The sequence below is a fragment of the Myodes glareolus genome, chromosome 11 (assembly GCF_982192425.1).
Source record: "Myodes glareolus chromosome 11, mMyoGla1.1, whole genome shotgun sequence".
NCBI classification, from domain to species: domain Eukaryota; kingdom Metazoa; phylum Chordata; class Mammalia; order Rodentia; family Cricetidae; genus Myodes; species Myodes glareolus.
The window spans coordinates 54,675,235-55,151,692 of NC_142036.1; the positions used below are offsets into that span (position 1 = coordinate 54,675,235).

General features: G+C 42.8%; 8 protein-coding genes, 1 non-coding gene and 1 pseudogene across 17 annotated transcripts; 4 read left to right on the top strand and 6 right to left on the bottom strand.

The window, feature by feature from the left end:
* Positions 1-100,814: 100,814 nt before the first annotated feature.
* Positions 100,815-110,994, bottom strand: Dact1 (dishevelled binding antagonist of beta catenin 1). Of its 2 annotated transcripts, none has more exons than XM_085697549.2 (4): positions 110,536-110,994; positions 108,080-108,212; positions 107,182-107,337; positions 100,815-103,825 (listed from the first exon to the last, which is right to left on the bottom strand). In XM_085697549.2, the coding sequence occupies exons 1-4, from the start codon at positions 110,857-110,859 to the stop codon at positions 102,003-102,005; spliced, it is 2,436 nt and encodes an 811-aa protein (XP_085553675.2). In that variant the 5' UTR covers positions 110,860-110,994; the 3' UTR covers positions 100,815-102,002. The 2 variants fall into 2 exon arrangements, with proteins under 2 accessions (XP_085553675.2, XP_048271760.3); XM_048415803.3 differs by having other exon boundaries at positions 100,815-103,714; positions 110,536-110,988.
* A 77,139-nt stretch (positions 110,995-188,133) lies between these two features.
* Positions 188,134-283,167, bottom strand: Kiaa0586 (KIAA0586 ortholog). 4 transcript variants are annotated; one of them, XM_085697551.2, is made up of 31 exons: positions 282,800-283,167; positions 282,336-282,398; positions 280,832-280,905; positions 279,310-279,379; positions 276,452-276,521; positions 270,458-270,632; positions 268,996-269,217; positions 266,767-266,914; positions 264,595-264,762; positions 263,358-263,481; positions 260,840-260,972; positions 259,388-259,605; positions 258,709-258,781; positions 256,301-256,522; positions 254,942-255,116; positions 252,516-252,710; positions 248,611-248,798; positions 246,310-246,420; positions 244,982-245,062; positions 242,748-242,941; positions 241,660-241,778; positions 238,805-239,004; positions 235,382-235,538; positions 234,288-234,507; positions 233,409-233,665; positions 232,083-232,159; positions 229,106-229,228; positions 227,704-227,875; positions 214,022-214,173; positions 211,838-211,946; positions 188,134-188,469 (listed from the first exon to the last, which is right to left on the bottom strand). In XM_085697551.2, exons 2-31 carry the CDS (start codon positions 282,364-282,366, stop codon positions 188,318-188,320), a joined length of 4,410 nt encoding a protein of 1,469 aa, XP_085553677.2. In that variant the 5' UTR covers positions 282,367-282,398; positions 282,800-283,167; the 3' UTR covers positions 188,134-188,317. The 4 variants fall into 4 exon arrangements, with proteins under 4 accessions (XP_085553677.2, XP_048271427.3, XP_048271426.3 ...); XM_048415470.3 differs by lacking the exon at positions 282,336-282,398; XM_048415469.3 differs by having other exon boundaries at positions 282,336-283,167.
* Positions 220,673-221,252, top strand: LOC148120509 (large ribosomal subunit protein uL5 pseudogene; annotated as a pseudogene).
* A 143-nt stretch (positions 283,168-283,310) lies between the features above and the next one.
* On the top strand, positions 283,311-294,949 carry Timm9 (translocase of inner mitochondrial membrane 9). 5 transcript variants are annotated; one of them, XM_048415501.3, is made up of 5 exons: positions 283,311-283,804; positions 287,786-287,875; positions 291,921-291,985; positions 292,633-292,728; positions 294,513-294,949. In XM_048415501.3, the coding sequence occupies exons 3-5, from the start codon at positions 291,947-291,949 to the stop codon at positions 294,561-294,563; spliced, it is 186 nt and encodes a 61-aa protein (XP_048271458.1). In that variant the 5' UTR covers positions 283,311-283,804; positions 287,786-287,875; positions 291,921-291,946; the 3' UTR covers positions 294,564-294,949. The 5 variants fall into 5 exon arrangements, with proteins under 5 accessions (XP_048271458.1, XP_048271459.1, XP_048271457.1 ...); XM_048415502.3 differs by having other exon boundaries at positions 283,315-283,804; positions 294,516-294,949; XM_048415500.3 differs by having other exon boundaries at positions 283,316-283,804; positions 294,498-294,949.
* Tomm20l (translocase of outer mitochondrial membrane 20 like) lies at positions 294,898-306,867 on the bottom strand. The gene is made up of 5 exons (XM_048415496.3): positions 306,550-306,867; positions 306,386-306,429; positions 300,909-300,987; positions 295,950-296,092; positions 294,898-295,064 (listed from the first exon to the last, which is right to left on the bottom strand). Exons 1-5 carry the CDS (start codon positions 306,683-306,685, stop codon positions 295,011-295,013), a joined length of 456 nt encoding a protein of 151 aa, XP_048271453.3. The 5' UTR covers positions 306,686-306,867; the 3' UTR covers positions 294,898-295,010.
* Positions 306,868-316,534: 9,667 nt separating this feature from the next.
* Arid4a (AT-rich interaction domain 4A) lies at positions 316,535-385,784 on the bottom strand. Its single transcript, XM_048415495.3, has 24 exons — positions 385,651-385,784; positions 384,643-384,700; positions 382,570-382,680; positions 379,928-379,993; positions 378,585-378,675; positions 366,730-366,809; positions 366,552-366,646; positions 363,283-363,415; positions 360,761-360,840; positions 359,885-359,961; positions 358,527-358,696; positions 347,134-347,206; positions 346,202-346,296; positions 345,963-346,060; positions 344,871-345,102; positions 341,009-341,259; positions 338,541-338,738; positions 334,964-335,048; positions 334,212-334,320; positions 329,656-330,786; positions 329,370-329,474; positions 323,604-323,810; positions 322,419-322,565; positions 316,535-318,344 (listed from the first exon to the last, which is right to left on the bottom strand). Exons 2-24 carry the CDS (start codon positions 384,646-384,648, stop codon positions 318,241-318,243), a joined length of 3,744 nt encoding a protein of 1,247 aa, XP_048271452.1. The 5' UTR covers positions 384,649-384,700; positions 385,651-385,784; the 3' UTR covers positions 316,535-318,240.
* On the top strand, positions 384,776-392,540 carry LOC125387757 (uncharacterized). Its single transcript, XM_087911453.1, has 4 exons — positions 384,776-385,067; positions 385,115-386,393; positions 387,283-387,332; positions 390,449-392,540. The coding sequence occupies exons 1-2, from the start codon at positions 384,776-384,778 to the stop codon at positions 385,813-385,815; spliced, it is 993 nt and encodes a 330-aa protein (XP_087767579.1). The 3' UTR covers positions 385,816-386,393; positions 387,283-387,332; positions 390,449-392,540.
* Positions 392,541-403,512: 10,972 nt separating this feature from the next.
* Psma3 (proteasome 20S subunit alpha 3) lies at positions 403,513-420,622 on the bottom strand. The gene is made up of 11 exons (XM_048415494.2): positions 420,464-420,622; positions 417,020-417,102; positions 414,406-414,529; positions 413,471-413,572; positions 413,316-413,389; positions 412,506-412,578; positions 411,383-411,448; positions 408,279-408,325; positions 404,626-404,693; positions 404,307-404,371; positions 403,513-403,670 (listed from the first exon to the last, which is right to left on the bottom strand). The coding sequence occupies exons 1-11, from the start codon at positions 420,482-420,484 to the stop codon at positions 403,626-403,628; spliced, it is 768 nt and encodes a 255-aa protein (XP_048271451.1). The 5' UTR covers positions 420,485-420,622; the 3' UTR covers positions 403,513-403,625.
* Positions 420,623-424,658: 4,036 nt separating this feature from the next.
* On the top strand, positions 424,659-424,731 carry Trnak-cuu (transfer RNA lysine (anticodon CUU)). Its single transcript has one exon. It is a non-coding gene; the product is annotated as a tRNA-Lys (tRNA).
* A 4,238-nt stretch (positions 424,732-428,969) lies between these two features.
* On the bottom strand, positions 428,970-459,147 carry Actr10 (actin related protein 10). Its single transcript, XM_048415445.3, has 13 exons — positions 458,992-459,147; positions 456,202-456,274; positions 455,156-455,238; positions 454,433-454,541; positions 447,753-447,860; positions 446,077-446,144; positions 443,723-443,802; positions 439,204-439,239; positions 437,159-437,238; positions 437,006-437,079; positions 433,263-433,344; positions 431,047-431,248; positions 428,970-429,383 (listed from the first exon to the last, which is right to left on the bottom strand). The coding sequence occupies exons 1-13, from the start codon at positions 459,066-459,068 to the stop codon at positions 429,202-429,204; spliced, it is 1,254 nt and encodes a 417-aa protein (XP_048271402.1). The 5' UTR covers positions 459,069-459,147; the 3' UTR covers positions 428,970-429,201.
* Between the last annotated feature and the right edge of the window lie 17,311 nt (positions 459,148-476,458).

Here is a 476,458-nt window from a genome sequence, read left to right on the forward strand (position 1 = left end):
AAATTGGAGATTAGTCTGGGACACAGGAGCCCCTGCCTTAAGAAAACAAAATGAAATAAAATTGAAAATAAGATAAATAAAATTATCGCACATATATAATAATGATAATACATTAAGTGACTGAATGAGCAATTGCTACACAAAAGTTCGCCAGGCCTTTGTGTTGGGTGGAAACCTAACAGGAACGCATTTGTAGCAGAGAATGGGGAGACTCACACTTCTCAGGTGGCTCTCCCACTGTTCTCTCCCCAGCGTGCTCTGAAGTCCCTCTTCACAATAAAATCAAGCTACCATTCAAGATAGCATCTCACACAGAGAAGAAAGAAAAGCCCCAAGAACTCATGACCTCTTCTTTAGTGTCATTCTATCGACGACCGTTTTGTTGGGCTTCAACACAGCAGAGTGACAAATCAGTCATTCTTTGTTCTTTATTTGTTTTGCCGGTCTTGGGTAATATTTAAGCATCATTGCACAATAAACCTGCCTTCTTGCTTGTTGTAACAAATCAACTTAGCTTCCGCCCCCTTTTGGAGCTCCTGTGGCCACACCAGCTTCCTGGAGGTCTGCCTACAGTTGGCCTGGCTGGCATCACCTAGCAACAGAGGGATAGGATGAAGTACGCCAGAAGTCGGGCAGAGGTGTAGCCTTCCTCTTCTGAGCTTATCCAGGGTGGCTTCCAGGCCCTCCCCTCCGTCCACGCCTATCGCTTAGCTTAGCAAATTCATCAACACTCCCGTAAGTGAACAGACGGGATTGGTTATGACAACATAGTCCTGTTTCATTAGCATTTTCAAATCACTCAGGCAAAAGTAAAGCTCTCAACACTGAAACAATATCTTGATTTAGGACTGTTTAGTCTGTGTGTTAAAAAAAAAATGTGACCAACTGAGCTAACTATGTGTGCTAAAAGTAGACTCTTCTGTACCATTCCCCCTCTGTGCTGAATATAATGCGTCTCTGCCCTCGAGAAGCTGAATTTCCATTCAGAAACCTCAGATCTCCTCTTTGTTGGTCTCATGTGAAGAGCACAAATATTTTTGGGGGGGAGGGGTCCATGTGGTCAGTGTCAAGATTTGGGACCTTGGAGCAAAGGGGTCACCAAGAATGTTCCAGAAGTCTGTGGTTGATAAGAAATGGGCCCAGGTTAGGGATTCCTAGACCTACCTGTGTCTTCCCCACATCTGCAAAACAAGGTATACCATATGTGCTTTCTTTGAGCAAAATAATATTCTTGAGTGAATTTTCTGGGTATAAAAACCAAAATGCCCTGCAGACCGGCTGTAGCACTTCATTTGCAAACTCAGACGGCACAGTGATCTTGGTGCGAGCCAGCCTGAGTCTGTCATGTTTTAATACATAGAACACATTTCTCCAAAGAGCTTCACTGAGAGTCAAATGCAGCAAAGCAAACTATGTTCTCTCCTACCCGGCCCTGTGACGTGCTGAGGTCATGCCAACCTTCCTGAGTTCTCTTCTAAGAGATCCTTTTCACGGGCACAGGAGACTCAAAGTTCAAATCCTACTTAGGATCCACATCTTGCAATTACGCAACCATACCCCAAACAACTCTGGTTATTTGCCACGATCTCTCTTCCAGAAGATACCAATGCATCTCAGCACTCAACTACAAAAAGAAAAATGACAGACCTCCAACAAGAACATGGCTCATAAACAAAGGACCTCACCAGAACAGAAGCAGACTCAGAAACTGGCTGGCTTCCACACTTCCTGAACTTTACACAAACCGAGTTTCTAAACTCGCATAAACTCAGCTGTAACACTATGATAAAACAAGAACCCTGGACATGAAAGGCAAGTCAACAGTGCAATTGTGCTAGGATGAGAGGGTCTTCACTTGGGCTTGGGTGCTTCTGGACAAGCTAGGACATTACATATGATCCCTGAGGTCCCTTTCCCATCTCCGGAGAGTGTTGAGGAAGCCCTGTAAGTCTGTTCTCTCCATCTCAGTATTCCGTCCTGCATCTGTGTTTCCCTATATCCTCCCAAGAGCCCCATCCCCCAAAAGACTCAGATCACCCACCATATAAGAACTTCACTGTAGGAGGAGGACCCCCTTGTTCTTCCCGGCCACCTGGCTAGCTTAGCCCCAAAATAATCACACAGAAACTGTATTAATTAAATCATTGCTTGGCCCATTAGCTCTAACCTCTTATTGGAAAACTCTCTCTCTCTCTCTCTCTCTCTCTCTCTCTCTCTCTCTCTCATATATATATATATGTGTGTATATATACACACACACACACACACACACACATATATATATATATAGTTTACAATATTCTGTCTGTGTGTCTGCAGGCCAGAAGAGGACACCAGACCCCATTACAAATGGTTGTGAGCCACCATGTGGTTGCTGGGAATTGAACTCAGGACCTTTGGAAGAGCAGGCAATGCTCAATGCTCTTAACTTCTGAGCCATCTCTCCAGCCCTTGGCCAACTTGTGCCTCTTAATTTAACCTGTTTCTATTCATCTTTTCATCACCACAAGGTCGTGGCCTACCAGCAAAGTTTCAGTACATCTACCTCTTACTCCATGGTGTCTCCCCGACTCCGCCTTCTTACTCCCAGCATACAGCCTAGCTTTCCCCACCTAGTTCTGTTCTTCCCTGCCATAGGCTCAAAGCAGTTCTTTATTCATTAACCAATAAAAACAACATATAGACAAAAGGACCTCCCATGCCACTTCACCTTTGCTTAGTCAAACCAGCCTGGCTTGAGGGAAAAGGGGGCAGGGAGATGTCTTGGTTGACTATGCAGAAGGACAAGCAATTTTGTATTGGTGGCCATATTTACTTTTGTTTGTTCTGTCCCATTATTTCTTGCCATGACAAGAATCTCTCTCTCTCTCTCTCTCTCTCTCTCTCTCTCTCTCTCTCTCTCTCTCTCAGAAATGAGCGATTCTTAAGCTACACACCTGTAACCCTACATCTTGGTGGCGTGTCTCAAAGTGAAGATTCTCACAAGCTCCACTCAGGTTGTCTGTATCAAGCTGCCCCCATCCATCCTCACACAGCTGGCTCTGCGAGGTGCTTAGATCAATTCAGAATGGTCCCCATCAGAGCCATCCTTCATCTCCCCCAAGCTCCAGCAACTGAAGAAGAAGGAGAGAAAAAAAAATTATGTGGAGGTATGTATCTTCGGCCTTCTAGAAATAAAGAGATTGATGGTTTGGGGTCCCGCCTGTCCCAGCCACCCACTGCGCTTCCCAAATGCCCTCCTGAGCAAGCAGCTATGGAATGCTGTGGGAAAGCACGAATGAATCCAGGTTGGCAGGAACCTGCTCGAGCAATAGATCAGCGAACCCTCCTGAAATGCACCAGGCTGGTACAATCCCTCTGACAGCTGAGACAGAAAACCCCCGCAGCACCGAGGACATTTTCTAAGACACCACGTCTGGGAGCTAATATTGTTTAATCCTTGCTGTTTTGCCTAGCATTGACCACAGGTTTTGCGACTCTGCTAAACATAAATCAGTTCCACTGCGTGCTAGGCACAACGCAGCCGGTGGTCTCCATTTCACACGGGTGCCGACTGCCTGGTGCTAAGCAAAGGCTGAGATCTACTCCCTCTGCCCTGCTTTCAAGGCGCAGAAAATAATTATCTCCTTCTCTGGTTTGTCTTCTGTGGGTAATTCAGTGTGCTCCCTTAAGCCTTAAATGACACCTAGGTTGTTAGATAGAATATCTGAACATCTCAATTCCACTCAAACTGAGCTTCGATGATGGTTAAAATAACCCTGAATTGGGTCTGTTGGTGTTCAGATTAACACATGAGAGCTCTCTGGATACATTGACCTTCTGGAGTTAGAGACGCAGGCACTTAGTCTGAGCGAGTTGAACCGCAGCCTAGGTTTTGAAGGCCTTGATAGAAGATCACAAAGACAGCACGCAGTATCTCCTCCATGCAAGTCGAGACAACAAGAAACGCAAGCATCTTCGCTTCACAAAGATACGGTCCAAGTCTGGCACAACACAGACAACGGGAAATGTGATTTGTTTATTTCTATGGGGTATAAACCCTCCGTTTCCTTCCTAAGAGCGTCCCAGCGGCCCGCCGGCTGCGGCGCAGCGTCTGATGCGTGCGCTCGATGCCACAAGTGCTTGTTGGCAGGGTTAAGAAACGAGGCGTCCCTCGATGCATCCCACCGGAAGGCAGGCCACAGCTGCTGATATTAGATTACATTCTAATTGTTTACTTCACATCCTCTTCACACCGGCATTCCAAGACCAGCTCGGGGTTTCCCCTGCATGCTAATGCTACTACTGTTCATCAGTATTCTGGAGCTCATTTGTGAGGCTCCATGGCCAGAGAGACCAACCACGGGAAGCAGAAAAAAAGCGGAAACCCAGACTGTTCAATATCGCATTAGCATGTTCCTTCCCACTGCGGTCACAAAAAGCCATTTCCCAGTTGTCTCACATGAATAGCTTCTTTACCATTTATCAATATGAATGAAGCCCGAGCCCCTCACCTTACGCAAAATTGAAAAGGGAATAAGCCTTTCTTTGAAAAATAAAAGTAGGCAATTAAATCACCTTTGCTCCCTTTTCTTTGTGAAGAAGCAGCTGCTCCTGTCGAGGTACCTTATCACTTAAAATTTACTGCCAGCCAACCCGCATCAGCGCCACATGGGGGACTTCCTTGGGAAACATGACGCTAAACTCTAAAACACATGGAGAATGAATGATGCATGAATGCAAAAACCGATGCCTCCTCCCTGCGAGAGGGCTGCAGCTCACAGCACGTGGGTGGCCCTCCTGACAGGAGAACAGCTCCTGAGATGCTATAAGAGCCAGCCAGGGGGTCAGCGACCACCAAGAGCCAGTCAGGGGGCCAGTGGCCACCAAGATGATTTAGGGAAAGAAAGGTAAGATACGGTATCGTGAGAAATATTCATACTGGTATTTAAAATTTTACCTTACAGTCAGAGGTTCACCCCCATTTTCTGGAGGGGCCAAAAATGATAAACTATTTTTAGGAATCATTGTTATGATTTTAACGTACAGAAAATCGAGCCGTGTCTATCTAATTCGGTGGCACTAAACTGTGGCACATTCTTTATTCTCTGTCTTTTTCAGAGGCGGCTTAAGCCACAGATTTGAAACTAGGAATGAGTCCGATGGTGTGGAAACTTTACAACCATCCCTGTAGTTGCTCCTGAGAGCTTCCCCTATCTTGACCCCAACTCCCGTGTCTTCCAGCCCAGCCTGTAAGATGACACAATGTTACCTGTCTTCCTGTAAACCAGAAGACCCAGTCTGGACTCCCATGATGTGGCCATGGTACAGGATCTCTGTCTTTAAGACAAGTGACGAGCACAGTTCAATAGAACGTATGCCCTGTGTGGTTGAAAGCCGAGATGGCTCATTCTGCGCCAAGATGGTGACAGCGTGAACTCCCAGTCAAAGGAAAGATGGTGGCTGAGCGGGGTGCTCACCTTCCCGGCAGCCTGGCTGCCTCTCTTTCTGTGTCTTGTTTGGCACTTGTTGGCCAACAGAAACAGTTGGTTAGCTCTCTGGTAGCTGTAGGCCGGGGTGAACTGGTTAATCCCAGGAGGCCCTTCCAGCTGTGCATAGAGGAAGTCCTTTGCCTTTGCAATGGAATACGATGGGACCCTGTGATAAAATGGGTCAGGTCCTTTGCCGTTAGCCGTCCTGTGCACAGCTGGGATTCCCTGGCCTTTTCTCAAGTGGGGCGGGGTGGTCTTGTCTTCTTCGCTAGAATGGGAGTCAGGGCTATTTTTGCCTGGCAGTTTCATTCTTTTAACCTCTTGAGAAAGAGAGGTTAGGCTACTAAGTTGCCAGGTTTCTGATCTTTCAAGTCAGAGAAGACAGGTGACAGGTTTGTATGTGTATATATGTATGCATGTGTATATATGTATACATATGTACGCATGTGTGTATATGTATACATATGTATGCATGTGTGTATATGTATGCATGTGTATATATGTATACATTGTATGCATGTGCATGTATGTATGCATGTGTATATATGTATGCATGTGGAGGCCAGAAGACCCCAGTGTCATCCTCGGGAAGGCCATGAACCTCTTTAGAGACAGCGTCTCCCACTGCCCTGAAGCTCACCAGATAAGCTAGGCTGGCTGGCCACCGAGCCACAGAGATCCTCCTGTCCCCATTTCTCCAGAACGTGCCACAGGGTTACAAGTGCATGACACCCTGGCTGGCATCTTGATGTGGGTTGTGGGTATCCAGCTCGGGTCCTCACACTTGCAAGGCAAATGTTTTACTCACTGAGTCATCCCCAGAGCCTGAGACATGTATATGTAACAGTGAGCTCCCTGTTCCAGCAATCCACCACCACGCTCTGTCCAGTCAGGTGCTCAGTGAAAGCCGGCTTCTGGTGATAGATAAACTGTTTCCTGAGCTGTGATTAAACGACTCTCTTCTCCCAAGTGATTTTAAACATTATCTCTCATGATTATCAAACAATCATCTAAAATAGGTAGAACTTCTTATAAAGAAAAGCAGCTTGAGACAACTGAGAAGCATTGCCCAACAGCACAGCATGAGTAAGAGCCAGGCAGGCTTGAGCCAGGCTGTGGGACCCCAAAGCTCTTTGCACTCTTTTGAGGACACTAGCACACTTCATAACAGCAAACTTTGCTGAGTTCACTGGGGTTACGAGGCCAATCAAAATGAGACAAAACAAAATTTAAAATGTAAGTGAAATGCAGATCGCTCTAGGACAGGGGAAAGTCAGGTTCAGAGTCACCAACTGTTTGCCATTAGGTGGAAGTACCCTGGCCTGGACACCGAGAGTCAGCAAAGGAGGTGATCGAGGAAACAATAGGTAAAAGCACTGACTACAAAGCCTGCCTACCAACCAGAGTTTGAGTGCCCAGGGCCCTCATAGTGGACGAAAAGAATGTACTCTCCCAAGTTGCATGCACCCGCCCACATCCATACACAGTAAGTTGTAAAAGCATAATTTAAAAAAAGCACCTGACATGCAAGTTAAGGTCAAAGACAGGCACATAATCACCTGCAGGTTCTAAGCCTTGGGAATTAGGAAACCTGAGTTTTGCTCATGGAAGAGTTAAAAATTGTGTCCTTCAGAAGTATCTTGACTAGCTACCCTCTGTTCTTTGCCTGGGAAGAGAAAAGGATTTGCTTTTATATAGTTTCTACATTTCCACCTTTAGACTCAGGTGGGTTTTTTTGTTTGTTTGTTTGTCTGTTTATTTGTTTTGGTTTTGGTTTTCAGAGCTGATGCTAACCCAACCCATGACTTCTGAGAGAGACAGGACTCATTTTGTGAAGAAAAGTGGAGAATCCAAAAATATATATATAGATGTCCGTCTTACTGTGTAAGAGAGTCTCTGTCGCATCCCCTCCCCCACCTCCTTTTCTTCTTTTCTTGGGATACTTATTAACATTGGCTGAGGCAGGACAGAGAGAAGCTAGAATGCCTGCTTCTGCCTCTCCCCTCTGCCTCTCCCCGAGGCTGAGTGCCAAGCCTCACTATCTGTTCAACAGGCTTCCTAGCAAAGCCACATGTTCCCAGCTAATCCCAGGGCTGGCAGCCACCCACCTGAATGATGCGGGACAGGAGGGCACGATTTGGTTCATTCAGTTTGTGCGGTCAAGATTAACAGTACACTTAACCCAGTCATGTGGACCCTAAAAGGGCCTGTCGTTGGAGGCAAGACCTTCTCCTGCCTGCTTACGGACACACCTCCATACAACTCCAGTCCCTGCTTTGGCCACCTGCCTACCACTCATTCCAGTCAGCTGGGCACAAAGCCAAGCCATGCTGCTCTTCTGTACAAAGATGTCCTTGAGTGGAAACTCAAAACACAAGCTCACCATGTTCTGTAAGGACAGGAAACCTTTTAAGGCAGCCTTGTGCGAACCCCCCTGGGTTTGGATGCCTCCCGCCATGAAGCACACACTCAGATCTCCCTGCCAATCTGGAGAAACCCAGCTTTCCCCTCATCCAAATTATTCAGTGTTGTACATTCTAAGAGCACTTTGCCTGTGGTTCATTTCTTCCTCCACCACCTCGAGGTATTTCATCCCTCGGCACCTTGTTTTTCCATCCTGCATTTTCAGGCGTATTCATTCCTTCTCATCCCTTCATTCTTTTCCTTTCCTCTGGCAAAGAAAGAAAGAAGAAAGGAAGGAAGGAAGGAAGGAAGGAAGGAAGGAAGGAAGGAGAAAGAAAGGAAAGAAGAAGGAAGGAAGGAAGGAAGAAAGGAAGGAAGGAAGGAAGGAAGGAAGGAAGGAAGGAAGGAAGGAGAAAGAAAGGCACACACCAGCAAGAATAAAGTCCTCCTTTGTATGCTGAGCAGAGAGAGCACCGACTTGCTTCTTCTTTCTCTTTATCTGCACCGTGCATCATGGGCCCTGGAGAAAGGACCTCTCCTTCCTGTTTGGGATTCACTGAGCATTTACTGGATACCCATGTACACATCTGCATGTACCCACTGCTCTGGGGATTTTCTTACTACATCCTCACAACCATCTTATGAAATGGTTGTTCCCCTCAAATCCTTCCTTTTAGATTTTCATGCACATGAAGTCACTTCAGGATCTTGTCAGCATACATATTCTAAAGGTCTTGAGTGAGACCTTAAGATCTGCATCTCTCATAGCTGTCAAAGATAAATGACCTGTATGTGTCCACATTTGCAAATATGACCTATGTTTGTAACAGTGACCATACCTTTATGATCAAGAGGCTGATGAGAAAATGCCCCCTACTAAGAGCATTGTTGAACAGTATCCTCTGGTTATAATCCTGTTCTAAAATCAAAGTGTTTCTTGGAAGGCCAAAATGTTCACTGTGAACATCTTTGCACACAAGTGATAACAGTTGCAGAGCATGCAGCTTGGATCCTCAAGTGCACCTTGGATCCTCAAGTGCACAGAAGACGAGAGGTATTCAATGGGGAAGTACAGTAGCAATAGATGCTAGGGGCAAAAGCGATGAAGTTAGAGACTAACATGATAGTGCATCTTTAGGAAAGACATCCCTAAGACAGGCATAAGCCCCATCCCCAGGAGGCAAACTCCCAATGAGATGTAGTCTCTGCTGTCTTGGAAATCACCAGATCGTCTCACAAGTTTCTGGAGTTCCCATTGGTGTGAGAGGCTCCGTGTAGTTGTTTCTTCTCATTTGTGCTCAGGACCACCTTGTGAAGTAGCCACTGTCCTCAGTTCACAGAGAAACAGAGCTAAAGCCTACGCAAATTGGTTCTCTGTTCCCAAAATAATTACCAACCCAGAGAGATTCAGTTCAATTCATTCTTCCTACCACAAGCTCATGTTTCTTTATAATAGCAATGGGGGGGGAGAGTAAAAAATCATGGGAATGGGACAGCTCACTACAGCTCCAAAGGTGGAGACTAACATCTTCCTTTAACAAAAAAAAAAATTGCTTTAAAGCACACACAACTCAGAAAACAACAACACTTCTTAAAATGGAACTCATGGCTTTGGATGTGAATGTAGAAAGCACATGATGTTTAGGAATCTTGGAGGGATGGATGGGAGGGTCCCCCTCTGTGCCATCATTACTTAACAGACTTCTGATCCTCTTTACTAGCTTGAAATCCTTGAGAGCAGAGAGTGACTGTCCCTGAGGTCAACCAGTTTCAGGAGGAGAAATCTAAAGCTTTGGGTTTGATGAGGGGACCCACAGATGGGAGCCGTTCCACCTTGACTGGAGGTCAGAGAGTTTGAGTTATTTTTGCTCCCTCAAAGTTGTTGACCACAGGTGTGGCTACAAACAAGAGATTCTGACCTAGGGTGTGGTTAATTAGTATTTTGGGTATAGAGGTGAATCCACTCCACCTGAACCAAAGGTCAGAGAATTCAAATCTATTTCTTAAATCGTGTTAATGAAGTCTGTTGCCTCCCCCATCCTTTTGGACTGAAGTATATACGTTTGTGAAAAATAAATTTGGGTAATTCAGTATTCACTAAATCCCACCCCCACCCCTGTGCTGTTCTGTGTTTCTGTCTCTTATTTCTCTCATATCTCTGTTCCTTTTGCCTATCAATTCTAACCCTCATGCTTCTACCCTGGAGTATATGAATTTCATCAAGGCTAGACTCCCACAGTTTGACTAGCATCCTCTCCTACATCCTCCTGACCACTCAATATCTAGTCTCCATAAATTACCCAAATTATGATTCTACCCTTTTTCCCTTCACTGTTACGCCCATCTTCTCTGACATCTTGAAAATCTGTCACCTTAGTAACATCTCATCTCATTAAAGATACAAAACGAAGACTGAAGAAATGGTTCAGTTAGTAGAGTACTAGACCTGAGTTCAGTTCCCCCGGCACCCACATGAAAACTGGGTGCAGTGGCATCTGCCTTTAATCCCAGTGCTGGAGAATCAGACAGGAGAATCTTTGGGGCTTGCTGACCAGTTAGCCTAGACTAAAGGATGAGCTCCAGGTTCAGTGAGAGGCACAGTCTCAATACGTAGTGGAAAGAGCCAGCAGGATGACCCAGCAGGTAAAGATGCATGCTGCCCAGGCTACCAGCCCGAGTTCAATTCCCAGGACTGTCCTGGTGGAAGAAGAAAATACACTTGTAGTGGTATTTCATTCGTATTTTATTAAGTCAAGCTTGCCTGAAGATCAGAGTAAAACAGCCCCTCTGGTCAGCCTTACAGAGCAGACAGTGGTGACACACACCTTTAATCCCAGTAGCCACACTAATTGCCATAAAAACTGGGCGGCACATGCCTTTAGTCCCAGTCCTAGAGAGGATTATAAAACGGAAGGAGAGACAGCTCTCAGACAGTCTCATTCTGAGTTCCTGGAAGCAGGGTTGCCATTTCCGACTGAGGTTGAGGTAAGAGCCAATGTTGGCTGTTTTGCTTTTTGGATCTTCAGATTGAGCCCCAATTTCTCTCTCTGAGTTTTTGTTACTCATGCATCACAGGACCGTCCTGGTGGAAGAAGAATATGGACTCCCACTAATTGCCTTCTGATTTCCACATGAATGCCATGACATATGTGCACATACACACACTAAATAAAATGATAATTATAACTTTAAAAATGGGTATGGCGGCTCATACCTTTAATCCTAGCACTCAGGAGGCAGAGTCAAGAGCATTAATGTGAGTTTGAAACCAGCCTAGTCTACATAGCAAGCTCCAGACTAGCCAGGGCTATAGTGAGACCCTGTCTCAAAACAACAATGACAAAAAAGGAAACAATAACAATGAAATAAATCTTTCTTAAAAATTTTTTAATAAGGTGAAGAACGATTGTGGAAGACACCAGATGTTGACTCCTGGCCTTCGTCTGCGTGCACACGTATGTACACATGTAAACACACATACACACACAATCACACAAGTTTTTTTAAGAAGCAATTCTGTAGTTCTCGTTTCCCTGTTCGTCCCATTTTCTCCTTTGCTCTTTCTGTCTTCCCACCAGTCCAGAGTCTTCATTCTCTGCCTTACAACTGAAGTACTTTATTCATTGAGTAAGTGACTCACTGGATACATTGTTGCTCGAAGGCCTTGGATACATTGTTGCTCGAAGGCCTTGTCCTCCAGCCACAGTTCTCATTGTCCCCACACTGCGTTCCTCCACCATCACAGGGAACCATTTGGTTGTCTTTCCCTCCAACAGTCTTTTCTTGCACTTGCTCCTTCTCAATTTTACTATTTCACACTGTTGCTTACCCGCCTCATCTTGGAAGGTTCCATATGACGTCTGAATCATCGCAGGGCCTTCCTTTGCCACCCTCCTGTGTTTTGGTTTCTTTGGAGACCCAGCTTTCATCCTTGTCCTGAGTAGCCCTTGCACTCTCTCCTTCTTGTCTTCTGGGGCCTCAGTCATCACTCTTAGGGTAGAAAATGTCACAGTCCTGGACTCACCCTCTCCAGCTGGCATCTAAATATTTCCACCCACGATTTTCTAAAACCAACCAAGTTTTGGCTGACTTTGTAATCTCTCAGGACATCATTGTGTCTGTGATGCTCCATGGACCACAATCTGAGGAGCAATGACTTCCAATCCATGCTTGAAAAGCACTCCCAATTTTCCACGTGGGCTGAACTCAATTCAGCTCCTGAGTTTCCTACGCTTTCTCCTCTTTAAACTTAGGTATTCTGAAGACAGGTGTCTGATTATATTGCACTATACCCTGAGATACATTTCAATAGAGGGTTGCAGAATTCTAAAGTAAGATGCTGTTGCTAAAATTCCTTCTTGGGATGAGATATAAAGAATGTCTATCCTTCCTCCTAAGGTCTCAAGGGCAAACCAAGATATGATGCCACCAAAGTTCTCTCCAGGGAACCAATGAGTTTATTGAGCACATATGAGGAGCTACATATAGGAGCATAGGTGCCCCCTCAAAGGCCACACTACAAAGTGTGTTTAATCCCCAGTGAATATGATCGCTTTCCCAAAGCTGCATAAATGGAGCCCCTACCCCAGTGCTGCATAAATGGAGCCCCTACCCCAGTCCTTCCCATCTATAACCTCTAGTCCCTCCCCCTAAGCCCCGAGTCCATATGAAATTAGGACGACATTGCATACAACCTGTTAGGAGAGGCTGGATGTGTGGGTCTTGTGACCTTTCCCACGCCCTCACATGAAGGACTATAGACAGTCAACGGGCACAGCCAGACCCTGGAGACACTGGTAGTCTGGCTCAGAGGATAATCTTGTACAACAAATTCACTTTTCTCCCTGCAAAATTTGGAGCATGTTCTGCAAATAAGGCATTATCCTGCATAAACATGCATGCAGTTCTTCAAGTCTTGTGGTCAAGGGAGTTCAGAATAGCTCAGCAATGGAATAGGAGAGTATTCAGCTGCCTGTGGAGTTATGTAGGCTGACCCAACCCTCCTCCTGCTCTCAGGGACACCACGGTAGGGTCCAATGAGTACGAAAGCCTATGCTCTCTTGACCTTATCTACAACTCTGAGGTTTTCACTCTACAGTTTCAAGATGAATGTGATCAGCAATAAGAAAGCAGTCTTGTGAGTCTCTGGGATCCACTAAATCTGATCTCTTCAAGTCCCTTAACCCCAAGAAAGCCCTTATGATCAGAAAGCAGCTCGATAAATCCTATCTTTCCAACAAGTTTCCATGACCTAGCCGTCTGCCTGCAGAGAAGTAAACCATGCTCCACACTTCGAATCAACCGATTTCTTCTTAACATCTCTCATAACCAGGCCAGCCTTACGGGCACAAACAAGAACATCCACCACCCTGATCACTTCTTCCATGGCATTAAACAAAGAACCTACATAGCTCCCTGCAGGGGAACAGAACAGATGATGCAGTAGAAAGGGCCCCCCCACACTCCCTTCTCATTTAGCTTAGGCAAAGTGTCAAGGCCCCCCAAACCCCCACATTGCAGGTGTCCCCTGTATGACCACTGGAGTCAGCCTTTTTCACTTAGACCACTGCAACTTCTTACTGATGATAGATCTGGCTGTTCTGATTTATGTTGTCTAATTTCATAAAGGCGTTTTTACTAAATGTTTCTCCTGTGGTTTAAATGTATCCCCCAGAAATCCATACATTAGAAATTTAATCCCTACATAACAGCCCTGGGAGGCGGGACCCAGTGGGAGGTGTTTAGGCCTCGGCGCTCATCTCTCCAGAAAAGATTAATGTCCTCTTACCAGTCCTGCCGGAGGAAACATTAGTCTTGCTCTCTTTCTCTTGCCCTTCCACCTTTGGGCTGCTCTTTATAAATTACCCAGACTCGGGTTTTCTGTTATAGTAATCAATTTCAAGGAGACCGGGACCATTTCTAACCCACTGTATTCTGCTGTTGGGAGACCAGTTTTTAAGGTCCTCCCACCCGTGGATTTTATAAGGGTACCACCTACCTGTGCTTGCTCCATAGGACAGAAATTCCTTTGCAAGAAATACTCTTCTACTCTTCTGGGACATCTAAGAGCTCCACCACTGGTGGGGGAGGGGGAAGAAAACATCATCTGTCTCCATTAGCCAGCAGTCACATGACAGAGAGAGCCGCTCTCTTTATCCCATCGCCTCCTTTCAGAGAACTGCCGCTTTCAGTATTTTGGATCTTACGGTTCTCATCGACTCGTGACACAAACTGAGCCAGGCCAATGAAAGTAATAACGCAAACGGTGAGAAGGTAAGAAGTTAGGACTCGGAGCCCACTTGGCTACTAGGCTGAGAAGATGTGACCTGAGACAGATAATGGCCGTCATGTCTCTCGTGTGGAAGAGCCACCGGAGGATCAACACACAGGAAAGTGAGAACTAAACCGCCCCAATGAGCCAGGTACTAATATCAATATCTTCCCTTTCTGTTTGTTGATCTGAAGTGACTTTCTCTTAGTTACAGCCAAACACATCATAGCTGACAGATGATTCATGAGATGATAGCAACAATAAGAGGTCACCTTCACACAGTACTTGCTATATGCCAGGTACACACTGCTATGTCTTCTAATTATAATTGTTTAATATTTCTCACAGTACTTTGCTCTAAGCATTCATGATCACTATCTCCATTTAATAGCTGAGAAAATTGAAGCAAAGGACTTCCTTAAGACATCCACCTAACAAGTGATAAGAACAGGATTCAGACTGGAGCAATGTAGATCTAGATTGAGTTCTCTAAACCATGACTGCTCAAAGAATGGTCCATGGCCTGGAGCCAGTCTATAAACTATTAACTGCTTTCCCATAGTTTGGGGAACATTATTCAATTTTCAGAATACTCAGAGTGCTTTGGACATAAATCACAACCTTTCTTCAAATGCTCTTAAGTTTCTATGAATAATGTCGGTGTCACTTGGCAATCCCCAAATATATTGCTTCTTGACTCAATTCCAATGTTTCTTTAAAAAAAGAAAAAAGTCATTTGAACTATCTTTAGTCCCTGTGACTCTGGGTTAGAATGGGATCCTAAGTTCTCAATGGAGTGATTGAGACGCCGAAGTGTTATGAGTTAAAGACGCAGAACTGTAGGAATGGTTAATGGCTTCTTCCCTGAGTGTGTCTTACCCTAAGCAGCCCTAACAAAGACAGATAGATGTCTTCAAAATCCCAGTCAACCGAGAAGCCCAGAAAGCAAGTGTTAGATTCAAACCAGAAAGTTGTAGGAGCGGCCCTCATGCATCTTAGCCTACTTCTGAGCCTGTCCTGGTGGTGCAAGCCCAAATCTCAGCTACTCAGGAGATTGAAGCAGGATTGCAAGCTCAAGGCCTGCCTGGGTTTCAACATGAGTTAGTTCAAGTGCAGCCTGGGCAAATAAGCAAGAGCCTGATTCAATTAAAAATAGAAATAAGGCTGTGAGTGTTGCTCAGTGAGAGAGCACTGACCTGGTGCACGCTAGGCAACAAGTTCTGTCTCTATTGAGAGAGAGAGAGAGAGAGAGAGAGAGAGAGAGAGAGATCTAACCTGTATCTTGACATGACAAAACAGTGTGACTAAGACACAAAATTAATTCTGCCCAACCTGAAAAAAAATAAACAAACAAAACCTGTCATCTGAACAATGTCATAAAAGAAAGTTAAACAGATAAAAAATATAAGAGAAAATCTATTCATTTATTTCTTTTTGTGACAGAGTCTCACAAGCCCCAGGCTGACTTTGGACTTGCTCTGTAGGCAGGGTAACTTTAAACTTCCTACCCTTCTGCCTCAACCTCCCGCATGCTGGAAACCTACTACCGCGCCTGGCTTGTGCAGTCATAGGAATCAGCTGAGAGCCTCAAGAAACTCAGGGGCTTCCCTCACGCTAGGCAAGCACAGCACAATGAGCCACAATCCCGGTCCCCAGGAAAAATGTCTGTCCTTATTAGTCATCAAAGAAATGCAAAAGAGGACCACAAGATACCTCTCCACGCCCACTAAAGCGGCTAAAATTAAAGAGACAGCTGTAACTCTCATATTTGGTTGGCAGAAATAGAAAAAAGGCAGTTTCTTATAAAATTAAAATAAACCCGCCCTTTGACCCAGCCTTTCTGGGCCTACATATTTCCCCAAGAAATTCTGAAAACATAATGCTCACACAAAGACTTACCTGAGGATGTCCACAGCCTTGTGCTGGGAATAACCCAAACACTACTTAAGAGCTGATTAAGTAAACAAACTTTCCATGTGTCCCTATTGGAGAAATAGACAAATGAAATAAAGCAGACAAACCATCAATACATGCAGCCCCTGGGCTGAAATTTTCAGGCACAATGCTGAGAGAAGCAGCACAGAGCGCATCGTATATGAAACTGCTGACATAAAATTCTCACATAAGTTAGTAAATCTCAGGTTTAAAAAAAAATCAGAATGGAGGTTGCCTCTTGGATACAAAACAGAAGACTACATACAAAGTAAAAGTTGGTCTCTCTTTTCCTTTTGTGTGTGTGTGTGTGTGTGTGTGTGTGTGTGTGTGTGTTTGGTTTTTTTAAGACAGGGTTTCTCTATAGCTCAGAGCCTGTTCTGGAATTAGCTCTTGTAGACCAGGCTGGCTTCAAATTTACAGAGATCTGCCTGCCTCTGCCTCCAGAGTGCTGGGTTTAAAGGCACGTGCCACCACCGCCCGACAGTGGTGTTTATTATAAACATCAAATCATAATAGTGTACAATTTTATATTACATTTATTTATTCATTTCATGAGGGGACTCATGCCGTAGGTATGTGTGGAGCAGGGCCACTCTCGCCATCCACCATGTGAGACCCGGGAATTCATCTCAGTGTAATATTAAATTGGGGGCGTCACCTGGCAGTCATCCAAGGAGCACCAACGGAACAAAAAGCTCCATCTCAGACCCCTCCCCCTGGGAGTTGCCTTGGCCCAGACTCCAACTCCCAGCCTGCCAAGCGCTGACCGCTCCCCCAGGTCTAATCTGGTCTAATCTTGGTCTAATCTGGTCTAATTGAAGTTATTTGTGTCGGCGGAGCAGCTTTTCTTAAGATTAAACCAAACACTCAGGTCCTCATGTTTGGGGTCCAGTGCCTCCATCAGTCCCACCTCTCGAGCAGTAACGTTTAAACCAAGATATTTATGTAAGTAAATAAATAGGCAAAGCAGGAACATTAGAACAACTTTCATGTCCAACAAGGAAGGGGCAAATGGGAATGTATCATGTATGGGTGGTTTTAACCCCAGGACAGTGACTGCATCTTAATCTACTGCTATCTCAGCCAGCAACTGCAACTCTAGCAGCAGCCTGGCCCCTCAGTGCACAGCCTGGCAAGAATTCTGCTGCAGGCACTTGCCCTGTTGCTTCCACTAAAGGTAGTGTTAACCAAATCTCTATCATTCTAATTATGAATAAGTCTTCAAGATTCAGAGGCTGGCGTGAAAACCTGCCAGCTCAGGAGGCTGAGTAGCTAAATACCTTGCACTTTCTCCTTGCTGGCCAATCAAGGCTACATAGCAAGACCGTGTCTGAAAAATCAAACAAATGAAAAGAATTAGTATTGTGTGAAACCTTTCCTGGAGAGACACTGCACACATCTACCTAGATAGAGAGCCCATAATACTGATACCGTCAAAGTCCAGGTTGGTGAGCCAGTGAGTTTTATTGGGGTTACTTAGAAGAATATGAGTGGGGTTACTTACGGGAGTAGACAAGACTCAAAGACAGCTGCATCACCAAAGCCCACCCCAGCATGGGTGACAGCTCGCAAAAACTAGAAACCTGAAGCACAGGACTCCCCCTTCAGGCGGCTCAACATGTTGGAGTCTTTTCTTTCCGAATGGTTCCGTTGGTCTAAACATCTTCTGGGTTTCGACCAGCTGGTCTGGTCTCAGAGGCTCCTTTGCAGCTTGGCTTAACAGAAAGTGACCCTCAGCAGTCTTTACTGTTTAGACCCGTCGTGGGGTGGGAGGGAGCTAGTGAACCTGATCAGCGTCAGGGACTTCCTGAAGCTATTTTGAGTTGTTTGCCTTCTGTCCTGAGGAGCTTCCCTGGGAGTTGGAATATTTCAGTCTTGGAATAAACTGCCACAGAGCAGCTGGGCTCAGAATAAGTTAATAAGCTTCTCTTTGGCGTAATGGGAATAATTTGTGTGCGTCCACTGGAGCTGTCTAAACATGATACGTTGTGATGCAACATTTCCATCCCTCCCTTATTTCTTGGACTTCAAAGTTTCTTTTCATTGAAGCACTCACTACTGTTTTTTATTTACCTAACTATTATTAGAACACCCACGACCCCTATCTCACCAATACTTACTTCCTCTGCACGTTAGCCGCTTCTACACCTGCTTCATACACCTAAGGAACTCACACTCTAGCTGGGAAATAAAATGTTTCTGAATTTCCCAGATTTCTATAAAATTACTTATATAATAGGAATTTTTTAAATTACCTGTAAGTGAGGTACATTTCTTACTATAATTCTTTAATGAGATAAGCTAGCCTCAAACTGGATATCCTCCAGTTTCAATCTCCTGACCAAATAAAATGTTACTCCGCAGCAGTAAGAAAAATCAAGTTGTCACTTTGTCTCAAGAGCTTTCCAAGGGTGCCTATTAAGCTAGAACTGCAAACTGCTCTCCTGGTAAGGGTCTTTTTCTTGGGTTACTTTTCAAATGAATTTTTAAATGCCCACTCTGCTTATTTAAGTGTTGAGAAAAAGTGAGGCTAACAAGCCAAAAGTCATTTTTCATTCCACAGCCCCAAACATTTGGGGCACTCAAGCGACTCCAAACTGTGCGTCTCTCAGCCAAGGCAAGGGACATCCAGGCCTGGTCCCCAAACCAAGTCCTCTGGGCTGACTCTCTCAGGACAGACCAGAAAAGGGAATAGATGTGATTATGTTCTCCCGCCGTCTGCCCCGGAGTAAGAGATGAGTCCCTACCTCGTGTGCCAGGCCCTAATGTGATAATGAGCGCACTCCTAGGTTGTTCTCCTTACCCTGAAACGGGCCAAGGGAAGTTGAGCCTGAGAGCATTTAGTCATAAATCCTGACCAAGTCTTCTCTGAGAGCTGCCTGTCTCTCCCGCCTCAGAGCCTCATTGTCATAAATTCAGATTTGGTGAAAAGGTAACACCCCTTTTCTATTAAATTTTTATTTATTTTGTTAGTTGGGGGTTTTGGCTTGGTTTTGTTTTGTTTCCAGCAGAAGTGGTACAGTCACTATATGTGTGTGTATACATACACACACACACACACACACACACACATATATATATATAATTTGTATTTTTTATGTACATTGGTGTTTTGTCTGCCTGTTTGTCTGTGTGAGAGTTTCAGATCCCCTGGAACTGGAGTTACAGACAGTTGTGAGCCATCATGTGGGTGTTGGGAATTGAACCCAAGTCCTCTGGAAGAGTAACCAGTGCTCTTAACCACTGAGCCAGCTCTCCAGCCCCTGTTAGAGTCACTTTTGTGGTTACTATATTTCAGTAATGTGGTTTAAAATATATAAAGCATTTTATTTTGTTGATGTGTAAGACCAATTGGCCCCAAGTCCATGCCGTAGAGTGGCACTCTCTGTAAGGAGATCAAACCAGGGAAGCAGAAGCTAAAAGAGGAATCAGATGGTAATATCATTAAGTACCCTAAAGAAGTCACATATCCTATTTATCCAAAGTCAGGTATTCTGGTGAGACACATTTGGGAAGAGAAGAGAAAAATTCTTAGCCAAAGGTCACAGACAGCAAACTTGATGTTTGCAGGATGAAGAGGCTAAATGGGATGCCTAGAGAATAGAACCCAGTGGATGGGGAAAACCCAGGGTTAGGCCACTAAGCCTCCCCTCTAGCCAAAGGGCCAGTCATATCAGATAATGGTGATCGCTCTACCCCCTCATCTTCCCCACACACGAGAGCTGCCCTGTGAGGAGGGCAGTAATTATTGGTGATACTGCAGACACTCACTAGGCTCCTGGATCTTAGGAGGCAGAAGACAATAATCAAAGGAAGCCACAAGCATTTGAAAAGCAAAATAAAGTGCTATTAGTTTCTAAATATTAAAGTTGAAAGATATATATATATATTACATATATATATATAATATATATATATATATATATATATATATATATATATATATATATATACAGAGAGAGAGAGAGAGAGAGAAGGAGGGAGGGAGGGAGAGAGACTTGCTAACTCTTTGCAGTTCCGCAGGTGTTCTGACAGCTCTGGATTATCCCTGGCCTTTCTTCCCTGTTAGAACTCTGCTTGCAGCTGAGGTCTCTCCTTCTGCGTCTGAATCTCTTCACTATTGTCTACAGACATCACTGAGCTGTCAGATTTATCTCCCATGGTTCCTTGCATTTTGGCTGGTACAGAAGAATATACATTATGCACAGAGACCGCTTGCCTTCGCTTCTGAGCTGCATATCTGCCACCACCTCTCTAGGATCAGACTGTGATGAACCGAACAGGTCGTCACAATCACTGGGCACATTATTTGATTCCACGCCATGGTTTTGTTTGTTTGTTTGTTTTTAAACTCGAAATCAAAAAAGAAAAAAAAGTACTGTGGACACCTGATGTGTACTGTAGACACCTGATATGTCGTGCTTGCTGAACAGTCACAACATTTGTTCTTAAGGAAGATTCTGACACAATTCAGGTTCTAATACAGAATTTATTTTAGGCTAAGGGAGTGCTGGGGAGGTGATACAGAAACTGTGAATTCAACTGTGAAGTCACTTTTCTGGCTCTTCCAGGGCCCTCAGAAGGCCCCTTTCCTTCAAGAGAAACATTTATAGAGAACCATGAGAGACAGAATGGTGGAGCCCTTCCTAGTTAAGACACACTGGGGTTTAATTTTGGACAAAGGGAACAGTTTTCCAAAATAGACCCTACTGGAAAGTCACCAATTGGCACAGATAAGCATCTGGGAACTGATGCTTCTCACCCAGTTGGAGGAGTTTTCTTTCCTTTCCTTTTAGATTTCCCAAATGCTTCTCCCGAGATCAGGTCTTGGTTCTGCTCCTCATTCTTCAGAGGTGTGCTGACTTCAATAAGAAGAGTGTGTGTGTGTGTGTGTGTGTGTGTGTGTGTGTGTGTGTGTGTGTGTGCTTGTAGAAGGTAAAAAAGAGCATCGGATCCCCTGGAGCTGGAGTTACAGGTTGTTGTGAGCTGCCCAGTTTGAGTGCTAGGAACTGAATTTGGGTCCTCTGCAAGAACAGCAAGCGATCCTAACTGCTGAGTCATGTCTCCAGCCCTGTGGTGTGAATTTTAAGAGAGACAAAGACAGAAACAGAGAGGAAAAGTTCAAGCTATTTAAATCCCATCCATATATAGTAGATCCTTTTAAAACATAATTCCAAAGAACAGCAGTGAATGAAAAAAATACCAAACAAGAGAAAATTCATAAAGAGTAAAATTGCAGTGAAGACATAAAAAACTTTGAATATATCATATAAAAATCCTTTTAACAGGGGCATCTTAAAAGGGCTTTGTTTTCAATTTGAGCTCAGAGCCCACTAGATCACTGTGTATATTACTGATCTTGTGCCTTTGTTCTTTTTGCCCTATCTCAACAATAGTTGGGGGGGGGAACCACTTTATTTGTCAAAGCTTTAAAAAAGTAGATTTATCTTTTAAAATGAAAGGCCACCCAGAAAAGTACAAAGTTCTGTGAATTATCAGTTGTTGTTTTTTTTTTAAACTCAGTGGCATTTTATGGCCGTGGTCCTGATTTTTTAATAACTCACAACCATTCGGCATCTTCAGATCCACATGCATTGCAGAAATTCCACGAAACCTCATCATAAAGGCCATTCCTTCATGGCTCCCTCTATAAAAGGGAGTCGTGCTTTGTAGGATTACAACCCTGTTCAGACAAGGACTGAAAACTCTCTTTTATGATTCTTTTGTTCTCTCCAGATACCCAGAGAGGAAGGCCACTGGTGAATTTGTTTTATTGGAACTCTGATCCAGGAAAACATAAACCCCGCAGAGGGGGGTGAAGCTGGGGCTCCCTGAGTGGAGGGCTATCTTCTTGGAAGGAGTCAGACTCTTCTTGGAGCAGGGCCTGGTTGTGCAGCACTGTAAACCTGCTGCTCAGGAGACTGAGACAGGAGGATCACAAGGACTGCCAGGGCTACAGGGTGAGCCCACGGTGAGCCTCAGCTAGTTAGTGGGTACCTATCCAAAAACAAAAAGCTTTTGATAGAGCTGGGGAAGCAGCTCAGGGACAGAAGACTTACCTAGCTTGTGTGGGGCCACCAGACTTTTAAAAGCAATATTACAAAAAATAGTAATGAAAAAACTTTTTTTTTTTTGTTTTCTTTGAGGCAGGATTTCTCTTTGTAACAGTCCTGGCTGTACTGGAACTCTCTCTGTAGACCAGGCTAGCCTCAAACTCACAGAGATCCACCTGTCTGCCTCCCAAGTGCTGGGATTAAAGATTGGCTGTACCAAAACCCTAAGTGATGAATGACTTAAAATGTAAAGTTCCAGCTTCACCTTGACCTTATGAGTGAACTGTTTCTTATCACATTACCATCCTCTCTAATGTTAATATGTCATCTGACCAATCTAGAGTCACCTAGGAAATAAGTCTCCAAACCTGCCTGTGGTGAGTATCTGTATTGGGGGAGTATCTGCATTGGGGGAGTATCTGTATTGGGGGAGTATCTGTATTGGGAGAGTATCTGTATTAGATTGATAGAAGTGGGAAGACCCACTTCAGCTATGGAATCACCATGTTCCAGGCTGGAGAGTCTAGGGCTGAGTGAAAAGGAGAGAGTGAACTGAGCATGCGCATTCATCTCCCACTGCTTCCTGACTACAGATGCAGTGTGTCCAGCTGCCTCAGGCTCCTAGGGCCATGACTCCCCTACTATGATAGACTATGGGCCAAAATAAATCCTTGCTTTCGTTAAGTTGTTTTCGTCATCAGAGCAACAGGAAAGGCAGCTAATAATATTCCATTCTGTCTCCAGCTAAAGATGCTCACCCTCCACCTATTCAGCCCAACTCCAGCATCCCATAGTCGCTGAACTCTGGATGCTTCTTACAGGGGATGCCATAGTCCGGCTTAGAGGAGATGAAGCAGCCCAAAGTGCCTGGGTCACCAAATCTCCCAAATGAGAGCAGGGATACAATATCCCTCCAACCAAAAACTAGGTAAGGTTCCTCCTTAATAGGTGCAGCATTTTTTGGAAATGAAAGAAAAATGCTGAGAGGAGAATGACGTGAGTAAACCAGAGGTAGAGAGGCAGGGCTGGGGGAGAGAAGAAGAAAGAAACCTCTGCTAAGATACCCACATGCCTTTAGCAAACCGTTCAGCACAAGGTCTGTTTTGGTCGTCATTAGAGTCAGCTCCACTGTGATCTACAGTGATCTGTGAGTGTCTACAAACTAAGCCTTTTCCACTTTAATTTCTCTTCTTTTGAGTTTGTCAAGCATTTATTCCATAACTTGCCACACAAGCTAATTCTATAGCCCATCGAGAAGGCACTAAGAAGAAACATTGCTTTCCTTTTAAAAGGAAGCAAATAACGTGTGTCTAAAAGCAGAGGATTCTCAACCTGTGGGTCACAATCCCTTTGGGGTCACATATCAGAGATCCTACATACAAGATATTTGTGTTACAATTAATAACAGTAGAAAACCTACTGTTATGAGGTAGCAATAAAGTAATTTTATGGTTGGGGGTCACCGCAACATGAAAAACTGCATTAAAGGGTCACCATGCTAGGAAAGTTGAGACTCACTTGTCTAAAGGAAAATAAATAAAATATACATCTTACACCAGTTTTATTTTTTATTTGCAATCAGTAGGCATCTCTGAGAGTGAACTAGTGTGTGCACGAGTTAAATACACATTTATTTCTCCCTGTGGACATTGCTGGTGATAATATTAACAAAGTACACACACCAAGAAACAAAGTCTGTAAGTTGCATTTGTTTTCCAGAAAGCAAGTCTGTGTATCTCCATTCTCACTGACCTCTCCTTTCTCCACCCTCTGTAAAACAGGTCAGGGCACGGTGCTCAGCTCAGCCTCAGTCAGGATGCTTAAAATGTGACGTTGAAAAGTAGAGGACGGTCTAAAGGCCAGGATTCGCTGGGCACTGGCTCCGGGGGCAAGTGGTCACATCCCTGTGGTATCCACTTCCTCCTCTGGTCACTGAAAAAGCCCTTCTTTAATTAGAAGTAAAGAGGAATTAAACTTGATAAGATGAAGGCAGAGAGGTCCAAGGGACAGACAGAAGAAAGCAAGAACAACAGCAGTAGAGGCAGACCACAAGTGTGCTCCCTGGGAAAGGCTAGTGTCCACAGGCCACATTCTGAGGAATATTGACAACAATGATTATCTTTCAACTTATTCAACCTCTTTATTTATCACTGTTTCCTTAAAAATAAAGTGTTGTCGGTACAGATGTCTCACCCATAATAAAAACAAGAAAACCTCCCCTATGTGCCTGAAAACTTCAAAATACAAAACAAAACATTTTGACGCTCTGTGCCCCATGGTTATTTCACCCTTTGTAGTCAGTGGACGTGAGCATGGACAATATGCCAGGCGTGTCCTAGGTGATGGGGACAGAAGGGACAAAGCAAAGGCAAGGTTACAGCTTAATGGAAAGAGGTCAAGTAAATAGGTAATGGAAACGCAATGGTGTAAAGATAATGCGTTTCAGTATTCAGCTTCCTTCCTGTTTAACAAAGTCAGAGACAGCTGAGCGTGGGCTGCCATTTTGAGATGGTAGGAGGGCACAAAGGTACTGCTATCCCAGCTTTGAAGTAGAAGTCAGGAAACACCATCCCCTGGAGCCTTGATGTCTCTGATTAGAAATTTCAATCCAAAAGTCATACAGGAAAATTAATGTCTGGTCAATTAAAAGCTCGAAGGAATAGCAAGGTGTCTGTCTCCATCCTATGCCCAAAGGACATAGAACTCCTTTGTATAACAGGTCTTTCTCTTTGTATTAGTCAGGGTTTCCTAAAGGAACAGAACTGACATAATGAATACACATACAGACACACACACATACACACACATACACAAACACGCCAACAGCAGACTGGATTACAGGGTGTGGTTCAAGCAGTCCAACAATGGCTACCTCATGACAAAAAGGCCAACCAAGAATCTAACGGTTGTTCAGTCCACAAGTCTGGCTTTCTCTGCTGTACCAATCTGGTGTTCAAGTCCTGGAGGGTTCCTGGAGATCCGCAGATCTTCCTTCTGTCTACATTGAAATCCTGAAGAAATTGCATTTACTACTGGTCAAAGCAACAGGATAGTTGAACTTGACAGTGGACATGAAGGCAACCAGGCAAAACCAGAGTCTCTTTCTACCATGTCCTTTCCTGCAGGCTGCCACCAGAAGGTGTGGCTGAGATGAGAGGGGGATCATCCTGCTTCAAGTACTCTATTAAGACCATCCCTCACTGGAGTACCCAACAGCTTGGGTTTTAGCTGATTCTTGCTGTTGCCATCATACCCCCACTCTCTCTTAGAGTCTAACACCTATCAAGGGTAAAGTATTACCCAAGGCAGAATGGAAGACAAATGCTGAATATAGAAACCCGGGAGGAGCAAGCAGAGAGCCAACCTTTCACTTACAGCAGAGCATATGTATAGTGTACCTTGTTCTTCGGTGCCCATTTCTTTGTATGGTAAACAAAAAAGCTGAAGAAGAAAACTAGTTGTTTCAATCCAACTGCCAGAATTTCTACCCTGTATGACTACCTTTTAAAAACAAAACATTTTCCGTCCTTTGTCTAAATGTAGGACCTGAAGATCCCCACGTTACTTTCGGTCCAACCTCCAGCCAAGCAGAGACTGACAGACAACACTCCCCTGATGATAGGTACAAACTCGGGAAGACGGAGAAAAGAAAAGCAGGCAGAGCACCATGGAGCTGTCAAAGAGAGAAGCAGACTAGAAAGCAAAGGGTCAAAGGAAAAGACCTATTTGAGATTCACACTATAATATTCCCGAAGAATTTGAAGTGAAAGCCTCAGAGGCATGAGCAGAACTCAGAAACAAGCTGCCTTTTCCAGTTTCCACCACTCTGAGGACTCGATGGTGGGAGAATATGGCCCTTGGGAGAAGCATTTGCAATAGCTGGTGTCTCAGTTACTTCTCTATTGTTACACCATGACCCAGGCAACTTATAAAAGGAAATGTTTAACCTTGCAACTCACTGTTCTGGAGGGTGAGTCCATGATCTTCAGAGAAGGAGTGCAGCAAAATGTAGGCAGGCAAGGTGCTAGAGCCGTAGCTAAGAGCTAACATCGGATTCACAAACACCAGACAGGGGGAGAGAAAGCTAACTGGGAACAACATGGGCTCATGAAACCTCAGAAATAAAAGCTCACTCCCAGTGACATATCTCCCCCAACAAGGCCACCTCCTTATCCTTCCCAAATAGTTCCATCAAACATCAGGGCTATGGGTGCCATTCTCCCTTAAACCATCCCAAGAGGTTAACAATCTTCCGGCTTTCCTGTGAGCACTTGACTAGTTACTATCACGCATTTAGTATTGACTAGAGCAGCTCTCTTACGGGATAAGTTAATTGGTTATTTTAGCAGTGGGTTATAACAGACTTTGGTGTGTGTGTGTTTATGTGCGGGTATGTGGATGTGCATAAGTGTGTACATGTGAGCAGGCATGTGAAAACTGGGGACTAACATCAAATATTTTTCTCCAGGAACCCTCAACCTGGATTTTCTTTTCTTTTCTTTTTTTTCTTTTTCTTTTCTTTTTTTTTTTTTTTTGTATTTTTGTTTTAGTTTGTTTGAGACAAGGTGTCTTCTCACTGGGACCTGGGTCCCCATGAAGGCTAGACTAGCTGGTCATCAGGCCCAGGAACATGCCTGTCCCTACCCCACAGCATGAGATTTCAGTGTACACACCCACCATGCCCAGCTCTGTTTGGTTTTAGTTGTTGTTGTTGTTGTTTTTCTTTTTAAGCCTGAGCTCTGGGGTCTCAGGTCTTCATACTTACACCGTTTACGTACTTTGCGAACTGAGCCATCCTCCCCAGCCACAGTCTGTTCTTCAACTCAAGGGAATTTTGAGATGACATACTTCCTCTGTGCCTGATATCCCGACGTCCATATGATCTGCCAAAGACACACCAAGACTCACGGTTTCCAAGTAAGTAAGCAGTGGACTGAGTCTAAAGGGTTATTAAGACTTTATTGAGCGGAGCTTCTGGGGAGACCTGAAATAAGCCAAGTTTTGGAAAAGAGCCACCAGGGCCTATTTGAGCACCACCATGATTCCTAAAGTGACCTCAAATGGACCTACAAAATCAGTTCTTCATATCCAGTGTGTGTGTGTGTGTGTGTGTGTGAGAGAGAGAGAGAGAGAGAGAGAGAGAGAGAGAGAGAGAGAGAATAAAAGAAACTCCCCTGGATACTGAGTGTGCAAACAAGCAGGTCTCTCTGGATCTACGTCTGTTCTTTGTGCCTTTCTTTGGATTCTTGTTCTCATGTGTTGTGTCCTATTCCGATCGATGTGTTAGGGTTTTTGTTCTGTTTTGTTTTATCTTGTTATATTTTATTATTATCCCTTAGAAACTTGTTTTATTTTTCATGAGAGCCAGAAAGTGGGTGGATCCAGATGGGAGGGGAGGAAATTGTAATCAGGATAGATTTTGTGAGAAAAAAAAAATCAAATTTCAATAAACAGGAGGAACAAGAAAGAAACTATACTGCCTTGGTGCCACTCTCAAATCCTAAAGCCAAGAATTCTTCCTGTGAAAGCTATGAAGAATGCTTAGATCTGTGATGAATTTCCATGGAAACCATGACTGAAAAAGGTCAAGTCTGGGTTTGTCTGACTCTCACCTCTATATTTCTTTCAAACATATGCTGGAGGCCAACATTTTCCCTGGGCCTCACTACTGTGTGATGCATAGGCAGTAACTTCTATACTCCTTCCCTTCCCATCTTGCTCCTTTTGTTCCTTTGTATATCAATAAAGATAAATACATAAATATAGATATATATATACATTTGTTGGTTGATTCATTTCTTGATTTGGGTTTTGGAGGGTTTTTTTGTTTTTTGTTTCTTGTTTTCTGTTTTTGTTTTTGTTTTTGTTTTGAGACTGGGTTTCTCTTTGTAGCCCTGGCTGTACTGAAACTCTTTCTGTAGACCAGGTTAGCCTCAAACTCAAAGGTCTGCCTGCCTCTGCCTCCTGAGAGCTGGGATTAAAGGCATGTGTCACCACACCTGGCAATACTTATATTTAAGAAAAGAAAAAGACATGCATGTGATGCATGCCTTTAATATAAGCATTCAGGAGGCTGAAACAGCCTGATCTCTATAAGTTTAAATCCATCCTGGTCTCCATAGCAAGTTCCAGAACAGTCCGTACTACATAGAGAGACCTTGTCAAAACCAACCAACCAAACAACAACAATTTAAAAAGAACTGCATTTCCACCCTCTCCTGTCTCTCTCCTTGCTCTCCTTCCTTCCAGGTTTGACTTCTCTATTTTCACCCCTTCTTCCTCCAGACATACAAGCACATTCAACAGTTGACACTGAGGAAAATCCCTCGGTGGCATTTGGTTCCCACACCTCCTGTGGTGGTGTGCTGACTAGATTTTTATAGCAACTTGACACAGCTAGAGTCGTCTGAGAGGAAGGACCCTCAGTTGAGAAAATGGCTCCATAATATCCATCTGTAGGCAAGTCTGTAGGGCATTTCCTTAATCAGTTGTTAGTCTGGAGGGTGGTACCACTTCTGGGCTATAAAAAAGCAAGCTGAGCAAGTCATTAAACACAAGCCAATAAGCAGCACCCTCCATGGCCTCTACACCAGCCTCTTCCTCCAGGTTCCTGCCCTGCTTGAGTTCCTGCCTTGCTTCCCTCAGTGGACTGTGATTGAAGATATGGAAACCAAATAAACACTTTCCTCCTTCAGTTGCTTTTGATCACGGTGTTTTACCACAGCAGTAGAAGAGGAAGTAAGATGGGTATTTTGAATGAGAATAATGCCACTCCCCCAGCCCCATTCTCATATGTTTGAATACTTGGTCTCTGGATGGTAGAACTATTGGGGAAGGATTAAGAGGTATTAGCTTTTGTAAAAGGAACAGCGGGCCACTTCCTGCCGCCCAGCTAGCTTTACCCAAAATAATTACAGGGAAACTCTGTTCCTTTAAACACTGCCCGGCCCATTAGCTCTAGCCTCTTACTGGCTAACTCTCACATCTTGGTTAACCCATATCTAATAATCTGTATGCCACCATGAGGTCGTGGTTTACCGGGAAAGATTCAGCATGTTTGACCGGGCAGCTTCATGGCAGCGACTCTCTGCCTCCTTCTCCCAGCATTCTGTTCTGTCTACACCACCCACCTATGTTCTGACCTATCAGGCCAAGCAGTTTCTTTCTTAACTAACCAATGAAAGCAACAGATTGATAGAAGACCCAGCTACATCAGCTTTGTTGGAGGAGATATATCACTGCAAGGAGGGGCAGGCTTTGAGGTCTCAAAAAGGCTCATGCCTTTCTTAGTGTACTCTCTCTGCTTCCTGTTTGTGAATTAAGACATGAGCTCTCAGCTCCTCCTGCCACCAAACCTTTGCTCCACCATTTTGGACTCTAACTGTCTGAAACCCTAAGCCTATTTTAAATGCTTTCTTTTACAAACAAATAACGTACCTCCCTTAGGTCTCATACTACAGACTGTCAAGACCAACAGATGTGCTTCAGAGAGGAGAAGAAGAGATCTTGGGACCAAGTTGTGAAGGATGAGGAGGAGTTTGACAGGCCAAAGATGCTGTGATAAGAGCAAACAGACCATCCAAAGCAGGGCAGAATCCCACTGGCAGAGGAAAAGCCATGTTTATCTCCCCAAAGGAAAAGCAAGTGCACCTGTGAGCTAGTTACTCATCAGTTGTCAACAGACTAGATTTAGAATTGCCATGGAAACACACCTTTTGGGTATGTTTATGAGGATGTTTCTGGAAAGGCTTAATTAATGAGGGAAGACCTACCCTAAAGGTAGGTTGCATCATCCCATAGACTAGGGTCCTAAACTGAGTCAAAAGTGAGAGTTAGGTGGGTACCAGTATCTGTTGCCCTCTGCTTCCTAATTGCAGGCGTTACATGCCCAACTACCTCACATGCCACCTGCAGTGAGTCCCCTCCTTTGAGGGACTTCAACCCTGGGCCCCAGAAAGTATATAGGATTAAAACAAGCCAGTTTGTGCTATCCATTGTCTTGGTTACAGTCATTGTTCATGCCCAATGGCCTCATACACCACCTGTAATGAGTCCTTGTATGAGGGACTGTACCCTCAAACTGTGAGCCAAAGTGAAACTGTTCAATCTCAGGTCACAGTAGTAAGGAAAACAGCCCAAACGGTCTGTGTGAGTATGCCTTGGGAAATCTTAATCACTGAGGCTATAAAAAACTGGTTGCTCTGGGATTGGAGCGATGGCTCGGTGGTTAAAAGCATTGCCTGCTCTTCCTAAGGTCCTGAGTTCAATTCCCATCACCCACATGGTGACTCATAACTATCTGTAATTCCAATTCTAGGAGATCTGAGGCCCACTTCTGGCCTCCATGGGCACCATACACATACACACACACACACACACACACGTATGCAAAACACCCATACACATAAAATAAAAATAAATAAATCTTTTGGGGGGAAAAAAACCTGGTTTATCACAGCAATGGGGAGATATTTCCCATACAAGATTAAGGACATGCTGGCATAGTGCTGTAATCTCAATGCTGGAGAAAGGAAGGGAAGGAGACAGAGGCAAGTGTCCCCCAAGGGGCTCACTGACTAGCCAGCCTAACTAAATTGACAAGTTCCGGTTTCCGTGAGATACCTAATCTCAAAAATTCAGATAGAAAGTAGCAGAGGAAGGCGCCTGTCCTAGCGAGTTTCATGTCAACTTGACACAAGCTAAAGTCATCTGAGAGAAGGGAGCCTCAGTTAAGAAATGTCTCCATAAGATTCAGCTGTAGGCAAGCCTGTAGGGCATTTTCTTAATTAGTGCTTGATGAGGGAGGGCCCAGCCCATTGGGAGTGGTGCCATCCTTGGCTGGTGGTCCTGGGATCTGTAAAAAGCAGGTTGAGCAGGCCATGAGATGCAAACCAGTAAGCAGCACCCTCCATGGCCTCTGGGTCAGCTCCTGCCTCCTCCAGCTTCCCGCCATGACTGAGCTCCTGTCCTGACTTCCTTTGATGATGACCTGTGATGTGGAAGCAGAAGCTGAATGAACCCTTTCCTCCCCAAGATGCTTTGGTCATGGTGTTTCTTCATAGCACTAGTAACCCTCAGATAAAACCTAACATTGACCCTTGACCTCCACCTGCATATGGGCAAATGCACCCTCGCACATATGCATGCACGTGTATACATCACACACACACACACTCAGTTAATCACTGGACTTTATATGCTAAGCAGAGGAATGTGGAAATTTGTCCTTCATGGAAGATTACACTACATGAAACAACTATGCTAAGTCAGCATTGATCTCTTGAACTGCAGGGAAGGTCTATCAGCTGAGGGAAAGAGAGTGGAATCTCATTGAAAAGAGCTGATAAAATATGAATTATAGGCATTGATCATGGGGATTAAAAAGACGGAACCGGGCTCGGGGAAGGTAGAATTAGTGGACCTGATTCAGGATGTAAGGAGTAGAAATGTTTCTCCCATGGGTTTCTAACTTAGAAGGCTGTAACATCACAGTTTGGACTGGAAATTCACGAAAATACTGACAATAAAAGGCATAACTAATGAAGAATTGTAAAGAAAGGATACATGGAGACAGGACGTTAGAAGTCTTAGATCTAACTTTCCAACCTAAGTTCTTAAAAAGAATATGCTAGCAATTTTAGTTATCTTTCCGTATTTACGGTGAATCTGCTGTGATGAAAGGATTCCATTTACACGCTCCTTGGCTCATCCGGCAGCCTCCCAGTGACCCCACCCCCACCCCCAGGCTACATCTGCTCCACGTGGGTTATTTATGATGCAACTGGCTGAGCAGTTGGGAACCGCGTGGTGCTCCATCACAACGCAAAACAAACAATTCCTCCCCGCCACCTTGGCTCCTCTTTAGAAGGAGCAGGCCATGTCATCCCTTCCAGTCTGTAAATGACACAGCCAAGGTCAGTGTTTAAGTGCTGACGCGCTCACCGGGATGCCGCATCTCTAAAAAGTGAATTTTGCGCCGGTGGCGTCCTTCCAAAGCCACCCTGGTATTTATTTATGTGTTTCCGTGTTTGTGAATGATCGCCCTACAGGATATCCTCTCTAAGCTTTGCAGCTGTGGATAATGGGTGTCTGCCCAAGTGTGGGTTTCTTTTCCAAACACATTTATCATCTATCAACCATATTGGCTGGCCAAGACTGTGTGTTCTGTGACTTGCAGCGTTCTTTCTCCTAATGGTTCCAAAACCACCGAACACGCTCCACATTGTCCCCGCGCCCTCTCCTCAGGAAAGCTGAAAGACTGACTTTGTCTGAGAGGTGACGGGAAGAAACTGCTGAATCCACAGTGTGCAAGGAGCCTGGAGCTGTTTTCTAGATGAATCAGCTGATTCTTTGTGCTTTAGCAGCTAGTCAGTGAAAATGGGAGAAAATGGCTCATCCAATCAATACTCTGTGGCGAAGAAAACAAAGGAGAAAATGAGACTTTAAGTCGGTTACATCACCTTCAAGGGATAAGGATTCGGATCCCTTACTCCAGAGCTTAAATGGGGAGCTGTGCTTCCACGAGAGGGGCAGATGGAGGCTGGAATTCTGAATCAAGAACCATCCTACAGTGGTATTCGGATCTCTAAGTCCTCCATGAGAGGCCAGAGGAGGGCATGTGGGAGCATCTGTCCAAGCAAAACGGTCCAGTGAAACTAGATCCAGTCTGAGAGGCTCAGAGCACCACCCCCAAAGCCCAGTCAGAGCGCTAACCTGGGTTGTAAGTGGGTGGGAGATGTTACGGGCAGCAGGTACCATCTCTAAAACCTCTATCTAGCTGGGAAGAGGATTGTAGAATCATTTTTGACGTTGAGCTCCTCTGTTTTCTGGAAGCACAAACTCCCTGCTGCCTGGAAATTAAGAAGGTGCCAGCTCCCTGTGTCCTTGTGTTGGTTCCCTTTCGTGTCACTAGTGTTTTCTTACCACCCCATCCCTGCTTTACTCCAGTCCCCCCCCCTCTTTCTCTCTCTCTCTCTCTCTGTGTGTGTGTGTTTTATAATTTCTCTTTTCTTGATTTACTCATTCCAGTTCTTTTTTCATTTGAAGTATTAATACTTTAACCCCCAGAAAGTTACCTCAATCTGAACACTAACAAAAGTTTGGTAGAGGGCTGGAGAGATGGCTCAGAGGTTAAGAGCATTGCCTGCTCTTCCAAAGGTCCTGAGTTCAATTCTCAGCAACCATATGGTGGCTCACAACCATCTGTAATGAGGTCTGGTGCCCTCTTCTGGCCTGTGGGCATACACACAGACAGAATATTGTATACATAATAAATAAATACTTTTAAAAAAAAAGTTTGGTAGAGAAAATACCCCTCAACTATAAAAGCATTTTATCATCAGAAGATAACATTTCTTAAAGTCCAACCCAAACATGGTCAAGACAGTGTGTTGGAAAGTTAAGTATGATAGTGTGATCTCAGCCTCTGGAGTGGCTGAGCCAGGGAAGTCATGAATTTGAGGCTACCATGAACAATCTAGCAAGTTCTCATTCCCAGAACCACTCCTTTGAGCTCTTACTGCTTCAACACTTCAATCAGCAAAATTCTGAAAGTTCTGTTCTCCTAAAACAGAAGACTGCAGTGTACAGTAGGACCCCATTTATCTATGTAATTTGGGGCATATCGCCCACCTCTAATAGATCAACCACACCTAAAACCCGCCCACCCTAGAGCTACTGATGGGAGGAAAAAAGAAGCAGGGTCCTCTAGTGTCCTGAAAAGCATGAGTAACTAGCTATTTAATCAAATTAGACTGTCGATGTTTGGGGGTCACCAGAAAGATGAGGGGGAAAGAGTTATCATTCATGCGCTGAAGGGAGGACCTTGAGGGCAGCGGAACACTAGACAGGTCTCATCAGTTCTGTTCCTTGGGCTGCAGGAAACAGAAATGCAATTTAGACCTGCATAACTGAAGGAGAGACAAATTAGTTAAATGGAAAAAAAAAATCTAATGACCAAACTGAAAGGCAGGAGCCTGAAATAGGCATCCATTGTTCAGCCACCGAAGAGTGTCTCCCCACGGAACACGGTCTCTCACTGCTAGTCAGGTCCTCCAACTTGGCTACAAATGAACTTCAAAAGTTCTCCTGATTTTGTAGCCACTGGCACTTCCAGGGGACGACTGATTCTTCTCTTCCAAGATGCGAAATTTCAAAGAAAGGGTTCTGATCGGTCCAAACTTGGTCAATAACACCTTTGAGCTAATCAACTCTGGCCAGGGAGGTTTCAACCATCTCTGCAACAAAGTCAGGCTGCCATTGGACTCACATTCGGGGAAGGGGAGAAAAGTTCTTACTCCATGTAGAAGGAAACAGAGAGTTCTAGACAAACTTCACAGTGAGAGCCCTCTCTTGAAATACCTTCGGCACTAGGAATAGGAACACACAGTGAGTGACCGGGCGACCTGAGCACCCAGCCAGGGAAGACCCTGAGTGACTGACAGCAAAGGTCAGAGGTGAGGGAGCAAGCTGAGAGCAAGCTGGAACTTTATCGCACTTCTGCGTTGACTCTAGTCCTGTCCTGTCAGACTTCATTAAGCCTCAATCAGTAGTCAAACCGACTACAAACTACAAGTTTAAATGTTTTGATAAAAACGTCTCTTAAGTGTCTTGGCTCCCCTCAGTTAAATGAGATTACAAACTATTATACCAGGTAGACTCAAAGCCATGCAATGACCCATTAAGACACATCCCCTCCATCTCCAAGATGACACTCCGAACCAGAACTAGGGATAAACGGCAGCTACACAGAAGGGTTAACCACAGACACGGTAGAAACTCTCCAAACTGCTCACTGGCTTCCACCTTGCTTCTGAGCTGTCAAAACATGAAGTCATTTTCATAATTCTACCAATATTTTTGTAACATTATCTCATAAAAGATTAGGCACTATAGAAAAAAGTTGTTAATGTCAGGATGAAGTCAAGATTGTATATTTAAAAATGTAGGCACATATGAGACTTTTCTATTCTTACTGTTCTATTAAGCACATGGGCCCTCTCTCCTATAGGACTGTCCCTTAGAGGTCTGTCTATCTGTCATGCAGGAGTTAATACTGCAGTTGACATTAAGTGCCCCTTGATGGCAGGAGAGACAAGCTGCATGTCAGCCTTATTTCCATGAGGAATTATGCTGAAGGTTATCACACTGTCAAATAAACTTTTTTTCCTTATGGAATATGGAGAAAGGGGTCCAGAGGACTGGAGGGGCCCTGTTTCTCATTGAACAAAGTGATTTTGTTCTGAGGTTAAGTCCGTATGACCCAAAGTGGAGGCTGGTATGCAAGGAGCCACGCATTGATTTAAACAATAATAAATTGTGGTGCAGTGGTGGAGGGGAAATCTGCTCCCTCAAGGACACTTGAAGACCATGCACTTTCTCTGCTGTGATTTCAAAATAAACCGCGTGCTTGTCAACTTGGAGGACAGAAGCTCTCCTAGGAACTTTCAAAAATCAATACTTAATCCAAGCCAGTAAGTTACGATGCTCCTAGAACAACCCTTAAAATTCCAGATGGTTAAGTAAATAAATGGGATGTAAATCACCATAAATAGCCAATAAAATACAGAAGCGAACAGTCAAATAAAAAGGTTTCAGAAGCCTCAACTCTGCCCCACACAGTATGGTGAACTCAGGCTGTATTATCCAGGACCCAGGGCCTTTTAACAAGACAATTTGGAAGAAGGCTGGCTCATCATTGCAGGGCCCATGAGATCCACGGAGGCAGGTGTGGTTTGTAAACAAGGCAAACACACATTACTATTCAGCAATTACTTTTTTCGCTAATTAATTGCTTCAGCGGTTGCTAAGTGGCTGACTACAAACAGGAGTATGTATGCACTAACGTCTAGTTGAAAAGCGTGCAAGGTTCCATTCATTCGTCCGTGGCCGTTTTCAGATACACGGGTAGCAACTTCAGTCCTCCGAACAGCCCTTGCTTTCTGGGCGCCTCCCCGATTGATGCGGTGCACCCTCAGTCCCCGGCTCCTGACTATGATTCCCTGCCGCAGCAGCACCAGTGACTTGACGTTAACACCCGTCTGACCACCCAAATAAGTTCCCCTCCCTGGGTCCCACTGAGCCCCGCGTGCCCCAAGATACCTCCTTAGGGCTTTTATGGTAGCTATAGTCACATCCATGTCTTTGCCCTCCCGTCATGACCCGGATATCCAGCAGATGACACTCACAAAGGTTATCTGCGTTCTCAACCCCTCTTCATCCTGGAAGATCCCTTTAAGCCTCCCGACTAAATGAGAACTGGCTACAGTCCACTTGTGATGAACATGTAATTCGTGACATTTCTCCGAAGCCTTACATCTGAGCATCGTTCAAACAGTGCATTGGGGGAGCCGCTAAACGCCAAACCACTTGCTGGCCTCTGGATCCCATGTAATAAGCTCCTGCACCATAGCAACAACCTGGCCTGCACTTTTTGTCTAAAGTTGCTCATCAGCCACAAGCTGGTGGTTCAGTGTTCCTGAGGACATGCCTTGAGGCTTCTGGGCCTTTCTTCCTTGAAAGCCTCACACACCCTGACTCAATTCCTCCCTGTCTCTGAGACTCCTGTGCCTCTCATGGGCTTGATCATGACCCATCAAACACATGTTGTCGTATTTAAAATTAGTTGGGCTTTCTATTTCCCTGGTTAAATCAGAGGCTCGAAGTTTTGGCTTAGTCTCCTTGTATCAACTCCACACAAGCGACACTCAGGTGTTTGCTCTAGGGAGGACATTCCGAAAGCCAAATATCTTCCAATTGGATTTGAGTGTAGAGATACAGCCCTGTGTGGACTGTAAAGGGAATCTTTGAAAACGTTAACAAGGAGAAAGCAGGAGGGGGAGGCAGGGATGGAGCAGATGCTGTTAGCCCCGGGGCATCAGATGTTGGAACTGGTAGAGAATCAACTGATCTGTTTTCTGTCTCCAGTTCCACCCCTCACCTCTGAGTGCTTCCAATTCCAAAACCTTCTGGGTTCTGCAGCACGCCTCAAAATGCTTGGTGTTGGCCTGCCCTCTGCTCACGTTGGAACCACTCGTGGTTCGGCACCCCCTGAAGCCAGCTGCTGCTGTGCTCTTCCTCACAGGGAAGATAGACTTTGTTCTTTGGCATGGGTAGGTATGTGTGTAGGGTCTAGGGGGTTGTTTCCCTGCTTGCTTGTTCCCATGTAGCTCATGCTGGCCTAGAACTCACTATGTAGCCTTTGTAGGCGTCCAACCTGCTGCATCCTTCTGTGTCTACCTACCAAGTGTTCAAACTGCAGGGATTAGAGATGTACATTGACACACCAGGCCCAGGGTTACTCTTTCCCAAATCCTGCTAATCAGTGCATTGACCTTTCTAGAGAAATAGAACATAAATACATGTGAGTTCCACCCATGTTTAGCCAGAATTCTTTTAATGAATTTTTGTAGTGTTACGTACTACTTGTAACAGTACTACATAAAATTTAAGTTGGCATTAATAAGACAAACATGAGCACAACAGGCGTAGAGAAAATAAGTCTACAGCCATACCACCCTGAACGCGCCCAATCTCATCTGATCGCAAAAGCTAAGCAGGGTCAGGTCTGGTTAGTACTTGGATGGGAGAAGACAAGCTAACAAAAACTTTTATAACTTCTAGAAACTTACTCTAGGTGCCAGCAAGTTATTAGAAAGAAATAAAATAAAACTCTTTCAAATTAATAGAAAAACAGTCTTATTCTACAACTTGATCTTAAACTCACCTCCATTCCATCTTAATAAACGCTGTGTGAAAACCCATTTCTGAATTTCACTGAATATATTGTGTAATACAAGGCAGTGTGAACTTAGTATGTTACTTTGTTACAACTTTATTGGCAGGAAAAGGAAGACCAGCCTTTGTGACCTCCCCTATTTAACTAAGAAATGTGGCTGTTCCACTGCCCTTCCTTCTCCCTTTCTGTCCCTTTCAGGGTGTTCAAGATATCGAAGGGAGGTTTTCTACTGCGAAAACTTCCAGATTTCCTTGACTGTTCCAGCAAGAGCTGGGTTCAACCATGCGGATACCACTAGAGCCAAAAATCTGATCGTCCTCTCCACAAGGGGTCACGGGGCATCCTGAGGACACATTCTTACTGCCGCTGGGCACGGTGCAGTGAAGAAAGGCAAACAGGAATTAAGGAAGAGAAGAAATACATCCAGGGTGGGTGAGATGCTCCTATAGCCTCATGCTGCTTTTGCAGAGGACCCGAGGTGTTGCCAGCCCCCCATGACCACCTGTAACTCAGTTCCAGACACATCTGATAGTTGTGGCCTCATGTGCATATACCCCCCCCCTGCACACATATACACGTGCAGATAAATCAAAAAATAAAGCACTGTAAAAAAAAAAAAGAAAAGAAAAGAAAAGAAATGGAAAGGAAAAGAATCTTTCTGATCTCAATGCCAGGCAAAGCTGCCACTGGCACACATTTCTTGGAAAGGGACCACAGCTTCTCAAGCTCCCCTTCTTGTCCATGTGTGTTGGCACGAGCGTTTGACAGGAGTCAATCTGGTGGCAGGTGTTCTTTTCTTTTTTTTTTCCTTCCTTTGAAAATTCAAGTTGTGTTAGTTGCCAAGAGTTCTTCGTGACGAAAATGAGGAAGTTGTGTCTACAGCCCAAGACTCACTGACCTTTCGGGCTGCATTTTGCTGAATCCCATTTGGCCCCATCTTAACAAATGGGGGTAGCCAGATAGCAAATAGGGAGGTTGGGGAAGTAGCCAGACCAATGTGTATTTGGTGAGGAATAATTCACAGACTTGAGAGAGAGATCAGTCAAGATATGTAACGGAGTTCTTATTATAAAACTCCAAAAGAAAAAGGATCTAATTTTATTGACCGTCTATGGCATGTCAGGTACTATATCAGTCACCCTGTCAAACCATCTCCTAGTCTCGTGAGAATCGAAGAAGACAAGAGGTAATACAAGCCTTATTTCCTGCGTTTAAAAGAACTCGGGTCAAATTCCTTTAGCAGAGGAACTAGAACATTACCCAGTCCTTGAACTGGATTTCATTCGTGGCGTGAAGATCTTCAGCTCCGCTTCTTTGAAGGGTAATACGTGGAAGGAAAAGAAATTATAGAATCTAACCGACCCAGGCCTTGATGAAGGGTTGAAGGTCACACAGCAATTTCTCTCCAGTTAAAGATAAGGAAACAGACTCACAGAGGTTAAATGATTTGCCCAAATTACACGGCTCTAGCTGTGCAAATTGTGAAAATCCTGCCTGATTGAAGTATTGGGGATTGAGATGAGCTTAATTGGAGATGAGATATCCTAAATAGCAAAAGCTGTTTCATTTCTTTCAAACAATTGAGGCTGTAAAATGCCTAGGTGAGAATTTCTAAGATAACCCAGGGATTCAAAGCGCTGTGGGCTTTAAGAGAGCTTTCCTTCAACAACCACGCCTTTTCACCACTTGTGTCTGAGTCAAAGCAGAGCCCTTGGGCAGCAGGAGGCAGCAACAGAGCCTGCTGTACCAGAGCTGGGAGTTCCCTAAGGAGTCAACAAATTAGCGGGAACCCTGAACAAGACAGGAAGGAGGAAGAGGGGAAGAGAAAGAAAAGATGCATCTACTTAAAGCTAGCAAGCCAGCAAAATCCCAGATACATCTCGATTTGGTTCAGGAATGATTTTCCAGATGGGCTCTCACTTGTTTCGCTGTTCTTGACTGAGAAGCAGAAATCCTAACAGGCCAAAGTCTACCCAGAGAGAACTCAGTACTCACTGTCAGGCAAACAACCAGTCCTGCCTCTATCTCACAGGCAAAAGGAAACATCTAATAGACTTTTCCAATGCAAATATTCTAGTGCAGCCAAGGCTCTTACAAGTTGAAAAAGCGCAAAGACATGCTTGTATTTGGCTTTTGTGAATTCAAGTGCTAAGGTCCAGATAGTTATGTAAGGAACAATACTCAGGAGGAGGGTGATGTTTTTATCTATTTAGTTTCAGCTCAAACAAAGTTTGGAATACTGCCCGAAAGAATAAACATGATTCATAAGGGCTTTCTCATGTAGGTAATCCCTCCAGGCAGGATGGACTGGATTCTCCACAGATGTTTGCAGAAACGTAAGCTCTCAGAGCACCCAAGTAGGTAGGTGCATGAACATCTGACGGTGGCGTCTGCCTTCCAACTCTGGAGGTTTATGGACCAAAGCTAAAGCAGAAACATGAGAAACTGACAGTTTAATTCATATTCGTATTACACAGCCAAAATGCTATCATGACCTCAGAGGAGAAAGAAAGGACGATTCTCAGTACAGGGTAGAATCTTTGTCTGAACAGAAGATGCCATGGTTTGGTTATAAAATGTCTTCCACAGGCTCATATATCTAAACACTTGGTCCCTAACTGGAGGCACTTTTGGGGGGAGATTGTGGGCCCTTTGCGGGGGGCGGGGGAGGGCTCTAGCAAGAAGTGAGTTGTATCAAGGTCGGATCTGATAGTGATAGGCCTTTTCCACTTCAGGTCAATGTCTGTGGTTCATGATGCATTGAGGCAAGCCGCCTTACTGCCCTGCCGCCGCTGCTGCAATCTGCCATGAGCTCTGCCATTTCTTCCCCACCGGGATGCATTGCACCCTCTCAAACCGCAAGAGAAAATAATTTCTTCCTTAAGGTGACACTTCCAAGCATTTTATCATAGCAGTAGAAAGATAAGTTAATCCTGGGGGGCCCCTGCACTCCACGAGCACACAATAAACGGGATGCCGGCTTGATTCATACATGTAGCAATACAACTTTTATTGTCTGTCAACTGAAGTGTAAGCAATGAGGTCATCCGTGCTTGTTTGCAATGCTTCAAATATTAATGTTTTCTCCCTTGGGTTCAGTTTATCTACTTAACAGATCCTCAGTTGGACATGAACTAAAAAAGTCCAGTAATGGAAAGAAAAACAAAATATGGACTGATACCAGTATTGCTCACATGTTCCCAAACCTATTTGTGCATATTAAACCATAATAGCATTACCTCAGGACTACTTAGCGTGTGCGGAGGTCTTCATGATTATTAGTCACTGCGTGAGTTCAAACGCCTATATTTGTATGACTAGGAAACCAAACTGACTCTTGAGGTGCAGGAGATGGTCTAGGACTTCTCAGAGAACCTTGGCAGGTTGGTCTCAGTCATCTGCTTATCAAGAAGTCAGGAGGACTATGTAGGAATTCATGGAAACGTCAACATGTTCTCCAGTTAAAAAATGTATACAGGACAAGCAGCAGAGGATCCAGTGCCCTCCTCTGACTCCTGTGGGCACCAGGCATGCGCACAATGCAAGATTAACTACTTGTTTGTTTGTTTGTTTTAACATCAGCCACTGCTGTTGTTTCAAGTTCTAGTTCCTTGCCATCAAAAGCAAAATTTCCAGGAATCAGCATCTTTAAGTGACTTCCCCTAAAGCCCCTCTCTCACTAGCCGTCCAGGAAGCTGAGCAGCCCTTTACGGTGCTCTCGTGGTGTCTCAGTTAGGGTTTCTATTGCTGTGGAGAGACACCGTGACCACTCTTAAAGAGAAAACATTTACCTGGGGTGACTCGCTTAGCTTCACAGGTTCAGTCCATTATCGTCATGACAGGGAGCATGGCAGCATGCAGGCGGACGTGGTGCTGGAGTAGCAGCTGAGAGTCCTACGTCCTGCAGGCCACAGGAAGCCAACTGAAACACTGGGTGGTATCCTGAGCATGGGAAACTTAAAACCCGCCCCCACAGTGACACACTTCCTCCAACAAGGCCACACCCACTCCAACAAAGCCACACCTCCTAATAGTGCCACTCCCTGTGAGATTAGGGGGACCAATTGCATTCCAACTACCACACATGGTTTCCCTGGATGTTATCTATGATTTCAGTCTTCACCGCTTAGAGGGGGACCACTGACTTCATGCTCGTTCAATGTTCAATTTAACCCTGCCTGATTCCACTGATTAAGCAAAATCAATGAATGATTCCTTGAGGGTTGTTGGGAGCCTGAGGTCAGAGGATCTGGAATTCAAAGCCAGCTTGGGCTACACAGCAAGACCTTTACTCAAACTAAAAAAGAAAGAGAGAAATAAAGAGAGAGAGAGAGAGAGAGAGAGAGAGAGAGAGAGAGAGACTGTGTTTAGTCCTTTGGTTTGCTTGTTTCAAGATTTACTTATTGTTTATGAATATTTTGCCTGCATGTGAGTCTGTATACCACACGTGTCCCTGGTGCCCACACAGGCTGGAAGAGGGCATTGGAACCTCTGGAACTGGAGTTAAGGGCATGTGGGTGCTGCTCCACTTTTCCATTCCATGGAGTCTAAGAGTACACTCTTTCTCGGCTTCTTAACTACAAATTACACAACCAAAACATGTCCTAATGGGAGAAAAGAGGAGAGGGCTCTCAGTACACCACAGGATCACAGCATCGAGGCACCAGAAACGGAGTAGTCACTGACCCCAGCCTCCCCCAGGTTCATCCGCTGTCTGTTCTGTGAGGGAATAGATTGCATGGTCTTTTGTCCTTCCTTTCCCCCTGGGGATCACATTGGATCACTAGGGATCTGGTGATGATTTCAAAGTCTTTCTCCGGCCCATCCAATCGCTAGCCTTAAGTCCTTTCTTAAAACCCTGCAATTTTGTCGTTTACTAGCGCCCTCCCTCACCACCCCCACCCCCGCCACTTGCAGAGAAGAAAGGAGAAGCAATTACCTAAGGAGTCGCAAGTTGAGCTAGGTTTTGACCTCTCCAGGCATCAGCTAGTGCAAGAGTCAGCGGTGAGCCCAGAACCCCCAGCTTCCCATTCAAAGCTGAGGCTTTAGGGACTGAGAAACCTAAGCCACGCTTGTAGCCTGTGCACAAAACTGACCGCGCGGAGAAAAGACATCCTGCCACCCAGACGCTGAGCAGAAGCCCATTAAAGTTCAGAGCAGAGGACTGTTTTATTTCCTGGAAACTGAGACACCAGCACTATACCCACCTCAAATCCCTTCCAAATCCCCTAAACCCAGTGAGAAGCCAGCCCCGGGTGGAGGAGGGCAGGGTGGGTCTTTACTTGGAAAGTGCTCCAAGACACATTAACAGCTTCCCTACCGAGCCCTTCAACCTCCGGGGCCAAAACCCGTGCATCAGTCAAGGCCCAGGAATGAATATTTGGACATTTGTTTCCCAGTATGTGCTGGGATCGTTTCTCAGCCAGGCCTCCCACTCTTCAGGGGACCTGCAAGCTTGCGGCAGAGAACCCTCCGTGCCCACTGCTGTTTTGAGTGTTGGAGTAAGTTAAGAGGGCCAGTGAGGCCATGCGGGAGGCTCCTTGGCCGGTTGTCTGGTTTCTGTTTCTAGGCACCAGGGTTGTTAACCCTCTTTGGTCTCCCCGTGATGCCTGAGCCTGCTTAGGAAAAGCTGCTAGAGAAGCAAAATTGTTCCTTTCTCAGTTGTGTTGGGGTCTGCGCCGAGGCCGTTCTTCAGCTCTGAAATCGGACCGATTTATCTGTCACAACCCTATTTAGAGAAGTCAACAAATAGCACCAGAGTCTAGGTCCTTCCTCGTTTTCTGAGCCCTGGCCTCTTCTCACATTTTATGTCTTTTATAATGCCTTCAGTCTAGGCTGCCGGCTTTTGTATCTTGGTATGTCTTATCTTGTCTCGTATAAACTTCTGGGGAGAATGTGACATAATCTTAACTACAGTAAATGAACAATAATTTTTAATCCGAACTGATGAAATCTTAAAGCAACATATGTTTTCAGTTTAATGCTATCAGTCATGACTGCACGGGAAATGCATGGCTCATTTTTACACTTCAGCCCAGAGAAGACTTGACCAGAAACATCCTGATTGTCATTCGGTCAGAGGCACAGTGGCTGGTCCGGCCCCCAGACCATCCCATATGCAGAAATAGCTTTAAAGTCTACATCTTTAGAACAATCACTGTAACCAAGACTAAACCCTGTAATAAGAACCACATAAGATTCTGCAATGACTTCTAAGTGACTTTATAGCAACAGCAATGACAAGAGAATTGGCATTGCCAACAGCTGTCTCCTGCTCAGAGATAGAGAATATGGATAAATAGGAAAATATTGGTTAGATAAGGAGGGATAATAGAGTCCAAGGATGAAATGCACAGCTATCAGCAAGATATATTCACACCCATAAGGGAATTTCTTCAGGGTCATTTGCTTGTCTGAGATTAGAACACAGCTATACCAAAGTCTTGTTTTTCATGGCTCGTTCCCTTGGTCCTTCCCACCAGCCTAGGAAATTGAAGGTCAAATGACTTTTTCAGGAAACATTTGTCTCCAGTGTCTAGGTTGTTCACTGAAAAGGAATGTATTGAACGTTGATTATGGACTCAACAAAATCAATGCCGGACGCCTACAGGAGCTCCAAAGGTGTTCCTCCGCCCATGGGCTTTATACTCTCTGATGGTGAATCAATTATCAACTTGATGGGGTTTAGAATCACCACGGAAACAAGGCTCTGGGCTTGTCTGGGAGGGATTAGATGTGTATATTAAATGGAGTAGGGAAAACTCACCCTAAATGTAGGTACTATCATCCCACCAGTGAGTCTAAGACTGAATAAAAAAGAGAAAGTCAGTGCCCACAAGCATTCCTCTTCTCTGCTCCATGACTGCAGAAGCAATGTGACCAGCTGCTTCAAACTATGGCCACCATACCTTCCCTACCACGAGGACCTGGAGCCTTGAACTGAGAACTGAAATAAATCCTTCCCTCCTTAGGATGTTTCTTCAGATAGTGTGTCATAGTGTCAAGTCATGGAGCTAAGACTCACCCCAGGGCATCCCTCTCCTCATCTGTAATCCAGGCTCTCACTTTTAACAGCTGGTGGCTCTCTTTTTCCCCCACAGAGTGTGGTTGAAATGATGCTACTTCATTTGTAAGCCTTCTTCATCAAGAGGTAACAGCTTCCACTTCGATCTCCTCGGAATGATTGCCCTGGGAGAAGCTAGCAGCTGGTAAGTTCAAATATACTGAGGTGGTCATACTCTGAGAAAGCGCAGTTAACCATGGGATGAAGCAGACAGATCCCAGCAACCATCAGCTGACCTGGGAATATCATGTGAGGAGCCATCTTGGATACCCAGGCAAACTGGCTTTTGAATGACTATGGAGTATGACTACATGAGAAGCCTCAAACAACTTCTCCTCCCCAGCCCCCTCCTTGGCTTTCCCACTCTTTCTTTCAGAGAGAGGTCAATTGTGGCCAATCTCAAAGTTTGGGCATTGTCTTAGTCAGGGTTTCTATTGCTGTGAAGAGACACAGTGACCATGGCGACTCTTACAATGGAAAACATTTAGTTCAGTTCGCTATCATCATGGTAGGACATGGCAGAATGCAGGCAGACATGGTGCTGGATAGGTAACTGAGAATTCTATATCTTGTACAGGCAACAGGAAGTGGTCTGAGTCACTGGGTGTGGCTTGAACGTATTTGAGACCTCGAAGCCCACCTCCATAGTGACACACTTCTCCCTGCAAGGCCACACCCACTCCAACAAGGCCACACCCACTCCAACAAGGCCACACCTCCTAATAGTGTCACTCCCTTTGGGGGTCATTTTCTCTCAAACCATCACAGGGGTGGTTTGTCCACACCAGTAAGCCAACGCTAAAGAATTGTTTTGTTTCCATTAAAAACCAAAAAGACTTTGTCTTTAGAAAACCCGTGTTAGCAGCACACCCACAGGGAGGAATATAAATGTGCCCCCCCATCACAACTCAGCCACAAATATAAAAACTGCTTCAGGAAGTTCGTCAGAAAGTGGTCAAAGTAACCTCGGCAATCAGTAAGAAAACAGCTGTCAGTATTCAGAGAGCAAAGGCAGAGCCCAGAAACACTGATGAAATAGCTGTCAGTATTCGCAAAGTCAAGGCAGAGCCCAGAAACACTGATGAGATGCAGGGCAGAAAACAGAGCACAGAGAAACAGCAAAGTACATTCTAAAATAACTGTCGCATGTTCACATTAAAATGATAACCCTAGGGGGGTATAAAAACTGATAACCCTAAAATATCAAACTCGAGATTCCATTTGTCAGATTTCAAGTCATATTTTAACGACAGCACTCAAGTTTATGGTGTCACCATTTGCCCTACTTGCAGACATAAAATGTGCAAATCCAGTCTTTCCACAAGGCAGGTACACCACAGTCTTCACGGTCATTATGTGTTTTCCTTGTTCGTGCTTTTCTAGAAACATAACCAAAGGAATTATCTATCTTTGCTTTAAAAAGAAATTCCAGGGCAAAATTGTTTTTTTTTCTTTTCTTTCTTCTTTTTATTTTATTTTATTTTAATTTTGGATTTTTGTAGATTTACATGTACTAGTATAAACTGAATATAACTTAAATGTCCAATAGGGACCATTTAAATTCTACGATGCTGTCGCCACAGGTGATATTCAAAATAGCTAACAACTGGCATAGCACAGGCACAGCAAACTTACAATCACACCCAGCATGCCAATCAATCAAAACTACAGTACCAACTGTGATAGTTTGGATGTGATTGACCCCCATAAGTTCATAGGAAGTGGCACTATTAGGAGGTGTGGCCTTGTTGGAGGGAATCTGCCACTATGGGGGTGGGCTTTGAGGTCTCATATATGCCCAAGTCACACCCAGTGCCTCAGTTGACTTCCTGTTGCCTGCAAGATGGAGCACCATGTCTGCCTGCACTCTGCCATGCTCCCCATCGTGATGACAGGGACTGAACTTCTGAACTGTAAGCTGCCACCTGAGCAAAGTGTTTTCCATTATAAGAGTAGCTGTAGTCATGTGTCTCTTCACAGCAATAGAAGCCCTAAGACACCAACCAATCATGAAAGAGAAAACACCCACTCAATGTGAAGATACAGTCAATTTTTATTCGGCTACAATGCTACATAACTAAAGGCCAACCTAGAATCCTTCTGTCTAACTGAAAATCGCGCAAATGATAAAAACCAATGTTTGGGGGACTGAAGAGATGACTCAGTATTTGTTGCTCTTGCAGAGGACTTGGGATTGGTTCCCAGCATCCGTGCCACAGGCTGTATCCATCTCTCACACTAATGCTATGGAATCCGATGCCCGCTTCTGATCTTTACAGGCATGTACAAGTTACACATACATATATGCAGGCAAAACCCTCATCGACATAAAATAAATCTTCTAAAAAACCTTGTTTTAAAAATAAAATTTAATAATATAATAAAAACTTAAATTTAGGGACAGAGGGCTTAGCTCAGTCGTGAAGGGTTTGCTCACAATACACAAGTCCCTAGGTTCAGTACACACCAGCACACACATACACAACTTTTTTTTTTTTGTAAAAGGAACAGCGGGCCGCTTCCCGCCACCCACCCGGCTAGCTTTATCCGAAATAATTACATGGAAACTGTATTTTTTTAAACACTGCCTGGCCCATTACCTCCAGCCTCTTATTGGCTATCTCTCACATATTGATTCAACCCATTTCTAATAATCTGTATCTCACCACGAGGTCATGGCTTACTGGAAAAGATTCAGCATGTCTGACCTGGCAGCTTCATGGCAGACAGCTCTCTGACTCTGCTTCTTTCTCCCACAATTCAGTTCTGTCTTCCCTGCCTACCTATGTTCTGACCTATCAGGCCAGGCAGTTTTCTTTATTAATTAACCAATGAAAGCAACAGATAGATAGAAGACTCTCCTACATCATTTTTTAAAGTTATGTTCTTAAATAATATATAATCTGCAGCACATACCTTATATTATCCATAACCTACACAAGCATACAAAAAACGTGTGCTCAGAAAAAAATATGAAAGGAAATATACCAAAGTGCAGGAGAGTTGTCCCAGTGGAGGCCTGGTTTACCAATCCAGCTACCACCCAAGCCCAAATCCAGGGCTTTGAGTTGGCCAACTCCAACCTCTCCCCTGTCTGTGACCTGCTGGAACTCATGAAGGACCCGTTCTGTGGGATCACAACTGCAGGATCTCCATGATTTGGAACCACAGCAGGCTACCCACGAGGCATCTCAGTGAGGGCCCAGTATTGATGGTTTAGGGGAAGCCAGAGACCTTGAATCTGACCAATGACTCCTCGCAATGAACATTTACAAGTAAAGCTGTTTGGTGCCAACCTGCTGCTCCCAGTGCCTCTACAAAGAACAAGGACGTGGTGGAGAGGCAGAAAGACAGAGGAGCAATGTGATTTATTTTACTTTTTATTATTTTATTTTGGAGGGGAGGCTACAAGGGTAGACATGGGAGGACTGGGAAATGAGTGGGATTGGGGTACATGATGTGAAATTTCCAAAGAATCAATAAAAAAATTTATGGAAAAAAAAGAAAAACTAACAGTGGTTGTCCTAATGGGATTTTCAGTGTCTTTCTGTTTTCCAAATCACTATGATAAATGTGTACTATTTTTTCTTAAGTTTTCAGAAAAAGTCTTACCATGTAAAAGAAAAATAAAATTAGAGAGCTTTGGTTGATCGAAGTGTACAAAGTTGAAGCTGAACTGGTTAACAGAAGGGGGAAATGTTCTGTCTGGGCATAATGGAGGGAAAACAGTTGGAACTCCAGAGAACAGGAATAAATGAGGCAAAAACAGAGTAAAGTGTTTGAGAAAGGGAACATTTGAGAACACCGGCGTCAGATAAAGTCCATTTAACCTGCCGGGACAGAGTCTGGTTGGAAAACATCCGAAAGGGACAGTCACCAGAGGCTTCTCCAGGTAGTCCTGGCAGCCGGTCACTGTGCACTTGATGTCTGTATGTATCGGTCCCTTTTGCATTGTGGGGGTCTAATTATCTGACCCAGACAACTTAAGACAAGAAAAGTCCTGTTGATTCAGTTTCAGAGAGTTCCGTCCATCACGGCAGGAATCACACGAGGACAAGTTCATGTCGCCATGGACCAGGAAGTAAGTGAACAGCAAATCCTGGCACACAGCTACCATTGCCGTCTCCCATTTATACCATGTGGGGCCCCAACCCATGAGATGGCGCCACCCAAGTCCAGGATCGTTTGTCCCCATCAGTTCATCTTTTCTGGAAACAGGTCTCACAGACACACCAGGAATCGACCTTAGCAATCTCTCCTGGGTGAATTCTCTCTGTAACTGGCTGGAGAAATAGGAAAAATGGGGAGTAACATGTGTGTCCAGTGAGACCAAAACAGCCAAACCAGGATCTTCGTGTGTAGATGTGTGAGGTGTATAGGTGTGTAGGGGTGTGTGTGTGTGTGTGTGTGTGTGTGTGTGTGTATGCACGCGTGATCACACCTACACTCAAGTGCATTCATAAAGAAACCTAACGTCGACAATCTTCTTTGCTCTTCCACCATATACCCTGAGGCAGGCTCTACCAATCAAAGCCAGAGTTTCTTCAATACAGGACTGGGCAACGCAGTACCAACTCTTCTGTGATGTTCGAGTCACTCCATTGTCATACATGTTTTCCTCAGTCCCCTCCTACACCCGTCTTCTCAAAGACCATGACCCTTTGACAGGCAGCCCAAGAGAAAAGCCCATTCCTCTTATAAAAAAAAAAAAAAAAAAAAAAAAAAAAAAAAAAAAAAAAAAAAAAAAAAAAAAAAAAAAACAGAGACTGTTGTTGATAGGCATGACCCAAAGAACGGCTCCAGATGAGAACTTTGGGTGACAAGAGCTGCCATCTGAGTCAGTAGACTGTTTTTAATCTACAGAAATGCTGTAGTCAAGTCACAGAGGTGGAGAAAGCTCACTACTGACTGAAATCGCAGAGCCGTGGCACACTGAAAGACTACACCTGCCCCCACGCCGCGGTTTATTTGCATGTAATCCCAGCCAAATCAGTATCTCCATCTTAATCAAGCGGGAATTACAGGCCTCAGCGGAGAGGCTTCATTGTAGGTGATTGCATCAGAGTCCTTTTCAAACGGTGCACACGGAGCTGAAATGTTTAAATGGATACGGGAAGATGGGGGGAGCTGCTAGAAAAGAGCTTACAGATCGTGTGTGCTGAGAGTAGCCAGGGATTCGGCTGTCACGTGCGCGTGCTTAAACCTTAGAAGAAAACTGGTGACAAGTCCCAGTTCCAAGGTCAGCGGAGGAAAAAACGGCGGCACAGCAGAAGTGGGAGACTTTTACAATTCTACAGTGAAAATATCTAACTTTTTCTTTCTGCCAAAATACCATCATTTCCCTACCTCTCTTCTCCTCCCCACCCCCCAGTCTCCCTCCCCACCCTACACCCATCTTTTCCTCCCCCCCCCCCACCTCACCTCCAGGCAAGGTCTTCTGGACCCCAATCTGACCTTGAGCACACACAGTAGCCAAGAATGAATTTAACTTTTAATCTGGCCTCCAGCCTACACCTCCTGAGTGCTGGGATTTCAGGTTTACACCACCAAGCCTGGTTTACCCAGGGCTGGGAACTAGACCTAGGGGCATTCTAGCCTGCTTCTAGTCCTCCTGGCTAGGGACTTAGCTGTTCTTGGAGTTACCTAGGGCTCCCTATCCCCAGGAAATAGAACTAAGGGGAGGGGGAGAGTAAGTACAGTATTTTCAGCACCCAAAGCTTTGCCCAATTTTGTCACCCAGTTATTGTCTATTCCGTAATACGTATTCCAATATTTGAGGGGGAAAAAAACCTACTTAAATTGAGAGAGCCTGAGCTGGTTCTGTGATAAGGAAATTCCCATTTTCTTCATTTCAATCAAAGGATAAATGTGGCTGAAGGAACAAGGCTCCTGCTAAGGGGAAAGGTTTTTTTTATTTCTTAATTTATTATTATTATTTTATGTTCATTGCTGTGAGAGCAAATGCCCTGGAACTGGAGTTACAGACAGTTGTGAGCTGCCATGTGGGTACTGGGAATTGAACTCAGGACCTCTGGAAGAGCCAGTGCTCTTAACTGCTGAGCCATCACTCCAGCCCAGGCAAAGGTCTTATAAATAGCTAAGATGCAGAGAAAGCTGGGCCTGAATCAGACCAACCTCAAGCCCAGAAGGGCTTTGTTTATATGCAGACCCTGCCTTCCCTCCTTGAAGGGGCAAACACCCTCTGGAAATCTAGTCTAGTCTGGCCAGCTTCTTTTCTTCTCTTTGTTACTTTCCAGTATTTGTGAAGTAGATGTGAAAAAGTCTCTTGTGGGGAATGATCACACATTCCAAACTAATCCATTTTCCCTGGTCAAATGTCTGTCTCACACATGTGGCTTCCCCATCAGCCTTGCCTTGAGAGAGACCTTGGTTCCCAGGGAGCCCTGAGAACAGTGTCAGTCAGGACACCTGGTGGGTGGGGACATCAAACGTTCTCAGAGCAGACTTGGTGACCACAGAAATAATGGTGGGAGCCCTCTACCTCTGATGTTAAACATGTCTAACGGGGTCGAAGCTGGGCCCCACGGGACCCTGTTTTTCCCACGGTGAATAGGAGCCATGTGCCCAGGGACCTTGAGACAGGAAAACAGGCAGAGAGTGGGGACAAGAAGGCCTTTCACGAAGTCCTAGGAACGTCGCACACTAAAATAACAGCGATTGGAAAGAGGAAGGCTGGAGGGATCAGCCACCAACGCTGCCTCAGAGGCGCTCCAGCGTAGTTCAACGGACCCATGACACATTATGGCACTAAAATCCTAGTGAGGATTTAAGGTCCTAAAGAGACATGTAATGTATGAAGCTGTCCCTAAGAGAACACATGACCTGTCCACCATCCCTGAGAAAGTATATACTTTGTAAACGACGGAGTCAAAAGATAGGACAGAAAATCGGCTGCTGCTGCTTGTTTTCGTTATGAGATAAACCTAGAGTTTCTCAGGGTAAGAACGGGGGCTAAGCCCCTCCCTCCCGAGCTGACAGCTAGCACCTGATTGTTCTAAGACTCTGGAGTTAGACCAGGCTTCGTGTTTGAGGCCATGTGATGGGGGTCCAGGAGGTGCCCAAGTTCCGGCCTGAAGAAGACAGAACTTTCACCAAATCAGCACACCAGCCATTTCTGCATTTTTTTTTCCCCTGTGTCTGCCTCTTTCTGGGAAAGTGTATGCAGATGGCTCGGCAGTCAAGAGCCCTGCTGCTCTTCCAGAGAACCTGGGTGTGAGTCCCAGGATCCACAGGGCTGCTTACAGCCTGTCACTCCAGGGCCCACTTCTGGCCTCCACAAACATTGCATGTGTGTGGCGCAGACACATGCATGCCGGCAAAACACCCTTACACACAAAATAAAAATAAATAAAGCTTTTTTTAAAAGTGTTTCATTCTCAAAGGGCTCTTGAGTTATGTCTTCCAGCACCTGTGTGGTATGAAAACCCCAACTCTTCATACAGTGAACCGGATCATGTGAGCTGCCCCCCACTTCCGCCCTTGGACATTGTACCTTTGGTGACAACCTGTCTCTGTTTCTGCTGCAACTGTGTGTCTCTGCTCAGTTGCTTATTCACGGACACAAGAGCAAGGAGCCTTCCAAATGCTCTGTCATCCTTGGCAAGGAGCTGTCAAACACCCTTCCCCTGTCAATCACTTCACCCAAACACAGCCTCAGCCGACGGTATCCAGAAAGGGTAGACTGTAGTGAAGGGCCCTCTCACACCCGTAGCTGTTGTCTGTTACTCTGTTTTTTGGTTCCTGACTATAAAGGATGCCGTTGGAGGGCTGTCAATGAATTCTCCTCATCAACAGGATCTCATGTCTCTCCAGCTTGTGTTCATTGGCCTTTCCCTCTATGGAATCACACTCCTCCACACTCTCACCAGACCCCCCACACACACACCCCACATCCTCACCTTTGCTATCAGAGTACGATCCCCAGACACTGGCAATTGTACCCCTTATCTTTCTGGGCTTATCTGTTTCTCCCAGAGTTTCTGATCATTGTCAGCCCATTTGGCTAACTACTGAAGAGACTACTGAGCAGGACTCCCTGCTGGCTGCTAGCTTCTACACAACATCACTACTTCGGCAATGGATACAGGAGAGGGTGGATGGGCAGGACATGGCCCCTAGGATCCAGATCCCTCCGTTTATTAGTCGCTTGTGTTGCTATAATTAAATGCCACAGGCTGAGAAACTTCAGCATCAGAAGGTAATTTCTGTTTCTTTAATTTATTCTATTTCTGGAGGTTGGAAATCCACCACCAAGATGTTGAAGGTTTGCTTTCTCTGAGACTGGTAGCCTTAAGGCACAAACATCCTTCTAGCTGTGCCCTTCAGTGGAGACCCTGCCACTAGGTGCATCTGCCTGGAGTTTCTCTCCACGTCCTACTTAGTCTTCTTTTAAAAGCGATGATCACTCTAGACTAGATATTAATTAAATGGCCCCATCATCAAGTACACTCATGCTCTGAGGTAAGGAGGGTCAAGGGTCAGATGGATTCTGAGGGCAAACGGTTCAGCCCACAATACTGCTTGACCAATAAAAGTATAGGCTTCCGGGTTCAACTTTTAAAAAAATAAAAAATAAATAAATAAAACGTAATCTCTGATTCCTGTCCCCATGATGCTTGTCCTTAGAACCCGGCCAGTAGTGTTGTGTGAGTTCAGCCCACTGCATGAAGAAGCCACACGCCACACGACACGCAGTCTCAGCTGACTGTCCCTGGCACTGTCCGTCAGGGGCTCTCACCGTACCTCCAATCCCAGCCACCCCCTGAAGACAGTCATGTGACAGGCCCTGAGTGAGGGTGTTTGGGAAGAACAAAGACAATTCCCAGGACTCCGAGAAGTAATAAAAGAAGGGTTAAATCTTAAGCCACGGGTTTTAGGCATTGTTTCTTACGGGAGTTAATAAATGGAAGAGGCATTTCTGTAGGAAATCCATCTGTAGCATCGAAAAACAACACTAATGCAACTACGAATCCCGACTCTTACAGCAGAAGAGTGTGCTCCTTCTGCAGACAGCTAGGTTTTGTTTGCTCTACCAATTTCCAAACGCCTGGAGGACCCTGGCCACACCTGGCTCTTTCCTGATTTTGGCAAATACACCCTTCAGTCCAAGCATCCCATCACCTAGTTTGAAAAGGAAGAAGAAAAAGCTGTTGAATTTTTTTGAATAAACAAACATCAAGGATTAATCGTACCAAGAATCACTTCCTGTTTTTCTTTATTCCCTTGAATTTCTATCACAAATACCTTTAACTAAGGCAAGCTAGTGTGCAACACCATGGCCTTGTCACTCTGTTTGGTGCTCTTGGTTCAGGTTAGGGTACATCCTGAGGAAGCTATTATAAAAATGCCGTAAACTGGGAGCCGGTGAGATGGTTCCATAGGTAAAGGCATTTGCTGCCAAGTCCAACCACTGGAGTGCAATTTACACGATCCAAATTGTGAAAAAATGGAACAGAATATAGCAAATTGCCTTCTGACTTCTGTGTACAAGCTATAGTTTGAAGGCACCTATGCATGTGCACATGTAAGCAAACACACACACACACACACATACACACACACACATAGGGGTGGGGGGGAAATAAATGTTTTAAAAATAATTTTTATTTTAGAATGAACCAAAAATGTCATCATCAATACACCTTACCTACCCAGCATCACAGTTTAGAGGCACGGTGCCTTTAACACATTGCCAAGGGGAAGCTGTGACTTGCCACGGCTGGATTGTATCATACGTTACTAGTCCAGAAAAAAGGCAAAATCCGAGGTTAATTTTCCTCTGTGTAATTACACTAACATGGTAGAATGGCAAAAAAGAAAGTCAAGGCTCCCACTATAGCTCGGTGGTGAAGCGCATCCTGCCAGAGACAAAGTTCTGGGTTCAATGCCCAGCCCTGAAGAAAAGTCCATCAGACATCCCAGGGGAAGACCATTCTCACCCTCAGCTTCCTTAAGGGAGGGGCTTTTAGTGTCTCTCTCCTTCCTGCTTCCCTAGAAGGCTTCCTTTTTCTCACCCTTCCTCTTCTTCCTGGCAGTTCTGTCACATTCCCCCTCAGTGGTTCTCAGCACTTCCTGGAAGAAGGCTCATCCTCAGGACTTCACAGACTCTGCGCCTATCCCTGCTCTATGGGTGCAGAGATGCACACAGCACAGGTCCCTGAGCCACCTGGGTCCTCAAGCTTGATAGTCAAGGAGCATTCCTCCTTCCCTCTCCCCGAAACTACCTGCAGTGCTTCTGTGGATATTCAGATCCTCTGCAGACCAGACCCACCATTCTCCATTTCCCCAAGGAATAAAACAGAAAAGAGTTTCTTTCCACAGTGGTAGATAACTAGCTGTCTGGCTTTATCTTCATCTCAGCAAGAGACATTCAATTTGTTTCTTCATATACATACATACACACATATACATACATAGTAGTTGACATGCTACTACATATACACTATATATAGTAGTTGGGCATAGTATATATACTATATATATATATGTATATATATATATATATATATATATAAAATTTTCCCTGTTTAGTCTCACAGTTGCTCTAGTTTTCCGACAAAACAGTACCATGGCCGATGAGATGTCTCCATGTAAAGGCATTTGTCACCAAGTCTGGCAATCTGAGTTGAATACCAAGAATCGTCAAGGTAGAAGAGAACCAACTCCAGAAAGTGGTCCTTGTGTCTCCATATGCCCACAGTGGCAAGCATGAACCACACTCCCACATAACCCCCCAAACATACACACACGCATACACATATTAAATAAAAAATAAAAATTTTAAATTGGTTGTAGAAAAGAAACATTAAGAGACTAATCTTTTTGCACTCCATATAAGAGTTATGTTTGTAAACTTCATCTTCACCAGAAATTCCCAATACTGGGAGGTGGGCGATAAGGAAGTCCAAGTCGTCCCCTGGGCTAAGAGATGGCTCTGTGAGTGACAGTCCCAACACAAGCATGAGGACCTGAGTTCAAATCTCTCTTATGCGTGTTAAAAGCTAGACATGGCTGCACATGCCTAGACCTCCCGTACTGGAAGGGGCAGAACTGAAAACAGATGGGCCCCGGGAACTGGCTGGATAGACAGTCTAACTAGAATGGAGGGCTCCAAGTTCAGTAAGACACTTGACGCCCTTCTCTGACCTCCACACGTGTCCACAGAGGCTATCTTAGTTACTTTTCAACTGCTGGGAAGAGACACTACAATGGAGGCAACTAAGAAAAGAAAACATTTAATTGGAGGCTTGCTTACAGTTTCAGAGGATAGTCCATGACCATCATGGCAAGGAGCATGGCAGCAGGCAGGCAGGCGTGATGCTGGAACAGAATCTGGGATCTTACATATCTGCAAGTTGGAGGCAAAACAAGGGGGCTGTTCCCGGCTTGTTTTAAAATCTCAAACAAAGGGGGCTTGTTTGGGCTTTTGAAATCTCAAAGCCCCCACCCTGTGGCACACCTCCCTCAACAAAGCCGTACCTCCTATCCCTTCCCACAGTAGAGAGTTCCACCAACTAGCCTATGGGAACCATTTCCATTCAAACCACCACACAGGCATGCACTTAGATACGTGTGTGTGTGTGTGTGTGTGTGTGTGTGTGTGTGTGTGTGTGAGAGAGAGAGAGAGAGAGAGAGAGAGAGAGAGAGAGAGAGAAACATAGAGACAGAGAGACAGAGAGAGTCATCCTTACTTATATAAAATTAAAGTGAAATTTATGCCCTGGTAATGCATCCTGTATATGATGGTTCTGTTGAACTTGTCCATATTGGGTTTCATAGTCTAAGTTGATGACGATGACTGATCAGTTCTCTTGCTCAAAAGGGCACCAGACCTCATTACAGAAGGTTGTGAGCCACCATATGGTTGCTGGGAATTGAACTCAGGACCTTTGGAAGAGTGCTCTTAACCACTGAGCCATCCCTCCAGCAATTATAGCAAGTATTAAAGCCTGGGCTACAGGAGACCCTGTCTCAAAAACAAAACACCGAACTGTAACCATCCTGTCTGGCAGGAATGAATATTTCTAAAGAGATATTTATGCTCTCCTCATTGGCTGTCAGAGTGTTGGAAGAATGAACCCAAAGAAACGAGTATTTCCCCAGGAATCTCCTGCAGGGAGAGGAAATAGCTAAAACTCTGGACATCAGGAGAAGAACTTGTCAGAGGGAGCGTTTCACTGGGACAGACAACCCTGGAGGAGAGACTTGGGGTTGAGACAGTGATTGACAGGTCATCACACTTTGGTGGCTGTTTAGTCCTGTGTATTTCTTGATTTCTATTGAAATCCCGCTCTCCCATCAGGACCCAGAACACAGATTGGGGGGAAGGGAGTGAGGGGGTCCTGGATCGCTTGTCCCTCTTCCCAACGTGGCTGCACTGAATAAATCTCCTTTTTCTGCTCTTCACTATTAATTTGGCTCCTGCAGTTGACTTATTGAGGGCAGGTGGCTGAACCTGGCATGTTGGGGCACAGGCCACTAAATCTGAAAACTAAACACCAAACAAAAAATAGTACCCAATGCTATGGACTGGAATTGAAATGCCTCCGAACTCAGCTCCCACCCCACGTACACCCATTTCCCCAGCCTTGTCGTACCCCAACTGCAGCCTTGGTTCCTAGCAAGCATATCCCCTTACTGTCCAGAATATCCAAGCTCCTCTCCTTCCTCTGAGGCTTTTACCCACTCCTGTTCATCACAACTTGTATCCCCTGGGCCCCACGTGTGCACTCAAGAAGTCAAGCATTCCCTTTCACCCCACCTCCAGCTTGAGCCCACAGTCCTAAGAATAGACTCCTGCCTGTGGCCAAGTGAGACAGAGTTCTGCAAATCCTGATGCTGTCTCTCATGTCACCGTTTCTCCGCACTCAAGGGTCACATCTCCAGAAAGGTAAAAATCACATTTTGTGACACTCTCTATCCCCAGAGGCTGGTGTGATGTTCATTGATAAGTGCTCAATGAATGTCTGCCAATCATACCTGATTGTGTGTAAACTATTTGCTTTGGTTATTGACTAGATGAGACCCAAAGGACAGTTACACGCTTCACTCTGGTGACCTTGTCTATCCTCTGTCCTAGGACGACATGTAAGACTTAGCATGTCCACTCAGTGGACACCACTTAGTGCTGTCCACTCAGTAGTTAAATAGTGGGCCAGTGCTTATAGCCTACAAAGGCCACCCGAAGAGCTTAGAAGTCCTACTTATTAAACAAATCGTGTTTGCCTCCAAATGATGATACTTGATATCCCTGGGAATGGACCGAAACAGTTTCTAAGGAATGAGCAAAAGCCCTTGGAAAAAGGAAAACATGTTATTTTGTTTTCTTTATCCCCTGGAGTCCCAGATAAGTCAGAGTCCAGGATGAAAGGACAAGACATCAGCTGAGCGACATGTGTGACCCTAGATGTAAAAAAACACTAAACCAAAGCAGCTAATTAGCAAATGACGAAGCATGGAGTGGATTCACTTCTCAGGCGTGGACTGGCAGCAAGAGAATTCTGGAGACCCTACTGCACGGAAGGGAGGGGAGAGGTGAGCAGCCTGCAAGCAAGCAAAGCCACATTGACAAATCTATTTTGTATTTGTTAATATAAGTATAAAGTGGTAAGGGCCCTAGATTCGGGGTAGATTTTTCTTAATAATATTGCTAACATGGGGGAAAGCTGACCCAAAACTGGCAAGCTGAAGCAATGCTTTTTTGTATCATTTCTCTAACAGCTGAGTCTTTTAACATAGTTGGCAACGCTACATACACAGACCACACATTATGGCTTTTACTTGCGTGATATTGGCCTGGATGATTTCCATTGAAGACTCATTTTGTAGATGACTGAGGCAGAAGAATATTAGGTGACTGGCTCTCCAGCACATGGATCCTATATAAATAATTATCTCATTAATTAATCAGGCATGGTGGCATCCACCTTTGGTCCCAGCACACAGGAGTCTAAAGACCTCTGTGAGTTTAAGGATAGCCTGATTAAATATTGAGTTCCAGGACAGTCAGAGATATTTAGAGAGACCTGTCTATAAATATAAATATGTGTGTATGTATGTGTATATATATATATATAACAAATAAATAAAAATTAATTAGGGAGAAGGAAAATAATTGGATCAGGGATTCAGTAGCTTGAGATAGATAGAAGGAGGACAAGAGCGATCTGTGCATTCACACGCCGTCCACAAGTGGCTCCGAGAGTATTCGAACTGTCAGTGGCCCACTTCACCTACCCTCCTGTTATCTGCTCCACACCATTACTGGGTACTGAACCTAACAAACACAGCTTTTGTGCATTTTTTATTGTGCATCTATTAAGTGACAGGTATTTTCACGGCTCTGAGGACACAAAAGCAAAGTGTGTAATGATTGAACTTGTCGAGAAAAGCAGATTTACCTGGAGAGGAGACCACCACCAAAAAAAAAAAAAAAAATCCAGGCATCGGTGGTGTATGTCTGTGATCCCACCATTTTAGAGCCCGGCCAGAGGATTATAAGTGTGGGGATAGCCTAGGCTACACAGAAAAGACTATCTCAAAAAAGCTAACACACACACACACATACACACCACAGTTAGAACTAATGAACAAGTTCAGCAAAGCTTCAAAATATAGTATGAACATGCAAACATCATTTGTGTTTCCAAACTCACAAACACTGATGAGCAATCTGTAAGTGAAATCCACAAAATATTCCACTTACAATACCACCTGAAAGAATAAACTTTAGAATGAAGCATTAGGTTGTCCATCCAGCAGTGTGTCCCCAATAGAGATAAGATAGCTGAACGCCTCCACTGAGGTATGGGCAAAGCCACAGCAAAGCCTTCAGGTTCATCTCCCACCCCACCACCCGTGACCCTAGAACCCCCACATATCATGATCTCCAGCTGAAGCCCGGCTTCTGAGACCCCTTTGTTGCCTCACGTCTGGACCTGACCCATCTTCAGACCTGCCTCACCTCTTGTCTCTCCACTTCCCCGCTCTCCTCTACAGAGGTTAAGAACCTTTCATCACGGAGTTGGGGGAAGAGTTAAGAATATGCTCAAATATATTGGCTCTAATTCCCAAAGAGAAAATACAAGCCTTTTTAAAGTCGAACATTTCACCTCATGGTGCACTGACTCTGAGTCTGGGCATTCTCCTTCTCTGACCTGCTCCCTACGTAGCGTCCAGACCCTAGCTGCAGATGCAAATCAGGTTTGTCCCAATGGTACTAAAGTTGAATCATTCACTGTAAGGCAGTAGTCAAAACTAACACTCATCAAGTCTCCTGAGGGTTTACTGCCCCAAGATGTCACATGTGCCATTCTTCCTGACCTAAATGCTTCCTCCTATTCCTTTACCTAATCAATTCCTATTCATCCTTCTGGGTCTAGCCCAAGCATCCCTTCTTCTGGCAAGTCCTTCCTTATCTGTTCCTATAATCTGTATTTTGCGTTCACTCACTAAACTCATATGCAATGACCTAAGTATGTAGTTATGTGTACAGCCTCTGTCTCTCCTTCATTTGAGGCAAGTTCCTGGGCCAAGGTGTGCTGGCTGCACTGTTTCCCATGTGAACATAATTGGCCACCCAAGGGCGACACGCCTGTGTTTGCAGAAGTTACAAAAGGAGAAGTGAAACAAGGGAGGAATGCATGGCAAGTATTCAGAACTCGTTAGTAAGGCAAACATAGCTCTGGACACTACTCCACATGGGGAAACTGAGGGAAGCAAGGATCGCTGAAGGGGTTGGTTGGCTTCCACTTAGGAGCAAGGCAGCGCCTCTCTACGGGTGAAATCTTCAGGCATTCACAGCGATGTGTAGTTGGTTACCAGAGAGCCCCGGCGTTATGTTATTTGCTCATGCATAATTTTCTACTCCCAGCTTGTCTCTAGTTCAAGACTCTTGGACACAAGGGTAACTAACCTCTGACAAAACTGTTGAAGAGGACAGTGTGGTGCCGGCCTTTGGAACTTAATTCAAGCCTGAGAGTGTCGAAGTACAGCACCTATGACGGCTGCTCTTCGAAACACCTCTAAGGCCTGAGTGAATGTCTGCAAACACTGGTACAGACAGCATCAGTACGTTCCAGTCCAGTAGATTCTGCCAGGCACATTGAAGGCCACTAAATGTCACTGCCTTGAAACCTGGTATAGATCAGAGACTCCACCAACAGCGGATAAGGGGCAGCTCATCCCATCAGCCCCCATGACACCTCATCTCTCTACGAAGAGTCCCCATGAGGTCTCTGCTTTATGAAAGTCCAAAGATGATCTCTCAGCATCAGGAGAGAACTAAGCTCCTCCTCCCCCACAGTGTCCAATTTGAAAACGCAAAAGAAAGAGCGGGGGGGGGGGGGGGGGGGGGTCAAGTTCATCCCCGCCCAAGTGATGGAGCACATCTGCACTCTGTCGGTGTGGAAGGCATAGCTAGTGATGTTTGCTCCCTGTAACAGGATAGAGCTACCCAATTCAGCATTTGTTCCTTGCGACTATGACGCCACCTTTCTCCATGAACCAAAACCCTCACAAAGCAGAGCATTTGGCGCCAAAAGCTCCGAAGCTTTCCTGAGCAGCCCGGTCAGACTGTTTCATCCACCCAGCCCAAATCTTAAAGTAGAGCCTTCCAACTCCGGGCTTTTCCCCACACTTGCTGACCTGGTACGCTTCTGCCCCTTGCTCAGAGGGAAATGTGTTCCTTATGGAGTCTGTGACATCACCCTGATCTCCATAAACATCGCCTGAGGATCATCAAGGACGGCAGGAGCCTCTCCAAGGGAAGTTTGGCAGTTTTTAAATCAGATTTCAAATAATAATCTACACAGACAGTGGTGTCATAAAAAAAAAAAAAAAAACATGACTTCGTTTGCTGGATGGTGGTGGCACTACTTGTAATCTCAGCTCTCAGGAGGCAGAGGCAGGTGGACCTCTATGAGCTTGAGGCCAGCCTGGTAGAGAAAGCAAGTTCTAGAACAGCCAGAGCTGCACAGAGAAAATCTGTCTCTAAAACCAACCAACCAAACAAACCCAAAATGCCTTCTTTCAACTCTGTCCTAAAGAGTTTTAGTTTAAAAGTCCTCAGCAGTAACTCACCAGTGTGTTCTGCCTAGGCGTTCAAATCATTTAACATAAGATTAAATGTCTACCTATTCTTTATGTGTCTCACAAACATTACAAATAGACCCTCTTATGTGAGTCGGGGTCACATGTGCCACAAATAAGGAAGCAACTATATAATTTGGGGCATACATAACAAACATCTCTCACTCCGTGCCTTGGATCCCTCAGGCCCTTCTGGCATCTGAACACAAGTTCAACCCAGCAGTCTCTCATCACAGGACACAGGTCAAGTTAAAGGTGTTAGGAATTTTTCCTAACGCGAGCTCTCTGCCGATGCAAAATCCCAATCAAGCCAAATCAAAACAAGCCAAATTAAGAAATATCCAGGTTTAATGGGATTCCTGTGCTCTGGGGTGGCCGGAGGGGGAACCGGGAGGCCGCGAATGGAACCACGGGGTGGAAAGAGACTACGTGCTCCTCTTTTGGGAGTTCACTTAAATACCCTGTGGGAGTATGCTGGGATTTGGAGTCCAGACCAATAAAACTCTCAGGCCTAGGGGCTAGAATAGAAGCAAGGGGCTGGAGTCTAGGCTCCCAACTTAACAAAAGGGTGTTGACAGGACATTCTATTTATATATAGAATATATAATATATATGTTTACTTATTTATTTTTGTTTTCAAGACAGGATTTCTCTGTGTAACAGTCCTCACTGTCCTGGAACTCGCTTTAGAGACCAGGCTGGCCTCGAACTCACAGAGATCCTTCTGCCTCTGCCTTTTGAGTTCTGGGATTAAAGTTGAGGGCCACCACTGCCCAGCTCTTTTTTGTTTTTTAAAGTAGCATTATAACTGTACATATTTGGGGGATGTTAAATAACACAAGTATATACCATGCAAATAATCAAATCAGAAATTAGCATATTCACCATCTGAAACATTTACTGTTTCTTATGTAAGGAGCCTACAAAGCCTTCTCTTTTGTTTATTCCCAAACAAATACTGTAATGAATTATTGTAATGAATTAGTTTTAACTATAATCACCCTGCTGTGGTATACAGAACACTAAAATTTAATCCTTCTATCTGGCCATAGTTTTGTAAGGGTTAGCCTACTGTCTTGCTCCACCTCACCCGGCAGCCTCTGGGAGGAATTTGGCCCCATGCTCTGAGTGAATCATTGCACAGGTGCGGAGAGGCTGAGTGATGCCTCTAGTTCCCATAGGAACTACCCGGGTTGAGCTAGGAGCCACTCCTCAGGGCTGGGATGTCCACTCCCTGGACTTTTAAGGTCGGTAAAGAGGCTTCTGCCAAATCAGTTAGTGCACTAGGAATTCAAGATTTTCATTCTCTAACTTAGCTACACCCACCGGAATCCAGCCCTGCTGGGCCAGTGAGACGAACGGCCTTTCCAAGACAGTTCCCAGAGTAAAGATATTGCTATTCGGCTGAGATGACACAGGCTAGAGAGACATGCTGACTGCACCTGGGAAACTATCCCAAAATTTAGGTGCGAAACTAGGTGCTTAGTCCTGTCTGTCTCAGTTGGTAGCCATTCAAGGCATGGTTTACCCTTCTTCTCCACAAAAGACTGAAGCCCTAGGCGGTCCCCTCCTGGTGACTTTTTCTTTTGTTCACAGGGTCAGTCACTTCCAGTGGGCTGAGCCCAGAAAGGCTGCTTGAAGGCCAGCCCCAGCATGGTTCTCAGACCTTGACAATGATTCGCTCTCCCAGCTACGAAAGAACTCTTAAAAGACAAGAAAAACAGGCTTTAAAGTCGCTCTCTCTTTGCCTGAATGTGAGGCAGCTGACAGCTCCCTCTCTATAAAGGAAATAGGCAAAGTGGGATATAAAAATACAACGCCGTGCCTGAAACCCCTCTGAACGAGCAGCCCTGTGGATCTATGCCAGTCTATGACCGCATCGAGTCTCAGCGGCACCATCATGGCTTACGATATTTTGCTATTTGAGCAACCTGGCAATCCTTAAGAGGGCCGTGCGGTCCAAGCCTCTGAAACTGCCATTGCCCTGTGCTCTTCAACCGTTTAATGCAGCTCACAGCTCAGAAATGACCGTGGAGCCACACACCCTGCCGGCTGTGCTTCACAGTTCTAAGGTTCTAATCTGCAGGAAGGATCTTCCGGTTCAACACCGTCCATTCTGTTCTCATTCCGTGAGGCATTTTATTCAAAGAACACTACCTGCCCTTTCGGGCTCAGGGATGTGATCCCTCTGGAGCTCTCTGGGAAACACTGTTGGTCGTCGGCACCGCTGGAAGAAGCTGAGATGGTCTGCCTGCCTCTCACACGTCACTCTGGGGTTTCCAGAACTTCAAAATAAGTGGCCTCCTTTGATAGAAAATTCTTCTTCCCACTGACAATGTTGCCAGTGCCAAAGGCTAAAAGAGAAAGTGAAGGCCCATGGCTCTAAGACGGTGCTCTGCTGTCCTCCTAATTGTCCCCTTGTCCCTCAGTCTACACATTCCCCACGGGCTGCGTCCTTGATGAAGCCTCTGATAGGAAACCTGCCTTTAGGCTGCTTTCCGGGGACAGACTCACTCCCATTCCTCCTTTACTTTAACTATGGAACCAAAAATACCTCCTGCCATTTTCCTCCGCTCGAACAATTGCACAGTGCCCCAGGATTTTCCCATTTTGTCAAAGAGAAACTAAGTGGAAAATGAGAATAACATTGAAACATTTTGTACCAGCCAGTGGTGGCTGATTCTTGAAATAACTGGTTATTGCTTGTGAAATTCAATTATGGCTTCAGACGAATTTATGTAAACTCCTCCCAGACAGCAATCTAAAAGGAGGTAATCCAATCTTCAGTAACTTTCAACTGCAAAATAGCTATAACCCAAATCCTTGGGAATAATCAACAAAACAATGTAACAATGAGAAAGGATGAATAATTGCAGGGGGGGCAGAATCAGCAAAATATCGTTCTGCCAATGTGAAGATGCATACACAATCAATAACAGAGAGGAACATGAGTCCAAAGGCTTCTAGTCCCTCCTAGAGCAAGGGAGGTGCACACAAGGAAGTGAATGACGAAATCAGCATGCTTCTTCCGGTTCTTCTGCATCAGGACCCACACAAGTCACAGCTCTCCTCTGAATTACCTAGCATGTTCCCATCATGCTAGTCACCATGCCTTCCATGCCCGCTACATACAGCACAGTGTTTAGGGAAATGAACTTTGGAGTGAGACTGGCTCCCTGGGTTCGAATCCTAGCTCTACTACACAGGATCTGGTATGGGCCAGGACACTGTTCTCTGCCCTCCTGCTAGACTGTATTCACGTCACCAACACACTTTGGGACACTTAAAGTTCTGCCAAATTTAGCCACTAAAGCGTTCCATCCAAAGTGTAAAAGGAAGTACTGGAGAGACACTCCGGAAATAAGAGCACTTACTAGGGAATGGGGGGGGGGGGCAGCTGGAGGGATGGCTCAGTGGTTAAGATCACTGGCTGCTCTTCCAGAGGTCCTGAGTTCAATTCCCAGCAACTGTATGATGGCTCACAACCATCTGTAGTGGAATCTGATGTCCTCTTCTGAAATAAAGACATACGCTCAGATAGAACACTCATATACATAAGCAAAATAAATAAAATATAAAAGTATAAAAGCCCATGTTGCTCATCTCAGAGGACCTGGTTTCCAGCATGTCCAACTCCAGGGAGACACGGCTCGGGCACCAGTACTCACATGCACATATCCACACATGCACCCACATAGCCAAAAGTAACAAAATAATGTTCAACATGCAGAAGGAGGGCAGACAGGGTGTGCGAGTGCTTGTCTCCCTCTTCTTTCCCTGAAAGACTACCATGTACTGACAGAGTCCCTGCCCAAGGATGACTCCATGCCGGGGGCAGGGGCTCCCAGAGAATTCTTGAATTCTGACTGCTCCTCTCGCATCCATGAAAGCCAATGGGTGATATGAACTGACCTGGTCCTGGGTCCCCCGATGCCTCCTTGAGACTCACATTTTGTAAATAATCTCCCAAATGACCCATTTTTATGCATCATCGATGTTCTGCTTGACCTACAACTGGCAGACAGTTTGAGTCTGGATGAATAACTTGACCTCTGTCTGCCTCCGCATGTCAAACGGAGGTAATCATAGTCATTTTCTTCCCAGACCTGGGAGGATTAAGCGAGTTACCCTTATGTGTGAAACACTTAGAATGCTGCCCAGCGTGTAATAAGCATAATTCTTTTATTTTTATTTCTGTCGCTGTCGCCACCATCATTATCATCAGCAGCCCAGTAAACAGTCGGCACTGTCCTCCGGCAGCTAACCCTCTGCCTTCGGCATGCTGAGCCGGTGATTGCAGAAGGCTGCTCTGTAAAGGGAGGGCTGGGAGAAATCAGACAATTACTACATAAAGAAGCCTAAGGCAAAACCGGGGTGATTTAACAGCTCGGGGCAGGGAGATAGCTGGTCATTCAGAGCAGACCCAAAAGATTGTTTTGTATTCAGCTACCTGCTCTGCTTTTTCTCAAAGCACATTTGGTGTATCTTATCCTCAATTCACAGACAATTTAGGGCTAGGAAGGATTCTAACTAGACATATAACCTCTCATTTAGCACTTTATTTGGAAAGGAAAACTGATTTTATCAAAACAAACTTTTGAGTCACTTAAATGTAGACCTTGTACAAGAAAACTCAGAGAGGAAAGAACACACTGAGGTCATTTGGACTTGCTCAAAGGACGCTCACCTAACTACCGCTGGGAGTGCACTGTTTCCCCCTAAAGACCCCAAAGTCTAAGAGGGAAGGAATAGTACTGTGTTTTCTCCTAGACGAGAGAAATGGGCTGGAGTGGGCGACAGACAGACAGATAGACAGGCACACACACACACACACACACACACACACACACACACACACAGAGAGAGAGAGAGAGAGAGACAGAGAAAAGTGGAAGCTCCCTATGCATCCTGCAGACTGATTGATAATGCCTACCAGGTTCAAGGGAATACTAGTTGCTATGTGTCCAAAGCATTGAACCAGCATTCATATAAAATCGCAAAAGTGTTGGCTAGGAGGGAAGGATGTCTCAGAAGAGAGGAAATTCTAAAAGATTATGTGTGTCTGCACCGGGTCAGGAAAGTCCCATTTCCATGTAAGAAAGAATGGTGAAGTCCGTCCCTTTAAAAACAGGAATCTTTCGAGACACTGAAACTCAGTCTCAACGGTAAATGTTTTATTTCATCTTTCTGAGCTTCTATTTCCTGTAAAACGAGAAGGCTGAGCCAGATGGTCCCTGCGGCTCCTTCCAGTTCTTTCTACCCAGGATCCAGTGAATTTTAAATTGGATATTACAGATATCAAAGCGTCTCCTCCTAGTCTCTGATTCTCAGATTCTATTTCAAAGAAACAGTCGAAGGTTACACCTCACTTGTGAAAGGATCAAAGTCCCTTTCTGGTGTCTCTCTTGCTTTTTGTTCTCTCTCTCTCTCTCTCTCTCTCTCTCTCTCTCTCTCTCTCTCATTTCTCAGTGGATCTCTGGTGTCTAAGTCTAAAACTTCATTTTAAAAGCATCCACTTGCTTCAAAATCCTGATGAAGAAGTTTAGTTTAAAGCAGCCGACGTATGGGGTGGCACACTGAAGGCTCAGGCACTGGCCAATCAGCACCCGCTCGGAAAGCCAGCTTGAAACAAAAAGGGTAGAAAGACACTTCAAGGAAGGTTAGAAGAAGCCAAACTGCTCATCGAGAGGCAACACTAACATCAGAGACGCCAAATGATGCACCAACAGCTGGAATTTATAAAGCAGCTGTAAAGCCATAAGGAAATGGCAAGCTAAGAGACGGGAGAAAGTGTGAGCAGTGTACGGGGGAGAGATGGGCTGAGGGCTGCAAGCCGGTCAGTCTCACCGAGAGTCAAAACATGCAGATAAAAACCAGCAACCAGCATTTACTTCATTTCTACCACTTAGGCAAAAATCCTGAAATGACTGGCAGTACCCAGAGTTCGTGGTGATGTGTGAACACAGGGATGCTCATGTATCACTGACAGGACGAACACTTTTCGGAGACAAGATTGAACGAAGCAGAAGATGGACAGATACGTAATTACACTTGTAGGAACCATAGCCCAGTGAAACCCTAACTGAATGGTTCTGTCAGTGAGCTTACAAGGCTGTGTTTATACTAGCACAACCTGGGCATGGTCAAAATGCCTTGAAGGAGAAAAGAATAAATGTTTGTGTAATCCTACAATGGCACTCAAAATGAATACACTTGAGTTACATGTTCTAATGTGAGTCTGTAAACACCTAATTATATGTATTTATGGTATTACTTCATTTGCTTAGTATTGGAAAACATCAACCAAAACCCATTTATTTATACACATGTAGTTGATGCATGAAGTCATGGATGGAAATGTATAGAGAGCCAGCATATCCCATATTAGGACATGACAGTCTGAACTACTAAAGCCTTCCCAGAGCCAGGCATTCTGGTACCCACCTGCAATGCCAGCACTTGGGTGATTGAGGCAGGAAGATCATGAGTTTGTGGCCTGCTTGGACTATGAGGCACCATCTCAAAAGTGAAATTAAATAAATAAGGAGCTTTGTTCACCTGATCTGGAGAGTTGGTTTAGTGATTAAGAGTACTTTTTTTTTTCAAAGTTTATTAAATTATAAAAGTTTCCATTTCCGCCCCTCCTCCCAACACCCTCCCACTCCCCCCCACTACCTCTCCTCCTCCCTCTCCATCCCTAAGAGCAGTCAGGGTTTCCTGCCCTGTGGGAAGTTCAAGTTCCTCCCCCCTCCCTCCAGGTCCAGGAAGGTGAGTATCCAAACAGACTGGATCCCAAAAATTCAGTATATGCAGAGGAAACAAGTCCCAGTGTCATTGTCAATGGCTTTTCAGAAAGACTCCGGGCCAGCCACATTCAGAGAATCTGGTTGGATCATGTGCTCGTTCAGTCCCAGTCCAGCTGGCCTTGGTGAACTCTCCTTAGATCAGTCCCCTTGTATCAGTGGGTGATCACACCCATCACGGTCCTGATTTCCTTTTTCATGTTCTTTCTCCTTCTGCTCCTCATTTGGACCTTGGGGGGCTCAGTCCGGTGCTCTTAAGAGTACTTTTTGCTCTTGCAGAAGACCTGGGTTCAATCCCCAGTGCCCACATAGGTCTTGAAACCATCTGAAACTCTAGTCCCAGGGAACCCGCAAGCCTCTTCTGATCTTTGAGGGCACTAGGCACAAATGTGGTACACACACACACATGCAGGCAAAACACTCATACACACAAAATAATAAAATAATATTTTTTTAAAAAAATACATTTTTAGTGTCTGAAGAGACTGGTCGTGCAGAACCACGGCCACAGGCTCTCCATGACTTGGGACAACAGCAGGATGTCTGAGAGGAGTTTTGGTGAAGATCCAGTGTTGATGGTGTGGCCTTGAACCAGACCAACAACTCATTGCAATGAACATTGGCAAGTAAAGTTGAGTGGACAGAAGGGTAGACTGTGTGACACACTGCAGCTCCCAAGGCCACTAAGATGAACGAGCAGCAGGTGTTGGAGAGGTGGGAAAGATGGAGGTCAAAGTGGTTTGTTTTGTTTTGTTTTGTTTTTAATTAATGTTTTTAAGTTTTCTTGGGGGGATGTTATGGGGACAAGGATCAGATATGGAGGGAAATGAGTGGGATTGGGGTGCGTGATGTGAAATTCCCAAAGAATCATAAAAAATTATGTTTAAAAAGAGAGAAAGAGAGACTCATTAACATGGCCCAAGAGAGTTCTGTGGTGCTGTGGTAGGTAACTAAAAAGGTTTAAAGATACAGGAGGAACAATTCAAGACACGCTGGAGCTGACTTGGTAGGAAGAGGTAAAGCGTGCTAAAAACCAACAAACATAAGGGATATAGAAAGAACACAGTGCCACCAATGACTACACCTGAATGATGATAGTAATAGCTTATAGATTATGAAGCAAGTTTCACAAGTCTTTATTGTTATAAAGAAATAGGGGGCACAATGGAAACAGGAAAATCACTCCTTAGCAAACACCAAAGACATTACTTTTTTTGTTTGTTTGTTTTGGTATTTTGAGACAGGGTCTCTCTATAAGAGTCCTGGCTCTCGTAGAACTCACTCTCTAGACCAGGCTGACCTCAAACTCACAGAAATCTGCCTGCCTCTGCCTCTGCCTCCCAAGTACTGGAATTAAAGGTCTGTGCCACCATACCCAGCTAGGAGACTGTTTATAGGCAAAATCTCTTGTACCCTAGGCTGACGTCAAATTCACTATGCATCCCAGAATGACTTTGGATTTCCAATTGATGGAGCAATTACTATTGTGGCAGGCACGAACCAGCAAGGATGGTAATGGTAGAGATGTAGTTATTCAGTTTATCAATAGGATATCTGCATCCTCAAAATCTTTCTACATGAGAACTTCTTAACAGCTACTCGTTACAAACAGTAGATTAGTAACTTCCTAGTAGGAAAACCTGCAAATCGCCTCTTTAGCCAAGGACTCAGAGTGATCCAGAACAGACCACACCCTGTCCAGTAAAGCTCTAGACCCACACTGAGTACCTCCTGAGACGGATGCCCTGACAGGAGCACAAAGCACTTCTGTGCTATTCCTAAAAATGCAAGATTTGAATTTAAACAAAGAAAAACACCAGCCAGATGCAACCTGAGAGACAGACATTCTGTGAAATTAATGCCCAGTGCTTTTCACACGAATATGATGAAAGTCAAGGAAGGCGAAGGAACTGCCCCAGAGGCAATGCAGGGAGCTGGACCAGGGGGGAGAAAGGTGTCTGTAGACAGCTCGTGGCATTTGCATAAGGTCTGTAGGTAAGTTGCGAGTATTGCTGGATGTGGTGCTAATGCGGGTACGATCTAGCACTTGGAATCATGAGTCAGGAAAGGAATTTCAAACCAGTTTCAGATATATAGTGAGACCCTGTCTCAAAAACTAAAATGTCTGATATCTGCTAGTATCCTGACTTTGATAATAGCACTGCGAAGCTGTAAGATGCTCAACTGGGTGAAGGGTAAAAGCAGACACATTATCTTGTGACTTTTGGGGTCTAAAGCCATTTTAGGATGAAATGTTCTACAAATGACTAAAATAAATATGACAAAAACCCGTAATAAAGGGTCCATCATCTTGTCTATGTCTCCCCACGTCTAAATTAAATTCAACCCTTGCATTCATAGTAAGAGAAAGAAATGAAGACTATGCAAATTTCAAAGCGGAACAAAGAACTTGATAGTCAGTTAAGCAGCCTTAGAACAATGAGTCACCACGGTGGTGGCCAGGAATTGGTGGAAGAAAAGAAAGATCAACTGCAGCTTATCCGCTAGTCCCCGCCTCCTGCCACCGAGCTAAGCGCAATGCCTGATGGGCTTCCTGCTCGGGAGCCTGGCTTTCCCTGGCAGTCCACGGAAATTTCTCTCTGACTGATGCTCTAATGTTTCTACCTGCTTTGTTTTCTGTTTAATTCCTCACCAGCCTGAGCATCTGTGCTCCAGACAAGTGCTCAGCTCTGGGAGTTAATTGTCAATTTCTAGGAAAATTTGGAGAGAAATAAAAAAAAAAAATCAGGTCTATCAGTTAGCTGTGGGAAGACGAGATTTTAGTCCCAGGAAACACTGACTCTGAAGGGCACCGTGCTGAGCTCCGTGGGGAGATATGTGCAGGATTTGGGAACACAGTGGCAGCATGCTCTGGGTCTATGGTGATCATCCCTAGGAGGCGTGAGACTCTAAGAGAGCGACAAGGTTTGGGGACAGAACTCTTATTATTTATTTATTTTTTTCTTGCTTCTTAAATTTAAATGTTCTTCAATAGGTAAATATCCCAAATCAATTTTAGATAGTGAAACTCCTACTGTACAGTCTTTGGAGGTACAAAAAAATTAAGATTGAGGCAGGATAAAGAAAAGGAAAAGTTAAGGGGCTGTGGGAAGGAAAACACCCCTTACTCCGGAACATGGTTGAAATCTCTCACTTCCCAGAGGCAAGAATTCCAACAGAAAGCTGGGGGGGGGGGGGGGGGAGCTAGTCAGTCGGTCAAGGGCCTCCCAGCAGCCTGCAGGAGTCCCTGGATCTGATCCCTGTCACGCCTCTCATCCCAGCACTTGTGAGGTAGAGGCAGGAGGATGAAAGGTCCAAGGTCATATTTAGCTACCTAACGAGTTCAGGCTAGCCTAAGCTAGATGAGACGCTGTCTCGAAAATAAAACAAACTGAAAGGAGGCCAGCACAATTACCACAGTAGCTGCCAAGACTGCCCACATAGAGACAAGATTCCTTTTATATTGAAATATTTTTGATAAAAAAAAAGTCACAATAGCAACAAACTATGCTTAAGATCTGAGAAAATATGGCCCTCAAATGTGGCATTATTCTCTTCTCGAATGTGAACTATAATTTCCTGGGAATATCACAAGCAGGGCTTTAAACCTTGTTTACAGTAAAAACATGTCTCAGCCCCCTCCCGTCATCCTGGTAGAGCCTACTTTACCTTATCAACTGTAATCCTAGCCAAGGCAATTTAGGAGCTACCCTGTGTCCTTAAAACCCTTAGGAATCTTTTCGAAGTTCTTAATTAATTAATTTAATTTAATGTGCCTGAGTGTTTTGACTGCACGTCTGTCTGTGTAGCACATGTGTGTTTGTGACTGTAGAGGTCGGGAGAGCGTGGCAGATCCCGTGCGACTGGAACCACAGATGTGGGTGAGCCACCTTGTAGGTGCTGGAATCAAACTCAGGTCCTCTATTAGGGCAACAAGCACTCTCAACCCTTAAGGCATTGCTTCTCAGACACCAACCTCAACCCAACCGCAGCAACCCTGTGAGACGTAACTTCAAAAGCTACTAAAACTGTATACATGGCATGGTAAAGATATTTAAGTACAACCACTCTCGCACATGGGTGTGTAATACCCCATCCTAAGTACCTTTCTGCTTCCTTTGTGCTTAAATCTAGTTATGAAATCTATTAATAAACTCCCACTCTGCTCTAAAAGAGAAAATTCTCCAAGAATTCATCAAAATGTTATTTAAAGAAAGAAATCAGTCTTTTAGGGGACAGTGAAAAGAAAACAGGATTGTGCTTTATTAATAATAGTGGTAAATGTGATAAAGAATCCAAGAAAGATGAGAGCAGAGTAAACACAAGTAGATTCGATTATTAAAATGTGGCTTCCAGGCGGTAGATTGATTCATCAGAGTCCTGTTGGGGGATGGGACGGCAAGACGATAAGTAGGAGGAGATGGATTTGAGAGTGGGAAGGAGGGAGAGGAAGCCAGCTGGGAGCCTTGCAAAAATAGCTGCACTTGGGAGAGTGTTAGGGACAAACTTGAGCCCCCTGACAGGGAGAGGAGCTGACCTAGAAGGAGAGGGAACAAAGTCAGGGAGGAGAAGACAAAGATAGCAGGGCGGAAGCAAGGGTGCCCCGGATGAAGTGAGGAACCCATTGTCTTCAGGGCAGCAATGATGGAAGATTACAGTATGAAAATGGAAGGAAAAACAAAGAGGCAGAGGAAACCCCAGCATCTAGAGTCCCCCAAAAGCCAGGTGCAAGTCAAATGCTGAATGAGGAATGTTAAAACTGAAGAAAAGTTGAGCAGTTGGGGCATAAATCGCATAAGTGTGGTCCTTCTGCTGTCCTTTTCCCGCATTATTGTTTACTAACACACTCTCACATGCATTTTGTAGCTTCTCCCAATAACCCCATGATGTAACCGGGACAGATCTTACCAGCTCAGTTGCAGAGAGAAGAGAACCAAATCTCAGCTGTTTGATGCTTACCAAAATCACACCCCCCCCAAAGTCAAAACCAAAACCTCTATTCTTTTCAACGTATCACGTTAGGCCCTACCAGGAAATAAAAAGCTACCAATGTGTGCTCTGTCAACAGAGTCATGCCTAATAATCTTATTGGATGAACAAGAGTCTTCTTTACATTTGTTATATTGTTAGGACGGGGTTGGTAGCAGATGGTAGATAGCGAGAATGGCCCTCTCCAGCTAAAAGCTGTTGGCAAGGGCATTTTGAAAATACAGTGATGGATGACATAGTATTCAACTTGGGGGAGACTGTTGAGTCTAATTGGATGACCCAAGGGTCAAGCCCAGGCTTTGTGCTATTTAACATCTCTTATGATTCTTACCACCAGGCATAGAAAATGCCAAAGAGATCCAAAGTTAATTGTTACTGATGGGTGAGAAAAAAAACCAGTGAGACAGAGGAAACAAAGTAAAAGGAACTCAATGAGGTTTAGAGTAAAGAGAAGGAGGGTGGGGAACCACATAAGGTTCAAAGTGGAGGAAGGCTTCTTCCATTCAGAGGAAATACAAATATGCTGTAGCGGGGAGAACTCTTACCTCCTTGGAAGAGGACCAAAGATAACCAGGAGAGACATTACAAGTGACGACGCAGACAGGACATAAAACCGTCCGCCAAATGATGCGGCCAAGTCCCAGAGATAAAGATGCACCGACACAGTATCATCTCCTTAACAGAAAAGGAAGGGGGATGCATACATGTGTATGGAATCCATGCATTCATGCATGCATGCAAGCATATGCACTGACTATCTCAGAAAAATACAGAAGAAAATCATAACCTTGGTTACCTCCAGTGAAATTTATCTCTAGCCCATGAGGTTACTCCAGTAGACATTATTCTATGTGGTCACACATCACTGCAGTTCCGAGTTATCTTTGGCTAAGTATAAGCTCTCCAGTTTAGCTTAATCCTTGTCGTCCTCCAATTTGCCTTCTGCCCAGCTGACTTCACACATGTATGTTATCTGCCTGGCCCTTGGGGACTTGGTGAGATCACATAGTCCACATGAGGAAGCCGGAAATGAAGATAAAAAGGAAAGCTATAGAGGAGACTTGGGATATGGTTTTAAAGGTTACAATGAAAATCTTGGATACATAGGCTACGGGTTACTTCTGTTAATCAGCATTTCTAAACGTTCTGTTGTAAATACATACTACATTTGTAAGACAAATACATGAAGGTTTATCTTAAAAGCCAAGCTGAACTGAGTAATGATTGTCATTCTCTACCAGGTCCAACTGTCGAGATCTGATAAGACGGTTTCCCTGATGAGTTTCACTTCCCGTCAATCTTGTTAACTAACAGTGGCCAATGTTCAACATCATCACTAGCTGAGGTTAGGGAATGGATGCAATACATTAATCACACATGTTACCTAAAACAGCAAACTAGCCAGCATCATGCACCCTTTTCAAGAAATTATTAGGCCCGTGTAGTGGTGCGTGATTATAATCCTAGCATTTGGGAGGCTGAGGCAGGAGGATTTGAGTTCCTTACCAGGCTGGGCTACACAACAGAGTGTATTTAATATTCGTAGGTAATATTTGAATGAGTAGTTTTAAAAATATTATGAATAGCCTACTACAGTCATCCTCAGAGGGAGTCAGACGTCCTTTATGCATTATTTCAGAGGCAGCCCTTAGATTAAATTATCAATATGAAATCTTTGAGAAACTTTGCCCAGAGTTTGTCTATGGTTTTTGTCTGTGTATTACAAAAATAAATTCCAAATACACATACATTTTTCTTTTTTAAAAACGTAAGCGGACATCCACTTTTGATTTGTTGCAGAACGCCATGGTGCTTGCTATGACAAGGTGGTGGCTCTAGATGATGCCCCGCCGTCATCTCTTTGTTGTGCGGCCACTGAAGGAAATGATGAGCCAAGTAGCCCCAACCAGACATTTCGGGCCAGCAAATCACCTGCCTCCGTGATGCTAATGGCTTTCTTCTAATCTGATCATTATTATCCAGTCCTTTCCTGTTGCTGGCAAAAGATCTCTGGAGACTAGATGCTTCAAAAATGAAAAGGGTTTGACTAGGAAAATATGCAACCTTGTGTCTTAGTGACAATTTGTCTTAGTCAAAGCTAAGCGAATTCCAATCCCATCCATCATATTCTTACCTCCACATCTGAAATCCTGAAAAGACTCCGTTTTGTCTGTTTCTCCGGAGTCATTTATTATTTTAAGGGGGAGGGGACGGTTTCCTGCCTAATTAAAATTCAAGAGTACCCTTCTGTAAAAGCCTTGACTCTGGCAAATGTGGGTATCTGCCAGGTGACTAGAAGACCCAGGCATGAGTGCGGACAGAGGCCCAGATGACATCACATTCTTGAGGGATTAGCAGAGAAGACCTTTCACCTTCCCATCAGGATGTCCCCACAAGGCGGCTGACCTCTGTAACCTGGTCCTGACCCAGCAAGGAGCCTTGTTTAGGAAGCAGGGGTGCAGCTCTCCTCTCTCTTCCTTCTCACTCCTGTAACCTAAGTGGTGAGACTGGGGTGCTGAAAGGTGAACCTGTCACACACATCTCTCCAGCAGCCTGCCAAATGCAGAGATGTGACAGAAAAGGTCACGACTCAAAACCAGAAGGCCCCCTCGTGCTTTCCAGCTATCGGTATTTCGAGGAGCAAAGCTCCCTCCCAAGCTCCTCCTGGCAAGCTCCTTTCTCCCCTGCTCCTTATCAGGAGCCCCTACAGTGAGTCACTGGAGTCCTGAGGCGCTACTTACTCAGAGCCCACGCTGCAAGGTCAGGAGGAGGGTAGTCCCCCAAGAGCGTTCTTCATTCTTCTGCTTTACACCTGGGCTGACTGGCTCCTTCCTCAGCTACCCACGAGAGGCCTGAAGACACCCTCCCTGCCTTTAGGAAGAAATCCTTGACATTCCCAGAGCCATCTGACCTCATACGCCAACACCTCTATCTTTAGCAAATCCAAAAACAGACCTCAAGAAGAGGCGACAGAAATGCGTCATCTGCTTCAGGATTTCGCCAGTCACCTTCACGCACTCACGCCAATAATCCTCGTTCCGCTTGGTGTCTTCTGGCCTCGGGTCCCCAGAGCTGATAAGGAGGGAACATGAACCAAACAGATGTGGCTCGGTCGGAGGACTTGAGCAATGTGTCCAGACAATTGGACGAGGCATTCTATCAGTTCCATGACTGGTAAGAGCTGTTCTATTTTCATTGTTAAAAGAAAGACAAAATACATATTTCTGTTTTTCAAAAGTTACAAAGTCAATTAACCATCTCTAAGTGAGCTCTACTTTAATCAATGAGTGCTATCTACAGTGTCCCGAGGCAAGTCAGCTTTGGCTAAGCGAACCTGAGTACCTTCCAGGTTCTGGACATGGAGAGCCATGACTCTGACGGGACATGGAGTCACATAGGACCATGGTGTGTTACAGAAACTTGGGCTCTTAGGCTCAGGCACAGCAAGCCCGGTAAGGAGGGGCAAGACCATCTAAGCAACATTCAGGCTACAGGTGACAGAAGTGGATAAACACTGTGCCTAACAGCTTCTGCCTCGAGCTGTTAGTTAAAACAACATCGTGCCGGGTCGTAGAAGCCTATCATTAAAAAAAAAAAGAGTTGAAACTAATGGTTTCCCAGCTAAGAGAGAGAAGATTGCCCAGAAATAACCTAATAGTATTCCCAATGATAGGAAACACTGAGGATAGTCTAAACCCATGTTTGAAATTGTCTAATGAGTACCTCAACATTTCTACAAAGACTTTCAGGAGACTTGAGCTGAAGATGTGGAGGGTGGATATTGCTCCTGCCACACCAGGTCTCCAACAGCCAGCCACACACCTAGAGAGGAACGTGAAGGATTAATGCACCGGGAAGAGGCCGGCACAAAGGCCAGGTGTGGCCTCACTCCCTTGGATATTTTCTCTGGCTTCTCATTGTTTGTGAGCCTTCAGAGAGAAGTCACTGCTGCCTCTCCCACTCCCCAGTCCCCACCACCAGGCTCCTAGACTAATGGCTAGCCTTCCCAGCAGCCCACAGTCGGCTTCACCCATTCACTGGCGTCAGGTGGCGGCACACCCTCTCCAAAGATAGTCCTCAGCTGAGGGATAGGTGTTTTGGTAGGCTAATAAACCTCAGAGGCCAAAGTCTTTTTACCCAAACCAAAAGTAGAAAAATAAAACGAAATAAGAATAAGTGCAGTTAAGAATCTTATAATGCCTGATGTGAGACTTTTATCATGAAAGAATGTAGTCAGAAAGTCGGTCACATGTAAGAGAAGGCAGTTATAGGCTAACATAAATTGACCTCCATCTGGAAGCAAACAGCCTAGTAGTGTCAGAATGAACACAAATTTTGCATGCAATTATTCAATACAGGCACTGTTTATTTTTATTCAGAGGACTTATTTTTTTGTGACAGCTTCGTTTTATCATAAAAGAGTTCCATTTGCCATTAAAAATACTTCCAGCTGCTCAGGGACACCACCAACATGGAAAGGGACCGCCAAGTGAGAGATCCATACACCTAGGAGGCTCGCAACAAAGAGCGGTGAGTTTTCCTCTCGTGGCTCGCTGGGCACCAAACCCCCATCACGATACTCCTGCTCTTTGCTTTCATTTTTGGTGGGAGGTATGGTATATTTTCCAAGTAAACATTTGAAGTCATGTTTTTTGATTGAAAACTAGGTGTGTGTGGTGTGTGTGGGGGGGGGGGGTCTCAAGTGGCTTTTTTCTGGCATCAAAAGCTTTTTTTGTTTAACACGTTTAAGGCAGATCACATTGCCAGGCAGTGGTGGTGTACATCTTTAATCCCAGCACTCAGGAGGCAGAGGCAGGTGGATCTCTGTGAGTTCAAGACCAGCCTGGTTTACAAAAAGAGTTCCAGGACAGCCGGGATTACACAGAGAAACCCTGTCTTGGGGAAAAAGAAAAAGAAAAAGAAAAAGAGACAGACCACATTTAGAAATAGCTTAAAGGAAGCTGTGGCATGAATGTAATCCCAGCACTTGGTGGACACAGAAACATCAGGAGTTCAAGGCCGGTTTCAGATTCTTTGCAAGTCTGAGGTGAGCCTGAGCTACGTGAAACCCAGTCTCATACAGACACACAGAGCTGGCTTTAGGAAATCTATTGCGAGGTCTCCTCCTCGCCGCCCTCACTCTGTGAGCTGAACTGCTCTCAGCACTCAAATCACACGCAGCAAGCGAGGTAAATGTTGTGCTTCATGCAATTAGGAAAGATGTGTTTTCTTTTTCTCTTTTACCATCAGGGGATGTACACTAATTACTTTGTATTTGAACAATTGCATGATTGAAAACCAAACAAGGAGGCCTCTTAGTCTCACATCTGTTGAGTGGTGTCAAGTGGCCACCGAATGCCTGGAAGGCACAGACAGCACCTTATTCAATCATCTACGTAACTAGCCACACACCCATCCAGACCCACAAATCCGTCACTTCACCACCGAACCTGAGCTGGCGAACAGAACGGAGGGGTCCTTAAGTCAGAAGCCTGAGAACAGTCCCAAGAGTTTAAGAAGAAGCCCTACAGATTAGATTTGCTGGGGGATCCAAGCAGGGGGGGTGGGGGGGGGGGTGGGGGAGAGCATCTGTGATCCAACTATGTCCTATTGAAACTCCATTTTAGGAGGGAGTGAGGAGGGTCGCTGGACCTTCATGTGAGATTTTGGCTGCTCCCTCCACAGCTCCTGGCCAATGATTTGGACATCATTCTGCCCTTACTGTGTGCTATTGCTCATCGTTTGACAGCTGCTATAATATGCAACTGGGCACTTCACAGAAGGCGGACCCCATCTATGCAGGTACGGAGAGGTATAGTCCATGCTGGAGTGTGACTTTCTTGTGGTGTGTCCGTTTGGGGGCGACCCAAGCTCTGTAAGTGAGCTGACTCAGCTCGTTGGTGGAATCGCACTATGACTTGTCACTGAGCTTTATAAGGAATACAGAGTTTGTTTACCTCTTCTCGGGGTAGAAATTCTCACAGTATCTAGTGAACATCTCCACTATCCTGACTATCCTTATTTTAGCCGAATTCCCATTTCAGCATCCCCCAAGAACCTGACTTCATTTTTATTTAGTTAAATCATCCACCAACACTTTTCTAGAATACTTACCTTTTATGTTCCTGTTTGGTCATATTGGGGGGGAATTGACTTATTGACTTAACATTCTGTTGCCCATATCTTATATTTTACAGTATTTCAACCCGCCTCTCTGCAGCCTGCTCATATTTGCTGGGACATCCCACCTAATCCAGTATCCGGAAAAAAACGGAAACGTAACACGAAGTGGTTCCCTGTTGCTCTGTTTCTTTCATAATGTCATAAAAATTTAGAACACTTAAAAGCTAGTGATCCCCGGGGCCATTTATCCTCAAGAAAGAACAAGTCCGCTCTTGTGGAGCAGAATCTATATTGATGTATTTCTCACCTTGTAAGGCATGCGCCCTTAATGCATACCATCAGGACAACCTGCAAGCACCCAGCATCCATCCTGGGCCCGAATGGCAGAAAGTCCATTAGAAGGAGGCGGGTGGGCTCTTACCGTTCAGAGGTGGAGGGCCAGGATTTTAGAAACTCATTTCAGCCGAGAAGCCAGATGTGGTTTCACAGCGAGATAATGATCCCCTTCAAACAATGGGAAACAACGGAGAAAAGTCATTATGTCACTGTGAAAAAATGCCTTGATTATCCTGCCCTCGCTGTTACCTAATCTCTCTGCTTCTGAAGGCTCCTGAGTGGGGAGGCTTAAGCACCCGCACATAGCCAGCTCGTGAAGTAATTGCTTTCCATACACGTCGGATATTGGTAGCAGAATGTGAGCAATGCCAGGGAGTGAAAGGGTGAGGTGACCAGAATGAGGTAGCAGCTAAGGAAGTTTAAAACCACACCCAATTTGATGGAGCTGAGCTCCTGCACAGATCGGAGAAAAGGCAAGCGTCCAGCTGATGGGGCTCTTTCCAGAGCACCAGCTGGCCTGAAGGGACGGCTCCAGAGCCATCTGCCTCCAAAGAGGCCCTCACCTGGGCTTCCCAGGGAGCCTCGGGCTCTCGGTGACAGCAATCTCCTCTAATATCAGCTAAGGGGGGGGGGGGGGCAGCCAGTTGTCCAGGTATTAGATTCGGCCCCCCAGCATCCCCTGGAGGGTGGCTGCACAGCTAACTCTTCCCCATAACCCCCTTTTAAGCCTTCTGCTCGCTTTGAGCTCAGTGAGGTAGAAAGAACCCCCCACATTCGATTTCTTACCACCAAGAAAATTGAGCCTTTCCAGTCTCCCAACAGCATTCTTCAAATGACTATCAGTTATATTTCTTGATCCAAACAAAGTTCACAAGATTACATTTAAAATGCAGACCATAAAATGCTAATTACATGATGACTCCTTCCTTCCTTCCTTCCTTCCTTCCTTCCTTTCTTTCTTTCTTTCTTTCTTTCTTTCTTAAGCAAACATCATTTCCCTATATTTCCCAAATGGCGTGAGCAGCCTGAAAAGACTAACAAAAGAAGTTTTTGTTTGCCTTTATTTTCCAGTCCTTTGAATATATGCTGTATGTGTGATTTTCAAAGAAGCAAGTTAAAAGAGGAAAAAAATCATTTTCTAAATATGTGGGCCAATTCTTGCCTCCTTTCTCCTTGGTGAACAGGACTCTACAGTTCCCTGGCTCTGGGAGAAAACCTCCAGTGACCACAGGAGTTCCTTGAGTGCTCTGTGCCCTGCAAAAGAACAGAAGGGTCTTATGAAAGACATGGAGGCCCCAGAGAACCACTAATTAAACACAGAGAACCGCAGAGGGTGAACTGGGACGTCCAAGCAGTGTGGCTTCAGAAATTTGTTCAAAGGAAGAAAAGGCACCCTTTAGAGAAAGCAGATCAATTTTGAAAGTATTACCATGACCTTTCTCGATGATCAAAAGCTTATAGAATTTTATTTATAATATCATGCTATACGCTTAAATGGTTTACCTCTGCCTAATATAAGCCATCTGCTGTTTCTGGGCAAGCCTCGCATTTTCCTCACCAGCCTCCATCAACTCTCTCTACCCATTCACACATGACACACTGTGGCCTCCCAGTTAACCAACACTTGATATCGAGTCTCATGTCACCTGTCTGACTTCAACAATATCCAGCATTAGGGACATCCAGATGACTCAGGAGATAAAGGTACATATTCCTAAACTTAACTACCTGAGCTCAATCCACAGGACCACATTCGAAAAAGAAAATTAACTCCTCCGGTTTGTCCTCTGACCTCTAGGTGAGCTCTGTGGCACACCCACACCAAATAAACAATCAAACAAACAAGCAAAGTGTGTTACATGGTTGGCTGGTTTTGTTGCTTTGATCTTGCATCTTATTCTATTTCAACTTGCCGTCCTATAGTCTATTCACATTTGTGGTCTGGAACATTCTGCCTAGTCCATTATCCAGAAAATGGAAATATAATACTAAGCGGTGTATCATCATTTTGACTAGAAAGAAAGAAAGAAAGAAAGAAAGAAGGAAGGAAGGAAGGAAGGAAGGAAGGAAGGAAGGAAGGAAGGGGAAGGGAAGGGAAGGGAAGGGAAGGGAAGGGAAGGGAAGGGAAGGGAAGGGAAGGGAAGGGAAGGGAAGGGAAGGGAAGGGAAGGGAAGGGAAAGGAAGGAAGGAAGGAAGGAAGGAAGGAAGGAAGGAAGGAAGGAAGGAAGGAAGGAAGAAAGAGGGAGTCGCTGGGTGGTGGTGGCACACACCTTTAATCCCAGCACTCGGGAGGCAGTTTTGTTTTTGGGTTTTTTGGGGGGTTTTTTGGTTTTTGTTTTTTTTTTAAGAAGGAAAGCGAGGCGGCATGTCTGTTGCTTTTACAATTTCACAGAACTATTGACGTGATAGCCTGGTGCTCAGGCAGTGAGATGGGTCTAGAGATGAAAGTCCTACGCCAAGGAAAAAGATTTCTTTTAAGGTAAGAAAGAAGCTTCCATTCTGTTTAAACTGCTGCTGTTTGGGAGGTTTCTGTGGTTCCCAGCTAAAACTGATTCTCACTTGAGAAAACAATGCTCACGCTGTCGTCCATTCTCTGGGTGTTTCCTGCTCTGTATTCACAGGAGTGAACCGCACCAGGGCACTTCCTCCTCCCCTCCCAAAGCCTGATCTTCCTTCAGAATCCACACCTTTCCAGCACACTGCAGTGCAGTGCAGAGGTGTTTAATAAACATCCAACAATGGGTGCTTGGCTGGAGACCTAGAACTGTGCTGGTAAGTGTGAGGAGCATTGTACAGCTATTGCTTTAAAAATATTCCAAAAGAAAATTATTTTAATCAACCTTTCCTGTTACTATATTGTCCCCCTGCCCCCCTCAAATAGCTAGTAAGCATGTTAGCAAAGCTATTGGTACCTCTTAAATTACACTGACCAGTGCTGGCAGTTGCAATGTATTGTACTGCTGTACATATCCCCATGCCTTCACTCCCTTATTTATTATGCAAGAATGTACACAGCCTGTTGAGAATTAAATGAGAAAATGTCTCAGATGGTTAATAAATATCGGCTTGGAAAATAATCATACTCTTTAACTCAATAATTCCAATTCTTGAATCTAGCCTAAGAAAATAATTCTAAATAGAGGTAGGTAGGTAGAGAAAGAGAGAGAGAGAGAGAGAGAGAGAGAGAGAGAGAGAGAGAGAGAGAGGAAAAGAGAGAGGGAGAGACAGAGAGAGAGCACTTTGTCTCAGTGTTGTTTATAGTAGAAAGTAGAAATTTAGTGACCTTCCTATGTCATCCTAGTGGTAAACTAAATTCCAGAACTCAGGCACAAGCTGTGGTCTACACATCCAGTACCACCAGGAAGGATGCAAATCTATACGTCCAGCACCACCAGGGAGGATGCAGATCTATACGTCCAGCTCCACCAGGGAGGATGCAGATCTATACGTCCAGCTCCACCAGGGAGGATGCAGATCTATACGTCCAGCTCCACCAGGGAGGATGCAGATCTATACGTCCAGCTCCACCAGGGAGGATGCAGATCTATACATCCAGCTCCACCAGGGAGGATGCAGATAAGGTTGGGGAGAGTCAGAGTAAAGAACTGAACTGAAGTCCAAATTCTTGGCAAAGCAGATGTACAGAAGGGAGGAGTTCAGGATGTGGAGAACATTGGGGTAGGGCAGAACAAGACAGCCAAATGAAGCCTGACCTCTGAGATCACACCCCTGGGAATATCAGAAAGGGAATCCTGAAGCAATGCTTGAGAACGGGTGGGGAAGGAAAAGAAATTTGACTGACAAGCATTTCAGAAGTGTGCTATTGGGGAAATGTAAAGACTCAGAACTACACAGTAAGATCCTGTCTCAACAGAAAAAGATAAAAAAGAAATGAATTCATATTAAGTCAACCTCATGATTATCAATATCAAGCCTTAAATTAACTGACAAATGCCTCTCATGGAGTCACTGAATAGCATCCTTAGGACAGTCTCAGGTACAATGTTCAAACCAAGCTCCTAGAGGCCACAACAGAGGACCTCAGAAACAGGCAATGCTGACTCTCAAATAAAAGCAAAACTAATTTCCATTGGTATAAATAAATTATTGAATATCACAATGAAATATTATACAACCTCTACAAAATGTCAATTAGAAAGACTGAGAAAAATCCGTGTTATGCTAAGCATCTATATTTATGTGGCATGCTTTATACATAAATCAATATATGTGTGTAAGTATGCATGTATACATTTACATATACATGATAACAAAACTATGGCATCAGTGGTTAAGGAAAAACACTTAAAAGAATCCCACCAAAATGCTAATAATTGTTTGTTTAGAAGGGTAGGACATTTTTTTCTATTGGTTAAATTTTATTTAATGTCTAGGTTTTGGGTTACTGTTATATTTTGAAACATGGGCACAGGAATAAATCAAGAGCTATGCACTTTTATCCATGTGCCACAGTACTGTTACTGTAGAGATTTGTGTCTCAAGAATGAAATTTTTGTCTCTGGCAGCAAGCCCTATTTTTAGCCTCCTAAACCCTTTCCCCTAAATATCTACCGATGGGATTCCAGAGAAAGAATGTTACTCCCATGGATCAGTTCTGGCTCTGTAAAAATAATTTTAACTCTTGCCTAATGTGAGGTCAGAGCTCACTTGTAGGGTTACACATTCATAGTCAACAGTTATCCTGGCTGTTTCCAGGACATAAAGAAGAGAAAAGGAAAAGAAAGAAAAGTCAAAGATAGAAGAATTACTACCTTCCTCAAATTCTAGAATTTTTATACCTATGGGAAATGTATGCCACCCAGTCCCAGCACAGCAGAATGTAATGCAATGGCAGAATGTTTATAGACAAGATCAAAGACTAATTCCCCACCAGACATGATGGCACTCACCTTGAATCCAGCACTGGGGGGACAGAAGCAGATGAATCTCTGTGAGTTCATGGTCAGCCTGGTCAGTAGTACATTCCAGACCAGCCTGAGCTACACAGCGAGACCCTGTGTCACAAAAACAGATAAGAAATTGATCCACATGACAGACAACCTCATGATTTTCAAGTTGTAGGCACCGTATTTAGAATCAAAGGACAAAGGTCTCTCATGGAGTCACTGAGTAGCATCCCAGGACTGTCTCAGGTACAAAGCACAGATCAAGCCCTGGGTTATTAGTCCACAGGTGGTTTTTAAAAAGCCAATGCTTTGCGGTTTGTCTACTCTTCCTGCAGGGAGTTTTTCTATAATGAACTTTGAATGGTTAGGAAAATCACTTCATTATCAAACGTTGATGCTTAATGTTTTATTTAAGTTTAAGGAGGCTTGCTTCTTCAAAGTTCCTTGAGTTATCTGGAAAGTATGATCCTGCAGTAACAGATAACATGAAGATGTGCAATACAAAGGCAGAGGTTATAGACTTTGACTTAAGACTCTGCAGCAAAGGGGCCTGTGAGACACGATCACAGAAGAAAAGTGTGCATCGAGAAGGTGACCATGCAGGGGGAAGAGATGACAAAGCACTGGCAGAATTCACCTCTCAGTGATATGGGTTCCTAGAGTGTTGTTTTATTGCCTGTAGGTTTTTATTTTCTATACTATTTATATGTATGTTTGTAGTAATAATAATAATAATAATAATAAAGCCTCTGCCTCACCTTAATATGTTATACCCTTGCATTTCCTGGACGTTACAAAGTGCCATGTTCAGAACCAAATGGCAGAACCCACTATAACAGTGGTTTTCAATCTGTGGGTCACAACCCCCTTGGGAAATTAAACAGCCCTTTCAGGAGTCACCTAAGACCATCGGAAAACACTGACTGTGACGCGCTTCCTGACCAGCAGGAATGGACGGTCACAAAATCAAGAATCCTTCTCAATCACAATTTATTAGAGCTCCTTGCTTGAAAGGGGGAATGGGGAACAGGGATGACGAGAGAGAGAGAGAAAGAAATCCAAAGACAGCCGCTTTTCTAGGGTGAGAGGCTCGAATGCTGATTGGTTGATGCCATTCTACTAGGACCCAAGGCCACGGGACAGGTCAGGAGACCGAGTCTCTTGAGATGCAAAACAAGGCTCGAGCACACCCGCCCAAGGCGGCAACATCAAAGGATATGTATACCTCCAGGCTGAAGGACTGCTGGCACTATCTGGCCAAGGCGACACCCAGGCGGCTCCCTACAGCTCCTCCTTTTATTGTCTTTAAGAGCAATAAGGCAAAACTATTTTCCAATCTGGTCCCCACCTCATGATGTGTGGACTGATTAAAGAAAAGAAAAGCAAGACACACCCTTCCCGTGCAATGGGACAACTACTTCCCTGGGAGTGCTAGGGCTGTGTCTGCACACCCTCCGCCTATGCATACCTTCCTCTGTGCCGTGGGACTATCTGGTCCCTAGAGGGTGCAAAGGCTATGCATGGCTAATTGCCTGTGAGCTCTTTTGAGGCTGAGAGCCAAACCTGGGGTGAGGATACACATTCCAAGACTGCCAAGGCTTGTGCCACAAAGACCTTGTCCCTCCTCACTTGGGCTAGCAGGTAGCACACCAATCAAAGACATACAGCACTTCCACCTAGACACAGCATGCCAAGGATATCTCTGCTCCCACCCATCCCCAAGGAGGGAGAAAGGCAGAATAGAGTCAGTCAGAAAATTGTTAAGAGATAAGAGGTTGCACAGGGTGCTGCTCAAGGTGATAACGTGAAACAGTTGCTCTTGACACCGCCCAGAGGGTCATCTCTGCTGTCTCCGCACGAATCTTCCACAGCAGGACACTCAGCATCCACTGGATCATCTTTCTTCTTTATTTCTCTTGTCAGTCTCGTTGGCACCCAGATTGGATCTTCACGATTCTGAGGGAAAATGCAAATTGCTCCCCTGGATCTGGTAATTACCTGATCCGGTCCACACCATTTATTAATCAATACATCCTTCCACATGACCAAATCTCGCTCTGTAGAGCTTTCAAACAGGGCATGTCTGTCTGCTGCTGTTTTTCCAGCAATATTTTGAATTAAAAAATTAAGTGTAAAGAGTGCAAGAGAAATCCTTTCTCTGGGGGAAGCTGCTACAGCTATTCCCCCTTTTTGCTTTCGCAAAATTTTTTTTAAATTTTTATGTGTTCTTTTTACGATACCCTGGCTTTGAGGATTGTATGGTAGGCCAGTGGTATGTTCAACTTGTAATTGCTTGCAAAAGGCTTTAAAGCCCTGTGAGGCATATGTTGGGCCATTGTCGGTTTTTAAACGACTTGGCTTTCCCCAAGCTGCCCAGGCCTCTAAGCAATGCATTTTTACATGAGTTACCTTTTCCCCTGCCAGTGGGGTGGCATGAATTATTCCAGAGCATGTGTCCACCGACACATGAACATACTTTTGTCTGCCAAACTCCGAGATGTGAGTCACATCCATTTGCCAGAGTGAGTTTGGCTTTAACCCCCTGGGATTTACCCCAATATGTGGGGGATGTAACATGGTCACGCAGGAGGGACAGGCTTTTACTATTTTCCTGGCATTTTCCCTAGAGATCTTAAACTTTAAGCGAAGTGTATTCACTGGAACATGATAAAGCTGATGGAAATCTCTAGCTAGCTGGAGTGAATCTGTAGCCACAAAGGCGAGTGCTCGAGTAGCACCATCAGCTTGAGCATTGGCCTCTGCCATAGGTCCTGGCAAGAGAGAGTGGGCTCGAATATGAGCAACATAAAAGGGATTTTCTCTTTTTAAAATATGTTTTTGTATTTGTAAAAGAACATTAGACACTGTACTTGAGCTGCGAATTGAGGCTGCAACCTCAAGAGAGGCCACAGCATTGACCACATATTGTGAATCTGAAATTAAATTAAATGGCTCAAGAAATCTCTGAAACACCTCCAAAACCACCAAGCACTCAGTGACTTGGGGGGAATCAGGTCGAAATTGAAAGACCACAGGTTTAGCATTTCCTGCCACCAGAGCCCCTTTTCCGGTCTTTGAGCCATCTGTATAGATAGTTAAGGCTCCTTCTAATGGGTGGGGTGAGGTAATCCTGGGAAAATACACCAAATTTTTCTCCACAAAATTTATTAAGGGGTGCCTTGGCACATGATTGTCAATAACATTAGGGAATGCACAAAGCAGGATGGCCCAGCCATCTACTGTGGCTGTCAAAACTTCTACCTGTTCCCTCGTATAGGGAATTATCAACTTGTCAGGCATTCTCGCAAAGTGGGCTAAGCAAAGCTTTATTCCCATTAATGCTTGGCCAGCCACCAATTCTGGATAATATTGAACAGATCTTGCTCCTATGGAATTTCCATGCATCCACCAGAGGGGTCCATCTTGCCATAACACTCCAGTGGGATAATTTTTTGTTTTGAGAATGCATAGCAAAATTGGTAAGGATGGATTCACTCGCTGTAATTGAGCTGTAGTAATAGCAGATTCTACCCTCTTAAGGGTCTGCATTGCAGCCGGGGTCATGGCTCTAGGTGAACAGATATCAGGATTGCCTTCTAAGATGGAAAACAAAGGCAAGAGCTCAGATCGAGGTATATTTAGATATCCTCTAATCCAATTTATATCTCCCAGCAACTGCTGGAAATCATTAAGAGTTTTAAGGTGATGGGTGCGAATAAGCACTTTCTGAGGCCTGATGCTTTTAGGGGTGATTATAGTCCCCAAAAATTTCACCATGGAAGATGTTTGTACTTTATTTGAGGCTATGTGGAGTCCTTGCTCCTCCAAAAGGGATGTAACCTTTTGGAAAACTTCCTTTAGGGTCTCCTGATGTGGGGCAGATAATAATAAATCATCCATGTAGTGAACAATTTTTACCGTAGGAAATTGTCTCCTAACAGGACTCAATGCTGCATCTACATATAACTGACATATGAGGGCGCTATTGGCCATTCCCTGAGGCAAAGTTTTCCATTGAAACCGAGCATTGGGTTGCTCATTGTTAACAGATGGAAGAGTAAATGCAAACCTTTCCCGGTCCTGAGGGCACACGGGAATTGAAAAGAAACAGTCCTTGATGTCCAAGGAAATTACAGGCCAATTCTTTGGTATTGCTGAAAGCAATGGAAGGCCCTGCTGGGCTGGGCCCATGACCTGCATCTGAGCATTGACTGCCCTAAGGTCATGCAGTAACCTCCAACCTCCAGAAGCCTTTTTAATCACAAAAATAGGCGTATTCCAACGCGATACAGAATGTTCTAAATGTCCTAGTTCTAACTGTTCTTGTACTAATTGTCTTGCAGCTTCCAGCTTTTCCAAGGAAAGGGGCCACTGAGGGACCCATACCGGCTTATCTACTAGCCAAGGGATGGGCATTGTCTTTTGTGTGGAAGCTACAGCTTCAGTGGCCCCTATGAAAAACCCAAGCCTCTTCTATCTAACTTGGAGACAGTCTCAATAGGATTCTGTCTACCTTGGAGACATTTACCAAGTCCCTTATTGGGAACATAGCCCTGACGTGCCATCATTTGCTTACTGGTATCAGAATAATCATTTGTAAGTCTCAATCTCATTTGAGACTGCACATCCCTGCCCCATAGGTTGATGGGCAAATCAACCACAAAAGGCTGAAAAGTCCCTCTCTGATCTTTTGTTTTCCAGACTAACTCCTTAGCACTTATATGCGGTGTTTGTGCATACCCCAGCCCTTGAAGGGACTGGGAGGCCTGTTGTAAGGGCCAGCGTTTTGGCCATGCTTGGGATCTGATGATACTTTTATCTGCTCCAGTATCCACCAGGCCTGAAAAAATCTTTCCTTCTATTTCTAAATTTAAGATTGGTCGCTGATCAAGCTCCAAGGATAAACAAGCCAAATCTACTCCCATGGGAGCAAGGCTTTTGCCCTTTAAGACAAGCCCCTCTGCTGGAAGCTTATTACGCCCTGAAGGCAGAACTAAGAGTTGAGCTATTCTGTCTCCTGGGGCGATGGAAACTACCCCGTATGGAGAATGGCAAAGAATTTTAATGCAGCCTTCATAGGCAGGGTCTATGACTCCAGGATGGACTATCAGGCCTTTCATAATTGAGGATGAATGTCCCAAGACTATGCCAACAGTATCTTTTTCTAATGGCCCAAACACGTCAGTTTCTATGACCTGAACTCCCATATCCTGAGTTAATAGCAGTTTGGAGGTGGCACAGAGGTCCAGCCCTCCGGAGCCTTTGGCTGCCCTTCTTGTTGGGACGATGGAGTCATCTCGGGGACTGCCATCGTGTTCTGAATTGCCCCAAATATTTTTGGGCCCTGGGTGCATGGGCCCCTCAATCCGTTTTTTGACAATGACTGAATAGGCATAGGAATAAGTTGTCCATTTATATCCCTAACTGATCTGCACTCATTAGCCCAATGTTTCCCTTTCTTGCATCTGGGACAAATGTCTGGCTGCCTCTGCGATGTTGCAGCTGAGAGCCCTGAAGAATCTGAGGCATTATGACTATTGGGACATTGTTTTTTGAAATGCCCCAACTGTCCACATTTAAAGCATGCCTTTCCCTTATCTCCTCTGACACCTCTGGCAGCAGCAAGCACAGCAGCCGCCAGCCCTGCATTGGTTAGAGGCCCCCCAACTTCACGGCAGGCTTTGATCCAGGCTTCTAATCCCTTTCCCTTTACTGGACCTATTGCTCTTTGACATTCCTTGGTGCTCTGCTCAAATATTATTTGCTGGACAAAAGGCAATGAAATATCTAAATTCCCAAACATTCTTTCAGCTGCCTCTGTCATCCTAGCCACATAATCAGAGAATGGCTCTGCAGCACCTTGAATAATCTTGGTTAAGTTACCAGCTGTTTCACCTTTATTAGGGAGTGATTTCCATGCTCTATAATGAATCTCACTAACCTGCCTATAAACCTCCCAAGGATAATGATTCTGATTTCCAGCAAATGCCCCCTGTCCAAGAAGCATATCAGCCGTCCACTCTGGGTGGCCACTTTGTATGTTAATGCGCTCTTGGGTCTGAGCCTTGTCCTGGACTATAGATTTAAAATCCAGGAACTGCCCTGCTGGAAGAGCTGCTCTTGCAATCTCCTGCCAGTCTGTAGGAGTCAGCGCTGTTGTAACAATCCTTCTCAATAATGTGATTGTATAACTGGCATTTGCTCCATAATTTCTCGCAGCTTCAACCAAATCCTTCAGCTGTCTGTATGGGATTGGTTCATACCACCTATTGTAATTCTGTGGCTCCTCAAAAACAGGAAAGGCAGCAGCCAGTTGCGACCAAGTTTGCCTTCCTATGAAGCTGTGACCTTCTGTAGCTACCTGCTGGTACATGGGTGGAGGGGCGGATGGGGGGAGGGCAGCAGGAACTGGCGCCTCGTCTCTTCTGCCCTTTGTAGTAAACACATCAACATCGCCCCGCCTCCGGCTACCTTGCTGCTCTTTCTCGGATTTAGCAGCCATTCCCTCTAGTTGTTCTTCCTCCTCTGATAAATCTAAATCTACAAATTCTTTCACTACTAAAGCTATGGGGCTTCTCTTCCCCTTTTCTCCTTTTTTTATTTCCGGATCCTTATCTTTTAATTTTTCCTTTTTCTTTCTAGGCCTACACTCTTGTTCCTCCTTCTGATCTGATTCTAAAAAGCTGTCCTGATGTTTCTGTAATGCCTTGCGACCCTGTTTTAATATCTCTATATTACGTTCTTCCTTCAAGCAGTCCCGCACCATCCTCCAAAAAGGAAGTGTGCCTCTCCCAATATTTCCTTCTGCTTGTTCCAAATCCCTGCCTAGCTTATTCCAAGATGGTAAAGTTAGGTCACCTGAAGCTGCAAACCAAGGTGAGACATCAACAATGTCTTTTACAATGTTAGCGACAGTGCTAGAAGAGATCTTTAAATCACGCTGTCGCAAAAGTGCCTGGATTGAGCGATAAATCTCCCTGGGGTTCGAGCTGGCTCCATAAGAATTGCCCATGGTGCGCACTTACCCCCTGGGCTAAAGAAAAAAACCTCCTTTTTACTTACAAGGAAGTCCTTTTAGAAAAATGCCGCTTGATCTACTGCGGACTTATTTTTTACTTTTGACTAGAGCTGCAGTCACAGCAGCATCAAAGGCACTCACCACCTGGTTAATCACAGCGCAACCCAAAGCAACATAGAAGAAGGAATGCAAACATTACCACTCTGGACCAGCCTTAGCAATCAGCATACATCTGGAGGATTTCCTGACGTCAGTCACAGCTCTTTGCGTTGAGTTCTGAATTCTGCTCCCTCCTTGGCTTGTTCAAATCCGGCGTCCCGGGTTTCGGCACCAAAATGTGACGCGCTTCCTGACCAGCAGGAATGGACGGTCACAAAATCAAGAATCCTTCTCAATCACAATTTATTAGAGCTCCTTGCTTGAAAGGGGGAATGGGGAACAGGGATGACGAGAGAGAGAGAGAAAGAAATCCAAAGACAGCCGCTTTTCTAGGGTGAGAGGCTCGAATGCTGATTGGTTGATGCCATTCTACTAGGACCCAAGGCCACGGGACAGGTCAGGAGACCGAGTCTCTTGAGATGCAAAACAAGGCTCGAGCACACCCGCCCAAGGCGGCAACATCAAAGGATATGTATACCTCCAGGCTGAAGGACTGCTGGCACTATCTGGCCAAGGCGACACCCAGGCGGCTCCCTACAACTGACATTTATATTATGATTTATAATAGTAGCAAAATTACAGTTATGAAATACCAACAAAAATAATTTTATAGTTGAGGGTCACCACAACATGAGGTGATCAACAACAACATATTAAAGGGTCGCAACATTGGGAAGGTCAAGAACCACTGCCCTAGAAATAAGAGATATGGGGTAACCTCTCCCTACGAAGGAATATAGGTGGTGCAGGAGAATTGTCTGTATTCTGTCAATCTTGTATTTTAATAAAACACTGATTGGCCAGGCAGGAAGCATAGGCGAGTCAACCAGACAGGAAGTAGAGGTGGGGCGATGAGAACAGGGGAAGGCTATGAAGGAGGAAGCCCATTCCTCCATTCCTGCCCAGACCACAGAGAAGCAAGATATAACCTGCCCCGCTGGAAAAGGTACTGAGCCACATGGCTAACACAGACAAGAATTATGGGTTACCGTAAGATGTAAGAATTAGTTAATAAGAAGACTGAGCTAATGGGCCAATCAGTTTTATAACTTATGGAGATCTCTGTGTGATTTTCTTTGGGACTTGCCAGCTATGGCGTACCGGGCGGGACAGAAACCCCAACTAACTGGCCCTCCATGCTACATATAGGTTTTTAAATGTTCATGAAAAAAAAAAAGTTGATATTGCAGCATTTCTGCTCAAAATAAAAACCTTAAAACATTTTGCATAAAGTTTCGACAAATAAATAAATTTTAGAAAGAAATGCTGAAGTTGAGACCACACTGGCTGTTTTTATGGTGTTCGTCATTGCTTGACTCCTTAAGAAACCACAGCTGCTGGTGAGACACATGCTTGGCTCTTTGTAGTGTTCCCTTTAAATGCCAGTAGGTAAGCGTGGCAGCCCCGGACTACACAGCTTACTATAAGTCATCCACTTAATGCTTCATCTGTAATGATTCCAAAACAGCTGTTATTTACCTGGGCAACACTACTCAAATCAAAATAATCCTCTAAGTCAACTTTGGACTGCGTTCCCTTAGTCCGTACATTTAACTGACAAGTCGTGACAGTTCCAAGAGCCACTGTGGACCAAGAAGTGAAAAACCTTTGAAAAGCATAATAATACGCCGTATGTATGTTATAATCAGAGACATGGCCATCACAGCAATTATTAAAGTGTCAGATTTAAGACCAAACAAAATAACTTTCAATGAAACAAAAGATACACTTCGCAATGCTGAGAACTGAAACTGAAGCACCAGGTGTGTGGCAAGCGCTCTACCAAGTGAAGCCAATGGACAGGCCCAGTGTCTGAATCCAGAGAAGAAAAAGATTAAGGGAAGATTGCTTGACTGATAAAAATTACTCCTCCTAAATGACTAGTCTAGGACAGTAAGACCTTATTTCAAAACTAAAGAAAAAAAAATACGGCCAAGCCTCCATACTAAAAACTACAAACCACTGCTAAGGAAAATTAAGGATAGTAAAGTTCAAAGATAGAACATATTTATGAATCAAAAGACTCACTATTAAGACAAGCATGGTGGTGCTTGACTATACTCCTGACACTCAAGACAGAATTGTCACAAGTTTGAGGCCAGCCTGGGCTACATAGTAAACCTGAGGCTAGGCTGAGATATATGGAAATATCATGTCTCAAATAAATAAGAGAAAGAGGGTTGGGAAAATTGAATAAAGCTTCTAGAATATTAAATAGCTAGTTAGAAATTAGTGTCTTAAAGACAATTGGGAATGGTCCACTCCTCGCTGCTGACTTTGGACCCCACCTGCTGTTTCCTATAAAGGAAAACATCAGAGTATAAAATACTAAATATAGAGTATAAAATACTAAATGTATTGCATAAAATACTATATGAGAAGGTGGAAGCTTTGTTGAGACCCAGTGAAGGAAGCACACTTCCTCCTGGATAGAAGAATGGAACCTGGATTCCAGTTCTGACCCTTGGTGGAGACAGGACATTCGGCTTTGCTCTGAGCGCTGGAACATGGATAGCATGCTACTGTGGGATTCTCCTCTGTATGCTGTGGATATGTTTTATCGCCATTGGTTAATAAATAAACTGGTCTATGGCAGGACAGAATAAAAACAGGCAGGAAATCCAAACAGAGATATAGGGAGAAAGTAGATGGAGCCAAGGAGATGCCACGTAGCTGCCGAAGGAGAAAGACACCAGAACCTTACCGGTAGACCACAGTCTTGTGGCGATACACAGATTAATAGAAATGGGTTAATTTAAGATGTAAAAGCTAACTAGGAATAGGCCTAAGCTACTGGCCAAACAGTGTTGTCATTAATATAGTTTCTATGTGATTATTCAGGCCTGGGTGGCCGGGAAACCAGTGCATAGTCTCTGTCTACAATCTGTCAGTCACCCAGACAGAAGAGCGCTTCTCAAGAAAGCTGAAGACATGGAAAATGGAAGATTATTCCCTTAATGAGATGATATACACATCTCTCCCTTACGTTCCTCCCACAATGCAGTTCCTTAGCCTGTCTACAGTGCAGCTGCGTTTGGCCTGCTTACTTTACATATTCAAAAATCCTAACTTTCTTCCCTTCCTATCTCTTCTTTGGATGCTGTCCAAAAAGCTAAGCAAGCTTGCTTTGACACTCTGGGATTTCTCACTGCTTCTCTGAAGATATCCCTACTCCTCACCCCACCCCTCATCCCATCCCTCACCCCACCCCACCTTCTTCACAGCTGCTTACAACAGCTCCCATGAACAGACCTGCCTGTTTTCTTCGGTCCTAACTCAGAAAGGCAATGCTTTTTTTTTTTTTTTTTGTCTCCATCTCCAGCCTCACAACAGCCACTGCGATTGTCAGTGAGCCTGTTCTACAGCCTTTGTCTCAAACGCTGATAAAACGACTGAGCATGCCCAGTTCTGACCAGGATGCAAAGCAACTCAAAGGCTCATGCGCAGCTGGCAGGGCTGGAAGGTGCGCAACCAGCTTGGAAGACAGTTTGGCAGTTTCGAAAATCTTCAGCGTACAGCTGAGACAGAGTCACCTGAGCACAGCAGGACTTGTGCGTGCTGAGCCTGGTGGTACCAGTTTACAGTCCTCAATACTTCTGAGGCTGAGGCAGGAGGAACACAATTCAAGGTCTCCCTGGATTACATAATGAGAGCCTGTCTCAAAAAAAAAAAATCCAAAGACCCAACTCCTTGATAAAAGCAATGGGGACCCTATGATTTCTACTTCCAGTAGACAAAACAAAAACAATTATGCAATTATGCGTACAAAGCATTCAGAAAAGATGGACAAGCCATTAACATCTTCTTAAACATACAGTTTGGTGTACACCTGAGAAAAACGGGGGGGGGGGGGCTTATTAGTTACATAAGCATGGGTTATTAGTTACATAAGCACCGGGAAATGTTATATATTTGTGTGTGTGCGTGCATTGGTGTGTGTGTGTGTGTGTGTGTGTGTGTGTGTGCATGTGAGTGTGTATGTGTGCACTTGCATATGGGAACTAGAAGATTTCTTTTTTGTGACATGGTCTCTCATTGACCTAGAACTCACCAAGTAGGTTAGGCAAGCTAGCTAATGGGCCCTAGGGATCCAGCTGACTCCACACCCTCGCTCTGGGGTTACAAATGCACACCACAGTATCCAGCTTTTTTTATGTGCGTTGTAAGGATCAAACCCGGATTCCTATGGCAACTACGCCATTTCCCTAGCCAAGTGTTTTGGTTTTGACCGTCATTCAGAATCTAGAACTGATGTGTTCCCATATTCCTGAGATCACTAAAGGGCTGTGCTCTTAATGAAAGGACCAAAATGAAAATAGAAAGAATGAATCACACTTGGCTGATCCCAGAGGAAAACAGAAAGGTTACCTTGGGAAAAGATCATTCTGAGACCACACAATCCCGGCCTAGCCACCTATAGACACAGGATTTGAATTTACTCCTGTTGCCAGAGAACTCCAAAGTAGATAAACTAATTTAGGATGCTCCAGCCTGAAAATATTCCCAAGACACTTGACCTGGAGGAAAAGAAAAAAAAAAAAACAAAAAACGGTGCTACAAAAGCCTTACTCAAGCCTCATAGCAAGACTTTGGTCACTAAAAGTGATTTCCCAGTGCAAAAATAACACACTCCAGCAGAGAACCAGGAAAGCATTACGTGAAAATGAAAAACACTTGAGTAGCACTTTGTGACTGTGTACTAAATTTTTTCTAAGCTGGGCAACCCCAAGAAATTCATAAAATCTGATGCCTTTTTATTCACTGGGGAAAAAAAATGGAGTCAGGCAGCAGTGGCACAGGCCTTTAATGCCAGCAATCGGGAGGCAGAGGCAGGCAGTTCTCCAAGTTCAAGGCCAGCCTAGTCTACAGAGTGAGTTCCAGGACAGCCAGGGCTACACAAAGAAACCCTGTCTTGAAAAAGAAAAAGAAAAAAGAGAAAAGAAAACAATTTTAGAAATCCATTTGTCTTGGTTACTTTCCTACAGCTGTGACAAAACATTGTCACCAAGGCCACTTAAAGAAGGAAGGGTTTGGGGCCTAGGGTTCCAGAGGGCTAGATCTGCCACCATCACAGTGGAGAAACATGGCAGCATTCAGGCAGGCGTGGGGGTTGGAAGAGCTGAAAGTTCACATCTCAGAGCACAAGCAAAAAACAGAGAGAGTAAACTGGGAATGGTGCCTGGCCTTTGAAACCTCAAAGCCAGTGGCATATTTCTCCTGTAAGACCACACCTTCTAAACCCACTCCAATCAACTGGAGACCGAGTATTCAAATGCCTGAGTCTTTGGGGGAACATCTCATTCAAGCCACACCATTAGAAAGAAGGAAGGGGACATCTGTCATAGTGAGCCACAAAATGACAAATGCAAGTGATAAAATAACATCTGGCTGGAAACTTCATACAAAGAACCAAGGCTATGTATTTGTATGTGTATGTTGTATGTAACCGCTTTTATGGAGATGAACATCCCAACTTATCCAACTGTAGGACTGAGGGAAAATTGAAGAAGATGGTTTTTATTATTGTTTGGCTACTTTTAGCTTTGCAGTGAGCATTTGTAACTTTTAAAAAATAAGGAAGTAGTCTAAAGAAGTCTTCTGTTTATAACAGAGATTCTGTTTATAGCAGAGATCTTGCCACTGAAAATAATGGACAAAAGCCCATTTTGTAAGCATAGAACAGCTGCTGGCTACATGGAAGCTGAGCCCTGGGCCAGGAGGACAAATCCAGAGTTCTTTGATGATCTTGGGGCCATCATCTCAAACGCAGTTACTAAGTTGATTCTAAGGAAGTGTCCCCTCTGAGAATAAGGTTCACTGTGAAGACCTTGGACATGACTGAAGAATTGATTGCAGGTCACAGATACCTTACAATGTCACTTTGTAGTCATGGGCCAAGAGATTCCATCACAGCATTAGAAACAATAGCTCATCCCCTGCCTGGTGCTTGGTTCAGGGTTAGTCAGGTAATCAAAGAAATGCTAGTCAAAGAAGATTGACAAGCTGCATATAAGAACATATTAATAGAAAAAAAGCTAACAACTCCAAGACATTTTGAAGAATTATCTAAAATGTCCTTAAAAAAAGAGAGAGATGTCTTGCTTACTAATGTATGAAGATGCCGTGATGAAGCCTAGTACTTTGTATGTTAACCTAAAAGATTGTTACGAATTTGTTTTTAAAACGGTCTTGTGGAGAAAAGACCCTTGTTAAGATGTGAATTTTATAGTCCACAGAGAAAAAAAAATGCTTTATTGTAAAGGTGAAGACTTTGCTGAGAGATTTAATGAAGGATAAAAGAACACTTTTAAGACATTATTTTTAAATCGATCATTCAGGGATTTTTGTTGCATTAAAATTAGCATCTGAAATCTAGCAATTGCAAAATGAATTTTGGGGCCACTAATTGGCTCAGTGGGCAAATCAGCTTGCAGCCAAACCTGATGACCTAAAGTTTTATCCCTGTGATCCCCTTGGTGAAGGGAGAGAATCAGCTTCTCCAAGTTGTCCTCTAACCTTCAAACATGAACCCTGGTATATGTACATGCCCCGCCCCCCCCCCACAAAACTAATCACTGTGATGCTGAAAGAGAAAGGCAGAAGTGTGAGAAAAGCTCTCTCTTAAATGTCAGTAAAGAACAGAGGAGAAATAATTCTCAGAAAAACACCATTTCATTTTGTGTCAAGGCAAAGGAACACTAAAGCCCCAAAGTGGCATTTGAGGGACAATAAATCCACATTGTCCTAAGGTATTCCTCCCACAAATGCTAACCATTTGCAAAGTAAACATAATTTTATAACAGAGACATCCATGGGCACCAACTTAACCTAAGGATCACTGCTCTGTTCAGTAATAAAGATGAGAACTGATGTCTCTTTGATGTGAGCTGATAAAAGCACACAACACCCCTAGTGAAATCTTGCCAATAGTACTTAACCTCAATGCAAGCCTTGGTTTGCTTATAGGAACCACAGGGGTTAGGTGTCACAATATAGTAGAAGAAAACAACCAAATCTAGAGAGTGGACTCTTTCTAAAAAGCTAATGCCATTTTTTAAAATATAGGTATATTATTCTAAATTAAGAAGACTAGAAACCTATAACCAATTGCAACATGCAGCATCAGTCAACTTGTGGTTGCAAATGAAAGAGGATAGGAATCTCCCATTCAGAAGTTCTTCAGACAGGCCAGGTGTCATGGTGCACATCTGTAATCCCAGAAGTGATGAGGCAGAAACAGTCCTGAGTTCAAAGCCATTCTGGGTTATATTGGTTGAAGCCAGCCTAGAGATTAGCACATCTTCTCTCAAAAAAAAAAAAAAAGAAAAGAAAATGTAAGTTTAAAAACAGCACATCAATATAAATATTTGATGAGTTCCTGTTATTTCAAGTATGATCGTATCATTGTATCAGAATTTCTTCTTACTCTTAGGAAATGCATCCTTGAGTTTTTAGAGACAAAAGACCACTCCTAACACACACTTTAAAACAACATAGCAGGCTGGAAATGGTGGTGTGTGCCTTTGATCCCAGAACTCTGGAGGCAGAGGCAGGTGGATTTCTGTGAGTTAAAAGGCCAGTCTACTCTGCATAGAGAGCTTCAGACCAGCCAGAGCTACACAGTGAGGCCCTGTCTAGTAAAGAAAGCAGCAGTGTTGTGGATCGGAGATGGCAGGATTGCCATATGGCTTTGGCCTACAAAAGCAGCAATCTGGCTTCACACAGAGTTAAAAAGCAAACATGGTAAAAATGCTCTAACTTTTGAAGTTGGGTGCTGACTTCACATTTGTTTACTGTATTGTCCTTTCAACTTTCTATGTTTAAAAACTTGCGAGTGGATTCTTTCCGAAACTTCCTCTAAGTCATCTGTGCACATCTGTAATTCCAGCATTCACTCAAGTGACTTAGGAAGCAGAACTGCGAGAACTCAGGCCCAAGGGGGCTACTGTGAGACCCTGTCTCAGGAAAAAATAGAGACAAGAACGGGGGAGGAGAAAAGACAGATAACAAGATCTACCTTAACTTTTAAACTACCTAAACTTTATCTATTGTTTATTGGTGGGAGGGTGGTTGGAGAGATGCTCACTGCTTACAAGCACTTGTTGCTCTTGCAAAGGGCCCAGGTTCAATTCCCAGCACTTACAGAATAGTTTACAACCATCTATAACTCCAGTCCATGGGATCTAGCGCCCTCTTCTGACCCCCACAGACACCAGCCACACACATGCTCCACATCCATACATGCAGGCAAAATACTCACATAAAATAAAATAACATAAACCTAATAAAAATATTTTTAAAGTGGTTTGCTTTTCAAAATCCGCCCATTCGCTAGCCTAAGCACAGTAAAAACCTATCTCAATTATAGCAAATAATGCTGTACTGCTGGAACAAGGCTAATATAAATCTCAACAATAACAGCAACAGCCAGCACAAGATTTATAGGTGTAAACATCTGGTTTTTATAACAAATAACAAAGTTAACAGCAATAAAACAAATCATTTAGTACAGCATATAGTGTTATATTAAATTTACACAATGATATATATAAAAACACATACTGTTTATATCATACAGTAACTCAACAACAAGAATATCAAAACAGGAATCCAAACAACTACTATTCATGCACAAAACATGCATATATTGGTACTTTAAAAAGGCTATTTTACACAATACTGTTTACCAAAAGCTTTCAAAAAAATTTAAAGCCCTTCCAAATAAGTCAGTGGTCCAATGGGGCCTGGAATGCACTAATATTTAGGCCAGAGTTTAGGTGGCACCGTGCTCGGCGAGCAATTATGGGCTTAGAGTCATGCCCATTAAGGGTAAATGTCTTTGCACCAAAGGACCAACATTTTATCACCAAGGCAAGCCCTCTAAGGGACAAACGGTTGTACTGGCTACAAGCCAGGAGCGGAGAGAAAGGCATCAAAAACTTCTGGATACATGGCCCAAGAGAGGGTTACTGTAACAAAGGCTGGGGCACTACATACGGCAAAGGTTTTTTGTGAATCTTCTTAAGGTACTGTTGGTCTCCCTACCCTGATTGCCACCTCCAGGTTCACAGTCTGGTCTACAAGTTCTAAATCCAATAAAAAGCACACTTCTGAGAAGAAAATGGGATGCGGAGTCCTCTGAGAAGAGTTGACTATATCAAAAAATTTACCGAAAGCAATGACCATTTTTTGCTACGTACTCTATACAATTCAATGCAATGCCCATCAACTGGAAAGCCCTTTCAGGGACACAGCCCTAAAGAATCAAGAAGCAAGTCCATGTCTTAAAAAATTCCATCCACGGCCCTTGGAAACAAAAGGTTTCATCCAAATAAAACCTGAACATCAAAAGCCTGTATTTTGCAGGCGCCCGGACAATATAAACCAAAACATAAAAAAATAAAAAAGTTGATAATCAAAATTCATTCACTATCACCACCATTAAGACCTTATTATTTACTTCCAACTAGCGATACATCCTTCACCTTCCATCAAAGGCACTAGCGTCCATACATAATTTATCGTGGGCTTATCCTAACTAAAGGTAAGTATCCCATTTAAGTATGACACAAATATTAAGACATCACTTTCTTTTCCAGAGACGTAGGGGTCAGGAGAAGGAGCACTCAAACGGTCGTCATCAGTTTCAAAGAGCCCGAGCGGAAGCGGAGGATCTTCTTCTTGAGGTTGTGCGATGCCTTGATCTTGACAAAGGTTTTTGTGGGACAGGTGTGGAGGTCCGGGGCGGTGACCGTCTGAAGTGGGAGAGTCTGGACAAACTGGGACCAGATTAAACCCCCGCTCTCCTCGGAGTCGCTGGTGGTGGTGCTCTCGCCCACGAACTCGCCCTCGCTCACGCTGGACTCGCTGTCGCCGAAGCAGTTGGTGGTGTAGTTGCTCTGCTCGTCCTCGCTGGTGTCCACCACGGTCGAGTGGAAGAGCGACTCGCACTCGGCCGAGTACTCTGAGTCGCTGGCCACGTAGGCGTAGGGGCTGGGGTAGGGCAGCGCCACGGCCACCGGGTAGGCGCCCGCGTGCTCCCTGCGGGCCCGCCGCGCCCGCCGCAGGGCCTCCTCGTAGGAGACCTCGGCCGACGACTTCCACCGGCGGTAGTCGGTTCGCTTGTGCTTCGGTTTGGCCACCACCGGCTCCCGTCCGTGCGCGTGCGCCCTGCCGCCCGCCCGATGGCCGCCAGCGCCCAGGGCCCTGCCTGGAAGGCCCGCGTCGGGTGGCCCACCGCGCCGGCCCTTGGAGGAGGCCTTCCTGAGTTTCCTGTTTGTATCCGAGTCGTCGGGGAAGCGGCACTTCTTGCCCGCCGCCCGCGTTTTCTCCCGAACGGTGGGCAGGCCGTGCTCCGGGGCCGCGGGGCCGCGAGCCTTCAAGGTGGCGCTCCTCGCGACGCCCGGGTTCCTGTGTGCACGGTGAGGCCTGGCGCCCGCCTGCTGCCCTGGGATGAACTGAGCTTTCACCAGATGCCCTTCTTCGAGGCTCTGAGACGAGCCCTCGCTTTTGAAGTCCAAGGGCGGCCGGTCCACCGCGGGCAGAACCTGGAGGCCGCCCTTTTGCGGCATCTTCTTCTGGGGCTGCGGAGCTTTGTTCTCTACCAGGGCGACGGGGCCTCTGCCGGGACTGGCTTTAGGAGAAACAGCTGAGACCTGGCCGCTTTCCTTCGGGGACTCACCCAGCCCCGCCGGACACCTTGCGAGCTCTTGAGAGGCTGCCTTGGCGGTTTTGGGCAGATGCTTGCTTGGAGGTTCGATGGCCGCCTCCGGCAGAGCCAACCTCTTGCTTTCCAACGGCTCCGCCTTTGAGTCTTTTGACCTCTGCTTAGGTGGGGAGAATGGCCCTGTTTCCAAAGAGGCTATTCCCCCAGAGGGCAAACACATCTGTTTCGTATTCTTAAGGTTCACACCACTGCCTTGTGGAACGACAACACCAGGGACCCTGACACACACACTTCCGTTCCTCAAAAGCCCCTTGGTTGGGTCAGCGTTCACACTCGTTCTAGGTTTATTGGTCCTTACAGGGTGTGTTTTTTTCTGGACCAGGCTCAGAATGTAGCCATCCATTTTCTTACTGGATGAAGAAGAATGGGAAGTCGACCACAAACTGCTTGGAGATGGCAAGGAGCTATCAGCTTTGGGGGCGTTCAGTTCAGATCCGAGGCAAATGTCACTGGCGTGGTTCCCAAGCCCCTCCTCTTCCCTCAGAGAGCTGCCCGTCAGACAAAGGAGAAACATTGGGCTCTGCACAGCCACGGCATGAAGTGGACTGGGATATCGATATACATCATTCCCGTTTTTAGACACCAGATCACACTGGTATTTAGGATTCACATCTGCAATGACATCAAGGGAATTAAATTGTGGTGTGGAGGGGGAACTGCAAATTGCCCCGGAGGCCTGGTCTTCACAGTGGCCGCCTTTACATTCCAACCATCCTATGAGATCTGAAAAACATGTAAAGGTACACTGAAGAAATGAACCGCTAGCACCAGCCTGACTCTGGCCGAATGTCACTAGAGAAACTTACAGGTGGAGAGAGAGTATCAAAGGATTGGGAAATACTCCACACTAGCTCTTCTACAAGTTTACATGAAGGTCATTGGTTACTGAATGAAGGCAAAAAATATCCAAGAACTTTGACAAAAATATGTATCATGCCTTTAACAAAAAATATAAGCCACGGATAATGCCTTGAAACTACTGAATAATGAAAGGAAATACTTCATGAACCTTAGCAACAGTAATGACATAAACCAGTGTAGTTTTTAAGATATGTAAAGAATCTCTGAAGTGAGGCACACCAAAATCCTAACAGTACCCTTCCATTGCGGTGAGGAAAAGTGGTGGTCGCGCTCTTCTGTTTCCAGTAACTGTACTATAGATGTGAGCTGTCATGTGGATGCTGGGAATTGAACCAGCTCCTCTGGGAGATCAGTTAGTGCTCTTAACCACTGAGCCATCTCTCCAGCCCCCTCAAATATTTTAAGGGACTATTTTTATTTTTAAGTGTGTGTTGTGTGTGTGTGTGTGTGTGTGCATGCTCATGTGTGTTAGTGTATATGTGTGCAGGTGCCCACAGAGATGACAGGACGCCATCAGACTCTGAAGCTGGAGTTACAAGCAGTTGTGAACACCTGAAGTGCAAGAGCTCTATGCACTGAACCGTAGCCTGCTCTCCAGTGCCCAATCTTATCACAGTAACAGCTAATAAAATTTAACATCCACTGTGTCTTCAGGAGTGACACTAAAAACAATACTTTTAATAAGATAAGGAATGTTTGGTAAGATTTTTAAAGACTGAGCAGTTTTACAAATTCCTTGGGGCTAGAGACAAGATTCAGCAGTTAAGAGCATTTGCTGCTCTTTCAGAGAATCTGGATTCAGTTTTCAGCATCTACGTGACTCTCTAGAGGATCTGATGCCCTCCCTCTTCTGGCCTCTGACCTATACATGTGTTGCACATACATACATGGAAGCATATTCATATACATAAAATTCTTTTTTTTAAGGAGAAATTCCATCAATCTCAAAAATGTACATGTCAGAATACAATGAAACAAAGCCCTTAGTTAAATATTGGTTTCTAGCTTGGAAAATATAATAACAAATTTTTTTATGACCTTCAGTTAGGGAAATTAGAAGTTTTTCTCTGTTATATCTATTCGTTTAAATAATGAGAACTTGCTATGTATAAGATTCTGTGTTAACTGTTTAGGGGAAAGTTTTATGACCTCAATTTTAGCAGTCTTGGGGGAAAAAACAAAAAAAATAGACTCAAGGATGATATAATTTGTAAGGATGACATAATTTGTAACAAAAATTTATAATTTTTGTTGTTATTGTTGTTTATGAAAATGCCATGTCTCAACCGCTAATAAAAGCCTGTTAACAGTAGGGAAGCTCAGCATGGTGATGTGCACCTATAATCCCAGCAGGAAGAGGGACAGGGCAGGGGAGTCCGGAGTTAAGAAAGAAGGAAGGACAAAGACCTCTGAAAAGAAAGGACAGGAAAAAACTAAAATGAGACCTCCCTAGCTGACATTGTTTCCCATCATCTCTCCCCTGACGCCTTAAATCCACTTTTTTTTTTTGTCTTAAAGTCACATTCGCCTATGAGTCTCCATTTGCCTTTCTCTAGACTTAGAGTAGAATAACATGGTCCCCAAGGCCCAGCCCAACTGTCTCAATTATGCAATGATGTGCCGGTTGGAAGAGCTAGGAGTCTGTCTTCAAGGAAAACCTGCCCAAAGTGCCTTTTAACGGGTTTATAAAGTTTCCCTCTGAAACCAGATCTGCAGAGTGATGGGGAGCAATTAGTAATGAACTTGAGGCCCAGATACTAGATAACAGGGCTCTGTACTCATCCCAAGTGGTTGATTGCTGCTGATAACACACACTGTACAAATGCAAAGGCTTGACCAATTAGCAACCTCAGCTGCTCAGTGTGATGTTTGTTTTGCCTGGACTCGAAAATTCAGCCTTGTACTGAGATGAAAACCATAGAGGGCAGCGGCAATCCCCGCTCCTCCAGCAGCTCTAAGCCTCAGATTTTCTCTGCTCTCCTATACCAGAATATAGCAGGAACGAGGGGGAGTTCCAGCTCAGGGACAACCCATTCAGCAAGCAGGAGCTTCTGGCAAGAACTGGCTGATAAGCCACATTTTTATTTTATTTTTTTAATCAGATGAGATGGTTGAATGTAACCATTTCTGAATTCTCTTGAAGTGGTGGGACAGCGTAAATTAGACCTGAGTTTGAATCCTGCCGTGCCCAACTATATATAGCCTCAAATCATTTAAAAGACTTCACTTGGCCTCATTTTCTTTTTTAATATTTAGTTTTCTGTGTATCTGCCTGAGTGTATGTACCACATGTGTAGAGGAGCCTGCAAAGGTCAGAAGAGGATCAGATCCCTTAGAACAAGGGTTACAGATGGTCGTGCTGGAACCTGAACCCAGGTCCTCTGCAAAAGCAGTAAGTGCTCTTAACTGCTGAACCATCTCTCCAGCCCCTCATTTTCTTAATACATAACTACACCCAAAGGTTAACAACTACACCCTGAAAAGTGTTAGGAGGATTCAAAACAGATAAATGTATGTAGAGCATCACAAATTCTTCCATCACTAATAATACCATGATTATCTCTAAAGCCTGGGGTGAATTATAATATACAGATTATGGGGAATTTTGTCATGTGGGGTATTCTGAGAAACATGGAGGGGCCACTGTTCCCAGTATCAACAGTCCTTGGCTAGACTGATGGGCATATGTAACTTAATGTGTAGTTTAAAGAATAAAAGAGTTCCAGAACAGTCTTCAAAAGAAAATAAAGGACCAGAAATGTAGCCCAGGGTAGTGTGCCAAGGGGTACCCCAGAAACACAAAAAGAAATGTAAAATGGGTCTGTTAGATTGTATAGTATGTGTTTAGTATATGCAAGAACCTGGATGCAATCACCAGCATGAGGGGAATGAGAGAAGGACAGAAGGAGGGAGGGACGGACAGACGGAAGGGTTAAACAGCAAAGAAACAGAGTATATATCTCTAATATAGGGACAATTCCTCTGAAGGCAAAGTGTCTTTCTAATTCCATAATATAAAGCCAAATGGCACCCAAAGAGTTGGTTAGTCTAGATACTCACCTAGATCAGATACAGGCTCTGTGTGGAGCTGTGGCACTGAGTGCATGCAGCACACTGACCAAACTGTCTTCCTATCATGGAAGCCGCTGAAGCCACATAATTTTAAAGACCCCTGACCTCTCCCAATTAAAATTTCTGTCAGTGCTAAAAATCCTTACCTGCAGATTTGGGGCAACCATCTGAGATAGTCAAAGCTGCCTCCAAGGGGCTGCAGAAGCAGGTACTGGAATGGCAACTGGACAAACACTCACTGAACACGGAGTTAGAGGAATTAGAAAGGGATCCTGAAGCCCCATCACTCAGCTCATAAAACCCTACAAGTAAAAAGACGGTTGAAATTAAGATCATATTAAGCAATAATACATATTTATGTCTAAAAAGACAAAAGGGTAAAGCATCGAGGAAAAGAAAAGCTGGTTTCTGATTGAGATTGTTGGGGAGTTTCACATACATTGTAGATTTTAGGGTCCTGGTTATATGGTTTTATTTCAAATATTCCTTAGAAAAGGCAAAAATTATATAACTCTGGGTATAGTTCAAAGTTCCCTTCATCTTCCACTTTTAAAGGTGTGTAAATCTGGCAGAACCTCACCTTCATCAGGAGTGTTTCAAAAGGAATAACTAAGTTCTCTGGGTGTGGTGGCTCAGAAGGCTGAGGAAGACAAGAGTGGTCAGTCTGGGCTACCAAAAACCTGAAGGAAATACATAAGTAACTTTAGGAGAAAAAGAGACTTAGGAACCAAATGGCTTAAAAGAAGAAGATGAAATTGCGGTGATCTCAGGAAGCTGAAGTGTGACTCATCTTCTAGCCCAGATCTGACTCTCTCAGGTTCCAAAGCAGATCTGTTTGCTCCTCCAGAAATCTGAATAGAACTTCGTGGGTTTTGGACTCAGGGGACATTGGGCAGCTCAATGTCGTTATTAAAAATGTTGTAGACTGAATTTATTTCCCTCTCAAGCAACTGTATGGCAGGCTGCTTTTCAAATGTTCTCACACTGGAAACAAGCTCCATCGCTACTTGCTAGGACGGTTCCCTGAGGCGCCTGCTGGCTCACCTGAGCTAGGCCGGCTGTCCGAGTCCGGTTGCTCTTCGGACGTCTTTCCAACATCCAGTCTCAGGTCACTTATCTGTTTGTCGAGTTCCTGCAGCTGACTCAGCAGACCGGCATCTCTTCTTCTCAAGCAATTCTGATTGGGGAGAAGCAGGGGAAAGAGAACGGGCACGGTGGGTGACAAAGCCAGAATGCCTACAGAGGCCACTCATCCAGACAGTCACTGAGCCCTCCGAGAGCAAACGCTACTGGATAATCTGAAATCAAAACTTCAAGAATGCCAAGCATGCCCTATCTTTAAACCTTCCTCATAATTTTTGGTGATGAAAAGTTTGTTCATTAAAATAAGGCCAGCAGCACTTGACTCAGTGGGTTAAAAAAAAATGCTTGCTGCTTAAGCCTGGTGATCTGAACTCAGTCCCCTGAACCAGACTGGAAGGAGAGAACCAACTCCTGAAAAACAGGAATGATGCAGCACACAGCTGCACTCGTTGGCACACACCAAACACAAATAATAAAATTTAAAAACTCTATACGGCTGAGTTGTAGCTCAGTGGTAGAGAGTTTGACTGGTGTGCACTAGCCTCTGTGCTCAATGCCCAGTACTGTAGGAAAGGACAAGACTTGTTCTTGGCTTTTACTAATTTATACAAACTGTGGATTTTTAATAGGGAAGGGCAAGGAATTTGTACAGACTTTGAATCATCTGGAGTACAGCCAGTTTAAAGAAAAGGCTCTTGAAGTCAGAGTAAGAGATTTCCTACAGTACACTATAATCTTTCTTAGGTAAGGTTTTCTGGCCAAATGTCATGGCCTACAGAATTTTGTTTTCTATTAGTTGCTTAGTGGGTTTTAATCAGTTTTAGGGCCTTTGAAAGAGAGAAATTAATACTAATAGCCAGCGCCAAGTATAATGTGAGCTCGCAGAATCCAAAACCCTCGAGGGAAAGCCCATCAAGATTTGAACTCAGCTTGGGTTTCCAAAGGTGACAGATTGGTTGTGCTAACTCACACTGCCATCTAGTGCTTCCTATTACAAGAGAAGCAGAAGAACGCAAAAGGCATCTGGTTCAAATCAAGAATGCCAAGTCTACAAATGAAAACAGCACCGTAAACCCTGACTGCAGTGGAATTCTTCTGACACACTGCCTTGCTCCCCTGAAGCGGACAATAGGAATGCGCCACGCACAATCTTGAGATCCGCGAAGACAAAAAAAGACACTATTGTACAAGACAACGCTAAAAAGTAAACGACCAGCCACAACCAGAAAGAGCTGGCTCAAATTCACGTACATACAATTCTGTTCTATCACCAAAGAAATAGTAAAAATGCCAAAACAGAGCTATTGCACAAACCACAGCACACATCCTTGCAAAATAGATACACAGAAATAGCCAGTCCTTCCTCGTGTTCTATGACTTTAAAAGCTGGGAGACATAAGCCATATGCTTGCGTGCTAACATTTGAATTTCATCAGCTAAAAGATGAGTTAAGTAAAAACGCTTTGATGTTCAATAAATACACAATCTAAAAACCGGCAATACAAGAAAACACGTGACAACCCCCAGCATCACTTTCAGAGGATCATTTTCTAGCATAAGTAGTCTAATATAACAGGGTGGGTTAATCTTCTTGCTGTTTCCAAAACTACGTTTTGAGGTCACTGAAACAAAGCTGCCGCCATTATTTTGAGGCGGCGTCAAAAGCTGTTCTCAACACACGAAGGTCCAAAGTTCTTTTCCTTCCTTGTTAATGAAGACTGCACAGAATGACTGAGACAGTGACAGAAATCCAATAAGATAAATGCTCCCAGCGAGCAGGTTCCCGCTTCTCCCACCTCCACCACCAAGCACAGCTGGCGGGCCGGATAAAATGCGAGAGGAGGGGGCAAGCTCATTGCCAGTATTTGCATCTAGTTTTAGCTGCCTTATACAAAGGACTTCTATTTAAAACTAAGCACCAGGAGAAAGAGACTTGCAGGGGAGAGAGTACCGGAAGGGGCACGGCTCCCAGCAGGAGCTTCGCTGTAACCGTAAAACTCAATGTTGGACAGTTAGCCGAGCCACAAACTCCCTCCTCGTTTTTGTCCACCCGCCAGGGGAGGGGGAGTAACTAGGGAGACCACAAGGTGAAATGGCAGTTTAAGTGGGGCTCGCAAACCTCTGAGGAAGGGGGCATGCAGTAGCCTAACTTTCAGGCTGGAACCAAGGGACTCCAAGAATTCCAAACGCTGGAGGGAAGGAAGAGCTGCCACCCCTCCCCGCCATCCGCGCGAGGTCGTCAGCTCCTCAGGTGACACAAAGCAGGCAACCTCCATGAACGCGTGGAAGTCACACGCCCCGGGCATCCACGACACCAGAGTCAGGGAAAATCGAGGCGGAGGTCGCGCCACGGCCAGGGATTCCGCGACCAGAGGCTACCAGCCCACCCTTCGATCTCGCCACCGGCCACCACCTACCAACTGCCTCCGCAGCAGCAAGATGTTCTCCTCCAGGAACTTCTCCTCCAGACGGCTGCGCTGCGCCGCGTCCCCCCGCAGCTCCCCGGCGCGCGGCGCCACAGTCGCCGAGGTCCCGGAGCAGCGCAGCGCGCCGCGCACCAACAGCTCCTGGCGTTGCCGCAGGTAGCCCAGCTCCGCCAGCCCCGCCAGCGTGGCCTCCTGGCGCTCGCGGGTGCGCTGTCGCTCCGTGTCCGCCTCGCCCCTCTCGCGCCAGCGCCCCTCGGGCTCGGCGCCCCGGCCGGGGGTCAGAGGCTCCGGCTCGCGTGCTGCGTCGGGCATCATGACCCCGGCGAAGGCCGGCCAGCCCGGGCGCAGCAGCTCGTGCTAGGACCGCAGGCGAGCGCTCATGCCGCCAGCACTCGCGTCCCGCGCAGCTCCAGTCTGCCGCCCCGCAGCTGATAACGCCCCGGCCACGCTACGTCACGCCCGGCCCCGCCACCCGCCACCCCTCCAGCCGCCGGCTTGCGGCGCTCAGCTCCTGACAGGCGCCGCGGTCGCCTGCGCCCCGCCCCGGCTCCGCCCCGGCTCCGCGCCCCCTTTTCGGTCCGACGGCACCGCGGTCCCCTAGGCGCCGATTGGCTCGGCTCCATCTCCGGAGACCGTGGCGGGCGCGGGACGGGCATCTTGTTACAGCCAACCTCGAGGGCCGGTCCGCGGGCGCCGTGGCTTCGGGCTCCCGGGACAACTTTCTGCAACTTAACCCCTTCTTCACGTGCCCACTCCGAATCCGTTCCCTTGGATGTGGGTTTTGCCATCCCAAGCTAATGTCGGCTGGGTACTCGAACACCATTTCTGTGGATTTGGGTTTGGAGGGTGTCTTTGTTTTAAACTCTATTTGTAATTGGAAAAAAAAAATAAGGCAAGGACATTGTTCTTAAACTCTTTTTTGGTTTGTTTTAGTTTTTCAATGGAAGCTTTGCTGTAGAAGGCATTGAAAATCAGGCAAATTTTCAATGATGCTGCTGTAAGGGCAGCAGCCCCCATCAGGTCTTATGAAAGCCTGGACTTTAAGAGGCGTGGCATGTGAGCGCCTAGGGTTTGGCCTTTTATTGTTCCTTAGACTCTGTTTACTAGAGTCCTGCCTCGTAAATCAAACTGTCTGCATCTGAATCCTGTTTCATCCACCAATAGGAAGATAAGTGGCCTCTCTTTGTGCCTCCATTTACCCAATAGTAAAATGGAGCTAACAGACGTGGTAGACCAGAATGTAAATCTTAAGAGTTATTGCTCTCATCTGGGCCGTGGTGGCGCACACCCTTGATCCCAGTACTTGGGAGGCAGAAGCAGGCAGATCTACTGAGCGAGTTCCAGGACAGGCAAGGCTACACAGAGAAACCCTCTCTTGAAAAACAAAGAAAAAAGAAAGAAAAAAAAAAGTAAGAAAGAGAGGGAGAGAGTTATCACTCTCAGTTGTTTTTTTTCCCCCTCCAGGGAGACTTACAAAAATTTTCCCTGAAGTAGCATTTGGGATTTGACCTGTGTGTGTCCTTGGGACGCCACTCACTGGGTATCTGGAAATGCCACTAGCTGACTTATTGGGCTATATACCACGTGTCCCTTTAAAAAACAATGCATCCAAGCACCTCCAAAATTGTATTTAGCAAGTCACAATTTGATGAAGTTAAGACAAAGTGTTATATGAAAGAACACATTTCAAGTCATGATTTTAGAATTTTACACCTTTGTCCAGCTGGAGTAAGCTCCAGCAAAGAATTCAACCCTCCACCCCCAGTGTGGTCTAATCTTCCAAGATCAGTTGATTCATGTCCCAGCTCTGAACTGGTTAACAGCATGAGTGTTTGGTCCTTCTGACATGCTCTTATCTGGTTCTGGTTCTGGGCACACACAGTCTGTGTATTTAGGTGTTCACTGTGTGTCTTCTCTCCAGCTACATCGTAAAAGCCCCCTGAAGGCAGGGACTGCTTTAATACCTTCATGGCATCAGCATTCTCACTTAGTACGAGGCCCAGGAGCACGCAACTGATTCGTGCTGGAGGAGAGGCTCCGAAGGATGCAGGCTACCTGTAAATTGTTTTTCTATTAGCATACTTTTAAACTTAATAGGACCCACTTAATCTCTCTAACAAACAGAATTAAGTTGACCTTTACCAACAAAGACACAAACAGAAGCAAGCACTCCCTTGCCACCCACGTACACTCCTTGTCCCCGACCATACCTCCCACGGACATGAAAGGGACCACAGCCTTGGTTCCTAATTAGCATGATATTAAAAAAAATGGAACCATATTCAGATGTTCCCACACATACAAAGTCTACAGGTCACACATGGTTTATGCCCACTGTGTGCCAAGCACAGCGCGGTAAGACAAGAGCTAGGTCTGCTCCCTGGTTTCAGGAAGACACTTCAAGAGTAGTGTTTTGGCTTTACTTGCCAAATGCCACTCTGGCAAGTCCATTGTTTCACTCATTTATAAACAGACCTCTTGCTTTCTAGTTCTGAATTAGGCTCCTTCTGGCCGGGTGGACCCTCGTATCGTGGCCTGTGTTATGTCACACACTGACAACTATATTTATATAGTCCAAGGTGGGGGGGGGGGAGGCTGAAACGTGTTTTTACACACTGCTAATAAATCTTGTTACAACTGACAGACAAGTCACCCTGTCTCCAAACTTCTTCACCTTCCTACCTCCCCCCAGCACACACACACACCCCTGCTCCCCACCAAATGCCTCCTTGGGCCGGCTTTTTAGTCCAAAGCGAGCCATTTGTCATAGCAGCTTGTCCATCTCCGTGAAAAGGTGTTCCCAATGAGCTGAAATATTAAAACTAATGTATGCAGAGGATTCCGCCAATAAAGTGGTCGTGGATAGGAAAACTCGGGGCTGTGCTTTCCAAAGTATCCGTTACACATTAATAAACAATGCTGTTCATTCAGATGCCAATTAAAACAAACTCGGGCTGTCAAATGAAGTTCGAAGCAAGGAGCTCAATGTGGTAATTGTTTTTCCAGGAAAATTCCCAATGACATCAGATTAAGTGTGACTGGCCTGGTTGCCCCTGTTCTCTTCTGAACCTAACAGCCAAATATTTTCCTCTCTAGTTTAGTTTGCTGGGTTTTCTTTATTCTTGGATTCTGTGTTTTGTTTGTGCGGGGGGCAGGAAGGGGGAGAGGCAGTAATCACCCACAACCCCCTTCCATGACGAACAAGGTCTCCCATTCCACTGTGGTTTTGACTTTTCCTGCCTCTCTTTTAAGCAGTCCCTGGTACTTCTTCCTCCACCAGCACTGCTTGTGTCTCTCTTTCACGTGGTGTTCAGCCCTACTCGATCTTTTCCTCTCCGCGAGGCTTATTCTTCTCAGAAACACTGCTATAGCCCCCCGAGAGTGTGACATTAAAGACAGAATGAACTTCTCTCTTAAGGATCTAGAGAGTGAGCTAAAGGGACAGCAGGAAAGCCAGAAAACCTGTTGGTGGGACACGCTGCAACTGTGTAGTTTATGCTTGGAGATATTTTCTAAGCAAGGGCTGGAAAATGTTCTTACATCACAGTCTGAAGCTACAGCGTTGGACAGAACAGTTCCTAAGAGCACCCCATCAAAGTCTGAGCATCACTCCGCAACTTCTTCATCCCGCAGTGAATATTCTACTGCAGACAGTGTAGGAGCATTAGCTGCATGGTTTGCTATAGAGCAAAGCAACAAATGATGCCTTGCAGCTTTTACGGCCAAACAGAGACAAATGATGTAATTGAGGAGAGCTGCCTCCAGATGGGAGGGGGGAAGTAAAGTGCAATCCTTTGAGATTGGGTGATGACCACCATTTGAGGGTCTGGGATCAAAGCTCCAGCCAGACATCAAAGCCTATTTGAGTCTAGTGCCGAAAGAGTCACAGTGAATTAAACTTCATATACAGACTAATTAGAGCTGGACCCCACCATCAGAGACGTCAGTGAGCACATAGAGGAAAGAAAGCCGACATTGAAATAAAAGATCGTCCAGAAGGAAAGTTGGTAGCAAAACTGAGCAACATCGTGGCCCTGAACACATTAAAAAAGTCTCTTGAAGGCAGAGAGGAATAAGGAAGGATGGGGCAGACACCAACCTCCTGACAATGCTCGTGTTGTCTGAAAGACTGTGAAACAGCCTCTTCCATCCTCTGGACTACATGACCAAATACAGCTCACCCCTAGAAGAAAAGGTTAGCTTTTAGCTGCCTGCTAGTACTAAAGAGGTTCATACTGCCAGACTTCTGTTGAAGAGGCTCAAGCTGACTCTTTTGGAGACTCAAGCTTCCCTGTACCAGAGCACTGTGACCTCTGAAGAAACTCGTATGTCCAAGACTCACCTGCCCCACGATGCTAAGCCCTGATGTGCCATTCACCCTGGATCGCAGGATCCCAGTTATCATTTCTACCAGTCACCCTTGCAGACAGCAGATGCAGCGGACCAAGCGTGTGAATACTCCAGAACTTGGCTCTACCACTGTGAAGCAAGAAAGCGTCTCGTGCTTAGGCAAATCTGGATAGCTTCCTTAAATGGTTGCATTTGTTTGTTTCTGTCCTCACTTCGTTCTGCCGAAAATGTTCTCCAATTATTTAAAATGATCAATCTCACAAAACTGGTAAGTTTTGGGGTGTCTAATATTAAGATCCACAGACTATTCCTTTGTAAGGAACCACAGGGGGTTCTTTAAGAGGCAAACTCTAGTGGCTGAGTTCCAGGGAACCCGATACCCTCACAGATATACATGTAGGCAAAACATCAAAATTTTATAAACAAGCTCCCTCTAGGATAAAAACAAACATGGACCATCATCATTAGATGGTTTTTGTGGTTTTTATGTGTGTGTATGATTTAGCTGATTCCATTGTGTGTGTGGTGGCTTTGCCCGCTTGTATGTCTGTGACCATATGCATGCAGTGTCTTCAGAGGCCAAAAGAGGGCATGGGATCCCCTGGGACTGGAGTTAAAGTTGATTGTAAGCTGCCATGTGGGTGCTGGGGCTTGAACCTGGGTCTACTGCAAGATCAACTGTGTCTTTGATGGTTGAGCCATCTCTCTAGCCCTAGATTACACCTCTTTAAATAAGCATTTGCTTACCCAGTGGATGTCATGGAGTACATAGTACACACCAAGCATCAAGGATACAATGGTAAGCAAGCAAGACACAGCTCCAGCTTCATGAGCTTTGAGTCTGCAAAGTGAAGTGACATTGATTAAATGGTGAGTAAATAATTGTGCAATTACTACTTAAGAGGAAATCTGAAACACTGTTGATGAGAATATTAAATTAGTAGAGTAACTGTGGAAAACAGCCTGGAAATTCCTCAAAACACAAGCTATAAATAGAAGTCATCCTACTCCTGCACATAAACCCCAAGGAAAAGAAATAAGGGTGTCGTGTCAAGGAGATACTTTCTGTCTCGTCTTTATTGCAGAACTGTTGACAAGAGACAAGATACAGCAACAACTCTGGCTTTGAACAGATGACTGGGGAGAGCAAGTGTGGTATTTGCACACAATGGGGCATAAGCTGGAGACAAAAGTGGAAAAGAATGAAATCTTTATCATTTGTAGAAGCAGGAAGGTTTATTAACTGAGTCAGGACAGGAAGACAAATGTGAAATGTTCACACTTACACGTAGAAGTTTAAAAACCGCGAATCACGAAGAAGTAGAACTTAGAAGAGCTGTGGAAGGGATGTTCAGCTGTTCACAGCACAGGAGAGATAGCTCAGCAGGTAAGGGAGAAGGCTGCTCTTCCAGAGGACCCGAGTTCGAATCCTAGCACCACACCAGGCAGCTCACACCCACCTAGAACTCTAATCTAGGAGATATGACGCTCTTTTCTGACCTCTGTAGGCACAAGCACTCGCATGCACACACATGTAGTATTTAAAAATAAAATAAATCTTTAAAAAATACCGTGTTCCCAGCACAGCCAAGTGATAAACGTTGGAGGCGATGTATATGACAGTTACCATGATCTGATCATGACATACTTTACATACATTATGTGCTGAATTATCATACTGTATCCTATAAGCAGTCATTGTATATCAACTAATTTTTTAATTATTAAAGCAGATATAGTCTCAAATTATATATTTAAGACATCATATCCAAATGAAATCACAAACATATATCACTGTTTCTTTCCTTTCCCCCTCCAGTGCTGGGGATCAAACCCAAGGCCTTGCATATACTGGGCAAGTATTTTCACCACTGAGCCACTTCCTCTGCCCACAAGAAATTATTCCTGGCTTTTATAACGCTCAATTTTTTTTTTCTAAGAAAGGGGAATTTTGTTTTTCAGTACTGGGATTGGGCCCAATGCCACGAGTTTGTCAGGGAAGGACTCTGACATTAATACTCCCGCCTCGGAAGATTATATTTGTTTTTTATTTTTTTCATTTTAAAAATCTTTCCCTTTGTATAATGCATGCACATGTATGTTCGGGTACCCATGCACAGATGTGGAGGCCAGAAGATTTACAAGAGGCTTCCTTTATTGCTCACCGCCTTGCCATCTTGAGGCTGGGTCTTTTGCTGAGTGGGTAGATCATTAGCTATAATATTGGCTGGCTCGAGGGATCTGCCTGCCTCTGCCCTATCAAGGCTGGGATTACAAACAGTCATGGTCTTGGGTGTGGGTGTTGGGGACTCGAACTCAGGTCCTCATGATTGCAGAGCAGGTGTTTACTCAGTGGGTCATCTGTCCTGGGCCCCAAATATTCCCTCTTTAAACCCATATTTGAAATTTATAAAGGAGGACACTTGCTCTATAAGGAAACAGTTTCAATATTCTCATCTAAATACCACCGATTGTGTAAATAAACCAAAAATTAATTACCTTACTTGTTTATGCATTGCCTTTTCCTTGGAACCATCCCAGGAAAAAACAAAACAAAACACATCACTCGTGATGCAATGGGCTAGCTCCACTCATTTCTATTCTAGCCTGGAGAAGGTGGTCACAGAGATGCTGTGCGCTGGGGGGCTCTAGTCTTTAACCACCAAAGCAGAAACTCTTAAATGAAGATACAATTGGATGCCAAGCAGAAAGGAACCAGAACTCAAAAGAAGCTCCCACGTAGAGTTCTGGGACTGTGTTTGCCTCCAAGGCTGACACATCTACTTTAATTAAGACCCTTTGGGGGCCTGGGGAATCCCAGTAGAAAAGCCCAGAATGCCATTATCACCTGAGGGAGGCTAAAAACTCACACTGCTGGCTGAGGCTTAGGCGGGCTCTGCCCCATGGAGAGCGACTTCCTAAACCCTAGCACCTCTGAGCAGCAAGTGTGAAGAGGAAAATGTCCACTTCAAACAGGACCTGGGCCTTGAGCGTGTTGGGACTGACAGGAAGGATGGGGGTTGTGAAAGGCCTTAGATTCAAAGTGAAGTCAGCTGGCAGGACAGTCACCAGCAGCACCAGGGCCCATAGGATGCCTAAACTTCGGCCTCCATCTCCCCACCCACCCCCATCCCTGGGGCAGGCCTTCCTTGGCTAGGATTCTTTGAAGTCCATGAGGCTGGTCTTGACAACAGATGGGACAATTCACCGCTGTTCAGTTTGGTCCAGGCAGACGCAAGTCAGGGAAAGAGTATTGATTGCCTAGAGATAAAGAGACACCGCCATTTTTTTTTTAAGTGCCAAACTCTTCTCCTTCCAGACCTCATGGAGAGGAAGTTGGTTGAGTCACTCTTGGCTTTAAGTAGAAGCTGATCTTGTAAGAGAAAGACCCAGATTCTGCTGGCGGCCCTCATGGGGTGGTGAAATGGTTTTGGAATTCGGGTGGATGGACTTGAATTCCAGCCACATCCCACTCTACCATCCCGTGATGCTCACTAATCATTTGGCTCTGACTGTTCTCAGGATCCTTTCCTCACCTGTAACCTTATGGGTAACCTAGCAGGGAAGTTGTGAAACAAAAGAAGGTTACCCCATAGATTTCTATCTTTACATGTAAAGAAAGAATGTACAGTTAAGAAGGAAAGCTATCAGGCTGGAGAGATGGCTTAGAGGTTAAGAACATTGCCTGCTCTTCCAAAGGTCCTGAGTTCAATTCCCAGCAACCACATGGTGGCTCACAACCTTCTGTAGCAAGATCTGGTGCCCTCTTCTGGTGGGCAGGCATACATGCAGACAGAATACTGTATACATAGTGAATAAACAAATCTTTTAAAAAAAGAAGGAAAGTTATCATTAGACGCTTTCTTCCTAAGGTATACATGTTGTTTTCAAATCTATCTACCCACCTATCAGTCTGTCTGTCTGTCTGTCTGTCTATCTATCTATCTATCTATCTATCTATCTATCTATCTATCTATCTATCTGATTATTTGAGACAGAATCTCACTATGTAGCCCTGGCTGACTTGGAACTCAGTATATATACTAGGATGGCCTCAAAGTCAAAAGCACTCGCCTGCCTCCACCTTCTGAGTGCTGGGATTAAGGGCGTGGGCCACCATCTCTGGAGCCGTCAGATATTTTGTTTGATTTTGAGCTACAAGTAGATTCACTTACTCAAGGATACAAAGTTGGCAGAGATGCCAGGGCCAAGCTCCACAGTTCTGCCCTTAGAAACCTGGTGGACCAATGGAGCTAGGTTTGGAGAGAGCGCAAATTCTAGAGCAAAGTACAGGTCCCACTGAGGGGCCTGCATTTGATTCACAGAGAGTCCGTGGTGGAAGATGGTAACTCCTTCATTTTTAATAGCTTCCTGAGGTATCATTTAGGTTAGTGATGTTTATTCAGGCAATCTCCTTTTTTCTATAGCCTCTCATGGAATTTTAGAAATGTAAAAGTAGAGAAAATGGTTCGTGTTGTCTCCATAAGCCCAGGAGCCGAGTTAACAGTTGCCAATGGGATTAAAACAGATTCCATTTAGAAATGAATATTTGGGCAAAGTTGGGACCAGCAGACATAAAATACATGAAGAAAAGAGCTATCTCAATCACTAAGTTTAGTGCCAGACATACAATAAACATTTAATAGATGCTCCATTATCATCATCATTGTTATAATTTTCCCCTAGATTTTATCAAAAACCTCTATGTCTACAGTTTATTTTTTATCCCACACACCTTTCAGTATACTATAGTGTGTGCTGGGGTGGGGAAGGGTAGACAAAGATACCCTGGGGCAGTTTCACAGTGACCCCAAAGAAGAGCTGGACAACTGTCCCTCTAGCTCTCCTTGTTCTTGCTACCAGTGACTTTCTGTCCTCTAGTTCAATCCATGCCCCTGCCAAGCTCTCTAGTTTCCTCCTCTGTGGAGCTGGACCCCACCCCAGTCTCCCAAAAAGAGGTGGCCGGATGGGGTGAGGGCTTAATGTTCTGAGTCATAGGGTCAAAGATGAAGGACTGTGAGGACCAGAGCCAAGTACACCAAACTAGCTTGAAAATTAGTTCTAGATTGAATTTCCTTTATTTGAGATTCAGAGATGTTTTTCCACAAAAAAAATATCCTCTTTTATATAGTTAGAACTAAAGAACATATAGAGAAAACACTGAAGCCAAAATATGAACTCAGAAGTGAATTCTTGGCTTATTCAGAGTTGCCTCCCTTGTTCCATTAGATTTTCAACTCCTCAAGGGCAGGAACAAAGCCTGTCTCACCTCCAATTCCCTCAGGACACAGCCAGGAAGGCAGGAGCTCGGCAGATGCTGGCTCCATCAGTTGCTGCTCCCCTTCCCAGACAGATTGAGATAGACAAACTTCCATCTGTGCGGTCCCAGAAGAAATGACCAGAAAAATCTATAAATAGATATTTAGAAACAAACCAAAATGGGGCACTTTCCTGTCCACTCCACTTTGAGAACCATCTCATCAGTTTAGAAAAATATGAGGAAACAGGAAAAAAAGAGAAACAGTTCCATTTCTGAAAAGATAAGGATGAAGTCTGATAAAGACAAAAGGCATTTGGGGGTCAGTAGAGTTAAAACAAACTCAGATTACTCAGCCTGTTTGACGATGACAAGAAACAGAAAATGGCCCGGGGCCCAAGGGGAGCATCAGGCCGTTTAATCAGCATTGCATCAATGGGGGTGCCCAGTGGGACAAGGTCAGGCCACCAGGCTCAATGGAAAAAGTCCTGGCTAGTGTTACCTACTGAGCATTTCTAGGTGTGTGTGTGTGTGTGTGTGTGTGTGTGTGTGTGTGTGTGTGTGTGTCTGGGTGTCTCTGGGTGTCTGCCTTTGTGCATATGCCTATGCGTATGTACCTCTATATGTGCCCTGTGTGTGTGCGTCTCTGTGCATGCCTCTATGTATATGCCTCTATATGTGCCCTGTGTGTGTGCTTGTATAAATGTGCCCCTAAACATGCCTCTATGTGTACCTTTGTGTATGTGCCTTTATGTATGACTTGTGTGTGCCTCTATGTGTCTGTGTGTGTGCCTCCATGTGCATGTGTCTGTGTGTATGCTTCTGTGTGTGCCTGTGTTTGTGTGTCTGTGTGTATACGTGTGTGTGTGTGTGTGAAAGAGAGAGAGGGGGAGAGAGAGAGGGGGGAATGACAGGGAGGACCACCGATTTGATGTACATATTTTCTCCTTACTTTAATGGGATTAATCCCTACGAAGATTCTTGAGCAAGGGCTTGTTTTGTGTAGTCTTTAGCTCACATCTACTCCCTCTCTGGAGCTCTAGCTCCCATTGCCTACTAGGAATCTAATCACTGTTGAATTGGGCAGGGCAAGAAGAAAACTCAAGTGTCATAAGGAACACACTTCGTTTCTAGGAGGGATTTTGCCGCGATGAGAGCCTTTTAATTGGAAACAGTTCCTTTACAAAGACCAGGGCTCACAACACCTTCCTCTCCACACAGAAATATTTACATAAAACACGTCTAGCCCGAAGCCAGGGTTGGAGTTCTCAGCAGCCCGCCTCTCTTCCCTGGCCTTTCCAGGAAGCCAAGATTTGACCTTGCCAGCAGCCAGCTGCGGCTGCTTCAGTGAGCACAGAAAACTGGAACTGTGTCCACCTCTGCATCCCGCTGTGCTAGCACCTGGGGATTCACTGACTTGGAAACGGCAGTGCAAGGAAAGTGCCCAGAGCTCATGTGCACACCTTTCCCTCCCTCTTTGGTTCACGTCCACATCAAGACAATAGTTTTGTTTGTTTCCAGCAGAGCCGAGGTCACCTTAGGAGTGCATCACACACCCATATCATGTCTACATTATAGTACTTGTAGGTTTTCTGATATGGCCCTAATCCTGACACTCTACTCAATTCTCCCTTCCTATCTGAAGATCCCCCATCTCCTGGGGACCCTAAAAAGGCACTTGTGAATGGAACGCCTTGGAAACTGGACAGGGCGTACCAGATCCTGCCGTAGAAACACAGAAATATACCATGTTGCCCAGACAAGGTTTGCATGAATCGTCCAAACCTTGTTCTTTGCCCAAACTCCCCTTTTCCCAACATACCTTCCAAGAAATAATCAAAATTGCTCTCTTAGCTTTCTTTATGTCACCACAGACCCAGTTTGCGCTGTCTGCCTCTCTGTGCCTCCCTGGATGTCCTGGAACTCGCTACATAGACCAGGCTGGCCTTGAACCCACAGAGATCCACCTGTCTCTGCCTCTGGAGTGCTGGGATTATAGGGATGAGCCACTATGATCTGACTACATCCATCCCTGCCCTGAGATCTGACAGCCAACCTAACAGAAAGTGGGGATAATGAGACCACGGCTTCCTACTGACCCAGGTGTTTGCCAACAAGGCTCTCCCTGCCTGGAAAGGCAACAACACCAAAATTGTTGAAAATTATCGGTCCCCACTCATCAGAATTTCCCCTCTGCTCTACTCATTCAGGAAATTTTGGAGGAGGTTCCCCCCACCTCCCACCCCCACTTTCTTTTTGGCAAATTGCTTCCAGATGTGGCATGCAGAAAGCTCTTTATTAAAATATCACACAGTAGTCACTGCCCCATAATTTCTTCTTCTGTCACCTTGATCAGAAGATTAAATAACAGACCACCAATCTTGGATAACTGAAAGTGCTGTGTGTTGTCTGTGGTCAGCTTGAAAACCCACCGCGGCCTCAGCCTTCTTGCCCTGCCTCCAGCCACCTTCCCGCCTTCTCCCGATGCCCTTTACCGCACTACGTAATTTCCTTATTTATCAAGCTCACTGCTTATTGCCCGTCTCCTTTACTGCAATACAAGCACCACAAAAGCAGGAGTCTTTGCTTTATTCATGGAAGCACCGAAGGCTCTAGACCCAGATCTAGCACACTGGGCCTGCTCAATGGAAGAACAGATGGATGGATGGATGGATGGATGGATGGATGGATGGATGGACGGGTGGATGGATGGATGGATGGATGGTCAGAGTGTCAGCTTCCATCTAGTCCTGACCTCAGAGTTTCCACTAAGGCCATGCAGGCTTTGTTTCTCACAGGCCACTAAGTGCCCAATGAGAATCCCACATTTTCTTGGTACCTTTCACCTTCTCTAACCCCTTTTATCTGCTTCTATGCCCAAAGCGACCATTTTCATCTCTGCTAACAAGGTCTGCCTGGCGTTTATGCTGCGACTTTTGTTTTATTATTTTTACCTCGGGTCATTAATTTATCAAATTCCTTATGATATTTCAGGTATGTCTCCACGTCGTCCCTTCCCTTCCATTTTCCTGGCTCTAGTCTATACAATTAGCACCTCATATGGGCTTCTAATTGGCCTCCCCGCCAGGGGCTCTTTTGCTTGTCTTCATCCTGGTTTTGATCTCAGCAGCTCTCTTCCAAATTGCTCTGTGATCTCTCTCAGCCCACCCTCCTAAGCAGTCAAAAACCTTGGGAGTCAGGTCCTGAAAAAATAGAAAGTGTTGCCTCGACAAAGGAGTACGCAGACGGGGAGGAAGGGCTGGGAGCCCATCAGAATTAGCAGGCCAGGAAGGTAGAAATTCCTGCCTGGAAGAGGTGAGGATAGGCAATCCCCAGAGGTGTAGGCTGGGGGAGTAAGCAATGAGAACAGCATTCCAGGAAATAGTTTGGTGACTGGGTAAGGTTGCTGTGTGAGGGAAGACAGAAAAAGGGATAGAATATATGAAAAGAATTACAAGCTGTTTGACAATTAACAATTGCCTAGTGAGCGCCCGCTATATTTCAGGAAGTGCCAAAGGTATTGAGGAGACAGCAGAACATTCCTTGGAGTTCTGGGGAAGCCCCAAAGACGAGGAGAAGACAAGCCCGGCCTCTGTCTTCCCCTTGTCGGGCTGCTTCTCCTGGCCCCACATAATCTCTCAGATTAAAAATATAAATCAATATCATGGGTTTTTAAAAATGTATTCTTTGGGGCTTTCATCCATATTTCAAACTTTTAATTGCATTCATTATTTAGTGTGTGCGCAGGTGGAAAAAGTCAGCTTATCCCCCCTCCCACATGGGTGCTGGGAACCAAACTCAGATCCATCATGGGGCTCCTGGGCAAGGGCCTCTTCCCACTGAGCCATCTGCCCACCTCAGTCTCTAAGATTTAAAATTAGTACTGTTAGTCAGATCAGTCATTACTACATCAGCCCCCTAAGTTCAGAAAAATCAAGGAAATGATTCCTCTAAGCCAGAGGTCAACAAAAACAGCAAATGTCCAGAGAGTAATGATTTTTATCCATGGATTCTCTACTGCCGTCACTACTCAACTCTGCCATCAAAACACAAAAGCAAATATTCCCCCAACACACACACACACACACACACACACACACACACACACACACACATACACACACACACACACACACACACGTAAACAATGGCTGTGTTCTAATAAAACTTTATTTAAAAACAAAAAACAGGTAACAAGTATACTTAGATGACAGCCCATAGTTCACTGACCTTTGCTGTAAGATACCCTTCCTTAGCCAATGTTCAGTTTTAATTAGGAGAGACGGTGCCAAAAACTATAAAGAAAACAGTCCTTCCCCCCTTATCCCTGCCACTTGTGGTGGGTGACGGAGCTGACCCTCCCCCTTACCATGGGTACTCAGAAAAGTGCACCCTAGACCCTGCCTGGGCAGCCCAGTAGAACTGACCCTATCGACGGGGAGCAGGTGATCTGCCCCGAAGATGAACACGGGAGACCCGGTCCCACCCCTCATCTGGCATGTGGTGGGCGGCATGGGCAGGAGAGAGGCACCCACCCAATCAACACTGAGGTGGGTGGTAGAGATCATCCTGAGGTCATAAGAGTGGGAGAGGTACCCTTGACCCCCACCAGCTATAGCACTCTGGAGAGCAGGCCCTACACTGCTCCTGGGCCCCACAACAGAGTCAACCCCATTGGCAGAGGTGTGGGTGAACCAGCCCCAAAGTTGTGAGCATGGGAGAGCTGTTCCCATTATTCATCTGTCTTGTGGCTACAAGGGCCGGAGGGAGACGCCCTTCCCCACCCACCTGAGGCATCAATGCCTGCGGCAGGTGGGAGAGTTGGCCCTGAGATCAGAAAAGCAAGAGAGAGAGAGAGAGAGAGAGAGAGAGAGAGAGAGAGAGAGAGAGAGAGAGAGAGCTGTCCCTGCCCTTCTGCTGTTGCCACGGCACTCTCAGGGCGTGGTCCCTACACCACTCTCAGGCGACACAGGAGAACTTGCCCTGAAGGTGTGGGTGTGGGAGAACTGACCCTGAGGACCTGAAAACAGGAGAACTGGCCCTGCCCCTTGCCCTCACCACTGCGAGGGATGAACTAGCCAGGATAACGCAAGCGAGCGCACCCTGGTGGTGAGGACAGGGAAGAGCCGGTGGGCTGACCAGCCCTGCAACCACCCGGCCCATAACCAGGGCTGTGAGTTGACCCACCCCAACGTCCACCCCATCTGTAATCTGTTGAAACACGTGAAGGGACCGGTACAGCAGACCCAAAACTGTGGGATCTCCATGAGGGCCCAGCATTGATAGTGTAGCCGAAACCAGATAGTGGCCTCAAACCAAACTGACTCTTTGCAATGAACACTTGCAAGTAAAGATATACGGATAAAAGGGTTTACTGTGACTCACTGTGTCACATTGCAGCTTCCATGATGAGATTGGCTTTTCTTTCTTTCTTTTTACTTCTTTTTTATTCTCTCTCTCTCTCTCTCTCTCTCTCTCTCTCTCTCTCTTTCTCTCTCTTTGATGGGGGAGGTTGCGAGGGCAGAGGATGGATATGAAGGGATGGGGAAATGAATGAGATGGAGATGCATGATGGAAAAGACACAAAGAATAAATAAAAAAGAAAATAGAGTGTCTCTCTCGTCTCTTTTAAGAGATTCATTACAAAGCCTCAAAAACTGGGATAGAAAGCCAACTTGAAGGATGTAGCTCACTGGTACCTCCCTGCCTAGAATGCATACCAGTTTTGGTTCCAGTTTTGGTTCCCACTCCTTCAAACCCCACCAAAAGAGAGTTCCAACTTCACAGCAAGCTGCAGTGCCTTAGAAAACTAAGCCACAGTTCCTTGATGCCTAAGATGAGAGTCAGCTCCCTGGGTTCAGATTCCAGCTCTGAGGCCGGGGTTTTAGTTCTCCAGTAGAGCATTTACCTACCAAGCGCAAGGGTGAATCCTCCAAACCAAAAAATAAAAAATAAATAAAATAAAAATTTCACCAAGGCAACCAGTCACTTTCTACCTCTGTGAAGCTGGGCGAGATTCCTCTCTCTGTGAGGAAACTCCACACTGTTTTTCATGAAGATGAAAATTAGCTTCCTCGCTGACTCGATGAGATTTTGCCCATCAAGGATCCCGCACTAATTAAGCACTCTACAACCGTCGGTGATCGCGGTTGTTGTTGCTGTATTACTGTGAAGTTTCCCAACACGTGGCTATTGAGACAATCCGTGAAACCATGCCTTCCCGTATTTCACAGATTAAAAACAGAAGTGGTGTTCAGTTGAACGCGGTGCCGGGTAAACGTGTCCCCCCCCCCCCCCCCCCCCCCGCGCACCGCGGCAGGAAGCTGCTGTCGCCCTGTAAGTCAGCCTCTGCGCTTCCAGATGATTGCCTTTTGAGTGGTTTCCACGTTCTGAAGATTATCATGCATAATGCATTCTGCTTAAGTCAGGTTGAAAATTTCCCATTGATTGGCCTCTCGCCTCTGTCAAGGGCTTTGTGGGACGGAGAGTACTTTGCCTCCAGAGGAAGCCGCTCTTGCTTTCTCCGGCTCGTGAGCACAAAGGGTCTTTCAGGGATGGGTGTTTTCAAATCAGCCAGTGTGATTTTTTGTCTCCAGTTACAGCCAAGTTACAATTCTGCTATACTCCTTAGACTTCCTGAGGTAGATGTGCGAGTGCCCCTGTTTGTTCAACACCTGCTCGGGATCTGAGGGTTGGGTCATGAGCAGCTCCTCCCACTTTGAGGGAGCTGGCACCCAGACTGAGGAAAACAGGACACGGGGACATTTGGGGGAACGCTGTGACGGGTTACTGTGACCACAGTTTAATCTGAATATTCAAGCAACCTCTCAAAGAGCAATACATGATTCCATTGATCACGCTGTCTTGTGCGAACCAAGAACACTATGGCTGACCTTCCCGTCTCCCTAAGTTACTCCAGGCCTATCTGTGTGTTAAAATGCATGGCAGAAACGTTTATGGCTGTTCACGAAACGACCTCTTGAACCGGGGTGGAGCTGTGTCTGCAGGTCGTGTCATTGCTAGTCGGCATGGCAGCCTTGCTTGCCAGTTCAAAGCATGACTGGTAGCATCTCAGGTCGGCTCCTGTCTATCAGACAATCCAGGCTGCTGTGTGTCATGATCTTTGTTAGGAGCAATCAGCCAGAGGGGCAAAGGCGGTAAACAGTAATTAATATGCAAATTTGCAAGTAAGTTGTCTCTATGTTTTAGAGGCTTCTTTGTTTGTTTGCTAGTTGTGGACAAACTGGGATTTGCCGTCACCATAATTAGCAGGATAAATATAAAATTACGACATTAATAGTTCGCTGGCTTTTTAAAGACAGTAGTGGGCCCCTGCTGCGTCTGAGATGTTGCAACTCGGTGGGGGAGGGTCTTAAAAAATGATTTTTAAAATGCTGAGATGCCCATCTTAATTAAAAGGCAAACACTGAAATGAGTTTTTAATTTCAAAAATCATAGTTACTGGGCGACAAATCATTGATGCACATATTAAAAATTAGAGATTTTACATTGGTTGACCTTATTTTAATGAGAAAAAGGATCATTCTTCTCCAGTTGCGATAATGAAAAGTAATATTTATTAAGTACTCAGCCCTAGTTATCACACTGAGAGCTATTCCCCTGCCCCATCTACACACTCTTCTGAGACAGTCCAGGCTCAAGTCCAGGCTGGCCCTGAACTCTTGATCCTCTTGCCTCCAACTCTGAGTGCAGGGATTATGGGCCCACCTGGCTGAACTATGCCAACAGTCAGACGAGGCGAGGCTACTGCTACCCTGACATCTTGAGATAAAGTATTCTGGTAGTTTTCCTCTTGGCTTTTATTTGAAGACCCCATTTCTTCTCTATTCTGGTTCTCCCTTCTCTGACAAGTCCAGCACCATCTAGACCACGCCTCCAGCTCTGCCCTGTCCTCTCAATCAACGTCCACAGATCTCTCCTTTCGGCTGCCCAGCTTCACCCCAAGGTCTTGGCTCAATGAAGGTTCTCGGATCAGGACTCTCTGCTTTCAAACTTCATTTCTCTCTTTTCCTCCTCATTCGCCTCCTGCGACCGAGGCCACTCAGGGACCATTACATTTGGTCCTTGGGTAAAATAGGATAAGAAAGAGAAAAGCAAGGACTTGTTTGTTTTTTCTTTTCTTTTCTTTTGTTTTAATTCCCAGGCCGAAGCAAGCGGATTCCTTGAGCTCAGGACCTCCAAACCAGCTTGGGCAACACAACGATGCCCCGCCTCCCCTACTCCTAAAAAAGGCACAGTTGGAACATAGTGATGAACAGTCCACTGGTACGATGCTCACCTAGCACAAAGGTTGTGACTTTTAACTCCGAGAGTCGTTGTCCCCTACCCTGAGCCTCATCTCTGACATAGTCTAGTACTCCCGAAGCTCTTGGTAAGGTTTCTTCTGTTCTGTCCTATGTCTTTGTAGAAGTCCTTTCCTTGTGGAGCCTGGAAGCTTCCCTGACCCTCCCCAGCAGATCCAGCCAGCCTGGGTCTCCCACTTCCCTGCGACATTTGCTTCATGCTATCAGACGGCGCTGTGGTGATGGTTTGTTGAGGACCTTTCTTTAGACTCAGCACCCTGAGGGTAGGAAAAGCCTTTCCCTTTGTGCCACTCTGTGAAGCACGCCTACTTGGCACTCAGAGCCCCTTGTGAGGGGCCAGTGTCAGTCCTGCTGCCAAAGTGAGAAGGAGTGTTTGGAGACCAAGTCAATGATTCAGATGGAAGGCCAGTGAAAAAGAACTCGGAAGAGCTGAAGGAAAGTTAGCCCAGGCTGGCCTTGGGCAAGAAACATCTACTGCTTCACAGAGGGACTGCTACAGGCTGGGAATGAATAGCAGTCCCAGAACTCCATTCCAGAACTTTCGACCACAAAACGCATGCTCCAAGGGCAAGCTCTTTTGTGGAGCTGGGGGTAAACCTAGGGTTCAAGCCAGACTCTGGTGCGGGAGAATTGTTTGTATTCTGTCAATCGTGTATTTTAATAAAATGCTGATTAGCCAGGCAGGAAGTATAGGCGGAAAAACCAGACAGGAAGTAGAGGCAGGGCAATGAGAATAGGAGAAGGCTAGGGAGAAGGAAGCTCCCTCCGCCATTCCTGCCCAGACCACAGAGAAACAACATGTGAGCTGACAGCTGAAAAAGGTACCAAGCCATATGGCTAATGTAGATAAGGATAATGGGGTAATATGTGTTATAAGAACTAATAAGTAGCCAGAGCTAAGGGCCAATCAGTTTATAACCTAATGTAGACTCTGTGTAATTTTCTTTGGGACTTGCCGGCTGTGGGGTACTGGGCGGGACAGAAACCCCAACAAGCCAGCCCCTCATGCTACAAGACTCTCCATGGCACACTTAGCTACACCCTCAGCCTTTGGGCAGGTATTTTTAGGAGGAGAAAGTTAGTATCTGTTTTATTCTTTTAAGAAACAATGTACTTATGGTGGCATGAGGTGTGCACCACCTTGCCCAGATTTATCAGGGGCTAAGGGTAGACTCTAGGGCGCTATGTGTGCTAGCGGGGCAAGCTCTCCGTCAACTGAGCAACCCCAGCTCAACTTAGGTTTTCCAGCTTTCTTTGCCTCCCACTAACTTTCTCTGGAGCCCAGCAGGGGTGGGAATGAGTGGGGAGAGGGCTTTGGTAACAGACATTTGCCTTAAATTGCAGCTGAGTTCTCCACCATTCTTCTGCCGCATCCTTGGCCTTGGCCTGGAGCACAGAGCCAGTTTCATCCAGAAGAGTGAGGTGGGGTGAACGGAGGAGAATTGTAAGTTCAAGGCCAGTCCAGGCTATATATAGAGAGAGAGACTCTACTTAATTCAACCAACCAGCCAACAAACAAACCCAACTAAAGACTACAGCAAACTTAGACAGCCTATTTGGGAATAAATAAATACATATGTAAGTAAGTAAATAATCTCATAGAATCGTGATCCTGAGAAATAACTGCACATCCAGGAAGGTGCCCCCAATGTACTATCAAAATTATTATAAATCTGTAATTCTGCTTCCAATTAGTTTGTCTCCTCTCTCTTACAGCTGAATAAATGTGTTGTTATAGTTGTCACTTAACGTTCCAGGAAGGGAAGGAAAACCAACCTGAGGACCAAGTGCTGTTTCAAAGAAAGCTTCCACTGCCTCTTTAAGTAGCCCCAGGTCCTCAGACTCCATCTGGCCCCAGGACAGAGGCGCTCGTGAACAGACTCATGCGCTCCGCATCCATTGCTGTCAGCTCTGGAGCCCAACTTTGCAGCAGAAGAGAAGGCAGCCGGCATATGCCAGTGGGGCTGACACCTGTAAAGAAAGGAGAAGTGTGCGGCACACTGGGTCCACATGCATCATGCCCACAACCATCATGCCCATGAAGACTCTGAGGAGGAGCAGGCATGACCATCAGTTGATAGGGCAGGCTATGGTGAGCGCAGAGATAAATAAAATACTTGCTGGATGTTCTCAAGTCAGTGAAGCCCAGCAAAGAATCCAGTCTCCATGTTTCCCCATCACACCTTGCCTTCAGGAGTGAGGCAGTGACTGACCTCAAGAGGCCCTCAACTCACTTTTGAAAACTTCCCAGCTCTGCTCTGAAAGATAAGGGATTGTCTTATTTTAGATTTCTGCTATTCGCTAAGGGCTGGATGGTCCTAGTGGTACCTCAGTATCCTATATACCCTAGCCAACTCTTTACAATACAAAGTCTACGTCCCTAAATAGACTTAGCTTCCTAACTTCAGAGAAGTAGGTGTGATCATGCCTGTGATTTATCCTCAGGACCCCACAAGATGTTGTTTGTCATTTAACCCTACATAGCTTCTTTCACATTTGAGGGACATTAGTTCTTACATAGACAGATTCCAGTGATGCTTGGCTTGAAAGGAAGACATCTCTACTGGAGAGATAGCTCAGTGGTTAAGAGCGCTTTCTGTTCTTCCTGAGCACCAGGGTTCAGTTCCCAGCATCTCTAGTAGACAGTCTCATGACTGCCTATAACTCTAGCTCCAGAGAATTTGAGGCCCTCTTCCAGCCTCCTTGGGTACCTACATATACACATGGCAAACATACACAGATACATACACATACATATAAATAAAAATAAAATCTTGCGTTCTCTCCCCGCCCCCCAGGTCTACCTACCTTTTCTCTTTTTTTATGTAGTCAGATTCTATATAGCATCTTCTGAGCATTAGTTCTTCCTCTCCATCAACCTTGACATAAATAGTTCAACTGTTATTTCTTCATCAATGTCTTCTCTACTATGTTAACAATACATGTTCATTGCAGAACAAAGAAAAAATACAGATAGGAAAAACTCACCTGTACATTGGGTACGTGTACAAATGTATGTGGCTTTCTACAGTTCCATCACAGGTCGGTTCATACACCACACTATCAAAATCAACATGGAGTTGCTTCACTCTCAAGAAACTCCGTCATGGTACTTTGCAGTTGCCCTCGTCCCCGTCTCTAGCCCTGAGAGTCTTCAATTGTCCTACCTATCTCTAATTTTGCTCATCTAAGAATGTCAGAAATGGATTAAAGTAGGATGTGATCTTTTGAAACAGGCTTTTGGAGCTCAGCCTAGGAGTGGGGACATAGCTCATTGGTAGGGCACTTGTCTAGCATGTACAAGGCCCTCGTTCAGTCACCAGCACTGCAGACAAACCAACAAAACTTTAACATAATGCCTGGGGACCCACCAAGGTTGTTGTATGTGTTAACAGGCTATTATTTTCCTGTACAGAATAGCATTCTGTGGTAGAACCTGCCACCGTTTGTTTAAAGTATTAATGCATTGAAATATCCTAGGGCTTGATTTGGGGCTATGGCATGTAAAGCAGGGGGAGCTAGAGAAATGGCTCAATGGTTATGAGAGTGAGATACTGTTGGAGAGGGCCTGAGCGTGTTTTCCAATACCCACATCAGCTCACAACTGCCAGTCACTCCAGCTCAGAGGTCTGGTGGCTTGGGCCTGTGAGGTCACTTGCATTCATGTGCACGCTCACACATTAAAAATTAAACAAACACCTGTTATGTGATTCTGTTCACATATAGGTTGTCACTTCTTTTAGATAAATGTACATCCATGACACGGATTTTTCTTTGTTTATGTTTTGAGGCAAGGTCTTGTCCATGTTGGCCTCAAATTCAAGATCTTCCTGTGTTAGCCTGTAAAGCAATGAGATTATAGGTGTGCACACCATGCCCACCTCAAAAGTTGAATTATAGGATAAATAACTTTTAGTTTAGTTTGAATCAGAAACCCAAAAATAGTTTCCAAAGTAGTTGTACCAGGAATCGTTTCTCTGTGTCCTCATTAACATTTGGTACGGTCACCATCTTTATTTTAGGTTTCAGGATGATCCCGGTTGATTTCTTTGGTCTTGTCTCCCACTTGTCTTTGCATTTGTTCTGGATTTTTGGACTATTAGTAAAATACAATTAAGCACCTGTTGCATTACGATAAGCTAGGATATGTTTGAAAGACCCCAGAAGTCTCTCTCGAATCACATCTTATAGTATAAACCACATGTGAACTAAATGAGATTCTGTCTTTAACCCACAGTGACATTGTTTCTTCCCCAGACTCTTCCCGTGGGACATACGACTATGCTCTTGTTAGGGCTGCATGAAGAGAACAGAGCCCTGGGAAAGACACAGCCATGGGCCACTGACTGTTTCCGCTTTCAGGGACCATGAGAGCAGCAGATGCTGGTGTGCCAGCTGTTATGCCATGGCCAACGACAATGAAAGATGCCTGGATCAGAGAGAAATACAGGATGCAGGGACACCTTAATGGGACGTGGGAGAGAGAGTCTAGGGATTAAGCTCTCACGTGGTGGTTTTGCTATTGTACTGTGTAAATCTACAATGATTCATCTGCGGATAATGTATTTGTACTACAAAAAGAAAAATCCCTTTGAGAGCAACGGGATCAATAGAAATGAATAATTAATGGAGTTTAAGTACTAAAACTCAGCTTAAGAAACAAATGAAACACACTTCTTAGAAAAAACATTTGCTGACATTCACCATTCTCCCTGGGGTCCTTAGCATCCCTGATGGCTGAAGAACTGACAGCCAACAGCTAACACTTTAAGAATATGCTGGCAGAACTATCTACTAAAGCGTCAAGAGATACATATCACTCAAAAGCCCAGACTTTTGATTCAATCCAAATGACTGTTCTCTTAAACATACTTCAATGTATTTTCTAGATTTTCTTCCACACGAGGAAAGTCAAGCATTCTGTGCTATCTGTTGTGGCCCTTGGCAGGATTGTTGACTGCCACCAGTTCCGTGTAAGTAACTGTCATTGTTTGCTCCAAATACAAATTCTTCTGATTGGAACGGAGGTTCAATGTTTTTTTTATCCAATCCAAGTGAAGCTTCCAGCTGCTAGTCTTTTCACACCTGATGCTACCATGAATGTAACTGAAAATTCTACTTAAAAGTTGGACGCTGAACCTGTGTGATGGCGCACGCCTTTTATCCCAGCACATGGGAGGTAGAGGCAGGTGGATTTCTAAGGTCGAGGGCAGCCTGGTCTACAGAATGAGTTCTCGGACTGCCATAGTTACACAGAGAAGCCCTGTCTCAAGAAGAAGGAGGAGGAGAAGAAAGAAGGAGGTGGAGGAGGAAGAGGAAGATGAAGGAGGAAGAAGAGGAAGAAGAAGAAAGAAGGAGGAGGAGGAAGAGGAAGAAGAAGAAGAGAAAGAAGAGGAAGAAGAGGAAGTAGTAGTAGTTGTAGTAATAGTAGTTGGAGGGGCTGGAGAGATGGCTCAGAGGTTAAGAGCATTGCCTGCTCTTTCAAAGGTCCTGAGTTCAATTCCCAGCAACCACATGGTGGCTCACAACCATCTGTAATGGGGTTTGGTGCCCTCTTCTGGCCTACAGGCATACACACAGACAGAATATTGTATACATAATAAATCAATCAATAAAAAAAATAGCAGTTGGAGATTGAAAATAAATGATTGTTGTGGTGGCGGTGACACCCATGTTGAAGAAGCTGAACAGCAGGATAAAGACAATGGTCTCGGGGGTTTAAGTTCAAGTCCAGCCTGTGCCGCATAGCAAACCTGTCTCAAAAACCAAAGCCACTGTCCTAGTTTGCTTTCCATTGCTGTGATAAAGACCGCCGTGACTGAGGGCAGCTTGGGGGGAAAGAAAGGGGTTACTTCAGCTTACAGTTGCAGTACCCCAAGAAGGGAAGTAAAAACACAAACTGAACCAAAATCATGGGGGAAACTCTGCCTCCCGGGCTTGCTCAGCCTGCTTCCTTATACAATCCAAGACCCCCTGCCCGGGAGTGGCACATCTCACAGTGGGCTAGATCCTCCCATACCATTCATTAATTAAGAAAAGATCCCACAGATTCCCTCCAGGCCAATCTGATGGAGCATTTTCTCAATTAAGGTTTCCCCTTCCCAGATTAACCTAGTTTACGTCAAACTGACACACACACCACCAAGCAAACAAATAGACAAATATCCAGTGTTCTCCAACTGTGGAGCAAAAAGAGCCTAAAAGCTGCTTAGGTGCCAGGTCTGGTGGCTCATCCTGAAAACCCAGCACTAGAGAGGTACATGGAAGAGGATCAGAAAGACGTACAGGGTCAGTTTCATCTACTGAGAGGTACATGAAGAAGCATCAGAAGCACATGGCCAGTCATCTATTTACAAGTTTGAAGCTTAGCTTGTGCTATGGGAGACTCTGTTTAAAAAAAAATTAAATAAAGAACTGATGTGGTGGTCAAATAATTTATTGCATCAGAACAAGCTATAACAAAGGCACTATAATTTAGACAAAAATACGGAGAAATGTGATTTGATAGCCAATGTGTTACTGAATCACCAAATACCAGCAGTGTGCACTCTCCCCTCCCTGCGTAGTAGTTACAGGATTGTAGAAACTGAGCATCTGAAGAGAAGCTACTGTTTGTATTTTGGTCTTGCTACATAGTTCACAGTGACTTTGAACTCAAACTTGATATTCTTCTGCCTCAGCTTCCCATGTCCTAGATCTACAGATGTACCCAGCATACCCAGGTCAGAACTCATGTGTTAATGTTTTCAAGATGGATCTTCTAAATTCAGATTGCATTTTACTCCAGAATAGTTAGAAACACTGAAAACATTTATTGATGTAATGCCAGATACTTCTGTTTTTGAAACTTTAACGAAACTGCAGTTATTGCTAACAAAGCTGATAAAAAGGGAAAGGCTCTAAGGAAGCAGAAGGGATGATGTGGGCCACAGGTATGATTGGAAAGAATAAAACTGCCTTAGAACATTCCAGCTTCTGGACATATCTCTTGGTGACATTCCCATTTTAAATAAATAAATATATAATCTGTGCCTGAACAAAAAGAAATCAGAGGTTAGGAACATCTATACTTGGTAACCACATTTAAAAGCTCTAAGGTTGTTGTGGGATAGTGATCTTGTACTGTTTTAATAAAACACTGATTGGCCAGTACCCAGAAGGAAGTAGAGGCAGGGTGATGAGAACAGGAGAATTCTGGGAAGAGGAAAGACTCAGTCTGCAGTCATCACAGAGACACAGAGGAAGTAAAATGAGAATACCTCGCTGATAAAAGGGACCAAGCCTGTGGCTGACACAGACAAGAATTATGGGTTAAGGTAGGATGCAAGAGTTAATAAGAAGTCTGAGCTAATAGACCAACCAGTTTATGACTAATGTAGACCTCTGTGTGTTTCTTTGGGACTGAACAACTGCGGGACTGGGCAGGACAGAAATCACTGCCAACAATGAGGTGTCAAGCATGGCAGAGCATGCCATTAATCCCAACACTCTGGATGTGGAAGAGGAGCAGGGGCACAGGCCAGAGGATGTCTGCATTTGAAGCCAGCTTGATCTGCATAGTGAGATCCTGCCTCAAGGCGGATGTATGTGTAGACATTTGTGGAGACAACTTTATTCAATGAGCTTTTGAATAAAAAAAATCATTTGTTGAAATTCTCTAAATAGAGACAAAAATACAATCCTGCTGAAAATAAACTGGTCTAAAACATTCTACTTTCACTTAATATTGAATTATTTATGGCAATTCAAATAAGGATAAAATTGTTAAATTTTTTATTTAGTATAATAATTTTCTTGCACAAAATATTAAAATTTTAAGTGAATCTAAGTCTGATAGCACATACCTATAATCCCAGCACTTGGGAGGTAAAGGTGGGGCGGTAAGTTCAAATTCAGTCTCAACTATACAGCAAGTTTGAGGTTAACCTGGGCTACATGAGAACTTTTCTCAAAAAACTTTTTAACTAAATAAAACTATATTGAAAACATACTTATAAGAAAAATACCAGTGTGGGGCTGGAGAGATAGCTCAGAGGTTAAGAGCACTGACTGCTCTTCCAGAGGTCCTGAGTTCAATTCCCAGCAACCACATGGTGGCTCACAGCCATCTGTAATGAGATCTGGTGCCCTCTTCTGGCCAGCAAGCATACATACAGACAGAACATTGTATACACAATAAATAAATAAATCTTTAAAAAAAAATACCAGTGACATATTACACTGAATATTATAAAACCAAGTAAACCACATTATTATATCAAGAATAATTTAAAAGAAAAAAGGAAAAAAAGTCAGGCATAGTGGCACAGGCCTTTAATCCCAGGACTCAGGAGGCAGAGGCAGGAGGATCTCTGAGTTTGAGGCTAGCCTGGTCTACAGAGTGAGTTCTATGACAGCCAAGGCTACACAGAGAAACCCTGTCTTGAAACTACCCTCACCAAAAAAGAATGATTGTGATTATATTGTTTTCTATTTAAACATATATTACATTACATTTCTCATGTTTTTTTTTTTTTTTTTGAGGCAGAGTGCAACACTATTCTGGTCATATATTACATTTTTATGTACTTATTTATTTATTTATTTATTGAGACAGATTCTTGCTATGTTGCCTAGGTTGACTTTGAACTCCTTTGAGTTCAAGCAATCACCCTGCCTTAGCCTCTGAGTGCTAACATCACCTCATCCTGCAGGAGGGATTTAATCTAGGGCTTTGTCCATAAGTAAATGTCCTAACATTGCGCTCTACTGCTAGCCTTATAACACAGGATACATAAATATGTTACTGTGTATATATATATATTAAGTGTGGCTCTTCAAAGTGTCCACACTTGAGTGAAGAGCTACAGGGCCTTTCTATTCCTAAGGAACCACTTTCAGGGTGATCGTTATTCCAAATACTAGATTGTGGCATGTCTATGCAAATTCATTACACAGAAGAGCTGAGGAGTCTGCTGGTTTTGAATTGGCTTATAAACAGATAGCTAGCATCCCCACACTGGAGAAGCTGCCTCCATGGTTATCTACCAAATATTACAGAGCAGGGCTGGAGAGATGGTTAAGAGCACATGGTAATCTTGCAGAGGACTGGGTTCAATTCCCAGCACCCACACAATGGTTTACAACCATCCCTAACCCCAGTTCCTGGAGATCTGACGCCCTTTTGACCTCCTAGGGCACCAACCACATACATGGTGCACACAGATACATGCAGGGAACACATAACAAAAAATGAATAGCTTTTAAAATAAAAATTTAAACAATATTATAGGTCTCCCCCTCCCTTATGGAGAAGGGGGTAGAGTGAGGAGAAAACGGCTGTCAATCCTGAGAAGACGGATGCTTCCTACTGCTTGTAGAGCATAAAGATACTCATAGAACTTTCCAGTTCTATAAAGATTGAATAAAGGGCCCAGCAGGATGAACACATTCACAGTTTCCGTCCACGATGTCCCTTTAGTCTTCACATGAGACTCTGACATCGACAGTCCAAACTGCGAAGAGTTGATGGACTCACTGAAAGCAGGATCCCAGCCGGTGTGCCATAGAAATAGCACATTCTGTGGCTAATTCCTTGGGTTTGGGGTTTGGTTTGGGGCACACAAATCCATGGCAAGTGCTCTACCTCTGCTACTCCCCTAAAAATAGCCTCTGTGACTCGTTTGAGCCGCACATAAACCTGCCCAGACTTAGAGAGCGTGGCCAGCACCGAAAGCAAACGCCGAAACTGGACACCATCTCAGCTCCATGCCCTTGCCCTTGAGCGCAGGACCCCTTCTCTGCTAAGTGAGAATGATAACAGGGCCTTGTACAGAGGAGAACTGGCAGCAGGCAGGATCATTTATTCTAAAAATACAATGAACAATGCCTGTTCCCTTCTATAAGGAAGGAAACAATTTCTCACACGAATTACTTTTCCCCCAGTGAAATGTTTTGATTAGCACCTTATACCCAAGCATGAGCTTGGGTCATGGTTTGGAAAGAAATCGGGAGGGAAAACTTGGAATCAGAGCTAAATTTCAGACACAGGAAGAGAAACGCGAAGGGCTATTTCGTATGACACTCTCCATGACAGGCAACCAGTAAGGCCAGAGTCCCTCCTCTGCTGCAGCCATCCCAGGACCTCTAACAAAAGTACCGCCAGGCCACCTGATCACCTCCTAGGAGTAGCATTTTGGAAAAGACCCAGATGGAGCCATCAGCACGGGCTTGAAACTTATGCAGCCACACAGGTCCCCAACTTCAAAAAAAAAAAAAAAAGCTGTATTTGATTTAATAATTTGCCTTGGCCATCTCAAATTTTTGCCATTGAGCTTCTTATTTTCATCCGTGCCCAACCAGTCCTGCTTCAGGACCAGGATCTGTATTCTCAATGGCTGTCTATGGGTAAATGGGACAGACAAGGGGAAAGACCCAGAGGGTCAAGTGTAAGAATGTAGAAGAAACACATAGCAAGAGCTTGCAGGACCCACAGAGGGCCAACCTCAATCTCTGCGTGTTGTGGGAGTATCTTCCGCTGCCTCAGCCAATAGTCGCTGAAGCACGAGCCCACAGTGCAGCGGGGAGCGACTTCCGCTCCGTCAGCCAATAGCCGCTGAAATACCAGCCCACTGGGGTGTGGTATATTTCTCTTTTAAAAAGAGACACAGATCCGGATCAGGCCCTCTTGGTTCCGGCGCTTGGTCCCGGCTCCTGCTCCAGCGACTAGGCTCCCTTCCTGACGGTTTATGGTGTATGTAAGTTTTACCCCCCAAAATAAATAACCCCTTAAAACATAACTGGTGTGGGATTGATTCGCCGATATCTGTGACTACATAGGACTTCCACATAAACCAACTGTATGCAGTTGTCAAAGTCAACCTGATAATGCTTATGTTAAACCAAAGTATGATAATGGATGATAGACAGATCAACAGATGACGGCTAATTATTAGCAATTATACGCATGTAGCCTGCTCTTACACAGTTGTGCTCAGTAAATGGCAGGTCCTTTTACTTCGGGATCATGCTTAGAGGAGCAGTGGGGTGATGCACACGGAATACGCACACACCGAAGGAAGACACACACACGTGTTTTGGTCCTTCTCCCATTCTTTCTTCTCCAAAGCGCGTCTCAGGCTGTACGCATCCTGATCCTAAGATCAACACGCTCCTGTTTAGAGATGTGTTGCTGTGTTGTACTTTTCCCTATCGTAGCTTTGCCACCATCGCCAGAGCCAGCAAACAACGAAAAGAAAGTGCTAATTGAAAAGTGGGAAGGGGCCCCTGTAATGAAAGCAATCCCACTCTGAAGTGTTTATGGAGAAATAATTGGAACACAAATAGTAGTTCGGGCCCTGTCTCACTGTGAGCACCAGCCGCTGTCAGGATTGTTTTGCCCTTGAGACTAGCAAGAAACAGGAAGAATTTCTTTCATTCCAACCATAAGGCAGGCTGTTGGACCTGAGGCCTATATTAATTTGCTTATTGTGAAACCCATTTGCTTTCTCCCACCTGAGGTTGCACAAGAGTACTCCTCATAGATCACACTTTTCATGGCTCCCTGATACCTCTGGTGCAGTGATTTGATGCCCAAAGGGGTCGCCACCCACAGGTTGAGAACCATTGCTCTAACCCCTCATCCTTGTATGTCTCCAGGGAGTGGCTGGGACAGCAAGGTCATGAGGAAAACGGACACACAGAGAAGTTGGAATCATAAAGACTGTGCTCTCTGGTGGAGGAACCGAAGCACCCCAGAAGCTCGGTCAGCTCAGTCTCCTATACACAACTGACCAGAGAGACAGGGTTAGTTCACACTGCTGAACAAGAGGTGGGTTTAACTAGGGGCGTCTCCGTGTAGGGAAGCAGTCTTCAGGTTGTAAATACTTGTGGGGAGAAAGCTGTGATGGGTTTTTTTTTTTCTACACACTTTCTCTGGGAAGGCTTTGCCATTTTTCCTTTGGGTCTGAGGTTATGGTTCTAGACTTGGCCAATACACATCCACTCAGGGCTTTCTCTTCTCCCCATACTCTAGAAAGGAATAATGAAACATCCACACACTTTTCCTCCTTTTAAAAATACTTGTTTGTGGGCTGGAGAGATGGCTCAGCGGTTAAGAGCATTGCCTGCTCTTCCAAAGGTCCTGAGTTCAATTCCTGACAACCACATGGTGGCTCACAGCCGTCTGTAATGAGGTCTGGTGTCCTCTTCTGGCCTGCAGGCATACACGCAGACAGAACACTGTATACATAATAAGTAAATAAATAAATATTAAAAAATACTTGTTTGTTTTGTGTGTGTGCATATGTGCATATGTGGGAAGCCAGTTTTCTCCTCCCATGGGTTCTGGGCTCTGGGGAGCGAAGGTCGTCAGGCTTGGTGTCTTTACTCACTGAGTCACCTTCCTGGCTCACATGTGCTTTTTCATCTCACACCTAAAGTCACATTGATGTCATTATTTTCCAAGATAGGAAATAGACATGTGACTTTGGGACTTGATTTGTGATGTAAATACATAAAGCAGGGCATTTGTTGGATATTAACCACATGTTACTGTCTTGAATACATGAGAGAGACTCGACAGCCTTGCTTTTTAGTTCTTATCCAGAGAGGAGATGTGGAAGGCAGAATTCTTTGTTTGTTTGCTTTCGGCTTTTAATGTTCTTGTTTTGTTGCAGACTCTCGGGCTGTAGCCCAAACTGGCATTGAAGTCTCTAGCCAAGGGTGATCCTGAGCTCCTGCCCTACCTGGCCCTACCTCCCAAATGCCAGGATTACAGATGTTTGCCACCATGCTCAGTCCATGAATCCTAAAATGACTCAGGGAACACCTGGAAACTGCTTCTAACCAGCATAATATGGTAAAGATGATGGGACATCTCCCTTATGGTTTTATGACATTACACGGGACTTTTCAGACATACAGAAGGTCCTGATTCAGTTCATTTGAATGAGAATGGCCTCCACAAGCTCATCTGTTTGAATGCTTGGTCCCTGATTGGTGGAACCGTTTGGGGGGCAAGATTAGGAGGCATGGTCTTGTTAGAGGAGGTGTGTCACTGCCAAAAGGCTTTGAGATTTCAAAAGCCCAAGTCAAAAGGCTGGATGTGGTGGAGCACACCTTTTATCCCAGAATTTGGGAAGCAGAGGCAGGAGGATCTCTGTGAGTTTGAGGCCAGCCTGCTTCACACAGAGAGCTTCAGACCAGCCTGGTGGTACACAGAGAGACCCCTGTTAAAAAAGAAAGGAAGGGGGCTGGAGAGATGGCTCAGAGGTTAAGAGCACTGACTTCCAGAGGTCCTGAGTTCAATTCCCAGCAACCATATGGTGGCTCACAGCCATCTGTAATGAGATCTGGTGCCCTCTTCTGGTCAGCAAGCATACAGACAGAACATTGTATACATAATAAATAAATAAATCTTAAAAATAATCAAAAGAAAGAAAGGAAGGAAGGAAGGAAGAAAGGAAGGGAAAAGAATTAAAAAAAAATCACACCAGGCCCACTTTTGCTCTCCGCCTCCGATTTGTGAGTCAGGATGCAAGCGCTCAGCCTCTGCTCCAGGGACGCATCTCTCTGCCTGCTCGCGTGCTCCCCGCCATAATGGTCTTGAACTCACCCTCTGAAGCTGTAAGCAGTTCCTCCACTTAAACGCTTTCTGTAATAAGTTGTCTTGGTCATAGTGTCTCTTCACAGCAACAGAACAGTAACTAAGACAGCTGACTTTAAAGTAATCTAAGAGAGATTATATGCATAGTCTTGACCCAATCAGACCCCTGCAAAGGGAGTACTGAGGGTCAGAAATGATGGTTTTGAAGCAGCAGACTCCCCTAAATCCTACAGCTACAAGACAATGAGTTTGGCCAACAACTGTCTGACTATGAAGGAAGGACTCTGGGCCTCCAAAAAGACCCAGGCTGTCAACACCTTGATTTCAACCTGAGTAGAGCCGCTCCCTTCTGGAATGATTTTCAGGTCATTTGTTGTACAGTAACAGAACACTTAATAGAGCCAAGTCAGGTAAGATGGCACTTGCCTGCAATTCCGCAACTCGGGAGGCTAAAGGAGAATGGCAGTTTTGAAATCAGTGTAAGCAACTGGAAAAGACCCTGGCTCAAGAATCAAATGAAAAACATTTTTCTTAAATCAAAAAAGGAAGAAAGGACCAAAATTAGAGGTAAGAGCCAAATAGAAAAACCTATCAATCTATCAGTGCAGCTATAGGCTGAATGGCATTTTAATTACAGCTAACTGGAAATGCACACAGCTGAGCTTGTCTCCCAACAGGAGAGCAGCAAGAAAGGAAATAAACAATGGCTTTTCACGTGGGAAATAAAGCCTACCTCGCCTGTGATTATCATCTGACGCACACGCAGAGTCCTGGCTGCTTTACTACGTAAGTCAGACTTCTCATTGCAGAACAAAGAGGAAAACAAACACAATTGCGAAGGTATCAGTTTCCGACACATCTGTGTACAGAAATCAGCCTTTCTGGCTCGTAGCATCTCTGAAGGCTAATCCTACTTAGACTCTACTGCGCCGCCCTGCCCAGCGCACCTGTCCTGCCCAACGCGCCAGGCAGTCAACACACACGACGATCTTTCAGATAATTAAAGACGGAATCGTGTGAGTCCCGAGCTGTCTGCAGAGCGCTGTAGTTTATACGCCACTTATGGAAAAGAATCAAGCTCCACTGGGCTGTGGAAGCTTTAGAGACTCCTCGGTAATTTCTAGTATCGGCTCTCCTGTGTTACAAGAGATAGACGCACGGAACGGAAAGAACTGACTTAAAGCAAGCTGTGGTTAATGCTTTGGTCCTAGAAAGGCTGAGTCAACTTGGCCATCAGCTGAACCTCGTTCTCAGTGCATCGGGAGTTTAGCATTTGAAGGAACTCTGCAGCAAAACAAGCTAGTTCTGGGTGGGATACATAGTTAGGCAACTCCGGGCTTCTGTTTCGCCGATAGGGATTTTTGTACAGCAGGAGTTCCTGAAGGGGAGAACTGGACAAGCTACGCTCAGGCTCAGTTCGTTTTCCTGGAGCGAGCTCAGAAACCTTGGCTGGTGCGAGGCGGGGGTCCCAGATGGGGCATACTGGAAGGCAGCAATATGAACACAGATGGACACTGAAGAAGAGAAGACCACGGCGTGGGAGGGGGGGGCACAGGGAAGGTGTATCCACCAGGAAGGCTTCTGGGTAGGATATGGATAGAACTTTAAACCAGTGTATTAATGAAAGAAAGCTCAAATATTAGGAAACAGTATCTTCCCTGTGATGGGGACTGTTGCTGGGAATGAAACCCAGGACCCCACACGTGCTACATACACACTCTCTCACAGAGCTATATCCCCAAGCCATGTGTCCTACCAGACGCCAGCTGATCAAGCCTTTGGCACATGAGCTGTGTTGCTCTGTGCCTATCTCTTACCTATCAACTGAGAAAAATCAATGTTGATTCCGTCCTTTCCTGGGAAGAGTAATCACAGAAATGCAGTACAACGCCCAGCACTCAGTCCTCATCCGCTGCTGCTACTCGGCACATAAGAGGCTCCAGCTATTAAAAACTGAGCTTTACCTGGGAGAAAAAAAGCTATGCCTGAAGAAGCCTCCAGAAAGACGTGTTTCCCCAGCAACAGATGTTTCTGTCATTTCCAGCCCAGTGGCTTCATACCATTTTAAATCTGTATGTCATTTAGAATTTAGATAGTCCCCAACTTGCAACAGGTTGACTTTATCATGGTGCAAAAGCCATAGACATCCAACAGAAGCCACACTGCACATTTTGAGGTTTGAATTCTGCCCCAGGCCACCCCAAGCTACCATGATTCAGTATGATCCTTGCACAGACAGCTACACAACCATGCTAGAAGATGACAGCATAATCTGTGATCATCTATGATGTCCTGCAGGTTGTGGGTGTTACCATGTTTCACTTCAAGATCAGTGTATCAGACTACAGCCCCACCACAAACCAGGGCACATCTGGGGAGGGGAGAGTGTTGAGAATTAACCCCTCTCTACAACCCGGGGAGCCCATCTCTACAGGTGGAGAGGTTGGACACCAGCTCCCTATGAAGCAAATACGCAAAGCTTGTGTAAGTCCTGGGCACCCAGCATATTCTTCCCAGAAACAAGGTATCAGACAGACTGCTTCCCTGACGGCTTCAGCAAACTCCCCACCCGGCACATAAGGCTACCCTGCATTCATCTCTCATTGATAACACATCAACCTGCCACAGAACGGTGCCAGCCCCTGGAAACACCCAGTCCTTTGAACAGCCTGGAGACTACAATAGCAAGGAGGGTGCGTCCCTTTAGAGGCTGATGTGGTAAATCCTCTCTCGGTGGAGCTGCCAGCCTAAAAGCTGGCTCCCTCCTTTGTTAGGAATTCTGGTCACAAAAACCTCCAATAAAATGCTGCAGGCGCATCAATAAAGGATATAATGAATCAAAAGAGCCTTGCCCCCTACATTTACATGCAAAGTATATCAAAGGCGCATCCAACGCATTCCTGAGACCACACAATGGATTCTTTTGTGGGAGGGGAAGGAAGATATAGGAAGCCGAATTAGGAAGCAATTCCAATTAAAAGGGTTCTGTTTAAGGCTCCAAAGACAATGCAGCCTTTGCTAGACGGTTAGCTATTAGTAGCGTCTGGCTGCTGAGGTGGTTTTACGGCAACTGACCTGGAGCTGGCTGGAAAGGAACACAGCAATCCTGTCCCTTGGTCCCCGTCTCTGGGTCACTCCCAACTTCCTCCGCACAATCTCGGGGATGATAACCCTGCCTGAGAGGGTTGTTATGACAAAGACAAGAAATGCAGCACATGGGCAACCCTGGGCAGAGCCAGGCCCTCGCTAAGCGGTCTACTCAGGTACAGTTGTGACCCCTCCTACTACACCATCTCGCCCCGAGTGCTGGCACCGTGCCTGTGTGCATGGACCAGAATCACCCAGATGACATATGAGTGGGCTCTGGAGTATGTCTGCGTATGGATGGCACCTAGAATGCGGGGAAGGGAAAGTTGCCCTTTGTCACAAAGGCCTTTCAAAGTCAAGCCCAGGTGGGCGAGGTGGTTTAGTGAGTAAAGGCACTTGCTGCCAAGCCACGCCCCCTCCACTAAATAAATAAACAAGTAAATAATTTTAAAAAATCAGAAGTGCAACTTTCTATTCTAGAGAAACGGAGCTCCTTTTTCCAAATATTAGGAACCTGGATGTGTCATTTAAATTAGCTCCCACATCTCCTGTGCCCCTTTCCTATTTTGTGGCTTTAGGATGAGAATTAGTAGATTCCACCTCAAAGATAAGTCATTTCTTGCAGTATATCATCTGCAGTTTTCTTCCAGATTTTCCACTTAGTTTATGGCTTTTCTTTTCTTTTTTTGGGGGGGGGGGTCTCTCACTGTGTAGCCTTGGCTGGCCTTGAACTCACAGAGATCCTCCTGCTTCTGCTTCCCAAGTGCTGGGATTAAAGGTGAGTACCACCGTGCCCAACCGTCTCCACTTGTCTTAGATAGGCTCTGCCAAGGCTGTTCCACAGCTTCACACAGCTGGCATGGGGGCTGCTCGGCATCAGAACAGATCGACAGTTGGGTCACTACAGTGCTTCTGTATATGTGAGGATTTATGCATCTTAAGACACTGGAAGACACAAATTTTCCCTTTCCCCCATCACCTGGATCACCAAAGTGTGGCAGGAAGGTAGGTGTGTGAGGGAGTGGGAGACATCAAGGTTAACATAGAAAGAACACCCTACAGAGAGACTGGAAACTTCTGTCAACAAGGCTCCCAATAAAGGACCGAGCATGCGCAAAAACAGGGGGCACCAGATATATATGAGGTGAGATTTATGAAAATGACTGCTCTCTGTGGTCCAGAAAATTATCTATAAGAGTGATAATTTTGGTTTGGAATGAAGAAGTTTATTAAGTACATTGTACACAAAGGTAAAACAGTGAGTGGCAAGTAGCAGATAGAAACAGTGATAGACAGCAAAACAGCATCAAATCAAGAGCTCCCAGCAGCCAGCAGAGAAAACTGGGGTAGCCTGACTGAGAGAGCGAACGAAGGTAAGATCAAATCCTGCACTCACAATATCAAGCCGAACTCAGTGGGGGAAACAAACAATGGTGCTGTGCGGAGTACCTTCCGCTGCTTCAGCCAATAGTCGCTGAAATACCAGCCCACTGGGGCGTGGTATATTTCTCTTTAAAAGAAGAGCGGCAAGCCTCGGCTTGGCCTCTTGGTTCCGGCTCCTGCTCCCGGCTCCTGCTCCAGCGACTAGGCTCCCTTCCTGACGATTTTCCCGCCTACACCTCCTGCCTGGCCAATCAGCGTTTATTTAAAACATGACTGACAGAATACAGACAATTCTCCCGCACCAGTGCTGGAATCAGTCTCAGGCAGGACAGAGCAATCTCTCCATGGGACTAACACTGGTGTGGTGGTTAAAGTAGGAATATCCCCCATAGACTCATATGTTTGAATGCTTGACCCATAAGGAGTGGCATTATTAGGAGATGTGCCTTCTTTGGAGTAGGTAACGGCCTTGGTGGAGAAAGCGTTTGACTGTGGAGGCTGACTCTGAGGTCTCATCTATGCTCAAGTCATGCCCAGTGTAGCATGGTCCTTCTGCTGCCTGCAGATCAAGATGTCTCACTTTTGGCTCCTTCTCCAGCACCATGTCTGCCAGCACACTGCCATGCTTGCCATCATGATGATTGTTACGGGATATTTGTAATTTGCTGTGATTGGTGTAATAAAAAGTTGAATGGCCACTAGCTAGGCAGAAGGTATGGGGGGATTTCCAGGGACAGAAAAGCAGGAGGAGAATCTAGGCACACAGGAGATGCCAGGAGACACAAAGAGGAAACAGGAGGTGCAGGATGGAAGCGAGGTAACACTACATGATAGAACATAGATTTGAATATAAATGGGTTAATTTAAGTTATAAGTGCTAGTATAAGAACAAGCCTAATCTATAAGCCGAGCTTTCATAATTAATAAGAAGTCTCCATGTCATTATTTGGAAGCTAGCTGGTGGGACAGATGATGATGGACTGAACCTCTGAAACGCTAAGCCAGCCACAATGAAATGTTTTCCTTTTGTAAGAGTTGCCATGGTCATGGTATCTCTTCACAGCAATAGAAACCCTAACTAAGACAACTAGTAAGGTCCGTAGGAGATGGTTTACCAGACTTGATAATTTTATTTTTGGCTCTCTCCTTGTCTCAGGGCTATAGGGACAGTCTGTCCCAGGATTTGGATGACACTTGAAATAAACATGCTTGGGTCTGAAGTTGGGGCCAGAGAACTGTTGGCAGAGACTGCTGGTTCATTCCCGGCAGCCCAGACCCAAAATAATCATGCAGAAATTGTATTAACTAAAACACTGCTTGGCTAATTACTTAGGCATATTGCTAGCTAGCTCTTGTGTCTTAACCCATTTCTATTATTCTGTGTATTACCACAAAGCTCGTGGTTTACTGGTAAAGTTCCCAGGTGTCTGACTCCTTCAGCGGCTACATGACTATACCACATCTCTCTGACTCTGCTTACTCTCTCTGTACATCTCTGTTTGTGTTTTCTGCCTGGCTTTACTCTGTTAACCCATTGGCCGAAAGCAACTTCTTTATTAACCAATGACAATAAAACATATTAGCAGCATACAGAGGGGAATCCCACATCAGGGGACAAACCCCACCTCTCTTCTCAGTGAGATTAAAGAGCATGTGGCAATTAAACAATACAGCATATTCTAAAATGACCTATAAAGGCCTGACACTGAGTGCCCAGGGAATATTTGAGCCTTATACCTGTTCCAGCTTCCGATCACACTTCCGTTTTGGGAGTGCCTCTCTGAATAAACTGTCTGTGTTTCTGGAACTATCCACTTGTTCCTGGTCTAAGTCTTTGTTCCAAAACCCAAGAACCTAGAAATTTCAATGGGTGTCTCTGGGACTCAGATCTGCACGTATAACAAAGGGCCCCGTTCTCTTTAGCGAAGGAACACTGGAAGTTCCTGGGGTTATAACTTCATTGTCGCTCTTAATTTCTCTTATTCAAAGCATAGTGATTTGCTGTTGGGTACGTGGTAGTTTAGACTCTGAACTGAGCACAGGTGAAATGACAGAATATACGAGAATTTCAGAGCTGAAAGGGACCACTGAAGGTGGCACCACAGCACACTGGCAAAAGAAGAGAGGGCACAGACTCACTGCCCATCGCTATTGGTGAGGTATGTGGGAGGGGGGCTGCTGTCAGCCTGTGAGCACAGACTGGTACCCAGAAACTCATTTAAAATGTCGTCTTTACTACTGTGACTATGTCAACGGGACTATTTGGTATCTCTGGCATGAGAAAAACTTCAGGAATAAAGCTATCACTCTTGCAGTAGCATTTTAAAGGAATGATGGACAGGGAAAAGGAAGCCACAAAGGGGCCTTGGCTTTTGGGCAGCATATGAGATTTCTTTAAGACCAGAGAACCTAAAGCAATGATGGAAAAAGAGAAAGATGTATTCAGTCTGGGCAGTGAGTCACACGCATTGTCAGGATGCTCGCTGCACTTGGTCCTAGTGCTCGAAAGTATTTTACAGCATTTTAAAATAACGACGCAGGTTTGGAAGGAAAAGTGAGAGGTGCTATAGCAATGAACAAGTTCTGTTAGGAACAGGACTTTGGAAACAAGCAGAATGAAGAACATGCTGAGCTCCCTTAGGTGAGTCCCAGGTGTCCTGAAGGTGCATGTGCTGTAGAAGAAATTCTTCCCACCCAAGAAGCCAAGCTATTTTATTTTTATTTGCTTGTTTAGAGACAGGGTCTCGTTATGCATCCCTGGCTAGCCTGAACCTCACTAATAGACCAGGCTGGCCTTGAACTCACGGAGACCTGACTTGCCTCTGCTTCCCAAGTAAGAATGAATTAAAGGTGTGCACCACCACACCCAGTGAAAATTGCTTTCATTTTTAAAAAACAGAACAATACTATTAAACTAACTCCTAACGACTTATCCCTATTCCCCCATAGATTGGTTCTTAAACCTTCATCAGAGCAGCTTCCTCATGCAGGAGGTGGTAATTAACACAGACACCCAGAACTGGTCAGGGGGCAGAGAACAAGAAACTGTGGAGTGCTCATACCTAAGTGGGACATCTGTATCACACCAGCTCCTCCCAAGGCGCGGGAGCGTTGTGGGAGAGCCAGAGGCCTGTGTGAATGCAAGGAGACCGTGCCTTTCAGACACAAGGCAGATGCATGTGTGAACTCAGAGTTCGTGACAACATACACAAGCCAGAGCTTGGAGAGAGGACGTGGCCACGCAGGTCCTAGCTGAGGACTTCCTGGCAATTTCTAGCAGCTGCAAGAGAATCTGTTTTCTTTACGGTGTAGCCAATACTATAATGGGTGGTCACAAACCCAAGAGTATATGGCCAGACCGTGTGGGTTTAGAGAAAGAGGGAACACAAATGTGGGTAGGTGGGGAAGTGGGGGTGCACAGGATCAAAGTCCATAGCATGAAATTCTCAAAGAACAAAAAAAAAAAAAAAAAAAAAAAAAAGAGGTGTGGGGGAGGGGATAAAATTTGGGCTAGACACAGAGCACAGCGGAAGAATGCTTGTTTACCTAGCCTGGGGCCCAGCCTCCACCCTAGCACCAGGATGCACCAATTGGGAAAGGAATTTTGGAGATGAAGGACGCTGTCCCTGAACTCACCAGCAGCTGCTCACCAGGAAGTCCATTTCTCCTTCTTCCAGTGAGGGGGTGGAATATCATCCATGAAGCGGTGGTCTGGATACTAACTGGCTTAATGGAATGGCGGAACCTAATTCCTCTCCTCGCTCTTTCCCTCCTCCTCTCTCCTTTCTTCCTCCCTCCCTTCTTGTTTGAAGTAGGGTTTCACTACGTAGCCCCTACTGGCCTCACACTTGCAATCCTCCTGCCTCATCTTCCCACGTGCTGGACCTACAGTTGTGTGCCACCATGCCCAACTGAACTTCGCCATCCCTGTTTCCCCCCCCAAAAAAAACAGGCTAACGTAGACAAGGAGAGGTATAGTCAGACCACGGAGTTAGAGTTGAGTCATTTTGCTTCTTACGGAGGAGAACACATCCCAATGAAAAAGAAAATCCAGCATGGTCACTCAAGTCATGTGAGAACCTCCTGTCATCATTAACAGCTTACATTGTGGAAGGCAGAGTGCTGGCCAGCATCCAGTCCGGGTGTGAAGGTTTCCTGGTTTAAATGACAGCTGCCTTGAGCAAAATGGAAGCCAAGGAGCCGTAAAGGGAAGGCTGTACATGTGGGCACACTGTGCTGTCTGAGACCTTCAGTTCATCTACGTGAGAGCAACTTTCAAGATAAGGGGCAAAACCAAGAGTGGCACCATGAACCGTCTATATTTATAGGCCTTTGCCAAGGATTTCTTGGGCACCCTATGGAAGCCTCTCATAGTCAGATTTTCTCTCGCCCCTAAACTGACCAGATAAGAAGCCAGTTAATCAAAGCCTCCTCCACTGTAGACGTGTTCCACGCCAGATCTCTGTGCCCTTGCTAGGACAACTGGGTTCTGAGTGCTAACAATCAAGTAAGTTAGTTCACATTCTTAGAGACGGCCACTCTCATTGCTGGCTTACCCTCTCATACTCAGTCCTCTCAGAGGGGGTTGGGGGAGATGTGTTGGGGGAAATCTCTGGGATTTGCAGAAATTAGGGACAGAGGCCTCAGGAGGTGAAGACATATGAGAACTGTATCCTCTCATTGCCACACTTCTCTCAGGAGCATCTTTATTCTTCTTGGAAGAGGGGCTTGGGAATGGCCATCAATAGCTTCCAAGTCCACACTTTGTATGGCCATTTTGAGACAGGGTCTCCCTGTGTAGCTCAGGGTGTCCTCCAACTCATGGTCCTTCTGCTGCTGCCGCCTGAGGGTTAGGATTGTGGGCATATACTACCATGCCTGACTCAAGTCCACCTTCTTTAAGGAATATTTAGTGTGTGTGTGTGTGTGCATGTACATGCACCTTGGTATGCATATGGAAGTCAGATAACAACTTTGTAGGAGTCAGTCTCTTCCTCCCACCCCTAGGTGAGTCCCAAGGATTAAACTCAGGTGACCAAGCTTTGTGTAGCAAGAGCCTTGGTGTGCTGCCATCTCCCCAGACCCTAGCTCACATTCTTTCTTCCTTTTAATATGTATGGGAGTCTTGCCTGTATGTATGTTTCTGTACCATAAGCATGCCTGGTGCCCATGGGGTCCAGAAGAGGGCATTGGATCTTCTGGAACTGGAGTTAGAGACAACTGTGAGCCACCATGTGGGTGCTAGGCATCAAACCTGGGTCTTCTGGGAGCTTGTAACTGCTGAGTCATCTCTCCAGCACCTAGTTCATATTCTTTTCTTCTTAATTAATGTGATATTTGTGTGTGCATTTGTGTGTGCCTATGCGAATTTATGTGCACCAAGTGCAGGAGCCTGCAGAAGCCAGAAGAGAGCACTAGATCCCCTAGAAGGGGAGTTAAAAGAAGTTGCTCCCAGTGGGTGCTGGGAATCTAACCCAGATCCTCTGTGAGAGCAGTGACCACTCTTGATTACTGAATCCTCTAGTTCACATTCTTTGAGCCAGCCACTGTCACTGCTGGCTTACACCCCCATACTCTGCCCTATCAGAAATAGTATCTTGCTGGAGTCTTTGCTTTCTAAGATGACGTCGGCCTATGTCACCCAATCTGGCCAGAAAATCTGGAAGTCAGAAGATCCTCCTGCCTCAGCATCCTTAATGCACACACCGTTATCTTCCTGAGTTCTCTCCTTTGATTCCAAATGAAGAGATGAAGGGATGGTCACTGCTCTAACACCAGTAGAGCAAAGTCATTCAGCAGCCAGGAGTGAAGCAAGCAGTATCCAGGGAGCAGGAAGTAGCAGACAGCACAGGGGTTTACTCCTCATTCATTAGGGAGAAGTACAGCTACACTCAAGCACAGCTCACTGAACACTTCCTTGCCTGGCTTTCTTCTGGGCTCTGGGAAGACAATGGTGACAAAGGGCAAAGCTTCTCCTGGGACATTTACATCCACCAAGGGAACAAAATAATAAGCATCTAACTGATGTATGTGTAATGTCTCAGATGGTCTCAGCACGGGCGGGGCAGGGGGGCAGTGGTGTGTCAGGAGTGTTTAACAATGAGTTTTTGGCCAGGAGGTGGTGGCTCACGCCTTTAATCCCAGCACTTGGGAGGCAGAGGCAGGCAAATCTTTGTGAGTTCAAGGCCAACCAGGGCTACAGAGTGAGTTCCAGGACAGGCTCCAAAGCTACACGGAGAAAGCCTGGCTCTAAAAACAAAGACAAAAACAAAACAAAACAAAAACAACCAGTTTTCTGTATGGCAGTTGACAGTTTTCTTTACACAACTTTCTCTTGCAGACAGTAGAGAGCTACTACCATCAGTGAACAGCAGGCTGGGAAGAGACATACATTCTGGACTATTGTAGAATCCCTACCCGATGTGATAAGCACCCCCAAGAACACAGAAACACCAAACAGAGTCAAAAAAAATTAATGGATAGTGTTAGGAACATAAGTGAAACCATTTCGTGTAAATTGAAAACGATTTTATGTGACTTGGAATAATGTAGTGCTTGTAAGACAGAAGCCTGCCCCAAAGCCACCTCAAGCCAAACCCGTGCCAGACTTTGATATGCTAATGAACACTCCCCAAGGTGGCATTGATATCTTTATAAACTAGCCCCGGATAGTACAAACTAACACTCAATGAAAAGATACAAAAATTGGGATTTTGGAAGTGGCCCTTCGGATCTCACTGCTGTGCTTCCGAGGCAGGGCACCAAGAGTAGAATACCAAGTCTATTGACCAGGGTATATACTCATTATCAGGGGACTTTTTGATTGGCCACTGTGTGACTCTGGCTTCGGTGACTGTCAGGTTTCCAGCACTATTGCTAAATTCACACATGCCTACCCGTCAGTGCTAGTCTCTGGCCAGTGATCTCAAGGACCTTCTGGGACTTCCACCGGTGCCATTCTCCCGGCCTGCCACAGCTGAAGGACTTCAAAGCCAAGGCAGTAAGCTCCCAAAGCATCCTAACTGGAGAGGGTTCCCTGGTGGAACCCCATCACAGTAATTTCTGCTTGACCCACTATTGCCAGCTTGCTGAGATGTCTGTTCAACCTTTATTTTAAAATAATATATATTATTTAAATATAATATATGATAATATTATATGAACTTTTATATTATTAATAAAATAAAATGGCAATATGAGGGATGTTGTGTGATAAATTGAGCATATTCAAAAGGCAAATTTTTCACAGACATCCTAATTTCCTAGCACCCTACAGCCCATTGGCGGTGCTCTCCGCAACTAGGAAGGATGCATTTGAGAACCTAGGATTTTTATTTTTATGTAATTAAATTATGTGACATAATTTTAAGCTTAATAATGGCTTTGTTTAATGACCGACTCACAAGATTCCTGGAAATGTCCCATTCAGTCCCCATGAGTCAGCATGAGTCAAATCTCTGGTGGTAAAGAAACACAAGAGGTTGAAGGTCTCAGTAGTTATGACTATGTAACATACCACCCCACCTCAAGAAGTATGGGGGACATTCTCCTGCTCAACGCGACCACTGAACCTTCCACGTGGACCCAGACTTAGTTTGGCAGGATTCCTATCAGAATTTGTGGCCATCTTTAACCCACTCCTGATAGAGAACGGCAGTGGGGCCATGTTACTTTAAACACCGAGGTCAGAGACTGCCTTCCGACTACCATCTTTAGACAATATATTGAACGCGGTGAACAAGGAGCCGTAAGCAAAGCAAATGTGTGCACACAGTTTCATGGCACGCTTAGGCAGACAGTTCAGAATAAGCCCTCCATCTCCGTTCTGCTCGGCCACAGGGTATCATGATGGAGAGGCTTCCAAAGCACCAATTAAACCAACTTATTCCCTGGATGGAGGAAATTGAAGTCCAAAGAATCCAAGAGCCTGTTCCTAGGCTCACAGGTGTAGACGTAACGATGAATAACCAGACCAGCTCAAGAACAAGCTATATTTTAATAATTGAAAAAGGGTCGGGAACTCATGCTACAAGAGTGGGTGGTCCGGAATCCAAAATGGTCCAACGAGCACCATGTGGAGAGAACAAGCGCACCAGGGATTTCTTCCCTGGGGACCAGGTCACCACGCCCCAATTCACTGTGATTGGTTAACAGAGTTTCCCCATCACACAGGCACTGGATGAGGCTGTGCTAACTGGGAGTGGAATACATCTTGAGCTCTGAAAACAAAACAACACACACACACACACACACACACACACACCACTCCCACTGACTCTAATTAGTGCTGCTTGCATGCCTTGCCAACATAGGCAACCTACCAAGAGCCACATCGCTGATGAAAAATGATCCCCCTTCATCCTGCAGCCATCAGCTGTGAACAGCTCCTCAGCTAGGAGTGACCACTGTGAACCCCTCTCTCATGAGCTCCTTAATGTTTAAGACTCAGTTGAAAACTTATTAGGGATCTGGAATCATCTGGAGATTTGGATGTGTGTGTGTGTGTGTGTGTGTGTGTGTGTGTGTGTGTGTGTGTGTGCGCGCGCGCGCGCGCGCGTGCGTGTTTTCCTCCTCATGTGCCTGGTACATGTGCTGAAATGACCCAAAGGTCAAATTCTATGAGGTCTGTCGACAGGAACAAGCATGCACCTGTGGCCTTCCCACATGAGTGGGGCTTCCCAGTTCAGGTTTCATCCTGGTCGTGGGAGATAGCTTTTCAGGAGAGAAAATGTGTAGAAGCAAGCTTTCCAGGAACGGCAGCTAGCCTGATCTTGGAAGTTATCCTACAAAAGGGTTCTAAACCTTCCTAATACTGCAACCCTTTAATACAGTTCCTCATGTTGTGGTGACTCCCCAGCAAAAAATTTATTTTTATTGTTACTTCATGCATTATGTATTATAATGTAAATACTTTTTAATTTGAAATATTATAATGAATTGTAATATAAATATTTTTAATTGTATGCATTATGAATTGTAATGAATTTTAATGTGAATATTTTTGGAGCTAGAGGTCTGCCCTAAACATCTCATTAGCTGCAAGTGAGTCACTTTGGCTAGTCTGGACTAAAGAGGATAGAAGTGAGACTGCCTCTCGATGGGGAGGGTGGGATCACATCTCAGATGAATAACTGAGATGAAAGCTATCCTTGCAGTCACAACATTGGAGAGTAAGATAGTCACAGGGCATGACTCTTCATGACCCAGTGCCACTAATGAAATGACGCCGGAGTTTATAGAGTCGGAGCCCGTTATCTCGCAATGCTCGGATGAAGAGCCATCAGGGGCAGACCTCCGCTGCTTTGTATTCTCGTACCAGCACCTGTGTCTCTAAGAGCCTATCTCTGATGTCCACAGTCAGGGAAGGATGCCAGCACCACAAGACGGCAGCTGCAAAAATGCCCTGATGCTCCCCTCTTCCCTGTGGGCCCAGTGGTTGTGCCACCAGGAAACTCCACGGACGAGACTGACAACGTGAGGCTAGCCTCTTCTGCAGGTTGTGGGCCACCAGCAAACTCCCAAGTTACCAGGCTCAGACCGGAGCCAGATGTTCTTAACAGATGTGCGAAGCAAGCCAGTTCCCTTATTATATCCTTTAGTGCTGTCTGACGGTGGACGATGCCTTTTTTCAGTCTAATGGGGGGGTTGGACACCCTTGGCAAGGCAATTGTAACCATTTCCTCTATTTTAGAGCACATGAAATAACCAGCCATGATGACAAATGCCTTTTCTTCTTAACTAATTGGGTGGCCTTCCACAGCTGGGCAAGCGGCTTTAAAGACTGAATGCAATATATATATATATATATATATATATATATATATATATATATATATTGCTTTCAAGTTTTAAAATTCATTTTGCCGTCCTACTGCTTCCTGAGCCTTATTGGCATAAGTTAGAAAACACACTTCCTAAAAGAAATCAGATACATAGTTGCAAGCATGTTATATGAATCTCTTTATGTTTCTCCTGCATAGGCTTGACTTGAACTTCATACTGAGTTCACTCCTTCCACTCCTTTTCTCTGAGCTAGTACTTCTCCAGTTGTTACTGGGCAATGACCCACTGCAGACCCAGCCGAAGTGAATGGGAGCTACTGGTACAGATATGAGCCCTTCCCCCCACTGAGAGAGCTTCCCGGGTACAAATGAGCAAGTTAGCTTTTTTGTATTTTTGGTTTTTTGAGACAGGATTTCTCTGGCTGCCCTGGAACTTGCCTAATAGACCAGACTAGCTTTAAACTCACAGAGATCCCCCTGCCTCTGCCTCCCAAGTACTGGAATTAAAGGTGTGTGCCACCGCCTTCCAGCAAGCAAATTACTTTTATCAATCAACTCAGAGACACAATCTCTCAGGGTTAAGAATGCAATAAGCTGCATCCTTAAAATAGAAAAGTCCCCAGACACATTCCTATTTCTCCTTCCACCCCTACCCACCGAACAATAGCACATTTTTCAAAATAATTTTACATATATTTATTTTGTGTGTGTTGTGTGCCCAGGCACCCAGGTGCATGTATGGATGTCCGGGGACAACCTGTGGTGTTGATTCTCTATTCATCCCTCTCGCTGGCTCAACAAAGTACACTTAAGGCTTCAAACAGCAGAGACTGAATCAGGTACTTTTGGGAGGAAAATTTAGGGAAGGTTGCAAGAGCTGTCATGTATTTCTAAAGAACTGGATTGTCTCCACATAGCATTTCTTGCACTCCTGGCCTGTGCCAAGGACTGTGTTGAAGGAATTCACCAAACCCACAGCCAACTCCCTAGGGTAGGCCTAAGTAGGCCTGTGGTATTGAAATCATACATGCGCCTTAGGAGGCAGACTCTCCCTGTCCGTGTCTCCACCCCTCCCCCCGGAACTTCAACTTTAGCTTTGTTTCTCGGTCAATATAACCCATCCTTAGAGGAGATGTCACATGTACTTTAGAACCTGCTGACATCTCTGGGTCAGAGACCACACCAGACCCTGGGCCCTTAAGCTATAGAATCCATCTTCATGGTAGAGGTCACATGTACTTTGCAAAAGAGTTTCAACATCGTCATGCCTTACGCTTTATTGCTCACATGGGATTGGGGTAATTGTTACCAGGACATTTTTTTCCCCAAAATTGTACCAGACTTAAATATGTCTAAAATAAATTGGAGTCAGGCCCTAGAGGTGCTGAACTGGTTTTCCTTCTAACCTCGTGTGGATCCACTCCCTGCCGACCATGCCACTTGCAGGGACACCTGCACATCTGCTGAAACTCACGGAGGGGTCGTCGCTGTGTTACTTCGCTTATGTAACACAAAGAGGACAGATAAAGAGACAACTCCCTGCACCGGCCAAGCTTAGGGGTAGAGCACTTGTCTAGTATCTATGAGGCTGCGAGTTCAATCCCCAGTTGACAGAAGGAAGGAGGCAAAGGGAAGAGAAAATGACATCTGAACCAGAAAGGCCCACCCGACCTTCTGCCTTCCAGAAGGCTTTTTGTTGAAGGGGTGAGGATTCTTGCGTACAAATTATAGACACTCACCCCCAGACAGGAATGTATTACGTGAACCACAGTTTAATTGGGAAGGTTGGAGAATCAGGCTGGGCCAGACCTCCAGGCAGGAACTACTGCCTAAGTCACATACTCCCTGGAATAGATCGGGAGGTCCCTACAGTCCAACGCTGCCCCCTCTAAACCCTGGAGGCCACCATCATGAATGAAGTGTTGCTTGTCCACGCCACCAGCTCAGGGGTCAGGCTTGAGAAAGTATGCCCAATGGCTCAGCCCTGGCCACATGCCTGCACTTGAGCTTCCAGTGGGCAGGAAGAGAGAAGTCTGGCCCCCTATTATCCATTCCCATACTTTCAGAAATGGGGAATATCTTTGCAGGAGTCACCCCGAACTTAAGATTGCTCCCTCCCCCAGTTTCTCTACTACCTTATCAAAATGCCAAGTTCCTTCTCTCTGCCCTCTCCATACCCCTCTCCTCTCCATTTCCATTCCCACCATGACAATATCTACACAGGCACAGGCTGACTGGTTAGGTGCTGTGCTGGCAAGAGAATTGGGAGGTGGCAGGATCTAGGCTGCAGCACCTTCACCAGGACATAAAGATTCTGGGCTCTGCCCAGGCTGGAAGATGTGAAGCAGACACCACATCATTTTGCACACATGCACCGCCTTTGGGTCCCTGTCCACCTGTGATCATGGCTGAGTTTGCAGGCTTCATTGGACTCGGCGGGCTCCTTGCAACACCCTGAGACTCTGCTCTTTTTCTCTATGATGACATCTTCTGCGCTTGGATTCCTGCTTCTGCTGGCTATGCACACACCACAGTCTCTCCATAAGAGAGGTATGGTCATATTCTACTATCAGGGAAAGTGACCCTGCAGGTGGAGAGCCACAGAGGTGACTGATGATAAGAAGGTGCTCAGTGCTGGAGAGATGGTTCAGTGGTTAAGAGCACTGGCGGTTCATTTTTATTTACTGTTTTTTCAAGACAGGGCTTCTTTGTGTAACAGCCCTACCTGTCCTGGAACTCACTTTGTCGACCCGGTTGGCCTCAAACTCACAGACATCCGCCTGCCTCTGCCTCCTGAGTGCTGCCGCCGCCACCACCCCTGGAGCATTTATTGTTCTTGCAGAGGACCTGAGCTGAATTCTTCACACCCACAAGGTGGCTCACAACTATCTGTAGCTCCAGTTCTTCTCTCTTTCATCTTTGAACATGCTTTCTTCTCCTCTCTGTCAGCATCGGGCGTGCACATGGTGTATTTGTATGCAAACACAATACTCATACACATAAGATTTGAAACTATGAGACAGAGCTCTCTTCAAAATTGTATTCCTCCTCTTCCCCCTTCTGCTTTTTCCTCCTTCTCCCCTCCTCCCCTCTTACTTTTTCTCTCCTTCCCTTTTTCCCTTCCTTCCTCTTCTTCTTCTTGCAGTGCTGGGCATGGTGGCACATGCCTATAATCCAAGCATTCAAGAGGTGGAGGCAGAAGGATCAGAAGTTGAAGGTTATCCTCAGCTATGTGGTGAGTCAGAGGTCAGTCTGGGCTACAGGAGGCTCTGTCTGAAAATATATATGTGGCTTGATTAGCATTGACCTGGATATCATATCACTTTTGTATTCTACCTAGAAATTTAGCACAAATATAACGTGGTGGTTTGAATGAGACTAAGCCCCATATATGTGAGTGCTTGGTCCACAGTTGGTGGAACTATTTGGGAAGGATAAGGAGTTGTGGCCTTGTTGGAGGATGTGTGTCACTGGGGGGGTAGGCTGTGAGGTTTCAAAATCCCACACCTTTCCCAGTTAACTCTTTTCTCTGTCTGCCTCATGGCTACTGTCTCAACATGTAAACTTCCAGCAACTGCCCTAGCCCCATGCCTGTTTGCCTGCTGCCCTGCTCCCTGCCGTGATGGTCATGGACTCAGCCTCCGAAACTGTAAGCAAGCCCTCAACAAACTCTTTCTTCTATAAGTTGCCTTGGTCATGGTGTCTCTCCATGACAATGAACAATTAAAACATGCAGTGACTTGAAATAACATGGATTTACCATGTCATGATGTGTTTGGGACAGGATTTCAGGCACAGCTTTCCTTGGTCTCTGCTGTCACAAGGCTGCAGTCAACATGCCTGCTGTCTTAGAGTCTCATGTAGTGGGCTGATTGGAGAATAATATGCTCCAAATTTATTCAAGTTGTTGACAGAACACACTTTCTTACGCATGAAAGATTAATGGTCTCAACTTCTTTCTCAATTTAATTTTTAAAAAATTGTGTGTGTGTACTACATGTGTGTGCCCATAGAAGCCAGAAGTAACTGTAAGACTAACAGTTATGAGCAACCCAATGTGGGTTGTTGGAACAGATTTCAGGTCCTCTGGAAGAGCCCCAAGCACTCCTAACCACTGAGCCATATCTCTGGCCCTATGGCCCCAACTCCTTGACAGTTATTGGCTGGCCACTTTCAGGTCCTAAAGGCCACCCTTAATTCATTTCCATCTAGAATTCTCCAGTATGGCCAATTTATCATCACACAAAGTCACAAAATGGAGTCTACAAAGATGGAGGTTAAAATAATGTGATATAGTAACAGAAGTGACCGCCAGCCATATTTACTGCATTGGTTAGAATTGGGTCACAGCTCCTAATTGCACTCGGAGAAGACGACTACACAAAGGGTAGGCGCCAGGAGGTAGAGATCATCGGCACTACCTCAGGCTTGCCTGCTAATTTATCATACCGACAATAAATAGTAAAACTTCATCAGCCCATGGTGTGTTGAAAATTGTGACCTTTACAACTGATCCCCACAACACACACCCCATTCTTAGACAGCTACTAATCTGTTTTTTGCTTGTTTGTTTTTGTTTTTCAAGACAGGATTTCTCTGTGTAGCCTTGGCTGCTCTGGAACTCGCTCCGTAGAACAGGCTGGCCTTGAACTCAAGAGACTACTAGCGCACTTTTTAATCACTCTAAATTAGTCTGCATTCTCCAGAATTTCACGTGCTCAAAGCCACGTTCTCCTGTCTGCCTTCTGCCATGGAGCACGATTAGTCTGAGATTCAGACGTGTTGTTGTGTGTGTCAATAGTTCATTCCTTCCCATGGCTGGGCAGCCTTCCACTGTGTGATCTACCACAGCTGTTTACCCCCGCGTCTGGTGGAGATGAACTGTTTCCATGGTGATGGACTATTGACTTGTTTCCAGTTTCTGAAGATTACAAATAAAGCTGTTGTGAACACTGATGTGCAAGTTTTCATATGGACATGTTTTCGCTTCTCTTGAGCAAATGCCTAGGAATGGAATGGCTGGAATGTGTTTCTAATTTTTTTTAGAAACAAATGGCTAAAGTCATTGTATTGTTTTTATCTGTGTGCATGTATAATGCAATTTGGAGGTTTGGTGAACTTGCCAGCACTGGTATACTCAACGTTTGTCACTTGAACTAAGCAAATAGGTGTGAAGCAACATGCCAGTGTTTTCATTTGCACTTCTATCATGACCAATGACGTTGATGAGCTTGCTTTCGTCTGTCTCTGTTGGCCCTTCATCCGTCTTTTTTTGTGAACAATCTGGTCAGTTTTTCTAGTGTTTAAATTGGATTTTTATCTTAGTAAATTATAATAATCTTTTATATGAATATTGGGTACAGGTGTGATACCTGTGTTATGTTTTAACTGCCAAAGCTGGGTCATACAAGATGGCTTGTTTTGTTCATATCTATTTATTGTACATGTGTATGTATGTGTGTGTATGTGTGCATGAGTATGTATGTGCGATGTGTATGTGATGTGTGTATGATGTGTGTGTGATGTGTGTATATGTGTGCATGTGTCTGTATGTGCAGTGTGTGTGTATATGTGTGCATGTGTCTGTATGTGCAGTGCGTGTGTGTGTGTGATACCTCAGCACATGTGTGGAGGTCATGGGTATATTTATGGAACTGGTCCTCTCCTTCCACCTCTACATGGGTTCTAATGATAAAACTTGGGTTTTTCAGGTTCGCATGGCAAGGGCTTTTACATACTGAGCCATTTCTCCTGCCCTGGCTTCTCAGTCTTTTGAGACACAGTCCAGGCTGACCTTGAGTTTGCTACCTTGAACTTGAGGATGACCGGATGACCTTGAACTCCTGATCTTCCCGCCTCTTTCTCCTGACAGCTGGGACTACGGGCATGGATTACCGCACCAACTCTAAGATGGCTTCTTCATTCACAAGTCTAATGCCCCAGAGAGCCTGGAAGAGCCAGGACTCGTCAGGCCTCTGTTTCTTTGCGGCCTCTCCATGTGGCAAGGTTAGGCTTCCTCAGAGCACGGTAATTCCAGAATACCTGTTCTTTATCACAGGTTGATTGAAATGATCTTTTGTCTGGTGAATTCATCAAGCTTCCAAGAGACTATGGCAACATTTTGAGCCTTCTTGTGGCCTGTTTTGGGCAATGAAAGAACATCCTTTTGGTTGTAACTCTATTTGTCAAAATTCAAGGGGGAGGGAATTGGACATTGTCTCTCAATGTGAAGTACAACCAAGAATTTGTGGCAAGTGAACCTCCCAGACCTGGTAGAATCGTAGGTCTCAGCATTAGTGCAAACTGCTAGGGTATTCCCACGGCACAATCAAAGTCATTGATGTCATTTTGCAATGTTTATAGAACGGTTTGTTTTCAAAGTGGAGCCAAAAATTTTATTTAGTTCCGACAAGAACTTTTGATATAGTCAGGAAAATGTCAAAATCTTTAAGTTCCTCATAAGGTCACTTGGCCCCTTCTTGAGGCTGTAGAAAGTGCTGGAGGTTGCTGGAGAAGGGAGAGACATTCTCTTCACTAGTGGAGCTGCTTAGCCACTGACAAGTAGTCTATGCTTCTATAAAAAACTGTTTACTCATATTTCTATAAATAACAAATTAAATTCACTGGTACATACACACTGAGATTATTGAATGGGCTGGGTGTACACTCAGCCGACACAGCACTGGCTTAGTATATCTGAGGCTCAGAGTTTTATAATCAGCATGAAAAATAAAATCTATCTGGACATGGTAGCACACGCCTTTAATCCCAGCACTCTCGAGGCAGAGGTTGACAGAACTCTGTGAGTTCAAGCCTAGCCTGGTCTACATAGCAAGCTCCAGGACAGCCAAGAGCTACATTGTGAGACCCTCTCTCTTTCTCAGAAAAAGGTGTCGAAGCCTAGCCACAACTGGTGTGTCCAACATAGAGCATCCAGAGCAGTGTGGTACTTCCTTCATTCTGCTCCACTGTTTCTACTTCATTGTCTGAGTTCTCCTAACTAAATGAGCCCATCCTTTCCTATAAATAGTAGCCACGCGGTGGCCTGGAACTGCTAATGAATTATTTATTGATCGCTGAATTTTCAGGCAGGGAGAGCTGTCCATTTAAATAACTAGACACTAGTCAGCAAAATCTTAGAAAAGCCAGCCATTCTGTGGTTAGAGAGAATGAAAATGAGTGAGCTCACTGTTAATTGTACTGAAGTTTTATGCCATTCGTATGCAATTGGTAAATTTTTTTCTATGGACATAGAAATGGCAACCTGATCTCAGTGAGAAAAGTCACATGTGAACATATGTCATGCTCTCACACGTACTGTGACATTTTGAAGTATGAACACACAAGGTCACCTGAGCACCTACAGAACTGATAACAGTGTTCTGTGATAAAGATTATGTACTGTCTGAGTTTTAGAATTAGTATTGAAATGATAATAAGATTTAAAAACTGCTCCATCCTTATTGCCACAGCTTCTTTATCCCTGGCAGGGGCACAAGTACAAACAAACAAACAAACAAACAAAGCTTCCACTAATATCACCATAAGGACAGAAATTCTACACTTGTTGATTTATCCCCGGAACAAAAGTTACCATGAAACTATCTTTTCAGAGCTCGGCCCTGGAAAATGTGTTTTTAAACAAAACAATGCCCAAACATTCTTTAAGCCTAAGATAAGTGGCTTCTAGGAACTCAATGGTTTAGTACTCAAAAGGCATAGAAAATCTTCATAAACCAAGAAGTGGTTGTTTTTCACAATCAAGGGCAAAGTGAACTAACTTGGACAGGTAAACATATGCACACATATAAATATCGCTTAAGATGAGAACTCTTCCAGATGGACATTAAATTGTTTAGAAATTCGAAACCTAAGTGTGGCTTCACTGTGCTGTCAACCAGTCAGAGGGGGACCTGGAGTGTGCAGAAGTATGAGACGGAGACACAGTGAGAAAAATGCACTGGTGCCTGTTTTCACTCTGGAAATAAAGAAGGATCAAGGTGTAAGTGGGGGAGGGGCTGAGAAGGACCACTCACCATCTGTGAGACAAGTGTTACCACTGGGAGTGTCCTGGATTGAGACAGGAGGGTGCTACCCAAGCTGGCAGCAATTGAGAACTGAACTCTTTGTGAGGAGCTTTGAAAGACAAGTCTGGACGGAAGAACAGGGGTCAATGGCAAAAAGAACTTGTGTTTCAGGTGACAAGCACAGGGCTGGATGGCACACCCAGAGTAACGCTGTTCAGAATGAACGGAACCAGAATTCTAAACCAGATCCATTTTGCCACCGAGTCTTCAGCACATGTTAAGGCCCAGATTCATGCAGTGTTTAAGAAGAATGTAGAACAAGTAGGAGCAGGGGCTTAAGCGAGGAGGGCCATGGTTTCAGACTGTTGAGAGGCCAGAAAGGAGATCCTAGGTGTGGTGGTGGGGGGAATGAAGGAACAGGGGAAGAAGGGAGGGAGGGCAGGAGAGCCCAGGGCAGAACGGAGGAATTGACTGGTGGAGTGAGGCCCTGTAGGAGGAGAGAGCTGCTTGTTTCATTCTCAGCTGCTTAACCCCGAACAAATCACACAGAAACTATATTACTTGAAACACTGCTTGGCCTATTAGCTCTAACTTCTTATTGGCTAGCTCTTGCATTTTAATTTAACCTATCTCCATTAATCTGTGTATTGCCACATGGCAGTGGCTTATGGGCAAAGTTTCGGCATGTCTGACTCTGGCAGAGGCTCCATGGCTTCTCTCTGACTCTGCCCTTCTTTTTCCAGCATTCAGTCCAGTTCCCCCCCACCCCCCGCCTACTTAAGTTTTGCCCTATCAACAGGCCAAGGCAGTTTCTTTATTCATTAACCAATGAAAGCAACACGTAGACAGAAGGACCTCCCACAACAGACTTATGTAAGCCTTTGCAAGCAACCAAGCTCTGGATACATGTGGGAGTTTGCTTATTCCTATTAAAAGGTGTAACGCTGTGACTTTTCGACATAGTAAAGTACATTTCCAGTCCCACTGCCCGCCATTCCTAAGAGGTTTTCCTTGTTTCAGCATTTTTCAGTAAAGCTGAAGGCAAAGACACTTAACGCCAAGGGTTCTTCTAGTCTTGTTAAGGAACTTACTGAGCGAGGAAATCTTGAGATTTCTTCAAGAGATCCTGAGAGAAGGAAGAAAAATGACAATATCAAAGAGACTTTGAGAAGGATTCTAAAGAAGTTCCTACAAGCCAGGAAAGGGAAAGGTCGGAGCCTATTTGAAACAGAATGGCTCAGACCTAGTCTCCACCTCCCACTCTACCAAACAAACAGACAAACAAAACCTGGAAGGAACATTTCTCAAGAAAAGGCTCAGAGAAGTTTTTATAAAACCCAACTCAACATACAGGCACTCAAGATTACAGTTCCACACACTTGGTTTCAGGCCCAAAGCCAGGAAACACTGTTAGCTAGCAAGGAAACATCAGTCTGCCTTCCCCACAGGACTGTGTATTCAGCAATCCATACAACCACCAGAGGACTCTTCTCTTTGTTTTTTTAGGTGTTAGAATTTGGATCTGGAATGTTCCCAAAGTCCCATGTGAAAGGCTTGGTGATTTGGCAGTGACAGAAACATCAGGAAGTAGGGGCTAGTGGAATAATATGATGCCATCGTGAAGCATAACTTTGAAGGAGATGATGGGACTCCATTCTTCTCTGTGTCCTGGCTCCCGTGAGGTAGAAAGTCTTCCTCTGTCACACACTTCAGGCATGATGACCTGCCTTGCCAGAGACCAAAATCAATAGGACCAAACAACCACAGCCTGAAATCTTCAATATCCTGATAAAAACAACTACAAAAAAAAAAAAAGACTTTTCTTTTGATTTTTTTCCAGTATTCTGTCAGAAGAAAGCCAACCAATGCACCATCGTTCCTCTGAAGGAAAGGAGGCCACATCAAGAGTGTGATGGGTCTTCCTTGGTACGAGAGCCTTGTGCTCCACATAAGCCAAAATCTCTTGAAGTTCCTCCATAGCATGGCTCCCAGGGCCAGACTGTATTTCAAGAGCCACTGCTCTCACACAAGTCCAAAGACACAGCCTCCTCTGGGGCATTTGGTTTCCCTGGTCCATAGGCAGCAGGCCAGCAAGAAATCCTGCTGAAAGTCATTTACCTGTTAGCATAGCTGACACACTCCCGCTGTCAGGCGTGCAAGGAGAAGAGAGCAAGTTAACCCAGGGGGACAATCTCATGTAGGAAGAATGAATTTTGTAAAAACCTTCACCCACAGTAGACCTCAGTAGGCAGGACTCCAGGTTTTGGGCATCCATGCCCAAGACGCCTAAGCAGCCACTCACAAAGGACAACCTGCTGGAGATTAACTAACAGGAGTCTTGCATTTCAGTTCCTCGCATTGCATCAACTGTGAGGTCAGTCTCCACAACAACAACAACAAAGTAAAGTGAAAAAAGGCCCTTTACACTCCCTGTACCTCAGCTTCCAAGTGCAGCAAGTGTGCTCACCACTGGTGCCGTGAGTCCACATTTGCAGAGCGGGTGGGAGGCAGAAAGCAGACAACAGTGCAGTCATGAGGTGAGGGCTGCCCCTGGGCACTTGGCAGCCACCAACTATTTGCGAAGTATTATCATCCATTCCTAGTGCAAACATCCCCAGCATTAATGGTCTAATGGTCTAATTAATTAATAATGGTCGAATTAATTAATGGTCTAATCCCAGACCATCTTGTCATTTACATTTTTTTCCCTTTCAGGCATTGTATGGCTTGTTTTTTCTTTTTTACAAGATTAATGAGAATACTACAGTTGGAGATAACTAAGCACAAGAATGTTTATGCATTACATATTTTAGGAAGAGTGTTTTAGTTGTAGGAAATAGGATAATATAGACTTATTTAAAAATAAACAATATATTTTGAGGGTTTTTAAATTAATTATTATTTTTTTTAAATTTAGAAACAGGGTCTGACTTTGTAGCCCCAGCTGGCCTGAAACTCTCTGTGTGATCAGGCTGAACTTGACCTCACAGAGATGCTGTGTCCCAAGTGCTAGGATTAAAGGTGTGTGCTATTAAAGGCACATCCCTGGCTTAATTAATCTCATATGTTCTAACTCTTTAGCTCAGGCTAGCCTCAAACTTGCAAACCTACTGCTTCAGCTTTGCTTGGGTTAGAACTGCAGGCGTGCGCCGCTGACCCCAGTTTCAAACGTGGTATCTGAAATCCAAGTCATGCTGACTCTGGTCTCACCCTTCTCTGTCCTTGGAGGTGATGAGAGTCACATTCGGGGTGTTTCCGTCCTTCTTGCTGATGCTACATGTATAACTAATACTCTGTTCCCTCGTGAGATCATTACACCGTAGATCCTGTGTCTTTAGAAGTCATTAGCTAACAGAGTCCTTCAGAAAGCTTATCATCAGGAATGTTAATCATTCCCATATTACCCACGAGGTAGTGGGCCCAAGAATGTGTCACTTCCCCCCTAAGAAACAGGAGATGCCTACAGCGTGCACGAGGGATGCGATCCAGCTCCAGTAGCTTCGCTCTGTAAATAGCCCTGGAGTCCCCGAACAGCTCCAACGACCCAGAAGTCCCCGTGACTAAGTTTGAGGGAACTAGCTTTGCACAGCCCATGCCATTCAAGATCCAGAATATACGTAACAGTCATCAGCTGCTCTTGGCTACCCCTTCCGCCTCCCTGGAACTCTATCCTGGAAACAGGCTGGCCCCTAGGCACGTGGCAAAGATCACTGTCTCCTGGCCCTCCTCTCTGTGTTCAGAAACAAACCAACAATTAGCAGAAAGCACTTGGTTGACAATTCATTATTTTATACCTGATCCGCGGGGCTCTAACAAACAGCCCTTCGAATCGCCTCTTCTGCCAGATTCTTTTCTTCCCTTCCCCCCTCAGAACCCAATCCCTGGAATTCCCCCTAGAAACCACCCCATCTGGAATATTCTGCTGACAGAAAGGCCGTAATTGATGCCAGGTGGAGAGAGAGCCGCGCAGCCTCTCCAAAGCTTCACTCCCGGAGTGGTTCCTCCTCGCGGCATTCGCTGGGGCAGGCCTCACCTCTTGTGACTGTGAGGCTTCAGCCCCTACATGCCAGTCCAGAGGAGGGCACCCAGTCAGGGTCTGCCAAGTTCATTGAATGAAGTGACGTGTCTTGGAAATCATTTGAAAATAGTGATAATCTTAGTGCTTTCACGATGCAGCAGGAAAGGTGGAGTGTTATTTGATCAATTATCTGGCTTCAAGGAAAAAAAAACACCTTTGGGGTACCTGTTCCCTGAGGGGTAATGGGGTGTCAGAGCGACTCTGCAGCCTGTTTTGTGCATACTGTTGAGATGGTTACTACATCTGTCATTTTCTTGGTTCAAAATCAGTAAAATTAGGGGCATGATATTTACTTTGGAGGGTCATGAACATTAAGCAAGAAGCCATGAGGTTCATGGCACAAATGTTGCACACAGGAAGCCTTCCATACACGCGGCTTACTGCTGTGATCAGGTGAGTACAGGTGGGCACAGGCCTAGAATGAAATAGTTGTCTGGTGGGTGAATAAGCACACCAGGAGTGTCTGACCAAGTGTGGTCCTATTTCTTGTGCGCTGGCCAGATGTATGGAAGCCAAGTTGAAACTGTTCCTGGGGTCGTCATGAAGCCTGGCTCTTCCTTAGTAGTCTCAGACTTAACCGGTCACTCTGCTTCCTGTGTGACACGGAGGAGGGACTGGGAGGCTTAGGTTGCCTGGTCTTCAGAATGGAAGGACCATTCCCTTTCATTACACCACTCCATGACTCACTGATTAGCTCCTTTTCTATTGCCATGACAATACAGCATGACCAAGGCAACTTATGAGATAAAGCATTTAATTTGGGGCTCATGGTTCCGGAGGGCGAGTCCTCCGGAGTACGGAGTAGGGAGTACGGCAGCAGGCAGGCAGGGATGGCATTGGAGCAGTCGCTGAGAGCATCCATCTGATCATGAGCTAGAGGCAGGAAGAGGAGGAGAGGGAGAAGGCTAACTGAGAGTGGCCTGGGCTTTTGAAACCTTAAAGCCCACCCTCAGTGACACACCTCTTCCAACAAAGCCACACCTCCTAATCCTTCCCAAACAGGTCCACCTACTGGTGACCAAGCACATAAATATTTGAGCCTTGAGCCTGCCACTACCCTCAACAACGAAGTCAGGGCCGATAAGCTCAGCTTACTTGAGATAATGCCTTTTGTGAGTATATTGTTTTATGTAGCACAAATAGGGCTTGATCCAGTTCACACTCATTCTTCCAATGTAATTACAAGAATATTTAACAACACAAAGAAGGATTTATAAAAATATTAGGAGAAGCAAGACAGACTGTAACATTTGCTCAAGACCAACATGGAAAGTCCTCTGTAATATACAGCAAGCAAATACAATGAAGTACAGATAGCATTTTGGTTAATATCATTTCTGGAAAAAAAAATAAAACAACTAAAACTTATTTGGGTGAGGTGAGAATTTCATTTTTAGCTCCACACACTTTTATTGCTTTGAAGATTATAACATATATTACTTATTTATTGAGTCTACCTAAACCAGTGAAATTCCTAAGCAATAATGTAATTATGTATACATATGATTAAACAGGGGGACAATTCTAAAAAAAATAAAGAGTAGGTATGTCAGGCTGATGAAATTACAGAAAAATTCCTTATTTGCCTTATTGATGTATGCACAATCATTAGGGTTTTTCTCCCACAAGTTGCTCACACAGAGTGTGTGGAAATCGATAAAACAATCCAGGTTAAATGAATTTCAAAGAACTTTGTGTTGTGGATGCTGTGGTGTGGATATGTCTCCTGAAGTGTTAGAATCTTAATTTCAACAGTATCTAGAAATGTGATCTTTAAATGGTGACAGCGCCCAACAATAGATTAATGGTCTTGCTTTGGGAGTTGAAGAGATATTGCAAGAGGGGTTTGTAAAGCACAAGCCCGGCCCCTTGTGAGAAGGTGCTCCCTCACCCCTCCCTGTCCCTCTCCCTCTTTCCTTCTGCAGTGGGATGATGTGGCCAACAGCATGATGCCAGCCACTCACCCCTTGGCATTAGACTCCTCGTCTTCCAGAACTGTAAGGATTACATTGCTTTTGTTTTCTTCCTCTTTTTTTTTCTTTTAATAACCACTCACTCTGTGGTAGTTCATGATAGCAGGACAGACTAAGATAGCAACTTGAATGTTGCTGACAGAGATCATACCAAGGAGTCGCAGTAGAGACCAAAGTGTGGGCACAGACTGCCTGGGACGCTGGACACCAAATGATCTCAGTTAAACTTGGTGGAAGGGCTGTCTTTCCAGTTTTACTCCCCCCTCCCCCGCCACTTCCAACACTAATGGCCAGAAACACAGGGTGAAAAAACTAGATGATCATTGTTCCCTGTCTCCCTGAGAACTGGACGCGCTGTGCACACGGCACTCGGCTCTGCCGCGCGCTGTCACTGATAGGCAGGGGCTGTCTACTCACTGCCCTGTACTCTGCTCTGTGCTTTCCAAGGGGGAGGACGCAGCATCAGCCTCAGCACCATAAACCCAGCCACTTAAAGACGCTCAAGAGAAAGGAATTAGTGTGGAAAACTTCAAAGTTGGACATAGAAGTTGGCATGATGCCGAGCAGTGGTGGTGCAGGCCTTTAATCCCAGCACTCGGGAGGCAGAGGCAGGTGGATCTCTGTGAGTTCAAGGCCAGCCTGGTCTACAGAGTGAGTTCTAGGACAGTCGGGGCTACATAGAGAAAGCCTGTCTCAAAAAACAAAAATAAGTTGGCGTGATGACTCAGTGGGTAAAGGTGCTTGCGGCCAAGCCTGGAGACCTGAGTTCAATCTCTGGCACCCACATCGTGGGAAAAAAAGAACCAACTCCAGCAAGTTGTCCTCTACACACACACAAGTGTGCACATGCACACACACACACACATACACACACACATACACACACACACACATACACACACATACACACACACACGTACACACACACACATACACACACACACATACACACACACATACACACACACATACACACACACATACACACACACACACATACACACACACACACACACATACACACGGAGTAAATAAATCTTAAAAATTCAAAGTTAGGCACAGGCGAACACACACAGTAAATAAATATTAAAAATTCAAAGTTAGGCACAGAACACACATACACACACACACACACACAACACACACACACACATCACTCCCTAGCTTACTGAAAACTGAAATGACCGACTTGCTCAAGAGCACAGATCTTGAATTGGAAAACCTTGGGTCCATGCACATAACACTGAAACCCTCCTTTAGTCTCTGTTTATCATTTCTCCAAGGCATTTGCACTCGAGCCGAGCTAGGGTCCTTTGGGACAAAGGACTCATACAAAGTGGGGGAGTATTTCATTTGGGTTGGGGGCAGGGAGAAGTTTACAGAGACTTCCAGTGCCTCAAGCAGGTTCCTCCGCAGAACGGAACAGGCTTAGGTTAGTCCTCGGTGTACACAAACAGCCTTTGAGCAGTTGGGCGTGTGCCCCCACCACCCCCTGAGCCATATATCACCTAAGCCCCAGTAGCCTGGAATGTATGGCTTTAATATATTACCAACGGGAAACTGTCCTAATGATTTACTGGAGTCCACAGCATCGGCGTTAGGAGGCAGCATTCATCAAAGCTATGGGTTTGGCCTCTGAAAACCATTAGGTAAATCCAAAGCTCTACAGTTAATGTATTCACCTTGGACCACAGTCTAGAAGGAATGAAAAGACTCCATTGCCTTTCCTTCAAAGCTGCCTTCCCATTAGTAAAGTGTGTGTGTGTGTGTGTGTGTGTGTGTGTGTGTGTGTGTGTGTGTGTGCGTGTGTGTGTATACAAGTCACATGGGTGTTTGAATCTGTGCATTGGGCTACAGGCCTGCTGAGAGCACTCCTCCTCCTCAGCTCTCTAGAGGCAGGAAGGTCAGGCCCCAAATTAGCCATTCTAACAAGAAGGCCTCTCCTGACTTTCTAGTCTCCAAGCTGTAGAAGCAAAACAGAAAAGCCAGGAGTCATTTCGTTTCATGGACATCCAGGAGAGGTCCGTGCAGGGGAGGAACAAAGTACGTGAAGGTACTATAAGGACACCCACGACTTTGCATGCTAACTTTAAAAATAATATTAAAGGGCTGAGGAGATGTCTCAGATGATGAAGCCCTTGCCCCCCACACATGAAGACTTAAGGTTCAGAAGCCCAGGAACCACGAAGGAGAAGGTGGGCATCTATAATCCCAGATCACAGAAAGAGTAGGCAGAGTCTCCAGCACAAGCTGGCTAGCTGGATCAGCTGAGGTGGTGAGCTCTGGGCCCAGCAAGCAACCCAGGCTCAACGTGTATTTAGAGAAAGATGAGGGGAGACGCGGGGCATCGACTCCGGCCTCCACACTTGCACATATGCGCCCACATACACACAAGTGAACATGCGCATGCACAAACAAAATAAAAAGCAATTCAATTTTAAAAAGACCTAGAAGTCCTGAACTCCGGGCTGCGCGCCTTGTCTCCTTATTGACTAGTCGGTGTTTACAAATAAAAGTGTCGGTCTGAAGCCCGTAGTGAAGCGTGAGGACCTGAGTTCGAATTCTCAGAACACAAGTGAAAAACCCAGGCATGGCAGTTTCATGCCTATAATACCCCAGAACCTGTGGGGCAGAGGCAGGGGGATTCCTGATGTTCACTGGCTAGCCAACCTAGCTGACTGGTGGCGGGTTCAGTGAGAAACACTGCCTCATAAAAAAAAATAGAAGGTGAAGAGGGACCCAAGGAAAGATGTGTAAGGTTGACCTGGAGCCTCCAATGCACATGTGGAACTACACACACACTGTATGCACTGTATTACACACACTAACAAGGGAACGCAAGTGCATGAGTGTGTGCACACATGCATGTGTGTGCATTCCTGCCTACACACTCAATACAACCAATCAGTTTATTTGTTTTAAACAGAGGGCAGCCTGGCAGTACTATTGGTGCTGAGCAGGAGAAAGGGCCCATGATAAAGACCAACCCTTTAGAGCTCGCCTCTTCAGTCTACTTTCTCGAATGTTCCACTCAGCACTGCTATCATGTAGGAATGCTTACATTTGTTTGCAATCTGGAGTATGCTCTTACCAGTAAAAACTGTTCGCTGCAGTTCAGGTCACTGACTCTGGCTGGGTTTGCTCAGCGAACTGGGAGCTTCCCGTGCTGGAGAAGACACAGTGCCCCAAAGTTCAAGGTGGGCATTGCCGGGCCCAGCTCACGCTAAGACACAACACAGCCTGCTTGTGCCTTCGCAGACCTTCATGCCCCTTCCCAGAGACAGAAGCTGGCAATGGGAAAGAAAAGCGTTCAAATGATTGCAGACCTGCTCAGCGTTTTAAATGATAGGTAAGAGCCCCTCTCTTGAAGCTGAACGTACGGACAGGCATTAGTCCAATAAAAACACAGGCAAAATAGCAGTTGTCAACCATTCTGCAGGTTTGATGTTAATTGCTGCCTTCCTAAGAGGCCACGCTAGGCCACACTAGGAAATGGCGCCTTTGAGAGCTTCGTCCTGTTGCTTCTCCTTCCTCCACACCCACAAGCAAACTTCGCAGATCAGTTTCCCAGTCTGCATCCCTCTGGGACAGATGTTCCCCTGACCTCAGATCGCTCTCCTCAAGAGTGGAAAGTCGCTGTGCTGAGCTGGGCACCCTGTCATTTTCTAAGGCCATCGCTTCAGGAACCGGCTGCTAACAGGGCATTTCAGAACTTAACACTTCATTAAAGGAAAACCAAACCAAACCCTAGAAGTGACCTCATAAACGGACGGGGAATGTTTAAAAGGAGATTCTGCTAAAGCAGCAGGGTGTCTCCCGTCCGCAGCCCCACACGTAATGACTCTTCCACGGCCCGAAAATGGCTGTTAATTCTTGTTTCTAAGCCTCCTACTTGCTTTTAGGATTATTGGGGAACATCTCTGTCCTACATACAGCAACGTGTAAGACACGGTCTACAGTTCTTGAAGATGTCCATAGCAGCCTTTTGTTTTCTCATATATTAAATTCTCTATGTGCTAGGAAGTTCTGGAAATCACTTATTTACCTAAATGCATTTTTTTGGAGCAGAAAATATCCATGCCAGATAAGAGAGGAGCAACATTAAATGTGGTTTTCAAAGTATATTTAAAAAAGAATTATCTATTTTTATTCCTTATGTGGTTTCCCTGCAGGTATATATATTTGCCATGTGCGTGCCTGGTGCCCACAGAGGCCAAAAGAGGACATCACATCCCATGGAACTAGTGTCACAGGCGGTTGTGAGGGGCTGCGAACAGAACCCAGGTCCCCTGGAAGAGCAGTGAGTTCTTAACTCCTGAACCATCTCTCCAGCCCCTAGATATGTTTTAAAAAATTAACAAAGTAAGTTTTCAAATTTTGGGAAAATTAAAAGACAACTTTAAACTTATTTATTCTACTGCCCATTCAAACCCACTGTCAGAGGCTAATTGTTCCTTGATTCTTGGAGGAAATCTCAAGTCCCTCCCCGAGTTTCTCAACGCTAATATCATAATCACATTGTCATATTATTAATTCTTTGATAAGTAGAATCATAATACACATTCTAGGCAGGTCCCACAGTTACTTGCTCCTTCCTAGTTAACAAAACGTCCTCCGATCAAAGTCACAAAATGAAGTTGCCCAATTTTGCATTCTAGGAAGATTCCAAACTCCATTCAAAGTCAGATCTTTTCCCACCTAGAATTCGGGGCTCTCTTGGAAGACTTAGATGGGGACCAGCCTTCTCTGCTGCTTTGTCTGCTTCTCCTTCTCTGTCCTCCCGAACTCTCTAGGTGCCCACAGCTCCAGGTTACACAGTAGGGAAGGGGTGGGTGAGGAAAGAGCCTTGACCAAGTTCTCAAGGAAGGAGTGAGCGGACCATCCGGGTGGAGAGGGGAGCTCAGGTGAGGCTCTCTCTGTTTCGGGGGTGTGTTTTGGGTTCTTGAGACTATAATTCTTCTAATATAAATAACGTATATCCCTTGGCTGCTTGTTTTTATTTTTTTCTTTTCTCAACTCCAGGGATTTAGCGATCCAGCAAGGGTTGAGTCACATCAATCAGCTAGGCAGTCCCCTGAACAAACTGACAATGTTCCTCGTGGGGCTCTTTCCCACAGTGTTCAACTCTGATCCAAGAAAGCATGCCTGTGTCTGTATGTGTGTGTGTGTTGTTCTGCCTCTGCAGGCTGGAGAATCTCACCCTTACATTCCCAGAGCATCATTTCAGAGAGCCCAGCCCCCTAAGACTGCAGCTCTCCCAGCAGCCTCCCGGAGCGCCTTGCACTGGGCACCCCCACCCCATCCCCCACCCCACCCCCCATCCCCGAGTTATCCACAACTTCAGAACAGCCCTCTCTCCGAAGTTCTCTCTTTTCCATGGCATCAGCCTCTTCTGTCTTTGCAAGCAGAGGGAGCTTCTGATCCTCAAAACCTCATTGGTGAGTCCTCTCCCAGTCAAGCCCTTCACCTTGGCGCTGAGGCGGTCTGAGCGTTGCCTGAGGGAAAAAAGCTCCCATAATCTGGATTCACTTATCTTGGCCCTCTTAGGTTGTTGTTGGCCAAACTGCTAACTAACCAATGCCTAAAGCCCAGCTTGCTACTGTGGGCTGCAACCTAAATGCCGAATCTTGGGATTCTCATACACAAAAGAAGCAAGATAAACCCACAGTGAGATTCACTTTCTTTGGGAACAAGATTCACCTTTTGGCTTTCTTAGACTTCCAAAGGCAGCCCTGGACTGCCTGAAGGGATTCACAAATCAACTCTCACACAAGCAGACTCCTAGTCACAGGGAGCCTCCTGGAAACAGACTCAGACAGACAGACAGACACACAGACACACAAACAGACAGACACACACACACACACACACACACACACACACACCAGCCCCTCCTTTCTTGGCATCCTCTGTCAGTTTGATTACTTTTATTTTGATAGACCTCCTCTGCACCAATTAAAAGTCCCTGCCAACATCCAGAACCAATCTTGGCTACAGAGTGCCAGCCATAACAGTTTAGCTTTTGTGGAAAGAAGCCTTTGGGGGCCAGGTGAGCGTTAATGGCTCCTCTTTTGTTAGTCCAGGGGCCTTGTGTTTCGTGTTATGCCAAGAACGCTTTACCCCGATGCCGTGTTTATACTGAAGAAGAATGAATGGGGCAACATTGTGCCTTTTCTTCTGTTTCTAAGTCAGTAAAGCTAAATTCTTATAAAACTCTAACAATAAAACATCGTGCCTAAAAGAAAGTCTCGGGTTCCTGGCACCGAGCCCTGCCAGCGCCACATGGGCCCTGCTTTTCAGTTCTGCTGTTCCTCCCTTCGGCAGGAATGCTTTCCAGGTTTTATACCAAAGCGGGACAAGAGACACAAAACAGCAGACGTATTCATGCAGCCGAGTTACACAGCTCGCCCTACCCCTCTGCTCCATCGGCATCCCTTCGTGCTCACAGAATCCCATTGTATATACATTAGGATCTCAGCGCTCTCAAGTGAGCCTGCTTCTAAGAAACAGGAGATTAAAGAACCGGGGTCTCGAAAGAAAGAGAAATAACATGTCAGTCGTGTTTATTTGTTAAGCTCCATGATTTATGCTTTCCTATGTGAAGATGGACCAGAGAAAAGGGGACACGTGACATTGTTTAGATAATCCCCAAAGGAAGTTTGAGTCCCTTCCTCGGGAGAAGGGTTGCCTTTCATATGAAATATAAATGGTTCTGGCAGCTTATGGAGGGAAGAAAGATTTCTTAGGTCTTAAAAAATAAATTCAAGTTATACCTAATTGAGTCTCTAGAGAGGAAAAATATTTAGCATTCTAAGGCGGAAAGAAGGAGGTGGGATTAAGGAAGAACGTCATAAAAATGGAATTGAGGGTTCCTTTCACAAAACATGCTCAGGAGATGTAGAAAGAGACAACACAGTTTTAGCTTAGCATATTCATTTTAAATGCTTTTCCTCAGACATCTTCCAGCCCAGCGACTACCTCTCTATTCTGTAACCATCCAGCCTAGGCAAATGACTAGATGAAGCAAGGAAGTTGAGCAAAACTTTAGAACTTCTAATGTGGAAAAAAGTTAATAAATTTCCCAAACTTTTCAAATAGATATTCTCTTTTATCTATCATCTACTCCCTTCCCCTTCTTTCCTTCCTTCCTTCCTTCCTTCCTTCCTTCCTTCCTTCCTTCCTTCCTTCCTTCCTTTCTTCCCTCCCTCCCTTCCTCCTTCCCTCCCTCCCTCCCTCCCTCCCTCCTTCCCTCCCTCCCTCCCTCCTTCCCTCCCTCTCTTCTTTCTTTCCTTTTTTTGAAGTTAGCCTCTGAGTTCCACATGCCCATGCATTCCCCACACATCTGTATGTATCTGCACACATATGCATCTGCCCATACATAAACATATGCAAACACATCCTTCTTGCCTTCACATGCACAGGTTGTGGGCACACACACACACACACACACACACACACACACACACACTTCATAAGACTGACTGCAATTAACCCCGCAGTGAAGTAGCTATAATGATGCAGCTTCCAAACATCTACAGAGGTACAACGCATCACCTTCAGCACATGGAGAATGGGAACCATATCCTGTCACCCCCCTGTAAGCCCCACTGTGCAAGGTCTTCAGTCCTGACCCAAAGGCCTTCATTCAACAGAGGATGAAGCGTGTCTTTCTTCTTACTGGGCAGTCTCTGAAATTCAATGTTTATTTGTTCATCTTACATTCAAGTGCTTTTTCTTTTTCTTCTTGAACGTTTAATGTCTAATGTTAATGCCAAGGATCGGATTATTTCCTCTTAAACAATTATCCTCCGAAAGGGGAAGGATTCATATTAAAAAGGGAGGATTTCAAAGTAATTTTAGAATCACTTCTGTGTGTCATTTTTCAGGCTTTATAAAGCATTTGAATTCAGCTGCCTTTGAATCCAAGCAAAACACTTCAAAAGTTAAGCAAGCCTTGTTTCCTATGTTGAGGGTATTTTAGAATGACAGACACAGGGAAAGAAAAGCCTTTTCAGGGGCATATAAACTGGAATCCAAACAAATTTTGAGACCGACGAGAGAATGAAAACCCTAACAGGATATCCCGTACTTAACACATTCTCCACAGACTTCAGACTTCCGGGTTGGTGCTGAACTATTCCCCATGGAATAAAGGCATCATATATCAGTGTCAAAACTCACTGCCTGATGCTTTCCAAGGACTTGGACAAACCTTCAACAACTCAATTTACAGGAAAGCCAGCTTGTGAAAGAGGAGGCAATTTGTCCTTGTGTGAATGATCTCCCTGTAGCATACACAGTCACTCATTCATTCCAGAAACACTCCAGGCCGTTTGTCTTCTATTAATGATTTCCAGCCCCCCAGACAACCGTCAGAATCACCTGGGCTCCTCCAGCAGCTGCTGGCTCATCCCTTAAGGGGTGGGACTGAAGGTCTTAGCTTTTGCAGCCTGATTTGGAGTCACTCAGTACTCAATTGGTTCAGAGAGAAGGTGCATGTATTACTAAGGGAGAGTTGCCTTTTCATCCCAGCATCTCATCGTGATTGTTTCTTCTTGTGTCCGACGTGTCTCTGTAGGCACCAGTGTTAGAGAGATGGGCAGGGGGAAAGAGGAGTAGACAGAGGTTTGACAGTGACGTGAATGCCCCCACCCCCAGCATTTCACTACAGCATCTGGGCTAGTGTCCAGCCAGGGTGAAGTACAAATGGTACCCAACCTTTGGTGAGGAGGTCCCAACTTCTGATGGTGAGAAAGTGTATCCACCCAGCCATCCCACTTTTCCCTTTCTCCCAGCTGTGCCCCGTGTGAATGCTCTGATCACACTTAGGGAAGGCTGGGCCAAGCTGTGGTACTCACTGTGTCAGTGCATGATGTACGCTCTCAGCTTAGAGCCTTTACCATCACCAATGTGTTCGTCAGGCTGGAAGCCCATCGTAAATCAAGCAGTGTCTCTTAACATAGACGGTTGCTGTGGGATAATCCCTTTGTACACTGTAAAGATTTGTCCCTGTGATTGGGTTAACAAACAAGCTGATCGGTCAATAGCTGAACAGGATAAAGTTAGGCAGGAAAGTCAACCTGAGAATGATGGGATGAGGAAGGGGAGTCAGAGGAATTGAGGATGAGTTGGACATACAAAATGGGATAGAAGTAAAGGCCACAAGCCTCGGGTCGGGGCAGCACATAGATCAGTAAAAATGGGTTAAGTTGTAAAAAGCTAGTTATTAACAAGCCTGAGCTTTTGGCCGAGCATTTATAATTTATAGTAAGTCTCTGAGTCAGTTATTTGGGAGCAGGTGGACAGGACAGGAAAATTCAGTCTACAGATTGTCCCTCCAACTCAATGATAACTTTTGGCCAACAGCATCTAAAGTCATCTTTTAATGACAGATACAGGATATTCAGACTTCAAAGGTAAGAAACCATCCTTGGTGAGATGCACATTTATCTGGGCTCCTGCCAGTGCCTGTGTGCCCAGAGAACACACTCCCAATGACGAAAGCTAAAAACATGGATGCCCCACAAACAGCAGAGAAACACCATACAGAAGCCATAGGTAGAGGGGTCCCCAAACTCTCTGCACATGCTTTGTCAAACCCTTTGTTGACCACTGAGCGGAGGTCCAAGGGTGGAAAGCAACAGCTGAAGGCTGAACGGAGCTAACTAGAAACTCACGTCCTCCCGTTCAGAGGGACCCAGGAAAGCATCAGTATCCCACTGAAGTCCTCGAAGGTCTGAAACTTAAGACCAAGCACAACAGCTAAGGATTGTGTTTGTGAGAGTCACCCTCATCCACTACTGTCGGAATCGGCCGGGACTTCCTCAAAGCTGAGAAGATCTGAGTAACAACTCCATCTTGTCAAGGACAATAGTTGCCTCTCCTCATAGTGTTCTTTGCCAGGCTCACATTACTAATTGATAAACCTAAGGGGGGGTCTACAGATTGCTTTTTTTTAAAAAAAAATATAACAAAAACTCCCAGCAAAGAACAGAAATATTATTCTTAGATTCCTGGTGTTTACTACCTAGATTTATTTTGTCTTCCATTCCCTGTGAATACACAGAAAGCATTTTTTACTTTTTAGTTTTTTAGATTATAATATAATTACATCATTCCCTCATTCTCTTTTTTTCCCTCCACCCCGCCCCCTCACCATGTGCCTCTCCTTGCTCTCTTTCTAGTTCATGGATTCTTTTCCTATTGTTGTGACATGCATACATATATACTTATATATTCCTAAATATAACCTGCTCAATCTGTATAATGTCACTGGTGTGTGTGTTTTCAGGGCTGACCTCTAGGTATTGGATAACCAAGTGCGTTGCTCATCCCTGGGGAAGACTGTTTCCCCTCTCTCAGCATTCCTTAGCTGCCTGCAGTTCTTCATGAAGGTTTGAGGGATCCAGCAACTTTAGAATGTCCAGTTATTGATGTCCTTGTTCAGCTCATATTTAGGCAGTCATATTGGTGAGACTGTGGGAGTAGCTGCTGACATCATTAGGAGACACAATCTCACAGCAAACTCCCAGATCGTCTGGCTCTTCCAATCTTTCTGTCCCACTTGCGCAATGTTCCCCAGGTCTTTAGGTGTTAGGGTTGTTCTGTAGAGGTATCTGTTGGGACTGGACTTCACAACCGGCATTTTGATTGGTTGTGGTTTTCTGTAATGTCTCCATCTGTTGCAAAGAGTTACAGAAGCATTTTTTGAAAAGATTTATTTATTGTCAGGCAGTGGTGGTGCACACCTTTAATCCCCGCACTCAGGAGGCAGAGGCAGGCAGATCTCTGTGAGGTGGAGGCCAGCCTGGTCTACAAGAGCTAGCTGCAGTACAGGCTCCAAAGCTACAAAGAAACCCTATCTTAAAATCCCCCATCAAAGATTTATTCATTATGTATATACAGTGTTCTGCCTGTACATGCGCATGCACACCAGAAGAGGGCACCAGATCTCATTATAGATGATTGCGAGTTACCGTGAGGTTGCTGGGAATTGAACTCAGGATCTTTAGAAGAGCAGCCTGTGCACTTAATCTCTAAGCCATCTCTCCATCCCCGGAAGCCTTCTTCAGTAGCCAGTACAGCTGAGAATTGCTGCTTTTTTATGTTGTGTACAAAAACGATGGGACTTGAGGAGTTACAGGGTCATCCATTCATACTTGTCTCAGCTTCCGTCCTGGTTAGTTTCTAGAAGATGCGCAGGCATACATGCAGGCAAAACACTCTTACATATAAAACAAATACATAAAAAATTTAAGAGACAAAGTATCAGTGGAAAAATTTTAGCTGCACCTAACTTTATTCTATGCAAGCAAAATTTTATAATTACATAATTACAAAATTTGAAGCTACACAATTTTGTTCCAATCTTTCTGCAAGCACTCCACACACACTCCTCCAAAATGCAAATATCTATTGTGTCTTAAATGTAGTGACAACCGAAAATTCTATTGGAATTGACTTCACAAAAGCAAAGGCAAAAATAGCCTACAACATATATTAATAGTCTGTAAGGTATGAAGATGTGGGGACTCCAGTCCCTGGTGAATCGCTATTGATGACCAAGAAGGAAAACATTGCCAGACTTTGTGTTCCCAGCACAGGCAGCTCCTACGATCCCACACAGCGACTGGAGACCATCTCAGTCCATCAGCTACATGGAAACTCTGTAGGACTTTACTCCTGAGGAAGAAAACTTCACTCTCCATTCAGCAAAGGTAGAAAAGGACAGATGGGAAGCTGGGTGTAGCTCAGGGGTAGTGCAATCACCAAGCATGCGTGAGGTCGGGGGTTCACTTTCCAGCATTATAATCCATTCACACACAGATACACAGACACACAGACATAAGACATACAGACACACAGATCTCTCTCTCTCTCCCTCTCTTTCCCTACCTCTCTCTCTCTCTCTCTCTCTCTCTCTCTCTCTCACACACACACACACACACACACACACACACACACCAAATATTGTTGATGATGAAAACTAAAGGTATTCAACCACAGCCCTGGGCCAAACATGACCTCGGTCTGTTTTCAGATGCTCTCAAGCTAGAAAGTGTTCCTTAAATATTTGAAAAATTTGTTTTAAAAAAAAAGGAATATGGAAGTAAGAAACCATGTGTGCCCTGAAAAGCTGGGACTACTGACTATCTGGATCCTTACTGAGAAAATTTGCCAACTTGAGGTCTAATCTAGCCAAAACCTTAATTTGCTTTAGTTCCATGTATCACCACTAGCGTCAATGGTTACAGGATCACCTCTTCATAGCACACACGGATTTGCCCTGGAACATCATTTATAAAGCTCTCTGTATTAGGAATAACTCCATTCACAACTGTATCTTGTCACATGCAGCTCTAGCTAGTCAGAACCTAATCCAATGAGCTATTTTATGCCCAACCTCCAAAGCCACCTTTTCAAAGGAGATTTCATTCAAACCTTTATACCACTTTCAACTCAGTGACAGGCCCACTAAAAACCAGTGTGTTCAGCTGAGAAAATGGACACACATTCCTTCCGTTATTTACGCGTTTCACCTTGCACATGACTACAGGAAGCGTCTAATTCACTACCCCACGAGTGCAAACTTAAATTCATTGGTGCTTTAGACAAAAGTGCATCGAGTGAATAACACAGACAGAGGGAAGAGTAGAAACCATGATATAAAATGCAGGGGATACTGGGAGTTAGTAGTCTAAGTGGGGATGAAAGGTCGCAGAGAAGATGGCTGGTGGTAAATTAAAAATAAGGATGTAGGGTTGGAGAGATGGCTCAGAGGTTAAGAGCACTGGCTGCTCTTCCAGAGGTTCTGAGTTTGATTCCCAGCAGCCACATAATGGCTCACAACCATCTGTAATGAGATCTAGTGCCCTCTTCTGATGTGCAGACATATACACAGACAGAACACTGTATACATAATAAATAAATAAATCTTAAAAAAATTAAAAAAATAAGAATGTATTTTTTTCTTCCTTATGAAAACCCACAACTTTGTAAATTAATTTAAAAGAAAACTGTTTTTTTTTTTAAAAAAAAAAAAAGAAACTGAGGAGGGATACCTTGCTCAGCCTAGATGTAGTAGGGGAGCCTTGGTACTGTCTCAAAGCAATGTGCTTGGTTGACTCCAGATGGGAAGCCTTACCCTCTCTGAGGAGTGGATGGGGGTGGGGTGGAGGGAACAGGAAGAAGGAAGGAAGTGGGAACTGGGATTGGTATGTAGAATGAGAAAATACTGTTTTTTTTTTTAAAAAAATAGATGAAAGATAGACAGACAGACAGATAGACAAGGAAACAACACAGATCTGCTGCATGGGGTGGAAAATGCTTCCCTGAAGAGGATACAAGTTATTAAATAAAATTTCACTGCATGGGACACCTTCCTATGAATTATTGGTCCCCCATCACCTAACAGCACAAGATATTGCCATTGTTTTTGGTTGTCCACCAGCACTAGACAGTAAGACCCTATTGCAGAAGACACAATAGCACACTTTGGCTTCAGAAATGAAGCTAAAACTGACCTAAAAACTTCCTCCCTGCTGGTTGGCTTTCCTGTGACATGAGGACTGGCTTGTTGGGGTTTCAGTCCTGGCAAGCCCCAAAGAAAATCACACAGAGGTCTCCAGAAGATTATAAACTGATTGGCCCATTAGCTCAGGTGTCTTATTAGCTCTTGTAGCTATATTAACCCATAATTCTTATCTATGTTAGCCATATGGCTCAATACCTTTTTCAGTGGGGCAGGTCACATCCTGCTTCTTCGGTGGTCTGGGCAAGAGTGGGAGAAATGGGCTTCCTCCTTCCTAGAAGTCTCTTGTTCTCATTGCCCCACCTCTACTTCCTGTCTGGTTGACCCACCTATACTTCCTGCCTGACCAATCAGCGTTTATTTAAAATATGATTGACAGAATACAGACAATTCTCCTGTACCACTTCTCTCTCTCTCTCTCTCTCTCTCTCTCTCTCTCTCTCTCTCTCTCTCTCTCTCTTTTTAAAAAAGGAAAATATCCATAGTCCATTTTTTTGGGAATGTGGATGTAGTATTCCAGGCTACTTCTGGCTGATTGGGGGTGCTGATAATCTTATGGGGACCTAAAGAAAATTTAGAGTTATGATCAAGTCCTGACTGGAGTATCCTGTGAGACTTGATCATCTCAGGCAGCATCTTGAATCTGTTTTGGATGTAGAACTTAGACACCTGGGCCATCTGTTCCTACCGGAGATTTCTCAGGTGGTCTTCCCTGATCAAACAGAATGAATCCACAGCCTCCTCATGCTACAGACACTTTCCCAGTGCTCGGTGCTATAGGCCACTTGGGCAGAAAAGCCATCAATGGTATCACCCAGCACTGGATTCTGAATGATGTAATGCCAACTTCAGGCAAGATGTGACTACTAGCAAAAATACTGGCACAAAGGTAACAGAAGCAATCAACTACGTTCTGATTGGCCCTGAGGCCTGTTCTATAAGAGAGAATTCACACTTGATATTATAAACCTGGCAGAAAGCCCAGCCTGGGAGATCAGAGGCCCTGAAGGGGCGAGCAAACTACTACTGTGATTTTGGTAAATGTCAAACTGTCTTCTAAATATGTGTATGCCCATGGACTAGGGCTGCGTTCACCCCCCAGTTAGAGAGGCTTCTGCAGTGAGCAGCGGTTAATGCAGAGACTCCTAACAGGTGGAAGAGCTGAGAAGTGGCTGTCGAGAGCTCAACCCTAAATGGAACAACTCGGTTCACCCAAGGCCTGGGAAACACTGCAGAAGAGGAGGTGCGAGTGAGAGACTAGGGATGATGCTGTGAAATGCTGTCTTCTGGTCATGGCATGGCCATTACACACAGGAACTCACTCACCGTGACTATGGTGACCAGCATAAGATGGAGTCGAAAGAATGAGTTAACATTCCAGCTGGCAATACTTGACATTATTACTTGGACTCAGTGGGTTATGAGGGGGTGTTTCATGAAGGCTGGAGGGGGATTCCTGGTGGTACCTGTGGGGAGTGTGTTTAGAGGCTGTCCTTTCCTGCTGCTTGCAGGCCTCCTTGGACCACCATCATCAAATGAGCATTATTCCAAGAGGATTTGAGGCGGTTGGCAGAACGGGTGAGTAAGCACACACGAGACTAATAGTGGTGAGCACATTGTTTTGTTTGTTTGTTTTTGTTTTTTACAGTAATGAATTTTATTGAGCTATACATTTTTCTCTGCTCCCCCCTTCCTCTCCCTCCCCTTCTACCCTCTCCTGTGACCCCCACACTCCCAATTTACTGGGGAGATCTTGTCTTTTTCTCTTTCCTATGTAGTTTAAGTATGTCTCTCTTAGGGTCCTCTTTGTTATCTAGATAAAGACACTATTTTTTTTAAAAGAAATGCTCACATACATCTCAAGGACCATAGCTAAAGATTGTTTTTAATCTAAAATTAGAAAATATAAATTTTATATGATTGGGGCTGAGAAACACTACCAACACATCTAAAGAAAAAAATGTTTGAGCTATCCTAAGTTTTTGCTAACATCCTTTGTAAGCAAAGAAGTTGGAAAATCAGGCATTGGAGAGGGTAATGTGTAAACCCAGTAGCATCTGGGTGAATCTGCCCTTTTCCCTCACCCCAGATTGGTGTGTGAGGACCAAAACAAGCCAAGGTCCTCAGAGCAGCATGCTTCTTCCCACCAGTCTGAACGAATCTATTTTAAGCAGAAACTCTATTTCAGTACCCCAGCAAAGAAAACAGTCCTCACATGAAACCCAAAGCGTTTCAGTAACCAAATACCTCAGAGAGGTCTGAGGAGCCATGACTTAAGAGGAGGGGCATGTCGAAGGCTCACACGCTTTTCTGCACAGGTTTCTAACTTCAGCGAGAATTCCCCAAACCCTGGGCCCTACTAGAGGCAAAAGGAATTCTAAATTGCTCTTCGGTAATTCTTAACCTTGAGTGTACACCGAAGTCGTCTAAAAAGATCTTTTTTCACTTTTAATACCATTGCCTGGACCTCACCCAAGGTCAATTAAACCAGAATCCCTGGTATGTAGCCCAAGCATTAGCTCTTTCTGAAGCCCCCTAAGGGTCTACTGTGCTGCAAGGGGGGTGACCTGCTAAATAACCTTAAACATTTGCTCGGAAAGGCGAATGGTGACTATAATTACTGTGTGTGTGAACTTCAGTGATGACAGAAAAGACTAGTTGAGGAAGGTAAATTTTTGTTTGAGAATTTAATAAATGCATTTGTAATGTTTTGAACGTCTACCCCCCTCCCCATTTCATCTCCAGTTCCTTCCCCCACTGGGCCAACCAGTCTCTCTCAAGTTCCTGTGTTTTTGTTATTTTAAACCCACTGTGTCCACTTAGTGTTGCTGTGTCCACTGGAGTATAGGTAGCCTCTTGGGGCCTGCATCTTTGAAGAAAACTGATTCTCGCTCTCCCAGCAACCATCAACTGCCAGCAGCTCCACAGATATGGCGGCCTTTGTGTCCACCACTCCCTCTATGCTGGGATTTTGCCTGGCTTTATCTTGCACACATCTTGCACATGCAGTAGTCACAGCCACTGTGAGTTCATTTGTGTGAACACCTCGTCCTGTCTGGAACACACCATTTCACTTTATCCACTGCTGTGGACTCTTCGACTCTTTCTGCCCTCTTCTCCATGATGACCCTTGATCCTTCAGAGGAGGAGGTATGATACAGGTATTAGGGAGATAAGAGGGACACCATTTACTGCACTCCCATCTGGCACCACGTACTGTGCTGGGCAATGCCTGCTTGAGCCAACCCTGCTGTAAGGAAGCTACTTGTTGGTTCCCAGCTGCTCAGCCCTGAAAAAAACCACACAGAAACTGTATTTTTAAATCACAGCTTTGTCAATTACTTAAGGCAACTGACAAGAGGCTCATTTAATTATCACAGAACCAGCAGGGTTTCTCTGCAGCTTTGGAGCCTGTCCTGGAACTAGCTCTTACAGACCAGGCTGACCTTGAACTCACACAGATCTGCCTCTGCCTCCTAAGTGCTGCGATTAAAGGCGCACTCCACAACCGTCCGGCACCTTTTCACTCTCCTTAGTTGCGCACTGATATTTTGAAAGATAACAGTTAGCACAGTAGTAACCAAGTGTGATAGGTATAAAGGTGCACAGAACAGACGTAAGGCACACACAGAACTAGCTTCACATATCATCACTTTCCCTGCAGGGAATGAAGCACACCTAACTATGGTCATCCTTGACTCCTACTTCTTAGCCATCAGTCACTTCCCCTGGAGACAAAAATGAGCAGTTTTCTTATTCCAGAAAGATTTGAGGTGGCTGGCAGAGGAATGCATAGGAGTAAACCTGGACAGAACTACTTACAATGCAGTTGTGGTAAACAGACATCATTTTTTATAGAGGTGCCTAAGTACATCATAAGAACCATAAGTTAAAGACTATGTTTTTAGTTAAAAATTAGAAAAACGTAGGTTTCTCCTTTTGAGAAGAATTCCATATCAATATACACACATCTGAAAATTCTTTTTAGAACTGCATTGCACAATATACAAATGTGTCGTTACTTCATATAGGCCCTGGTGGACAGACATTAGATTACCCTGAATTGCTATAAAAATGTAAGGATGGATAACCTTGGACTTTGTAAGTTCACAGACAATCACACCTATAAGATAAATTCTCAGAGTCAAAAGTCATGCTCTTTTCACTGTTCCATGCTACCCCTGGCTTCTAAGAAACAACTCGTAGCCAGACTCAGTGAATTACATTTACTTTATTCAAAAGTCTTACCAAATATTTAAAGAACGCTTTCATACTAATAAAATATTAGCAATGTTTTTCTCCAAAAAAATATGCTCAAAGGCAAACCAAGAGTCTACGTGAATGATCTGAAGCAAAGTGACGCGTCTTCATCAGCGCTGTGCTGGCTCCCTCCTGCTCAGAAGGTATCTGTCCCCGAGGACTCCTCGTCGCCCTGTGCGGTGCTGGTGCTCGGGGACTGAGAGCAATCGTCAAGGTTGGCAGAGGGCAGAGTCACAGACATCCTGGCAGGTGATGCGTGTGACGTGAAGAGAGGGACTGTCTCGCCACCTGCACAAAGCAGAAAGGCATCAGCAACACCAGCATTCCGAGACCACAGGAAATGTCTCTTTTCACGTTGTTCAAAATGTCAGAGATAAAACATGCTTTTCCTTTTACTGTGGATCTCTTAGACACAATATTTTACAAAAGATAGGCACTAAAAATTGTGGTACCATACATGAGATTGAGATTTTTTTCCTCCACTAAGTTTAAATATAGGGGGATGAACTGGGAAGAAGAAAGTGGCCGGCAGGAATGAAAAAGAGATAAAAGGGTGATGGGTGTATTGTCACAAATCTATGTATGAAATTGTCAAAAAGTTAATAAAATATTGTAGTACTAAGTCAGATTGCTAGTTGTGGACCTTGTCATTTGTGGCGAGTCACCTGACCACTCAGAAGTTCAGTGTCTTCATGTTAAATAGAGGAGCAGAACGATGGAAGACCAGCCTTGACGACAGAGCTCAGCACCGCCACCGTCTCCGTAACAGCCTGCTGTCCCTCTTGATGATTAGTGACTAGAAGCCACTGTCACAGCTTTGCAGTAAGATGGACTATTAATTACATAACAACTTCAAAAGAAGAAGGAGTGGAAGCAGCATTTGAACCCAGGTGTCATGGCAGTGGCCTATACCCTAACTCTTGGGAAAGCTGAAGGAAGAGGGTGGTGAATTTGAAGGAACCTGTTAAAAACTAAAATAAAAGCACCCCAAATCCAAGTCCATCTTTGTCAAAGTTCTTTGCTTTTCCTCTTACTTCTACTCAACAGACTCTCAGCTGAGGATGTACTGCTAGTGACTGCTTACTGACGGGTGCCAGCAGCGCTGCACTATTAGTTAACATTTGCAACATGAAGGGCCGGCTTGTTGAGGTATTTGTCCCGCTCAGTACCGCACAGCCAGCACGCCCCAAAGAAAATCACACACAGGATTCCATAAGATTATAAACTGATTGGCCCTTAGCTCTGGCTTCTTGTTAACTCTTATAGCTTATATTAACCCATTATTCTCATCTGTGTTAGCCATATGGCTTGGTACCTTTTTCATCTGTCAGCTCACATGTTGCTTCTTCGGTGATCTGGGCAGGAATGGCGGAAGGAGCTTCCTCCTCCCTAGCCTTCTCCTATTCTCATTGCCCCGCCTCTACTTCCTGTCTGGTTGACCCGCCCATACTTCCTGCCTGGCCAATCAGCGTTTTATTAAAATACATGATTGACAGAATACAGACAATTCTCCCACATCAAACATTTGCACACACTGTCAAAGAGAGAGTGCTGAAGTGGTCGTTCAAACAGTAGTGACATTTGACTAGTAAGTGTTCATTCTGTAGTGATTCTCCCCCTTCTCTGTATATCTAATTAAATATGGGGGAAAGCATTCTACTAGATGGATTGCAAACAGTATTAGACCTATAAGAATAGAACATCAAAATGAAGAAATGTTAAAAACTGCATTTTTTAAAAATATTTATAGGGACCAGGTGGTGGTGGCACACGCCTTTAATTCCAGAACTTGGGAGGCAGAGGCAGGTGAATTCCTGTGAGTTGGAGGCCAGCCTGGTCTACAAGAGCAAGTTCCAGAACAGCTAGGACTGTTACGCAGGAAAACCCTGTCTCAAAAAACATATATATATATCTTATTAAAACACACTTATGTTTTACAAAGCTATGACTGACCCAGAGAAGCGTCCAGTAGCACAGCTTAACTTGTAGTGACGTCACAAGTTAGACCTGACTCATACACCCCCTCAACCTTACTTTCCCCAGCAGCCTGAAGAGGAACTCCATTCCTTGAATCACTCAGCTATCCCAAACTATAAATACTTTGTTATCTTGAACAAAACTGCTTTATATACATACCTTGTTCTTATCTATATGCTTAAAATTGCTCGTTAAATTGTTCAATAATGACTGTTTAAAAATTCTGAATTGCCAAGTGACAAGTTATGTTTCTTGCAGTTGTTGCTTTATACTTAAATACCAACACAAAATTTTGTAAGAACCTTTCTCTCATCATCGTATCTCATTCTAACAGTGATTCTGTGGGACAAACAAGATGAACAAGACAGATGTTAAACTGACCTTGTCATAGGTGTACGCTGCCCTAAACAGCTGTATGACCCTGCTGCATACACGGAGCTAAGATGGCAAAGAGTGGATGCAAGGATGAAAAGATAACTCCCGTTCTCAAAATGCTCCTAATGTCATGGTAGAGATAGGGGTGCTTAGTTAAAATGATGTGGGAACTGGTGGGTGGTGGCGCACGCCTTTAATCCCAGCACTCAGGAGGCAGAGGCAGTGAGTTCAAGGTCAGCCTGGTCTACAGAGTGAATTCCAGGACAGCCAGGGCTACACAGAGAAACCCTGTCTCAAAAATATAAAAAAAAGAAAACAAACAAATCATGTACAAGGGGCAGTTGAGCTGGGACTGAAGAGAAGCTTGGAAGGCAATAAAGCAAAGGAGAAGAAAAGAACAGATTCAAGTTTGTGTTCAAGGGGCACTGTGTGTCCTGGGGTCAACGATAGACTGGGCTGAAAGAACGGTGAACTCTGAAATGCTGCAGAGGGCAGGGTCAGCTCCTGTTTAAAAAAGAGCCGGGGAGTTGTGGTGCAGGCCACCTTTAACCCCAGTACTCAGGAGGTGGAGGCAGGCAGATCTCTGAGTTGCAGGCCAGTCTTGTTTACAGAGATAGTCCCAGAACAGCCACGGCTGCACAGAGAAACCCTGTCTTAAAAACAAAACAAAATTACTCAGCTATTCCAAACTAATGCCAAATAGTTTGTTATCTTGAACAAAACTGCTTTATATACACATCAATTTTCTGACCCCAGCTCTCAACTATGACAGAGTCTCAAAGAGTTTGGTGAGCATTAAACAGGGTCATCTCAGGTGTTATATACGCTACTGGAACATAGAAATGACATTCAGTTAAGTTAGTTTACTCCTGGGTAACTGACCAGGGGCCATTCCAACAGACACCAGTCCCATGGGGAAGGCTATAGAAAGAACTCTGCTTCAGGGAGAATGATAGGAATGTTACATGGAAACTAGTAAGAAAATAAAACAGAGGGTTGGGACGGTCACTCAGTGTGCTAGAGTGCTTGTCCAGCATGCACAGATCCTTGGGTTTCACACACCAGCTATGCTGCTGAACCCTGTTATCCTAGCACTCAAGAGCTGGAGGTGGAGCTAGAGAGCAGCCTGGGCTACGAGACCCTGTGTGAAAAGTACTCTGGAAGGCTTCCAAAAATGTACACCATCATTTTAAATAAAAATTGTATCAATAAAATGTACCATTTTTATTTGTTAATAAACATCTTTGGAAGATTTTTTCAAGTTCATAAGTTTTTAAATAATCACGTTTTAGGACTTTCAAAGAGAACTTTAAATTGGGATGTTTTAAAAAGCACCACTTGATTACTGCCAACAGACAAAAGGGTAACATTCACACCCGGCAACTGCGGTCACAGAGCAGAAGAAAGATGGAAGACAGAGCATCCTCCTACATCACCATCAGAGCACATGCCTGTGTTCTACCTATATTACACGTAGTTTGTTGCTTTCGAGTTTAACTCTAAAGCTTCCAGCTGTGTCATTACACTATGATGTCATTGTTTCAACAGCTGTTTCCAGGCCTGAACACAAGATGACTCCTTCATCCCAGGACTATGCAGTGTCTCATTAGGCCTGGCATGCAGTTAAGCTCGAGATGCCAGAACCAGACCTTAGATTTGACACATCCAGAGACATAATTTAAAATACTTAGAAAAATTCAAAATACTAAAATTTTGCTTTGAAATATTGAAAATTCATAAATATATTCCATTCTCTGCTGCTGGATTTTTAAGACTAAGGAAGACAAAAATAACTGTTTGTTTGTTTGTTTGTTTTTCCAGAACAGGGTTTCTCTGTGTAGCCCTGGCTGTTTTGGAACTCGCTATGCAGACAAGACTGGCCTCAAACTCAGAGATCCATTTGCCTCCCAGGTACTGGGTGTGTGCCACCACCCAGGCTCAATACAGAGTTTTTACTTCATATTAGACATACATGTGTATAGTGCATGTACTTCTGGGTAGAGAACTAAATCCAGTTCTAAATCTTAGAGCTTTGGTGACCCATTATTAGATCTTTCCTGAAAGCTAGGAGGACCCCAAACAAAGCACTGCCTCCAAAAACAGCTGAGGTAAAGTGAGGAGCCTTTTTCTTGGCAGCTCAAAGAGGACAACAGCCTCACAAATGCCTCACCCTGGCATGTGGACTCGGCTCAGGACACACTTATGAATTCTGGTGATCTACAAGATGACTGTGCCGTGCTAAGATTGCCATCATTTGGGTTATTCTAGTTGTGAATAAAGACTAGTTTCTTATAAACTGGGCATTAAAAATAAAGTTTAAAAGAACCAACTGTAATAAGCTTTAATCCAGGTTCATGGAGGATCCTAATTAGTCCAGAGGAATGAACACCATATAACTGTGAAAATTATTTCACCTAGGCACAGTTTGGGGAGGAGAAAGGCACAGCTTTCCGTATCTTAAAAGGTTCTGTGACCACCCAATTAAAAGGTTTTTCTTTTTATTAATTCTTTGAACATTTCATATAATGTATTTTGATCATAGTCATCCCAAAATCCTCCCAGATCTCCCCACCTCCTATAACTTCAACTTCAGGTTTTCCCATTTTATTTTATCCCTTTAAGCCATTCATTCATTGTCCCTGTCCAGGAGCAACTGAATCCGCCCTCTGAACTTTTCCCAGCAGTAATGGTAAAACATCAGGAGTTGTCTCTCTGATCAATACTGGGTGCAACTTGACTGCACCATTTACCAAGCTGTACTGTAAGTATTCCTTGATGTGTCTGCCATTTCCTCAAGAGCTAGGATAGGGACTAGGAGTCCTTGTTGCCTGAGTGACTAGCACAGCAGGTTCACAAGCTTGTTTTGTTTTTTGGGTTTTGAGACAGGGTCTTTCTACATAGCCCTGGCTGTCCTGGGACTCACTATATAGATCAGGCTGGCCTTAAACTCACAGAGATCTGCCTGCCTCTGCCTCCCCAGTACGCCACTACACCCAGACCAACTAGCTTTTGAGTCTACTATTCTATTAAACACATGCTCCACTGGGCCAAGGACTGCCGCATTTGTGTCTGTTTTCTACTAAGTTCTAGCACGATGCTAGACACATGCTGTATCTTGAAATCAAGTAGACTTTCTCCTTGAGAACCTATGGGCTCTTCTAACAGTGTGTTTGCATTCATATTCCAGATCTTGTTTTCAAAATTAGCAACTATTCCCAACAACACTGTGGCTTCCCAGTTGTCTGAAAACGTTACAGTATTTGAGTGGTGTTTTATTAAGCTCTGGAAACATTTTTCCAGCCCACCTTGGTCTCATCTGCTCCTGCTTCAATCCCTTGTGTATAAGCAGCTGCTAAACTCTCCTGCTGCATTAACTTCTCCTCACATACTTAAACCAGCCTGCAGGTTTTACAGCACCCTATTAGTGTTTGAGAACAAATGTTACATGTGCTGACGGGCTGGGTAGTTATATGACACTCCGTGTCATGGGTAATGTTTGATTTGCTCTCACTATCCAGAATCACTAGTCACATTTTATCTCTCACGCTTAAAGGGGTATTTTAATAGTTATCTTATTGTGTCCACCTGGTTGTGAGTCTCAGCCTCTAATGGCTGAGCTATCTCACTAGCCTTCAGTATCTTATTCTAAAGTATGTTGTAGACATACAAGCCCTACTATTCTTGAATTTATTACTGCTTCTGTTTTTCAAATGAATTGACAAATGCTTATCTTAAAATTTATAATTTAAGATAAAAACAAGGTAGCTCAGATAGGAAAAATGAACGCCCAGGCACCTGTGAAAACAACTCCAATTCCTTCCCTCCAATAGCAATAGTTAATGTGAAGGATTTGTTTCTTCTTATGCCAGCTTCCAGCTGCTTCACGTTGTTTAAAACTGACTTTCAAGTTTAAACACTATCCTGTCCCAACAAATAACCTGCCCCAGATGGAATTCTCCTGAGCACTGCCCTCACTGCTCTGGCCACCACACCTGCAGCTTTGAATTCAGCATTTTACAAACTTTCCAAATGGATAAAGGCTTCCTCCCCTGTCCCCTAATGTACCTTTTAGAGAGCTAAGGTTCTTAATTCTGGGTGACTCTGCACACACCGTAGAAGAGTAAAAAACGGGCGTCAGCATTTCTACTGTGTTCATTATGAGAGAGAAGCCTTGGTAAGAAAGTAAAAAAAGCCTTAAGAGCCCCAAATTGTAGACCTTTAGCATAGCAATCTCACCTGTGCATAGAGAGGCAAGACACAGACTGGGCCCATCCTGTGGCCTGCCTGCAGCATCCAGTGAAGCTATGTTAAAACACAGTTTTGTCCTTTTTCCCAATAAAAAACCAGCTAAGCATATAAATAATCACAATTCTTAGTCATAAAAAAGAATTCAGACCAAATCATTCATTCCCATAGTTCCTCTCATAAAACCAGGTCAACAGAAGCCTGATCTAGTGCCCTCAAAGTAAAGAAGGAAGTCAAACACATGAAGGTAATGACTGTCAGCAGATAGGACCTTGCCTGACAGATGTTTATCTTTATAAAAGGGCAGAAGAGAAAGCAAAGGGCATGCATTAAACTGTAGTCACACACAAAATTAACCCAATTTTTAAAAAAGGAAAGAAACTCATGAGCTGTTTCTTAGAAGGTTATAGTTCACATTCCCTTACCTAAAGACTTCACAAAAAACAGTTTAGATCTCCCCTCGCCCTAGCCAGCTTAGGCTACGCTGCTAGAAATAACCCATTTTCAGACAACAGAGGGAAACATACCATTGAGCCAAGGGAAGAACAAGTCTATAAAATCCACGGGGTCTCTTTTCATGGTAAGGAAGGAGAGCAGAGAAAAGTGAAACAATTTGTGGCTCAGATATAGGCTGGATTTCCTAATCCAAGCTCTGAAAACCAAAGTGCTCCAAAAATAAGCAAAATCTGACAGCATGTCGTGACCAAGGCCATGGTACGTGTGCACTAAAAATATTGTGTAAAATAATCTCCAACCTCTGAGGTAAGGTACATGTGAAATACAAGTGAATTTTATGTTTAGTCATGAATACCATCCCTAGATTGCACTATGTATACACAAATATTCTGAGATTTCAAAATTCTAACCAGACCATTTCTGGTCCCAAGCATTTTAGATAAGGCTATTTTAACCTACAATTCTCAGGCCAACAAACTGCCGGGAACCCCAAGAACTGGACCACACCAATGGCATGGTGTTAACCTGCACTTCAAAATATAGCCAGTGGACAACCACCAACTGTTGTTTCAAACAAACCCCTGGAGCTGAGCAGTAACAAGGAAAATGTGTCACAAAGTACAATCAGTATTCCTTTTATCATTTTCTCTATGATTCAAAAATGTTGCCACTCAAGCTTCTTTTAAAAGGCTGACACGTGTGTGTGTGTGTGTGTGTGTGTGTGTGTGTGTGTGTGTGTGTGTCGGGGGCATGTGGAGGTCAGAGGTCACCAGCGGTGAGCAGCCTTGGCCACTAAGCCGTCCTGCCGCTGCTCAGGCTTTCATTGCACACGCATTTCGGGCAGGCGTCATAAGAAGTAGGATGCAAGTGAGCAACACTGTAAGAGTCAGCCCAGGCTTGATGCCTGACACCTGCAGAACACACGCAAAAGGCTCTAGAGTGAGACACTGGTTTTAAAAAAGAAATCACAAAGATTATAAACACTACATGTTTCATTATTCCAGGCCACACATTCTGTCTGTGAACGTTCAGTTCAAACCTGGGTTCTCAAACCTATGGGTTGTGACCCATTTGGGGGTAGTAGAACAACCCTTTCACGGGGGTCACCTAAGATCATTGAAAACACAGATATTTACCTTATGATTCATAGCAGTAGCAAATTAGTTTGGAAGTAGCAACAAAAATAATTTTATGGTTGGGGTCAGCACAACATGAGGAGCTATAATAAAGGCTCACAGTGTTAGGAAAGCTGAGAACCACTGATTTAAACTAATATATATATATATGAAACATCTAAAAATTAGTATTTTAAAGTATGATATGCATAAAACAAATCAAAAAAGAGAAACTAAAGCTTTAAAAGGAAACCTCTGAATGAAAATGGGGTTTTATGAAGACAAGAGAATGGTAAATTTAAGTTCCTAACATATTCAAAATCTGCAAAGAGGACAAAATTTCACACCCCTCTTTGACACTATCCTGAGGCCCGCACTAACAATGTTTACTGTGACGTACCCCTGCTCACTTCCATTCTGCCCGAGTCTCCAAGAGTGAGGAAAGAGCCTACCGTCTGTCCCTTTGGCTTAACAGACTGGAAACAAATGTCAGTGGGCAGCAGAGCCTTCCACTGAAGAGCTATAGTGTCCAAAGAGCAAGGAAAGAGGCCATCCTTCCTCCCAGCACACTCCCTAGAACTAAAGATTCTCTCAGATGGCTACATACAGGGAGTGTCACAAGTGCCGCACAGCTGTCGGCGCTGCTATCATAAACAAGAGAGACTGAAAGGTGCTCAGGTGTGGTTTGAAAGAAAATGGTTCCCCCACACCCGGGGGAGTGGCCTATTAGGAGATATAGCCTTATTGGAGGAAAAGTGTGTGTGGGGGGGGCAGGCTTTGATGTCTTTTTCTCAAGTTTCCCTCAGTGTGGCACTCGGCCAATTTCCTATTAATTCCGAGTCAGGATTTGGCACTCTCAGCTCCAGCACCTCGTCAGCCTGCACACCATCATACCCCCCGCCATGATGATTGGACTGAGCCTCTGAAACTGTAAATGGGTTCCTCAGTTAAATACTTTCTTTATAAGAGTTGTCATGGTCATGGTGTCTCTTCACAGCAATAAAAACCCAAACTGTCAGAAGTTGGTACCAGGGACTGGGATATTGCTGTAATAGGCCTGCCCATGTGTTTGTTTAGAAGATTAGATTTTGATACTTTGGATTTGGAAAGCAGTGAATGTTTTAAGCACTGATAGATGGGCTATACTAGTAGGAACATGGAAGACAGCAGTGTTAAGAGTTATTTGAACTACGGCGGGTTGACTCAAGAAGTTTCCAAGGAGAAGAATTTTAGTATGTTCCCTAGAGATCATTCTTGTAATATTTTGGTGAAGAAAGTGGTGGCCTTTTGCTCATGTCCAAAGAGTCTGAGACAAAAGTGAAGAGTTTTGGATTAATTCTGTTGGCATAGGAAATCTCAAAACAGCCTAGTATAGACTCTGTTATGTGGTTATTAGTAGTAACTCTAACAAAGATTCATAATGAAAAGAAGCAAGCTGAGCAGGGTAAATTCCAGAAAGTAAATTTTGAGGAGAAAAAGAACATCAGGAGTGGAATGGAGCTAAGTCCTATGTTCAAGGAGAAAAATGGATTAAGGAATGGAATAAAGGGAGTGGTGATATCAGGCCAATTTCCCATCCAGCTATGTTTCCTTGTGGAAAGAAATTAAAGAAGAGTTAGGAGCTGTGTGTGGTGGGGCACACCTTTAATCCCAGCACTGGCAAGGCAGAAGCTGGTGGATCTCTGGGTCTGAGGCCAACCTGGTCTACAGAGCAAGTTTCAGGACAGCCAAGCTTAGGCAGTGAAGGAAAGAAAGCTGGTGAAGATGTAACTGAATGAAGCGGACATGTTCACAAGCAGCAGAGCTTGGAAGTTTTGGCCACAGTATTCTGACTTTAGGGGTAAGGACAGAAGGAAGGAGTTATGGAATAAAGCTGCTGTATGGGGGTGTCTCTGAATGGAGGCCTAGTAGAGAGGTCACTGTGTGAAGCTGTGAAATCGAAGCCTGGACTGCCTTGGAGACCCCAGGATGTTAGAGATGCATGGGATACCTGCCAAGGAGAGCTGATAATGGGGAGTGGAACCAGCTTAAGAGAAAGAAGTGTGCTGCAGCCAATAAAGCTGAACGGAATCAGAGGTCTGAAGCACATTCTGACGTCAGACCTGGAAATGCAGAGTTTAGAGCTTGCCCAGTTGGTTTTCGGTCCCGTTTTGGTCCACTATTTTCTCTTATGCTCCCCTCCCAGAATTATAGAATGATAATGTAAATCCTGTGCCATATATGTTGGAAGTATGTAATCTGCCTTTCAATTTTGATTTTATACGGGATTACAGTTAAGAGAGTGCCAGGTGTCTCAGAAGAGACTCTGGACTTTGAAACAAGTTTGTGACTGTTATAGACTATGGGGATTTTTGAAGTTGAACTGAATGCATTTTTTTTTCTTGCATTGTGATATGGCTATAAGCCTATAGGGAATTTAGTGGAATGTGGTGGTTTAAAAAAAAAAAAAAAAAAAAGAGCCCCAAATGGAGTGGCACTATTAGGAGGTGTGGCCTTGCTGGAGGAAGTGTGTGGCTATGGAGGCGGGCTTTGAGGTCTCTTTTGCTCAAGCTTCCCTCGGTGTCATAGTCAGTTGATTTCCTGTTGTTTCTGAGTAAAGAAGGAGGCCTCTCAGTTCCAGCACGTCTGCCTGCAAGTCACCATGCTCTCCGCTATGATAATAATGGATGGACTCAACCTCCAAAACTGTATGTGATCCCCCTCAACTAAATGTGTTTATCAGAGTTACCTTGGTCATGGTGTCTCTTTAAAGCAATAAACTCAAACTAAGACATTGGGTTAAGAGCACTTGCTACACATGACCTTCAAAGGTCTCCTATTACACCTCATGAGGCTCAACAACCATCTGCAACTCTTCTCCCAGGAGTTCTGGCACCTTCTCTGGCCTCTGAGGACACCAGGCACATACACTGCACTTACACACATATTGACAAAATTCACATACACATAAAATATAAAAATAAATAAAAAACTTTAATATTAGAAAGAATGAGAGAATTCTTTTTAAAAAAAATACAAAATACCCCTTCACCCAAATAATTATTATTATTGAAGAATCCATATAATAATAATAATAATAATAATAATACCACCACCAGCAATAAAATAATCCACTGTATCAGTGTTAGAGCTGACAAGTAATTTTACAGTTCTTATGTACTAGGAGCTGGGCATCCTGGAGGAGGGACTACTGTGCTTTACAGCTCAAGATTACAAGAGGGAAGATACCCTAACAGTCAGGTCTGTGCAACCTGAGAGCCAGTGCCAGGCTTGTAGGCTCCTTATTCTGCTGCTCAAAGTGGAGAAAGCAACATGCCCCGGTATTGTCGTCAAAGGATGAATGACATGTCTATCTGACCCATACATTTCTATAGGAATTTTTAGTGGGTAGTACTGACTGGAAAGTGAGTTATATAATGCATAAGTGCATTATATATACCGTGAGTATAACTTGGAACAAACTCGCTAGCTTTTATTTATATAGAGGACAAAAGCTAGCACGGAATAAAGAGCTAGTGAATGGAACTCTGGCTGAAGTGCTTCAACAAGGCGCACAGAGGTGTCCTGGGATGGACTACTTGTCCGTACTTGGCTTCTCCCAAACACCTTATTTCAGAACTTTAGTCTTTTAAGTAATCAGTCAGTCTTGTAGCCTCACAATATTAATTAAAAGTAAGGTAAAGTATGAGGTATAAATATGTATAGTTTAGTAGTATAGGGCTTGCCTACCATACATTTCCAGTCTCACAAGACCCACCCACCAACACACACACACACACACACACACACACACACACTTTAAAATCAAAATGAAAAGGAGCTGGAAAGGTGGCTCAGGGGTTAAAAGCACTTGCTGCTCTTTGAGAGCGGCCAGATTTGATTCCCCGTACCACATGGCGGTTTACAACTATTCACAACTCCAATTCTAGGGAACCTAATGTCTTCTGGACAGACAACAGGCACATGGTGCACACACATATATATGGGCAAACCAACCACACACGAACAGTTTTAAAACCTAAAACAAAACAATCTATCATACAATATTATTAAACAAAACAACTTTGCAAGGCTGTGTGTTGTGGAACAATCTTTTTGTTCACTGTGAAGATGTGTTGCTCTCATTGGTTTAATAAAGAGCTAAACGGCCAACAACTGGGCAGGAAGAGGTTAAGTGGGACTTGTGGATGGGGGTGGGGGAAGTGCAGGGATGGAAAGGGGCAGAGTCAACAGAAGCCAAGGGGAGAAGCAAGATGAACACTGTGTTGGAAAAAAAAAAGGTACTTTGTGAGCCACATGGTAGAACTTAGATAAGAAATAAGGGCTAACTAAGTTGTAAGAGCTAGTCAGTAACCAGACTAAGCTATAGATTAAGCATTTATAACTAATAAATCCCTGTGTGGTTATTTGGTTCACAGGACAAAAATTATGCCTACAAGTCTTAACTATATAACGGGATATATGGAAGAAGCTTCTCAAAACACAAACTTTTTCATTCCTAAAACAAAGCATGGATTTTGAAATGAATGTTCAGAATTTAAAACTAAGGAGACAAAATTAAAGACACTCAAGACAGATTCATTTTTAATACAAGTTTGAGTTTGCACACACACAAAACTAAGACTATTAATAGGATATTTAAAATACATTAAAAATGTTAGTGTTTTAAAACAAGCAATCTTTTGAATTAAGTTACTTGTTGGCTCTGTGTCTAAGAAGGTACATCAACTCAAATAATAGCACTTTTCAGAATAGCATCTGGTAACACAAAAGCTTCTATCCAACTGCCAAGAAGTTGCTGGCTAATTCAGGAAATTGACGACTCACCATCCACTCTCAATACAGACCATGATTTACTTTAATAATGTACATTTAATTATTGGAACTCATTAAAAAGCAGTTAAGTACGTAAATGCATTACTCTGCATTGTTATGACATGGTCTGCCTGCCTTTTAGGGGCAAGAATGTCTAGAGGGACATTCCATCATTAAAATCTGGTTGAGAACTGAGAAACCATGTTTTAGTAGACAGCTTTATCTACAGTGGACTTCCTGTTGGCTCAAGAGCCTGTGAGACAGCTACTAAAACAAATTCCTCCTAGACAACTCTTTAGAAAAGCATGCCATAACAGTTTTAAAGGGAAAAGAATCTTTAAAAGTTTACAATAGATTTGCCTATGTGTTGGGAAATATTATTTTCAGGTGTGTGACTTTTGTTTACACTGCATTTGTTTAACTCGTGAAGCTGTGTTACTCTGCCTGTCTAAAACACCTGGTGGTCTAATAAAGAGCTGAACGACCAATAGCAAGGCAGGAGCAAGGGTAGTCAGGGCTGGCAGGCAGAGAGGATAAACAGAAGGAGAACTCTGAGAGAACAAGAAACCAGAGAACAAGGAGAGGAGGATGCCAGGGGCCAGTCACCCCGCTACACAGCAAGCTACAGAGAAAGAAGCAAAGGGAAGGTATACAGAAATAAAGAAAGATAAAAGCCCACAGGCAAAAGGTTGATGGGATAATTAAAGTTAAGAAAAGTGGGCAAGAAACAAGCCAAGCTAAGGCCACAAGTTTTTAACTAAGAAAAGTATCCGTGTGGGATTTGTCTGGGAGCTAGGTGCTGGCCCTAAGAAAATCAAGAGTAAAACATCACACAGCACCTGTGAAAGATGCCACGCACACTGTATTATTTTGTTTACATCCTTGTGGGTGGAGGATATGACAGAGGGGAACTAAGGACCCTGGGGCCACACGCGGCTCTCTGCAGTGGGACACTGGCTGCAGGAGTGTGGTCCGCTTGAGCTGTTTCTTCTAGCTACAGTACTTTTCTCTGTGCAGATATGTTACTCATACATAAAAAATTAAAACTGGGAAAAACCAATAGGTTAGCTTCAGCAATCAGGGGGAATACAATTGTGTTTTTAACTGTTTCTTAATGGTGACTTAACATTGTTGCTGCTAAACTGAATACAAACAGGAGCTCCTGCCAGGCAGCGGTGCAGTCAGGAGGCAGAGGGATGTGGATCTCTGAGTTCGAGGCCCGCCTGGTGTACAGTGCGAGTTCCAGGATAGATAGTGTTACACAGAGAAACCCTGTTTGAAAACAACCAACCAACCAACCAACCAACCAACCAACCAAATGCTCCCTTAAACTCTAGCGTAGTATGCACAAGCCCTTCAGAAGCAAAGAGGAGTTATTACTTTTGCCATATTGATTCTCATACAACTCACTATCCATTAAACTTCGACAATTAGCTACTTGATGTAATTAAAAACAAACTATAAAAGAAAAAAGACAAAAAGGAAATAAAAACAAACTAATTTTCACTAATCTGTACACATGCTTTACTTTTTGTGCAAAGCAGTTTGCTGGGGGACGGCACTGTAACCACCCCCGGACATAACTGTCACTGTTACTCGACACCAATTCCTGCAATTTCAACTGACAATACTAAACCCGGTCACAGTGCAGGAAAGCGTCTCTACTGCAATGTCCTTATAAGTGACATTTGGCAGCTACAGAGGCTGAAGGCAAAATAACTAACATTTACAAAGCAAGTTAGAGCTGAAGCTTATACAATCTACTGGCAGAAAACCTACTTTCTGAGCTGCAGCCCCTTCCTAAACATGAAAATTTCTCCCCAACTATGGCTTGCGATTATCACTAAAACTCCATGGCATCATCTGTGCTGTCTTAATGGTGATTTCTGTGACACTAACCACTTCTCACTAAATTGGAGAACAAAAATTAAATCTGACACCGTGCCCAGTTCTCCTCCCTAGGGCTGACCTGGTAACTTTTGGAGGAGTCAAAGAATGAAAAATGAGCTCTCACACACAGGAAGCCACCAGAAAATAAGAACAACAACATTCCATGTCCTAAACGGGAGCTTGAAAGATCTGCCATTGTTGTAAGCTTCAGGCACGGGGAGGGAGGCTGGGTTTCTGCTCGCTGCATATGACACCAATGGGAATAAGGCCCGTCCAGGCCCTGCGTCACCAATCCTCTGATAACAGCTCCAAGCTGTGAGGCCGCGCTGCACGGGCCCTGCCGGCACGGCTGCCCGTCACACACAGCCCCAGAGTGCAGGGTAAGGGAAGGCAGCACTTGCTGGCTGTGAAAACAGTCTGATACAAACCAGATGGGCACTTACAAGATGGGCAGCACAAAGGAAAACAATTGGCTCATTCAACAAAGCCAGACCCCTGCCCCAGAGAATTCACAGAAGGCAGACACAGTCACCCACAGTTGACACAAGCAAGAAGCCGTGTGGATACAGTTGAGAGAATGGCTTTTCCTCACACTAAACAAAGTTTTCATTTCCAAATTCTTATATTCATTAATTGCAGTTTGAAGCGGTGTTGACCTTGGTGGGAGATTTGTTGTTGTTTGGCAAAAATAAATATTTCAATTGCAGAATATACACACTTTGCGACACCACAGAAATAATGGGTATATAGAAACTAATTCTGTGCTGCCTCCTTCAGAGGGCTATGAACACAAACCACACTCCTCAGGAAACTGGCACAGTTCGATGATTGATCACGCTGACACAGTAATTAGAAAATGCCCAACACAGACTTCCAGGGCCGCCTAGGCTTGGATGGCATAAAAGGCTCCCAAGAGAAGTAAACCGCCACCTAAGTACTTTCCTGGGTTCATAGATAACAGAGTGTCACTGCGACTACAGTATCAGGAAGAGGTGCCCGGTCCCCACCTGTGGCTTCTGAGCTGACAATCGGACTTAGGGTAACTTCTGCTGGCGTGAGTCCCCACCCCACGTGTGTACACGCATGCACACATCAGCAGCTTCACTGCTCTGTTACATGTTTTACAAGCAACTGGTGCTCCAGCTTAAAGTAATTTAAGTATAATTGTGGTTCCATGCTAACATCTTTTAAGAAAGAACTTTTTATTAAAGACATTTCCTGTGTTGCCTTTTGTCATTAGAACTTGAAGGTAGTTTTCCTGAGAAATGTCACAGTTCTCCAATATTTTCCTGTGTACTCACTTCCGGTCTGAACCAGGGTGCCAGTCTATACACGTCTGCTGAGCCTTGAATGATCCCTTTCTCTTTGGATTTAAAAACGTGAGAGTTGGGACTAGAGGATGGCTCAGTTCTCGCTGCACACGTTCAGCCCCCAGCACCTACAGAAAGGCTGGATGTGGCCAATGACCCCAGAGACGGGGTGGCGATGGGCAGACCCTGGGAGCTCTCTGACCACTTAGCCTAGCTGAAGTAAGGACACCTGAGGTCATTTTCTAGTCTCCCACGGAGCCTCCCAAACACACTCACATGTATACAATATGTACACACACAACAAGAGAACTGCTGACAGAATACAATTTACTAAAAACAGTGCCTGCCAACGGATATGATTATAGCATGAAAGGCATCCTTGCTAGTAAACTTGGCGAGATCTAACTATACAAAGTACAAGTCAAAGGGAAACTGTTCTGAAGAATCTAGTATGTACATATAGCACATATAAATTTAAACATGCTATACCTAGCCATAACTTAAAATCACTCATGAAGAACAAATGTGCTACGGAAAGTCAATGTATCTGCCTAAAGTCACAGAACACAGGCCCTGCTGGCACTGTGGCACCAACATGGAGCTCAGAACTAGCACAGGTTCAATGCCTGCCTGATAAAGAAGCTGCACACTGTAAGTGGGGAAAAGAGGAGCAACTTCCTCCACGCAGTCATGCTAATTATAGGTACTACCTTAGTTCCTAATACGTGTCTTCTATAACATCACGTCTTATAATAAGAGAATCTGTTCTTTAATGACCATACCAACCTAATGAAGCATGCATGATACTCCAGATCAGAAAAGCAGAGAGGTTAAGCTGTGTCACTGGGGATGGACTTTGAGATTTCAAATGTTTAAGCCAGGCCTAGTGTCTCTCTCTTCCTGCTGTCTGCCAGTTCAAACGTAGAACTCTCAGCTACTTCTCCAGTACCATGTCTGCCTGCATGCCACTATGCCTCCTGCCATGATGACAACAGACTAAACCTGTAAATAAGCCCCAATTAAATGCTTTCCTTTATGTGAGTTGCCATGGCTATATTTCTTCACAGCAATAGAACACTGACTCAAACAGAAGTTGGTACCAGGAGTAGGGTATTGCTGTGATAGGCTTGACCGTGCTTTTGTTGGGAGGAATATGGACTTTGGAAATTTTAGATTAGGAAAGTATAGATTTGTAGAAGACAATACTCAGATAGTGCTTGTTACCAGTTTGACTATATGGATTTCTGGTGCTTGTTAGTCTGTAACCTATCATCTCTCTCTGAGACTACATGTCTGTTCCGTGCTTTGCTTCTGGACTGGGAATGGAATTTGAGGCCTGTGCACCAGGCTGATGTTCTAACACTGAACTATACTTCCCCACACATGTGGTTTGAAGTGGCCACCCTACCTTAAGACCAGAAAAGTCCACTTAAAAAAGCTCAGTTGTAGAGTTAAAATTACTAAGATAATGATAATTCTGGTAGGGATTCGACTTTAGCTATATTTCAATTTCAAAGGCAAAATTAATAACTTTATTAAATAAAAATTATTTTTCTTACACAGAAATATCTTCTAAATAGACAGAAACCTTGTGTTTTCTAATTCTCCTACACACTGAGTTAGAATCACAATCTGTGGTAGAACCAAGGTAAGGTGGCCAGCCAGGAAACTTAGGGTACAATGCCAAATCTGCATGGGGTGTTCTAAGTGTACTACCACAAATGTAAAGGGATCTTGACAAATTACTTTCATAGTTCATATATATGATATATATACCATATTCTACAAGTAAGAAAACAGAGATTGACAGGCTAATCTGTCCTGGCATTTAATCATCAGCAGCTAATCCACCACTGATTTGTAGTTTGCTCTTCTGCTTCTTGTGTCTCCTTTATAATCTTAAGATAGTTTGAAAAATGCAAGAAATAAAATATTTTTAAAGTGATGACTATCACACTACTTTACACAGCTTAATTGTTACCTAGTTCATAAATAAATGGGTTTAGACCTAGTTTTTTCATTTTTATTAGTTAAGCTAAACAGAAAAAAAAATGGTCAAAGTTAACTTATAATGTGTGGTCGTTTAAACAAGAATGACTCCCATAGGCTCATATATTTGAATGCTTAGTCACCAGGGAGTAGCACTATTTGAGAAGGATTAGGCGATATGGCCTTTTTAGAGTAATATGTCACTGGAGTAGACTTGGAGGTTTTAAAAGTCCATACCTGGCCCAAGGTCTCCCTTTGCTTGCCGCCTATGGATCAGGATGGAGCTCTCAGCTACCTCTCTAGCACCATGCCTTCATGTCTGCCACACGATAATGGACTAACCCTCTGAACCTGCGAGCAACTCCCCAATTCTCTCTCTCTCTCTCTCCTCTCTCTCTCTTCTCTCTCTCTCTCTCTCTCTCTCTCTCTCTCTCTCTCTCTTCTCTCTCTCTCTCTCTCTCCCCCCCCTCCGTCCCTCCCTCCCCACCCACAGGACAGCACTTCTCTATGTGTATCCCAGGCTGTTCTAGAATTTGCTCTGTAGATCAGGCTGGTCTTGAACTCAGTGCTGGGATTAAAGGTGTTCACCACCACTGTCTGGTTAAATGCTTTCTTTTATAGGAAAAACCGTATTCACGGTGTCTCATCAAGGCAACAGAACACTGACTAAGACAGAAAAAAAAGGGTAAAAAAACAGAAACAAAAATCCACCTTTTGAAGAAGTTACTTTCATGAAAAAGTGCTGGACAGGAGACTAGTAAAATGATTCAAGAATGGAGCTTAAATCCTGGAGTCAAAGAACAAACCCAATAAATTCAGCAACAAAAGAAAAGATCTAATCATTATTATTGGTTTGTTATTCCTTGTGTCTTGAGACTAGCCCAAATTAACCTCACATGTCAGTCCACTAAACACTAGAACTGAAGGCATCTGCCACCACAGCTGACCCGAAAGGATCTTATTATATTTACTCCAACGATATCACCTGTCAAAATCATAAATGTGGTTTATTTTATGTTAAAATCTGGAAATAAACAAGATCTTAGCAATTCTTCAGCTATGCAGTCAAGAACATATGTCCTGCCATGTTTTGCATCTATTTTCAGTGGGAGCCAGCTCACTGAAGGAGATGGTATTTCTAATAATCTGCCTGATTTCTTTATACACACACACTAAACTACTATGCATTTCAAAGTAAAATACATGGTAACTCTACTGTAAAATAGCCCTAATTAGGATTTGAGTAATCTTAGAAACATTTACTGCCAGAAAAGATGTGGTTTTGATTCCCTTGTGATGGGGCAAATTCCTTGTCTTCAAGACTTCTGTGTGCAAGAGACAGGACTGAATTCCTTCAAGGTCACAAGGTTGTAAGGGCCCCAGAGAATATTTTGGCCCTCTGCCTCTACTATTCTCTGAAATGTCTGGAAATGTTTTAGAATTTCAGAAGAGAGGGGAAATAAACCAAGTGCACACATTTTATGGGAAAAGGTTCTGACTATGTGCCAAGACAATGATGTTCACTCAAGAATACTCTGTACAGAGATAGATATCAACTGTGGAGTGGTACTTCATATCTATGGAAATGATTCACTTAAAGCCTACTGGGTTTTGTCTTAGTCAAAGTTCAAACAGACCATTTACCTAACCTTTTCTTTTTGCTTTTTTTTTTTTTCCAAGATAGGGTCCTACTATGTAACTCTGAATGTCTTAGAAGTCACTTTGTAAACCAGGCTGGCCTCAAACTCACAGAGATCTTCCTGTCTCTACCTCCCAAATGCTGCAATTAAAGGCCTGCACCACTGCGTCTGGCTATCTTTTCTTATTAGACATAAAACTCGATGCAAAAATACTAAGCTCACCTTCGGTAACTTCTAAGCTGAACTTTCTCCTGGCCTGGGCATGGTGGCAGACTCCTTTAATCCCAGCACTCAGAAGATAGACACAGGTGCATCTCCACTAGTTCAAAGCCAGCCTGGGCTACATAGAGACCTCCAGGCCAGTCAGGGATATAAAGTGAAACCTTATCGTAAAACAACAGTTTCCTATTAGCAAATATTTTGGTTTCTCTTGTTTTTATAATGAAATTTACTGACTTATTAAATGCCAGCTAGTTATTACTGAATAACATAGCCATAAGTCAACAAAAGTATAACTACTGTTATCCTCTGGTTACACACATACATTGTAGCTGAAAACAATGTCACATTACCTGGGATGCAGGCCCAAAATCTTACCAAAGACATTTCCCTATGGAAATGAGTGCTTGTTATAGATAAGATTCATCAAGAAAACAAAATTTTTAATTTTAAGACATTAAAAATAATAAAAAAAAAACCCAAAACCTGCTGCATTATATTGACCACAAATGATTACAGCACGCAGTAGGGCTCAGTCAGTCTTACTATCTTCGGGATGTTTATCTGTTCATATCTACAAACTGCCATAATTTAAAAATCATCATCAGAAGAGTTTTATAAGCAACATTTTTGTTGTTGTGTTTTGAGACAGGATCTTGCTATATGGCTTAAACAAACCTAAAATTCTTCATGTAACGCCAGGTTGGCTTTGAATTTATGATCTTCCAAAATAGGCCACTTTTCATTAGATTCTAAAATATAATTTAACACTAGTGTGGTACATAAAAAATTTCAATGCGATTAGAGAGATAGCTCAGTAGTTAAGAGACTTGCCTTCTTCCAGCAGACCTGGGTTTGATTCCTAATACCAATACTGCAACTCAATGATTTGTAACTCCAGTTCCAGGGGATTAACACCCCCTCAAGGGTCACCAGGCACAAACATGATACACAGACTTACATGTAGGTAAAACATTCATAACATAAAAAAACAAAACGTAAATATATATACACATACTATGTTGGTTTGAATGAGAATGGCCCTTGAAGACCCCTAAACTTAAAATGTTTGAGCCCCTATTAGTGGAACTATTTAAAAAGGATTAGGGGTATAACCTTATTGGAGGAGGTGTGGCCTTGTTGGAGGAGGTGTGTCATTAGGGTAAGCTTTGAGGTTTCAAAAGCTCAGGCCAGCCCAGTGTCTTCCTCTCTGTTCGTGGATCAGAAGGCAGCTCTCAGTTCCTTCCCCAGCACCACACCTGCTCTCCTGCTGCCAAGCAGCCTGCCATGATGATAAGGAGCTAACTCCAATGAAGTGCTTTCTTCTGTGAGTTACCTTGGTCAGGGTGTCTTTTTACAGCAACACAACAGTAATTGAGACATATATAAAATCATGCTCTATGCGAGTGTACCGCCCGCCTGGACTACATGACAGTACAGTACTACTCCTGTATTGCGGTGCCTGAACTACAGGACCATTCCTGAGCCGGGCAAGGGCCTGAAGATTTAAACACACAAGGATACACACAGAGAGACACGGGTCGTCCTTGAAACAGGAATGTCCCTTTTATTGTGTACCAGAGCCGCTTATATGGAGATCCTTAACTGATAGCCATGCCCCAGCCAAACCCACTAGAAACCACTCCCCTGCCATCAGGAACTCTGAAGGTCTTGTGCTCAGAGCAGCTGCAAACATAACACGTTGTTTACAAGAAATTCAGGATCTGGGGGTTCACAGTTCCCAACATGGGAGAAAATATAGAGTATGTGTCTGGGTTATTTCATTTAATAACCCAGTTCTGTCCACTCTGCTGCAAATGTCAGGATTTCATTTTTCTCTGCAGCATATGTAGGACAGGGAGGGAGTATGCTGGTGTGAACTGGTGTGCATTTGTGGGGAAGGCCAGAAACTGACACGGTCAGAATGTTTTCCTTAAATCTCTCCTCTGCCTTATTTTCTGAGGCTGGGTTGTCTAGGGTGACTTGCTAATGAGTCCCCAGGATTCTCCCGTCTCTGCCACTCAGTGCTAGAGTTAGCAGAACTCACTGGTCCATCTGGCTGCACTGTGGAGTGGAGGTCAAACTCAAGTCCTGATGCTCGTGCAGCAAGCACCTCACCACTGGGCCATCTCCCCAGCCTCCACTCTGCATTCCAGCTGGATGTGAGGCTGCACTGTGTAAGTATGATTTTTACAGCCACTCATCTGCTAATGGACAAATGGGCTGGCGCACTTTCCTAGCTACCGTGAGTGCTGAGGCCGTACACATGGAGGGGTAAGTCTCCCTGATGTGCTCACTTCAGGGTCCTTTGCGTGGATGGACAAAAACGGTATGGCTCAGCCACACAGTAAGTTGTACATTTGGTCTTGTGAGAAACCTCACACTGATTTCTAAGTGGTAGATAAGGGTGGCTCTTCCCTCGCATCCCTGCCAGAGTCTGTTGCTTACTCATCTTCTTGGTAACTGTTCTGTGAAGTGAGACGGAAGCTCAAGAACAGTTATAATTGGCATTTTCCTGACGTCTAAGGATGTTGAACTTTAAGTCTCGTAAGAGAGGAAGAGGTAGAAAAGAGACAACAAGAAGATAAGAGAATGCATTTGCTATGAAGGCATATAGCAATTTACTGGGAGGAGGAAGGAGACCAACATGGAGAAAAGGAGAGTAGGGAGGGGGTTAAAAAGCCCAAACAGGGCTCAAGGGATGGTTCAGCAGTTAAGAGCACTGGCTGTTCTTCCAGAGGTCCTCAGTTCAACTCCCAGCAACCACATGGTGGTTCACAACCATCTATAATGATATCTGGTGCCCATTTCTAGCATGTGGACCTACATGGAGGCAGAATGTTGTTTACATAATAAATAAATAAATCTTTTAAAAAAAAAAGCCCAAACAGACAAACAAGACAGTATATGTGAAAATGCTATAATGAAACCTATTACTCCGCATGCTGATTTAACAAAACAAATTTAAGAAAATGATCAGGGGGTAAAGTCCTGAGAGGCCGGAGCAACAGGGAGACATAGCGTGAAAGCCTTACTACAGGCAGTGTAATCTTAGGGACCGCTACTTAGGTGCAGAGTGACCTACACTTCAGAACCTAGGTTACTCAAAATGTGAACAACAAGCAGGCAGGGACATGAAACTTAAGGCCAACAGCCTCGCAGAAACAGAAAGAAAACACCAAAAGTCTTACTGCTGACAAGAGCACGGGAAACCTCACAGAGCGGCGTGCAATGTGAGAACCACTTGTTTTTAAGCTCCAGAGCTGGTCCACGTCACTATATAACGCTAAACGGCCTTAACAGGGCATATTAATGGCAGTAACCTTGAAAGGAAAAACAGTGCCTAACAGTTTTAAAACCCACTTAGGAATACTGGCTGCTGGTTAAATATAAAAGCTACAAATCTCAGAGTCAAGTACTAGGTTCTCCATCTAAATACACTAAATGAGAGAAAATAAAAGAAATAACTCCTAGAGACAAGGGTGAGATTCATATAAAAATATTTTAATTATATATTTATATGTTCATTTTCAAGACAAGTTTGATCTGATAAATATAATCTGATAAATATAATATTTAATAAATATTAAATAAAACATCACTATTTGTTACAAAAACAGCTTACCTTGCTGCTGTGAAAGTGAACTGTCCGATTTATTTCTTATACCGGTTAGATGTCTTTGTACTGGCTTGTGTTCCACTTGTTTAATATCTGTGTCTTGCTTTAGCTGGTACTAAAGAATTTAAGAAATAAAGCCATAATATTATTTTTAAGTTAAAAATGTGTTGAGTTAAATTGGTTATATTATATAAACATCTAATAATTTGGCTTGCTTTCAAAGAGCCAATTTGTCATTTGACTTAACGCACGGCCAGTGTGTGAAGAAGTCCACACCTCCTGGAAGCATCCTCCTCAGCGAGTGCAGAGATGCTGCGGCCACGGCACGCATGGCGACAGTGAGTTCAACAGAGGCACCCATTCCAACCTTCCCCACTATCCACAGCCAACAACTGAAATGTTTTCTGTTACAGAGTAGACTGCATTTCTAGTTTTTCTCTTTCTTTTTCTTTTTTCTTTTTTAACTCCCCTCTTCCTTTGGGACATGGTCTCATTGTGTGGCCCACACAGGCCTCAAATCTGTGATCCACTGACTCAACCTCATGAGTGCTAGGATTACAAGTGCTCATTTCTATATTTGGCTAGAGTTTTATTAAATGGAATCATTGAGGATATATTTTTGTAGGGAGAAGGCTCTAGTTTTTATTCAACATAATTTTTGTCAAAAAAAATCAAGTAAAGTACTGTCCATCTCAAGAGTCCCTACACTCACGGTGCACTGGGAGTCGCGGTGTTCTAGAGTACAGAACCTAACACCCTTTTCCAGTCACCATTTGAGAAACACTGTGTTGTTTCCAACTTGGGGCTATGCAAATATAAAGTTCCTATGGACACTCATCTGTTCTAAGTCCTCTAGGGAAGTAAAATGCATAGACCACGTGTCAGTTCTGTCTGTACCATTTCGTGTTCCAAGCCAGCAATGGACTGGAGCTCAGCTGCTCCACACCCTTGCCAACAAATGGACGACAGCCGGGACCTGTGCTTTCTATGAGCACAGCAGCAGCTGGCTGTGGGCTGACCTGCACTTCTAGTCTCTAATGCCTGCTCATTTACTGCCCTACATCTTTTGTTCATTTTAAATTACACTGTTTATTATTTAATTCTTTAGTTCATTTTTATTCTCTGGATTTGCCTTTCTCCCACTCTATCACTTTTGTTTTTATTTTCTTGATACTGTATGTGTGTGAGAAGTTCTTATTCTGGGGGAACAGAAGTTCTTACTTTTGGTGAACTAATTTTTTAATTCTCTTTTTTATAGCAGTGCTTTTGCTGTTACATCCAGCAAGTTCTTGCCTCTTAATCAAAAAATATTTTCTTTGGTACAGACACTATTAGCATATTTATTAGCTTTTCCTGATCTTTGTTTGAACACAGATTAACAACAACAAACCCTATATACGTTTTATTCCATAAGCAATCTTTATAATATATTTTTAATTTTCTTCCTTGATACCATGCAATATTGTAAAATAGCATGCAATGAATACTGATTGAGTAAATTAATTCACAATGAGGAACGAATTGCCAATCATGAATACAAAATCGTATTTATTACCATGAGCCTTTTAAGATTTTCAAGAACAATCATCATAATTTTTTAATATGCAAGATTTCATGGGCCATTGGTCTCACTCATTATGAAACTGTTATGCTTTCATGAATTATACTTTATGTATTTTAAACCTATAGACATCAAACACTGAATAGGTCTAGGTTACTGAGCTGGGTTTTATACAGTCACAAAGACATAAAGGATAACAGCGACTTAACTAGGTGTCAGATATCTTATATATGTGGGCAGGGGACTGTGTCTGCCACACATTCATGTTTAGGTCAAAGAACCACTTGTGGAGTTAGTTCTCTCCTTCCTCCTTCAAGAATGTTCTAGAAGATGGTGACCACGGTGAGGCACACCATTAATCCTTTAATCCCAGCAATCAGTAGACAGAGATAGGATTTCTCTGAGTTTGTGCCCAGCCTGGTCTCCATTGGGAGCTTCACGCCAGTCAAGATTACATAGTAAGCCCCTGTCTCCTTCTGCCACTCCTATCCCCTAAAAATGTTCTAGGGATTGAACTCAGTCTGGTTTTTTGTTGTTTGCCTTGAACTTGCTATGTATACCAGGCTGGCCTTGAACTCAGAGTTACAATTCTCATTTTAAGTAAAGCACAAACGCTCTTGCTTTGGTACCTGAGAAAAGTCTTCAGCTGCTCCTGAATTGGCATCACTGCCTTTTGCTGTTGTGTGTGTTATGGGAAGAATAAAGCTAGGACAGGGCTGCAACTCCAATTCCCTTAAATTCATTGGACCCTGACTGCCACGTGAATCTTCACAAATATTACCTAAAACAAACATGGAAACAAAAGTTAAACTGTCAGAGTTATCTCAGAAAAATAACAAGCAACAAACTATAGTTATCAGTATTCCTAAGCGTTACTCAGAAACAGCAGCAAACCTCACACAATGTCTGGCATTAAGCTTGTGTTTACATTAAAGCCAAAGCCCATAGAGAATGCAAAAATGAGCTATGTTCAAACACATCTATGGAGTATTCCAAGTAAGAGCCAATCAACATCGCCCATGCAGCATCCCTCCCACAGCTCACAATATTCCCACTCACCTTTTCTATCACTAAGAAGTCAGACCCAATATGATATTTTCTATTTAAAAGGTGTTCTTACCCAGAACGGGACAAACAGGAGGAAGGGTGACAAAGGGAGGACAGAGGGTGTCTTAATTTCATTTCCTGTTGCTGTGAAAAAGGTAACTTAAGGGAGAAAGGGTTTACTTGGCTCACAGTGCCAGGTCAAAGTGGGGAGGTCGGGGCAGGAATGGGAAGCATGAGTCACATGACACACACAGTCGAGAGCAATGAACGGCATGAAAGCCCTGCTCAGCTTGTCTTCTCCATTCTCACACAGTCCAGGAGGCCCCATCCAGAGATGGCGTCTCCCACAGTGGGTGGGCCTTCCAGTGATCCAGATAAACTCCCACAGACACATCTAATCTAGATAATCTCCCACTGAGGCTCCCTCCTCAGATAATTCTAGATTATGTCAAACTGACAAAAAACTACATTATATAGTGTTATAAAAATGTTCTTATGAAAGTCGGGTGGTGGCAGCACACGCCTGTAACCCCAGCTCTTGGGAGCAGAGGCAGGGGGATCTCTGTGAGTTTGAGGCCAGCCTGGTCTACAAAGGGAGTTCCAGGACAGCTAGATGTGTTACAAAGAGAACCTTGTCTTGAAAATCCAAAACAAACAAACAAAAAAAGTTCTTACAAAATCTAATAGTATGTACAATGAATACTTGTCACTGGAAAAACACAATACTAAAGTACTGGGCAATTCCTGGCTAGAAAAGGCAGGTCTCAATCAGCTCTGTTTTGTAGTATTTTTCTTCAAATGACCACATTCCTTTTTTCTAATCTAAATGTCACCTCAATCAAATCAGTAACAAGAGCAGAAAAATCTCTAAAAGTGACGTCACTGTAGCCTGAGTTGTTCTCTATACATCAAAGGGTCTCACATACAGCACTTCTTCAATGAGTTATCTGGAAGCTAAGAAGCAGCAAAGACTTAAAGATAGCAACTTCGAATTCTTAGGCTTCATATTTCATGTTCTTCCCAAAATATTTTTAAAATACATGCATATATGTGCATGTTCATGCTTACACAGGTGTATATGTGTATAAGGATTCACATACTCATGTGTGCTTGACTGTGTAGAAGCCAGAGGACCACTTCAGGTCTCCATCCTTGGGAATTCTGTCAATCTCCTATAAGATTCCTTTTCGCCTGAAGAATTATGCTACTTTGGCTGATCAACATCGGAAGAGATCCTTCTATTGCCCCAACATTGAGATTACAAGTGCATAATACCATGCTAGGCATCATACTCCCCACAAAAAAAAAAAAAGAAAAGTTTTTTAAATTTTATGTGTATTCACAGTGGCCTGCATGTATGTAGTGCTCCATGTGCATATCTGGTACCCAGAGGCAAGAATGCTGGGAAGCAAACCCAGGTCTTCTGCAAGAGTGGCAAGTAGTTTGGACGCTAAGCCACCTCTCTAGCCTCACGCTAGCTTTTGTGTGCGCTCATCCCAGCTCTCATGCTTCCAGGGCAGTGCTTCACAGGCTGAGCCAGCCAGCTCCTTCCACAAATATTTCTAAGAAAATTCTGTTTTTCTTATTAATGCCTATCTTTTAAATATAGCATAATTTCATTTAATCAATATGAAAGACTTTAAGAGTTATTCATGAACTAAATTGTTTAAAATGAAATATTCTAATGACAGCATAGACATTTTCATGTTAAAGGCAATCACCTTCACTGGAATCAAACAGCTGACAATTTCCCAGACATACAAGATAATCACTCTCTGATTGATGTTTTATGTTAATTCAACGTTTTATGTTAAATCAAGTTTTTAATGGGCTTTGCACAAAGCAAAATATATCCACTGAGCTTTAATTTTTACCTCTATAGTAGTTAATATGTACAAAGCAATTATGAAGACAGCTACCTGGCTAACTCTCCAGCACTACATAAGATTAATTAAAATAATGGCAATAACATACAAAATATAGAGTAACTAATGTTTCTGGTGGTAGATTTGCTTTTTAAAATTCTGGCATTCCCTTTTCTAGTCCTATGTCATTTGCCCAACATTTTTCTATGACTGGCAAATAAACTGAGAATTAGCATATTTAATGCTGAAAGAAAAATATTAAAAATGGTTTTTTTGCTGATGATACGATAAATACCAAAGAGTCTAGCCTACTAGACTAATAGAACAAAAAGTATTGGTGTTCCTAAAATAACTGTAAGAATTAATAAGAGTCTTTGGTGCCATGACTGGACACTATATAAATATTCAAAGCCATTAGCTTTTCTTTTCATTGTAACATTATACTATCATGATCAAAACTATAAAATATTAACAAAATTAGGAGAATCTATATGAAGACAATTATGAAATCTTACTGAAAGTCAAAAATTCCACATGAGGCCAGATGTGGAATTTCCACTTACGGTAAATCTATGATATTCAGAAAGAGGTTACAAACAAGTAGAAAAATTCAACCCAAAACCTAGACTGGAAAGTCAGTAACACAATGGAAAAGGTCGGTAAATCAGAGGAGAAAATTGGCAATACAAAACTTCAGCAGGGAAAATGAGATTAAAAAAAAAAAATCAACCAACCAAACAACAACAACAAAAACCAGAAATGTTAAAAATGAACACACACACCCGGGCCCAGGAACTGGAGAGATGGTTCAGTGGTTAAGAGCACACTGGCTGCTCTTCCTGAGTTCAATTCCTAGCACCCACATGGTGGCTCACAACTACTTATAATGGGATCTGATACCCTCTCCAGGCATTCAGGTGTACATGCAGACAGAGTACTCATGTAAATAAATAAATCAATTTTCTGGGGGGCGGGGTGAACCAATGAATCTAATGAAAAGCCCAGTAGAAGGCATTACTGAGAGACTGAACCAAGCATATGGAAACAGTATCAGGATGGATAAGTCAAAAAATTACCATGTTCAAATATCAATAGGGGAAAACCCTGTAGGATCACTGCATCAGAACTCTGGGATCTGAGCAAGAGACCAAACCTACAGATTCAGAGGACTGAAGGAGCTAAGAGTAAACACTAGAGAATGTGGTCAGTGAAATTTCCCCAAAGCTCAAGAAATGTAAATCCAAACCCAAAAGGCATTAAAATACTAAAAAGACATGACCAGAAAAGAACTTCTCTACTATATATTATACTCAAAACGCCAAAAACACAAAGGGCACATGCAAGAGAAGAGGTGGGGAGGAGGAAAGAAAGAGGAGGGTATTAAAAGCTGTAAGAGAAAAACACCAACCCACCCACAAAGGCAGAAACATCAGAACATTGGCTCTTTCATCAGGGACCCTAACACCCAGAGAGCTCTTCTTTCTTTTGAAAACACGTCTGGGGGAGGGGAATTCACGCCCTGGTGCCTGTGTGAGGCCAGGGGACCACTGAGGGAACTGGCGCCCTCTTTCCACAAGGTAAGTTCTGGGGGCTGAGTACAGAGCATCAGGCTGGGCTGCAAATACCTTCACCTGCCAAACTGTCTCAACAAACCTAATCTGATAGCTCTTAAGTCCTGAAACTAAATAACTGCCAACCATGATGCTCTATTTAGCAAGTCTATTTTTTTAAAACTGATAGAGGAAAAGAAAAGGGGGAAGGGTTATTTCAAGATGAGCACAAACTAAGACAGCCCATGACCACCAAGGGGTGCTGTGCACAGAAAAGACGGCCATCTCAACCACAGGAGCACGGGGAGAACCAGTCACGAGCGCAATAGCTGTTTGTGCCTTCTTGATTTAATTTTGATGTCACAGTTACCTAGGAATCTATTCATTTCTTTTAGTGTTTCCAGTTGGAGGGCAGCTTCCCCTTCCACAAGACAGGGTCTTTCATTGCATAACTCTGGCTGTTCTGGGATTCACGATATAGACCAGGCTGGACTCAAAGTCATAGCAATCCACCCGCCTCTGCCTCCTGAGAGCTGGTATCAAAAGAGTGCACTACCATGACCAGCTGGGGGATATGTTTTTAAAATTATCCCCTATGAGTCACAGGACTTGCTGGGATTTGTTGGGCATGCATCTCATCTCACCTCTAATATTTACTAGTGTGGGTCTTCTTGCTCTCTTTTGGTTAGTTTGGCTAGGGTACTTTGGGTACTTTCCTACCATCAATTTGCCCAAATGACAAGCCTTTGCACCTGCCTCGCTCTCCTAGCTGTCTATAACACTGGTGGTATTGGTACTGCTGCTGTGGGGCAAGTGGAGACGAGTGTTATCATACCTGTTTGGTGGTTAACCTTGTTCTAGTCAACGTCATAATTGAAATATAAAGTCTACGGAAATGTACCTGAGGCTCTTCCTGGTAGGTGTCAATGTCAAGAATATGTCTGTCCAAGATGTTCCTCTGTGGCAACAGCAAAAATGTCCCACAATGGAAGCAGCTGGCTTTACTGCTCAGGTGATTACCCTGAATGATTCCGGCTAAATCAAAGCTGGCAAGGTCCCTGAACGAGACTGTCGCGTAGCTTACGCAGCAGCACACAGCATGCTCATTTGCTAAGCTCGAGGAAGACCGATGACCTTTCCAGCAGGAAGTCAGAAGATACCCTCACTATCCTATTTGGTGAAGCGGTCACGGCGAATATAGTTCCAGGAAAACATTGTGTTTTGATTTGCTACTCATATGATCAGATGTTGTGTTATCAAGGTCACAGGGAAGGAAGAGGAGAAGGCTGCTGAAGGTTTCAAAGTCTTCCCACGTCTTCCCAGAATGCTCAAAAAACTAAATGAGTGTTATCATTGCACCTGCATGGATGGTCTCAGGACCATTTGTCTCAATTGGCCATTTAAGTTCAGTATTAGGTTAATAACAAGGCATAGTAAAATCCCACACTCAAAAGGGAGAATGTTTTGTTTTATGGACCTTCCAGTTATTAATTTTTATAACTAGTACATTTTAATAGAAGCAACTTGACCAAACACGTGTCTGAGAATTTTAAGAGCCATTAAAATAAAGTTTAGTGAGGAGGGGATATAGACTGTGATGGTTAATACTGTCGATTAAATCAGGCGTAGAATCACCTAGGAGACAGCCGGTGAGGAATCCCGATCAACTGCAGCGGGAAGACACACGTGAGAGGGCCAGTTCCTTCCACGCTGCAGTTCTGGACTCACTGGAAAGGACGAGGCAAGCTGAGCAGCATCACCCATCACTCCCTGCTTCCTGACTGTGGATCCAGGGGATCAGTAGCCTCATGCATACGGTCAGGCCTTCCCTTCTATGACGTCTGTGCCCTTGATCTGGTCTCTCTCACATCCCTACTGTCATGCCTTCCTTCTATGATGTCTATGGTAACATATGATAACACGCCCAAAGGAAATGCTGTCTCCCATAAGTTGCTTCTGTCACAGCAACAGGATGGTTCTGAGAAGTGGGCTGATCACATGGTTCTTGAGGCTCTGGAATTGCTCTAAGGGAAGATGGTGGAAGGGTTGCCAGTGGTGGGTGGGCTATCACAGCCTAGAGTACAGTAAGCACAGGGTAACAGGCCATTCTGGTAGGCCCAGAAGACATGCTAACCAGAGAAACACAAACAGCGGAGGTTTATGAGGCTTCAGAGAGGAATGGGGACTCTTGTTGGAAACCGGGTTAACAGCACTCCTGTGCCGCTCCGGCAAAGACTTTGGCTGCATCTGGATCCTGAGGACTTGAGTGGGGTTGAATTTAAATGTAAAGGACTCATTTGTTTGGCATAGGAAATTCCAGGACAAGAGCACATTCAGGCTGTGGTGTGGCAACTATTTTAACTGCTCTCACCTAGGTCTATGTGAGGGATCCAAGAGCTAAGCGGAAAGTGTGTGTTTTACAAGGAAACTAGTAGGAGCGAGTGAACCTTACAGACAAAGATTTGAAAGCAGCTCTAACTGCTCAAGTGATGGCAGCGCTAAGGAAGCCTGCTACTTTGTTCTAACACAACAGAAAAGGTGTCCTGAGGGCAAGACTCCAGTCACTGAAAGCTCCCTTTGTTAGCAATGCTAATTCATTTGAAAGAGGAGCACCTAACCTGAAGCAGACTGCTGCTGAGGCAGTTCCTTTGCTCCTTGAAAGCCTAGAAGTGTTTCCCCAGGGTCCACACACAGGAGCTGGTGTAACTGTGGTCTGAGGGCTCTGCCTGCATCCCAAGCGGGCAGCACAAGTTGGTAGCAGCATCACTGGTTTTGCAGGCAGGAAAAACTAGATTAAGAGGATCGTGGAGGGCTGTCCTCCAACATGTCGCAAGATCAAGGTGAAAAGGAGAACCCCATGCGGGAACTTCGTATCCGCAAGCTCTGCCTCAATATCTGTGTTGGGGAGAGCGGGGACAGACTGACCCGGGCAGCCAAGGTGTTGGAGCAGCTCACAGGCCAGACACCTGTCTTTTCCAAATCTAGGTACACCGTCAGGTCCTTCGGCATCAGGAGAAATGAAAAGATTGCTGTTCACTGTACTGTCCGTGGAGCCAAGGCAGAAGAAATTCTGGAGAAAGGCCTGAAGGTGCGGGAGTATGAGTTACGGAAAAATAACTTCTCAGATACTGGGAACTTCGGCCTTGGGATTCAAGAACACATTGATCTGGGCATCAAATATGACCCAAGCATTGGGATCTACGGCCTGGACTTCTATGTGGTGCTGGGCAGGCCAGGTTTCAGCATCACAGACAAGAAGCGCAGGACAGGCTGCATTGGGGCCAAACACAGAATCAGCAAAGAGGAAGCCATGCGCTGGTTCCAGCAGAAGTATGATGGGATCATCCTTCCTGGCAAATAAATTTTATCCAAAAGGCCAATAAAATTTTTCTCAGAAATGCAAAAAAAAAAAAAAAAAAAAGGATCGTGGAGGCCTGACTACAGTGTTAGAAAGCCCTGAGACAAAGCAGTGTGTGGCAAAAGTCTGATAAAAAACTGCAAAAGTAAAACCCAATTTTCAATGGAGAATCCAGGATGTTGGAAATAACAGGACCAAAATCCACTAGAACCAAGGGATATCTGCAAGGAAAACTCCAGACACTGAATAAAACTGACCCAAGGAAAGGCTATGATATGCTGCAGTTGACAGAGATGGAGGAAAAGGGAAGGGGCTACCCAAGTCCTTTGGAGCTCCCAAAATAGTATCACAGGTCCCCGAAGCTGGACATGAAGTTACAGTATTTGATACTTTCCCTGCTGGGTTTTGGTCTTGCTTCGGTCTGATCATTCCTTCCTATTGTCCCAATTATTCCCTCTTGGATTTTTAAACAAGGTTGTAATTATTAAAAACAACGGAGACTTTTCAAATTAAATGCAATTATTATAAAATGGTCACACATCTATGGTGACAAAGGAGGAAAGTCATTGCTAAAGTTAACTGGCGTAGGATCAAGTTCATATGATGGAGAACTGTGACAGCCAACACTGTCAGCCTGGCAGGATCTAAAGTCACCTAGAAAACGAGCCTCTGAGCATGCCTGTGAGGAACTATCTAGACAGGCGAACCCAGCTGGGAAGAGCGGCCTTAAGCATCCCATGGGCGGAGGTCCTAGACTGACTCAAGGAAGAAAGCAGGCTGCACCCCAGCACTCATCGTTCTGTCTACTGGGTTCGCTGTCAGCATCTGCCTCCCACTGCTCCCAACTACAACGATGGGACCCTCCCCTTTGAACTGTAAGCAAAATAAACTCCTCCTTCCTTAGGCTGCTTTGGGAAGATATTTTATTGCAGCGGCATGACACACGACTAAGACACCGACCAATGAAATAAAGAGGACTCAGAAATAAAGCCACACAACTACAGTCACCTAATCTTTGACAAAAACTATCATTAGAATAAAGACAGTCTCTCTAACAAAGTGTTGGAAAAACTGGTATCTACACACAAAAGAATAAAACTGTATCCATGTTCCTGTACAAAAATCAATTACAAATGGATGAAACACTCTACTATAAGGCCTGAATCTCTTCAACTGCTAAAGGGAACCATGTCTTTAATAGTCATAGGCACAAACTTTGTAGAAAGAATTCCTATGGTAACACAGGAAAACATTATGAGAATAAACAAATGAGATGACATGAACCAAACAGTTTCTACACAATGAAGAAACCAACAGAACGAGGAGGCAGCTTACAAAATGAGGAAAGTATCTATCTACATATTAAACAGAAGATTAATACCTAAAATAAAAAAAACCTGCACAAATAAAACACTAAAAATTTAATAATTTTATATTATTAATTATAATGTTATTGTTATAATTATAACAATAACTAAGTAATAAACAGGCAGTTCTTAAAAGAAGAGGTACCAGGGCTGGGAGATGGCTCAGTAGGGACAATGCTCGCTACGCAAGCAGGAGGAACTGTGTTCAGATCTTCAGCACACATGTAAAATCCAGGCATGCCACTGTGTTTGTACCCACAGTATGCTGCCAAGATAGAGGCAGGCAGATCCTAAGGAATTCTGGGCAGTCAAGTCAGTTGGTGAGCGCCAAGCTCAGTTAGAGGCATGACGTCAACAAACGGGTGAAGACTGATAACAGATGTCAGCAGCATCAACCTCAGGTCTCCACACAGACACTTCCGTTGGGGGCACATGGCATACACACATACACATCTCTCTATACACACAGACAACAATTTTTAAACAGAACCACAATGTCAATAAATATTCAAAATAGTGTTTAATATTCCTACCCTCGAGGAAAATGCAAATGAAAACTGCTTGAGATTTTACCCAATCAACCTGGCTATTATCAGAAAGACAACAAATGCTAGAAAATGTGAAGAAAATCCTTAGTCGCTGTCGGTAAACTGGCATTGCCATTCTGAAGTCAGAAGGAGCTTTCTCAGAAGCTAAAGACAAAATTTCCACAGGACCGCGGAAACCACAAAGGACTCTTAAGTAGCATGAGAGGACATATGCACATCCCCGTTTACTGATGTACTGTTTATAAGCCAAGACAAGCAACCCTAAACATCTACTAAGAGATGGGTAGATTAAAAGGAATATACAGAGACATGACAGAATTTTATTCAGCTGTTGAGAAAAAAAAGTGACATTTGTAGGAAAATGGATGGAACTTGAGATCACTGTGCTAAGGAAAACAAGCCAGACAAGACTCAGCAAGACAGATGTCTCATTCCACTTCTGCGCATGTGTGACAGGAGGAGGAAGGGGAAACGGGATGCACGTGCATCTGGCGGGGCAGAAGAACACCATCAGGAATTAAGGAAGATGGGAAAAGGTGAGTGGGTGGAGAGGGACGAATAAGAGCACTGTATGATCTCTGTGTGGAAATACAAAAATGAAATCTACTACTTTGTATGCTAAAATTAAAAATAAATTTTAAAATGAAAAAAAAACAGAGACATTAAGTTACTTAAACAAAGACACACAGAGTTGGAATTAAAATCCATTTCTGAAATTCTAAAAACCCAAGCTCTCAACCACTCTGCTATACTGCCTCCTCCAAAGATACTCACTTATATAAGTATGTTTGTATGCACACACACACAAACACACATTCACACATACACACATATTAAATCTTAAGCCACATTGCTTGCTATAGTTAAAAAATACAATAAACCTACTGTTGAAATTCAGAAGCTGAAGAAATTGTTCAGTGGCTAAGAACATGTACTGCTCTTCCAGGGGACTCAGGTTTAGCTTCCAGTACCCACACCAGGAGGCCACAACCAAGTGTAACTTCAGTTCAAAAGGATCAGACAGTCTTTTCTGGCAACTGTGTATACATCACCTCTCTCTCTCTCTCTCTCTCTCTCTCTCTCTCTCTCTCTCTCCCTCCCTCCCAAAGAAATTCAAATTTTGTTAAAAAAATGGCATAATGAAACCCAATTCTTTGCAAACTAATAAAAGTTTCAAACAAATAAAAAAGATTTTCTAATACACTAGTCATTATTCAAAAATTGTCCTTATGAACTGCCAATAAAGGAGTATTCTGATGTTATGATTTCTGAAATATATTCAAAATATTTTCTAAAGTAATGTTTATATTTTCTGGATGATAGCAAGGATAAAGTATATATACTATTTTCAGTTTCTGCATGCTTCAGAATACTGTATACCCAAAACAGTCTTTTAAATCGTACTAAACAGCCACTGAGACAGTTTAGTGGGTAAAGGCACTGGCTGGCAATTCTGATGACCTAGTTCAATTTCTGAGACTCACATGATAGGAGAGAATCAAGCCTGGAAGTCGTTATCTAAAGGTGTGAACACATGCATGTGCTCATGTACACACACATGAACATACACACATAGATAAACAATAAAATTTTAATCATACTAACAAGTATTCAAGTTATACACAATCCGTCCTATTCTTAAGATTGCCTTTTAAAAATAATGACCTCTATCTCAAAAAGAGATAATTTAATCATTATCGAATGACTAGGATTTTTCTAAAAGCATGTTTTCATTAATACAAAAATTATTTACTATACCACAGGTGACCCTCTGGTCATTACTACAGAGATAAAGAAGTGCTAGGCTGGCTGTAAACCCATTTTAGTCTACGAGAGTGTGCCTCCTAGTGTCTCTCAGGTGATCTATGAGCGCCCCCTAGAGCCCACTGTTACTGCACTCCTCACAGTGAACTACGCGTCACATTGTATGCTGTAAAAAGACTGACCTGCACGTGTGTAACAAGTGTAATACTCTCACCATATGCACAAAATGGCAAACAGCTGCAATTTTATGCGTATCCTGCTAGAAATTTCAGTCTTGACTCTCTTTCAATTCTGAACAATGAAGGCTCTTACTCAGTATGACGCCAATTCTAAACACTCACAAATGTTCTCACGTAAGCTCAGCAAGGCTGTACTCCCCCTAACGCTGCATTTAAGTTGGCATAAAGAGTAAAAATTTTTTTGTATTGGTGAAATCTCTCTTTGATATTGGAATACATTCTTAAATATGGCCATGTTCTACATTATTTTAATGTTTATACTTCTGAGTCATATGTTTTTTGCTAGTGACAATACTTGCTGCCTACTTTATATTTATTTTATAATGTAAAAATTATTTTGGAAAAGAGGCAAATTGAAGTAATTTCCTTACTCTGCTTCAGAACAGGGGACAAAGCAGTGTAGAGAATTACCAGCGTTAACACTGTGTTTGGCCCAGGAACTGCTAATCAGCATACAAGGCAGGTGTGTCAAGATGTTCTGCAAAGAAGATGAGGGGCCTGAAGATGAGGAGGGGAGTGGCCTGGTCACCAGAATTTGACAATGATTAATTACCGAAGCTGATGTGATGTTCTTACACAAGGCAAGGACTCCACGTGGACTAAATGGTCACTGAGCATTAAGTTGGAAAGGTGAAGAAACCCAGCGAGGCCCCCATCGGATGGCTACAGGCTTTGCTAACAATCACACTTCCCAGCTTGCACCCGTCACTGCAGCACTAACAACCACTCTTGACTGGACTGTGACAGGAAACAAAACTGGGCTACAAGACAACCGTCAACTCAGTGGTTGGACTGAGAAGCTCAAACGCTTCCCAAAGCCAACCTTGCATGGAAACAGAGATCCTGAGTACTGCCTGCTGCCAATTTACCCACGACCGCTTTCTGAATCCCAGGAAACCATTACATCTGAGAAGCATGCTCTGCAAACAGAGATGGTCAGAGAGGGTCCAATCCTTCTGTCAGTGTCTTCCCCATGACCATATCAACTGCCAGCCCACAGCCGGTGCTTCAAAAGGAGAACAAACTGGGTTTGATGAAATTAGCTACCAAGTTTTGCCTCAAGACCAAATTCACCTATCTCTCACTATCTAACATGCATGCAGAACTGTTAGCAGGACACGTCCTTCACAGCCAGCAGAACGCAGAAAATACTTTTCAAGATTTTGTTAAACTGTGAAGCACACAGTTTTGTTATAGCAATAAGCAAATCTATTTTTTGTTGACAAAAAATTGTACTGATTATAATGATCCCTATTTGATAAGTTTGAGTCTAGTTACAGTGGCTTAAAATTCAACCTGAAACCTCAATTCATCCTGCACCGACCTCACACAGATGCGGTAATGAGCCTGGAAAGTCAGAAACAAAGAACACACAGAGCTCAACTAAGTGGCCAATTTCCATCTGCAAAGTTACCCATTTACAGAAACATATTTCTAATTAAAGATTAATATTTATAGAAACTTTATGGCCAATTTGTGAATCTCTACAAAGTGGTAGAAAACTGACTCACCCAATCCAACATCCAGTTCCCCACTCTGCCTAGGCACGTCCGCTCTGGCACTGTAAAAGGTGACCTTGGCAGTCAGTTTAACGTCAGTGTTCACATTCTCTGTTCACTCTCTCTCCTCCATTCCCATTCATGTGTGTGTATGCGTGTGAGAGAGACAGGCACACAAACACAGATACACACACACACACACACACACACATACAAACAGCTACTTAGAATGGCACCCAAGCCATTTTAAAAGACAATTACTGTCCAATGTTCCTGAGCATAATAAGGTTCTGTCATGCCTATGGAGATATGTGTGTGTTAGAGACACTTCCTTCAGGCATGAGTTATAGTGCTACTGGCTGTGATGTAAGGAATCAACAGCATAAATGAAATATAATGTCTTCAAACAGAAATATACATGAAACCAGGTTATGCAAGAGGCTTGCTAGAATCCAACCCTATATTTCTCCTAAGAGCAAAGGTTCAGCGTTTGCTAATATATACATGCTTACTTTATAGGCTACAGCTACCACAGACAATGGAAATTAACTAATGCTAGTAATTTCCAAAGGGCTAAAAACAGAAATTCCAGTTACTCTCTAAGATAGCCCAAATGCACTGATCACTGCATCTGGAAGCTCACACGATATAGAGAGTAATTTCTACAGCAGTATGACCTCATAGTTTGTCCTACACAGGACTGCTGGCTCGGAGGGGCTGCTTACATTTTCTATTAGACATTAAAATAGTACACCTGCATTAAAATTTTTTAAGCGTTTGTATATATATAAAAACTATCTCATATCCTTCCCAATGGTGTATATACTAACAAAAACACATGAATCACGTTCAGGAAAAAGTATATGTATCACAGAAAAGTTACTACCTTTAATAAATAAATCTTCAAGCCTCCATCTAAAAAAAAGCTGAACTTCTCAATTCAGATAAAGGACACGACTATAGATTACAATGGAAAACATACGACAGCCATCAGCATGGGAAGAAGGCAAGAGCCTGAAACAGAATTCAAGGTAAAAGTTACAGAAGCACCAAGAACAACTCTGTTGTGTGTACCTGCGGCCATGTCAGGCTGCAGTAACATCCCAGGGTCTGCTCGCCGATCGGAAGGCTCTGCAGCTGGAGTGGGCTGCAGCACACAGACAGACGCTCCCGCGAGGATGTCCTCCGCTGCTGCCAACACGAGCCTTTGTCCCTCACTAAGCTCGCCCACACTGTTATCCAAGTCCTTTAAAAACGAGAAAAATTGCTAAAGCCATTGTATTAAACAGTCAAAGAAGTTAATACTTTTAAGATATCATGATACAAAACACGTAAGTGCTTATAATGTCACATTTAAGGTACATGAAAGGGAAGTCTAAGTCTAAGAAGGGAGTTTAAGGAGCGGTAAGATGGCTCAGCAAGTAAGAATGATCGCTGCAATGACGACCGCAATTCAAGCCCTGGAGCCCACATGCTCACATACACAATAAATGTAAGCATTTTTTTCAAAAAAAAAGTTTAATAAGGCATACAGTACTCTGTGTGTGTGTGTGTGTGTGTATTTCCCCATGTGTGTATGTTTGTGGGGTGGTGCTGCACGTGTGTGTGTGTGTGTGTGTGTGTGTGTGTGTGTGTGTGTGTGTGTAGAGGCCAGAAATCAACAGCGTGTGTCTTTCTTAAACATTTAATCTCTCATTGAACCCACAGTTCACCCCATTGTCTAGAGTGGCTGGCCAGTAAGCCCCAGGGATCCTCTTGTGTCTGCATTTCCAGAGCTGGTATTGAGGTACATGCCACCATTCCCACCTTTTTACTGGCTGTGGGACATCTAAGTTCAGGTCCTCATGCTTGTGTGCCAAGCACTGACTATTATTATTGGTTTTCAAGCTCCAATTAAACAGAAATAATATCTATGAAAACTTAGACTATTAAATACTGGTACCCATTATACATTGTTTGAACAGCTTAAATTGGAATAAAAAGTATACTTCTCATTCCTTTTGAATTAAAATTACTTAAAACTGCTAGTGGGGACTTTATATTACTTGATGGGATTAGTATGCCTCAACTATCAAAAAGATTATATCTATACAAATAACTATTTTTCTTTCTTTTTGAGGCAGGGTCTTGCTATGTATTCTGTTCTATTCTCAGACCCCAAATCATCCTGCCTTAGCCTTCTGAGAGCTAAGACTGTAGTCACATGTCTGGTCGTGCCTGGCTCAACATGCTGAAAAGTGAGAAAAGCAGAGCAGTGGTGGCGCAGCCTTTAATCCCAGCACTCAGGAGGCAGAGGCAGGCGGAGCTCTGTGAGTTAAGGCCAGCCTGGTCTACCAAGTAAGTTCCGGGACAGCCAGGGTTGTTACCAGAGAAACCCTGTTTCCAATTTTTTTTTTAAATTTAGATATTGAATTTCCCTATATTTATATCTAGACAAACAAACAAACAAACAAACATCTTTATGGTTGAACATTACCTCTGCTTGCTGTGAAACTAGTAACTCCTGTTCTTGCTTAGTAAAAAGAGAAAGAATCGCATTTGGATGAAGCCTTTTGTGGGGCCTCCTAATCACCTGTCCTTCGCTGGGAGGGTCGTCTTCCTAGAGCAAACACAAGGACATCAGAAGAGGTTATTAAACAGTTATACTTTCCTCAATTATGACTAATAAAATTGTAGGAAGAAATGACACCAGTATCTTTCAAAAGATTAACTTATTTTCACATAGCTCTCTCTTGCTTCCATTTGACTACAATAAAAACATTTCACATCTGCCTCAAATGTGTACAAGATAAACCAACTTAAGTGCAGACTTGTGACACAAAAGTACAGACTTATGGCAGCTGGATCTTCTGTCTCTAATCACTAAGCTACAGTGATTCCTAAGCATTTTTGTCAAGTTCAAACAGAGCTTAAGTCTAGGGCTCACATGGCCTCCTGCTTCACATGTATGTAGTGCTGATGGAGGAGGATCATCTGTCTATGTGTTACTTTCATTGGTTAGTAAAGAGACTGCCTTGGCCTTTTTGATAGGACAGCAGCTTAGATAGGTGGAGTAAACAGAACAGAATGCTGGGAGGAAGAAGGCAGTGAGGCAGTCGCCATGACTCTCCTCTCCGAGACAGACGCAGGTTAGGATCTTTCCCAGTAAGCCATGAGCTTGTGGTGACATACAGATTATTAGAAATGGGTTGAATCAATATGTAAGAGTTAGCAAATAAGAGGCTACAGATAAAGGGCCAGGCAGTGTTTAAAAGAATACAGTTTCCGTGTAATTATTTCGGGTAAAGCTAGCCGGGAGCCAGGTGGCAGGACACAGCCCGCTGCTCCTTCTACATAGTGCAAATCAAGACAGGGTGTGGCAAAAATAGCCCAGCTCTGGGGTAAATCTGCAGCCTGAACCACAGACAACATAAAAGCTGCAGAAACACGAGAGCACCCACAGACTCTCAGAGTCCTCGTCTGCATTGACATCTGACTGTCTAAACTAGAGGGAGGTACTTAAAGCCCTCATTTCTGTTAACACTTTATCTAGGCTTCACTGGGCCTCAAAACTTGCCTGTCTGAGAAACCAGGGATGTTGTAAGTGTCTGCATCAGAGGATTTTATTTTTCTTCTTTTTCTTTTTTCTTTTCTTTTTTGATAGAAAGTTTCTCTGTAGCTTTGGTGTCTGTCCTAGAACTAGCTCTTGTAGACCAAGCTGGCCTCGAACTCAGAGAGCTCTGACTGCTTCTGTCTCCCGAGTGCTGGGATTAACGGCGCGCGCCATCACTGCCTGACAGAGAGGATTTTCTTGTACATGTATGAATATGATTAAAAGTTCATAAAAATAGCTGGATGGTGGTGGCACACACCTTTAATCCCAGCACTTGAGAGGCAGAGTCAAGCAGATCTCTGTGAGTTCGAGACCAGGCTATTCTAGAGAGCAAGTTCCAGGGCAGACTCCAAAGGTACACAAAGAAACCTTGTCTCAAAAAAACAAAAATAGATAGATAGATAGATAGATAGATAGATAGATAGATAGATAGATAGATAGATAGATAAAATCATTAAAATAATCATTTCTTGCCTTTGCCTTTAAGATAAAGTATACAAAGTTTATTTAAATTATTTTTGGTTATTTTGTTTTAATAAAATACAATTTATTAACTCTGGCTACATCTAGTTGTTTAGGGATAAAATATCTAATGGCACATGGTTTCGGTTAACTCTGGGTTTTCCTAGATTATACTTTTACATTTGAGTTTACTATAAATTTGCATGCAGTGACAATATTACATCTAGAAATAATTTCAAATGTAGAGAAAGAAAGGTTTTAATTTTGTCTGGGTTCAGTTTCAATTTGCTTTAATATTAGATAAAGTTCTAAGAGGATTAACAATCCCACAATGGTGTGTTAAACAGGCCAACACATACGTACTTCTCTGAAAGGAAGGTTGCTACAAGGATGTCCTCTCCCTATATGATTTCACAACAGTGACTAACTCTCTTCACAGGGACTCAATCACTTAAGTCACTGTTAAAAAACTGTTGAGACAAAATCTTCTCAAAAATCTTTTTAATGAAGCATTTTCCTACTTCTCTGTGAAATAGTGCTTTGAAAGAAACAGTACAAACAATGTTTAGCAATGGATTTTACAATTTTATCTTTGCTTGTACAAGTAACTTGAAAACATAAAAAGTGAAGAATTCTATTCCTTAACAGCTGTAAATAAATTTAATAGTGTGTGTGTATACAATAGTTGTATACATATAAATAAAATTTATTTTATGGTACTAGATAATCACCAGGAATAGTTACTTTCCCTGGATCTTATTTTTATTACTTTTAATTCCATGTCTGTGTGTAAGTATGTACACATAAATATAGACGCCCATGAAGTGTGGGAGAGGGCGTGAGAGCTGGAGCTACCAGTGTTTGTGAACCACCGGAGGCAGGTGCTGGAGCCCAAACCTGGGTCCTCTGTAACAGCAGTTGTGCCATCTCTCCAGTCATGTGACTATGACTAGAGGACAACAGCAAGCGTATTTTAGGAGGCAGAATACATGAGATCCTGCTCAGAGCACCACTGAGGCAGTCCTAGGTTTTGACATTATCTTTGGACTATCAGAACCTTAGAGGTGAAAAACAGCCTCCTTCTCCTCCACCCATCATACAGGACCACATAATGGAATGTGTCAACAACCATAATAAAGTCTTCACTACCAGCACCTCTACTTCCCCTCCCCCTCCCTTCCCCCTGCAGCAAGGTGGCGCTGTGGCTCTCAGCCTCCTAACTAAGCCTCTGGAGCGTCCCTGAACACAGGCAGGAACTTGCTACTATGCCTGGACTCATGAATAACATTTCATTAAGCTTTGTGTCTATCCCTCAAAAAACAGGGACGACCTGCTCAATGGCAGCAAGCCATCAAGATGTCCTTCCACTGAGGGCACAGCTGCGGTCAGCTCTTCTTACCATGTCGAGGGCGTCATGCAGAGTGCTGGATAAGCTGTCGTTCACGTTCATCAGGTACAAGTCCCCGTTTCCTAAGACTTGAAGCAAAGTAGAGTGATTTAGAAAAACAGAAGACATTTACTAAGTAATCCGGCCAGAAAGCACAGAACGTTATATTTAAACTTATAGTTCAGTAGAAAAGTTGGCAAAGTTCATATTTAGGTCATTATTAGGTAAATTACTCACCTATACATCTTTTTATTTCACCTACTCTGTCAAAGTTTTTTTTGTTGTTGTTGGGATTGTTTGTTTGTTTGTCTGTTTTCAAGATAGGGCTTCTCTGGCTGTCCTGCAACTCACTCTGTGGACCAGGTTGGCCTTGAACTCAGTCTCCCAAGTGCTGGAATTAAAGGCATCATGCCTGGCTCAGAATTGTTTTCTAATTTAATTTTTAGTTATCATTTTATGTGTATGAGTTCTCCCTGCATGTGTGCTGTGCATCGTGTACATGGTTGGTACCGTGAAGGCCTGGAGACGGCATCTGAGCCCCTGGGACTAGAGTTACAGGCAGGTGTGAGCCACCATATGGGTGCTGGGAACTGAACACACACCCTAGAAGGGCAGCAAGTGCTCTCAGGCACTGAGCCCCAGGCCCTCAAGCAGCACAACAGCTATGAAACTGAGAAATGGACACCCTGACAAGTTGTTAAATGCACCAAATAGTGAATAAAATTAAAAGTCAGCTAATCTTTCCAGGAAGCACACTGACAGTGCATTGCTAACTTAAGGGAGGCCATCCTGCCTCAGCAATTCCGCTTGTAGACACAGGTTATGGAAGCTATGTGCAACAATGGCATTATAGCCTGGATGTAGTCCAGAACATGGAAAACTATACGAACCCCTCCATGTAAGCATTACTTGAATAGATCACATACCACCGGAAAAAGACATGGCCCATGTGTGCTGATGTTGAAATATGTTTACTACACATTACTTGGTAAAAAGTTCAGGTTTTATAATAATATACACAGCATGATCCTATATAAAAGCACATATACACACATAAGTATGTATTTCTGTGTCTACATATGCAGAGAAAAAAATAGGCTGACAGAATATATCTCAAGCTACTTTCAAATTAAATCTAAAAGGAAAAGAATTCTGAGGGAGATTTTATTCTTCAAAGTCAGAGCCCAGAAAAGTTAACCACCCTGAACAGAGCAGCTTTTCTTTCTACTTTGCCATGCTAAAACTTGAAAATTAAGCAAAAACATTTTTAACAGAAGTTATCACTAGGGAAACTACTATAATGTAACCAACAAAATCAATTACTGTATGTTAACTTACTCTTGTTAGCCAAGTTCTGGGCACAGCTAGGTAAGATCTCCCCTTCAGAGATATGCCTGTCCAGAGTTTCTGTCTCAGTGGCAGTGACGCTCAAAGAGTTCCCCAGTGTTGATGAGCCAGAGCTGGGTGTCTGCTGAGGAGAAGGGGCCTTGGTGCCCTCAGGAAGTGGGGTTAGGGGAGCCAGCGGCTCTAGTGGTGCAGGCTGAGCAGGGAAGTCAACACTCCCAGGTTCTTCATCTTTGGCCACAGACATTACACTAACAAGATAAAGGCACATTTTCAATTACAAGTTCACTGAACATCTACATCCATTCACATATACAAAACAGACTTAACTGTCTCTTTTAGCAAAGTATTTATATGGTCTACACTATTATAACTAATCAACAAGTTATTTTTCTGAAGGTGTTGTGTTTTAATCAGGGGCCACCTTGAAAGCTGCTCTAGCCACAAAGGAGATTTATATGTGATATTTAGTAATACAAACATTAATTGATTACAGTAAATGATGATCTACACTAGAGAAATTATTTTATATTTCATTAATAATCTGACAGTTTACTCTTACTTACCTAAGCCTTTTGCAAAGATGAGACAGTATGAATAAATTTAATTTCAAAATATTTAAATTGTATACAATTTGGGATTTTCCTAAAGAATAGATGAAAACCAAGAATGGTGGCACCATGCCTGTCTTCCCAGCACTAAGAAGGCCAAGCCAGGAGGATTAGCAATTTAGTAACAACCTCAGTTGTTCCAGAAAATCCCAGACCAGCCTGGGTTTGCTAACAAGCCATCCCCAGGCCTTCTTATCCACTTTACATGCAGCAGTGAAGAGAGGACTGGCCGGGCTGCAGAACAAGGTGTGCTCGCACTTACACAGCTCTCGGGTGAAGAGGTTCTTCAACGGAGTTGGGATTCTCCTCATCCAGCGGCAGGTCTCCACTGTCCCATGGCTTGGGAAGTTCAGGGCTTGATAACTTCAACTTGTCAATGGAAATTTCAGACAAAGTTGGGGTAAGTGCTGCTGCTGGGGGAGGTGTGGAAACCGGGGTAACCGCTGGGGTACTAACAAGTGTGATGGCAGGTACATCACTTCCTGAAGACAAAAAGGAAACAACTCAGTGAGCAGCTTTCTAGTAAGATGACTTATTGTTCCAGATAACCTCTGGCATTGAAATAATGGTAATCATAACAATGACAACAATAATGGCTTTTAATAAAATTTCTAAAATTGTTAAGGTATAAAAAATAAAACCTTGAAAGGATGGCATTTTTAGGACTGCCATACATTGGAAGCAGTCTAAGCAGTTATTAGATTACATATTTCAGAAACAACAGTGAGGCATGAATGCCTCCTGGGCAAGTTCATGTTAGAAACTTAATCCTCAATCCACACGTTGCAGTGTGCAGCAAGACCCTTTGTGAACTACCCAGGGCTAGATGAACCCGACATGGGATTAGCAGTTCCATGAGAAATGAGACCTCAGCTTCAGGCTCTCTGGCTGCTATAGAATGCTTTTTGCCGTTCATGATATAGCAAGGGGGCTCTCACCAGAGGCGGCCCCTTGGTCTGACTTCACAGACTCCTAAATTTTAAGAAAACAAACAAACAAAAAACCCTCTTTAACGTATAAATTAAAGTGTATACCTAGTGTATGGTAGTCTGTGACAGTTACATAAACAGTCAAGTGACAACCAATTCCTTAGTTTCCTTGCAAGAAACAGTATTTCCTCATCAAAAACTATAGTTGCCAAAAGTAAAACTGAATTACAGAATTTTTAGGTGCAGACAAGATGCTTCGGCAAGTAAAGCACCTGGCTGACACCTGGAGTTCTTCAGTCATGGTCCCACATAAGTGTGAACGAGAAAACCAGCTTCACAAAGTTCTCTCCTGACCTCCACACACGTACCATGGTGTGCGTGTGCACACACACACAAACCAATGTTTTTAAGGAAACAAGGTTTCTACCTTTTTCAGCACATATCTCTTTAAGAGGGAAAGCCACATCCTGATCTGAGTCACAGGGAGAAGAATCTGGAGTTTTTACTAACACAGGCTCCTGAGGAGGCGGTGGTGAACAGGGAGGAGTAGGCTGCGGTGTAGCTACTGGAGAACAAACTCTTACCTAAGATAATTTAGTGAAACAAAACACACTGTATTTATAATCACCCAAACAAAATTGATATGAAACAGTAACATGAACTCAATCATAGACTATACAGAATTTAAGTGATGGGCAAAGTAACAATAACATAGGAGCTTTTAAGTTCTCTGGTTCTTAAGTATTTAGTTGCCAGTGTAATACTCTTGGGCAATTGAAGTAACTCTGCCTCTGAAAGAAACAAGGAGGATTAACCAGATAAAAATGAAGGTTAATCCAGTCACAAACTTGATGCACACAGCAAAAAAAAAAAAAAAGCACTCTGACTGACAAGACATCAAAACATTAGTTCCAAGAAAGAAGGAGCAGCGTGTAAAAGGTAATGGGAAGGTAAGAAAGGAGAGGGGGTGGGAAAGATGATCATAAGGGCCAGATGCAAAGAGGGGGAAAGGAAACATTTTAACACTAATTTGTCAAGTAGGTTAATATTCATAAGGTTCCAAAATTCAGAGATAACAAAAGGATAATAGTGAAAATGGTGCCCTGTTCCCTTCCTATCTGGTTCCTTCCCTCAGAGTTACCAACTAATCCTGACCCAAATTTCTCCTGACGCAGAGAGATTTATATGGAATAAGTTCCCATTCCTAACAACTGAAAGAACTGTGCTTTAATTCGGAGCAGATATTGGGAATTTTCCCCTCTACGACTGTATTATTTTACACTATCAGCAGAGGGTATGAGGGCAATTATTGTTTCAGGGTTTGTCGAATAAATTATCAAACATGGAGAGTTCCAGAGAACTGACCATCTTTTAGAGGTTTGTGGGCAATTTGTATTTCTTCCCTTTGTTCATTTTCAAAGCTTATTCATCCTTTTATCTCCACACTAAAAAGCCTTTATATATTCTGTTCCATGTTACAAACTACTACCTAACTTAAACTGACGGAGGTGTCTACTGCCATACTACCCTGAACATGTCCAATTATCATCCAAAATGATTGAAATTTTACTAGAAATTCTATAACAATGCTAAACAGTTAACAAATTCTTTCATTTGAGAAAGAAATAATATACTATATCTTTTCTACTTCTAGACTACATATACCTACAGCATAAAAATTTTACATTTTTTTTTTTTTACAAATAAAATGTGCCTTGCTGGGCAGTGGTGGCACACTCCTTTAATCCCAGCACTTGGGAGGCAGAGGCAGGGGGATCTGTGAGTTTGAGACCAGCCTGGTCTACAGAGTGAGTTCCATGACAGCCAGGACTACACAGAAAAAAACCCTGTCTCAAAAGACAAAACAAAACAAACAAACAAAAAGAATAAAACTAAATAAGTAATAATAAAACAGCCCACCTATTCCTCACGGCAGGAACTTGGAGGTGTTCTCCCGGCACTGGGATGGATAAGGACAAGGATAGAGCACTGAGTGTCACAAAGTCCTAGGCATAGGCTGTTTATCAGTTATTTGATTTCCATGAAACTTTACACGATGAGGAAGACATAGGATCATGAAGTGTCTATCCTTCCCACATACACAAATCAAAATTAGACTTATTTCTAAAAAATTCTAGACTTCCTTCCAAGATTCACATTACAACCATGGCTCTTGTAGTGTTTTATGCTGTTGTATAAGCAATCTAAGAACCAAGTCTTCATCTCTTTGGGGAAAAAAAAAAGTAAAAAAATTGTTTACTGAAACCTAGTAAGCAATGAGATTTTTAATAGAACTTAAAAACAGATTTTAAAAATCAGGATGTGGTGGCATGGACCCGTAGTCCCAGTTCATTGGGAAGCTAAGGCAAGAGATGGATTCAAGAGTTGGAGGCCAGCCTGGGCAATATAGTAAAACTGCATCCCCTAAAAAATAAAAAAATTAAAAAACTCCCAATACTAAACTTAAAAATTTAGGAGATTTTTAAACTCTAAAAGTATCTCTATTGTATAGGAAATGCTAAATAAAATATAGAGTTGAGGTATCAGTTCAAGTTTTCCCCAAAGCCTTTGTTCTCAAGAATTATAAACCCCCTGTTTATACTTGTTTTTCCAAATTGTCTTAATCACTGCCATGAGAACATGTGCAGCAGTGAAGGAGGGGAGGAGCACGGACATCGACCGGGTTAGAAAGTCTCACTCAGAGCATCTCTCACCTAACACACGCTCTGTAAGGGAGGACAAGGAGAGGGAGGGAGGTGGAGGACATGAGAGATGCGAACAGCATGTGAGTGAAATGTCATAACCCATGATCTTTGTATGTTTACTGAAATAATTAATAAAAAAGCAAAGAAATTTTCTTAGGGAATACTGCCAGTGGTTTTAAGGTAGAGTCATATATCCTCAATTTCTGAATGTTTTTAAATATAATAGAGGGCTGGAGAGACGGCTTAGCAGTTCGTCCACAGTACCTGGATTCAATGCCCAGCACCCACTGTCTGTTCCAGGAGATCTGATGCCACCCTCTGGCTTCTGTGGGAACTTCACACAAGTGGCAGACATACATGCAGAAAAAACACTCATACATTTAAAACAATAAAATAATTTTTTAATATAGGGCAGATATAGAGACAGATTTTAGAAATATGTTCAACTGCCATCAACTGTGAAATGTAAGTAAATACAGGGGAAAAATGGTTACTGTATCACACATGTAACTTTTCTGCAGATTTTATAATGTCTTAAAAAAAATGTTGAGTGTGATTGCTCATACCTGAATCCAGTTCAGGGTCAGCTTCAGCTGCATAGAGACTTTAAGGCCAGCTTGGGCTAAAAGAAACCCAATCTCAAAAATAAAATAATTATATGCTAGGGGAAATGTTAATTACAGAAACAAGGAATAAGATTCTATTGCATTCTATGATCTGTTTTTGTTTTTGCTTTGTTTTCTGAGACAGGGTTTCTTTGTGTAGCCTTAGTTGTACTATAATTCACTCTGTAGACCAGGCTGGCCTCAAACTCAGGGATCTACCTGCTTCTGCTGAGTGCTGGGATTAAAGGCATGCATCACAACCACCCGGCTACAGTTTACGATCTTACAACAGGAAGTTTAAAACGTATCTTTTTATGCAGTTGAAATGGCTCCCACACACAATACTAGCATTTAGGAGACTGAAGTAGCAAAATTATCATGATTTTGTGGCCACTCTAGAACACAGAGAGCTCCATGCCGGCTTGGACTATAGGTAAGACCCTATCTCAAGCAGATACACACACACACTTGCTCTTAAATAATGTCTAAAAAATTTCCCCACAATTCTTAAGTCACAAAAGGAGGTAAAGTCATTCCTACCGGCAGGTTAGTTTCATTTGTTGAAGGATCACCAGAAACACTTGTGGCAACTGGCCCTTGCTTCTTTGCCTCTCTGTCACCTAACATGACAGCAATGGTCTCAGCAAGTGCTTCATTCACAAAATGGCTGATCATGTCTGAATTCACAGGAACCCCGGCATCAACAAAAAGCTGGAGTGCTCCACTGCTTGTTCCTACAACTGAAAAACAAAAACTTCAAATAATGCCAAGAAACATGGTTTGCAAGCCAAACCTTCATTCTTACAGTTTAGAGACGCTGATCCTTGGGTATATGAGGATGGAAGGAAGAGCAAAGATAAGAAGAGAAGCGAGTCCACTTGCCTCAGAAGGACAGATAACAGCGTAAATAAGCATCCTCTTTCAACAAAGCAACAAACTTGGTTTAATAAACAAGTAAGTTTATTTAATATGACTTCTTCCCCACCACTGCAGAAATTAATGAATGTCACATCTGTGCTAATGTTCTCAGCTGAAAACATGTCCACTCCTCAGCAAACACAGGATGCAATAAACAGGAGCCACGCCCCTCCCTCTAGTTCAGGTGCAAGATGAGAACACTGCATGCTGTTCCTCAAGCTTCTCTAACAGGGTCTGGGGAGTTAAAGGACAGGCTGGAAAGGAGGAATAGGCTAGTCCAAGACTGGAAAAACAGGAATAAAAAATGTTTTTAAAAGGAACACCTGGTGCATAAAAATTAAGGCAGAGAAACACTACACATTTTAAAAGTTAATATAAAAAATGCCATGCTAAATAAAAGTCAGCCAACAACAACAACAAAAATATGTAACACTCATGTATGAAAGTCTTCAAGAGATTAAAATCCAGTGACAGAAAGGTAAATCACAGTCGTTGGGGCCACTGCGCATGGGCAGAGTCTGGGAACTGTCTGCAAAGCAGCTCAAGGTATGCACAGAAACGCATAGCTACTTTAAAACTCGTCAAACTGCATTTGTAGAACTGGCCACTTCTAAGGCAACTAAATTACAATTTACAAAAGACTGATGTCTTTATTTTGTGCGTGTGTGTGTGTGTGTGTGTGTGTGAGTGTGTGTGTATTTTTTAAAGAGGCTTCTAAAGTAATGTGTTTCCATCTGACTCCTCAAATGCACGCAGTGTTAGTTGTCCCTCTCCACACGGTACATTCTACCTCCTTCCTCCTCCCTACCCCTTTACTATACCTAACCTCTGCAATGACGTGGGTTATAGCATGCCTAGCAAAGGCTTTAGAGCTGAGCCTGCTAACACAGAGACCCATACTGGACAATGTGCAGAGAGCGAGAGACTGGAATACTCAGTCCTAAGTGGGACACATTCATCAAACTCTCAGGGAACACATAAACTCACAAAAACCATAATAGCATGCATAGGGCCTGCACAGATTCAAGCCAGACCAGATCCCGAATGAGAAGGGAAAGTCAGCACAAACTCTCAGCCCTAATCAAGAAGCTATCTACAAGTGTGCAAAAGAAAAATTAGTTTCCTCTAGTGGAGTCTTGTTGGGTACATAAACCACACTTTAGGGGAGGCTCCAATCCCAGCAGTAGAGGACCAACATAAAAAGAACTCAGTGGCACTTCTACAGACTTCCTGTGTTATGCTGCTTGGTTTGAGCTTTTTTGGTCTTATTGATCTTTTATTTGTGCATCATGTTTTCTGACTTTGTGTTTTTATGGATTTTGTTTTGGTGTGTGTGTTTCTTGTGTTTTGTCTTTTTCTTTTCTTTTTATTCCCTCCCCCCGCAATTCTGGTTTGTTTGTTTGCCTGTCTGTGTTCTAAAGAGAAAGAAAGGACAGAGAGTTGAGTGGGCCCCCCTCCAGCGAGGAATAAAAAAGACAAATTGTGGGGTAGAAGGAAAGTGAAAAAGAAGAATCAGAAGAGTCAAAGAGATGCAGAGGGAGAGGCAGAGGAATGGCATGAGCTTAAAGAAAGGCTCAATGAGCCATTCAGTGAACGCTTAGGCCTCATGGGGTTACCAGTAAAGGACGAGGCACTGAAGAAGCCAGCACCTTTAATACTGAATGGTTTATAGTCTAGTGAGTGAGGACGGTATGTAAGACCATAATAAACTCTGATACCTATTATAAATGGGTTTTGATGATTAATCTTGTCAACTTGGTGGATTTTGGAATCACCTAAGAGACACACCTCTAGACATGTCTGTGAGGACATTTCCAGAGAGGCCTGAGTGGGAGAAAAACCCTCACTCAATGGGCAGCACCATCCCATGGACTAGGGCTCTGGACAGCATTCAAAAGAGGAAGGACTGAGTACGACGTACTCACGTCTCCTACGCTTCCTGAGGGTGTGACGTGGCCAGCCACATCATGCGCCCACTGCATGTCTTTGCCACCACAAGGAACTTCTGCCCTCTCAAATCACCAGCCACAACAAACACTGCCTCTCTGAGTTTCCCTCCGTTAGGGACTTGACTGCAGCGATGAGAAAAATAAAAGTAGGGGCCTGAAAGAAAGGAACTGCCCCCGAAGCTGAGTTACTCCTAGAACTCACTGTGCAGGAGAGCACTGAATTCCAAAATCTATCTCTGGTCTGGACATGCACTCATGCGCTCACACAGTATTCTACTGTTTCTCCACAACAATATATAATCAATATATTTACATAATGTATTTTATAACTTACATACAGTTATATCTGGAGAATGGTTTAGCAACCCGAAAGCTGCAATATGTAATAAGAGGGGAAAGACATACTAATGTCATCCACAGAGAAGCAGAAAGTAAGACAGTGACCACCAGGATACAGAAATCCACAAAAAAATAAATAAAGGCTTTATCTTTTAATACCAACAATGACAACAGGTCCATTTCACGTACCGATGTCAGAAGTTGACGGCTCGCTTGCCTCACTCACTGAAACACTGGCATCGAGTCTGACGTGCTGCTGCAGCGGAAAGAGCCCAGAGATAATTCTTGACATTATTTCTTGTTCTACCCTAGAAGTATAAAGTTAAATATACCTAAATTGGTTAAAAGTATAAAATGTTAGCTATTGTCCCCCTTAAGAATAAGCTGTGCTCACAGCACGGTCATGGGAAAGCAGCCATCTGACAGTTACACCTGGAAGGAAAAGAACTGGTCTCCTTCCCAAGCGTGGGAAGCCCTGAGCCCTATGAAACAGACTTAGAGCTTTTCATACTAGCCTGACAGAAAGCTACCTGCAAGCCCCAAGTTAACTCTAAGATTTGGGTCAATGATCAGTCAGTTTACTGTGCACTTGAAAGTGTGTGTCTCACTCAGAGAACACACATACAGTCACACCAGATCAAAGCTCCGTGAAGTTCACTGAGCAGAGTTGGGGACCAGGCAAGCGCTTACACAGTATCCTTAAACCAGCCACGTAATGTTTCTATTTGTGAGTTAATTAGAATGAAGTGATTTTATTTTAAAAATGCTAGAAAAAGTCCTGTTCTCTTCTCAATGAAACACAAACAGATTGCAAGGCAGGGTAGAACCTTCTCCAGGAGGGTTCTTTTCCTTGAAAAAGAAAGAAAAATGTTATTTCCATGGACACTGGTAGAAGAGGGAAGGAAAAGGGAAAACTAGGAGATTCCTTCCAATTAACTGCTTAGGGCAGTTAACATGCACAGTAAAGATTACTGTTATAGAAATGATTGACTTCACTGTGGAAAATTCAGAAAATGAATTTTTTTAAAAAAACTTGATAAGGCTCACTCATCATACTAGATTCAGAGATAAGTACACTTAATAACCTGATATATATTTCAAACACTTGTTTGGTGCAAACTTATATTAAGGTGTAATATGCTAGGTTTATACTGTGTCTCTTGCTTTATTTACACAGCAGTACCCTATCTTTCACTCTTACTGAGTACTCCTCTAAGCCACATCCATTTATATCTGCTATTCTGATTCTATGAATGCCAATAGGATTAGAAACTTACCACTGAATTAAACTATTTTCCAATGTTTCTTTCCTCTCAATTACTTTATCCAAAATATCAGTAGTGGGATGAAAAGTGGAAACCACTGGAGGAAACGAAGGACCACTGTATTCTGTAGGAACGACCTTAATGCTTCTGTTAAACTCCAGCACCGGGGCAGAGCACTCAGGAATTTCATCACGCAGTTCCTCTTCCTGGTAACATCATAAAAACCCAAGTATTATATTCATACCTCTGCTCAACATGAGTGCCAAGCACAGGCAAAGAACTCAGCTATATGAATTAACCAACATTCACAAGCCAGCCAATGACCTTCCACCTAAGTGATCAGACGTTAAATATGCACACACACCACACAGCACAGATATCAATCACACACAACACTGGAGAAAATGCATTTACATGGTTGGTCTATTTTAAACTGTTCAGGCTCTGGGTGTAGATCAGGGGTGGAACAGTCTACCATGTATAAAGCTCTGGGTTTGATTCCACATCACCATACACACAGCATAAAAAATAAAATTCAGGCCAGGCAGTGGTGGTGCACACCTTTAATCCCAGCACTCGGGAGGCAGAGGCAGGTGGATCTCTGTGAGTTCGAGGCCAGCCTGGTCTACAAGAGCTAGTTCCAGGACAGGCTCTAAAACTACATTGAAACCCTGTCTCGAAAATAAAATAAAATAAAATAAAATTCAATATTCATTCCATATATACTCAGTAGCTAGAAAACTTGGGGATTCTAGTATTAAACACTATGAAATATATAGAAATTTATGAACTTGATTATCACAAAAAACCTGATAATCCCAAATATTTCTTCATTCTATCAGAACCTGAAATTACATTTAAATATACAGTTAATCTTATACATTACTTTCATTACCATATCACATCCCAAAGTCATTTCTGTGAAATTTTTAATTTTTCCTTCTGAAAAATGCCAAATCTTTAAAAATTTATAAAATAATGCCTAGTTATTACACATTATACATAGATGATATGAATTACATGTCTCTGATCACCAGCTTCAGCAACTATCAACTCCTGGTCAACCTTGTCACCTAAACTGTCTACCCCATCCACTTTCTCTTTCACACATCATTCTGACCCAAATCACACATATAATTTTCTCTATAATTAGATAAGCATCTCAGAAATGCCCATTCTCTTTATATATCACAGTTCATCAATATTCTACTGAGGAATAAAGCCCTCAGGTAGTGAGAGAAAGAACTAGAGTAAGAGACCCTTGTCACTTAACCCAAATCTACTGTTAAGTCTACAACGGCTTCTTCCACTTGCACATTGACAAACAAGCCAGCCAGACAATAGCATGCTAGACGTTAGGAATATAAAGACAAATAAGGCTCCTAGCTTCAAAACACTTGTGTAGCATTCACATGGGAAAACACCTTGGGTACAAAAATACAACACACATCCATGCATAATCTAAAATAAGATTTCATTTTGAACTATGTACTTATTTTGTGTGTATGTGCCTGAGTGACGCGCGTGTGTGCAGGAGGCAGCAGAGGTCAGGAGCTGGATCCTCCGCAGCTGAGTTACAGGCAGCTGTGAGTCGCCACGCTGGTCACTGAGAACTGAACGCAGGGGCTCGGCAAGGGCAACAAATGCTCACCCCTGGAGCCATTTCTCCAGCCCCTCAGTTTTCATGAACAAATTAATCTTGGTTTCAAAGTCAAGGAAATGTGAATGCCTTATTGCTAATGCTAGATGACTTAATATAATACTAAATGACTTATTAATAATACTAAAATAATCTTAATCTTATGTCTCCTTTTTCACCTATTTTACTTTTTCCTCTTTCTCTCCTATTTTACTATTGCCATCAATTTCATAACTTTGACATCCATCCTTGGGTTTTGGACTATAAGTTTTTTTCTCAAAATAAACCTAGCATTGCCTCCAAAAATCAAGAGTTAAATGTAATACAATGGAGAAAGCCAGAGAAATGAAGGCAGCAGGTAATGTTCCAGGTGGGAAACAGTGGGCTATCATTAAGTTTATGAAGACAAAATTATACTACAGAAAAACACCTCATAATTTTTTAAAAAATTTAAATAATCATATTAAAAAGTTAAAGTCTATTTAAATCAAAGTAAAAACATGTTTCTTAAAGCCATGTAACACAGTTATGACAGCCAGAAGGCACCCAACTACCCGGGAAAGTATTTGTAGGAAAAAGGACTTCTGTGTCTCTAAGCTTTGCTTACCTGAATAACATCAATTACTTCATCAAAGTTAGTTCCTGGAAGCTTTGCCTCGTCTTCATCCACCTTCATAGATTCTGGAGTCTAAGGAAATATTAGAAAGCTTTATTACTTTCAATCTTAAAATACGTCCATATAATTTATCAGATTTTCACATATACCATAATCTTCATACAGCCTTATTAATATGCTTATTAATATTAATAAATAGCATAATTTTAATATGCTATTCAGAGCTGATTTAATTAGTAAATAAAACCCAGGTTAGTCTTCAACCCATTATCTCATCATTTCAAGAACTATAGAAAATTATTTTCAATAAAAATATTTTTAGAAAAATTATCAGAAGGCCATGGTAGAAAGGTTACTGTGAGTTCCAAGTTGGGCTAGTTGATGAGTTCTAAGATAGTCTGGGCTACAGTGTAGACCCTGTCTCAAAAGACAAAATAAACAAAAATGCCAGTTTGACATTTAAACTGCATCAATAAATACAAATTTTAAAAATTACATTTGTTTATTTTGTGTGTGCCCACGATGACACCAAAACCATCGTGTCAAAGGAAAAATACAGGAATCAGTTTTCTCCTTCTATCATTTGGGTCTTGGGGATCAAACTCTGGTCTGATGGAGGAGGGTTAACTCTCTATGTGTTACTGTCATTGGTTAATAAAGAAACTGCCTTGGCTTTTGATAGGACAGCAGCTTAGATAGGTGGAGTAGACAGAACAGAATGCTGGGAGGAAGAAGGCAATGAGGCAGTCGCCATGCATCTAGCCACCAGGTCAGACATGCTGAATATTTCCCGGTAAGCCACCACCTCGTGGTGAGATACAGATTATTAGAAATGGGTTGAATCAATATGAGAGAGTTAGCCAATAAGATGCTACAGATAATGGGCCCGGCAGTGTTTAAATGAATACAGTTTCTATGTGATTATTTCGGGGAAAGCTGGCCAGGCGGGCAGCAGGAAGCAGCCCGCCGCTCCATTATACAACACTGGTCCTCGAGCTTAGCCACAAGCACTGCTACCCACTGAGCCCCACCCCGCGCACTCCATGGAAACTTGAAAGCACCTATCGACAGGCTGAGGAAAGTGATTACAAGTGCAGCTATGCAGGTGTCCACATTCACAGACCCAGAAACGACAGAAACAGATTACACTGGTGTTAAAGTAAAGAAAATGGGACTAGCAAGATGGCTCAGCAGGTCTTTACCTGTGCATGTCACCAAACTGGACAACCAGTGCTTGATTCCTGTGACCCACACAGCGGAAGGAGAGAAACAACTCCTGATGGAGTAACAGTTACAACAGAAAGAACTTGACCACCTACCTGAATCCAGGTGTGCAATGGCGGAAGAGAGGCTTCTTTGGGACTTGGCGGAGGGGAAAGCCTGTCAACACTGCTGTATGAAATGCTATCGATGTCCACACTAGGCAGTATCTACAACAGAACAGGACATCAGCTTTCTATTTGCCTCTAGGACTTAAGTAACTGTCAAAAAAGGAGAGCGAAACACGCCCTCTAAATTGTTATTGTGGCTAACTGTTTGAATTATGAAAGCATATTATACAAAACAAAGAGAAAAACACAAAATTCTCCCAAGGTAATTTCACTTTGACAACCTACACCCTTTCTGTTTATTACCCATTTAAGCAAGATTAAGTGTTCTCAGTCCTACTGTTTTCGTTGTTATTAGGTCATAAATACTTATCCTGCTTCTCTGCAAATAACTGCACACTATTTTAAGGATCATCATCCTTATCTCCAGTTTTTACCATTGTTAAACACAGGTCACAACAACAAAATAAACCCCAGTATCTTCATACATGCAGTGCTTTCTCCCCAAACTTCGAATTATTGCTTCATGTTAGATAGATTGGGATGAACTTTTTGGACCACAGAGCAAGAATGCTCAATAAGCTTTGTAATTATTGGCAAAGTACTATCCAATCCTTGTTTACCCCACTAAAACAGATCTCTTTAAGTTTTATCCAACACTCAACTAAAATGAGCAGTTTTGCAATAGCAATAATTAAATGGGACTATTATCATTATTTTAATTATCATTATCTTAGCTACAAGCAAGACTTACATCTAATTTCCTTGTTATTAAACTATACTTGACCCTCTTGTAGACTCTCATTCATGGATTGGACTCCCAATGGATTTAGGTCTATGTTTTCTGATAACTTACAGAAGTCTTTGTATTTAAAAACAAAGTCTTCATCAGAACCTTCCTTTCATGTGCTGTCACTACACACTGCTTTCCTTGTCAGTTTAATTTCTTTGACATATGTAACTTTTAGACTTTAAATTCAAAGCTCTCTTCCCTATTATATCTAAAGTATTTGCTTTATCCAAATCCAATGCCCAGAATTTGTTTCAGTTTTAATTAAAGCCCAATGAAATTGTCTTCAAATTTTTATGACTTTGTATTTTATAATTTAGAGTGCCAAATTGGAGGTCATTTGGTATACAGTAAGAATTTGGAGTCTATGTTGGATGGTGGTGGTACATGTCCTTAATCCCAGCACTTGGGAGACAAAGGCAGAAGGATCTCTGTGAGTTCAAGGCCAGCCTGGTCTACAAAATGAATTCCAACACAATTAGGGCAGTTATACAAAGAAATCCTGTCTTGAAAAACAAAAACAAAAAACGAACAAAAGAATTGGAGTTTAAAACTACTTTTTTCTTATGTCATTAAGCTGAATATAATAAACATTTTTTCACTTATATAAATTCTACTCTCTTGAACATAACAAGTCTCTATCATGTTCTATATTCTTTTTAAATAATAAAGTTAATTCTGAAATCCTACTACACTGGTCTAGTAACCCTGCTGCTTGGCTTTGAACTTGCTCTGTAGCTGAGGATAACCTTGAACTCCTGATCTTTCAGCCTCTATCTTTCAAATTTTGCCCCAAATAAGCCAACAAACTTTTTATTTTTCTAAACCCTTTATTCTTTCAGATATTGAAATTATCCTAAAGTTCAAGAAAACAAAATCTCATGGCATTTTTTAAAAATTAGCATTTCACTAAAATTTCACATTAAATTGGGAAGAAGAGTTAACCTGAATGTTTTTGGTGTATAAAAATGAGTTCTTTGTACTTTCATTCATGTCTTATGATTGGATAAAATTTGAAGTACTGATTATATTAATCATACTATTCATGAACTCAATTGTTTACCGTATGTTTTGGTTTATTTCGTTATTTATTTACTTGTTTATTACTGAGGCATGAACTCTCTGCACAGACCTAGCTGAATAGCTAGCTAGAAACTTGCTAAGTAGATTAGGCTGGCCTTGAACCTGCGGCAGTGCTCCTATGGTTGCCCCCTTGGCTTGGACAACAGGTATGTACCACCATGCCCAGCATAGTAATTCTTCTTAGAAGATAATTGCAGAACACTATCAACCATCCCTTTAGAATACTGTCCTGTCGCTCTGCTGCGAATCACTGACTGAGAAGAGGAGCTGCAGAACAAGGACAGAGGCATCACACTGACAGCAATAAAGGAACCTCAATGAAAGCAAAGTCTTCAGAAAATTATGTAATCAGTCTATGTACTAATGGCTGACGTGGTTACTATGGCTGTAACAGGGTCTGCTCGCACACCCTGGCATACCTGGACAGAGAGTTGAGGGGGATCCTTCTTCTCTGATTTCATTTCCACAACTGCTACGTTAGGTTTCTTGACTCCGGCTTCTAGTTTTCGAGATGAGGGAGGAATGGAAGTAGTCACAGTTACAGGATGTGGCTTGTTTATCATTACTCCAGCAGGTGGTGCAGAATCACTATTACTTTGGGTTTGTCCTGTGAAATTTAGGGTAGAGAATGAGAACTATTTCTAGAAAAAAGGAAAAATCAAAATGCCTGGATCTTCGTGACTGCTCTTGCACACAAAAGGAAAGGCTGTCTTCTAAGCACCTCTCCATCACCACAGTCTACACGTGCTCACCACACCTGCCTGCTAGCAGCTGCCAGCAACGCTGAACTACTAGCCATTGTATGTAATTCCCACGTCATACACTACCTTAATTCTTAAAATAAAGGTTAGCATCTACATAGTGTCAGCTTTCACACCAGAAAACCTGCTTGTTTTTTACACTTCAGAGTAAAGCTGAAGGAGCCAGGCATAGCAGCCCCGAGGAAGCCCTGAGTGAATGTGCTACTGACACGGGCACAGTCATTTCAAGGACCTCAAAGCCTCAGCACCGTGGAAAAAATGGCAACACATTGCCACGGCTAGGCTCACGGTATGGCAAGACTGCCCTCCTCATCCAAGCAAATATAGACAGTGTGTGGAGAAAATGTCCACCATAACCCTCTCCTCTCATGACCCCTGGGTGTTCCTCCTCTAGAGACTGAGCCAATCAATCAAGATTAACTAACCCTGTCTCCTTGTTTCTCTGTCAGCATCCTGTTCAGCTGTATTCAATAATCCCAGGCTCTCATTTCAACTGTATGAAATGAACAGTGAGCTTCCCGGGTGTAAAGGTTTCTTCACCAGAGAGCCCAGTTCACTGGTCCCCAGTTTTTCTGTATGCTATCTGTGTGTTTATCTTGCCTTTATTTTCTTGCTGACCCAGTCAGGTCCAAGACCCCAAGACTATGCACAGCACATGCCCACAATCCCAGCACCTAGATGTCTAAGGCAGGAGGACTGCTAAAAGTTTGAGGCCAGCCTAGACTATATAATGAATTCAAAGCATGGACTAGTGTGAGACCCTGTCTCAAAAAATAAAATGTAGCCTTCATTTATAATTAGAGTCTTGGTGCGGGAGAATTATCTGTATTCTGTCAATCATATTTTAATAAAGCACTGATTGGCCAGGCAGGCAGTATAGGCGGGAAAGCCAGACAGGAAGTAGGGGTGGAGCAAAGAGACTGGGAGTATTCTGAGAAGCAGGAAGCTCTCTACATTCCTGTGCAGACCACCGAAGAGGCAGCATGTAACTTGCCCAGCTGAGAAAGGTACTGAGCCATGTGGCTAATGTAGATAAGGATAATGGGGTAACATAAGTTATAAGAGCTAATAAGTAGCCTGACCTAATGGGCCAATCAGCTTTATAACTTACAGAGATCTCTGTATGATTGATTTTCTCTGGGACTTGCCGGCTATGGGATGTCGGGCGGGACAGAAACCCCAACAAGCTGGCCCTCATGTTACACAGTCTACTCTCAGAGAAGAAATCAGGAAAAATATTTCACTCAAAATAACTCCAAAACTTTGTGTTTATGTTTATCTAACCAAAGAAGTAAAAGACCTCTACAACAAACGCTTTCAGATATTAAAAGGAAATTACAGAAGATACAGATGGTAGAAAGACATTCCATACTCCTGGATTGGCAGAATTAATATTGTGAAAATGGTAATACTACCAAAATTCATTTTCAGATTTAATGCAATATCTAACCAAATTCTAATGCCATATTTCACAAGTTTAGAAAAGACAATATAAGAACTTATTTGTAACTACAAAAGACCACGAACCAACAAAGCAATCCTATAAAGTAAGAACACTGTGTAGATATCACAATACCCAATCTTAAATTATACTACAGAGCCAAAGTGACACAGATAGCCTGGTCCTGGCATAAAAATTGACGGGCAGACCAATGGAACAGAGAGAAACCAGAAATAAAATCACTATGCTCACTTAATTTTTAACAAAGGAGGCAAAACTGTACACTGGAAAAAAGCCAGTTCAACAAAGGCGCTGGCAAAGAAGGGTTTCTATCTGCAGAAGAATGAAATCAAATTCATATTTTTCACCTTATAGAAAAATAAATTTCAAAATGGATCAAAGACTTCATTTAAAACCTGAAACACTAAACTCCTAGTTCCAGGTGACTGAGCACCCTCAGGCCTTCACTGGTATCTGCACACACATGGTGCACATAAACTCATATAGGCACACACAAAAACACACAAATAAAAATATAAATTGCTACAGCCACGGCTGTCTCGCCAGTGTAGCAGCAATGCTGACTGGACGGGCAAGTGTTGCCTGAGGATTGGGATCTGTGCTTCTTGGAGCTGTGTTCCAGGCGGTCCCTTGGCAATCAGTTGTGGTGTAATGCCACCTGAGTCGCCATTTGTACTGACTCGACCTGACTGTCCTTGGCCATATGTCTGTCTTTTCCCTTGTCTGTGTGTTCCTTGTAATCCTTGCATATTGCTAACAGATCAGACTATTCCAGGCAGTTGCGGATACAAACAAGACTGCTGAGGACATTTTTGAGTTCTGCCCCCCCTATTCATTAAAGCCTTTAAGGAAATAGCCAGTTCTGGAAATAGGGAAGTCATCGTTGAAATAATTCCTTAATGATGTGGAGCAAAAGGAGTTGCTCTTATCAGGAGAAACCTTAGAAGCCTTCTGTAGGAAAACAGCTGCAGCAACACTAGATGTTTGCCTGAGAAATACGTGCAGGAGGCCTATGCAGCCTTCATTATGGCCAGAATAAACCTAGGCTAATTACAGCATCTGACCCTGAGAGTCGGGGAGGGAAGAAAGTTGAGATTTATGGTATGAGACCAGTTTCAGACAAGTTTGAAATCATGTCTTTAAAATTTCCTAGCAGAAAGTTTTCCCAGGAAGATAGTGGCCTTCTCCTCTCACACCCCAAGATATTCTGAGCACAAGGTCACTTAGCCCAGCCAGCCGCCTGGTACAGACTGGGTGAAAGTCCTTGTGCCCAAGTCAAAGCATTTTCAAAGATTCTTTTTGTAAACTGTTTTATGCTTTTTTTATGATCTGATGATGTATGCCTTTGCCAAGTTCTTTGTTTGTAAAAATATAAAAGCCTCGCACTGAAAAAGTAAAATTGCAGCACCATTTTCTCAATCACATTGAGTATGACTGTCTGTCATTCCTCCGCCGTATCCTGAAATCTTCTGTCCCTTCGTCCTGTTCCCCCACGGTCTGAGTGGCTCCCCTGAGCCGGTCCGTAGCAATAAACCTCTTTTTTTAAACGTATCTAGGGTTGAAGAGATGGCTCTGTGGTTAAGAGCACTTGCAGCTTACAGAGTACCTGGGGGTTCTGTTCCCAGCACCCAGAGACATGCAGTTTCCATGTCTTTTGTTCCTGAGTAAAGAAAGGTATGTGATGTCACACCAGCAGATCTGTCCAGTTTTTAACAAGATGACTCATAAAGTCCTCATATAAGGAATAACCAGCTATTCACCTAGAATATATGACCACCTAGCTTTTACTTATCATAACCTGGCCCAAAAGTATATAAAAATGCTTTAAGGCATCTCTCCTCTCCTAACACTTACAATATTAAAACAAACTGGATTTCTTGAATTATTATGCAGGTCAATGACATGTTAGTCGTGCTATCTACACCAGCAACACACCAAGAGATATTTCCTAGGAGCGAGATTATGGTGAGAACTCATTGATGAAGAGATCACTGTCGCTGCATAAGCTACATTCTGAGGCTCTCCTTAGACATAAGAAAGGAGGTGGCCCTGCAACGAGTCCCTTCCCATTCTCCGCTGCCACATATTTGTCATTTCTTACCTAAAAGAATTGCCATTGGGATTAGATGACCTTCCAGGGTCCCTGAAACAGTAGGCATTTCTCTGCTAGGGCTGAACAGATATTGCTGCTCACCATGAGGTAGTGTAGTGATGGGATGTTGCAGTTTAGAATCCATTTTCATAGGTTTTGTTGCATAAAAGTCAGTCTGTGTTCTTGCTGACTTGACTTTAGTGCCTACAACGACCATCAATAACAGACATTTAAAAATATGACAAGTATCTACTAACTAGTCACCGAGAAATACAACTCTTTTTTTTCAGCCAGATTTCATTCAATTTAATAAGTTTCTAGGGTCTCCAGTAGAAATAATACATAGACCAGAAGCTGGCAAACTTATTAAATGGCCAGGCAGGAATGACTTATCTCAACTGCAATCATCCAACTTTGGTGATGTAACAAGCAGCTATGGATTATAAATAAGCATGGCTATATTCAAATAAAAATTTACTTCAAACAAAAACATGATACACTTGAATAGAGCTACTTAAATACAATAATTTTTAAAAAGTTGAATAAAGATTCTGAAGAACTTATCTTCAAACTCATTAATTTTCCTTCGCAATTACACCTTCACTCATTACATAATTCTGAATAACCAGCTTTTATCCTTTGAAACTATGTATAGTTAACCTAAGGCTATATTTATTTAAAGCTTATTGAAGTTAATGTTATTGTATATTTTTCTAATTCTATTATGTAGATTTATAAGATATCATTCTAAATTATCAAAATCTTGTTTGTCAGACATAGTGGCACAGCACCAGGAGGTTGAGGCAGGAAGCCTGCCAGAAGTTTGAGGAGAGCCAGGGCTATAATATCAAGAGCCCTATCTTTAAAAAAAAAAGATCCAGTGGTGGCGGTGCACACCTTTACTCCCAGCACATAGAAGGCAGAGGCAGCCTGGTATACAGAGTGAGTTCCAGGGCAGCCAGGGCTACACCAAGAAACCCTGTCTCTCGAAAGAAAAAAAGATAAATAAATAAACAAATGAGGGATGGAGAGATGGTTCAGTGTTGAGAGTGATTGTTGCTCTTCCAGAGAACCTGAGTTCAGTTCCCAGCATACACATTGGGTGGCTCACTGACCAATCACCTGTAGTTCCAGTTCCAGGGGATCTGGCGCCCTCTTCTGGCTTCTGGGCACACCAAACACAAACATAAATAAAAATAATTATTAAAAAAAAAGTCAGATCTGGGGGAACACACCTTAAACCCCAGCACTTGGGCATCATAGGTTGGCGGATCTCTGTAAGTTCAAAGTCGAGTAGTCTACATAGTGAGTTTTAGGACAGCCGGGGCTGCACAGAGACTCAGTCTCAATAAACAAACAGCAACAAAATCACATAAACATAAACAGAAAAAAACTTAAAGTTTTTATCATCTGTCTCTTTAGAGAATTTGAATTTCTTTTTCCTTTCAAAGAGGAAAAACAGCAAGTAACAAGGCCAAGGACGTACACTATGTCCACAGGCTGTCACTTGAAAAAAGCTATTTGAGGGGCTGGAGAGATGGCTCAGTAGTTAAGAGCACTAGCTGCTCTTCCAGAGGACCTTGGTTGCTTTTCTAAATGACTTTGGTTCAATTCCCAGAACCCACATGTCAGTTTACAACTGTCTGTAATCTCAGTTCCAGAGGATTGGCACAGACATATGTGCAGGCAAAATACCAATTCACATAAAATAAAAATAAAGATTTCCACCTATTTCCTCTTTTAAAAAAAAAAAAGCTATCTGAGGATATGAAGTGCTCTAAAACCTTAAGCTATTGTTTCAGAAAGGCTTTTAAAACTCCAAATACAATTTTAACAATAAATTTCCAATATTTGAGGGAAATATTAGGGTAAATATAATAAGCTGCATGCCTTTAAAAATCGTATCTGTAGGATTCATAGATAAGCGGATCACCAGCATTTCCAAAGGGAAGGAAGCTGAGCAACGGCCACAGCTCCAGCTCTAGAAGTGGGCTAACCTTCACTAACTACCCTGTTGGTAAAGCTTACTAATGTCTAAGACATAATTAGAGACACTTTGAAATGTAACCAAAATTAACAGAGTCAATATTTAACTAAGTCACATTCAAATATGCAAATGAAATGGCTGACATGAGTCAAAACACATATTAATAAATGAAAATGTTCTTATTTAATTAAAAGTCAGTAAGAAATCAATCATCTTTGTTGGCTAAGAGTTTTCGATAACAAAACCACCAAAGTGCCCACACACATGCTTCACTAGGAAGCAGCAGGCAGCAGGTGCTGCCGCATACTGGAGCTCTGCTGCTTCTCCCCCACTTCCCCGGGACCATGGACCTTGAGCTGTGCACATAGCTAACAAATAAAAAGCACTGTTACGTATTAAGCTTATTCTATAAACAATGCAGGAAAACACAACAGATGAGCATCCTCACCTTTTACTAGCTCTATTACTCTCGGTCTCTGGGGTTTGGCCTTCGGAGATGGAGAACTGAATCTGAGATATGGTCCTTTTTTAAGCGTGCTGCGATGGCCCTGATAAACCGGCTTCCCATATATTTGTAACATATAATCCTCATCTTGTAAATCCGTGGTTGACTTCACAAGTCCCTATGAATGCAAAAAATATTAGCATTACTATAAAAATAGCAATGTCTTCCACCTAGCAAACACAAAAGGTTTTACATTACTGTGCATATTTTCAGGTCCTAATGGTTAAACACATTTTACATAGCTATTATGTTTAAATAAACTAAACTGCTTTTAAATGACTTTATACACTCCCAGCTCCACTTTCAACCATAATCAAAATGCCACAGAAATGGACTGGAGAGACAGAGAGCAGGGTTGCTCTTCCAGAGGACCCGGGTTTAACTCCCGGTAACTTACAACCATCTCTGACTGTAGTCCTATGGGATCTGAAGTCCTCTTCTGGTATGTAGACATGCATGCAGGCAAAACACCCATATAACATAAAATACATAAAGAAATCTCAAAATTCCACAGAAACCCAGCATTTATTAAGCATTACAGCCAAGCATTTAATTACATTTCTCTGTTTAATAATCCATGCTTAGCATAAAAACATTAATGCCCAGTTAGAGCAGAAGAGAAAATCTCTCCAAGCAACTGGTACCATGTCTTGCACTCATTAGGCATTATAAGTAATTTTTTAAGTTTAAAATAGAGCACACACAAGAAGATGGAACATGCCTTTCCGTGACATGGATCTGACTAGTAACAGACAGCTGAATAATCTCTAGAAATACCTGCTATGTACTGTGATTCTCGGTATGAGCTCCACAGCTGGGCATGGCGCTGTGTGCCTGTCTTCCCAGTCTGGGCAACATAGAAGATCCTAACTCTTAGGAAACAAAAAGCAAAAACCAATGGGGCTGAAGAGATGGCTCCACAGCTAAGAACACTGGAAGCTCTTCCAGAGGACCCAGTTCAATTCCCAGCACCCACACAGCAGTTCTCAGCTGTCTGTAACTTCAATTCCAGAGGATCTGAGACCCTCACACAGACATACATGCAGGCAAAACATTGATGAATGCTCATAAAATAAAAATAAATTATTTTTAAAAACAAACAAATAGAAGAAAGCACAGGTTTTATGTGGTTTTCCACATTACAGGTCCGAAGTCTTATGTAGGCAATGGTACAAATCTGCTTTAGGTTTGTACAGCTCTTCATAGTTTAAATTTTTTCATATCTGTGCCATTACTTCTATCTCTAAGGAAATGCCCAGGAACAATGTGGCATCTAAACACAAAATCAGATTAGGAGCTCACTTCTTTCCTCTCCCTCTGTGACCCTGAGGCAGGGCAGCTCCTTCCGGGAGCACTCCTAAACTGCTCCTGCATTTGTTTTTGACAGTGTCTTCTTGGAATTGCAGATTTCCTCGCTGGTTTGTCTCGGATGTTAGCTTTAGTATCTCTACTCAGAGCTTGCTTGTTCCGTTGACTCTTTGGATCAAATCTCTTTTGCTCATAATCTTTTCTCGTAAGTTCATCCTAAAGCAAAGAAAATTAAAATTATGTAATGCTTTCACACTAAAATTACTGGAATCACATATAGTAATGCTTTCACACTAAAATTACTGGAATTTATTTGTTGTACAAACATTGTTTAGTAATTCTAAATGCTTTAAAAATAAAGACTAATAACTTACACATAAAAAGTAACTTTCTTGAAGAACGAACACACCTAAGACGACATTAAGCGCAGCAGCACGCGCGCAGCACCACGTGCACAGCACCACATGCACAGCACCACGTGCACAGCACCACGTGCCTGCAACTCCTGCACCCAGGAGACAGGAGAGATCAGCTGGGGAGACCCAGCTGGATGCCAGCCTGGGCTACACAGAGAGATCTGTCTCATAAAACGAAAACAAACAAAACAATCCTAAAACTATAAGGCTATCGAGTTATGGGGCATGGGGAGGAGGCAGCAGAAGCACAAGAAGAGGGCATTGCAAAGTTTTTACCCTTCAGATGCTTGAATCTCATGACGTTAATACTTTAGAAGAACAAACTTAGGCACATGATTTATAATATAACTAAGATGACTATATATAAATTTAAACTATTTGAAGATTTAAATAAACATTTACATAGGATTAACAGTGACAACATATTCTGCTCATTGGAATATAGCCAGAGGTCACTTCATCTTTTTATCTGGTGAGTTTATACAACTAAATAAACATACATATATTTGTATATACATATATGTATGTTTTTATAAATGTAACTGTAATATATATATATATATATGTGTGTGTGTGTGTGTGTTTATAAGTAACAAAGGTTTTACTCCCCTTGTTACCACTGTGAGTAAACGTGCAAGCACACTGGATGAAAACAATTAATTGCCTTGCATTCCAAAATAAAATGGTTACCTTGTCTAGTTCTACACTTCAAATACACAAACTTAGAGACTTTATGTCTGAAGACATGCTGTGCCCTTCATGGATGTGAGAAAGATTCCCCTTAGAACTGACTTTTCTGTGCTTTAGTAACTTTGGTATGTTTACCTTAGTGCATCAATGCTAGTCAATCTGCTGTCTTGAAACATCTTTTGCAAGTAGAATTTCATTTTCTGTTTTTGTCAATTTTTCTTTCAAATTTCTCATATTTCACTTATTGTCTAATATTTTAGCATAGTGGAGCCAAATAAAATTTATAAGAATAAAGAGTTTCCTAGACGGGCGGTGGTGGCACATGCCTTTAATCCCAGCACTCGGGAGGCAGAGGCAGGCGGATCTCTGTGAGTTCAAGGCCAGCCTGATCTACAAGAGTAAGTTCCAGGACGGGCTCCAAAGCCACAGAGAAACCTTGTCTCGAAAATCCAACAAAAAAAAAAAAAAGAAAGAAAGAAAAAAAGAAAAAGAGTTTCCTAAATGAAACTATACTTCTATCCTTACTGATAAGCAAATGTAAAGAATGTTAGTGAAATGAAGAATTATAAACCAGATCGGGGTGGTGACCTTTAACAACACCTTTAACCCAGCACTCGGGAGGCAGAAGTGGTGAATTTATGAGCATGAGACTGACTTAGTCCACACAGTGAGCGTGAGGACAGCAGAGCTATATAGTGAGATCAATGCTCAAAAAAACCAAATACAACAAACCAAAGAATCATAAGCCAGACCTGGTGGTACATGACTTATCTTCATGGAAGAATCTAAGACAAAAGGATCTCAAAACTAAAGGCCTTCCCAGGCTCCTGTGAGTTCAAGTCTGGGAAACTTAGTCACCATCTCAGAAAGTCCCAAGTGGAGGCTAGAGAGATGGTTCAGTGGTTAAGAGCTGCCGATAGAGCCGCTGATAGGCTTCGAAAGGACCTGAGTTCAGTTCCTAGCACCCAAACTGGGCAGCTCACGATCACCTGTTACTCCAGCTCCAAGGCACTCACCCAGTGCTTTCTTCTGGCCTCTGTGGGCCCTGCACACATTTGTCATATAACCACATGGACACAAACACATACATACATGAATGAAAATAAATCTTTTCTTTAATAAATGAATGAGGGATGTCGCTCAATGGTATTGCGCATGCCTAGCATGAGACAGGATCTAGGTTCAGGTCTCAGTATTGCAAAAAGAACAACAAAAAAAAGTGGACGTACATCAATAACCTGGGATCTATGCTATATTCAGAGAACTGACTTGACTTTCATTTTTTCCATGACATACCTGGATTTCTGCTGAAATGATTTTAATCCAGTCATCTACTTTCTTTCTGATCCTAATTTTCTCTGACATCTCTCTACAAAGGAAAAAAGAAATTCTTAAATCAGTCTTAATATACTGATGACAGGACCAGGATCGGATGAGTCTAGTCGAGTTTTAAAGCTATCCTGCAGCCCAATACTCTTCCCGCGAAAACAATCAGTGATGGTATTAGCCTTCATTAAATGTTAGAAGGAAATGTTTATGAAGAACTCAAAGAAAGCAATAGCAGGCAGAGCAAAAGCGGAAATGGAAAATCATAGCCAGGAAAACACGGCACCTCCATGTCTATCCACAGCAGGACCCTCATTTTCAGAGGCGTTAGGGGCCTTTTCCAAACATGAAAACAAAGTAGCTCAGTGAGCGCTTGGGAAAGAAATTCAGAAAGTGAGGCTGTGGGGCTGGAGAGACAGCTCAGCAGGTGAGAGCACTCGGGTCCAGTTCCCAGCACTCACCACCACCCCTAAGTCCAGCTCCAATGGATCCCTCTTCTGAACGCTAAGGGCACTGGGCATATACATGGTGCATGCACATACATGCAGGTGAAATACTCCTACACATAGATGAATCTTTAAAAAGAAAGTTTAGTAAGCAGATCTAGCAGTTTTGTAAATAGCTCTGTGAGGCCTACATCCTGTCTCACCTATTGGAAGATAAAGCACTGATAAAGGAATACATAGCAGCTCCATCCTTTGCACGGATAATAGCTTCCAGGTTTTCTTCTAGCACTTTCTTATTGTTCTGTACTCCTTTCAAAATCTTCTCAGCATCTTTCAAAACAGATCTGGTACTGGCTGTCTGAAGCTTAGCAGAATTCTGTGGAAGATCTGAAAACCTCAAGACAAGTGGAGACTGTTTTACCTTAAAAGAAAAATAGGCAGAAAATTTAGTACATTAAGCTTACATTGATTTTACTCTAAAAAAAGAAAGGTTGGGAAATGGCGGCAGTTATGAGTGTACACTGCTCTTCCAGAGGACTGGAGTCCTTTTCCCAGCACTCACTTCGGGTGGCTCACCACCACCTGTGAGTCTGTTCCAGGAGGACACACTCTTTTGGTTTCCTTGGGCACTCACATACATTTAGCATATATGCCCCTGCCACACACATATATACAAGTACACAAAAAGTAAGTATGCAATGCAAAGAAGAGCTAGCTAGTACACTGTTGCAACCGTACACTAGAATCAATATAGTCTAACTAGGGTTCGGTTTGTCCAAATGAAAAGTTACTGAATACCTGGCATTCTTTGCTTTGTTTTCCACTTAAAGAAATTATTATAAATATTATCTGCAATAAAGACAGGACATCCAGAGCAGTGCTAGGTCATCTGATCATCAATGAAAGCTCCACTGGCGAAGAAAGCAAGGCAAAATAAAGAGCAAGTTGCTCTAGACACTGTGGACTGGATAGACAAAGGCTGTCCACCCTTTCACTCCTCCTTACACTCCTCTATTAGCCAGGAGGCAAGGACAGGTGTGGTGGCACACGGCTATGATCCCTGCGCTCAGGGCAAAGAAAGGAGGATCACCAAGTTTGAAGCCAATTTGGTTTAAGAGCAACTTCTAGGTCATCAAGGGCTATATACTAAAGTGGCCTCAAAAGAACAAAAGAAAAAAAAGATATCGGAAAGTGGGAAATGGTCAGTGGCACAGGTCTGGCCAGAGTGCTAGGGAGAAATTACTTAGTAGAGACTTCTGGAATTTTTTTTGTAAAGGGAACAGATCTGACTGTCATGTTTCTAGTACTTTATTTCCACCCTTCCTTCTGATTTCTGTTTTACTGGCTTTTTTATTCCATTTGTTTGCATTATTACTACGTTTTACTAGGTATATATTCATACACACTACAGTACACACCTGTTTGTTTTTGAGGCAGAGTCTGATGTAGCACAAGCTGGCCTCAAACAAAAGGATGACCTTCAACTTCTGATTCTCCTGCATCCACCTCCACAGTTCTGGGATTGCAAGTATGTGCCAACATGCCCAATGTCATACATGCATGCCAGGTAACCACTCTGCCTATCTAAGCTACATCCCAGGCTCTTCCTAATTTTTACCTTATAACCACAGATTTTAACACTATTCCCACTTTACCTGGAGCACGTCATTTGTTTGTTTCTTCCTCTGGCCAAGATCATGAACATCATCATCGTACTTTCTCATAGTTACTTTAGCTGTTCCTAGCTCTTCAGAGAAAGGACATCTCCGTGAATGTAGAGTTTCAATGCTACAAAAGATAAGAAGAAATTCATCTCTGTGAATGTAGAGTTTCAATGCTACAAAAGATAAGAAGAAATTCCTAAGATGTCATAAACTCACTAGGCATTTTACACATATGGGCTTTCTGCCTGCGTGTATACCTTTGCACCGTGGTGTGTCTGATGCCTCAGGAGGTCAGGGGAGTACTTGATCCCTGGCTTGGAGCTACAGGCAGCTATGAGCTACCATGTGGGTGCTTGGAACTGAACTCAGGTCCTCTGTAAAATCAGCCAGTGCTCTTAATCACTAATGTAGCTCTCTAATGTAGAGTGAGTCTCTCCCTCCGCCCCCCGTCTGTGTGTGTGTGTGTGTGTGTGTGTGTGTTGTGTGTATAAATAGAAAGGGAAACATTAGAGGAAGGAAAAAAACTTAAGTGTGTAGTAGGAGACCTAAGAGGCCGCTTGTTCGTTCCCGGCTACCCAGACTCGAAATCATCACTCAGAAACTGTATTACTTAAATCACTACTTGGCTAATCACTTAAGCATATTGCTAGCTAGCTCTTACGTCTTTGGTTAACATTTTACCAATTGATAATAACATTTATTATCAATAATTGGTAATAACATTTACCAATTGTCTATTGTTTTACATTTTACCACGAGGCTTGTGGACTACTGGTAAGGTTCCAGCAGGCAGCTTGCGTCTTTCCCCTCTGGCAGCTCCACGGCAGCTCCCTGACTCCACCTCCTTTCTCCCAGCCTTTCCTGCCTACCTCTACTCTGCCCTATCACAGGCCAAAGCAGTTTCTTTATTCATTAACCAATAAAAAGCAACACATAAACAGAAGGACTTCCCACACCATAAGTGCAGGCAAAGGAGGAAACAGTAATAGAATAATGAAAACACAAGGAAGGACTATTCAGAGGAAGATAGGCAGCCAGTTAAGGGAAACGAGGCATAGGGTAAGGAATTAGGGAAAGAAAAGTCTTAAGGAAGGGAACAGCTAAGAACAAACTATACTGACATTTTCATAAATGTATGTAAATGCCATAATGACACCTATTGCTCTATAAGCTGACTTAAAAAAAAAAGGAATCATAAAAACCACATTATAGTCAAATTGTCAAAAATCCACAGCAAAGAGAGAATCTTCACAGTTGCAAAAGAAGGGTGGTTGGCAGTATGCTGAGAGTCCTCACCAAGAGTGCTCCTGGATCCTCACCAAGAGTGCTCCTGGATCCTCACCAAGAGTGCTCCTGGATCCTCACCAAGAGTGCTCCTGGTTTGAGGAGTTTGAGGACAGGCTGGTCTACATAGAGTTCTAGGTCAGCCAGGGTTACATAATGAGACACTATCTCAAAAAAACAAACAAACAAATCTGTATTTCTGTAACTTTTCTTCTGTTTTAAAAGTCAGGTGTACAGGGACGAGAGAACTACCTCAGCAGTTAAGAGTATTTGCTGCTTTTGCAGAGCATCCAGGTTTGGCCCCAAGAACTCACATCAGGTGGTCCAAGCCTGTCTTTAACTTAAGCTCCAATGAATCTGCTGCCCTCTTCTGGGGAAAAAAAAAAACGGAACCAAGAAGTACAGTTGCCAGGTTTCATAAAAATAAATGTTTCTGATCACACAGTAGAAGGGAAGAAATTTTCACTATGCAGAAATTAAATGGGTATGAAGATGATGAAAGAGGTAATTTTAAATTAGTGTCAATTACAGTCTCTAGGGTAATCACTAAGAAAGTAACAAAAGTAGCAAAGGAAACGACAGAAATGAAGACGTACGCTAAGGTACCCAACAGGACAGCAGGCACTCCCGGAGGAGCAGTGCAGTAGGACTGAGGCCCACGACAGGCGCACAGCAATGTGGCACACATAAAAGACATTAAACAAGAGAAAACTATGCAATAGTTCCAAATAAAATCATTCAGATTGTAGATTTTCAAGGTTCTTCCTTACAGTTTTTATCATGTTAAAGTTAATATCATGATTACGGTTTAGATTTACTTGATCTTAACCTTTTTAACTATTTTGCAGGGCAGGAGGCGAACCCCAGGGACTCATACTGAACACGTCCTCTACTGTCACTAAGTTGGACCTCAGGCCTCAAAGGAAGCTGCATGCACAATTTCAAATATACCCAAGCAGAGAAAAGAATACAAGAACTCTTTATGAGCTATTATTCTCAAAGTTACCTTCATTTCTTCTACACCCCCAATCCACTTTCTCCTCTCTACCATCACAAGAAGGCTACATATCACACCACCTGAATCTGCGTTTGTTAGAAATTAACAACCTCTATTTCTAAATCAAATACTTGAAAAAGCAGTGATGTAAACACATTCCTAAAAAAAAAATGCAGACTCTGAATAAAGCTCTTTATAGTTCAACTAGTTCCAATCTCTTGTTTTTACCTGTCTCCTTTCTCAGATTTCCATCCCATTTTTGACCTAGTTAGTGAGGTTATGTCTGATGATTCACTTTTTCTTGTCAAAGAATCATTACTATTCAATATTTCTTCCAACAATCTTACATTTCCTAAAACAGAAAAAAATGTCATTTTCCAAATTAGTTCATGTCTCCTTTGTATTTCACCTGGTGTCTTCCAGCACTCTAATCTAAACTAAGACCTTACGAGGGTTATCTGCTCAGCTCACTCTGTACCCACTGCAGTTCTTCTGCACGCATTCCCTAAATTCTGAGTTAAAAACTCAGTTCTCAGGGTTACATAGTAATGGTATTTGAAACATGAAGTCTTCCTGATGTGATAAGGTCATGAGGTTCTGTGCTCATGAGCAGAGCACTGGTCATCAAAGGAGGAACTCTGTTATGAAACAAAGCTTTCTCTGGCTAGCTTGCACTCTTGCCCCCACCATAGCATGACCCATAAAATGATCACTGCAAGAAGATGCCACCCACTGTCATACTTTTAAAGTTCTGGAATAGTGGCTAAATAAACCTCTTTCCTTTATAAATTACCTAACCTGTGGGACTCAGTTATTGCACCTGAAAATAAAACCAAGACAATACAGACATACGTACACTCATCAAGTAAGACAACAATACAGACATACGTACACTCATCAAGTAAGACAAAATATTTTCATCTTATTAAAAGCTAGAGTTTTAAAAATTGGATTAATATAAGTAAAAAGACAAAACTTACCTCTATCAGAGAGTAAGATTTTTGTTTTGGTTTGGTTTTGGGTTTTTTCAAGACAAGCCTTCTCTGTGGAACTCGCTCCACAGACGAGGCTGGCCTCGACCTCAGAGATCCCGTCTCTGCCTCCTGATTGCAAGGATTAAAGGTGTGTGCCACCCCTGCCTGGTTAAGTTATGAAAACTATAAAGACAAAGCCTAGCTGGAAGGAATACGGCACTGGGGACAGGCTGAGGTTTCACAGCTTGGACTCATTTCTGGCAGTGGTCAGCAAGGTCAGCTCTTTGACTATGGAGTCAACACAACCACCATCTAAGCAACCACATCGCCCTCCTCCTACCGTGCTTTCCCATGACGAAATGTACCCCTTCTCGACCATGAGCTAAAGTAAACACTGCCTTCCTTAAGTGGCTCCGCATCAGGGATTTGGTCACAGCATTAAGAAAAAGGACTAACAACAAGGCGGACACGCATCCTAATTGGGGTCCTACCTTTAGGACTTGACATTTCCATATTTTCTTTTTCTTCTACAGGGTTTTCCCTCTTTGATATTTTTCCATCTCTTGAAACAGGCACAGGAGCAAACCTGCGAGGTGCTGGTGTCTCTAAAGGAGATTTCGGTCTATCAAAATCTATATCTTCGATTTCTCGTAAAGGCGCTTTAACAGAAAAGGAGGAAATAATGAACAAAGGCTGTGGTGTCTCCAGTGATAGAGTGCTTCCTAGCACCCATGAGACCCTGGGTTCAACACCTTAGACCACACATACTTATATACACAGGTAATGATAACAATAATAAAGGTAAGTTAGCTTCAAAAACCATTTTTATCTGATTGCAGAGTTTGAGACCAGCCTGTTCTATGTAAAGAGTTCTGGATAGCCAGGGATACACAGTTAAGACACTATTCCAAAAATTTCAATTAATTAAAAGAATAACTTTTTGAACACAACTGATATGGTACTTGCCTTACAAGCATGGTGACTTGAATTCAATCTCCAGAACCCACATTAGAAAAAAAAAAGGGTGGTGGCATGTGCTTGGGAGGCAGAAATGATGGGATCCTGGAGCCTCAAAACAACCTCAAAACAAAACTTTTCAAGTGGCAGGTCATGAGAAAGCCCGTTTCAAAAAAGGTGGAGCTGGGCATGGTGGTGCCTGTCTTTACTGTCAGCACTCTGGAGTAGTGGACCTCTCTAAACTCAAGGTCAGCCTTTTTTACATAGTGAACTCCAGGACAGTCAGGAAGACTACATTGAGTGAAGAAAGAAAAACTTCATCCTCACTAGAAATCAAGTAAATAAAAACTATAACTGTTTTATAGATAAAGCTAGTAAATTAAGAGTTGGTATAATAATATATATGATTATTGTCAAAGCTGTGGTGAAAATGGCATTGCTAGCCATTTTTCAAAAAACTACTTATCTTATTTGTGTATGAGTGTTTAGCCTGTAAGTGCATTGTGTGTGTGGCCTGGTACCTGTGAGGGCCAGAAAAGAGCACTGGGTCTCCTAGGACTAGATGTGAGCCACCATGTGGGTGCTGGGAGTTGAACTTGGTCCTCTGCAAGAGCAGGAGGTGCTGTGTGTGTGTGTGTGTGTAATTTTTTTTCTTAATGTGTATTGATGTTTTGGTTGATGTATGGCTGTGCTTCACAAACTTGCAATGCCTTTGGAGACCAGAAGAGGGCATTGGATCCCCTGGAACTGGGGCAGTTATAAGCACCCACATCATTGCTCTGAAATGAACCTGGGTCTTCTAAGAGCATCCAGTGCTCTTAATCACCTAGCCATAGCTCTGGCCCCACTAGACACTTTCAATGGCAATAAAAACTAAAAAAGTATCTGGCAATATCTTTTGACCTAATAATCTTACTCTTGGGAATTTACCCTAAAGAAGTAAGATTAAGAAAGAAAATGCTACCCCAGCATGCTGGCACACTCCGGGAGTCCCAGCACTAGTGAGGCTCAGGCAGGAGGAGCACCACCAGCTCAAGCCAGTCCACACTACAATATAAAACCCTGCTTCAAAACAAGATCACTTAGAAAACTACCTAACTGCCCACCACCACAGCGGGTAAGGGTCCACAGCATTTAACTGTACTCATCTGACAAAATCAAGAAAATCAGTAAATACACAGCTTCTCAGAGGATGAGAGAATTATTACAAGCATTCCAGATTCTAAATAAGTGATTTTTAAAATTATTTGTTTGTTTGTTGGGTTTTTTGTTTGTTTGTTTTTTGAGACAGGGCTTCTTTGTGTAACAGCTCTGGCTGTCTTGGAGCTCACTCTATAGACCAGGCTGGCCTCAAACTCACAGAGATCCACCTGCCTCTGCCTCCCGAGTGCTGGGATTCAAGACATACATCACCACCACCCAGCAATAAGTAGATTTTTCTTTCTAAATTTCTAAAAGTTTGATGATTTTTCCAGTGATCAATTAGAACTATAAATAAGGAAGTATTATGATTCATAATTTAAACAACCTTTGAGTTGAAATAAGTTCAAGTTTATTTGAGTCAAAAAAAAGATAAAATCAAGACTTCCAAAAATAAATTTTACTAAAGCAAAGTGTCCTACCACTTTATTAGTAAATTTTCACCTTCTACAAATGACGAACATTCACAGCTGGCGCATTTTATTCACAAAAACCAAGTATTTCACCTTGTTTAGAGACAAATGTGTTCTGTGAAGAAGCACTGCTCCCAAGACGAGGCTGTCCTGATTTCCCAGAGTGCTTTTCCACTACTCTGGAAGGAAGTGTGCCAACAAGCTGACTATTAGCCTTGAGTGCAGCACCAATAAATTGGGTCTAGAAGAAAGACAATTATTTTATTGATCTCAAATTATGTTATATATAATTTGATAATATCAAGTGACAAAACAGATTGAAATTTATTAGCAGAATTGAAAATTGATCATATTTAATATACAATGAAAATGTGGTACACTTACATATGTGCAGTCATAACACTCATATACATTAAAAATGAAAATAAACTTTAAGATATATGTGAAATGTATATTTTAACAACTAAAGCTAATTAAAAAATACTAAATTATTCAGTTTTATGGAACTCATAAAAGTGTACTGAGATCCCTCTAATAAAGCAGATGGGGATATCCTCAATTACTTAGTTTCATTAGGCGTTTATGTACCTCATAGGCCATCAAGACTTCAACTTTATCTAGATTTGCAAGTTACATAGACAGACATAGGAGGTTCAAGGTCAGACAGTACTATATAATTGAGGCTGTCTTAAAAAATCAGAAAAAAACAACAACAAAAAATGAATGCCTTTTTCTTTTTTGATGAGAGGGAGAAGCTGTTTTTAAGCAAAGAGGTCAAGGTGCAGAGAGGTAAAGCTGTTCACAGAAGAGGGACCAGCAGGCTGAGTCACCCGGCGTCCCAGCAGCTAATGTACTACACACTCAGTCCACACGCGGAGGAGCAGGCTGACTAAGTCTTGAATAATGGAAATATAGAAACAAATAAAAATTTTCAAAACAAAAGCATTTAAGTGTGTACTTTGTGACATTCTTCCGAGTGTTACATTTTAACATAATTATTAAAACTTCAAAATTGTGCAATTAAAAAGAAATGTAGGGCTGGGGAGATGGTTTAGTGGTCAGCGCTTCCCTACAAGCATGAGGACAAATATCTGGATTACCACCTAAAAGGTAGAAATAAGAGGTCCCCAGAAGAGGGTGGCTAAAAAGACCAGTTGTATCAATGAGCTCTGAGTTTCATTTGTGAGACCATGCCATAAAGGATCAGGAGGAAGATTGAGGATTATTCCCAGTATCAACCTCTGCGCATGCACACACACCTGCACGCACACTCACATACTCATATGCACATACACCCACATGCACATACCCACACGCACATAAACCCACACATGTGCCCTCACACACACAAGCATGCACACACACATGAAACACATAAATGAACATATAAAAGGAAATGTAAATGTACAATGGTTATAAATTTCTATTTTAAAAATGTTTTGGGGTAGTATTCTAAAACTTGGAACCAAAATAAATAATAGCTATTTATAAAGACAATTCTTTTTTTTTTACAATACTCAAAAGGCATTGAGATATTTATTCTTTTAACAAATTAAATTCAGAAACAAATAGATACAGTAGTTAGTTCTGTCGTCGGGAGCATCAGAACCACGAGGAAGAATCCATCAGAATCCATGGGGCTTTCAACAAGCCCCAAGCAGCACCACAGATCTGCTCTCCCAGAATCCCTAGATGTCCAAATAGCTGTGATTTTATCAAGCTCTCCGAAAGACTCCAATGCATACTCGCAAGCTAGGAACTGCTGATATAAACAACCACTGCCTTGAAAATAAGGTTATTGGGCTGGGGAGATGGCTCGGTGGGCAAAGGGCTTGCCTTGCAAGCACGAGGAGCTGAGTTTAGAGTCCTAGCCCCATGTGAAAAGCTGGACACAGGGGTCAGGTCTGCAGACTCAGTACTGGGAGGGAAGGGAGCAGACAGGTGCATCCTGGGAGCTTGCTGACCATCCATTCCAACCAAATGGGTGAGCTCAGGATTTGAGACTGTCTCAAAAAAGAAGGCAGAGGGTGACTAAGGAAGACATCAATGTTGACCTCTGGCCCCCACATGAACACATACATACATCCGATACTAAAAAAGGAAGAAAAGTCAACTGTAAGGAGAAGTTTCACAGCACCAAGGACAAACAACCTAGAACATGCGAAGCACCCACATGAAGTAAAGACTGATGAGCAAGCAAACCATGATTTAAGAAATCAGACTGTCACGACCTAGTCAGCTATTATAGCTATCAGTTGATATTAACTTAGAGATGTAAGAACAAAAGGACTGTGGAACGTGCACTGGCTTTATCGTAGATACCTGAATATCTATTTGTTGTTGCTGTAATTTTTCAAGGTGTCTGATGTGCTGCTCCATAAACACATTCAGTTGCTTCTCATGATCATGACAATGTAATTTCTCTTGCTTATTCTGAATGCTTGTTTGGTGCTCTGCCACACGCTGTAATTGTTTATCAGTCTCCTGTAACTTATTAAGTAATTCTGCAACAGAATTAACCTTTGCTTCCAAATCACTCTGTACCTAAAACAAAAATATCAATAGAATATCTTATTATAGAAAGACATAAGAGATGTGTTCAAGTCCTTAAAAGGTTATCTACAGCAATTGTCCTGAGACAGTATTAAACCTGAGCCTTAACTCAGAATTTCCTGTGATCTTTGTTTTTAGAGTCACAAAATTAAAAGGCAAAAATGGAGCAAAGTTCAAGGCTACCTGAATTCAAGGCCAGCCTGGTCTACAGAGTAAGTTACAAAGCAACCAGAGCTCTGCAGACAAACACAAAAGACTAGCAACTGTGGTTTCCTCCTCCTGGTTGTTCACAGTCTGAGACTGTGGGCCTACAAATACCACTACTGAGACAGCTAACCCCTCCCTGTGCTGTGTAGAGTTGACATGCTGAGGTTGCAGAACGCACACACCCCACCTGACCCCCAGCTTTTCTGGCTGCTATGTGCCTGTCCTTAAACCAGGGTTCCAGACCCAAGCTGTGCAATGCATGTCCTGCAATCACAGAAGGATCTCAAGTCCAAGTCCAAATAGGAAGATCCTGTCTCAAAAAACAATGTAGGGATGTAACTCAGTGAGTGTGCTTGCCTAACATACTTGAAGCTTTGGTTCAATCACTAGCATGGCATACATCAGGTGTGATGGTACACATCTGTAATGCCAGAACTTGAAGGGTGGAGGAGATCAGATATGGCAAAGCAAAGATCAGCCTGGGATACATGAAACCGTCTAAAACAAACTAAACACCAGAACAGCTTTCGATAGTTCTCTAATATAAGGCTGGGGTAGGCCAACAGCTTAGAACCCGAGTCTTGACTCTGTCATTCATTAGCTCTAAAATGTTATGCGTATCCTGACCTATTTCATTTCTCCATTACAAACTGACAGGCTTGTCATATATGATGATAAGCTCATATATAATCCGATGGTTCATTCAGGACAACAGGTCTATCAGTGCAGCTCAGTGGACAACAATTGCCTATCACTGCATAAGGGCCCTGGGCTTGATCCTCAGAGAATGAGAATCCAGAAAGTGGACTTTCAGTGCTACAACAAATAAGGCTTGGTTTCTGAAACCAACGCATTTACAAGGAGGTGATTTTCACAGCTTGAGAAATAATCCATAACCACAAATACAACAGTCTTTCAAAGCGGAACCAACTAGAATGTCCCTAAGTCTACCATCAGACACAACCAGCTGAACCAGATATGAACATCTCATGCATCTCAGTGTCCAGGGATGGGGGAGGGGTACCTTTATCAAAGGAGCTGCTGTGGCAATGGCAGCAGCCGTTGCCGCAGCCACAGTCGTAGCAGAATCAATCCTACTGGGCGAAGTTTCAGTCTCCTGAGCAACAGTATTCTTTTCTGTATTTGAGTCTTCTAAAAGATGTACTTTCACCTCTTTAAAAACAGGCATGCTCTGAGCTCTTTAAATACAAAGAAACAAAAGTTTTTCAGGATTCTACATTGAGTCATTTGAAGAAATGCTGACTTGTCATAGCCTGGTAATCTCCCAAAAGTAGATTCTTGATTTTTCTTTTAAATGTTTATATTATTTGCAGTCATGTGCAGTGTCTGTTGGAGAAGATGTGTATGTACATGTGAGGCATCAAACGCCCCTGGAACCGGCACTATGGAAGACTGAGTTGCCTCATGTGGGTGCTATGAACCACTCAGTCTTCTACAAGTGCAGCAAGCATTCCTAGCCACTGAGCCATCTCTCCAGCTCCATTTCCTTGATTTCTTTCTTTAAATCAAGGACTAGTGAGTAGTCTCCACAGTTCTTCCAAAGACCCAGTTTCAATTCCTAGCATCACCACATGGGGGCTCACAACCGTCTGCCCCAGACACAGAAACGCCTGTTTACAGACTTCCTGTCATCTCCAACCTTTCCACTCAGACCTCCACACTCCCGTCTTAGAACAGGAAACATCTTATAGCAACCCAGTCCCTCTGCTCACTGTACTGTATTCCACCCAAGTCACTTCCAACCTGCAGACTCAACCCATTCCCACATTCTCTCTTCTCTCCCACCCTGATCCATCCATAGCAAACTTAAAACGAATTTAAAGAAAGCCCACATGCCTAGATCTCATTGAAAGAATGCCAACAATATGAAATACCAAGTCAGTTCTCTCCAAAACCTACCAGTTCTATAAAAAGGCTTGCCAATGCGAATGACCTAGACAACAGCAGGACACTGAATTTACAAGAGCAATCATGAACTGCATCAAGACATTCAATGAGTTTAGCCGGGCAGTGATGGCGCACACCTTTAATCCCAGCACTCGGGAGGCAGGGACAGGTGGATCTCTGTGAGTTCCAGGACAGTCAGAATTGTTATACAGAAGACACTCTGTCTTGAAAAAACAAAACACACACACACACACGATAAGAATAAGAGCAACTCCGCAGGCGCAAGAAATCCAATTAGGTCGAATCAAACCAAATCAAAATGCCCATCGTTTTATTAAGAATAAAGCTCTCTGTGAGAGTGGTCCTGGTCCCCCAGGGAGGGGTTCAGGACCTGGCAAGCTGGGATTTGGAGTCCAGATCAATACAACTCCCAGGCCAGGGGCTGGGGCTATGCTCCCGACTTAACAACACAGAAGAAATGAGGGACTATGAGAAACACCAAACCTTCTAATTACAAGTACAGATGAGAGAGAAAAAACTAAAATCAACAACACAGACCAGAACTTCAACAAAATCATAGAAGAAAACTTCCCCCAAGTAATGAAAGTGTGGTGGCTCAAATAAGAAAGGCTTACAAAGTCAGGCAGTGGTGGCATAGACCCTTAATCCTGTCACTAGGAAGGCAGACACAGGTGGATCTCTATGAGTTCAAGGCCAGCCTGGTCAACAGACGAAGTTCCAGGACAATTAGGACTGTTAAACAGAGAAATGCTGTTTCAAAAAACAAAAAAGAATAGCCCTTGCAGGCTGGTATATTTGAATGCTTAGTCACAAGGTAGTGACACCTTTTGAAGGGATTAAAAGGATTAGGAGGTGTGGCCTTAGTTACCTTAATAATGGTATCTCTTCACAAAACAGATCAGTGACTAAGACAGAAAGACACACCCAAACAACTACAAGAAACACCTGGAACACCAAATAGACAAGACCAGAAAAGAAAATCCCCACAGCATATCACAGTTAAAACACTGAGAATTCACAACAACGAAGTGTATTCAAAGCTGGGAGAGAAAAGAATGTAAGTAAATACACACACAAAAAAATGTCAGAACAACAGCTGATTTCTCAGAGCGAGTTTTCAAAGCCAGAATGGCCTGGAGCAATGCATTCCAAGTGTTAAAAGACAGACGGCCAACTTAGACTAGTAAATTCAGTTAAACTGTCTGCCATAATTGAAGAAAAAGAAAAACTTTTCATGCCATAACCAGCCTAAAAAAATTATAACAAACAAATAAAACCTAAAGAAAATACAAGAAGCTTTATTTTGGGCTGAAGAGAGGAGTGAACAGAACCGAGAGACGAGAAAGAGATATAAAAGCATTTTACTAAAACACAAAATACCAAAAAAAAAAAAAAAAAAAAGAAGAAGAAGAAGAAGAAGAAGAAGGAGAAGAAGAAGAACAAAAAAAGTCAGAAATAGTGGCATATGCTTTTAATTCCAGCTCTTGGGAGACATAGACAGGCAGATCTCTGTGAGTTCAAAGTCAGTCAGGTCTACAGAGTGAATCATAGAGCAGACAGACCACTCAGAGAAACTGACACAAAAAAAAAATCAATAAAAATAAATAAATAAATAAAACTGAGAACAAAGAAAAACCTCTAGTAAAAATTCATAGAAATTAAACAACAAAACACTGAATGGGTTAAAGGACGAAAAACTTCTTAGAACTAAATAAAAATTAAAATACAGTACAATAAACCCTCTGGGACATATTGAAAGCAGTCTTATGGGGTTAATTTTAGCTCTAAGTACCTATATTAAAAAATCAGAAAGAGCACAAATAAATAACTCAAAAATATAGAAAAACAAGAACAAACCAAATCCAAACCTGACAGAAAGAAATGATAAAAATCATTTAAATGAAAACAAATCCAAGAGCTGGTTCTTTGAGAGATAAACAAATAGACAGAACAATAGCCCAACTAACCAAAAAAAGAGAGGACCTAATTAACACAATCAAAAATGCACAGGGAAACAGTACAACAAACAGAAGAAACTCAGAATATTGTAAGGTCAGGATGTTTTGCTCCTTTCTTTGTAATTTGGAGGATGCTGATTCAAGCCTGTGTGCCAGCTAGCATACAGAACAGACAGAAGCTGTGCACATGATGAAAAGCCATGTCTCCTGGTTACCTAGGAAAAGAATGCTAATATATTTCCCCCCCTAATGTATTTCCCCAAAGTTAAGTTTTGGTATAAAGGCTGTTTGGAGAATAAACGGAGGAATTCTTCAGGATGTGAACTCAGGACTACATGAAGGACCACTGAGAAAGAATCTCCCTCCCGATGAAACCATGTGAGTGGTGTCTTTATTCCCGTCTACTCCACGCTGGTCAAGAGAAATAATTGAGGGTCACTTGGTATATATCCGAAGGCCTCGATATTCTATTCCAGAGAGTTGGTCAGCCATGTTCATTCCTGCTCTAGTCACAATATGGAAGCAATCTAAATGTCCCACAACTGATGAGTGGATAGGGAAAACATGGTAAATATACATTACAGAATATTATTCAGTGGTAAAAAAATGAAATCATAAATGTTGCAGGTAAATGGATAGAACTAGAAAAGACATACTGAGTGAGGCAGCTTGGGCCCAAAAGAAGACAAATGTGGCACGCTCTCTCTAATTGGAGGCCCTCAGCCCTAAATCTTCAGTTGTGAATACATAACCAGTAGTAACTACTAAAACCAGGAATGTAAATAGGACCACTGCTGCAACAGGTGGTTTGGGGAGCAAAGGGGAGGGGAGTAGCAGGGGAGAGTAATCTGATCAGGGAAAGGGAGAATGGGGAGAGTAATCAGATCAGGGAAAGGAAGAATGCCTCACCCCTTAGGGAAGAGAAGGATGCTGGGTACAGAAGAGGCAAGGATGGAGTAAGAGGGAAGCAGAATACAAATAATCTGGTATGAGAAGTGGGGAGGGGGTGAGGGTCTCCTTAGAGAGTGGGAAGAAGGGAAGCACAGAAGGAGGTGGAAGAGAGAGTAAAGGAGAAAAGCAGAACACAACTCATCCCATGGGGAAACAAGAAGGTAGGGCTCCCTAGGGAAGGGGAGGAAGAGGGAAGGGGAAATAACAAAATGGATGGCTGAAAAGGCACAAGGGATTATACTTTTAACTAACTATCTGCCTTAAAAATCTGTAATGCAAATAATTCAGTGTATAAATATAATATATAGCTTTAATGAACTTTATTTGGGCTAACAACATTCCCTCTAAAAACCAAAGACCACGGGGAAAAAAAAACAATATCAGACCTGAGAAGCCATCTTTTCCATTGTCGGCCAGTGTTACCAGTGCTATCTAAGAGATTTCCATAACATACAGCCTATTGCTTTTACTCTTGGTTATCCCTGAGCGGTGTTATGTGGGAGATTTGAAGGGAAGAGAGAAATGTTTAAATTAAAATACAACCTTAAAAATAAAAAAATAAAAGGCCAGAAAAGCAAAAATTATAACATTAATGATACATACTACTATTTTTCACAGACTGACTGTAATACGATCGACAAATTTAAATTATGTATTGCAGTATATAATGTGATTTTTTGATGCATATATACAGTGTAAAAATAGCACAATCAAGCTAATGAATATATCCATTACCTTACATAACCACCTATCCTGTGGTGTGAACACTTTAGATCTACTTTCCCAGTAATTAATGTTCGCTGTAGTTGTCATGCTGCATAAAATTTTCTAAATTCTAGCTTCTTCAATAAACGTCACCCAGCTTATTTAATGGCCGCCAAACATTAATGGGCATGTCTTAGTAGCTGATCCTGGCATGTGCAACACCTTGACTTCAATTCCCTTACCACAGAGAAAGAACACAGCAAACAAACAGATGCATAATCCCAGAAATACATCTGACTTCATTTTTTCTTTTAAAGTTGGTCCACTGCACTCTCTGTTTAGACTCAGCAACCAGTTAAAGGACACCGACAGAACCTAGAAGTCCCTAAGTGAGTCTAAGCAGTGTCAGCAGGGATACGCCCACAAACAGCACTGGGCCCTCAGCTTCCTTCTGAGCACAGCAGTGTTCTTGTACTTACTGCTCTCTGATGCTGCTTCACAACTAAGGCAGCAGCTGTTCCCTGAGCGCCTCAAATGTGTGAATTCCTCCAGCTCCTCCGTCTGCTGACCTAGTCAAACCCTACTGAGTCACCAAGTTCTCTCAATTATTTCATCATAATTGCATGACAGCTGCCATAGATAGAATGGGGAGATGGGGGAATCTTAAGATCATCTATCCTTATTTCTTAATTTCACATAAAGAAACTGAAGTCCAAGGTAATGGGATTTACTTGACCAAAGCCAAAGGTTTGATGAAGGACAGAGCTAATTAAGGGTTCAACTTCCACAGCTTTTCTCATGGTACTTCAGTTTCCTCAGATTAGCCTGTCTCCCCTCACCTCACAAACCCCATTCTTCTAGCTGCCTTACTTTATGACATATCGCTATTATGAGGCAAACAATGTCTACGTGGACTCACAAGGTTCTTCTTGTTGAAGACACAAAACCACTAGGCCCACAACCAATTGCGAGCTTTCTGCTCTGTACTCTCAGCCTTCTACCCAATTCACTACTTTCTTCTTCGGATGCAACACGGTCGCTGCCTTTTCAACACATCTATCTTTGTACACCTTTTGATCTCTCCTTTCCCTTTGAGTTGCTGCATGGTAACTAGGCATGGTTTACATGCCTATATGGTGCAGTAATCCACTGAATACACTGCTCTTTCCTATCCCAGTTCTAGCCACTCATGCCTGCGTCTGTGTCCATCACTAGATACGCTGAGCTTTGTCATTATCAGAGTGAGCAGCACAGCAGAAGGCAGAGTGGGAGCTGCATTAGAATTTGCTGTTATTAAGCTACATTCACACTCCTAGCCCAGGCACATTGGCAAGTGCTGCACCGCTAAGTGAGCTACATCCCTAGCCCTGGACATCATTACGGTGCATCTTAAAACATTGCCGTGTTCTCATATTTTAACACAGGCTAAAGCAGTTTCCTTCAGTCTTACGAGTGTGTCGGTAAACAAAACTTACTTTTGCTTTAGAACACTTCTCAAAGCATCTTTCTGTCCCATGGTGTATTGTGAAATAAAGATGTCATTGGCTGAAAAAAATCAAGACATAAAGATATATTTCAGATTCTAAAATATAAATAAAAAAGCCAAGATTGAGGGCTAAGGATGTAGTTCAGTGGCAAAACACTTGCTTAGTATGTATGAGGTTCGATCCCTGGTACTGTTTTTAAAAAGAGCCGGGATGGAGAGATGGTTCAGCTGGGCTGGAGAGATGGCTCAGAGGTTAAGAGCACTGACTGCTCTTCCAGAGGCCCTGAGTTCAATTCCCAGCAACCACATGGTGGCTCATGCTCACCTGTAATGAGATCTGATGCCCAGAACACTGTATGTATGTATGTATAAATAAATAAATAAACAAATAAATAGAACCTTTAATACCAGTACTCAGGAGGCAGAGACAAGAGAATACTGCATACATAATAAACAAACAAATAAATAGAAGGAGCCGGGCTCACAACTTTAATACCAGTACTCAGGAGGCAGAGGCAGGAGGATCTCTGTGAGTTCGGTGCCAGCCTGGTCTACAAGAAATGTTGTCTCAAAAAACGAAAAAAATAAAACAGAAAAAAGAAAGGAAGGAAAAAAGAAAGAAATGTAATTTACTGCTCATGTCTACCATTCTCAGGATGCAGAGGCATGAAGTTCCCCGCAAGTCTGAGGCTAGCCTATCTACCATAGCAAGTTCTAGGCCAGCCAAGGCTACGCAGCAATATCTGTCTCTAAAACAAAACAAAAATTGAAAGGCCGAGGAGATGGCTCTATTGGTAACCTGCTTGTTACACAAGCATGAGGACCTGAATCTCAACTCTAGTACCAACAGCGCTTTAATCCCAATGCACAGAAAAAGAATGCCAGATGAGTTGAATTAGTCAATTCCAGGCTCATAAGAGAACACGTCCTAACAGATTACAGGGAGAGAGTGAGCTAGACACTCAATTCTGGCCTCTATTCATGCAAACACACACACAAGACAGTACACAAGTACACACAAACATGTACGCATGCACACATATATACAAAAAAGAAAAAACATTTCCAAGTAAAAAAAATGTTTAAGGATTTAGTAATAGGTTTTATCAACTGTAATGATTTAATTTTATTGTATGTGTATTGGTGTTTTGACTGCATGTATGTCTATGTGAGAGTGTTGGATCTTCTGGAGTTACAGACAGTTGTGAACTGCCATGTGGGCCTGAGAATTAAACCCAGGTCCTCTGGAAGAACGGCCAATGCTCACAACCACTGAATCACCCCTCCAGTTCTGGATTTATCAGGAAAGGTAAGGAACAGATTAAAGAACTAAGCAGTAATACAACAATCATGATCTTAAATACTAGAAATTATATTAAAAAAAATGAGCAGAGACAAAATCAGAATTTGTTCTAACTCAAAAGGAAAAACCACTTAGAATAAAACAAATTGTTCTAAAATTTGTCAATAAGTAAAAATTTTCAAGACTTGCAGGATTGCTCAGTGGGTAAAACAGCTGCTGCACGGACCTCAGGGCCCGGCCTCTATATACGGGACCACCCACAGCACGAGCAAACAACTGGCTCTTAAGGCTGTCCTCCGTCTGCAAGAGGGCAAGGAGGACAGCTGAGAAGGTTGCAGGGAGGACAGAGGGAAAGATAAAGATATATTATAATCTCAGAAAGAGAGATATAACCTCAAAAGTAAGGAGAAAATAAGAAAGACAATGTATGTCTAAAACACAGCTTGTCCTCTGTGAGCATGAGAGCATCTGACTCACCCCCACAGAGAGACAACAGCACAAATAAAAACCTAAACAACAAACTTCAAAGCACATTTTTATCTGCTATCACATCACAGATGACTGAAAGTTTGCATTCAGAATGCATAAGTAAATATCCCAGATACAGTTTTACATGGCATATTCCCTTAATTCCAGCACTCAGAAGGCAGAGAGGCAGACAGATCTCTGTAAAGCCAATCTAGTCTACATAGGGAGTTCCAAGCTAGCCACAGCCACAGAGTAAGACACAGTCTCAAAATCAGAACAAAAAATGAAGTAAATATCCCATACCAAACCTTTGCAATGAGTTCAAAATAGCAAAATAGATTTCTCCTGTGCAAATCCTTTAAAGGATTTTAAATTCTATTAGTTAGCTAATTTGAAAAGAAAAAATAAAATAGCAGGAGCTCAGCATATGGACAGAAGTAGATTTTCCTACCGTGCATAAGGCACTGGATTTGATGCCTCGCACAAAATAAAAAATAAGCCACTTCTGAGCTGGAAAGATGGTTCAGCAATTGCGAGCACTGGCTGCTCTTACTGAGAACCTGGGTTCAATTCCCAGCACGTGGTGACTCACGACCCTCTATAACTTCAGTCCCAGGTACTCTGATCCACTCTTTTGGTCTTTTGGGCACTGCATAAGTATTGTATACAGACAAACAGGCAGGCAAAAGACCCAAACACACAAAATAAATACATTAGATTAAATTTAAAAAATAAACCCAATTCTATCCTTACAAAGAAAATGCTGACACGAACCACAATATGGATAAGTGTAAACACACTGTGCAAACTCAAGTAAACCAGGCACCAAGGTTAAAGACTATACGATGCCACTTATATGAAGCCCATGAGGGGTCAAATACAGAGGCAAGTGTGAGGAGTTCAGGGACACAGAGCTCAGCTGGGGAGATGAGAAAGTTCCAGAGGTGAGAGATGGTGACGGTCGAATAACATCATGGATGTGCTTAATGTCACAGAACTATGCATTCAAAATCAACAAAACAAAAGTTTTTCAATATATTCTAATTCAATTGTAAAAATCAACTATATTAATTTACCTTTTCCTGTGATGTTCTCTTCTGTTTTATTCAAAGGCAGCCTCGGAACTACAGCATCTTGAGAAAAGTCCTTCGGGCAGAAAAGAAGAGAGTAAGACTAAATGAGCTTTCCAGTACCACTAACGAGGTCACAGCGGCAGCCCTCTGACTACCGTGACCTAGGAGGCGGGTCTGCACATTCTGTTCACTCCACTCAGAGATTTCTCAATGACCAAGCAATGGGATATCAGAATAGTGAATGAGAAAATAAGCAAACAGAAATGGCACAGGATTCTGATTCAAATTCACATCTGAACATCTGAGTTGCTTCGGCTCAATGTGATAACCTGACGCAAGGACGAGTCAAAGGGAGTAAGACAGCAAGGTTGTTTAACAGTACAACACGGCAGACTAACCCAGCTTTCAGGCACTGAGCTCATCTGTCTTAGGAAGCTCTGCTAAGTAGGTCCCATCTACTGTCCAACAGCTTTCTGCTCATGGGTGCAGTCCTAGAACGCATCTCTAAGACTGGTCGGTGCCAAGTGAGGCGAACTCTTAAGGCACTAGGTCAATTCCACGCTGCTCTTCACCTTCCCTTTTTCTGCCAAGGCATAAACGGGAAGGACACAAACAGGGCTGGGACGTGGTGTAGCAGTTAGAGCACTAACTACTAAGATAAGCAGGAAGACCAGAGCTTGGATCCCCAGAACCAAAGGCTGAGGCGGGGATCCCCAGGAGCAGGTGGTCAGCGAGCTCTGGGACTGAGAGACTCTGACTCAATGAACTAAGGTGGAAGGACACGCCTTTAAATCCCAGCGCTTGAGAGACAGAGGCAGGTGGACCTCTTTGAATTCAAGGCCAGCCTGGTATACAGAGCGAGTTCCAAGACAGCCAGAGCTACACAAAGAGAAACCGTGTATTAAAAAAAAAAGGAAAAGAAAAGAAAAGAAAAGAAAAGAAAGGAAAAGAAAAGAAGAAGAAGAAGAAGCCAGGCGGTGGTGAAGCACACCTCTAATCCCAGCACTTGGGAGGCAGAAGCAGGTGGATCTCTGTGAGTTCAAGGCTAACCTGGTCTACAAGAGCTAGTTCCAGGACAGGCTCCAAAACTGGAGTGAAACCCTGTCTCAAAATAAATAAATAAATAAATAAATAAATAAAACCAAAATTTTCTTGAGCTGGAAAGTTGGCTCAACAGAGGAAGGCATTTGCTGTCAAGCCTAGTGACTCAAATCTGATTACTGGGACTCACATGAGAGGAGAGAATAAACTCTTGAAAGTTGTTCTCTGACCTCCACAAACAAAAATGGCCTATGTATGCCCACATACCTACATGTACACAAAATAAACAGATAAAAATGTGATAAAAATAAAATGAACAAATGAAAAACAAAACATTTCTCTTCATATGAAGTACCTAAATAAAATACGTTGTTAACAAAACATAATTTGTTGTTAACAAATGTTAACAAATAAAATATGTTAACAAAACATAAGAATTTGAGAGTGCGGAAGTTTTAATATGACTTAGTATCCCTTTACTTACATTTTTACTGGATACAGTGGGATTTCCTGACAGAACCTGGGAATGTTTTCTGGCAGAAGTTAAATCCAATGAGCCTAAGAAGACAAAGAAGGCAGTGGGTGTTGCTTTGTTGTTTTTACCACGCACTGAGACCGAGGCCCCCATCTCTCCTGTGAGCTCTAGCATGGAGCAATAAGTCCAATCTGAGTGACTTTTAAATCACAATCTGACCTGCAGCCCCTGTACAGGCATGACACATGAACTGAAAGCACTGTAGTCATTTAAAAACCAAATGTGAAGATACTTCCCTGTAAAAGAAACTGAGAAAACACATTTAAATATATTCCAATGAAAGACTTTACGGCTGATATTTAGGAACATAAGGATCAGTCAAAGCAATGAAGTGGGTGAGATCTAAAATGTTGTAGAAGCAAACAATGGGATCGAACACCTTTTATTGCGGTACTTTAAGGTGAATTTCTATTTGGGGCTAGCCTGGTTACAGAGTGATTTTCAGTCGATCCAGAGTTACACAATGAGACCCTCTCTCGACAGTTTGTTCAGAGGCTGGAGAGGCGGCAAAGCAGGAAAGAATGTTTGCTACTCTTGCAGAGGACTGAAGTTTCATACCTCCAACAGCCCACTATGGCCTATAAATCTAGCTCTAGGTAGATCCAACTACTCTGGCCTCCATGGGCACCTGAACTCCTGTGTGTGCACACGCACGCGCGCACACACACTTGAAAATATACTTTTTCTGAAAATTCTAAAGGGTATTTATTCAACATGGAAAAAAATATGTGATTCACCAGAACAAACCCATATATAGCCAGGCACGGTAGTTCATGCCTTTAATCCCAGCATTTGGGAGGCGAATTTCTTGAGTTCCAGACCAGCCTGGTCTACAGTGAGTTCGAAGCCAGTCAGGCCTCTACAGTGAAACCCCATCTCCAAAACAAACGAAAATACCAGACAGACACAAAAGCCTGGCCTGACAAAAGGCCAGTATAGCAGCTCTCTAAAAAGCATGGAGCATATTGCTGTTATTGCACACACATTCATTAATATGATCCTTAAACTCACGGGTCTAAACAGCACAGCTGAACTGTAACTACAGAAGTCACCGAAGACTGAGTTATGCATTTCTCCTATGCCAGATCGCATAGCACGACCTGAAACAAAGCTAGAACATTCGGTAAATGTTAAGCAGGTTATCCATGCTCGCTCTATCTATCATGGGTGTGAACAAGAACGGGATGCAGAGTCCACACCACAAAGAAGCACAACAGGAAATATTCAAGTTTCATTCATTCGACATACATTTTGCAGATTGTCTGGCTTTTCCCCAGTAACCAAGTTACTTTTCAAACATCCGTACAAACCAGATTTGTATCTTACACCTGAGAAAGCAAACACTCCTTTAAATTTGGGGGCTCCTACAACACCAGCTAGAGATGAAAATAAAGCCTGACAGTTTACAGAAACATAAACTGGTTGGAAAACTGCAACGCTTGGAATCACATACCATTTAACGTTCCATTTGAGCCAGTCCTCATTCCAAGAGCAAGACGTTTATTTGCAGACAATGCTGGAGGAACACGGGAAAGCTCATCTTCCAGGACAGCCAAGTTAGCCCCTTGCTTTGGGGAAACCACCTCTCGCAGTCTCCTCACTGGCATTTTAACCCTTCCCCCCCTTTCCTGGCTAAACTCAAAGTTTTTCATACGGCTAGTCACAAAACAAGTCCCATGGATCTCCTAACAGAGGGACTTTCCTCTGGGTTCACAGATGTGAGGATACAGCTTCACCTCTTTAAAGGAAAAGGAAGGGTGGAAGTGGATTTGATGAGGAATATCGGAATTCCAAAAATAATTGTGAAGCAGTCCTTAACTTAAAAAAAAAAAAATCTAGACAAAGTATCCACAAAGCTGTAAATTGCAATTCTGACGTGCAACCCAGGACTAAACACGACAGGAATGCCTTATTTACCTATTAATCTCGCCGAGTCTGTTAATGCACCAAGGCAATAAATCTGAAAGGAACTGTGCCAAGAGACGAGAAGACGCTATGGGAGTCTTACTAGCTGAGCCCTCCCCGACACCCTGGGCTGCGGTAAAAAACCCAAACAGACGCGGAGGCGGGCTTGAGCTGTGCGCGGAGACTCAGCGCGCAGGGGACGTTAAAATCCTGATTGTGAACTATCACCCTCGTGCAAGCTGAGTAGCTTTCTTCCTACGAGTCCGGGCGCGATTTTGGACAGCTCGATTTAGCCCACCGCGGCCCGCAAACACGCCACCCCGTCAACAAATTCGGTTGCCCGCGCGTCAACACCCTCTGCCCCCGAAGCCCGCCCTTGAGACTCAGCACGCCTGCGCGCAGAGATCCCACCCTCCCACCGGAAGTGAGCGCCCTGGAGCAGTCTGGTGCTCTTCTGTAGGTGCCCGTGTGGAAACAAATTCCCCAAACGTAAAAGACTTCAGAGATGTGATTTTATTTTTATTTTAAAGACAACATATCGCGTTTATTTTTGGATACGATATCAGGTCTTCCCGGAGGACTGAAGAACTCTCGAGCAGACCATAAACACGTTTCGTTTATCTAGGGTTCTTTACACTGTAGTAACTAGACGGTTAGAGACCTAGGTTTAAGTATACTGGGCTTCCTAGAAACTCGACAGATTCGGTTGCCGTGGAAAAGGAAATGAACAATACGTAGCACCGTCTAACACATCGTCAAACCAGTTAATTTTTAGGTGATTTTAGAATTCACTTGGGGTACTGACTTTTCCTCCTACATCTTCCCAGGTGTAACGAATCTACGAATCTGCGAATCTGCGTCAGCAGGTCTAAGCGCTCCTTGACATCATTGCCCCCACGTGTTCTGTGCTTCCCAGCGGTGCGGCGCCCTCCTCACGCTGACCCTCGGATCTCAGACTCGAGCGCACCGCAGCCCCTCAGCCCGGTACCGGTGTCGTATGCGAGAGCCTGTGGATAAGTACGGTCGTTTTCCCGTGCCCCCCGGGTTGGCGGGCGGCGGGGCGGCGGGCTTCGCTCGGGGAAGGGGGCCGCCGCGTGCACGCGGGGCGTGGGGCTGCGCAACCGGCAGCGCGGCACGGCGGGAGGCCGGACCTCTCCTGGTGCCTTGTCACCCGAGGCCCCGGGACTGAAGGGCTCGGGGCTCGCCTCGATGACCTTGGGCTGTCAGACAGGGACCCCTGTCCCGGGAATCCCAGAGTCCCTCGGCTCTGACCCTGTCTAGAATACAGAGGCTCCCACCCTTTTCTGATCTCATTTTGGAGGACGCTCAGGTTAGAGCTTTCCCATTGAGCCTTGCTAGAGGCGTTTAAAATAGATGAAGCAAAGTCAAAACAGTGTAAGATGTCAGCGTAAGAAACAAATTTTATCTCTTGTATACGTTTCTACGAGGCTAGAGTAAAAAGCCACCTTCTAGTCTCACCTTTGAAGAACCTGTTATTTTGTTCTTTTTGTTGCTACTTAGAGTTTTGTGATTGATCAGTTTTGTCTGTTACATTTTCTCTTGTTGTCCCTTAGGTTTAATATGTTGGTTCACGATTGTATAAGTGTGCTAATAGACAGAATGACAGTGTCAGATCTGCAAGAGACCTTAGAGATGAATTAACTTCCATAATCTATGTAAAGCTTAGATATGAAAAAAGATGACCTTTCCCTTCTAATTTCAAAGCACTGAGCAACAGCAATCAGTAAACTGACATGATTTGAAATTGAATGCCGAACCTGGACTAACCCCAGGAAGTCTTGTTCTCATCCTCCAGTATTTCAGGGTTCTTGTCTTGAGGCCAGACTTTGGATCAGGAAAGCAATATGAATTCTTTCTCAAGTGCTTCTAGCTTTGATTAACACTGAGTTAAAAGTTACCTACTATTAGCGCTGGGTGTAGTGGCAACCTTTGATCCCAGCACTCTGAAGACAGAGGCAGGCTGATCTCTGAGTTCCAGGCCAGCCTGAAATACAGAGAGTTCCAGGACAGCCAAGGCTACACAGAGAAAACCTATTCCAAAGATAAAAGCCAATGCAAACAAACAAAAAAGTTGCCAGTTAATCCCACAGTTTATCTAACTAAACCTCCTGCAAATAATCTAAAGGGTCACGTGGAAGATAATAAAATAATTTAGATACTTGAACTCTCAAAGTAGACACTGATAACCTTTGGACAAAAAGTAGCTGGGGGGTATTTTTTTGTGTACTTTTTTTATAAACTAAATCCCCCACCCTATTCTCCCCCTGCCTTGCTCTCCCCTCCCATACATCTATAGATATATTTTGCAAATAACTTGGACATCATGAATTTTAGCCCTAATTGTTTCATTCTGTGCCTCTTTAAGGACATTACACAGAGCTGGGCGGCCTCCCGTGCTTTACTCCCAGCACGGGAGGCAGAGGCAAGCAGATTTCTGTGAGTTTGAGGCCAGCCTGGTCTAAAAGAACAAACTCCAGGACAGGATCTATAGCTACAGAGAAACCCTGTCTTAAAAAAAAAAAAAAAAAAAAGACATTACACAGTCTCAGAAGACACCTAAGATAACATTTAGATTTAAAAATTCCTTTGTTGTTAGAATAGGCACCTACTGCCTTCAGCCTTTAGAAGGCCAGATCCCACAGCTGGAAGTAATCTGCTGTCTCTATCTCCCTTCTTCCCTCCTCCTCTGCTGAATTTGATAGTCATCCCGCCCCCATCTCTCTCCCTCTCCATCTCACCATGTAGCCCTTACTGTGCTGGAACACAAAGAGTGAATGCTTCTCCCAAGGTGCTGGGATTAAAGATGTGAGCCAGCACAGCGGGCAGGGCCCATTTTTGTAATAAACCTCATTTCTGAAGTGAATTGTGTATTGACTTTCTTTTCAGGGACTGATTACTTCCCCATAAAGAAAATCTCCTTTTCCGATTTAGGATACAGTTAAGGTCCACACATGCTTACATCTCAGTCTACATCAGCTATCCACTCTTTAAAGCATTTTAAAAATAAGGCTTCTTTTTATGTGCGGGAATGTTTGTATGTATGTGTCTATGTGCACCAAGTGCTTGCCTAGTGCCTGAGGAGGCCAGAGCAGAGTGTAGAATCCCTTGGAACTGATACTGCCAGTTGTGAGCTCTGTGAGTACTGGAACCAACCTTGTTGCAAGAGCAACAAGTACTCTTAACCACTGAGCATCTCTCTAGCCCCTCCTAGCATTTTTGAAGGCTAATCCAGTTGTCTTCAGTTATTCTGCAATATGATTCTCCTGATTATTCCCTTGTGATCAGAGGAAGTGCCTATATTTTTAGGCCAGATGCCACTAAAGTGATGCTGTGTGCCTTAGGCATCACCTCAGGAAATTTTGCCTATTTTGTGTGATGGTAGGTTGACCCATTTAATTATGATGGTGACTGTCTTACCAATGAAAAAGAGACAGTTTTTTCTTAAATTATTATAGAGGTATATCTTGTTCCCTAGCATATTCCTTGGCTGTCAGACAGGGGCCTCTGTCCCGGGAGTCCCTCGGCTCTGACCCTGTCTAGAATACAGAGGCTCCCACCCTTTCCTAATCTCATTTTGGAGGACGCTCAGGTTAGAGCTTTCCCATTGAGCCTTGCTAGAGGCGTTTAAAATAGATGAAGCAAAGTCAAAACAGTGTAAGATGTCAGTGTAAGAAACAAATTTTATCTCTTGGAATTAGGGACTGGGAACAATTGTAGCGGCCCAGGACAGCAGAAGAATCACTTGCCGTGAATTAAATTTAAGCATTATTAAGATTTAGTTTCAGTTTGTACAACAGTGCCTATAAGAAGTAGAGTAACACTACTACTAATAGAGTTTTTCAGAATGGTTTCTCTGTGTAGCCCTGGCTGTCCTGGTACTCTCTCTGTAAACCAGGCTGGCCTTGAACTCAGAGATCCACCTGCCTCTGAGAAGAAAATTAATTTAGAAAAAATAAGGTGTATTAGGGAAGAAATAAATAACAAGCTGGGCATAGTGGTCCATACTTGTACTATCAGCCCTTTTAACTGTCCCAATTTCAAGTCCAGCCTGAACTACATAGAAAATTTTAGGTCTCATGAGACCGTGTCTCAAAAAACATAACACAATTATGATCTTGTTATTATATAATTATAATTAATTATTATATTAATTATAGATATACTTAATAAATGTGACGGTGTAGCCAAAATCAAAAGAACTTATAACATGGGGCTATTTGCAGAATATTGTAGTTTATTTGCCATTTCCTACAGGTGTGCAAATGTAATGGGGCAAGGCCTGGATTTTACAGTCTGAATGACTCAGTGGTCCTGCGTTGTTACTCTCAAAGTGATCCCCTGTAAATATACTGTTTGAACTGCTATCTTTCTTAGTTTTCAGAGGAATCAGAAAAAAAGTTTAAGGTTAGCATGACATTGTTTTTTTTAATAGCTAATGATCTATAAATTTCGGATTATATAAACCAATTTCACTTAGTAAAAAGATAAAGTGGCCTGCTGATATAACCCAGTGATGGAACTCTTGTCTAGCATGCACATTGCTCTGGTTTGACTCCTATGCCCACAAGGGAAAACCTGATGTATCCTTTCATTCAGTTTAGTAATAAAAATGGAGAGGCTTTAAAATAAATTCACTGTAGGGTGTGCAGTGCACACTTTTGATTTCAGCATTCACACAGTGGAAGGAGAGAACCAGCTCAGCTCCAAGAGTTGTCCTCCTGTTTGCGTACTGAGATAAATGAAGGCAAGCTTAAAAATATTTTTAAGCCATGTAGCAATTGAGCAGGTAAAGGTGCTTTCTGCACTAGGGAAGCAGAGGCAAGCAGTTCTCTGAGTACAAGGCTAGCCTGGTCTACATTGATAGACTTTGTCTCGATAAACAACACCAAACAAACAAAATTAGCTAGCCAACCGAAATTCAGATTTTATTAAAAAGAAGAGCCTTCGCAGTCATATAATACTGCATTCAATTTTCAGGTAAGAAATCAAGCCTCACTGAAGACATTCAAGCAAAAGGCGGGGCACTTCCTTTTCCAGAACAGAAAAGAAACTCATGCATCAGAAAAGGTTTGCGCTTGTTGGCTGATAAAGTCTACCTTTACTCTTAAGTTCTCTGCTTCTCTGAGATGCTGATTAACCGCAAAACTAACGCTGTTGCTATCGTCATTCTCAGACCTAAGTGAAAGCTGTCCATTGTCTCCAAATGACAGGGGTAGCCAGAAAGTCACCCTGTCTTAATATTTGCCTCTGTAATAACAAGCCAATAGAAGCGGTCTCTGGAAATCAGCATCAGCTATAAAAGGATAACCAGAACTAGAGAGATGGCTCAACAGTTAACACACTTGCTGCACTTCAGAGGTGTCTGCAACTTCAGCTCCAAGGATCTCTCATCCTCTTCTAGCCTCTGAAGGCACCTGCACTCACATGCACAGGCACACACAAAGGAGGAGATTGTTAAAGACATACTAAACAAAACAAAATCACTTAGCTGGGCACTTAGCAAAATCATCCTTGACTAGTAAACAGCGTGGGCGACATGAGACCTATTGTCACCAGTAGTGACAGAGGAGTGTGAGAGGATTGAGACCTCCCAGTGTACCAGTCCCTGACACATTTAAAGATGTGCTGTATCATGCTACTCACCTGTTGCTGAAAAAGTCAAGAATTTTAACCTGAGGAAGCACAAGGTTAGACATAGGGAAAAAAACCAAATTTTGATTATTAGTTATCATATAAGTTTCTAAGGAAATCAGATGTGTCATTTTCAGCTTCAACTGTCGAGTCTGGTTTGTAATGAGCCTTACAGTTGGCAGTGTGTTCTTAATAAAGCAAACATGTTTTATTCTCAAATTTTAAAGTTCTCATCAAACAGTCACTTCGTTTACTGCTTATTTCTATGCAAATTATATTACCAAGTCTTAGGCCTTTTCAGGTACTTTCCTTTCTTTATGTAGCTTAAAAAAGTGTATGTCTGCCTCATGTATGCAAATACTCTTGGCAGCCAGAGGAGGGTGCCAGATCCTCTGGAGCTGGAGTTACAGGTCCCAGTGAGCAGCCCGATGGCATGGGTGTTGGGAACTGAACTCTGCTTATCTGGAAGGCCAGCAAGCACTCTTGACTTACGAGCATTTCTCTAGCCTCTTTATTCTGAGGGTATTACTGCCTCACATAGAGTTGTGACATTAGAAGTCACACGTGCCCTTTATCCAGCTTTGCACAAGAGTAACATCTTGCAAAGCTAGAGTGTAGGTGACCTAGGATACAGATACCAATATAGTCAAGATACAGTACATTTCTATTTCATAGGTCTCTTATGTAGTAACACCCACTCCTATTCCATACTCTCTTCCTTCTATAGCCAACTGCAACTACTACTATGCTCTGCATTCATGTAATTCTCTCATTCCAAGACTATTTCAGCCAGGCATGGTGGTGCACATCTTTAATCCCAGAACTCAGAGTCAGAAATAGGAGAATCTCTGGGCTTGAGGCCAGCCTGCTCTATATAATGAGTTCCAATTCAGTCAGCACTGCATAGTGAGACTCTGTCTCCAAATAAAGAAAAAAAGAGTATTTCATAAAATCATATTTAATCTTTTAGAATTGACTTTTTTCATTCCATTGATTATTTTTAAATCAGGTAAATTGATTGCTCCCAGTTTAGTCTTTATTTAGCTACTCTAGTAATTAATTAACACCATCTTACCTATATAAGAAATCTTGCTGAGACCTTAGTAAGACTTGCATTTTGTATATTAGTTTTGGGGAAAACTGACGTTTTTATTATATTGAGTCTTTTAGTCTATGAACATAAAATGCCTCTTTTTTTTATTAAAAATTTTTGGCCAGCTGATAGTGGCAGATATCTTTAATCCTAGCACTCGGGAGCAGAAGCAGGCGGATCTCTGTGACTTCAAGCCTGGTATACTGAGTGAGTTTCAGGACAGGCTCTAAAACTACAGAGAAACTCTGTCTCCAAAAAAAAAAAAAAAAGGAAATGTTTTCATTTAATATAGTTTGACCATTTTGTCTCCCCCAAATCTTCTTTACCTCCTTAACCTATCCAACTTTATCTTCTCTTTTTCAAAAAATGAGAAACAAGCTGGGCTGTGGTGGCTCATGCCTTTAATACCAGCACTCAGGAGGCAGGGGCAGGAGGATCTCTGTAAGTTCCAGGACAGCCAGAGCTCTTACAAAGAGAAACCCTGGCTTGAAAAAAAAACAAAACAAACCAAGAGAAAGAGAGAAACAAGCCCCTAGAGAAACGAAAATCAAAACAAAGAGGCAAAAAATGAATAAAACAAAACTATTCCAAAACTAAGCAAAAAGAAGCAAAAAACTCCACAGAAATAGTATTGAGTTCATCTTATTGTTGTCTAGTCACTGCCTCTCCATTTTGGGGGTTCTGATTTTTTCTATAGTTTTCAAGATCTGAATGTTGTACATGTTTTGAGAGGGTGACCTCTGAATCTGTCTGGAAGGGAATCGTGGCCATTAGTATTGCATTGAATTGCATTGTGGATGTGCTTGTTGCTAGGTGTAGAAATGCAGTTTGGCTTTTGTGTGTCACCAAAACCTTGTGGGCTCCCATATTGGTTCTCGGAGTTCTTTCTAGGTTGTTTGGGAGTTTGTGTCATCTCAGACCAGGCTAGATCTGTGCCCCCTTCCAGCCTTTTTGTGTTGTATTTCCCTTTCCTGCTTCACTGCACTTAGTGATGTTCTCCTTGTACCTCCTAGCAGATATCTTTGTCTACAGCCTTTTGAAATAGAGTCTCAAGAAGCCCAGGCTAGGAGCTGGAGAGATGGCTCAGCGGTTAAGAGCACCAGCTGCTCTCCCAGAGGACCCAGGTTCAGTTCCCGGCACCCACGTGGTAGCTCACACCTGTCTGTAACTCCAGATCCAGGGAATCTGACACATTTGTGATACAAAATGTACATAAAATAAAAAAATAAAGTTAAATAAATATTTAAAAAACAGAAGAAGACCAGGCTGGCCTTGATTTTACAAAGCTGATCCTCCTGCCTCCACTCCACCTCCCAAATACTGGGATTACTCAGACATGACACTCAGCTGCTTGCTTACAGTCTTACTAACAAGTATTGTCTTCCAATAGGAATGTGGGTTGAATCCCATAATCCCCAGCACTCAGGAAGCCAAGGCAGGAGGAACATGGGTTTGAGACAAGCCAAGCTACACAGTGAAACCTTGTCTCAAGGGGAAACAAGTATCTCAACAAGGAAAAACAAAAACAAAAAAAAAAAAATACTTTTTCCGGGGGCTGGAGGACTATAATTTTATATTAATGTGGAGTTCATTGAGTCTGTGCTGCTTGAATTTCTAAGTTTATGCCTTTGGCCAAATAGGAGACCTATCAATCATTATGTATCTCCCTGACTGAGGGGAGTTATAATGTGCCTCATTACCACTCCCTATGTGGCCTCTCCTATTCACCGCGGGGAGAAGGGTAGGAATGCAATCCTGAATCTCAGCCAGGCCTTTTGATAGTGCTGCAGAGAGGACAGGTACTTTAGTCCTGCCAGTCTCTTATAGGTTTCTACTGATATGTTGTTGTCTTGTCCTATCCCTGCTGTTGGGAATGAAATCCTGTTTTATTCGCCTTCTCTTGACACCACCCTAGTACAAGTATAAGAGTAGCTCATTGAAGCCTCTGGAGGGTAAAGTCTAGGCTTCCCATCTGGCTTAAGCTAATGATATGATGGCAGGGATGTGGACCATTGGAATTTTTGTTGTTTTCTCTTCATTTTTAACGATAGTGTTTGCTAGTACGGTAGTTCAGATAGATATTGTGTGTGTATATACATATACACATATATACGGATATATACATTTCTTTTGCTGATTTTGTTGTTGATGTTTTGATGAGACTAGGTTTTGAGGGCATCTTGTTTTTTATTGGTCACATTTGGAGGTTGCCAGTGTCTCCAGTTTGAAGTCTATAAAACAGAAAGCACACAAAGGATTCATCTGTGAGATTATGGATGGTTTATGATTATATACAATTAGAAATTTATAAAATATAAACAGCTATCTCTTTGGGTGTCTTAAAAATAATTTATGAATTGACAAGTATTTTTTTAACTTTGAAATCAGGTGATTAATAAACATACTGAAAGAATATGGCTGCACAGATACCAGAATCTGACCAGATAAAACAGGTAAGGCACTATAATTAAGGATCTTGGCTAGATGTGGTGTTGCCCATCTTTAATCCCAGCACTCAGGAGACAGAGGCAAGCTCATCTCTCAGAGTTCAAGGACCGTCTGGTCTCCATGGTGACTTCTAGGACAGCTGGGCTATGTAGAGATACTATCTCAAAGGGCAGTAGAGATGGGCCATCCTGGGCTACATGCTTGTGGGTAGAATTATCATGAATTAAATTTTTACTCAAAACAAAGAATACATGCCCTCAAACCATATTTTAAAACATTAAAATGTATGTTTGGTTGGCAAAGCATTTTCTGCTTTGTTTTTGAGGCCGCAAAAGCATCTTGTTATGTTGTCTTTTGGGCTTCTAGGCCTTTAGACTCAGGTGATCCTTATCCTCGGCCTCTTCAGTAGCCAGGATATCAGACATCACTCCTCTGTAGCTGGCTGTAAAAACTGAGTTGGACAACAGGTGAGGAGAACAGTACAACTAGAAAGTAAGACCGTATGTTGTGCATTAAAGCTACTTAAGTCAGCAGAAGACTCCAGATGAGGAAGGGGTGGAAGAAACGGTGCGCCAGGCTAATTGTCTGAATATCCGAAGTCTCCAGTCATTTTGGCTGGAAAGCTGGGTCTTAAAACACCTCTTGTTTCCAGTTTAAGGAGTTCCTGGGAACCTACAACAGACTCACGGAAAGCTGCTTTCTGGACTGTGTCAAAGACTTCACCACGAGAGAGGTGAAACCTGAGGAGGTATGCAAAGGTCGCTCACTGAAACTTCCCTGGGAGTCAGAAACCACAGGCTCCGCCCAAGCATTTCCTTTGTTCCTACTGACCGGGCCACCATTTACATGCCATTGCTTAGAGGAACCAATCAGTCATGACCCACGGCACCAAGATTAGTGATGCCGCATGGAACTTGATGGTCACACTGCATCGGCAGACTTTTCATAGGCTAAGTATGGGATGGCCAAAGTGGGGTTCCACAGCACATGTTCTTTAGGTGACAGTGCTAAAGAAGCTTGGCCCAGCTCTGCTCTGGCCCTGAGACTCTAGATTGGCTTTAGAAAGGGGAGTGGGAATGTGGTGGCACATAGCTCACGTGTGCACCACCGAAGCCCAGTCTAATCGGCATCTCAACTTTGAGTGTCCTTATAAAGATGTTTGTGTATCTGCTGAGAGTGACACACTTCTTCCAGTTGAGAAGTCAGTAAACATTCGTGCCAAAATCTAATTTATTAGATAATTTAAATTACAAAGTTTAGGAGATACCAAGTATGATACTCATTTTTTTAAAGAAATACGTTTTAGCTATTCCTTGCCAATTTTATACTTGTAGACAATGGAGTTGATCCTGTGATACTTTATCTATAGCAATAAAATTTCCATATTAAGTAACACTAAGTAGAATGTTTTGATATAATTTTAAGCAGGAAAAAGGATGAAAATTAATTGTAAAGCCCCTCTCCATAACAAAATTTTTTAAAGTCCCTTTTTCAAAATGGGATAGATATATTCAGTGACCAGTCATGTCAGGTTCCCACTGCACAGATGGTCAGTGGGACTGAAGAACAAACCCAACTTTCAGTCCCTGCCTCAGAGGAACAGCACATGCCAGATCCTTTCCCAGGCAAAAGTGATTCTTGCTATCTGAATATCCAGAAACTTGAACTCAGATCTATCATGAAAAAAATTAAAATTTTGACAGGTTAAAATTGGGGAAAAAAATAGCTTTATTACCCTCATTCATGACTGAGATGTGTCCTTTTGCCCACAATCCATCCGTTCTTTTTTTTTCTTTTTTTTCCACAAGAAACACTAAATAGATTATCCATCCATTCTTACCACCTAATGTTAACTTCTCTTGTGAAGCTTTGTATTACCTGCAGTTATCCATTTACATATATATACACATATAGGTTATACTCTAGGGTCTGCATGTGAGTCTGGGTCACTTCAGAGATAGTAAAAAGAAAAGGGTTGATGGTAGGTGAGGTTAAGCATGCGTGGAACCCTAGCATTTGGGAGGCTGAGGCAGAAGATTCTGGTATTCCAGACCAGTCCTGACTGCATAACAAGACCTTGCTCAAGAGAAAAGTAAAGGTTGTGAATTAAGAATATGCAGAAACAAGTTTCTCATTAACAAAGGAAGAAACCTTCTACTGGGTATACATTTGGACCTTGAGTTTGTAGGAAATCTGGTCCAGACCTTTCATGAAGGCAGGGCACACCATTGCTTCTGTGCCTGCAGACTAGTAGGGAATTCATAAACTTTAGTTCTAGCCAGTGGATGAAAGCATAAACAGTTTAAAGCTATGATTATTGCAAGCCAAGGATAGCATTTAATTTGCAGATCTACCTAAAGAATAGCAAAGTTCCCAGTGGTGGCTCCTTTAGAATACAAGAATGTTTATTTTTGTGTTGCCTTTTGGACCTTCCCCTTGTATTTCTAGGTTACCTGTTCAGAACATTGCTTACAGAAATATTTAAAAATGACACAGAGAATATCCATGAGATTTCAGGAATATCATATTCAGCAGAATGAAGCCCTGGCAGCCAAAGCAGGACTCCTGGGCCAGCCCCGGTAGAAAAGTGCCAAGGCACCGATGTGCACTGAAAGATTGCCAGCAGCTGCGGCACTGGAAATGAGGCTTCGTCTGGGAGAATCCCCTGAAGCACAGCAGGAGTGGTGGTCAGCCATCTGTCGTGACTACCTGACCAATGGAAACCACCGAAGAAACCAAAATCACTGTTCACCAGAAAGAATCAAACAGAAGGCCTTACTGTTGAGTGAAATGGTAAGATGATGCAGTGTTGTTGAGCCTTAAGACTCAGCTGCGTGGTCACCTTGATACAAAAATAAACCACTGTTTCTTTCTTTGTGACTGTTAATTTTAAAAACAAAACGTGTCCAATCATGTATGAGATAGAAAAAGTTTATTACCAGAAGTAAAATAAATGAAAGTATCACTGAGCGGTTGTTTTTACTGTACAGAACACACTATTCTGTCTGGGCTGTGATGTGTTGAGATGCTTCAGTCAGGATCATCCTTCAAGTACTTCTGTTCATACATGTCTGCCTCAAGTTGCTGGTAAATACACAAAACAGTTACATGCTAGTCATTCCAAGGCATGGGTACTCTTCCTTGCTGCTTTCATCACATTAGATAGTGCACGTTTTATTCTGGCTGCACTTTAAAGACCCTTAGGCAACATCCCTTTTGAGACTAGCTCAGAAACGTTTATGACTGTATGCTCTAATACAGCCTTACAATTTGTTTAAAAACCGAGTCCAGGCTAGTGAGGGCTCAGCAGCTAAAGACACTTGGTACCACGCCTGATAGCCTGAGTTCCATCAGCAGCAACCACGTGGTGCAAAGAGAACTTTGACTACCCAGTTACCTCCTGCCCTTCACCCATATGCCACGGTGCCTGTGCGCGTGCACATACACACACCCCAACATGAATGGTTTGAGTAGAAATAACATACAGCCAATGTGACCAGTTGAGTAAAATGAACCAGAGTTGAATTTGTATCTTATGGCTAATAAATTCTGAAGCAGATTCAACATTTGCAGAAAATTCTAACGAGTAAGTCTAAGTACTTTGTTTTTGTTTTACCCAAACTGGCAAAAGGAAGAGCTTCTAAATGCACTTATCTGCTACCAGTCTAAAGTCACATTGCAGAGCACTGTTAGCCCTGTATGTTAGGTTTACAAAGCTATTTCTGTGTTAACATTAGTGACAAGTATCATTCTGCTTTAAAATTGAAATGTTGAAACACATACAAAGTACATAAATTCGCTATAATAGAACACAGAAAATTAGCTAGTCTTACTTTAATGAAAGAGTAGAACCAGAAATAGATATTACTTGAGAACCTTGGGAAGTTCACAACCATAATCATTATTTCTCTGTAATCAAGTTCCCTTGGTTATATAAGGTTTCACAAGGATAATTAAGTACTTGCTCACCTGGCAGATAAGGGGAATTCTGTACAGTAGCATCTGAAATACCTCAGGAGGGAGTATGTGTTTGTAAAACGTCAGGAGTTCCTTGGGTTGCCCACACACTAAAAGGGCATTGGTGAGATGTTCAACCCCTATTCCGTGCTCTCCTGAAACAGATTGGTACATGTTAAGCAAGAAAGAAATTGAAAGGGTTTTTATTTCAAAAAATTATTGTTTTTAATAATTACAGGGAGTGGTCTATGAGTATGTACACGAGTACAATGTCTGTAGTGGCCAGAAAAGAAGTCCGATTCCCTGAAACTAGTTTTGTTTGTTTTGAAGTGGGGTCTTTATGTAGTCCTGGCTTGCTATGTAGATCAGGCTGACCTCAAACTCACAGAAATCCTCCTGCCTCTGCCTCCTGAGCATTGGGATTAAAGATGTGCACCACCACACCTGACCTTCTGGAACTGGAATTACAGATGGTTGTGAGGCACCCGATGTAAATGTTGGTTGGGACTAGAACTGGGGCCTCTTAGGGGCTAACTAGTGTTCTGTCTGTAGCAGAACAGTAGGCACTCCAACTGCTGATCATCTCTCCAGACTTTAGGCAAAATTTTAATACTCTTTAAAATGTATATTCTACAAATTATGAAGAAAGCAGCAAGCATTAAAACGTAAATACATATCAGCCAAGGGGTGCACACTTCTTTATTCCCAGCACTCTGGAGGCAAAGGCAGGCGGATCTCTGTGAGTTCGAGGCCAGCCTAGTCTAGAAGAGCTAGTTCAAGGACAGGCTCCAAAGCTAAAAAAAAAAAAACAAACCTAATGGCTTTGATGAGTAAAGAGCGCAGGTGTGGGGGACACTAGGCATCTGAATAATTTATTAGATTACACAAGTTTACTTTAGGTGTGCACACTTGCATTGGGAATGCTCTGTTTGGGGGCATGGAGGGTGGCCATGCAAGGTTTTTTTTAATATTGTAGTCTTCATTAGTATGAGGTAGACCATCCATGTTTGGTAAAGTATGAGAGATGGAACATCTGGTGTGTTCTATTTTTTTTAATGTATTTGATGTGTATAGGTGTTGTCTGCATTTGTGTCTTCACAGTATAAACATGGTATCGAAGCCAAAAGAGGACATTGCATTCCCCTGGGACTGGATAGAGTTAGATGGTTGTGAGCCACCATGTGGGTGCTGGGGATGGAACCCAAGTCCTCTGGAAGAGCAGCCATCTCTGCAGCCCCATTTTGGTTGTTTTGAGGAAAGGTCTCACTGTGTAGCCAGCTTTGCTGGCCTGGAACTCCTGCCTCTGTGGCTAAACTTTTAAAACTAACTGTATTATCAAAGCACCAAACAAGGCTTAATATAACATCAGTTACACATTTGGATGAAAAAAAGATTTATAAACCTTTTTTTTTTTTCCAAGACAGGGTTTCTCTATGTAATAGTCCTGGCTGTCCTGGAACTCACTCTTGTAGACCAGGCTAGCCTCAAACTCATGGAGATCTGCCTGCCTCTGCCTCCCAAGTGCTGGAATTAAAGGTGTGCACTACCACCGCAGGACTCTAAGCCACTTTTGGGAAGCTAAAAAAAAATTGTTTGCATTTTTTGTCTCAATCATTCCCAAATTTGTACCTTACCTACCTAGAAGCTTAAACTAACACATGATAGCTCTTTGGGAATAAAATGTGATAAAAGTATGTAGTTTTGTGATAGTACCATAGATGTTCTAAAATAATTTCACCAGTTCTGAGACATCATTATTAGATGATGTCATTGTCACGTGAACACTGAAGAGTGTACTTGGTATAGTCTACTGCATGCCTAGGCCTAGAATGTACATACAGTGCACACTCATGTCCAGTAAGCTCTTAACATAAAGAGCCTGACATTTTCCCCTTTTGACTAAAAATTACAATTCAAATTATAACTCCTCACATCTTCAATAAAAGCTAAACTTGGGAGGTTTTGTCCATTTTAATTTGCCCGTGTCCAGGAAGGATCCAGGTGGTTCTATGTGAATGTGTCACCTCCATGCAGTAGCAGGATTTGAACGTAAGTTCACCACTGAGCTACACTGTTGGCACGTGCACAGCTAACAAGTACCCTAACTTATGAACTCCTACTTTATACAATTCGAGGACTCCTGTTTAGGAAAAGTACACAGAATTATGAATAAAAAGATTGCAGGGGCTGGAGAGATGGCTCAGTGGTTAAGAGCATTGATTTCTCTTCCAAAGGATGTGGGTTTAATTCCCAGCACCCACATGGCAACTCACACATAACACACATGCAGGCAAAATGCCAGTGCACATTAAATAATTTTTTAAAATTGCACTGGGACTTCATAAAGAAATGGAGATGTTTAGCATAACTTCCACTAGCTTATGTAAAGTTACTCTTGATATATAATCATGTCAGTTCTGACTTCATTAAAGTTGAATTTTAGTTCATTTAAAAATGACTGAGGACTGGAGAGATAGGTGGCTCAGAGGTTAAGTGCACTGGCTGCTCTTCCAGAGGTCCTGAATTCAATTCCCAGCAACCATTTAATGGCTCATAACCATCTGTAATGAGATCTGTGCCCTCTCCTGGCATGGAGGTGTACATACAGGAGGAATGTTGTATACATAATAAATAAATCTTTAAAAAAATGACTATCCAAGGCGGTGGTGGCGGCTTTAATCCCAGCACTTGGGAGGCAGAGACTGGTGGATCTCTGTGAGTTTAAGGCCAACCTGGTCTACAAGAGCTAATTCCAGGACAGGCTCCAAAGCTACAGAGAAACTTTGTCTCAAAAAATGAAAAAAATGGGAGGGGGGGGCGGAAATGGAAACTTTTATAATTTAATAAAATTTACAAAAAAAAAATGAAAAAAAAAAAGAAAAAGAAAAAGAAAGACTATCTGGAGGCTGGAGAAATGGCTCAGTGGTTAAGAGCAGTGGTTTCTCTTCCAGAGGACCTTGTTTGAATCCCCAGCACCCACACAGTGGCTCAGCCTTGAGTAACTCCAGTTCCAGATCTGACTCCCCTTCTGTCCTTTGAGCATGCACATGCATGTGGTGTGGCATCTGCACAGATATAAGTAAATTAAAAAGAAAAAAACAGGTGATGTGATATGCAGGGAGATTGTGAAACTTGAGGAAAATAACGTACTGATCGTGTGTGATCTAACAGCTTGCCTGAAGATCAGAGTTCAGAGGTAAACCAACAGTTACCCATAGAGGCCAGGCAGGGGTGGCACACACCTTTAATCCCAGCGCTCAGGAGAAAGAGGCATCTTTGTGAGTTCAAGGCCACACTGAGCTACAGGAGATTGAATCTGTCTAAAAGAGACAGAGTTCACACAAAAGTGATCCCAGCTATGAGATTGTCTCTGTCTAAAAGAAACAGAACTCACACAAAGGTGATCCCAGCACTTGGGATCCCACGTCTTTAATCCCAGCACTAGGGAGGTGGAGACAAGAGTGATATGGCTGGATAGAGAGAGGAATATAAAGCAGGAGGAGACAGGAGCTCAATGCAGTCTGCGGATTTGTGGAGACAGGATCGCCCCTTCGGGCTGAGCATTGGTAGAAGGAAGTACTCTAGTGGTTGGCTACTCTGCTACTCTGATTGTTCAGCTTTCACCCCTATATCTTATTCCAGGTTTTTATTATTAAGAACAATTAGAATTTGTGCTACAGAAAATACATTTTACTTAATAAATGTAAAGCTTACTCTCCATCACTATCAGTGATCTAACTCACAGCAGATCCCTTTCCCTGGTTGTACTCAGCACCGAAATTAAGAAGTCATTGCTACATACACTGTTCATACAGAGCGCATATCACCTACCGTCACTAACAATATTGAGATCTCAGGTGCTTCTAGAATTAGGTAAAAGTTAAAGCAAGTGGTCATGAAGTATAGGTCCCTCTTGGCCCCACAGTAAGTATAAATAAAGTTTGACTATCCTGTAGCTTACTAGGTAGATCAAGTTGTCCTTGAACTCAGAGAAATCCTCCTGCCTCTCCCTGCCAAACTCAGGATTAAATGCATGTGTCACCATCTCTAGCAGGAAAATTTTTATAATGCATTTTAGGTGATCTTTTGGAGACTCTGTAGCCAGTCTAGCCTCAAATTCACAGGTATTTCAACTCTGCCTCTTGAGTTCTGAGATTACAAGTATGTTCTACCATACTCAGGTTAAAAGTTTTGATTATCAATATTTGATAATTAAGGAATTTCATCTACTGAGTTTTTTTTAAAGATTATTTATTGTGTATACAGTGTTCCACTTGCATGTGGCCAGAAGAGGGCACCAGATTATATTACAGATGGTTGTGAGCCACCATGTAGTTGCTGAGAATTGAACTCAGGACCTTTGGAAGAGCAGCCAGTGCTCTTAACCACTGAACCATCTCACCAGTCCCCTCATTTACTGAGATATTTAAATGAAGTTAAACTTGATATTTGTCTTGGTTTCCCTATTGACATACTTTTCAGGTTCAACAAGCAATGCTAATTCTAACATGGAGGTGGGGACAGTAACACCAAGACAAGATTCGGAGACAGCTTCTTACAACTGCAGTGAGTTGGTTACCACATCTAGCCAATTTACCTGATACTAGATACTAACCAGTGTTTCCTTCTTACTCTCCCTTTCTATGTAATAGTTCAGGCTAGCCTCAAACTGAATCCTCCTGCTTCTGCCTCTCAAGTACTGGGTTTATAAGCATATGCCAACATGCCTAGCTAATTAAATAGTTTTCTGAAGAAAAATGATTTTAAAATTTACAAAATACCTGATGTGGTGACACATGTCTTTAATCCCAGTTTAAAGGGATTAGGCAAGTGGATCTCTGAGTTTGAGGCTAGCATGATCTACAAAATGAGTTCCAGACCAGACAGGGCTACATGGTGAGACCCTGGTGGGAAAACAACAACAAAAAGTCAAAACAAACAATCAAAAACTTAGAATGTTTTTATTCTTACCTCTAGCTAAACAAAGTTTTCCCATTTGTACCTCTTGCAAAAAAAATTCTTGTAGTTTCTCCTTTGCTGGGTCCCATAACTAAAGGATTTATAAAATATGTAATGATGAGTAATGAATATAAGTACATAGTTACTGTGAAATTAATCTTTTCTTTTAAAGTTATAGAACCCTAAAGTAACTCTGAGGCCTCTCAGCCTTAGTGCTTTCCCCCCTCCCCTGGGAACCAGGAATCTAACAATTACCCACACACGTACTGAAATGTTGGGAACTTTCCATCTCCCTGAGTCCTTGTCAATGTTCTCCAAATAGAACTCAGTTATCAGAATAGGGGCAAGATAACCCTTAGGTGTTGACTCAGTTCCTGATGTTTTGACTCAGTCCCTGGGAAGGGGTCAAAGTAACCCACAGATGTTCCCCCTTACCCCACCTGATCTGGCAACCGCTCTCCCCCCCCCCAGCTCAGACCAATCATTGCCAGTAGCCTTTTAAATAAGCCAATCATAATAGTTAAAGAAAAGCCCCAGACTCCCCCCCTTGTTTCTGTGGCTTTTTGCTTTGAAAGTAGCCTGTACCAGCCATTTTGGGTCTTTCTGGCTTCTCAAATGCTGAAAGACCCTGTCGTGACAGAATTAATTAAATCCTCTTGCTTTTACATCAACTGTGGTGTGAGGGTGATCTCTTGGGGTGAATCCTCCTTGGTAGTTGGACTTCAGGGTCCAAAAGTATCTCTTAACAAATAAAACACACATTTAAAAAAGAAGTGCCTCTTAGGCCAGGCTGGTGGATATATCTTAGCACTTGGGAAGCAAAGACAGGTGATGGAACTTTGTGTTCAGAATGTTCCAGACCAGCCAAGACTACAAGATGAGGTTCTATCTCAAAGAACATAAAAGTCACCTCTGATCTCTAAATCCCATGGGTGACAAATGTTTCTCTAATCAATTTCTAAAATGGAGTTGCACAACTTCAGGTGGCAAGAAAAAAAGCACAGCATCAGTTAGATTGAGATGCTGGCAGCCACTCTTGTCTCTTTTAGTAGCAGACCTTGGTATTGACACGATGTAGGGTTTTTTTGTTTTGTTTTGTGTGGGGGTTTGTTGTTTTGTTTTATTTGTTTTTTGAGACAGAACTTCTCTGTTTAGCTCTGACTGTCCTAGAATGCACTCTATAGACCTGGCTGGCCTTGAACTGAGTGCTGGGATAAAGGCTTGCACCACCACTGCTGAATTCCACCTTGGTTTTTGAGATAGGGATTTGCCTATCTCTACTTCCCCAAGCATTGGTATTTTAGGTACATGCCACATGTTCTTGATTTTTTTTTGTTTGTCAGTGTAGGTTCTGGGGCTCAAACTTAGGTCCTCACACTTGCTCGGCGAACACTACTGAGTGTTCTCTCGGCCCTTTTCAGGCAGAGTTGTGCTATGCAACCCCGGCTGACATTGAACTCACAATCCTGCCTAAGATCCCTAAGTGCAATAAGTGCAATAGGATTGCAGACATGCCCACCACATTCTCTGCACTTTCTCCTTCCTCCTGGCCGTAGGTAAAGCTGGGCCACTGGAGTATGGGTGTGAGGGAAAGGAAGCTCTAGCAGAGAGGTGCAGAGAGAGAGGATTTCTTTTGGTTTATGCATCTACACAATGAAAAGGTTATTTTAACAATTATGTAAAAAAAAAACATCTGAAAGCCCTGCTTCTTTGTCTATCATACTTCAAGTCATTTGGGTTTTCATTATTTCTAATGCAGACTTGCTTTTCTGTCTCTAACCCTCCACCTACCCATCTCATCTACCATAAAGACACCACAGTTGTCTTTTTAAAAGGAAATCAGTCAAGCAATGGTGGTGCACGCCTTTAATCCCAGCACTCAGGAGGCAGGTGGATCTCAGTGAGTTTGAGGCCAGCCTGGTCTATTGAGCTAGTTCCAGGACAGCTAGGGCTGTTGCACAGAGAAACCCTGTCTTGAAAAACAAAACAAAGCAAAAAAGTAATTATGGGGCTGCAGAGATGGCTCAGCAGTTAAGAACACTGACTGCTCTTCCAGAGGACTCGGGTTCAATTCCCAGCACCCACATGGCAGCTCACAACTGTCTGTAACTCCAGAATCCAACACCCTCACACAGACATACAAGCAGGTAAAACATCAATGCACACAAAATAAGTGTTTTTTTTTTTAAAGGTAATCATGCCAGATGGTGGCGGCGTACACCTTTAATCCCAACACTCCGGAGACAGAGGCAGACGGATCTCTGTGAGTTCGAGGCCAGCTTGGTCTACAAGAGCTAGTTTCAGGACAGGTTCCAAAGCTACAAGGAAACCCTGTCTCGAAAAAACCAAAAATAAAATAAAATAAAAAGGTAATCACAAGCTGGGTGGTAGTGGTGCACACCTTTAATCCCAACATTCTCGGGAGGCAGAGGCAGGCGGATCTCTGTGAGTTCAAGGCCAGCCTGGTCTACAAGAGCTAGTTCCAGGACAGCTAGGGCTGTTACACAGAGAAGCCCTGTCTCGAAAAACCAAAAATGGTAATCACAATAATTCTCTGAAATAAGTTACCACCACAACTGTTTCCCAAAAGAGAAAAATGTATGGACTTTTCAGTTACTCATTCAAAATCTTCCAAGATGACACCAGAATTCCACTCAGCTATCTCTTCACAGCATGCCTTGGGTACTGCTGCTTCCCATTTGTCTCCTTGTACTTGGACAAATGGACAAATACAATGTGCCAGATGCTGTTCTAGATACAAGTCAATGAAGGGTGAAACACAGACAAGGCTGTGAGAAGCCAAGTCTAATAAATAAGGAAAAGTCAAATAGTATACACACACACACACACACACACACACAATGCAAGGGCAACAACCAAGGATACAGAGGAAGACACAGGCTGTATCAGTTAGACCCTGCCCAAGTGAACCTGGTCAGGAAAGGACACCTTCACATACATGCTCTGTTCCTCCAACACTCCCTGGCTGCTTCCTTACAAATCAATAAATACTCTGACTTTTTCCTTTTCTGTTCTTGTTGTTCTTGTGTTGGTCTTCTATCTAGATAGCATGAACTGCCTGTCCTTCCCAGGTAGGCTCCCTCTGCTCTAGCCAGCCGCCGCTTCCATCACCAGCGACTGTGGTTTCTATTGCTACTCCCTATGCTGCCGAAATAACGTATTTTCTCTCTCTCTTTTATTTTCTTTTATTTTGGTTTTTCGAGGCAGGGTTCCTCTGTAACAGCCCTGGCTCTTCTGGAACTCACTCTGTAGACCAGGCTGACCTCAAACGCACAGAGATCTGCCTGTCTCTGTTCTCCCAAGTGCTGGGATTAAAGGTGTGCACCAGTGCCTGGCCTTATTCTTTTTTCTAATCCTTCTAACAGACCCATGCCTGATCCATCTAAGGGTTTTGTTTCTCTGGGTTTTTCTTCCTTTTATTCTTTAAAGATGCCCAGAAATCAGCACTGACTTCCTCATTATATCTGGATCCCGTAGCGCGAGCTTCAGAGTAAGTCCTCTCGGATCCTGTCCTACTCAGCTCTGCTTCACCAGACAGTTCAGCATGGTGACTCCTTCACTAAACTAACTTACTGATCAGGCCTGGCATATTCCCTGTTTTGCATCGTTACACATGTGTAGCACCTTCAGTCCTAAAGGCATCCCTGATACCATGCTCCAGATTCAATATCATTCCAGACTCGGCAACAACCCCAAAGCTTTATGTAGAAAAAATTGCATTTTCCAAAAGAGCCAGTCACAACAATATTCCCCATCTTAGCATCTCTTTTCAGAACGCTGTCTCTCTGTCATGTGCTGGAGTCTATTTCCTCTCTGCTTGAAATGGAGCCATCCTCGGGGCCATGAGAAGAGGCATTGCGTGGCATGCTCTCCTATCTGCATGTTCTCCAGCACACAGCTGTTCTGTGTTCAGTGTACAGAGTATCTGTACCTGCCTGCTCACCCCTGACAACCCAAACCACTTTCCCTAAGTAAACACCCAGGATCAACTGGCAAACAAGGATAACTGGCTCACCGTATCGCCCTGGAGCCCGCCTCGCTGCAGCTGAGTAGAGCAAAGGTGTCATTCCCCCACCAAACCTGCTCACACTGCAGATCCAGAAGCCAAGGATCATTTTAGACACTAAGCTTAACCAAACTGAATAGCCACTGTACTGATTCCACACTGAAAGTGCTGTTTCTCTTTGGATCCTGTTACATGTGTTGTCCACTGCCTTGCTTTGCGGTTATTCTTACACCGCTGTTATTAGTATCTCTGCCAGTCCTACCTTAGTGCCTCACACATAATTGGACCTTAAATAGGCCTAGGCTGATCGCCTGAAAGATGGTTAGGTATTCTTGCACTTTGGGGTTCATGGGAGTTAACTAAAGCTGAGTCAATAACCAACATGACTGAATTATTTTTAAAAATTATCAGATGTTCAATTCCTGGCATCGACATGTCAGCTCACAACCTTCTGTCACTCCAGTCCCAGAGGATCAGATGCCCTCTTCTGACTCCTATAGGCACCAGGTATGTATGTAATGTATAGACATACATGGCAGGAAAAACATCCATACACATGAAAGTTAAAAAGTGAAGTATAAATAAAAAGACTAATCCAGGATGGTGAACCGGCTTAGCAGTAAAAGCACCTTCAGCCAAACCTGGCCTCCTGAGTAGACACTTGGGACCCAACAGTAGGAGAAAATGGACCCCTCAAGCTGTGTTCTGACTTTCATATGTGGTCATATGACTCTCCTCTTGTCAACTGAAAACAAAAAGCTAGTCAGTCATATTCCTTGTTGACTGCTGTGAGGATATGGGAAGGCCCAAGTCTTTTTTCTTCCAAGTAACAAAGTGCCTGTTCCTACATTTACTTTACAGACGCCTTTCTGTTTTGGTGGTGTTTTGTTTGGCCCAGGCTAATCTCAAATTCCATTTTCCAGTCTCAGCCTCCCAAGCACACGTGTGCATCAGACCCTGTTCATACTTTAAAAAACAAAACAAATGTGCAAAAAAAAAAAAACTACGTTGTTTTGTTGTTTGTGTATGGCTATTTCGCCAGCATGTATATCATTGATCATGCGCATTTCTGGTGCCTCTTGGGGGTCAGAAGAGGGTGTTGGATCCCCTGGACTGGGTTACAGATGTAGTTTGTGAGCCACCATGTAGGCGCTAGGAATCAAATTTTGACCGTCTGCAAAGGCAGCCAGTGCTCTCAACCACTGAGTCATCTCTCCAGTCCCTCATACTGTGTCCTTATCAGACCCACTTTGCCCTTCTTTGCTCCCCCTTTGTAAATAAATAAATAAATAAAGAATAGAATAGAATAGAATAGAATAGAATAGAATAGAATAGAATAGAATAGAATAGAATAGAATAGAATAGAATAGAATGATTGAAACTTTGGAGAGCAGGTGTCCGGCACTGGCAGGACTCCCCTTGGGCTTCTAGACGGCTCTTTGGTGGGTCTGTTGCACATCACCTGCCTGGCCTGCGCCTGGGCCTTGGGCTGTCCAGATCTTCTCTCTGCAAACACAGGCACGAGCTGGCTGGGAGCCGAGTGGCGTGGGTCGGAGTGCCCGGGGCCACCTGGGGACCACCCCGGGCTCGGCCGCCCTCCCTCCTGCCAGCTGCGCTGTCACTCACGGTCACGCAGGCAGCACCGGATCCCCAGGTCTCTGCGCCGCCTCCGGTCCAGGTAGACGCAGTAGCCGAGCAGGGCGACAGCACCACCCGCTGCCAGGGCCGCCAGGAGGCCGAAGCCTAGGCGGACGCTGGGCATTGGGCTGCCCAGCGAGCGTTGGGCGCGGGCAGGCCACGCGTGAGCAAACCCAGGGTCCCGAACCCAGGGCCACAGGACTCGGAATTCCGAGGCTTCAGACAAGCCCCATTTCCGCGGCAGGGCATACCTGCGCGTACTTTGGCTGCTTGGGTTTCCCTTGTGCTTCAGTTGGTCCCAGGACAGGGCGGGTTATCTCAGGCCAGCACTAGTCAGTGCTAGCCAGCCTGCTCTCCTGGGTGCCTGGAGCACTGGCAATCCAAGTTCTCCACCCACCATAAGTCAGGAGAGGGAAAGAATTCGGAAGCAATAGTCTAGGAGACAACAAGCAAACAAAATTGTTATTCTGTTGGTGTTTTTTTATATGTTTGTTTTATTTAGCAAAAACAACAAAATAGTCAGATTTTCCCCAAATAGCATAATCTAGATAAAGAGAAGAAACTAAATTTTGTTTTTCTTTTTACATATATGAATGGGTGTTTTGCTTGAATGTATGTATGCCATGATACCTATAATGGTCTGGTCATCTTCAAACTAAGATTGTATAAACAGTAGATCCCAAAGCATGGTTCTACACTGAATACTAACTGTCCCGTTCAACAGCTCTAAATAAATGGCTGATACACAATGAACTACACATATTTAAAGTATACAACTAGGAAGTTCTGACACACATCTACAGCCTGAAACTATCACTAAAACCAAGAGAGCGGTCATATCCACTGTTTGCATGGTGCCACCTCCTTCAGTCCTGGTACTCATAATTTGTGTCAGCCTCTAGTTCAGTGGTTCTCAACCTGTGGGTCACGAACCCTTTGGGAGTTGAATGACCCTTTCACAGGGGTCGCCTAAGGCAATCAGAAAGCACAGATATTTACATTACGATTCATAACAGCAGCAAAACAACAGTTATGAAGCAGCCATAAAAATAAATTACGGGTGGTCTTTTTTTTTACCAATGCTTGAGTAAGATTAGCTATAATCCAACCAAATAACAAATACTCCGCAGCGGTGGCCATTCTGATAAGCTACAGCATTCATTCATTACAAACAGTGCTACAACTTGTCTGTGTCCTTTTTGATAGATACAATGATAATTACTACAGAATTCCTAAAAGTGGGCTACCTTGATAAAAATCTATGTGCACTTGAAGTATCAGCAAGATAATTACCCAAATCCCTCCCAAATACTTACATTCATGCTCCCATCATCACTGAAAAGGTTTCAGGAAATGCCGACTAGAATTCTGCATACCCTTTGACCTATATATTCCAGTTTCATAAATGTATGCTACCAGATTTTTATGTAATTAATGGTTAAGAGGGCTAGAGGTTGGAAACAAGATTCTCAAAAATGGGAAGTAACTACCAATCAACATGAAATGCTGTTTGTCCACAGCAGACGGGCCAGTGAGAACAGCTAGCTTTAGTGACCAGAGGGATGAGGTGACATCCCCAGCATCGGGGTCCCTTCTGGTGGCTGCTGGCTCCTGGGCAGCTGGCAGGTGCCGCTCTTCGTCCTTCAGCACCTTCAAAGTTCTATGACTGGCTGGATGTTGGTCTACTCATGGGCACCACTGTCTCCATCTTCCTGTGGCTCCACTCCATCAAACAACATAATGATGTTGGACAGTATGATGGAAGAAATGGATTGGAAGCAACTTCAGAAGCAGTAATGGAGTGTGCCGTGTTTTAGTGACCAGAGCAGTTCCTCCGCAGCCCCTGACACACCATGCTGTGAATGGAAAGTTGGATGCAAATATATTAGACCAAGTCAGCCCTTCTGTAATTTTCACTGAGATTAAAAACAATGTAAAAATACTATGATGTTTAAGACAATTTTTATATTTACTTATTTGTGTATGTGTGTGCGCACATGATTGTGCCAAGGTGTTGGTGTGAAGGTCAGAGCTGCTGGGTCTCTCCTTCACCATGTGAATCCCAGGATCCAACTCAAGTTGTCAGCCTTGGTGGCAAGCATCTTTACCTACTGAGCCATTGCCACAGACCTTACTGGTGTTTTTCAAAAGTTACTATGTTTCTTATTTCAACTTTGGTATATTTTTATTCACAATGCAAAAGACATGAAAGTAAATCCATCAAGACGTGTAGAGTGGTGATTTCTGGGCCAATGAGGCAAGCTAGCACAGTGAGTCGGCGTGCCATTCAAAATACTAGGAAAATGTTAACAGATGATCTAAATTTCACCCTCCCCATCAACCAAGTTGTGAGGTCATCATATGTTAGCATTTGACAGTTTAAAAGGAAAATATAAATAATAGAAAGTAACAAGAAATTAAAAGATAAAAATTGGCTGTGCTTAATGATTCATGCTTGTAATCCCAGCATTTACGAAGATGAGGCAGGAATTTGAGTTTAAAACTACAGGGCTGGGGCTGGAGAGATGGCTCAGTGGTTAAGAGCACTGGCTGCTCTTCCAGAGGTTCTGAGTTCAATTCCCAGCAACCACATGGTGGCTCACAACCATCTGTAATGAGATCTGGCGCCCTCTTCTGGTGTACGGGCATATATGGAGGCAGAATGTTGTATACATAAGAAATAAATAAATAAATATTAAAATAAATAAATAAATAAATAAAACTACAGGGCTACACAGTGAAGACCTGTCTCAAGAAAGAAAGATGGCTCACTGGGTAAGAATCCTTGCTGTGGAAGTGGGAAGACCTGAGTTTGGATCATAGCACCCACAGAGAAAGCTGGACAGGGTAGTGTGTGCATCCATAGCACCACGTGAGGGCTGAAGACAGGAATGATTGCTAGGGTTTGCTGGCCACCAACCTAGGTTCAGGCCGAGAGACCCGGTGTCAAAGGAATAAGGCAGACAGAGCAGGACACAGAAGGACCTTCTCTGGCCTCTGTACACATATGCACACATGGACATACATATGCATACACTACACATACACAGAAAAGAAAACAACGTCAACAAGCCCCAAACAACGAACCTAACTAGCCCCTAAAGATAGCATGGCAATTCTTCCTGCATCTCGAGAGCTCAGGTTGCCGATGCTCTGAGAGGGTCCTGGCCTAGCAAACCATCTTTCCTAAGAAAGGAAGTCAAAGAGCAGGGGTTGGGGGAATGAATGCATTTAACCCCAGCAGTCAGAAGGCAGAGGCAGGAGGATGTCTGTCAGTTCAAGACCAGCCCTGGCCTCCACAGTGAGTTTCAGGATAGTAGGGCTATGTAGAGAGATCCTGCCTCAAAAAACTAAAAAGTAACGCTACCATGGGAACAAATAATGGATTTGGAAGTCAGAAGAAATGGCTTAGCTCTGTTATTTATTACTGTCTGGACAACTTGAAACCTGTTTTCTCATATTTCAGAACAAAACAGCAATGCTCTCATAGAACTGAGATCGTATGGAGTGTCTTTCCACCGGGAATTGCGCATTAGGCAAGCACTCTACCTCTGAGCACATGAGTGTGGACTTTTGATTCGCCGGCTGCATTCACTCCCCCAGTTACCTTCATCTTCCCGTCAACCATTTCACTGGGTCTTTAAACTGTTAAATCCGAGTGAATGGCTGCCTTGAGCCCATTCCCTGTTGTTATAACTGAATGTGACTAACTGGATCATTTTAAAAGGTTTATTCAACCGAAGATCTACAGTACAGGAGGCTCACTGATTAAGTTCATAGCTAATGAGCATCGTGTGTTAAAAGGGAACTGGTGATACCCAGGTGATAGAAGGCACATACTAGAAAAAGTCAGGCCAGTGTAGCGGTGGAGGTGGGGTACAGAGGGATGGAGAGGAACGGGGGGAGTCGGTGAGGGAGCAGGGGTGGGGGCATGCACACACATGGATGCATGCTTTAAACCAACTTTTATAAGACTCACTTTAAGGATAGCACCTTAATCCATGAACGGTTAGGCTTGTTGATTGCAGCGTAAGTCACCTGGAAAAGATCCCATTTGGTCAGTGTCCTGAGTACTGGGATTTCAGGTTCATCCCTACACGAGCATTTTTGGTGCCATGTGTTAATACTTCTCGGCAAATTGATTTCACTGTCTGATTGGTTGTGGACATTCAAACTGGAGCAATAGTAAAGCACAGAGAAGAACAGCGTCACCCGGCTTTAGTCTGCGTTGGGGGTGTGCTGAGCAGCAGGCAAATGCCCTGTATCTGCTCCTCCAAGCCTTTCCTTTGCTCTACCACCTTGAATTTGGTATTCATTTTTTCTCATGTATATATACACATGTGCATGTAAGAATATATTATATAATTATGTACAATAAAATATTACATATATTCTCCAAACATATATGCGCATATTATAATATGTATCATAAACATACACATTTTAATATGCATGTTATGATGTATATTATATATGCACATGATATATACAGATATATTACAATCTATACATAGACATAGATATTATATTTGGAGACAGGTTTCAGGTCAACCAGGCTGACCTCATATTATGTGGCCAAGGATGAACTTGAACTTCTGATCCTCCTGCCCACATCCAAGTGCAGAGATGACAAGCGTGTATCACATGGTTAGTCTCCCACTCCTGTTCTCTACGATTATACACACAAAGTCAATGTATTTTGAATACTCAAATTCCATAAAAATTATGATTGTAAATATAGTTTGGCAACTTGCTTTTCCCGACTTGCCTATGAGGTTTAAAATCCATGTTGTCATATTAAGCTTGTTCATTTATTTTAACTGTTCTGCAGTATTGCCTTTAACTAATGCCATGTCTTATTTATCTGCTCTCTTTACTAATGGGTATTTGAGAGTTCCCTTGGCTTAGTGACAGAGGGTATGTCCAGCATGCACAAGGCCCTTGGGTCCAATCTGTAACACTGGAAAAAAAAGTGGGGGGAGCTCTGCCACACCAACTCCAGTGTCGTCTGTGTGTGACATGACATACGTACGGGAGCTACGTGTCCTATGGGACTAGGCTTCCTGGAGGTCAATGGCAGATGGCCTGGTATTAGCCACCGCTGAGGCATAGACGGGTTTCTCGATTAGTTGGCTATGCGGGATATGGCCTTTGCACAATCTCTTTTAATAATGATAGTCTTTATATATGAAAGACAAGGATCATCTCTTCAGGAACAGCTCTGGGAATAGGGAAGCACAGTATGGGAATGTATAAGTCTACAGCAGAACCTTTGTCATACACAGGGTGTATGATGAGCAAAGGAATAGATGGGTTAATGTTGATGGACAAAGAATATTATACTTTGAACTTCATGGATAGGCTTGCTAGATCCCAACCCCCATGGTGTCTCCTGCATAAGAAGGTAGAAAAAAGGATATTTCAGCAGGTGCAAGAGAGCTGATTAGACATATTTAGTCACTAGATGAGATAAAGAATGGGTTAGAAAGAGGAAGGGCCATGATAGTGATGAGACAAAAACTTTCTATTCATAAGATGAAACCACTTGTCTGAGGTTTCCGTTCCCAAGGACAAGATTTCCTCTTCTAAGGATGCTTTATGTCTAACACCTGTCCCTGATAATATGCTTTTCTTAAAAATCGCTGATGTGACTAAAAGAAGCTTTCCCACTGTGCCAACCAATGATACATGACCTTCTGATTTGTTCTTTGTTTGAATACTATATAATGAAAACATGAATTCAGTAAAATCGCAGCAGATTCCAATCATTCTCTTGTGTGCTGTGTCTGTCTGTCTGGTGCCTTCCTGTGTACCAAGATCCTGCTTCTCCCAGGGCCTGAGTGGCTCTCCTGAGCCGGTCCATGGCAGAGCTCCCATCAGTACAAAACCCTTAGTATTTGCAAAGTCTGTGGATCCTGAGCATACAGTCCGTTTTCCTTAGGGTACACATGGGGCTTTCTTCACTTTACTACTTTCAAGTCATAACCGATGGGTTAATTTATATTTGCATTAGCAGTGTAAAAGAGCTTCCAACAGGACCAGGCAGTGGTGGCGCACCCTTTAATCCCAGCAATCAGCAATGGGAGGCAGAGGCAGGCGGATCTCTTGGGAGTTCAAGGCCAGCTTGGTCTACAAGAGCTAGTTCCAGGACAGGCTCCAAAGCTACAGAGAAACTGTCTGGAAAAACAAACAAACAAACAAAACCCAAAACAAACAAACAAACAAAGAGCTTCCAACAGGTGAAGGTGCTCGTCACTAACATCTCACATATGACATCACTGCATTAAGGAAATACACATTAGAAACACAGCATTAGAATAGCAAAAACAGCAACTACTCTCCCAAAATAACAACAACAACAACAACAAATGACCCCACACTCTGACAAGTCAGTGAGACGAGGGTGCTGTGCACAGGAAGTCCCTGCATACTGGCTGGTGGGAATGCAAGAATGTCGGATGACCTGAGAGAATGCACCTCTAGATATTTACCCCCAGAACTGCAACTGTGTTTACACACAGATCTGTAAATAAAAACAGTAGCCTAATTCATTTGCAAAGACATGCCTTTGAGAAATATGTTTTATGGCAGAGCAACTCTGGCAAGGGACGAAGAGGGACCTTTTAGGGCAGTTAACACCCAGAAGAACCTGAGTACACCCTCAGCCATCTCTCACACTAAAACGAGACAGGGCACATCTTGGGAATGATGCTACTTCTAAAAACCAGGCGTGGCTTACATACTGATTCACCTTGGAAACCAAGAGAAACTTCATCAATTTGCTTTTGTCTACGAGAGACCGAAAAAGGTCTCTTGGAGAACAGCAACGTAGAGAAGAGGAACAAGACAGTTTACAGATAGAATACAAGGCACCTAAATAAGGAGCATATTTTCTGCAGGAGTCTGTTTACGTAATCATTTGTGGGAAATTCAACACTAATGGAGTAGCTCCTGTTTTTATGTTTACTCTGGCAACTTAAAAATTACATTTATTCATTTACTTATTATGTGCTGAGGTCAGAGAGTAGCTACTCTCTTTCTACCATGTGGGCTCCAGGCATTGAACTCAGGACATCAGGCATGGTGGCAAACGCCTGTACCAGGAGAGCCATCTCAACAGCCCCTCCTCTGGTAACGCGTAGCTGACAAAACTCTTAAATCATCTTGTTGGATGTAATTTAAGAAGAAAGCCAAGTACTTATACATACATTCATTTATTATACACATAAAGTTTCTTTAAGCCTCACAACAGAGCTTTTTCAAATGAATTTTGCATGATACAGAATACAAAATGAACGTAACTTCATAATGATGTTAACTACAAATATTAAAATAAGTACTATCCTTAATTGTTTTAAAAGATGTATAATAGGTCTCTGTGAATGAAGACCATCTTGTGCTTGTCAACATGGAAAGTATCATTAAAATTTGGGGGGAAAAAGCAAGCTGAGTAACTAAGTACAGGGGACATACCCGGAGTTCCCAAGCTCAGAGGATTATTTTGAATTCGAGGCCCTGTCTCAGGAGGTGTTTAATACTAGAACAAACCGTACTGTACTAAAGCACTGAGCATTTGTATTTGTCGGAAATTTTTTATCAGCTCGAAACTCCTTCCCGAGCTGTTCAACACGATGACCAGTGCTGTCATATGCTGTCTTCCTGTAACGGAGTAAAACTTTACGTCATTAATCAAGTCTACTTTAATTCGTTCCATGGAGTTGATATTTCAGTACTATCATGCTATATAAAAACGTCTGGTTTCCTGTATAAAGATCAACAACTATTTAAAAGCAACTGAGTCATTTTTTTCCTTTAACTAGTAACTTTGGCTACTCTATGCTAGAACTGCGAGGCACACCTGTGACCAAGGAAGCGACTGCCCAGGAGGGAAACTCACACGCACAGGTGAGATGTGCGGTCAAACAGACTGGAAGGGGGCGATGGACTCTGGGTTCAAAAGTCCACAAAAAGCTTCCTGGCAAAGCGACTGAGGCAGCCCTGGGTGTCCAGGGCTGACACGGGAAAGGGAAAGAAGGGCAAGGCCGGAGCAATGCTGGAGCGCCTGCCCACTTCCTGTCTCAGGCCTGGTCTCACTGTGGCCCGGCTCTACTGACATCTCCTTCCTGGCTCACTCAGAACATCATCCTATCCATACTGCTTTTCCCATCTCCCTGACCCATTTCCCTTCCTCCCTGGGACTCAGTTTAACTAAAGTTTTCTCTTCAAAGCCTTCCCAGACCATTCTAGCCTTAAAACTAGTTAGTGTCCACATGAGGATGTCTTGACAACAGCAGCCTCGTTATGCCTACCTTACCTGCAGGCCTAGCACTCGGAAGGCAGAGGCTTGTTGTGAAATATATTTTAACTGGGCAAAGAGGTGCCATTTGTTTGTGCTGTGGAACATCACATTAACTATGTGTAAAGGTGTTTAAGCTGTGTTTGTTTAATTATGTAAAGACGTGTTGCATTTGTGAAATTATATGAATTTAGCTGGGATAATAGTGCATGTCTGGCATCCTGGCATTTGCTTAGGTAAAAGGAGGAGGATCAGAAATTCAAAGCCAGCCTCAGTTACAACCAGTTTAAAATTGCACTGACCTGCATGCAACCCTACCTGAAAAAGTCGAAGAAAAAAAAAATGTATTTTAATTAAAAAGGTAATGTGATCTCACATACTCCAGAAACCTCTGTATCTCTCACTCATGTGGCTGGCTCTTAGCATCATGATGCACTGTCTGACACACAGAAGCACAGAAGATACTCCACAAATCAAATCAGTTCTGTCAATCGTTTTTGCATGATGTTAAATATAGCATTGAAGGTTTGATAGGTATGTTAAATCATAGGGCCAATAAGGAAAGTACATAATTCTTTTAAAATGTTCTCTTTCTTAATAAAAGACTAGAAATAATAAAACAGTAATAGTACACAAAAGAATACAAATACAGAAAGCTGTATTTTGAATTCCTTGATTTATAGATAGTAAATATATATATATATATATCTTTTTAATATATCTTTATACTTTTACTTCCTCAGTCACATGCAATAATCTACTCAAAGTTTAGGAAAACTCAAGCCCAGCATGTGAACAGTAACGCCAAATCAATAAAGTCTCACATTTTCTAGCTCCCTAATAAGATGATTTACATATTATCTATATACGAATACATGTGAATATGTAAATTGCCTTCTGTAGCTACATCCCAATACTTTGGTATCACATTTCTATCAGCTAAGAGGGACAATAGTCAAACTAGTCAGTTATCTCAGATTCACCAAATTACTACTGAAGGAAATCACTAACATATCTAAAGTTGCTTCCTAGGTCCAATTAGTTTTGAGTGACACTTTTTTTTTTTTTTTTTTTTCTGAGACAGGGTTTCTCTGTAGCTTTGGAACCTGTCCTGGAACTAGCTCTTGTAGACCAGGCTGGCCTCGAACTCACAGAGATCTGCCTGCCGGGATTAAAGGTGTGCACCACCACTGCCTGGCCACTTTTTCATTTCTTTTTTGTTTTGTTTTGTTTTTCAAGACAGGGTTTTCCTGTGTAACAGTCCTAGCTGTCCTGGAACTAGCTCTTGTAGACCAGGTTGGCCTCGAATTCACAGGGATTTACCTGCCTCTGTCTCCCGCACCACCATGGCCCGGCTTTCATTTTTATAAATAAGTACAAGAAGCATTTTAAAAACTGAAGACTGTGCCAGGTGATGGTGGCGCACGCCTTTAATCCCAGCACTTGGAGTCAGAGGCAGGCGGATCTCTGTGAGTTCGAGGCCAGCCTGGTCAACAAGAGCTAGTTTAGACAGGATCCAAAGCTACAGAGAAAGTCTGTCTTGAAAAACCAAAAACCAAAACCAAACACTGAAGAAGGTACTGAAATGTTTAGGTGCATAGATTAACTTTCCAACTATAAATTACTGGCATTTAGGAAAAAATTAGTCAAAAGAAAACTAAAAGTATAAACCCTATGTTTAAGAAACGCCCACTGGGCTCCATTTTTATTTAACATTGAAATACTTTTGCTTTGCAAAGAAAAGACAGGAAAGTTCATATTACAAGAGTACTTTTTGTTTTAATTCTCTGAGAAAGTGGAAGAAATCTGAATAACAAGTTCACAATGTGGCGGATGAAGCTGAGAAACAATGGTTTCGGTAAGGCTCTGCTCTGCCATGTCAAGCGCGCTGCCTGTCTGCCAGTCTGGAGCACCCAGGCCACCACGCTACAGCATACGAACCACAGAAAAGGCGGCTCCAAAACAACCCCTTTTAATGTACAAACATGAGTTTAAAAATTGCTTTTAAAAAAATCACCTCTTTTACATAATGTATATGCAAAACTGCTTTAAATACATGATTCTGGAAGAATTATTTACGCATGTGTCGGCCTGTGGAACATGCCACAGACAAGGCGCACACAGTGGCTCAGCGTGAGGGGTGATCTCGCCTGTGGGAGGTGTCAGTCTATCCGGCAGTATAGCAATCATAAAGCTGTGACAAAGCATCTAAGGGCACCCGAGAATCTGACCCTCCAGACAGTTCAGATACTAGGACTGCCAAGTCTCCACAAGGACACGCTGACGATCCAGATGCCCACGGACAGCTGTTCTGCTGGAAGGGCTGACGCGGACGGCCTGCAGCACACGTGGCTGCAGGTACGAGCTCCTGCGAAAGGGACAGCTGACAACGATTGCCATCCAAAGAGTGAATTAACCTAGAATTTCCTTTTTTTCAATTTTATTAATATTTTAAAAAATACATAAAAATACAACCATCCAATGTCTGAATAAATATATTTAACAAGTTGCAAGATAATACCTTATTTTACACAAAATTTTCAGCTTTAGAAATCTTGTTAAATAACTTCATTGTTGTTATATATTTCATTTTTGTATTTTTGTAACAAAATAAAAACTCTGAAATTACATAGAAAAAAGACAAAATATTTTTGTCAAGGGATAAGATAGTCCACTGAAAACTTATTCACAATTCCACTGTAAACATTAATAAACATTAAAATATTTGCATAATTGTGTGCTCAAAAGTCCTATAAAAAGTGGAAGACTTATTACAACTGCAGTTTTCAGTCAACTACACTTCCTTTCACAATTTATTTTGTCCCATATACACTTTAAACCCGGGCACACTGCTGAACATATGCTTTGGCAGTTCTACATAGCAAGTGCTTCCACAAAAAAAAAAAAAAAGAAATTAAAAAAAAAATCAACAATAATAAAAAACAACACAAACCACCCCCTACTCACCAAGTGTTCGTGCTCAGTGCAGTGAGGGCGCAGCAGTCACTGCTCAGCCAGGCAACAGTCTGATGTTCATCACGTGCACTCGCTTGTCTAGGATTTCTACAACACCTGAAAGCTTTATTATACAAATTCAAATTTGCTAAGTGCCCTTTTTTCTCTATCACAAAAAAAAAAAAGAAAGAAAGAAAGAAAAAGAAAATACAAAGGAAAAATTATGACCAATATGGCAGGTCACCTAACCTTCAATTATTAATAAGCTTATTTTTTGCAACAATAAAAAAGAAGAGAGGAGGATATAGACAATCCTGGAAAAATATACAGGAGATCCTTCGCCAGCTGAGTGCTTTCTGTGGTTGTAGTTCAGAGTTTTGTAATTTAAGTCCATGGCAGCAAACTGCTGGGAGGTGGGGAGACTTTCATCACCTGCACTCGACAGCAAGGACGTTTTGCGGGGGAGATGATGACGAGGGACTCATTCCAGTGTCTGATGAAGCAGATGACATAGAAGCTCCTGCATGGGACACTGTGGAATCAACACAACCAGGTTAGATCAAGGAATGATTACACAAAGATACCTAAGAAAGAAACTAAATTAGAAATAAGGTTCTGTTGTTTGGTTTTTTAAGACCATCTCACACAGACCAGCCTGGTTCAAAGTCCATATGTAGCCAAGGAGGACCTTACATTCTGGTTCTCTCGCTTCTACCTCCCAAGTGCTGGGATTCCAGACGTGCCCCACTACACCTGGCTGGACCCCATCAGGTGTGCAGGTGTGGGAGCATGGGTGGGTTTATTTAGACACCCCCTGGAGCCAGCTATTCTACTTATCCCTGTTCTAGCCTGATCAAACACGCTCTGTACTGGGAACCCCACGGCCTTGCTTTATTTTCCTGTGGGGAACGGAGGAGGACCTGAGAATGTGAAGTCCTGAGTGAAGGTGTGTTGTTGGGACAGCCACGACAAGGACCACAGTCTCAGGCCCATGGGAAAATAGCCAGGCCTTCCCCGACAGGGTGAGGCTTAAAGAAATGGCACAGCCTTCCTCAGGGGTTGACAGTGTGTGCCTTTGCCCATTGGATGCTTACGGCCTTCCCACTGCTTCCCTACAGACTGCTCCCTCTGTGATGAGCTATGATCTCCTTGATCCAGCTGTGTACCATGAATAAGTCCTGCATCCTCCATCATCTGTAATAACCACATTCTTGTTTGGCTGTATGCAACGACCTTTCTGTTCTTACTCTACAGCATCTTACTCTACATCTACAGCGAGGACCCTTTGTCTGCAGGAGTCCACGTTCTCTCTGTCTGGTTTCTGGCCTGAGAAACAGGATGCTGTCCACCCACCTCTTCTGTGTGTACCTTTTACGTGGTAAGCTTTTAGCATCTGAAATTGGACCTGAAATCCTAGCACTTGGTAGGATGAGAGAGAAAATCACCATGCATACTGGCCAGCCTGTATGCAGAGAGAGACCCTGCCTCAGCAAGCCAACCTCATCTCCTAGTGAGAACCAAAGTCTCTAAGAACCCACTTCTAGCCTGTGGAGTACTATGTTCATAGTCTGACTCTCCATTCCCATAAAGGTGTATTAATGGTCTTCTAACACACCCCAGCTTTCCCTAAGGAGTTTCCCCCATAGTCTTCAGTGCTCTTTCTAGAAATCCTATCAGAGCTCCTCATCAGTTCTGTTCTGTTATTTATTCTTCTCTACCCTCATTATTCCACTGACCTTCCTTTCTGCCCACCAACCCATTTCTTTGAGACAACACAGCTCAGGCTGTCCCCTTCCACCTCTTGGAGTCAGGGCGCCTCTATGCAGCCCAGGCTCACCTAGTGGAGCTCCCAGCCTTCCCACCCCAAGTGCTGACATTGCAGGTGTCCACCATATCTTTCTTGCTTTCTGATGGGATTTTTTTTTTCTAGCACAACACATGTCCTTTTTACTATTTTTTAAATCCCCCTGTCATACTTTCGTAAATCCTTTTTTTAAAAAGATTTATTTATTTATTATGTATTTCAGTGTTCTGCTTGCATGTATGCCTGCAGGCCAGAAGAGGGCACCAAATCTCATTACAGATGGTTGTGAGCCACCATGTGGTTGCTGGGAATTGAACTCAGGACCTTTGGAAGAGCAGGCAAAGCTCTTAACCACGGAGCCATCTCTCCAGCCCCTCATAAATCCTTCTTTATCTCTGAAAATTTTCCTTTTCTTGGACACAGGGTCTTAGCCCAAGCTAGTCTTGAACCAACTACCTAGCCCAGGTTGGCCTTGAACTCTTGATCCTCCTGCATCTACCTCACAAGTGCTAGGATACAATCACAGGTTTGATGAGCTTATATGACCAGCTTTACATTCTTAATATATTTGTACTTTTTAAAAATTAACAGTTTTGTGGGTTATTTCCCCTTCTATTTCAGCCTATCTTTACACAAAGATTTTTTTCAAATATCTGGTCATGTGGATTCCAGATGTAGGAAAGACTAAACTAAGTTAGCTAGAAGCCTGAGCTTTGCATCTTTCAATGTGGACAAAACACATATGACTTGCAAGGGTCTTGCTTTTAGGAGCAGAAGCATCCAAATGTTGGTTTCTAGGGTAGACCACTTGTCTAGTTAGTTTCTTCAGAAGAATCCCTCCATCTCCTCCCAGGAAGGGAGGAAGCAGGTTAAGGTTCTCAGGAAGTGGGAGGGTGGGAAAAAGACAGGGAGATTCACCATCTGGTATTCAACTCTGATTTAACCCTTCTCTATCACCAGCTAGAGCTGGTGCCCCTGAGTCTTCAAAGTGATTCCATTTAGTTCCTGTTTCAGTCAGAGATGGGGAAACATAAACCTGTCTTTAAAGGGTAGATAAAATGACCTAATTTCTTATTTCATTTCTAAACAGTCTGGCAGTTCAGCCTCACCCCCGACCTTAACTTGAGAGCTTTTCTACAGTTAAAAAATGTCAACTGACTTGCTTGCTTTTTTTTTTTTAAGTGCAAGAGCAAGTGACTGTGCTGTTTAATCACTAACACAGTAGTCTAGCGGCTGCTCAGTGTCCTACGGACACGGGGTTTTGTTTCTGTCTTAGTTTTTTGAGACAGGATCAAGCTGACCTTAAACTTGGTTGAAATCCTGACTCTGTCTCCTGAAGGCTGAGATTTCGGGTACACACACACACACACACACACACACACACACACACACACACAAGCACACATGCACACACACTTAGCTTCTAAAGATAAAATGTTTGCATTTCTTTTTTGTGGTTTGAGGGTTTTGTTTGCTTTTCTTACTCTGCAGCTCAGACTGGCCTCAAACTCGCCATTCTCCTGCCTCCATCCAGACTGCTAGGATTACAGATATACACCCGCCTTACTGCTATTTCTTGTCTGCTGTGGTAACTGTTTCATTTTCTTTTTCTTCTGCATATGGGGCTTTTTTTTTAAAGCAATATGAAACCATTTTTCATGCATCTCTTATTTATGACCACAGGTTATTTTCCATGTCCTACACTTCAAAACATTAAAGAACAGCTCTATACTGTTCCCCTTGGCAAGAGGCTAAGGGTCTGAAGTCTGTGCCCAGGAATACCAGTGTGCTGTGTTCCTTTGCAGTTTCTGTAGGAGTCACCCTCCAGCCCAAGAGAGAAGCCAAAGTTCACAGAAGTGGAGCTGCCCAAGCCCTTTGGAGATCAAACAGGATACCATGTGCCCCGATGCTGACCTAATCAATAGGTTTCTTGGGTGAAAAGTTGGAGGCAGAACCATTGGAGAATGAAGACCACTGGGGGTAAATCCTGGCTCCTCTTTATATTCTCTTGGTGACAGCAATGTGAAAAGAACTAATACAGGAGCTATCACAATTCGTTCTGCCACAAACAACACATAAATCCCCCTTCCTATTTTCTCTAGAAGTTGGCATTATCATCTTGGATGCTACTTCTCCCTAGAATCGTAGTAGTGAGTGATCACTTCCCCTTGTTCTGATATGAGTACTAATGAGTTAGGGCACAAACCTTAATTTCCTTTACTGATATCTTGGCAGAGTTTGGCTACACAGATGTCCAATGTTTGACTAGCTGACATTCTTAAGGTCTGGCACAGATATCACACTCCCTAAGATTATTTAAAGTAACCTAACTGCCAGACTGCCAATGTTCCTCAGGGCACACACTGTCCAGCAGATGTCAGAACACTAGAGATCAAAGTCTGTGTCTACTTCGTCTGGCCTCTGCATCCCTGCAGAGCGGCACATGCTCAGTAGCACGGCTGAGCAGCATTCAATTGCCCTGTAGCTGTGTAGAATGAGCTATGGCTTCAAACAGGTAATCCAACAATACCCAAGGCCTAATAACAAAAGAAAGTATTTGTTGAGCCAAGCATGCCCTCCGGGAAAACCCAAAACGGTTAGTAAATCACAGACTGTTTAAAATAGTTCATAGGTCTTTCAAGAGTGTTGTTCTGGTTAATTCGGCTGCAGACACACCCACTTCTCCGCATCAGGAGACAATGCTATCCCTAAAAGTAGCGTCTACTGCACATGAACTGAGAGATAAACTTACAAAATGACCCAAGCACATCCAAAAATGAGGGGAGAAACAAACAGCATTACCTTCTCTGTCTTTCTTTTTCAATCTTTTCCTCCTCCTGTCTATGGTTGCAACTTCAGACTTCAAAGACATGTAGTATTTTCTGATTTCCTGTAGTTTTTCTTGGAGAAAAGAGATTCTCTCTGTACTGTTCATATTATCTAATTCATCTAAAAGGAAAGATAAAGATAATCTAAATTTTAAAATGATAATTCTATAAGAAAAAAGGCAATTCTATAAAAAGTTGGACTTGTAAATCAGTAAAAGGTTTAGTATTATGACCTAACACAAGTTCTTTACAGATACAATTAAATTAAATTAAATGTATGACTAAGAGTTCTTTAGCCTTATAGTCTATGTTAAGCATGTATTACTCTTGGAGCTGGAGAGATGGCTTAGTGGTTAAGAACTCTGGCTGCTCTTCCAGAGGACCCAGGTTCAATTCCCAGCACCTCACATGGCAGCTCACAACTGTCTATAACTTCAGTTCCAGGGAATATGACACCCTCACACAGACATACATAAAGGCAAAACACTGGTGGGCATTAAATAAATGAACAAATAAATAAATCTAAGAAAAAAAATGTATCATTTCAATGATCACAAAACATTAAGAAGCATCAAAATAAGGCAATCGGACCCTATAATGTAATCAGCATCTCCAGCAGTCAGCACTTCCTTATCACTGACTTACATAACTGAGACTTCAGACAAAGTCTGTGTAGCCCAAGTTGTCCTCAAATTTATGTCCCTCCGGCTTCAACCTCATGAATGCTGGGTTACAGGGGTGAACCACAAACTCATCTCATGTTTTGTTTGTTTCTTTCTTTTTTTTTAAAGAGTTATTTATTTATTATGTATACAGCATCCCTTCCATGTGAGCCTGCAGGCCAGCAGAGGGCACCAGATCTCATTACAGATGGCTGTGAGCCACCATGTGGTTCTTGGGAACCGAACTCTGGAAGAGCAGCCAGTGCTCTTAACCTCTGAGCCATCTCTCCAGCCCCTCATGTTTTGTTTCTTAACTAAAGATTTTGTCATACTTACCGAATTCGCATTATCCAAATTAAAGAAAAGCAGATTTACATACAAGTGATGGTTATTGATTTGCAATGGCTACATAATTTGTTAATGATTACTAACATCATTCCATTAGTCAAGAAATGTCACACTTCACAATATAATCAGGCTATCTGAAAGGTTCTTACTGAGCTGGAAGCTCCACTTATATGTCCGGGGGGATGAATTTGGGTGCTTTTCTCTGTGCTTCTCCTTCTCTCCATCTTTGATGTGAGGCGAGATCCTTGCAGGGGAGCGAGCCAGCTTCTGCGGCTTAGACAGGCTGAGATGCTTGACTGGCGTGCATTTGCTGGAACTGTCTATGGTGGGGAGATCTTCGCTGTCACTGCTTTGTCCTGTAATAAGTTCACTCCAATTAAACACGATAAACAGCCTCAAACACTGAGATTCAGCGGAAGAAGCAATGACACTTCTTGGTCTCACATAGGTCAAGGATCACAACAGAGAAAGGGAAAATATACTCTTTGGCCTCAGTGGCAGAAGCAAGATGACGAAAAGAATGTCAGCCTTTGGAAAGCGTCACAGTAAGATACACACTTTGTGGGCCTGCTGTGGCTCTAAGGTCTACCACCTTCAGAAGTCGGCCTATGGCACAGAGTACCAACAAAATATCCTGTGGCTCCGTGTGTGTAGTAACAAAACATAAAATACTCTAAAGGAGAACCAACCCAACTGTGTATGGAGAACACACACAGATCTTGCATACATGTTCAACATTTTTTTCTTTTCTTCTTTAACTTTTTTTTTTTTTTGGTTTTTCAAGATAGAGATTTTTTGTGTAGGCTTAGCCGTCCTGGAACTCGCTCTGTAGACCAGGCTGGCCTCAAACAGATTTCTGCTTGCCTCTGCTCCCAAGTGTGAGGAGGGTTAAAGGTGTATGTTATCACTGCCTTTTAATCATAAATAATATGTAACGTTTATCAATAATAAATATAAATTAAGAAATATTATTAAATATTACATCATAAATAAATAAAAAACATTCATTTTTTTAAAAAATAGTCTTGATAGCCCAGATTGGCCTAAAAATTAGTATCTAGTCCAGACTATCCTGGAACTCACGATCCTCCTGCCTTAGCTGCCTGTGTGCTATGATTATAGGCATTCTGGTCTATGCTCAATTTCTGATACATGTGTTAACAAGAGAGAATTCATTTCCAACTCTGCCTCCTTTCTCACCAATTCATCCTAAGAATGGTACTGACTTTCCTATAAAAACAAACTGTAATTTTATTTTACTGTTTTTTTTCAAGGTATATACCTTTTACCCCTTCCCTATCTTTACTCTCAAAAGCCAAAGATTACACACTCAGTTTCCCAGTCCATCTCCTCTCCTGCATCTGCCCTATCTGTATGTCTTTACTATCCTTAAGGAAAAATTTGATTGTTGTGTGGAGGATGTGGAGGACAGGCTACACGCTGTGGAGGACATGTGGAAGTCCCACCTTTCTGCATCCTGGGACAGAACTCACCTTGTCAGGATTGCATGGCAAATGCTTTACCCAATGAGCTACCTCTTTGGCCCCTTATTGAGTCTTAATTATAATGGTTAAATTATGATTATTACTCATCCTCAAAGAGTTTGCTTTGTAATGCTCAACTACCAGGTCTCCTGGAATAAAAACCCTTATGTCAAATGCCCATTTGAAATTGGGAGTCTTCTGTTTCTAAAGTCTAAATAGATCTGCCTCATCCTTACGGGGGGTGGGGGGCAAGGAGCAGAAGGAAGTAGGCTCCCTTTGGTGGGAACCTTTTCCCATCAAATTTCTTGAAAAATAAATGTCTTGTCAGCTGGGGGTGGGGGACACACACACCTTTAATCCCAGCACTTGGGCAGCAGAGGAAGGCAGATCTCTGAGTTTTAGGCCAGCCTGGTCTACAGAGTAAGTTCTAGGACAACCAAAATCATACAGAAAACCCCTGTCTCGAAAATCAAAAGAAAGAAATGTCTTGTCATTCTGACTTCCTTTCCTTCTAACTTCCTTTCCTGGAACTCAATATGGACCAAATTCAACATCATAAGCTAATCCATACAACTCCAATACTATTGATTTCACCTTGGAATTCTACTTTTGGCTTTTTTCTTGTTTTCTTTTTCTTTTCTGTATATGTGTGTGTTCACACGTGGAGAGATGTGTGCATGTGCACACGGGGCACTATTCCTTAGGAGCTGTCCACCTTGTCTTCTGAAACAGTCTCCCACTGGGAACCGGGGCTCACAGATTTGGCGAGGCTGCCTAGCTAGTGAACGCCATGGACCTGCTTGTCTGCTTTTCCCAGCCTTGAGATGAAAGTGTGCACACCTGGCATTTTACATGAGCTTGTGGATGAACATGAGGCCTCATGCTTGCACCGCAAGCACTTGACTGACAGTTCTCCCCAGTGCTTTCTCGTTTTCATGACTTTCCCACAGCAGCCTCATCCTCCTGTAAATTCAGACTTCTGAACACAGATTTTCTTCTGATGCTACATGCTATCTATTTTCCTAATCCTGGGTAGCAACAACTCAGTTCCCCCAAACCCTTCCAACACTCTGCTGCTAGGTCCTATGTTCCATATCTACGTTAACTAAGTCCTTTGAAGACACTAACCACACTGAATCCTATTAGTTTTACTGACTTCATCTTTCATTCCATTCCTTGTCACTGCCTTAACCCAAAGATTACTTCCAAAAGTAAAAGTCAATCATGCCCTTTACTTACATACATACATACATACATACATACATATTTGTGAGTAGGTGTTAAGTGTGGGCATGCATGTGCCATGGTATAGCTGCCCAGGTTACAAGATGATGTTCAGGTGTCATTTGTCTCTGTACCTTGAGTGGAGGCAAGATAGCTGCCCAGAGCTCCCGAGAGCCGTCCTGTCTCCACCTCCCACTGCACAGCAGGAGAACTGGGATCATACATGTGCAGCCAGCATAGTTAGCTTTCCCATGGGTTCTACGGATTGAATTTGGGATGCCAGATTGGTGGTACAGCTGGCACATTTACCTTCTGAGACACCTGGTTAGCCACTTCCTTTTTTAAATCTTTAAATTTTTACTTGAAATAATTTATAAATTTATAAAAATTAAACAATACCAGAATTTTTTTCAATCCACTTGAGGGCAATTGCCTCATCACATTCAAATATTTTAGCATGAAACACTTCTTACAATCAGAATGATTTTAGTTATCTAGTCCTAACTCAACAGGTTTGAAACAACAAACATTCAGTATCTCACACAGTTTCTGAGGAACAAAACCTTGGAACATCTTGACTAGCTGGCCCACCTCAGGAATCCTGGGAGGGTGCACTTTAGCCAGGGCTTTGGTCTCTGACTTTGGTGTCTGATCTTGACTGGCTCATTGTCATGGCCACTGGTACAGTGTTGGTTTTCTCCTGGCCAACTGCAGAAGCCGACTGCCCCTCATTGCACAGATTCAGACGCTCGGATGTCCTTACACTACGGCAGTGCCTTTCTATCAGGGTAAAAGGGACTCTGTGGGGCCTTTTATGATCCATTCTCCAAAGCCATTGTCTCAGTTATTTTTCCTGTTGCTGTGGTAAAAAACTAATACCCTGATAAAGACAGCTTAACAGTTCAAGGGTGCAGTCCATCCCAGCAGGGAAGCCACAGCATTAGTGCCTGTTACTCTGTATGACTGTCAAGCAGAGAGAAATGAAGGCTGCGCCCAGCTCACTCTCACCTTTTCACAGACTCCAGGGTTCCAGCACAGGGAATAGTGTTGCCCATTGTGGGTGAGTCTTCCAACTTCAATTAACCTTATCAGATAATGTCCCACAGGCGTGGCCAGACACTGAGTCTAGATAAGCTCTCACAGCTATGTTCAGGTCTGTTCTATGTGATTCTACATCTTGTCAAGCTGGCAGTCAACGCGACCCATCACAGTCACGTGCCATCACTATACTTTGTTAGATGTGAATCACTGAGCTCATCTCAGTCAAGGGGAGGGAAGTTAGGTTACACTTCTTAGAGGGACAGAGCAACGAATTCGTAGACTTTAATTTTAAGCCAACATACTCCTATCAGCTATCCTACACAAGAACTCACAGATTGCAACTTTCAGACCTCCACTTGATGATCCACAGTACCCTTTAGAGCAAGAAGATCCAGGTGAGAAGCGGTATACACTTAGCGGCATACATGTCTCTAAAGTCTCTTTCAATCCTGAACATTTTTCTTCTTATGGCATTCAGGACCTTATGGGTCTGACTAGTAGACGCCTGTTCCTGTGTTGGATCCTCCAGGTCTGACTAGTAGACACCTGTTCCTGTGTAGGATCCTCCAGGTCTGACTAGTAGGAAGGAGCTGTTTATGTGTAGGATCCTTCAGGCTGAGTTTGTTGGTGGTCCTGAGGTGTTGATTAGATTCATACTACGTATCTTTGATGGGACTGTCTCAGATGTTGTTGCTATTCTGTTCTTACTGCATTCTGTCCAGTTGTACGTGATTTTAATTTGTCCCCTTGCTATGTGGCCAACGCTGGCCTGAAGCTTGCAATTTTTCTGCTTTAGCCTTCTAAATGCAAATATTACATTAAATCATATGCTACTGTGCCCAGCTGAGAGAGTATTCACTTCGATTACACTAAGGTGGTATCTTACAGGTTTATAAGCTATAAAATTATGCATATTCCCTTTATAATTTTTTAAAGATTTATTTATTTATTATATATACAATATCTTGCCTGTATGTATCCCTGTGGGCCAGAAGAGAGCACCAGATCTCATTACAGATGGTTGTAAGTCACAATGTGGATGCTGGGAATTGAACTCAGAACCTCTGGAAGAGTAGCCAGTGCTCTTATCCTCTGAGCCGTCTCTCCAGCCCCCTTTATAATTTCTAATCCAGTCTTCTCTCCCATCATTCTGTTTTCCTTAGTCCTGAACCATGCAGCTGCAAGATACTTCTGACTACTAGAAACCTGAAAGACAGATTCAAGTCCTTTGAGGTGTCTGTCGGTTCCTGTATGAACTCTGTCCTTTTGATTAGGATATGAGCCATTTTACCTAAGGCATGGCCTAGTAAAGAACTTGTCAAAAATCAACCATACTTATTTTCACTATTTAACATTATTCATACAGTGCTTGCTTTTCGTATAATCTAATCCATTCATACTGATTTACTATTTTATATCTTTTGATAAGAATTAACTTTTCAAGATGAGGAGATGGCTCAGTGGTTAAGGGCACTTACTGCTCTTGCGGAGGACCCAGGCTCAATTCCCAACACCCACATGATGGCTCACAACCACCTGTTACTTCAGTTCCTGGGGATCTGGTGCCTCTTCTGAACTCTGTGGGCACCAGGTGGGTGCATTAACATACTTGTAGTCAAAACCTTCATAATACATAAAATAAAAATTTATATACTATTTATAAATAAGCTTTTTTGACTAAAGGAAAACGTTATCAGTAGAAATAAAATTTTGCACACTTTTAACACCACAACAAATGCTATTTTTCTTTTCTTCAAGATCCTGAAATGCTGTTCTAATATTCAAATGCTTTCCATGAAGTAATAATTTTAGTTATCCTAGTTCTAAGTAAAACTAATAGATATTTTCAGATTAAATTGGATGGTTGGTGAGACAGCAAAGTGGGGAAGAATTTGTCATGCAAGCTCGAATATCTAAGTTTGATCTCTAAACCCCCATATAAAGATGGAAGGAGAGCACTGACTGCACAAAGCTGTCCTCTGACCTCTACATATACTTGGTGGCACGTTTATGTACTTGTTAGCAATGCATGCACACGTGTGCACACATACACACATCCCATATAAAAATGGAAAAGTTATTTTCAGAACATAATAAGCACACTGCTCATTTTCTGCACTGCCTCGAATGGTCATGCCTCGCCTCTGCGGCTGCACAGACACCAACCTGCTCCGTTCTTCTCGCTTTTAGCTGCAGCACTTGTTCGCTTTGGTGTTCGCTTCTGCTTTTTTGCCATCAACCCACTATTTCCATCGCTTGGCCTCTTCTGACCTGAAAAGAAAAGAAAACCTTGAAAACAAAACCAAAAGGTTGAGGCAGACAGGTCCTTTACATATTTGTCCACATCGGTTCTCCATTTCTAAAAAAGACAACAGTAACCACTGTCACATCTAAAATCTGAATTGTCGGTTTTAACTCAGAAGCAATCCCGCCCCCCACCTGAAAGCCTTACCCTTCTCTCTGCTCTCTCTCTCTTGGACAATTAAACTACAGGTACCAGGGGCACCGCTGGCTTCAAACCCGTTTGCTGATGCCCTCTCACAGAGGCCTTCTTGTGATTCTTCGGCAATACTATCAACTTCAATTGTTATATCGCTCTCGCTCTTTACACTCCGGGACTCGTCTTGACTGAGAGTGAGAGGGGAAGCTACTGAAAAGTTATGCGGCGCTACAGGAGGCAGGGCAGGCTGGACGGAGATCAGAGAGTTAGACTCGGGGCTTTCCACTACCACATCCTCAATGCTGGTCTTCTCCTTCTCATCCAAGTCGTCCAAGTCCACCTCATGGCAAACCAAGGTTTCAGGCCCGATCAGAGGCATCACGTCGTCCTCCTCCTTGAGTGGCGTATGCACAGGTTCTTCAGCTGGGCTGTCCGATTTTTCACTGGTCAGCTCCTGAGTGCCCTGGTCCGGCTCTGCTATCAGTGATGGCATTCCTTCACTTCCTGTTTCAAAGTGCTGCTCGAAATGCAAGCCTCTCCGGCCCTCAGCTCCAGCGCCATCGCTGGCTCTATCTTGGGATAGGCCAGCCGCCGCTTCCATTCCATTCTCAAGCCTTACTTTTTTCTCTGGTGATGGTTGTCCCAGTATTTTCCGTTTCAACTTTTTCTCTTTCTCATATTGGTCAACATCATCTTCTGGAGAAGAGAAGTTTTTACATTCTAGCGACGAAAACTCCAGGCCAGGAGTATCTGCATGAGTTTCAGGGCCTGCTTCTTCCTGGCTGAATGACGAGAGCTTTACAATGTCCAAAGAAAGGTCTTTCGTCTTACTCCGCCTTCCCTTTCCTTTAGGGGACTTTTCCACCTGTTTCTTAGCTTCTTCTACTTGTTCCACTTTGTTTCCAAAAATATGTACTATTTGATCACTGTCTTCGACCTCCACCTTCAGGGTCTCTGAGGGCTGCATCTGAGTCCTGTCATTTTCTTTTAATAGATGTATAATCTTTGGGTTTTCTTCATCTAGTTTATCATCATTCAAATTTTCACTTTTTTCTAATTCTTCTTTAAGATCAGGAGAAAGTTCTTCACCTATCAAGCTCTTCTCCAAAGGGTCTTCTGTTTCACTATCAGATGAACAAGAGTCTGGAAGGAGACAGTACATTATATTAAACACTAATGTAATAACTAAAATCCTACTAAACAGGATCCTTTATATACTTCTGAATCTCCATAGAAATTTCTTCTATAAAATGAATAATCGCATTTATGTTAAAATATAAGGGGAAAGACAAAACTTAAAACGTGACGACAGAGGGCATGATGGTGCATGCATTTAATCTCAGTGCTCAGGAGACAGAGGTAGGCAGATTTCTGGGCCAGCATGGTCTACAGAGCAAGTTCCTGGACAGCCAGAGATACAGGGAAAAACCCTGACTCAAAAAAAAGTAAAAAACAAACAAATAAAAAAGTGACGGTTAAGACTGGGAAGCCAGCTCAGTTGATAAAATGTACTGTGTGAGCATAGAGACCTAAGTTCAAACCCCAAATCCATGTGGGGGAAAAAAAAAAAGCTGAGCATGGCTCTCATTTGTAATTCCAGGTTTAGGCGGCAGAGACAGGGAGATGCTTGGGAATCTCTTGCTGGTCTGAGAACACAGCTCAGTCAGTGAGCACCAGGGCAATCAAAGACCATGTCTCAAAACAATGTCAGGGCTAGAAAGGTAACTCTGAGGATAAAAAGGGTTGCCACCAAGACTGATGACCTGAGTTCAATTCTGAGGACCACATGGTGGCAGGAGAGAACCAATTCTGACATCCAAATGTGCACAGTGGCATATACTTGTCTCTCCAAAATAAACACACAAATGTGATGAAACAGAAATAGAAGTTAACAGTTCCTAAGGAACACTGTTCCAGATTGTCCACACTGGGCTCTGAACATGTGTGCACATACTCCTTCCTCCAGAAACACATAAGCATGTATATACATACAAACAATTAAAAACAAAATTTGTAAAAACATAATGCATAGCATGTTACCATGTCAGTTCTGTATGAAGAGCTGTCTTCAGCAGCATCACACTTAGGCTACCATACCACCGAGAAAATGCAAAGAGCTGGGTGTGGTGGCACATGCCTTTAATCCCCACTCTGGAGGCAAAGATAAACAGATCCCTGAGGCCAGCCTAATCTATAGCATGAGTTCCAGGATAGCCAGGGCTATACAGAGAAACCCCACCTCAAAACAACAACAGCAACAAAAAGAAGCAACAACAAGAGAGCGAAAGAGAGAGAGAGAGAGAGAGAGAGAGGAAGAAAAAAACAAGAAAAAGCATGAATTTTATTTTTTTCTAAAACTTTTAAGTTTTTTTAAAGATTAATTTATTTATTATGTATACAACATTCCTTCCATGTATGCTTGCATGCCATAAGAGGGCACCAGATCTTATTATAGATGGCTGTGAGCCACCATGTGGTTGCTGGGAATTGAACTCAGGACCTCTGGAAGAACAGTCAGTGCTCTTAACCTCTGAGCCATCTCTCCAGCCCATGTATTTTATTAAGATACAATGTTAAGCTGGACAGTGCTGGCACACACCTTTAATCCCAGCACTCAGGAGGCAGAGGCAGGTGGATCTCTGTGAGTTTGAGGCCAATCTGGTCTGCAGAATGACTTCCAGGACAGCCAGGGCTACACAGAGAAATCTTGTCTCAAAAACCAACCAACCAAACAAACAAACAAACAACCAAACAAACAAAACCCTACAGTAACAACAACAAAAATATTCAGGTTAGTATGTTACGTGACTTGACCTGAATTACTACAAAGGTTTACCACTGTACTCTTGGGAGGGAGCACGACATCCCACCTAAAACTTCTGCAGAGAAGGGATGTTTACAATGGGCAATGTGGGGTCTCCAGCCTTCACATGTTGTTTTTAATACAAGAGAAAGCACAGGCAAGTCACCTGCTTGCAAGACAGATTATTCACTTCATGTCAGAGAATTTTTCAAATGATAAGGTAGCATTCTAAGATTGTATGACTATATAATGTAAAAATTTTTGCACTTACGACACTTATATCTTCCCTAAATGATTTTTAAAAGATAAACACTGAATATGTTCATTTTTGTAAAGACAAAGTTTTCAGAGTATAGCCCTGGCCTGCCTTGGTATAGAGACCAGGCTGGTCTCGAACTCACAGAGATTCACCTGCCTCTGCCTCCCGAGTACTGGGATTAAAGGTGTGCGCCACTATACTTGCCAAAGTTTTACGTTTTCTGCTTGTTGGTTTTTTTTCCTTAGGATTTATTTTTATTTCATGAATAGGAGTGTTTGCATGTATGTAGTATGCTTTGTTCATGCCTGGTGCCTGTGGAGGCCAAAAGAGGGTGTCCGATACCCAGGAGCTGGAGTTTTGGCTTTATGAATGCCACGTGGGTGTTTAGAACTGAACCCCAGTCTTCTGCAAGAGCAGCAAGTAATCTTAATTACAGAGCCATCTCCCCACACCTGTGAATGATTATGAAAAAAAGTATATAAATCTTTTGTGGTTTAAATAAAAGTAAAATGTAGAATTCCACTTTCTCGTGTCCAAACATCCTTCAGTTCTGCAGTTCAGTGCTGCTGACACTGGTTGTGTAGCCCTAAGGGAACACCTACTGAGAAATGGAAGCTCACACCTCCCAGAAACCTTGCGTTTGCATATGATGCTAACAGCCAGCAGGTGGCAGGAAAGAGGAAAGAAACCTTCTATGGCTGGCACACTGCAGCTAATGGTAAACCTGACCTTTAGTAGAACTCTAAGGAGGGTAATTTTATAATATCGCCATTTAAAATCTCTTAGATTGCCTAGAAAAAATAAATAAGGCCAGAAAAGTGAGGGGAAATAAAAAGCACAGTTATTGGGGTTAAGGTTAGGTCACCTCTGCTCATCACAACGGACTCTACAGCCACTAGTTCCTGCTCTCAACAACTCTGTGAACCGACAGCAGTCACTGGTGCACGCAGACAGGTTTGACGCAGAGCATAGCATGCACTGAGATTCGTGGGTTGTTTAACTTCCCCACGACTAAACTAGTTTTGTTTAAAATCTTTATGACAGATGGCTAACTCTTTGATTTAGAGTTTAAATCAAAATATACACTAAAATAAGTATCAGCTGCTGATTAAATCGTATAGTTTAATCACGTTAGGTTAAAAATCGAGATAACCCGCTATGACTCTCACCAAGAGGCCATTTTATTAGTCATGGGCAACAAAGCTATATTTTGGTCAATGATGGCTGCATATATTTGTGGTTCTATTACATGCTCTGTCACCTAGGAGCACTTCAGCCCTTAGTTTGGTAAGCACCCCTCTGTGGCATTCGTACAATGATGAGATCCCCACTGTTAAGTGATAAATATGTATATATAATGTCTTAAAAGTCAACAATCCATAAAAAGGAAGGAAAAAAGGAAGGAAGGAAGAGGATTGAAAAAAAAGTCAACAACCGTCAAACCAAGTCCCTCGTTTCACTGAGTGAGATGAGCTGCCTGTCCTCTGCCATGGGCATCTCTGGTACCTGATTTCCCTTCGCTGTTGGCCGCCTTGGATTTTAAAGGAGGTCTCCCCCGTTTTGACTTCTGCCTCTCTTCATCCCTCTTTTCGTCCTTTTCACCATCTTCTTTATTCTGGGTAACAACAACAAAATGCATGAGAAGGGCCAAGGCCTTTTAAAAGTGAACATTTTATTTCTCCAAGAAAAACGATTAACTCCAAAATAAAATATTAGTTAATTTAAATGTCAAGTCCTAATATGTGCTTATCTAGAGAAATTCAGAACAGTTTTCTAACCCATTCATATGACAATAAACACTGCCCCTGGTTCTACACTTCCTGCTGAGGAAATGAAAGCCACTAGGAACTATGGAGGGAAGTTGTGTGGAAGGATACTGTGGATGGGCAGAGAGCTTTGATGCGATGGAGGTGGAAGTAGGAGGCAGAACAGTGCATCTCCAGTGTGATTGGGTCCTCTGTGCAGTTCTAATGATGGTTAACAGCATCGCACATCTGTCTAAACCTACTGAAGGCACAAAGACCCAGAGTTGTCTGACACCTCAGATGCACATACCACCCCATGTAATACAAATGGACCCCTCTGGTGAGGGTGGGGGCTGACAGTACAGAAGACCACACCCACGCAGGGCAAAGAGCACATAAGAAATCCTGGACCTTTTCATTTTTGCTATGAATCTAAAACTACTCTAAAACAGAAAAGATACAACTTGAATAATTCCTGTACCTATAGTAAGTGATACGAATGTATGAACATACCTTAACTTTCTTCTTTTGTTTTTTCTTTGGTCCACCTTTGTCCACGGGCCAGATTATCCTGTCGGCCTTTACCCATTCATCGTACCTTAAAGAAAAGAGTTCAGCTTTCACAATGATATCCTATTGAAATATATTCACACACACGCCCCACATGCTCCAGCAGTAAGATAATAAGTCTGTTCCTAGTGTTGGCAAAACTGTAAAGAGCACAGGAACTACTTATTGGTAAGGAATGCTAGCAGTTGTCCTATGGACTCAATACAGCCACTGGTGACAGAGCCGGTCATGACAGAAAAAAGATAAAATCAAAGCCTTGGTGGCGGTCCATGTCTGTAATCCCAGCACTCAGGAGGCAGAGGCAGGCGGATCTCTGTGAGTTAAGACTAGTCTGGCCCACAAAGTGAGTTCCAGGACAGCCAGGGCTACACAGAGAAATCCTGTCTCTAAAAATCAAAGGAAGAAAGGAGAGAGGGAAGAAGAAAGAAAGATTAAAGAAGGGTTTCTCAGAATTAAGAGATTCAAGTCTGAATCTATTTATACTATACTATACTATTTGAAATGCTTTGTTTCCAGAACTCCCACAATCTGAACTCATAAGCAGATTTTGTACTAGAATTCTTTCTGTGGATCACATAAAGATGTCAATTTGCAAACAACAGCTCTCAATCATATCAAATCCCCTCTCATGTCCTCCCCAGCACTCAAGCATCTATTCTTCCCAGTAAAACTTTATTATGAAATGTGTCACTATCAAGACTGAAGATATTTAGATATTTGTATTCAATTTAATTTCCTTTATTTAGATTTGTTTTCTTTAGCCCAAGCTGAAGACTCATTTCCCTTGCTTCTTCTAAACACTTTAAATTTCAGCATAATCTTCCCCATTCCTAGAAAGAGACAAAAACATTAAACTATCAAGAACTAAATAAAACTTCTTGCATTACACAAATGCACAGTGACTTACAGTATCCAGCAATACTGTAAACTCATTGCCATGGAAACATGCAAAGCACACGGCTCAAGTGTGCACAGGTTTTAGCTGCCCTGGTTCCATGATATGAAGCTGCAGGGCCATTGGTAAAGAAAAGTCCCCAGACTATCTTGATACAAAATATACAGCTTTAATAAACAGAAGTAAGACTTACAACAGCTTACACCAGAATCCAAACGATCCGTCCGGACGCAGGAGCCAGGCGGAAAAAAAAAAAGAGAGAGCTAGCGGAGTCGCTTGCTAGGTTTATAGGCAGGCTTTTGCCTGAGGGTGGCATGCCCCCAAAACAAAATGTGACTGGCTAAACTCCCCTATCAATGATACCTAAATTACAGCTAAAAACCCATTTCCTGGCAGATCATCCAGTATCTAAAACTTTTGGAACAGAGATGGCTATTAAAACCTCATTTATAAATATTCTTCTCTCTCTCTCTCTCTCTCTTTAAAATTGATTTTTCAAGAAAGGGTTTCTCTGTGTAGTCCTGGCTGTTCTGGACCGCACTCTGTAGACCAGACTGGCCTTGAACTTGAACTCACAGAGATCCTCCAGATTTTGCCTTGTAATTGCTGGGATTAAAGGTGTGTGCCACCACCATTCAGTCTATAAATATTTCCTAATTTGGACATTTACTGAGGGCCTACTAAAGTAATAGGCATTGTAAAATATGTAGAGAATAGATAGAACAAGCTCTTGCTTTCATGCCTGATATAAAAAAAAGATATACTGTATAATTGAGTACAGTCTAGTAAATGCAGTAACAAAGATATATACCTAATCTAGGGTTGAAAAGAGGAAAATACCTTGCCCATGAATCCCCCAGAACACATCATAGCAAACAAAGCATGGGTGTTGTTCCCATCTGGAAGGAAGTCGTGTGGTCCACCCCAGCCTGGTCTGAGCGGTAGGCCAGGCAAGTACTTCTAGCAGCCACGTTAGGGCTTCTCTCACGCTTGCAAATGCTCCCATTTTAGAAACATGACTGCACCATCTAGAAACCATAAGGATTCTCAGATAGTCAGACTTGACCAGCTTTTAGGAAGATCTATGCACAACTAAGTCACGTGAGCCATCAGTGGGTGACTAGTTAGGACAATGACAGAACTACTGGGTAGAGTCATAAAGGGAAACCCTAAGATGAGAAGGGTGACAGGAAAGAGAGATTCTAGCACAACAGGGCTGTACACAGAATAGACGGCTGTGAACAAGCTTGAATCTGAGGGAAACGGTAAACATGCTGCAGCTGCCAGAGTTGGGAAGTCATGTCTCTCTCAAACTTATCCCAAACAAGGACTCTGCTTAGTTCTAAGACCCTGCAGAGTCACACTAACAGCTGACACCGAGCACGGACCCTGCAGAGTCACACTAACAGCTGACACCGAGCACGGACCCTGCAGAGTCACACTAACAGCTGACACCGAGCACGGACCCTGCAGAGTCACACTAACAGCTGACACTGAGCACGGCCTATGTGCTAGGCACTGCTCTATGCACTTCACGTGCTAGTTAACACTGGGATTATAATTTGACAATTTACTTAAAAGTAAGAATCCTGAATTCCCCAATCTGGAGATGAGGAGATGGAGTCAGAAAAGCATACATGCCCCATATGTGGAAAGGCGTGCAGCAATGTGGCTGCACGGGAACCCAGAACATCTTGCACTTACACACTTACACACACACACACACACACACACACACACACACACAAACTTTCAAAAGGCTGAAGAGAAAAGCGGGACTTAGGACAGCTGGGCCCCAGTGTTGCTTTTGCTGGTCCAACTCACATGGCCAGACTGAGCTGTCTTCCCTTGAACGTGACCAGTTTCACAGAACATCATTACCACACAAGACTGTTCCATGCCAGCAGAGGATCCAAACAGAAATACAACTCCCTACTCATGTCTGAACACAGAAAAAACAGGGAACATTGTCCAAGTATCTTCTCCCTGACTATGAGTCACTTCTGCTTCTTTACCAATTATAGGATTAACTTTGATCTGGCCTTCTCTCTTTCTAGGTAAGATTTACTAAGAGAACCAATGACAGAATTACATCAGCTTCCTGCCTGTGTGCATACAGAACAAAGACTCTCTTAAACCTAACATAACAAATGCTCAAATCTAAGTCCTACCCTGTACCAATTTTAATTACTTAGACAACTCAAAATTATTACAGTGCTTGCCACCGGCTTGACTTTTGATAAAGGAAACAAAGCTCACAGTCAAGAGCTGCGGCCTCACTCCCTGACTGCTCCCCAAGCTTTCCAGAGTGCTGCACTCTCCCTAATTCCTGAGGCGGGGCCCTGAGTTTTCACATCATGGTGATTTAGCCATCACCCTGGGACACTGATGATCCATGGCTTCCCCTCATGTTCTGTCTCCCTATATATAAAAAAGGGAATAAACTCAGTTGTTCCAATGGCAGACCCTGCTGATCTCTGGTGGGAGGCAGTGACAGTTTACATAACAGTGCAAAAATCAAAGTCCTCAAAAAATTTAGAACCAAGGTGTGCCTTGTAAACACACAAGAGCTTCCTACGACACTGCTCTTTTTAACCGCCTAAAAGAACATGCTTTATTGCTTACCTGACATTCCATCCATAGTAATGCACCAAGTATAAAACCTCCCCGTCATCGATCTCAGTGCTTTTAATGCTGGCTTCATAAATTTTCTGTGTTTTTCCTCGTCCATACTTTACTTTCACTTTGGTTCCTGTCAGGCAGGGTTCTGTGTCATCATCATCGTCCTCCCCTTCTGAGTCGCATTTGCTCTCAGTGTCTTCCCTGCAGTGAATTACAACATTGAAAATGCTACTAATCGCTTAATGGAGAACAACATCATCAGTGATAAGAGAGTCCAGCATGTAGAGTCCTCACAGCCTAAGTTACCTTAGTAACATGTCAGTGGAGGAGGAGGAGAAGAAGGAGGAGAAGGAGAAGATTTTATGGACTCCTTACTAAGGTGCATTATACAAAGGTAAAGCCATACTTCCTAAAGGCCCATCAATAACCACAGCCAATAAGTCACAGCAGTCAACAAGTCACTTTAAACCAAAATCAAATCAAATCATATGCCCAGAGCTGGCCTTCTGGATTCATAATCAAGTGCCATCTTACTTGTGAGAATTTCCTAAAGCGATTTTGTAATTTCTTGCAACTATTGTCTTCAATCTACTTCAGCACCACTGTCTTCTCACTTAGAGTGGTTCTTAGCAAGACAGACTGTGTGGTGTGTAAAAAAAACGAGCAATGGCTGTTTGCCTTAGTAACTGTGTCTCTGAAACTGTTTTACGCTGTACATGTGCAGTAGTAATTTCAGCTACTTGCTGAAATTATAAGAAAGTGATGGTAGAACAAAGCTCTAGGCTTTTGTTGACTTCCATTCTAACTCCTCCCTCTGCAGCTTTTCCTTGTTTCCATTGTTAAACATAAAGGGGATGCATATGACAAGTCCGGCAGGATTTTGAAACTGTAACCATAAAGTGTATTGCCTATTCGCCTCACAGGGACTCAGAAGACAACTTCCTCAAGGAAGAAGGAGGTGTCCAGAGCTTCAGGAGCGGTCTGAAGTCTCATGCACAGGGCATCATCTCAGTGGCCCCTAGGCACACGACTGAAGCCTTGACATCTCATTTGCATCGGGAATATCTGCTATCCAGGGACACTTCTCATAAATATCCCAAAGAAATCATTCCAAAATACAAATAAAAATCTCCATGATTCCTGATACAGATAATATGTACTGTTAATTATTTATTTGTATACTCAACTTTTATTTAATAAAATAGAAAATTATCCTTCACATTCAAGATTGAACTATTTGTTCTAAAATATTTGTTCCATTTATGCGTCAAGTATTTTAGCCACAGTTATTCATATAGATTCAATATTATAATTAGACCCTACTTTTAAGTAGCTCACCTTGACAGTGTTTTAAATATTTAAATATTGGACTCCTTATTCTCAGCTCCCAATTATTTCCTGCTACTTTTTAAATCCTAATTATACTTCACTCAGAATTTTTAAAACTAAACTATTTCAAAGACAACCGCACCGCTTCACATGCCTGCCTACCTACCAAGCATCAAGGAACTTTCCTACTCGTCAGTTACTACTTTCCTAAACACTGATGTCCCAATGGTTTATTTGTGGATGGTGACAGCTACCATTCGGGCACAGCAGCCCAATGTCCCCAAATTTGGCTGAAGATCTCAAACTTCTAGAAAACCAAGCATTATGTAATAAAATAACTAAAAAACAACTGGAGAAAAGTTCCTGTTTTCAAGTAAGTGTGTTATGGTGTTGTTCTAAAACTTCCTTTTAATTACTATCTAAAAATTAGTAAATTCATTTAATCACATGTGCAAAATGGCCCACTATAGAAAATGGTGAGACGATATTTTATCTAGCTGAACTGCCTAATTTTTGGATATTTTTAGGTCACTTTGATCCATGTAAGTCTAATACATGGAAAAAAAATACAGTTTTCATTCACTCAACAGCAAATAGAATGTACATTAAAAGGCTGAAATTTATTGATGAGATGTGGGACAAGAATGTATTTTCCAAACTAGAATCAGGGGTGCATGCCACTTACTCTAATACAGTAACTTGAAAAAGAAAACTGTCTTAAATCAAGCTAACACACAGAAACATCTGCTAGTACTTGCACCCATGTGTTTGTTAGCTTCCCACATTGTACCTTTTTTAAAATGGAATTTTTGCTGTCGCTGTTTCCTCTTGTCCACTTCCTCCATTTTTCTCCAGCTCCCTTCCCTGCTGTCAACTGCAGGACCTTTCTTTTGACTGGGTGGCGCAGCCTTCTGTGAGGCCACTGTTTAGGGCACAAGGGCTATTAAAATGGTGCGACCAGTATATTCTCCAGTTCCGAAAGGCGGTACACATCATCTTCACAATGTGTCTCACCTTCATTAGACAAGAGGAACGGAAGTCCCATAAGAAGACATTCCCTCACACCTGAATCTCTAAGCAGGAACAGAGTGCTGCTGGACCCCCGACAGGGGCCTCTGGAGAACAGACATAAGACAATGTACCTCTCTTGGCTTGTCTCTTCCTCTTCATCTGAGTCTTTCTCAGAAGCCTCTGGCCTTTTAAGTTTCTTCTCTTTGTGTTTTGGTGTAGTTTTTCTCCCAAGTAGCAGTTCATTTTCTTTTTTCTCTGCTGTTTCATAGTCTTCATCGACATCCTTATTTTCTGCATCATCTTTGATGAATTTATCTTCTATTTTCTCTTCTTCTATTTCTTTTTTAATAGAATTTGCATCTCGAACAATTTTTCTTCGCCCCTAGTGGAGGGGATAAAAGCTTTTAGAGAGCTAACACTACAAATGGAGAAAGGCATCTTTCTCTGAAGCCTCTACAGTAGTGATCCAGCTGCTTCCTGGCTTGAGATTAGAATCAGAACAATTAACTCATTTGGACTATTTCTTTTGGAAGTAAGTGACTCATTAATATAAATCTTGCTCTCCTCTATTTTTTTTTTTTGCCTGAGACAGGGTTTCTCTGTGTAAATTTTAATTATGTCTCACACTACCATGATCCCTGGACAAGTTATTATGTGTATTCATAAGGAAACTCTTATCTGCTAGGCTGGGAGTGCAGCTCAGTGTGAATGGAACCTTTTTCCAAGTGCAAAGAGCTGGTTTCAGCACCTAGCACCCTGGCAACCCCATAAAATCTCTGCTCACAACATTACTTTGTTTGGCAATGTCAGGGCTTTGCACAGGCTTAGCAAGTGCTCTTCCCAAGGGCACCATCCTGAACCTTACTCCATACTAAAATACCTGGTAACTATGGTTTAAAAAAATTAAATAAACTATCTACATGCTAATGATAGAATTTCCTACTAATTATGTTGGGCTGGCAAGATGAACCAAGGAGTAAAACTTGCCACCAAGCCTGATGGCATGGGTTCATGACTTATTTGGACTCATGGAGGAAGGAAAAGTGACCCCCACAAATTATCCTCTGACCTTCACACTCACACACACACACACACACACACACACACACACACACACTAAATGTTTTTTAAATAAAATGTTTGTTACTAATAATAATCTTCATAAATATACTTCCCTAACTTATGAGCTCTTTGAAAGGTATGTGATCTCCAATCTTATTGTTTATTAGAATAAAAATCAAATTTCAATATATTTTCTTACTATAAAAATAAAATAGCAGTATATTTGTGTGTGATTATACATTAAGGACCCGATGGTACCAATGTTTAAAAAGTAAGATTTTTGGGCTTCAAGAGCACAGGCTGCTCTTCCACAGGGCCCAAGTTTGGTTCCTAGCACTCTTACCAAGTGGCTCACAACCGTTTTTAACTCCAGCTCCATGAGATCCAACATCTTCTGGACTTCGAGGGTCTCCACACACAAGTCAAATGTACACACACACATAAAAGCAAGCAAGTAGGCAAGCAAACAAACTAACTAAAAAGTGAGATTTCTCTGAGCGAGTATCCGGAGCATGCTCTGGGCCGGAAGAGGCACTACTGTCTCCAGTAGCCACTACCAAACTGCCAGTAGGCCAACTGGCTGCGACACTGGTGAGCCTCTTCAAGACCTCAATTCTCCTGCAGATCTACCTAACACGGTGGCAGAACACTTCCTTCCTCTACTAAGAATTGGGGGGATTTAAAAGAAAAAGTAAAAAAGTAAGTAAGGAGCTGGGGAGGTCGCTCAGCATGTTAGGGGGCTTGCCGTGCAAGCATGAGGACCTCAGTTCAAATCCCTTGCACCCACCTCAGAAAAAAAAAAAAAAGCCACAGTGCTGGGAACTGGAGGAAAGGCCAGGGGAAGACAGCAGGGTCACTAGGAATTGCTGGCTACAGCTGACTTACAGGTAGTGAGAGAACAAGTTTCAAGGGACTAAGGCAGAAAGGGACAGAGCAAGACATCTAACATCCTCCTATGGCCTCTGCATTTGCAGGCATGTGCACATATACCCCACCTGCACACATACACACACAAACTCACAGCCCCCCAAACAAAAACCTAACAGTTGATTAAAGCATGGTATACTTCACCCCTGTAATCCCTGAAAAATGGATGCTTAAGGGTCAGAAGTTAAGTTATCCACAGCTATATAGTGAGTTGAGTCTAACTTGAGCTATGAGTCTCTTTCTCTAAAACTAAAATAAATAAATTAACAAAACTTTATTTGATTTACACATTTCATGAAATTCATGAAAATATTTCACTTATTAGATGACAGAACAGTCAGTTTAAAAACAGGGATTCTAGGACTGGAGAGATGGCTCAGAGGTTAAGAGCAGTGGCTGTTCTTCCAGAGGTCCTGAGTTCCTGAGTTCAATTCCCAGTAACCATAAGCTGGCTCACAACACTCTATAGTGAGACCTGGTACTCTCTTCTGGCCTACAGGCATAAATGCAGACACAATACTGTAGACATAATAAATAAATAAATATTAAGAAAAAATAAAAACAGGGATTCTAATTCTAGATGTTGGAGAGATGGCTCCGTGGTTAAGAGCTCTTGATGTTCTTACAAAGAACCTAGGTTCAATTCTCAGCACTGACATGATGGCTCACAACCATCTGTAACTGCAGTTCCAGGGGATCTGGTGCTCTTTCCTGGCCTCTATGAGCTCCAACTATGCAGGTGACACACACAGACATACATGCAGGCAAACACCAACACACATAAAAATAAACCCTTTTAAAAAGAGAGAAAAGCAACCCCGCACAAAAGCACAGCTTTAAAAAAAACTTCACTATTCCTTTCCATTAAATATGACTTCACCAACAAATAGGATACATTAAGAACTGAAAGTCAGGCATAATGGTGCGCGCCTTGAATCCCACCCAGCTCTAAGGAGGCAGAAGTCAGTAGATCTCTGTGAGTATGAGGTCAGCATGGTCCAGGACAGCCAGAAACACATGATAGAGAGACGCTGTCTCAAGAAACAAAAAACCATTTTTTTTTTGACCATATGGCAACCCATAAAATGACAAATCATACTATGTAGCTATTACTGGCCATGGATCAGAATAATGAATGGTAATTCTTCATGTATGTTTAGTCAGTGAAGAGAAATACAGGGGGCAGTGTGTGTGAGCATGTGTGTGTGTGTTAGAGAGAGAAAATATGAAGATAAAATCAATGTACAAACAAATAAAGTTGTATAGTATGCACATAGATTTACAGTCGGGGCACAGGAACTGTCAAGAGGCAATTCACTCAACTATTTAATAAGCACTTCCAATGTGTTGTGCTTCTTTATTCTAGAAGCATGGGATCTCATAAATAAGCAAATTCAACACTCATCCTAGCCTTCAAGCAATGCAACCTTGGTACAGAGGGAGAGAAAGAGAAAAAAAAATCAATTCAGACACTCCAGCTAAGAGGAGTGAGGAAGGAGGAAAGCAGCGATTGTAAACAGTGCAACCAGTGCAGGTTCACTGAGGTAACATTTTAGCAAGAAAGAGTACATGGGACTGAGTCAGATGACAGAGACTTGAGCAGACTGTCACAGAAAGAAGACAGTGGATTTTTTACATGTGTGTATTTTTTTTTCCATTTGGTTTGGTTGTTGAGGACAGGGTTTCATGCTTTGGTTTAGGCTGGCTTGGACCGCGCTGTGCAGTCCAGGTTGAATGCAGGATGAGTCTCTTGCCTCAGTATCCTGAGCGCTGTAACTACAGGCATGAGCCACCATGCGTGGGGAGGAGGAGCTTCTTAAGCAGAGAAAGTACACATGTTAACAGTACCCAGGAAAAGGTTGGAGTGATAACCTTGTTGCAACATTACTAACTACCATAACACAAACTAGGGCTATGTCACAAAGTTTATAATACATATATTAAAGGTCCACAATAAAACTTTTCAACGAATGCTTGCAGCAGATAAAACCACTAAGAACTCACTCTTGGAGACTTCTGCTCTGTGTCTTCTCTGTCGCTCTCGCTGCTGGATTCGGTGTTCTCCTCGGGCTCGCTCTTCACCTCCATTAAAGGCATCTCCTGGTTCGTGTTTAGAGCCTCTTCCATGGGTTCTTCAAAGTCTTTTTTCTCCACTTTTACTTTGGGTTCATGGTGGTGAATAGTTCTGAACTGAATATTTGCAGAACGGCAGTACTCCTCAAAACCATAGAGATATCTAAACACACAATGTTTCATCTTAAGAACTCCTAGTCTTTGCATTTATTGTGAATAAAAGGTAAATAAATGGTAAAAATGAAGCCATTTAAAAAACATCCCTTGTTTGATAGTACTTTCTGAATGTCCTTGATAAAATTAAACAGAGGTACCAAAAACTAAAATATTGTCCAGAGAACCTGAGACTGTTACAATTTAACAGAGCCATCTCAGAACACTGTTCTAGAACTAACCCGTGGGTCATGACCCCTTTGAAAGCTGAATGACCCTTTCACAGGGGTCATCTAAGACCATTGGAAAACACATATATTTACATTACAACTCAGAACAGTAGCAAAATTACTGCTATGAAGTAGCAACAAAACTAATTTTATGGTTGGGGTCACCTCGCCATAAGGAACTATATTGAAGGTGGCAGCATTAGGAAGGCTGAGAGCTGCTGATCTAGAACATGTATGTACCCAGAGTTACAGTCTACACACTGGAACTGCAGCGAATGAGAACCCCTGACCTCTGACTTGAAAGAGGAAATCAGCATCACATGGGAAGTAGAGAAAGTGGGCTCTAAACTCTCAATCCCTTTCAATCACAAGTGTCTCCCAGCCTAAACGTGAACACTTACGTTCCTTGCTTGGAGTGCTAATGTATTAAAAGAAACCCGCTCCCTGAAAATGTTTATGTTTTTGATTTTTCAAGACAGGGTTTCTCTGTGTAGCCCTGGTTGTCCTGGAAGCCTCTGCAGAACAGGTGGCCTTGAACTCAAGAGACCCACCTGCTCCTACCTTGAGTGCTAGGACTAAAGGTGTGCGCCACCACCGTGCCCAGCTGACATTTATTCTTTACTGAGGCTGGACTACTTACTTTCTATACGCAGTTTTTACATTGTAGGAAGCAGCTGAGTTCAAAATTGGAATGCCAAGGTCCATATAAATTTGCTTCCATACAGCACCACTATCAATCTGAAAAATTAAGATTTTGTTAATAATTATCAAAGGACATGAGCATTCTGTGTTCTTTATGAAAGATGCATATGCCAATTCAACATCAAACAATGCAGCAGCTCATCGCACAAACAGTACCTCAGAGCTCCAGTTACTTACATTGTCACATCCCCCCTGATGGTAGACCAGTCTAAAGAGCTTGAAGAGATTGAGATCTTTATAGCCCAGAACAGGAGGTTTGTTGATTGGAGTACCTTTAATGTCAGAGGGAAAAATGAAGAGTTCAGTCAGACAAAAACTACTCATCTGAAAGTAAAGCTATCGACCTCTAATTCAGCAAAATCCACTAATGGGAGGTGTGCATTTAAAGGTCCTTCAATCACATAAGATACAAAGTCTTCTCTGTGCTCCTTGTACTGTTGTGCGGGCTCTCTGGATTTCAGAAGCTGCACCCTTCTATCAAGGTACCTCCGTTCCGTGAATGGCTAGAACTGAGTGAGAAACTGAGACCGCGACGTGTGACTGGCAAGGCTGGCTTCCTACAGCACAAGCAAATGAAGCAGGAAGGCTACAGCTCCATCCTTGCTGCTTAGCCTCATGGAAAGCTGCATGCGGTTCTCTGAGGGATTACTTCTCAAAACCCCAGAATGGCTAGGCCAAATTACCTAAGGATTTTCTAGGACTAAAAATGTCAGTGTGACGATTTCCAAAAGTTCTATTTCTTCTACCTCTGTGGAAATCCTGTCCCACTCAGAAAGAAACTGATATTCATTATCCTTAGCTTGTGGAAACCAAGGATCATGTGGGCTTACTTGTCTGAGTCCAGCATGACATTGTAGTTAATAACTACACAAAGAAATATTATGATTGGTCACTTTCTACTTCTGAATAATTTAATCTTCCAATAAATACCAGGGAGACCAGATTTAACTATGTAAATACTGATTTCCTATTATTCTACTGAAAATAGTTTGCCTTTATCCAAACATCTAACTACCATCAGGTATGACTGATCCGTAGGCTACACAGCACTCCCAATAAAGCAGAAACGATGTATAAACCTCAAACATAAAGCCACAAAAATGGCATACCTCTGTCTTCCATAAACTTATAAAGCTGCTGCAGGAAGTTGTCCCTCTCTTCAGGATCAAGTTCTTCCTCAGGCTGCAAACACAAGCACAGGACAGAAAGAGATACGTTATTTGTGAATCCAGGAAACCCTGCTTTCAGGTTTTTTGCTGTTCAAACTCTAGGCCCCCCCCCCAATGCCAGGAAAGTGCTCCACCACTGTGTTCATGCCCTGCTCTTAACTCATATTCTTATAACAAACTTCAGTGGCAACGTTAGGCCAGGCTACTCCCTTCTCTCCTTTCCACTCTGACCCTGCCTTGAGCATTGTTGAAAGACTAATAAGAATCAAGAGGAAAATATTCCAGAATGCAACAAGAGACTGGTTTTACCTCATGTGACTTTATTTGGGAGGGGGGACTGTCATACGGCCCATAGAACTGTACCGGAAAATAAGCAGAAGCATGACAGAAAATGTCTTTATAGAAAACAATACAACTGAATGAATATAAACAAAGACTGTAAAGTCAATGGTAAAGGTTTTCTGTTTAGATGAGACTCTTTTATTATTAATCTGAATTCATTGAAGTAAAACATATAAATTGTATTTTGGGGCAGACCTCATCACCTCCTTAATCTCCCCCAGCCCGCTTTTCTCCACTGCTTTCCATGAATGGCATCTGTATTTGCCACTGTAACCTTTAAGACATTTATATACAGCATCATGTCACAATGCCAAAAGGCTGGATACTCCTTACCTCTGCTTCAAAGTAAATCAAAACGAATTGTTAGCAAAGAAAGTCAACACACAATTACTTAATCGTGTGTGCTTCTGTAAAAAATAAATTTAAAAAAGCTACCTATTTTTGTGTTCCTATTTATTAATTATGTAAATCTAATACTATTTCCTATAACACTATTATAGATGAAAATAAAATGTCCTTGGGGTGTCAAGATGGCTCATTAGGCAGAGGCACTACCACCATGCCTGACAACCTGAGTTCAACCCTTGTGGCCCACGTAGGAAAGAGAGAACTGACGGCACAAGCTGTCCTCTGACTCACACACGTCACACGGCACGCATACACACACACAGAGAATGACAGATTGCCTATCAACACATATGCACAGCTTTTCTGGTTGTTTTCAGATTATGTCACAGGCAGGACAGGCCGACCTCTCTGACCCTCCTGCTGTCCCTTCCCACATGCTGAGACTGTAGGCATACACCACACCTGACTTACAGAAATCATTGAAAATTTAGCAGTATTGTGGAGAAATTAATAAAACTCTAATATTTCTTCCATATAAAGGATCATGACATTAGAAGATCACTGTGTTCTACGAGAATAATTTAGATTTTTGCCTTTTACAAAACATGTTTAGATGAAAAGCGATGTTCAGGCAATAAATATCGGTTATTCAGTATCTAGAAGGCAACAGGCACTTTAAAAATCATGTTATCCTTTAAGAATCTTAATAGTTGGGGCTGGAGAGATGGTTCAGAGGTTAAGAGCATTGCCTGTTCTTCCAGAGGTCCTGTGTTCAATTCCCAGCAACCACATGGTGGCTCAAACCATCTGTAAAGGAGTCTGGTGCCCTCTTCTGGCCTGCAGGCATACACACAGGCAGAATATTGTACACATAATAAATAAATAAATATTAAAAAGAAAAAAAAAGAATCTTAATAGCTAATACTATTGCCAGGATCAATGAACATATAGTCGATTAAAATATATAATAAAATCTAATAGGTAGGCAAATCGCTGTGACTCCAAGGCCAACTTGGTTTACATAGTGTTACAACAGCCAAATCTATGTAAGACCCTTTCTTGAAAAAAAATATAAATAAATAAAATATAATAAAACTTGTTCCCCAGCACAGGAAACAAAAATAAACCCACTAATTATAAATGAGGATCAAATAAGGTTATATCAAACTATGCTAAATTCTTCACGATTGAGGATAATTTTTACAAATTAAAAATTGATAGCTTAAAGGCATTGAGTTAGTGGATAAATAAAGAGTACTTTAGGCTCTGTGAGGAAACATGCCATGAAATTTTAAGTTTTAGGTGCAGTTCTAAGATACAAAAATAAAATCAGTAAGGAATTCAATTTATACATGTCAATTTTCTTGAAAGATTTCCACCAAAAAATAAATAAGCCAAAACAGCATTTTAAATTTATCTGATAGCTTTTGCAAAAAATAAAATTCTTTAATCTCATAGGGAATTCTTCACCCTAACTTTAACTTTAAGTAGTGGTGTTCCATAGACTAGAAAATGTCTCCCTGTGCGCCTGTGTCTGTGACTCAGCTCTGCTACTGTGGCTGCCACTGTCCATGCTTCTCACCCCCCAGCACCTCTTTTCAGATGGGAAGCCAGGGGCTGCTGCACTGTTCATGGCCCTAAGTGTGAGAAAGGGCAGGGAGGAAAGGTAGAGGGCTCTTAATTGTCAGACTTCTGGCCATGTAGTCAAGCAGCAGTTAAAATGGCCACACAAGAAGGGGACTCTAAGGCCACAAATGACACATGTACATGATTAGGATGATAAGAAATTTATAAGCCGGGAGGTGGTGACACACGCCTTGAATCCCAGCACTCGTGAGGCAGCGGCAGGCAGATAAACAACTACCTGAAATACTAAGTTAGAATATAGTGGTGCCTAGGAACATTTTTGTGTTTTTTTGTTTGTTTTTTCGAGACAGGGTTTCTCTGTGTAGTTCTGGCTGTCCTGGAACTAGCTCTTGTAGACTAGGCTGGCCTTGAACTCACAGAGCTCTTCCTGCCTCTGCTTCCTGAGTGCTGGGATTAAAGACATGAGCCACCATCGCCCAGCGGTTGGTGTTTTCTCTCACTCTTCTCCAGGCTGGCAGTGCTCAGGGGCGATCAGCTCTGGGTCACGGTTACTTTATGCATGGCTTTCATCTGTGAAGACCAGCACATAGTTAGACAACCGCTGTGTGATGAAAGGACGTTTGGCAGCTGAGTTGACAACAATTTCTTCCGTGTTCACACTGGCTAACAACTAGTGCTCTGCACCAAGCCTTGAAAACGGAAAGGATAGGAGCGGTTCCAGACGCTCGCCTGCACCTTCCTCACACGGACCCAGAAATGAATGCTTGTTCAGAAAAGGCACAGACCCCAGTGACAAATGGACTTCATACCACCTTACTGGGGAGACAAACGTCATTTGTTACTTTTTTTTTCTTTCTGTCTTTCTGTCTTTCTTTCCTTCTTTCCAGACAGTATCTCTTCTGCAATCTAGGCTAGCTGGGAATTAGTGGCAATCCTCCTGCCCAAGTGCTGAGATTACAAGCATGAGGCACAAATGAAGTAGTACGGGGTGCAAGTCAGGAAGGTATCCAAACTGTATAGACAGGCCAGGAGGCTGGCCTGGAACTCGTAGCTATCCTCCTGCCTCTGACTAGAGTGCTGCAATTACAGGTGAGCACCACCGTCAATTCAACTTTCATTGTATTCAGCCTGTGACAGTTAACAGTGAGAAGAGAAACAGGAAGACAAGGCCAGCATTTGACTCATATGCCCAATGATGCAGGAGTTTCGGAGCGGTATCTGAGCGGTGACTGGGAGAGTGAGAACAGAAATGTGAACAGGGGATAATTCATGAAAGCCAGACGTTCAAAGGCCAGGGATGAAAAGACACAAAACAACAAAAACCGATGCCAAAATCTTGTGTTCATCTGGTAGGGGCTGGGAGCTATGAAAGGCTTTCCAGTAGGTCAATTACAAACAAATACGGTTAAAGACCTCTTGGTGAGGTCCAGAAAACTACCGCAAACTGGGCGAAGAAAAAAATTACTTAAAAAACCCCAAAAGTATGAGAGAGAGAGAGAGAGAGAGAGAGAGAGAGAGAGAGAGAGAACACTATTACTTAGAGTACACTGTCTAAGAAGAGATATTTTGAGGAAAAGTTGTGTTAAAGACTGTTCTACTTAACCTTCAAACGACAGTCCAACACCTTGTCTCAAACAGGAATTTCCCAGGATTTTACATAATCCACATTTATTCATTTTTTCAGAAACTAGGTGATGAGGGTTTAATATGGGCCAGGCTCTTAGTGCTCGCCGCCTGGGTACCCTGGGGAGAAAGGATGAGACACAAAGTCCCTGGCATACCTTGGGTTCATTTACAGCACAAGAAAGAAGAAGGAAAAAAAAAAAAAAACTGAAGTGCTTGTGAAACCCCAGCCTAAGTATTCTCACAAGAAAAAACGAAAAAATAGAGAAGGTACTGCTGAGTGTAGGAGTCTGTTTTAAAGAAACCATAGAGTAATATGTCTAACTTCCCTCCATAATCAATCAATCAATTGACCCCCTCATTGCGCTCGCTCTCTCTCTCTCTCTCTCTCTCTCTCTCTCTCTCTCTCTCTCTCTCTCACACACACACACACACACACACACACAGGTAAGAGGGTTATGCAGTTTTCATTTAAAAATCAACAAGTCATCTTGTTCAACTTCAGAGCTACGTACTTTAACAGTGATAATAAAAGGTGTATCTTACTGGTGGCAATTGTTATAGTACAACAGAGAGATCACAACACCTCATGAACTAGTTAATAAAGACTTCAATTTAAAAGGAAAATCTTTTAAATTTTTAAAAAATGATTAGAAAGATAGTTCAGTCGTTAAGAGCACTTGTTGCTTTTGCAGGAAAAGGGTTGGTTCCCAGTACCCACAGTGTCTCACACCACCTGTAACTCCTATCCCAGGGGACCTGACACCTTATTCTGACTTCTGTGGACACCAAGCATGGACATAGTGCACAAACATACATTCAAGCAAAACACTCATACACATAAAATAAGATAAATAAACCTTGGTACAGTGATAAGCACTGTAGTCTCAGCTACTCAGGAGGCAGAACCAGAACTGCGGGAGCACAGGAATTCAAGGTCGGCCTGGGCAGCACACTGACACCCCATCTCATAAAAGGAGAGAGAAAGGGAGAAGGAAAGAGAGGGAGAGAGAGAGATTAAAATCTTGAACTTTGATGAGAAGCGAAGAACTATCTACAAAGTTTCAAGCATAAAAGCTGACAATTGAGCAGGGAGTGGTAGGAGACAGCTGTGATCCCAGCACTGGGGGGAGGGGGCAGGGTAAAGGAAGGAGAGTTCAAGGTCATAGTCAGCTGCAGAGAAAGTCTGAGGACAGCCTTGGCTTCCAGAGCTCCTGTCTTAAATACACTGGAGCTGGTGAGATAGCTCAGCAGGGAAGAGTGGTTGCTACCAAGCACTGAGTACAAGCCGCAGGAGAGAACCAACTTCTGCAAGCTGTCCTTCAGCCTTGAGACAGACTATATAGCATATACCTGCCTCCTCCACCCAAATAAACGCATACATAAATAAGTAAATACAAAACAAGAGAAAAATAAGTTTAAAAAATTAAGTTGGGAATATTTGTGTAAGGTCTAAGAGCCCGGACAGCAGTAAATTACCTGAATAAATAAACCCAGAATAAATGTGACATTAAGTAATGTTCAGCACACTGCTTTGAAAAAGAGATGGTATTATATAACATGCTTCAGAAATATTTCAATTCAAAAAGATAAAAACCACAGCCTCTTTTGTGCCCTAAAATTATTTTATTCCCAAAGGGATCACAAGTAGTTTAAAAAACTGGCATCAAATCTAGTGCAGAGAACGGAATGGAGGAGGGTAGGTGTGGACGTGCCAGCACACTTAGGTGCCACTGCGTTCGTCTAGGCTAGGACAGTGACTGCCTGGACTTTGGTAGGCAGAGTGGTTACTGAAAGAAGTGGGCAAATTAAGGAGCTATTCAGGTTGGTAGAAGACAAAGGGTTTGTGTATCTGAATGGAGTTGGTGGGGAGGACCAAGGAAAGAATCAAGATGCCTTTTGTGTATTCCGTGTGTTCAGCTTAGACAAGTGGGCATGGTGCATCTACTAAAATAAATTAGGAATGGCTGGGGAGAACAAGGGAAGGTAAGTGAGGCCATGAGCATACTGAGTTTGAATACTGATAAATAAAAAGAAATTTCCATGCACAGTTTAGTATAAATGCATGTAGCTAAGAGACAACTGAGATGTACATATAGATTCAAAGCTATTCTATCGTTTGGTTGGGAAGTAAACCAGAAAACAAATGTCACATCCTGAGATCTGAATGCTACTAAGGAGTAAGATGAGATAAGACACACTTTCGCTTGGCTGAAGGTCTCTGGTGACTGTCAGCGAAGTTGTTCTGGTCGTGATGACAGGACAAGACATACTAAAGAGAGAGAATGAGAAGTCAGGGACAGTGTATGTAACTGAGCACCCTGGCCAGAGGCAAGCACAGCCAGCAGTGGAGGGAATGCAGGGACCAGGGCGTGCAAACAGAGCGGACTGGGTTCAAGGAGGAAAAGCTGGGGCTGCTAGGGCAAAGACGTCCTGATCCAGAGCAGAACCTCAGGGACTTGGGTCTCAGAGGACACGCACTGCCGACTGTGCCTGAGTAGCTGCTGGAGGGTCTAAAACTACTCTCGCGAAGTTTATAGGGCTTAAAGTCTGCTCCCATTTGAAACTTAGGGGTTTCTTTCCAAAGCCAGAGTGAAGACAAGGTGATGTTCAAAGAAGATGACTACAGACACTGAACTGACCAATAATAGCTGGGGATCCAAGAACGTCTGATGCTAAATTTACAGGCATACCATCCCTCACTGTTACACACACGTAGAGCACCTCCAGGAGCCCAAAGGATGTGATATATTTCCAGTAAGACACTGCTTTATAACCTAACAACAACCTCCTTAAAATAATCATGTAACTCTTAAATTACCACAGCTAATTAAACCAAGTAATTTATTTTCCATTTGAAATGGTACATACATTGTCACCATCAAGATATAATATAGTTGCTATTATCAAGTTTTTTTTATATCATTCAAACCTCTTATATGACCGCAGGTGTAATGTTTGATTACATAGAAAGTGTTTTAAAAACACAGAAAATAGGGCCGGGCGGTGGTGGCGCACGCCTTTAATCCCAGCACTCGGGAGGCAGAGGCAGGCGGATCTCTGTGAGTTCAAGGCCAGCCTGGTCTACAAGAGTTAGTTCCAGGACAGGCACCAAAAACTACAGAGAAACCCTGTCTCAAAAAATCAAAAAAAAAAAAAAACAAAAACAAACAAAAAAAAAAACACAGAAAATAGAGCTGTGTTGGAGTGCTGCAGAGAAGGCTCCACCATCAAGAGCACGGGCTGCTCTTCCAGAGGATCCTGACTCTCAGCACCCACACAGTGGTTCACAGCCATCCGTACGAAAGTTCCAGAGGATCTGACATGCTCTTCTGGTCTCCATAGGCACCAGGCATGAAAGTGGTGCATAGACCATACATGCAGATAGAATACCATACACGGTAATTACTTTGAAAATGTAGCTGTATTTGTGTTAACAAATGTACAATCTCATTAGTCTTATTGGGTGAATTTAGTGTGGTTCACATTTTAAGCTAAAACAGTGAAGATTTTTTTTCAAAATTCATTAGAACTTTTAAAAAAAGATTTTTCTTTTTATGCGTATGAGTGCCTTGCCTGCATGTATGCTAGTGTACCACATGCAGTAAGTACCTGAGACGGCCAGAAGATGGCGCTGGATCCCCAGAGCTGGAATTTCGGATGGCTGTAAACTGCCACATAGGTGCTAAGCACCAAACTGAGGTCCTTTTGCAGGATCAGCTGTGCTCTTGACCCCTGAGTGGACTCCAGTCCACTTAGGACATTTTTATTTCCTTGTTTAGGAGTCTGAAGTTAAGCAAGTTGTGATATTTGAATGTAAGTATCTAAGTTATCCATTGAAGGTTGTTGTTTCAGATACACTTAATGCTTAGTTTTATTGGAGTTATTTGATATAGCTATAATTATTTATACTACATTTAAAAACCTTTAGCTTTTACTGACAGTTTTCCTGAGTTTTCAGGTATTTCCCGTGGGTCTATATACAAAGTGATTTTGAAGAATCATCAACAAATGCCTTTAATCTACATGGTCATAGATCAACACAGGTGACATTTAAATACTAAAAATTTAATATTCATATTTCCCAGAATTAAAAAACTGAAACACTTATGACTTTTACAATAGTGGAAGATTATCTTGGGTAGCAAATGTGATGGCAATACCTAGGAAATTCAAGATCGGAGAAATGAATGTATCAATCATTAGACTAAAAAGGAGCAGTTCCTATAAAAACTTAACTAATTTTAATTTTCATTACTAAACATGAAATCTGGTACACAAAGCTGACTTATAAAGTCATGATGATTTAAGCTAAAACTAGTTACATTCCTCTTGATAATTAATCTTCTAACTTTTCACCCTTAGAAAACTCCCCTACATTTATCCAATATAATTCCAAGTCAAGAGAAATGAATAACTGCTATCATTATTATATTCATATGACCTTCCAAATTAATTTCCTAGTTCAAAAAAATTTAGTAGTGTCTTTTCTAATATAAAATTTTCTTGAAAAAGTTTTCTTAACAAAGACATTTAAATAACACCCACAAAAATAACCTCTAGGCTTTTCCCAAAATAATTATCTATGTGTTGCAGTTAAAAATACAGACAGGAACTACCCCCCATCAGATCCTCTCCCCAAGCACAGTATGAGACATACTGCTTACACTTCAGTCCTGAGTAGCACCTGAGTAGGAAATCAAATATTAAATAAAAAAGCTACTGCTCCACGATAAAGCTGTAGAATCTCAAATCTCCCTGCTCCCACTGTGTTTAAATACCCGGAGCACGAAGGCTAGACAGGCTACTGCTCATTCGCACTGCAGAACCAGCTAACACTTGTGTGATCTGCTGCATACGCCTGCCTGCTAGCCTGCACTGATGACAATATACAATGCTGTTTAATGGCTCACAGAATGGTACAAGGGGTCTTTAAGACTCTTGGAAAGCAGCATTCAGTCGTCCTAAGAAGTACACTATCAATACATCTTAGGAGGAATTATGATCTGTAATGGAATACAAGAACTTAGCCTCACTGGTGTTGGAAAGGCCCATAATGACTAAGCCAGGTAGGCCCTGGCTTACCGGACTAGTCACCATGTACCATACTCCTGTTCCTCCCTTTGCTATGTATAGTTTAAAGCATTTCTTGGTTGATCAGCATATTAAATGTTTTAAAATTGTTCTTCAAGACAAGTTAGAATGATTCAGCAACTAAATCTCAAATCCAAGAGCAAGGAAAATGCAGCTGATATTTTTCCCTAAAACAACCTAAATCTTCCTCAAGAAAACCCACTAAGGTAGCCAGAAAACTAGTTCACAACAAGTACATATCAATAAAGCAAATGCTATGAAAAATGAGCATCTGAAAAATAATTTAAAATAAACTATAACTCAAGCCTACATTTTGTGATTTTTGCTGTTATTTTTTTAGTAGGAATAAAGCAACCATGCTCACTAAATTTTAGCAAGTTCACAAGAAACATATTGTAAAAAGATATCATTTTCTAAGTGTCCTTATCTTTTAATTTTTCTTTACTATTACCTGCAATAGCTTCTGCTCTACTCAGTTTTACTAATATTTATCCCTCACAGCTTGAATGAAACATTATCCTGAAATTAATCACTATACACGAGCACTAGTTACTATTTTATAGGCGCCTCTGCAACTTCTCTCAAAGCTCTTCTTAGCCTCTTTGTTTAAAATTTCAGGGTATTTTTTTGAGGGGTAGGTAAAATGCCTTCTGGAAAGGACGCCAATTAAAAGTATTAGCAAAAATAAAGGGACTAACCCTTTTTCAGCATTTCGCAATCTAAGATCCTAATTGATGTTAAATAAAAATCCAGAGCCTAAACCACAGAATGTTAACAGTTCACACCCTGAAACTGTGGCCTATTTACCCTGAAACACACAACCTAAAACTAAATACAGATAAAATACAGATATCACATCTAATATTCAATTATTAACTCCTGAATTTTACCACAGTGTCTCATCACTGTCATTCAAAACGCTGTCTTATGTTTGAGAAAAATTCCTTTTACCCTTTAATCCTCTAAAAATAGATTCCTGTCTTTTTTATAAGAAACAATTACGCTTGGCTATAAGCTCTACATATCAGTCATATAATCAACACTTAAAAATTTTACTTAATTCCATTTTTGGCAATCAAAACAATAACTAAACATTTTTTTAAAAAAAAAATCTTACCTATGTGCTGCATTTCCTTTCAAATGCAAAATGGTTAGCTTCCCCTTCTACTTAGTCAGTGCAGGGTCTGGCCATGCCAGTCTGATTGGCAAATACCTGCTGCCCCTCTTAGGGCACAGCATCCGCGGGTTATACAGCAACTACTTACATTCTCTTCCACACAGAAATCAGACATTACATGAAAGGAAAAGAAAGACAGCCCATTTCAAAGCGGCTGGCAAACCTCCATTGGCAACCTGCCAAGCCTCTGCTAAACCTTCCTGTCTTTCTGAGCATGCTCACTTAAAACCAACAGCACGTTACTATGGCAACTCTGTAGGCAGCCTGGAAGTATGAACCGCCATTCTGATTTCAGAGTGTAAAAAGCCAAATGCTGCAGGGGAGGTCAAAGGAAAGAACTAGCGTGCACCCTTCCTCACACGCGAATCTAGTTCGGACATTCCAGACGCTCACATTTGTGGACTTAAACACAAAAGCAGGCTACAGTTTCAGGCTGACATTTTCATGCTCAAACAGGTCTTCCTTTTCAACACACTCATGCTCTTTGTTTTGCCTCTCAACAACCAAAATCACACTAGAAAATTTACCCCACTTAACAGAACACTGATGAATAAACAGACAAACACCACGTGAGCAGCCATGGCAACTCCACAGATGATTCCTATAACCACTGGGAACACTGTAATATCACAAAGAAAATATAATCTCAATCTTTTCTGTGATTTGTCAAGATGCCAGATGAATCTTTCTTTGGGAGGAATTAAGATATTTACCCCTAGAAGGTTTCCAAGTTAGGAAAAACCAGACCTGTGTTCAAATCCCTCAGTGCCACAGTTTAGCTGTGCCAGCTGAGGACAATAACTTTCTGACTCTAATGGCACCCTCTGAAAGCAGGATGACAATTACTCCACACACTGACAGTAAGAGAACACACAGAAACATCGAATCCCCTCCCCCACAAAATCTTGTTGATTATCTCGGCAAAGTACTTTCTGATAACTTCACACTGAAAACTGGTACTGAGTTCTACACTACACAATGAACCAAACAGTCACACCTCCTCAATCAAATTAAGAAAGAAACATTTCAGACAATATATATACATACATACATATATATATATATGTAGACGAGAACAAACACATGGAGATATTACTTTCACTAGAAAACAAAAACAAAAACAAACAAACAAGGTTTCCATGTTGTCTGGAATTGGACCTACCGGTTCTTCTTCCTCCTTTTTGGCTTCTTTTTCCTTCTCCTCTTCATTCTCCTCAGCTGGGCAGTCTTCCTCATCATCACTGCTGGATGACTCAAGAATCTCACTTATGTCCATTTTCCAATTATCAGGAACAATTCTAGCTTTTAAGAAGATACTTGCTCTCCGCAGCCCTGAAAGAAAACATGGACTCCAGCTGTTGTCACTGAACGAAGAGCAGGGGATTAAGGGAGATGCATGGCTTTCCGGGTCAGAGAGCTAAGTCCCAATCCAGTCATCATTCATAAAGTGATCAGGACATCTGAGTACTTCATAAGTAGAAGAGCATGTAGATTTTACAAACAAAGTTTACTGTGAGACTGGATCTCACTATGTCACATAGCCCAATCTAGCTTTGAACCTGTGATCCGCAGGCCTCCACCTCCCAAGTGAAACCACGTCTGGCAGATTAGAAGTTGCCTTTTAGAAAAAAAGATTTATATTTATTTTATGTGCACAAGCGATCTACCAGATTTATGTGCACACTTGAGTTCACCAGAAGCATTAAATCCCCTGGAACTGATTACAGATGGTCGTGAACTGCCGTGTGGGTGATGGGAACCAAACCTGGGTCCTCTGCAAGAGCAGTAAGTGCTCTTAACCGCCTCGCCATCCCTCCAGCCCCACTATTAGATACTAATGGTCAGCAGGTGTGAAAGCCCATGACTCTAATCCCAGCCCTCAGGAGGCAGAGGCAGGTGGATCTCAGTGAGTTCAAGGCCTCTGGTCTAAATAGTGAGTTCCAGGATAATTAGAGCTATGTAGAGAGACACCTTTCCTGTACCCTTCAAAAAGAAAAAATATTGCCAGGCAGTGGTGACACACATCTTGAATTCCAGTACTTGGGAAGCAGAATCAGGTGGCTCTCTGTGAGTTCAAGGCCAGCCTGAACAGAGCCTAGAACAGAGTGAGTTCTAGGACAGCCAAGGCTACACAGAAAAATCATGACTCAAAAACAAAAACAAGGAGGAGGAGGAGGAGGAAGAAATATTAATGACCAAACATGCAAAGTTAAATATGTAAAATTTACAAACCAAGTATTTCATGGAAACATAATAAAAATGCCTTTAAGAGTTTGTTCAACACATTATCTGTAAGGTTCATACTCAGGAACCACGCAACCAAGCAACAAGGGAAAGGAAAAGCAAAACAACTCATTATGTTTTACAGGCCACATGTAGCCTATAGACTACAGGCTGGATACAGGATTCCAAACAGTTACTATCGTAATGAGACTGGTCAGTATTGTTCCATTTGTTATTTTCCAGACACAGTCACGCCATGAAATAATAAACTGACATACTGATTCAGCTTTCTTTTACCTGGTTTAGCACAGAGCTCAGATTCTGGCAGACTGAGAATGTCTAGTTCCTTAATGTCCTTTCTTGCTATGGAGTAACTATGAAAAAGAACAAAATGGGGAGAACTACTTATTAAATAAAAAACAAACAAAAATCATTTTAAACAGTCCACATTAACACATCCATTAGACCTCAAAAATCAAAATTATTTTGTCCTATACTGTTTTAGAAGTTGCAGGCCATGAATAACCCGATCCTTAAGAAAGTATTAAAGGTAATACAGACAAAGCTAGTATTTTTAAATTTTATGTACTTATAAAGTACTCTTATTTGAGAATCTCAAATTCAATGTTTCCAATTATGCAACCTTCCTATAGACAAGTTTCTACTAACAAAGTCATTTCAATACTTATAGACAACACATATTTTGCTTAATATTTCCTAATTTTTGTTAATTTGTTAAAATATTTTATGACTGTTATAAATATTATGGTATATTTTTCTAAGAGAATAACAAATATATATACTTAATTTTACTGTTCTCTTTGAAAAAAACATGAAATTAGTAGAAAGTTTCTAAAAATCTGTTTTTCACAATAAAAAGTGAAAGTAATTATTCTACTAGTAAAGTCTGTTAGGTTTCATAATTCATAATACGAAATAACACATGATAAAAATCCAGAATTTTTCAATTAAAAAACTATATACACTTTATTTACAAATAAATGTCTTTAATACTGTTCGCACATATTGTTGAATTTTTATATAATGTTTATCAGCTAAAAGCACCCTAACTTTTAACACAGTAAATAACAACTTCTCAACCCCATCTTTATGGTGGGTACCCATCACTCTATCCCATCCCCATGAATCACTACCAGGTGTTTCATTACTCACAATTTAGAATCAATAAATGATCGAACTAAACACTGGTCCTTTTTCACTGTAACATCATCATTGCAGCTGGGAGAGATGACCTGGAATAAAAATTCAGAATCTACTGACTCCTCTTGCTCAGAAAAGAAATATATATATATATATATTTGTTTGCTTGCTTGCTAACTAAAAAAATATTTTTCACACTTCTAAGTATTAAACCCAAGGCCTTTTGTATGCTGGGGAAGCACTCAACCACTGAGTTATAGCCCTAGCCAAGGATCTGTTTAAGCTTTTTATTATGCCTATTTGTTTGTATGCAGGGTGGGGAAGAGTTCAAGTATGCCATGGCACTCATATAGGTAAAAGGACAACTTGTAAGACGTGGTTCTCTTGAAAATCAGCATGGCGATTTCTCAGAAAATTAGGAATCAGCCTACCTCAAGACCCAGTAATACCACTCTTGGGCATTTACCCAAAGGATGAACTCATACCACAAGGACATTTGCAGTAGCCAGAACCTGGAGACAATCTAGATGTCCCCTAACTGAAGAATGGGTAAGGAAAATATGTTACATTTACACAGTGAAGTACTACTCAGCACTAAAAAATAATGACGTCTTGAAATTTGCAGGCAAATCAACGGAACTAGAAAAAAGAATCTGAGGGAGGTAACCCAGACCCAGAAAGACAAATATCATACGTACTCACTCATAAGTGGCTTTTAGACATAAAGCAAAGAATAACCAGCCTATAGTCCACAACCCCAGAGAACCTAGACAACAAAGAAGACCTAAGAGAGACTACATGGATCCGCCCAGGAAGGAGAAAAAGACAAGATCTCCTTAGTAAATCAGGAGCGTGGGGGGCAGGAAGGAGGGTGGAAGGGGAGAGGGGAGGAAAGAAGGGAAGTGAGGAAAAATGAATAGCTCAATTAAAAACAATAAAGTATATATGAAAAAAGACATGGTTCTCTCTTTCACCATGTGGGTCTTCAAGGGATTCAACGCAGGCTGTCAGAGTTAGTGGCAAGCATCTTTACCTATTGAGCCATCTCACCAGGTCTAAGAATGTAATTTTAAAAATAACTTAAGGGGCAGGAGGACTGGAGAGACCGCTCAGCAGATGAGAGGACCCAGATGACTCAAATGCCCACACACGGCCCTCAATTGTCTGTGACTTGAATTCTAGGAACTCTTGACAGCCTCTTCTGGCCTCCACAGGTGCCAACCACCCTGTGGTACACAGACATACATGCAGGCAAAACACCCCAAACACAAAGAGACAGAATTTAAAAATTAAAAGTTAAAAAATTCTGGATCTGCTAATGTCTCAAGTGAATTATATTTCACACGAAATAGCTTAATTGCTAATAGATTTCATTATTAACAAATTAAAGAAGTATTATTATTTTTAACATATTGGCTTCCTCGATACTTAACATAGTCATTAGGTAATATAAAATAAATAATGAAATATAAATTAAAATACTATTGCTTTAAAAATTCTAACCTAAATAAAAACGATTACACTTACGTATTTGTGTGGGAGGGCACACATATATGCAGCACTCGTGAGGGTCAGTGCTTGTCATCCTATTTCCCTTCCCCAATGTGGGTCCTGGGATCGAGGCTTGGCATGAGCAGCACCTTTACCTGTGGAAGGATCTCGCCAGCCCAAGACTTGACTTTGTATCCAAAACAATAGCATTTATGGATATGTGGACTGTTCTTTATTTTTCTTAGCTAGGGTTCCTGTAGCATAGGTTGACCTCCGATTTACCACCTAGCCAGGCTGACTGACCCCCTATGTCACCCCATCTTCACTCAGGGCACAGACTGCAGGTGTGAGCAACGCAGTTGGCAGGCATGAATGCAGGAGCTGCAATGGGAATCTGGTGCATTACATCACCTGTGAACTAATGGCCTCCATATTGATTTCTGTCACTTCCAGTCTTTCTAACAATGGAGCAAACAAACTGTCTTATGAACATTCCCAAATGTGCAGTGCAAATGGTATTCTTTTCCAAAGCTATATGCAGAATTATCCCCTATATTCAGATGACCCTTCTGCCTCAAAGATCAACTATACTTGCTTTCTATTCTCCCCTACTCTCGCGAACAGTCAGTCACAGAGGACTCTCGGTGAGAGACATACCACCATAATCCTACAGTTTAAGAGACTGCAACAGGAGGACTGCTGTGTTCGAGGCCAGCCTGGGCTACACAGTGAGCTCCTGGCCAGCTTAAACTACAGAGTGAGACAAATGAAACAACAAAAAGAATTAAGGGATCAACCTAAAAGCACTGAAGTTGTAAAAAAGTAATGGGACATTGAGGAAAGAAACCCTGAAAGATGTCAATAAATGATAACAGAGAATGGATAATTAAAGACAATGGCCAGTTTCTATAGACCTGACTTTTAATTTTTAAACACACAATAACATCTTCATTAAATTAGTAATATTTCCAATAGATTCCAAAACAGCTTGTCAAATTCATTTTCAACAAGAAATACTGACTTTGCGATGACACTTCACTTACCAAAGCAGGGTACCACTCAGGCCTCTCCGCTGCAGTGGCCACGCGCACCACCTTTCCCAGTAAACCATCACTGAGACGCCGCTCATCCTCATCCTCCTCCTCACTGCTTTCTTCTTCCTTTTCGTCTTCAGTGCTAAGAGCCAGAACAACCTGATGGTTACGACAGCATGGGCCATGATTGGTCCAATCAGAGTGCTATGACCGCTACATGTCCGGCCTGGCTCCCAAGGCTGCCCCTCCATTCCTACCGGGCTTGAGAAGATGACACTCTGGCCTCACGCACGTCATGGAGCCACCTTAGTAACTCCTGAGTGCACTTTATGGGGCCAGTGAACCCTGGACTCAGGGTCCTATGCCTGGACAGAGAACTCTATTATATTACCAATGCACTTTTTGTTTCTGTTTTCTGTTTTTTTCAACACAGGGTTTGTCTCTGTGTATCCATCCCTGGCTGTTCTAGAACTTGCTCTGTAGATTGGGCTGGCCTTGAACTCGGAGATCTACCTAGCTCTGCCTCCCAAGTGCTGAAATTAAAGGTGTGAGCCACTAACTCCCTGATTATCAAATGTACTTTGTATGAACAGAGTTTTTTTCCCCCGGTTTTGTAATGCCAGAGGCTAAATAATGTAAGTTTAATTTTCTAGTAGGTTATGAAAATAGCCCAGAAAAACCAAATGTGGGATTTAGTCGGATAATTTATCTGGGATAACTGTTTACTCTTAAGTGTCCATAATACGCATCAATCGGAAGTCTATACTTTTTAAAGAAAACTGAGTACACACTCTCATTTCAAACCTTAATGAGTATACACTGACATCTGCCATCCACTCTGCTATATAGTCTACTAAGTACTCCAGCCCTGGAGGCACCTGCTCTGCTATCTCCCCCACTGATCCGCTGCCCAGGATAACCACATGCCTCTCTACTTCCCATCTTTACTTGATGCCTCGACTTGCTCTTGAGTGTCCTACACTAAAATATCAGCTTACTCAACTGATTAAAAATTATAATTATTAAAGACTACAGTACTATCTGAGGAATAAAAATACCGCAAAGCATTAATGATTTGTTAAATCAGTATCATACACTGAGCACTTGCTACAAACTAAAAAATGCATAACACTATATCATTTCTCCCAAACTGGCAAGATATTATTGAATCTCATTGTCCTCAGTCATAGGATCTTGTAGGATTTATTTGTGTGTGTGAGGAATAGAACTAAATAATGTAAACATAGTTACTGTAATAAAGAGACATAGCTACTAAGTGGCTAAACTGAGATTTCCATTTAGGGACCTCAAAGGTCTTTTGTTACTTTTTCGTTTGCCACTTGTATGTTTGATTTTGCCTTTTTAACATCTTTGTTATATATGCATACAACCAATATCTGAATTCTGGTTTCTAAATATTTATATCCCAGCAAAAGGAACAAAGGTCCCCCGAGAAATGTCCAATATCAAGGTTTGATGCTGGGAAAAAAGATCATGAACGTTTAACACTGTGTAGTATTAGGAAGTGGCCATGTGGTCAAGAAATGGAGAAATATATCAAAAGCACACAGACACCAGTCTGGAGAGGGGCCTACTGGCTGAATGTGGAATAACTTGTGCATCGAAATAAAAAATTTTAAACAATGAATTATAACCCATTAAGTAAAATTACAATCCATAAATATATACTGATGATAAGGAAGATTTTCTTTAAAAATTTTTATTTTTACCTTTAATCATTCAGTGTGTGTGTGTGTGTGTGTGTGTGTGTGTGTGTGCAAGCCATAGCATCTACATGAAGGTCAAAGGACACCTTGCATGAGTTGGTTCTCTTCTTCCATCGTATGAAATTCTGGGATCAAACTCAGATAGTCAGGGCTGGTAACTGACTATCACCCCTGAGCCACCCTGCTGGTCCAGGAAAATGATAAATAAATTTAACTAAAAAGTGAAGCAGGATTGAAAAATTGAAAAATATAATAACAAAAATCACCATTTTGTTATTATAACAGTACTGATATGCCAAAGGAGCCTAATGGGTGCTAACACCAATGATGGAAGGGTATCTTGAGAAAGAACAGCATATCTACTGGCAAAGTAGCTCCACCCAGATGATTTAATTATCCAGGGAGAAAAGGTAACTAAAGATCTCTAAGGTCAGAAATTAGGCAGGAACCACATTCTAGGTAGTCAAAATTAATGCCACCAACTAAAGGACAAACTGATAGTATGTATCTAGGATGTATTTACATTCAGAAGGACATATATCACTTACTGTCAAAAATGTATAATCTTAATCTATAAATAAAAGCACCTGAAAATCTGCATTGAAGACCAGTCTACAAAACAACTTGCCTGTACTCTTAAATGGCAGCATCATGAAAACCAAACAAACAAAAATCTAACGAATGTTTCCGGATTAAAGGGAGTTCACAAACCAAATCAAGGAAATGCAGCTCATGAATACGACTTGGTTTGGACCATGAAATGCTAACAGCAGGAGGTAAAAATTTCTACCAGGTAAACTTTGTCAGCCAGTATTGCAGGCCTGTAGACTCAGTACTTTAGACCAGGAGGCAAGATAATACTGAATTTGGCTGTGAGTTAAAACATTTCACATACGTGAAATTGAATTTTCTGAATATGATATTAATATTTTACTCAAAGGCAAAGGACTGTCATGTTCTCTGCCTCCTTTCACATTGCTCAAGAAAATAAAATTCTAAGACTGGCTGGGCGGTGGTGGCACGTGCCCTTAACCCAGCATTTGAGAGCCAGAGGCAGGAGGATTTTTGTGAGTTCAAAGCCAGCCTGGTATACAGAGTAAGTGCCAGGACAGTCAGGGCCATGAAAAAAATTATAAAACTGAAAACTAATTATAATATGTATAATGAAGAGATGGAAAGGTAAAGCAACAGGTCAGAACTATTAAAAACTGCATAACTAGACAAAGGACACACGGAAGTCCTTTTTATTATTATTTTTAAGTTCAAAATTGTTGTTAAATAAAAAGATAAACTACAAATAATTACTCAGTAAAGGCAAATCATACCAATTAATAATGACGTCAAAGCAAACTGAAATCATCTTTTGGAAATGGAGTACATCGTCTAGGCAAAGTAAAGGGAGTAATTAACGTCTGCTGAGGGCTGAGGGCAAAAGGTCCCCCTTACAACCTTCTATGAAAATGATACCCAGCAGAAGGCAGACATTCTGGTAAAGTCAGCTGGGGAGGGCGTGAACACCATCGATTATTAAGCAAATATGAAAAAACTCACATAGGAAGTGATGACCTCCTCCCTCTGTTTGCCTTCTTTGCAATGACTGGTGTTCCAAAGTGCTCTGGGTTCGTTAAAGGAAGCTGGTCAAGCGTCTGCAGAAGAGACAAAGGAGTTCAATTCATACCTCACTTCCCCCTCAGTCACTGCAGTTCCCACACCAAGCCCTACCACCTACCTCACTCTCAGCAAAGTGCCTCTCCCCTTTCAGGCAAAGTGAGGTGCGCCGGAGCGTTCTCTCATCCCCGTCATCAAACACTGCAACAAGCAGAAGATATCTGAGAATTCATGGACACCAAGGTAGCATGAATAACAAAAACCCAGAGACAGATATTAGGTCTTCTGTCTGAAGATCAGAAAAGCAAAGCAGCCAAGCCCCTAGAGAGCTCTTCTATGAAATTTTCAGACTGAAAGAGTCTCATCCCACCTTATATTCCTCTCTAGTGCTGGGATTGAAGGCGTGCACTACCACCGACAGGCCTTGGCTGACTAGTGTGGCTGTTCTGCATTCTGGTCTTCAGGCAAGCGTTATTTATTAAAATACAAATGAAATATCACTACACATCAATTTAATGAGAATAAAAAAATTAGATGTAAACAATGACATTACTGCTATTTCAGAGTTTAATACTTATTATTTCTTAGCTATTTTTCAAAACCTTCCAAAATGGACATACCATGGATGCCGTTTTTATAGGTATCAAACAAACACTCTGCTTACCACAGGCATCAGACATACGCATGGTGCACATACATGCATGTAAACAAGGCACTAGTATACATTAAATTAATCTAAGAAAAAGTTTTAAAGACCAAGTGGCATCAAATTTATATATGAAAATATTCTTCACAGTGTTCTATTATTTATCAATGGAAATCCTAGAATATTCCAGTGAGGAAACTTAAACAATGTTTTCCATAATTCTTGTTTTATGAATAATTGCTTTGAAATAAAATTGTACTTTTGAGAAAATGAATTTTGTTTAAATATCCATTATTATAGGTAGAAAATTCTGTTAATTTTTCCTTTCTTTTTCTTTTCGGTTTTTTGAGACAAGAGTTTCTTTGTGTTGCCCTAGTTGTTCTGGGATTAGCACTATAGATGAGGCTGGCCTCGAACTCACTGAGAACCATCTGTCTCTGCCTCCCTAGAGCTGGAATTAAAGGTGTTTGCCAGACACCACAGTGGGTGGGACTTACTTTAATTTTTAAAACCTTTTATGTATTTTACGTGTATAGGTGTTTTGCCTGCATGTATATGTCTGTGCACTGTATTTATTCCTGGTAAGTATGGAAACCACCAGACTGGGCTGACAAACAGCTGGGCCTCAAACCTTGGTCCTCTGGAAGAGCAGCCAGTGCTCTGAACCACAGAGGCATCTCTCCAGCCCCAAAATGAATTTCTTGGAAGAGGATTGTGTCATCTTACACAAGAACCTTCTAGTAAACAAAGAGAAACAGTTTAAGATTCTAATTCTGCACTCATGAGGTAAAAGCAGGCTAAGCTTTGTGAACATGAGATCAGCCTAGCCTATACAGGAAGTTTCAGGGCAGTCAGGGCTACACAAGGAGACCCAAACTTAATTCAGACCACACAAATGTAGTTTATACTCAAGTCCTCTTTACACTTGTTAGTGAATTTTGCACTTTTTCTGAAAACCATGGAGAGAACAACAACACAATGGATTTACTAATCCTGACATCTCCTTTATCAAAACCATGAAAGACACTCCAGCTATCACTGTGACAAGAAAGCCAAGTGTGAGTAATCCCAGCACTTGGGAAGTTGACATCCAGGCCAGCCTGGACTACACAGCAACAATGTCTCAAACAACAACAAATAAAATAAGATGTTCTCTCTAAGGAACTGTTTTGTAGTTTAGACTTACAAGATAGCATAGCAAGTGAAAACCACAAAGATTTAATCATGTTTGAAACAGTTGATACCTGCTAAAAACATCATTTGTATAAATAATTCATTGAACATTTTATTACAGCCCCAAATTATTAATCTGATTATTATATAAAATAAATACAGATGCTTATTTACAGAAAAATAGCAAAACTGAGACTCAAGATGATGTTAATCATTCTAAGTAGACAAAATGATGCAAACGCAAACAAATATATAAGACCTAGTACCAATCTTCTAGAATTCAAGGAAATTGATAATCAGTGGGAATACAATATATTATACTACTAAGTATAGAAGACCCATCTCCCTGTTATCATAAAACTGATTGATACTGTAAGAAAATAATATATCTAAAGTCATTAATCTATCCAAAGATATTATAATTGACCATCATCAACCACATCTTAATCCACAAAACAGCATCTGGATGCTAGGAATCACTATCTTCTCTTTATAGGTAAATTTAGAATCAGAAGGTTAAGTAATGAGCTACAATATAATTAAAAGGCCCAAAGACACAGTTAGTAGGCATGAGGAAGAAGAGTAAAATGAACGTGAATAGCCCTAGGTGGCCCATTCCACACGAGGCTATTGCTCCTAGGCTTGTTACAAGGAAGTCAAAAATCCAGAAAAGCAAAATTACTGGTATAGATGTATACAGTAGTTACGACAGAACAAAATATTTTACGAAATGAAAACTTTAAATATGCCTACTTTAGGTAAAATCAATTTCCTTTAAATATCATTTACTTTTATTTGCTTAGCTGACAAATCAAAGTATAAACATTTATAGTACAAAACATGTTTTGAAATACATGTGTACAAGGTAATATGTTAGCACATGTGTTAGCTCATATTTTTGTGGTGAGAACATTTAAAATCCTTCTCAGCGCACTGTTATTAACTAGCCAACACCTCTCTGATTTATTCCCTACTCAGCTCTACGTTGCCTCTTGCCATGTAGCCCACACTTGCCTGACTTAAAAAATCCACCCCCACCTCTACCTTGAATGCCAGGATCACAGATCACACCCCATTCTGCTTAACTGAAGTCTGCATCATCTGACCAGCACCCCAACCCTTAACCTACCTCAGCCCTCCCTGTCCTGGTCCCTTCATTCTGCACCCCAACCCTCAGCCTACCTCAGCCCTCCCTATCCTTGTCCCTTCATTCTGCTTTTTACTGAGTTTGACCTTTCCAGATTCTACATACAAAGGAGATGGTGTAGTATTTGATTTTCTGTGTTGAGTTTATTTCTGTTAGCACGATGTCCCCAGGTTCATCTACAGTTGCCAAGTGGAAGACTTTCCAATCTTATTAAGACTGAGCAGTGGGGGCTGGAGAGATGGCTCAGAGGTTAAGAGCATTGCCTGCTCTTCCAAAGGTCCTGAGTTCAATTCCCAGCAACCACATGGTGGCTCACAACCATATGAAATGAGGTCTTGTGCTCTCTTCTGGCCTGCAGACATACACACAGACAGAATATTGTATACATAATAAATAAATATTTAAAAAAAAAAGAGACTGAGCAGTATTCCACGGCAACAGATCACATTCTATCTAGTCACCCACTGATGGATACCTAGGCTAATTCCATCCCTCCCCTGGGAGGGTGGAGAGCCACAGTAAACATAGGAATACAAAAGGCCTCTAATGCACTGGCTTCATATTTCTTTAGATAAGAATAGCAGAAGAAATAATACAGAAATGGGATTTCTGGATGGATAAAAGGTTTTTCTGTAGTCAAGTGTTGTTGTTTGCACATGCATACAGTCCCAAGCACTCAGAAGGCTGAGACAGAGGACTGTGAGTTAGAGCCAGCCTGGACACAGAGAGACCTTGTCTTAAAAAAAAGAAAAGTTCAAGTTTTAGCTTTTTGAGGAATCTCCATACTGTTTTCCACAGTGGTTTTTACTAATTATACTCTTCCCAACAGTAAAGAAAGGCTCCCTTTGCTCCACATTCTTACCCATATGTCTTGTCTTTGTGGTAACAGCTATTCTAACAAGTATGAGATGATACGTCATGATGGCTCTAATTTCCTTAATGATCAATATGCAGTCATACACCAGCTCGGCGTGGGAGCATATCCTGAGAAAGGCATGGCAGAATGACAGCAGCACTGTGAGATCACCACAACCCGAGAGCGTGCCGCTTGCCACACCTAGGTGCACTGTATGTGTCACTGCCCTCAGGCTGCCTGCTGAGCACACTACTGTGCTAAAATTGCAGGCCTCAATAACATAATCATAAGTATCTTCAAATTTAAACACACAGCAGAAACAGCAAACGCACAGTACAAAAGATAAAATGGAGGATTGGAGAGACGGCTGCTTTTCCAAAGGACTTGGGTTTAAGTTCCAGTACCCACAAGGGCTTACAACCTTAACTCCAATCCCAGGGGATCTGACACCCTCTTCTGACCTCCTTGGACATCGGGCACATGTGTACACAGACATACAGGCAGAATATTCATCTATGCAAGCTTTAAATAACCACCTACTGAGAAAGGAGCATACAGAATGAGTTTGATGGGCAGGAATATCACTGCACACCACAGACTTCATAAATACAGCATAATTGGGCTATACTCAATTTATGGTATTTTGTTCTGTGATAATAACTGTTAGATTATTTATCAAGCTATCTTTTCACTTGCTTTGATGAGGGGTCTAGCAATTACTATGAAGATCAGGCTGGCCGGAAAGTAAATGGATCTGCCTGCCTCTGCCTCCCAAATGTTGAGATTAAAGGCGTGTACCACCACACCTGGTATCTTTTAAATTGTCTCATATAATAATACTCTGCTTAAAACACAAACCTGTTTGTACAACTATACAAAATTACTTTCTTCCTTTCTGTATTTATTCTATTCTGTAAGTTCATGTTTCTCTTAAAACTTTTTGCTAAAAGCTCAGATTCAAACACACATTAGTCTAGGCTAACACAAAACTAGGATCACCAAGAAGAGCATTGTCTTCTAACTCTGTATCTGGTTCCACTGGAGGTATTCAGGGACAATAACATACAAAGTGGGGTTATCTCCTGTGAAAACTTAGAAGAGTTTCTGAAGGGCTTGTTTTAGGCGAAACTCTGACATATGAAGAAATAATAAACAAGCCACAGACACCAGAGGCTGGAGATGGCTCAGCAGGTAAGAGGCATTAGCTATTCCTACAGAGGACCCCAGCACCCATGGAGTAGTTCACAATCAGGTAAGTCCAGTTTCCAGGGGACCTGATACTCTTTCCTAGGCTCTATGGGCGCCTGCATGCACAGGATGCATATAAACTCACAAATACATACATACATCAAAATAAAAATTTTTAAAATGCATTTCATCATTAACTGACTGTCATCATCCAGAGCAATGATTCTCAGCCTTCCTAATGAGGCGACACTTTATTACGGTTCCTCATGTTGTGGTGGCCCCAACCATAAAACTACTTTCCTTGCTACTTCATAACTGTAACTGTGCTACTGTATGAATCGTAATGCAAACATCTGTGTCCTCTGATGGTCTTTTGAAGTTGTGCCCCACAGGATGAAAACTGCTGGTTTAGAGTACGGTTGCATTTGCTATATTTTTACTTTGAAAAATGTCTACTGAGGTGCTGGATTCATCAGCTTCCTGTCACAGTAACAAGTCTGAGCTCAGCCAGTGCCACTTCAGCTTCTCACAGGGATAATGAGCGACGGTGGACTAGCAGGCAGATCTTAAGTTTAAATCTGTTGTTCTTCATATGCGGTATGATGTGACGGTCTAGTTCCATTCTTCATGGGTATATCTAGTTTTCTCAAAACATTTACTGAAGACATTGTTATGTTCATGATTCTTTTCCAAATACAACTATTCCACAGATACCTGGGTTTATTTCTGAGCTCTCTGCTCTGTTCTATTGGCTCTATGTCTGGGTTCACATCAGACAAATTATCTCAACTACTGTAATTTAGTAGATTAGGCAGGTAATGAAGGGCAGGCAAGGCTGTTCAGAGATTTAAAGCAACTGTCACCAAGCTGACATGAGTGGGATTACTGAGATCCACACAGCAAGAAAGAACCAAATCCCAAAAGAAGTCCTTTGACTTCCACATGTCCACTGTGACATATGCATGCACACATGGCTGGTACACACACTAAATAAATAAACGAATACACAAACTGAAGTTAGTAATGTCTTGAAGCTTGTTCTCCAAATTGCTTAAGACTTGTCATTTAAAAGACTCTGAATACGCCACCAGAACTCTTAGACCTGATGAACACCTTCAGCACTGCAGCTAGATTTGAAATCAATGCACAGAAATCATTAGCTTTTCTCCAGATCAATAATGAACTTACTGAGAAAAAGATCTGGAAAAAAACCTGATAAAAACATTACGTAACACAAAGAATAAACCTAAAAAAGAGGTGAGGGACCTCTAGGATGACAGTGTCAGAACAGTGACAGAAGACACTGGAGAGAACTAGAAGGTGCGGAGACCTCTCATGCTCATGATTGGCAGAATGTTGTGAACACGCCTGTATTGTTCAAAATAACTATAGATTCAACGCAATCACCATGAAAATTACAGTAATATTCAGGGCCGGAGAGATGGCTAAGTGGTTAAGAGCACTGACTGCTCTTCCAGAGGACCTGGGTTTAATTCCCAGCACCTACAAGGCAGCTCACAACTGTAACTCCAAGATCTGACACCCTCACACAGACAGGTGGGCAAAACACCAATGCACATAAAATAAAAATAAATAATTTTTAAAAACTATTATAGCATTCGTCACAGAACTATAAAAAGAATCCTAAAATTGATATTGAAGCACAAAAGACCTCAAATACCCAAAACAATCTTAAATAAAAAGAACAACGCTGGAAGTATCACAGTATCTAATACCAGACAATACTTCAGAGCCATAATAACAGAAACAGCACATTAGAAAAAAAGACACAAAATGAAAGAAAGAGAACAGAGGACCCAAAAATATTGCCACAGGCAGACACTGAATTTTTGACAAGCGTGTCAAAAATAAACCTTGGAAAAAAGACGCCCACTTCAAAAAACGATACTCAAAAAAACTTATATCCCTACATCAAAGAATAAAAATTGGTTCATCTTTTGCTGTACAAATAAATCATTATAAGAATGCAAAGTTGGAAAGTACTAGAGGAAGATAGAGACAAGACACTCCAATTTACAGGTACAGGACAAGAAATAATCCCAAGAACTATCAGGATGGCTTACATAAAATTAAGCTTTTACACAGCCAAGAATAGTATCAATTCTGTGAAGACGAAGCCTAGAAATGAAAGTCTTTCCAACTATATACCAGGCAGGGGATTAATATCTAGAATATATAGAAAACTGCAAAATTAAAAACAAAAACAAAATCATCCATTCAATAAATGAGCTACTGAACTGAGTAGAATGTTCTGAAGAAAACTACAAACAGCCAAGAAATAGTTGGGAAAGTATTCAGTACCCTCAGTCATCAGGGAAATGTGGATTAAATCTGCTTTGAGACTCTATCTCAGCCCAGTCAGAATGGCTGTCATCGTAAACAAACTGTAACAAATTCTGGCAAGCACACAGGGAAAGAAGAACCTTTAGACACTGGGAGGAGAACGAGGGTGGAGAGAGCAAACTCGTTCAGCCACTATGGAAGTCAGTGAAACTGAAAGGGAACTACCCTGTGATCCAACTGTGTCACTCCTGGACCTGGAGGGATTTAAGCCAACATACCAGACAGACACTTGGCACATCCACCCTCACTGCGGAACAGTCACTTAAGCCAGGAAATTAGACAGGCTAGGTGTACTAAAATGTGGTACACAGACAACAAGATTTCACATAATCAAAAAGAAAATTGAAATAATAACAACTATAGGTTAAATGGATGGAACTAGAAGTCATTATGTTAAGGGAAATATGCCAGACTCAGAAAGACAAATACTGTATTTTTTCTCTTATATATGGAAGAAACCTAGACTCCAAATATATATAATGTGCATGTGTATGTGTGATGAAACTATAAAGAGATCGATGAGGGGGAGAGGGGAGCTTAAGGGAAGCAGAAAGAGAGGGTGGTGGGCTGTGGATAACAAGAAAGCAGAAGAAAACTACCTGAGGGGAGGAAGGGAGCATCACGCTTCAGCTTCCCAAGGACTATACACGAGCCATCATAGCTGATGATAAATATTTCTAACGTTCCCCAGAAACAAACAAAATGCCAGGATTGCTGCTACTGGGGATGCTGAGGCATAAGGATTGTGAGTTTTAGGCCAGCCTGGACTACACAATGAGACTCTGATTTTGTTTTGTCTTATTTTAGATTTTTTATTTATTTAGTATACAGTGTTCTACGTGTATGCTACAAGAGGGACCAAATCTCATTCTAGATGGTTGTGAGCCACCATGTGATTGCTGGGACTTGAACTTGGGTCCTCTGGAAGAGCAGGCAGTGCTCTTAAACTCTGAGCCATCTCTCCAGTCTGAGACTCTGGTTTTAAAACAAAACACCAGATGAGTTGAGACTACATACAGTGCAATATTAGAAAACACAGTGGTTGTGGTACATGACTTTAATCCCAGCACTCGGGATGCAGAGGCAGAGAATCTCTGTGAGTTCGAGGCCAGCCTTGTCTACAGAGTGAGTTGCACTACAATCAGGACTATCCAACAGAGAAACCCTGTCTCGAAAAAGCAAAAAAGAAAGAAAGAAAGAAAAGGTGCTATTAAGACTAAAAACAACCCAAAAAACTAAATAAAAAACCAAAATTACAACAACAAAAAGTCCTCATATAAAGAATCCGCCCAGCACAGAGGTAATACTGGGGATCAAACTCAGGGCCTTGATAAGCAATTGCTCTCCACTGAGTCACATCCAGCCCCATAATTTCATCCAAACTTGTTATTCAGCTATGACAAAAGAGAATTACCTAAATCACACTACAGATCTACTACCATTGATTAAGATGGTAACCTCACATAATGACTGATCCTAAGCCCTATCGGATCACAACAGAAGGCCAGGTGTGATCTTCTGCTTCACTCTCAATGGTTCTGCGTAACTTCAGATATCTCTGGAGGTCAAAGAAGGTCACAGGTCTTCTAAAGTGAGTCATGCAGTTTTCTAAGCTACTAAATACTTTGTTAGAAATTTAAATAAAGAAAATCTGAGGAAAAAAACAAAACTCAATAGGTAGAAAATGCTCCTTTGAATACACTCTGACACACAGAGAGTAAGTTTATGACCTGAGAGAGATCACACATCTTATTTAGCCATCTTTTGTAACTGTATTTTTCTCATTGTCCTCTTATCAGCCTTTCCCCTCCACAGCCCTTTAAGGTCTTATTTACAGTGGGGTGGTACTTTGAGGCACTTAAGTAGATACTGACTTTCAAAACCTTAAACACTGACAGAGTAATCTCATTTATGCATATAAGTGCAAAACTCCTTAATAATTTTTGCTCTGCTCTTATGGCATGAGTAGCAAAGCCAGGCCTTGTAGAGAAGTACTATATCACTGAATTGGGATTGAGGTCCTCCCAATGATTTCTCATTTTTCCCCAAAATAAGTGTTTCTGCTTATAGAGTCTGCCTTTCTCTTTCTTTTTTCCTTCCTTCCTCCCCCCTTTCTTTGTAAAACTTACTTATTAAAGATATACTTTTATTATTTAACTGTGTAGGGGAGGGGTGTATGCATGTGAGTGCAGTCACCCATGGAGACCAGAGGCACTCAACATCCCTACAGCTAGTTACAGCCAACTGTGAGCTGCCCAACAAGGGTGCTGGGAACTGAACTCAGGTCCTTTGATAAAGCAGTAGGTCATCCTCTCAGCCCTATGAAATTTATTTATTTGTGTGTGTGTGGTGTGTGTGTGTGTCCACAGCACAAGCAGGGAAGAGAGAATATTTCGAAGGGTTAGTTTTCTTGCACTACCTAAGAAATTCTGACAATCATTCCAATTCAGCTGTCAGGCTTGTTTGTGTGGACCACTTCTGCGCACTGAGCCATCTCACTGGCCCATATAGCATGTTTTCCATACATGTACTATGTGCAGCAGAATCATCCAGCGTGTTAATAAAAAGAAAGCTGGCATTGCCATCCCTAGACCTGCTGAACTTAAGAGGTTTGGGGGTCCTCATTTTATATATTTCAGATAAGAACCAGTTGACTCTTACATACACTTAGATATGCTTTGGTATCTTACCATATGCAAATTGGGTTTTAAGTGCTTTGAGTAATTATCCAGCACAGAAGAACACAATAAATAATGTTCACTAGTGACTTCACTAGAAATGACAAAATGGTATTTATGTAGAGGAAGACAGACTAATAATTCAATGGTTCTGCTGGAATGAAAAAACAGGAAATGTGAAAATGTGCAGGTATTGATTCTGTAGAGCATAGGTAAGGCTTAATACAGATCATGACTGCAGCCTTGACAACGAGTGCCACAGAGGACTGATCAGGATCTGAGTCCTTACCTATAATCTCACACTAACTCTGCATCTGCTTTAGCCTTCATTAGTGCCTTGCTTACTATAGCACAGATCTATCAACTTCATCTCTCACAGTCAGTAGTAACTGCAGTTTTTAAATTCTTAAAAACTATCAATAATGTCGGGCGGTGGTAGCGCACGCATTTAATCCTACCACTCAGGAGGCAGAGACAGGCAGATCTCTCTGAGGTCAAGGCCAGACTCATCTACAGAGTGAGTTTCAGGACAGGCTCCATAGATACAAAGAAACCCTGTCTCGAAAAACCAATAACCAAACCTAAACAAAACAAAACAAAAATCTATTAATACTAACAACTTAGCTCAATGAAAAACTTGAAAATTTTACAGTACCACATGAACCACCATGTTTAGGAAGCCAAAGAAGAATTAAAACTATTGAAAAAAGTACTTGGAAAGAGGAAATTAATTAAACTAAAAACTATATCTAACTAGGTAAGGAAACTATAACACTATAATACTACACCAAGCTAGATATTTAAGAACCAGCAAGGTTATAGGTGTTTGTGTACACGTGCTTACCCCCAGAATACTGATAGGCTAGAAACAGCGCTACGGCTAGTCCACTCAGTATAACCTCAGGACTTCAAGACAACTTCTAAGTTTTAGTTTGCATGTACTGTGATACCTGTTGCTTCTTGCTAAAAGATTTTAGTTCTGCTTTGAGACAGGGTCTTATGTACCCAGGTTGGTTTCCAACTCAGTATATATCCAAGAACTGCCTCCAACTCCAAATCTACTTGCCTCTTGCGTCTTAAGTGCTGGGATTACAAGAATGGACCATCGTACTCAGAGGGTCTCGTCATGGAGCCTTGCCTGGACAGAAACGCACTATGTAGACCAGGCTGGCTTTCTAATCACAAAAACACATCTGGCCCAGGCTCTGAACACTGGGAAAAATCATTAGCCACCACTCCTGGCTCACTAACTTTTTTAAAAATATATTTTATCTGTGTTTTGTTTGCATGAACACCTGCAGCTCAGAAGAAGGCATCAGATTCCAAAGACAACTGTGAGCTGCCATGCGGGTGCTGGGAATTGAACCTGGGGCCTCTGGAAGAGCAGCCTGTGCTTCTTAACCATCAGTCACCTCCCCATCCTCTCACTAACGTTTTTGTAAAGCCAGCAAAAGTTTACACACAGACCGATAAATGAACTCACATTTACAGGAGAATCCACTGTACAGATCAAACACGAGGCTACAAGCACTAGGCATGACTGTCTAGCAGACCTCATTCCACCGTCACATTCTGCTCTAACACCTACATCATCTTCAGTGCGACAAGTGGCAGCGCCTCCTGCTCAGTCCTGGCCACAACTACAGAAGTAACACTATAATACTGTCTCATGGATGAAAAACATCGGACTTTCTGGAAGGCATAATGTTCAAGTAGGCCACAACAGAAGTACTCTTAGAAAAAAAATATAAATGCCCAAGCTATCTAAGTGTCCCCAGCTGAACATCACTACAGTTTTAGCTAGCTATATGCAATAAGTTCACGGGAAAGCATGCATGCTCTCTGCCAACACACACATCAGTGTATGTATAAGGAAGAGGTATACACGCCTCCAATCAACGCCGTGTGTAAAGTTACTACTTACCCACGGTATACCAACTAGCATCTGTCAACTTGCTGATAATAGCTTCCTGGAAGGATCCATCAGATGTCCTTGTTTCAACAATAGCTCCGACCTAAAACAGGAAACCCAAATATTCTTACAAGATTTAAACACACAGATCAAACCATTCCCACCAACTACACGAGTAAGAAACTTTTGATAAGCGCCTAAGCTAGAATAAAGGAGAATTAACAGGTAGAATACTCATACCTTTATTATGTAATCTGAGCCAAGTTCTTTGGCATAAGTAAGAGACTTGATGCTTGTATTTTACAAATTAAAAAGATAATTTACAGAACCTAGGATTCAAATCCTGACTAAAAATCTTACTTCAGAGTTTGTTCACCATGTTGTATAATCTCCAATAAATTTAACTATAACAAATGTCAAACCATAAGACAATAAAAATACTTTATTTTCTTTCACCAAAATATTGAGTATGGAATTCAGCACTTATATCTAGAAACCTTTTAGATAAATGGTTCAGTTTGAGAGAGAGAGGGGAACAGACCAGTTAACCTTCTTTCAGCTTCCTATATTTCAGGTTATTAACCAAAGTGGTACTTTGTCATAACAAAGATTCACTACATAAACAGTCAGAAATGGATGGAAAACACAATATAGCTATTCATTAAATTGAATAATAAAACAAACATATTTTATCTGGTAAATCAGAAGAAAAGTTATGATATATGGCATGTCACAGGCATCATCTTAAATATTGCAACAATGTAAAAAACAAAACAAAAACCACACAAGGAATATATTCAAGCTGAGCATGCAGCACACCCTACACGTCGATCTCTCTGCGAGTTCAAATCCAGTCTGTTCTACAGACTGAGAAGCCTGAGTACCAGGCTAACCAGGGCTACACAGTGAGACCTATCTCAAAACAAACAAACTATATATGAGTATGTATGTTTGTAATCAGTCCATGATCTCAAACCAAAAAGTAACCGAAAGCATATCCTAACATATGTATGAAACTACTTTGTCAGCCAAGCACAGTGTTATACACCTGCAATCCCAGCACTCAGGAGGCAGAGGTCTGTGCTACAGAGTGTTAGTACAGCCTGGGCTATGAGACCATATTAAAAATAAAACAAAAACAAATTAAATAAATAAGATATCCAGCTATGTCTGATGCTCTTAAAAGATACAATCATTGCAGTAACATAATTTACACTATTGTACTGTTTGTATTTCGCTTTCTGATTAAACATTTATATAAAAACATAAGTGTATGTACAAATGAAAAGTTTACTAAACTATGGCATTTGCCTGTTGTTCATTATTTCTGGTTCTGAACTGTTCGACATACGTACTCTTAAGGGACCCTTTACTTGGTCATCTTGCACCAACTGTGTTGTGTTATCATGTTTCAACAATACCTGGAAAACAAAACAATCTCAGTTACTTTCTAAACAATGCCTCTGTAGTAACACTGCAGATGCCTCCTTAATACCCTGTGGTTACCTCTGGCGTAACAGTTATTACAGTGTCTTGTATTTATGTTTATTTTCTTTCTCATTAACTGTGAGCTCCTTGAGGGCTTGAGCGCTCTTTCATTACTACCCCACTTGTAGTTAGCAAGTGTCAGTGCATATTACGGCCATTTAATAACTGCTTCCCATATGAACAAACTATAGATTTATAATCCAGTGATACTACAAAGATGTAAAATTTCTTCTAGTGTATTTATCAAGTCATAAAAGGTTTTGATTGTCACAAAATATTTTTAAAACCCTTCACTTTTTATTGCCTACTTAAAAACAGCTCTCATGGTCCTTAAGCCTTATGAGGTTAGGCCTGATGTTACATGCCTTTAATCACAGTACCTGGGAGGCTGAGAGAGGCAGGCAGATCTCTGTGAGTCTGAGTCCAGCCTGGTCTACAGAGTGAGTTCTAGGATAGCCAGAACCACACACAGAAAAACCCTGTCTCAAAAAACAAACAAAACAAAACAAACAAACTTCTTATGATAATCAGAAGCAATTCAGTCACTAATAAGCATTCCTTTCCAACACTCTTGCTCCTCATGGCTACAAAACATACAAGGAAACGTCACAGTAGAACAATTTCCCCAAGTAACTCAAATTCTAGGTAACAAGTGTATTATGAGCCTTCCTAAAACAATCACTGAATTATTTTAGATAAACTGAGAGTCACAATAATTTTTTAAAGGTTAAAACTGTCAAAGATTCTCAAATATCCAGTGATCCAATTTTATGGTTTACACAGTTAAAAGGCTACAGGAAATGAAGAAGAAATAAAGATCAAATGGCACCCAAACTATCAAGTATCACTAGCAGATCTATAGCTGGGTCTGTTGCCTGCATGAGGCAGTCATGTTCCCAACCCTTAAGGTTGGGCAGAAATTACCCGCAGATGGTTCCACTCTGAAGCTCTGAGATACAGTCCTGAGAATCTCCATCCTAAACAAGTTCCTAAGAGGGCTAATGCTCCTGCTCTAGGAGCCACAGTTTGAGAATCAATGTTCTAGCTCATTCATTTGTTCATCCATTCATTCACTCACACACTCAACACACTGAGTGATCACAAGATACAAAGTACTACTGTAAGAATCATGAGCAGAAACTCTTAAGATGTCTTCTCCTTCTTAAATGGTATTTAACTCTGGTAAGAAAGCAGAGATGTAATTGAATAAGGCATAGAACAAACTGTAATACATGATACAGTAATAGTAACAATAATGCTATGACAGTTAACAACAGAATATGCAAGACTACAGAAAATATTTGGGGGCTTTTGAAATGGCTCAGAGGTTAAGAACTCCAGCTGCTCTTCCAGAGGTCCTGAGTTCAATTCCCAGCAACCATATGGTAGTTCAGAACCACCTAATGAGATTTGGTGCCCTCCTCTGGCATGCAGGCAAAACACTATATACACTATAAATAAATAAATCTTTAAGAAATAAAATAAAATATATGGAGTGTTAGCAAGGACTTTCTTCTATATTTTCTGTATTTTATGGCTCTAGAATGCTCAAAATATTTATATACACACAGATATTCTTGGATTTCCATTAGAAGGGCATTGAGAACAACAGACTAGGGATGTTGCTCAGGTGGTAAAGGTAGTTTGGCATGAATGAGGCTGTGAGTTCTATTCTCGGCACCATAAAAACCAGGTGTGGTGGCTTATGCCTCTAATTCTTGAGGGTGGAAGCAAGAGGATCAAGTTCAAAGTCATTCTCAAGTACTTAGGGAGTTTGAGGTCATTCTGGCCTACCTAAGACTCCATCTCAAAAATGAAAATATAGACTGGAAAATTTTCTACAGAAAAACAAAATATGTTAACAGATTTCTGAAAAGTTGTAGGTATTAATTCACCTGTCCTTTCTATATTTCCAAATTCTATACAGGAATACATTAACTTTTTTGGTCTAGTCTTAAAAATCAACCTTTTGGTCAGGCATAGTGGCTCATCGTGGCTCATTAGTATTCAGGAGGCAGAGATAAGATGATCACCAGAATTTGTCTGAAAAAGGCACAGACAGACAGACACACACACACACACACCCTCAACTCCTGGAATTATTTTGAACATTATCTTGAAAACGTAATTTTACTACACTGTTCTTCCTAATCACTGAAACTGTCACTGATTAAGAAAACGGAGAGACCAATGCATAAGTCATTACCACGAACAGGAACAATTCAGACAACACAGGCATCACATCTTGTGTTTTGATATTCCGGAATCAATTCTCAGTGTGAGGCCTTTATTTTTTCAATCGCCGCACTGATTCAACAGAAAGACTGATAAACTGCAATCTCTCCATGCAATCTCTTTAATGGCCTTAAAGACACTGCTGCATGACAGGAGTGACTCTCGACAGGAGCCCAGCCTTCTGGGCACTTGCAGCACACCAATAAACTTGAATATTTTCTAGGGACAACAACAACGAAAGTCTTGGCTGTCTCAAGAGTCTGCAGTGTTTTACCTTGACTTTCACCAGCCTTTTCACGGTCTTGATCTTTGCCTCACAGAAGGCTCCTCGGTACTTGGCACTGACGTCAGTTCCCACTGTCAGGTAGGCAGGCTCATCTGCCGCCTGAGGAAAGAATGGAAATCCTGATGTCACTACTGTTCTCCCCTATCCCACCCGCCAACGGCATCGAAAGGTCTACATTTAAGTCACTGGGACATTAAAATTACTTGCTTAATAACAGTGGTAATTCAGGGAATATTCCTAAAGCATACACCTTATTAACACTATTTCGTTTTATATATTCACTTCCAGATGCTGTAAAATATTTAAAGTTGCAATTGGAAACTGCTGGGAAAAAAATGATTTTTTTCAGATATAACATGTTTTGCGAAATGTTACAATTTAATATATAGGAAACAAAAAGATAAGAAAACAGAAGGAATGTATTTATATTAAAAGTCTCATAAATTTTATTAATTTGGGGCCTCCAGGTAATTCTGTTTTAAAAGAAATATTGCTATAAAATTAATATTAACAAACACATAATTAAACATTCAATGAGACAACTTCATGAGGGTGACATCTTCTTTTGCTTGCTTTGGGCTTTTGAGACAAGGTGCAGGCTGTCTCTAACTACTAAATCTGGGGACAAGCCAGGGCCACCAAGTCTGTCTAAGGCAGTATCTTTTGATACAGTGTATCTCTACAGACAAGAGAGCAAGCAAACCCTTCCAGAAAATGTACTGGCTGGAGGTTGTCAATCTGAAAGGCTTAAGTCTGAACTTAACTAATGAATGCATTTATAAACTGATAGCTAAAGACTGTAACCATACCTAGTTTACAATATTAATCTTCTCAATATACTTAAAAAGGAGATTTTAGTAAGAAACGTCCAATTACAAAAAACTGGTCATGATCAGAATTATACATTGAAACATGTGAGAAACTTCTATTTACAATTCCTTGACAGTAACAGATGATTGCTATCTTGGGCTGTCATTTTACCGATTTCAAAAGCTGTCTGTATTTATACAATTCAATTCAAATTGTAAGGGCAAAGGAAAAAAATCAACTTAGACTTTTGCCAAATATCGGAAACAATTTTTCATTTTCTCACGCAATAATAAAGGAAGCTCTGTTGCTCCAAAACAAGAGAATGGAAGAAAGTTTGAGAATTTCACAAAGTAACATACTTTAACAAACAGGTATGTGGTGTATGCCTGTCATTCCAGACCTTGGAGAGAAGCAGGAGGCTCACAAGTTCCAGCCTGGGCTACAGGACAGTCTCCAATAACCGAAACAAAAACAACTACATATTTCCTATATGCAACATACATATGCATACAGAACAGTAAGAACAACGTAGATCATGTACTTTGAAACGTTAGTCCACTTAAAAAGAATACAAACTGAAGAGGAATACTTTTTGGCAAGTAAAGTATCTGACCAGAAACAGCCAAGGGCCACGGAATCCTAATGTTAGGAAAGCTTCCTTTCCCTTTAAACAAGCAGGCAGCGACGTTTGTAAGACTAGGAAGCTTCAAAAAATTATCCATGGAATGCATGTTTTACGAAGTATACTATGAAGACTGAACTAATTAGGTTAAACACTGTCATCACCATAGTTTACTTTATCTGAAAAAGAAATAACGAGAACTATCTCCCTTACTCAAAATATACATCATTTCTTTTAGAAAATGGCACTGGCTGTGGAAAGGGGGAAGTATTTTTTTTTTTTTAAAGAAAGCAAGAGCAAAACAAAAAGACTCCAAGAAACCAAAGCAGGACAAAAGCTTTACTTCTAGAAAGGTGCTGCCAACACAGGAAGTGTTTGAGAATAGAAAAGGCTGTACCGACCTTTTCCAAAGTGCTAACTGCAAAAGAGAAGGCTGGACTGCCTGCATTTACACACACACACACACACACACACACACACACACACACCCATTCACACGTCATTTTCCTGAAAGTGCTGCTTAGTAGAGAAATCAATTTCGAGTTCACAAAAAGCTGCCATTCCACAACAGCCGCCTCGCGACTGGCATCGTCCAGAGCACACGGCTGCGAAGAGTTGGCTCCACTTACCTTCATCTTGACTGGTGACCTGTGGGGTTCCAGCTTCCACGAGTTCTCTTCCCGGTCCCTAGAGCCCAAGTAGGCAAAAGAGAGGCAGAGGATAAGTCCAAGGCAGGGTGCGACAGGGAAAGAAAGTAAACAAATGCCGGCGGGGAGGGGCCGAGCACCGCGGCCCGGGGGCAGACCCCCGTCGGGCAGCCACTGCGCAGCGGGCAGGGAGCAGAGCCCCACGCGCGCCAAAGGGCAGCGTGTCCCGCCCCTGCGCCGCCGGACAGCCCACCGCGCCCCCGCCTCGCCGGCCACTCGGAACCCCGCGCCCCGGCCTCGCGAGTCCGCGCCCCGCCGGGCCCCGACTCTAGCGCGCGCCCCGCCTCCGCCGCTCGGCCCCCTTGGCCCGCCCCGGCCGGGCCCGCGGCGGCGGCGGCGGCAACGGAGTGTCACGGCGCCATTGCTCTCCTGCCTCCGCTCTGCACCATGTCAGGAAGGAGAAGCGCTCCTTCACCCGGGGGGCAGAGGTGGCGGCCTGCGTGCGGCTGCCGGCGCGGGGGGACCCGGCGGGGGAGGCGCGGGGCGGGGAGGCGGCCGGACAGGGTGTGGGAGGGGAGCGAGCCGCACCGCCGCAGCGGCCGCCTCCTCCCGAGCCCGCCTCAACTTTTTTGTACAGCCCGGGAGAGGCGCGGGCCCCGAGCCCCCGCGGTCCTGCCGCGGTTCCCCGCCGGGGACACGCAGCGGAGTTTGGGGGCCGGTTCCCCCCGGCAGCCCGCTCCTCCTGGAGCAAACTTAGCGGCGCGGCCAGCCCCACAGCCATTTTCCCGGGGAGGCGACCGAGGCGGCCGTGTCTGCAGTTGCCGCCTCGGCTTCCGAACCCGATCGCTGCCCGGTACTCCGGGCACGGCCCGCCCTGCATCCCCCTCCCCGCCTGCGGAGCTCCCAACTGCACCGGGACCCCATCTCGGCAGCAGCTGCTCCCGCCGCTTCGCCCATTCAGCGGCCCCCGCTGCCCCGTTGCCCACCCACCTACTGCGAGTGCAGCGCGCTGTCAGCTCTCCAGTCCGCCGCCCTACCGACCGCCGTGGGCCCCCGTCCGGGAAGCACCGCTCCCGGCCGCAGCGGCAGTTCCTGCGCCGGGTTCCCCACTCGCCCCGATTTACTGCCACAATCCACCAAATAACAAGCTGTTGAGCAGACTCGCTTCTACACGAACTCCTATTGGCTGCTCATGACGCCGAAGAGCTTCGGATTGGAGCTCGCTGTCTGCCTTTCTCATTGGATATGGCTGTGAAACTTCCATGATTGGTGCGGAAAACAGCAGGTAGGACATTGTCCACTTCTGATTGGCTGGGTCCGGACGCTCACGTTATTGGAGGAGAGGGGATTGAGTAAGAGAGCCCGGAAAAGTGATTGGAAGAGCCGACTCCGGATGTGCTTGACTGAGCACTGATTGGAGAACAGAGGGGTCAGGAAGAGCAGTTCCGCACGAGGATTGGGCTGTGGCGTGTCCCATGGAAACGGAATCCAGAACTGCAGCCAAGGTTTAGCTCGGGGGCGGAGCCGGGTCTTCCCTAGGCGCCTGCGCTTAGCCGGTTTCTCGGCGCCATTTTGTCCCGGCAGCAGCGGCCGTAGCTCTATCCCATTTTCTGTGTCTGGAAGCGAGGAAGCGGACTCTGCCCGGTAGGTTTGTGTCTCTACGGCACCGGCTTACCATTCGCTCCAGAACAACGCCTAGCGAAGGGTGATGGAGTCGCGAAGTCCTCCGAAAGGTCTGTTAAAGGTTCCAGGGTGTCCGGTGGCCTCGGGGGTGGCGCAGCTCCGGGAGCACCGGAAATGAGGGCAGCCATGGGAGCTGCTGTCCGACGGTGCAGCGGGAATGGGGGGTGGAGGAAAGGGGGCGAGGCCGGGGACACACGTGTGGCTTTCTGAGCCGATCCTTTGCTCCCCGTTTCTCCGGGTGACGAAGGTGACCGACATCGTCCCCGGAACAAGCTTTTTCACCCATTGAAATGCGTTTGGAAACTGACATGCGGTCTTTAGTCACCAGGGGCAGCCTCCTTGGTTGAGACGGAGGAGGTGTGGTTTCTAGAAACGTCCTGCGTGGGGGTAAAGGTATTTCCTCCAACTATGAGGAAACTATGAGGAAACGTGGAAGCTCTGGCTTTCGGAATGCTGAGGAATGTACCTGCCAGGACAGACGCTGCTGCTGCTGTGACACGCGCCTCTTGTCACTACATGAGGCCTATGCTATGGGTTTTTGGGTTTTGGTTGTTTGTGTTTTTTTGAGTAATAGTGGTTCTGGAAGGACCGAAATTTTATTAGATGAAAGGATTCTCCCGACCCGACAGACGTGGACTTATTCGTCAGCACCTTGTCTGGTTAAATGAGACAAAAATTTAACTGTTGGATTACTAGTAATAGCTTGTACACTAAAATGTTAACCACACTAAATTTGACCAATAAAGGACAACTTAACTAAATCCGGATGAACTTTTAATTGATGACCTATTTTTCTCAAACTTATTAAGGCTGTCGTGTGTATTTCGGTAGTTTTCCTAATTGCCCTAGTCATAACTGTTTTAAGTCTTACTGCTTGTTTTTGGTGATGCTCAAAACTAGAGCGAGTAAACAATTCATTGAGGATTTCTGTTCTTCTAGAGTTATGCTGAAGACAACAGACACCTCCGTGACAACCCACAGTACCACAGGTGAGTGAGTATTAACATAAGTTGAATTTTTGTGAATTGGAAAAGTGGGTGTGCTCGGGTTTTCGTAGACTACCACAAACATCTAGAATAGGAGTGTTTGTGGAAGGTTTTGTTCAGGCTTTCAAATGAGTTGGTTTAATTAGCTTCCTGATGTTGGACTAGAATGAAACCTAGAGATAAAGTCACCCTGGGTGGCCGGGGGGGGGGATTGAGACAGGATTTCGGTAGTTCAAACTGGTCTGGATCTTGCCGAGGCCTTGAAGTAGCCAAGGATGACCTTGACCTGACATCCCTGCCTCAGCCTGACCCTGTCACTCTGCCCAGCTATCATAAATGGACTTTAAAACATTCAGGGTTTTAAGTCAAGAATCTGAATATTCTCTTGAAAAGTCTTTTGAGAAAGGTCCTATTAGTGTTTAGGAATGAAGGTTTTTGGTTTTCTGTTGTGGTTATTCTGTTTTGTTTTGTTTTGTTTTTTAAGAAAAATGTACTTCTGATCCTCCCTGGTGGTAATCACCCACAGATAATTCCGCTATCCAGTTTTAGAGATACATGATTTACCCCATTCTACATTTGAAAATTAATGACGAATAAAGTAAAAATCTCTTGTAGTCTCTCCACCAAATTATTAAACTTTATTCTGTATTCATAGGGCTCGGAATGATTTTTAAAACGATTTTATTTTTAAAGATAAAGTTGTGTTCATTTTGTTACTTACTTTTTACTAAAAAAAAAAAAATTAGGAACCTCAGAAGTAGTTTGCCCATAAAGCACATTCCATGGATATCTGGGATAGATGAATCATGCCTTAAAGTTTTGGTTGTGCTGGGATTGGGTGCAGGCCCATGGGCAGCATGACAGGGTGACTTCCAGTGAGATGTTCCGTCAGCTGATGCACCTTAATTTGTGAGAGCTTTCCTGTTTCTTTTCCTGTGGTATCTAGTGACAAGCCTTGAGTTTTACAAAATGTTAATGCCTAAAAACTAATATCAGTGGCTAAAATTTTGAGGCTTCTTGCTCTTCTTTGGAATAGATTTTCAGAAGTGAGGATGCAAAAAATCTCTGCAGTCTTCTGTTTATTCTTCCCTACTTAGACAATGTTTCCCTGTTTCCTGAGCCGGCCCAGTACTCCTAGACACAGAAGTCTTTCCCGCCTCAGCTTCCCTACTAGCTAGTTGTGCAATTGCTGTCCCTACAAATGTCATAATCTTCACGCTGCACAAACAGTAAACTGGAAATGATTTCTTGGACCATAAGAATAATCTCTAAAAGTTTCTTATTTTTTATTCTGGAGTACATGAGGTATTACTGCATTCAAACATTTTGCTACACAGAAACTGACAGGGTATACTAAAAAACCAGTTACTACCTTAGAGGCTTCCTTAATGTTTTCCCCACAAAGAGTAGGTTCCCGTCAGGGCTCTGGTAGCCTTATAGGACCATTAACATACTTCTCACCCCACTTTCTTGACACTCATTATCTGTTTGCTAGGACTAACAGCTGTATTAATCACTCCTGATTACTTTGCGCCTAGTACATGTGTATAAACATGAATTGTATAGATGGATAGATCTAGATAGATAGATAGATACATACATACATACATACATACATACATACATATAAAATACATGGAACAATAAGATACTATAACTAACAGTAAGTCTTCTCTGAAAATGTTTTCACATTCTCTCTTGATCATCAAGTTTTTATCTTATAATTTAACTGATTTTTGTGTGTGTGTGTGTGTTAATATTATATGGACTGGGGGCTGGGAAGATGGCCTAGTGGATGAGTCAAACAGGACAAGCATGAGAACCTTTGTTCGGATCCCCAGTGTGCATATACAGAGCTATGTGTTGAGCATGCCTGTAACTCCATTGCTCAGTGACTAGGCAGATTGATCCCTGAGGCCTTGATGGCCTGCCAGTGGTAGCCAGTCAATGAGCTTAAAGTTCTAGTCAGAAAGCCTGTCTCACACACAGTAGAAAGTGATACAAAAGACCCCTGACATCATTATTTGGACCTCGGTGCCTCATATTCTCGCAGTCATACATTTCACACACAATATGAAGATCAAGAAAACCCAATTAAGGGGGCTGGAGAGATGGCTCAGTGGTTAAGAGCACTGACTGGTCTTCCAGAGGACCCGGGTTCAATTCCCAGCACCCACGTGGCAGCTCACAACTGTCTGAAGATCCAGTTCCAGGGGATCTGACACCTTCACACCAATGCACATAAAATAAAGTTAAAGAAACCATAAAAAATAATTTAAAAACAAAAGAAAAGAAAACCCGATTAAGAATATATCAGCTGGGCCTGGTAATGCAACCCTGTAGTTCCAGCACTTTGGAGACTAGGGCCATGAGGCCATTCCTTGTCAGAAACAGAAACAAAGAATGTATCAACATGCTTGCCCCTAGACCTTTAATGGATCATTGTGTCATGTGTAAATGAAAGAAATAACTCTGGATAAGCTGATTTGAAAGACGTTTAGAGATTCCAGTGAGAATGTAATTAGCTGCCCTGTGTAGTATTCTTACTGAAATAATAGGTCAGGACGCTTTTATGCTTTTTAAGAGTTTATTTCAGGGGATGGTGTGCATGTGTCGTATAGTATCTGGGTGGTCAGAGGACAGCTTTGGGAGAGTGGAATCTCTCCATCTCCATCCTTGAAGGTGCCAGGGCTCATCTCAGTCATCAGGCTTAGCAGCCCCTTCCCTGCAAAATCATCTCCTCGGCCCTGGATATTTAGTTATTGCTTGCCCACTTATGTCGTTACAATTGCTGGGTTTTTTGGGTTTTTTTTTTTTTTTGAATTGAGTTAGGGTTTCACTTTTTCCTGAGGCCAGTCTCAAAATTCTGGGGCTCAGAGGACCTCCTGCCACAGCATCCAATGATTCCCATTAATAATCCTTGCTTCCTATTAATGTTTTTATCACAGAACACTGAACATTTTGTGTTTTGCTTAATTCTTTTACTCTCCATTTAAAAAAGCATGATGTAGAAAGTTTGTATTGGTGAAGAGAGTTCATAGGCAAAATAGTTTTTAAATAACAGTGTATGTTCTGGGTCGAAGGTGAAGCATGCTCAAAATGCAATCTTTGTCTTTCAGAATTACCCTGACTTTTGTGGGGAGAACCAAGGTGCTCCGGCTCTAGAAGACCTAGATTTGTTACTTGTGCTGAAAAGTTCTGGTTCTGGTTTGTAATTTTACTTCGTCCTTAAGTGAATAAGATATTGGCCGTGTTGTATGTGTATGTGTGTAACTTGTGTAACTTTTTGGAAGACAGTTTATTTGTAAAAGCATTGGTATATGTTGAGAAGTAGAATTAATTCAACTGGGTTGAATATAGCTGCTTCCCAAAAGATTGAATTTTGGAGGGGATTACATAATTCTAATCAGACTTTTATTTTGGGCATCAAGGATGTCAGTGTTAGCTGTAAGAATGCTTTACCTGGCATACACAAGGCTCTGGGCTCAAAAGCCAGAACAGGTGCTATTGTTGGTATTTTTAAAGCATTCTTTCTAGAATCTACATGGATGATCTTTTGTCCTGTTGGACTTTGCTGTTGGTTTTATGACCACATGAATGATAGTTTACATTCCCAAGTAATTCAAACTAGAATGACAGCATATTGCAGGGTAGGGATTAAAGTGGATCTGGCTTGCTTAATGACATTCCTCCCAAGAGCTATCCCTAGGGAGCTTAGTGTGAATAAAATAAGTAACATAATTAAACATGGAGAGTTAATCTGAATACTTCAAAAGATTTAAACAATTAGAGTTTTTTTCTCTTATTTTTGTTTTTTGAACATTATTTGTCTGTGTAGCCCCAAATGTCCTGGAACTGCCATAGCCTTCTGTGTGCTGGGATGAAAGGTGTGCACCATCATGCCCAGCTGGTTATTTTTAAAGATTTAAATAATGGCTTCTGGTGAAAGATCAGTGGAGGTTCAATATACAGTCAGCTCTAGAGACATTGAAGAAACATTCCTTTAAGCAAGCAGAGCCTAGGGCTAGTTAAATGGAAGATTTTGAGCAAGAGTGAGAAAAGCTGTTTCAGATGGTAGACCAGTTGGGAAAGGATGCCTGGTAAAAGATGAGGTCAGAAAAGTTAGGAGGCCTGTGTTGTCAGAGTTGCTAGACTCAGCTGCACACAAGAATCCTATGGAGCATTTGCCCTCTACAGATTTTTAGAGGACTTTGAGATTGAGAAATGAACATAAATTAAAGATGTTTTTTATTTTTTGTTGTCTTTTGAGATAAGTTCTCACTGTATAATAGCCTTGAAAGGATGGCCTGAAACTCAGGTATAATAGACCTAATAGACGGAGCTAGTCTCAGATTCACAGAAATCCAACTGCCTCTGCCTCCTAATTGCTGGGATTAAAGGCCATGGCCATCACACCCACCTTAAGATTCCAGTTTTTTCAAGATAGAGCTTCTCTGTGTAGCCTTAGATGTTCTGGAACTCCTCTGTAAATCAGGCTGCCCTTGAACTCAGATCCAACTACCTCAGCCTCCCAAGTGTTGGGGTTAAAGGCTTGCGTGACCACCACCCAGCCCTACTTCTACTTTGATGTGTTCTTTTGTCTGTCCCCAGGTCAAGAGTTTTTCCTCTCCCATTCAGTAAGTTTCCTTGGCTTTGCTGACAAGTATATGGGCACACTCCTGAAGAAGATGTTTCTTCCTGTATCAGGTGTTAACTCTTTGAATACTCAGGGAGGAGCGAGGCCCCATGAGACACTCTCTTTTAACAGGATATTGACAGGCCCAATCCTGTACAGATAATCTTAACTATCATGAGTTCAAGGGTACAACAGCCAGGTCAGTGTTCCATTATCTCTTGGCTTCCTCTGGCACTTAGATTCTTTCTGTCTCTTCTGTGATGTGCCCTGAGCCTTGAAGTGGGTTATGTGAATGTGCTGTTTAGAGCTGAGCACTCGACAGTCGCTGATTCTCAGCACTTGCTGGCTAGCCTTCCTGTAGAGCTTGGAGGAAGCCAAAATGCCTGTGTGTGACCTTGTACGTTAGCCCTTACTTCCTCCTCATTCTAGCTCTTTCAGAGTCTCCTATGGTTTTAAAATAGCCAATGAAATTATATGTTGCCACGTATGGAAGGCAAAGAAACAAATATCATGCAAAAGGCTGTAAACAGTTCAGTCTAATCTGTGCAACCACAAATAAAAACTGTTTAACTGAAGATGCCTTTGTGTCCCGTCTCTTTGTTCAGAATCCCACATTTCTTGGTGGGATTTCTGCCTGTAATTTGGTGATGGTTATTTTACCTTCCTTTTCACCAGGATGTTAGTCATGGTGCCCATCTTGCCGTGCCAGGGCAGAGACCCCTGGTGTACGTCACAACCTGATAAATCCCAGGAACCAGAGGAGCCTGACCACTTCCTGGAAGCCCAGGACTTGCCAAGTAGTTCATACAGGTTGGACTTCTACAGTAGCGTGCTAGGCTGGAAATGCGTGAGACTGTTTGGATGAGTCGGACAAGGAACTGGGCCACACAGGTCAAAGCACTAGCTGAGTCGACTCCAGTTCCCTGCGGTCCTCAGTCTAGGATGGCCTTACTGGTGTCCCAATGCTGAGATTTCTAGCTCAGACCCACTAAGACTAAGGAACTTGAAACATCCCCAAGAGGGTGTGGCTAGTAATGGATAGAGCAAAAGTTCATCCTCTTCCCTTCCCTGCCCTTCTCGTGTGTTCAGAGTTGTTATAGGGATGTATAGCCAGTCCATGTTGGCTAGACATACACAGTTCTTTCCTGTCCAGTGGTTGCAAGCCTGATTAGAGGAAAATTATAAAAATCATACTAGCAAAGATAAAAGTTCAAAATGTAGACCAGAACCTGAGAAGCCTGTTCTGTAGAATTGTGCCCCTTGTTGTCAGAGTGCCATCAGCACCTGTACCATCCATTCCTGCTGCAGCTGAAACTCCATCTGAGGGCATATATTCCCAAGGCTACTAGAGTCACTGGAAACCATCCCAGAGCTGCCCCCTTTAACTTCATGCATTCAGGTTTAAAAGCACAGGGGTCCAACCAATACTACTATTCTGCAAAGATCTTCAAAGGTTCTTAGCCACTCCTGTGGGGAAAATCTCAACCAGGAGCCTTTAAAGAGATCTAGTAAGCCCTTACTAAATAAAGGGCCTGGCTTGGGTTGCACACGGTGTAGCCTTCAATTTTGTATGTGCATGAACACCTCGTACCACAGTAGGATTCTTGATGTAGATGTTCGGGTCCTAACAACTAGACTCTTGTTTTAGGGCTGGCCCTTCAAGCAGTCACAGCAGTTATACTGCTTGCTAGTGGCAGAGACTGACAAACTTGGCCATGTCCTAGGATTTAAACATCTGGGTGCCTCAGGAAGAAATGACTTTGTATCTAAGGGTCAGTATTGACAGGGTCATCAGACACCAAGGAAGGCTTTCACTTGAAGGTGTTATAAAACTTAAACCCTCAAGTTCGCTGCTGTTGGGCCAGATGAACCAGAGCACAACTTGAATGACATCAAGTTGGTCATTGACCTCAAGGAATGACTAGTGTTTTCCAACTAGTCTTATGGACCACTTTTGTAAGTTTTACTTATTTTTTTTTTATGTATATGAGTGCTCTATGTCTTTATCTCAGAAGAGGGCATGAGATCCCACTAGAGATGGTTGTGAGCTGAGAATTGAACTCGGGACCTCTGGAAGAACAGGCCTCTGAGCCATCTCTCCAACCCGATCAATCTCATAAAGAGGCCAGTGTAGACTATTTCATTGATGGCAGTAACTGTCAAGGAAGGTGAACCCTTTGCTGGTTATTCTATGGTAACACTTAATGCTGTCACTGTTGCTAAACCTGTGCAAGGGGACTTGAGCATAGAGAACAGACCTTAGCTTTTCCGCTGGCTGCTGGGATAAGCATCCAAGTACAGAGCCTTTGCCTTCTAACTCTGTACACAGGGCCTTATATAATGAAAGGGGCCTGGTAGTTCTGAAGGAGAGACAATGTGCCAGGGAAATCAGGGAACTTTTAGAGGCTATACCATTCCGAAAAGATTAGCCATTCTGCATGATTAGGAATACCAGAGGGTACTTCAGTCTCCCAGGAAATCATAAAGTGGTCCAAGAGGCAAAGCTGGGAGCTGCCCAAGGAATAAGTCAGTAGCTCAAACTGCTGTATTGTTTGCCAGCCTAGTAGTCTCCTCTTGGGCAGCTAGAACAGTTGGGGGTGATAGTGGAATGGCAAGCTCCTGTGGACTACATTGGATATGTGAGAGAACAGTTCAGTGCTTCACCCAAATTGGTTGAGGCCTTGTGTCCATCCACCTAGGTCATTTCTGTCCTTTGTTATAGACGTGAAGAATAAGGAATACAGGCATATGAGGACTGGAAAACACAAATCACAAGCTCCACAGTCAGGAATTGAAAGGCTGGTTAATGAGCCCCAGAACATATCATTCAGTATTATAGTCCAGCCACAAAGATGGATGAACAGGGCTTGGGACTACAATACTCCCATTACGTGTTAAATTACATCAGATTACAGGACGTTTTTGAGATTGTAACTATTGAAACTGCAAGGTTTCTTGATACTCTAGCCAGATAGCAAACAAAAATGCAATGCCGTTTACTAAAATTGCTTGGCTTTAGGCTATTCCCTCTAAAGGAGCAGTTGATGGAAAATTCAACCTAGACTACTATTGCTTAAAATTAGTGATGAAGGAAGCCATTGAAGAGATGACTGATGGGATGAGGGAAGTTGCTTATACCCCCCACAGATTCGGGATGACTAGAGCCCAGATAGCTTAGAGAATGGCCTTCAGCTCTGGGGGATTCAAGGCCCTAAGTGTCACACTTTCACTATTAGAGCCTTGAGGGAGCATGTGCTTGAAATTCCTCATTGGGAAAAGGAAACAGGTGCTGAGGTTTACTGAACAGCCATTCTCATTGAACTGGTAAGCTCCAGGCCAATGGAAAACCTTGTCTAGAAGTGGCTGATGTTCCTAAGGTCAATGTTTTAGATTCAAACCTCTGACTTACACATGCACCCCACATGACTGTGTATACTCCACCTATACATTTAAAACAACAAAAGAAAACAGCCCTGATAAATCACCTGAAAATGAAACCACTTGAAGTCATATTCAAGAACATTGAGGGGTGTTAGAAATTTTTATTAGACTCTCTTGTTTTTTAAAAGTTACTGGCCTGGCTGCACACCTTTAATCCCAGCACTCAGAAGGCAGAGGCAAATCTGGTTCTGAGTTCGAGGTCAGCATGGTCTACAGAGTGAATTCCAGGACCAAGCTAGAGAAACCCTGTCTCGGTTTAAAAAAAAAAAAATTACTATACCAGCGTGATCTACAGAATGAGTTCCAGAACAGCCAGAGATACACAGAGATACAGTGTCTCAAAAAAAAATAAAATAAATATAAAAGTTGCTATACTATGCTTAATTAGCTATCAAAGGGATTTTTTTCATGGTAGCTGATATTTTGCAGATTTTTATTATTGTTAGAAGTAAATTCTGAAACAAATTTAGTGAAGACTCAAGAATTTTTGTTGTTGGGGTTTTTTTGCCAGTAATTGTATAGGCCATGTATGTTGATAAGTTACTGAACTGAGAATCTGTGCTGGTTAGCTTTGTCTGCTTGACACAACCTAGAGTCTCCTAGAAATGAAAAACCTCCACCAGGGTGGCCTATGGGCATGTCTGTGGGGAATATTCTTAATTGCTAATTTGTACAGTTGGGCCCAGTCCACTGTAGGCATTTCCATCCCCAGGCAGTGCTTTTTATAAAGCTAGTTAAGTATAACCCAGAGTGAGCCAGCATTCCTCCTGGTTTGCTGTTTGAATTCCTGCCTGCCCTTCTTACTGATGGACTGTGTCTTGGGAGTAGAAACTGCAATAACTCCTTATCTCCCTTCCAAGTTGCTTGTTTGATGTTTATCACAGGAAAAAAGAAAGCACACTAGGGCACCACCTAAGTGCTTTTTTTTTTTTTTTAATCTCAATGCCGTAATGCTTCTGTGCATGAAACTAGGCCTAGTAATAGGAACTGGATGAGATTTTCTCTTATGAGGATATTTGCTTATTCCCTGGTTGCTGTAAAATTGGTCAAGATTTTGCCTTGAGAACCAGGAAAATTGAGAATGCCAGGAATGGAGCAGTAAGTTAAAATATCAGGTTTATAGTCCAGATTCATAGATCTAAAGAGGCAAATTTATAATCTTACCTGAGAAACTCCCAGAATTGGGACCAGTGAGATGGCTCAGCAGGTTAAGGCATTTGATCCCTATTCTGGCCCACATGGTGGAAAGGGAACAGATTTCTGTTGGTTGTCCTCTCACCTGACAAGCGCGTGCACACACACACACACAAAGTAAATGTGTTGACATTTAATTCCCGGAATTTTCACAACAATTCCACAAGACAGTGTATTGAATATGCACCCTAACACAGAAACCCTGAATTTGAGAAACGTGTTACATGTTCTAATCATAAGCTTGTACTGGCTGTGACCTCGGATACATCACAAAATTAAATTTTACTTAGAGCATGTTTCATGGACTTGGTGTTTATAGCTATTAATATTTCAAGGTTCTAATCCAGCACTATTCTTCAGATAGGAATTTATAAGCACACTTCTTATGTCCATCTGTCCTTAAAAAATATAAAAACCCTTGAGAATCAGAAATATCAGACTCTGACAGAATAACTTTAGCAGCTGAAAAAATTGCTGGCATTCTTTACTACCTAGGAACAAATTCTCAGTTGAGAGGGAGAGGGGGTTGGCAGTGCTAGGGGCTCAACCTTGGATCTCTTTCTTATGCATAGGTAAGTGTATCTCTGATCCAGAGGTTCTAATCATTCTCTTTGTTCTCATTAGCTAGTGTAAGAGATGTCCGAAGAGTAAAATAGGATTACATTGGGAGGCAGAAGTAGATGGATCTCTGAGTAAGAAACCCAAAAAAATTACTTCATACATGTTGAAAGGAGGGGCAGGCTGCTTGTTCGTCCTAGCTTAGCCCCAAAATAACCACACAGAAACTGTATTAATTTAACCCATTTCTATTAATCTGTGTATCACCACGTGGCACTGGCTTACTGGGTAAAATCCCCAGCGTCTGTCTCTGGTGGATCCATGGCATATCTCTGACTCTGCTTCCTCACAGAATTCAGTTCTGTCTTCTCCGCGTACCTAAGTTCTGCCCTGTCAGGCCAAGGCAGTTTCTTTATTAATCAATACAAGCAACACACAGAGGGGACTCCCACATCACATACATTTCAATCAGCTTTTTTTTTTCTTTTTTTTTTTTTTTCTGTTTGATGCTTATCAGGGATTTTGATGTATTGCTAGGCCCTAAGGGTTTTGTTTGTTACTATTTTCGTTTTGTTTTTGCTTTGGTTTTTCGAGACAGGGTTTCTCTGTGTAGTTCTGGCTGTCCTGGAACTTCCTCTGTAGAGCAGGCTGGCCTCTGCCTCCCTCGTGTTGGGATTAAAGATATACACAACCACTACCCAGTTTCAAGTGTTACAGCTTAAAAATTGAGACACAAATCAATTGCACCTAGAAAGGCCTAATTGTTTGTATAGCAGTAGGAAAAGAAGTCATGAGAGTCAGTCTATGTTGGTTTTTGGTATGTTTGATATGTTCCTGAATCACCAATGCTAAGAGGCAGCTTACAGATTTATATTTAGTTATCTGATACTTCAGTAATCACCAAGAAAAAAAAATTTCCCTCAAACCAAATGTAGTTCTATTTTATTTTAGTTTTAGTTTTTCAAGACAGGGTTTCTCTGTCCTGAAACTCATTCTGTAGACCAGCTGACCTTGAACTACAGAGATCTGCCTGCCCCTGCCTCCCAAGTGCTGGGATTAAAGGCGTCGCCACCACCACCTGGCCTTTAACTTTTTCAAAAATGTTATTTTTTTAATGTGACATTATAAGGTGCGTCCCGTGTCCGTATATTTTGATGGCTCTGGTATTGTTTTGGTCAGGGTGCAGGGAGGGGGATTTTATGTAATGAAGCTGTCTTCCTGTTTCTTACTTCTGTGTCATGATACTGAAACCAAATTTGCTGGTTTTCTCCCAAGTTTGAAGTTCTGCATTTTATCACAGTCAGAAAGAACTAGGCTGTTCTCAGTAAATATCTCGGCCACAAATTTTGCTTCTCTTTGCCACTGTGTACTTCCTGTTTTGCCAATTTCCATTTAGGGAAAAGAATGAATTTTAGGGTAAGCTAGTTTGAGCTTCACATTTAAAACTTCTGAAGTTCTCTTGGAAGACATCCACATATCTGGGGGATGGAAGGGAGTAGCACTTTATTTCTCCAACAAAGTTTTTTCAGAAAGCTTGTTGGGCTTTGTCATGAGACTGCCAGGAGGGAAGAAAAACTTTTTGTTGTCTTTGTTGTCAGTTTCCAGTGTAGTATTTACCAGCCCTTTAGGCTTTCCCTATTGAAGGTATTTGAGTTTGGGAATGAATTAGGTTTCCTGGGAAGGATCTGTGTTATTTCTAGTTGACGTCCATAAACTGGTAAGAACTGCATTCTGTCGCATTTTCTCCACTTAGAGCAAAGTTCATAGGTTAGTTAGAATGCAAATGGCTACATTTTTAAGTCTCGGCTATCTTTTGAATGTGAGCCACTGTCAAGTCATTGTGAAGTTTATTTGCAACTGACATAATGAGATGGAGACCTGTTATTTTTTACTCCTTAACCCTAAGGTTGCCTACCAAGCTATTTGTTAATAGACTGTCAGCAGAGCCTAATTTTTACTGCAAACCAAACTCTTTAATTGCTCGCTTATCAATTTTAAAAAGTACTTTTTCAATCTCTAACCATTAATGAACAATAATGTAATTTCCTCCTTATTGTTCCCTGGCCTCCTGTTCACCTTCATATTGAAATGTTCCCTTAACACCCTTGTGGTACCCTCTTTGGATGCCTAAGTTGAATTAAAGTATTTGAACTCTTTTCTTCTAGATACTTCTCCCTTTTTTCTAGTCACTTATGTACTCTTACTTATTAAATATATTTCTCATAAAATTGCATGAAGGTTGTTTTCCCAAATATCCACCATCCCCTACAGTTTTACTGTGTTTTGCTTAATAATAAAAAGCATTATCTGTTAAACATTTTCTGTTGCCCTCTTCTACTATGATTGACTCTGAGCTCCCCTGTAATACAGACCTGCCATCCTACTACTAGAGAGCATGAAGCAGGAGTACCCCTAGCTCCTGGAATGCAGCAGCAGCAATAAAAAGGCAAATCAAATATTCTGTAACAATGACTTAATGAGGAGTCTAAATCCTAATGTTCTCAATTTTAATACTTCCTTAAGCCTAAACTAAAATTATTTCTGTTAAACAAGAACTCAGAGACACAGATATCAGTGAGTCTCAAAGACTGGTATGTTCAAAAGAATTATATCAGGTATTTGTTCAAAATAAAGATTGCCAAGGCCAAGATAGCTGGTGAATTCAGGTCTGTAGAGAATTCTTAAGTTGGTGGTCTCAGTACCAGTTTGGAAAGCATATATTTCTCTCGTCTCAGTCTTGGTTTTGTGTTCTTGTATATATATTAGTCATACAGGCAGGGCACATACCTGTATCTAACATGGAGGAGCAGAAGAGGAGGCCATCCTGTCAAGGAGAGTGCCCCCTCCAAAAAAAGATAATTTAGTCTACTTTAAGTATCATCTCAGAAGTTTTTACCATTTATTATTAGAATTCTTTGTGCTTATTCTGAATTTCACTCATTGGAAAGCTCATTTAACAAGTTTTCCAGAAACTCCTAGATTCCTTTTGTGCTTGTTATAATTTATGTCCTCCAGTTCTCAAAGGACACATTTGTCACTGACTATATACATGAGCATATATATATATATACACAATAATACACGTTTGTGATAGTCCTTGGTAGTGGTCATAAAATGCTGTCTGGGTTTTTATTGAGAAAAGATCTTTAATTTTTTGTTTTTGTTTCCGTGGTTTTTTTAATATTTATTTTTTATGTATACAATAGTCTGACTGTGGTATGCCTGCAGGCCAGAAGAGGGCACCAGACCTCATTACAGGTGGTTGAGCCACCATGTGGTTGCTGGGAATTGAACTCAGGACCTTGGGAAGAGCAGGCAATGCTCTTAACCACTGAGCCATCTCTCCAGCCTGTTTCTGGATTTGTAACCTTGTTTGAAACAAAGTTTCTCTGTAGCTTTGGTGCCTGCCCTGGAACTCACTCTCTAGACCAGTCTGACCTCGAACTCAGAGCCACCTGCCTCTGCCTCCTGAGTACTGGGATTAAAGGCGTGCGCCACCACCACCCAGCTGCAGTACATTTTTCACTCAAGAAGCAAAGGCAAGCAAGGAAGCATAGTGAGACCTCTTCCCCCCCCCAAAAAAAAGCAATATCCAGTGTATCTTTGGATAAAATATAAAGCAAGGTTTACTAATTTAAAAAACAGATTATCCACTGTACCTAGGACTCCAATAAAATGGAATAAAATGAATGGATCCCAGGTGGACCACAGCCTAGTGATGCTCAGCTACCTACTTGGTTTGAAATAACAATGGCGTTCATTTCCTTAGTTCCTATATAATGAAGTTTTTAAGTCTAGTTTTATTGTGGTATCGTAAAATACAGCAAAACCTTAATGAACTTCCCAGATTCATCCTTTACCTAAATGTAATTAAGATATAGGATATTTCCAACACTAAGTAAAGGTGACTTTGCTTAATTTTGTCATTCCATCCCAAGAATCACTGATTTATGATTCTAGTTTCACTTTCTATGAAATCACATTAGAATCATGCGGTTTGAGAGTCTGCACAGCATGCATGTGGAGGTCAGAGGACAGCTGCCAGGAATCTGCTCTTTTCCACCAAGGGCTCCAGGATCAAAACCGGACTGTTGGGTTTGCAGAGCGAACTTTTTACTATTTTGTTGGCCCTGCATTCAGTTTGTAGGAACACTGAGTTATACGCTCAGTGTTACACTGTAAGAAACTGCCAAATTATTCCTGTTAACCTTGTGTTATTGCTGATGCCTTGGTATGCTCAGTTGTATGGACTTTCTTTTTAAATAAGTGGTATCACATTAACTGAGTTCCTTAACAAGAAATTTTAAAGTACTGAAATTAGTGTGTGGTACCATCCCTTGCCCGATTTAAACAAACAACCCATGCTACAGGAACAGAACAGGTGCTCCACTTGGCTAGTACAAACACATAAATGCATTTAATTCATGTCAAAAGTGTAAAGTAAAGCCGGGCGGTGGTAGTGTGTGCCTTTAATCCCAGCACTCAGGAGGCAAAGGCAGGCGGATCTCTGTGAATTCGAGGCCAGCCTGGTCAACAGTGAGTTCCAGGACAGGTTCCAAAGCTACACAGAGAAGCCCTATGGCAAAAAGGAAAAAAAAAACTTTTTGTTGTTTCAGGTGCCAGTATCAAGGTGATTTCTGGTCATAAAGTATTTACTCATTCTGAAAATAAATGCTGTCTGTATTCATGTCAAATCACAATGTGCCACTCTCCCCACAAAAGGCTGGTTATTCCTCAGCATCCCCACGTTAAACCTAGACTTTGTGTAATATATTGGAAAAATCATAATTTGCTTTCAGAACAGCTATAGTTAAGATACATGTGCTGATCTTAAAATTGATCTGATAGGGCATTTATATTGACTTATAATAAACTACTAAAATAAAGGTTCCTTTAGGACCATTTAACTGGTTATTAGGTATTCTTAGTGAATTTAAGAAGTTATATCAACAGCAGCAAAACTCATGTACCATTAGTGCTTAAAATACTTAAGAATGCACAGAACTAGACATATATTTTATATACTGATTTAGATGTAGTCAATTTCTCTGTCTGAAAGATCCAAAGCCAACCAACACTTCTGTCAAGTTGGGCTAAACATATAGATTGTAAAGTAGTAGCACTTAGAAGTCATGATGAAGATACTCTGTCATACCAGTGAAATACTTTTTAAAATTGTTTTGAGTTGATTGCATAATAAAGATGTTCAGGTAAAATAATAATATTTAATCCACGTAAGTGTTCCAAGTCCAGCAATAACACATATCTCAACTCTGTGAACCGACGTTTCTTTGGAAAGCCCAGGAGTTGAACCGGTTAGCATAAACCGGTATCCTTGGCCTGAATTCGTTCTACTCCAATTAAAGTTATGATGTCAGCATACCGACAAATACTGGTATGTGATATACAATGCACTGCTAGGAATCAGTCCCAGTGCTAATGTATGCGAGGTCTAAGCAGATCTTATTAAACATTATAGAGGACTGCATCCTGGGAGAAGTAGTTACTGGGACGATGGAACAGAAAGTGCTAATCCAAGCCAGGCAGGTGGATCTCTGTGAGTTCAAGGCCAGCCTGGTCTATAGAGCTAGTTCAGGACAGCTAGAACTACAAAGAGAAACCCTGTCTCAAGGAACAGGGAAAAAAAAAAGTATTAATCCAAATCGAAAAGTTCACTCTTTGTCACCATAAAGGAAAAAGCAAAAAATGTTTACCCTAATTACAAACTTATAAACGTACCTTTCATCTACTGGATTTTTTTATACAAAAACCACAGTAAAATATATCATTCTAGTTAAAGAGGGCTAAAGAGATGGCTCAATGGTTAAGAGGACTAAGACTTGATTCAGTTCACAGCCATCCACTGCTTCACCTCCAAGAAATCTAAAGTCCTTCTGACCTCAAGGGGCATCAGGTACTCACATGATACAATACATACACATATGCAAAAACAACACAAAATGAATCTAAAACTTTAAGACAGAGTTTCTCAGTGTACCCCTGGCTGTCCTGTAACTTGCTTCATAGACCCACCTGCCTCTCTGCCTCCCAAGTACTGGGATTAAAACTTTACCACCATGCCCAGGTAGCAGTAACAGTTAATACACACATGTACACACACACACACACACATACATACACACACACACATGTATTTTTATGTACATTGGTGTGGTGCCTGCATGTATGTCTGTGTGAGGGTATTATAAGCCCTGGAGACAAATGTGAATTGTCACGTGGGTGCTGGGAATTGTTTTTAGCCTCTGAGTGATCTGTCCAGCCCCACCACTAAGAATTTTTAATCAAACATGAATTCACATTTTAATATTAACCAAAATATCCTCAACTACCCGACAATGTTTATAAGACAAAATTTAATGAAAATTGGTCAGTGAGTATATATGCTCCATGGTGCTAGTCGTATCAAACTGTCACAGAAATGTAAAAGAGAAGAGATGAAGAAAATGTTACATATTGTCATCATCTGATTCATCTTCTTCCTTCAAAGACTCCTGTTAAATGAAAAAAAGTGTGTTTTAAGTTTTTCATCTTGCTACATCCTTCATTTTAACTACAAACTCTTTATTTATACCCAAAACTAGTACCTTAGCCGGGTGCTGGTGCAGCGCACCTTTAATCCCAGCATCTGAGAGGCAGAGGCAGGCAGATCTCAGTAATTTTGAGGCCAGCCTCCTCTACAAATGAGTCCAGGACATCAGGACTGTTACACAGAAAAACCCTGCCTTGAAAAACAAAAAACAATAACAAAACAAACAAACAAAACTACCTTAAAGTTAACCCAGTGATAAGTCTACTGTCTTTAAATGATTGAATATAAAGGCATTAAATGTCCTGGGGGGGGGGTGGATTTAGAATTTTCTTTTTGTTTATAAAGACAGGGTTTCTTTGTGTAGCCCTGGCTGACTTGGAACTGGATTTCCAGGTCAGGCTGGCCTTGAACTCAGAGATCCACTTGCCTCTGCCTCTGAGTGGTAGGAACACCACCACAACTGGCAATATTGGAATTTTCAAGCAAAGAATTGTTTTGTTTTTTTTAACTAGGACAACTCTATCCCCTCTAGAGATAACCTAAACACCTGTTAGACTTAGTTCACACATCAACTAAGTTAGCTTATGCTGTTGCTTACCTTGGCATACTTTTCTGCTTCCTCCCTTATATCTTTTGGAACAATTTCATGTCTTCCTTTCGTCACTATAAAATCAAACCATATATTAAAAATGATGACTGTGATTTGTAATGCCATTCACTCTCCCTATGTACACGTAGGTAGGATTCATGCTTTGTTGTTTCCTCCCCCAATATTCAATGTTCCCAAGTTGAGCTGACTTGAAAATAACAGTAACTCCACAATCTTGACAGCAGATGTTTCAGCGAAAACTATTTCATTAACTTGTCTTAAAGTGCAAATGAATTGTAGAACACATAAATGTCCAAATGTAACTTACATTCACCAACCCAGCTGAGTTCCAGTTCAAAAGCTTTGTCCTTCACCTCATCATGTACTATATAAATTCTACGAGAGAAAAGAAGGAATCAACACCACCATAAGTTCTATGAGCAGTGAGTACTAGCAGGACATTTCATGCTTGCGGCTATGTATAAAACGATCCACTTTCCAGTCTAGTTTAAACATTAGAAAAGAGAAATTAGGAGCTGGCAAGACAGCTTGGTGGTAAGAGCACTTGGGTTTGGTTCTCAGCACCCTCATGACACTGGCTTACAACCATCTATAACTCTCCTACTGGTATTCAACACCCTCTCAAGCTTCCTTGGGCACCACATACATACATGGGACATACAAGTAAATACTTATACACAGAAAATAAGATTTTTCTTAAAATGGCAAATACCTAGAAGTAATTATATACCTCTGTTAATCAAGTTCAGTTTATTTTGATAATGTTTTAAAGCTTCAAATAAAAAAAGACATCTCAGAAAGAAAAGAGACTCAAGTTGGAAAGGCCATCATGAACTAGGTGCTTTTTCAAGATACCCAATTTTTTTCTATTAAATACTTCAAAATCTGACCAATAATTTAAACCCCCTGTCTAAATAACTTAAATGACACTAAAACTGTTCTTATGATAGAAACACAAAAAATAAATCACATAACCAGTTACAGTAATAGTATAATCAACTGAGTATCAGCTGACAGCAATGTCTCATGCTTATAGTCCCAGGAAGCTGCCGCAGGAGGATCCTAAATTAAGCTGCTTCCTTACCGCCCACACACAGAAAAACAAAAAGTATCCAAAACAAAGCTTTCCTTTTTTCCTTACCCTTACTTTTGGAGGCCCTGGGAAAGCCTTGCTATATAATACTATAAGAGAGTACCTTGGTTACTGGATGAAAGGATGGCTTCCTGAGAGGGAAGGAATTCCTACCAACCACACAAAGTAGGAAAGGTGCCACAGGGCTGACAACAGGAACTCAGAGACTGCTTCAGTGAAGAAAACTGGATTCTAGCATATTCACAATATTTCAAGGAAATGACTTTCACTTTCTAATGTAATCTAGCTCGTAACAAAAAGAGAATGACTTGCAATGAACACTTGGCAAGAAAGATGTATGGACTAAAGGGTATATATATTTTGTGACTCACTGTGACACTACAGCTTCCTTGTCAAGTTTTCTTTTTATCTTTTAAATTTTATTTTGGGGAGGAGGTTACAAGGGCAGAGGGCTGAGACAAAGGAATGGGAAGATGAGTGGGATCGGACTGCATGATATAAAACCCCTAAAATATCAATAAAAGTTAAAAAAAACTGCTTGTTTCACAATATAAGGTGAATGAGGAGAGATGAGTCTTGGCAAGAACAGACACAGCAGAAAACATAATCCCTTTGTGAGAGTATAAGCACCATCATTTTTTATTATCATAGAACCCATATTTTTCCTTTTTTCTATTATAAAATACAAAACCTAAAAAAATACTATTGCACTAAAAACCAACACAGTAAACTTCTTCATAGAGTTTACCTGAAACGGTATCTACAAGATACTTTAATAGAAGTGCCTGCATTCTTTGATCTAAAATTAATTGGGGGGGAGGGCAGGGGTTTTTGAGACAAGGTATGTAGCCCTGTGTAGCCCTGGCTATGCTGGAACTCACTCCATAGACCAGGCTGGCCTCGAACTGAGAGATCGGCCTGCCTCTGCCTCCTGAATGAGTAGGTGTGTACCACCACAACCTGCAAATTAATAATTATCTTTTTGAATTCACAGCCCAGTGTTCTGATTTTATTACTTAGTATTTCAAAATTTGTTACACTGGACTTGCTCCATACCATAATAGAAGTCCTGTTTTCTTCAATTGTTTATAAGCTCTGTTAAAGGAACTTATAAATGCCGGGAGGTGGTGGTGCACACCTTTAATCCCAGCACTCGGGAGGCAGAGGCAGGCGGATCTCTGAGTTCGACGCCAGCCTGGTCTACAAGAGCTAGTTCCAGGACAGGCTCCAAAGCCACAGAAAAACCCTGTCTCGAAAAACCAAAAAAAAACAAAAAGCTTCTTAAATCACACATCACACTCAGAGATAACTATAAATCTACAAAAGAAAGTTAGTGAAGCTAAGTATGTGGCTCAATGTCAGAACACATATTCAGTACGTGTGAGGCCCATGTTCTAGTCCAGCAACACATATACCACAGTGATTAAGCACTGTTTTATAAAAAATATAAAAAATATTTGGTAGATTTATTTACTTTATATGTATGAATGTTTTGCCTGTGTGCGTGCATGCATGCTTTGTTATCTGTGAAGTTCAGAGAGCGCCAATCCCAGACCTTTCTAACTGGAGTTATGTATGGTCACCGAGTGCTCTTAACTGCTGAGCCATTTCTCTAGTTCCTGTAGTTCCTGTTAAGCATTCAAAAGTAGAAATTTTTAAATGTCTACTATGTCCTCTTCCTATCTTTGAATCCTACTACATATACACAAGTTCAATTTGTCACAAGCTGTTTCTCCATCCAATTTTTTACTTTAAAAATATATCAAAACATTTAATTAAAATACCTTTATTAAAAATATGAACTCCAGGGGCTGGAGAGATGATTCAGTGGTTAAGAGCACTGGCTCTTAAGAGGACCATTTCATACTTTTTGAACTTAAGCCCCACCCTGATCATAGAAACACACCTGCTAAAATAAATCAAGGCCTTGAGACTCTGTCTTTATCCCAGCTTTCAGAGCCAGCACGCAGACAGTACATGGCCAACAATTTAAATGTCTCCCACCCCCAACCTGTAAAAAGTGCCCAGGGTGGCAGGTTTTCCTGTTCCCCTTAAATTAGCTACTGTACAAGTTCTTCCTCCCGGAGACACATTGGCTGGGGACGTATCAAGGGTACGGGAATTAGAATGGGGTCTGTGGACTCTACAGCCACCCTCAACACTCCTGTACACCCCCAGGAGCCCTGAGGAGGTGGCTGGTTGGAAGATGCAACCTCAACTAAAACAAATTAAACAAGAATAGCTCGGGCAGGACAGGGAGGTGTTAAATCTCCAGGGTGGTTCCATCATGGGAGACACTGGCACACCTAAGTTGTGCGCCTGGAGTGGCCCGGCTGTTGCACTGCTTGTGCACAGATATGCCCAGACAGACACCATGAGACTGGAGGGCTGGGGGTGAGCGTTATAAGGGTGTTCCATGTCAGACACATTTGGTCAGGTAGGTGCCTCCAAGATGGAACAGCGGGGGCTCTGGCTTGTTACAAGCTTTATTTCTCTACCCCAGTCATTACTTAAACATGTAACTATCCAGGCACAAAAGCATGTGCCTTTAATATCAGCAGAGGAATAGCACGTGGAATCTCTTGATTTCTAGGGCACCCATGGCTATGTTGTGAAACTTGTTTCTAAATAAAATAAAGATAAAACTTGGATGTAGTCAGGCTAGGGGTTTATCTCAGTGGTGTAGCACATGCTTAGCACATATAAAGCTCCATGATCATTTCCCAGTATACACACTATGTATAAAAAGAACATTTTCAAACATAATAGCCTCTTAAGAATTAATGTATACAGAGATTAGGTCAAGTAAGGTTTGTTTGGTTTTTTTTTTTTTGTGAATGGCAGAAAAAAAATTCCAAACAACTTACATTTTTGCAACTTCTTTAACTACATCACGGCAAGTCATTTCTTTCATCTACAAGAAAAGCATACTAATTAATTTTGTGTTATGAGTAAGACGGGAAACGGTGATGCACACCTTTAATTGAGGCAAAGACAGACAGATCTCTGAAAATCTGAGGCCAGCCTGGTCAACGTAGCAAGTTCCAGGACACCCAGGGTACATATAGACCCGGCCTAAAACACACACACACACACACACACAAAGAAAAGAAAAAAAGAGAGAGCGAAAAGAAGAAACGTGTAAGCTATTTGCTTAACTATTTTCATAACTGGTATTTTTTACCAGTACTCTTTTTCTTTAGGCTTAAACAATAGCTTAATTCAATTAATTTCATATTGAACATATACATAGGTGGTTATGAACTGACAGGTGTTGAGAACTGATCCTCTGCAAGAGCAGTAAGTGCCTTTGACCAGTGAGCCATCTCTACAGCTCCAGGGACAACTTTTAAGATACCAAGAATTAGCCAGGCGGTGGTAGGGTACCTTTAATACCAGCACTCAAGAGGCAGCGGTAGGCAGAACTCTCTGAGTTTAAGGCCACCCTGGTCTACAAAGTGAGCTCCATGACAGCCAGGGCTGTTACACAAAGACCTGGTCCCGAAAAACAAAATACAAAGATTTAATCAAACAAGTTATTAAAGGAATTATATTCTATATATGATATTAATACTAAAATGATTTTATTTCCTTTGATTTCATGAGAAAGCATAGAGCAAAATTAGGAATAAAACAAGGTAAAGAAGCTAATTTCAGGTGATGACTCAAAATTCCTGGCATATACCACTACCCCAGGTACTTCAAGTAGCACAGCATGGCACATGTCCTTATGCAGATGAATACACGAAGTTAAACAATGTAATTTAAAAGAGGAGGGGCGGACAGATGGCTCAGCAGTTAAAAGCACTGGCTGCTCTTCCAGAGATCCTGAGTTCCAGTCTCAGCACTGCAGGGTGGCTCACAGCCATCTATAGTGGGATTTGATGCCCTCTGCTGGCATAAAGTTGTACATGCAGATAGAGTGCTACAATCATAATAGATAAAGAAATCTTTAAAGCTTTAAAAAATAAACAAATAGGGGCTTGAAAGATGGCTCAGTGGTTAAAAACACTGCCTGCTCTTCCAAAGGTCCTGAATTCAGTTCCCAACAACCACATGGTGGCTCACAACCATCTGTATTGAGATCTGGTGCCCTCTTCTGGCCTTCAGGCAGACACAATACTGTATACATAATAAATAAATAAATAAATAAATCTTTTTTAAAAAAAACAAATAAGTATAAAAAGTTGTTTAATGCTGGGCGGTGGTGGCGCACACCTTTAATCCCAGCACTCGGGAGGCAGAGGCAGGCGGATCTCTGTGAGTTTGAGGCCAGTCTGGTCTACAAGAGCTAGTTCCAGGACAGGCACCAAAAACTACAGAGAAACCCTGTCTCAAAAAAAAAAAAAAAAAAGTTGTTTAATTAGAAATCATTCATTGTTCCTTCAGTAAACAATTGGAAATCGGGAGAAAAACTGGTTGGGTATCCAGCTGAGGAGTCTGAATACTGTAAACATTAGAAGAACTGGTCAGACGGCAGCACTGGGGACACTGAGGGCCAAGGGTATAGAGGTGAACTATAGTTACAGACTTTAAAAAGTGTTAAAGTAAATCAGCTTTCATTTTTCGGATACTAAGGAAACAAAAAATTATAATACTCATCTCATAGTGATTAAAGATGTAGGAGATTTAGTTATGTTTTCTTTTAAAGAGATTCATTAATACTTTGTTTGTTTTCTGTTTAGGACCAACATCCATGTCAGGCAGCTAACCACCATGTGTTAATTCCAGCTCCAGGGGAGGTTATACTTTCCGGCCCCTGTAGGCAACTGTATTCACAAGTATTCCCATGCATATAATTAAAAGTCAAACTTCTGAAACTTCACAAAAGTAGATAATAGCCAGAATATTTTGGAAAAGCAAATTTTAAAGAAAATACTCTACACTAATAAACATCTGGTTCATGGTTCGCAAAAGAAGGGTAGATTTGCTCTGAGGTGAGAACTCAGTGTGGCCCAGGCTGGCCTGTTTGCAGCACCCCTCTCAACAAGCCTCTGAATCTCAGGGCTACAGCTGCACCACTATGCCACATGTAACTTTTATCTTTCTTTAGGTGCAAGGTAGGGAAAAGCACTTGAGCAGACACCAAGATTTTTATTTAAAGATTTATTGATTTACTATGTATACAGTGTTTTGTCTGTATGGATGATGGTGAACCACCATGTGAGTATTGGGAATTGAACTCAGAACCTCTGAGAGAGCAGTCAGTGCTTTTAATCGCTGAGCCATCTCTCCAACCCCAATGTTTTGTTTTTATTTTTTTGTTTGTTTGGTTTTTTTATTTTTGTTTTTCAAGACAGAGTTTCTCTATGTAGCCCTGGCTATCCTGGAACTCAGTCTGTAGACCAGGCTCACCTTGTCGAACTCAAGAGATTCACTTGCCTCTGCCTCCTGAGTGCTGCACCACCACTGCCTGACTTGACACTAAGATTTTTAAGAGAAGGGCTGTGTCCAAAGACAAGGCGTAAGAGGAAAACCAAAACATCTTCTTTTATTGCAGTTGACATAAGAATGGACTTCGAGAATTTTTGTAGCAGTATGTAAAATTGTTTTGGGAGCTGGAAAGATGGTTCAAAGGTTAAGAGCACTTGATGCTCTTGCAGAGAATGTTCCAAACATCTAAAGGGTGGCTTACAACCATCACCAACTCCAGTTCCATGGAACCTGAAACCTTCTTCAGGTCTCCTTGGATACTAGACGCACATGCAAAATACAGACATGCACACAGGCAAAACCTACTTACACAAAAAGTAAATCTTTAAAAAGTTGTTTTGTAATTCTTTTCTCCCTGAGTCTTAACAGAAGCAGTCAAAATCATGCAAGGATACATGATATAAGTCAATAGATAATATTACCAGGTTTCTTATTTAACCTGTTCACTTCACAATGTCTAAACATCAGACCCCATGATTGTTAGACTAAAAGGTTTGTAAATCTCATATAGAGAAACTCAGCATTCAATATACTTTACCTGAAGCTTCTCTATTTCTGTCTTTGCAGCTTGTCTGGCTTTGCCAATGGCACAGCCCCAATAGCCCTATATAAAAGGAGGGAAAAAAGAAAGTCAGTTAGTATACATTATTTGATATCATTAATAGTTACTATTTAGACTTTTATTTGCTGGTTGCGGTGGTGCACACCTTTAATTCCAGCACTTGAGTCACAGAGGCAGGTGGATCTCTGTGACTTGGAGACCAGCCAAAACTACATGGTAAGGCCCTTGTCTCAAAAAGGAACAAGTTAAAGAAATAGCTGAATACATTTACATGAATGTCAAGAAACTTTAAATATCAAACCTAATTCTAGAAGGATCTAGGTTGGGGCTGGAGAGGTGACTCAGTGTTTTAGAGCACTTGCTGCTCTTGCAGAGGACCCATGTTCAATTTAGAGCACCCACATGATTGTTTACAAACATGCCCTCTTCTGATCTTTGCAGGTACCAAGCACACACAAGATACACATATATTCAGACAAAACACACACAAAAATAAAACCAATAACTCTATTTAAAAATTTAGGTTGGTCCCCACCCCTGTGCTAGATTTCCAACCCAAAGCCTTGCTGCACATGCCAGGTAACTACCACTGAGTGGTACATTTGGCCCTATATTCAGCATTAAGACATAATACAATAATGAAACAATCACATACATACTCAAAATACTGTTTACTAGGTAGTTCTGTAAAGAACAGCCTGAAAGCCAGAAATAAGTTTTCTCTACTACATAGCAATGTGGTCATTTATATAAAAAAAACTACTTTCCTTAAATGAGTTTTGGGTATTTACTCTTAAAATACTGTGAACTGAAGCCAAGGTCTCACGTGGCAGGCAAGCATTCAACCGTTATGCTATACGCAGGTGTTTCTTTTACTTTTGTCTTCAGTAAGCTGTCAAGATCTTTTTGGATGTCTCAGATTGGCCTTCATCATGTAATTATCCTGCCTCACCTCCCCAAGTAGCTGGGACTACTGGCTTCCATCACTATGTCCAGCTTTAACTAAGTTTAATAAATTTTATATAACACAAATGAGATAAATGATAATGCAATGTCATTTAACTGCAATAGAATTTTAAATAATTAAAAGTTTACTCACATATGAAACTCCTGATGGATCAATCATATAGAGTTGTGGACCATCATTCACACTGTAAGACCCTAACATGAAACTGCATGAAAACAAAGAGTTTACAACATGGTTTTCAATCACTGCATGTAAAAACTATTAGATATTCTCTGATAAGCTCCTAAGAAACAGATAACTTATAGTTTGTCTTTGATAAGACAGCTTTAATTAAAAACAAGTATTAAACTACAGTATTCAACATCCATGTGACTTATTTAGTCAACCTTTCTTACGTAGTTTTTTATTCTGCAATGTCAGAAATGTAGCAAAAGGAGTAAGAACAGAAAATGAGAAAGTAACTAAAGGGCCTGATGCACATTAAAAGGCTACGGGAGCAATTTGTGGTGAAAGGCATCCTTTATTTTATCCCCAGTATTCCTCTAGTCATTTTTCTGCAATGGTCAGAAATAGCTCAGTATTTTTATATGCTCAACAACTTAAAATTAGATTGGTAAATGATCATGAATTTTCTGAAACTGTATTTCCTTTGGAGAAATTAGCTTCATGTTAGTTAGCCTATCACATCACATGTAACATCATAAGAGCCAACCATTCCAATCTGTGTCTAAGAGGCTAATCTGGGGCACTGAAGAGGTGTCTCAGGTTTTGTTGCATAAGCATGATGCCCTGAGTTTGGATCCCCAGCATCTATAGAAAAGAATGTAGTGATGCATGTCTGTAACCGCAGCACATGGTGGAACAGGTATTAATAAAAGGCTAATTTGTGAAAAAAATAATTACTGTAGAAATATAACTCAAAGGTCTCACAAAATTTCATACCTGCAGCCAAAAGGTCTAACAGCACTGTAGAGTGTATAAGCGTGTACGTACATGGCCACTCTGTCTGCAAGATGCTGTAATTATGGAGGGGAAAAGACCTTATTAATATATCTTCATTACTATTCAAAAGGTTCCTCAACATATTATCAACTTACTTTTAGAGGAATGTTATAGCCAAAGTTAGATCTAAAGTTGGAGGCCTCTTCTCTTGCTATGTCTGCTAAGGAACGAGCATCTGCCAGCAGACCAGCGACTGCCTGGGGGATAAAGAACCAATTTAACAGACATTTCAGCAGCAAACCAATTAACTACTACCTTTCCTTGAAGGTCTTTAAAAGGCATCTGATGCTTCACTGTAAGACTATAGCTAATTCATGGCTGAACTGCCCAATGTCCAGAAGTGACACTTCTGTCAGAGTTCACTCCCCAATCACTACCTTGGTGTAAAGAATAAGAAGAGCAGTGGCGCAGCCTTCAATCCCAGCACTCAGGAGGCAGAGACAGGCGGAGCTCTGTGAGTTCAAGGTTATGGAATGAAGCCGGGTGTCTACATATGACTTCAGTGCATGCCTGTAGTGTATTTATAGCTTGGCTTACTTTCAGACAGTTCAGCTATCAAGCTGCATAAACTTAGAGATGTCCAAGGAGCTATTAATGTACTTCTCCTTTCACTTTACATCATTTCCTATTCCTATACCTTACTATAAAGTATTCTCATAACATTTAGTGATAATCCCCATGATGGATACAAAGTTTAACATTCTTCTCCAATATTTATACACCTGGTGATCTATGCTTAACATAAAATGGTGATCTCATTTCTGTATACTCCAAATCATTTGCTCATCCTTAAGGCAACTTGAGTCTTCTTATCACCAGTAAGGTTATGAAATTGTTTTTTGTTTTTTTTTTTTAGACATTGAATGATCAAAGCCCAATAAAAAAAAAATTATTGTTGTGGCTGCTCAATCATATATTACTGTCTTAATATAAAAAAAAGAATAAATTCTTAAAAACAGACTGTAATGTATTTTGGTTATATCAAAAGAAATCAGAAAACCAGGATGAACATTTTAAAGTGTGATCTTACCATTCCAACATGTCGGTCAACATTAAAAAGTCGTTTATTGGAGCCTTCTTCATAAAGTTTAGAAAGGACTAATTTTTCTACCCCGAACACAACACCATCTTTACATCTGATCCCAATAGCTGTACTGAAAAAAGAAGAATTTTTTTCTTAGCTGAAGTAGAAGAAACTGAACTTATATATAAAATAAATAAATAAGAAGAAAATCAATGGGTTGGATACAGTTCAGTTGACAGAGCGGTGGCCTAGCTTATGAAAGCCCTAGGTTCAATCCCCAGCGTCATATTTCAAACAAACAAACAAGGTGTATGCATATTGGTAATCCCAGTACTTAGGAGGTGGAGGCAAGAGGATCAAAAGATCAAGGTTATGTTTTTATTTATGGCAAGTTCATATATATATACTCCTAGAGAGTTAGAGGTCAACCTAGACTACATGAGACTTTGTCTCAGAGCTGGAGATGACACCCTAATTGTTAGAGAGTTTGTCTGGCAGGAATGAAGCCTTGGTTCAATCCCCAGCCAAGCGCAATGGTGCACACCTGCACATCCAAGCACAGTAGACAGAGGGTCAGAAGTTCAAGATCATTCTCTACTACACAATGAGTTGAAGGACAGCCTAAGAGACAAAGGACGCTATCCTAACAATACACAAATAAAATGCAATGTATAAAACACGGGAAATACTTTTAAACATATTTTTTATTTACCTTAACAGCACTTTATTAAATTCATTTATTTTCTGTGTGTGTGTGCATGTGTGTGCTCTCACATTCATATGTACGGAGGTCAGAGGACAACCAAGGGAGTGCTTTCATTCCACCATGTGGATCTCAGGGATAAAATTCAGGGCTGGTGGCAGGTGCCTTTATTCACAGGTGGAGTCATCTTATTGCCCACTTGAAAATATTTAATAACACCAGGCGGTGGTGGCGTTCACCTTTAATACTAGCACTTGGGAGGCAAAGGCAGGTTGATCTTTCATAGCTAGGCTCTTTAAGGAGACTAGAAAGAGATTAAAGTATCATCTTGTCTTTTCATATAACCATCTAAGAGCATACTATCTTTATTATTTTTCTAAATTATGCTTATGCTTGCGGGGGGGATGAGAAAGACACACATGCGCATGCACACATGCAGAAGCCTGTGCAGACCAGAGGTGTCAGATCCCAATGAGCTGGAGTTATAGGTACTGGGAACCAAACTCAGGTCCTCAACAGTCTTAACTGCTGAGCCATCTCTCCAGCCCCAAGAGAATACTTCATAAACCAGTTATAATCACAACATATGTATTTCTAGTGTAGTGGTTTTAGGCACCTACTTGTATGCTTCTAATTAGTTATTTTGGTATTTCCTAAATTTAACAGGTACTCATAGTGGCAAAGTACTTTCCTATTATACATCCCAACACAAGAAAAACTAAATCATCCTCGAGACACAATACAATCTTAAAATTATTAGCTTTAATATTTCCTACCTGTTTAAACAGCAAACCCGTTTATGGGGTGCTGGAGGTCGGATCTGGGGCTTCATGCATACTACACAAGCACTTCAACTGAATCACACACTCAAGCTTCTTTTTCTTTTTCCTGAACATTTCTTTAAAAGATTCTGACTTATAACGTATGTGCACATTTGTTAGTATTTGTGCACTAAAAAAACAAAAAAGCAAACAAACAAAAGATCTCAGCTGGGCATTGGTGATGGACGCCTTTAATCCCAGCACTCAGGAAGCAGAGGCAGGTGGATCTCTGTGAGTTGGAGGCCAGCCTGGTCTACAAGAGCTAGTTCCAGGACTCCAAAGCTACAGAGAAGCCCTATCTTGGGGAAAAAAGTATAATAAAAATTTTGCCAGGCATGACGGCATAAACCTTTAAACCCAGTAGTTGGAAGGCAGAGGCAGATGAAACTCCTTATGTTACCCTGACATACAAAGAGTTCCAGACAAGCCAGCACTACACAGTGAGACTATTTTTAAAAAACATAGGGGCTGGAGAACTGGTTCTGCAGTTAAGAACATTGGCTTCTCTTCCAGAAGACCAAGGTTCAGTTCCCAGTACTCACCTAGCGGCTCACAATTGCCTGTAACTCCAGTTCCAAGATCCTCAACACAGACATACATGCAGTCAATACACCAATGTACATGGAATAAAAATGTTTAAAAAAAATTCAAAAAATAAAATGAAAAAGCTAACAAAATGGATCAGTGGATAAAAATGTACCACACAAACCACTTGTTTGAACCCTGGAACCCAAGTAAAGGTAGAGGATCTATTACAGGAAAGAACTCTGGAGAGGATGATAAATTGAGATTATGACAGACGTGGTGACATACGCCTTTAAATCTCTAGCACTCGGGAGGCGGAGGCTGTCGGATCTCTTTGAGTTCGAGGCCAACCTGGTGTACAAAGTGAATTCCAGGACAGCGAGGGCTGTTACACAGAGAAACCCTCTTCCTAAAAACAAAAATAATTAAATTAAAATAAAAACAAAAGTAGAGACTACTTCAGAGTATGATATTTGCCCATGCTAAAGCAATATACAAAGTCTAATTACCAAAACATACAAAAGATAATTCCTGGGTAAAACACTGACTTTAGTAAGGCGGTGCTTCTTACCTACTGTTTTCCACGGCCTTCATAGCATACTCAACTTGAAAGACTCTTCCATCGGGAGAGAAGGTAGAAGCTGACAGGTCATACTAACAACAAAGAGAGCAACAGTAAGTTTACAGGACATATCCTTGCCAACAAAGCCATACAATTTTTCTAAATAGCTCAAACACCAGGACTGTGTCATATCCTAATGGAGATTGCTTTGAAAAGAAGTATGTTCAGCTGTTGCTCAGGGGAAACTACACACCTTAGATTTCTCCTACTGAAGTGATGGGTCCAAGGAACGAGAAAGATGGCTCAGCTGTTGCATTAGGTGCACCTGTTGCTGTTGCAGGTTTCCAGAACTGACACAGCTGTTTAGAACCACCTGGAATGGCTCCAGGGGATCCAAAGCCCTCTTCTAACCTTCATTGGGCATGTACACATACATATATACATGCAAACAAAACACTCATACACATAAAATATCTTTTAAAAAGTTTAAATAATGGATGCAAATTTTAAGAAGGTCAAAACTTTTTCACACAAGATTCTTTATTAAAGTATTACTGCTGGATGTGGTGGCTCACGCCTTTAATTACAGCACTCAGGAGGCAGAAGCAATACAGTTAGGGCTATTAGAGACCCTGTCTCAAAAAAAAAAAAGACAAACAAGCAAACAAAACAGTATTGTATGGTATAAGCAACACTGAAGTCAGGTCCTTTACAACTGTACCTGAGCCAGGAGCCAAGGAAAGGCCCTGGTTAAAAAAAAATTATTTAGCATTCATCAACATTTAACGAGCATCTACTGCATTGAGTCACTACATGGGACTATAAGACCATCACCCATAAAGTCCTTTTACATTCAAATTAGAGGAATAACAAATCTAGGTGGATCAATGCATTACAAGTTTGATCAAAGTTGGAAAAAAGAAAGATGAAAATAAAATGGAAGGGACATTAGGAATTACCACAGGCTGCCTCTTCAAGGAAAGCCTTGCTAGGACAGTCAGACCTCTAGCCTTAAGGGAGGGATGAGCCTAGTCCAAGCCAAGGACTAGGTGTCTTGTAAGTGGGGGAGGAACAAGCAATGGTGAGAAGATACAAAACATGCTGGAGAGCCAAGCCAGTTAGGGGAGGCAGTGTACATTTTACTCTTGATGCAAAGAGGTGCTGACCTGAGGAGGTGGAATGGCCTATTCAATAACAAAAGTTGTTTGTTTTACATTCACCTATAGTACATGTGCCATGGTGCACATCGAGAGGTCAGGGAACAACATCCCAGAGTCAGTTTTCTCGTCCTACCATGTGGACCCTGAGAATCGAACTCAGCATTTTAGGGATTGAACTCTGGTGTTAAATATCTTTACCCAATGAGGCATTTCACAGGCCCAAATTCTAAGCATTTATCTCCCTGGCTGGAGAGACACTCAGCAGTTAAGAACACCTGCTGCTCTCCCAAAGGACTTGGCTCAATTCTCAGCACCCACACACTGGCTCACAACCGTCTGTAGCTTCAGTTCCACAGGACCTGACACCCTCTTCTGGTGTAAAACAGACAACAGGCACACATGTGATGCAACATACATACAAATAAAACTAAATTTAAAAAAAAAAAAACACTCTGGTTTTGGGTTGAAACAAATTTAGAGGCAAGGTAACAAATGTAGTGTGGAGCTCAGATATTGCAAACAATAGTGGCTTTGACATCACCAGAAAGGAGGAAACCTTTTGAGGACACAAACATAAAAACAAAAATACTTGTCGAGCTTGGGATGGAACTCATCGAGCATGTACTAGGTCTGGGTTCAATCCCTAGGCATGTAAGTACACATATGGGAACACACACGGGGAACTTAACAATAACGTTCAGTGTAAAATAAAAAATCAATTAAAGACAAATGCCAAATTTTGTTTTTCATTTGATCATGAGAATGGACCATTCACTGAGCTGAAGACTACAGGAGACTGTCCAACTAGAGAATTCACAATTCTACCTTAAAAACGATTTCCTGCTTCATGTCTAAATGAGGATGGTGATCAGCACGTGAGGCTGACACAGGAGGACACAGAGCTCTAGGTAGGCCCAGGCTTCATAGTGCGGGTCTGTCTCAAATCCCTCCCACAATAATTTTTTAAAAACTCGAATATGGTTAGAATTTGGAACTCAGTGGCTTGTTTCTTGAAGCCCTGGGCATCAATAAGGGTTTAAAAAAAAATCAAATGGACAGAAATGATCAACAAATATGGTATTTACAACCCTTGGGAGATGTGACGCCAGGAAACAAGCCTTCAACAGTGAAATTTCCTAAGCCTCAGGGTTATAAGTTTCATACTAAAATACTCCCATGGTTATATCGGTTGACTACTGATGGAAAATAATGACTGCAAAGCGAATCTGCTGTGAGATATATTACTGAACACTAATTCCAAAAAAAAATAGTACATGACTAGTTACTTCGTAACAATTAAATCATTCCAAACACCAGTAAGTGATTTAATTATGAGCATCAAAATCTGTGAGGTTTTTTTTTTCTTTGTTTTTGTTTGTTTTGAGACTGGGTCTCTTGACATTGTCCTGCTGTCCAGGAACTCATTATGTAAACAAGGTTGACCTAAAACTCAGAGATCCTACTGACTCTGCCTCCCAAGAGCTGGGATTAAAGCTGTGCCCCACACCAGGCAAGCTTCAGAATCTTGGAGGAAACCAAGATAATCAAGAAATCTATTATTCATAACCTCTACTGCATATAATCAATAGATACTCGTTAAGTAATTTATACATGGGGACAAAGTTAAGAGAGTAAATCTTTCACACGGGGTGTATTTAGCCCCAACAAATTAAGAAGTCCAACCTGCAAATCCTCAATGCCTTTTACAAAAATCTGAGGCACTGATGTCCCTAGATAACCCCTGCCTAAAATACTTTGTTCCGGAAAAGCAGAACAGAGGAGGAAGGCGAAGAACTCAGGAGCTAGAGCCTTCTTCGAGGTTGTCACGACAGGTTTCCAGGGACAGTCTGTGCAGGGACGGGAAGCCAGCGGAGGCCCGTGAGTCAGCAGCACCGCGGCACCGGCGAGCCCCACGACGCGCTCGAGGCTCCACCCGGGGCACTGCCTGCAGCAGGGGCTCGCGGGGTGGGGGGGGACTCTCGAGGGTCTACCCCGGGCCCGAACGCTCGCACAAGGGCTCTAGGGCGGGCCCTAGGGCCGGCCGCTCGAGTGTGCACTTTCGGTTTCCTCCAGCAGCGGAAGAAAGTGACTCAGCAACCCCCGTGGTGGCTGCGCGGGGGTGGCCACACCGGGCCCGAAACGCCGCGCAGGAGCCGGGGTCACCGAGACGAGGGCCCGGGGACGCGACACAGCCGCGGGTCCCCAGGACTCGGGAGGCGCCCGGGGCGCAGCGAGTCGCCGCCCAGCACTCCCTTCAACGCCGAGCCGGGGAAGGCGGCGCAGAGACACTCACCCCGGTCCCAATGGAGCTCATGGTGCCGACCCCGGAGGCCGCGCAGCGATCCCAGGCCTGAAGTGCAGCTTCGACACGGCTCCCTGTGCAGGCCAGTAACAGGCTCGCCCATTGGCTGCGCTCTCCACCAATGGCCTTTCGCTTTGAGGATCGTTCCGCGAGCTGCGTAGAGGATTGCAGGTAAAGGAGAAGGCGAGCAGGAGGCTCGCGCGTGCGCAGAAGCCAGAGAGGCGGCTCCTTGGAGAAGCTGGTAATACTGTAACTGTAATTGTTACTGGAAGCGTAAAGGTCAGAGCCTGGTCCCTAATAGTCCCAAGGCTTGCGCACCTGTCCTCAGGAGCCCAGTTACACAGACAAGAGTACCTCAAAGCCGGAGTAGGAGATATATTCAAACGTGGCCACTTTAGAAAGAGAAACAAAAAGGCACAGTGACTATCCCCAGTTCATCTTCAGAGTCCTGACATGACATTTGGGTTTAAATAGGAACAAGTGGTATGTATGCATAACTAAGTAGCCCTGGCCGAGATATGATCGCTTTCCATCATGGTTTCATCTTTAACCTCTCCTGTGATGTGGTCTGTCAAGATGTGAAATCTGTTTGTGAGAGAAAAGTTGTCCCTCTGGCTGGAACCATGCGTCAGCCTTTTGCTTCCCCAGCATGGAATCCCTGGAGAAGTTTCAGTTTCGTGGAGTCTTATTAGAGAGAGGTGCACAAGTGTTTCTTTAAAAGATCTTCATTCCTACCAGGAAGATTACAGAACTACATTAGAAAAGGCTAAAGAGCCGGGCGGTGATAGTGCTTGCTTTTAGTCCCAGCGCTCGGGAGGCAGAGGAAGCTGAATCTCTATGTAGGCCAGCTTGGTTTACAGAGTGAGTTTCAGGACATTTAGGGTTACACAGAGAAGTCTCGAAAAAGAAAAGAAAAGGTTAGAGAGCCTTGGGAACTCCAAGTGCCAGGCTCCTTCTAGGAACTGTCAGGTTAATATAGCCTATCTTAAGAACTAAAGGGCAGAGGGGCAACAGATAAATCAGAGCAGTGGGCATGGGACCTGACCTTGTAGCCGTTGGATTTTTAAATCCGTTTGTAAATAAAATGGCAGAAGCATGTTTTAAAATCCTGGAGACTTTTATTTTATGTAGCCAGAAAACATTTTCCCGCATGGTGATGCAGGTCTATAATCCTGATTTTCAGAAGGCTGCAATGAGAGGATCCATAGCCAGTTTGGAATACAAGAGGCCCTGTCTAAAAACAAAACAAAAACGAAAAACCATCATCGTCAAACAAAACGCATTGAGAGAGAGAGAGAGAGAATGCTCTATCAGTCGGCTTATTTTGGTTTGTTGTTTTGTCACAGTAGAGTTCAAGTAATAGAGACTGGCCAAAGATAACCTTGAATTCCTGATGCTTTCTGCCACCTCCTATCAAAAGCTGGAATCATAGCCCTGGTCCATCACACCAAGTCTCAGTAATGTTTTTCATAAGCAAAGACAATCCAACAGTACACATTGCTTTAAATTGTGTTTCAGCCTCCTTACGTATGGGAAAAAGGTTGTATAGCTATTAACTTTCCATGACATTGACGCCTTTTTGTTGTTGGTGGTAGTTTCTGGTTTTTCAAGACAGGGTTACTCTGTTTAACCCTCCTGACTGTCCTGGAACGCGCTTTGTAGACCGCACTGGCTTCAAACTTACTAAGATCTGCCTCTCTTTGTCTGGGATTAAGTGCTGGGATTAAGGCCACCACCACCACTCGGCATTTTTTTTCTGTATTGTTTGTTTGCTTTATTATTATTATTATTATTGCTGTTGTTGTTTTGTATCAACGTCTTTAAAAAAGGTATTTGTTTTTATTATTTTAAATTACATGCATGGGGTGGGAGTAGGGGAATGCAGATGCCTGCAGAGACCAGAAGAGGTTGTGAGCCTCTTGACTTGGTTGCTGGGAACAAAACTCAGTTTCTTTGGTTCAATTTTTAAAATTATCTCATTTCTGTGTAGTTGATACATGAAAGGATAACAGCAGCACGACAGGGAAGCTACCGTAGTCTGTGTCGTAGATACACGGAAGGATAACGGGAGCACGTGGGATAGCTACCGTAGTCTGTGTAGTAGATACACGGAAGGATAACAGGAGCACGGTGGGATAGCTACCGTAGCTTTGTGGACACTCAGTTATGAAGAGTGATTTGAATATCGTGGTAGCAATGACATAAAGTGTGTGAAAGGATTTTAGATATGTAGGCTTTGTTGGATAGCTGGATGCAGAAAATAAGGGGACAGAGGAAAATCAGTTGTTCTTCCTACTAATAAAACTTTGTGAATAATGACTAGGCTTTATTCTTTAACAAATAGTTAAGTAAAAGATTTGGATTCACTAGGAGACAGTCACTTGACCTAATTCTGATTAAAGCATTCCAATTGTTGTTTAGTGTGGTGGCATGGGCTTCTAATTTAGGAATTTGGAAGACTGAGGCATGAAGATCTCTCTGTTTCAGGTCAGCCTTGATTATATAACAAAATTTGGGGGGAAAAAATGAAGAAAGAAACAAAGAAGAAAAATAGCCGGATGATGTTAATGCACATCTTTAATCCCAGCACTCGGGAGGCAGAGGCAGGCAGATCTCTGTGAACTTGAGGCCAGCCTGGTCTACAGAGCAAGTTCCAGGATAGCCAGGCTGTCTGAAAAAGGCTATTTTTTCACGGGAGGGTTCACCTTGAAGATAAACTGCAGGTAAGTAGTACAAATTTCAAAGATCTGGTTAAACATTCACATCATTTACTACCTTTGTGCAATTTGTGGTATTTGAGAGCTTAATGCACTGGCTGCGTCAGTAACTGAGAATGGGGGCCTCTTCCTTCTGGCTAACCTGCTCAGAAACCTGATTGTTGATTTAACTTCTATCTCGAGGAAGGAAATGAACTTAAATTTTGGGTCCTTGAGTGTTTGTGTGATTCTTTACAAGATTTAAATGTGTTTGCTTTTTTGTTTTTGGTTGGTTTTTTCTTTTTTCCGAGACAGGGTTTTTCAGTAGTTTTGGAATACCTCTTGTAGACCAAGCTGGCCTCAAACTCACAGAAATCCCCCTGTCTCAGCCTCCCGAATGCTGGGATTAAAGGCATACACCACCACGGCTTGGTAAATGTGTTTGTTTTTAAAAAGTTATTTCAAATTACTTCAACAAGTAGTACCTATGGAATTGGTAAGCTTTTATACTTTTTTTGTTATAAAATGATGAACTTTCGAAACTGAATACCTAACAGTACTTTGCAAATAGAAGATACATGATTTTAACAAATCATAATAATGATGGTTTTATAATAATAACTAACATTTATCAAAATGGTTATATTTCATGTAAATTTATCTATCATAAAAGTAAGTAATAGCTTTTCTTTTGAGACAGGGTCTCAATGTGCAACCCTAACTGCCCTAAAATTTACATTTAAACCAGGCTGGTTTTTAATGGTCAGTAACTAAAGAGTCATGAATTCTGGTGCCCTCTCCTGGTGCGCAGCCGTAAATGCAGACAAAATACCATATACGTAAAATAACATTTTTTGGAAGACTCTAAACCTTTTAAAAGACTGTCTCTATATGTTATTTATGTGTTTTATAGGATTCTTTACTAGTCCCAGGTTTATTATATCTTAAAAAAAGAAAGACTATTTGGGCATTCCTTAATTTAAGTTTACCCGCGTTTTTTTTTTTGTTTTTTTTTTCAATTAGGCTTTAACTTGCGATTCCGAGCGACAGGATTAGCCGCCACCCCACACAGACACACATCACAGAAAAGTGTAAAAGCCCTTGCCTAGAGAAATTCACCAGGAGCTCAGAATTTGTATGCGTTCACAAGCGACTATTCCATCTTCTTTGGTGGTCATAATGAGATTAGGAACGTGTTCTCATTTTACCGTTAGAATTTAACAACTTTCCCTCTCTCCTCTATTCCTCCTTTTTTGTTGTTGTTGTTCGGGACTTCCTCCCCCCCTTTATTTTACCATTTTTTTCCTCTTGGAGAATTTGCACTCTTACTTTTAGGTTCCGAGAACCTAAAATATAGTGCTTTTCTATTAGTTTATTATCAATTTATTGGTTATATTTTTCTTTTCAGAGACCGAAAATAATGAAAGTGTAAAAAGCAAATGTCGTTGTACACTTCTCAAAAGGTAGAAAAACAGAGAATGTCTCCGCCTGCCCGGCTAGCTCAGTCGGTAGAGCATGGGACTCTTAATCCCAGGGTCGTGGGTTCGAGCCCCACGTTGGGCGGCGCTCATTTTTGTCTGAGCGAGCAATCAAATTTAGTCTCAAATATTTATGAGTCTTTAAAAAACGTTTTTTACTAGTAAGGATTCCTAAACTGGGGTAATTAAAATGCTTTCAATAGTAATCGTCTCTTAAAACGCCGTTCTCACACTGCGCTTGCGCACTCCAATTCCAGCTCCACGCCCATGGCTCGGGTTTAAACCAGCAGCAGAAACTTAGAACATACTTTTTTTCCAGTAAGCACAGACTGCTTTTCCTGTGTCAGCTTTCATAGTTGCTAGTAACGGACAATTTCTTTTTTCCTAATAAAACTGTGATTCCTGATTTTGTCTGTTTTGAAAACACAGGACATCTGGTAGGTGCGGCATGGCAGCGGAAGAACTAACTTCCCGATTTGCGAGCGTTCCCCAAGTCACCCCGCTTTCCTCCAGTCTGTTGCAGGGCTTCTTCGGGGGTGCGGGAGAGAGAGGCCCCGAGCGCTGTCTTCCCCGCGGTCCGATGTGCACCGCCGCGCGCATTCTTTCTGGGGCTGTGTGGAGCCTTCAGCGCTGCCCTCAGACTCAACCAGGGAACCGATGTGAGCACGGCAGCCCAGCGGGAGAGAAGCAGACAGCGTGGGCTCCCGGGAAAGGGGCCGCCGACCCTGGAGAGGCCCTGCCTCCGCCCGCCGGCCTCCCTCTCCTAGAGCAACGAATTTCTTTTTCTTTATTGTTTTAACTGATAATTATTGAGCTCTACATTTTTCTCTGCTCCCCTCCCTGCCTCTTCCCTCCCCACTCCAACCCTCCCCCAAGGTCCCCATTCTCCCAATTTACTCAGGAGATCTTGTCTTTTTCTACTTCCCATGTAGATTAGATCTATGTAAGTCTCTCTTAGTGTCTTCATTGTTGTCTAAGTTCTCTGGGATTGTGGTTTGTAGGCTGTTGTATTTTTTGTTTGTTTGTTTGTTTTTTGCTTTATGTTTAAAAACCACCTATGAGTGAGTACATGTGATAATTGTCTTTCTGTGTCTGGGTTGCCTCACTCAAAATAATGTTTTCTAGCTCCATTGAGCAATGATTTCTTTAAGGGCCTTCCCTTCCCTTCGGTGTGCGAAGCCACTTGTCTTAAACATCTCATCTCTCCCAGAGTCTCTGTAGCTCTGGAACTCTGTAGACCAGGCTGGCCTTGCACTACAAACATGTGCCTGTCTCCCGAATGGGTACGCGAGCGTCACTCCAGTCGTTAAGCAGTCCACCTCGGCGCCGGGTGTGGCGGCACACCCTGTAATCTTAGCACAAGTGAGACAGGAGGATGGCTCGCTGCAAATTGGAAGTCAGACTGGGCTTAGAATCAAAAGAAAGAAAAAGGAAAAAAAAAAAAAAAGTGGGTGGGGTGGGGTCATTTTCTTATTTCTATGAAGGACAGCTGGAAGGAAGGACAAAGTTACAACTGATAAACAGACAACTGGCAAGAAAAGGGAATTGGTATTTTGGGTTGGACAGACCAGCCTGCTGTGTGAGAAAGGGGCAAAAACAATTTAGCTAAAAGCGCTCATCAGTCAGTTAATGCTCTGGGGCTTGGATCTCTCACCTTTACCGGGGTGGGGTCTGCTTTCCGCCCTTCCCAGCCAATTCTAGTCAGGCTTTTACAGTCTTTTCATGCTCCCAACAGGCAGTCAAACTGCTCATTAAACTGCCATCATCTCTGCGTTACCAAACCTATTAGCTAATTGTCATGCCTAATCCATTGGCCTATCAGAAACATTACAAACCTGGATCACTTCAGCCTGCCCCCCCCCCCCCAACTTCCAGCACGTAGATGTTCTCCTGATACCTTCTCGGGTCATTTCCTCTCCTGTCTCCAAACTGGGGAGTGCCTCATGGATGAGTTCATGTTCCCCCTTGCTAAATGTGCAGCACATCCCCACCTCTGTAACATCTAATAGTACTTCCCAGGGCCTCGTCCTGGAGAACCGTCTTTATCTAGGATGCAATCACTCAGGGCCTGCAGGTGGGTTCTGTGGAAGCGACTCTTCTTAGATCATCTTGTTGGGGTTGCTGTGTACAGTTCCCATTGTAAACTAGACACTATTTCTGACCAGAGTTTTAAAAGAAGCAGCATTAAGCCCAGCCTTATACTGGCCTTCTCATATACTCATCTGCCCACACTCCCACGGTGGGCTCAAGTTTATAGCTTTTTGTTCAGCAGTCTTCACTTTATATGATAGTCCAGTTCTCTTTCTTAAATATGATAAATTAAAAAAAAAATGGAGACAAGGTCTCATTGTCCCCCTGGCTGGCCTGGAATTTGGTATGTCCCCCTCTTGCCTCTGCATCCTGAGCTGCTGGGATAAGAGACGTGCTGCACCATGGCTGGCAAGAAATTATTTTTTGAGTTAGGGTTTCTCTGTATAGCTCAGGCTTAACTTGTGGCAATCCTCATGCCTCAGTCTCCCAACCGCATGAATGACAACTCTAAATGTCAAACCAGCCAGCTATCTAGTTAGCCCCAGACTCACTATGTAACCCAGGCTGACCTCAAACTCAAATCCTCCTGCCTCAGCCTCCCTATTGCTGAAATTATACATGTACTACTTTGCCCAGCTGAAACTTGTGATGCCTAAAAACTTGTTTCTCTGGCAGTTTTCCTGTTCTTTGTGGTAATACTGTTTTTCTAGTTATCTGGGCCACACCCTTGGCGTCATCAGTGATAATTCTCTCTCCAACTCCTTAACGAAAGCGCCCTTCAGTGAAAGCGCCATTCAGTGAATCAGGCAGGCCCTGATTCTACACTACCTCCCTACAACCCCGGCCCTGATTTAGGCATGGCCATGTGTAAGGAGAGAGCTTTCAGAGCATTGCAGCTGGCTTGGTTCTCAGTGTTAGCACCTGGACCTTTGAGATGTCCTTTGTCAAATGTTACCATTTGTGTTGGCTATCTTCTGTTTGAAGCATGGAAATCTTATCTGAGTGCTTCCTAAAAGGTTCAAAGCCTATGCAAAACGTGGTTGTGGAAGGACTCAGGAAACTGAGAAGTTCTGTGACTGGAAATTGCTTTGGCATTTGTCTCTTTTTGAGAGCTTCAGATAAGAGCTTTTAGTATGTGGAAACTGACTGGCTAAGGTGTAAATTGTGTAACAAAAAAGCCTTTACAAAGTTAGTCAGTTCCTTAGAAGCTGAGTCCCCTATGGCTGCAAAGGCTAAAAAAACAGGTGACCCTGTTTCTGCCACCGACCTGTGTGAAACTGAGCATCAGTAAACATCAGTGAAAACCAGCGCACACACCACAGCCATGTGACTAACCTTGGCTAAGAAGACATCGGAAAGCATGATACAAAGTTATCAGTGAGTACTTATACATGCAGCCCGGGAGGACCCCAAATAAGTAAGTAGTCCGAGTTCCCTGAGACCACCACACACCCTGTGGGGCAGCTACAGGAGTCAGAGCACGCTGGGAAGGAAGGAAGCATGAAGGTCACTAGGCCTCCACACTTACGAGCAGCCCAGTATCTTCCACTTCAGAACATCAACCAAACACGAGTGACTATTCTCAGCTAGATACAAGTGAAGAGAACTTCTAAGTTTGTCTGAATTTCTAACTCACAGAACCACAAGCAAATAAGCCATGAGGTTTGGGTCAGGCGGCGGTGGAGCACACCTTTAATCCCAGCACGCAGGAGGTACTAAATGCTAAGACTTCAGCTTGTCTATTTGGAGGACACAATTTGGCCTAAGATTAGCCAGTCAGTCCTTAACCTGTCACTTGGGATTTGATACTTTATACTAGTTATATAAAGCTTTAGAGCAATCAGATTTTGTTTTCTAAATTAAATGATGAAATTTTTTATTTTTTAAAAAATAATCAACCTCAACAAGATAAAGACAGTACGAAAGCAGAGTGAAGGATTTTTTTGTGTCAGAATCTCTCTACAACTCAAGTTGGTCTTGAACTCCTGGGCTCGGGAGATCCTGCCTCTGGAGGGTCAGGTAGTTGTGTGCCAGCATGTCCAACTGGCATGCTGGATTTAAAAAAAAAAAAAATGCAGCATGAGGATTTGAAAAGAAAAATTCCCTGCAGAAAGAGCTGTCAGTGAAACAGTGAACCCTGGTGAGTTTGAACAGTTAAAAAGAATCTGAAATAACTGGGAAAGGCTAATATTCACGGACTGAATTAATTGCTAAAAATAGAGTAATTTCTATGCAAGACATATTATGTGAGCTGTGGAGGAAACTGAACTACATAATAAACTTCCAAAATCAAACAGCTTAGCTATGTTTATTGATATAAATACAACGTATTGCACAGGCATCCACTATGTTACCATATTACACAAGAGACAAAATGAGATCAATATTAATGCAAAGAGAAAACACAGAAATGCTTTGTTACATAAAAGTCACCTATATATATATTAAAGCATCCTACATACTTTGTACAGTTTATTACTAATTAAGTATTTGAAATAAAGCAAGGCTGAATTTATTCAGACTTTTATTTCTCGGTGGAAAATGCTCTTTTCATCAGTGGTGGCTGCGTCTTCCCAACATCAAACATCATTTCCAAAGGTGGGTTGTTGAGAGAGCACCAGTCAGGTATGCGGCCCGTCTGATTATAATATTCCTTTGAAACGGATCGGCTCCCAAGAATATCTTGCAATGCTCCAAAAACAGCCCCTGTGCAGTGAGAATACTTTTATAGCTAAGATGATATACCAGAGAACTGTAAGCTGCACACATCATGTTATGAAAAGGGGCCGGTAAATCCAGCAGTGCCAGTCACATTCTCCATTCTGGTTCAGTGGAGTTCTGAACAATAGGATCAGCCATGGCTCCTATGCTGAAAGTCCCTTAAACGACCCTCTGCAGCTCACAGTGAGTATGGAACTACAAAATCTACAACACAGTAGAATGAGGTGGAAGGACTGTCAACTTTAGGGAAGACTCGAGCTTTCTTGGTCACGACTGTTACATGTCTTTAGATAAAACTGCAAAGTCCAATAGGCATGATTTAAGCCTTAAGATGTTTTGCATTCTTTTAAAAATATAATTTATTTAACTTTTTATTTTATGTGCAACGGTGAGAAGGTGTCTGGAGTTACAGACAGTTGTAAGGTGCCACCATCTGGAAGAGCAGCCAGTGCCCCCAACTGCTGGCACTGAGTCCTTTCTCCAGCCCCAAGTCTTAAGATTTAAACTGGAAAAAAATTTTTTTTTTTTTTTTGAGACAGGGTTTCTATGTATAACAATCCTGGCTGTCATGGAACTCTTTGTAGACCACGCTGGTCTTAAACTCACAGGGATCCGCTTGCCTCTGCCTCCCAAGTGCTGGGGTTATGGGTGCGCACCACCACCAGCTGGCATGAAAAATCTTAAAAAGATACACAAAGCAATTTTTATAAAAAACAATTAAGCTTCTAAATCTAATCCTAGATGAAAAATCAAAATTGACCAAATTCTACCATACAAGAAATAGTACTGCATTCATCTAAAAATCCTATTATTTATTTTTTCTAAATGCATGATCCTGACACTGACTCTATCATGAAATACACAATGTATGATGTATACATCTGTGGCTGTTTCCCTAGGTAGCTACTTATTAGACTACATGCTTCTCCAGTGGTAATTCATTCCTTAGAGCATTCAATGAGCTCCACCACAAGGCAAGGGTAGAGCAAAAACCAATGCTTCCAGTAACAGCAATTACTCTGGAACAAAGCTGCTGTTGTTGCTATTCTGAGGGATGACTTCAAATGCATGGAGGTTACTTATTATTTGAGACAGGGTTGTACTCTGTAGTCTATGGCCTGGAGCTCACTATGTAGAACATGTTGTCTTCAAACTCAAGAGCACTGCTTTTCTCTGCCTCCAGAGTACTAGGATTAAAAGCATGTGCCATCACATCCATTCCTAAGGATAAAGTGTACTTAAAAAAAAAATCACTGTACAAAGGCCAGCAGAAATAGGCATATAATTCTTTAAGAGAAAAGTCACACTTTATGAAAATGATTTGTTCATTTGAGGTAGGTCTTACTCTGTAGCTTAAACTAGCTTAGAATTCATTATGTAGCCCAGGCTTGCCTCAAACTCTTGATCCTCCTGCTTCCCTAACTAATTGGATTGTGGGGTTTATTTCTCAGTGGAAAATATATTTTCATCATCATCTGTGGCTAAGTTTTCCCAACACCAAACACCATTTCCGATGGTGGATTGTGAGAGGATAACAGTCAGTCATGTGACCCGGCTACTGGTTCTACTTAGGAGGTAGGTGGTTTTGAACAGTGAGTCATTTACTTTGATGCATTCATTAGAAATACACTCAGGACTAAGTTCTTACCTCCCAGCCAGGCCACACAATTAGCCTTTGCAGGTGGAGTATGAATTCGGAAGGTCTTGGCGCCAAGCGTCTTTTTATATTTTGGTCTTTCTACCAAATACCGTATTTCTGCAAGCAATCTGTGGAGAAATCCTGGCAACATAGATGTGCCACCTATGATTACCAAATTCTCTGCCAGTTGCTTCCTGGTGTCTATTGGGCACTGTTATTGAAGAAAAGAGCAGTTTTTAGTTGGATGAACACTGTTTAGCCAGACTTACTACACAGAAATGGACACTGTATGCAGCAGCAGCACTGCGAAGGACTGTGCTGTTCTTTATTCAAGTGCTGGGATTCAAGGATTCAAGCCCTACCACACTCAGCCTCTGTGTTACCCTCTACAACAATCTAACGATCGTGTGTGTGTGTGTGTGTGTGTGTGTGTGTGTGTGTGTGTGTGCGCGTGCGTGCGCACAAGCAAGCACACACATGTGCACACAGGCATACACACAGGCATACAGGAGTCAGTACTTGTGCAGAGATTAGAGGAAGATTTGAAGGAGTGGGCTCTGCTCTACTATGTAGGTCCCAGGGATTGAACTTAGGTTACCATGTTTAGTGGCAAGTGCCTTTACCCACTAAGCCTTCTAGCTGGCCCACAGTTTTACAAAGTAGGTAACATTTAACCACTACCACCATCCCCGTTAACTTTTGTTTACTTGAGACAGATAGCTAAATATAGTCAGAAACTCACCAAACACCTGGAGTTAGCCTTGAACTTGGAATTCTCCTCTCTCTGCCTTTAGAGTGCTAGGATAATAGGCACATGCTGACTTAAAACCTAATTTTCAAGGTATTATTGTTTATACTCCTACACCTAAGGTCAGCTGCTGGGTTAGACAGCACTCTCAGAGCTTATGCAGAGGATCCCGCAGGACAGCACAGCTGTTCATGTACCCTGAGGAGGACACGCTCCTCTCCTGAAAAGTCACACACTTACCACAGCTTCCAGAGGAGAAAAGAAGTGAACTCTGCCTAGCCAATCGGACCAGCCGGGCAACCCATGGAGTGCCCGACGTCACAGCCAGACCATCCTCACTCAGACCCTCTAAGAACTGCACTTCCTCATCAGGTCTAAGACTTAGGAATGATCTAGTTCTCCAAGGAATGCTGTCTGCAAGGCGGACAGTGCCTTCCACAGTGATGGTATTTCAGATGGAGTTCTACAGTGGCACAGTCACTAAATAAAGATATAGAAGCCTCAAACACTTGAAAACCCAATACCATACAGAACTGAATTTGGGGGAACTAAAGGTTACCCAAGGTCCAAAAGAAATCTGGTATCTGCTCTGAAAAAAGTTGCTTTGTTCAAACTCATTACCTGGTTTGAGATACCGTATCTCACTCAGTGCCAAAGTCAAACTCATTAACCAGAAATGTGGGTTTTTTGCATGGTTTTTACATTCATATATTTTATATGTGTCTACGTGTATTGGTGTGGGCATGTCACAGCACACATTTGGAAACTAGAGGACAACCTGCAGGAGCAGATTCTACCACATGTGTCCTGGGCCATTAGATTTCTTGCAAGTATCCTTACTTGCTGATTCATCTTGGTGGTCCTATGACTATTTTTAAAATGCTAAGAAAAAAGTTTGAGACAGGGCTTACTATGTGACAACTACTACTACCACACTAGCATGACTTCTCGATATGAACCGGGCTAGCCTGGAATTCGTCATTCACCTGCACTGGTCACTCAACTGCCATTGTTCTTAGCAGCACTAACTATAAAATTCCACAGAAAAGTTAAAGTAAGAAAATGTAAGCCAGGTGTGGTGGTGCATGCCTGTGATCCCAGCACTTGAGAGGAAGAGGAAGAACTGCCACAAGTCAAGGATAGCCTGGTCATTCATTATACATTGAGTTATAGGCCAAAACCAAAACAAATAAAAAGACTAGAAAAGTACTTTATTCTCTTCTTTTTTCTTTTTCTTTTCTTTTCTTTTCTTTTTTTTTTTTTTTTTTTTTTTTGTTTTGGAACCTGCTCTGTAGACCAGGCTGGCCTCAGAGATCCACCTGCCTCTGCCTCCCGAGTGCTGGGACTAAAAGCATGTGCCATCACTGCCCAGCTACCTTATTCTTATAAATAATATATAATAAGGAACAATGCAGACAATAATACCTAACATTTTTTAATTTGAAGAACCATGACAACAAAGGCAAACTATAAATACCTGCAAAAGGGAATCCAGTATTAAGGTGGCAACTGATTTCTCCTCATTATCTTGTTCAAAAAGAATTTCCACAACCGAATCTCTAACGAGATTAAAAAGAAAAGAGAGCACTTTACTGGCATTATATAATATGACATGGGATAGAGCACTGGTTAGATCTACAATGTTTTTAAGTGGCAGTACCACCTTCATGAATTACCTAATAAAATACAAAGCTTCTTCTCATTGTAAATGGGGAAAATAGTGTCTACCTCCAGGGGTTGAGAGGAGGATGCAGTATGCTTGTAAAACAAGGTTTGACACACAGGAAGCATTCCTCAAGTGTGAGCTACTGGGGAAGTAAAATTTAAATGTTCTGGATTTCATTACCCCTCTCCAAACAAAACAATAAAAAAGAAGTTGTACTCTGTAAAAGTTAACAAAATTCTTTGCTTTTTAAAAGTTTTTCTGAAGCAAGGTTCCATGCAGCTGAAGCTGACTTCAAACTCCTTATCCTCTTGTCTCTACCGCCTGTGTGAGCCCCACCAGGGATCCCCGCACACAAGAAAGGTAAAGCGAAAGGACTGCCACAGATCCGAGGGCAGCCTGGGCTACACAGTAATACCCTGTGTAAAAAACAGGAAAGCAACAAACAGGGACTTAGGAGAAGTCTATGTTGGGGCACCATGAGAAAGGTCTTTGGGGTGAAAAGTATTTCTCATTGTATATATTTAAGACATACAACATAATGTTTTGATGTAGACATACATAATGAAATGACTACCTATCATTTTCCATAGTTACCTTTTTTGTGGTAAGAGCTACAATTTATTCTTCCAGAGACTTTTCAGTATATAACATACATTATCAGTTATAGTCATCATTTTGTATAGTGCAAGTTTATGCCCTTTGATCTACTTTCCTTCACCCCCTTCTAAGCCCTAGTAGCCATTGTTATAATCTGTTTCTAGATATAAGATTAAGCAGTATTTTTCTTCTTCTATTTGGCATAGTTCTTTTTTAATCATAATTATTTGTATTTTTAAAATATATGACATTAATAATGGGAGATTTAAAATAGGAAATATTGCCTTCTATGCAATGCAAATTCTAATGATCACATCACACACAATCATGGATTACACATAATCTAGTGGAAACCAATTTTATCAAGTCAGTTTCATGGTCATAACAGTTTAAAACTTTATTGTTGTAGTGTAGATCACAGAAATCTACACATACAATTACACAGAACTCTATGTACACTGTAGACCAATAACAATTTATTATTTAAATTTCAAGATAAGGTCTCTCTATATAGCCTTGGCAGTCCTGGAATTCACTATGTGGACCAGGTGAGCCTAGAACTCAAAGAGATCCATTGCCTTTGCCGCCCAAGTGCTTAAAGGCATGCACCACCATAGTTAGTTTCTGTATTTCCTTTCCAACAATCTCTAAGTTTGTAATTATGTGAAAATTTAAAAGAAACCAAAAACTATGAACCTCTTTTAAAAACTTTTTAAAGACAGGGACTCACTATGTAGCCTAAGGTGACCTTGAACCTATGACTCATCTGTTTCGACCTCCCAAATGCTGGAATTACAGGTGTATGCAGCACACCTGGCTCACAGATCCACCTGTCAGCTGGGTGTAAGTGCCTCCTGCCATCTGCTAAACTATGACACACGTACCAGCCTCCCAGACAGCACACAGAGGTAAGCAGCAGATGAGACAGAGCGACCTGCAGCTCTAGAACGCTCCTTAGGATGTACTCTTCCTTTCCCTTCCCTTCTTAGGACTGCTGCTTGCTGCCTAAGACAGGGAAGCTGCTGGGCAGTGGGCGCACGTCTTTAATCCCAGCACTGGGGAGGCAGAGGCAGGCGGATCTCTGTAAGTTCGAGGCCAGCCTGGTATACAAGAGTGAGCTCCAGGACAGCCAGGAACATTCCACAGAGAAGCCCTGTCTCGAAAAACCAAAAAAGAACAAGGAAGCTGTGAGTCCAGCAGCCAAACAGAACCCCAAGAAATGGTCAAGAGGAAGGATGTTCCGATTTCTAATGGGAGTTGTCATACTTTCTACACTTGAATTACATGAGAGACACTCCCACATTGCTGAAGTCACTACCTTCAGGTTTGTATAAGCTGTGTGGCCAAGAAAAACAGTAGACAGTATGTCACAAACCTAAGAGAATATACACATCATATCTAAACTCTATTTCTGTTTAAGATAGGGTCTCAGTATGTAGCAATCATTTATTATGTGTCCCACTAAATAATCAAAAGAAAATTTAAAATAATTTAATAAAAATAATAATAGATTAGAATGGTCTAAAAATGACTACCACTGGGTGGTGGTGGTACATGCCTTTAATCCCAGCACTCAAAAGGCAGAAGCAGATGAATCTTTGTGAATTCGAGGCCAGCCTGGTCTACACAGCAAGTTCCAGGACAGTCAGGGCTACACAGGGAAACTATGTCTTTAAAAACTAAAATGTATTTGTGTTCATGCTTTTGACATCTCACCCTGTTACCTTAATGTTAACTTATATTAAAGTTACACACTTAAAGTTACAGCATGGTGTGCAACTGTTTTCAGTGCATCTTTTGCTATTATGTCTTAAAGATGGAATGTTTAAACCAGTCATAATAGCAGCTCTCAAATGGTTAAGGTAGGAGGATAAACATTGTTTCAGGTCTGCCTGGGCTATACTTTGATACCCTGTCTGGAAAAACAAAAAAGAAATTTATAATAAAATTTCATAAAATTAGGATACAAATAAAATTACACTGCTAGCAATATAAGCAGGCTTTTATCAATATAACTATGTAAATCCTTAACAGTAATGTACAGTATCTGAGAAATAATGAAACAAGTAATAAATTGTGAACTACCAATGGATCCTAAAGATTAAATTTATTTGGAATATGTTCACTGTAACAAAACCAAGTTTTAAAATTTTACTTATTTTATGTGTATGGGTATTCTGCCTGCCTGCATGTTTGTGCACCATGTGCATGTAGCACCTGCCAAGGCCAGAGGAGGGCACTGGACATCCTGGAACTAGTTACAGACAGTTCTGAGTTGCCATGTGGGTGCTGGAAACTGAACCTGGCTCCTCTGTGTTCTTTTTTTTTTTTTTTAATGTATATGAGTGTTCTATCTGCATGTATACCTTTATCCCAGAAGAGGGCATCAGATCCCACTATAGATGGCTGTGAGCCATCATGTTGCTGCTAGGAATTGAACTCAGGACCTCTGGAAGAGCAGTCAGTGCTCATAATCGATGTTCTTAGCTACTGTTCCATGTATGTCTCCAGGTCCCAAAACAAAGGTTTACATCACAAATGAGCAAATGACTGACTACAAATAAAATCTAGCCACATGAAGTTGTTTTGGAAGACAGGAATATTATTTGGTCAGTTTTGCATTTCATCTGTAGAGCTGAGTAGGTAAAAAGACTATGTGAACACCAAAGTCTAAGACAGGTACTACTTGCTTCTTAAAAGAGATTCCAACCCTTTTAAAACATATTTTCTGCTGCTTTTCAAAACACTATTAGTTTCATTAAAATAGTTCTGAATTATTCTGAGAAACAGGAAAGATCATTTTTAAAACCTTAAAAAGCTAAATAGTTGCAAAAAAATAAAGCATCATGAGGAACATCTTACCATTAACCTAGCAACATTCACCTGAAGGCTTATACACATATTGTTCAGAGTCAAAATTTAATACATTGTTTGGCTCACACTAATCACTGTCTAACCTGATTGATCCCAGCACATGTAGAATCTTCTCTCCATCCAATGGATAGTCAACATTTGGGGGTGGAGGGGGACGCTGAAATGTTAGAGAAAAAAAGTGTAATTATAAGCAAACACATAAGTAGCTTTCAAAAAGATGTAATTTCTAAGCTTACCTCAGTGTTCCCATCAATATTAAACTTTGCTGCTTGGATTTGTAGTCCGCGCTTCAGATCACTTACAAAGCACGTACGCACTTAAGAAAGGAGGAAATGGAAGCTTGTTGTTAAAGGAATTGGGGGCTTATACCTTAGAACAACTCTATTCACATAACATACAATTAAGTATTCGTCTTCTGTAAAATCACAAATTATTTCATTGCTTTTTTATTTTATTTTGAAGATTTATTTATTTATTTATTTATTTATTTATTTATTATGTATACAACATTCTGCCTCCATGTATGCCTGCATGCCAGAAGACGGCACCAGATCTCATTACACATGGCTGTGAGCCATCATATGGTTGCTCGGAATTGAACTCAGGACCACTGGAAGAGCAGCCAGTGCTCTTAACCACTGAGCCATCTCTCCAGCCCCCAATTCAATTACTTTTTTTTTTGTTTGTTTATTTTATTTTGTTTTTCGAGACAAGGCTTCTCTGTAGCTTTGGTAACTGTCCTGGAACTAGACCAGGCTGGCCTTGAACTCACAGAGATCCTTCTGCCTCTGCCTCCGGAGTGCTGAGATTAAAGGCATGCACCACCACCACCCTGCCTCATTGCTTTTTTAATGAAGAAAAATTGAGGGTTTGCTGTTGTTCTTTTTTTTTAAAGACTTATTTATGTATTTTATGTATATGAATGCTGTGTTTGTATGTATTCCTTGGATCCTATTGTAGATGGTTGTGAGCCTCCATGTGGTCACTGGGAACTGAACTCAGGACCTCTGGAAGAGTAGCCAGTGCTCTTAACCACAGCTGAGGTTTTACTAGAGATATTTCAGTACAGGCTTAAGCATGAAGTTTAAGAGAAAAACAAGAGGGGTCAGGGAGATAGAGAGGATGCGGGAGGCAGAGAATTAGAGGAGCCCAGGAAGAACGACAGACACACTCATGAGCAGGGCACAGGGTTCTTTCTCTAAGGGAGTGTTGCCTACAAAACTATGTTCTAAAAATACCTTTGCAGAACCTGCCCTGCCATTTGACCGCCTTTGGAGAAGGTAACAATACAAATAAACTGCACCAGCAGGAAAGACAGCTCTTCCAATTCAACAGCTGTGTGCTCAGGTTTGCTAGTTTCAGTTTTCTCTGAAGACACCAAGCTGCGCGTGGTTCTCAGCTTGGGTTTCTGCAGGGAATACTTCCCGCATGGACACCCAGCAGCACTTCCTACCCGCTACTCTATCCATTTCTGCATTTCCAACACTGAAGACTGTTTTCTGCAAATACCTTTAATAAGGCCCTCAGACAACGGAGTAAAACTTAAAATCTGAGGAAAAGCAGGGCTGAATGCAAGAAATCTAAAGACTTTAGTCAAATTATTCATAAAACATTACAAACACACAACTATGTAATGTGTTTACTAGTCATTTGAGGATAAATTCTGCTAGGGGCTGGAGACAATGACACCGCAGTCAACAACACCTGCTCTTCCAGAGGACCAGGGTCAGTTCCCAGCACTTGCAGGGTGGTTCATCACTATCCTAGCTCCACCTCCAGGGAATCTGATGCCTTCTGACCCCCACAGGCAACAACGTGGTACACACATACATGCAGGTAAAACATTCAGATAAATAAAATAAATAAATCTTAATTAAAAAAAAAAGAAATTCCTATTGTTGAACATATTATTCAGCAACATGGCTGTTTTTTGTTTGTTTTGTTTGTCTAGACAGGGTCTCATTGGATATAGCCCTCGCTGGCGTGGAACTTGCTATGCATGTATGTATGTATGTATATATATACATATGTATGTATGAATGTATTTGTCCCAGGTGCTGAGATTTTAGGCACATGCCACATCTATTTCATTTTGAATATATTTTCTAATCTGTATTTTTAGAAACAGATGCCCTTCAAACTAACACTAAAGAATGAAAAGGTCAAAAATGGGAACATCAGGTCAGAAAGATAGATGGCTCAGGTTAGGGCACTTCCTGTCAAGTCTGACAACCTGAGCTCAGGCCAAGGATTCACACATTGATAGAAAAACTCTGCTTACCTTTAATATCCTCTAAGACACCTTCTGGAACTGAACCTGAAAAGAATTTTATTAAGAATTAAAGAAATTATATAATTTTTAAAAAATCGTTTCAAATTCTATACATTTCCCTATTTTTCATTTAAGTAAAATGAAAAAAATAAGTAAGTACTATAATCATTTTAAAAGACTAACACCTAAAGCAACTCTGCTCTTAGGGAGGAAGTCTCATCACTCCACGTGAAGACAGCAGAGAGACAGACCAGGAGTGCAACAGGGCTGTGGAGCCATGAGCTGTGTAGCTCACAACAGGGCCAGCGTGGGGCTCAGCAGCACAGGGCACGCACGAGATCCATGAGACTGTGAGGCCAACACCAGCACTCCAAAGATACTTAATATAGCAGAAAAGACTAAGGAAATCTTTCCCATCATAAGGAAGTCTGCTGGCTGTCTTCTAACAAGGCTCCCAGGAAAGTATAGGGCTCACAGACGAGTAGTTATTACAATCTTACAAAAAAGTTAAGTTCTGAGTTTACATCTTTCCTATGGCAAGAGCTTTCGGCAACATTACAAACCAGCACATATGCGGGGAAGACAAGCATGTGCCATGGCACCCATGTGGCAGAGAAGACAACTTGTAGGAGTCATTTTTTTCCTTTTACCATGCACGTTCTCAAAAGTAAATTCAGGTCAGCAAGTGCTTTTATCCTGAGCTATCTGGCTGTTAACCGACCCCCAGCACATATTTTTAAAAAGAAGTACATACCATCTTTTAATCTTTACTTTTTCCTTAGCATACGTTAACTGTACAACAATGGGATTCATAAAGAACTCCATCTTCACACATGAATCTAACAGTTTAATCACACTACTCTCCTAGCACCCTCTGCTCTTTCCCAATCCCTTCTAAAGAGGACATTTAAAAAGAAGAGGAAAAGGCTAGGCAAGGTGGCTTGGGAAGCTAAGGCAGGAGGACTGTTCCAAGTTCAAGGCCAGCCTGGGCTACATACTAAGACTATATAACAAGACTTAGTCTCAGAAACAAGCAAGTAAAACACACACACAAAGAGTTAAAAAGTAACCTTTGGGATATGCTACAGGTTATTTGCCATAACGCTGGATTTCGGAGGCAGAAACAGAAACACCATTTTCTAACCTAAATTTAAAATCTTCTAAAACAGTCATGTGTGGTGTCTCACACCTTTAATCCTAGCACTTAGGAGACATAGGTAGTCGGATCAATTTTAAGTAGGGGGGCAGTTTGGTCTACATATTGAGCTCCCGGCTAGTCAAGGCTACATAGTTAAGACCCTATCTCAAAATAATATATAATAAAATAACATTTTCTAAATCAATTCTCAAAAACATTTTGATTGTATATAAAAACAAAGGAGCTTTTGATAAAGAAATGGATCATGATAAATGAGCAAGTATAACACTAATTCCTAATTTTTGGGTAAACTATAATTAATCTAAACCCATAATCTCAAAGTGTTAACCCATAACTTGGAAAGTGGCATATTTAATCACACTGTGCTTGGAAAAGAGTAAAACATGTGCTAAGTATGACTTCAGTGGGCTGGCGAGAGAGAGATCAGCTGCTAAAGGCTACAGCTCACAACCAAACTTCAAGTATGGATCTAGAGCCAGGGTATAACTCAGTGACAGAGCCCTAAGACAACGCACTGGGTTTAACTCCCTGCATCCTACACCAACCCACTGAAGTGTAAGTTTAGATTTAGAATTTCTTCTAATTAAATTTTTTTGTTTGTTTGTTTTTGAGACAGGATTTCTCTGTAGCTTTGGAGCCTGTCCTGGAACTAGCTCTTGCAGACCAGGCTGGCTTCAAACTCACAGAGATCCGTCTGCCTCTGCCTCCTGAGTGCTGGGATTAAAGGTGTGCACCACCACCCATCTTACTTCTAATTATCTTGTTCTTTTCAATTTCTTACTTTTGTGTTTCATATCATGGTAATAATAGTTTATAAGTTTATAAACATATATATAATATATATTAAATATATACTATAAAATATATATATAGTATTCAAAATGCTTTAGTGTCGACAATTCCTACCCTTAGACATTAAAACTTATCCAGGTGTACCATACGTCTATCTGTACTCCAGCAGGCAGGCAGTGGCTGGAGCAGGGGAGTCAAGAACAACTTTAGCCCAATCATGAATTTACAACTTAGACTACATGAGGCCTCACCTCAAAGAAAAGGACAAATCAAAAAACTATTAAAATTTACTTCTCAAGATGGTAAAGAGATTTTGCAAGATTTAATGCTGGCTATAAACAAACAAGAGAGAAGGAACTGTATTGTAAGAACCAACAACCCGAGAATAAGGGCTGACGCCACGGCATTTTATAGCTCTGCCCTCTTTCTAGGACTATTCAAATAACTTCCAACAAAGGCTGGTAAGAAGCAGTTTTCTGTTGGTCAAAGTAAAGAAGGGCTGAAAAGGGGTTTAATTTGATTAGATGTATATGTTACTTTAAAAAGGAGATAATCTTGGCAAATAACTACAACTGTTTACATTTTCCAAGTAAAAAATGGAAATGACAGCCATTCATTGGCTCTGTAAAATTCCACTTAATTTCAGTCAATTCAGTAGAACAAAAAACAACATGATTGGTATATAATTTATATTACATACTTTCCAAATCAGGGCACTTAAATTCTCACTTCTGGAGACAGGGTCTTGCTATGTGACCCAGGTTAGCCCTGAACTTCCAATCTACCTGGTTTCCAGAGTGCTGAAATTAAAAGTAGGTTCTAAATACTAAATGAAAGAGGATAACCTGAAATTCATTTGAGGATCTCCAGTATACCAGAGATTTTCATCTAAGCTTTGCTAAGGAATTCAGGGAGAATACTTTCAATTGGTTTACATCTCTGGTTGTCCTCTGTGAGTGATTCAGGAAACAATGGTAGTTCTGACTTCTCAATGTCAGAAATATAATGATTAGGATTCTGAGGGGTATGGTCAGGAAAGATCAGAATAAGTCAAAGAAGGTTCACTATGGAAAGTAACCCAAGAATGCAACTTCTTAACATTATAGTTAGAACCCCCATCCCCGAGTAAGGGCCTACATATGCTGCCTGGGCTAGTTCAATGCAATGTCCCTGCCTCGGCCACAAGTGAACGCTACTGTATACAGCGTATGTTTAGTTTAAAGTAAGACTTAAAAAAAACCAGAATGCTAAACTTACTATCTTTGGAGACTTTTCCTAATTTAACTCTCACCAATGATATACTAAGATAGTAACAAACCTTATTTGCTATAGAAAAACTAAGGGATTTCAATAATCAAATGAAAATTGCTATTATTTTAACTATCAAGAAAGAACCATAAGAAAACATGAAAAAGCAAAGCTAACTATCCCTAAAACTGCATTTTTTTTTCTTTCCAGCATACTTTTGTACTAGATGCTGTCAATCTAAAAAGTAAGCCCGGGTCCCTCAAATTCTTTGTGTCATATGAGAGGTCCCTAAAGGAAAACCTACTCTGCTTTGGGAAGACAGAGAAACCTTCAAGAGGTGACATTCCAGCTGGGTCGTGCACAGAATGAAAAGCCCAAGCAATGGGGTCGGGGGGTTGGGTGGAGGGCGGCAGCTCTCGGTGAAGACAGAGGGTTGTCTAGGAACGACTAGGAGGGAAAGAGCCAGAGTTAAGGCTAAGAGGAAGGATGGAATGACATTACCGGAAAATGTGCAGCAGATATGAAATGTGGGTTAATCCACAGGAACCAAAAAACTTCTTACCAGTGTAGGGAAAGTTATCTCTAACAACAGTATGAAATAAGTCAAACCTGTGACGCACAGGCCCACAAACGAACAAGCAGGAGATAGTGAAAGCTAAGTCACAGCGGCTCTGCTTCAGCAGAGCAAGCCTGTGGCCATGGAAAATAGCAAGTGAAATTAGGAAGACTTTCCTGAGGAGGAACTGGAATGCTAACTCCCGCTTTCTAGAAGGAGAACTAGAGATGGTGATGTCATTGCTACTTTTGCTTGTGTTTTTTGAGTCAGGGTTTCTCTGTGCGCCCCAGCTGTCCTGGAAGATGTTATTACATTTTTTAATAAAAGTAAAATATAACTTTATCATTTCCCCTCTTCCCTAAGATGTACAGTTTATATCTAACAATCTTGTGGAAATATGAGTGTCAAGTTCAGAAAGATCAGACCCAGGCTCCATCTGAGAATAGACAGCATGCTGAGGTGACTAGTCAGAGGAAGAGATGACAGAGACTTTCAAGTCATTAGAAAACAAAACAATCAAGTCCCCCTTAAAATCACTAATAAAGACAATAAGTGCAGAATACAGAAGGAATACCAGAAACAAAGAGAGGGGAGCTCAGGAGGAAAGATGGCTTGAGCTACACTGTGAGATCTAGAAAAGACGACTGACACGCCGCTGGACATTGGAGCAAGGCCAAGGGCTGTGGGAACGCACGGCGAACTAGCAACGGGCAGAGACTAAAATACAAGGTAAAAGCATGAAGAGCACAGACCACTCTTGAACGGTGTATTACCCATCACTGAGGGAAGGCTCTGTCCTTTAGCAGCACCAGTGTCAACAGTACATTGTTCCAACAGTTGAGTTTCCAACTCCCTGAAATTTGAAAAAGTTATTGAAATTAAAATACTGCAACTGATAATCTTTTCTTATTTAATAACCTCACTTAATAGGTATTTGAATGGCCCATTCAAATAATGGTCTTGGGACCTGAACAGAGAGCTCTCAAAAGAAGAGAAATAATGACTGAGAAATATCTCAAAAAATGTTCATCATCCTTAGCAATCAGGAAACGCAAGTGAAAACAATTTTAGATTTTGTTTTACTGCAGTCATAACAGCAAAGATCAATGAAAGAACCGATATGAAATGGGGGAGGGGATGCAGAGGAAAGGGAACCCTCTTTCACTGCTGCTGGGATTGCAAATTATGTAGCTACTCTAGAAACCAGTGTGGAGAGTTCTCAAAAAGTTAAAAATAAATCTACCATATGACCCAGCTATACCACTTCTTGGCATACGCCAAAAGGACTTGACATCCTACTCCACAGATACATGCTCAGCCACGTTCACTGCTGCTCTATTCACAAGCCAGGAAATGGAAATAAACCAGGTACATGCCTTTTAATCCCAGCACTTGGGTAGCAGAGGCAGGCAGATCTTTGTTGAGTTCGAGGTCAGCCTGGTCTACAAAGCAAATTTCAGGCAGCCAGGAGTGTCACACAGAGAAACCCTGTTTTGCGGGGGGTGGGAGGGGTGGAGGTGGAAACAACTGAAATGTACTTTAACCAACAAATGGATAATGAAAATATGATACCTACACACTTTACATAGCATGTAAGTGTTTATGTAAAGAAAATACACTGAGTACTATTCAGCTCTAAAGAAAAATGAAATCATGAACGTTGAAAGTAAATGGATGGAACTAGAAAAGATCATATTGAGTGAGATAACCCAAGTGGAAAAACAATGTAACAATGTTGTCTCTTGATGTAGGAGGGTCATCTGTCTATTTGTTACTTTCATTGGTTAATAAAGAAACTGCCTTGACTTTTGATAGGACAGCTTAGATAGGTGGAGTAGACAGAACAGAATGCTGGGAGAAAGAAGCAGAGTTGGGCAGAGGCAGAGAGCCGCTGCCATGAAGCTGCAGGGTCAGACATGCTAAATCTTTCCTGGTAAGCCATGAGCTCGTGGTGACATACAGATTATTAGAAATGGGTTGAATCAATATGTGAAAGTTAGCCAATAAGGGGCTGGAGACAACGGGCCAGGCAGTGTTTAAAAGAATACAGTTTCCGAGTAATTATTTTGGGGGCAAAGCTAGCCAGGCGGCCAGGAGCTGGGTGGGATGAAAAGCAGCCCACCGCTCCTCCTACAGTCTCTCATAGGAGGCTCTTGATTCTAAATCTTTAGATATATTTGCAGTCCTCACCCCTCATAAGGAAACTTCTCTTTGCAAGAGATGAAGACCACTACAGAAAACTTCAACTGATCAAAATGTAGAGCTGTGGAGTCCAGACCCAATGGATCCAACTACAAGACACGCCTGCACTCCAGGCTTAGGGAACACTGCAGAAGAGGGGTAGAAAGATCACAAAGGGAAAGAGGACCAGGGAGTTTGTTGGGAGAGTCTGTCTCCTAGTAGTATCAGAAGCTACATCCTTAAGTCTGACCAAAATGACTATCCAAATATGAGCTGAATAAAGATACTATCACTGGGCATGCCTAAGTGGACAAGGAAAATCCCTTAAGATTGCAAACTTATACAAAGAACCATAGGCAACTGAGGAAAGCTGGGAGTGGGAGAGGTGGTCTTCTCTAGGGAAGAGCACATGAACTAGTTGTCTAATGCCAAGTGGTCACCCCTGAAAACATATATACAGGTAACAAGATATGGACTCAAAAGGTTGTATTTAGGGATTATATATGTACACACACACACACACACACACACACAATAACAGTTAGTGAAAAGAGAGGCCATGAATCTGAAGGAGGGGAGAGTAGATGGAAGGGCTTAGAGGGAGAAGAGGGAAGGGTGAAATTTGGTAATTATATTAATAATCTCAAAAAAATTGATGAATGAATTCAAATCTAAAAGAGAATAGAATAAATTAAAAATCAAATTCCAGCCGGGCAATGGTGGCGCACACCTTTAATCCCAGCACTCGGGAGGCAGTGACAGGTGGATCTCTGTGAGTTCGATCGAGTCTAGTCTGATCTACAGAGTTTGTTCCAGGACAGGCTCCAAAAAGAAACCTACAGAGAAACCCTGTCTTGAAAAACAAACAAAAAAATAACAAACAAACAAATCAGATTCCAAGCACCGGCTTTTGTGGCATTGGTAAGAAAACATCCAAGAAACTTACTTGTGAAGGGCTTTTCCTCCTAACGGGAGTGCTCCCCAGCAGTTCAGTACTGGGATGCCTTCATATATCTAGAATGGAGTCAAGGACATCACCATCTGAGCAGATACAACACTTTCCTGATATGTCTGATATGTACGTACGTTACCCTCTACCATATTGCTCTAATCAACCTTGGTGGTAAATTCTTACTTCTTGTAAAAAGGTTACAGAAAAGTTAAGAGCGAGTCTCTTACACAGTGTCCACCAGAAAAAAACAGGTAAATGTGCACATGCACACACATATCACAACTCATTCATTAGGGCAGAGGCATCCAACATGGTAGCCACCAGCAATATAGACCTGTTTAGTACTGTTCAGCACTTTACATCTTTAAGAGCCGAAGTTACAAGGCAAGCTTACAAAAGTTTAATAAAGAAAAAAAAAAACACTTGGATTATTTTTATATTGATTACACAGAGAAACAATATTTTCAATATACTGGGCTAATAAGGTATGCTATTAACCTTACTGCTTTAATTTCTATGAATTTATTAGACATATTAAATTCTGTATGTGGCCCACCCTGTATTCCTACTAGCTGAGCTGAAAGAACAGTGCTCAGGACCGACTACACACAAAGTACTTCATATTTGAGAAGCTACTGCCTAGCTTAGTTCTTCAGGAATAAATGATTATTTCCTTCCTGTAAACATTTCTTCTCAGATAAACCTAGCTCTCAAAACTGCTAGACTTATGTTCATGTACTTTAACTACACTTTCAACGCAGCAACATTCACTGTGACAAGTCATAAGGCTACCTATATTTTAAATGTTCCTATCGAAAGGAACAAACTAGTAGTAATGCTCTGACTGCCTGAATTATTAGCTGTCCGTTACAGGATGAGATAAACTACATGTCAGGTCCTACATTAAAAGACTACCTTTCCATGAGATGAAACAGCATCAGGATTTTTTTTTAAATATTTATTTATTATATATTCTGTCTGCGTGTATGCCTGAAAGTCAGAAGAGGGCACCAGACCTCATTACAGATGGTTGTGAGCCACCGTGTGGTTGCCGGGAATTGAACTCAGGACCTTTGGAAGAGCAGGCAATGCTCTTAACCACTGAGCCATCTCTCCAGGCCCCCAGCATCAGGATTTTACAGATAAGGAAACTGAGGCCAAGAGTGTTAAACTACTTGAGCGGTACCCTGTAAGGAAGAAGTACAATCTAGATTTGTCCTTACCTGCTCAGCTCATAAACCCAATGGTATACTATTCTGACAGCTTCCACAGACAGGAAAAAATGACCTTTTCCTCTATGAAGGCCACTTTCATTCTACCATTTAAAATTCTTTTCTTAGTTTTACTTTCTCATTTTAATTTGTCCAATTATTCTTTATATGACTTCTTAGAATTCAATTATCCTCATTAGCTGATAATTCATCTTGAAAACTGAACATAATATTGACCAGACCTGCTTCTGGAGCATAAACTAGGACTGAATTACAATGATAACTTCTATATAAAGTTGAAATTTTATAAGTCTATGAACTTTACCACATGATAACTCATATTGTACACAGTAATCCAAAATAGTTTAATAACAAAAATTATTTTTATAAGCCCAATTACTTTAGTTAAAATGAGTAAAAAAAAAAACCCATAACATGGGATAATTGATAAAAAGATACAGGCAACACCAGGCTTTCCCTGTATCCACAATCTAGGACCATGGCAGAATTAATCCCAAGTGTCAGGAGAGCCATCAGATGACTCGGAGCAAGTAAGACAGATGGAACCTGGAAAACAGAAGTGAGACCAGGGTGTAAGCAGTGCTTAAAGACGTCACAGGCACACTCCACTGAATTACATTTGCTCAAGCAATTATCGGTGTTAATGAAGAACTAGTTTTCCGAGTCAGATGAATTTACTCAATAATCAAAGTATATTGCAATAAACCGAAGTAACTAGGTTAAATAAACAGAATTTAACTGGGTTGTTTCATTCCCAAATGACAATTCTGAAGCATTTTTATCAACACTACTTTTTTTGAAGTAAATATTGAAAGAGATAAAAGCCCAGAAAATGTACATTTCGAGGAAGATGATACTAAAGAATAGATGCCTTTGCCATCTAGATAAAAATACTGGAAAGAGTTTCCCCACCTCTCCACCTGCCTCCCTCCCTTCTACCTTCCATTTGGGGAGCAGGATGAGACAGCCAGGCTGTCCACAAACTCCAGTGACCTCCTCCTCACTCAACGACTGGGATCACAGGCATGGAAACAATTCTTTCCACTTACTTATTTAAGACAAGAGTCTCATGTAGCTTGGGCTGTCTTTTTCCCTCCTTTAAAATTTATTGTGCGAGTGTGTGGGCATGTGTGCGTGTGCACATGTGTACAACACACATGTGGAAGTTAGAGGGTAACTTGTGGGAATTCTCTCCCTCCCATATAGGTCCTGGGGATTGAATAAACTCATGTTGTTAGGCTTACTGGCAAGCACCTTACCCCCTAATGCATCAACAGCCCTCCCAGGGTCTTGTACTTGGTATGTAGTGGAGGATAATCTTAAACTGCTGATCCTCCTGCACCAACCTCCCAAGTGCTGAGATTATAGGAATGTGTTACCACACCCTGCCAGGCAAATAATGACTATCATTATTTGCAAAATTTGCACTATGAACTATTAAAAACACCAGGGGCTGGCAAGATGGTTCAGCAGGTATAATCACTTGGGGCACAAGCCTGGAAATTACAGTTTGATCCCTGGGACCCATGTAAAAGTAGAAATGACTCCAAAGTTGATCTCTGAACTCTACATTGAAACCGTGGCACAGTCACCATCATCACATGCATATACACAATAATAATAAAAACTCTTTAAAAATTTAAAATCAGCCCAGTGGTGGTGGCATACGCCTCTAATCCCAGCACTCGGGAGGCAGAGGCAGGTGGATCTCTGTGAGTCTGAGGCCAGCCTGGTCTATAGAGCAAGTTCCAGGACAGTGAGAGCTACACAGAAAAACCCTGTCTCTAAATAAATTAAAAAAAAAATTTGAAATCTCATCATAACTTAGCAGTATAAATTGAGAAGCAAAACTATAAACTAAAATACTTAACTACTAGTAATTTCTTTTTCCAGTGAGAATTTGCTAGATTTGGTGATAGCACAGATACAGATACTTGATCAAAATAAAACAGTCTTTTACAATCAAATGACAGATAAAATAATAGTTTTTTTTATTTTTTTAAGACAGGGTTTTTCTGTGTAACAGTTCTAGCTGTCCTGGAACACACTTTGTAGACCAGGCTGGTCTCGAACTCACAGAGATTCACCTGCTTCTGACAGGATTAAAGGCGTGTGCTACCATCGCCTGGCTCTTTATTTCATTATCGATCGATCGATCGATCATCCATCCATCCATCCATCTATCCATCTATCTATCCATGCATCCAACCATATCTATTGGTTTTTCGAGACATGGCTTCTCTGTGGTTTTGGAGACTGTTCTGGAACTTGCTCTGTAGACCAGTCTGACCTCGAATTTACAGAGATCCGCCTGCCTCTGCCTCCCGAGTGCTGGGATTAAAGTTGTTTGCCATCACTGCCCGGCTTGTTTCATTTTTTAAGAACAATTTTACATGCAGTGGTGTTTTGCCTACATGTATGTCTGTGTGAGGATGCCAGAACCCCCGGAACTGAGGTTATAGACAGTTTCAACTGCCATGTGAGTGCTGGGAATTGAACCCGGATCTTCTGGAAGAACAGTCAATACCCTTAATCACTGAGCCATCTCTCTACTCCCCAGGTATTACTTTTAATTTTTTTTTACTTATTCTGTTATATACAAGAAAAGGGTACCAATGTAAACCCAACTAAAATTCTTCAGTATAAATGCATTTTTCCACTCAGCTAGAGCTGATCTGTCGTACTATCCTGCTGTCTTCCCTCTGCAGCAAACTCCTGAGTTTGCGCAGGAAGGGCAGTGGCAGAGGACATGTTTCTTCAGACTTGTTTTACCAAAATGAATGATAATCAACCGTCCTTGCCAAGGTGTTTTTAAGTATTAAGTACATTTTGACTTTGGGAAAACATATACAAATATTTACATGTACTTAACTTTTCTCTGAGACAGGGTCTCAAATTCACTATGTACAGAAGGTGACCATTACTCTTTTGCCTCTACTTCCCAAATATGGGGTTTCAGGCAAGCACCACTGGTGCAGGAGAATTATCTGTATTCTGTCAATCATATTTTAATAAAACGCTGATTGGCCAGGCAGGCAGTATAGGCGGGAAAGCCAGACAGGAAGTAGGGGTGGAGCAAAGAGACTGGGAGTATTCTGGAAGCAGAAGCTCTCTCTCAGCCACTCCTGCGCAGACCACCAAAGAGGCAGCATGTAACTTGCCCAGCTGAGAAAGGTACGGAGCCATTATGGCTAACATAGATAAGAATAATGGGTTAATATAAGTTATAAGAGTTAACAAGAAGCCTGACCTAATGGGCCAATCAGTTTATAACCTTATGGAGTCCTGTGTGTAATTTCTCTTTGGGATTTGCCGGCTGTTGGGGTACCGGGCGGGACGGAAACCCCAACAAGCCGGCCCTCATGCTACAAATGGCGCCAACGTGTGGACAACTGTATCCACATAAAGCCTGAGACAGTTTGGGAAGTAATTCTAGAACAAAATGACAGCATTGCACGTGGTTTCTTGGTAGCAGCAATTTCTCGCATCGGCTCTGCTTGCTAGAGGCAAGCAAGGCTCTCATCTAAGAGAGGCTTCCTGACTCGGCTTTAGCTGCAAAACCTTGCAGCTCTTTTAGGAGGTCCTGCCACGAAACACTTAAACGGTGTTGGTGAAAAGCTGAATGCATGCTTCTCAGGGTTTTAGCCGTAACAGGAAAAAAGCTGTGCTGTTTTAAAATGCCGGTTTTCTGGGCTGTCCTGCCAGGGCAAACCTTGACTCTTTTAGGCAGGCAGTCCGACTGAGTGTGGTCTATGAGCAGAATGTTGCAGTTTGCTTGCTGGCAAGGACCTTGAAATACCATAGAGTTGTGGCAGTAAAAGGCTCCAGTGGTACCTCTACCATGAGTCTGGCCGTCAAAGCCACGGTTTTAGGCTCATGTGGTCAGAAAAAGAGAGATATACAGTAAAAAGAGATTCAAAGAGGAAGAAAACCTCTAAATGGTTTACTATGAGTTAAAAATATATGCAGGCTAAAAGTTAAAGTTCTTAATGTAAAAAAAAAAAAGGAAGAAAGAGAGTAGTTGGGTATGGTGGTACACACCTTAAATCCCAATGCCTGGGAGGCAGAGGCATATTGACCTCTGTGACTTCAAGGGACAGAGGTAGAGATTGACCTCTGTGACTTCAAGGTGTGGTAGCACACACCTTTAATCCCATTGCCTGGGAGGAAGAGACAGACAGATCTCTGAGTTCAAGATATGGTAGCACATACCTTTAATCCTAGCACTGGGGAAGCAGAGACACGTGGATCTCTGTGAGTTCAAGGTGTGGTAGCAAACACCTTTGAGCCCAGTACTGGGGAGGCAGAGACAGGAGAATCTCTGTGAGTTCAAGAATAGCCTGGTCTACAGAGTTATTCCAGGACCAAGATATATACAGAGAACCTGTCTCAAAAAGCCAAAAATTAAAAGTAAAAATAAAGAAATAGAGGTTAAAATAAAGCCACATAAAGATGGAAAATGCACAGAGAATCTTCATACTGTATGCTATTATGCTCTCTTTAAATTGTTTGAATGCTGAGGAAGGAGCAACAGCTGCTAAAGGACTGTTGTTTATAAATACTGCTGGACTAACTCAAGATAGGTATTTTGAAAATACCTTGGCTTCAAAACTGAAGTCAAAAGGTTTGTTACTTTGGAGAAGAGATTTTGCTTTTGTTTCCACAGAAAATGAGAGGCTATGGGTTCATTCTGAGTTAAGAAAAATCAAGTTCCATCAAGGGAGGCCACCTGAGAAATCTCCAACAGGAACAGATGGCCCAAATGTCTGAGTTATACATCCAGAACAGATTCAAGACTGCTGCCTGAGATGATCAAGATTCACAGGATACTTCAGTCAGGACTTGATTGTAACTCTAAATTTTCTTTAGGTCCCCTTAAGACTATCAGCGCCCCCAACCAGCAGGAAGTAGCCTGAAATACTACGCCCACATTCCCAACAAATGGATTATGGGTATTTTCCTTTGTTTAAAAAAAAAAAAAAAAGAGGGAAATGGTGCGGGAGAATTATCTGTATTCTGTCAATCATATTTTAATAAAACGCTGATTGGCCAGGCAGGCAGTATAGGCGGGAAAGCCAGACAGGAAGTAGGGGTGGAGCAAAGAGACTGGGAGTATTCTGGAAGCAGAAGCTCTCTCTCAGCCACTCCTGCGCAGACCACCAAAGAGGCAGCATGTAACTTGCCCAGCTGAGAAAGGTACGGAGCCATTATGGCTAACATAGATAAGAATAATGGGTTAATATAAGTTATAAGAGTTAACAAGAAGCCTGACCTAATGGGCCAATCAGTTTATAACCTTATGGAGTCCTGTGTGTAATTTCTCTTTGGGATTTGCCGGCTGTTGGGGTACCGGGCGGGACGGAAACCCCAACAAGCCGGCCCTCATGCTACACACCACTGCCCAGCTTACATCTAATTTCTAATATACTCTATTCATTTTAAATAATCTTCCATTCCCTCTTTGAAAAGGACTCTAATTTCAAGGTAGAGATTTTTAAAAATCTAAGAAGATTCTGGCTCACTATGAAATGTAATAAACTTACAGCATATTCCTGTTCTTATAAAATGAAGATTACAAGTAATGTTACTAAAATTAAGAGGTAACCCCCATTCCTGGGACCTCCTACTTCATGAGATACAATGTGGACTTGGTTTAAACATTTTGCTAAAATGTAGTATGTAAGATTTATTTATTTTCTGAACAGTGTACATGCCAGGCAAATGCCCTAGCACTGAGCTATCCTTCTGCCTTCTTTCTACTTAAAAACAATTTATTAATTTCATTTAAAAATAGGTAACTCAAAAAAAAAATAGGTAACTCAAGGAGTTGGGGAGGTGTCTCCTCAGGAAAGGGCTTGTGTGAGCATGAGGACTTGAGCTCAGATCATCTTGCAGCCATACAAACAACGCCGGGTGCAGTGGGAAAACCTGTGATGCCAGTGCTGAGGACACAGAGCAGGGACTTCACGGCAGCCAGGCGAACTGACTCCATCAGAGATCCTGTCTTGAAGAATAAGGCAGAGAGGCTAAGACATGGCTCAGTAGGAGTACCTACTTTGTATGCATGAAGTCATGAGTTTAATCTCCAGCACTGCACAAAAACAGACGTGAGGCCCATGCGTAATCCTAGCACTTGAAGGTAAAGGCATGTGCTGGCTAATTTCATGTCAACCTGACATAGGCTATTGTCATCTGGGAAAGGGGAAGCCCAATTGGGAAAATGCCTCTATAAGATCAGGCTGTAGGCAAGTCTGTGGAGCAATTTTTTAAATTCATGATTGATATGGGGAGATGCGAGGGTACGGATTCAGTCCACTGTGAACTGGTGGTCCTGGGTTCTATAAGAAAGCAGGCTGAGCAAGCCAGTAAGTAGTGTGCTTCCATGGCTTCTGAATCCGCTCCTGCCTCCAGGTTCCTGCTCTGACTTCCCTCAGTGATAGACTGTAACCTAGAAGTGTAAGAGAAATAAACCCTTTTCTCCCCAAAGCTGCTCTTGGTCATGGTGTTTCATCACAGCAATAGAAACCCTATTGCTTGGTGGCAGGTTTGTGGCGTATTGCTGTGATGACTGGAAGGATATTGGAACTTGGAGCTAGAAAAGCCACTATGTGGGGGCTGGAGAGATGCCTCAGTGATTAAGAGCACTGCCTGCTTTTCCAAAGGTCCTGAGTTCAATTCCCAGCAACCACATGGTGGCTCACAACCATCTGTAATGAGATCTGATGCCCTCTTCTGGCCTTCAGGCAGAGTACTGAGAATACTGTACACATAATAAACAAACAAACAAACAAACAAATAAATAAAAAAGAAAAGGCACTGTGTGTTGAGAGCTCAAATGGATTGTTCTATGGGTTCTTAGAAGATTGTTAAAAGCAGTGCAGACAAAGGCTTGGTCAAGGCAGGAGGATCAGAAGTTCAAGGTCACCCTCAGCTATACAGCAAGTCTGAGGTCAACCTGGACTTCTTAAGACTTCAAAAATGTCAAAAATAAATGAAAAAAAATAAGATAGATAAATGATTAAGGAAAACACTGGACCTTTGGCCTCTATGAATACTCACATACACATGTGCACACCAACACGGACATAAACACACAAATTAAAAATAAAAATAGGTACCTCAAAATATTTGAAAAGAACACGAGTAAGTGTCTCTCTGAAGTGGGAAGGACATAATACCGACTCAATAACCACAACCCGGCGGTCTCTGGGATTCACCAACAGATGCCTGAAAAAATGATTGTTTTATTTTAAAAAGGAAATAAAGTTCTGTACTTTTTTTGGTAAGTAACATAATTTAAGAATAAACTGTACTACCATATCTTAAGATGTTTTATGACAAAAGGACATCTTCGTTTTATTACTTCAGGAAGATGAAGTTTCTGTGTTCTTAGAGTATATCAAGTACTGTTCAGGGACTACAGCCATTATCATTACCACCATTAGCCATTAAACAGGTATTTTCTTTTGTAGATTTGCAAAAGTGGGCTCACAAAACTCCAGTTGCTACAGACATTAACTTGAAAACTACAAAAGTCTAAGAAATTTATTTCTCAGAAGTACTAGAAATGATTTGTATTATTTTCTAGAAATACACACTCCACGACTATTCTTTGATGCGTTGTTTTCACTTTTCTGAATCACAGCAGGCAGATACAAAACACCCCCACCCCACTGATGCTTAGGACAGAAGGCAGAACCTGGAGCATGCTAATAAGCAAGTGCTCTACCATTGAGCAAAAAGCCTCAGTCCTAATAATGATTGTATTATTAGGAGGGAAAATCTAAGTGCTGAAGTTAGGAAAAAAAAAAAATCAACACTAAAATAAAGTTTCAACTTACCTGAAATACAGTATGTGGATGAATTCCTTTAAGTAGGAATATAATTCTTCTGTATTGATATTATACTGAACAACTTTGATTGGCTGTAAAAAATTAAAATGATTTCTTTTACTAACAAAACAAACTTTTTGTACTAATATATTTCCTCATAATAAATGAATTTATAGTAATAATACAAAAATTAAGAACAATTAACCTTGGGCTATGGCTGTAGCTCAGCTGGCGGACCTGCATAGCATATACAGAGCTCAAACATTGTGCAAATGCATAAAATCAATGTGGTGGCACATACCTATAAACTGGCAGAAGGACCTGAATTTAAGGACATCAGAATTTATTTCTGGTCTACAAGAGCTAGTTTCAGGACAAGATCCAAAGCTACAGAGAAACCTTGTCTCGAAAAACCAAAATAAATAAATAAATAAATAAATAAACTTAAAAAACAAAAATATCTGTAAAAACAAAAAGCAGCAAAGGCTTCTTCAAATATTCTAGACCTGGTTCATTCTCTGAATCATATGGTTAAATTCACGCCATATAAAATTAGATAGATCCCAATAAGGTTGATTTAAAATAAAACAACATAACTCAACCAGCAGTGACAGTGCACGCCTTTAATCCCAGCACTCAGGAGGCAGCAGCAGGTGCATCTCTGTGAGTCTAAGGCCAGCCTGGTCTACACAAGAGAAACCCTGTCTCAAAAAATACAAACCAACCAACCAAAAAAAAAAAAAAAAAAATACACACATACACACACACACACACAAAACTCTTTGAAAATTATTTTATCTTACTTTATTTTTCTAAATTGCACATATTATTAGTATTTATGTGTGCATGGGGGCGTATACACATGTGCAAGGTGTGCATGCATGGTGTCACAGAACTTGTGTGGCGGTCAGGTGACAACTTGGTGGAACTGGGTCTCTCTATCTTCGCATGGTTCTGGGGTTGACCTCAAGTGCCTGGCTTACTCTACAAGCACTTTTATCCACGGAACCATCTTGCCAGCCCATAGTTTTCTGATTTGTTTAAAAATGAAATACCTTAGACATGCCTGCTCTTTTTATCACACTAGGAATTATACATCGTGGACCAGTTTCTCCCGCAAATCCACACCTGCAAAGAAATGGAAAATTGAACACTGAGGTTATTACATTCTTTCTAAATATCTGCCAGAGAAACAATGGCCACAAGACATCTGGAAATACCTCTGCTGCACTTAAAGGGCCAAAGGAAAAAAATCTAAAAAGATTGCCACACCAACTCCAGTGTTATCTGTGTGACATGACATATGTCATTATGCCAGATGGGAGCTATGTGTCCTATGGGACTAGGCTCTCTGGAGGCCAATGGCAGACAGTCCGGTATTGGCCGCCCGTGGGGCATAGACGGGTTTCTCAATTAGCTGGCTATGTGGGATATGGGCTTTGCACAATCTCTTTTATAATAATGATATTCTTCATATTTACAATACATGGGTCATCTCTTCAGGAACAGCTCTGGGATAGGGAAGCACAGTATGGGAATGTATAAGACTACAGCAGAACCTTTGTCATACACTGGGTGTATGATGAGCAAGGGAATAGATGGGTTAATGCTGATGGACAAAGACTGTTATATTATACTTTGAACTTTATGGATAGGCTTGCTATATCCCAACCCCCATCGTGTATGCAGCATTAGAAGGTACTAAAAAGTATATTTCAGCAGGTGCAGAGAGCTGATTGGGCATATTGGTCACTAGATGAAATGAAGAAAGGGTTAGAAAGAAGGAGGGCCATGATAGTGATAATGAGACAGAAACTTTCTATTCATAAGATGAAACCACTTGTCTGAGGTTTACGTTCCCAAGGACAAGATTTCCTCTTCTAAGGATGCTTTATGTCTAACACCTGTCCCTGATAATATGCTTTTCTTAAAAATCGCTGATGTAACTAAAAGCTTTCATACTGTGCCAACCAATGATACATGACCTTCTGATTTGTTCTTTGTTTGAATACTATATAATAAAAACATGAATTCAGTAAAATCACAGCAGATTCCAACAACTCTCTTGTGTGTTGTGTCTGTCTGTCATTCGTTGAACTTGTGCCTTCCTGTGTACCAAGATCCTGCTTCTCCCATGGTCTGAGTGGCTCCCCTGAGCCAGTCCGTAGCAAAAGATAATAACATCTATTGATAATTCTATACCATGTTAAAGGAACAAAGTATATCAAATTTGTTATACTGAAATAAGTCAGTATCTCATTTCATTCTCCTCACTTCTTAGTTCTATTAAATTTTAGACAAGACATTTATTTTTACAACCCTGGATATACACTATGTGACTTCCTTCAACAGTCAGGAATCACACAATGAGAGGATATGAGAAGCGCATTGGTAAGTGCCAGATTTTTTCTTGTGTTGGTAAAACAAATTTTGTTTAAAAAAATTGCAAAAATGATTATAATGCAAATTCACCCTTAAGTCACACCTTTTGTTCTCCTGAGTACTTTCTGATTCTGTTCTCTCGTGCCCAGATCCTTCTCTAGTCTATTCTTTCTTTTTTTACTCCTGGCTGTCCTGGAACTTGGATATCTGCCTGCCTCTAAAGGCATGAACCAGCACCGCCTGGCTTCTCACTCCATTCTCATCCCCATGTTATTTACATTCAGCGCTCCTCAAAGTCCTCCAGACACGTGTAATGGGGTAGCTTAAGTTCTCCCTGACATCGTTTTTGAGTTATGTGTTTTCAATTATAGCCCTATATAGTAATTTATTTCTTCAATGTATAGCCAAAATAATTATTTTTGGGTAGTAATCTCTAATTATTTAGCACATTGTTTTTAAAAATATAAGAATATGAAAGGGGCTTGCAGAGAATGAGAGAAAAATCAACAACTATGTTTAATCCAACTCTATAGCTCCGAAGGACCAATTTCTAAGTATGTTCCTGTGGCCATCTACTTAATAGTTACTTAATATCTACTGCTTACAGATGTATAAAAAAATTCAAATATTTCTTTCATAAATCACTTCGTATATATACATGTGTGTATATATGATGTAATTCTGTCAGTTTTCTTTTGTGCCTAATATGTATTTCTTATATAACATCACCTCATATATACATATATGCGATATAATTCTGCATTTTCTCTTGAGTCCAATACAACTCTTAGCAGATAGTCCAAAGACCTCAAAATTTCTATCAGTCCGCTGACACTGTCCAAACGTCCAAAGGGTTGTGTATTCGTGCCTCTCATCTCTGCTTTTGAAAGAAACTTCTGCAAAGAAGAAAGAGACTAGAGGACCACTACTCTAAGAGTTTACAAAATGCTTTTTTTAGAGTGCAAGATGTGTTTTAAGAGTTCAGGATAACCAGCAGAACTTCCAGTCTTCTCTACACGGCTTCACATCTTCAAGTGCCTCGTCTTCCTAGCTGCGTTTTCTACAGTCTTGGGGAACAATCTATTTCCAGAACCAACAGGGCTCCATTAAATGTTTAATGATGGAAAGAGTCAACAAGCCTTACGATTCGATCTCTGCTTGCCTATCTGACCCAGGCAGAGATGGGCAGACTCTGGGTCACCGCTGTCCAACCTGCAGGGATGGCCCCTGACCACTGTAGGCCCTAAGCTTCCTGGGCCTCTCAGGTAGTCGAGCCCACCGGATCTACCGAGTCCTCCTAGACAGAACACTCCCCGCGGAGAACTGGGCTTTGCCTCGGGCAATGAGGGCGGACGTCTGCGTGAACGCTGCGGGACTGTCCCGGCGGCCCACGGGCCTACCGACAGCTACCGCGCCGTGACCACCGCCCTTCCCGGGGCCCGCAGCCGCCCACGGCCACTCACTTGGTGAAGGCTTCTCCCAGGTCGATGACGACCGCCGTCTTCTCGCCGCCGCTCCCGAGGCCCTCGTAGAGCGGCATCGCGGAGGCACCGAAGGAGACGAGAGGCTGTCAGCTGGCCGAGGGGGTAGACTCGGCGCGGGGGCGGGGCGGGGCCCTCACGAAGATGAGGACCCGAGCTGGCCAAGAAGAAGCCTGACGCTCCCGTTTGGAGGTTCGGGGAGGGCGCGGACGCCGAGGCGGTCAGGCGCGCCGGGGACCTTAGGGGGCGGAGCCTCTCGGGTCCTTCCGCCCAGCCGCCTGGGGCGCCTGCGCGGCCGGCTAGACGCTTTTCAATCCAGGGACTGGAGGCGGGAACTCAGAATTCTGCCGCATTCCTCTTAGTTCTGTGTTGGACGTTTATCCTGACGTTTAATCGACACAAGAAACATGCATGATAGAATCTGCTCAAGAGAGATGGAGAGACTGACTTTCACTGCCCCCGCAGCGGTCTTAGATATGAATTATAAGATCTGAATTCAAAACCTGCTACGGGAGATGGAGACAATCGGCTCCTCAAAAGTCACTGGCTGGATAGCCTTGGTGCTTGGGGAGCTCCAGACTTGAGTGACAGACCCTGTCTCAAAAAATGAGCTATTGAAAACGATGCCGAATTCCACCTCTGGCATCTACATGCACAGACACGCGTGTGCATCCGCGCGACATAAGCCTTCTAACAAAAGTACAAGTGATGTTCCATTTGGTATTTATCTAAAAATTTTAATTCCACATAAAGCACAGTTAAAATGCATCTGAATCTATGGAGGCTCCGTCGGGATTAGCGGAAACAGTGTTGAACCGAAGAGTACTTATTTTATCCAAAACTTAGCTGTGCAAGCTGAGGAGAGCAACACAAAAATCTTTTTCTGGTAGTGGGCAATTGGCACTCTGACAGAGAACTGTCAACGGGCTTCACCGTTTACTAGGAAAATAGTTTCTTTAGAATTATCTCTTAACTTGGTGTAGTAGCGAAGGGGTCGTCGGACAGGGCACAGAGAAGGAAGGTTCCTCAGTAGATCCTTTGAGCTGCTGGACCCGGTGGAATGGTGGACCAATGTCTACCGAGAGCCTCAGAATGTGACTTTATTATAATCAGGGTCTTCGCAGATGTAATCGAGATCAAGTGAAGTTATGGTTAAGGTGAAGCCTAGACTACCTAGACTAGCTAATGTTGGCATGCTAGGTTGGGGTGTTATCTCTGTGACTGTAGGAGGAGTGCCCTGATAATCCCCAGCGTATCTTTCATAGCCTGCAGTGCATGCCTGTGCCTCTGGGTTGGGGGGGGGGGGTCTGAGGGGACTGGGGGGTGGAGGGATGGGGGTGTGGTCTTTTCTGCTAAGTCCTCACAATGCTCAACTTTGGAAATGGTAAGCATATTTATCTGCATGTCTGGGCGTGATCCTCCTGGAAGTAACTGCATGAAACAGGAGTTTGTGATGGGGAATGGAATTTTAAGATTAGTGGAAAAGCTTGCTGTGGTGGCATATGCCTTTAATTCTGGCACTCGGGAGGCAGAGGTAGGCAAATCTCTGTTAGTTCAAGGCCAGCCTGGGCTATGTGGAGAGACTTTGTCTCAAAAAAAAAAAACCCACAATAAAAAGATAAGTGGAAAAGCTCCTTCCTTTCCTTGTAAGTATAGTGGTAAGTCCCTGTGGTGGTTTGAATGAGAATGGCCCCATGGACTCTAGATTTGAATGCTTAGTTACCAAGGAGTGGAACTGTTTTGGAAGGATTTGGAGATTGAGCCTGTTGGAGGAGGTGTCACTGAGAGTTAGCTTGTCATTCCCCCTCCCCCAGTCCTGGGGATCAGGGTATAAAGCTCTCAGCTACTAGTTCAGTCCCATCTACTATGATGATCATGGACTAAAACTGTAAGCCAGTTCCAGTGAAATGCTTGCTTTTGTGAGAGCTGCCGTGGTCATGGTGTCTCTTCACAGCAGAAGGGGGACTAAGTATTCTCACCTGTTATCGGAGAGGTTGAGGATTTCCCGAAGGGGAGAGGCTAGGTTTCAGGGTGGTGGGGTACAGAGAGGTGATCAAAGCACATTGTATATACAGGAAGTTGTGAACAAATAAATAACAATTTAAGAAGGAAAGTGTTGTGGTGTTTTACAACCCCAGTCCTACCCTTCTCCCAAACCAAACCCCAACTACAACCCCAATGCCATCCCCAGACCCAATTCCAACTCCAACACTAATCCAAACACAACCATAACCTTTACTCCAACCCAGAACTTAATCCCAAATCCAACACCAACCACAGCCCTAAACCCAACCCCATACCCAACTATACCTGAACCTTAACCCAATCCTAACACAACCCTGACCCCCAAACCAACCCCAATTCTAACCTCTTTGTTCTCCCACCAGCAATGGATGATCCTTTTATCCCATTTCCTCGGCAACATGAGTTATCGATTGTTATGTTGCTCGTGGCCATTCTGACTGCTATGAGATATATAGTAGTATATAGAAGTAATTTTGTTTGCTGTTCCCTTGATAATCAAGGATATTAAGTATTTCTTTGTTTCTCAGCCATTTGTGTTTCATTTCTTGAAAACTCTGTTTAGTTCTGTACTGCATGTTGTAGAATAATCCTTCTGCACACTGTGAAAATGTGTTGCTCTCATTGTTAATAAAAAGCTGATTGACTGGTAGCTAGGCAGGATTTTAGGGGCAGAGAGAATGCTGGGATGCAGCAGAAAGATGGATCCTATTCTCTACTCTAAACTATTAGTCCCTGTCTTTTTATTAGAGAATTGAGACCACTAATACTGAGAGTTATCAATGAGCACTGTTTACTGATTCCTGTTATTCATGTGCCCCTCCCCCTGCTTTTGATTTAGTGAACTGGGATTATTTATTCCTGGTGTTTTCATGGGTGTGGTTAGCCTCTTCATATTGAAATTTTCATTCTATCACCTTCTATAGAGCCGTATTGGTTGTTAGATATTACTTAAGTTTGGTTTAATCATAGAGTATTTTTTCTCAGTCATTGCAATTGATAGTTTTGCTGGGTGTGGGTTGGCATCTGTGGCCTCTTAGGGTTTGTAGAACATCTGTTCAGACCGACCTTTCTGGTTTTTAGAGTCTCCATTGAGAATTCTGGTGTTATTCTAATGGGTTTGACTTTCTGTGGTACTTGGTCTTTTCCTTTGTAGCTTTTAACATTTTTTTTTGTTCTGCACATTTAGTCTTTTGATTATTCTGTGTTGTGGGGAATTTATTTTCTGGCATTATTTGGTGTTCTGTATGCTTATTGTTCCTTGATAGACACCCCCATCTTTAGGTTAGGGAGTTTTTCTTCTATGATTTTATTGAAGATATTTTCTGTGCCTTTGACCTATACGTGTGTGTTTGTTTCTCAGCAGCCAAGAGGTGTTAAGGAAAGGAAGATGGAACCACGCAAAGGAAACAAAATGAAAGCATAGGAGGAAGGGGTGAACGGAAGGGCTAGGAGATGCTTGCGAGAGAAGGCACAAGCCTGGGGCGCAGGTCTCTTGTCTCTTTGGGAAGCCTCATCCTACTTTAAGCAAACCACATGCTCTAGGTGCTTTTAGCGATGTCCCAGGGTTTGTTATGATTTCTGCAAAATCGAGAGAACTACTAAAAGAGTCCCCAGAACTGTGTGATCATTTTCTTAAGTACGGAGACTCAGTGTTCTGGCAGAAGTATGACAGCAGGAGGCGCTAATGAGTTAGCTCACACATTCAGTCTTCCTGGTTTCTCCTCTGCTGCTATGGCCTTCTTTCCTCCCACGTCGCTGGCTGCTGACTCTAGCAACCGTTCCAACTGTGTAATTGAGTCATTTCTAAGAGAGCTGAGGCAGCTGGGTCAGCACTGCACGTTCTAGTGATCGCTGCCTACCGGGATGACACGGAAATTAATTTTTGGAGTGGTTCCCAGCATGAGGCTGCCCATCTTCCCTGCAGCCAGCAACTGGGGCCACAAGCTACTCGAAGTCCAGATACTCAGCTATCAAGTGGAGGAGGGCCAGAGCCAGAGGCAGCCTGCTCACGTCAGTGAGGGCAATCCCACCATGAAGCTGAGCCCAAACACTGAAAATGTGGCTGTTCACCCTACCAGCCCGAACTGGTCAGGAAGAACCCTCTGAGAGGGTCTCTCTGCCACCAGACCGCCTTTTCTTCCAGGATATTATATCCCTGTGACACAAAACTGCGCTTTCTGGAGCGTGTAAACTGGACTCTGTGGTTTATAGGAACTTACCAAGTTAATTCTGCTGGCAAGAGGAATTTTAATTCCAGGGCCGCAGGGAAACACAGGAGAGTGATCAGGCAGTTCTTATCACAGCAGCTGCGGGCTCTATCATGAGTGACCTCATTCTATCTTCAGTTCACTTCCCCAACAGGTTTATTTCCCCCAAAACCAATAAAGTCAAGCTAAGCGTCTGTAGCCGCAAGCACTGTTACTTAGAATTCCCGGTGTCTCTATAGCCCCATCTGGATTCCTGTTTCTATTGGGATTTATCAGGAGCGGATATATATATTTTTTTGATCCCTAAAGATTGTGACCTTGTCCTAGAAAACAACTCAGCTCAGAGTTGTAGTGTGCCGTCCGTCTTCCCCAGATGACATTTCCTGTCAGTCTGAAGAACCCAATCTTACCAGGCTTGGGAATGGGAATTCTGCCTCTGTTGAAGGCAATGATGGTGATGATAATATTTAAAAATTTTTAATGCTTTATTTTTATTTTATGTACATCAGTGTTTTGTCTGCATTGGTGTATCTGTGTGAGGGTGTTGGGTCCCCTGGAACTGAAGCTACAGACAGGTGTGAGCTGCCATGTGGGTGCTGGGAATTGAGCCTAGGTTCTCTGGAAGAGCAGCCAGTGTTCTTATCTGCTGAGCCATCCTTTTGGCTCCTGATGATAGTTTTAAAGGTGAGTTTGAGCTGAGCTGCATTCACATCAGTCTTCTAATGGAAAGAAGCTGAGGTTGGAGCTCAGAGGACTTGCTAGCCTGCCATTTAGTCAAGATAGAGCAACAGGAACTAGATTTAAAATTTCCTGCCTTGGGGCTGGAGAGATAGCTCAGTGGTCAAGAGTCCTGGCTGCTGCTCTTCCTCAGCTCCTACATGGTGGCTCACAGCCTCTGTAACTCAAGTCCCAGGGGATCTGACACCCTCTTCTGACCTCCAGGGGTACTGTGCACACATGGCACACAGATACACATGCAGACAAAACATCCATCTGCACAAAATAATTTAAAAAAAAAACCATGTAACCGGCTAGTGGTGGTACACACCTTTAATTTCAGCACTTGGGAGGGAGAGTCAGGCAGATCTCTGAGTTCAAAGCCAGCCTGGTCTACAGAGTTCCAGGACAGCCAGAGCCAGGGCTGCACAGAGAAACCCTGTCAAAAAAAAAAAAAACCCAAAAGAAGAGAGAGAGAAAGAGAGAGAAGGCGAGCTTTCACTACAAAGAAACAAGAAACAAGGCTTAGATCCATTAGAGAGACTTTCACATCAATGTTCTTAGAAGCCCCCCAAATGAAAATACAACAATCCTTTGGCTCAACTACCCTCATGGGATTGGCTCCAAGATCCCCTACAGACACCAGAATCTTTGGATACTCAAATTCCCTATTCAAAGCAGCCCAGAACTGTCATATAATCATACAATCGTTGTGCATCCTGCAGGGTGATTTAAAACACCTCCGGATAACCCACTCAGCCTCACACAATGGGATGCTGGGTAAATGGTTGCTAGGCTGTGTTGCCAATGAAGTAATGCAAGGAAAATACCTGCACATGTTCCGTGTATACGCAGTCACCAGAGGGATGACTTCATTTCCTAGCTATAGAGTTTGAGATCGCAGAACCTGTGGGCACTCACTGAAACGCAAATGTCCCTTGTCAAGAAATGGTGATGGATCCGTAGAAAGAAATGCTCCTTGACGCTGAAGACAAATGGGTTACTCATACACACTGCGATTTCAATATCAAAATAATTAGAATGAACCAAGCCAGTCAGAACTGAGGCTATATTGGATGCTTTTATTCACATAACTGTGTATAAAATGAAAACGGGGCTGAAAGCAGATCAATGGGTGACTGGAAAAGCCGTATGGAGATCTCAAAGGAGCATAGGAAATGGAAAGGATGATAGAAGCATTCATCATCCTGAGTGTGGTGACGGATTCGGAGGTTTATACACTCAAAACTCATCTGGTTTAACACTTGAAGTATGTGCAGTCTATTGCGTGTCAAGGATGCTCCCACGGCTTTGCTTAGGGGAAAGGCTTGTGTTAAAGGTGCATCTGTGTGGCCAGAAGCAAAATTCTTGGGTTCTCTACATGTGAGCTCCCTTGAGGGGGGTCAAGGAGGAGAAGAAAACACGTACCTCACGAAAGCCTTTGAGACTTTGGGGTGCAGCTCTGAGCACAGCGTTGTCCACATCCTTGGTGAACACAGCCTCTTGTCTCTCCTGTCCTGGATTTTATTTTCCTCTCATTTCCTCAGCAAAATACCTGTGTTCGCTCTCTCTCTGTTCTACCTCTACCTTCAGAAATCAAAAGGTACATTTTTTTTTAAGTCAAAAACTCATACAGAAACAAGGGAGAGCTCACAGAATGAGCAGGCAGCCGTGTGAGGGAATGCCGGCTCAATGTTGAGCCCTCCCGGGACCTGGGCAGAACCTGTGGGACCCACTGAAACCCACCAAGGGATGCAAACATTTAAGCCATGTGACTTACGTGTGGCTCCCCACCTCCCATATCCACCATGATAAAAATTATAAAAAGAAAATAAGTTTTGAAAAATAAAGACTATATATACCTTAGAGTCAGGCCAAGGGTCGGATCCTGGCTCATCACTTGCTACCTGGGGCAGTTTGTTTAATTTTGACACGTGCAAGGGCTAATCTTGGTTGTCAACTTGACCACATCTGTGGTCAACTAAAGCCCAAGGTGCTAGGCACTCCTGTGAGGGATGCTCTTAATCAAATTGTTTGAAACAGGAAGAGCTACCTTAAATCTAGGCCACACCTTCTGGCGGCAGCCTCGATAGAAAGGCATGGAAGAAGGAGGCTTTGCCTTCAGCCTGCTTGCCTTTCTTCTTGCTGGTGAGTGCCTGTTGTGCTGCTGTGGCTGGTATTAAAGCCAGCTTTACCAATGTAGACTGAAGAGCGGCAGACTCCCGTGCCAGACGAGGACTGTTGAGACCTTCAGCCTCAGGGTCTGAACAACTGCTGGATTCTTGGCCTTTCTGACTCGAGACAGCCATTGTTGAACTACCTGAACCACATCCTGCAAGCCAGGCTAGTAAATCCCATTGTAATATATACGTTACATAACATACAGGGAGGATGCCGGGGAAATACTGAGCAAAGGGTTTCTCAGCCTGTGGCCATGCTTGCACTTGCCCCTGGACTCAGATAGAGACCCATGTCCGTCACCCTCTGATGTTAGCCCACCTGCGTATGCTGTGGCAGAGGTGCAGTTAGGCACCAGGTATCCTGGTGTTCCTGCCACTTGGCAAGGGTGTTATTTTTATTAGGTTACTTCAAGTCAGAATTCATACCTACGGCTGAAACCATACTAGTTAAGAGACCAAGAACGCACCCTCTTGGGTCCACCTCAGTGCTGTTAATGACCGTCTTAGCCCTCAGTGAGACACGGGTCTCTCCACTTTCTGCACTTTCTGCTGTACCAGACTTCTTGCAGATCTGGGTAGCCCTGGGGCTGGACTGGAGGTTAATAGCTATTGAAATGGAGGCTATCAACCACAAGATGGCGCTCGACCCTATTCTTTCAGAAGGGAAAAGTTGGTCAAACTGGAAGTTAAAACAGTGTGTTTCGAGTCAGATGACAAAGTACTTATTTTTCAAAACTTGCCTCCATCACTCCTGAAATACTAAGTATATGCCAGAAAGCACCGAAAAAACTGCTTGGAATGAGACCTGAAGGGTGAAGGAAGACAGAGTGAGCAGGCCCTGTAGAGTTGGAGGAAGCACAGCCTGCCTGTTTAGTGGCTACCTTGCGATCTTTGTTCCCACACAGTCAGATCTAACTCCAACATGAACCATTGGGAGGTTCTCTTCCCTTGATCAGGGACCGTCAAAGCCGAGGCTTTGAAATTCCCCAATCCCTTGCCAGATTCGTGATGTAAGCCCAGCACACAGAGGATCACTGTGGGCTACAGAGTAAGACTCTGTCTCAGCAAAACAAAATAACGACACCAAAACAAACCCCTTCCTTGTCTGTCATAAAGATTGGAATGTACTCCTTCTTCCTCCCCCTGCACCAAAGGCGTATGTTTACATTTCTCTCCATGTTCTTTGCTTTAGCATGTCCGTACACATACGCCACCTATCACCTGTGGCTGTGCCAGGTACTGGGGGACAGGAGTGGGTTTGGATCTACAACCTTTCTCAGGCACACCCAGGTCTAGGCAGAAGTGACTCTGCCAGTGCTCAGAGCCAAGGCTCCCTGTTGCCTTCTGCTGTGCGGTGTTCATTTTCTTTCCAAGTCCTTCCTCCTCGTTTGCGTAAGGTGGATCAGGAAACCCAGAGCTCCTGCCATGGGTACCTGATAAATCTCATTTTGCAAGCAAGAGAAGATTTGGATGGCATGAGGTAGCCAGAAGCCTGGTGCTTAAGTTAGGTGGCATCATCTTTCCCGAGAAACTGTAAAATGTGGTACAGATGCACGCATAATTGATTGGAGATAGAAAATAATTGCCCGGAAATGGGGTAGTTAGAAATAATTCCTAATAAATGAGTGGGCTGAGGAGTGGGGCTAGGGTGAGAGAAAAACAATATTCATAGACATACTGAGTGGAAGTGAGGAACCTCCAGGCACCTGCAGGGACCACAGCAGCATCTCAGCATCTGTGCTCTTAGAGACGGAGTGTGATGGAGGAGAGGCTCATGCCAGAAGCAGTTGCAAGACCACAGAGCACCTTGTATAGCCCACGGAGCCACTGGAGATGGCAGGGAAGGCCATTCACAGTGTACTTAGATCCCTCTAGAGTGGGAAGACAGATTCAGAAGGGTGTTTCTGTACTCAGGATGACATTGCAGTAATTTAGGAACAAGACAAAGGTTCGTGTTCCAAAAGTTGGTAAAATAAGTACCTGGGAACATCTGGGAGCCCCACAGAAGAGGGTCTAACAAATGGCAACTGTCAAGTACCAAGTATGACTTCTGGCAGGAGACAAAGCTCAGAGGGAGGGCAGTGGTGGCCCAGCAGACGTGTGGCTCTGTCTTCAGTCTCCAACACTGAAAAAAAAAAAGGAAAAGAAAAAAAAAGGTGTTATTTCCAAGTTTCTGGCTTAAAGGAAGAAAGAAACAACGGCGTCATCAGCTGATAGGGAAACTCCCAGGAGGAGCTGGCTTAGAGGCGAACGTTGTGAGTTTGATCTGGAGTGCCCTGGCTATGTGCGGTGGACATGACTAGTGGGTACTCAAGGCTAGGAACTGGGGTGGGGTGACTAGGTTCCATTTTGTTTGGGGGAACAGCACCAGGTAGGTGCAGTTCAAACCAAGAATGTGACTGAGATGGTCCTGGATGTTTAGCAGGTAAACAAGAAATGGAGTTGGGACGCAGGATGGAGACCTTCTGGATCTGTATGATGACGGGAAGGACAGAGTGACGAGGGGACTGGACAGAGGGTAGAAGAGCCATTTATGATTCTGTGTTTCACCTGTGTGCTGGTTTAGGAAAGGAAAGCCTTTGTCATCCTCATGGGCTGAGAGGAGAGAATGAGCACAGGGGCATGGGTTGATGGCCCTAGCTGGGCAGTGGTGGTCACGCCTTTAATCCTAGCATTTGGGAGACAGAGGCAGGCGGATCTCTGAGTCTGAGGCCAGCCTGGTCAACAGAGTAACAGAGTGAGTTCTTGGACAGCCAGGGCAAGAGAGAGAGAGAGAGAGAGAGAGAGAGAAAGAGAGAGAGAGAAATATGGGAAGAAAGGAAGGAAGGAAGGAAGGAAGGAAGAAAGGAAGGAAGGAAGGAAGGAAAAGAAAAGAGAAGGTATATGGTCCTAAGAGGTAGGAATGAGTGAATTTTGACAGGTGTGAATGCGGCATCATCTGAGAGCAGAGGAAAGTGTGTCAGGATGGGTGAGCGGATAGCGACAACTTCTAAGGCGAGAGAGCCAGGGGCCCTAGAGACGAGTGAGTGCTTAGGAGCACTGGCTGCTCTTGCAGGGGACCTGGGTTCTTATTCCACATGGCGGGTCACAGCTCTCTAGAACTTCAGCTCCAGGGGATCTGACACACTTCTCTGGCCTCCACGGGCACTGCACAAATGTGGTAGATTTGCATTCATGCAAACAAAACACACACACATTAAAAAAAAAAAAACATGCCTTAAAGTGAGGAAGTGAGAAGTTGACTCAATAACAAAGCAGTGGCAAAGAGCTTGGAGGCGGAGTGGTCAGAGGACTGTCGCCCCATGGATGGCAGTGTGAACGCTGAGGAAAGCCCTGGACTCGGATTCTAGGGAGCCTGTTTGGTTTTGGGCAAACAATCTGACCTTCCATTTCTCTTTTGTAAAATGAGAAGAATAAAAGAACCCCCCTCACAGAAGTGCTTCAAGGGTCAAGTAATTTCTAGGAATGTGGCTGGTTGTGGGGGGATCATCCAGCAGGAGAGCAAAGATTAAACCTACCAGAGAAGTCCATGGGCGGCAGCTCTCTTGTCTCGTCTCTGCTTCTCACAAGACCAAAGAAGACTTGAAGGGAGCGATCATCCAGCCCAGTGCTGGGCTTACAGATGTGTGTTAGGTGACTGGCTAAATAATCTACATACAGCTGCCACCTAACCCTCCAGACCCCCAGTTCACAGCTGCTCACCGCGAGGGCAGCACGCTTCTCTGACCTCACGACTCAGCAGTCACCAGACAGAAGAGAGGTCACTCCTTGAGGTGGATTCTGGAATATAAAGGCTCCGGTGTGCTTAAGCATGAGGTACAGCTGATCTAGGTGTGTGGCTTCATCCTGTGAACCCCTGAAAGCATTTTCATCCCGTGAGTGACTGCAAGTTAGGAAGTCGAGCGTGGTCTGGATGGTGAGTGAGCCACACTGGGACCCAGTGGGACAGAGAAGGGGCCAACCTTAGCAAAGTCAGCTCTGTCCTTCCTCAGAAGTGGTTTTGGTTGTTCCAGCTCGGTAAGTACCTGTGAAGGAAGCTGGAAAGGAAAAAAGTCGTGGTATGAACGATAAGCTATCAACGCAGCACACCCTCCATACCAGATGGAGGTGAACAGGGAGCCAGGGAATCCACAAGCTGATGCAGCCTCCTCTGCTAGTCCCGGTGTTGGCAAGAGTCGCTGTGAAGTTCAGGCGGAGTTTCCAAGCCTACCATTTATTTTCTCCTGGAGCTGCTCTTGTGAACCTGCTCTCTCTGACCACCAGAGGTCAGGCTGCAGTCAGGAACGAGCAGGATCCAGAAAGCCCAGCTCCAAGTGAACCCCCCTCCTGCACCCTCCCTTCACACAACCCCCCTACCCAGCCCCTGCAGTTCATCTAGATTCTCCCAGGCTTGCCGAACACCCAGTAGTGATGGCAGGATTTCTCTCCTGTTCGTAACTGACGTGAGCAGATATAACAGACGCTGCCTGACATCAGACTAAGGCGCCAGAAAACTGTTCCCCTTTCCCACAAAAACATGCTTGGGAGTCACTCATCTGCCAATCAAAGAGGTGAGAGAGATATTCTATAAGCCAATTTCTTGTCCTTCTCACCGTTCTGAAACACGGGGTGCAACCAGGAATCTGTATGCCACGCCGTCTCTGCCTGTGGTTTTGTTCATTGTTCCTGAACAGCTAATGCTACGAGCAACACCCACGCAGGGCTGTCCCCAGGCTGAGCCTTTGACTGGGGCCGTGCCAAAGAAGGGACTGTTGTCCCCCTAGGCCTGTAAGCCACAGAATGTGGGGTTACTGGACCACCTGAAGACACACAATTGCATATGGTGACATTAACACCCTGGCTGGGATGTGAGAATTCTCACTGTCCTGTGCATAGTGAAGATCTCTGGGAGCTGGTCTGCCCTCCCCAGGTGCTTAGAGTGCTGTGTTCCTTCTGGTCGCTTCTGAGAGCTGGTTTCTTTATTCCATCCCCTTTGGTGTGCTTCCATCTTCCCAGTGCCCGACAAAAGCATCTTGTATTGTGATGTGGTTCATCTGTCTGCTCCGGATAATCCTTGCTTGTCGTCCTTAGGCGATAAGACGTAATCCACAACACGAACACCCTGGTACACCAGCAGCTTCCGAGGATGGAGATGGAGGGAAATCAACATCAAGTAGGAAAAAATCCATCCTAAGATCAGATCCACCCACCCAATAAAAAATAAAATGTAACTTAGGATGAATACAAGTTTTCCTCTGTAGTTCAATGTTACTATATCCACCTACCTAAATCCATCACAAGCCTGCTGCTGTTCTACATAGCTGATCCAGAAGCTGGATGGGGTATGTGTGTTCCTGACATACCCATACAGCAGGTTTCCAAGAGGGGTCAGAGGATGGATGGGAGGCTCTGGGCTGCATCCTGGGGTGGTTCGGACTAGCACTTCCATTAGCAAGCCTTCTCAGAGCCGACACCGTGAAGCTGTGATGTAAGAGGAAACCATCTAAGAATAACAGATAAATGGGTCATTGAGTCAAAATCGGAGGTTAGCACGGGGTGTAACTGAAAAATCTCTGTAGGGTAGGAACACAATAGAAGGCAACTTTAGAATTGGGGGGCAGGAGTGAACGGTCAGTAGAGCCACCAGCTAAGACCAGAATGGAGAGATGACCAGAGGAAGAGTCCCACACCAGAGGAAGAGTCCCAAGGTGGGACATTTTGCGATCTAGTCTACTCACCTGGCTCCCTGACACGTGACTACAGAACTTCCACTTGCTGCCAGGCTCAGTATTAATTGGGTCTCTTTCTACGCCAGGCCCAGCACTAACTAGGTTTTTAGGATGCCATTACAAACAGATGCGTGTGTGTGTGTGTGTGTGCGCGCGCGCGCGCGTGCGTTTCCTGTACCTATGTGTACAACTTACTGCAATTTTTAAAGGGTAAAGAAAGCTCTGTTAACTGTCACCATCTGATAAATTCATCACATCGCCGTCCCCGATGATCTCCATCCCTTCCTTTACTCGCCATCGCTCTCTGGAGATGACTGGGATGAGAGACGGCAATGACTTATGGGAGAACCCCGCCCTGGGCTTCTGCGCCTCCTGCTGCACCAGCTCGGCACAGACGGAGGCTGTTAGGCGGGGTTTCAACGTTCATGCCAGACCCCGAGGTGCAGAGGGTTCCCTTTGCGTCTGAATTTAGGGACAGAGGAGGAGGAAGAACTCAGGTAGAGGGCTGCCTGGGGTCATAGCCAGCCTGGGTGCATCTGGCAGGCTTCTGAGAGGGGTCAAAGGATGAATGGGTGTATCACGGTCCTTGGCAGCACCCCTGGAGGTTCTGATTGGCGTTTTCCAAAGCGCCCATGCTCCTTCAGCACCTTTTTAGGTTAATGCGTCCTTGAACTAGGATGGACTGGTTCACAAACTTGTGGTGAGCATCTCTTCATCTCCAGGTACCCCACCCTCTGTGTCTCCAGCCCCTCCCTCTGAATACAGGGTCTCAGGTTCCACTTTGTGTCTCTGGCCCCCTAGAGGCTTGAAGCTGAAACTGGAGGCAGAGCCAGCCCCAGTGCCAGGTGGAACAATTGACTTGGGTCCTTTCAACAGGGCGTTAGGTTACCAGACACCCATCTGCTGGCTGTGCTCACCGAGGAAACCGGAGCCAGATCGTTCTCAAGGGGCCTCAGCGCCACGCTTCCTTGCCTGCTCAGAAAAGGGGAACCGCCTCACCTTCTGGCACCTTCCGACCAACAACTCCCAGAACTCCCTCAAAGGCCTTTTCATTAATATTCCAACACCTCGCAGAAAAACCCGAATTCACTGGCAGGAAGAGTCGACCTCCGGAGGAGCAGCACGCACGGCCCACGGCACCCATGGCCCACGACACCCACGGCACCCACGGCTTATCTTTTCTACACAAACACAGCAACGCTTCCCAGACAGAAGCCACATCACCACCTCATCACAGCCATCGCCTCTTTGTGGCTTTCAACAAGAACAGTTCAGTGCTTAGTATGTGAAATAATTTTGGTCTCTTTAAAAAGAAAAATTAGCCGGGTGATTGTGACACACCACTTTAATTCCAGCTCTTGGGAGGCAGCGGCAGGCAGATCTCTGAGCTTGAGGCCGGCCTGGTCTACAGAGCGAGTTCCAGGACAGCTACTGAGTGCCATCTCCACACGCCAATGGTTTCAACTCATAGTCCCTTTTTAGAGAGAGAGAGAGAGAGAGAGAGAGAGAGAGAGAGAGAGAGAGAGAGAGAGAGAGAGAGAGAAGGATTTCATCCATATTTTTAAAATATCATTTTTAATAATATCTGCATTCTGTTTTTTCAGGCTTCTTCCTACCCTTTGGGTAGCGCTTTCTAATAGGAAAAGTGAGACTATTCCATGGCCCCTTTCCACACATGCTCTCCTCAGGCTCAATTCCCTCCTCCAGGACTAACACTTCTGCTAGCAGTGTTGGCTTCGGGAGCAGGCGGTGTTTCCCAGGAGCAGTGCAGCGAGGACAGCGCCCTCGGTCAGTACTCCGCTGTGCTCATCTACATTTGGATCGCTGACCTTTTCTATGTTTTTCACAGAGCTATCAACCTCCCATATCGCTCTTTAAAAGCCAAGCACATTATGAGACTTTGAAAATTGCCTGATGATCTGTCCTGAACTGGTCTTCATTACTTGTTTTCTGGGTGTTCCCCGCTTTTTTTTTTTCTAGTTTGGACAAGCCTATCTTCATCTGGAGCCATTTTTTGTAAGCCTTCTTTCTCCAGATTGTCAGTGTGAACCAACTGTCTTTCCATGTCTGCAGATCCTGGATGCCTGCAGGTCCTGGATATCTGAGGTCCTGGATATCTGAGGTCCTGGATGACCACACCCTCTTATTTTCTTTTTTTTTTTCCTCTTGCCCTCTTAACCTTCTGCTCCTATTTTCTGGGAGACTTCCTTTCTCTCCCAACTCTTCATTCCAAACATTATACAGCTCTGTTTCTGGAACTCTCTCCCTTCTCTCTGGGGCAGGTCTAATGTTCCACACGCAGTCCTTATTCTACCTCTGACAAGGTTCTCTAAAAGATATTTGCTCTCCGATTAATCTATTTTTAATTTTTAAAGCTTACATTTATTTAGTGAAGGTGTTCATGTGTGTGTGTGTGTGTGTGTGTGTGTGTGTGTGTGTACACATTTGAAGGTCAGAGGACAACATGGGGGAGTCGGTTTCTCCTACCAACCAGGTTCTGGGGTTCAAAGTTAGGTCATCAGGCTTCGCAGTAACCCCTTTGCCTGCTAGGTCACCCCGCCAGTCTAGGCTCTGGTCTTCTAAAATACTGATTTCCTGAGAAGAAAATGTAGCTTAGAAGAGAACAGCAAAGGTCTTCTTTTCACGTCTGTGGCCTGTCTCTTCAGATTTACTCGTAGCTTTGCTAAGTGTCCTTCATGTTCATTTGCCACACACGTCCCATGTAGGCAGACACAGACAGCCATGTGACTTTTCCTCGTACCGTGCTACTAGAGAGGGTTTGTTTCAGCCACTGAGAGGTGTCAGTGAGGCGGAGGAGGCGGCAGCAGAGCAGCTCACATCACAGCAGCCGGCGTGCACATTTGTGTCTTCATTTGTGTCTTCAGCCCACGGGATGGGGCACGCCACACTCAGTCCGGTTCTTCGCCTGCTAGTTAAGCCTCTCTGAAATGTCCATCCAGATACACCAGGAGTGCACCTTTCGCACCTAGGCAATTTTTCAATTCAATCAGGCTGACAATCAAGCTTGTCCTTCATGGATAGCCAGGGAGCCAAAACCAGCCTGCTACCTGTAGTTTTGTTTTGGGGTGTGTGTGTGTGTGTGTGTGTGTGTGTGTAACTATCTCTTTATTTGGAACAGATCTATGATCCTTTTCTTCTATGTTGTCTAGGGCTGTGCTCAAGCTATGATGGCAGAGGTATGTAGTTCTAACACACTTCACGTGTTAGATAAATGTTCATTTATTAGCCTTTAGATATGTAGTTCTAACACACTTTATATGTTAAATAAATGTTCATTTATTGGCCTTTAGATATGTAGTTCTAACACACTTCATATGTTAGATAAATGTTCATTTATTGGCATTTAGATATGTAGTTCTAACACACTTTACATGTTAGATAAATGTTCATTTATTGGCCTTCAGATATGTAGTTCTAACACATTTCATGTGTTAGATAAATGTTCATTTATTGGCCTTTTATAGAAAACACATTTCTAGTTCTTTTGATAGTATATTTTCATCTTTCCTGTGCTATTATTGCCAGACATCTTCTTTCCATATATGCTTACATGAATGTGTATATATGTATATACGCATATAAATTTTGTAATACATTGATTTGGCTTTTGCTTCAACTCTTCAGTCTTGACTGTCTCCTCAGTGTTACTTCTCGGCTCACTAGGTCTCTTCATCCCCATTGGCAGGGGTGCAGACAGCTCCCGCCCTGACTAAGCTCCAGGGTTTTGTCTATTCTGCTTTCTGTGGGTTCTCTTCCAGTGCCGAGTGTTTTCCTTGGAAGTGTGTACCAAGTCCCCAGTTCTGTCTCCTCCCCCTCAGTACTCAAGCCTGTGAGCTCTAGCCCCTTCAGTTTACCCATCTCCTCACCTTTCCTTTCTCATTCAAGGGGCCCTGGGCTCTCCTGGGTGCCCTCCCCCTGTTGTGGCCTGGAAGCTCTCCAGGCACTGATCAGGTATAAACAATGATGCCCGTTTTCTGTCTCTGTGCCTGTCTACTGCCAATCATTGGCAACTATCTAAAACACAGTCTACACATATTTTTAAAGTTATTTAAGGCTAGATGGGCAAGCAGGCCTTCATCACTCCATCGTAGTTGGAATGGCTCATTTTGGTTGCAGCTGATGGAAATAACATATGTTATTGCAGCTTTACGTTTTAGGGACACAGTGGATCTACTTATTTCGGCCTTCCGTTAAATCGCACTTACCTTATCTCACCCACCATGACAGGACGTGACACCAACAACTCAGGACTCACGACTCTGGGGACACAGTCCACCTGACCCCAGTGACCCCGGGTCCTGCCTGTCGCAGCTGAGGAATGCTTGTGTCCCTTTGACAGGTGGGGAAGCCCCTTGGTTTCTAAGACACGCAGTTGGAGTTAATGGGTGGGTGTGCATGCTGAAAGGTTCCCTTTTCAATTCAGTCTTGGGCTGGGTCCACAGGATGGTGCCACCTCTATTCAAGGTATGTCTCTCCCTTCAGCTAACTGTCCCTGGTGAAGTCCTCAAAGGCACATCAAAAGGTGTGTCTCACTAATGCCCAGGGTTTTTACTCATCCAATTAAGTTGAAAAATTAATCATCTTAATCATC

Bases quoted from the DNA above. Each gene is read 5' to 3' on its own strand.
- Tomm20l (XM_048415496.3), bottom strand. From the start codon at position 306,685: ATGCCCAGCGTCCGCCTAGGCTTCGGCCTCCTGGCGGCCCTGGCAGCG. The intron at 306,430-306,549 runs GTGAGTGACAGC...CTGTGTTTGCAG, and splicing joins CCGGTGCTGCCTGCGTGACC to AGAGAAGATCTGGACAGCCC. The intron at 300,988-306,385 runs GTGATGTGCAAC...TAAATCCTTTAG, and splicing joins CCCAGGCGCAGGCCAGGCAG to TTATGGGACCCAGCAAAGGA.
- Psma3 (XM_048415494.2), bottom strand. From the start codon at position 420,484: ATGAGCTCCATTGGGACCGGG. The intron at 417,103-420,463 runs GTGAGTGTCTCT...CTTTGTTGTTAG, and splicing joins TGAGCTCCATTGGGACCGGG to TATGACCTGTCAGCTTCTAC. The intron at 408,326-411,382 runs GTAAAGTATATT...CTTTTCTTGTAG, and splicing joins CAGAAATAGAGAAGCTTCAG to ATGAAAGAAATGACTTGCCG.
- Actr10 (XM_048415445.3), bottom strand. From the start codon at position 459,068: ATGCCGCTCTACGAGGGCCTCGGGAGCGGCGGCGAGAAGACGGCGGTC. The intron at 455,239-456,201 runs GTATTTCATTTT...AATTTTTTACAG, and splicing joins AAAGAGCAGGCATGTCTAAG to CCAATCAAAGTTGTTCAGTA. The intron at 429,384-431,046 runs GTAAGAACTTAG...CTCACTGCACAG, and splicing joins TTGTGTGGCCTGGCTGGGAG to GGGCTGTTTTTGGAGCATTG.
- Timm9 (XM_048415499.3), top strand. From the start codon at position 291,947: ATGGCTGCACAGATACCAGAATCTGACCAGATAAAACAG. The intron at 291,986-292,632 runs GTAAGGCACTAT...TCTTGTTTCCAG, and splicing joins AATCTGACCAGATAAAACAG to TTTAAGGAGTTCCTGGGAAC. The intron at 292,729-294,428 runs GTATGCAAAGGT...TTGTATTTCTAG, and splicing joins GAGAGGTGAAACCTGAGGAG to GTTACCTGTTCAGAACATTG.
- Arid4a (XM_048415495.3), bottom strand. The intron at 366,647-366,729 runs GTAGGTGGTAGG...TCTCTTCTGCAG, and splicing joins GGCACTTTGCTGAGAGTGAG to ACGCTTGACCAGCTTCCTTT. The intron at 360,841-363,282 runs GTAAGTGAAGTG...TTTTTATTCCAG, and splicing joins CTGAGTGGTACCCTGCTTTG to GTCATCTCTCCCAGCTGCAA.
- Dact1 (XM_085697549.2), bottom strand. From the start codon at position 110,859: ATGATGCCCGACGCAGCACGCGAGCCGGAGCCTCTGACCCCCGGCCGG. The intron at 108,213-110,535 runs GTAGGTGGTGGC...CTCCCCAATCAG, and splicing joins TGCTGCTGCGGAGGCAGTTG to AATTGCTTGAGAAGAAGAGA. The intron at 103,826-107,181 runs GTAAGGATTTTT...CATGTTTTTCAG, and splicing joins TGGTTGCCCCAAATCTGCAG to ATCTCATAGGATGGTTGGAA.
- Kiaa0586 (XM_048415469.3), bottom strand. From the start codon at position 282,534: ATGAAAAACTTTGAGTTTAGCCAGGAAAGGGGGGGAAGGGTTAAAATG. The intron at 248,799-252,515 runs GTAAGAAATGAC...TAAATTTCACAG, and splicing joins CCCAATGGCAATTCTTTTAG to GACAAACCCAAAGTAATAGT. The intron at 241,779-242,747 runs GTAAGTTTCTAA...TTATACTTCTAG, and splicing joins GAAAATAGTTTAATTCAGTG to GGTAGAACAAGAAATAATGT.
- LOC125387757 (XM_087911453.1), top strand. From the start codon at position 384,776: ATGCCGGCGGGGAGGGGCCGAGCACCGCGGCCCGGGGGCAGACCCCCG. The intron at 385,068-385,114 runs GTGTCACGGCGC...GCACCATGTCAG, and splicing joins GCGGCGGCGGCGGCAACGGA to GAAGGAGAAGCGCTCCTTCA.